Source organism: Myodes glareolus, chromosome 14, assembly GCF_982192425.1.
Source record: "Myodes glareolus chromosome 14, mMyoGla1.1, whole genome shotgun sequence".
Taxonomy (NCBI): Eukaryota; Metazoa; Chordata; class Mammalia; order Rodentia; family Cricetidae; genus Myodes; species Myodes glareolus.
The window spans coordinates 6,133,658-6,662,326 of NC_142039.1; the positions used below are offsets into that span (position 1 = coordinate 6,133,658).

At 41.0% G+C, this 528,669-nt stretch overlaps 3 protein-coding genes across 5 annotated transcripts; 1 reads left to right on the forward strand and 2 right to left on the reverse strand.

Annotated features, from left to right (window-relative positions):
• Positions 1–8,576: 8,576 nt before the first annotated feature.
• Gpr158 (G protein-coupled receptor 158) lies at positions 8,577–346,324 on the reverse strand. Its single transcript, XM_048461085.3, has 11 exons — positions 344,607–346,324; positions 306,503–306,608; positions 182,235–182,337; positions 162,607–162,830; positions 126,702–126,770; positions 68,124–68,233; positions 40,708–40,946; positions 24,397–24,535; positions 17,289–17,394; positions 13,856–14,002; positions 8,577–12,909 (listed from the first exon to the last, which is right to left on the reverse strand). Exons 1-11 carry the CDS (start codon positions 345,506–345,508, stop codon positions 11,434–11,436), a joined length of 3,621 nt encoding a protein of 1,206 aa, XP_048317042.3. The 5' UTR covers positions 345,509–346,324; the 3' UTR covers positions 8,577–11,433.
• A 113,830-nt stretch (positions 346,325–460,154) lies between these two features.
• Thnsl1 (threonine synthase like 1) lies at positions 460,155–468,009 on the reverse strand. 3 transcript variants are annotated; one of them, XM_048460967.3, is made up of 4 exons: positions 467,872–467,973; positions 466,516–466,653; positions 464,490–464,645; positions 460,155–463,133 (listed from the first exon to the last, which is right to left on the reverse strand). In XM_048460967.3, exon 4 carries the CDS (start codon positions 463,084–463,086, stop codon positions 460,843–460,845), a length of 2,244 nt encoding a protein of 747 aa, XP_048316924.3. In that variant the 5' UTR covers positions 463,087–463,133; positions 464,490–464,645; positions 466,516–466,653; positions 467,872–467,973; the 3' UTR covers positions 460,155–460,842. The 3 variants fall into 3 exon arrangements, with proteins under 3 accessions (XP_048316924.3, XP_048316922.3, XP_048316927.3); XM_048460965.3 differs by lacking the exon at positions 466,516–466,653 and having other exon boundaries at positions 467,872–468,009; XM_048460970.3 differs by lacking the exons at positions 464,490–464,645; positions 466,516–466,653 and having other exon boundaries at positions 467,872–467,997.
• Positions 468,010–468,308: 299 nt separating this feature from the next.
• On the forward strand, positions 468,309–492,177 carry Enkur (enkurin, TRPC channel interacting protein). Its single transcript, XM_048461215.3, has 5 exons — positions 468,309–468,617; positions 477,456–477,601; positions 479,469–479,692; positions 484,370–484,516; positions 491,783–492,177. The coding sequence occupies exons 1-5, from the start codon at positions 468,541–468,543 to the stop codon at positions 491,954–491,956; spliced, it is 768 nt and encodes a 255-aa protein (XP_048317172.1). The 5' UTR covers positions 468,309–468,540; the 3' UTR covers positions 491,957–492,177.
• The last annotated feature ends 36,492 nt before the right edge of the window (positions 492,178–528,669 follow it).

The following is a 528,669-nucleotide window of genomic DNA, read 5'->3' on the forward strand; positions in this document are numbered from 1 at the left end:
CCAATAGCTGGGCAAGAGAGAAATACAGGCAGGGCCGGCAGGTAGAAAGAATAAATAAGAAGAGAAAATCTAGGCTCAAAAAGAGAAGAGGCAGGAGCAAGAAAGGAGACGGAAAGGAGGATGCCAGGGTCCAGTCACACAACCATATAGCCAGCCACACAGCCAATCAACCATGGAGTAAGAAGAAAAGAAAGATAAATAGAATAAGAAAGCTTAAAAGCCTTGAGACAAAATGTAGTTAAAGATAAAAGGGATAATTTAAGTTAGAAAGTTGGCTATAAATAAGTCATGCTAAGGTTGGGAATTCAAAAGTTAGAATAAGTCTCTATGTATTTATTTGAAAACTGGGTTACAGGTCCCCAATGGGTAAAAATAAAAAGACCAACTACATTTTGTCCCCCAACTTGGGGCTCAAATTTCCACATAGAGCCTGAGAAAGCTAAAAAAAATAGAAAAAAGAAAGAAAAAAAAGAAAAAGAAAGATATGGCTCCGTTAAGAAACTCTGCCGTATCCATAGAACAGAGCACTTAAACAGTCTTTTTTTCCATGTTAAATAGAAACAAAAAAACTAAGTAAAACTGTCACAGTGCAGGGCACTGACATTTAAGTGCTGTGGGGGTTGAATATAGTTCTTAGTCACCTACCTTTGACTGGGCCTGCAAGATTTAGTCTTAGCTCTCTAAGATGTGAGAAGCAGGTGGAGGCAGCCACCAGAGCTGTAGCAGAGATCCTAGCCACACCACTGTGGCAGAGATCCTAGTCACAGCACTGTGACAGAGATCCTAGCCACACCACTGTGGCAGAGATCCTAGTGACACCACTGTGGCAGAGATCCTAGTCACACCACTGTGGCAGAGATCCTAGCCACACCACTGTGGCAGAGATCCTAGCCACACCACTGTGGCAGAGATCCTAGCGACACCACTGTGGCAGAGATCCTAGTGACACCACTGTGGCAGAGATCCTAGTCACACCACTGTGGCAGAGATCCTAGTGACACCACTGTGGCAGAGATCCTAGTCACACCACTGTGGCAGAGATCCTAGCCACACCACTGTGGCAGAGATCCTAGTGACACCACTGTGGCAGAGATCCTAGCCACACCACTGTGGCAGAGATCCTAGTGACACCACTGTGGCAGAGATCCTAGTGACACCACTGTGGCAGAGATCCTAGTCACACCACTGTGGCAGAGATCCTAGCCACACCACTGTGGCAGAGATCCTAGTCACACCACTGTGGCAGAGTTTTTGCTCTTGCAGACTACAAAGCTAGAAATACAGAGTAAAGCAGACTCAGACAAAAAGGGGGGAAAAAAACCTCTAAACAGGCTCCAGACTCCAGTGTGTTTAGCAATGTGTGTAGGCTTAAGAAAGAAAATAGAAATGGACAGACAGTCATAGAAAAACATAGTTTAAAAATAATAAAGTCTTTAAATAGAGAAATAAAATAATAAAAAGAAAAGGCCATATAGAGATGGAAAGTACACAGGGAGTCTGGATCCTATGTAGTATTGTGCTGATTTTGAACTTCTTTGACAGCTGCTAAGAGACATGGGATTGAAAAAGACAGCTGAAATAAACCAACCTATATACTTTAGGCGTGCCTTGACTTTGAAATGAAAGTCAGAAATGTTTTTGTCAAATGCCTGCTAAAAAAAGTTTTGGAGAAGACGTTGTGCGTTTGTTTCTACAAGAAAAGAGAGGCTGCAGATTCCTTCAGGATTAATATGTAGAAGGTTTCCTCAGGGGAGGCCTCTCAAATCTTGAAAGGTGATATATATCAACTAAGGTTATAGTTGGTCTTCCAAGGACCTGCCCCTTATCTCAATTTTCTCAGAGACCCCCAAAAGATACCTTTGCAAGAAACAGTCTAGAGAACACAATGCCTACATTCCCAAGAGGTGGTGTGGGAAGTTGTTGGCTATTTGATGGGTTATAGATGTTTGTTATCATTTAGTGAAATATAAGAATATAGGTTAAAAAGACAGCTATTAATCTCAGATATTTGGCATTGGTGTGGATTTTGTTATATTGATACAAATTTAAAGTTATTTTTGTTATACTGTATATGTGTTATTATTCTTCTTTGGGGTATTGTGCTTATGCAGCTCATTTAGGAATGCAATGTATAATTAACAAATGAGGTTAGTAGTTAATCTATAATAATTGAACTTGTGGTCTCATTAGGTGTGTTTTTAAGGCTAGATAGGTATGTTTTAGACAGATAGATGATTTTCAAACACTTCCAAACCTACAGAATATGACATTTAAGATGTTTAATAACCTAAGGCTTTTCATGACAATGAGACACATCTGTTCCTGACAGGACGAATTGACTTCATAAAAGGATGATGGACATCAAAGAAACTCCATGCAGAGTTTACTTTCAATGTGGCCAGGCTAGGAGCTATTTGGCAAGAAGTTGTTCTTCTTTAGACTGCCGACAGTATGCTGTGCAGACTGGACAAGCAGAAAACGGGAAAAAGGCCATTGAATTTTGCCAAAAACAAGTCCTTCAATATTTCTGCTTTACAGAAGAGTTGCTAGATGTTCTTCAAGACACAGAGGAAAGTGACTAATGAACTTTGCCAATACAAGGTGGGACAGTCCTTCAAATTTCCTGCTTCACTGAAAAGTCTACCAGATATTCTATACCTGAAGGTGAATGCCCCTATATTACAGAGGTTTCTGTTGTTAATTAATATTAAAGACTTCTGGGATCTTTGATGAAGTTAGAAACTTAATAGTTAGAATTATTGTATTCCTTAGTTATGACAGAAGAGTAAATTAGATTGAAAACACTAAGTTAAGATAGATAATGGAGTATTTTCTCTGAATTTCCTAAATGCAAATGGACTGAATATTGTAAATGTAATTCTTATTTGATTACTGTTTTGTTGTATATAGTTTTACTATATTAAAGCTAAAGTCTTTCATTTTCATTTAGGTAAAAGGGGAAATGTTATGAAATATTAATTTAAGATGTGTTACATTTGTTTATGCATGTAATATTTGCTTAATGATGCAAAGATGTGTTATATTCTTTTATGCTGCATTTGTTTAATTCTGTAAAGCTGCGCTACTTTCCCCTGTCTAAAACACCTGATTGGTGTACTAATGAGCTGAATGGCCTATAGCTTGGCAGGAAAGAGAAATAGGTGGGGCTGGCAGGCAGAGAGAATAAACAGGAGGAGAAATCTAGGCTCAAAAGGAGAAGGGGGAGGTGCAAGAAACGAGGAGAGGAGGACACCAGGAGCCAGTCACTCAGCCACACAGCCTACCACGGAGTAAGAAGGAAAGAGATATCTAGAATAAAGAAAGGTAAACGTCCAGAGGCAAAACATAGTTAAAGAGAAATGGGATAATTTAAATTAGAAAGTTGGCTACAAACAAGCCAAGCTAAGGCTGGGAATTCATAAGTAAGAATAAGTCTCTGTGTATTTATTTGAGAGATGGGTGGCAGGCCCTGAAAGAGTTAAAAAAATATCAATTATACACCATCTTAGGGGAAATGATGGAAAAGTCATTCCAAGCAAATGGAACAAAGAAACAAGCAACTGGATTTGCATTTAGCTGTGTACTACTTGTTGCATTAACCTTTAGGACAAACTGGAAAGAACTTCATTTAAAACTTGGTCTTCAGCAGCCTTTCCACCCAGCTTTTAGTGCTCCATCTGAAGCTGCCCATTTCCATCACAGACTGAGCCACCGTGAAAAGTGTAATGAACAGAGAGAATCAAGAAAAGAACTTACTCTTCCTCAGCTTCCTTTTCAGGCTGATCCAGCTTCATGTTGCTTCTTGAAGCAAATTTCTCATGCTTCTCTCCCTATCCCAAACCTCTGCGAACCCCATAATTATTTCTTGTCATAAAGTATAAAGAAATTCAGAGGGACAAGAAAATGCTCACCAAATTTTACTCCAATTTGTGTGTGTGTTTTAGATGATTTTAAATTTGCAAATATTTATTAGGCCATTAGGAAGGACTTACTTAGCTATATACATTATAGCAAAGCCATATAGCCTGAAGTGAAGTTTCACATACACACATTGATACACACTTGTGCACCCAGATACATACACGTATGTGTATGTATGCATACATACATAGAGAAGATCTCAATCTCAAAAGGGGCCTCAGGTTATAACATTACCTCTCTTATTCAGATGACAAACATAAACAGTACATTGATGGATTCTTCCTCAGTCAAGCATACCAAAAACAGATATAGGTCTCTTGATTATTTTCATGAATCTTTCATATCTGCAGTATTTACTTCTATTTGTATTCGTTAAATACTAATTATGAAATATATCCCAACTTACATATACTTTTCAAAAAAGTGCTTTGCAAGTTTTAGTTCTGTTTGCTTTAAAATTTAGCATCAAACTTAATCGTAAAAAACTATAGAACCCAAAAATAGCAGGTAGATATAGAAGGCAAGAGGAATGGTAAACCTTGATCCTACTTTTCCATGCTTCGTGGGACCTCACCCTTGGGTATATTACATGGCTATAGATGACTGCAGAGATGGGACGTATCAGAGGCAGGATGACAGAGCCTGTGTATGTCCAAGATGTAGCCTTTCAAGTTTCCCAGTGTTCTAGAAAATAGGTCCAGGCTGATTTTTATTAAGTGGCCCAGAATTTGAGTTCCTTAACTTTATGTTTTGTTTGTTTGTTTGTCTTATTCTTTTATGTGTATGAGTGTTTGTGTGTATGTCTGTGCACCATGTTTGTGCTTAGTACCCAAAGAGGCCAGAAGAGGGCATTGGATCACCTGGAACTGGAGTTACAGATGATTGTAGGCTGTCATGTGTGTGCTGGGAATTGAATCCAAGCACTCAAAGAGTAACCAAGGCTCTCAAACACTGAGCCATGTTTCCAGCTCTTAACTCGGTGTTCTTAAACAACTATTTCAAGTTTTCTCATGTACCAAGAGAAACATGTTCTCATGTTTCATTTTGTAACATCCTTTAACTTTGGTTTTATTCCAATTTATTTAGATTTTTCTTGTACTATTTGGTCTGGGGACCACAAAATAGATCCAAGTTCTTCAACTTACAGTACGCAACAAGTACTGGGAAAAGCACAGTCAAATTCACAAGTCAAATCATTCACCATATGGGCTTAAAGCTGTTAGTCTTTAAGATTGAAAATGGAAAAATATTTCTCTTGATATTTTAATATCTTCACCATGTTGGACATTTTTGTGCTTTCAATCTCTTTTTTCCTTATTGCCAATAAGTTGGGTGTGCATAGATGTTTACATGTAACCTATGTGTTTTGTTTCACATATTATTTATAGTTATCTAGCATGCATGTTATGACTACATCTCTATAAAATTCGGTATAGCAAAGCTTAGACACATGGGTGAAAACTCTAGTCAGTCAAATATCAGTAATGTTTAGCTTAGATATCTCATTTCTCGGAAAATCTGTTGCCTAGGATGAGAGTCTCGGCAGATGTTTTATATAATAGAGCTAGCCAAGGCTCAATTTCCAGTGTTCATGAAACCAAACTGTTAACAGCTAGTTCCTACAGTCTGATTTTTTTTTTACTTTTTAAGACATGCAGAAATATCTTTTATAAGTCTGAAAACATGGACCATGGCTTGAGATTTAGCCATCTTTTCCCATATGTTGGGAAACCAGTACTTACAAAACCAGAGAGTTAGGATTCCTTTGGCTTAGTTATAATCTGAGGATTTTCTAAAACTAGTAGACTGTATATAGGAGATCTGTTGAGGCTGGATATGTTCTTCAGGTTCTCCCTTTCCTTTCATATGTATTTTCAACACTGATTAGTCAAATATTTTAATTTGCGAAGTATTTATTGAATTCATAGAAAAACACACTGCTGGGAAATGGGGATACAGCAATGAATGAAACAAACTCTAGAGTCTGTAACTTAGGCACGATTCAGAGAGGCATGCAGTGAAATGGCAAGCGAGTGCAGTCGGAGACATAAATGACTTCTTGAAGCAAGCCGAGAAGGGACAGAGGACTCCAGGATAGAGGCAGAAATATGGATGCTCGCACTTGAATAGAGCAAGCAAGCAAGCAAGCAACACTTCTAATTCCCTGGGATTGCCCCTGTGTATTACTCGCCAGGTAAGATTTTTAAACACTGTAATTTTATTCTAATTATTTTCATTGCCTGATAAAAGCCACACTCGTATTGAAACAAAGATATTGAGACCAGAAAGGGGAGAACTTGAAGTGGGACAAGGGAAAGACACAAATAACATGGAAGAATTAAATCCCTATAATATCCTGAGGAAAATGTATAATTTTTCTCTTTTATCCACAACAACAACAACAACAACAAAAACAAATCACATTTGCCTTTTCTGTTGCTGATTGAATTGAAATAGTAGTATGTTCTACACAGACTGTCACAGATGTTTTATCTGTGCCTTGTTTATTTTTCTCTCTGGAGTGGGACTGTTGTGTAGCAAAGGCTTATCCTACATTTATCTTCCATTTTCCATTTTTATTTGGTTAGAAAGTTTTATTTCTGGAAATTAGTGACTTTCACACCACATAAGAAGAGATAAAGTTAAAAACCCACCTAGATGTTCAATTATCTACCTTTTACCCAGTTAATGCTGAATTTGAGCACACAGTGTTCTTGAACTTGGTCCTGTATATTCTATGAAAAAAATGTTTAAAGAGAAAAACAGCCCAAATTGAAGCAATGATATTTCTGTTTTCGTAAATATTTTGTGGTACAGGAGAATTGTCTCTATTCTGTCAACCGTGTTTTAAATAAATGTTGATTGGCTAGGCAGGAAGTATCGGTGGGAAAACAAGACAGGAAGTAGAGGTGATGCAATGAGAACAAGAGAATTCTGGAAAGGAGGAAGCTGATTCCTCCCAGTCCTGCGCAGACCACTGAGGAAGCAGGATGTGACCTGCCAGCTGAAAAAGGTACTGAACCATATGGCTAAAATAGATCAGAATAATGGGTTAATATAAGTCATAACAGCTAATAAGAAGCCTGAACTAATGGGCCAATCAGCTTATAACTTATGGAGACCTTTGTGTGATTTTCTTTGGGGCTAAACAGCTGTGGGAACTAGGCAGGACAGAAAACACCAACAAGCAGGCCCCTTCATGTTACAATTTTGGAGGAAAGAACTCCATACACTACACAACATCTTGACCAGCTCGCACTCTTTATGTGTGATGAAATACATTTCTGATAGAAATATTTTACTGAAGAATTTTTAACAGGCTCTAAATTTAGAACGAAAAAAAAAAACAGGACCAGAACTATGAATGTACAAATAAAAATAACACAGATATCATCTGAGCAATTTCACCTGTGACTATAATGAAATCATTTCCTTTATTATGAGAGAATATGCTATAGGATTGATTTTCATTTCTTGCTAACTTTTGTGTTCTCTCTTGATAGGTGAGTTCAGAGAGCTGTAGTCACAGACTCCCAGGACTCTATTCATATGGAATGCACACAGGGTGAGCAGATGGGAAGAGGCAATAGCTGATTCTCATTTAAGGAAAGAAGCTTGGCTAAGCTGCGGGTGCAGCTCCCTGGTCTGCCCTCTTGACACTTGCATCTTTTTCTGGAGCTGCTTTGTATTCCTAGTAAGAAACAGACTGCTCTGACATGAGCTCAGAGCTGCTGCATCCATCTCCTATCTAGTATTTCAAGACCCCCACAGCATGGACAGCAGATCCAACAGATTCCCTTAGCGAGAGATTGTAGTAAAGCATCTGATGTTAGCCCAAACAACAACAAATATGATACTTGTCATAACTGTTTAACTGTTTACATTCTTTCTTTACACAAGGATAACAAAACGGCCACCTGAAGATGTGATTTTGATGTAGTAACAGGCTTCCTGTTTCCGACCTGGACCCTCATCTTGCCGTGACTCTCACTAGTCCTCGAAATGGTCCAGGTCCCTCTTGTTTCTCTGCATTCACTGCAGTACATTCCTTGGATGTTCTTAATGATTCCTTTAGCCCAGGGCTTGACCATACCCTGCTAAAAGTTTTCGTTATCATCCAGAACAATGGGATAAAGCAGTATTTAACTGAAGCAGAGGTCCATGCCCAGTTACCTGCTCAGTTTTACATTATCTCTTTCATTCCTGATGTTTTTCTGGGATTTATAATTGAATTCTCTAGCTGACCTTTCCCTGACTCCTTAACTTAGTGATGCTCATTGGTGTCATATGTGCATTACTGAATATTATTAGAAACCTTGCTTGCCATCATACTATCACAGCTTAGCAAACTGACAGGTTGACTGGTGTGTGTGTTAAATAAACAAAAAGTCTAACTGAATAATAGAAACTTGTAAAATTCACAACCTTTAGCCTCATGAGTTTTACTTGTACCAAATAATCACCTTTTTATCTGTAGTTACACTTGGCTAATTAGTTATTGCCAAAGATAGGCAGTAAGAAAATCTCTCTTACACCCCCCACACACACATACACACCACATACATGTATTGAACCAAAGGCACAGATTTACAAGTAATTTCTTTGAATGAGTTGAATAAATATAACCAACTTTTGATAGATGAACACACTAATCATTATCATATAAATGTTTTATTGCAGAGAAGTTATAGTTATTTACATGCTGTAACACATCACAACATAAATTTACCAAATATATCATGGTGGGATGCTGTAGATTCAGATAATAGTTTTAGAAGAACCACAGGTTAAGTGAAGAGACTTACAGCTTTGTTGACTCTACAACTCTCGGCTGCTAAATGCTAGAAGTCAAAGGCAGTGTGTTGTCAGTCCTACCTATCACCACTTGCATGCAGAAACCTAGGAAGCAAATACAAGACAACTGTCGGGTTTCAATCCGTATTGCCACCGAAGCTTACAAGGGGTGGGGTAATAATTTATGTTGTAAAGCATTTAATTCTTGCATAAAATATACACTTCTTTTAAGACTGATATAAATCTACTTATTTATAAACCCTGGCTTAAAACAATGACAGGATGCAGCCTGCACATGCATTGAAAAGGACAACCTAGCAAATGTTTGTGCGACCTTCACATCGTGTGCACTTTCTATTGTTCTATTGTTCTCAGCCGGGGTGGGGGGGAGGGGGGGAAGCTTCCACAATGAGACAGTTCAATATCTTTTGATGATAAGGATTGACAAAAGGCTAGGAAAGACCCTAGGCATTAGCTCTGCTTTGTGATAGTGGAGAGTAATCTGGGGTGGGGGCAGACTGTCACTAAGGTATAATTTGGCAAATCTGTAAGCCACATGTCAAGCAGGATCATTCTGAAGTGCAAAAATCAGTGACAGTTGACTGCGTAATTCTCAGTGTGAATCAAGTGCTAACAGATCTCAGACACAAGCGAAACAAGTATGCGAGTCTAGGAACTCTAAACCAAGCTCACAAATGCTCCTCGAAATACTCTAAAGTCATCTAGCAGATAGGTTTTGGTTGAAAAGGAGGGGATGATATAAATTAATGAAGGCAGCAGTTAAAAATAAAATTTCTATAGCTTTCCAAACCCACCCTGCCAACCTGAGTAATGCATGAAGCAAGAAAAGGGTGAGGACAATTTATGCATGGTTCTGCCTTGCTTACTCCTGAATAAAAAAATTAACACTGAGATAAGTTTGATGATAGATACAAATAATTGTTTCTATCTTCCACTGAGAATAAAAACAGCCTTGTATCTACCTTCTGATTCCTTCTCCCCATCTTCCATTTTCCTAGCAAATTCTCCTTGTTGCTCATCAAATGAAAGAATCGTTCCTTTGGATGGAAATGTCTTGGCCAAATAAGCAGTTGTTCAGTTTTTATGAAGGAAGAAATGCAAGCCTGCGATGTAGTTTTAAGTGATTCATCTTTACATAAAGTGTGATGGAACTTTGGAATCTCATTTCAAGATAGCATCCTTAGAGCTAAGTCAGCAACTCAGGATGTTCATGCTAGGAGATCAGTATGGAATGCAGGGTGTTCTAGAAGATATGCTTTAGGGGTTTCAAACAAATCTTATGCTTTGCATTTTGAGCTAGGTGGCTTGCAATGGTAGTTTACAGGACTTCTAAGCTCGGGTGCTGGAGAGAATTAAGAGCCCATACACCTTATGGGCTTTGAATAAGTCAGGTTATAAAATCTCTTTGGGATTTGAGGCCAGCAAGTTCTACATCTAGGTGAAGCAATGAATAAAAGTTTATGAGAATAAACAGTTTAAGGTAATTTAAAATATCATATATTCAGTATGCATAATAAAAATATATCCATATAATGATCTTGATGCGATCGTTAATTTTTCTCTTTATAAAAATAATCCTTGAAAGTGCTATTAGGAGCCACCTTTCTGTGTCTGTTGTTCACAATTGAAAGGCAATTTCCTGGACCTGCAGTTTGCTCTCATTCTCCCTCGTTCATTGGTAATAACGCACAGCACAGTTTCCTCACTCGGCTAATACCAAATACTGAAAGAGTTCAAAAGGACAATGCATTGAGGTGGGCTAGCTCTGACTTGGAACAAACAATGGATAAGTTGTCCTTAACTTACTGAGACATGTGACGAAGCAGGACCACTTGATCTCCAAGACTAATAAAGCTTCAGAGTTCCTACCAGAAGTGCAAACAAGAAACTCAACTTATATTTTAAAAATTAAGACATCACAACAAACTATGATGGGAAATAATAGACTCAAATCCAACTTCACGCTATATAAACCACGGTCCAAACTAAAAGTTTGCATCATAACAATTATGGCTTCCTAAGCCAGAGAAAGCTTACTGTACTCCAAGAATCAACTACAGTTGATAGATAGCAGGTATTCAGTAGTTTGCAATGACGATTGAGTAGCTGTGGATTGCATAAATGTGTTGTGTCACATAATATCAAAGTTATTTGCAAAAATTACACAATCTGGAATGCTTGAATATGAGACACAACAATGTACTGAAACATACATTTTAAGAAAATGAGAGCAATCATTTATATAAAAGGTATTGGGGTGCATTAAGTTAGTAGTGCTACCAAGGTTAAATAGGTAAAGTAGGTGTTTTGATTGGCTACTTAGGATTCCAGTCACACAGATCTAAGCTTCCCCTATCTTAAAATCCATGCCTCCTGGTTAAACTTGCTTAGGACCGTGCAATCCCATGGGTAAAGACTGACTGGGCCATGTCCGTGAGACAGGTTGAAATCCAAGTTCTCCCCACTGTTGCTCTGGGAATGACTTTTCATGACTGAGCCAGACTTCCTCCTTGTGACACACAGCTGCTTCCAGCCTTCTCCAGCCCATGCCTTTACCTCACCATGCAGTGTGCCGTATTTCCCCAAGCTGACAAGAATTTCTTGGTAGTTTTTGATTTTCAGGTCTATTTTCTATCACACTGGGGATGACCCTTTTTCTTCCCAGGGTGCAGTACTCTGAAAGTGCCCCAAGACCTCCTATTTCCGAGGCCCTGCTGTCTTATTTGCACTTAAAGCAGAGGAGGCGGGTAAAGCTACACTTCTTTCAGCATTTGGTTGATCTAGGGTCTCAAATTCCCAAGGACACACTTCTGCTCGTGACGTTAAAAGTGGCTGGGAGGGATTCCTTGAGTTACAGGAGCCAGGAATGGTGCCCCCAGAGGCAGATGTCTGTTTCTCCTGGTCTCCCATTTGGTTGAGCTTTTCCTTTTCTACTTTAGATGCCACAGCTTTGGGGGGCAGTTCTTCATACTGCCCAGCACACACACTGGCTGTGTAGAGCTGACTTCCATTCTCCTCCCTAGCTCTCCCGGGTAGAACTGGAGTCTTAGAAACCTGTCGATTCTCGTCTTCCAAAAGGGATTGACCTTGGCTCTCCCAGGGGCACACCTCTGTCTTGTCTAAACTCTTGTGATTAAGTGGGTGAAGACCGTCAGCTGCCTTAGGCTTGAGGTGGGCCTTCTCCTTCAAGGAAGGAACTGGGTTTTGTTCCAGTTCAGAAGCTGCAATTGATACGTGTTTTTGAGCTTTTGGTTCTGAAGGCACAGGACCAGGGGTCAGATCATAAACCTCCCAAGGGCACACTTCTCCAATGTCAAAATTGTCCTTTATCTGGTTGGTACTGGGGCTCAGATCAGAATTGGCAGTTGGGAGGTTGACCCTCTGCGGTTTCATAATCCCGGATTTCTGAGGCTTTCTTTGCTCCTCCAAATGATTGGAGTTTGGAAGGCTGGGATCTTTCGTGTCTGTGTTATCTGGATTTGAGTACTTCCTGTTTGACTCTCTATCTTTTGGCAGAGGTTTCTGGGACTTAGATCGGTCTTCCGTAGCTAAAGTCTGGGTTTTTCCAGCCAGCCCGAGCGTCTTCTCCTTGGCACTTGCAATGACACTGAGCGACTTCTGTAACATGGACGTGCGCGGGTGCCCAGGCTTCTTCTCGGAGCTGAGGTTGTGAGCGCTGGCTGACTTGCACACCAGAGGCACGGACTCTGTGGACTCCGCCTCACTGTCTTCTTTGAGCTTTTGTGTCAATTTTTTACTTGACAGGGACTCCAAGGTCGAATTTTCTGTGGCTTCCTCCTCCTGGCTCTCTGTGGGTAGGCTGCTGGACTCTTCTGTTTGGTCTCTCACATGGTCATACGTGCTATGGGATTTCTTGAGAGAAAAGACTCGATTTTTCAGGGACTCCTCCTTGGGTTTCCCTGTGTTCCCTGAGGAGTCAGAGGGGTTCTTCCGGACAAGGCCTGTTCCCTTGGCCGCACTATGATCCGTACCCTCCTTGTCCTCCTTGGAGCACTGCCTGCTGACTGTCTCTGGGATCTCGGTGATACGCCTCATGATGGACCGGCCTAAGCCCTTCTTGGAGCACCGCTTTTTCTGTAGGTGGGGGTTGTTTGTGATCATTTTCTTGCGCTTGTACACTTCTAACTGGGCATAGAGTTTCTTCAGCTCATCCTGCCGGGACAAGAAGACATTCAAAGAGGCAGAGATTTAGCTTTTGTGACAGAAAACACCTGACTGGTGCTAATGAAAACGAGACTGAGCTTTCTCAGACAATAGTAATGGCTGCACCCATCAATTTCTCCTTGTTCTTAACTTTCTAATAATTTTGGGTTTTTTTTTCCCCTTAAACAAACTTTGAACTTCAATACACAAATTTATAGGTTTTACTTTGCTTTATGGAGCAAAGACTTGGAGTTTTTAACTTGTGTGATCAAGACTGTGCCCGGCTATAATTAAACCCGATGCCTGAGAGTTGCTGAACACAACCCTGTGAGGTGTTGGGAGCAGCGTTGCCACTGGTACAGTCATGACTGGTGTGCACTGGACCTGGCAACAGCAGTCCAAAGCATCTTCTTCCTTCAGAGGCTGATCTATTTTCACACATTATATTAAACAAGCCAGTCTCTCTGCTCACAGATATATCTTACCTTGCTAAAATCATAGTATGTCAACAAACCAGTCAAGATTAAGAAGTGTGTCCAAGGCAGGTGTGAGAGCTGAGGCAGGTTTTGTTTGTTTGTTTGGTTTTGGTTTTTTGACACAGGGTTTCTGTGTGGCTTTGGAGCCAGTCCTGGATCTAGCTCATGTAGACCAGGCTGGCCTCAAACTCATAGAGATCTGCCTGCCTCTGCCTCCCAAGTACTGTGATTAAAGGCATGTGCCGCCACCACCGCCCAGCTGCTGAGGCAGTTGTGTGAAGCACAATTATACCATGATTCTACACTGCAGTCTTACTTCCCAGATGCCTTCAGGCTAACAAGCAGACATTCTCTTTTTCTTCAAAGCAGACAGAAACCTGAGCCCACATATGTGCTCCAATCCACACACACTTGTTTGTATGGCTGGCATAAGCTGAACTGATCTGACACAGAAACACAAAAGGTCCCTCTGGCCTTACCCGTATGTCTTCTGGGTCTAGGCTGTGCTCACTCCACGCTGAATTGATACTGCTGTTCAGGTAGGATCCAGAACGACCCATGTCCAACTCATCTTCATATGCCTCCGTAGCAATGTCATCGCGGGGATTATTGCTTGAATGTGAAAACTGCAATAGATATTCAGTGTGAACTGTAGCCATCAACCTGTTGTTAGACAGCACATCATCTTCTAAGGTTCTGGTGCTAACTTAATTTCTTCACCTAAATGGATTCGCCCACTCAACACTTAGCAATGGTTTGTGGCTATGAATGTGCTTTGCTTTCCCTGGGATGTGCTAGAGCTGACTAAAGGCAATATCACTCTGTTCACTCTTCCACCTCAACATTACCCTTGTTTCTTCCTTAGGATTTCAGGGTTAGGTTTTACTCATTTTCCATAATATATTTGCTCTTTGAAAAAAAAAATAGAAGAATTATAAGAAAGCCTCCATAGGAGTAGAAATTTGATGTACTTATGTATGAATGAAAACTGGGTATAGTATTATATAATACAATAAGTTCTGCTTCAGTGAGAATCTATTCATCTATACAGATAATTACCCTAGAGACAAGGATGTGACTTTTCAGCCATGTATGTGGTTTTAGCTAAAACCCGGTGGACAGGATAGGTGATCCCAGTCACACATTGGCCATCAGTGAACTCTGAATAAGACATGGGACTCTGGTAGAGCATGGTATCATCTTGCTTAATGGCATCTCACTCAGATGACATTTAAATTAAAGTGGAAGATTTAAGTGACACTAGAGATTTTTGCCTCAAGAACATCATTTTTAATCAAGCTCCCCCTTTCTCACATTTTGTTTTTGCTCGAGTACTGTTGTTTGGTTTTGTGTGCTTGTCTATCTTTTCCTTTGGTATCAAAGTCAGGAAGAGTGAGTTGGGTGAGTGACAGAAGGCAGGAAAGAAAAAATAACCTACTCACGCCTTATACAATATGGAGACAATGTTTTATGAAAATTGAGATAACAGTTTAGAAAACACAGATTCTCTTTCCCCAGATTAATAATACTTCAAACATTTTTTTTAAAAATTAGTAGATCCTGCAGAGAGATAGCTCCACCAGACTTGGTCAACTGTTACCAACAGTGAAAACATTGATGCAAAGGAAAGCAAAATGGAACTTGGGTTTGTGCGCAATGAACTGTGTGTTCACTATTAATTGGGACTTTAATCTTGGGTAATTTTCAGAGTGTATTTATACTTAAAATTTAATAGATCATTTCTTTTATGACGCAAGGGCAGTTTTCATTAAATGATTAGCTTAGTCAGCTGTGCTGCTTTTTTTTTAATGTCAACTTGCAACAGTTTAGAATCACTCAGGAAAAGAGCCTCAGTTGAGTATTTGTCTTTTTCAGGTTGGTTCATTATGTCTGTGTAAGTCTGTCGTGGTTGTTAATTGATGTAGGAAGGCTTCTACTACTGTGGGTGTCACCATCCCCTCAGGGTCTGAACTATTTAAGATGAAACAATATTGGATGAAGCAATCAAGCAGATCAGTGCTTTTTTCTCTTCTCTTGACTATGGATGTGATGTGAATACCCACTTAAGTTCTTGCTCAACTTCCCCTTGGTTGCAGCAGACTATGGCTTGGGACTATAAACCAAGTAAATCCTTTCTTTCCTCAACATGTTTTATCACAGCCAGAGGGTTAAAACTAGAACACCAGTTATCCATGTGCACACAATAACACGGGAAGCAGCAATCTTCTATTTAACAACAATCTGTGTTTTATAATTAGAACTTATTGAAAAACCATGGTGACTAAACATTGTTTTTTTTCTTTTCCCGTGAGACCCACAGGCACCATGGACTTCCAGATGTGAGAGAAAAATATCATAGAGTCCCAAGTCTATACAGCACCTGAAGGACACCTACATGAACAGAATTGTTTTTTTTTCTTTTTTTTTTTGTAATTTTATTAAATTATAAAAAGTTTCCATTTACGCCCCTCCTCCCAACGCCCTCCCACTCCCCCCTCCCTCTCCTCCTCCCTCTTTGTCCCCTAGGGAAGTCAGGGTCTCCTGCCCTGTGGGAAGTCCAAGTTATGAACAGAATTGTTTTCAACCAAAACTGTTGATACGGTATAAGTTTAAGAAAGAGTTCTCATGGTTGCACAACAAGTGCTTTACTGACTGATAATTTCCCTAGCCTGCATTAAATGCATTTTATTAACAAATAACTTCCATTATAAAGATATACCATGTTTTACTTATGTATTTATCAGCCAACAAACATCTAGATTTTTATGAATAATAGTGCTGTGAGCATTCATGAATAAAGATTTTGCAGGAACATTAGATTTAAATTTTCTTTGTAGTTCAGTAATAATTTAAGAAGGAACAGTCAGAGTTTCTATTAACCTAATAAATATGTAATTTGTATTACAATGTTTTAAAGAGCTTAGATAAACTACAGTAGCAAAGTAACCTCTGGAAACATTGTGATCAGTTAGCATTACTCAGGAAGGCAGAAAAACTGATATTTTACTGTTTGTAATTGTTTAGTCTTTTCAATGAGATTGAACCTATGGGTTGTATGTGATAAGTGAGATGAAACCAGGTGTGAAAGACAAGAAATCACAACTCTGGGTTTAGCTGCTGTGATGCAACGTTTCTCTGTAAACATCAGAATAGTTGTGATAATAATTATGATGTTGTAACTTGTATAATCTACTTTTAGCCCAAACTCCAAAGTCATCTTATTTTATTCTAAGTTTTACTTCTGAGGAAACTGAAATTCAAATGAGAATCTTGGCTGATGTTACAATACACAGCCAGGTAAAGATGAAGAACCATCCAGAATCTACATCAGCTGAGTTCACTTCCCCTTTAATCCTAGGCAAATCACAACCAGAATATGCTACTAGAGAGGTTCCTCTATACATAATATCATACTCACTAATTTTTATTATGCAAAAATTCTCTGAAATTTCGACACAAGATTCCTCTGAAGGTAGATATAGAGAGGCTGTTTAGCGGCAGTTCCTTAAAAATCGTTGGTGGTCAGGAGAGATTGCCCAGCCATTAAGGACTAGGCTCACAACCAAAAGTAAAACAACCTTGCTAATATTGCCAGCTTCAGTAAGAGTTACTTAGAATAAGTCACAATGCCTAAGAGTGAAGTAGAGATAAAAATATTTGGAAAGGGATTAAAAGAGATAGTGGAATCTGGTATAAATTAAGGTCCTTACATTTTATTTAAGATGTTTAATAATTTCCCAAAGAAACAGACACTCACTTTCCTGGGGTGAAATGTTAGAGGCAACTTTTGGAGCATCAAGAAAATCTCCACACTCCCCTTGTGCATAGTTATGGGTACTTTCAAGAGAAGTAAAAACTCCATGTGCCTCAGACAGTTGCCCTGTGAGAACAAATGCAATACTGGATGAATACCTTTGGGATCAGAAGCAGCCCAATGGTGACTGTCACCGTCAAGTGAGTGTGCGCAAAATAGAGCATCAGCAACCAGTCAGACTGAAGTCTCGAGGCCAGCACGAATCTGAAAGGAGAGGGCTCCACGTTAGCTGTCAAGGTAGAGATTTTGGCTTCAAAATCCATTATGTTTGCAGACATTTCCACTCGATGTACTTAGAGACACAAAATGGTTGCTTCTATGCATATATTTGCATCACAGAAAAATAAAGGTGTAAATGACTTTTAGGTTGGCAGGACTGTAAAGTTATTATTTAAGGTTGTATCTACATATAAACCATGCTAATACTCTTATGTTGACATTTATTGATATGATATACATATATACATCAATTCTACAAAGTCAAGAATACACATAGGTTCAAAATGGAAGCTATAGACGGTAGCTTGGGTAAATTTAGTTGCATGTCATGTTTGAGTATTTTCTTTTAACATTATTTGTTTTAAAAACATCAATTAAAATGAAGAAGGGAAAAGAATAGTTAATTACTTACTTATTTGTCTTTGTGAATAGTCTGAAAACCTTACAACAGTGAGCGATGCAGCAGATAGGAGCTATGCTAAGGATGTTTGAGATACCCTCTTGTTTGTTTTCATTCTCTTTGTGGTGCTATACGAACACTTTTCACCTCTGAGCAGAACACCCGGCAAAAGGAAACTTTTAGAATAAAGCTTTGATGTGTTCAAGAATTGTCAAGTTGTCTTATACAGTATTTAGAATAATCTCCAATCAAAGTTTTCATAAAGATCTTCTTCAAGCTGGCGAAAAGGATTTACTACTGGTCTGCTCTGGAATGCCTGTCAATCCAAGGGTGAATGCGCAAGGAGAGCACCATTTAAAAGGACTCCTCCCCATGCCCAAACTAGGGGCTGTATTTATAAAGGTTTTATTGTAATAATAATCCCCCTTTAACTTCCCCATACACTGTATATTTCCCAATGCTCAACATGCTATTTTACTGCTTTAGAAGTTGAAGAATTAGAATTTTGTTCCAATGTCACATAACATAAAATTTGAAAAGTTAACATACTAATAAATTTCATATTGTTAAGGTTTGCTTAATTGTTAATTATGTGTATGTGTGAGTCTGTTTGTGAGTATTGGCATATGCACGCAGGAATGTGTGGAACCCAGAAGGAATCCACTGGATTCCCCTAGAGCTGGGATTACAGGGCAGCGGTAACTACTCAGTGTGGATGCTGGAAACAGAGCCCTGCTCCTCGGGAAGAACAGCAAGTGCTCTTAACTACTGTAGCATCTCTCTCGAGGGTTCACATCATAATTACAGAGCAAACATAGTAATAGCTGAACTTGACTAAACTAAATTTAAAGTCTGCAAGGTACCACATTCATTATAATTTTACTAATGTGTAAAGCAAAATGTCGCCAAGGGTACTGCGTCCTCATCTCGCTCCTCCATCCTTTAGAACACTGATCTAAGAGAGAAGCTTGGGGTCATCCCAAATGGACGGCTGTTTCCCCACGATTCTGGAGATGTGAAAAAAGACTCACAGCACACATGAATGTGCAGAACTTTGATGACAGCCCACATGTCACATGGCTGTTCTAGACTGCCAACTTCTCTAGTTCCTTTGTGGGAAAAGTGAACTTCCCTAGGCTTTGAATGTATTTAACATACACTTTATTCAAGGGCAATATACTTTATGGCATGGTCTGTTTCCTCAAGTCATGTGAAATTTTCTTAAACCATTGTGATGGGACTACCATGCCGTACTGAGCAACAGATGACAGTCTCTGAAGCATGTATGACACATACATTTACATTCACATTCACACACACACACACACACACACACACACACACACACACACATGAATGGTGTACCCTAAAAATGATACAAACCCAGTCATTTAGTGGTCATTACAAATCCTGGCAGAGAAAGACGCATGGGTGCAGATGGATTTGTGTCTGCAAGCACCCTCTTGTAGGGGAAATTCTATCTCCTATGCCAACACAAGTATGTGCTCTCCATAGGAAGTTGCCTCCTACATCTAGGAGGAGTGGCTCCACACACTTTAAGTAAAAATTGTGACCTTCCAAAAATTACTTTGAAATAATGCTGACATTAATTACTTTCAATTTAATCGGCCTTAAATTGCTGCCTGGTTGCAGCTCTGGCTGGAAATATCTTGAGAAAAATGGTTTTAAAGCAGTTGTTTTTAAGCTTCAGTTTTAAAACAGTGTTTTAGCTTTGCAAAAATAGACTGAAAATCCAGGAGCATAGCAATATTTGAGAATGTGTGTTTAAAAATAAAGCAAACAAAAAAAATCTTGCAGATTCCTAAAGGGTTTCTTTGTGCTCTCTCTAAAAGTCAGTGAAGAATTAGAGCAGGCTGGGAGGAGGCCTTTGCTTGTTTACCTCTTCAGAGTTAGTTCTTTGATTTTGATTTGCTTTTGTGTAATGTCCAAGTTACATAAGAATGAAAGTAAATATATGTACGATAAATTTCATACACATGTACTATATACACATACATAAATGTCATATGTGAAGCCACAAGCAAGAACACGTGTGTCATACATGTCTCCCTATTACTAGAAGCTTAGTCAACAGTATTTCATTCAAGAAAAAAAGGACTAAAGCGAATCTTGTTGATTTAAGATTATTGCTATTGCTTCTTTTTCTGGGTCTTTATAAGCTTCAGAATTATTGATTCCATGTGTAAGTAGGTTTGGAAAATATTTGATTTTAAAATCTTATTTCTATTACTTTCCTCCACCCACACTCTAAATCAGTGTTCTGTAGACATACTGTGTGAAACTAAAATTTCATTTAGTTTGAATTTCATTTGTTCTTTCTGGAAATACAGATTCCCAAATTTTTAATGTTTCAAACGCACACACATAGATAAAAATATCCAAAGGAATGTACTACTTTTAACAGTGCTTATCCATGAAGGATGGGTGAGCGGTTTGCTTCTTTCCTAACTGTTTTATGATTTTTCAGTAGTGATTATATGCTGCCTTATTACTAAAATATCTTTGAAATTTTATCAAAAAAAACAATATAGTTGTCTGTTGATGGAAGGACCTGGGTGAATTTCCATTTCCAAATCCATCAAAAGATCATATTTAGTATGGGACCAACCAAGAACATCTAAAGCACACAGGTACATTTATACAACTTCTTTGAATTTTTTAATTTGGGCAATTTGTTTCTCTGAATGCTGGCAACTTATTGTAGGGCAATAGCTTTTTCACTCCTTGGTACCATTGTGAAAATAACAGAGCTGGTAAATCACCCACAAGGGGCCTTCTTGGAGACTTTTAGCTATGTGGCTTCTGAAAAGAACATTTGACTTGTAGTTGGTTACAGAGAAGCAAGCTTGTTAAATCTTAAAACTTATACTCTTGATCTTCTGGAGACTAGTAACAAAAGTGACTTTGCTTGAAAGGTAATCTTGAGTTTTATTCCATGGGACCATGACAAGGTCTTCTGTCTTTTCCCACATTCTAGACCCAGGTCATTCTCTGTCAGATCTGGGGACTCTAGTCCAGGTGGATTTAAGAAGTATCCCTCCCTTGTCTTACTTTTAATCCCATACTCTATTCTTCTTCTCAAATTTCCAAAACCTTCTATTTTCTTCCCATCTTTATTTCTCTGTCTCTTGAGCTAAGGCAAGACAAAACTGGGCCAGTTCCCTGACTCCTGACCTGATGGGGTTTCCAGAGCTACTGGATGACAGATAACCTTCTCTTTTGTTAAAAGTTTAAGTATCTGCCTGGAATCCCAACTGCTCTTGGGCATTACCGGTTTCTATAGGTAGAAGTCAGTATTTTCTGAGAGGCAGTCACATAGAGAAACTGCCAGTCTCCTGTTCCTCTCCAACTCCAGGGAAGTATGGATGTCAGCAGAGGAATGAACCCTAACCCTTTCATCAGGGAAATGATACTCAACTTTTCTCATCACAGTCCTAACTGTATCCTTTCAGTATTTTTCAAGCAATTGGATGACATTTTTTTTTGTTATCATTAAAATGCTAGGATTCCTTTTGTTACCTGGCCCCTGAGATTTCCACTTCATTTTTATTGTGATGTACAAGAAAGGCTTCACAAGTCAGGTGCACATTGTTTCATCTCTCTACTCTTCCTTCTCCTAGTCCGTTGGACAGGTTCATGGGAGAATCACAGAACAAAGGCTAGTTGATAAATTCTAGGCTCAGAGACCATGCCTAAAACAGCAGGTGCCAGAAGCAGTGAGCACAGCAATCCAGTCAGCACACTGAAGAGGATTCAGTTGAGACCTCACACATGAATTGTCTGAGCACGAAGGGCTTGGAAGTATAGACCAGTATATTAAATATGTATAAGAAGGGATGAGTTTCCTACTGCTGCTTTATCGTGTGTGTGTGTGTGTGTGTGTGTGTGTGTGTGTGTGTGTGTTGTTTTATACCTTAGTAACTTGGTGTAGCAATAAGCAATATCCCATGGTATCTTGTAAGTAGGGTTACATAATATAATAATATGGAGCTAATTCTCAAAATAAATGAAGTCAGAAGAAAGAAAACCCATCTTAAGGGCTAAGAGTAACTAAATTCATCTGCTATTTCTGCAACAATGAGGTATTCAGAACCCATTATCCTTCTTAAGTATTTCCATTACTCATCTTTTACAGTCTAGCTATTTAAATTAAACTGCACCCTCCTAAAGTCCCCCAAAAGTGTTTATACTGCCTCCAAGGACCATATACTGGCTCTTTTTGTGTCAACTTGACGCAAGCTATAGTCATCAGAGAAAGGAGTTGAAAAAAGTTCCTCAACGAGATTCAACTGAAAGGTATTTTCTCATTTAGTGATCAATGGAGGAAGGTCCCAGACCATGGTGAGTGGTACCAACCCTGAGCTGCTGGTCATTGGATCTATAAAAAGATGGACTGAGCAAACCATGAGAAGCAAACCAATAAGCAGCTCCTCTTTTTGGCCTCTGTCATCAGCTCCTGCTGCTGGGATCCTGCCCTGTTTGAGTTCCTGTCCTGATTTCCTTAAGTGATGAATACCTATGTTGAAATGAAAGCCAAATAAACCCTTTCCTCCTCAACTTGCTTATTGGTCATGGTATTTTGTTGCAGAAATAGAAACCCTAAAAAAGACAAATTGGTTCCAGGAGTCGGGTATTGCTGTGACAGACCTGATCATGTTTTTGGGAAGACTGTGGAAGGACTTTGGAGCTTTGGGCTGAGTGTTGGGAACCCAGTGCAATGTTCTGTACCAACATGAAAGATAAGAATAATGAGAGCAGTGCAGAGGAGGAAAGCCTGGCTTGCAAGGTTTCAGAGGGAAGTTTGCAGACTCTATCAGGGCCATTTGTTATTTTGAATTAAGATCCTGTGGTTCTAGTTAGCTGGGGCTGAAAAATTGCTGTGACTAACAACATACAGAACTACTAAGGCAAAACTTTGCTTTGCTGGAATTCTTGATGCTGGCTAGCTGGAGCTGAGAAAGTCACAGTGATTAAGAACAGACCAACGTCACTGAGGTGGAATCTTCCGGGATTTGTTTTTTGACAGTACAGAGATGCTTTTCCAGAGGTGGTCAAGGTTGTACCTCATGCTGGCAGCCAGACTTGGTAATATATAAGAGTCAGCCAGATGTTATTAGTTTTTAAGGAATGAAGGAGTGGCATAGGAGCTCCTTCTGTCTATGTGTTGCTTTCATTGGTTGAATAAAGAAACTGCCTTGGCCTTTTGATAGGGCAGGAACTTGGTAGGCAGGGAAGTCAGAACGGAATGCTGGGCAGAGTGGCAGATGCCATGAAGCTCCTGCCTGAGACTGATGCTGGTTAGAATATTTCCTGGTAAGACATGATCTTGTGGTTTTATACAGATTATTAGAAATGGGTTGAATCAAGATGTGAGAGTTAGCCAATAATAGGCTAGAGATAATAGGCCAGGCAGTAATTTAATTAATACAATTTCTGTGTGGTTATTTCGGGTGTAAGCTAGCCAGGCGGCGGGGCGCAGCTCGTTACCTCCTTACAACAAAGGAGTCATGGAGAGCAACTGAGACGTGCCACTGCAGGAGAGCAGGAAAAGCTACTGGTGAAGGCTCAGCCTCAATGGCAGTTGAAGGCCCAGGATGGAAGGGGTCATGCAAAGAAGTTGATGCTTGGCACCACGAAGACAGCCTGAGAGGCTACTGGTGAAAGTGCAGCCGGGTTGCAGCAGATACCCGTGTGTTTTGGAGATGCCAGTACCAAGGGATGACCACCAGGGACAGCAGGAGCAGTGGAGCAAAGCCAGCTGAAGCCTAGAAGACAAGTTGTGTGTGCTGCAGAGGGCGGAGCCAGAGAAGGGACCCAAGCTCTTTGGAGGAGTCCAGAAGATCGTGAGTGGCGCCCAGATAATTGGACACTGTCTTTCCTATTTATACTGTTGGAGTTTGGTTTGGCATGGTTCAGGTTGTGATGATTCCCTGATTCTTCCTTCTTGAAGAAGAAATTTAATTTTGATTTTTTTCATAAGATCCCACAGATGAAAGATTTGAACTTTAAAAAAAAAAGATTGGATATTTTAAAGAGACTGAAATTTTAAAGACTGAACTGGTAAAGAGTGGGGTAAAATCATAAAAATATATGATTTTAGTGTGAGATCTTGGGGATGAATAAGAAAAAAGAAATGTGGCTTAATAGTGATGTGTTTGTGTCAAGTTGACAAAGGGTCAGTTGTACTGGCTGGGTTTTTGTGTGTCAACTTGACTCAGACTAGAGTCCTCAGAGAACATGCCTCAATGAGATTCGGCTGTAAGAAACTTTCTCATTTAGTGATCAATAGAGGAGGGTCAGCCAGTGGTGGATGGTCTCTGGGTTCTGTAAGAAGGTGTTCTGAGCAAGCCATAGGAAACAAGCCAGTAAGAAGCTCCTCTTCGTGACCTCTGCACCAGATCTTGCCTCCAGATTCTTGCTCTGTTTGAATTCCTGTCCTGACTTCCTTAAGTGATGAAGAGCAATGTTGAAATGTAATTCAAATAAACCCTCTCCTCCTGCAGTCGCTTTTTGGTCATGGTGTTTTGCTACAGCCACAGAAGCCCTACCTAAGACAGATCACTTACCTAATTGTGTGGAATATCGCCGTGATAATGAGCTCGTTGTGAACGGCGACAGCCATGTAGCGAGGTTCGTGAAACGCTGAAGGAACTGTTCGCACTGCATAGCAGAGATAAACGCCCCACAAGAGGAATAGGAATTCAGCTGTGGGAGAAACAAACAATTCCCCATTAGTTTCATAGGTTAAAACTAGAAAATTAATGTTTTTTAACATGTCTTTTATTATAGGTTTGTAATCTGAGATGTTGCAAAGTTCCATTCACATAAAGATACAGATGCCATCTCTTTAATTTTAAAATTTTATTATGTGTACATATTTTTCAAAGATATACTCTGTTGTTGTTATTGTTTATAACACAATTGATATTCTCCTTATTTTGCTAATATATGGCCTTTCCCCCTACACTGACTGTGAAATGATATTCCCCATTCTCAAGCCAAGTTTATGGAGTTCATAGGAGGCTGGGTCCTAACAAAGTATTGAGACAAGAAACCTACACAGCTTCTGGAAATGGAAGCTCCTGCTGCAACAAGCCCAATTCAGAGAGTAAAAATAGCCACTGTCGGAGCTGTGGGAGCACAGGTTGCTAAACACTCAGTGGCAGATTTTACAAATGAAACATTGTTTCTTCACACATGACAGAAATTCTCTTTTGTGGGTGGAGGTTGGAAAGAGCCATAGAATCTGCAATCACCTTGTTGGATCTTTGTGCCAGGAGGGGCAGGCACAATGTACCAGCTAAGAGTGTCTAGTCTGAGCCTGACTCTCCCTAAATCTGCATAGCCTCAGGCTACGTCCTACAAAGACTCAGTTTCTTTACCTGGAAAGCAAGACTCATAAAAGTGCACACTTGGAGGACTACTTGCTAAGTAGATGAGCTGGTATACATGAAGTCCTTCACATGGTTCCTGAATCATCTCAAGCTTTTCTTAATACTAAAACTATCATTTGTTGGTTTTTCAAACTTATTATTGCTTCTTTTTATTTTCATTTTCATTTTATTTTATTTTATTGATAGGATGTTGCCTCCAGTTCAAGTGGCCTGAATCCAGGGATTACAGACAGGTGACATCACAGCCTGTTTGTGCACTGCAATATGAAGCCACTCTGACTAATCCACTTCATCTCTCTTAGTAACATGACCTTACTGGAAAATAGCATCTAACCGCTAAGAGCGAAAGCTCTCATGTGGAGACACCCCGCATGCTAGGTCACCCAGATGTAACCTTGCACCTGAAATGCTGGCCTCTATTCAAAGCACTGATTGTCCATCCACATGCCAAGCGGCTCTCTCTGCCAACACTTCAGCTTCTTTCTAGCAGAATCTAAACATTAGACAGTGCTCCAATTACTGGAAATCCTTTAAATAAACCATTCTGCCAGGAGCTAGCTTAAAACCTGGACATGGACGAAAGCCAAAGAAAGAGAATAAATTTTGCTTCAAACCCTCAGTAAGATTTAAGGTAAATCCGAATTATTCAGCCTGATGGCTGCTGGCTGTGTGTGAACACCACCCCAGACCCTACCATGTAGGGCAGGAAATAAGACCATTTTCATAGGCCATTTCCTTTTCCAACTTTCACAGCACCCCATGACCATTGCCACTGAGTTTGAAATCTGAGTCCCTTACATTCTACATATTAAGCATTAAGCATTACACTCTGTGTTCTTCATGGCACTCCCAACTCTGCATAGCATGACTTCATAGTACTTATCGGGTGTCTGCCCCGCCATGCTCACAACATAAGTTCTCTGAGCCAACCCACTGCCCCTTTGCCCTCTAAACATATCCAGTTCAAGTTTTACCCCATCACTAAGCCTCCTGAAACTATACTAAATTTTCTTTCCATTGATACTTCATAATTTTAATATCATGCCTCATAATTCATAACTGGGACAAAATTGTTCATGGACTTGTCAGTCAGCTTCCTCCCCTAACCTTCTCAAATCTAACTTCAGGTAAACTGTCTCCCAGCCCCACCCCCAGTTCTAGGGATGGACCCTGAAATCCCACATGTGACCTGAAAGCTCTTCACCTCTTGTTACTTTTTCTGTTTTAATACAAAATCTGAGTGGGCCATGCTAGCTTTGGTTCTGTGTGACCCAAGCATGCCTTAAACTTGCAACCTTCTTGTTGCAGAGTCCTAAGCAGCTGATTTCTCAGGCCCACACCACAACTAAAACCTCTGTCTTCCTTTGCTGGTTGTGTAGCCCCACCCCTAACTGATGTAGGAGGGTCATCTGTCTATTTGTTACTTTCATTGGTTAATAAAGAAACTGCCTTGGCTTTTGATAGGACAGCAGCTGAGATAGGTGGAGTAGACAGAACAGGATGCTGGGAGAAGGAAGCAGAGTCAGGCAGAGGCAGAGAGCCGCAGCCATGAAGTTGCAGGGTCAGACATGCTGAATCTTTCCTGGTAAGCCACGAGCTCGTGGTGACATACAGATTATTAGAAATGGGTTGAATCAATATGTAAGAGTTAGCCAATAAGAGACTACAGCTAATGAGCCAGGCAGTGTTTAAAAGAATACAGTTTCCGTGTAATTATTTCAGGGGCAAAGTTAGCCAGGTGGCCAGGAGCTGGGCGGGATGAAAAGCAGCCCACCGCTCCTTCTACACCTAACCCCTCTTCAAGCAATTGCAACAGCACCGAGCCCACACACATTGAGATTCAGTAGTGTTTGCTGAAGCGCATAACTATAAAAGCTATCACCTCCGTTAGAGATGTAATGTTCTGTTACCTGCCACTTCATCTAACCCTGCTGGCTCTGCAGAAGCAAACAAGCAGGAGGCCTAGACTGGAGCCCCTGCTGCGCTCTTTGTTCTGTTTGCTTACACACACTCTCCAAAGCAAAGAGAAACTTAGAAGCACTGCTACAACAGATGAATTTGCAATCTATTTTCATCTGACCAACTAGGTGATTGCACTGTGACATGGGACCTCCCTAACGGCACTCTGCAAATGAGGCAGGCATCTAGTATAGCCATGGAAGAGGGTTTGGGTTTTGTTTTTCCTCCTCCTCCTCTCCCTCCTTCTCTTCTCCCTCCTTTTTGCCTGCCCATAAAACTTCTGTGCTGGTTCCTCTAGGGAGGTCCATAACCTCCTTTCTTTCTGCTGCTTCTTGATCCAGAACCTTTTTTGCTCAGGCAATCTCTGTTGAGTTTGATTTTGCCCCACCTTTTCTTTAACAGGCCTGTACATGACCCAGAAACTAGATTGGCATTGATACTAACAATGGTGACTTCCGCTTATCAACACACCCAACAAGTACACTACTGTGTCTGGACCAAAAGAGTGTGAGTCACAGAACTGCTCACTGGACACCTGTAGCCCATGGAAAATACTCTGCTGCGGGTGAAGGGGTCACCTGCAGCTGCGTGAGCAAAGCAGCGTTTGTGGCCACTCACTGCAGGGTTGTTATATATCACCATGCTGAAAATTTTAAAGGTCGTCATCAGTTTAATTAGGATGCCACAATGGAGAATTATATTTAAAAACATAAGACAAAATAAGATTTCTCATAATAGCTAAGCTAAACATTAAAATCATTTCATTAGCAGTATCAAACAATACACTCTCAAACTTAAAAACAATTTATTATTCAAAGTACCAATTAAACAAAATGTGATATATAAGAGTTGTGCTTAGACCAAAAAAAATCAGTTTCCTATAATTAACTCCAGACTAACACTGCAATTAGTGGAGAGAATATACAGCTGTTTCTGAATTTTGCAGATATTACGTGGGCGTTGAAATATGCGCTGGGCTTCTGCTTTCAAAAATAGTTTCCTGTGTTAAACAATCTCTACAGAAGGAAGAAGTGTAGTTAAAAAGGAAATTGTCTTTATATTTAAATGCTTAAATGTGGTTCAAAAGCAGGTGTTTTATTTTCAAATTATCAGGGATACCAATATTAAAGTACCATGGTCTTAAAAAAATTAATAAATCAGAATGAAAATTATTTCAAACTGCTTTTTTCAAAAGACTAGGGAAAACAGAGAAGGATACATATCAGTTCTGTGACACCGAAGATGTCCCAGCTCTGAGATCTGAGAACCCCCACCAAGGCTAAAAGGAGAACAGCTTCAAAGTACAAACATTGCTCTACTGTGGTGCCTCTTAGTCAAGCTGGGAAGTCTTCTGTGTTAACAAGTGCTACCTCATTGACTACATCAAATGATTTCAAATAGGAGAAATAAATACATAATTAATAAAACATCCAGGTTTTGTTTCCAGAGTGTTTCTTTGAATGCCCTCTTTCCTCTGGAAATCCAATTCACTTAGAATAATTTATGATCAAAGTAGAAAGCATTTATGACTCTACCAGGAGGAAACCAGAGTGGACAGCTCGGAGGTCATCGTTAAGTATAAAATCAAACAGCTTCACTCCTTCTTGAGATTAAGGCTGGGGAGGTGCCTCATGGGTTAAAGTGCTTGGCATACAAGCAAGAGGGTGGGAATTTGGATCCACAGACCAACTACCAGTCCAGTAGGTTTGGGAGTTTACCTTTAATTTCAGCTTGAAAAGGAAGGCAGAGACAAGAGAGTCCCTTCTCTGGAGCAAACTGGCTCGGTGTTTGACTGAGAGATCCTGTCTCAATGAATGAGATAGAAGCATACTGAAGGGAGAGTTTGGACATCAACCTTGGGCCTCTATAAGCATGTACACACATGTACACACGTGTACACACATGTACACACACATTCCCCTTCCCACAGACACAGCACACTCATACTCATGATTAAAAATAAATCTTGAGATTATGTGAAATTCCAGAATTGTGGGGTTCAATGAGCACAAGAAACTATTCATCAAGAAAATGTTCACTGCTCGTCTGCCCTTTGATTAAAATATGAGGTTACACGGGTTAAAGAATGAATGCGGCTGCTCTGATACATATTTAAAGATAGAAATGGCTGCATGTGACCTTGTAGGAGGGAGACTCTCTGCATGTCTGTGTGGCAGGGAAGTGGTACATGGTGAGCTGCTGATATTCTCAGGGCTCTGACCTGGCTTTATTTAGCTTTATTAAGAGAAGTACTGAGAAACAGATACATATTGCAATACATTTCCCAGCTGGACCAAAGAGTCTAGAATGTCTCACACTCTGGAAGCGAGGAACTGCTTGCATCAGCAGAACTGTAGGAATTGCCTGCAATGATCCCACGCCATTCACGTGCACTCAGTGAGCAGGAAGGTCAGCCCTTGGATGCCGGGCAGTGCATTTTAGATTCTATCCCAGATCCAGGCTTCCTTTTTCTCCACCATTGAAGGAGGAATAGACAGAGCACTCAAAATGAATCTACCAAGAAACAATCACTTGTATGTTAGAAAATTAATATGTTCTTTGAAGTTTAACAGATTGTGGTGATCAGAGTCCCACTCAGAAGGATATTTGTGCCCTCCACTGATCTGATTTCACAGCCTACAATCTGTTGAATGTGCCTGGCATTGTGCTCAATGAATATCATACATTGACTATGCTTTTGAAAGCTCTATGTGCATAACAGTGGCTCCTGAAGAAGTCTGGAGGAGAATTTCTGAATGTCAATTTTTAAGTTTGGGTCCACAAAAATGATGGGGGTGATGAGGAGTTATATGGCTATCCACACCACACTAACAGTCCGTGTGCCTATTCACACTAACACTGTCTGTGTGGCTATCCATACAAACACCAACAGTCCGTGTGTTTATCCACACCAACACTAACAATCTGTGTGCCTATCCACACCACACTAACAGTCCATGTGCCTATTCACTCCACACTAACCGTCTGTGTACCTATTCATACTAACACCATCTGTGTGCCTATCCACACCAACATTAACAGCCTGTGTGCCTATCCACACAAACATTAACAGTCTGTGTGCCTATCCACACCACACTAACCATTTGTGTGCCTATCCACACCAACACTAACCATCTGTGTGGCTATCCACACAAACACTAATAGGTTAATGGCTATTCACACTAACAGCATATGACTATCCACACCAATGCTAACAGGCCATGTAACTGTAGACATGAACACTTGCAGATCACATGGCAATTTGACTGTTTAGTCCTCTTGCTCACTCGCTATAAGCAGCTTTCGAAACAGTCAAATGTATTCCCCCTGACTTCAAACTTATTATGTCCCTTTATAGGTCTAGAACATGGATCAATTTTCTTTCACATCATCTTTTGCATCTCCAGTGAAAAAACTAAAAGTGAACCCCCCTTTTAACAAATACATTTACAAATATCAGAGATTTACAGGAAGCAGCAAAGCTCCAAGAGAATCCCGAGCCATCTGAGCCTATGACACATATCATACATCATGAAACAATGAATTGAGAAATTTGGGGCACAAGGCTGGGGTTAGTATAGTGAGCTGTGTCTTCCAGTGTGTTTTTTTCCATTTCTCACATTCTCTGCTATATTTACGCATTGTTATTGTGGGATAGACTCGTATTAAAATCTTTGTCCTTAGTTCATGGCACTCTGGGAGGTGCTGGAATCTTTGAGAACTAGGTTTTGGGGGAGGGCCAACTCATTAGGGTAAGCCCTGGAGAAGGACCCTGCTCTCCTTTTTGCTTTCTAGCTGCCATGATAAAAGTAACTTCTCCCACCATGGGTTTATGATGCACTACTCCCTCTCTACAGACCCAGTTGATCTTGGATCAAAATCCCCAATCTTGAGCCAAAATATACCACCTAATTCATTTGTTGAAACCTAGTCTCCCTCCATAGTCAAGAGAACTCACTGTCACCCACACTGACCTTGAATTTGCAGTCTTCCTGCCATAGCCTCCCAAGTGCTGGATTGCAGGTACTAGCCACAGCATCTGGCAGACCTTTTCTTTTTCCTTTGTGCTGCAATACACTGTCTTGTGTAGTTTGTTGTGCAAAAAAATAAAATCTAAGAAGAACTGAAATGTCTTAGAAGAAATGGTGGTCATCATTGCTACCTTAACTTTCTATGACCCCCCAAGTCCTGTTGCAAGGCTGTTTCGTAGAATAAGTAGAATATGTTTTGTAAGAGGTAATAAATAAGAATAAAACCCCGCTTCAATTGTTCTGAAAACATAGGTAGCCATAGTTTCTAGGGAACTGTGATCTAGGACAAGCTTTTATCTTTGCCTGAAAATGGAAACCACATTTTAAAACCGGAAACATGCAATGAAGCATGGGTTAAGGCATATGGTGCATTAGAATAAAAGAAAATTTATACACAGAACCTAATTCAAAAATATTGTTCTGAGTCAGCTGAGAGGAAGCCTACCCCACTTTCTTCAGTGCTCATTAAATGCACTTCCTCAACATCTCATCCATCATAAGGACACCCAGTCTTCTAGGATAGTCGTTTAAATCCTTGGAAACAATTGCTACTTTGGAATTTCCCTACATAGCTCAATAAAAGACTTACTGTATTTTTCTCAATCCCTTCTAAACATTTGCATAGGACTAATTAAATTGCAGAGCACATTGTCTGTTTCACAAATTTAAAATACACCAGGAAGGAGGATAGCAAAGAAAAGCATATTAACAAACAGAGTAAAGTAAACATTATGTTTTCTGTCATGAGAAGATACCATGTGGTATTTTGGACAGAACGTGTCAGAATTCATTGAAAGAGTGATACTTCAAAACTCCCCACTGGAACATGAATTCAGGCATATTACAACAATTTACTTATGACACAATAAACAGTCTCTCTCTTTCTCTCTCATCTCTGTCTCTCGTGTGCATGCTGTGTATCTATGTGTGTGTGTGTGTGTGTGTGTGTGTGTGTGTGTGTGTCTGTGTGTCTGTCTGTATGGTGGTGGTGAGTGGAGGTCAGAGGTCAACACTGGATGTCTTCTATCAGTTCCCACGTTATCTTTAAAGATAGGGTCTTGTATTGTCTGTGGAGTTCACTGACTCAGCTAGAAAAACCAAAGATCCTCCTGTCTCCACCTCCCCAACACTGGGATTAGAAGCGCAGTCATACCCAGAATGTCACAGGGTTGTTGGGAACATGAACCCAGAGTTCTCTGTTTGCATTGAAAACACTCCATTGAGTGAGCTAAGTACCCCAATGCCTTTTAAACTTGGCGAATTAAGACTAACAGTAGGGGATGCCAAGTTCCAAAGCATTTCCAGAGCCAGGACACATGCCAGGTATTGGTAGACTTACTTTATAAAGGGTCCTTGTCTGGGATGCTTATTATTTCATAGGAACACTCCTAAAAGGGGTTGCTGCATTAGTGATGCAGACAGGTGGAACAACACAGGAGAACAGAGGAGGAGGGGAGGCCTGTGTAGGCTTTTCCTATCTGCTCTTGTGCTAGATTAGGGACAGCAGAGAAGTCGTTCTCAGTTACGGCACTTTGTACCACATTTGATTGGCATAACCTAAATTCTGGCAGAAGCTGAAGAAAAAGTTCAGTGCTTGCCCAAGTCTGAACTGAAGTCTGGTGCATGTATCTAATTAGGAACTATCATGCATAAATGCCCGTGAGGACAGCACTTAGCAACTGGCTTCTTTTTGTTAGTTAAATTGCATCAAAGAATAACGCCCCTCACTGGTCCACCTCAGTTATGTTCAAGCTCAGAGGAGGCACTAGAGTCAAGGGTTTGGCCTCGAGTATCTAAATCTAAGAACAAAGACTGTCGGGTTGGTGAGATACGACAACATTTAATTCAGATCTGGAAAGTTAACTCTTTTCACATCTTAAATTTTACCAATGAGGTAGGAAATTCACAGAATGGAGTTTTGATTTCTCAGTACAGCAAATCTTAAAAGATGTGAAAAGTGCCAATGATGGCCAGCCGGCTTCCTGCTGCAGCAGTTACGTTCAGAAGAGAACACAGGACCAGAAACTTTTTCTTCAATGAGTCTAATGGGATTTATATTTAGTTGGGTTTTTTCAGTTAACTTAAGGGACTACTTCCCAGTTTCAAACTCTATTCAGAATCTTAAAAGACAATGAAATAATTGAAATTTTCATCAAAAGTAAACAAATTTTCCACATCTTTAATATTTATAATTATATCATGTAATGTTTTTAAAATTGTAATTTCTACTGCCATGCCAAATCTGTACCAGCTTTTCATGTGAACTACTGGGGAAGCCAGATGTGACTGAGTCTCATAGATATGGCTAAGGCTACCAGGTGTGCTGCGTCACTCCCATAATCCCAGCCTAAGGAAGGAAGAGTAGGAGGAAGGAAAGTCTAGGTCTAGCCTTGGGTAGCAAGTATGGGGCTAGCTTATTCTCCATGAGACCCTGAATCAAAGGTATAATAAAAATGAACCAAACAAAAGACTGGGAAGAGCCAATTTAGTTTAGAAGCCTTAAAAACGTGTCCTAAAATTTGAGCATCCATGTTTATATTTAAGATGAATTGAGGACAGTTGTGTAATTTCTGGATTTTTAACTTTAGCAAGTTCCTTCCTCCTAATCTAATTCTGGCCACAGAAACTACAATGAGAGAAAGAGGGCTGGGATTAATTTTTGTTCTTCCAGCAAATATTTATCAAGAATCTGTTAATGGCAGCTGGCTTGTTGGGTGTCAGGAAAACAGCGTGAGCCACACAGTCTTAGGGCGATGCCGAGGGCCTGTAGCTCTCAGAGGAGGGAAGGGGGAGGGGTGGAGGGTGCGCTCTCTCGTCTACTCTGCACAGAGAGCATGCTCACTTGTCCTCCAAAGTCTGTTGTGATGAGTACAATCACAGTCAGCACAAGCACTTCAGAACAGTATTCTTATAGATACGGTCCTCGGACACGGAACGTAGAGGAATTATATTCTGTTCTTGAAAATTCCCACTCTGACCTATCTCAGGGCCAGATGGGGCTTAGCCCTCCTTGCTTTACATGTTCCGTTCTCTAGAATTATCCAGAAGGACTGTAGAAATCACTCTCCGCACATTTTCTTGCTGCTAAGGAGAGGTTTGTGACTTGCTGAGCTTTTTCTGGCTATGAAGAGCACAGCAGCTGCACAGTTGTGTCCCTTAGTAATGAAGAAATGCTCAGAAAAATGACTCAACACAATTTTGTCATGCGCACATCCCAGAGTACAGTTCTATTGGTAGACGGTATAGGCCAGCCATTCAATGCGGCAGAGGTGATCACTGTGAGAAGTATGAGCTGCTGCCCTAGCAACACAGCATCGTGTCTTATAGTGAAGCTTCTGTTCGAGGCAGGAGTGCCTGCCCTCTCAAACAGCGGGCAACCTGTGGGTCACAACCCCTTTGGGGGTTACATATAAGATACTCCGCATATCAGATATTTACATTACAACTCCTAACAGTAGCAAAATTACAGTTACGAAGTGGCATTGAAAATAATTTTATGGTGAGGGTCACCACAGCATGAGAAATTGTATTAACAGGTTGCAACATTAGGAAGATTGAGAGCCACTGCTCTAAAACAATGATGCACGGTGGAATACAGTGTGCAAGCCTGGAATGCAGCCTCTTACGGTCATATCAGCTGTTATGTGTGATATGGCTGAACTTCTATACAAGTGACACAGCGTTGTGTTCAGTCACACCAGCACCACTGAAACCCCGACTAAAAAATGATACGGTGACACAATGGCTATGCCAACACTGTGTGATAAGAATGTTCAGTAAGTTTCATATAATTTTATGGGACCATCATTGCATAGAGAGATCACTATTATCCAAAATGTTATTGTGTGGGCACGACTGTACAATAAAAACAGTCAGAGCCGAAGAGATGGCTCAAGGGTAAGAGCAGTGACTGTTCATCCAGAGGTCCTGAGTTCAATTCCCAGCATCCACATGGTGGCTCACAACCATCTGTAAGGCTCTCTTTTGTCATGCAGGCATACATGAAGGCAGAACACTTCATACATAATAAATAAATAAATCTGCCGGACAGTGGCGGTGAATGCCTTTAATCACAGCACTCAGGAGGCAGAGGCAGGTGGATCTCTGTGAGTTCAAGACTACCCAGGTCTACAGAGCAAGTTACAGGACAGGCTCCAAAGCTACAGAGCAACCTGTCTCTCTGAAAAAACTGAAAAAAAAAACCTAAATCGAAAAAAAAAAGACAAACAAAACAGAAAAACAGTCTGTTTTATTAAACAGCTATGTTTGAGGGTCACAGAAGAGCTAAGAAAGTGTGGTCATCGTGGGCTTCTATGAGAGATTTTGAAAGTAGGGGAGGTTCAGATGACTCAAAGGTCTTACAAAGTGAGAAAGGTTAGGGGAGTGAGGTGAAGTGTTGATTAAGTGTGTATAGGTTAAGATGGCTATCCACTAATATGGTGTGGGCAATAAAAGGTCAAAATGAGTGTGAACCTGGGAGATTTATAGATGGATAGGCAAGAACTTTAAGAATCCTCTATCTGACGTCACCTGCTTATGCTTAGGTTTGTATATGAATAGAAAAGTGAGGTATGGAAGCATGGAGCAGAAGGAAATTAGCTCAAACTGGAAATGACCAGTAGGAAGGGGTTTCTTGTGGTTTGAGGTCATAAAGAGCAGTGTGGAATGGTCAGAGGATGATGTGGGAGAATTGTCTGTATTCTGTCAATCATATTTTAATAAAACGCTGATTGGCCAGGCAGGCAGTATAGGCGGGAAAACCAGACAGGAAGTAGAGGTGATGCAATGAGAACAGGAGAATTCTGGGAAGCAGAAGCTCTCTCTCAGCCATTCCTGTGCAGACCATCGAAGAGGCAACATGTAAACTGTCACACTGAGAAAGGTACTGAGCCCATGTGGCTAACATAGATAAGGATAATGGGGTAATATGTTATAAGAGTTAACAAGAAGCCTGACCTAATGGACCAATCAGTTTATAACCTTATAGAGTCTTGTGTGTGATTTTTCTTTGTTGCTTGCCGGCTGTTGGGGTACTGGGAGGGACAGAAACCCCAACAAGCCAGCCCTCATGTTACAAATGGCGCCAACGTGTGGACAACTGTATCCACATAAAGCTTGAGACAGCTTGGGAAGTAATTCTAGAACAAAATAACAGCATTGCATGGTTTCTTGGTGGCAGCAATTTCTCGGGTCTGCTCTGCTTGCTAGAGGCAAGCAAATGCTCTCATCTAAGAGAGACTTCCTGACTCAGCTTTAGCTGCAAAACCTTGCAGCTCTTTTAAGAGGTCCTGCCACGAAGCACTTAAACGGTGTTGATGAAAAGCTGAATGCATGCTTTTCGGTTTTCAGCCGTAGCAGGAAAAAAGCTGCGCTGTTTTAAAATGCCGTCTTTCTGGGCCGTCCTGCCAGGGCAATCTCTGACTCTTTCAGGCAGGCAGTCCGACTGAGTGTGGTCTGTGAGCAGAATGCTACAGCTTGCTTGCTAGCAAGGACCTTGAAACACCATAGAGTTGTGGCATTGAACACAGCTCTGGCTGGTATCTCAGCCGTGAGGCTGGAAAGTTAAAAAATGAGCTGGATCTAGCCGTCAAAGCCACGGCTCTCCATATTGCTTAGTAAATTAAAGGCTTATATAGTCAGAAAAAGAGAGATATACAGTAAAGAGAGATTCAAAGAGAAAGAAAACCTCTAACTGGTTTACACTGTGTTAAAAATATATGCAGGCTTAAGGTTAGAGTCATTAAAAATAAAAAAGAAAAAAAGGGAGAAATAGGGTGTGGTGGTACACACCTTTAATCCCAATGCCTGGGAGGCAGAGGCATATTGACCTCTGTGACTTCAAGGGGCAGAGGTAGATTGACCTCTGTGACCTCAAGGTGTGGTGGTAAACACCTTTAATCCCAACACTGGGGAGGCAGAGACAGGAGGATCTCTGTGAGTTCAAGGACAGCCTGGTCTACAGAGTTATTCCAGGACAAAGATATACAGAGAACCTCTCTCAAAAAGTAAAAGTAAAAATAAAAGAAATAGAGGTTGAAATAAAGATGGAAAATAAACAGAGAATCTTGATACTGTATGCTATTATTCTCTCTTTGAATTGTTTGAATGCTGAGGAAGGAGCAACAGCTGCTAAAGGACTTTTGTTTATAAATACTGCTGAACTAACCCGAGATAGGTATTTTGAAAATACCTTGGCTTCAAAACTGAAGTCAAAAGGTATGTTACTTTGGAGAAGAGATTTTGCTTTTGTTTCCACAGAAAATGAGAGGCTCTGGATTTATTCAGAGTTAAGAAAAATCATCTTTGGCCAAGGGAGACCTCCTGAGCAATCTCCGGTAGGAAGAGATGGCCCAGATGACAGAGTTCTACATCCAGAACAGATTCAAGACTGTTGCCTGAGATGATCAAGACTCACAGGATACTCCAGTCAGGACTTGATTATAACTTTAAATTTTCTTTAGGTCCCCATAAGATCATCAGCGCCCCCAACCAGCAGGAAGTAGCCTGAAATACTACGCCCACATTCCCAACAAATGGACTATGGGTATTTTCCTTTGTTAAAAAAAAAAAGAGGGAAATGATGTGGGAGAATTGTCTGTATTCTGTCAATCATATTTTAATAAAACGCTGATTGGCCAGGCAGGCAGTATAGGCGGGAAAACCAGACAGGGAGTAGAGGTGATGCAATGAGAACAGGAGAATTCTGGGAAGCAGAAGCTCTCTCTCAGCCATTCCTGTGCAGACCATCGAAGAGGCAACATGTAAACTGTCACACTGAGAAAGGTACTGAGCCCATGTGGCTAACATAGATAAGGATAATGGGGTAATATGTTATAAGAGTTAACAAGAAGCCTGACCTAATGGACCAATCAGTTTATAACCTTATAGAGTCTTGTGTGTGATTTTTCTTTGTTGCTTGCCGGCTGTTGGGGTACTGGGAGGGACAGAAACCCCAACAAGCCAGCCCTCATGTTACAAGAGGACAGCTGGGGTTTCTTGTCATTGTGCTCCAGCAAGCCCATCTGACTGTACCCTCAGAGCCCAAGATACACACGGTAGAGAAAGCCAGGTTCCTCTGGAGTCATATGTAGTGTGTGACTGTACCCTCAGAATCCAAGTTACACAGCAGCATAAAATCAGGTTCATCTGGAGTCATATGAAGCATGCAGTGCTGAGTCTCAGATCCCAGGGTGTTGAATGAGAAGATTTGGAGTGGATCCAAGCTACACATTTCTAACATGCTCCCAGGGATGACACACGGAAACCATTGTTCTAAATCTCTTTCTTGTAAATGTTCCAGCCCACAAGTACCTGGATTTGATACACTATGATTTCTATAAAATTACATGATGAAAACAACCAAAATTGAATTTATTGAATAATTATATAATTTTCCTGGTTCTCTAAATTTCTGATGTCTTTAATAAATTTACCGCCAAGCATCATTCATAATGTGTTCCAACATAATGTATTCTAACTCTTTCTACTTAGATGTCTCCTTCATGTTTCATACAACTCTCACCCACCTCCATGTGTCACTGTTCTTATCAAATGGGATGTTACCTACATATCCTTATAATAACCCAAACATTACCTGTGGCTCAAAGTGTTTCTACATAAAGATTCTTGGGGTCTTATCCAAAACATTTTGTCTTCCTTCACAGAACAATTATTGTACCAAAAATCTTTTCACTGTACTTTGCTATTTGATAATTTAATAATTCCCCTTTCTTTGTAGTAACTAAGAGTAAATATTTGACCAGTAGCATAGGCTTTGACACATTTTCTATCTCCCAAAAAGGGTTCAGCACAGCAGTAGAAAAACTAGAAGTACTGAATTGAGTCTTACTGATAACATGTAATTTTTACTTTCCAAAAAAGTTTATTAAATGAATTATAACTCTCAATCATGCACCCCCATTTATTTCTGCAGAATACAAAATAATTTTTAAAAAGTCGTGATTACATCATAAAGTTGTAAGCAAATGGTGCAAAAACACTCCATGAGTTGACCATGCTGTCCCTGTGTTTGTATCCTCATGTGAGCTCAGTGTTATCATTTTCTTTTGTTCAACATAAGCATAGTGGGATTTTCTTCAAAATAATATGAAAAAATTACTTTTTCTGCTTTGGTTAGCTTGAGAAGTATCAAATAAAATGGTAAAGGCTTCCATAAATTTACTATTTATGCAATGTCTTCCTTCTCGTACCCATACTAGAGCCAAACCCAGAATTGCTTTCTGTCTTTGCTATTTGCTTATCTTCTAAAAGTTAAATTGCTTAAAATCTACAGTCATGTCTACAGCCACATGGCTTCATCACTACAGTTCAGGCTTATGAAAGCTGTGGGACCCTGTCCTTCTGTAGGAGTCGTCCTTCCAAAAGCCATGAATACCTTGCCTAGGAGAACACGATCTATTTGAATTGTGAACCAATAAGGACATAGCTAGTTAACTTCTAGAAAAAAAGCTAAGAATATTTAACTAAACATTGATTGACAAGGAGACAAAAAATGAGAATTAAACTCATATTTTTACTTCTTGCTTTTTACATATGCCCCTTAAAACAAGTTTGGGCTTGTTTGTTTGGTTTGCAAATGGGGGGAAGAAGAAGAAGAAGAAGAAGAAGAAGAAGAAGAAGAAGAAGAAGAAGAAGAAGAAGAAGAAGGAGAAGGAGAAGGAGAAGGAGAAGGAGAAGGAGAAGGAGAAGGAGAGGGAGAGGGAGAGGGAGAGGGAGAGGGAGAGGGAGAGGGAGAGGGAGAGGGGAAAGGAAGAGGGAGAGGGAGAGGGGAAAGGGAAGAGGAAGAGGAAGAAAGACTTTCCTCTATTCTTTCTCTTTTTGTATCTTTGAAAACTTAGTTTAAAATGCTGATTGCTAAAATGTCTCATATATTTCTCTTTAAAAAAAAACAGGGAAGGGTCAGACAAGTAACTTGTGCTTTGGGCTCTGAGTCATGACACAGCCATTCTGTTTTTCTGTCACATAACATAACATCTCTTAGTAACATGATTTTGTCATTTCATCCTGGACTCCCAGAGAAGTTTCTTTAGATATAAATATAAGGAAGATAAATTAATCATAGATTTTAGACAGTCAACTATTCACCAAAAGTGAAGTTTGATCAATAACATAAGACCTCTGTACAGAAAAATACCAACAACCTTCTCATCTCCTACCACCTGAGAACGTAAATCAAGATGGATACTGTTAAATCAGCTAGACTAATCGATAATTTCTCTGCACATAGATTTTTGTATTTGTTCTTGTCATTTATTACATTTTTTTTCAATAGAGAAATGAACCTTTGAAAAATGAAAGTTTTTGTTTGCATTTCATATATCATTATCATTTTTGTAATATTCTTGTTACCAAAATCACATTAAAAGTCCTTTAAACTTAAAGATCATACTTGACAAGGCTTTTCAGTAGACTAGGTTTGATGCTGTTGAGAAATGGATGAGAGAATCATGAAACGCACAAGGTGAGCACGTACCAACTGCTGTCATGTAATCCCAGCGGTCCGTGAGGCACATGTTGAAGGTGAGGTGATCGGATGTTTGCCCTTGGCCAACAAGCAAAATATCCCTCTCCAAGTTCTGACACATAGAAGAAGTCCAGCCAACGAGAAACCAAAACACCACCAATAGTATTACCGCCAGCATCCTCATGACCCTTCCGCCAGTCATGTATGGAATTCTTTGTGCAGTTCTTGAGAGAAACACCTTCAAAACCCTGCAAAGGAAGAAGATCAAAATGTGAGGATAAACCAAATGGTCAGAAGGAAAATCTTTAAAATACAGCATTTTAGCTCTCAGGAAATTGGAACCCAACTGAAAATCACCTGCATAGTTTTAAGATAAGAACCCCACAAATATTATTGTTAATATTTTTATTAAAGTTCACTTCTCTTCCATCCAGTAGTATTCTAAGTCAAATCTTTCTGAAGTCAATTGTTTGTATCTATAATAGAACATTGCTCTCATTATTTTTTTTTGTATTTAACTTCACATGGCTTTTTCTTATAGTTATTTTATCACACTGTTAAATAATGTGGTATCATAAATGCAATTATAAAAGGGCTATTAAACATTAAGTTAATTCAGTAAAGTCATGTTGTCAAGGAGGATGGTCAGAATGAGCTGCTTAAAACTGTAGGCTTTTCAATGGACCTTTTCTTTTCTGTGAAGATGGTTCAAACAACTAAGGCAGAGAACTACTGCACTCTATGACCTAAGTATTATTTTACTTCTCAATATGCCAGGAAGGAAATAATTGAGTTTTCCCGTGTTAAAGTTTTATTGTCTCAGCAGCCATTGTCTGCAGTTCATCATACGGGGTGGAGCCTTGTGAAATTTCCCACCCGTACTGGCATATCAACTTGTGTCGTAATTGTGCAGGTTTTCTTTAGGTGAGCATGTTGTTGAGCTTTCATTGGTGATATCTTCCTGTCAGGTCTAGAAAACACTACCGAGCAGCAGGCGTCCTAGTTCCCTGGCTCTTACAATCATTCTTTCCCCTCTTCTGCAAGGTTCCCTGAGTCATAGGTCTAAGAGTTGTGTTGTAGGTGTACTGGTGATGGCTGGGCACCCACATTTACTTATTCTTTGCAGTTTGCCGAATTGCAAAGCTCTGTAATAACCTCTGTCTGCGACAAAAAAAACGCTCTTTTGACGAAGTGTGAGAGCTACAGGCATCTGTGGGGCTAAAGATAGGCGTTTAGACTGCAGTTAGGAATTACGGTGCTTTAGGGAAGTGGCAGTAGTGGGCTCTCTTCTCGGCTCCATGGCCACAATAGCGACAGGTGGTTGGCTGGGCTTTCAGTACCATGCATGACTTTCCTCCTGTCGAGCAGGACTGAAATCCAATTAAGCAGCTGCTGCTGATCCTCAAGACAAATGTGCCACTATTGCACTATTGGGGGTATCCTGCTAACTGGTCACTGCTATGGACTGTAGGCTTCCTAGCTGAGTAGGTCTGTTGTTTGCTTTTCTCCCTAGGTCACTTGCACAGCATCTTTGGATACTATGAGTGCTAATCCACAGGCAGGAGGCTTCTAGATCATTTCAGCTTGATTCTTCAATTCCTCGTCTGAAGAGTATGGTGTCATCAGCAATAGGGTCTTACCTTCCATTTCTGGGAGGCAACTAATGGCCACAGCAATAGCCTATATTGTTTTGGGAGTCTCTTGAACCTCAATCTCATCTCTAATAAATTGTATAATTATATGTATACCAAATAATTGTTTTAATAAACATTATTGGGCCATTGAGATGGGTCAGTGAAAAAAAGGTTGCTTACCACTATGCCTGATGACAAGTTCCATCCCAGGAACCCATATGGTGACAGTAAAGAGCCTAGTCCCAAAATGTGTCCTCTGACCTTCACATACATATTGTGGTATGTGCATGCCCATGTAACACACACATATGTACACACAAAATAAATAAATAAATAATACATACATATATAAATAAACAAAATGATTTCTTTGGTGTTAGGGATAGAATACAGGGCCTCAGGTATACAAGGTTTCCTTACTGCTGAGTCAGTAAGGAGTATCTACCCCTTTCAATTTAATTTCATTATGATTTGTTATAAGCAAATTATTGGTATATCTATTTTATATACTCAATACCTAGATAAACCTGTATACCTAGGTATATATAAAAATGTCCCATATAGAAAGAGGGCATGCATAGAAAGTTTAATTAGCTCTCTGGTTGAAAGTTTAATCCTAACTGTACGTTTGAAATTGTTACTATTGTATGAAAGTCCCAGAAAGTAATCAAACTATTACATTAAAAGTAAAATCAATGGAGGGAATGAGGAAATTGTTATCATATGAAACACTATATAGTCGTGTACTATGTGTAGTGGGTAAGTCTATTGTCCAGTAGGAAACACGGTGTTGGATCCCAGCCTTGCTGGAGAACCATCCTGAGAAACGGTAAAGGGGACAAGACACAAAGTGGTGCTGTTGTCAAGGGAAAAGTGTAGAGGAGAAGGGTGAGTGATCTTGAAGCAGCTGATGGAATTACTTTGCAGGAAGGGGTGTTTGCTTCCCAACCTTGCCCAGGACTCCTAGGTGTTTTTCAAATTCCTGATGATATTTTTTTACTAAGGTCAAGAGCTGCTGCTTTGGAGAAAATTACTTGTTACTTGTGCTTTATTTCTGTGACAAAGATATATAGAAAGATTTTCTTCTGATACCAAATGTTCATAGAAACTCTGAAGCTCAAAGAGTAAATAGTGAATTCATTAAGTGCCTTATTATGTCTTTGCAAATACTTTTTACTCTCATCACATCCCCTTCCCCCTTCTTCCCCTCTCTGTGTTTGTGTGTGTATGTGCACTCGCACGCACATGCTCAAGTGCAGGAGTGTGTACAGGCCAGAGACTGATGTTGGGTAGCTCTCTAGTGCTGTTTCTGATGCTATAGGAATGGTTCTCTCACTGAATTTAGAGCAAATCAATGGGCTGGACTGATTGTCCAGTGAGCTACAGGATCTGCCTACCTCTACCCTCCTACCCCGCCTCTCAACACTTGAGTTTTAGATACACGCCTTTTGCACAGATGCTGGGGATCTGAAGTCATGTCATCACATGGTAGAGTATCAAAGACTCCATCACAGAGCCATCTCCACAGCTCCATCAGTCAGATGAATTTTGATTGCAGAGAAAATCAACATGATGTGAGTTTGGGCATTTTTTAATAAAGAAATCTCATTTCTACGTTACCAGAAATGCTTATGTTTTCCAGATGACCCTTGGGTACTCATTGTACAACCTGATAACTCAAGATTACTGTAAATCCAATAATCTCATTTCTAGACAGGAAAAAAAAATACAACCTGCATTTCTGCCACCACTGATTTTACAACTTTCAAATAAAAAAAAAACTGTAACAAAAAAGTCTAAAACAGTTTAGAATGTAAGTTTCTTAAATAGTGTAAGACACATTTCTAGACATGCCTTAGAATAAAGTGAGAAAATCCTGGTCTAGCTTTTGAAAATTGAGCCCTTGTTCATTTCTATTAGTTGGGTCCTAGAAATCAAATTCTAAACATTATTTCCTAGGCATGCATTTGTATGAAACACAACTATGGAAGCACAATTACATACATATATACATACACACATATAGTCATACATACACCCATACACATGCACAGACATATCACACACATGCACACAATATATACACACATATATTCATACATACACCCATACACATACAGATATATGCATGCACACATACGTACTCATGCTCATAACACATGCACATATACATACATGCATTACATATATACACACACACACATACACAAAGTTTCTAATGTAATGACATTTCCATGATCTTTTCACAGATAAATTTTACTTTAAATTTGTTTTACTTTGTTTTAGAGATAGGGCTCCTCTGTATAACAGTTCTGAAACTTGCTTTGTAGACCAGATCTTGAACTCAAAAAGATACACCTCCCTCTACCTCCTGAGTGCTAAAATTAAAGGTACGCACCACCAGGCCCAGCACTTTAAAGTTTTTAGTTCAAATATAATTACAATATTCCTTCCTTCTTTCTCCTCCCTTTCCTTTACTATTCCTCTCCCCCATTCCTTCTCAAATTCTTTGGCTATTACTTATATGTATTTATATAACTTGCTGAGTCCTTTAAGTGTTGCTTATGTGTATATATTGTTGATTGCAAGCATGCATGTTTTAATATTGTATTGGATAACCATTTAGGGGGTTCATCCCTGGGAATGACTAATTCTTCTTCTCTTAGTAGTCTTAAATTGGCTGTCACTTTTCTTTATCTAGCAATGGAACCCCAGGACATTTCTCCATCCACAGAGGCATGTCAGCTGCTGTTGTCAGTGTTTAGGCAGTCATGTGGTCCCATGGTTGAAATTTCATGGGTGTGGGGAAATGATAAGGCAGCTATCTTCTCAGGAAGTTTTCCCATTTGTAAAGGCATAAAAATTTAGAATGAATAAGGAACACATTATTCTGGCTGACGTGTGTGTGAAAAAATGTAATTTTGAAGATAAAGGGTACTTGTCCCTGCTTTCTCACGCTCCACATTTCTAGTTTGAGCTCATACAACTGTTTTGTCATTCAGGGTCTAGTTGATACTCTCATCTCCTCACCATGTGGGCTTCCAGCTCTTGACACGCATGAGGCACAGGCTCCCACTGTGTCATGGTACCCTGATTTCCCTCCCTTTCTGTCAGTTCCTTCTCAGTCTTGGAAGTCATCTCCTTCCTCGGCCATCCTTTCGTGTGGCAGTGTTTTTCACGGACCTTCTAAATGTCACTCCTTAGGTTCTTATCCTGCACAGCACACCCAGGCTATTGCATCTGCTCCTGTTTCACTTGTCAGTCACCAGCAAGTCCCACATCTATATATTCAGTTCAGAACACTCCCCTGAGTCCAAGTTCTGTAGCTCAATAGCCTATCAAAGACAAGCAGACCCCCAATTAAAACACTCTCTCCCTCTGCCCTCCAATCCACTTGGCTGTATGTTACCTATCTCCATGGGTACTGTGACCTAATTATACAATGCAGAGACTTAGGAATGAACCCTGGAGTTTTTCCTTCATCCACACTCCAGCAATTAAATGAATCATCAAGGATTTATTTTCTATGTCTTCACTGTCTTTCAAATCCTCCTGTTTTTTTCCATCTGCACCACCCTTATATAGCTCCTGCACACTAATTTATTCTCATAGTAACAGTCTTGACCATCTACAATCCACAGCATACAGTGAGGCTGCATGGTTTTTCTATAGTTTTTTTTCTGGCCATCTTCTCCTATTTACATTCCTTTTGTGTCTCTTTACCCAAATTTAGATCCTCTCTCTTACAGTGAAAGGGCTCTGAACACAGGCTCCTCCTCACCCAGCAGCTGTCTATCCATTTTTTTTCTTCCAACAGACCTGTAGGTCCCTCCGAATGACATGCTGGGGTCATATAACTTAGCAATTATTTTCAGCAGACTTTAGAAGGGTACAGGTGATTTTCCAAATAGATTTCTCAGACCTGCAAAATAGATCTTCACTTTTTATTATGACATGGCCAAAGTTTAATTCCCCCAGTGAAGAAAATTTCTATTTCTACAATGTGTGCATATCTTTGTGATTTCATAACATCTCTTTCATTTACAAAAAAGAATAAACCTGTTCATCCTGAGGTCACCCAGGCTGCTGCTCCATCCACCCAGCCAGAGTAATCCAACACCATGAAGGTTTGCCTCTGCCTGTAATGCCTGCTAGTTTGCTGGGAAGGGAATCATATAAAAGGGGCTATGAGTTGGAGTCACTGTCTGTAACTCTGCTTCAGTGGTGACAAACTCCTATGTTCATTTAATTTTCATCCATTTTTCAAATCCTCATTTTCAGAACTAAAAGCTACTGATTTGGCCACTAAGTGGATTTTTAGGTAAGAATCAGGGAAAGATAAAAGAATTGCCACTATCTGGATGAAGATAAGTTAGCCTTGCCAATATCCAACTTCTCCAAACTGCTACACACACATTAATTATTGCTAGTATAAGAGAGAATGGTCACCACTGGGCCTCTCGCATGCTTTGTCAGTCTTGGGATGTGTCTCAGCCGGAAGCTCACATCATCTTTCTTCTCTTCTTCATTCGGCAAGGTAGGATAAGGAGCATTAGTGATGAGGGGAGGGAAGGAGTGAAGGGAGCAAGGACACAGAACTCTCAAGCTTCATCCTGATGGTTAGATCAAGAATGAAATCTTATCGAGTCTCAGAAACAAAGAGGGAAAAATGAAAAAAAGTGAATAGAGTTTAAGAGACATATGGTATATGATCAAACATATCAACACAAATAAAAAGGAGTAAGAAAATAGGGAAAAGAAAGGTGTGAGAAGAATATCTGAATAAATAATGATTGACCCAGTCCAAATATGACAGTGGACATGAATTCACATATTAAAGGAGCTTTTGAAATCCCAGGTTGGGGAGAGCTAGAGAACTCATATTATGACAAATTATCACAGTATTATCCAATGGCTATGAGTTGGAGAAAGAGAAATAAACTCGCACCAATTGGAAAAGAGAGTTTTGTCACATACAGTGGATCCTCATTTTGAGGAAATGCAGATTTCTAGTAAGAAGCGTGAAGCGTGGGGCACAGCAGGATGACATATTCAAATTCTCTAAAGAGAAAAATAGGGAACTCTTTGCTAATCAAGTTTCCATGTCTGGTAAAATTCTTCCTTAAAAATGAAGGTGAAATCAGAATATTCTTAGATAATTTTTTTAAATTAAAGTAGTTTACCTCTGTTGAGCATGCTGTCTGTGAGGTGTTAAAGGGAGGTTTTACACAGAAACAAAAGGACACTATATAGAAACTCAAGAGCACATGGAGAGCACATGATACCTCTGGTAATAGTTACTAAATCAGGAAATATACACAGTATTAATGCACTTTACATTGTGATTCTTTACCTATGTGAATTCAGACACCATGTAAAGCGAATATAAATCTGTGCTGACAGACACAAGATGTGAGGTGTGATTTTCAACATGAGCAACACCAAAGGTGTTATAAATATACATGAGTAAGGTTTTTATATTACCAAAACCAAGTTGGATTAATCTGAAATAAATTGCTATAAATTTAGGGTATAATTATAATCCTCAGAGGAGTCACTAGGACAAAGCCTAAAGCATGCACAGTGAGGTGACACCAGAATGGCAAATAGAAAGTATTGTCTTCTTACAAGTGTAGGAAGTCGTGGAGGAAAGAAGGGCAAAACAAATGGCTTTTGAAGTTAATATGATTGCTAAATGGAAGAATTACTACCACACATGTTGTGTGCTATGTATAAGTTGACTGAACTCTCCAAGCAGAATGTGGCTATGACAGAACTAAGTTTTTAAAGTGATCTTGTACATTGTCTATAAGAAATTCATATTGGGTAAAAGGAAGCAAAGAGGTTGAAATTTAAAATGTGAAAAGATCATCTATATGAACAGCAATCAAGTGAGGGTGGGGCTAGCCATAACAGTGTAAGAGCAAATACACTTTAAGACAGTTAAGAGACAACGAATGCCGTTATAATATTGAAAACTGCTGATCCATCAGGATGAACAGAGTAAATGTGTAGGGGGCTGAGAAGATGATTGGTGGAAAAGGGCTTGCTTCAGAAGCTTGAGGATCTGATTTTAAATCCCTGGCATCCATGTAGAAGCCAGTGTAATGGCTTGCACCTGTTACACCAGTGCTGGGGAAGCAGAACAAGAGAATCCTAGGGTTCCCTGGCCAGCCAGCCTAGCTGAAACAGAGAGTACTAGGTTTAGCAAGGGACTCTGTTTTCAAAGGTAAGGGGAAGAAACAACTAAGGAAGACAGCCTGAGGTCAACCCCAGACTTCCACATGCACCTGCGTGGTGAGTACATCTGCACACACAAGGTGTACACATACACACACATTACACAACACACACACACACACACACACACACAATGGATAAATAGGTAAATGGATATCCGTCAAATAGAAGTATCTCATACTATATGAAGTAAATTCTAACATAATTGAAGAGCAAAAATAATACACAGACATTAACAAGAAAACAGACTATGAACATTATAGACCAACGAGGTGTGTCCAGCCTTTTCCATACGCCCCAAGATACTTACAAATACAGCCCAATGCAAAATCAGTGCCCAGTTAAAGCTTCCAAAGGCTCGACATGCCCGGTAGGCATGCACAAAAGCTCAGGACAGTAGAGTAGTACCTACAGCACACGGACAACTACCAAGGACAGACCAAACAAATCCCACTCAACACCACAGAAATCACACAAGCTGTTGTCTTAGAATCAGTGATTTAATTAGAAATGAATAAAGAAAGGGTTTTCTGTAAGATTAACAAATATGTGGAAATTTTTAAAAAAACACACACTCTTCGCCAATGGGTTAAGAAGAAATAACAAAGACACTTAGAAAGTAATTTGTGATGAAGGAATGAAAACGTAACATATCAGAGCTTGAGAGCTCTAGCAAATTTGATGAGTGTGGAGGATTTACAACTGCAAATGATGGTTGTATAATAAAAGAACAAAGAAACTAATAATCTAAACTTCAACTATAAGGGGAAAAGGCCAAATTAAATCCAAAGCAACTGAAGGAAATAAATAACTAGAGAGGAAATAAACAGAAAGGAGAACATAAAACAATAGAAACACTAAGTAAATTTAAGCTTATTTTAAATTCAACAAAATTGACAAACCTTTAATTAGACAAAAAAAAGCACAGAAAATGAGGCAAATCAGTCTCAGAATAGTGACTGAAAGTAGAGACACTGTCCCTGACCTCACATAAATAAAAATGCAAAAGAATAAAATCTATAAATTGTATGTTATGTGGCTGTAACTTCAGTGAAAAACACAATCCTTCTTTCAGAAAAGCAGGTTGCTGTCTTTGCCCCTGAACCTGGGTCCCTGAATAATGGCATCCTAGGGTATCTGGCAGCTGCTGCCCTAAGCTTCTTCTCTCCTCCCCCACTCAAAGGCTGCCTGCAAGATTCCCCAGACCAAACCTGAGCTCCACACTAGTTTGTCAGTGGAGTAACCACTTTAATATGGTATAAACCCTTCTTCATCAACAGAAATTCAGCATGCAATCATAAATTTGTAGTGGCATTTCACTTGTGGTTTAATAAATAAAATTTGCTTGAGGATCAGAGAAGTAAAACAGCCACACTTGCCAGGCTTATAGAACATGCCGTGGCAACACACACCTTTAATCCTAGTGGACACACTAGTCTGCCATAGAAACCAGGCGGTAGTGGCACACGCCTTTAATCCCAGAACTAGAGAGTGTTATAAAGGGAGGAGACAGCTCTCAGACACAGTCTTATTCTGAGATTCCTGGAGGCAGAATATTCATTTTTTGACTAAGGTCGAAGTGAGAGCCAGTGGCCGGATGCTTTGCTTTTCACATCTTCAGGTTGAACCCCAATGTCTGTCTTTGAGCTTTTTATTAATTGAGCTTCATGGATTAAAAAGAAATGATGGAGGAAATTTGATCACATACCTTGTTGAATTCCATCAAACAACAACGACAAAGACAATGATGATGTTAACTGACCTCAGACCAGACCTTTCTTTGAATTTGGCACACACACTTATTCTTTAAACTGCTCCCTTGCAGATATTTCAATGAAGACACTTCAACAATATTGTAAGTAAACCAGGGGCTGCTGCAAAACTATTGGGTTTTAAGGTCTATCACAAAAGTTTAGAGAGAAGCACACTATAATGCAGACATTATTGGTTCCTGTTATCCCTCTCCTGCCTGCACCTCAGTAGCAGAAAAACACTTCAAACACTGTTAGGATCGTCAGTCCTGAAGACCGAGGAAATCCGGTCATGTGGGACTTGGACATTCTTCCTTCTATTACACCTACAGTAATCTTCAATTGGAACATTTTCTACCAAGTATCTCTTTTGTTTGCTTGTTTGTTTTGTTTGTTTGTTGTTTGTTTATTTATTTCTGAGACAGGTTTCTCTGTGTAACCACCCTCTGTCCTGGAACTAGCTGTGTAAACCAGACTGGCCTCAAACTCACAGAGATCGGCCTGCCTCTGTCTCTCAACTGCTAGGATTAAAGGTGTGCACCACCACTGCCCAGCTCCAAGTATCTCTAAAATAGGTTCTGTCATAATAGGTCAATTATTTAACACTGATTAATCAGCAAAAGTATTCTAAAACATTTTTTGGTACACAGTTGTTTTTAAAATTTAGCATTTTAATCACTTTGTATACCATGGTATTGTGCAACAAGATCTACACAAACAATAAAAACACATTTATTACAGATGGTTGTTTAATAGAGCCATATAAATGGACAACTTTACTACAGCCTCAAAAAACCATGCATCACTACTTGCATGGTTTTATAAACAGCATCAAGAGGGGAATTCCTTAGACTAGCAGTAGAGTTCATCTGGGCAAAAACATGCCAAAAAATTACAAGCTGGACCTACAAACAGAAGTGTTCCATAGAACTTTCAGCAGCGGAGTGCTCTGCCAGCATTCCCAGGAAGAGAGAACTGAGGCAGGGAAAAGTACTAAATCAGGTGGAGCCCAGTCAAGAAGGAAGTCACAGAGCTGCACACAATGACTGCTCAGAGCCTGGGTGGTTAACTACCTGTGGGATCTTCGGCCGCTTGTTGAGACTCATGACTGAGTACCAACTGGTGAGGCGTTGGTCCCAGTGCAGGTGTTCTGTCTCCTGGCTTCTTAGAAGGGGATTTAACCACAGAAAGTGTTAGAGCGGTCAATATTTAAATGGATCTATTCTTGTAACTCAAGCCTTAGCTTAAAAGTCTGCAAAAACTTTCACCTCTTTTCACAAGGATGGGTATCATACGGCAAAGCATTTTCAGTCAGGACGATTCAGACTAAAGTGTGACAGAGAAATAACAGCACACATTTATTTTTCTTTCTAAAAACAGTTTTGATCTAGTGTATTAGACCTAATTGCATCTACTTTTTCAGTCTCTTTAACAGAACTGTACCAAAAAAGAAAGCCATTGGACTACCAAAGAGCCGCAGAATCATGACACAGTTCTTTGCAAGAATAAGTCAGCTATTTAACATAGTTGCTCACGTCAGCAAAGAGCATTTCTGTACTGACACCTTTTATCCGTTTTTAATCTCATATTGAAAGTGTTTTAATAAACAATACTTGTTTTAATTCATATCTAACCTTTACATTCACCTTAGCCTGTTCACAGTAAAATACACAGGATACATGAACCAGCAGGGAGATCCTGCATCCTCAGAAGCAATGGAGGAACAAGGTACCTTATGTACCTAGGACACATAACAACTGCTGGCTTTCATAACGCTCTCAGCTGATCAGAGGGCTATGGATGCTGACACACAAGATCTTTCAGTGGTGGTTAATGAAGCTTTTAGAAATTCATTATAAAGTGACACTGTGGTTGCTCTTTGGATATTGACCTGTTCACACTTTCTGTTGTTACTTGATTTACAATTCTGGGTAGGAAATTCTCAACTGTTGACATGTAAGTTGATTCCTCTATTGAAAATAGAAGAGACAATGAAAAGAAAAGCTAGGAAATAAAAAACAAATACAAAGAAAGAAATAAGAACCATCTACATTTGCACTAGTTTGGGTAAATTTGACCCTTTAGTGGGTTTTATATGCACACATATTTCATAAGATTATTTAATGTCTCTCTTGCTTCCCTCATTTATAATGTTCTTAGCACTGCCATAAAACCATTTGTATTTGTAAATGACATGGTTGTTAGCAGCACACACTGCTCAATCCAACTATTTCTCTGATTTAATTGATATCTCTATGATTATTCTTATGGCTAAATCTTTGGACATGCGTTTAATTTTTACTTTAAATTTTGTAAATGTGTTTAATTTTGACATTAGCTTTTGGACATATCTGCAATGTTGACTTCAGATTTTACAAAGTAAAATAACTAAACGACATATGACAAATTATCGCTGGATTGTTCTCACTTCTTATCACTTCATTTAGTGTGGTCACAGGTGTCTTGTCTCAGTGGATACCTGCTTTCTTAGCAACAACATGCTCTAGCAAAAACCCTTCCCAGTCAAAATCAATACACTAGAATGTATTTTCTCTGCGTTAATGACTACTTTTTGAACATTTTTCATGAACAAAGCTATTATATATTGATATATTAACTTAGGAAAATTGTATGCTTAATTCTCATCTTAAAAATTAGATTGTAATTTAATTGTTGAATTAGAATATTTCCTTAGGCCTTCTGGATTCCAGGTGTTTATAAGAAATATTACTTCAAATATTTTCTCACACTCTTACATTTACCTTTTACTTTCTTTATAGTATCTCCTAATGCACAAAAAGTATGTGTGCATGTGTGTGCATGATGTATGTATGTATGTGTGTACATGCACATGTATACATGCCCATGGAGACCAGAGATTGACAGTAGAATGTCTTATTCAACCACTGCTAACCTTATCCACTGAGAAAGGATCTTCCCATTCTCCCCACAGCTAGCCATTTAGGACAACAGCTCTGGAACTCTCCCTTCCACCCCTTGCAGTGGGTTACAAATATACAACAGCTCTGGAACTCTGCCCTTCCACCCCTTGCAGTGGGTTACAAATGTATGTGGCTGTGCCTTTTTACCTGGGTGCTAGGGATCCACACTTGGGCCTTTGTGCTTGTGTAGCAAGCTGTTCACCCAATGACCCAAATCAACAAATTTGAAATTCAATAGTTTTCTTATTGTGCTTTTGCTATCAACTCAAGGACATAAATAACTGCCCGAATGTCTTCCAAAGGGTTGCATATGATTAGTTCTTACATTTGGGTATTTGAGCCATTTGGGATTAATTTGTGTACATGGTGTCAAGTAAAATGATAGCCTCAATTTTTTACTGGGGTTATCCTTCTGCCCCACACATAGACAGCAACTTTCTAGTAGCGTTATTAGTAAGGCTGTCTTTCTCCTTTACATTATATTTCCCCATTTATCAATGGTTGGTTAATAATTAACTCACTGATTTATCTTCTGTCTCTCATTTCTATTTCATTGATCTACATCTTCATTTTTTAACACTACATTCCATTGTTTGCTGTTGCCTTGGAGTAAATTCTTTTTTTTAAATTTTTTTTATGGTTTATTTAACTTTATTTTATGTGCATCGGTGTGAAGGTATCAGATCCCCTGGAACTGGATTTTCAGACAGTTATGAACTGCCATGTGGGTGCTGAGAATTGAACCCGGGTCCTCGGGAAGAACAGTCAGTGCTCTTAACGGCTGAACCATCTCTCCAGCCCCCTGGAGTAAATTCTTTAAAAATATTTTCTTCTGTTAATTAAAGAAAATTGTGTGTTCAGGTGCTTTTCCTGCATGTGTTTTTGTGTACCATGTGCATACAGTGCCCAAGAAGGCCAGAAGAGAGCAGGAATCAGAAGATCCCTGGGACTGGACTTACGTATGATTGTGAACTGTCACGTAGATGCTGGGAATTGAGTTCAAGTCCTCTGGAAAAAGTAGTCAGCACCCTAAACTTCTGAGATATCTCTCCAACTCCTTTGGAACAAGTGTTAACATCAAGAATTACAACTCCTCCAACTGTGTTATTTTGCAGGATTGGTTTGTCCACTCCAGACTTTTTCCATTTCTATAGGGACTATCAGATCAGTTTGTCAACTTCTGAGAAAAAATGAGACCTGGGATCTTTGATAGAAATTGGAGTTAGTGAGGGATGTACTGCCATCTTAACAATGTTAAGTCTTCTAAAGAGCTAATATGGGCATCTCTGTGTTTATTTGGGCCTCAGTTTCTTTCTGTGGTTCTTTACAGTTTCCACTGTTTGCCTTCCAGTGTTACTCAGATTTATTTCTGAAAACTTATTTTATACTAGTTTAATGTAAAATTTCTTCTTACTTTGAGGTTTTGTTTGCTCATGTGTACAAATAGAATTGATTTTGAATATTGAATTTGCCTCCTGTAATACTGGAGACTCATTTATTTGTTCTAAGAGTCTCTCTCTGCAGTTTTTAATATGTTGTCCTACAGAGAACTGTGCTGTCAGCAATAGAGAAAGTTTTAGTTTTTCCCTCTGTCCGTGAAACTACTTTTTCTTTCTGTGATCTGAGTGTCTTGGTAAGGACTTTTAACAGAACATAACAGAAGTGGTGAGTGCATCCATCTTTGTCTTGCTCCTCACCGTCAGAGGTCATTCTCAGCCATTACACATTGTGTCAGCTGTAGCATTTTGTAGATGACATCAACCCACTGGGGATTTTCTCCCATTCCTACTTTGTTGAAGGGTTATCTCATGATAATTTATTGGATTGTGCCAAATGTCCTTTCTGCATTTGTTGATAAGAACATATTTTGTTCTGTACTATGTTAATGTTCTTGTTCCATTAACTCTTATTGATGTCTTTCTATTTTGACCCACTCTTGAATTGCTGTGTTAGATTTTGACTTACGTCCTATAGCTTTTTTTTTTAAAGCTGAATACTATTGAAATCATTTTGGTAAGGTTTTATTTTTCTGTCTCTATAATGGATTTTGGTTTGTGTCCTTCCTTTTTCATGATACAGTCAAGGTTTTGTAATTAAAACAATAATAGTCTCTTAGAACAAGTGGGGGATATTGCTGGTCTTCCATTTTTAGTATGGTCTGTGAAGATTTGGTGTAAAATCTGTGATGTAATTCATCATCAAAGCTACTGAGGCTTTGGATCTCTTTTCCCCTGGAAGCTCTTTTGATCATTAATTAACTGTTTTCCCTTATTACAGCTCTGTCTAGATTTTCTGGCTTCTCTCCAGTCACTCTCAGTCCTTGCCTTTCCAGGAGGACCCAGAATAGTGGTACTTTCCTATCAAGTCCTCTGTGGGTACGATTCTATTGCTTTGGGTTTGACATGTGCCAGTTGTGAGTGACAGGTAGTAGAGTAGCTGGAAGCCAGGTGAGCCACTGCTGCAGCAGTATGATTGCAGGTGTGTGTGTCTACCCACAACGATGCCAAGGCTCCGGCTCTGGACTCAGGCAGCAGTAAAGCAGCGGTGAGAGCAGACACCTGCAGGACCAGACTGAATCACCTTGGCTTTTGAAGAAGCCTGGCTTCTTCAGTTTTTGTTGCATGGAATAAATTAATCTTGCTTAATACTCACTTTCTTGTTTGCTTTACATAAAGAAGAGAGATGTTTCTACTCAAGGACATCTACTGTGTAGACAAAGAATGTGAGCAAAAAATATTAGGGTAATAATCCTATTTGGAAGCTACAGTCTGAGAATACTAATTCTGAACTGCCAGATGGGTTTTATTTGTTGTTTTAAAAGCGATTGTAGCGCACATATACATACAGACATGCAACATGTTGAAAAGTAGGTAATGAAAACTCATATTTTAAATGAGGTACATAGTCATGAAACTGTACTTAAATACAAGGCTCTTTGCTGAGACCTAGACATAAAATATTGAGGCTATCATTAGAAATTTGAGCATATATAAAATATTTTTAAAACAGAACTTAAAATGAAAAGCCATGGTCACACCTAACAATATGTCTGAAAGAAGGAATAATCAAGACAATTTTTATTTTTATTCAAAAAGTAATTATAAATGTTCCAGATTCTGAGAATGTACTTTAGTTGATAAAAGGTGCTTTGCAGGGGGGTTTTGAGACAGAGTTTCTCTGGCTGTCCTAGAACTAGTTCTTGTAGACCAGGCTGGCCTCAAACTACAAAGATCCACCTGCTTCTGCCTCCCGGGTGCTGGAATTAAAGGTGTGTGCTACCACCACCCAGCATAAAAAGCATCTTTTTGTTAATATGCATATATTTCCCAAGTCTTGTACTTCATAAGAGAAGACATAACTGAGCATACTATTTTATGATCAGGGAATTTCAAACCTTAGCAAATTTTGTCAAATGACCTGTATACATCAACACAATAAACAGCCTTGGTCGTTCTGCTGGGGACCTTCAGTGTGTTTCACAGACCAGGTCCCAGAGGAGGCAGAGTGGCAGGAATGAGCAGAGATGGTATCTTCCACCTTGTTTACATTTTACTATTAAGAAATAACTTGTTGAAGCTTAGTGGGTTTGTTTTCATGGCTTCTGGGGAGGCATTGATAACAGTTCACTGTGTGCAGGGTCATAGGAATGTGGTTTCAGGGTAGCTCCAGACAGACTGCGATGTGATAAGGAGGGAAGAGGAGAGCAGGGAGGAGAGAGAAGGAATGCCCTGCTCAGTTCAGGGGTTCACAAAGGCCTCCCTCCCTTTCATTAGGTGATTTAAATCTGGGGTAGGATGTGCAAGAATGTAGGGTCTGCAGAGCTCTGGAGTATGACCACACACAGTTTCTGAGGACTGGTCTGCATCTGAGTAGCCTGTGCCCTAGCGTGGGCCCCTGGTGGGCTCCACACCAATGCTTTCAACTAGTGAGCAGACGAAGGAAATTTCTATTTGTCAAGAGACAGCAGACTTGGAAGCCTTACCAGTTCATTACAGGCCATTTAAAATGATAGGCATCTCTAGTGACTCCATTTAGAGCAGTGCCAAGTAGTTCACAACAGGGGTTGTCTAAGACCATCAGAAAACACAGATATTTACATTACGATTAATAATAGGAGCAAAATGAAAATGACTTTATGGTTGGGGATCACCACAACATGAGGAATTGTATTAAAGAGTCACAGGATCAGAGAGGTTAAGAACCACCGGCCTGGAGACAACCCAGGTTAGCAAGTAATAAGCTATGAAACAGGAAAATAGAGACTTATGTCATTCAAAATCGGCTTTTACAATTTCCTAGGCAGCCAGTTTTAGTGTTCTGATGGCCGCTTCCTCTGCTCTCAGTAAACACACCACTTTTCTAGAGGGCATCTGGTTACTCTCCCAGGGTGTGGTAAGCAAAGGGTGACGAAAGGCTTGGGTAACTTTCTGTTCATCCCTAACAACTTCCTTAGGCTTTGGAGGTTGTTCCGCTTCCTGTCCACATGTACCACTCACAGGGAAAGAGACTTTCCTTAGAAGCAGAGAACAGATCTTTCTCTCTGGTGATCAATGCGATCTTCAAGAAACACCACCATGAGCACTACACTACCTGACAGCGTTCTGGATCAAGAATACTGACCAGTAAAATCCAAGCCATGGGGAGTGTTGCAGAAGCAGGCTGGGTACAGTATCACTCCTAGGATCCACAAAGAAATTTTTCCCTCTCCCTAGTCAAGATGCAGTGGCCACAGTGCTGTGCCCAAAGGATGCTGTTAATGGTATGTGATTTTGCCTGAGGAGGGTGCTTGGGTAGAGCTGTTTCAAATGCCTCATGTGATAATCTCTTGGCCATGACTTGGTACCTTGATGTGGTTTGGATATGACAGAAGATATTTCCCAAAGGCTTATGTGCTACAATATTGGTCCCTTCAGAGGCCATGTTTTAAGTGTGGAACTTTAAAGATGCAGGGGGGGGGGGCGGTGTTAGTGTGTGAACCCTCAGTTTATTTGAGTCACTGCTTCTGAACTGATAAATTAATTCAATTGTCTTGGGATGCCTGAGTTAGCTGCTCCTTCCTCTTCTTCTTGCGCTTCCTTCTCTTCAATCAGGTCTTGCTTAGACTCACCAATTTCCTACCCGAGCCTTCTGGGAACTGAGGTCAATGATCCCGACCACTATGCTCAGTTCATGAGTTCCTTCTTAAAAACAGACATGCCTGGTGTGTAAAAGCTGCCCTAGCTTCTTGTTTTGAAATGAAACATGCTATTCTTTTTTTCCAATTGTTGCTTTACTAACTTTTCTCTTTTTTCAATTATTGTTTTACTAACTTTTCTTTTTTAATTGTTTTTATTGAGCTATTTATTTTTCTCTATTCCCCTTCCTTGCTCACCCCTCCCCTTCTACCCTCTCCCATGGTCCCCATACTCCCAATTTGCTCAGGAGATCTTGTCTTTTTTTTACTTCCCATGTATATTAGATCCATGTATGCCTCTCTTAGGGTCCTCTTTGTTGTCTACGTTCTCTGGGATTGTGAATTATAGGTTGCTTTTTTTGCTGTATGTCTAAAAGTCACTTATGAGTGAGTACACATGATATTTGTCTTTCTGCATCTGGGTTACCTCACTCAATAGGATGTTTTCTAGATCCATCCATTTGCTTGAAATTTTAAGATGTCATTATTTTTTTCTGCTCTGTAGTACTCCATTGTGTAAATGTACCACATTTTCCTTATTCATTTTTTGGTCAAGGGATATTCAGGTTGTTTCCAGGTTCTGGCTATGACAAATAATGCTGCTATGAATATAGCTGAGCACATGTCCTTGTGGTACAATTGAGTATCCTTTGGATATATACCCGAAAGTGATATTTCTGGGTCTTGAGGTAGGTTGTTTTCTCATTTTCTGAGAAATTGCTGTACTAAAATTCAAAGTGGCTGTACCAGTTAACACTCCCACCGACCATGCAGAAGTTTTCCTTTTACCCCACATCCTCTTCAGCATAAGCTGTCACCAGTGTTTTTTATCTTGGCCATTCTTACAGGTGTAAGATGGAATTTCAGAGTTGTTTTGATTTGCATTTCTCTGATGACTAAGAATGTTAAACAGTTCCTTAAGTGTCTTTCAGCCATTTTAGATTCTCTGTTTATGTTTGTAGCCCATTTTTTATTGGATTATTTGTTCTTTTGATGACCGATTTCTTGAGTTCATTGTATATTTTGGATATCAGCCTTCTGTCTGATGTAGGGTTGGGCGGTGGTAACACATACCTTTAATCCCAGCACTTGCGAGGGCAGAGGTAGGTGGATCTCTGTGAGTTCGAGGTCAGCCTGGTCAACAAGAAACATGATATTCTTAATGGCCAGAGATACCATTATGCTATTTGGATGTTCAGGCTTCAAAACCGTGAGACAAACTATCTTTGAAGTTGCCTAACTTCAGTGCTTTGTTACATATACAGACAATGCAGACCTTAAATATGAAGACTAAACACAGGTAGACTTGCAAGAAATCTGTGGGGAGTCAGAGATACTTGCGCATCCCCCAGAAATGAAGGTTCACATTTTTTTTGTGTGTGTGAATGAGGAATGAGCAACAGTACCCTGTTCGGTGGCCTTTTAAGGAAGATGGGTGTGCATTTACCAATGAAGTGATTTCAGACATGTGTTTTTCAGACATGTGTGTCATGTTTAAAGTTTTCTGCCACCAATGATGGTTACAAGTTACACAGAGTCAAGCCTCATCACATTTGAGCACTGTCTCTGTAGATATCACAAACTTGCTTTTTTCTTTAATAATTGAAGATACATAACTGTAATTTATTATTCAAAGAATACATAAAGAAATATAAATAAATACTATCACTTACTTCTTAAACTTTTACTGGGAGCCAAACTAAAGCATATAAAGAAACAAACCATCCCACAATTGTAAATATTTGGTGTTAATGAGCACAGTGTAGAAACTGCTCTGGGTTTTATAGACAGCAGAGTGCTGAATAATGCATGGAGGGACAAATCCCAGGCACAGGCAGGGGAGGTTTTTCCACAGCTTGCTCAAATCTTTATTTTAAACAGCATAAAAGAGGCCCTTTTGCTATTTCCTATAAGCAAAAAGCTAATGTATTTTCAGAAACACTTATTATAGGGGATAAAATTTCTTTAAGCATTGTTTTAAAATCTGTATCCCCCGTGAAGTAAAAGCATCCCTTGCTTTGCTTCCTGAACACATACCTGACCTTTCTAAGCCTAGAAATAGCACCTTTCCAATTTCCTGTTTGACTGCTTGTTTGTTTTAAAACTCTTAGCCTCTTATTCAGGATAGCCTCACACTCACTCTGCATGCTGACCTCAAACCCATAATCCTCCTGCCTCAGCCTCCTGAGAGTTCAGATTATCCACATTTCAAAAGAAAATAAAGAAAACTCACCCCGCAGAAGTGCCAGCTGTGCTGTTAGACCCACCTTCGTCATTCATGGGCTGAGACAAGTATGTCCGTGGTCAACTCAAGGATTCTCTTTTTAATAAATAAAGATTTTTTGATTTTTAGCTACTTCAGATCTTCTGAGCTAGCTAAAACTGGCTCTGCTCCCTATTATTCTTTTTTTCTGAATTTCTAAAGAATAAAGAGTTTCAGGTTCAAATAAATTGCACAGCATGGATGGCCTGCTAAGAATGGTCAATAGGGAACTTAAGCAAATGATAAAGACAGCTAAAATCTGGTCTGGGGTTGGGCAAATAGTTGAAGTGGTAGAGTCTGTGAGTAGGCTGGGTGAGGACTCATGTTCAATTCCCAACTCCACAAATAAAGAAATGGATAAATTATTAGCGAGCAGATAGATGAATATCAACGTTGTATTATTATAGATATGGGTAATTTTAGACAACGTATGTGGTACAGTCCTCCTCTCAGGAGAGAGCATGTACCTCTACCCCACTTCTACCCAATCCTGTGGCAGGGTTAGTACTCTCATTTGGATCTTACAATTCTATTCTGAATTGTTATGGTGTCTTTGGCTGTGTGATGCTTATCCATGGAGAAATGCCACCAGAGAAAAGAGAGATTAGATAAACATGCATGAGACTTTAAGTCCCCAGGACACAGCGGACTGACATGGTAAAGGGCGAGCTGGGAAGAGCATGCCAATTGGTCTACTTTTTCTTCATAAAATAAATGTTTTATAATTTTTAATGTTAGAGGCTAAATTCAGATTTAAATTCATCCTCCTAAAATCCAGTTCCATGTCATTTCTAACTTTACCCTATGTATGCAAAAGAAAACCGAGAGTTGACCCAGACCAAAGGTTGTATTTCTAGAGCAAAGCCAGTGAGGTTTTATTTCTTTCCCATGTTTTTTTCCAAGTATTTTGTGCTCTAGAGAGTCTATAGACACTAATCTGCATAAAAGCAGATAACAGAGAAAGAAAGGATGTATCCTTGAGGGAAAAGGCTGAGATAGAGCTATTGACCCTTCTTGTTTACCCTGCATTCCAAAGTCGACAACGCCGTTTTTCTGTAATCACACTCACAGGTTCCTAAAATTTTCAGCTTACAGAAGCGTGATTTTCTCTTCCTTGTGTTAAAAAAAAGAGAGAATCTAGATATGGAAATGAAGCTTCCGTGGGAATGGGTCTATGATATTCAGGATATGCTGTCCCCTAGGACAGACTGTTTTGACCTTTGAGATCCTGGAGAGGAGCCTGCTGGGACCTAGCTTTCTGCCTTTCTCTCTAATTCTGAGTCCTTGCCTATATTGCTCCAAGGATCTACTCCCTTACCTGACAGATTCAAACTGAATGCCATCCTTACAATCTCACAGGTGAGATAACAATTTATAGATGATAAAACTAATTCTTAGATGTCAAAATTATTTGTCTTTTTTTGTAGAATAGCTGTTTAATTATGTAAAGATGTGTTGCTGTTTTACTTTGTCTGACTAAGGCTCCTGATTGGTCTTATGTAAAGCTAAATGACCAATAGTGAGGAAAGAGGTATAGGCAGTGCTTCTGGGCAGAGAGAGTATATAGGAGGAGGAATTTAGACTGAGGAGGGAGAAAGAAAAGGAGATTGCAAGAAGATGCCAGGGGCCAGCTAGACAGACATGGAGGAAGCAGGAAAGCAGGACATATAGAATAAAAGAAAGATAAAAATCCTTGAGGCAAAATGTAGATGAAAAGAAACAGGTTAGATTAAGTTAAAAGTGCTAGTGAGACAAGCTTCGGCTAAGGACAAGCATTCATGATTAATAAGTCTTCATGTCTTTATTTGGGAAGCTAGTTGGTGGTCCAAAGAAAATTTCAACTAGACGTTTTGATTGTGTAAGTAGATAGTGGAAGAACTAAAATTAAAATCTAGAATTATCAAAATTTCTGTCACTCTTCTCCATTGTACCCTTATAAAAGCAGTTCTTTCTTAACTCACATCCAGCAAAAACATCTGCTGAAGCTCCGTTCACTGAAGCCACCCATCCTTCAACAAATGCAGTGCATCAAATACAGCACCTCCAACACCACCATCTAACAAATACAGTGCATCAAATACAGCACCCCCAACACCACCATCTAACAAATACAGTGCATCAAATTCAGTGCACCCAACACCACCATCTAACAAATACAGTGCATCAAATTCAGTGCACCCAACACCACCATCTAACAAATACAGTGCATCAAATACAGCACCACAACACCACCATTTAACAAATACAGTGCATCAAATACAGCACCCCCAACACCACCATCTAACAAATGCAGTGCATCAAATACAGCACCCCCAACACCACCATCAAACAAATTCAGTGCATCAAATACAGCACCTCCAACACCACCATCTAACAAATGCAGTGTATCAAATACAGCACCCCCAACACCACCATCTAACAAATACAGTGCATCAAATTCAGTGCACCCAACAACACCATCTAACAAATACAGTGCATCAAATACAGCACCCCAACACCACCATCTAACAAATACAGTGCATCAAATACAGTGATCCCACACCAAGTACAGTTTACTGAATCCACTGCCCACCATATACCCCCCATCACCGGAGATGGGAGCTGTGTTGGTTAATTTGTGTCAAGTTCATACAAACTGGAGACATTGGAAGCGAAGGAACCTCAGTTGAGAAATTGAATACATCAGATTGTCCTATGGGCATGCTTGTAGGGATAATATCTTGACTGATGATTGCAGTGGAAGAACCCAGTGCCCTGTGGACAGCACCCAGTGTAGGGAGGTGGGCCTAGGAGTCTAAAATAAATAGCTGGGTATGGTCAAGAGAAGCAAGCCTGTTAGCAGCATTCCTCTGTGGTTTCTGTCTCTGCTCCTCCTTGAATTTCTGCCTTGCCTCATCTTCTTTAGTGAATAAATAGTGATGAGGAGGAAGGGTGAGCAGTGACCCCCATTCCCACCGAGTTGTTTTTGGTCATGGTGTTTCGCCATGGCAGTCCAGCGGGAGCACAGAACTGGAATGGCCAGCCATACTCTTCACATGCCCACACTTTCTAGGAATGCTAATGGCTCAGTTACGGATGAACAATACTGTATTCTGTTAAATTTCGGCAATAAAGAGAAAAACAAATACATAAGTAAGACCATGAAATTCATACAGGATTAGAGTCATTTTACTCATTAACTTGGAAAAAGTTTCCCCAGAATTAAGCCTTCAGCAAAGTAATAATTCCTCCCTGCAGTGATTTCTAGAGACACACAATGCAAACCGCTTCCATTCCAGTCTTCAAAATAAGCAAACAATGAATAAGAAACCAATTTTCAGAATAGTAATTATTTCAAAAGCATCCAAGATTGTTGCTGTACCAGAATCAGTTAATATCCTCTTTAAATCAGCCACCAATGGTTGCTTTTAAAGTATTTTAAAGGGAGCTTCTAATTGTTACTATAAAGAAAAAACCCAGCTAGTATTTTCTATAAACTATTAGCAGTTATGGAAACAAATATAGTAGAAGAGGATGCTGACTCTTAAGGACATGGCCCTGCAGCGGACAGCTCCAAGGCTGCAGGGTGCTCTGCTCTCTCCCAGACGAAGACCAGCAGTGCTGTGACAGGTGTTAGGAAAGCCTGGACGCTCCAAACTCATCCTGCTGGAAGGAATCAGGAGGACTGAAAGGGAACCTAATCTTCTCATTTTATGATTTGGTGTTATTTAATGATGTCCTCAAACTGCATCAAATATATTTCTGCAGGCCAGTGTTATATGTTCCAAGTACTTGGGTCACCCTGAATTACTGTGTGGTGAGTCAAGGAATATGAATGAACTATGAGCAGAAGTTTAGAGAACTGCAATTAAACTTTTTATTCATTCGTTTGTTTGTTTGTTAATTCGCTCATCTACTAATGAGTGAAGCACTTCTAACATGTAGGTCACAGGACTTCCTGCGATTCAATGGCTAGACTTTCACTCGCTTTAAGAAGAACATAAATTACAATGAAGGCCACCACTAAATTAAAAAAATGATAAAGCAGTGAAAAGATTATAACAGACAGGAAGTGCTAGTCTAGTAGCAAATGAGGTCTTGATCAAGACACAAATAAACAATTCTTTCATGATTCTAGAATGCTTACTACCCACTGTAGATTGCCAATGGTGTCTTGTGTCTTTTGGTGAGCATTACTTGGCAGATAGCAATTGTATGTGGAATAGAACCCTGGAGGGCATTACAGTAGGACATATATGCTGACATGGGAAAGGGGGATCCAGGAAGACCATGCCAATTGTCTTTTCCTTTTCTTTTGTAAGATAAATAAGCCTATGATTTCTTTGCATTTGAAGGTAAATTTACATTTATATTTGTTCTCCTGAAACCCAGTACCATAAAGTTTCTAACTCCACTGTATATATGAAAGGAATCCTGAGTGCTGTGGATGATCTAGGTCACTCTCAGTGATTAAGTACCAGAAAGGAAGGAAGAGGGAGAAATATGGAAGGAGACAGGAAGGGAGGAAGGAAGGGAGAGAGAGATGGAGAGAAACAAGAAGAGTGGAAGAAAGGGAAAGAAAGAGGGGGGAGACAGGAAGAGAAAAGGGGTGAGTAAAACAGAGGGAAATAGGAAGAGTGGAAGGGGAGAAAGGTAGAGGAAAACAGGAAGAGAGGAAGGAAAGGAGAAAAAGCTGAGGAGACAGGAAGAGAGGAAGGAAGGGAGAGAAAGATGGATGGAAATAGAAAACACTTTACTGAGTGAGGTAACCCAGACCCAAAAAGAGGAATATGGTATGTACTCACTCATAAGTGGATTCTAGCCATAATTAAAAGATATTGAGCCTATAATTCGTGGTCCTAGAGAAGCTAAATAAGAAGGTGAATCCAAAGAAAATCATATCGTTATCCTCCTGGATATCGGAAGTAGACAAGATTGCCAGGCAAAACTTGGGTGCACGGGGGTGTGTGGGGGTGGATGTAAGGGGAGATGGGTAGAGAGAAGGGAGAAGGGGAGGATTCGGGAGAGCTTGGGGGAACGGGATGGGTGGGATGGAGGGAGGGTAGACATTGGAGCAGGGAAGTAAATATCTTAATTAAGGGAGCCATTTTAGGGTTTGCAAGAGACTTGACTCTAGAGGGGTTCCCAGGTCCAAGGAGAGGTCCCCAGATTGTTCCTTGGGCAGCAGAGGAGAGGGTGCCTGAACTGGCCCTGTCCCATAGCCACACTGATGAATATCTTGCATATCACCATAGAACCTTCATCTGGTGATGGATGGAGATAGAGACAGAGACCCACACTGAAGCACTGGACTGAGCTCCCAAGGTCCAAATGAGGAGCAGAAGGAGGGAGAACAGGAGCAAGGAAGTCAGGACTGTGAGGGGTGCGTCCACCCACTGAGACAGTATGACTGATCTAATGGGAGCTCACCAAGGCCAACTGGACTGGGAGTGATGGAGCATGTGTTCAAACTGGACACTCTGAATGTGGCTGGCAATGAAGGCTGACTGAGAAGCCAAGGACAATGGCACTGGATTTTTATTCTACTGCATGGACTGACTTTATGGGAGCCTGGTTTGTTTGGATGCTCACCTTTATAGACCTGGATGGAGCGGGGAGGACCTTGAACTTCCCACGGGGCAGGGAACCCTGACTGCTCTTAGGACTAGAAAGAAAACGGGAGGTAGGGAGGGGGAGGGAAAAGGGAGGTGTGGAGGAGGTGGAAATTTTTAATAAATACATAAATAAGAAAACAGGAAGAGAGGCAGGTAAGAGAGGGGGTTGGGCTTGTGTGGGAGATAAATGTATTTTCAAAAAGATTGCAATGAATGAGACCAAAAAAACGTAACATCTGTCATTGAAAGTAAGCCTTGCCTGAGCCACCTTGACTGAGAAATACTTATGGCTAGATGGTAACAAGGCAGGATGCGCTACAGTCACCAGATCTGCCTCATGTTCATCAATACCAGGGACTTCAGCATCTTTCTGCAGGCATTTTTCCTCCTTTCCCCTTTGGCACAACTTCACCAAGGCTTTCTTTAAAACTGCAGATAAGATGGAAGGGAAAAACCTAGGATTTCCAGTCATCCCTAGCACTGTGGACAGGAAGTTTATTTTATTGTCCTATTTTCATATTTAGGTGGCCTTGAACTAAATGTATCATTCATTTTTCAAGGTTCATAAACACTGAAGGAATGGTAAAATAACTTTTAAATATCTTTTATTCTTTTAAATAATAAAATATTTCCCTCCCTTAAACTCCTCTGAAACCCCCTTGCTCTCTCTCAAATTCATGGCCTCTTTTTCTTTAATTATTATTACATATATATGATATATATGTATATATTATATGTAAAATATATTCCAAACTATATAAACACAACCCTCTTAGTCTATATAATGTTACTTACATATGTGCAATTCTGATTTGAACAAGGATGATATCAATAGACATACTAACATGGAAGGGGAAATCTTATGGGGCCCCAATACCGGACAAATAACTACAGGCAACTAAGAAATTTTTTGAACAGGAGAATCAGTCTTCCCCAGGGAAGAGCTCCCCAGTGTGTTATCTAGAACTACTAAAGGAATAACTTTATCTTGGAATATCAGCAGGGCTATCCTGGGGCATGGAAATTGGGAAGAAAAGACAGCATTCTTGTACAATGAGCATATTGCTGACTTCTGTATAGCAGTGATAGTACCCATTACTTGGACTTTATTTTCTTTGCATTCTGTTTTAGTGAGTCAATACTGTTAACATCCCAACAGTGCTGTGTTTTTATTTTCATATTAACTTCATCCTCTAACAGAAACACAGTTTCGCATAGCACCTTGTTTGAAGAGTTCAGTTCTTTAAAGATGGCCCAGAGAATGTAATACATTTCTAGAGGGTGTCTTAGTTAGATTTTTTTTGCTGTGATAAACCCACGACTAAAACACCTTGTGAAGGAAAGGGTTTATTTCATCTGAGGACTCAGCAAAGAGTCCATCACTGAGGGGATGCAGGACAAGTACTCAAGCGGGTCAAGAACCTGGAGAAAGGAACTGAAACAGAGGCCATAGAGGGGTGCTGCTTACTGGCTTGCTCCTCATGGCTTGCTCAGCCTGCTTTCTTATACAGCTCAGCACCACATGCTCAGGAGTGGCAGCACCCACAGTGGGCTGGGCCCTCCCACATGATCATTAGTCCATATAAAGCCCGCACAGATTTGCTTATGGGCTAGTCTAATGGAGGTGACTCTTTAGTGGAGATTTCCCCTTCCCATAGCACTCTAGCTGTTGTCAAGTGGAGAAAAACTAACCAGGATGTGTGAAATATACATGTGTAAATCATCTTGCTTTTTTTCCATTAGTGAATAATGGCCTGGTTTACAATTAGTTGCCAAACCAAATATATTATCCCTCTGCGGGAGTGAAGACTGATGAAGTATAGCATACCTGTGAAGCTTGAGAGTCACAGTTCCATAAACAGTGGCAAAACCGAGAAGACGGACCCACCTTAGGAGAATACAACGGAATGTGCTTGGCTCAAAGTACAGAATAACAACCTGTGGGACCAAACAGAGAGATGTCAATTCAATGTCAATTGCTGCCCTACAACAGTATGTTACAACTGGGCGCTTTAATGTGCATTAATTTTGACATAAGCATACACTCACTGAAAGAGTTCTTCAAAATGCTCTGTCAATTCATTACTGATTCTGAAGAACAACAGGATCTCTATTGATTTCAGTGAAATCTAAATTCTTGAAATCTAATTTTAAGGAGTTCTGATTACCTGTTTCCACGTCTGCAGCATGCAAACATCTGTCTCTTTCTTTTCAACACAGCATTGCAGACTGCTTCACTCTGCCTTCCTCTACTGCACCCTTCCTGTTCTCCTGCACCCTTCCCCTGTGTGAGGCAGCCCCCGACAAGGTTGTCCATACTGTACCTCTCAGCAACCTACCCACCACTCCAGCTCTCCTACAAACCTGAACACGGAACAATGACTTCACTAACTCCCAGCATCTCACTACAGAGTTTAAATTAACAGAAACTCAATAGTCCAGATGTCCTCCTATGAGTTGCTGAGGTAAAAAAGAAGCAGAAGAGAGACATGTATGCCAAGGATTGCACTAATGTAACACAGGAGCTACAACAGGCACCTGAGCATCTTCAGTGGGGCCACAGGACAAGTGACCAACTCTATAGGACAGACAAAGATCTTGTACAGGACATTCCACTGCCTCTCATACACTGCTATGTAAATTTCAGCAAATACTCATAGAAAACTTGGTCTGACCTTGTCAGGGAGCCTTGGATAGTACTAGAGGATGAACGGTGCTGCAAGGGAAGACTTGCAGTTACCGGGATCAACAGGTATGGAATTATTCTGCCGATGTCAGGGCCATCATAACAGAAACTCTGGTGGTAGACAAAAGCCCGAGTGTTTCCACCGCATGACTACTGTGGGCAACTAACATTTCTCTTGACCACTGCACAAATATAGTCCCTCTTCTCTATGTAGATTCTAGGATAAAATTAATTTTAACTCCCATTTCTCAACTATTTGAGAAACAGAGGGAATATTTTAGGGAACTGGGAAAGAGGAAGACAGAAGTCTCCAAGAGACACTTTTCAAAGACAAAAGTAGGCACATACCCAAGACATCATCACACTGTGTTCTGGAATCAAGTGGCAACTTTCAATTCTATTCTTGCACTTATACAAAATGTATCATTAATTTTCCTAGTACCATGTGTATGTGTGTACAGAGAGAGTATGGATATACACATATACACATAAAGGCTTACCTTTATGTTTTATAAGAAAAATATTCAAACTCAGAAAAAAATACAGAAATACAAAATCATTTAAAGTTTTGTAAATTTGTACAATAAATTATATCTTGCTAATTTTAGAAATATTTTCTTTGCACATGAAGGCAGCAGTATTTATCAGTTCTGCAAAGCAGGAGTCATTGATTAGTACAGATTTGATGCTAAAGGGGAAGAGAGAACTTGGGGACTAAGAACTCTTTGTACATGAATAATGGTTTGGGGAACACCTTGTTTCTTCTCACAGCAAAAAGAAATGGCAAGTTAGAGACTAGAGAACCTGGAGTGATGAGGTGAAAACACATAAATCTCAACAATCATCAGAGCCATGAATTCTGAAATTATTCTGGCAGTGTGGATTCCTGGGGGCACACAGTTCTGAGTTACAAGAAAGCTTCCCCCTGTACAGTAAGTTCATCAGGGAAAGGAATAGGCAGAGGGGTAAGAGCTAAGTAGCAGTCAGTGCAAAGGGCATCCAGTAAAATTGGCTGCGGTTTATTCTTGGTTGTAAAAGTCATTTTCTCATTGCATTATAATCACACCCCACTCTTTCCAGGGATGATTTTCTGCCCTTCCAGTCTCTCTTCTTTTCAGTTTCTAGCTTCACTTTGGGCTATAGAGGTTTTCCATGTCTTTAATATCGTAATTTCTAAACCAAAAATAGAATTATAGAAGGGCATGGGTCTCTGTATTACTTTACAAATAGAAAAAAATTGCAATATTTTCTTAACAATCTATTTAGAGTTTTTGTGAGAAAAGTAATTTTAAAAATAGACTATCTGAAAACCCTTAGGACTCACCAAACATTGTTATTTTAATTGATATATTCAATATTTATTTACTCAGAAAGGAATTTAGAATCCTTAAATGCAAATTAGATTTTCACAAAAGTTATAAGTGCATAGAACAGATATAAAATGTATTAAAAATGACATATTCATATGAAATATTGCATAGGAATAATTCTATTCTAGACACTAAATTGGCATGGTTTACACACCTGGGCTCATTTCATCCTCACAGCACTTTTGACCTATGAACTTTTATAGAGGAGACATGAAGCACAGAGAACTGAAACAATGCATCCAGGGTCTCGTAGTTGGAGGTGTTGGCGACAGGGTCTGAATGCAGCCATTCTGTTCAGAATTCATGCCTATGAGAGCTATACCTACTTGCCTCTCTAAATGCTCTCTTAGTGGGAAGGGATTGACGTCATTAACCTATGACCTAAGGCATAAGGAGGATTTGGAGGAAGGGCAAATTATTTCAGAGAAACTGAACTGATTTCAGCCGAGAGGATGGGCGTCTGAGCAAGGGCCTAGGGAGGAGCAGGTATGAGTGTGCAGGGCACAGCACAGGGCGAGTCAGAAGGTGCTATGGAAAGGTCTAGAGTGCATGGCTACAGCGAGGAAGAGTAAGCAAAAAGAAGCACGGACTACAGAGCTCTGAAACAGGGGTCGGGTGGGGTCAGAACCCTGGGAGCTTTCAATAACAGGGTGAGGAATTTTGAATTATTCCCTGAGCAGCCCATTAAGAGTCTTTCTGCCAAGATCTAAACATTTGCTAAGGATTCATCTAGCAACTGTCTGTCACAGGATTGGTTGGACTACAGGACAGAAAGAGACTGCAGGCAAGAAGACTGGTGGGAAGGGAGGAGGAGCTGGAGGGCTTCCTCCTGTAGCCTGTTTCCTCTTTCTCTTTGTTTCATTCCTTGGTTTTCATTGCAGTCCCCAAACAGCTGTAGGAATGTTTCTGCTCACATCACCATCCCGCTTCAGACTTCAGTGTCTCTCAGACTCTTAGGAGGAAATTAAAATTCTTTCAAACGTTTGGCAAGGCTCAGCACCACAGAATCCCACTCATCTCTGCTGTCATTATCTTGCCCGCACTCAAGCCTGCAGACCCTATCATGTGTGGCCTCTTTTGATGGATGCTTCTTGCACAGTTCTATGTCTCACCTGCACCTGGGTTAATTCTGCCCATCCGTTTTGGCTTTGGCCACAATAGTCCTTCCTCTATGAGGAAGAAGACTTTCTGTCGATGCCTCAAGGTCTCTACTTGTTCAGCACTTCTCTGCTCTAGCAGGGGCAGGCTCTGTCGTGTGTGCTTCTGTGGCCCCAAAACTAAATCCTGGCATGCCAGAAAGGCCGTGGTTGGAGTATGTTGCATGAAATAAAGCAAATAACATTATCAGGGGAAAAGGTAGCACTTAATATAATCAGTGTTGAGAGACCAAGAATTCAGGTATTTGCTAGAACAAAGGAAAAAATATCTGACTCAAGAAAACATCTGATTATTTCTTGAGGCAAAGGAAAATAAATATTAAAGACATATGAATAGTTTAAGCCTGGGGGACTGGTAGAAGGGGGGCTGTGTTTGAAATGGAGCCGATAGAAGGAAATGATGTATAAGGATGGAGTAAATTATGAGGCTTCCTATCACATCCTTGGTGACTCAGCTCAGGCTTGGCATCCCTGACAGTCCCACTCCTCCCACATAACGTCAGACTTCCATCTTATTTGCACACTATTTACTCCTGTTGAATGGGAAGCTTCCTTCCTTCACTCAATAGCTCTATTTTGAAGTAATTATTTCTGTAACTCAGTTGTTTAACATATCTTCCTTGCTGGAATAATATATGCAAGATCATTTAGCTATTAAGTACATAATCCATTCTCCTGAAGACTCTAAGGGGTAGAGAAGTGACTTTTGCCACGGTATTGATGACTGCAGACTCACACGAGAAAGAGGGACACAGAAGGCCTCTGTGACAACCCCTACCCCCCCCACACACACACAAAATAACAGCCTTGACAGAAAACCATCAAGGAGAACTCTTTAAACCTGTGATAAAAATGCTGAGTTGTAGCACCCACAACTGTTGGATCCAGGCAGAGGTGCGGGTGGGGAAGGACTCAGTTTTCTTTAAGGGGCTGGACACCAGGAGTTTGAGCATGCTTCACTGAGTTAAGGTCAACAAAATTGGTCTTGCTTTTTTTCTTTTCTTCTTTTTTTGTGGGGTGGGTATAAGGGACAGCTGATCTGGGATGACTTGGAAGTGAGTGTACTCAGGGTTCACTATGTGAAATTCCCAAATAATCAATAAAAAAATCTTATGAAAAAATCACAAGCAATTCTCTGGCAGAGTGCTTGGCAATAATGGGTAACAGATCAACCTGTTATATATAAAAATGATATTGAGAAAAGGAAGTAGTGATGGGGATGATATGCAAGCTTGCTCTTTAATAAGCGGGGAACAAATTGCCTATAGGAAATTCAGATTTAGGCCGTGCTGGTTGGTAAGCTTTATGAAGAGAAAAGCTTTATGAAGACCCAAAATGGGTCTCTAAAGTCGTGCTGTCTTATGACATGTTAAATTTTACACACTAACACATAATTTAACAAAATGACTATGGAACATAGCACCCTGTGCCAACCATAAATTAATAACATTCAATAACAGACCTTCATAGAAAAGAATAAAGGAAAATTAATCCATCAAGCTGAAGGACTTATGAATGACATTCTATGACATAAAACTGACAGCAGCCATGCTCAGGAGTAAAATTATGATAGCAATGGAACTGCTATGGCCTCAATATCCCTTTAAAAATTCATTTTGAAATTATGTCGTTGTAAAAGTATTAAGAGGTGGGACCTTCAAAAAATTACTAGGCTATGAGTCTTGCTCTCAAGAATGGATTAGGGTCATAAGGCAGCAGTGGGGTTATTTTTGAAATGGGCTCTTGATAACAGTGAGTTCAGCTGGTTTTTCTCTGTCTTGCTATTCCTTGCCCTTCTGTGATGGTCCTTGTTCAGCACCTTCCTCAGGCTTGGTCACGTGATTCTTCCCACCACCCACAAGACTAAGCTGGGTTTTGTGTTATTCTCGTGTCGTTTGTCCTCACTGGATGCTAGTTATGCTCTCTCTGGGGGTTTTGCTCTCCAGCATGCAAATCTATGAGCAAAATAAACTTCTCTTGCTAATAATAGGTCAGTCTATGGTGCCCTGTTACAAGAGCAGAAAATGGACTCAGACTTGCCACATATTGATCTAAATGCTATGTTCATATTGATCTCATATCACCCAGGTTTTGGGTTCAAGTAAACTCCACCATCTTTATTTTAAGGGAGAAGAGACCAAATGTTAATGATGGCAAGAAGTAATTTGCTTCATGTTATCAAAATCATAACTTTTTGAATCAGAATCCATAGAAAATTCCTTTATTGGAAGACAAACTGAAGGCAGAGTTCCAAAGTCGTACTACATGGGAAAACTGTCTCCACTCTTTTCCCAATGCTGGAGGATCATGAGAGCTGTAGATACACTGAATATGTGCGGAGCATGATGGAACTGTTCACTCCATCACTGAATATTCCAAATGCTGAAGAATACATGCAATTTCTACATAAATGGACACAGTCTAGATAATATAGACAACATAAGGTAAAATATTTTAGGCTGAGAGGCTTGTGTGAGAGAAAAAGAGGCATTTTTAGGATCAGCAGCCAAAGGTGTCACATAAACTTGCTGATTCCTTCAACATGGTCCCTAGAAAGCTCACAAAAGTTTGTTTGGAGGTTTACTTCCTTCATCATCTTTGAAAAAAATGCGCTAAGTGTGAAGGGCTAACCCTCCTCTGTGAAGGTGTTGGTTTCTAACCATGGGCATGTTCTCTAGATACTTAAAAAAACCTATCAACTGATCTTACTGGTGGAACTGGACACTTTGGGCATTAATTTTTTAATTTTTATTCTTTCAAAAATTATTACATAGTGGCAAAAACCTTCTATGACTTCCCCTTGTGTTCCAATAAACCTACACAGGTAATTATCCTGTTTCTTCAGTTATGGCATTTTTCTATGTTTAGTGCTAGTGACTGAACCCAGGACATTAAACATGCAAGGATTCTACTACCGAGGAATCCTCAGCCCTTGGGTATCAGATGCAGGTTATCCCTGTATAGCTTTGAGTGGCCTTAAACTTATTCTATACCTCAGGATGGCCTGAACTTGAGATTCTCCTGCCTCCTGCCTCCTACATGCTGAGATGACAGCATCTAATATGACTTTAAAGTATATATCTTGAAGTCTGTTGAGTTACAATCCTTCTTAGATACTGAAAACAGCTAATTGTATGAAAAAAGAGAACCAGAAAGAAAAAGAATATTTATGAAGTCTTTCAAATAGTCACAAAATAGAAGAATGTTTTTCAATAGAATATGTATTTTTAAAGGAAAGTCACAACTTTAGGAACAGAACAAAGTTTCATGTTAACCCAGCAGACAAAATCCCTGGTGCATTTCAAAAAGCATTGCATAAAGGTACATTGGTCAGAAGCCAGCATGGTCAGGCAGCCTCCCTGGAGCTCTGAGGGGTAGCCGTGTGATGCTCATGTTTTAGTGGACCGTTGGGGACCTGAGCATTAGTGTTAAACAGCCCCCTGCTTTCCTAAGTAGCATATCAAGTGTCAGTTGTTTCAGTTCAGAGAAGCAGGCTGCTAATTAAACCACTTTTGTGGGTGAATGAATTGTTACATGCTTTGGGGTTTCGGTTAGCAGGAGTTGTGAGGACAGTTTGATTTATAACAACATTACTTGTTAATAGGAGGTATGATAGTGGTCATAAATTTTAAATTAATTATTTAAAGTATCATCCAAACTTCAAAAAAATAAAATATAAGGTACCCATGCATCTTTATATTTATACAAGGAACATATATATATATGACAGGGACCATTAATATTGATTACATGCCCACACAGCCAAGGGCTACAGTTTATTATTTTGTGCTTGGTTCCTATTACTCCAAATTACAAACAGGACTAAATGGTCTAAAATATGAAACATAGAGATAACTTTAAAAGTTACAAAATACTTGAAGGTCACTACTGTGTCAGCACATACAACGCACCTGGTAAGTCCTTTAAAAAATCCCCCAATATCTGTGAAAATACAAAAAGAAATTAAAAACTAAAGACAAAGATGACAGGATGCAAAGCCTTAGTAGTCACTGTACTTGATGCTTGATAGGTGTGTCTAATTAAGAAGTGCCATCTAAATGGGGTCTAACCTTCAGTGGGGTCTAACCTTCAGTGGGGTCTAACTTCCAGTGGGGTCTACCCTTCAGTAAGATCTAACCCTGAGATCCAAAGATTTTTATAAGATAAACAGCTTCAAACTCCTTGGTCACATCCAAGTCCACTGAAATGATTCTCCACCAGTCAGCATGGGAACCTTTATCCAGGACTTCCCAACCTCATCGACTTCTTCTCTTCCAGAACATTCAAGGACCAGAGTGCCATGAGGCAGAGGCTAGCTGTGGACCCTCAGCTGGGAAAGAGCACAGAAAAGTCAGGGGAGCCTTGTGCTGGGGTGAGTGGTGGGAAAAACAAGCCTTTTTTCTGGGTCCAGTCTCCTCACTTCCGGTTCCCACAGGAAAAGGCTCTTCATGGAAACAGCCCAGCCTGACAAACAGAACAAACACATCCCTAAAAAGTAATTGCCTTGAGAATTCACAGCCTCAGATTCCAGGATCAAAAGAAATGTTTTGATCAAAAATAAATTGTCGTGCACAGTTTATGAAAGAGTCGCCACATCCTTCCTGACCATGTTCTCACAGTGTGGGTAAGCACAAAAAAGCTTTCTGGAGATACATTTAGTGGGGGAAAAGTCAGTTAACAAAACACATGAACTATCTAATGTGTCACTAGACATTTTTAGAATTTATGTGCTTGTGTGTGTCTACAGATCCATATCCAAGCATGGGAATGAAAGTATATTTGACTATTACCCTAAAGATATTTTATTCTAAGAAACACAGCAAAAAGGGGAGCAAGCATAAGTGCTCCATGGAGACTACATTTTATTATTTATTCCACTGAAGAATTTTACTGTAAGAGTATGCATTTTTCATTTTTTATTTTTTTAAACAATTTTATTTTATGTACCAATTCCAGTTCCTTTCCCCTCCAGTTCTTCCCTGTCATCTCCCCACCCTACCTCCATCCACTCCTCAGAGAGGGTGAGGCCTCCCACGGGGAGTCAACAAAGTCTGTCACATCACTCATGCATTTTTTAGTTACCAAAAATGGTTAATAAAAGCCTGCAACTTTGGCTCTGCTGCCTAGGTTCCCTTAGAATACTCTTATAAGTTAACTGCCATAACTCAGAGAGAAATACCCACTATACAGGAAGATAGCAAATCAAGGATTAAAGTTTATAATGACCTTTTTAAATATGAAAATTTGATAATTGGTAAAATGCAAGTTGGACATTTGTTTAAAGTGAGAGTAAATGTGTGCCAAGAAAGGTTAGAAGGTGGCAAGTTGGTGAAGTTACTTTCTCCCAGCCTGATGGCATGAGCTCAGTACCAGGACCCACGTGGTAAAGAGAAAAACAATTCTCACAAGTTGTTCTCTCACCTCCATACTCTAGTTATGGTGTGAGTACTTCCCCACTGCGTGTGGGCACACACACACACACACACACACACACACACACACACACACTTAATAAAGCACCGCTTTTTGTGTCATATTACTTTGTTTCTGTAGTCTTGGTTTTATTGATTTTTTTTTTGCTTATATATAATGATTTCAGATTTGGTGTTTCTGTGAGTTCTTTTTCTGTCTCTCTTTCTTATAAGAAAGAGAGACTCTTGGCTATTTTTATTGGTTCTTTTGGTTTGTTTGGGTTTTACTGTTTACTTTTTGTTTTTCAAAAAGAGAGAAGGAAAAGGTGTGGAGAGGCTGGAGAGATGGGGAGAGCTGAGAGAAGCTGGGGTAGGGGAAATATGACCAGAATATATTAAATAGAGGAAATGAAAGGAGGGTTTGTTTTAGGGAGGAGGTGGTGGTCTAGAGAGGTGTGGTGGCCCACACCTTTAATTTCACCACTTGGGTGGCAGAGGCAGGAGAATCTCTGTGAGTTCAAGGCCAGTCTGGTTTACAAGATCTAGTTCCAGGACAGCTAGGACTGTTACACAGAGAAACCCTGTCTCCAACAACAAAACAAAAGATCTATTTAACAAAAGTGAGATGTGCCTGGTACTGGAAACCCAGCTAAGTAGTCAAGCTAGAGAAGCCGTAGATATTGGAGAAGAAGCTGTAAGCACTAACTTACCAAACCAGCATATACAGAGCTGTGGAACCCAGTTCCAATGGCTGCATCTCAAACACTCCAATACTGAAGGCTCGGGAAACATTGTGGAAGAGGGGCAGAAAGGGTATAAGAGCCAGAGGATCCGGGAGCTTGTGTGACACTGTGTCTTCTACTATTGTCATAAACTATACTTAAGTCTCGTCAGCATGACCTCCCATGAACTGAACAAGGTAGACACCAATGGACATGTCAAAGTGTATGGGGCAAGCCCATGATGCCTCAGCCCTACACAAAGGACCACAGTCAACTGAGGAAAGCAGAGAGTGGAAAGAATACAGCAGTTGGTTGTCCAGTGCCAAATGATCGTCCCTGAAAACACACATATGTAACATTAAACTCATCAAGTTGTGCTTATATACAATTGGTGGAAAAGAGGTCACAAATTCAAAAGTGATTAGGGAAGAGAATATGGGAGGATTTGGAAAGAGGAAAGGAAAGGAGAGGGTTGTAACTATAATCTCAAAAATAAAATTTTAAAAAGAATGTATTGCATGAGTTTTTCAGTAAGAACACATTAATTTATAGCAATAGAATAGACAACATTGCATTGTGAATGTGTGTCTGTACATATCTTACAAGGTTTAGTGTTGGAAGTGATACAGTCATCCTATCACCAGTTAAGCATTCACACACCAGTAGTGTATGTGTTAAATATGAGATAAAAAGTTAATCTAAAACAACTATTCAATATTGATAGTCGGTGGTCAATAGATGGTAAATAATGTATTTATATCATGTACTGTCGAATAAATGTAAGATCTCAAACTTTAGGAGTGAACTGACTTTGTCAGGCCCCACATACTATGGCTGAAATAGACAAATAACTGAGTTCTCCGAAAGGACAGGAACATACAATGCACTAGAATGATTCTTGGGAAAGGGCTTGCCTTGTCTGAGGCCTCCCTGTGTGACTGTGCAGCCTGCACACTGTGCAGCCAAAACGGATGTGCTGAGTATCTGTCAGTAGCTGCCTTAGACTCTCTGTCAGCGAACATTAAAGTAGGCTGAGGAAAGGGTGCGCTCTTCTGGGCAAGAAGCAATGTCCTTGTGTATGTCTTGCATCTCTGCCATGAAGAAGGTTGGGAACAATACTTCTGGAACATTCCTGTCTCTGAGAAATACCTGGAAAGATCTTATTAAAAAGCCAACTGGCTTTTAGCAGATTTGGGATGAGGTTGAAAAGTGCTTTGCTGTTGTCTGCTTGCTTGTTTTATCAGATGTATTTACTCCATCTTTCCATGTAATTCTTGCACTAACAGAAACATAACTTTAAAGCTTTGAATCATCTCTTCAAAATGACTCAAATATGTGGTTTATCTGTCAAAGAGGTAAAAATATCTCTCTTGGGAAGCATACAGTTTGGGAACAAATGAACTCAGAACACAATCAGAGTGGTACTGGTCTGGGTTTTGCCATCATTTCCGTGGGCTAAAACTCACAAGAGTGCTGGCTGCATGCTGCCTGAAGACCATTACACACCTGGAGAGCATGCACTGCTCTGTCCAGAATACAGACATATGTAAGAGAGCTGTTTGGATTGCTGCCACAATAATATGCCTGGTATATGACCAAATAAAAAACACACACAACAGACTAGCTACCCAGGGAATCAGGAGGGTTTAACAGAACAAGAACTATCGCAAAACTATGCAAATAGACAAGTTGGAAGAGGGGAGCTGCAGGGTACTTTGGTGGATAAAACAAAGTGACCAAGGCCAGTCTAGGCTCCATCACTGGTGAGGCAAAGCTCCTAAATATGCCTGGTCTTGGTTTCCTCAGCAGATTAATGAAGGCACAGTGCTATGGAAGCCCTTAAGAGTCTATAACCAACCAACAGACACATTCCCTCATTCTTTTTTTCTTTCCCTCTCCCTCTCTCTTGCTTGCTCTCCCTTGAGACAGAGATTCTCTGTGTAACAGCTCTGGCTGTCCTGGAACTCGCTTGTAGTTCAGGTTGGCCTCAAACTCACAGATATCCTTTTGCTTCTGCCTCCAGAGTGCTATGATTAAAGGTGTGTGCCATCACCATCCAGCAGGAATCACCCTTGATATTTGCCACGTAGTAACAACTGAGTCTTCTAAACGACATGCATATGTATCTTCAAATACCAACAGAAGACACTGAATCTTGTGGAGTGAAGTGAGTAGGTAAAGGGGAAGAAATAGACAAGGCAAACAGAACCTGCATCTTTAGGGCAGAAGAGCAATCAGTATGATGAACAAAGCAGGGAAGCTGAGGAGGTTTGTTACTTATCTCCATATGATCAGTAACTATAAGCTGATCAGTTTAAACAACACTCACTTCTTGTCTCAGTCTCATGTTCGGCCAGTCAGAATCCAAATCTGCCAGTCTCACAGTCCTTTTACATGTGTGCGTTCACACCCTGCTCATGAATACACTTCATGGGGAGATGATAACTTCCATACACATGGGTTGTTGCTGGGGTTCAGCTGCCTGGGACCAGGAGGCTCTCCATCCTTGTTGACTTCAGCTGGAGGCTACTCTCAGTTTCTTGTCAGGTAGACCTTCCCTATTTGTCATTTTACTTCTAAAACGCCAGCAAGATGGAAGCTGCATCTTTGGAAATCCACTGTAGAAGTTAAAGTTTCTCAATCCTGATGCATGTAACTGACTGTAAACTGGTGTGCCCTGGATGTCAGACATGGGGTGGGAAAGTGCAATGCTTGCCCCACTGATTTTCAAGTCTTTATAGCCCTACTCAGTTATTTTGGAATAAGATTGTTTACTCTATGGTAAGCAGATAGTACATAACTGTTCTTTCAAGGACCCAGAGCTGAGTTTGTCTAAAATCACAGAGAAGACTTTGAATTTGTACTTTTGAATAACAGTAGAACCCATAGGAAGGAATGTTGCCTCTAAATGCATTTGTGTTATAAGATGACCATGGGCCTTGGGAGGCCAAGGTCAGAATGCAATAGCCTGGATTTTAGGACTGTTTCTCCAGGGACCCACATCTCACAGGGTTAGTCCCCAGCTTGGGGCTATTGGGAGGTGGTAAGAACACAAGAGGAGGGGCTTCTGCAAGGTCTCTAGGCGCCGGGGTGCTGCAGGGAACAGGGGGACTCCAGCTGCACTGCTTCCTTTCTCTTTCAAGTCCAGGCCACAAAGTGGGTGCCTTTGCTGTGCCATAGGACTGTGTCCTATGTATCCTGCTTCATCACGTGTCCAAAAGTTCCAGAGCCAAACAACCATGGACTGTAAGTGCCTGAACTATCAGATCAAATAGACCCTTCATGTTTACAAGTTGATTGTTTCAGGTATTTTGAAGTAGTTATGGAAAGAAAACCAATTGGGAGGTTGTTCTCCTCACCTTACTTCTGTAAATGCAGAGGGGATTTGTGTTCACAAAGTCACACAACTACTAGATGGCTGAGCTATGGTTTAAACTCAGTCTAAGTCTGGAGCTCCAGCGACATTTCAGTCTCCATTGCAGAGGAAAGATGGCACACAAAATGAGGTGGTCATCAACGGAAGTTGGGTGTTTTAGAATGCCTGGTGCCTTTGCAAAGGTTCAGAGTGCCAAATGGATGAGCTGAAAATCATAACATTATTTACATGGAAAAATACTTTTCAAGAAGATCAAATAAAAAAATATGATTAAGGATAAAGAATGCAGTAAACAAATGGGTGAATGAGTGTTAAAAACAAACTGGAATAATTCATGAAAAACCCTGCACAAATGATTGTTTTTTCAGATACAAAACTTCAGAGTTGGAGAGATGTAACCACAAGTGTTGGAAGACTAAGAATCCAGGAACCACCTCAATGGTCTCAACTTTGATCCTCAGGTCTATCTACAGTGGTTGTTTTTGCTTGGTTGCCTGCTTTTTGTCTGTATATGCTTGCATGGGTTTTGTGTGATGTGGCTATGCAAAAGCCCATGGAATGCAGAATAGGGATTGGATCCCCTAGTACTAAAGTTGCAGACAGTTGTGAGCCCCATGTGGGTGCTAGAAAACTGCAGGTAGGTCCTGTACAAGAGTAGTAAGAGCTCTTAGCTGCTGTACCGTCTTTCCAGCCCTGTACCGGTTGTGAAACACAACAGAGTGGATTCAATAGGGCCTGGCTGATGAAGTAAACCTCTCCACTTTTATTTCTTAGGGATCCACGGGTAAGTTGAAGTTCACAGGGATTAGTAGTAGCAAGTGTTACTTCATATACCAGAAGCAAGTCTAGTTGACCAGGCAGAGCCAAAGCTCAGGAAGGCAGGGACGAGTGAGGAGACAGGCAGGAGTACAGAATGCAGCAGGGGTTCTGTTTCTGTAAAACTGCCCTACATGCACATTCATTATAAAACATGCAAGGATGCCCATCCAAGAATATTCCCCGAAACAGTGTTTGCAAGAGAAAGTGTTCTTCACAGATGGAGGGCAAATTCAATGGTGCCATCCTTATTACTGCCACACAATAGAAAACTATGGAGCTTAAAATAATTAAGAAGATCAGACTGGTCTGTTCCTGTGAAAACACTCTTAAGAGAAACTGTCAAATGATAGCAGGTTTCAGAGAGCAGCCTGCCTGCCTGCCGCCTCTCATGAGAAACATCTGAATGCACAGCCGATGGACTACTGAGGCTCTTTTACAGTAGGTGTCAGAACATTGAAGAGTCAAGGGGGAGAACTGGACTTTTAGTCTTCAAATCATAGGCTTTGGTTCTTTTTTCTCCCCCAGTGAGGATATTCCACCTTTAAACGAAGTAATTTTAAAATTCATGGAAAGGGACTGGGGTGATGACTCGGCTAGGAAAATACCTGTAACTGTCAGGATCTCAGGTCAATCCCCAGCACCCATTAGAAGGTAGAAGTGGAAGTACACATCCATTACCTCGGTGCTGAGGAGGCAGAGCCAGCTGATCCCTGAAGTCTTCTAGCTGCCCAGCCAGTCTGGCAAAATCAGCAAGTTCCAGGGACAATGAAAGACTATGTCCCAAAGAATGTGATGGAGAGCCATGAAAGGAAACTATCCAATATTCACCTTTAGCTACTATATAGGTACACACATGCACATGTGTACATGCGCGCGAGCACACACACACACACACACACACACACACATACACACACACACACACAAATATGTGAATGAGTTTCCAATTGTTTCATTGCATTCAACGCTCTGGAAAGAAATAAGAAGATGCAGGTGACCCTGCACATTCAATCAGTTGCTGATTGAACATTCTGCAAAGGAAAGCTACATCTGGGCCCAGGGTTAAACTCAGTGGTAAAGTCTGCCCTTGGGAGCAGAAGCCCTGCCTCTCAGTCCTGTCATCACAAAATACAAACTGGGAACCAGCATCTGCACTGAACATGTGAATGCTTCTCACAAATGTTCTCTAAAGTTGGGTATCACAGGCGCTCACACAACACTAGTATGGCACTAGTGTGACAAGCAACCTGCAGAGGTGGCAGGAGGAAGTGTGTAGATTGTAAGTAAATGTTCAAGTATCTGCAGTGGAGTTTGCTTTTTATACAGTGAGGGTTGTACCTCTCAGGAGGTCGGGTGGGACACCGGAAAGACTGTTGGATTTGGAGACACAGTGAGCTGCTTGGCAGCTTACTAAATATATAACCTTGAGCCATTTATTGTGCTCTCTTTTCCCTCATTTGGAAACCAGAACTGGTGGTCTTCTCCCACAGAAGAAATGACTATGAAAAATGACTATGAAAGTGATATGCTAACTACCATAGTATAATCATCCCCTCACCCCTGTATTTATCTCTTAGCATATACTGGTGTAAATCCTTTCTATTCCTATTTGAAATGAACATTAGGTGATTCTGCACACCCTTATAAATTCACCCTAGCAGTAAACAACACAAATAACATCAGATCTTCCGAGAGGGCATTCTCTGCCAGCTGCCTCAGTCTGACTCACTTCTCAACCCATCTGAGCTGCTGTGTCCTTATTACTCAGCCTCAAATAAAAGGGACTTGCCATAGAACTCTACAGAATCCCTCAGGAGGCAGTGACTAATGAGTTTTCTCAGTATGATATGTTTCTGATCCTCCTGCCGTCTTTCAGAGAAGGGTTCTTTTTAACATTTGAGCCACTGATAGAGATCAGCACGTACATGTTTCCACTGTTTGGTTATGTACCCAGCTTTCTCTTTTCCTTAACTGAGATACTTAGGGTAAATTATTTGACCACTGGGACACCTTAGCCCATTCAGAGGTGAAACCTTTTAAATAGGCACCATTTTCACAAATGGCTTACTCTACTTTTATTTATTTTACATGACTTTGGTAATAAAAATTGTCTGATCACAAAAAAAGGTAGAGTGGGCTTATTAACAGGAGTCATATTAGTAGATATTCTGGTTGGATTTCTGTAGCTGGGATAAACAGCGGTATCATTGCGCGTCTACAGCCCTCCCCTTCCACATCTCCCTCCTTCAGCTCCTGCTCTCTCCTCCGCCATCACCCTCTCTTCACAGGTCCTCCACACCTTTACTCTGCTGCCTCTGCCTTCTTCCTCAAGCTTAGATGCTACCCCTTCTGCCACATCTACCTGGAAAGTCTTATCATTGGAATCTCTTTCTCACAAACGGTCACTTTCCTTATTTTTATGTCTTCATTTCCACAGCTCCATGAGTGAAGATATTCAATCCCTTGATAGATGTCTTCGTCCTTGCCCACCACCTGTGTCTGTTTCCTGCTGGATTTCCTTCCTTTCCTGCTTTACCTGAGTCCATGGTAGAGCCCTCTAAAGCCTCCTAGCCTCGGGTATCCCATGTCTACCTACCAACTGAATCAACTCAACTTGTCATTGACAGTAGTGAAATATCCACATAGTCTCTTATGCTTGGCAACTTGGTTCCCAGCTGGTGGTGCTGTTTGGGTGACTGTGTAACTTTTAGGACATGGGGCCTTCAGGGCAGACATAGGTCAGGAGGGGTGGGCCTTGAGAGCCATAGCCTAGGACTGCTTCTAGCTTGGGCTCTCTACTTCCCAGTCATGATATATCTATCTAGCCACATGTCTCCACAGCTGCAAGTTTGCCTGGACTATATAACCCTGAACCACACCCCCCTCCAAATCTAATTTCCTTTCTTTTTTAAGTTGCTTTGCTCAGTTATTTGGTTCAGCATTGAAAAAAATAACACAGGAGTCCTCCTCCTGGAGCACCAAAGAGGAAAAGATGCTGAACCTCCTCCCAGTGGCACGTAACCTATGGTGTGTGCTGCAGCATCAGCGGGATCCCAGCACGTCACGACTTCTTCTTGTCCCTTCAATAAATTAGCAAATATCTTTTCCTTTCAGGCTGTTTGTGCTTAGAAGATGGATTTCTCCTCTTACTTATATTTATATGTCACAACAATCTTAGGATTACAGGAAAATTTCAAACCCAGCAAAAATTTCCCATTTCTGCAACCATTTCAGAGTAAATAACTATCCAGATATCCTGTCGTCCTTTGATGCTTTCAGCTCAGGTGGTAAATGAAGACTACATGGCTTGGCATGGCCCAAACATTCAGATTCTGCCCTCAGACCCAAACCCTGCCACACTCAACCCCACCTACTGCACTCAAGCCCTCCTTGCTGTACCCAAGTCCAGCACTGCCACTTCATCTTTATATTTGCCAGGTTTCTTTCTTGACAGATCTTTGCTGCTCATCTGACTTGGGTACCCTTGATGTTTTTCTTAGCTCTATTCATCCTTCATGATTAGGTAAAATATCTCCATGGGACAGAAAGGCTTCTAAACTTTTCTTAGGAAACACTAGCTTTATGATCTATGTGGAATTTACTCTAGTGTATTGTTTTAGTAATGATCCTTTGAACTTTGGTGTTTCTCTTATCTGGTCTTTCTTGGGAGTACAAATTGTACCTATCTTGCATGGGGCTGGAGGTTTATTTTTCTGTCTGATTAACAGGACCTGGAACACAGTAGGTCATCAATATCTGTTTGTCACATGAGTCTGCCAGGGGACTATCCATTTTTATAGATTTTTCTATACAAAGTAAAATCTGATACTTACTCCTGACTAAGAGACATTTCACTCATGTTTATACTGCTTATAATGTCCAACAAGTTGACCTTCCTGTAGGTCCTCCCTTATCCTTTATTAGTCTTCTCTTCCAGCACCATGTAACATGCATCAATGTTCTAACCACACAGAACTTTAGAGTCCAAATGAAAACTTAATTTGGTTTCCAGAATTCTTTGCCTATCTGGGGTAGTTTAAATGAGAATGATCCCTAGTTAGATATTTGAATACTTGGTCCCCAGTTGGTGGCGCTCTTGTGGGAGGTTTAGGAGGTGTGGCCTTGTGGAGGAACTATGCCACTGGGACTAGGTTCCGAGAGCTAAAAGACTTGTCCCATTGCAAGTCAGCTCTCTCTGAATCCTACTTGTGGTTTGAGATGTGAACTTTCACAGTTTCCTCCGTGCCTGGTACCTGCCGTCATGCTTCCCCACTGTGGTGGTGATGGACTCATTCCTCTGTGCTACTACAGTCTTTACTATGAAACACACACACACACACACACACACACACACATTTATTAAGAGACATTCTGCATCGCATTGCATTACAATTGTTACACATCAGTATGTGTATGGATAATATGTTAGGGTCTTCTGTTCAATTTATGTTTGCTGAAAGAATAGATAGACTGATGGACAGATGAAAGTGTTTCAGCTTTAGCGATCACCAGACCCAAATGCAGCTGTCTCAGTCTCAAGCAACCGAAGGCTCTAATATATTCAGGCAGTCGAGCATGCCTAAAAGGAAGCGGTCTTCGGTTACCCCATGGCCAGACTCACAGCAAACACTCTACCACCGTACCCTTTTGAATATCTACATAAACTCAGCATGTCTGGATGCGCCATGAGTAGTGTAATCTTAAAGTTTCAAATAAAAGAACAAATTACTTAAAAACATTTTCCTATTGATCACCATAATATTTAAAGTCTACAACTAGATTTATTTTTATATGTATTCAAAACGTCTCCAAAAAAGAAACTTACCTGAAAAGATTAACATGATGACAAATGGCCGAAAGCCACCCCGGGTAGAATAAGTTTTTGAAGTCATGAGTACAGAGCATGTAAACTCTGAAGTGGATTAGAAAGACAGACATTTAGGGTCTAACTTACTGCTGCCGTGGAGGTAGTCTTCAGGACACTGGGGAGAACTGACACCGTGTTGGACAGGCCATGGTGCTAAAGCCAGGGAACTGCAGGGGCTGGGGCAGAGACGAGCTACAGACAAATCTTTGATCTCTTTTCTGACCACCACGAGTGTTAGCAATATCAGAAGTTAATGTAAGTAATGCCTTAGACATAACTTTCTCTGACATGTGCTTATTTATGTGGCTGAATTTTATTGATTCTGAAAACTTTTATCGTTTGTCCCTGTTGCAGCAATGCCGTGTGCTTGCTACAGACAGGCAGGGAAAGATAGTCTGAGTCCTCCAACGGGCTGTCAGCCTGAACTCTGCACTCTCAGTGTCCAGTTAGGTGTGCGGTCCTGTGGCTGTTACATTTACAGTTATTTAGTTAGGTGTGCAGTCCTGTGGCTGTTACATTTATAATTATTGTAGTGCAACTTCTCATGTGCAGCTGCTTTTGAACTTCCCCAAAACAAAGTAAAACAGTCATTCCTCCTCGAGCCTGAATGACTACCTTCTTGGTACTGTGACCAGCATCACAGCACTTCTGCACATTCAGGAGGCCTTTGGATGCTGTAAAGCTGTTCATGTATTTATTATTTTCCCATTAGAGTTGCGTTTTGGCTCAGGAGATAGACCAGTGCAGGATATCTGTTAATGTCCTCTACTACTCCCCTTCCTCTCCCCTACAGCCTACAGGGAGGAGTCGGTTCCTGGCCGGTTGTCACAGGAGCTGCGAATGTATGATGTCATCTTATAAAGGCGTAAGATAAGAAACGTCAGGAGGTCTTGCCCTCTCTAACTCAAAATGATGGAGAAGTGAAATAATAATGAGTAAGAATCCTTGTGCGTTGCAGATCGGAGGGGCTTAGTGAGAGAGAAAAATGTGGCCTGCTGCAGGCCCAGGGCAGAACCCAGGGGACTCTACACACCAGCGCCAGGAATGATGAAGGTTCCCGAAGGGATGGATCTTCTCCGGGAGCTCCTCGGGCATCCTGGGACTTCCCTCTCAGTTTTCACAAGGAAGTCGTTAGCTGTTCATGGTTTCCTATTATAACGATGGCTTCTGCATGGATGGCTCTTCCACTGCGCTTTTATTTTCTACCTGTAGCCATTACTGACAGAGCCATCTAGAAGCAAGGGTGACACCTGAGGAGCCCTGACTGCATCCAGACCACCCTCCGTCTCTGCAAGGGAAGGCTTCCCAAAGGAGGGCATCTGATCAACAAGAGTCTTTAGTTTTCAAAAATCCAAAATTATCCATTTTTGTCTTTTATGATCAGTGATGTGTGTGCCCTTTCAACATCTTCCTCCTGACTCAAAGTTGTCACTTTTCCTGCCTCCAATTCATTTTCCCAGGTATCTCAAGGACATTTATTAATAGGGAGTTTTCTCTCTGATGAACTGCCATGAAGCCTTTCTTTAAAGAAAAAGAAATCGATTGGTATGTGTGCGTCTACTTCTGGTTGCTTTATTTTGCCCCATCGATCTATTTATCTTCTTTTAGGCCGATTAACACCATATGAAGTTCAAAGCTTTAGAGCGACTCCGGAACCAGATACTCCGGCACTCAGCTTTGTTCTCGTGCAGTATTGATTAAGAGCGTCAGGACCCCTTGCTCTTCCTTCCAAGCTTGAGTCAGCCTGCCAAACACTGCAGCTCGAGTCGGCGGGGCTCCGGGTTACAGCGGCGCTGGTTCCGCAGCCACACTTGCGGTAATCGATTCAGTTTATCGTGTGCTTCTCTGCCCAGCTTTTCTGTAATCGGCAGTATCCTCAGCATGGATGCCTCCCATAAATTTTGACAAATTTATTTCCAAGTATTAATTCAAAAATACTGTTTCTTCTTATTTTATTGTGTTCATACTAATTATTAATTTTTCTATGTTAACTTTCCATTCTACAATCATTATGAATTTGTTGATTAGTTCTAGAGTTAAAGATTTCTCCTAGTTTTATATGATTAAGGTTTCTATTAGCACATCTTCATTATGTATAGTGGGGCTTTCACTGTGGCATTTTCACACATGCACACAGGTACACAGTGTATTTTGATCATGTGATTTTCCCCCAATACCTTCTCTTGTCCCTCAGCCAGTCCCACTCCTGTTGTTCCTGTTGATCCCCTTCCTTTTTTGTGAGATAGCTTGTTTAATTCATTTGCTTACAGGACTACTTAATAAGAGTAATGGGCAGCTTGACAGAGGTTGAGCCACCGTGCTGTCTGTCAATAAAAAGCACTAGGATATTTCATTCCAACTTGCTAATTTTTAGTTAATTTCTTTGCCTAGTCCATTAGCCAGGACCTCCAATATAATTTTTAACAAAATAATTTGAAGAGATACCCATCTCTTGTCCCTGATATCAAAGGAAAGCTAAATCTATTTCGTGGCACTGTTTATTACGATTTTAGATAGGTGTGCTCCTCACCTGAGGAAAGGTCTTCCTAGTCATTTTACCCAGAGTTTAATTTTAATCACAGATGTGTGCTGCCATCTAGTCAAATGCTTTCCTGATCTTATTGGCAGAACCATAAGAGTTTTCTACCTTATCCTCTCTCTGTGGCAAAAAGACATGCCATTAACCTTAAACTTGGCTCCAAAGTGTAATCCCTTTAATGTATTTCTAGATGTACTTTGCTGATACTTTTTAGATAAAGCTGAGTTTGTCTTCACCAGGATCTAGTTAGGTGAGGTCATACATATGTGGGTCGCCTTTCACAGACTGTGGTGGTAAGAGCTGGGAAGGCTCACTCTTATCCTGGCTTTATTAAAGAGTTAAGTCAGAATGCCGTTGTTTCTGTTTCCTGGTTTTTGGAGATAGGGTTTTGCTGTAGTTTTAGAGCCTTCCAGGAACTAGTTCTTGTAGACCAGACTGTCCTCGAACTCACAGAGATCTGCCTGCCTCTGCCTCCTGAGTGCTGTGATTAAAGGTGTGTGCCACCACCCCGCTGCTTGTCATTGTTTCTTAAACACACAACATTGTGATAAAGACATCTGACACAGCTTTCTTCCTGGGAAACTGTAAAATTATAGAAGTCATTTATGCAATGTGAGTATGCTCCTAGGATTTTGTGGCTCTTCTGTCAGTTTGGGGGAGCTTACTCATTGCATGCCCGCTGTGGGTTTACTGGCCTGAGGTTTCATTACAGTGTTGCCTCACCTCACCACCTTTCAGTGTCTGCAGGATCTGTCCCAATATTGGTGACTTATGTGTTCCCTTTTCATTGATTTATGAACTCTGTGGTTTAGGAAAAAAACAGCTTAGTTTAAATTTTATCTATTAATTGCAAACTTCTAAAATATTCTTATCTTTATTTTTCTTCTTGAATTACTTTGAGTTTAATTTGTTCTTTCTCAATTTGTAAGTTAAAAACCATAGTTCACATTTTTTAACATTAGCATTTAATTCTACACAGTCCCCTAAAGACACTGCTCTTATCACATTCCACAAATTTAGAAACCTTACATTTTCTTTGTCTTATTTGAAATATTTATTTACTTCTATTATCATTTTGTAAGTGGCCTGGCACAGATTATGATATTTAACGAAACACTTTGTGTCTTTCAATCTAACTACTACAAAAATGGACCCCAAAGAAATGGGTCTTTTCCCCAAGCATCTCATGGTTGAAGAAAGAAAAAAGCACCAGTCAGAGTAGGAATTTGTCTACCTGAAGGAGTTTTCACTCAGTTCTACAGGATGATACTGAAAACCAGACATGAAAATGGTTAATGGTGGGCGGGACCACAGCCTGAGCTGATTGCTTAGCTGTGCACATCCTTGGCCCCCTGTTTGAACTTTGACCTCACTTCATGACCCTGAAGAAGGACTTGAGGAGTTTGCTTGGGTCTCCTTGGCCTTCTTCCCAATGTGGTCACATTAATAAATCTCCTTTTTCCGCATCCTGCTTTTATTTTGGTCTTTCGGTTGGTTTGTTGAGGACAGGTAGCTAGACTTGGGGCACAGGGTAGTAACCCCACTAAGTTTGACAACAATTTTATGTTATAAATAGTTTAATTTCCAATTGCTACTGATTAAGTTCTAATTGAACTAATAGAATGTACTTATTATCATTGATACTTTAAAGTTATTGATATTCAACTTTATGGTATACCAAATTGATTGTTACCTTTGTGCACATTATATGGGCACTTTAAAAGAACATGCATTCTTCTGTTGTTGAGCATAATGGGTTACAAGTTATAGCTAAGACAAGCTTTTTCAGATCTTCTATATCACTATTTTCTTGGTGTGTTTGTATTATTTATTACAAAGAGAGAGCTGTAAAAATTTTCTAATCTGTTGCATATTTATATCCTTTTAGCTATAAACTACTATCTTTAATCTTATTCATCTGAATTCTGTTGTTATGGAAAAATGCTTAGAATTTTCATTGCTTCTAGATGCTCAGACCATTTTGTCATTGTGTAAAATATCCCTATCTTGGTAAGTATTTTAGTTTTAATAAATCTTTTTGAGACATGGTCTCACTCTGTTGCCCTGGCTGGTCTGAACTTGCTATGTAAACCAAGCTGCTCTTAAAATCACCGAGTTCTGCAGCCTCAAGTCTTCTGAGTGTTGGGGTTAAAGGCATACACCATAACGATTTGTTGAAATTACATGTGGAGGGAGATCAAGGAACAATTTGGAAGTACCAGTTCTTCCCTTCCACCATCTGGGTCTCTGGGATCAAACTCAGCAAATGCCTTTCCTTGTCAAGCCACTTCACCATACCCAGATATACTCCTTCTTGAAGCCATATTGTCTAACGTTAATAGAATCACATGTGTTTTTGTGATTGTGCACATGTGTGAGAGTGCATGTGTGTGTGTGTGTGTGTGTGTGTGTGTGTGTGTGTGCATGCATATTTGTGAAATGATGTGTGGAAGCCAGAGGACAGCCTTAGCTGACATTCCTAATTCACTATCTCCTTTGTTTTGTGAGATAAGGTCTCTCATTAGCCTGCAGTTCCCCAAGGATGGCTGGCCAATGATGCCCAGGGCTGTTTATCTCTCTGTCTCCCTAACTGTAGGATTACAAGCATTTGCCCCCATGACCATGTTCCAGGGAGCCAAACTCAGTCCTCCTGCTTGAACAACAAGCTCTGTACCGATAGATATCACGATGGCGATCATGCTAGTTTTTCTTTTATCTGTTTTGTAATTATTTCCCTTTCTTCCTAGTTGTATCTTCATCGCTGGGCAGAATCTCTAGTGTTATAATTGCAGCTTACTGGAGGTCTGCCAAGTGCTGCCCACTTTTTAAGTGGGTTTCTATTGCCTCCAGTCTATCAGCCTTCTTCACCTGGGCTGCAGAATTCGCTTTCTGTTTCCTGCCTGCTTGACCACTGAGGAGCAGCACTGCCTGAAAAACCTGCAAATTTCTCTGCAGTCCAGTGGGCATAACCACGTCTACAAAGAGGTCAGATCCCCATCTGCAGGGAAGGAGCTCCTTTTCATTCTGACGTTTTTGGAATACTCTCCTTGAGCCCCTGGATGGCAGTGATCTCTCTTCACATCGCTGTGGCTGTTCTCACCAGTTTCACCTTCCTGTACAAACGGCCACTGTGAAAATTGCTGCATATCTATCCTCTGATTGGGCGCAGATATATATATATATATATATATATATATATATATATATATATATATATATATATCCTCCCCTGGCTCTCTTACACGACTCATTCCCTTCACTTCCAGCTTCTCTAGCAGAGTTTAACTCTAGGTTCTGATACCTCAAAACAAAGAGACGGGTGTTTTTTAATCAGGTTTTGACCTCCATGCACTGTGTAAACTTTTAACATCTTCAGAAGATATCCCATAAAGAGGAGCAGTCATCTGATAGTCCTTCATTCATAGGGGAAACTAATGTACTTTTTGTCTCTTCAAATCATCTAAACCCCTGTAGACCCCATATCCTCCTGTCCCTTTACTTAGAGATGAAATTCCTTTCATGTTCTGGCTCTCCTTGTCAGTTTCTAGGTTTTTTTTTTGTTGTTGTTGTTTGTTTAGTTGTGGCTTTATATGTTTTGCAGCTTTTGTGATCACTATCTGTTGGAAGGTTAATTCAAAATAAGCAGCTGTTGCTGTGATCATAATCATTACATGACCTTGCAAATGACTTTGCTACAATGTAATTTGCATGCCATAACACATTTTCATTTAAAAAATACAATCAATGTTTTACTATAAGCCATAGAGTTATGCAGCCAGCACCAAAATTATTTTTCAATTCTAATATCTCTAGAAACACTCCAGAAAGAGTAACAGTTATTCCATAATCCTTCATTGCCATAGGTAAACACTAATGTGCTCTCTATCTCTATAAATTAGAAAGCATTCATATAATGGGATAATGCAACTCACAGTCCTTAGTAATTGTTTTCTCTCATTTAGCACAATGCTTTCAAGGTTAATTATATGAAAACGTTTGTTTACATTTCTCTTGGTTCAATACCTAGGGGTGCAGTTGCTGAGCCATATGGTAACTCTATATTTGAAATTATTAATTTGAGAAATCACCAACAGTCTTAGGGAGTACTGTACTGCTGTACATTCCCAGGAACAATGTGTAGGCTCTCCAATTTTTCTACCTTCTTATCAAAGCCTGCTATAACCTGATTTTTCATGTTAGCCACCTTCAGGGATGTTCGATGGACTAACTCTGGGTTTGGTCTACATTCCCTAATGAGTAATAATGCTGATCATCTTTTCGTGTGCTTGCCAGTTCTCTGTATGTGTTGTCTGGTATATATTTCTGTATATCTGCTAATTCTAAGTGGGCTGTTTCTCTTACTACTGAAATGTAAGTGTTCAGCGTACATTCTAGATGTAAGTTCATTATCAGACATGATATGCATTCTCAAAGACATTACTTATTTTTAATTTTTTTATTAAATGTGTGTGTGTGTCGCACACGCACGTGCAATATTCATGCCGGTACCCACAGAGTCCAGAAGAGGATGATAGATACTCTAGAACTGGAGTTACAAGCAATTGTGAGTCACGTGGTGTAGGTACTAAGACCTGAACTCTATTCCTCTGAAAAAGCAGCAAGTGCTCTTGAACACTGAGCCATCTCTCCTGAATCTCTGTTCATCTTCTTCCTCCTCCTTCTTCCTCTTTCTTATTCTCCCATTTTCTCCCCCTCCTGTCCCTTCCTTTGCCCCTTTCCCTTTCCCCTTTCTCCTTCTCTCTCCCCTCTCCCTCCCCCTTCTCTTCCTCCTCCTCATCTGTTGGTTTTATGATGCAGGATTTCTCTGTATAACAGACCTGTCTGTCCTGGAACTCACTTTTTAGGTCAGGCTGGCCTTGAACTCTCAGAGATCTACTTGCCTCTGCTTCCCAAGTGCTGTGATCAAAGGTATGTGCCTGATTCTTTTCACTTTCTTAATGATATAATTTGAAACATTGTTTCTTCTTCCTCCTCCTCTTCTCATTTTGATGAAGTCCAACATGTTTATTTTATCTTTTATTACTTCTGGCTTGCATTACAAAAGAAAATTATTTCCAAGTTCATACTTTGAAAGATTGATATCTACATTTTCTCCCTAGAGTTGTACAGCCTTTATCTCTTCCGTTTGTTTCAGAGTCTATATAGAGTATGCATAGTGTCCAACTCCATTATTCTGGATATGGTTGTCTCAACTTTCCAGGACCATTTCGTCAATATACTGTTCGTTCTCCATTAAACTAGCCTCATATGCTTATGAATTTATCATACATGCCATGGTTTCTCCTGGGGTTCTTCAGATTTACTCAGCTGGCCTATCATCGTGCCAACACTACTCTTTTTGGGTGGTATAGTTTCGTAGCAAGGTTAATGGTGGCTCATGTAAATCTTACAAATTTATTCTTCTTTTTCAAAATAGTTTAGATATTCTGGACATCTTGCATGTTTACATTAATTGTAAGGTGAGTTTGTGAACACTAGCAAAGGGAACTCTAAACTTTCCATATGCTTATGACACATCTGTAGATCAACCTAGTCATTGAGACTAAAGTTCTACCAGCGTGGACTAGCATTAGCACAGCCCCATGGTGCCCTTCAATGATCTACAGTGTATATTTTTAAAGTATGGTTTGAGGGGTGTGTGTGGCTGGTTTGTAAATAGTTTAATATTTTGAATGAAAGCGTTTCATTCATTTCATTTGAGAACTATCCATAGCTGGTGTCTTAGGTTTTATATTGCTGTGAAGAGACAACATGACCATGGCCTATAGTGAGTTTTATAAAGAAAACATCACATTCTGATCTAACCCATTTCTGTTAATCTGTGTATCACCACGAAGTCATGACTTACAGGGAAAGATTCAGTGTCTCTGACCCAGTGACTTCATGGCGGCTCTCCCTCTCTGCCTTCCTTCTCCCAGCATTCAGTTCTGTCTTCCCATCTATCTATGTACTGCCCTATCAAAAGGCCAAGGCAATTTCTTTATTTAACCAATGAAAGCAACACAAATACAGAAGGACCTCCTACACCAGTAGTACCTTGTACGCTTTGCTGAACATGCTTGTTATTTCTCAATGTGCTCTCCCTTCAGATGCCTTCTTAGGAGTCTCACTGTATAACGTTATCTTACCTAGGAGTAAGACAGTTTTACTCCTGGCTTTCCAAATAAGAAAAATTCGTTTTTCTTGGTTGTCTTGCCTGCTCACTCCGACTAGAACCTGTAGCACAATTTTGAATGGAAGTGCTGCTGGTTAACGCTGTTGTGAGTCTCTGATTGGGGGATATTGTCTGTGGATAGCTGCTAGGTAAAGAAGTTGATTGTATCTCTCTGCTGTTCCTCCCTGTAGCTCTTTTCATTTATCACCAGAGGTACTGAGATCTGAAGCCTCCGAATGTAATATTAAGTTGAATATCACTATTATGATGTCCAAAAGCAAACAAACTGAGAATCTATGGAGTCCTGCTTCTGATGTTCTTTGGCAGGACTGTGGGGCGACGAGCTGCTCCCGTATACTGGGTGCCCAGTTCTGACGCACTGCAGACACAGCAAAGCTTCTTGTCCCCTCGTTGGTGGTACTCTCATTCCTTTCTTTGCTCTTGATGTATCTTCATGTAGTTTCCCACTCAGATCTTGAAGACCATTCCTCCTTGTCAGTCAGTAGCTGTCTCTCTTCCATTTCTAGTCCTTTCAGCACTGGGTCCTTAAAGCTTCACAGGTCTTTTGCCCGATCTCCCCTACACAGTGAGTCAATTCCTGATACTTGTGGTTACCTTTCTGACCTTAGTGTCTAGTGCCACCCAGGAGGGGAGACTGTGGAATGCTGGTGCTTTTCTGTTGCCTGCTTCATGTTAGCCTCCTGATCACACTATGTACTAAAGCCCTGGTTGTGATTTTGGCTGCTTGCTGTAATTATCTGCTCTGGGGCTTGGCAACTTTGTCTGCTCCAGTTTAAGCTCAACTCTCAATACAATGCTTTATTACCACTGATATTTTTATTATTTTTATACTTTGGGATCTAAAAATAGAAATTGACTGAAAATAATAAACTTTGCCATTTTTATACTACATAAAGTTATAAATATACACTAATTTATCATTATTTTCATTTGAAATTAAAATTTAAAACTCTATGTATATTAAGTGGAAGCTTCATAGTCTTCTATGAAGACTTTTCCTTCATAGTCTTCTCTCTTCTCCAAATGAATTTGATGTATATTATTCAATGTGTTTTCTCCTTGTGTTTCATTTCTATGCATCAATCATTATATATGGCCTTTCTTTTTAAATTTAAAATTTTTATGTATACAACCGAGTTTCAAGCACTCTGCAGACTAAGGCAGGAGGATTGTTTGAGGCTGAATGTTTGAGGGCATCCTGGGTAGTATGACAAGAACCTCTATCAAAAATAAACATTGTATTTAAGTACTAAGTCGTTCATCTGTCTGCTGCAACTCACAGGTCTGTTTTTATAGTAAATTACACAAATCATTCAATTTTTATCAAGACAGATTTTAACCTAGATCCATTTTTTTTTTTGGTCATTTGTTTCTTCCAACATCCTTACCTCAGGCCTACAACAAAAGAGAATCTCCTGGAAGCAAGTGTAATTGTGATCAGGGTTACAAAAAGAGCGTCACAACTCTGTAGGATTTTATGAAATGGCAGCCTTAGAAATAAAAGTCAAATCAGTTTTAGAGCTCATTCATAGCAGTGGACTTCTGACATCTCCTACCACATCTAGCTTTGGACTCCCATTATGGAGAGGGAAACACTATTTTCCCAGTTTAAACTGGGAAACTGAAAAACCAGTTTAAAACTGGTTTCAGTATTTCCAGCAATTTATTAAATCTTACAAAGTGTTGCCAAAGCCAGGAGGACCTCTGAGAGAATCCCTACCGACAAGCTCTAAAGTAAGAAATTGAGACTCCATGTACAAGATATGTGACTGAGACTTCGTGTGTAAGATATATGGTTGGCCAAACCAGGAATAAAACACAAACCCCCTGATTTCACCACTTTTCACACTAACTACTGGTCATTAAACTTGGTACTGTGGCGATATCCTAGGGATTAGTTCTAAAGATCAAAGGAAGTTGGTCTCTGGGCGCTGTTTCCTTTCACCCAGGGTGCCTTAGATTTCAGTAATCAGGATGACTGTCTTACACTGCTATTTGTCTATGTGGGGTGCTGTGGCTCAATGAGCGTATTTCAGCAGGATTTGACACGAGTTTATTTGACGGATGTTATCAACTATTGCCTTCACAGCATTAGTAAGATACCACTTTTCTGCTGAACTTAATTGTTGATGTCAACCAAATACATTTTATTGGTCCAAGTTACAAAAGAATATTAATATCATCTTTTTTTATCAATTTATATATCATGCTAAAATAGGTAACAGGAAAGGAACATAACAGAAGCTGGGGGATTAATATATTGCTATATATGACATACATTTTTATTCTCCTTTGCATCATTCATAACCATGTTTGAGTTGTTAGGTCAAACAAAATTCTTTGTGTTTTTATTATCAGGACTCAGACATTCGTTAGTAAGATGATTCACCACATCTAGAGTCTAATTCTGAGCACTGTGAGGAAGTTGAAGGCTAAATAGTCTCAAATGTGTCATGTAAGCCTGCTTCCTGATAGGAAAACTCCAGTGACAATGGCTAGATGCTTGCTATTATTTTAAAAGCTGACCATACAACATTCCTGCAATAAAGGAGACTCATTTAAAGACAGTTGTGAGTCACAAATTTTAGTCACATCCTATGAGACATAATTTTAGTTTATTTAATTCTTTCCTATTAAGCATGCAAACCAATTGCACTTGATAACAATATGCAGACAAGAATCTTGGGTTTCTAGAATTATAAATATTTAAAAACATTTGCAAGTAAAAGAAATTTTGGAATTTTCCCCTTTCCTCTTTGCCATAAACAGAACATAACTGATGAGTCAATGTTTTACCTTAAAATAAAGTCTCTGAGGTGCTCATGAAGTCAGATAATTGTTACAATACCCTTAGACGAGTTCTTAGACAAAGGTCCTGCCCCTAACATGATGTGTGCTATCTTTTGTCATGTGTATGTACACTAAAGACTCCTGCAAGCACATTTCTCAATACACACACACATAGGTTTTCTTTCTCTTGTTGAATTTTAAGGATTTAAATGTGACATGCTTTTCCTGAATTGTTAAAATTCAACATGAGAAATACAATTGTAGTTCACACTTTGGGACCTTCAGTCACTCCGGTTCCATAGGTGGGTTAGAGAAATAGACCTGAGTGTGTACATTTCTGAATATTTTTCTAAAAGATGGAAAATGTGTAATGGGCTTAACAAGTTTGTATAGTATCATTAGTGATTTTTACAAAATCCTTTATCTTTCTCTCCTTCCGGGCAAAAATAAGATTGCTCTTCTAAGTCCTCAGAAGTTAGAAATGATGGTGCAACTTTGGGTTGGAGCTGTAAGAGCTATCGGGTGCTTGGCAATTCTCTTCTATGTATGTCCCCATGACTAGTGAGGAGTGATGACCACAGGCATGTGGGCTGGAGCCAGATGACTCTTGATTGCATGAGACATAAGCCAGATGCACTCATTATTATTTTCAACCATGGACAATACTTTGATAAAATAGACATTTGAGGAAAAATTTATGAAGTTCATGTTCAAACAACAGCAAATATCTGCACTCTGAGTAGCACATAATTTTATATTCCCAAGTAAGCATCAAGAGTTAAGTTGCAGGACATCACAGTGGCAGACCCTTGCTGCTACTTCTACATGTCTGAAAAAGGCACTCAAGAATGCATCGTATTCACCACACTTGTGCAGTTCAGTTAGAGTTTGATGGGTGGATTTGAGTGGCATGTTATCAGCCCTCACTGAGAACTGTTTCAGGAAATACCCTAGAAAGTCATGGCAAGGTCTGAAAGCTCGGCCGAGTGGTTTTCATGACACTCAGCATGAAGCACACTCATACTAGATAGCTGGCTTTCATCTTGGGTAGGCTCTAAGACATGTGACTATGTTATATGAGTTATTAGTCATATGACTACGTTATGTTAGTTATTAATAAACTCCAAGGTTGGCTTATGATATTGGCCATGCCATGAAACTACAGAACTATACAAGGTATATCCAAGAGACTACTTAGTTGTTAACAATTTTTTCTTACAAAATGTTCTCTTTTTGATTTCTATCTGAAATTGCTGTTTTAATTTAGAAACTATTTTTGCTACTTTCTTTTTTTCTATAATTATCTCCATAACTCTCTTAAAATGGTGTGTGTGCATGTGTTTTTGTGTTTTAGAAGTGAACATACACTTTAAAAGAGATTTACATAAGTTTTTCAAAATCCTACTTTATTCATTTCACAGCATAAAAACATGGTCACTGTTAATATGGCTCTTTCACTATTGTTTGGCATTCTTTCGGGGATATCATTCTGCATAAATTTTAAAACCTCATTATCAATGAACAGTACTTTGAAGTTTGTTTTTTTTTTTTTAACTCGTAAGTAGCCTACTGGATTCAAGTGTTTCAAATGTAACACAGAATGTTAAAAAAAATTGCCTCCTTCTTTTCTTAGTTGTGCATATGTTGTTTATTTAGTTCATTTACTATTTGGGTAGATCAGGAGCTGATTAATAGAAATCTTCCTTTTCAGTGTAAGAGGTCAGTGGAAGGCACAACCTTCTTTCTGAAGGAGAGCGTCCCATGAGCCCTTGGTTGTGAATGAATCTTCATGGAAAGTCACTCTTGATGGTGATGTGATGGAAGGTGTAATTGTGTTCATTTCTGTGGACATTTTCCGTGACTCCTCTTCTATGCTTACTTTTAGAAATGTGTAAGGCATGAAATAAAACTGTCCTGTGACAGTCTTTGGTATTCTGTGACAGGCTGTGGTGTCCTGGGACTGTCTATGGTGTCCTGGGATTGTCTATGGTGTCCTATGACTGTCTATGATGTCCTGTGACAGGCTGTGGTGTCCTGGAAATGTCTATGGTATCCTGGGACTGTCTATGGTGTCCTGGGACTGTCTATGATGTCCTGGAACTGTTTATGGTGTCCTGGGATTGTCTATGGTGTCCTATGACTGTCTATGGTGTTCTGGGACTGTCTATGGTGTCCTGGGACTGTCTATGGTATCCTGGGACTGTCTATGGTGTTCTGTGACTGTCTATGGTGTCTTGTGACTGTCTTCCTTGTGTTATGGCTCAGGTTGTAAGTGGTTTAGATTTACCTTCTGTTTTCCCAGAGCTACAGAGTTGATTGATTATGGGTTGGGACTTGCATAACAAATCTTTCCACTTGATAAATTAGAGATTTTAGTATGTGTCATAAGAGAGACAAAACACTAGCACATCACAGAAGGAAGGAGCTCACAAATACCACAGCATCTTAGCATGTGGAGAGTGCACATGCTGGAAAAGATGTGCACGCACCTGGGAGCTTTGTCTTGCTCAAAATTTATTTACATTCCATCCTTGGTGGCAGAGGTGGCTTTGTCTGACCTTGGAATGCGCTACTTCTCAGTGTGCAAGATTGCATGCTGTGCTTTTGAAGGATAGCCTCTGAGTGCATACAACATACCACCTGAATATCATTCTTACTTCAGTGACTGCAGGCAGAACTTGTGTGGTCAAAAATGAAATATCAAAAACAAGAAAAATAAATAAATAAATAGCTGCAAGTCAGGCATGATGGTAAACACACACACACACACACACACACACACACACACACACACACTTGGGAGGCTGAGGCAGGATCATGAATTCCAGGCAGCCTGAGTTTCTCAGTAAGATCACTGATTTTTGGGGACATGAGTCTGTTTTGGTTTGGTGTATGGAGGACTACCGGACAGCTGTGAGGTCCCACCTTGACCCCAACTCACAGTGCCAGTGCAGGGACTGTAATCATGATTCGAATTCCATCATTCAGGGCTTCAGTTATAGCTTCTAGTTACCTCAGTCACCTTCTAGGATGATCACATAAAGCACTGACATACTGGAAGTGCTAAGACTCTGGGGAGGGAGGGTCACTTGGAGAAACACCTGGCTGCCTCACTTTCCTCTGCTCTGGAGTCTATCTCGGAAACAATGACAGCGTGAGGTTATATAAGCCTATCTCTGTCTGAGAGGTAGCCTCAGACATTCTTGGTGTTGGACTATCCCTGTGCTAAGGTGTGTGTGTGTGTGTGTGTGTGTGTGTGTGAGAGAGAGAGAGAGAGAGAGAGAGAGAGAGAGAGAGAGAGAAGCAGAAGGGAAGGCAGTAACCTTCTAGACCACAATGTATGTAGTGTGAAGAAAGTAGCTGATTCTGCAGAGGCAAGAGAAGAGCTCGACAGAACTGAGGCACGGTCCCTGGTACTCTCATACATCTAGGGGCTGTCAAACAGCAAGAGAATCCTGATAGGAGGCGACGAGAAGAAGATGTAGATAGGGATTGGGGCTCACACTGTGGCCCTGCTGTTCATGGTCTTCCCTACTCCCTTGAGATTGGGCTCCTTCCTACCCAGTGAGTTCTTCCCAGAACTCAGAATCCTCCTGCCTCAGCCTCCCACATGCTAGGATCACAGGCATGTGCCACCATGCCTGGCTTAGTTTCTTTTACCGTACAGACCCTGCCTACAGCCACTAAAGTGAGAATGATGACATTCTCCGTCTCATTCATAGGCTCTGAGGAAGGTTTCTGATACTTCAAGTGTAGTCTTCCCAGCTGCTAGAGCTGACCAGTGTGTCATTTCCAAGGTCATGGGGCACCACCCAGTCTCAGCAACTCCTCCTAAATAACCTTCCAGGCTCTGCATTTTCACTCAACAGTCTGTACATGGTACTGTCTGCCAAGCAGACAACAGGGCTAGTGAGACCACGCTCTAGTGGAATTGTAGTTAGCCTAGTGAGGGAGAGACATTTGGCAACTATACACAAAGATATAATTTCAAATGATCACAAAGATAAAAAGGACAAGATCTGATTACAGGAAATAATGGAAGGGAGATTTGGGGAGGTGGTTAAGAAGACTCCCTTGCCAGGCTGTGTTGGTGCATGCTTTTAATCCCAGCAGTCAGGAGGCAGAAGCAGGTGGATCTCGTGGATCTCTATGAGTTCAAGGTCTGCTTGGTCTACAAAGTGAGTTCCAGGACAATCAGACAATCAGAGCTGTTACACAGAGAAGTCCTAGCTCCAAAAAAAAAAGCAAAACAAAAAATCCTTCTAAAAACAATGGTGTTTGCTGTGACTGAGGTGGATACAAGAAGCATGTGTGCCCTCTGTGCTCTGTGGAGACTGTGGGGCTCATTCTTCTGAAGAGTCCTGTTCCGCTGCCCTGCTCCCCACTGTTAACCAGCAATTGGCAGCCTCTAGATTTCTGCTTATGTAAGACCTAGGTGATTACTCCTGCCTACCATACATACATGCCCTCAGCTGATCAGTGACCTTGAACTTTTCAGTACCACCTCTGGCTTCCACTTCCTATTAGAAATGGTCCCCATAAAGCATCCATTCACACATACGCTAGACAAACAGATGTCAATGGGCAGTACATAACTTTCAATGCTCCAGAACAGTTTTCTTCAGTGTGGTGTGCTCGATGCCAAACACAGCTGGAGACTTTCGAGCAAACTGTTTGCAGCTTGATTTCCTAAATTAATTTGATCGCACACAGCAATCTGTTTTCCCCCATTCTTCTACCTTGCAGCGGTTTAATTTATATGCCAATAAACTGCCATGTGCAATAATTTTGTGGTTGTGAACCCTGTTCATAATCAGTCACTTCATGCTGCATGTACCTCACCAAGGTTTAAGTTGATGCATTGGCTTCCATATAAACTCAGCCATTTTTATTGGTTAGCAAAGGGCGTAGAACACCTACCAGCCTTCATGGTTCAATTCCAAATGAAATAAATATGTTACTTAGTAAATACTGTTCATGTCGAATCACTGTGTGAAGATTACACGTCACATTCTAAAGTCCTGTTGTATGGTAGAGCAACGCAGTAAAGGCCTTATTGGCTGTTCTTTCAGGATTTAAAGGTGATCCAGTGGATACTTTCACCTCTCCTGGTTTTTTCTACCAAAAGAAGCAGGCAGCATTCCCAGGTGTTTTGAAAAAGTCAAAGTAGCTCATTAATTTAAAAGCAAATGTCATTCCCAAAGTGCACATGGCCCTCACTCCGGTGCTTCCTTCCTTATTTATCCACAGTACATAAAAATTCTAATGGTAAAATGCAGGTTTCCACAGAGGTCCTCTCGGCAAACAATTTAATAAAAGCAATGGTTGTCACAGACCACAGGCTCAATTACTAGCAGGGCTAAGGGCAAGAATTGAAACACCTCCTCTCTCTCAGATCTTTCCCTGACGACATAGGACTGGTCATCAAGCTAATGTGTAACTGAAAAGAAATTCCCAACCGCCAGGTCTGAGAAGAATTAATTCATTCTACTTATTTCACAAAAGGAAATCTGGTTAATTGCATGCTAAAATCAAATCAAATAAAGGAAATTTATGTCCACTGGGCTCAAAGATTTTTCTTTGAACTCTGTCATGGCCGCCACGGCCCTCCACAACAGACTCTTGCTTTTTTCTCACTCCTGCGACTCCCCTTCTCCCTCCCAGCCTGCTGGGCTTTATTCCCCACCCCTCCATTAGCACCCATAAGCATGGCTGCACCGTGCCGCCTTGGACGGTATTCTTTACACGTCATTACTGTGAGTATCCTCACGAGTGGCCCCTCTTTCCATCCAGCATCACATGGGTTCATAACCATCTTCTCGCGATACCTCAACCCACCGGATCTTCCTGTTTGCCATTCTCCATAGCGGCTGTCTTTACCTGACAGTTCCCAGCGTTCATTAGTTATGTTTTGCCTCCTCTACTACACTATAAGCTCCACAAGAGTAGTGGTCTGTCTTTAACTGCTGCCTCCTAAAAATTAATGATAAAAAAGGTAAGTCATTCAGACTCACGGACAAGGAAAAGGAAAGCACAGAGCAAGCAAAAGCGGCCAGGAGCAGCCAGGGCTCCAGGATGGCTACGGTTTACCATGCCATTGTGGTACCAACATCCCTGGGTTGCTTCCAGCACTCCTTTGGACGGTGGGCTGAGGACTCACTGGGAATCTCAGCACAGGTGAGCAGCACCCTGGGTAAGGAACATCAAACCTGCAGGATTTCAGGGAAGGAAATTCTCCTTTCACAAACGTCTTCCTAAATCCAAACTTGAAATTCTAATGCATCTTTTCTGAAATAAAATTCTTCCAAATTTTAACTAAAATCAGGGAATTTGGGGAAAAGAAAAGGAAAGACATCAATTTCTGTTGGTTTGCTACTAAGTAAATATCCAGTCTAAAAGAGAAAAAGCCTCAAGAACTCAGACTCCCACCCCCCTTTTCTTGTTAACCGAATTCCTAGGAATTCAACTGTGTGCTTCTAAATCTGAAGCCTCTGCAGGCTTCATTTAGCTCTGAGAACTGAAGGAGACCCAGATGCCAGGACCATGATCAGGTCTTGTGGCTACCAGGCATCCTAAAGCCCACAAACAAATGATGCTTATATCTGAAGTCTCAATGCCCGAATATAAGGCTTTTCCAGGCAGCATTCACCCCATGGAATACCACCATCCTCTGAGCAGAAGCCGTTTAAAGTAAGGTGACCCCATTCACCTACCACACAGTCCCGAACCCAAAGCTGTTGGCTGCTCAGGGGGCAACTGTGGGTAATATTGGTCATATGTGGTATCTACTTTTACTGCCAAATGACAACCCAGGTCTATATATAGAAAGCCAGGTTTACAAATGCTCGTCAGACAGTTTTGCCTCGAGCTAGCACCAATATTGTATAAACACGTATGTCTTTATTTTCCACATGTTACTGAAGAAACCGTTGGCCCTAGGTGCACAGGTCATCTAGGGAGATTTGAGCAAGCTGACCTCGGTTTCTGTTCAGAACAGTTACAGTACCTACGTCTTCTTTGGGAGGGCAGGGAACACTCAGACACCAGAAGGGAACACTCAGGCACCAGAAACATTCCCAGACCCAGGATGATTGCAATGTGTAATAGACTTTGGGAATCACTACATTGCAGAAAGATCTGCATTCAGCCATGAGAGTACCTTTTAGACTTCCTTTAAACTTAAGTAACTAATGATTACATTTATATACCACACACACACATGCACACACACGGAAGTAAACTGATTTTTATGTCAAAGACTGTGGCTACAACAGTGTAATTGCAAGGAAATTAAGGGGGCGTTCAGGAAATAGAGAATTTTTTACCATTGCCTCAGGTTGTGAAGTATCACGCTGGTGATAATTTTAAAATCCTCTGTTTTCTCTAATAAATGGAAACCAAAGCTGTTGAAAGATCCAATAGAAAATTTACTGACAACATACAGTTCACCATTGGGCAATTTTCCTAAGTCCTTAATGTATATTCATTTCTGTATATCAAGTAAAAATAAAAAGGAAACAAACTAAAATTAACCCAGTCTTACAGTCTCTATTCCTTACTTCCTTTTCATTATCCCAATCAATATGTTTTCATAGTTTATTTAGGATTGTATGAAAGAGTATTATATTTACATCACTTCTACTCTGTCTTCTTCCCACTCCAACTCTTCCTGGGCTCAGATCTCAAATTCATGATCTCTTTTTTAATATAAATAATAATAGTCATATATACCTATGTATATTGTCTTAAGATTTCTATTGTTGTGAAGAGACACACGACCACAGTAACTCTTATAAAGGAAAGCATTTAATTGGGGCTGGCTTACAGTTTCAGAGGTTTAGTCCATTATCATCATGGCAGGAAATGGCAGCCTGCAAGCAGACATGGTGTTGGAGAAGCTCAGACTTCTATATCTTGCAGGCAACAGGAAGTGAACTGAGACACTGGGTGTGGCTTGAGCGTATATGAAACCTCAAAGCCCGCCTCCTCCACATGACACATGTCTTCCAACAAAGCCACACTTCCCATATTGCCACTTCCCTTGGGGGTCATTTTCTTTCAATCCATCTAATATATACAACCTGCTCATTGAGTCCATTTAGTATTGCGTACATGTATTTGTATTTAGGGATGACCACTTGGGGTTGGGTAACCAGGAGTCTCAGCATTTTCAAATGTTACTTCCAAAATGTTAAAACTTTCTAGAACTGTGGTTCTCAATATTTCTAGTACTGGGGTTCCCACTTTTGGGGGGCTTGCAAGACAGGGTTTCTCTGTGTAGCCCTGGCTGTCCTGGAATGGTCTCAAACTCAGAGATCCTCTTACCTCTGTCTCCTGAGTGCTGAGATTAAAGGTGTGCTGGCTGCTGGAACCCTTTCTTCATGTGTGGTGACACCCCATCATAAAATTATTTTTATTGTTACTTCGTAACTATAATTTTGTGACTGTTATGAATTGTAATGTAAATATCTAATATGCAGGATATTTGATATACAACCCTTGTGGAAGGCTTGTTTTACCCCACAAAGGGATGCCAACCCACAGGTTGAGAACCACTAGTCTAGAATCAAATAAAGTCATGATTAAAGTGCAATGAAGACAAATTATTGTGAGAAGTTTAGGGATACCATTAAAATTAAAATGGCTCTCTCTCTCTCTCTCTCTCTCTCTCTCTCTCTCTCTCTCTCTCTCTCTCTCTCTCCAGGTTGGCCTGAAGTTCACTGTATAACCCAGACTGCCTCAAACTCATTGCAGTCCTCCTACTTCAGCCTTCTGAGTGTTGGAATTAAGAAGTGTACAACCACACCTGGGTTAAAATGGTTCTTTCTATATAGTCAAGAGGAAATAAAAAGGTCTCTTTCACTGTAATTGCTCAGCTAAAGGTAGAAAGGCATCTTTTTTCCTTCATCTTGCTGATACTTTTAATGTAATTCTATATTTTTCATTTTCTGCTTGGATTCTGACCTTCCTGAGGGAGGGTGTCATTTCTCAGTGCTCTGCCTTAGTATTTACTGTGTGTAGCACACAGCACATACTGATTACTTAACAGATATTTCATGAATGGATGAAAAATTGAAATGAGAGACTAACTGGCAATGCTCTCCTTAAGCAACTTAGCTCCTGAATGTTTTAGACACATAAGGTGAGTATGTATGCTTACTGATGGTGAACCAAGATATCTCTTGATAACACTTCCTGCTTTAATTGGGAAGCCTAAAAACAAGGCTAATATTCTCTATTATCATTGCAAATTTCTTTGCGTTACTCACTGATTGTTGATGAGAGTTATGTGTTCTTATTTGTTAAAATGCATCTCAACATCCACTTTTGGGGGGGGCAAATACATTTGGAAAAGCTGTTTAAACAAGATTAATCATATCCTTTATGTTATAATACATGTTTAAATCTCCATTTGTAGTGAGTGTGTAATACTCCTCATTTATTTAGTCATAGAGTAATTTACACTGAAGGTCTTTGAATCACTGTTTCATAGAACTCAGTGTGGGAAACATTAGCTTCCGTATATCAGCAAAATTCCTTCAAGATTCATGAGTATCCTCTCTGGCCTTACTTCTTGAATCTACTTAATATAAACCACATGCACCAAGAACCATTGCTTCATTAGTGACTCTTATTACCTCTGATGAAGATGTATTTCCCAATCTCTTGTGTCTGTCTCTACTCCAAATTCAGACTTCATCTTTCAAAGTCTGTTGCTCCCATCCAGCCTGCAGGGTTCTCCCTCTCCAACTCCCCTTTCTTCTCTCTTCTATTCAGCAAGCAGCAGGAGAAAAACTGCCTATGGCTGCAGTGACCATTTCTCATCTAGTGAAATTCCTCGGCTGTAAACACTGCATATTCTCTTTTAGACTTCAATTCCACGAGGACCAGAACTCACTCTTTTTAAGTCGTCTGGCCACAGTGCCTTCGACAAAGTGAACGCCAAGCACCAGTTAATTGTTTCTTCAGTGTAAGCTCTTGCCTCCCTTGGGACTTAACCTTTAGCACAAGATGAGAGTGAGGACAGCTGCTTCCACATCAACAGTCCTCCCTGCCTTTGAGAGGTTTCCTTACTTGCCCAAGCATCCTCTTCTAGGTAATGGGGAAAGCACCAACAGTTTCCACTAATTGAACATTTTGAACTGACTTGAACACTAACTTGAAATTACCTTTAATCTTTTTAAGTACATGATTAGCTACAGAAGTAAAATTTCATCTGTTCATTTGTTATAATGAGATCCAGCAGATTCTTGTGTCGCTAAAGCCTTTGTAAGAAGGATCATACCTGTAAAGTATCTTTTCATATCTCATGTTATAAGACGGTGTCATTCCAAAAGCAGTCTTTCCATAGTTGATGTTCAGAACTATAACTGAGTGCTATATAGATTTTTGACAGCTATGGGTATTAGTTTGTTAGCATCTAAGTGAAGGAAGCACCTTTAGTGAAACTCTTATATTAATGGAACCTTCTAAGCAACTTTTTGTTTCAGGTAAAACCTTTGGAGAAAATGGGCATGCCCAGAGGTGTTCCCATCTGCTATCCTTGTGACACAAGGTGGGCATATCCAAAAGTATCCATTGCTGCTGTTTTGACTTTGGAAATGCACCCTATGACCTTGAGATGAGCTTGCTCAATAACGTGTTTGCTAGTTTTCTTTCTAGAACCCTGATCTTAAACTGAACTTGCTCAGGAATGTACTCAAAGGTATTTTTCACATGGATATGTACAGGCTCTGCAAATAAACCCTGCATGTGTCCTTGTCCAAGGTCATTGCTTTGGATATAACTCATGGGCTCTCCTCACCTGCCCCAGGCAATAAGTATTTCTCTGCTCTTTCAGCCAGGTTTGCTTTTGCCTTTGCACACACTAAAATGCGAGCCTACTCCTTTTCATTTCAAGGCTCCCAAAAATCTACTTCAACAGACTGAACTCACTGGGAAACAGAAAGGGCAGTGTTGGATAATGCAAAGAAAGTTCAAGCAGCTAAGGGGATGGCAAGTGTAACTGTGGGGATACTTTCAAGGCAGCTAAGGGGATGGCAAGTGTAACCATGGGGATACTTTCAGGGCAATAAAGTAGAGTAGCAACTTTAACCAGCAGGTTCTCAATCACAGGCTCCCTCAAGGAACACTTAGAAATACTCAGAGACACTGTCAGCTGTCATAAATGGGATCGGGGTGCTACTGTCATGCAGTTTGGTTGAGACCTGTACGCTAAACATCCTCAGCACACCAGGCAGACCTCCAACAGAATGAGCCAGCCCAGACAGTCAGTAATGCTGGACAGGGAAAGCTTGCTCTGAGGAAGACAGTGAAGCTATTGGAGCAGACAGAATCCCCTGGCTGGTGAAGAAAAGAAACTTGTTTAATAAAATGCATATTAGTAATTTTATGATGCACGCTGGTGATAATTTTAAAATCTTCTGTTTTCTCTAATAAATGGAAACCAAAGCTGTGGAAAGATTCAATAGAAAATTTACTGACAACATACAAGTCACCATTGGGTAATTTTCCTAAGTGCTAGGACAGCACACAACATTAGGAAACACATTAAAATACCGGAAAAGAATGATAACTTCATATAATCCCCAGGTAGCCAAAGCAGAAGTGTCGTCTGCATAAATGCTTACCTGCACCTGGCCTGCTCCTCACGGGCCTTAGCAGCGCATTACAGATTTTGTATATCGCTAGGCAACACAGACTCCTACACTTCGCAAATCTGCTGCAATGGCTCTGGTTTCAGCAACCATGGTTTCCAGCACTGTGAGGTGGGCTCACCTTTCCTAGGGCTCTGACAAATGGAATCATAGCAGATGTGTTGTGCTTTGAGTGGCAGTGTCTTCAGTTTGGGGTGAACATACTTGTTCACTTACAGTTGGTTCACAATTTTAGCCTTTGAGAGTAAATAACAAACTTTATTCTTAAATAGTTTTTAATTAAAAACATGTTTAAAGTAACTTCTATTAGTTTTGTTATTTTTTTTTTGGATACAGTGTGTCACTAAGTAACCAACTTTGGCCTAGAGATTAGTCTGTAGCTGAGGCTAGCCTCAAATATGTGAGAATTCTCCTGTTTCAGCCTCACAAGTGCTCAGATTACAGGCATGAGCTTCCATACTCAGATAAAACCTCATTTTCAGGCAGTAAATAAAGGCTAGAGGGATGGGTCGGTGGTTTAGAGCACTTGCTGCTCCCAGAGGACCAGGTGTGCGTTCCCAGTACCCACATGGCAGCTCAGTCATCTGTAGCTTCAGTGCTAGGGGTACCAATGCCCTCTTCTAGCTTCCTCAGTCACATGGCATGCAAACATACATATAGATAAATCACCCATATACATAGATTAAGTAAATGAAAATTTAAAAGATCATAAATTATTTTGAAAGTATTTTCACGTTAAGCTTAAAAGAGTACAGGCTCCTTAACACAGAATGCACACTTTATGGAAATAACCAGAGTCCAGATAACTGCATAGACTTTTGCTGTGGAAAGGGCTGAGACAGATCATTTGGGGTGCATCGCTTAACAAGCATTTGAGTTGAGAATAACTCATGAGAGTAATAAGAAGTCTTTGCTATACAAAACAAATATTTAACAACACCATTACATAGACTTTCTTTCCTCCTCCCGTGCAGTGCCTGACAGATTTTAGTCTTGGCTTCTCCCTCCTTGCCCTCTCTTTCAGATTAGATCCTGGTACTGATGCTCCCCGCATGCCTGGTCTCCTTTCCTCTGTGAAGTGCAGCAATCTTGTTACTTCACTGTGCAAGATTTGTTTCAGCTATAAAATGGTGTCAATGTTAAATGTTATTTGATTATATTTTAAATGATTTAATTCTTACAGACAGCCATTTATTGTTGTTTTGCTTAATTTTATTTTTGAGATTATAATTTAATTACAATATTTCCTCCCTTCCTCTTCCTGCCTCCAAACTCTCCCATACATCTCTCCCTGTGCTCCTTCAAATTCATGACCTATTTTTACTGATTGTTACTGCATGCATATGCATATTTATAATGTATATAAACATACATTCCAAAATACAGCCTACTCAGTCTATAATAATACCTATATGTTTGTTTCCAGGACTGACTGCTTGGCACTGAACAACTAATCGGTTGTTCACTGGGGAGGGCTACCACTTTTGTTCCCAGTTTTCTCCATTTCTCTAGTTCTTTGCAGAGGGTTGAGGCCTCGTGGGCTTTTCTCTTTCTAGTTTGGTATGTTACAGGAAGATGGAGGGGTAAAATGGAATAGCAGGGTGCAAGGGATATGACAGTGAAAGTGAGAAAAGGGGAGGTGCTTGTGGAAAGGGGAGGGGTCAATACAGAAGAAGAAAGGAGGTGGGCAAAATAGCAATAAGGATGTCTAAACAAAGCCACGAGAACAAAACAAAAGAAAAATCCCTGTAGCTTTCCATGTCGCATAGACGGCAGTGCTGGGCAGAGCAGACTGGTGGATTATTGCTGTTCAGTGCACAGCTGCCTTAGATGACTTGGTGAGATCCGGGCCAGCATAAGATCCTGCTTCTTATTACTTCTGCATTCGTTGAAGAATTTCTCCTTTCTCCACTCCATTGTTTTATGCTGCTCTGTGCATAGAGCAAGGTTCCATATGGTGTGCGTAACAGAAAGTGATGCAAGAGGAACCGACTGAAGGTAGAGCAGCAGTCGATGGAAGTCTTCCCTAGGAACCTGATGTGACACACGAGCTGTCGTTATGCAGGTTAAGAGGCGAGGATGCATCTGGGGATGTGAAGCAGGGCCCAGAACCATCACTATGTGAGACTTGCATCTTTTGGAGCCTTGTGGCTTCATTCCGCACTCAGTGTTTATGAGACAGTCTGTATGTGTGTTTTCCAGGACTACAAGTCTTCCCAATACTGTAAATCCCTGCAAGCCCTCTATGCAATGTGCACATTGCTGGCACATTCTACCTGGTCTACTGAAGAGAAACTGTGGCCCAGAGTGAATGGAATCAGCGAGAAAGGCCACTTGCTGAAGGCCAGCTCAGCGCCACCCCTGGGAGACAGCTGCAATTTCCCAGGGAAGCGACTGAACGGAACGTCCTTAAATGGCTTCCAATAGCTTCAGTTTCTAGATAGTTTAGTCATTCTTACCTTGTTTCACATTAGAAAAAAAATCATTTGGAAGAAAATATTTTTGCTACCTTATTTTTCTTCTGATTAATATTTCAGGCAGAACCCAAGTTTTAGTTCTGTTCCCATCTTCTAGGCATTTTGTTAGTCGTTAAAGTAGGCAATTTTCATAACTATTACCTTTTTGAAAAGGCATAACCCATGTCAAAGGGAAGGAGCTCCAAGTAAAACAATGGGTTTTCCTCGTTTATCCCACCAGTTTTAGCATGCTGTACTTAGTGTGCCTACACTATACCTTAAAATAACTTCCAAAGCGCTTTGAAATTAGTGCACCCTAAAAGGAACTGAACTGTCACCAGGAAAAAAAAAACTGCAAAGAATTCACCTGAGGTGAATCCCTCTTCAGTAGTTACCTGATAGTCTTGTGGGTTAAATAAGCACGTTCTCTCCTGCCTAAATCACGCCTGTTACATAACTCCTTTCTTTCCAAGCAAGTGGAAGAAGGAAGAGAGAGGAGCTGCGGAAAGGCCACAATTAATGATGACAGGCAATTTGCCGCAAAACCAGGTCTGTGTTGGCAGTTGCATAATCAGCTACTCGGCAACTTCTGTTTCCTTCCCAGAAGTAAGGTCCAAGCAGAGTCTAAGACAAAACGGCTCTCCTGTTGATTTCCCTCCTCCAGAAGACAACACACATGCGGAGTAGTGCAAACGAAACTCATGCAGAGAAGACACACCTGCCTGACCATAGGATGATGAGAAACTCCTAATTCTGTCACTCATCAGGCAAGACTGTCAGAGGATGCCTGAGGCTTCTCACACTGAGCTTGGTTTCTCTATAACTTGCCTACCTGCTTCTCCCTGTTAGAGGAAGAACGCCTGGCATTTGAAAGTCTTCACTCTTCTGGGTCATGGTATATATTACATCTGAGCCCTGCCTCTTAGCAGCTAGTTTATGACCTGTATCTTGAACTTCTAAATAATCATAGTGATATTCTTTTTAATTACCTTTATTTTGTGGCCAATTGTTTAGTTCAACTGAAGAAGCATACAGAAGACTTGTTGAAGTAAAAGGCCATGTCAGTCAGTTTTGTGGCATTCTTTCAGGGAAAGGGTAATTTGCCTTCTGAGCAAACTTGCACGATCACTGTTGGGGCAGTAAAATTAAACTTCCACAGGAAGGTCGGGCAGCGGGCTCTTCCATATGGATAGAATATCCTGACGGCAGCCACCGAACAACCCAACGGATAGTTAAACACTGAGCAAATGAGGGCTGGGTATTTATAGCCAAGCAGGGATAAAATAGCTTTTGGAGGTGTGTGTGCAAATTTTCCTAATTTTTAAGTGATGTTGGTACCTAGTAAAATGAACCCCTTATGTGGGAGAGCAAATATCTTTGAAGTTCAGGTTCATGGTTAAGCAGGGGTTTACTTGTCTTGTAGTCTCACTGCATTGAAATGGGAATTTGGGTGTTGAGCCATCTCTGAGCTGCGTGGTGGTTCTAGTTATAGTCAGAGCATAAGAATGATTGGCATTGTAAGCAGAAAACTGCAGAAAGATATCTCCACCTTAATCCCAGGAAGCAGGATGGTATGCCTTCATCCATATTTAAAAGGAATTAAAAAGAAAGTTGTCAATAACCAATATGGTGTTACTCATTTGTGACCCCAGGTATGGAAAGCTGAAGCAGAAGACTTCAGGTTCAAACTGGGCAACACCACAAGTCGGCTAGTAAGTAATCAGTTACCAAAGGGTTAACCCAACGGGAGCTACAGGTGCACATACTCTTTTGATGGATGAGTTTTCTCCCTTTTCTCTGTTTGAGTGGAATATTCCACTTTTGAAGAAACAAACCAACAAGAAAAGCCAAAGGATAGAAAATTCTTGTATGTTTTCATGGCATGTCACATTTATTGTCTTTTTAAACATGCAGAAAAAGCCCTATCCCTTGAGAGATTGAAATAAAATAGACACATGAAGAAATGACCACTACTTCACACAAGCTTTGAAAAACACTCTGGTATTCAAAATGGCTCCTTGGCATTTCTTTGGAGCTTCTTGGAAGTACAGTTAGTCATAGATCCACTGAAGGTGAAGGTGAGGGGTGAGGCCAGCCACCTGCTCTCACACATCATAGGGTTGCTAGTGAGGCCAGCCTCCTGTTCTTACATATCTTAGGGATGCTGGTGAGGCCAGCCTCCTGTTCTTACATATCTTAGGGATGCTGGTGAGGCCAGGCACCTGTGTTCACACAGCCTAAGGATGCTGGTGAGGTCAGCCACCTGTTCTCACACAGCCTAGAGATGCTGGTGAGGCCAGGAACCTGTGTTCACACAGCCTAGAGATGCTGGTCAAAGATGGAGAATTGCTGGCCTAGGGTGCACTACTTATCTAACCCACCTTGGAGCACCTGGAAGATCTTCCCCAAGTAGTGCTCTAATTACATTCATTGTGCATCCATATAATCATTCAATTTCACATAGTATGTTTTTCATTCCATTTTACAGGTCATGAACACGTGGGAGTGGCAAGCAGGTGCCACAGTCCATACCCTTAACCTCTGAAGCTCAATACTGAGCAGTAATGACAGAAGCTCACTAAATGCTAAACCTCTCAGAAAACAACTGCTTAACATTTTAGTTACACATTTCCAGAAAATACTTAAATGGAGCTCTGGTTTATGATTTTGTCAGAGCCTTTGGCAGACAATTTTGTCACCTTTGGTCCTGCTACAGTCTGCATGGATGACTTATTTATTTATTTGTTTGTTTATTTCTTTACTAACTATATGGTGATTTGCCTCCATGCATGTCTGTGCACCACATGTGTAACTGGTGCCCGCAATGACTAGAAGAGGGTATCAGATCCTCTGGAACTGGAGTTAGAGACGATCATAAGCTTCCATACGGGTGCTGGGTCCTCTGGAAGAGCAACCAGTACTCTTAACCACTGAGTCATCTCCCTAGACACTATCTTGAATTATTAATGTATGTCAGACACTGTGCGTCACATCAGGGAATTAAGGTAACTAAGAAATAATGCAGCACATATAAAGCGATTTGGATATAGAATGTGGGACCCAACAAGGAAGGTATCTGATAAATGCCAGCTGGCACTGCCATTACTTAGGTAATGCGAGAGAAGCAGAAGAGACCATGAGGTCACAAAGCCATCACTGATGCTGTAGAAGAACACAGGCTGTACTGCTGTGCTTTCCTTCTAAACCTGGTGTGACTGCCACCAGGTGATCAGCACACTTTCTCCTCATCTTCGCATGGGGAGCCCCATTGTCTAATTTACAATCCCCATAAGACGTTCTGTAGAACTAAGTCATGGGCTCATTTCTCGCAAACAAAAAGGACCAGACACAAAATATACTTTCCTTAAGGAAGCACAGAGAAGACACCTGAAGATAAATCTTCTACTTCTCTAAAACCAAGACTGCTAGGGTGGAAATGATGCCATTTGCACAGTACTTAAACCAGGAGGGTTTTCAGTACTCAGCTTCCAGCTTCTGAGGTCAACATCTCATTTTTAAACCACAGTGAAGAAGCAGATGAGGCCAATAGTGACCAACTGAAGCAAAGGGAAAATAATGCTGATATCTCCTAGTGTCTCATCAAGAGCCACCAGTGCCTTTCACAGCTGAAAAGGTTTTGTTAAAATTCCATGTGATTCACACCACTTTCATGCTGAGGATTTTGGTTCACACAACTCAGAATATCTAGCTAACTGTTCAGTGTTTTCTTTCTGCATTAATACCCAGAGTAACTGAGTAAATGTTGTGGTGAAAGCTTCTAACTTGCCCATGGGCCTTGACAGCCTTCTCTAGGTGGGGCTGGAGAAGATTTGATGGATAACCAGCCTAACTTATCCTCGAGAGCCCCAGTTCTCTGCAACATTTCTGGGAAGGGCTGTTTCCACCTGCTGTCTTCCCATTGCCACCTCCAGTCACTCCTGTCAATCACACAGGCCATTTGTTTCTGTTTGTATCAGTATCATCTTTTCATCTCACTACTGGGATGCACTGGCGATTCTCTGGCTGCGTCTTGGAGATGTAGCATCAGGACCTGACCACTCACCCTCGTTGCATCCCAGTGTGTTCTTCCAGCCACACACACACCAGTTCATCTCTTTCCCTTTCTCCGGATCCTTTTCATCCAGACTTCATCATCATTAAATTATCTAACTCATTCCAAAGGCTAAATGAATTGAGAGATGGAGGCAAAATAGTCATTGTGGTACAATAAATTTATGCTCCACTTACCTACCGCTCAGTTTAGGGATATTAATATTAGGGAAAATGTCTCGTTTTGTCTCCTTTTGGTGTTATAGTTTTCATTTCCCTCTCAGCAGCAACCTCCTTCCTGAATTCTGTGTGTGTTCTCCTCTTGCTTCCTTATCATCTACCTCGTTAGGTCATCTCCCCATACACACCTCAATATACCCACACAAAACTCAGGTCATCTCTCCCTACCCTAAAACACATAAACCTCAGGAAATCATCTCCCCAGTCATACCCCAGTACACACACCCCAACACATGCATGCACGTGCGTGCACACACACACACACGTAGACTAGTAGTGTATTTGCAATGTTATGTGACTTCTAGCAAATATTTTAAGGCAAACAACATAGGATTTATATTATAGCATTAGTTGTAAATGGATCTATGTGGAAAGGGTCATGAGAACTCAGTCTCGTGACCTAATCACTTCTACAAGGTCTCTACACCCTAAGCTTGAAGAGGCTTAATTTTCATATACCACTTTCAGACATGAGGCTCACTTTGACAGAGTTTCCAGCCTCTCTGTGTTCTTCAGTGTGATCAACTCTAAAGCTTGCCTCATATAGCCACTTCTGGTAACTACACAGCAGCTAGGTGAAACAACAGAATTCATTGTACTTGGGATTCGCAGAGACTGGGAATAGCACGAGACTTCAGAGTTCAGTTTCAGTCACAGAATGACAGCATGGAATGCAACCTACCTACCCTAAGTCACCCAGGGAAACCAGCAACAGGAAAGCCTAGTGGGGCAGAACCAGAGATCCAAAAGCCTCTGTCCCTGGGTCGATCTCCCTAGGCTTCCCACCCTGTAGGCTCTGCATACTGCCCCTTTGTCATTGCTTCCAGCCACCAAAAGATGTAAGGCTTTTTTTATTCCTGAAATCACTAAAATTACATCAGTAATTTTATGAACTGGTATGGGGGGTCCTTTTACTTTTATTGGTTAATGAATAATGAAACTGACTTGGCCTACAGCATGGGAGAAGGAAAGCAGAGTCAGAGAGAAGCCATGGAATCACCACCAGAGCTGGTAGGCCATGACCATGTGGTGATGCACAGATTAATGGAGATGGGTTATGAATAAAGAAACTGCCTTGATTGGGCAGAACTTAGGCAGGTGGGGAAAACTAAACTGAATGCTGAGAGAAAGGAGGCAGAGACAGAGAGAAGCCATGTAACCATCAGAGATGGACACCAGAACTTTATCAGGTAAGCCACAGCCATGTGGAGATACACAGATCAATAGAAATGGTTTAAATTAAAGAAAACCAACCTACAAACCACAATCCCAGAGAACTTAGACAACAATGAGGACACTAAGAGAGACTTACATAGATCTAATCTACATGGGAAGTAGAAAAAGACAAAATCTCCTGAGTAAATTGGGAGCATGAGGACCTTGGGGGAGGATTGAAATGGGGAGGGGAGAGGCAGGGAGGTGAGCAGAGAAAAATGTAGAGCTCAATAAAATCAATAAAAAATATAATGTCAAGAAAATAATAAAAAGTAATAAAGCAAAAAAATAATGTAAGAGTTAGCCAATAAGAAGCTAGAGTTAATGGGCCAAGCAGTGATTTAAATAATATAGCTTCTGTGTGATTATTTTAGGGCTAAGTGGCCAAGAACAAACAAGCGGCCTTCCTCCTCCAACAATGTACTACTTTGTCTCTTCTTCAGGAACTTCAATGTCCTGCATCTGCATTTCCCTCTTCTGCTGTCTGTGGTCCTCCTGGCTTGCATGCCTGTCCTCATCCATTTCCCACTACGCCTCCCCCAGTCCTCTCCCTATCACCTCTATGGTACACTCAGTTTAGTGCATGCGGCTGCTTCTCACATTTCTATAACTGGTTAAGTGTTCTGATTTATTTTCGTTTCGTTCACTCTACTCTTTTCTGGAACAATTTATCTCTATTTGTCCTCTTCTCTTGCGCTTCTTCATTAGAAGGCACTAATTTTCTGTGTTGTATTTGAGGCAATGAGAATCAGTTATTAAAACCCTCTTCTTTTTATTTTCTCACATTGTTCTAGCTTGTGATAATTACTATATTTCACAAAGGCAAAACACTGTTTATAACAGGTAATATAGTCAGACTCATATTTGTCCTATTGAAGATCATAATACTATTGTTTTTCACTAAAACTAAAGGTTTCAAATTCCTATTGGTCAAAGCTCTTTCAGTCTATTAAACCGTTGAGTTAAAACATAATGCTTGGATAATGTCTAACTTAGCCATGGCTCACGCTGTTAGTCAGTTATCATGGGACACACCCTGGGTAGTTGTGTGCCCTTGCCTGGTGGTAACTACTCTCATGACTGAACTTTCTGTGTGTTGTACAGGGATGTCAACACAAGCCAAGTGGATAAATGGAGTCACAGTTTGGGGCACCTGCAAGAATTTCTTCTGACCTTATAAGCAGCCTACGGAGGAGAACAGAATGCTCTCACATGATATTGCTCAATTCACCTTGAAGGAGGAGGTTCAGACCTCAGGTAATGCTTTGTGTTTAGTACTTCAGCCATTGCTTCTGAGTTAGTCTAAGCTTCAGGAAATTAAGAGACTCCTAACGCCATGCTTTCAAGCTACTTTTCCATGTGATAACCCTTTCTCCTGCTCTCCCATTGTTTTCTCTCATTTGCTGTGGCAAATGTTGTATATTCTATAATATAATAAATTCACATATTATATTACAGATAATATAGGTTCTTTAGAAGAACAGATCCAATGAGATAAACCAGGACTTATTAAGTCAGTTCTAAAATAGTAACAGCAGCTAACTGACACTCAGAAGCTGAGGATCAGTGTCGCTCAGTCCTTGAGGGTGGGTGTCTCAAGGAGACATTAGAGGAGTCACATGACAACTGTCTGTCACTAGGGGTGACTATCTGTAACTACTCAGTCCACAGGGTAGGATGTCTCCATGGTCTCAGACCTGGCACCAGAAGTCTGAAGATTTCCTGGAGGGCTACTGATCCTATGTCCATGATGCAAGTTTAGGACCTGGCATCTCAGAAGATGTTCTGCTATCAGTAAAGGGAATAGCTGCAGGAGCAATAGCAGGGTAAAGCATTTGATGACAGGACGGAAGGTCAAGGGGTGAACGGTGTGTAATCTTCCTTCTGACATAGCCTCTTTATCTGTCGTACTAACACAAGGTGCCTCCCACAGTCTGGGTGGGTCCCACATCAATCAAAGTAGTCAAGACAATTCTCCAGGTGAGGCTCCCTACTCAAGAGATTCGAATTTGTGGTAAATTGATATTAAAACCAACCGTGAAAGACAGCAAACTTAATGCATCTGAAGACCTCATATGAGACAGGTTCTGGATCGGCTGGAAAACTCTAACCCAAAGGAAACGATTTCAAGTGAGGGTGGAGAGGATCAAAATATACCACATTCACACAGGGAACACGCAGAATAAATAAAACAGTAGAATATGAAGAAAACAGTAGCCCATATATGAAATTAGAATCTTTTACCCTGTTCTCATCACAGTGGAAGTGAGTTTCTAGAACTGGATTGCTAGCCATTCTTCCCTAAAAGGAACCAGAACCAGAGACCCTCTCAGAAAAGGCTGGTCCCAGGGCTAAGGAAGAAAAGGATAGAATTATTCTGGAACATTCTGACGAACAAATGATGGAATCATATAAAAAGGATGGCATTTTGTCTCCTTTGTTTTCTTTCCTGTAAAGGGCTGGTAGCAATGCCCTCATGCTTTCTCTGCATGTGCTGTCGCACGCTCAGGGTGACTTTCTCAGGCTTCTAAAATGAGCCAAGCTTTAGGTGGGCTTGTGATAGTCATAGCAGAAATGATCTTCTAACTGGTTTAGGTTCTACGCCATTCAAACTAGCCTGACTGACTTTAGGCTGAACTGAAAACTGCCACTTTGGGGGTAAAACAATTGAGATTCAGAAACTCTGGATGACTGAATCATATGGCTCCAAGTGAGTGGGTGTGTGTTATTGACATGGGCATGGTAAAGTCACGGGCCCAGTGGTCTCAGGCTCAGAGATATGCCAAAGACTTCCTCCTTGGGGACCGAATATGAATGGACAGCGTGTGCGGAAAATGTCCACCAGAACTTTCTCCCCCAGGTTGTTTATGGCCTAAAGAGAGCTCCCCTGGTGAGAGCACTCCTATAGATATTAGTTAGGTCCATCTCCCTGATCCAGTTGCACACCAGAAACCCCACCTCCTTGTTCAGTCATGTGCTATAACCCCAGCTCTCTGTTCAACTCTCTCTAATAAACACTGAGTTTCTGGGGTGCTACAGTTTCTCCAGCAGACAGCCCAGTGCTCCCAATCCCTGCTTCCGTACATGCCACTTCCTGGGATTGTCTCTGTCTGTCTTTTTCCTCGTTCCCTTCCCACCTGAGTCATGTCTGTCCCTGGAATTGTGATCCATTCATATTTGTAAGGAATTTTACATTGGGTCTCAAACCAAACCTTTAACTATCAAAACTGGATGTTTCCTTTGATCCTTTGTACCTTCTGTTTCCACCAGAAGAAGTAGTGGAGGTTTACTGACTGATTGAAGAGGGTGCAAAGGTCTCCCTGACTCCTGCACACGTCCCAGTATCTTGCTATCACCATAGTGAAGAGACAGGTACAGAACTGAGAGATGAGCTCTGTTCTCCTCTTGACTTTATCATTAATGAGCCAGGTAAAGTTGTAGGCATAGAATCACCTTTCAGCCTCTCCTCTTTCATTTGCAAAATGAAGAATTGAGGCAAATGCTAAATTGTATCTAATCTCTCTTCATGTCCCACTATTTTACCATTCTTTTATATAGAACTGGGGAGCTTAAAATATGCATCATATTGACTCATGTATTGGTGTCTTTTACTGATGGGCATATCATAAACCAGCTAAGGGTTAAAAGCTACAATCAGCTGAAATGTATTCATTTGTCAGAGCAAAACAAACTTCTAGACTTACATTATCAATGACAAGTTTTATAAATTGAAAATGCCTTTTGGTGCAATTTAACCAGAAACATACACTTTAGTTTTCTTTTCTTTTCTGAAAGTCTAGTCCATTTATTTTATAGCTACACAAAAAGTATTTAGGTGATCATGGGTGATAATCCATTTTCTCACAATGTATGGGTCTCAAACCATAAAATTCTCTGAAGAATCTGTAAGAAAAGGTTTCAAAGCTGCAGTTCACACTACCAATTATAACAATGCTAACTTTAGTCAGATTTTGGTTTGTCCTCGTCTGCACAATGATGATAATGTCTAATTTGGACTTTCCAATGTAAGCATTGTTATGAAATCGTCTGTAGTCCAAGATTGCTTAGAAATGGTAAAAATAACCTTAATTCTTGCAAATCTGGACGACAATATGCAGCATAAAGAGAATATAAAGTTCATTGCATAACACAAGAAAGCAGGGAGCAGCCCAGTCTCCTTCTGTGGAAGAACCCAGCCCTGGAAACAATCTATTTTATCCAAGTGTACTTTAAAAAGCTGTAATTCCCAGCAAATTCATGAGTAGTTCTGGTATGGTCCACAGCAGGAGCTCAGAAACTAGGAAAGATATTTAAAAGCAGGAGAGGTTTTGGCCACATTTATACCAATTAGACCTTTTGACTATACAGGTTGAATATCTCCAATCCAAAACTGGCTTCTGAATTTAGATCCTTGTAGAGTTTTTTTTTTAATTTTCAATTAGAGATGCTCATTTGGTACAGTCAATGAGTATATTCCAAAATGTTCTAATATCTGAAACACTTCTAGTCCCCTTTCAGATAATAAACTTTCTAATTGTATTTGTTTATCTTATTATTTTAACATTGAACTCAGAACAAGCCAAACTCTATCTAAAAGTTATAAACTTCTTATCTTCAAATTCTAAGCAACCCAGGTCATCCTTCACGAGTGACGAGATCATTCTTTGTAAGATTGTTTCATACATGTACATCCAGGCTTGCATCTACTCCCATGAAGGATTTCACTATCCATCACCAAAATGGCATTTCCTGATCTATTGTGTAAAGGATTCCCCTGTCCAGGCTTCATCAGTAATTCATTTTAATCTCTGTTGTCTCCAGAATCTTATGGTATACCTCTTATGCTAATCCACTTTAAATAATTTGATCCTTTCTGTCTTCAGAATGTGAGCACCATCATAGTTAGCTTCAGTTCTCAACTTGACGCACCTGAAAGAGCAAACCTTGGTTGAAAATGGAGTGAGGGCATATCTGTAGGGACATTTTCTTGATTGCTAATTGATGTAGGAGGGCCCAGCCCACTATGGGTGGTATGATCCCTAGGCAGGTGGATCTGAGCTGTAGAAGAAAGGTAACAACATTGGCCAGAAGAAGCAAGCCTGTAAGCAACATTCCTCCATGATCTCTGTCTCAGTTGCTACTTCCAGATTCCTGACGAGAGTTCCTGCCTTGGCTTCCCCTGATGGCAGATTGTAACCTCTAAGTCAAACTTACAATTTCTTCCCCAACATAGTTTTGGTCAATGTCTTACTTATAACAGTAACATAGAGAAAACTAGAACAGACACTAACTTAAGGATTGAGACACAGGACAGAAACTTGGATCTCAAGGAGCTGCAAAATGAACTAGGCTGTAGAGGGTGAAAGAGGCAGCTAAGGATGAGACCATCAGGGTGAGCCCCACTGGTGACCCTGGTAGAGTTTCCATGGTCAATTTCCCTTTTTATGGAAGATTATGGAGAGTGCTGACTTTACAGTTTTAACTATCAAGAGTGTCTCTTTCTCTCTGTATCTAATGTCATCATGGGTATGGGCCATCAAATGATTTTCAGACATGCAATCTATACTCAATTAAATAATCCCAATTCATTGTGTTCAATATTTAATAGTCAGACATTGTTATTTCAAATGTTCTACTTTTCTAGAAGAGCTTTTCTCTGTAACAGACTTTACAATTATTCTTACATAGATTACAGGTGATGCTCAGAAATATGATCACTTAAACAGGCATGCAGCTTATTAGTAAAAAGGAGCGAAACCTTTGCTCATGCCATAGAATGACATTTCAAAGATGTTTTTCCTATCTGTAGGCACTAGAAACAAATAATAAAAGGGTCATGATTTTTGCTACTGCAGGTATACTCTTTGTAAGCCATTGTAACAGGACAGAGAACAGGAATAGACGGTAGGGATTGCATTCATTTGAGAACAGAAAGAAGCCATACAGCTGGGGATCAGAAAGTGGGGAGGAAATAGTTCACAGTGAGACAGGACAGGCAGGCAAACACCACATCATAAGCCAGGACAAGAGTTTTCACTTTTCTCCCATGAAGACTGATGAGACACCAGTAGGGCAACAGATTAGAACTGACCTTTTCAAAGGGCGATTAATAAGCGGATAGACTGGGGGTTCAAACACAGCAGAGGTTGATGAAAAAAAAACCCAAACCAAAACCCAAACAGATAATACAAAATATATTCAGGTTATTAAGATAGTTCTTCAGATTAGTTGGGACATTTCAAACTTTTCACGGCCTTATTAGGTCGTTCACATATGTTCCTGGTAGCTCTATGGGATAGTTAAATATTAGGGTGCATGGAAACCGCTTACAGAGACAGAATACAAGAAATGAGAAATATCCAGTCTGTAAATACCGTTGGTTCTTTATTGATTGTAATACATACTACCATGTGAGGTAAAAAAACATTAATGTAGATGATTTTTAGGGGGAAATAAAATGCGATTTTCTCAGTTCCTTTGAGATACTATGACAAAATACCTGAGACTGGATGGCTTATAAAGGAAAAAAGGTAGCTGTGCTCGCTAGTACCGTGTCAAATTTGTACAGGCTAGAGTCTCCTGGGAAGAAGGAGCCTCAATTGAATAAACACCTTCACTGACTGACTTGCAGGCAAGCCTCACAGGCATTTTCTTGATTCCTTTGAGACTGTGCCACTCATTGTGGGCTGTGCACCCCAGGGCAGATGGTCCTGGACGGTATAATGAAGAAGACCGAGAAGCCATTGAGAGCAAGTCAGTAAGCAGCATTTTTCCATGGTGTCTGCATCAGCTCTTGCCTCTAAGTTCCTGCCTTGAGTTCCTGCCCTGTCTCCTTCCACCATGGAGTATGATGTAGAAGTATAAATGGATTAAACCCTTCCCTTCCAATGTTGCTTTTGATTATATTTTTTAATCACAACAATAGAAACCCCAGTTGTAGAAGACAGAAAGACAGAAGGAGCAGAATTTCTTCTATCTAGCTCTTCAACCCATATGAGAGCAGCCTATATCAGTCCTTCGAGAGAATTCCACTTCCTACAGAGATGCACTGGGAGGGTTGCTCTAACACATGAATCTGGGGGACACATTCGATCACAGCACTGATTATATCTGGATACATTTGGATTCTAAACAAAATAGAAAATGTAATTAAAGACCTAAATAGATCAAGAACACTTGTTCTAAACTGACCGAGAGAAAAGGAATAGAAAACCAATGAAGGTTTTCTAGAATACTACCCTTGGCATTCTAATTTATTGTAAGGATTTTGTTTTAACTGGGGAACATTTTATAAGTTTTAAGAAGAGTAACACAGTCAGTCTAACTTGAATATTAAAAGAGGCTAATGTTCTGACAATATATTATAAGGAGCAGAAGCTAAGAGGGGCCTCTGCCAGACTGTCATAATAAATCCAGCAAAGATAGCACTCGGTTAAGACTAGGGTGGTAGCAGTCAGCATGGTGGTGCTAGTTGCATTCCTGCTGTGTTTTCAAGGCTGGCTGGTTGGTGTGAGAGAAGAAGAGGTGTCAAGAGTCACTTGCAGTGTTTTAACCCAGTAACTAGAAGGATTGGGAAGAGATTTGAGAGACTGGATTTTTTTCCAAAAGATTTATGTATTTATGTATGTATGTAATGTATGTATGTATTTATTTATTTATTATGGACACAGTGTTCAGCCTCCATGTATTCCTGCAGGCCAGAAGAGGGCACCAGATCTCATTACAGATGGCTGTGAGCCACCGTGTGGTTGCTGGGAATTGAACTCAGGACCTCCGGAAGAGCAGTCAGTGCTCTGAATTTTAGAAAGCACCAGAAATTGTAGTCTATGGAATATTTTGTGACCCTAATGGAGGTGAAAGTAAGAATGTGAGTTTGGAGTTCAGGAGAATGGCCATGTAGCAGCCATTAGCATACAAGCAGCGCTATTTCAAATTGCACTGCTAGGTTAGAAAGATAGCGATGGTATCTATTAAGAAAAACTCTGAGGATGGACTCCTGAGACACTTAGATGTTGGAGTGAGAGAGAGAAAGAAGAGAGAAGTCTGCGTGGGAACAGCAAGAGGAACAAGAAGAAAAAAACCTGATGTGGGGCCAAGCCTGCCTTTTCCTCAGACACCACCCATCTCAGCCTTCAGATCTTGGGAGCCCTTTTGATACCATGCTTTCTAGATTTCATTGTGCATCTTTCCTAAGTGTCCCCATGGCATGCTGGTGCCATTCCCAGTCTTTGTCATACTGCATCACAGGGCTCTGTACTGACTCATTGTTTTTTTTCCTGTAAATCATAAGCCTCTTGAGAGAAGAAATTAAGAATATTTCCAGAAATTACCTCCATGCTTATCACATGATAACGTCAGAACACCAACTGTTGAATCGTATAGTAATTGGTGTTTATCATTAAAAACTCAGTATTACAGCAATAATGTATAAGAGCAGCATTACATGCACATTTACTTCACTAAAATTTACTTTTCTTTATGTTTTTCACATGGGGAAATTTCTAGCATTACCTTGTTGGTGGTATATTTGCAGTTTTGATTTATATAAGGGAGAAGGAAGAATGAAAGTAGTACTTTTGTATATGTTAAACATATGCACTAAATATGACCTTCATGGGCTATCTTACCTAAATGTTTGACCCTTTTCACAAAACTAGGAAGAAAAATACAACTAGTTTACAAGAACCCCCCCACACACAAGATTTAGAAATGATACATAAATATCTAAGGAAAACCAAATTGTAGGAGTCAGATTTAAATATCTATCAACTCCTTAGTAATATGTAGTATATGTACAATATGGAAAATCAAAATAAAACAGAAGACTGCTTTTAAAATAGCAGGATGCCACTTACCGGAAAGTACAGTAGCAGAGACCCAAAGAGTATTGTTTCCAACAAGATGAGGCCGGATGCTCTGATGCTCTAAAAGACAAATTGAGAATGCCATTGTTAACTTAATTTCAAGGCACAGAGGATTTATGCTATTGTAAAAATGCTTCATCCCTAAGAACAACATTCTTCTGGGGAAAATTAAGTACATAAATAAAATCTAGCTAGCATTCAGGTGGCTAAACAGCTGTCACATGAGGGAAGCCTAGATATGAAGTGAGGTCAGGCCTAACAATGTCATTACTGACTTCTGAGAAGCCAACACCACTATCTTGAAGATTCCTACAATCTGAGAAATTGTAACCAACACAGATAGATTTTCTGTTTCTGACACAGAAGCCACCAGTGCCCTAAACTGTTTCATGGACACCTGCTGGATCACTGTGGAGGATTAAAACAAAGTTTGGTGTGTGAGCTGTATAGGAGTTTGGAATCTCAATGATACAATATAATCCCCACAATACTGCTTCGTTGTGTAAACAATAGGAATCACACTAAATAAAAAAGGTTCCTCACCTTAAAAGTTATTAAATATTTAGTTTCTAAGCATCAATGTATCTTACAATCTTATGACACTTTTATAATTTGCAAAATATAAAATTCCTATAACAAAACAGAGTTGAGGCAAGAAAAAAATCTTAGCTCATAACAATAAGTTTGACTTCAATGAGCTAAAGTGTCAAGATAGGGTATGTCTTACCAAATCAAAAAATTAGTCACTCTGGAATCCCCAATTTTCATTGAATACTATATAAAATGCATATAGATGCCTTACTTAACAGGAAAGTTAAGTGAAGTAAGAAAATTAATTCTGCGACAACTGAAGGAGGCTAGGAATCCAGACTATGACAGTGTGTTATATATATTTTGAAAATGATGTGATAATTGGATAGTCAGGAAAAAATAATTTTTTAATTCCTCTTTCAAAACCTTGCAGAGTATTAAACACACAGAGCTGCTTTATGTAATCCTTCAAAGGAGCTCATGGCTAAGAGTTTGAGAACAGTGGATGCTGTCAATCGCTTGAGTAGCTTCTTTCCCCCTATGTTTTCCCTGTGGTCTGAGGATGGAACCCAAGGCATATGCATGCCAGGCAAGCAATTGCACCTCTACACTCTCTTCTGTCTCTAAGTGCTTTTTGATATGGGCCATTGTTTTACCTAGTAGATGTTTCAGTTTTGTGAAAAGACAATTTCTATCAGCAGTATTTGAGTTGAGGCTAGTAGAATACCTAATACGGAGAATTACATTTAACAAAGCATAAACTACTTATGGATATTTTTATAACTTATGTTCTAGTTTGTTAATATGACACTAAGACTCAGACTACAAACCATTATGTGAAACTTCTTGTAAAAGAATCTCTGCATTGAGGACTGACAGAAGAGTTCGAGAGTGTAGCAGGAAAGTTTTGCAGTTAATTCTGTACCACAGTGAATTCTGAAATAGTTAATTTAGCAGGCAATGAAATAAGCTCCTTTAGTGGCCTTTCCCAGTAGAGTATTTTAACACCTTTTGTAATTGGCCCCCATAAGCTCAAAGGGCGTGGCACTACTGGGAGGTGTGTCTTGTTGGAAGAAGCGTGTCACTGGGGGTGGGCTTTGAGGTTTCCTATGCTGAAGATATTATCCAGCGTCACAGTGTATTTTTTGTTGCCTTCTCATCAAGATGTAAGTAGCACCATGCCTGCATGAATGCTGCCATACTCCCTGCCGTGATGATAATGTGCGGACCCTCTGAACTGTAAGTTGCCACCTCGATTAAATGTTTTCCTTATAAGAGCTGCGTGGTCATGGTGTCTCTTTACAACAAGAGGAACCCTAAGACATACCTTATTAAACCTGGTAAGTTATTAAACATGAAGTAGTTAAAATGCTTAGCATTGGACTCGGTACATAATTGTTTATCTAGTTTTAAGCCATAAAGCAGCACCTATCTGATGAATTTGAAAACTATAAATATATATTGATAGCAACAAAAAAAATGTTTTATATTTGGAACCAAAAATGACTACAGAAGATACTGAATAGATGCCTCAGTGCTTAAGAGCACATACTGTTCTTACATTGGACCTGAGTTTGGTTCCCAGTGACCATGCCAAGCAACGCACAATCATCTGTAATTCCAGCTCCAGGGGATAAGTCACACTCTCGTGGACTCTGCAAGCATCTGCACTCATTTGCATAGACAAATACATAAATTTAAAACAATACATAACTATAATAAAAAGTAAAAATCCCAAATTACCCCAGAAGAGTAAAGAGCCTAGATATAGGAGACCCAGAAGTCCTTTGGCATGTGACAATGCTGTGGGGTGGTGGTATTTTCCTTCTGCAATGTCTTCTTATTGTTTTAGGAGCAGTAGACTATATGTCTGTGTTTCAGCAATTGCTAGAATACAACAACATCAATCATATGTGTTCATGTGTATTCTCACAGATACCTGTACACTAGAGATACATGTACTTCTTGCTTAGCCTCCATCCTGGCTCAACAGAGAAGCTCAGAATTTCAACTTCTAAACTGGAACTCTGACAACTGTTCCATCTTCAAATGTGAGGTATATTCTAAATGTACACTTTTTTCTTTTGAAATATCCTATGGTGAATTTGGATTCAAAGTCTTACAGAGTGAGCCAAGCACAATGAATGGTTCTTCATGTCAAAGAAGAATCTCATATAACCTAAAATATTCCATCACCGTCCCCACTGCTGTGGTGGTACTAGATATTTTAACTTGGACAAAAATCTTTGTTTTATAATTGGCACCAAAGATTCATATACAATTACTATGAGTGATTCCCTGATTAACTGTAAAAGATGGAAGAGAGAAGAAGTGCTCAGTGATGGGAGAGGAGGAACTCAGACATGAAGACAGATAAAGGAGAGAATGAGCAGATTCACAGAGGTGAAGATAAAATTCACCTCCTAAACAGCTTTGTTTGAGTTAGGAATAGCAAAATAGAACTAATTTTAACTAGAGTTGTGACCTTGGAAATTCAGTGGAGGGGAGTACTTTCTCAAAATATACCCAACAATAAATGGTATAATGCTGCTTCTATAAAACATCTATCCAGCCTATGTGTGTATCTCTATAAACAAAGTTCCAGATTTGTAGGTGTGTACAGTCAGTTGCTCACAGGCTGTCCATAGCCCAGGATAGCTGTGAATGCAGCCCATCACATTGTAGATAGCAAAGCCATATTAAAACGTCAGAAGCCTGGGGCACTCACAGTCCAGAGGATTCATCCTGACAAGATAGCAATGGTCTCTTCTAAAGAAGAGATTGTATTTGGGCATAAGAGAACTAACTTAGAGATATCTTTTTCACTGAAGGACATGTATCAGATACTGCTGAATTATAAGCTTTTTAGTAATTAACTGAAGAAAATCTAAAACCTATTAACTTGGTCATTATAAAATTCTATGATTCTGAGTTATAATATGCAAAAGTCTAAAGAAAAACCTTTCTTCTAAGAGAGAAGAAATTCATCTTCTTCCATTTTTACCATGTATTCCTAGTCCTGTTCCCAAACCCTCATAGATATGACAAATCATATGAGCAAATCAAACCTGTAGATCAAATAAAAGGCTAATAATATTCTACTATAAACTTATCAAATTGTGTCAAAACCAGCTTCTAACTCTCATCACCCTAGTTCACAAAGTGCAGAGGCACATGACTCAAGGCATCACTGCAGCCTCTAGAGGCAGAATTGCCCCCATGCAACAGCCCCAAGAAAGCCTAAGCTGTTAGAGTAACAAGAGGACAAGAATGCTGAAGGTGAAGTTTTTAAAAACAATTAAAATGACTTGTTATTATTTCCCTGACTCTATGTGACTAGCTCTGCCTCATTTTGATATGTTAAACTGTTTTAGCCTCTAGGGAAATAACACACTTCTTGCTAACACCATGCAGCTATTTTTGATCATTGCCAATGTCTTCAACCTTGCATTATTTAAGCTTTCCTTGTATTACAAAAGAAATCACTGAAAAGGAAAAGGGGACATTTTAAATAGCTCAATTTCAGAATCTATGTGCAAACTCTGAGATAGCAGTAAGATTTTATTTTTAAAGGGATGAATCAGCATAGGATTTGGTGAGAAACAGAGTCTACAAATCTCTCATTTACAGAGTGACTTGGCTGCACTGGTAGAAAAGAATCATGGGATTGACCTTTTCTTTTAACTCTTCTGTTTCCATAGAGAATTCCACAGAGGAGAGACTTTCTTCCAATGACTCTTGACATGAGCACTTGACATAATGATACAACACATGTTGGAAATAAGATGTGAAAAGTAATACTAAGGACATGTTTAACACTGACAGTTTAGAAGAGGTTATTGTTTAATAATTTTAGAAATTATATGTGGATGAAAATAGAGCATCCTGCTTGAAAGACTTCATGAAGTTCAATTAGGGTGAGAATATCTGCAATGAAATAATGAAAACCCAACCAATATAGAGTTATTTGGCTTGTTTTTTGTTTGTTTTTGGTTTTTGTTTTTGTTTTTCGAGACAGGGCTTCTCTGTAGTTTTGGAGTATGTCCTGGAACTAGCTCTTGTAGACCAGCCTGGCCTCGAACTCACAGAGATTCGCCTGTCTCTGCCTCCCAAGTGCTGGGATTAAAGGTGTGTGCCACCACCACCTGGCTCCAATGTAGAGTTATTTGTAAAGGAAGAGTTAGTTATTTCAAATCAAGTTTTCCTTTTCAAAAAAAAAATCAAGAATAAAAACAATAAAAACACAATGAGGGCAAGAATAGATACTCCCAAAGTAAAACATGAATAGATCAGAGAATTTTAGCATTGTGGATGATGATCTCTGGCCGATTTGCAATGTCAAAATTGGCTGTTTATTAGCCACATGACATTGGGCCAGAAGCTTAACTTTTAAATTTTGGTCTTTGTTTTGTCTTGTTTGTTTGCGGTGTGGAGGGGGTAAGCTTCGAGACAGGGTTTGTCTGTAGGTTTGGAGCCTGGCCTGAAACTCACTCTGAACTAGCTTTGAACTTATGGAGATCCACCTGTCTCTTCCTCCACAGTGCTAGGATTAAAGGCATGCACCACCACTACCTGGCCTTGGTCTGTTTTTCATATGACATGAACTTTCTGGTTCAATTTAAACTAACTTCTGAAAATATTAGTTTGTCTGAAATAAAGTACACAGCAAAATACACATAGTTTAATAAATTTTAAAACAGAATAGAACACTAAATAAAGAGTAAAAAAAACATTTTTATACACATGTGAACTTAGAAATAATGGGTCCTGCATTATTAGTCATGATTCACCACAAATTCCTGAGCAGAAACTTTTAAAAGGCATTATAATTTTTGCAGAATTAAGTAATGAGATTTTTGACAACTCACTTTGTCTTGTTTCAAATCAAGTCATCTGTTGGAAGCAGATGCAGAGATCCACAGCTAAGCACTAGACCAAACTTTTGGAGTCCAGTCATAGAGAACGATGAGCAACATTATGAGCAAATGGGTCAAGACCATGATGGGGATACCCACAGAAACAGTTTACTCGAGCTAGTGGGAGCTCACTGACCCTGGACTGACAGTTGAGGAAACAGCATAAGACCGAACTAGACCCTCTGAATGAGGGAGACAGTTGTGTGATATGTGCAGTTGGGGGGACAGCTAGCAATGGAACCAGTATTTATTTCTAGTGCATGAACTGGCTCTTTAGAGCCCATTCCCTAAGGAAGGAGACCTTGCTCAGCTTGCTCAGTGGGGAGGAGCTTGGTCCTGCCTCAAGTGATATGACAGATTTTGTTGAGTCCTCATGGGTGGCCTCACCCTCTCTGAGAAGTGGATGGGACGCTGAGTGGGAAGAAAGTGGTAGCAGTGTGAGGACAGGGGGGAGAGGGCACTATGATTGGTGTGCAAAATAAGATTGTTTTTAAAATAAAAATTAAAAGATCAAGCCAAGTCAATACTTCAAAGAATCCAACAAGCATGCCTGATGCTGTTGAGATGTAGAACTCACATGCAGAAAAGCAAGCGTTCTGGCTAATCTTCAAGTCCCTCCACCTCTATGCTTCTGTCAAAGCAGCTCATCTCTTACAGACCCTGGGTGACCTTCTGATGACTGTCCCTCTGTCTTGCTAAGTTGCTGCCTGAATGAATTCCTCAACTAGGGAACATGTTCTATCTGTACTCATTGACCTAAGCCTTTAGCTACTTCTCTAGGATCTCTTTGTAGTCTTCAATTCCCCTTCCCTTCTTTTTTAAACTAATAAACAAAGTAGCACATGCTTCACACATTTGAGATACACTCTGAGTACCCAGAAAGCCTACAGAAGTGAATGGTAAAGGCTGGAACTATTAAGGAGGCCATATTTCTTCAGATAGCTTCTTGTACATCCTTATGGAAGATGACACAAAATGCATTTTGTATTCATTTTAATGTTTCATTAAAAGCCACTGAAATTAATGGTTACATTTTTTGAATAAGAACTGGATCAACAAATTCTTCCTTTTGAAAAGTATTGTAAATCGAAAGAACAGAATTAAAATATTAAAGATTAATAAGTCCTAAAGAACTGACATTAAAACACTGACTAATTTTGAAAAAATATACTTTGCTCACTAAAATGAACTCTGGTATCACTCATGTTCTAGTTAGGTTTTTTTCTATTGCTCTGAAAAGAAACTATGATCAATGGCAATTCTTACAAAGAAAAATGTAATTGAGGTGATGGCTTACACTTTCAGAGGCTTAGTTCATTATTATCATGACAGGGAGCATGGCAGTGTGCAGGCAGATATGGTTCTGACTACATCTTGACCAGAAGGCAGCAGGAAGTCAACAGACTCACTGGGCATGGCTTGAGCATATATGAAGCCTCAAACCCTGCTTCCACAGTGGCACACTCCCTCCAACAAGGCCATATCTCCTAATAGTGCCACTCCATTTGGGGGCCATTTTCTTTCAAACCACCACAGTTCAGTTTGATATTTATCTTTTAGAAACATAAATGTATTTTATAGTAGAAATTTTACAAATTATTATTTATTTTCACCTGATCGCTAAGTAGCAAAAGATCAAAGTAAAAATTAAACATTGATTTCTGTTTAATCTAGTCTAGAATCACACCACTCTGAACATGCAAACCTCATCTGATTTCTGTTTATCGCCAAAGAGTTTTACTTTTGAATTATGTTTGTTCAGAGCTACAATCTTCAAGGCACTGTTTTCAAACGCTAACGCCCACACATGATCAGCTATTGGCTGGGCAGCAGTCATCTTCAGCAGGAAAGAAGTCTGAGCCTTGGGGTAGAACTCAGAACCGCTAAGTTTGTCTCACACACAAAAGTGTACGCGGTGACGAGGACAGTAGAACGGGCTATGCTTCTAATGTTATACATGCAGCACACTTGTTTATTCTGACGAGACATTGACAAATAAAGTCATGGAAATATGGTGAGCATTTCAAAATGAGAAAACCAAGAACTAATTTAATTGTAAGAGACACTCTTTACCTGCAAGAATAACAAAGAACTTTGAGAAACTTAGACGCAGTAATTATAATTTTGCAGCCGATTGGTAAGCTGCACAAGTGTGTGACGAAGGCATGGGGAGTGCAATGTACTTCAGATGCAAAAGATGATGAAGACAAGAATTCAAACTCAGTCTCTACAACAGTTTTCAGTTTCTAGATGGTGTGGAGCGCACTGGAGTCTGACTTGCCTGGTACCTCTGAGTATTAAGAACCAGATGAGCATCATAGAATTTGTTTGTCCAGGTTTAATACAAATGTGTATTGTTTGTTGAACATATTCTCCCCCAACCCCTACCCCCTTGTCTCACCCTCCCCTCCTATTAGACCCCTTTGTCCCTCTAGATGGGTTTGAACATAAAAAATTTGAAGATGTTTGCCAAAAGGCAAAATAAAAAAGTAGGATAGAATAATAATTAGCTAAATGACTAATTAACTAATTCAGTCCATCTTGTTTACATTTCTCTTGTTAAGTCTAATTTCTTCTCTCATTAAAGTTTTCTGTTTCGATCTTTGTGCTTACTAGCAAGCTCAATGTTTGTGATTGAGTAATTATCTTGATATTTTAATAATTTTGTATCTTACCTCATGAATGTGAGTCAGGAAAGATTTCAAATAATTAATTCATAAGTTTTAAGTAGATAATAAGTGCTAACCTTTACATACAAAATTCAAAAAGGTCATACTAACTGATGAATGTTTTAATTGGTTTCTTTCTTCTCTGTGATAGATCATTTGCCCTAAGATATACTGTTTTATGCATTAGAATCATACTATCAACTCAAAAATACACAAGTGAAATAAATGGATATTTAAGAAATTTGATGATAGAGAGGTTTGACAGTAGAGAAATGTTGAATGAATGTTAACAAACAAACAAACAAAAAAAGCTGGGTATGGTGACTGGCGCATGACTTTAATTTCAGCACTTGGGAGGCAGAGGCAGGTACAGAGAAACCCTCTCTCAAAAAATAATAAGGAGAGAAAGAAAGAAAAGAAAGGAAGAAAGAAAGGAAGGAAGAAAGCCTCCAGAAAAGTTTTCCAATATAATAGATTTTTAAAAGCTGTTGTGTTTTAACATCCATGAATTCAATGGGTTTTCTGGAAGTTAGCGACTATTTGACAAACTATTTACTTAGACTCTATATCTGCATCCATCACTGCTTTCTGAATCTCTAATTTACATTCTCGCTCACCTCCCTGGGGCGCCTCATACTGAAGACACCAGAAACTAAATTCTCTAACCTTGTTTCTATTGAGGTTCTCGCTCCTGATTAAGGACTAGCAGTGATTTACAAATACTGTATTCAAGCTATATCTCAAACATACACTTACATACTGTAAATGAAAGAAATGGGTTTATTAATTAAATCCATTCATACATTTAATATTTCTTAGAACTCCCCTAACTTTTCTGGCCAGTTGTTTTCTGGCCAACTAAACAAATGATAACACTGAGTAGCTACATGCAAACTGCCTCATAATTAGGAAAAGAAACTTTTTCACACACACACACATATGTATGTATATGTATATATATGTCTGATGAGTAAGTTAAATAGCCAAAGTGGTAAAATGAAGAGCAGAAGGGGGAGGAGGTAGAAGAAGAAAGGTGGGTAGGTTGTTTTTAAAGTTCCACATGCATGACATAGAATGTACACACACACACATACACACACATGAAAAGAAAAACAAGAAAACAGTAGCTACATGGAAAATGAAGAAAACCCTTCAGAAACCTTCACAGAAAACTGTGAGCAAAGGCTGACTATCAGTTTAGAAAGCAGCTGTCTATTTGTATCTGATTTGACATAATATTACTTCTTGATTTTACAAACTAAACATGGACAAATGAGCTGGAGGGTGAAGAAGGAGCCAGACCCAATAGAACTGAAACCACAGTCCTGCCTCTCTTGCGCATGCTTCTCACTGTGGCTGCTGTGCTCTTTCTCAGCTCTACCACAGATGACAGAAAACTCCTTCAAATCACCTTTTCTGTCATTTCAACAAAGTCTGTCCTCTTCGAGAGGAACATTTTTAACAGAGACCTTCTATTATTCCTAATACCCAATTTTCAATTTCTGCCCTACCTTAATCTTCCCTGTCTGTTGTAAAGTAAAGAGATAAAATACATCATATTCTGCAACTAACAGTGTTAGCACTGCTAATAAGTCAGCGGCTCCCTTCCAGGTAGAACTTGGAAGAGAAACTAGACAATACTTAAAGTACAGAGTAAAGATCTTTGATTTTAGCTTAATGAATTTCCTTCTTCCTACTCTCTCTCCCTGCCCCCCTTCACTCCTTCCCTCCCTTCCTCCATCCCTCCCTCCATCCCTCCTTTCATCCCTCCCTTCCTTGCCCCCTGTTCAGACTTTTCTGTTTGGTTTGGTTTCTGAGACAGTCCCTCTGTGCAGCCTATACTGGCTTCACACTCCCTATCACCCAGTTTTACCGTCCTCATGCTAGAATTGTGCACACATCTAACATGAAGTTTTTTAAGCTCTAGAGAATGATATTAACAGAAGATGCTTTCTTGGTCCAAAATTGTTTCTGCTGAGACTAGTCCTACATAAAAATTAATAAATATGCCTAAATTTAATCAAAATGAAGGATACTATTTTATGGCAAAGATCTTGTTTATCCTTCGTTGTGGTCATCTATTTCAAGCTTTTGTAGAACTCGCAATCCTCTTGTATAGGCCCCTAAGCTCTTGCCCTGCAGGGCTACACCATCGTGCTTGACTTCAACTTCATTTTTTAAGAAGCAAATTTTCCTGTCTCAAAAGGTTTTTTTTTCCTTTTCAGTTTTTATTGTGAATTCCATCACAAATAAGAAATTCATTACAATTCAGAATATCAGACCAATTAAAAATAACATTGTGCTTCTATATACTAACACTAACCTATACAAAAGAGAAAGATAAACAATCCCAACTGCAAGAACAGCAGCAATAATAAAATACTTACAAGTAAGCAAGAACAAGATGGTTAAGGAGCTATACACTGAAAACTATAAAATGTAGACTAAAGAAACTGAAGATCACATACATAAATGCAGAGATATCTCATGTTCACAAATCAAAATCACAATCCATACTGCTTTAAGCAATACACAGATTAGTACAATCTCCATCAAAATATAAAAGATATTTTACAGAAATAGAAAAATCCTAAAATTCATATAGAAGTGCAAAAAGTTACAAACAGTTAAAGCAATCATGAGCAAAAATAAGGAATCAATGACATCATGATCTCTAATTCCAAAATATAGTAAAAAACCTGTATCAATCTAACCATCGTATTACAGGCATATAGACAACCAAACCAATGGAATGGGTCAAAGAGCCTACACTCAAGTCAACTGACTTTCAACAAAGTGTCAAAACATACAAAGAGAAAAGGGTAGTTTTTTCAACAAAGCTGGGTCCCAAGACAGAAGAATGAAATTAGGTCCTCATCTTACACCGCATACAAAAATTCAACCCCAAAGAGATTAAGTATTTAAAGAACAAAAGGGTAACATGTCCAGAAGAAAACAAAGTGGACATTGTGACATTGGTCTGGACAAGGGCTTTAGGGATATAATGCCCAAAGCACAGGCAAACAATGCAAAAATAAGCAAATTTGACTGTGAAAACTGAAAACTTCTGCAGACCAATGAAACAGGGGAAGCAGTCAACAGAATGAAAATTATCTAACCTGTAGGATGGAGAAAATATCTGAAAACCATGTCTCATTAGAGGTTACTAATCAACATATGCAAGGAAATCAATAATTCAATAATAATTAACATGATTTAAACAGTCAAAAGATATTAACGTACATGCTTCAAAATTAGATTAACAGCCAACTGTTATTTGAAAGTATTTTCAACATCAGTAATCATCAAAAAGACATAAAAAATATGAAGGAACACTCAACGTAATATCAACTCACAGCTAGTAGAATGGCTGCTGCCAAAAGAGAAGATTTAACAAGAAGGTGTGAAGAGAAGGAGCCCCTGTGTTGGTGGGAATGCACATTTATGAAACCATGATGGGAAACAGGGCACCATTTGAATTAGCAAATGGTGCAGAAACCCCCTTTCCAGATATACCCAAAGAAAAAGAAATTGTTATGTTGAAGAGGCAGTAGCCAAGATTCAGAATTGCCTGAGTGTCCCCCAGAAGATAACAGGCAAGGACGTGACGGTGACTGCTGGTGGGTGGAGAGAAGAAGAAATGGAGACGAGGATCAGACAGCTGAGAAGAGTGAGCTTTCTAGGAACCTGATGTGCAGCAGGAGTTGTGCTGAGAGTGGATTTGTGTGATTGGGATCCATGCTGAGTAGTGTGTGCCTTGGATACACATAACTGTTACTTGATAATTAAATATCTTAAAATAAGATGCAGCAAGCCACTGTCACACATAAGCACCACAGCAAGACCTTAAGTCTTTGCTGGAAGCAAGCTAAATGAATACGCCTGCTTCTGAGTCTCTTCTTTCTTTGAAGCAAGAGTTAGTTTAATAAGAAAGTTGCCTCTGAAAACAACCTTTCCTGATTGTGTAAGCATCACAGCATGCAGTATTGCAGCACACAGTATTGCAGAAAGTGTCCTCATAGCAGGTCCAGAGCAGCAGAGCTCCTCCCACTCCAAGTATACACTCCATTTTCTCCAAGTTTTCTTTATTTCTTTCTTCCTTTTATTTTTAACACCAAAAAACATGTAAATGCATAGATTCCAGGAGTGCAAAACTGACTTCAGAGAAAGGAGGGGAGACCCAGAACCAGAGTACAGAGAAACAAATCTACCATTGCTAGCTCGCCTGTTCAATAAGCTCTTCCCCCATTGAGAATACATTTTCCCCTTAACAGAACATTAACGAGGATGGAGACAAGGAGCATGATGACACTTGCAATGACGAGGACTTCTGGGTTCTTGAAGAAGCCATTACTCTAAGTTCTTCACGTCTATTAACTCCCACAGCAACGTTGAAGCCTCCCAGCAAATGTGACTACTATCATCATGCCTACTCTGTAAATGCAGAGCCTGAGGCTTATGGAGGTTAAAATTTTTGTCAAGAAATTGACAGAACTCATACATAGGCTGCACAGTTCTGTTGTTCAACTTTGCCCTTGGACTTTCAAAATCCAATTTTGTAAAGCTGTCATTTAAAATGGCATCTGAGCATTGCTCCTGAAGGCCCCTTTTCTGACCTCACTCTGGAATACAAAGACATGCGAAATAAGAAACCGCAGCCCTGCTGTGAACTGCCAATTCAAAGCAGAAACAGAAAGGAAGGTGTGAAAAACATGGATCGCCACAAGCAACAGGAAAATGTAAATCAAAATTAAAGAACAGTTGTCTCAGTATCTGCAGAGAACTAGTTCCAAGGCCGGCCATAGGCACTAAAGTCCGTGATGGCCAAGTCCTTCCCATAATAGAATATAACTTGCATAACACCTAAGCACATCCTCCTATGTACATGATGTCATCCCTGTACTGCCACAGCACCCACTGCAACACTTAATGGAACCAGAACCACTTAGGCAGTGTAGCCATTGCCTCAGATTGGAAACAGTACCCCTGGAGGGAGTCGCATAAGTGTGGGAGCACACAGAAGTGGGTTTGTTCCACCTTGACTAAAGGTCAGAGAGTTTAGGCCTATTTTTGCTCTTTCAAGGTTATTAACAAGAAGTTTGACTTAAAGTGTGGCTACTAACAAGATACCTTGACCTAGGGTGTGGTTACTTGGTGTTTTGGGTATTAAGATGACCCACAGAAGTGAATCTGTTTCACCTTGACCAAAGGTCAGAGAGGTCAGGCTTATTCCTGCTCCTTCAAGGATATGACAGAAGGTTTGACCCAGGAAGTGACTGCCTACAGGATGCTTGGCCTAAGGTGTGGTCGCTGCATGTCCTGCCTAAACAACAATGCTTCGCCCAGGGTATAGTTGCTGGATGCTTCAGGTAATGAAGAGGTAATTACTCTGCTTATTCTTTGTATCAAGTTAAAGCAGTCTTTTGCCTTCTTCCCTCCCCCATTTTGGGATTGGGATATACGGAAAACAAACACAGGTGAATTTGGTACTCACTGGATTATCCTCCTGACTCTATTCTGTGTCTCCGTATCTCTGTTCCTTCCGCCTAATATTTCTAATCCACATGTAGGGACCCTGGAGTGTGTGAAACTCTGTTAAGGTTTCACATAATGAGAACTGTATAAGGATCAAGATCATGAAACTTGGCAGACTTGGGAAATTTAGAAAGTTACAAAGACCCTTCCCCAAGGCTATACAAGCAGTAAGCAAATCCTGGGAGGAGAATCTTTATGGTGAAGATGCCTGAACCTTGAGCTTTCATGAACCTTACTCATGCTGGAGTGGGGTGCTAATCGCCTTGTATTGTACATTTTACACAAACCCAAAGTCACCTGGGAAAAGAGACCCCCCCAACTGTAGAATTATCTCAATCAGATTGTACTATGTTCAAATCTGTGAAAGAGTTCCTGGACTGATAACTGATTTAAGGGCGCCTGGCCTACTACAGTTGGCACTATATCCAACCTAGTAGGTTGAATAAAAAAGCTAGCTAAGTAGTGATCCCAGGAGCAAGCCAGTGAACAGTCCTCCCCCATGGTCTCTGCTTCAGGTTCCTGCCCCACTAGAGTTTCTTCTCTGACTTCTCTCAACAGAGGGCTATAACGTGTAAAGTAACATGAACCCTTTCCTCCCCACGAGGCCTTTCATTGTGGTGTTCATCATAGCAGCAGAAAGAAAACTAGAACAGGCTGTGTTTTCAGTGAAACAGCTGCCTCTCAGCTGTCCATGTCTCAGTGGAGTTTGAATGAGAATTTCCCCCATAGACTGAGACATTTGAACATGAAGTTCCATTTGGTAGCACTGTTTGTGAGGTTTAGGAGGTGTGGCCTCCTAACAGAAGTATGTCACTAGGACCAGGTTTTGAGAGTTGAAAACCTCATGCCACTTCCAGGCCACCCTCTCTGCTTGATGTCCTTGATATCTGTGATTAAAGATGTAATCTCTCAGCTTCTTCCTCCTACTGTCACACTTGCCATCTCTACCTCCATGATGGACCCTAACACAAAATGAACTCTTTCTCTAATGTTGCTTCTGGTCCTGGTTCTGTATCCAATATCAGAAAAATATTGAATACACGTAGTAAGTAACCACCTATATTCCCTCCTGTAAATAACCCCAGTTAACTCATTGGTTTATCAAACTAAACTTAGGTGAAACCATTTGTTTGACCTTTTCTTAATGCCTTCACATGAATAGACATTTTTTCATGCCTTCCCCAAGAAGAACAATTTACACAGAAAATCATATAATTGACAGCCATAACAGATTCTGTGTATTCAGTACAGATACAATATTTAAAAACAGTTTACATGTACAAGTTTTGAGGTATGAAAAAAGAATACACCAATAGGATGAGCCAACTGTATTTTTCTCTCAATAAAATAGGCTGAAAAAATTAAGACTGATATCAGTCACTATAAATAATAATAGGAAATGGAAATTTCATACTGATATTTTAAAAGCTATTGAAAGTGAAATTTAAGGATAATTCTTTTACATTTTTTAAAAAAGAAAACAAACTATCTTTTTTCATCATACATGCCAATCCCAGTTTCTACTCACTCCTCTCTTCTCATTCCCTCTACATAACCTCCCACTCCACTCCAATCCAATCCTCAGAGAACACATTGCTTTGTGGAAGGTCGAAAGCCCTCCCTACTATATCTAGGCTGAGCAAGATATCCATCCAAAGAGAATTGGTTCCCAAAAAGCCAGTACATGCATTAAGGATAATATCCTGGTGCCACTGCCAGTGGCCCCTCAGTCTGTCCAAACCATGAAACCACAATCAGAGGAACTAGTTTGGTCCTATGCTTGTTCCTTCCCAGTCCAGCTGAAGTTGGTGGGCTCCCAATTAGCTCAGTAGACTGTTTCAGTGGGTGAACCTATTCTGGTCTTGACCTCTTTGCTCATACTCTCATTCCTCCCAGTCTTCAACTGGACTTGGGGAACTCATTCCAGTGTTCCTATGTGGGCCTCTGCCTCTGTTTCCATCAGTTGCTGGATGAAGGTTCTATGGTGATATTTAAGATATTTATCAGTATGACTTAGCCATCAGGGAAATGCAAACCAAAACAACTCTGAGATACCATCTTACACCTGTCAGAATGTTGTAAAAGGAGCAGCTCTTGGCTGCCTGGCTAGTTTATACCCTGAAATAATGACACACAAATTGTATTCATGTAAACACTGCCTGGTCCATTAGTTCTAGCCTCTTATTGTCTAACTCTCACATCTTGATTCAACCTATTTCTAATAATCTGTATGTCACCATGAGCTCATGGCTTACTGGGAAAGATTCAGCATGTCTGACCTGACAGCTTTATGGCGGGCGACTCTCTGTCTCTGCCTCCTTTCTCCCAGCATTCTGTTCTGTCTACTCCTCCTATCTAAGTTTTGCCCTATCAAAAGGCCAAGGCAGTAGTATTCAACCAATGAAAGCAACACATAGAAAGAAGACCCTCCTACACCATCAGAATGGCTAAGATCAAAAACACTAATTGTAGCTTATGCTGGAGAGGATGTGGAGTAAGGGGAACACTCATTTGTTGCTAATGGGAATGCAAACTTTTACAACCCCTTTGGAAATTAGTATGGTGGTTTCTCAGAAAATTGGGAATCATCCTACCTCAGGATCCAGCAATAACACTCTTGAACATATACCCAAAAGATGCTCAATCATACTATAAAGGTATTTGTTCAACTATGTTCATAGCAGCATTATTTGTAATGGCCAGAACCTAAAAACAACCTTGATACCCCTCAACCAAAGAATGGATAAAGAAAATGTGGTACATTTACACATTAGAGTACCACTCAGTGGAAAAAACAAAACAAAACAATAACATCTTGAATTTTGCATGCAAATAGATGGGATTAGAAAGCACTATCCTGAGTGAGGTAACCCAGACCCAAAAATATGAATATGGCTTGTACTCACTCCTAAATAGATACTAACTATAAACATGGGATACTAAGCCTATAGTTAATGATCCTAGAGAAGCTAAGTAATAAAGTGAACCATAAGAAAAACATATATAGATCCACCTGGAAAGTGGAAACAGACAAGATCACCTGACAAAATTGGGAGCTTGGGGCTGGGGAGAAGGGAGGGTAGCAGGAGAAGAGGAGAGGAGAAGGGAAGGGATGAGGAGAACTTGAGGGAATGGGACAGTCAAGATGGAAGAAGGACAGAGATGAGATCAAGGAGAGATATCTTGATTAAGGGAACCATTATAAGGTGAGCAAGAATCCTGACTCTAGAGAAATTCCCAGAAATCCACAAGGATGACCCCAGCTAAGACCCTAAGTAATATAAGAGAGGGGGCCCCATCTTGACTTGCCCTCTGGTCAGACCAAGGATAATTATTAAGAACAATAAAGTGTACTCTGACTGTATAAAACAAAGCTATATGTCTATTTCTCCCAGCATATTATTGTTTAGAAATAGTGTTTATAAACCTATTGTTAAATTCTAACCCTGTCCTGCTTAGATATAAATCTCTCTCTCTTTTTCTATTCAGAAACTTCTTGAATTAAATCTGATGTGATTGTTTTTCCTAATATATTTTACCTGTTTACAGTTCAAACAGGATTTAATGACCTTTTGGTTTATAAGCGACTATCCTCCAGATGTTGATTTTAGTTGAAAGAGCACCATGAAAACAAGGAAAACAAAAAACCCTAAGATCTTCTCTAACATAAGCAGCAGATTCCCTAGATTGGTCTTCCCCTTTCCATCTCTTTATGTAAAACATCTCTAGATACTGATGATTTGTTTCATGGTTGTTGGAGGAAAATAAATGTTGTCTATATTGGCTGCTAGACATTCCAATCAATTTACATCCTAATCGATTGCTATTACCTAGTGTCTACAGTAACTGGTTCTGGCAGATATATTTTTATAGTAAGCCAACATAGCTAGGAAATAGTTTAGAATTGATTTAAGCATGTCACCCATAAAATAATTAAGTAAAATATGTTTAGAATTACTAATTAAAACAGGCAAAAATTACGCATCCAGTCATTAACATGGATAAACTATAAGAACTTCTGAAATCTGAAGTAGATATATATTAGAAGTCATGGATAAAATATGATCTCAATGGAATATTAAAAAATGGAATCATTAAAACAGAATGGATTCATTAATACTAAAACAGCTTAAAGCCTGTCTAACTTATATTCAAAGCCTCCTATTTTCCAATCACTGCTTTGCCTGTGATCTGAAAGCACACACTGTGGGGGCTGTTCTCAAACTCACAGAATTGACAAGATTTTATGACTTACTGACTCACACAAGGCTGCAAATAGAGCCTTTTATCTCAAGGCATTTAGGATTAGTTCCCATACATCAGAAAAAATTAATCAGTGCAAATGGTCATGAGAGTAAACTGAGCATATTTCTGAATCTTAAAACCCAAATTCTTTAAGTGATGTTTTTCAAACTCTCCTGGTGACACGTAGCAGCAGTTCCCCCTATTGTCTCCATATTCCTTCTCTTGGGTGCCTCTTTCATTGCCTGGCATCAAGGATCACTCCCTTGGATCACCTCAAATCCGTCTCTATTTTGGACCTGTCTCCTATATACCAATCAAGATTTGTTCAACTATTGTTCCACACATGACTGAACCTCAGTTTGTGTAAACCAAGCTCACCTTTGTATATCAAACCTTCTAACTGCTCTCCAATACCGACTTTAAAACTCAGATAAAAAATGAGATTCAAAATCTCAGCGCAGTCCTAGTCTTTTTTACTCTCTCATCGTGGTTGCTAGCACAGAGCCATTTCCACTTGCTGTGGTGGTTGGGCATCATTCCCATTCTTCTCCTCCTAGGGTTGCTGCTTCCAGTCACGTTTTTACTGCTTCTCTCCCAAGCATTATAACAGATCCGTAACTGCTCTCTGCACTTCCAGCTTCACACTTTCTGCACTACCTTCCACACTCTGCTAGAGAGAGTTCTGCATACTACACTTGCACCATATCTTTCCCCTCGCAAGTCTTCATAAATCACTGCATTGGTGGGCTATCTATAGATTCAAATTCCATAAGTTAGCATTTAGAACTTTCCGTGTTCTAGCCTTACCAACCTTCCCTCTTTGGCAAACACTACAGATGATGCACTGTGCTCCTTCCAGCCACGCCACTCTTTGAATAAACTGTGCTCTTTTTAACCAAGACCTTTACAGAGGTAGCTCCCTTATCTAGAAACCTCCTCCACATCTTTCAAAGCTTTCCGACATCACCTTTTCTGGGAATACACTCCTGATGTTCTCACTTAGCATCAGGCTGCTTTGCCTGTACCCCATGCCTATCCTCCCTCCCATGCCTCCAGTGTCTCACAGAGCCCAGGCTGGCCTTAAACTCACTGTGTAGCAGAAACTGGCCTTGAATTCCTTATCAACCTTCCTCTTCCAAGTGCTTAGATTATAGACATGTACTATCACCTGTCTTTGTTTTCTTATTTATTATTAATGCTCAGCCCACATTTATTGGTCAACTACCTCTGCCTTATTAAAATAATGGATGCATTCCTGATAAGTCTAAACTTGGCTTTGCTCTTCTTTTCCACTTCAAGAGTGACCTTCATCTATAGTGTAGGTACAGTCTTTCTTCAAGTCCTTAGTAGCTAACGTGTCATATGAGTGATTTTAGAGCTCTTACTTAGACTCAAAGCAGCAGTGTGCTTTTCTTAAAAGGATAATGGCCTGGAACTTTTCCCTAGTAAACCAGAAACAGCTATCATATCACTAATGTTCTCTAGTGAATTCTATCTTAAAATTACACTACTTCAAAACTCAGTGATATCATGAAAGTTCTTAATTTTCCCCTCTGGATGTGAAAATGAACATGGGAGATTAGAATCAAATCAATTGTTAACTTTTTTGATCCACTGGTGTGCTCTTTATCCATTATTACATTGAACATAGTTAATACATGGGGGGGGGAGAGAAGAGGGAGGGAGGGAGAGAGAAGAGAGAGAAAAAAAGAAAAGAGAGAGAAGAGAGAGACAGAGAAAGAGAGAGAGAGAGAGAGAGAGAGAGAGAGAGGATGAACATGAGTGCTCTCATTTTAAGGGGAAGGATATCTAGACTGAGAGAAGTAGTTGGCCCAAACCTGTGGTTCTTAACTACCAGAGGTAATTATCCATCACCAGGTGACATTCTAATTGGACAGTTTGCATCCAATGGGTGTATTTTACTAGGTGGAGGTCAGAGACACTTTTTAAAATACCCTGGATGGCTCTTTTCAACTGAGAGATCGTCTTTCACACATGGAAACAGTGCAGGACTCTGTTAGCAAACGCTATAGGAAAACTGACTCACCAGGATTAAGGTTCAGGATGTGCATCATTGGAAGTTTCAGATGATTTGAGACCAGAAATATGAGGAATAAAAAAAGAACTGACTTGGTGTGTCAATGAAAGAATGGTAGTAGCATTCCAAAGAGAGGAGCAAACTCAGAGCTCATTAAATACAGCAGTGTGGGTAGAGAAGAAAAAGAAAGTGGAACTAAGTCAGAGTTGAAGTTTTCACGCTAATCGGTGGCAATCAGGGTGGCTCTTCTGAGCCTGGAATACATGGGCCTCTACCCCATGGCAACAAAAAGTCATCGAAGAGTTTTGGGGAAAAGAGACTAAGGTGAAGTGAGGAAACTAGATTTGGAAGAGTACTTTCTGGCTGCAGCCTCCAGGACACACTGGCGGGGACATGGATGTGTGCTGGAGGATGCTGCAACAACGAGGGAGGGCAAGGGATAGTGAAGTCCTGGACGGGGAAGGTAGCAGTGGAGTAGGGAGGGGAAATCAGTCTGAGGGTGTACAATAGATAATCCCTGCTGCAATGGCCAAGAGGAATGGGGATTATGTATCAGGAATGGTGTTGAGCTTCTACCTGGCTCTCTGGACCATGGTGGACCATTCTCCTAGACTTCAAAGAACAAGCAGATGAACTTTGGCAGAGGAAGATCGAGAAGTTGGTTTCTAACTTACTGATGCCCAATTGGGCAGTCAAGATGGTGGATGTGGAGAGCGCAGGAAATGCTTGGTCTTTCCCAGACAGACAATACAGCAGAGGGCTCTGGGCTCAAATGAACTCCTGCTGCCTGTAGACTGAAATGGGAACCTCACCCGCTATGTTTTGCTGTATCTGTCTTACCTAGTCACATCTTGCTGATTTCCCGTATTCATCTTATTGGTGAGCCACTAATGTTCGCCTGCTGCATCACTGGCTTATTTTTCGGCTGTGCCTAACAGCTTGTTTACTTCCGGGCGAGCCCTCCTCTATTTGCTTATCCATGCCCAAGAAAAGAACAAGCCTAGAACTCCTTTCTGCTTCCGGCAGCTCTCACTGACCTTCCCAGTTACTTCCCACTGCGAACACCCAGAGCAATTCTGTCTGGGGCTTTCCTCCATGTAAATTTCCTTCAGCTACTTTGTGGGTTGGAGTAGCCAGCTCAGGGATTTAATAAACTCACTGAGTGAACCTCTCTCTCGGCTCATGCTCCGCAGATCCTACAGCCCACTGCTCTTGAGGAACACATCCCTTTTGGCATTCTTTCTCTCTACCTAGGAAAGCAATGGATTGTGGTACACTAAAATCCGTGGTGTGTCTGTGACCGACAGGCACAGCCCCGGCAGTCTCCGTCCATCAAAAACACTGATTTTCAGTTTACCTTTGGCCATAGAGAAGATGATTATCAAGCTATAAATTAATATTCCCCAGTCTTAGAAGTACATCACAAACATCTTAGAAAATCAAAAATTCTGCATATGGAGAGATGCCTTATTTGAGAAACTCATTCCTGAGGTTTGAGGTCTTCTCATTCTAAAATCAGAAGGTTCCTTCCAAACCCAAGAACACAGAACTCAGGCTCCTGCCGGCAGCGAGGACCAAATAAGTGAATGTCTAATCAGGCCAACCAGGACCGAGGTGTCAAGAAGGTGGGGGCTGCATAATGAATCTTGAAGCAGAAAGGGGGCACAGAAGGACAGGGTAGGCTGGATGCTGCTGAGACACTAACTGCCACCTGAGTCTGATTTGGGGGTGCTGGTGGTCAGAGTGGGGCATCCGAGCTTTAGCAACACATTTGTGTACAGTGAGTTGAGTCTAGAGCCGAGGGGGAGAACCCTGTGGCTAGAAAGAGTCCCTAAGCTCAGAGACACAGGCAAATCCGCAGTACTGTGAGCGACGGTAGCCTCCACAATGATTATACACTAAATTTCTATTGCCATAGGTCGGCAAAGGTTATGTGTTTCTTTCTACATTTGTTTAAAGCTTTTTTGCTCTTGTTATGCACCTTGCTTCCTTATCCTTGTTTTTTTTATTAAGGGGGCAAGGAAGAAGTCAAACAGCTTATAAATGAGACCACGAGCCAGTTTTAAATGTGGGTCTGGGCACTGGAGATTGACTGCACTACTGAAATGGCAGCAGCGATCCTAACTGCAGGTGGACGCTGAAGCGGAACATGTATGTGCCCAGGAAACCCGTTCTGCCCTTCAGTCTAGGAACAGGTGCTGGAGAGAGGATAAAATGAACGGGGAAGTCGTATGAATGAATAAATATATTTAAAATGTTTTCATTTGTTAAAAATTCTATATTTTTCAATCTCTGCAAATAAGAATTGTAACCTGGCTAATTATCACTATAAACATAATTTAAATTTCAGAGACTGTGGAAATCGCAAATTTTAAAAAAGACACTGAGAAGTTTCTTCTCATGAAATTAATCTTTCTTTAATAAACCAGTATTGCACTGGCAGATATGTCTCGGACACCACTGGTCGCATGCTGTTGTGAATCACTGAGAGGGAAGACAGGATGTTAGCTCCACTCCTGCAAAACCAGTTCCCTGTCAGCTAAGGCAGGGATGATCGGAGGGGCCTTCTTCTCTCTGTCCCTGGCTATTGTCGTGGAAAGTAGCTCAGAACAGGGCTGACACTGCCTTTGTATAAACAAGCAACCACACACCCCCATTTCAGGACTGCATGGAGGATTCATTCTGAGGATGACCCAGCTCAGCCAGTGTTCGGTCTCCTCTTTCTCTGACCTGTGAGACTGGGAAACGAGAAACAACCTGGAGCCTAAGTTTAAATCCCCCAGAAAAATCTATCACTTCTAAATATTGCTCCTCAGAAAACTGTGCACAAGAGGTCCACCATTTGCATTCGGGGATCCAGATCATGAGCTGCTGGAACAGAAGAGAGTTTGACTGACGGACGCAGAAGAAAAGGTAAGATGCTGAGAGAAGCCTCATCTTTGAAAACCCTCAGAAGACAGGGAAAGCATGAACTCCTAGCTCCCGCTGCCTTCTGCAGCCACAGGGCCTGTGGTTTTAACTTGGTGGAAAGAGTCAGCTAAGGGATAGACACAGCTTAGACCCCACCATACATAAGGAAAGTAACTGATGAAAATGAGCTGCAGGACCCCTGAAGGGCTGGCCGCTGACCTCTGGTTTGAGAAATATAGATGCAGAATTTAGAAAGCAACACTGAAGCTCGGGGACACCTTGAGCATCCCAGGGAAGAGTTGGAACCCAGAGCAAAGGATGCAAAGCTCATTGACTGCACAGAGCTGTGCCCCCAGAGGAAGGAGGCTTTCCCTGTAAAGTGCAGACAGCGAGGATTTCAGGCTTTCCAGGCCATGCTGTTTCTACTGCAGCTACTCAGTTCTGGAGCCAGCCAGGGACAGCACACAGGAAAACAGGGCTGTGCTCCAATCAAATGCTATGAATGCTGAGATTTAATATTTCACACCATGAAATATTATTTTGTGTTCTACATAATGGGAAGTAGGCCATAAGTTACTGATTTCTGCTACACTAGAAATTCGGAATTAAGGAATAACCCCAGGGCTTTATCTTTAACTAGGTAGGCCAAAGGGATGTGACTCGAGATCCAGTGACAGGCTCAAGATGCCATGCAACTTAGCCACTCCCACGGATGTCACAGAAAACCTGCTGCCTCTGCTGTATTTGGAGTATACTGTCATTTAACAATCAGTGAACCGAGGATTATAAAGTCACTCTAGAGGATCTTTAAGCATCAGTTTCTCCATTTGTAACTGAAGATGCTAATTACTGTCATTTCTTTCTCCCCTGTGGAATTCTCTAAAGTTAATTAATGGTCACACATATTAATGCTGTAAATGTCCCGAGAAGCTTGAACGGATCTTTTTATAAATCTGCCTTAATGGAAAGGATAAATGGACACAAAGTAAAAAGCTCTCTACAAATATTTACAATTCTTTAGACAATAACCACTTAGTTAACACAAGAGCCTGAGAGAATTTCCTATCTCTTCATCTTTCTGTCTTACTCTCAGCAGAATGACTTTTTTTTATTTATTAAAAATTTCCACTTCCTCCCCACCTCCCTTTTTTTCCCCCTCTCCTCCTCCCCCTCCCTCTCCAGTCCTAAGAGCAGACAGGGTTCCCTGCCCCAGGGGAAGTCCAAGGTTCTCCCCTCTCCATCCAGGTCTATGAAGGTGAGCATCCAAACAAACCAGGCTCCCACAAAGCCAGTCCATGCAGTAGAATCAAAACCCAGTGCCATTGTCCTTGGCTTCTCAGTCAGCCCTCATTGACAGCCACATTCAGAGAGTCCAGTTTGATCACATGCTCCTTCAGTCCCAGTCCAGCAGGCCTTGGTGAGCTCCCATTAGATCAGTCCCACCATCTCAGTGGGTGGACGCACCCCACGTGGGCCTGACTTCCTTGCTCTTGTTCTCCCTTCTTCTGCTCCTCATTTGGACCTTGGGGGCTCAGTTCAGTGTTCCAGTGTGGGTCTCTGTCTCTATCTCCATCCATCGCCAGATGAAGGTTCTGTGGTGATATGCAAGATATTCATCAGTGTGGCTATGGGAGAAGGCCAGTTCAGGCACCCTCTCCTCTGCTGCCCAAGGAACAAGCTGGGGACATCTTGGACCTGAATGACTTTTACAAGCAGTCTCACGTTGCTCGTACCAGCTGGCCTGGAGCTTGCTATGTAGACCAAGCTAGCCTTGCGCTCAGAGCGTCCTGCCTCTTCCTTTGTCTGCGAGCGCTGGTTAAAGGCCTCCAGTGTTGTACCCAGCCATCTCTCAGGAGAACTTCAGTGCGACTTCCTCCTTGCTGCCTCCAGCTGCTCTCAGCGGTCCCTGTGTGTGGACTTTCCCTTTCCTTCTTCAACAGTGCTTATAACAAATCTGAATCATCTCCTCAAGGCTCTCCATTCTCGCCAAGTCAGTGGCCATACGCCAGATCCCAGACAGAATTTCTTCCACTTCGTGTCTCAACCACAGCTTTTCCTTTCTGCTTCATCAGTCTCGCCGCCTCTGCAGCCACAGATAAAGCGCAGACCTTCCCCACCCCTGAGGGACATAGGACACTCAGAACTGCTCCCTTCTGCTGCGTCCCTCCCTGCTCTGCATTGTTCCGTCATCCCCATGCATTTTCCACATGCTAAACTACCTTTTAAAAATTGATAAATATGTTGTTATTTTTAAAAAGAAATGAAAATCTCCTAACTCTCAGGCTCTCTCCCCTTCAGCCAAGTGATCACACATCTGCTTACCTCAGCAAACGTGAGGCTGTTTGAAAGAATGCTTCCTGTCTCCACCTTTGCCTTCCTGTCTCCAACTCACCAAGGGCAATTAGGCTTCTCTTTATACACCTGCTTGGTAATTGCCTGGAAACTTTATCAATAACTCCTTAAACAATCATCACGTCTATGATGATCAGTGATCAATAATCATCAAATTTAGCATTTGTATTTTGATCTGGAATTTGCTGCAAAGGTGAAAGGGTGTGATCTAATTTTTAGGCTTAAATAGATAAAGTATTTTTACTGATAAAGTCAAAAACCACCCAAAATCCCATAGGATTTTTGAATTGAGTTCAGTCGGTGTCCATAAACGGTATAAGAAACACTGAAAATATCCAGCTTGTTTTTAAGACCCCATGACTAGAACAGTGTGAGGAGGGAACAACCACCAGCCATCTCACGCTTTGGGCTCCCTGAACTCTCCACCGCTGCTTACTGCCCCCCCCCACCTGTTTCAGTCTTAATCTCTCTTCAGTGAGGCCTGTGGCCACCAAAGCCCTGTCTTCCACTTGACTCACAGCTCTCAGCCTCCCGCCTCCCTTCCTCTTTCTCTTCTTCTATCCACTCCAAGGGCTGTTTCAAATGTCTTCTTAATCTAAATTACCTTCCTGAATTCTCAGTTATTCACACTTTGAAGTGTTACTCATTGCACTATATCTTTTGTGAAAACAGAGATTTTAGACAATGTGTGTACACGCGCTTTCTCTGCTTCCTCAACAATTAGTTAAACATTCACTGCTAAGGTCTCCAGTGAGCTCCGCACTGCCAAATCATTTCTCCCTCAGATACTGTGACTCAATAGTTGTCCCCACTGTTGGCCGTCGTCTCCTGGATTCTGGAATACAACAGCCGGTTAACTTCCCTCTCCTCTCTTTGGCTGCTCCTCAAATGTTCAAATGACTCTTACATTCTGCTTCACCCCAAACTGTGAGGACCCCAGTCCTGTGAGTCCTCCTCCTTTCCTCTTCTCTACCCCTATCGACAATATCATCCTGTCTTCTTTACCTCGGTGTCTCAGGCCTTTGTGTTCCTGACTCCTGATTGTGGCTCAACCTCCAGACCCCCTACTCGGCTTCCAGCTCGCATTGCTACCTACTTACTACCTGACTGCTCCACTTTGATTTCTGATAAGTAGGTTAGGTCAGATCTGAAATTCAAATTTAAGTGGGAATACTGTATTTTTGTTTGCAGAGCATGTCAAATCTAGATTAATTGAGCATATCTAAAATGAGACTTCTAATTTTTTTTTCCTCTGTGAGCCTTCTTCCTGTGTTCCTCGTTTTCTTAATTTTAGTGGGCAGTACTTTGTCTAGTTCTGCAAGCTATAAACCCAATGGGACCACACTTAACTTTCCTTTCTCCTTATCAAATTATTCAGCAACTTCTGAGAATCCTTGATCCAAATTCATCTCAAACATATCTACTCTCTCCCATTCACAATGCCACTGTGAACTCTTCTTCAGAATATTCAATGAACTTCACATTCCTCCCATTTTACACTAGTTCCCCACTAACCTACCTCATAGCAACTCGAGAAACTAGTTTAATAACCAGCAATAAAGGACCATCAATAAATGGGATCTCCGTAAATGAAATCATTTGTCCTCCTGCCCCAAACCCTTCATTGGCTTTGAACTGCACATTAGGTAAAACAGGCTGTTCCCGATGACCCTGTACTCCCAACCACCTGCCTACGCTCACCTTCTCCTCTCTCCTTCTCCTCTCTTCTTCTCCTCCTCTGCTTTCATCCTCTGTCCTGCAGCTCCAGGCTTCCTTGTGCTTTCTCAGCTTCATATGTGTGGCTTTCTCTTCATGGAACACTCATCTCACACCATATCCACCTATTTTCCCTCCTTTCCCTCTGTGTTTCAACTTCTGTCCGTCCTGGGACCTTAATGCTTTCTCGGGAAACGGTGAGTCAGCCCATGACTTGTAAGCCCGGTTCTGTACTGCCAGGTCTCCATGTATAACGGTTCTAGCCAGCTCAAAAATTTATCCCAGCTGCCTTTACGTAAAGTCCAACCCGCTGTACTAGACTTTTCTGGGTTTGCAGTGAAATCTTTTAATTTCTTAATATACACTCGCTTTTAAGTGTCCTCCAGGTAGACTGTCTCGCCTACCTACCCCCTTTTGGCCTGACCACAGAATCCACTTTCAAACCTCTTTACCCACCCAGTGTAGACTTAACCATTTGTGGTTTTATACTGCAACACATCCGGAACCTGCCCCTGCTAACATTTCCTGAGCACTTTCTCTTAGCCACTAGTTATAAGTGTTGATCTTCCACGTAGCCACAGAAAGTTAAACTTGTTGTTATTTCTACATTTTTATGGAAGAAATTCAGGGTTTTTATTAGGAAAAAATGTGGTAAATTAGTGATATCGTGTATAACAAGCTGGAAACCTACTCAGCAGTAAAGAGCACTTGCTGCTCTTACACAGGACCTGAGTTCAGTTCCCAGAATCTACACTCACATCTCACAACTGCCCATAGCTACAGCTTTAGTGGGCCTGATGCCCTCTTCTGGCTTCTTCAGGTGGCCTCACTCATGTGCACACCCTCTCACTCAGATACACATGCATACACATAATTAAAAAAAACTTTTAAAAGTAGTCATTATTTGAAAGACCAGGCAAAACAACTAGCGTGTATGAATTGAATCACTTTTTTCTAATGCCTTGCCAAAATTTCAACAAATTTATAGTATATTAACACACACACATACACACACACACACACACACAGAGAGAGAGAGAGAGAGAGAGAGAGAGAGAGAGAGAGAGAGAGAGACCATATATGTTGGTGCATATATTATATATTTCTTTATATTCCTTTCTCTATTTGATTGTGAATATCTTTTTGAGCAAGCCAGTATCCAAACCAATTTATGTAAACTTATCTGGATATTCATGAATACACAACTAATTTTAATTTCTGAATATACATATGAATTGCTTTATAATTCTACAGTCTTTTATTTACAAAATGTTTGATAAGCCTTAAAAATGAAGAAGCCCCCAGGAATTTGTAAATAATATAAGTGATTTATCTCTCACAATATATTTCAACTAACAAGCAGCATAGCCTATTAGTGCATTAAATTTTTAAAAACTATTTTTAGCATACTTAATAAGCAACTGGCTTTATAAATAAACATTAGTAAGTACAAATATCTCAAGAGAACTGATAATGGAGACTTGATAATCACAAAGAATTTTATATATGTCTTAAGGCAGATACAAATAAGTTATAATCGCTTTACTTGCTCTTCATAATTCATCATTAGTATTGCAGCCACCAGATGGAGTACAAGATTATTTAAATGATATTTTTAAAGAAGCACACAAAGAAAAAGATCCTTCTGGATAAGCTTTTTTGCTCTATGGTTTTCACAAGGATCACCACCACTCTGACACACACATGCACAAATGCATAAGCCATTTTACCCTTTTACTCCTAGGTTAAAGCACAAAGCAGGCAACATCAATGAGTTGAGCCAAGGACGATGGCTCTTATTCAGGAAAGACTTGATTTGTTTAGCTCATTAGTATGTACATAGCAGGAACTGGACATAAACTTACACAGAACACGCCAGCCTTGCTGGGACAGAATAGAAGGAGCAAAGGGGAATTTATGTACTCAGACTGCTATAATGTGACCAGGGCTGGATGTGTTTATTTATTTACTTTTTTAATTTAAATCAAACTTCTCTGTAAACCTATGTTTGACAGCATATTTGCAGATGGAGTGATAAACAGGGTGGGCCCTAAGCCAAACAGCTGAGGACAAATCCAAGCTTATCCAAACTTGAACCAGATACTCGGTTGTTCACACTTAAGTTTATCTAAACATGAATTGAGGACAATATCTCACTTAAACTGACTAAGAATTCCATGACTCCAAGTCATTCGCTATCAGATTACATCATTTCATTCTGTCACACCTTCATTTGGTCTTCTGGGTTGCATTTACTGCCTTCCCCACACAAACTCCTTAAAGATCTCAATTGCCCTGTTTATTACCACGTTCCAGATATGGGTAATCCTAAGCCCTCAGGATCCTCAGAGGGTTGATGAATGGAAATAAGGAAAGGGAAGGGATTGTGATAGAAAGTAGAGACACTAGGCTGTGCTAAAGCATGGTGTCTAGGATGCGGCCAGCCAGCAATGACTGTCAGTGTGGGGTGGCGGTGATGTAATGCTGCAGTAGAACTGTTTCACCCAGACAGGAAGAGGTGCCACAGCGTAAATGTGTGTGTGTGTGTGTGTGTGTTTATGTGTGTGTATGTGTGAGTGTGAGCATGCGTGAGTGTGCATACATGCATGCATGTGTATAAATGTGAACATACTTGGAAATCTCTGCGCATATATATGATATTTAGGGCAGATTTCTAGTAGTTTACTGAAAATACTATGAAGTTTTAAGCTACATCAAATTTCAGCCAAATATTCTACAATTTTTTACAACTATTATACCAGTGATGGAAGTCCTAGCTCCTAATGACATCACCAACTCAGAGAACTGTGTTCATAAAAAATGCAATTCTTTCAGTATGAATTTTATAACTATTCTTGAGAATAAGGATGTATTTTTTGTATTTTATATTTATATATTCTTTACATTTTCTGGTGAGTGTTTTTCTTTTCTCTTTTTCTTTTTCTCTTGAACCGGAAAGTAGTTTGGTTTGGTTTATTTGTGGGAATGTTTTTAAATTAAGTTTAAATTAAACAATCCTTCATGGTTAAATATGTTTCAAACAATTTTTCTAACTTCTTTTTTAACTGTTTGTATGTTGTGCATACTTAAATAACCTGGCCAGAAGTAAGCACAGGAAAAAGAAGAAAACAACCTTTTCAGGAAAGTTTGGTTACAAACACTGCCATGTGAACCTCTGCATTTGGATTATGGGACTAAGCTCTACCCAGACCTGATACAATAGTACTTGTTGATTACAATGCATCATGTTAGACATTGTGAGCAGGGATGGAAGCCATGGTTTCTGAGGAAAGGGACGGACAGTGGCGACAGTCATCCTAGAAGAGGAAGGTATTTTATATCACCAAAATGTTTAGGGTGATTAGAATGATAAAATTTCAGACATTTTACAGCAACAAAAAGGGCTCTCTATTTCATAAACAGGCAATAAAACATCAAAAATCACCATGTTATATTAAAACACTTCAATTTCCAAACCAAAAAGTGGCATCTTTATTAATTCCCATGTCAATTAATTTCTAAGTTCAGAAATAACTTTTATAGAAAGGGGAAAAATATCAACCACAATAATTCACTGTTTAAAATTGCCGATTTCTTTCTCTGCTGTACTCAATTCCGAGTGTGCTGAGATCAGCAGAGTCAGTCTGAGACATCCTTCTTTGTGGTGTATCTTCTTCCTCTGCCATTCCCTCTCAGAAGCAAATCCTACGCACACTTGACATTGCTAAGCTGGAACCAGCCATACTCCCTGTGTGGAATATCTAATAGGAAAATATGTTGCTTGTCACAATGTTTGGTAAAAATGAAGAAATAATTCAATAATATTTAAAATTAAGATCCTTTTTTAAAAAACTGTTATAATATTGCCATGGCTTTAGAGGAATTCGCCAGTTTTAAAATCATTCATGTTTTACTGGCCTGTTGAGTCTTCAGGCAAAGACATAACACAGATGTATGCATTGTTTTCCAAGTGTTTCTGGGGGGTAAGAGCTCATTAACTGGTTAGCATCCTAACCTGTAAGCCCCACACAGGAACAGACTGGAATCTCAGTTACGCCATTTAAAAGAATAAGGTGCCGGAGTAGTTGCTGGTCCTTGATTGTTAGTTACTTTTCTCAGAACCATGGAGGCTGTTTTTTTAAATTTGGTCTAGGCTAACCTTGTTCAAATGGCTATGCTCAGAACCAGACTGAAGCCCTGCCTAGTCTGGTCTCAGAACCATCTTAGCTCTCTTACACTGAATACTTGCTGCTTCTGTTGAGAGCATTACCATTGCGGTGATTTGGCCTGTGCTGGGTTTGATACAACTAACATTCTCCTATATTTTGACTTGTCAGTGTGGTTATTTCTGTTAATTCACAAAAGTGATCTACTTTAAATAAAAGAGACTGAAGTTTCAAGATGTTCCATGTCTGGTGGCCCTAAAGATAATATTGCAAATGCACACTACCGGCAATGTCATATCCTGAATTTTGGTGTAAATTATAGAAGTCTTAGATTCTCAAGCTGACAACAGACGTAGCAGGGAACAAACTGAAGTGTCTCTGTGACCAGGCGTCCCTAGCCCTCCCTCACTGTAGCTCCAATAGATAAAACAGTATGTTTCTCTTAAGGTGTGTGTCTCTTGGTAGACCCCTCAGCATTCGTTATTGTTATGGTTTGAATATGAAGCGTCCCCCATAGGCTGACACTTAGACCCAGTACTCAGCTGAAGGACTACTCGAAGGCTGTGAGTCCTACAGAAGAGGGAGGTGACTGGGGCAGGCCTGTGAAGGTTATGCTGACCTAGTACTGCTGTATCTCTCTTCCTTGGTCTTCCACCATGTGAACACACACCACCGATGATAGTCTGCACCATCTGAACTGTGCATCAAGACCAGACCTACTCTCCCCTAAAATGTTCTGTCAGGGGTTTCATCAGGTCAGGAAAAGTTTAACACAAACCAAGCGTTGAAGAGCCATGTGTTAGAGCACCTTGACACACTCTTGACATTTGTTTGGGCTGGGCTCAAGCACTCACACTTCTGCACAATCAAGGCAAAGGAGCAGGAAGGGCTACAGAGAGGATTATTCTGTTCCAGGACTCCATGGAAGGATGAAGGCATTCTTTACATTTGATAACCTCTTTATATAATGGTCCACAGAAGAAATTTTATCTAAGGCTTGAGTTTCTCTTGGTTGGTTCATATATTTTGGGGTACACTGAATTCTTTTCATTCTGTTGGTGCTGCTGCCAGAAAATTGCAGTTGCCTCTGACTTTTTAACAATGGGTTGAAGTCATGACCCTGACCTCAAGAACACAAGTTCTATCTGAACCTCACTGTGTACTTTCACTAAAATTTGAATCTAATTTTAATTTGGTTATATTATATTCATTTACTGAGAGTGCTTATGCCATTGGCTCGAACCCAATAAAGTACAAATATATAAATTTCCCAAACCAGCTGTACTAACTTAGGCAATTAACAAACTCTCAGGGTTTGGGACTTATTACATATAACATGATTCTAGCTCTGAAAACAAAAATGTTTTTCTTTCCAAATGAAAACTAGGAAAGTATCAAACATGGGTATTCAAGTATTATGAATTTTTACATTGTTTCTATAATAATAAGACTATAACAGCATGAATCCAGTTTCTAAATATCTTCAATGACAGAACAATTGATAGCCAAGAGAGATCTCCATAGCTCTCATTTTGAAGGAATATTAAACCTTCCTAGAAAAGACACTGCTATAAATAGGTAAATAACTCTTAGTTTAATTGTACATCTGGTAACTCTTCACAGACAAAAACCATGGAGAAGTAGATGTATGGTAATCGTTTTAGAGTCAATTAGCACATAAATGAGCATGCAACTCATGTGTGTGCTTCAAAACTAGGACTGAACCTTCTAGCTCCTTATTCTTTTCAACTGTTTAAATGTCATATGTGGACCCACAGGTAAAAACACATATTAATTGCTCTCTTTGCAAAGACCTTTTAAATAGAATAACAAAAGACCAGCATTATTTAATTAAGACTAATTCTACATGAATTGATGAATTGTCTCATCATTGGTTCTGGAGGTAGATTATATATAAAGGCCTTTAAAATTCTGGAATCTTCTAAAAGAAGACCTAATCTCATAAATGGTCGCTCCCCATTCTTCTCTTCTGGTAGCCGTTGGTAGTCACTAATCTACTTCTGGGATCAGTGAATTTGCTATTTCTGAGCATTTTTGATGAATGGAATCATACAACATATTGTCTTTTACAGTTGTTTGCCTACTCAGCATCTTCAAGTTCGTTCATATTGTTCCATGTATTAATACATAAACTTTGTCATTAATAAATATTATTCTATTATATGGAAATACCACATCATAATTATTCATTTGTATTAACTGATGGGTGTCTGGGTGGCGTTCACCATTTAGTTGTTGTGGATGGCACTTTTATGAACATTTATTTGCATTTCTGTATGGCTGTGTACTAGGAATACAATACTTGACCCATATTGTATAATATTTTAAATTTTGCAGTTATTACCAAGATGTTTCCCAATCTGGGCACATTTTTGGATCTGCAGTAGAAACAGATTGGAAATTTTGAGTTATCTACATTCTCATCATTTGTTAATAGATTTTTTAAAATATTTTATCTACATTTGTTGCACTTAATCTACATTTCTCTAATAGCAGATATTATTGAGAATCTTTTTATGTGCTCAATGGCTTGTCATACATCCTTTTTAAAGAAATGTCTATCAAGGTATTTTCTCCATTTTAAGGTTTATTTTTTATTTTATTGTTAATTTATAAGAATTACTTATATATTACTTATATATTTTGGATATTGCTCTCTCTCAAGAGAGAGAGACCGTGCAACTGTTGCTCTTCTATTGGGTGTCTTTTGACTTTCTCAATAGTGTATTTTTAGGGTCTAAAGACTCAATTTTTATGAAGTACAATTTATCGTTTTATTTTTCTGTTATTTGGGGGTCTATGCCGTATCTTTAAAAAGATGAGGAACCCAAAGACATGAAGATCTGCACCTATGTCTCCATCCAAGAGAAGATTCTGTGTTGTGACTCTTCCATTTAGGTCATTGTTACACTTTGGATCAATGTTTGGGATCGAATGCATTGTATCAGCCCCACATCATATAGGAGGAAACTAGTCAAAGAGATGCTGAGATGGGATTTAATTCTAAATAATATGGCTGAAAATTGTCATGTTACATTTATATTAAACTGCATTTTTTCTCTTTTGTCAAAATAGATGACATTGGTAAAAGTGTATTTTTTTCTTTTAATTATCAGAAATAGAAAACACAATGAGAAATACTAAATAAAGTGTTAGTGTTGCCCCATAGTTTTCCTTACTATGTAAAGTAATGTTGCCAAGACACACACAAAATGTTTAAATAATAATTCCAAAGTCCACATGCTATATATTTGGACTTTCTGTATGAAAATGTATTATTACTTCTATAGTTAATCCAGTTTGGTAAGAGAAATCACTAGAGGAAATATCACCAAACATTTCCTTTTTTCAATATGTGAGATCTATGTTCCTTGGTTTGATTAACTTAGGACCATTTGTTTTGTGTTTCATTCTAGGGAAACTGATTTCAAAAGGTACCCAACTTCCAACTAGATAACATCCAAGAAATTTCATCAAAATTATCTGTAAAGATTAGTATTCTCATGGCTGCCCTGTAAAAAAGATTCTGGTCAGCTGCTGCCCATTTTCTCTGAAGGTCTAGGCAGATCTGAAAGGCTGGTAACTGGGAAGGAACATTAACACAGATTGAGACATGGGCCCAGACAGAACGACCTATAGGAAACCTCTCAGTACCCAATGGTGCATTCTGCCCACATTTATCACAGACTTACTTAGCACAGCCATCATTAATGATTAAAATCAATTAAAATTTATAAAGGACTGTGGAATCCGCTGTGTAATGAATTTATTACATCAGAGAGATTTCAGAGCAGTTTATTAAATAGACCTCTCAATTCTGGTACTGCTACTGACTTGCTCTTTTAAAATGTTACCTGGGAACATTTTAGCCCACTATTTTATATACATAAAATCAACATCGTTTTTTTTTTCAAGAGAAAGATGAGTACTAGTAAAACGGAAGCAGATTGCATGTTTGCATTTTCTAGCTGACTGAAATCTTGATTTAAACTGTGTTGCCTACTATTAAAAGTGACTAATAACATCTATAACACTAGCATGATGCTAACTAGTGGCTTCACAGCCGAAATTACCCAAAAAGACTTCTTTTCTTTTTAAATGTCTAGAAATTTTCAAAAATTTCTCTAATCTACAACAAAAGATAAAGCAGACATTTGAATCCAAGAATGGTGGAAATACATTGTCTTTTTCCTGTGTCACAAAGAACTTACTGCAAAGCAACAGAATCAAGCATTGATATAATTGATTTCTAACCACTGGAGAAAGCTCCCAACTCTGCCCTTGGTGTATTAGCATATCTATCATCCCTGGAGAGTAATACAAGACCACATAGAAGGTCATGAATAGATAAATTCCAGAGTTCAATGTGCTAAAAATAAATGGGCGAATTGTTTGCTCCTTTAAATATTACTAAGAGAAATAAAACAAAACAAAAACACAACAGGACTTTCTGTATATTAAAAATAAACCACACACTGGATGGAGGTAGCAGAAGGTCCTCTGGTGACCAAAGAGATGGCTTTAAGGAGAGCCCTTAGGGCAGTGGAGCATTAGAGTCCCGGGCTAAATAAAAAGCAATTTCTCTATGATGGAATACTAGCACAGCATCTTATTAACCCTTCTTTTCTTGGGAGGCGAATAGATATGGTTTTAATATTCTCACCCAATCACATTATACCAAAACAAAATGCCTGCTTAGTAGAATAGTAGCAGGGACTAGGAAATGCCGTTTCCTTAGAGAGAGAAGCAATTACTGTTAGGATAAAGAAGGGTCATGACCAGGATACCTGGGTTTACCTTTGCTTTGCGAAAGTGGTAGACCACCAGCATGCTGGCGAAGTCCAACAGCATACACAGGGCTTGGAAGGAGATGATAGCGAGTCGCAGGTACTTATCCTCCTGGACAAAGCACGGGCGGTCATCAGCACAGAAGGGGCAGCCTTCTCTGCAGGGCAGGCAGACATATGCTTCTTCTGTCCCATCTTTTGTGCTTCCTGAAAAATGGTGATCTGGACCCCTTCCTGAAAGTTCCAAATAAAACCACAATGTCATTTGTATCACCACGTTAGAAGAGAGCTAGCCCCTCTTCACTCCCTTTTCTACTGATTACAGACCTTTCATCAAATCCTTGGCTAAGAGCTAGAGATACTTTGCTTTTGGACTCAAAGTTCTTGATTCCTTTGATTTTTAAACTTGTCATTCAGAGTAATGGAGGAAAATTGCAAAAATGGAAACAAAATGCCCCAGGTTCAGGAAACAGTCTGCTAAATCTTTGGTTTCATCATCTTCTCCTCAATGATGATGAGACTCCCTAAAGCATGGGCCATAGTCCAGACACACTTGTTAAAGAAACAACAAGAAGGGTTGGGAAGTGGGTGTGTTTAATGTACCAAGTAAATCTACTCATTTTTAGAACTTCTTGACCTAGATGACACAGAGTCCAAAATGAGACTATCATCATTGCTTAATTCACCAGGGATTTCATCTACGAACTTCATTCAGTCTAAATTACAGAAAATGGTGCTTAACAGCTGTTTAGTGTTCAATTGCCTAGCAATGCTGCATCCTTTAGAATCAATCCATACAACCTATCATTTAATCCCATCTGACATGCCCTGCGCTACCTCTGTGCTCTTCGGCTGCTGCTGCTATTGATTATCTGATTAGTTTTAGCATTGTCTGCCTCATTTACCCAGCTTAAGTTAGCACTGAAGCCCAGGACTCAAAAAGTATCAGTTGTTGACTTTAGCAATAGACAATGAAAACCAACTATACTAATCATGAACTCAACATTAGAGACAAAAATAAACGCCCTGTTTATTAGGTCATGTGACCTGGTTAAGTTAGGAATTAGGAAAGGGGCTGTTTTGTTGTTGTTAGCTTTTAATAACCAATTCATCGGAAATCTTTGCTGTATCTCAACTCCTGAAAAAGGGTCACAGTCTTTTCAAAGTATGCTTGTCTATTTTCCTTCCACAGTAAATGTGGCAACAAAAACACGAATGAGTATTCTTTAGTAATTTTGTTGCTATTTAATAGTAATCACTCTGAAAGCTGGGAGCTGGCTCAATAGGTAAAGTGCTTGCCAAATAAGCCTGACACCATGAGTCCAGTCCCATGCTGGAAGAAGAGTACTGATTCTTGGAAGTTGTCTTCTGATCATCATGTGTTCGCCACAGCGCGCGCACGCACGCACACACACACACACACACACACACACCTGCATTCATACACATACATACACACAAAATAATAATATTAATAGTTACCAACATAGTTGTCAACATAGTGTAAAAAAATATATGGATTTAGCATCTGATTTAAGTAGGCTAATATCCTATTTTTAGGTAAACTCTTTAGACAGCTCAGTTCTGGTCTTACGGATGAAATATGGATGATATTGGGGATTAAGCTAAATGATTTACATAGAAACATAGTGACCAGTTTTCTTATCTTCTCCATAGATGAGAAATGCTACAGCATGAAAATTAGAAGGAAGGTATGCAAGACCAGGGTAGGAATGGTGAGTTTCAGTTTCAGTGACTGAAGCTGAGGTTCCAGTCATTGTCCAGGTTTCTTGACAAAAAAGCTGAGAAGGAATGCAGTACTAAATTGTAAGGGCCGATTAGTATTTGTCCTGCTTTCCTTCCTGAAACTGTCATAAAATAACAACAACGTGGCTTAGAGGAGAGAGGGTTTCTTTCAGCTCACAATTCCAGTGCACTATCGTGGGGAAGTCACAGTGGCAAGAGCCTGAAGCTCTTGCTAGTCACAGTCCATCCACAGTCGAGAGCAGTGAGCAACGAAGGCTCCCGTGCTCACTGCTCAGCCATTTTTCTCTATTCCTCTATAGTCCAGAGCCCCAAACCAGGGAACAGTCCCACCTCCTTTCATTCTTGAGCATCAGACATCAATTAAGGTAATCAAGATAATCTCATAAGATAATCCAGACCCCAGAAAAGGAATATGGTATGTACTCACTCATAAGTGGACTCTAGCCATAAACAAAGGACATTGAGTCTATAGTTCGTGACCCTAGAGAAGCTAAATATGAAGGTGAACCAAAAGAAAAACATATATTTATCCTCCTGGATATTGGAAGTAGACAAGATCGCTGGGAGAAAGTTGGGAGCAGGGGGTGAGGTGGGTTGGGGGGAAGGGGAGATGGGGAGAGAGAAGGGAGAAGGGGAGGATTGGGGAGAGCTTGGGGGAATGGGATGGTTGAGATGGAGGAAGGGTGGATATGGGAGCAGGGAAGAAGATATCTTAACTGAGGAAGCCATTTTAGGGTTGGCAAGAGACTTGGCTCTAGAGGGGTTCCCAGGTGTCCAAGGGGATTGCCCCAGCTAGGTCCGTGGGCAACAGAGGAGAGGGTGCCTGAACTGGCCTTTTCCCATAGCCACACACACATATCTTGCATATCACCATAGAACTTTCATCTGGCGATGGATGGAGATAGAGACAGAGACCCACATTGGAGCACTGGACTGAGCTCCCAAGGCCTAGATGAAAAGCAGAAGGAGGGAGAAAATGATTGAGGAAGTCAGGACCACAAGGGGTGTGTCCACCCACTGAGATGGTGGGACTGATGTAATGGGAGCTCACCAAGGCCAGCTGTACTGGGACTGAACGAGCATGTGACTAAAACAGACTCTCTGAATGTGGCTGACAATGGGGGCAGACTGAGAAACCAATGATAATGACACGGAGTTTTGATTCTACTGCATGGACTGGCTTTTTGGGAGCCTAGTCTGATTGGATGCACACCTTCCTAGACCTGGATGGAGGGGGAGACCTTGGACCTCCCATGGGAGTGGGCGGAGTAGGAGGGAAATGGGAGGATGGGAGGAAGTGGAAATTTTTAATAAATAAATAAATAAATAATAAAATTTAAAAAATAATCTCATAAGAAATGCCCACAGACCAACCTGATCTAGATAGTCCCTCACTGAGAATCTCTTCCCAGGTGATTTTAGATGTGTCAAGTCGACAAATAAACCAACCACTCCAGTGTTAGAGAAGAGCATACAGAAGTCTCCGAGAGCAGGAGAGAGGAAAGCCCTTGACAAGTGAAGCATTTGCATTTAGAATGTCACAACAGAAAAGTTGAATCTACTAAAAAGTGTCAGCATTTGTTGAAGTATGATGACCTAGAAAAGACTATCATAACTAAGGATTTTAAACTTGGGTAACCTTCAAGATGACACCTTTCAAACTAATGCAGATAGAAAATAGGCTACCTAAGTTATTCGGGATTGTGGTTTGTGGGCTGGTTTTCTTTGCTTTATGATTAAAAACCACCTATGAGTGAGTACATGTGATAATTGCTCTTCTGTGTCTGGGTTACCTCACTCAGAACTTAGACAACAATGAGGACACTAAGAGAGACTTAAATAGATCTAATCTACATGGGAAGTAGAAAAAGACAAAATCTCCTGAGTAAATTGGGAGCATGGAGACGTTGTGGCGGAGGGCTGAAGGGGAGATGTAGGGAGGGAAACAGAGAAAAATGTAAAGCTCAATATAAACCAATAAAAAAAGAAAGAAAATAGGCTACCAAAGCTTACAGACTAAATACGTAAGAGAGATTATCACTTCAGTAGAAGTCTGTTGAATAAAGCAAGTAAGAAAAGCTAGTGCTCAATAGGAAAACAAGAACAGTATGAAATGGGCATTGATTCTGTGTTGTGCTCTCCTTGACATCAGCAAGATTTTTATATTTAGAGCCAGTAAAGGAGCCTCTGGAAGTTTAGGAGAGATATAGGGAGAAGAAAGACTTGCAAAGCAGATCAGTGTCTTGCTCAACCATCATCAGAGAAACTTCTCCTGCAGCAGATGGAAACAGAGAGCCGTAGCCAGAGCATATGAAGAGAGTGAGAGACCTTATAAACACTCATCCCTACACTGGGACATCTTCTTAAAATCCCTGTTCTCAGGGTCCAGGGAACCTTGGAGGCAGAAAGAATGGAAGAGCCAGAGGGGAAGACACCAAGGAAAGAAGGCCTTGTAAGTAAACAGGATCAAAGCACTTAGGAATCCAGAGATGAGGCAGCAGGCGCAGGGCCTGCCCAGGACTGCACCAGACAGAGTCCTAGAGCTGAGAGAAGTAGACACATCAGCCCACCCCACCTCAGAAGCTATCTGCAATTGATAACCACTAGCAAATGAAATTTAGTTTTCCCCAAGAGAGTCTCACTAGCAAAACAAACTACTCTAAAAGATGGGCTGCCTGCCCAGAGTATACGGCCAACAGGAAATGAACTCAACAGCACCTTTGGAGGTTCCTTGTCTCAAAATGTCATATTAAGGCTTTTATTTTCAATTTTAAATTTATTTCATTTATATGTATTTCCCCCTTTCTACCCTACCAACCTTTTTTGTACGTATTGTGGCTTCCAGGTTAGTGTTTTTATGGGACTCCCGAGTATGTGGCTAAGTGGGTCTCTGCATGTGCATCTGTCCCTTTTTCCTTTTCTTGGGCTCTTTGCCTTATGTTTGCTTTTTCCTATTAGATGTGTTGAGCTTTGTTTTATCATAGTATAACATATTATTATCCTTTATATGCCTGTTTGTTTTCTAATGGCACAGAAAGGGGGTGAATGTAGACAGGAGGGAAGATGAGAAGGAAATTGGGTTAATAGAAAAATGAATAAAAATCAGGATACATTATGTTAGAAAAATCCATTTTCAACAAAAGGATCAAAAGGATATACAACAAAGAAGAATTGCAAAGTCAGGGTAGAGCATAATCAAGAACAGTGTTGAAGAATCAACTCTGGAAATGCTTTACATCTCCTCTAACAGAGAGAGTTCAATGTGAACCAAGGAGTTTCAAATTTTATTTGTTTTGAAGAGATATTTACTAAAAGTTAAAACATTTTGAAGTAATGAGAAAAGTAAAAATATAAAAACCAACAATATAGAGCATTTTATATCCCAGAAAAGCATGTGTGTTGAAAATTGAGGACAAGATTATATATATATATATATATATAAGATTTTATATATATTTGAACTTTATTATTCAAAATGTAGAAATCAAAAAGCACATACCCAAAGTCTAGCATTTCAACAAAATTTTATGCAGTTAAAATAGTCATTCCAAAGTTGTGATGCTTTTGAATAAAAAGGAAAATGAAACTTATATATGTATATATTTATATTTACAAATTTTCATTATCCATTCATCTGTCAATAAAAATTGGATTGATTCCAATTCCTTGCTATAGTGAATACAGCATCAATAAACACAGAGATACAAATATCTACATTATAGGGTATGAAGTTCTCTAGATACACACCCAATAGTGAAGAAGATAAATCATATGGTAGCTCTGTTTCTGGTTTTTGAGAAATTTCCAAGCTGATTTCTATAATGACTTTATTAATTTGCACCACCAATATTAAAAAGAATTTCCCCATCCTTTCTAACATTTATTATCAGATTTCTTGAGGATAATCATTCTGCCTGGGGTGAGGTGGCATCTCAAAGTTTTAATTTACATTTCTCTGATAGCTAAGAATATTGAACGCTTCAAAAAAATACTTACTGGCCATGTGTGTTTCTTATTTGAGAGCAGTCAATTCAGTTCCTTTATCCTTTGTTGATTGGCAGTTTTTATTCCCTTAGTGTTTAATTTATACAATTCTTTGTTAATCATGAAGATGAGCCCCTTATCTGAATTGTAGCTGATGAGATTTTCTCCCATTCCCCAGGCTGTCCGTGTACCTGCTAGGTGTTTTCATTGCTGGACAGAAGTGTTTTATTTTTGTGTCCGTCCATCTGTTGGACTGGTGGTTAGTTCCTGTGCTAATGCTGCTCTGTTCGAAAATGTCTTGCCTACTGCGATATTTCAAGGTGTATATCTTAGGTTTTCTCTTAAAAGTTTAAGTTTAACAAGTTTTTAAATAGAGTCTTTGATCCATTTGGAATCAATTTTTTTTATACAAGGCAAAATATAAGAATCTAATTTCATTCTCCTGCAAGTAGGAATTCAGTTTTGCCAGCACCATTTGTTGAGCAGGCTAACTTTCCCCAATGAATGTTTTTGTCCCTTTGGACAAGACTGAGGTGGGTGACAGGAGCCATTCAGCTTCTTCAGGAAACAAGGCCTGGGAACAGCATGAATGGTTCTATTTGTGGCGAGACCCCATAGACCTTGACCTGCTTGGCAGGAAGGACAGCTTGCTGCATGATTCTAGGCATGACCCTGGGAGCATATGTGCCAGGTGCTCTCATTGCTTTCACTCTGCCAACCACACTACTGGTCTAAATGAGTCATAGTCAGTCATGAAAAAATACTTATTTACATAACTATTCTGGAAGGAATGATTTTAAACACAAGAGTTTTAAAGAAATTTGATTAAAAAGATGACATCAGAAGTTAATGAGACCATTCAAGAAATAGGGAATGAAACACACAGTTTTCTCATTTCTAGTAACTGTGCCAATACCCTAAGAAGTTAAAGGAGATGAACGTAAGGACAAGGGACAAGCAGTGTCAACTATTAAGAGCAAATTTTCAAGTTACATTTCCTACAAGATAAATGGAAAAATCTGGTATGCCCCCAGAGGAGATAGAGTAATACAAAATGTAGAATGGATTGATCCAGCATCGTGAGAGCCCAGATCTTACCAAATATAAATAGTAACTACAAGAGACAAATCTGTCTCTCACTTTGCATGGCTCTGTATGTGCTGCCAACTGGGGACACTGTTTTCTACCTGTAGGTGTGCCTACTTAGGAAACTTTCTTTGTACCTTACAAAACTGCTTGTGCTTCTGACAGTAGAGATATAGATCAAAAAGGTCTATACCAGTGGGAGAGATGGGAGATGGAAGAGGAAAGAACCAAGAAACAAACTGGTAATTGTTGTAACCATTTTTAGAAACTTAGGAAGTAAAAGCTGGTTGTAAAACTGTTCGTGCAAACCATTGAAACTGTATTAAATAAAGCTTCAGCTATCCGAGGTTACATGTTCGGATGACAGCAGGTGGTCACAATTCCTTCATGGCCCCAACTCCACACTGCCATCCAAGGTTCCTGAGAATCCATGTGCAGGCAAGCGTAGCCTTTCCTGCTTTATTTCTGGGCTCTCTATTATACTCCCCAAGTCTTCCTGTCTATTCTTATACCAGTACCAGGCTTCTTTATCCCTATAGTGCTGTGATGAAATTTAGGATCAGATATTTGTGATACCACCAGCATTGTTCTCTCTAGCATTGCTTTGACCATCCAAAGTCTTTTGTGGTTCCACATGAATTCTTATATTGCTTTTTCTAAACCTGTAAAGTGTGATATCAAAATGTTATTTTAATGGGCATAGATGGCATTAAATCTGGAAATTGATCCTGTAGTATAGTGTAGCCATTTTCATGATATTCATTCTGCCAATCCAGGATCATGGAAGGTCTGATCAAATTGCAGAAAACACATGACTATGGGGTGCCCAGCTCCAGATGAAATATCTGTAAAACAACTTCTGAAATGAAGGCTCAGGAAGCATAGCAAAGATGGGGAAGAAATATTGCAGGTACTGGAAGAACAAGGAGTTTGTTGTGAAATTGAGTCTCCTGGAAATATTATTGAGGCTGCATCCACAAGGTTGCATAAACCTGGCTGCCTCAGTAAAGACAACACCATTGGATATGCTAACATGGAAAGGAGAAATTCCATGGATCACAACTCCAGAGTTCTTCCTGTAGGCAAGTTGGAAATACTGAGAATGGGAGCAATAGCCTTCTGTTCATTCTTTGTTTTACATATTAACTCAATTCCTGGAGTGAGACACTCTACTTTCTGGGCTGGTCAAAGTACCACACCTGTTCCATTTTCCTCCTCATATAAGACTAAAACAATAAAGGATTTATAGATACAGGAATGACAATAACCAGATACAAGATGAGCAGTGAAATTCCAAGCCAATCTATAATAATAATTTGAACAATAATAACTTGCATTTATCAGATTCATGGATTCCAGTATTCACGGATAAAAAAAACTATTAGAAAAAGACACAGATATGCTTTATTATTTTGTGTTTAAAAAAAAACTCAAAACAAGGCCAAAAAAGACAAATAAAGTGATGTCATATAAGATCCTCTTTTACAATTCTCTTAAACTGTTTGTCAAAAATCTTAGGTTAACTCCAGGGCTTATTTTCAAAGGCAATGAAGTCAGAATACAATGGAAATACCAAAGCATTCTTGTTCATTGCAGTGGTATTGAAACCTAGGTCTTTATCAGCATAATGGGTAAAGAAAATGTGACCTATATACACATTTGAGTAGTATATTCATCCATAAAGATAAAATATGTCACTCTCAAAAAATGGTTGGAAATTAAGGTAGTCCTAAGCTATATTCAGCAAGACACTTATTACATGTTCTCTTTCATACATGGAGATAATGAATAGCGATGAAATGAAGTAGGAGAACGAAACTTGGATAAAGGACCCAGGGTCAATCAAAGGGATGAGCTAGAGACAGAGAATTCAAATAATGGACATGTGTAAAAAAATTTCACAGGGAAACCAACAAATCTACACAGTAAATATGAGTTCATTAAAAAGACTCATGCATATGCACACAAAGTCAAAAAATTAACTAAGTAACATAAATAAAAAATAAAGAAAACTAAATTGTTTAAAAGTATCTAAGATAATGTTTTAAATACTCAATATTTTTTGCAGGGCATAAATGACCATTCATCAAATCACATAGTCCTCCAAAATTGATCAATTTGTGCTATGTTCTCTATCTAGGACAAGGTAATGAGCATAGTTTGTTTAAGTCATATGGCTACCAAAAATACTAATGGGCTCACTGTTAGATTGTTGGATGGTACTTAAGTTCATGATCATTTAGTGTTCTTCATTCTGTGGGAAGAGGCCAGAATTTATGCATCACTCTACTCTCAGCACTGAAGGTGATATTTACACACGTTGGACCCTCAGTAAATGCTTGCTAATGATGAAAGTGTTCTCTAAAAGAGTGAATTAACCCATCACTCAATGGGCCATTCTTCATGCTCTTAAAGCATGCACACTGAAGAAATTATAGCAGTGATGATTTTCCAGATGCTAGGCACAAACTATAAAAATGCATTAAGAATATGTGATTACAGACGACTTTGGCGCTTGTAGGCAAATATGTGCAAACCATGCCAGTGATGTTTGATTTGTAAATCTCAGCTCCTCCACACACAGAATGCCAATGTGCTGTACTGAAGCTTAGGCACCCTTGAATATCAGACTTCAAACTTACAAATAAAATAAAAATGTTCTAAAGAAAAATGGCAAATACTGAGTCTTGGGGAAAAAAAGAAAAGGATTTTGGAAGAAAGTTATCATTACATTTATAGGCTATTTGAAGAGTATTAAATATTCACCTCTAAACAAGACTGTCAAAGCAAACTGTCAGTATGTGAACAGTGTATAACCTACTTGCTAATTTTAATTTTGTTACCTTGACAACAGAAGAACTTTAAACTGCTTGAAATATATACATACATGTATACATTTTATATTTACTTATACATATATATGCTTTACTTATACAGACTAAAGAACATAAAACCTCTAGACTAATAAGCAAAGGATAATACATTTTTTCAATGCAGTTATTAAAATCCTGTTCAAAGCAGCATTGACATTGGATGTGATACCCGAAGGAAATTCCCCACCCCAAATTCATGGCCATGAATCAGGTCCACAGCTTTAAGAAAACTGCCCTCACCATGGAGTTCCAAAAAGCAGCCAACCCTATCACACAGCTTGGAGCCCAGAGGTTGCAAAGCAGACAGTCCAAACAAGCTGTTACCCTGCAGCCCGGAGTGCAGAGAGAGCCACTTCCTTCCGCCCTGCGCTTTCAAAACAGCAGTTTCTGAGCCTGGCAAAGCCATGCCCCCCACCTTTGACTATGAAAGCCATTTTCAAATACCACAATATATTCTCCTGGACCCTTGGAAGAAGGCACTCTGATCAAAAAGTCTGCTTTTGCTGTTTTAAGGTAACCTGAGTCTAATTTATTTTCTTCTGCTGTCTTAATTCTTAGAATACCAGAAACTCCATCGAAATAGACACAGTTCAGAAATTGTAAAATGGTAAGAATTTATCAAACTATAAACTTCAGAAAGTCCTTTTTAAATTTTAACCATATATATATTACAAAGTTTCCTTGATAAGTATGCAGTGTTTTTATAATAAAAATGTTTTGCTATTATGTCTTCTTGGCTCTGGTAACACGCTCCCTGGGCAAGCATAGAGACCTAAGCTCATGTCTGCAGCAGCCACATAGAAGGCAGGCATGGCAGTATACGTCTGCAACCCCAGTACTGGGAACTTGAGGGGTAGGGTGAGACATGGAGATCTTAGGGACTTAGTGTTCAGAGTGCCAGATTCCTGGTTCAGTAAGAGACCTTGTCTCAAAACTTAAGGCAGACAGCATGAGAGGAGGGACACCCTCCACATTTCTGTGTACAAGCATGTGCATGTATGCATATACATGTCTAATACATGCCACATATAAGCCATATACACACTATATCATACACACGTCATATACACCACAGACACACCATATACAGAAATCATACACATACTACAAGTACATAAATCACATATACACATACACACCACACACATATACATACTACACACATGCACACCACACACACACACACACATATACACACCACATAATACATGAATCACACACACATACTGTGGAGGCTCAAAGAGGCCAAAGTTCAGAGAGTTTTGGGACTTGTTTTTAGTTGAGATTATCATGCTTCTAACTCAAACAAAGGTGCCACCTAGTTGTGGAACAGAGTTCTGCTCTCTCAAGGCTATTGTTAAGGAGTGGCTAGTTGCCAGACCTCCTGAAATAGGGAAGTAGTTGGTTCCTACCTAAAACAAAAAAGTCTAAGGAACCAAGTAGGTTCTAGTTTCCTTTATGTAAATAGCTTGGAATTCCACCCAGGGAGTGGTTTGTCTGCAGAGTGTTTGGTCTAAGGCATGAGTCAAGGGCATGAGTGAGTGATGAATGTACCCCATGATTTTCAATTTGTATGTTAATACAGTCTTTTTGTTCTATTCCTACCTTTTGAAACCAGGGGTATATTAAGCTGCTAGAAATTAAACACGGAGAAATTTTCAGTACTCATGGAAATTCCCTCCCGATACTATCCTATGTCTTTCTACACTTATTATTTTCGTTGGCGTCTTTGTATTCCTTACTATATTCTAAATTCCTATGCCTCCACTCTGGAAGAAAGGTAATCTTGTCGAGGCTGGCCCCTGACAGCATCCACACCACATACATATATACACCGCACATACCACCACACACATGCACATACACCACCACATACCACCACACACACATGTATATACACTACCACACACCACACACCACACACACATAAGTCACACGCACACATTATGTCTTCTTATACATAGTAAATTGATTTTATCAAGTGAAATTCTGTTCCAAACCACAGAGAACTAGTAAATCTACTACTATCAAAAATCCTTGACAAACTTCTGTCTTCATTATCAGAACTGATAATGTTCTGAATCTCAGATTTTTGTTGTTTTTTTTAATTTTTTAAATTTATTTATTTATTACAAATTTCCACCCCCTCCCCTCCTCCCATTTTCCTTACACTCCCCCCTCCTCCTTCCCCTCCCCCTCCCTCTCCAGTCCTAAGAGAAGTCAGGGTGCCCTGCTCGGTGGGAAATCCAAGGCCCTCCCTTCTCCATCCAGGTCTAGGAAGGTGTGCATCCAAAACAGACAAGGCTCCCAAAAAGCCAGTACATGCAGTAGAATCAAAACCCAGTGCCATTATCATTAGCTTCTTAGTCATTGTCAGCCACATTCAGAGAGTCCTATTTGATCACATGCTCGTTCAGTTCCAGTCAAGCTGGCCTTGGTGAGTTCCCATTAGATCAGTCCCACCATCTCCGTGGGTGGACGCACCCCTCGTGGTCCTGACTTCAAGAACCTGGAAACAACCTAGATGCCCCTCAATGGAAGAATAGACAAAGAAAGTGTGGAATATATACACATTAGAGTACCACTCAGTGGTAAAAAAAACAATGACATCTTGAATTTTGCATGCAAATGGATGGAAATAGAAAACACTAGCCTGAGTGAGAAAACCCAGACCCAGAAAGATGAATTTGATATGTACTCACTCATTTGTGGACTCTAGCCATAAACCAAGGTCATTAAGCCCATAGTACACAAGTCCAGAGAAGCCAAAAAACAAGGTGAACCCAAAGAAAACCATATATAGATCCTCCTGGAAATTGGAAGCAACCAAGATTACAGGGCAAAAGCTGTGAGCATGGAGCTGGGGGCAGGGGTGGGGGTGAGTTCTGGGGAAGGGGAGAGGGGGAGAGGGAAGGGAGAGGGAAGGATTGGCAAGAGCTTGCGGGAGTGAGAGGGTCGAGATGGAGGAAGGGCGGATATAGGAGCAGGGAAGAAGACACCTACAGTAAGGGATCCATTTTAGGGTTGGCAAGAGACTTTGCTCTAGAGGAGATCCCAGGTGTCCACGGGGATGTCCCCAGCTAGGTCCTTGGGCAGCAGAGGAGAGGGTGCCTGAACTGGCCTTGCCCCACTATCACACTGATGATTATCTCGAATTATCACCATAGAATCTTCATCTAGTGATGGATGGAGATAGAGACAGAGACCCTCATCAGAGCAACGGACTGAGCTCCCAAGGTCCTGGCTTTGTGTTATAATTTAACTTTTACAGAAAAGTTACAAGAAAGTACAAAGTAATTTCATATTTTATCTGTAGTTGTGAATTATTTACATCCTAATATTCTCATATTCTCTTAGTCGAAGTTCAAGATGTTATATGTATGATACTTCTGGCATAGGCTGGATGCACTGTGTCTTCATACAGAAACATTTTAGTTTGTGTGTACCAATGAGGGGCTCCTCCTTATAAAGCAGGATACAACTTCAAAACTAAGAGAATTAGTGCAGATCCATTGTAATTATCTTTGTGCAATCCACATCAAAATCCTACCAATTGTCACAACAATGCCGTTTGGAGCTGCTTTGCTCCACCCAAGATGAAATCCAGAATTGCAACGCCACATTTTCTGTCTCTGTTCTGGAATAATCACCAGTACTTCTTTGACCTCTTTAGCCCCTAGAGCTTTGTGGATCCCAAAATTTTGACCACACAGATCATTTTTTATAGATGGTCCCTTGGTGTGTGGGTGCTTGCTGCTGCCTCATGACTAGGATCAGAGTATTGACTCTTGGCAGGGATGCCCTACAAGCAGGGCTATGTTCTTCTCAGTGCAACACTGCAAGAGGCACAAGGTATCAACTGGTTTCAGGACCTGGGGACTCTTACTTTGGGAAGTTTGTGGCTTACAAGCTTCTGCAATGTAGAATACTGTTTACTTTGAAACCTATACATGATCAAATACTACAACTAGAGAGAAAGCTTATCATTTAAGAGCTGGGTTCAGTTCCCAGGACTATCATGATAGTTCAAAACTATCCATAACTACAGCTCCAGGAACTCTGACCTCCGTAGGTACCAGACATGTATGTGGTACATGTATGTGGTACATGTATGTGGTACATACACACATATGCAGGCAAAACATTTATATGTGTAAAATAAGTAAATCCTTTTAAAATATTAAATAACTTGTTTCTCATCAAAGTTTGCTAACTTGGAATTATAAAAGTTTTATTTTTAAGATTCTGATTGCTATGTTTCTTTTTAAAGCCTTATGCCTTTTGTTGGGTACGGAATGCATCTTCACACAGAAAGAGAAAACAAGTAGAAACAAGAAAACAAAAGTCGAAAATGGTTACAAGGTGAAAGGAGAATGGTCACTAAAGTATTTGTAAACAAACCTACAGATATTCTGTCTAACACAATGAGCTGCTGTGGAAATTACTGGTAGTTATCTCTACTTAAGTGCTTCTTAACTGTTAACATATGTGTAAATGTTGTTAGCAAAACTAAATAGTTATACTAATGTAAAATAATATAAACAATAAAAGAGATGAATTGGGTGGAGGACATAACAGTGCATAATTTCAGGCCATGGTCAAGCAGGAATATATTCATAGACGGGAGCATTACACCTCAGGACAGAGTCCGGACAGGACAACCTGGAGTCCTCTGAGACCATGGGCTCTGCTCTTGTGCTGGGAGACAGAACCAACACCCACTCAAGAGCACAAATGTAGGTGGAGGAGAGGAAGAAAGAGAGAGAGTGCAGGCTTCAAATAACAGTGACAGATATGTTTTTGAGCATTTTGAGTGCCAACTACTATGGCTAGAATATTGTGGTTTATCACCTCATTTTTTCCTTATAAAAATTTCATAAAGCAAGTGACATCCCATTTTACATATGATGTAAACAAACTTAAATTAAATAATTTGGTCAAGGTCACAGTTCAAATAAATCACTGAGGTAGGATTCAAACCTAGGACCTATTCCAAAGGCGGTGTGCTTTATTCTTATCTGACACTCCAGGTAGAAGTTCACGTCTCTAGGTTAGTGACCAGAGCAGTCTTGCATGGATGAAAATGGACCCAAACACTTGATAGCACAACCACAGAGTCACAAAGTAAGCAGCTGTCTCAAGTAAAAGTGGCACCACTGGTGGAGCTGGATCTGACCTGAAGCCTTTTTCCTGTGGTCTAGTTTCCGTGGTCCTGAAAATACGATGTAAGGTGCCAAGGGAGGAAAGCAAATAAACAGCTCTACCCAGCTGCAAGACCTATGTGCCACAAAAATTAACAGCACGGCAAGATAAGCATCCAAGTGCAATAAATTCCAAGTACACGTTGGTGACATCTGAGAGCTCTCTAATTGGACTCAAAGCCCACTAATCAGGAGGGAAATCATGCCTGAATGGAACTAGAAACCTAACCCCTTACCTGGGTTAGTGGAGCTATAGACCAGACAGTCGTAGAAAAGACTCTACTACACCACTTTACTAGATCAGCATAATCCCATACTGCAATCTAAAATTTACCCTTATACCCACAGATAGGTGCAGCTACTGCCTCTCATCAGCCTCTTCTTACATAGCAAGAGGCTCAACTCAGAGCTGCTCTTTGCCTCAGCACTCAGTAGTCCTGCGTTTTGCCTTCTGCAAAGAGCTCCTTTTTTTCTTCCTGAACAACTCAGTTTAAAGACTCTGATTTTTTTCCTTGTCTGTTTCCTGCCCCATGTGCTTTTCATATGAATAACACTGCAGGGCTAAATTGCAGATTGCGATCTTTAGTTATAGGTCATTGGTAACTTGGGATTCATTTGGAAAGATACCCAAACTGAAGTCAGTCTGAATGATAAGAAATATAACCAAAATACTGGTAGTAACCCACACAGAACAGGGGTTCGTGGAGATGGAGTCCATACTAATATGGATGGATCTGGGGTTGGAGAGCGTGGGAACATCATGAGTCTGCATTGCATCGACGTGGAAGTGAACAGCCTGGACATGAGGAGACAATTGTTCATCAGGACCTGGTCTTTCTGAAACTGTGCTCTCGACAGATGTCAACTCCTATTAGCTCACATGACTACCGCTATCCAAAGAGATGCCTGGACCCAGGCCTCTGGGCTGTCAGCTTAATTTCAATTCACGTCATTTATACATACTGTGGTTGGTCTTTACAAGGCCCTGTCTACTGTGTACTTATGTCTAAGTAAAGGTTCTTATATCGTTTCACATTTTGAAGGCATTTTTAACACTTACATTTGCATTATATGCAAAAGATCAGGGCCACACTATAAGTCCCTTCTCCAGAGAGCAAGTAGACTGTATGTGGGCATGTGGAATCCTTTTCTAGACCTCGGCAAATGTTACCTCTGCAGTGCAGTCTTTCCGCTTTCTAGGCCTTGTCCTCTTTATCAGGTAACTAGCCAGTTTCCCTCTGACATCTCCGGACTTCTGCTTGTTCCTTCTTAGTGCCCTCCCCTCAGGGCCGTCTCCCCTCCCCTCATGGCCATCATTGCTACAGACGCAGAGGTCACATCTTCAGATAACACTCATTCTTCTAAGTCCTAGCTTAAGTCACTAGTCATCAGCATAGCACAAAATTTAAAATATAGTACTAAAGGGTCTTAAGGATTACCTCATTATATGTACCATCAGTATACATATATATTCACCCAAATATGTCAAGTTCAAATATGAACTTGGATGGAGACTTTACATGTTCTCTCATATTTCAGGTCTTCAATATCTTCTTTGCATTTGACCCAAAGATTACACAAGGTCATTCCTTACCAAATGAAAATCACTTCAAGAAAAAAAAGAAAAAAGTCACACTCAAAAAGACAAATACCATGTATTAATATTCAGAATGTGGAACATACATGTATATATGAATATGACATCTATATGACATGAAAGTAGAAAATTTCCCACGTGTGGGGATGAAGAAGAGCTAATGAGAAGAGGGAGGAGCAAGAGGGTAATGGAAGGAAAGGTAAATGCCATATGTTGTCTTATGCAGAATTTAGATTTTACATACATATATATTATATAAAACTTTAGAGCAAAGGAGGGGCTATTTGAGGAGCAAGAGGGTCAGGGAGAAGAAAGACAGCAAAAGAGGACAAGAGATTTTCATACATAAATGTTTTTTATTAAAGGGCTACAATGAGACCCATTATTTTATGTGCTGATTTTAGATAATACATTTTAAAGGTATGAAAGCAATTTCTCCTATAATTTTCTGAACTACTATGATTAAATCATTAATGACTAAAATTAGCAGGTTACAGTGTACAGTCATGTGGTATATTCTAATACTTAATAAGTAGTGTAACGAATGCCTGCGAAGATCTTGGTTGATAATACTCATTTTCCTGGTCAGAGTGCTAGACGTTTTCTTTGGGAAAGGAAGTGATTAAATGTTGGATTTTCATGCAGCCTGACAAGGCCATCAAGAAAGATGTATTTGGTCTAAAAGTACTTCTGGGCTTAAATCATAACAGTAACTGACTTCCTGCTGTATGGCTGAGCAAAGGCAGTCACGGTTAAGTATATGCTGAGGTCAAAGCTGTACTCAGCTATAGATCATCCTTTTAAAAACTGTGACCTCCTCTCTCCAGAAACAGTGTGCACGCCATGGGAGGTAGACATAAAATAAAATCAGCTTGTTCTCAGAGAGTGAGGCCAGCCAAAAAAAAAAAAAAGCAAAAACCTGGCCTTTAAAATAAGGGGAAAAGTAGGAGTGTGCAAATTAAACAAAGCTAAGTTGTTAAAGGTTAGCCAGTTTCTCCTGGTAGTGTTATAAGCAAGTGGCACAGTCATTTTCTGGTCCCATAATATTTAGATGTTTTATTTCAGTCACACAGTGGGAGCTGAGAACAAATGTGGGTAAACCAGACACAAAATACCAAATACCTTCACACGACACAAGCTAAACCTACCCCCTTCCCCTTCAGTGCTGAATCATAAGTTATGTCTGGACCAGAGCTGTGAAGAATGCCATGGTAGCTCTGGCACTATGGTGGCTGGGCTTACACACACACACACACACACACACACACACACACACACACACACTTCAGAAAAGCATCAACGTCCTTATTGTACGCTTTCTATGGCCGCAAAGAAACTATTAGAAACCCAGGAGCTTGAAATGTTTGCTTGTTATTCCCTTGCCTCTGATGGTTAGAATCCAGAGTACACCTAGGTTTCAAGCTGCAGATCTGCTCAAGCTGGAGTCAGGATATCCGGTTAGGGTGCTTGGATTGTCATACTCAGCTGAATCCCTGTCTCCTGCAGGCTGCCAGTGAAGCCTTCCTCAAGTCCCAGTCTACATTCTCACTGCAAGCTTTCTTATTTCTTCAAGTCAGTACAAGTCTCTCTCTGCATCTCTCTTTCTCTTTTGGTGTCTCTCTGTCTCTGTCAGTATGTCTGTCTGTTTCTCCCTTCTCTCCTTCTCTACTCTCTCTCTATCTGTATGTATTTCTCAGTGTGTGTGTGTGTGTGTGTGTGTGTGTGCGTGCGTGTGTGTCCCCTCCTTCTGTACTGATAGACCCCATTCCACGTAAACCCAGGATATGTACGTGGAAGATGGAACCATCCAAACTTCTACCTACACCTATTACTCAGAATAAGGGTTATACATGACTGGGGAACCAAGAAGTAAAATGTAAATAGATTCAAGACCCAAGAATGAGGTTTCGGAAGAAAAAGAAAACCATCTATTAATAAACCTATAAATGTCTACCAAAATTCATAGAGGAAAGCTGCCAGGGCAGAGCCTCAAATGCACTCTTTAATAATGTCTACTAGAAATACAAATTGCCACACACAGCAGTAACAGAGTATCAAAGATAAATGGATAACTGTGTGAAAGAGACATGGGCCTAATTCTTAGAGGTCTCTAAATCCAATTTCCCATGAAATCCCCACATTTTTACCAACTACACTCCTTTTATCAGTATATTTGTAGCTGGCTACAAGTCAACCTGGCCATATGGAATTCTCTGTATTACAGAGAATAAAGCTCAGTATTTAAATCACAACACTAATGTTCTCCAGAGTAGATAGAAACTGAGCAGATGATGAAGTTTCATTGCTGGTGAATGAACCCTGTATAATTTCACTCTGTATGTGAACAGGCCTGCAATTATGAGGGCTGCTTCTCTCCTTTGACTGTGGACATTGTGTAGCAAAGTGAGAGAAGAATCATGCCCACAGTTGTGTTATGTTAGAGGAGGCAGGGCGAGCAGGATGGGAGATTCTTCTGGTGACTGTAAGAGGGTGAGTGGCAATTTGTGAGCATCACATGACCGACCTCGGCACAACCTTTAGAACTGGGAGAAGCTCCAGGCAAACACTCAGCCACAAAATAGGGAACGCCTATTGTGACATCTGGATTCCTCAGACAATCTGGGAGGCTTCAAGGACTGCACTCAGCCTCAGAAATCATACTGGGGAAATCTTTAGCTTGGCGAGACTCTGAGTAGAGGATCCCACTCTTCTATAAGCAGCAACTTGAACAATGGAAACTGGGTGATAAGGAATGTGTGATGTCAAGCTGCTCATTGATAACTTTCCACGCATTATTTAAAAGTAACATATGCACAAATAAAATAAATGGGCAGAATGAGTGCTAGAAACTTTCTAGTAACAATTCTCAGAAACTAACCCTTAAAGGGTTATAACACCTTCAGGCTTTTAAATGTTTTAAAAACTAAAATTCTCCTAAGCACGTCTTCGTCACAGTTGCCCCAGCACTGAAAATTTCAAACCCAAATAAAAATCCTTTAAGTGATTCGAGGAGGCCGAGCCGATGTGAATTTGACTTGTAAAGTCAACAAGGTTAAAGGAGAAACAGAATGACGTCAACAGGTGTGTTGTGTGTGTTGTGAGGCGCATGCACAGAGCAAAGAGCACTTACTCTGGAAGTTGTTCACCGAGAAGACACGGGGATGATAGAATCCTGCTTTGCAGATGCACTGATAGGCCCCAAGCACGAATCCCAGGCCTTTGATTGGCATACACTAAAGAGAAGAAAATACAATAAAATCAATCACAGTGTTGCTCACATGAAGGTACACACATATCTACTGTTGCAAATGTATCAGAATCAGCACATTTTCTATAAATAAAATATTTCAATTTTGGACTTTTGTTTTAGGTTTGTTTGCCAGCAGCCAATTTTTTTTTTTAGAAGTAACTAATTCCCTTTCTAATCTTGCACTGTTATGCTGTGGGAACTCCTTCCACTCTTTCAGCCAATAGCCTTTTAGATACCAGCCCACTGGGGCATGCTCTCTTATACTTTAAAAAGCAGCTGGAACTGGGCGCTTTTGCTCCCAGCTCCCTTTCTGGTGGCTAGACACTCCGTTTCCTGTTTGTGACAAGAGGACTGTTGTTTGGGACGGTGATCTGTAACTTTTTCCCCTCAAATAAATAACCTTTATTATTATCTATAATTCTTAACTAGTATGGGGTTGTTTTGTGGCTTCACTGTTGCAGCTGCCTCTATGGCCAGCCTTTCACTCACTCAGGTGTCTCACTCAATCACTCAGAAACATGGTTCTGTTTACATTTCTCATAGCATCTTATTGCTTCAAGAACTGTTTCCAAAGCCATATGAATATTTTACAAGTCATTCCACTCTGGATGTTCCTATCAAAGCAAATGTAGGCAGGTGAGTAGACAGGTTCAGAAAGGTTGAGACACAGAAACTACTCTTCTGACTTAAGTGCTCATTAGAGTTTATCCTTGGATCAAACTAACACAAATTGTTGAGGAAAAAAATGCGGTAAACTTTAAGATATAAACACAAAAGACAAGAATCTAGATAAGTTAATGACCCCAAAGGTTCTATATCTATAAAACAGATAAATATTCTCCATATTTATAAAAAGAAGAACCATGAACAGCTGGGTGAAGATAAAACTTTTAAGAAGTAAAAGTGACAAGATGGCTTCTAGCACAGAAGCTTTTTAAAGAGAAAATACTAAATAATTTAAATAGTAATTCTATAGTCTACACTTAAAACTTAAAGTGAGCATCAGGACTCATTCTGTGTACTGTGAAAAGGTCAGTAATTGAAATGTATTTATGTATTTTGATTTTCTAAGCCAAAGGTAGAATAAAAATACCCTGAAAGAGCCTCCACGGACACGCCACTTCATGCATACCACCTTTTCACACTTTTCTTGGTTATTATCCCATGAGGCCCTCCACCCCTCTCTTTTCCTCAGCATATATACTTATATCCAATTATGTCTGTGGAGTAAGCTGACTCAGAAAAGATCACAAACTCAGGGCCTGTCTGGGCTATACAGTGAGTTCAGGGTCAGTGTAGTTAGTTGGCAATGCCTTAGATCAAATAAAAGATACAAAGTCCTGGGAATATAGCTCAGTAGTGCAACACTTGCCAAGCAGGCACAGGGGCCAAGTCTCAGCCTAAGGGACTGCAGAAATATAGGTTCTTGGCTCAGAGGAAAATAAAATAGCAGGCTAGTACCACGCAATTCAGTTGAGCTAACCAGTATTTACAGAGTAACTGCTGTGTGCAGAGTCCTCCTACAGAACCCAGTGGACAATTACACACTGTTTGCGATGATCCAATCACATTAGAGGCAACCAAAGAATAGGCCAAATTGGATTTCTGAGTGTTATAGATAAAGGAACAAGTGAAACATTTACTTTGGAGACTTAGTAGAATTGTGGAACAGTATATTGGACATGGTCAGTCATAAAATGGAGATTTGAATTCTGACTTGATCACGGTCTAACTATGAGAGCTTAAGCTTGTTCTCTGAACTCTCTCATCCATAATTTGTGTTTTGTTTTGTGAGAACATTCATTCAGTAAGATGTAGATAACAGTTTGAAGGAGGAGGAGTTACCAAAATAATCCAATCAACTAAGGAAGAGAAAGAGGAATAAAAGATGAAAACAAACTTTTGGTCAGAAAAACATTAAGAATGAAATTTCCACCGGGGCCTCTTGCCACGTACCTGTGAGCTCTGCTACAAAGAAGGCTGAGGCAAGCAGATGGCAAGGTCAAGGCTACAGATCAAGTTTAAAGCTAATCTGAGCAACTTCATGGAACTCTGTCTCAATATAAAAAGTAAAAAGAAGGCAGACATGTTAGATCACCCATCTAGCAGACACAGGGGTATTAGTTTAACTCAAATACCAAATAATGATAATAAAATAATAATAATGATAATGATAACAGAGTCACCATCAGCTGACCCAGTAACAGCAAATAGAGTGGGCTGTGGGAAAAGATAACTTCAGTTTAGCAAAGCTAACTGTGAATGCACTTATTTGAAATTTAATTCTAGATCACAAATTCTTGGATCACTAATGGAGCACTCACAGGCAGTGAAGGAAAGAAGACTAGAAACATGAGCAGTCAATCCCTTTGCCTGTGTGCTATAGAGATTTGGACTGGTATGGATCTTGATTTATTGATACAAATTTAAGGTCAATTTTGTTAGACTGTGTATATGAATTTCGGCTCTTGATTAAGGTGTTTTGTTTTTCATCTTACTTAAAAGTGTATAATTAAGAAGTAAAGGTTAGTAGAGATTCATCTGTAATAGTCAAGCTTCTAGCCATGTTATCTAGGTTTTCTGGATGTACAGAGATGTATTTCAGATGGATAGATATTGTTTAGATCTTTCAGAGACTACAGAACATGGCATTTAAAAAGTTTTAAGAAATTAGGACTTTTCATGACAATGAGACACATCTGCTGATGGAGGAGGGTTATCTGTCTATTGTGTTATTTTCATTGGTCAATAAAGAGACTGCCTTGGCCCCTTGATAGGACAGAAAATTAGGTAGGCGGAGTAAACAGAACAAAATGCTGGGAAGAGGGCTATGAGCCAGAAGCCATGGAGCCAGCCACCAGGTCAGACATGCTGAATCTTGTCTGGTAAGCCACCACCTCATGGTGCTACAGATTATTAGAAATGGGTTAATATCAAGATATGAGAGTTAGTCAGTAACTAACTCTCTAGAGATAATGGGCCAGGCAGTGCTTAAATGAATACAATTTGTGTGTTGTTATTTCTGGGACTAAGCTAGCCATGCAGGAGCCGGGCGGGATGAAAAGCAGGACTGCCCGTAGCTCCTTTCTACAATCTGCTCCTGGCATCACCAATTGTTTCAAGAGGAAGATGGGCACCGAAGAGAATCCTTATGGAGTTTGCTAGCCATTTGGGCAAGAAACTGCTCTTGTCTGTACTGCTTGATGTTATGCTTTGTGAGCTGGACATGCGGGACCCATGGAGAGATGCCTGCTGAACTTGCCTAAAGGTGAGACGGTCCCTCAGGGTTCCCACTTCATGAAAGATTCTGGAAGACATGAAAGACATGAAAGATTCTGCAGAACATAGAAGAAAAAGTGACTGACAAACTGTCAATATAGGCCCAACTGTCTTTGAAATTTCCTGCTTCATGGAAAAGTGTGCCAGATACTATGGGCCTGTAGGCGGAAGATGGATGCTCCAATGATGCAGAAGAACTATGGGTGACTGTCCAGGCAGTGAGATGTCTCTGTCAATTCTATAGATTTGGAAGTTGTTTAAAATGCACTTCCTGTTTACTTAGGTAATATTATATCCTTCTGGAGTCTTTGATGGAGTTGAAGAATAGATAGTTACAATTTTTTTCTTAGTTATGATAAAGGATAAAGTAGATATAAATACTGTAACTGTAATTTTTGCTTGATACCTTTTTTTATATGTAAGTTTACTATGTTAAAGTTAAAATCTTCCTTTTATTTAGACAGAAAAGGGGAGGTGATGTGGGATTCCCCTTGGTATGCTGTGAATACCATTGGTTAATAAAGAATCTGTCTTGGGCTTGGCAGGGCAGAATAGAGTTATGCAGGGAAAACTAAACTGAATGCTGGGAGGAAGAGGCTGAGTCAAGGAGAAACCATGTAGTTAGAGACAGATGCCAGATGGAATCTTGTCAGTAAGACAAGATTCACATGATGATATTATCAGCCACATGATGATACACAGATTAATAGAGATGGATTAAATTAAGATGTAAGAGCTAGTCAATAAGAAGCTAGAGCTAATAGGCCAAGCAGTGATTTAATCAATACAGTTTCTGTGTGATTATTTCAGAAGTCTGGGTGACTGGGAAACGAACAAGCAGCCCCTTACTACACCTGTGGTTCACTCACTAATCATCAGGGTCAATTTAGCTGGCTGTGCTAACTCTGTGTGTGTGTGTGTGTGTGTGTGTGTGTGTGTGTGTGTGTGTGTGTTTCCTGCCTCAAAACTCCATGTGTCCCCACTCCCCATAAGCTTCCAACCAGTCTAAGGTAACTTTATCTACTGGAGAACAAACAATATTTTCTCCCCTGGAATTTGAAGGTGAATGGTATTTATTAAGACAGTACTAATTTCTTGATGTTATTATGCAATAGTAGAACAGTAACTCCATGGAACATTGTTAATACTTAGGGTAAATTTAAAAGTTTATTGCAATAAAAGTATTTCTTGATTCTTAAGCTAATTTCGGGACTGACATAACATTGGGGGTTTTAAAAATTCAGTTGATTAGATGAATATTGTCAAATTAAAAAAGAAGGTTTTTGGACAAAAATAAGAAGCACCCTAATTTTGTTACAGAAAACATAGCAACATGGATCCTTAACTACCGCAAACTTTTTATTCTGTTCTTACTTTAATCTCAATGGAGAGAAGCAACTTTTATTTAGTTGAATCCATAAAAGCATCCCATCCCCTTGTTCCAGCTTTACCTCCAAGATGGCAGTGCTTACAGGAACTGAATTAGATATAGTCTTATAGCATCTCCTTGGAGAATAAGTGGCCTTTGCTTAGTTTTCTAAGAAGGACTGTGACTTTGCAGCCAACATGCATCATTTTCCCATTCTATCTACCACCGCCATTTTCTCTGTTCACCTCCCAACTAAAAAAAATCACACATTTTCAAGAGTAGGAGATCACATGGTAAACCTGGCTCAGAAAGTCCTCTATAACATAGAGAATGTGCAACTAATACTCCTCCTTTGGTAACTGAGGAGATGCCTTTTTAACTTTTTTTTTTTCTCCTTGGGAATGTAGAATATAAACGCAGACGCCAACTTAACACAGAATAAAACCTTCCAAATTGTATTCCAGAACTCACGTAAGATATTCACTGTGGATATTGGTGGTGTTTGAGATGTTAAAGTCTAAGCCTTCCTAGTACATCTTCTGAATGTCAGAAAGAGTGGATACAGGAAAGCAGCCTGTCACACAGGAGGCCACTGTGAGCAACCTTTGACGGACACTGAGCTTCTATTTAAGAGTGACAGTCATTAGTGAGTCAGGATGCACTCCGTGATGAAGCTCACTAAGCCACCTGCTAAGCTTCACTCTGGGCAGGCTGAGAATGCAGCCCTGATGACACAATATTTGCATTGCATGCATGAGAGAGACACTGGGGTCAATTGCAGCAGTCCAGAGATTTACCATGGCGTATCCCACACAAACCCTTGCTAAGAGTGATCTAGAAACAGACAGACAAACACAACTTCCAAAAATGAAAACCTTCCTAGATTCCAAGATTTATTTGTGACTAAATTTAGTATCTGAATAGACCTGTAACTTTTAAGGAAATTAAATCAATACTCAAAAATATCTCTACAAAAACTGTTCCCAGAAGCATTTGCCATCAATAGAGAATTCAATTAGTAATTAAGAAATAAATTTGGCTATTTTCATATAAATGATATGAAAGAAAAAATCAAGTTATCTCTTTATAATAACACCAAAAGAGTAAAATAATTACAATTAAAATTGACAAGTAGGTGGAATGTTACATCATTAAAACTATAAACACTGAGCAAATTAAATGGTCAGCACTGCAAACATACAGATAAGTACCATCATATGGACTGAACAGTTTATGTTTATATGTATACATATATATTCATTTAATAACATTTAGTGAAAAACAGGCCATGAATTTGAAGGGGAGCAGAGAGCAATATACAGTAGAATTTGGAAGGAGGACAGGGAAGGGACAAATGCTGTAATTAAAATCTCAAAAATATAAAAAGAAAATGTTGATATCTGTTATTCACCAGATAATCTGTTTAAGCAATTTAAAGTTATTAAAATATTTATGTCATCTAAACTAATCAAAAGATTCAATGCCACCCATAAAAAAACCCCAAAAGCATTTTCAGAAGATAATGAAAAAAAATCCAAAATGTATATTGAATCTCTACTATCTCAAAAAGATACTACAAAGCTGGCCTGTGCTGTCCTGATTTCCAAAAGCAGTCCACAACCATGCAGTGACAGCCAGAGCACAGCAAGAAAGCACACTCAGAGTCCAGTAGAATTGGGTGAAATCCAGAAACAAACCCATACGTATGATGTCATTGTTGACACACAGTGATGGCAGATCAATCCCTTTAACAAATATTCCTGGGAAAATCTGAGCATCTACAAGCAAAGGAATTAAATTGATCAAGCATTTATCTATGGCAATACTATAAAACTTGGCTCAAAATGATTAAAACCAAAACATACAGTCTATAGCCATAAAACTTCCAGAAAAAAAAATATAGAAAGATCTTTGTTACATTGGATTTGGAGGTTTTTCTTGAGTATGACCCTCAAAACCCTAGCTGGAAAAGCTACAAATAGACAATGGGGTTCTAGCAAGCTTCTATCAACTGTGTAGCAAAGAAAGTAACCAAGTAACCGTAAAATGGAGATGTAATCTATGGAAAAAAAGAAAATATTTGTCAACAATGTATGCTATGTTTTTTAATAAAGCTAACATACAAAAATATAAAAAGAACTTCTGCAATTCAACACCCACCACAGCAAAAAGGTCACAAGTCATCCAGACAAAAATAGGCAAAAGTCCTTAAATAGACATTTCTCTGAAGTTATGCAAATGGCAAACAAACAGATGAAATAATGTTCAACATTCATCCATAAGAGAAACATCAAACTGACAGTGAGGTAACACTTCATATACAACATTAACATCACTGTCAAATAGTGGGAAACATTTATGAAGATGAAGGGAAACTAGAAACATGTGTAGAACACACGTGGGAATATAAGCCAAGGCTGCTACTAAGGAACACAAAGGAAGCTTTTTTAAGAATGAAAAGTTGAACTGTGTTATCTTGAAATCCTACTTCCACATGTGTAGACAAAGGAACTGAAAGTAAGATCTCAATGAAGCATTTGTAAACCCATGTTCAAAATGGCATTCCTCACGACAGCCAGAATGAAATTCACCCAAATGTCCATCAATAAACAGCTGACAAAAAGTGTCATGTAGAAATAACGAATGTTATTCAGACTAGAAAGGAAGAAAATGCTATCATTTGTCACAACATGGCTGAAACTTAAGGACATTACACTACATGAAATAATCTAGAGACAAAAGGATAAATGTCGCATAATTCCAGTCACGCATGTTATAGAAGTAAACTCAACTCACAGGAATAGAAAGCAGACTAGTGACTGCTGGCACCCAAAGGGAATACGGGAAACATGGAGTTGTTTGGTGGCATAGAGATTCAACTTGTAAGATAGAAAGTTTCCAGAGAACAGTTATAGGATGCTTTGAATACATATAACGCTGCTGAGCCATTTGCTCAAGTAGGATACGACGGTTATGCTTAATGCATTTAAATATGTTTCAAATAGTTTAGAACAAAAGGGTCTCTCATTCTCAGGATGAGTACATTGTGGGTCATACTGTAAGTGGCTGGCATGCGACTTCTTTCACAAGTCAGACTGTCAGCTCCTGGTCAACAGAGCTGCAGCGCAAACACGGCCAGTCTGCCAGACTAAGCACAGGGGTAACTAATGTGAACACTAAAATGAGGTATATGCAAGCCTTGTTTGGCATTTAACAGAAATAATACATAATGCTTGTGTGTAAGAATCACATTTGCAAGTAATTGTGAAGAAAAACTAATCAGGAATGCAAATAGGAGGCAAAAAATACAACAAAATAAAGTTTAAGTAACCCCCAATCCTCCAAAAATGGGCATTAGTTGCCTTTTATTTATTCATTGCATTTTTTGTTTTGGCATTTTTAATTTATTTTTATTGGGCTCTACATTTTTCTCTGCTCTCTTCCCCTCCAACCCTCTCCCAAGGTCCCCATGCTCACAATTTACTCAGGAGATCTTGTCTTTTTCTACTTCCCATGTAGATTAGATCCATGTATGTCTCTCTTAGTATCCTCATTGTTGTCTAGGTTCTCTGGGCTTGTGATTTGTGGGCTGGTTTTCTTTGATTTATTTTTAAAACCCACTTATGAGTGAGTACATGTGATACTTGTCTTTCTGTGTCTGTGTTACCTCACTCAAAATGATGTCTTCTAGCTCTATCCATTTCCCTGCAAAATTCAAGATGTTATTTTTTTTCTGCTGAAAAGGGAACATTTCTGCATTGCTGGTGGCAATGCAATCTGGTACGGCCCCTTTGGATGTCAATGTGGTGATTTCTCAGAAAATTAAAAAACAACCTTCCTCAAGACCCAGTAATACCACTTTTGGGTATATATCCCAAGGATGCTCAATTGTGTCACAAGAAGATGTGCTCTCCTATGTTCATAGCAGCATTGTTTGTCATAGCCAGAAACGGGAAACAACCTAAATGCCCCTCGACCGAAGAATGGATAAGGAAAATGTGGTACATTTACACAATGGAGGACTACACTGCTTTGGCATTTTTAAAATGTAACCATGCCTTTTCTCACTTGAATATACATACACATTTCTTCATGATTCCAATTCACTGAGCAATGGGAGCAAATTGTGCTGACATGTTTAACAAGTTCTAGAGCTCTTGGATGCATCTGACAGTCTCTCCAACACTGAGTAGCACAAGCCCTTGTGTTCTTGGAGTTCTTAGACTCAGATTTTACAGCTTTGAGCTACCAGCTATTATACATTGATCTTCAAAGGGACATTACCACTATGCATGCTTTTCGCCCTGTGTTATGGTTATAATTTTCTGCATAAATGGGAGCTGGCTTAGCATGCACGCAGAATAACAGATAAATAATAATGTGTGTCCTACAAGAACAAATAGTTAACATTCCCTATGTGTTTACTGTATGCCAAATACTGTGCTATGTGCAGCACAAGTCCCAGCTCACCCCATAGAGGGCTCACTACTATCTCTACTTTGAAAATAAGACCAAAGTTCAGAATACTAAAGTAACTTTCCCAAAGCAACACAGTCAGCATGTGGCAAGGCTGGACCTTGTCCAGGGCCCTGCTCCACAGAGAGCAAAGACTGTTCGCCAAGAAGTACAGCTTGCAGTTTGCTGTACCCCATAAAGGAGCAGCTGGCACTAGCACATGGTGGCTCTAACATCTGTTTTCATTGTTCCAAAGCTTTATTTTCCTATTTTCCTTGGTTTCAGGCAGTATTCTATTCTAAATTGATCCATGCCTAGTGCAGAATTCCTCAACTTGAATCTTCGCAAATAAATATTCACATGATAGTCATACAAGGAGAGTGTTTTCTGACTAGATTTCCTGAACACAGAAGCCTGGGCTTGGAGGATGGCTTAGTGGGTAAGCTCTGATTTAGATCCTCAGCATCCATGCATCAGCCAGGTGGGACCATCACACCTTTAACCCCAACAACGGAGATGGGGGTGGGACAAGGATGGGGTTGTTGGGTCTTGCTGATCTTCATGCTGGTTCTCAGTTCAACAAGACAACCTTCCTCAAGACAACAAAGCAGAGGGTGACAGAGCAGGTCATGTGAAGTCCTTCTCTAGCCACTGCATGTGTGCCTACATATACCATGGTATACATCACGTGCATGCATGTTCAGTGCACACATACATATATGTAACATACATCCACTCATTTACCACACAACAGAACAAAAGACCCTTTTGTCTCTGATGCATCACAAGTTCGCCCACACATACATAATCCCAAACAACTCAAGCAAATGCAGCAATGGAAGCATATACAACAGTGGGCACTGATGCAATAAAGCCTAATGCAGAAATGCATGCTGATGCAGCAATGAAGCATACCACAGCGATGGATGCCAGAGCAGCAGTGAAAGCTACTGTAGAGATGGAAGCTGCAGGGTTTCCATGGTAGCCAACTTTGTCACTCCTCCCCCCTCTTGGATGGCAAATAATGACTTCTCTGCTTTGAAAGAAGACTGATCCACTTCCAGAAAGTCTCCTGCTGTGATGAATTTACTAAGCCTCCTTCAAAAACACATGGCAGTGCCGCAGAAGCAAGAAGAAAGGGAAAGCTCAAGGCTGGCAAGATGGAGTAGTAACCGAGTCTCCCCTTTGAAAAGACAGTAGCTTCTCTTGCTTCCTTGCTTTCATCTTTTCTTTGTAGAAATACTGTAAAATGGTGAATCTGCCAAGTTGAGAATGGGTTCTAAAATAACATGTTACTAAAACAGATCAAATTATGGTTAGAACCCAAAGCTTCTTCCCTTCAATGACTAGCCATCATATGAAGGTAAAGAGAGCATCAGCAACAGAGGAATGAGAGAGCCCCCACCACAACATTTGTCATCATACCATCATCTAGGAAAACTAGAACCCGTAAACAGCAAAGGATTATGCCTGTTGCTAAAATCCCTTCCTAAAGGAGACCTAAGCAAAATCCACCCTCCTCCTATGTCTCCAAAGACAAATTGAGGTATGTCTGATTCCACCAAAGTCAATTCTGGGGAGCCAATGAGTTTGGAGGGCTTCCTTATAAATCATTAGTGAGGGACGACTCACTGGAGTGTGATCACTCCCTGACAAAAGACAGCACCACCAAGTCTTTTCCCAGCAGAGAAGATGGCTTTTCTGTCCTGCCTGGTCCAGCAACCATTCAGTCCCAAAAAACACACAGTCTTATATTAATTATAAACTGTTTGGCCTATTAGCCCAGGCTTATTACTAACTAGCTCTTTTTACTTAAATTAACCCATAATCCTTATTTATGTTTAGTCACATGGCTTGGCACCTTTTCTAAGTGCAGCATTTTCATCTTGCTGCCCATGTATCTGGTTGGTGACTACAGACTAAGCTTTTTTTCTTCACAGAATTCTCCTAGTCTGGTTGCCCCACCTATACTTCCTGCCTGGCTACTGGCCAATCAGTATTTTATTAAACCAATACAAGTGACAAATCTTTACAATGTACAAGAGCCTGATCCCATAGTACTTTTCCATAGCTCCCTTCATAGACAGAGCCCTCCTCTCCTAGTCTTCCCTAGGCTCTCCTGCAGGCCATGTGCAATTGGGGGCAGAATTGCATCTGATAGGTTGGATGGAGTGGCTGTATACTCATGTGAGGCTCCCATGACCCTGTCTCCCTCTCTGTGAGGGGGTATAAACAGTCAAAAAGTCCAACTTGATGATCATATGCAAGTGAGCACAGCTGAACTCCTAAAGATGCCAGTTATTTGGCTTGAAAGATAGCACTGTGCTACACCTCTCACTATCATGCAGTAGCTGCCTGAACACAGTTTAGAACCATAACTGACTGGGACAGGGGCAGGGATGAAGATGTTTTTATTTATGATCTATTTCACCTTAAAAATAAATTATTACTATTATTAACGCATGTGTTCTTGCTATAGTCAGTGAACCCAACTCTCAAAAAACCAAGATTCCAGGATATTCCAGGATAGCATAGAATATTTAGCATGTGTGTATCCATGCACACACACACACACACACACACACACAGAGAGAGAGAGAGAGAGAGAGAGAGAGAGAGAGAGATCACAGATACATACATGCAGCAGAATGCTCACAGTGTTTGATCTGACTAGGGAAATGAATGGTATCTCAAACTGAGGGAATCCAGCTTTCCAGATCCATTGGCACCAATGGCCCCAGATGCTTGCTAAACACAAACTCTTAATGTTGGTTACTTTTAAAATTGAAATGCTTCTCTCCACAAACCACTATGTCTCATGCTTTATACTGGATAGCCTGCTCCCCTGAGGTAATAGTTCATAAGCAAGAGATTTTTTTTTCACTCTCCAATTAATTTTGTTCTTCTGTATTGAACTCTCGGCTATACAGTTTGATGGAATAAGAAAAAATAAAGTTATGGTCTGGGTCTTACTTCATAAACCACAAGTACAAAAAAAAAAAGACACAAATAGAAATCACTAAACCTGTGCTCTGTTCTAACTGGTCACAACTCACACATTGCATGTGCTTTCTTTTAAGAAGGGCATCTTGGGACAAATTTTTAACTTGATTATTTTTAGAATGTAAAATCATACAAAACAGCAGAAATTAATATGAGGATATAATGAAATTCAAATTAGTTTCAACAAAGAATTCTCAAATGTGGATAAGTTATGATACAGGAACTTCCGCAAATGCCTTTAATAATTCAATCTTTCTGGCTCTATACTCAATCTCTTGAAAAAATGGAAAGTGTCTCTCCTCTTGCTCCAAACTAAACAATCTTCCTATGAGGTAACCCTTCTAACACATGCTCCTAGTAACAGTGGTAAGCAATAATGACCACTTTCTTGTTCAATACTTAGCATTGGTATAGGTCTTGGTCTATTGATACAAACTTAAGGTTGGTTTTGTTACACTGTGTGTATATATACTTCTATTCTTGCTTAAGGTGTTATGTTTATGGAGATCATTTTAAAATGCAATATATAATTTAAAATTGCAGGTTAATAGATAGTCATTTATAATAGTCAAACTTATAGTCCTGTTAGTTAGGTTTTCTAGATGTACAGAGATATATTTCAGTTAGATAGATAATTTTCAACACTTCAAGACCTACAGAATATGTCATTTAAAATGTTTTAATGATTTAGACTTTTCTTGACAGTGAGACACATCTGCTTCTGGCAGCACTAATAACTTCAGAGAGGATGATGGTCATTGAAGAAACCTGTTATGGAACTTGCCTTCAATGTGACAAGTCTAGCCATTTGGGAAAAAAAAACCTGTTGTTTGTGAACTGTTTTATGGTGTGATGTATGAAGTGGACATACAGAAAAGTAACTGCTAAACTCATCAGAAGATGGATGGTCCTTCAGGGTTTCTGCTCCATGGAAGAAACTGTCAGACATTCAGTAAGACACAGAACTTTGCCATTACAAGATAAAATAGATCTTCAAATTTACTGTTTCATGGAAAAATCTGCTGGATACTAAGGGCCTATAGGTTGAAGATGGTTGCCCCAATGTTACAAAAACACTTTGGGTGACTATCCAGGCTGTAAGATGTCTTTGTCAATTCTAGAGTTTTGGAAGTCACTTACAGTGCACTCTCTGTATACTTAGATAATAGTATATCCTTCTGAAGTTTTTGAAGAGTGAAGACAGATAGTTACAATTTTTCTTAGTTATGATAAAGATAAATAAAACATAAAACTTTAGACTCACAAAGATAGAATAGATGATATTTTTCTTAATTGCCAAATGTAAATGGAAAAATATTGTATCTATAATTTTTGTTTGATAACTGTTTTGTATTTGTAATTTGATTATGTTAAAGTTAAAACCCTCCTTTTTAATTAGACAGAAAAGAGAAGATGATGTGGGATGTCCTTCTGTATATGTGATGGTTGATAAACAAAATCTGTTCTGGCCAATGGTTTAGTAGAGTAAAGCCAGGCAGGAAATCTGAACAAAGATATGTAGAGAAAGTAGGCTGAGTCAAAGAGATTCCATGTAACTGCCAAAGGAAACAGATGCCAGAACCTTACTCAATAAGCAACAGCCTTGTGTTAATATACAGATTGACAGAAATGGGTTAATTTAAGATATAAGAGTTAGTTAATAAGAAGCTTGAACTAATAGGCCAAATAGTGTTGTAAAAACTGTAGTTTCTGTGTGATTATTCAGGTTTGTGTGGCCCGGAACAAAAGAGAAGTCTTCATTTACATTTTCAGTCTCATTGGTCATCAGAGTAAAGAAATTATTTTTTCTTGATTTTGAGACAGGGTTTTATACGGCCCAGACTGGCCTAGAGCTCACTATTTAGCTGGAGATGACATTGAACTCTTGGTCCTTCTGTCTCCATCTCTCAACTGTTGTGATTACACTCAGGTACTATCACAACCCACTCAGAAAAGTAACTTTTAAGTAACAAATATACAATCTAAAATGTTAAATTCATAAAAGAAGACAATAGGGCTGGAGAGATGGCTCCACTGTTAAAGGCTAGGTTCACAATTAAAATATAAAAGACAGGACAGGTGTAAGGGCAAGGGAGAGAAGATGGGGTGTTTAGTAAACTGTTGATCCAAACACACAGTTTTTTGGTTAGGGGGAATAAACGCAGATTTCTAACATAGAAAGCTGTTAACATGCTTAAGTAACAAGGTAACATAAACGTAAAAATGGCTGAAAGGTTTCATATGTTCTCAATGCACAAAAAATGTGAGTGATAAAATGGTTATTTTAAGTAGCTTGATTTGGTCATTCACGTCTCTATCAAAGCAACACATTACAAACCATTAATACATGATTTTCAATTAGAACTCACAAGTTAAAATAAAATAACTGATGTGTCTAACAAAATAGGTAAATTTAACTGTTAATCTAAATGCAAGCAGGAATATAGAATTTTTAAGCCTTAATAAAGAACTCACAGATATGTACATGAATGACAACTAGAAATGACTTTGGTATATCTTTTAAATATGAAAACAACATGCTAAGTTGAGCCTACTAGACCAGGCCTGTAACACTATCCACTTAGGAAGTTGGAACCAAAAGATTACAAATTCATGAACTTCCTGGGCTATAGTGTGAGTTTTAGTCAGCCTGGGCAGCTTGGAAAGAACCTGTCTCCAAATGAAAACAAAAGCAGTCTGGAGACAATGCTGACTGTCTGAGAATTCCTTAGTTCAGTGTCCACTACTGCAAAAAGCTGACACAAAGAAGGAAAGTAATATATCCTACCATCCAATTATTACAAACCAATATTCATATAATAACCCAATATAAATACAAATAACTATACTGTTGGCACTAAACTTAAACTATAATAAAATTAAATTTCTTCTATATCACAATGTGGAAATATATTATGCGAGATCCATATAACAAAGTAATGTGCAATGAAAATGATCTAATATTACAAGCAGCAATATGAATAGGTTTCCCATTCATATAAATAATACCAAATAAGCTTAATCATATATTCTTATTTATTTTATTTATAAAAACTAAAATGGGATCAACTGTACTATATATTGTTAAAAATCAGAATAGTTGCTGAATTGAGAGAATGTTGAAGAGGCGGTGGTTGAGTGTACAAAGCTTCTTGAAGTTGAATAATTCTTTCCTTATTTCTTGAGTGTGGAAGCATCTATGTAGGAGTGTCATGTAGAAATATCATCTTTGTAACAACTCATTGGACTCCATCCCTATGGCTGTGTGCCTTTGTGCCATGTTTCACAACTCACTGGAAACATAACATTATCCCGCAGCCTCCCACGCCCCCAAAGTATTTGCAGTTCCTCTCTCGTTTTACCTGTGATATTGATTCTGCTTTTTAAAACTTAGTTGAAAGAACCATAACATAACATCTATTCTAATTTGGGTGACAGAGAAGAGACTGTGTACTAAAATAGAAGGCCACAGCTTCTGGATAATAAAAGCAATTCTACAAACATCACATCAAACTCAGAACGGATTTGCATGCACTAAATTCTTGGCTTCCTCTCAAGTATTAAGAAACTGAAAATGCATTTGCATATCCCCAGTGAGATTTTGGAGAGTTTTTCAATGTAATTAGCAAATCAGCTAAAGAATAAAGGGCATAGGTCTAAACCAAAAGGCACGGATTTTGCTGCCTACTAAATGCTATATTAAAACCAAATGCTACATTTCCAAATGGCAGTAAGCTTTTCTTTTATTGTGAGCAGAAAATAAAATATTATTTACCATTTGCATAGAAAATCATCTTAATTGGTATAATTACTATCATTCTCAGATAAAAATATGAAAAATGTACTTAAAATTCATCTTGTGATTTTACAAAGAGCTTCAAGATGCATTTGTCCTTAGTTCACCATCCAAATAGAAAATATTTTTTTTAAGCTGGGAGGTGGTGGCACACACCTTTAATCCCAGCACTTGAGAGGCAGAGGCAGGCAGATCTCTGTGAGTTTGAGACCAGCCTGGTCTACAAGAGTTAGTTCCAGGACAGGCTCTTAAACTACAGCAAAACCCTGTCTTGAAAATAAAACAAAACAAAAAATTCTAAGATAGCAGAAAATATGTTTAATATATAAAATACTTTCAAAATGGCAATTGTATGCAAAGTTGAAATGTTTGTGATTGGCTTTCGTACTGAACAGTGAAGTAATTTCTTCTAAATAAGCTCTATGGTCAGCACATCTGAAGTCCAGAACTTGCCTTTCCAGTGTGAGTTCTTGAGGATGTTTCACCTCATGAGCTACACTAAATCTCTGAGCAACAAAGCAAACATTTGGGTAGAAACATAAATTTTAGAGAAAGTAGTTATGTCTCTCTTCATGGCTTCTCAAATCTTTAACTGAGCAGATCACAGACACCGGACAGGTGCACTGGGCTTTATGAGGAGTAATTTGTAAAAGGGAAGCAGAAAATGTTATCCAATAAAACACACATGAAATTCTTAATGGGAAGGTATTCAGAGCTCTGGAAAACTCTCAAAAGTAGCAGTCAGCTTACATAATGAGGATACTCTCAAGAAACACAGGGTCAGGGGCAAAAATACTGGGAGGGGGAAGTGTTTAAAACAGGGTTAGTTGTTTAACTTTTGTGCAATGCATTTTAATTATATTCACCCACCCTCTTTCTCCAGCTCTTCCAAGATCTACCACCCACTTTCCTATCTACCAAAATTTGAATTATACTTTTGTTTTTAATCTATCAAAATCAATTTGTGCTGTTCAGGGTCTATAATCTCAGAGGAAACCTCCCCCTGAAGCTAACAACTACCAATAACCCCAAGGCTGGTGTGAGATTTCATACTCAATACCCAACTCCATCCTGAAAATTAGTCTGTCTCGGGTTTGCATAGGTCTTTTGGATGCTAATTGCTTCTTTGGGAGTTGTAGGCCAGTGAGGTTCCATATCCCCAGACATTACATGTAACATGAGGGGCTGGCTTGTTGGGGTTTCTGTCCCGCCCGGTACCCCAACAAGCCAGCAAGCCCCAAAGAAAATCAATCACACAGAGATCTCTATAAGTTATAAAGCTGATTGGCCCATTTGGTCAGGCTACTTATTAGTTCTTATGACTTATCTTAACCCATTATTCTGATCTATGTTAGCCATAATGGCTCCGTACCTTTCTCAGCTGGGCAAGTTACATGCTGCCTCTTCAGTGGTCTGCGCAGGAGTGGCTGAGGAACCTTTCTCCTCCCTAGCCTTATCCTATTCTCATTATTCCGCCTCTACTTCCTGTCTGGTTGACCCGCCTATACTTCCTGCCTGGCCAATCAACGTTTTATTAAAATACATGATTGACAGAATACAGATAATTCTCCCGCACCAATTACAGGCTAATGTCAATGCCAGAACTTGACAGTAAGAGCCTATTACTGTAGACACCCCATACTTGAGCAACAGTACATGGGAAAGCCAAGCTGGTACTGACCTAGAAGCTTTGTCCACACTGGCCACCATTTACAGCAATAGAGGGTTCTGTGCACACTACTAGAGGAGTAAAGTCATCATGAATCACACTCAGCTGTAAACTCTGTGAGCTACAGTGATGAGTAGCCTGGTAAGACATGCCCACTGGTACAATAGTAGCTTGAACTTCATGAGCGTGATAAATCAGTTTTGAAAGGTAGCAATTTTAAAGCTCCCTTTGAAGATGGCACTTCCAGGCATCCACATGCATATGAGCTCTACCAAAGCATTATTCATTCTTATTTTAAAACATTGGAAGGAGAGGAGAAAAGGAAAGAAAGAGAAAACAGACTGCAAGGACAACAGCTTAGAGTGTGTGAAATATTCCTTTACACTGTGTGAATATATGTCATTGTTGTTGGTTTAATAAAGAAGCTGAACAGAATAAAGTTAGGTGGAAGAACCAAACAAAGGACAGTGGGGGGGAAAGGTGGAGTCAGAGGACTCACGAGTCAGACGCAGAGGGAACAGAGATGAATATGTCGTGCTAATAAAAGTACCACCACTTGGCAGAGGGTTGATAAGAAATGTGGGTTAATTTAAAATGTATGAGCTAGTTAGTAATAAGCCTGAACTATAGGGCAAGCATTTTTACTTAGTTATTAAGTCTCAGTGTTGGTTATTTGAGAACTGGAAGGTGAAAAAGAAAAGTCCACCTGTGAGAGTGAAATAAAAAAACAGGAAGGGAAGATGAGACATCAAATCATTGAAAAGGTTATAATCCCAAATTTATTCATATGTATATTTCATATTTGAGAAACCTTAATAAAGTAACAAAAAGCCTATTAGGACTAATACATTTATCAAGGATATAAAATGATAAGAAAGATCCATTAAAATACCATCAAAAAGAATAAAAACTTAGAAACAAATTCAACAAAATATCTTCAAACTTGTACTCTTAAAACCAGAAATCACTCTTAAAAAATTAAGACCTAATTAAGTGTGAGTCCTCCTATATTTTTGTGTTAAAGTAATCACTATTCTTGTGACCATGACAATGTGTATGTGTGTGCACATACACATATGTGTGCAGGAGTATATTGTGGGGAAAGCTATGTACATATATATGGTGAGGTATGTACAAGTGTGCATGTATGAATTATACATATATGTATGTATGTGTATGTGTCTCTGTGTATGCATGTGTTCATGTATGTATGGTGTGCACTTATATGTATATGTATGTCCGCGTGTGTTGCATGTGTATTGTGTAGTGTGTATAAGTATGTGTGATGTGTGTATGTGTGCAGTGTGTATACATATGTGTATGTGTGTATTATGTGTATAGTGTGTCTATGTACGTGTATGTGTGTGTAAATGTGTATATTGTATGTGCCTGTATGTGTGGTATATATGCATGTGTACATATATGTATATGTGTACATGTGTGTATTTGGTGCTGATGAACGAACACAGAGCCTTATGATAACTAGGCAAATTATTTAATACTGAGCAATACTCTCAAGTCTAGACACTGCTTTAAAACCTCAGTACTACTCAAATTAATGTATAGTCAACACAATCCCTGCCAAAATGCAAGTAATCATCAAGGGGTATAGGGCAGTTAGATCACTTGACTATTATACATATGTCTCTGGGTTCTATACCAAATAACATAAAAACTATCACTTCTGAACAATAAACTAGTTGATGTGAAAATTCATAGGGAAATGCAAGTAATCTTGAATAATTGAAGCCAGTGGTTCTCTATCCTCCTGATACTGTGACCCTTTAATACAGTTCCCTGTGTTGTGGTGACAATAACCATAGACTTATTTTTGTTGCTACTTCATAACTGGAATCTTGCCACTGTTATGAATCATAATACAAATATCTGTGTTTTCTAGTGGTCTTAGGTGATACCTGTGAAAAGGTCATTTGGCCTCCACAGGGGTTGCAATCCACAGGTTGAGAATCACTAGTCTAAACAATTCTGAAAAGGAAAAACAGAATAGTCATGACTCCTAATTTCAAAGCTTACTGCAAAGTTCAGTAACCAAAGCAGAATAATTCTAACATCGCACAAGTAGCCACTGTGGACACAAGACTGACACAACCATACAATGGAATACTCAGCCATAAAAAGCAAAGAAATGGCAATACATATTACAACATAGCTCTAAGTGAGATTAGATAGATATGAAATGCTATATGTAACATAATTCTAATATAAATGGGATGCCTAAATCTGGCGCACCCAAGGAATAGAGAACAAATGGTAGTCTCCACAAGCTGAAAAAGAGCCACATATAGATATACAGTTGCCTGTGGAAATGCAAGAATGTTCTGGGGCAAGATACTTGTTATAGTTTTACAACTTTGTGAATAAGAAAAAAAGTGAAATCCCTTAAAAATTAAACTTTACGAAAAGGAAATATAATAACCATGATGATATTATATGAGTTCATTTGAAGAGACCAGAAGTACTTAGACTACATAAAAGTATAGACCCATTAAAAACATTAATTCTATCTTACCTAAAATACTTTAAAACATGCTGAGACAACAATATCCAGATTATGCAGATGTGTATTTTTCTAATCATCTGTAATAGTTCTAAATAAATTATCAAAAAGAGACCCATATTATTTACTTCTTTGAACAGCAGGATTCTCCATTAACCTATAGCCCACCAGCACTAAAACATATACACTTCCAAATACTTTAAATATTTCCCAAACAGCCACACTTTTCGATGTTTAATTTATAACCTGTTTGCCTTGTACACTCTGTAAAACTACACATAATGTCCACTAGACAATCATAATGATTGTACTACACCCCAGGAATTATCTTGCCTTTCTCTCTGATGAAATAGATCCATAACTTTCACTGGGAACAAAATTCAATCCAGAGTTGATAAGAAAAATTAATTTTGAATTAATGAAATGTTGAAATTGCTTTGGAAAAGTATAAGAAAAACACTCCAAGGCACAGGTATCAAAATCACCCCATCACCCAACCTCCAACTCCAAAAGATATTCCTCTTGGAATCCACGGGCTACTCTGACCAGAGGAGAAAGAAGGTCAACAGAAGATCTTTACTTCTTCCTCCTCTTCTCCAAATCCACTGGTCTCATCCCCAACTTTGAAGCAGGGCACCTGCTGCATGCTCCTCTCACCCCTGCCCCCATCCCCAGTGTATAGCATAGATCTTCCTCCCCAAGCTTCCTTCCCCCAACTCATCCTGTTACCTCAGCCCCCAACACCAGCAGCAGGCATTTCCTGAGAGCCCACCAGCTGCTCAAAGAAGCAAATAGGCCAGGGAAGCAGGTAGGCTAGTTTCATTTCTCCACCCTCCTTTCTTTCCTCCAAACCCAATCCACCAACCTCATCCCCAGCTCTGCAGTCTATTTCCTATTGTTATCTCTTCTCACTCTCTGCCCAATTCTCAGAGGACTAATCAGATTCTGAGAAAGCACCCTGTTTTTCTCTCTCCTGTGAACCTCTTGATCCCCCTAGGTGTGGGGGGTCCTTCTGTCTATGTGTTGCTTTTATTGGTAAATGAATAAAGAAACCAACTTGGCCTGTTGACAGGGCAGAACTTAGGTAGGCAGGGAAAACTGGACTGAATGCTGGGAGAAGGAAGGTGGAGAGAGAGACACCATGGAGCCGTTGCTGGAGATAGATGTGTTGAAACTTTGCTTGTAGGTCACAACCTCGTGGGGATATGCAAATTAATATAAATGGGTTTATATGTAAGAGTTAGCCAATAAGAAGCTAGAGCTAATTGGCTAAGCAGTGTTTTAAATAATATATTTTCTGCGTGATTATTTTGGGTCTAAGCTGACCAGGCAGCCAGGAACCAACAAGCAACCCCTCCTCCACTCCCTCATCCTATCCTATCTCCATTTTCTAAGTATCAACTCCCAATACCTAGAAACATATTGTTACAGTACCCCTCAGTGGCCATACCTAGCAGAATCCCAGAGGAGGATTCCCAACCAGGCAACACACAGCCTCTCTAAGAACTATGTTGGCTGGCCCTGTCACCTGGCAGGATGAACCCAGGCAGTACCCTGTCCCTTTAAGAGACAAGCTCTGCCCTCTCCCAGTCTTTCTCCCTACCTCAAGCAAGCTCCTCTGGGCCCTTTCTTCTCCCCTCTTCCCTCTCCTCTTCTCTTCTCCTCCTCCTCCTCCTCCTCCTCCTCCTCCTCCTCCTCCTCCTCCTCCTCCTCCTCCTCCTCCTTCTCCTCCTCTTCTTCTTCTTCTTCTTCTTCTTCTCTCTCTCTCTCTCTCTCTCTCTCTCTCTCTCTCTCTCTCTCTCTCTCTCTCTCTTTCCCCAAAATGTGAGCCTATTTCTACCTTGTCTGAAGGTCAGAGAGTTTAGCTTATTCAAGGTTGCTGACAACAAGTGTAGGTGCACACCCTAACCTAGGGTGTGGTTGCTTAGTGTTTTGGATGTTAAGATGACCACGTGGGTAGATCCATTCCACCAGATCCAAAGGAAATTCAAGCATACTTCTGCTCCTTAACCTTGGGAGTGGTTGCCTTCAGGATACTTGGTCTAGGGTGGGTTCACTGCCTAACAGAATGCTAATGATTTGGTGTCTCAAAGTACTGAAGCAAATAACTGTTCGAGCTGTCCTTTGTATCATGTTAAAGCAGTCTTTTGTCTTCTTTCCCCTGTTGTATTGGGTATGGATTATATGGAAAATTAAATGTGGGTGGATTTTCATTATTCATGGGAAGCCCCTCCTGGTACTATCCATGTTTTCTGATTTATTGTTTCCACTCCTGTCTTTGTTCTCTTTACTTATTGTTCTAATCCCCATGCTCCTACCCTAGTGAGTGGTATTTTTGTCAGAGCTAGTCTCCAACATCTCTCTCTATCTTTTTCTTTCTTTCTCCCTCTCCTCCCAATACCCTCTAAATAGACTTTATACCCAAGCTCTCTTTACACAGCGTATTCTGTTTCCCACCTGGGTTCCTCATCTGCCATGGACCCACCAAGGTCTCTTTCCTGCAGCATCTTACAGTTGCCACACTCTCCTAAGAACCAGAAAAGGCAAAGAGACCAAGGAACTAACACTGACCCAACAAAGACAAGACCAGATGTCAGCACTAGAACTACAGTCTTCCTAAAGTCAGACGTCTGGATGCTGGAATAAAAACATAATTAATGACAACCAGGAAAATGTCTCCAATACAGCCCAGCAACCCTAGCATAGTAGGCCCTGAGAATCATAATACAGCCGAAGCACAAGACAAAGACCATAACATTGCCTTTATAAACACAATATGTGCCTTAAAGAGTAAATGAACAGATTCCTTTTAAAAAAATCCATGAGAACACAAACACTTGAAGGAAACGAATAAGAAAAAACAAGACCTGAAAGTAAATATAGAACCAATTTAAAAAAAAAAAAAGAAACCAAACTCAGGGAAATTGAGAAAGGGAAAATTTAGGAACTTAAACAAAAACCACAAAGGTAAGCCTTGCCAACAGAATATAAGAGGTGGAAGAGAGAATCTCAGGCACTGAAGATCTGATGGAAGAAATAGATACTTCAGTTAAAGAAAACATTAGAATCTGAAACACCCCAGCACAAAACATCCAGAAAATCTGGGACACAACGAAAAGACCAAATCTATGAATAACAGTAATAGAGAAGAAGGAGAAAAAACCCAGCTCAAAGGCATAGAAAGTATTTTCAATAAAATCATAGAAAAAAATTCCCAACCGGGCAGTGGTGATGCATGCCTTTAATTCCAGCACTGTGCAGACAGAGGTAAGTGGATCTCTGTGAGTTCAAGGCCAGTATGGACTAAAGAGAGAGTTTCAAAACTGGCTCCAAAGCTACACAGGAAAAGCCTGTCTCAAAAAACTGTAATACAATTTAAATCATATATTGACCCTCACATCCTGAAAGTGGGAGACTTCAATACCTAACTCTCATGAAAAGACAGGTCTAGCCAAAAACTAAAGAAAGAAAGGCTACAGTAAACCAAATGGACCTTGACAGATACTTCAGAACATTTCACCCAAACACAAATGAATACACCCTCTTCTCAGAACTTCACGGAACTTTCTCCAAAACTGATAACATACTCAGACATAAGACAAGCTTCAACAGGTCCAAAACTACTGCAGTAACATCCTGCATCCTGCATCCTACATGACCACTGTATATTAAAGTTGGATACCAAAAACAGCAACAACAGAAAGCTTTTAAACTCATGGAAACTGAATGACTCTCTACTGAATGAAAAGTGGGTCAAGACAGAAATTAAAAAAGAAATTGTGGGTCAGGGGGTGGTGGCACCTGCCTTTAATCCCAGCAGAGGCTGGAGGAACTCTGTGAGTTCAAGATGAGCCTGGTCTACAAGAGCTAGTTTCATGACAGGCTCCAAAGCTACAAAGAAAAACCTGTATAGTAGCCTTCCTATATATAAATGACAAATAGATGAAGAAAGAAATTAGGAAAAAAGTACCATTCACAATATCCTCATATAATATAAAATATCTTGGAGTAGCTCTAATGCAGGAAATGAAAGACTTAATATTTCCAAAACTTTGAGATATTGAAGAAATTATCATCAGATGGAAAGATCTTTCCTTTTTTACAGATTAGTAGGATTAATATCGCAAAAATGGCCAACCTACCAAAAACATTCTACAGATTCAATACAGTCCCCACCAAAATTCCAACACAATTCCTCACAGATCTTAAAAGGACAGTTTTCGGCAGCTTCATATGGAAACACACACACACAACCAGGATAGCTAAAACAATCCTAGAGGCTGCAGGTATCACCATCCCTACCATCGAGTTGTACTACAGAGCAATAGTAATAAAACCAGCATGGTATTGGCACCAAAACAGATACATCGATCAATGGGATCGAACTGAAGATCTAGACATAAATATACACACCTATAGACACCTAATTTTTTTAATAATTGCTCTAAACACAGTCCAGCTCCATTTCCTGCCTAAGAGCCAAAGTTATCTTCAGAACAGCAGAGGCTGAGAACCCAGATCACCAGCCCCGTCCTTCCTCATTTCAGTGTGTGGCAGACACCATGTTGCTCATGGGCACAGCCCACTCTTATTTTTACCTTTTAATTCTGGTGAGTGGTGTTGAACCTGAATAATGAAATTCCAGCAAGTGCTATGGGTTTTTAGAGTAGATAATGATGTCATCATTTCATGTAGTCCAGATTCTGGATAGAAGCCACAAGCTGGGAAAGTTTCTTCTTCTCTATCTATCTATCTATCTATCTATCTATCTATCTATCTATCTATCTATCTATCTATATAAACCCTAAATCTAATTCCTTAATTTCTGAAGACCGATTCACAGTGATTCACAGAATATTGGTCCTACAATTTTTTCTGCTGTCTTACATACAGTCATAAGTACCCGGCATCAAGAAGAATTTGGGAAGGCTAGTGTTTGTTTCAGAACTGGATAACCCAATGCTGTAATAAAAACGTTATTTTCTGTAGGAAAATGTGATGTTTCCGGAGAGATGGCTCAGGGGGTAAGAGCGCCTGACCGCTCTGCCCAAGGACCCGAGTTTGATTCCCGGTCAACCAAGTAGTTTTGTACCGTCTGTCAACGCCCCCGGCGGCCTGCAGAACGACCCAAAGTGTTCCACTATCCACCGTCGATCCGCATAGAGTAGTAGACATTTAAAAAGATGAAATATTTTGTAGCCATTTAAAAAGATGATGAAATCACAAAATTAGGAAGGAAATGGATAAAACTAGAAAAAATTATTCTGAGTGAGTTAACTCAGACACAGAAAGACAAATATTGTATATATTCTCTTATATGCAGATATTAGCTGTTAAGTCAAGATAGCCAAGCTACAATCCACAGAAACAAAGAAGTATAGAATAAGGGACTGGGGGCAAGGCTCAGATGGACCTTCATAGCAAAGGGAAATAGAATAGATAATTATGAATGGATGGGCAATTGGAACAGATGAATCAATTGGATAGGGGGAAGGGAGGTGAGGATAAGGGAGGAAATACAGAGATAGACAACTAAATTTATAGGGCATTTGAGGGGAAGTCTGGAAACCTAATGCAGTAGAAGTGTTCTACTGAGTATACACACACACGTACATGTATTTACATGTATACATATACACATATACATATACATGAAGATGTTCTAAATGAAATATAAAATATCACAGTATACAGAGTCCCTACTGGAAATCTCTTGTTAACAAATGAAGCTTCTAGTACCAGGATTTGGTTATATCTAATTGAGTTGTTAGATCTAATGAGAGAAAGAAAGAAAGGGTGTGGGTTTGGGTGGATGGAGACATGGGGAGGATCCGGGAGAAGTTGGAGGACAGGAAACCATAATCAGTACATATATTTGATGGAAGAATATTTATTTTCAGTTTTAAAAAATCTTACTGTAAATCACATCCTTTGAATAAATAAGAACAGACAAGATCACACACACATACATGTATAAACACACACACACACACACACACACCCATACACACACATACACACACATACAGACACATATATATATATATAATGTCTCGGGCCACAGTCCAGAAAGCACAAGGCTTGTTATTTCATCAACAGTGCTCCATAGACCAGACATGGTGGTGTATCCCTGCAATCCCAGCACTTGTTAAGTTAAGACAGAGGATTGGGAAATTCAAGTTCATCTCATTTACTAAAGATTTTGAGGCCAGCCTGGGATCCATGTGACCCTGCTAAACACATACAAAATACTTTTCTAAGTAAGAAAATAATTTTCATATGTTAAGAAAAATCCAGAAAGCTGTACTTGAAACAAAGAAAGCATGGCCCTGAAGACATTTTTACTGTATCTTACAACAATGGCTTTGAGACTCCACCTCACTCCAGTCAGAATGACTGTTAAGATCACCAATGACAACACATGTTGGGGAAGATATGAAGAAGAGGAACTCTATACACACGTGACGTTTTATAAGCTGGTGCAGCCCCTGTGGGATATAGACCTAGGTATATCACTTCTGGATGGATGCCCGGTGAGCCTTAAGTCAATGAACTATAGATATTTATTTGCACATAAATGCTTGCTGCAGTATGGGTTGCAGCAATAACTTATAGAATCATCTTGAGTATCTGTTGATAGATGAATGTATAGAGAAACTATTATATATATACACATATATATCGTAGTTGTGTGTGTGTGTATGTGTGTGTGTGTGTGAATGTATGTAATGGAATGCTAATCAGCCATGAAGAATGAAATCATAATCAAAGCAACTGGAAATCACCATATAAAGTAAAACGAATCACATTTTCTCTCATTTGTGGATCCAATATTTTATAAAGATACATAAAATCATTTTCATGTATGACCTGAAAGTAGAAGTGGTAATTGTCTAGGGAAACACAGGGAAGAGAAGGAGGGAGAGAAGGGGGAGGAGGAAAGTGGGGTAAATACAGTACATGACATATTTGTTAAAACTGCCTTTATTGAGGTCATTATGTATAATGCATACATACCAATAAAAGTTGTGTAAAAATTTTTATATGCTAAAAGAAATGTTGTAGAACTTTAAATATATTTTAGAGAAAGACACATGAATTTCTTTCTTTGCTTATTTTCAGTGTGTGTATGTGTGTGTGTGTGTATGTGTGTGTGTGTGTATGTGTGTGTGTGTGTGTGTGTGTGTGTGTGTGTGTGTGTGTGTGTTGAGCCAACACTGTGAAGTATGTGGGTAGCTGTGAGCAGTGGCTATGTACCTACTCTGTGTGTGTGTTGGTGGTGGTCAGCACTGATGGATCAGGCTAGGGTAGCATCCTTAAAAAAAGCAAAATCACCGACTCAAATAAAAAGTGGAAACACAAATTCCACAAGAGAAAAGCTCCTTTCTCTTTACCTACATCCGTGTCCTTGTTTATAGGATTCCCCCAGTCCAGGAAGAAGGTCTGATGTCCTTTTATGTTTCCATCTTGTCCAGGACTGCCCAATTTCAACATTTTAGCATAGACCCTGGGCAGGGACTGACTGCCACCCACCCTAGCTCAGAATAGGCTATCTTGAAAAGGAAACTGTTTACTTGCTCCACTACCTATCACCTTGTGCAGGAGCTACCACACAGACTGGCTCCTCCTTTCTCAGTCTGTCTCAGTGGTAGATTCTTAAAGAATGTCACGTTTCCATTGTGAATGTTAGACCTCCCCTGTGGAACAACGATTACTAAGTTATAAACAGGATGTCTAGGACATCCTCCCTTCACGGACAGAGAGTTAGAGTAAGAACAGAGGCAGAGGCCAGGGCTGTAGTTTCGTGGCACACACTAGCCCTAGCCTGTAGGCAGTCCTGAACTCAAGCTCCGGGACCACAGAAAAGGATCTCAGTCTTACTTGGGGAGGGTTGATTATTTTTATCTAGCATTTTGGCTACATTTCTCTCAAACCCTTATGTTACAAACTCTGCAGGTTCCGAATCAAACAGAGGCACAGTTCACAGGAACAAAACCCTATAGTGTCATGCTCGTGCATGCGGGACCTGTGTCGGGAGAGAGAAAATCCCAATGATTTGAAATGAGTGTTTTCCCAAGTGGTCAGGGGCCTGCACCCCTGGGTCCTTATCACACACAGTTGTGGTGTGGCTCCCTTCAACCACTGTGTGTTGCATAGTTTACTGTAAGAATAAATTCCTGCATTGGGGTGTGATTTTTCTTACTATAATATGGTAAAGTTATTACAGAATATTATAGTGACTATTCTACGCTTGAGAATCCCACTCCACTGGCCCTTACACTCCACATTGTTTTAGAACCAGCTAATTAAATTTGTCTTAGTATATTTGACCAGAGAAGTCAAGTTATTTCAAAGTGATATCAGATTAACAATTTGCTTTAACAAAATCTTTGTTTGCTTTTCCTTTGTGTTTTGTTTGATCACATGGTTTTTGAAGACAGATTAGAGATATTTTGTTCTTTCTTTGCCTCCTCATATGTCAAAACCCTTAATTTAGAAGCTTCACCAACTGTCGCATTATAATTCCCATTTAAAATCATTTATATATAGTCAACTAGGATGGGAAGGACTGACAATCAAATTATTTGTAGACTGCATGAGTAAATGAATGAATCAACCAATAGTAAAGTCACGATCGGGAAATAAAGATGCCACAGTACGATACAACAAGTATGCACAAACATCTTCCCCTGCTCGCTACAGGATGTTAGAAAGGAGAGCAGATGTCAGCAAGGGTAAGACAGCAACACAGTGACAACTGACTCTCTGACATTCAGGCCTAATCCTGAAACAATCATCCCGTCTCCAAGGCAACTGAATGTCAGAAAACAGTAAAGAAATAAGATAATGGCCTCCCTTCTAACCAACATCCCCCTGGAGACTGAACATGAAGAGATGTTCTATTCCTTTCCTTTCTCACCATCTCCACTTCAGAGCCTGGCCTAATCCTTTTTAAATTAGTATATAGATTTAGTCAGTGGGGCCAAGACAAGCAAGCTGTGGCATTGCTCTACAAACACAACCTTCAGTACCAGGTTCACCTGCAAAGGTCAGATTTGTGAGAAAAAAAGAAAAGAAAAGGTAGCAACTCATAAGAACATCAACAAATCTAGTTACGACTACAAACCATAGCCAGGGAAAGAGGCACAAGGGTCGTTTTAATTCATTCTCCAAGAGATTATGCTTTCTTTTAATTTTATAAACTAGTCATAAAAATATTGCAAATAAATTGAGTATCATACACCAAAATTAACTAGACTCAAAGTCTATACAAATCAATGAACTTCTATATAGTTGGAACAGGCATTTGGAATGGAAGCTGTGGAGCTTCATATTAAATTTTATACCTTTTAGAATCAAATATATTTTCTGTACTTATCTACCACTAAAATAAACAAGCACAAAATCCGTGACAAGTAGAATTAGAAAACAATTTGCCTCGTATCGTCTTTTCATAACTCGTGCCCGGTACCTGCAGCAGGCCTTCCCACTCCTTATATTTAGCCTTTCTTCTCTTTTCTTCATGTTTGACTGAGATCTTCTTCTGACTGTAACTCTCTCTAAAAAATTTTATAAACCACTTTTATAACACATTCATTTACTTCATTTTATTTGCAATATTATAATTTATGAAAAATTGGGCATCTGGAAGTTCACAGCACATAATCAGCAATGGCAAACATCACTCCTCTGTGTTCCGCTGGTCTTGGTAAATTAGAGTTTGTTCAATTAAAGTGCAGCTTATCTGATTCACCTGTCCGTATTCCAGACATCTACACATTTAACTAGCTAAAAGTGGAAATGTAGCCATTACCACTCCACAGCTCAACTTTCTCCAACTATTATTGCCTTGGCATCATCTACAACAAGGATCTCTGCAATAATGACAAGTAGGTAAGCCCCATTTCCATAATACTACACTATTACACTACTAGAATTTCTGAAAAGCTGGCAGGCTCAGTTTTCCTTTGGTCTCACCTAAAAGCATTGTCACTGTGGCTTTGCTGGATCCTGGGGTTCTTCTTTCCACATGCCAAGTAATGCCTACTCCAAAACAAAGGATAGCCTAATCCCTTTGTTATAGAAGGATTGTTGTTTTACAGAAAAGGGGAACGTTGGAGATATGAGAGTGACAAGGAACCTTGACATAGGAAGTTCAACTCAGAATCTGGGTGGCCTCAGTATAAGTCACAAGGATCTCTTTCCCAAGAGGATGCCAGGGACAGACAAGAGGAGACATCGAAAGTGGAGGCTAGAGTGTCGCCCTAAAGTCCTGAAGCCAAGGAATACGGGCAATCTCTACAAACTACAAAGATCAGGGAAGAGATTTCTCCTGTGACCGCCCCCCTCCGCCCACATAGAGGTTGCTAACCCTGGATCCCTTTGACTTCTCTCCAATAAGACTAACCAGAATTCTGACACTCAGAAGTCCAGGATACTAAATCTGGTTAATTTTAAGCCAGAGTCTGGATAACTGACTGATGTAGCTTTAGGAGAAGGAGCTCCTCCTCAGTGGCTTAGAGTTGGCTTGGAAGAGATGAAACTGTAGTAAATACCAGGGTTTAGGCTGCTGACTTTCTCTAGCATCCAAAATAAACTTCAATATTTTAGAAAGTAAACTGTTACCTGCCTAGAATGACTCTCCAAAAACAATTTCATCTGGGTAGCAGAGCATATTATTAAAGCTCTCATTTTTCATACCATACATAGCAGCTTCCCACTTTCAATAACTTCAACCATTCTTCTGGGGGACTTTAGGGAGAAACTATAGACTCACTGTTTGTGTTTTCCAATAACAATCTGCCTTTAGCCCCACTAAAGAAAATAATGATCCATTTTCACTTCCTTGGCAATGTGAACTACTAGATGGGGCCAGTCCCGTTCACCCCCTTCCATTCCACTACCTTTTAACACCAGTGCACAATTTGCCACTTCCTACTGTTGACGCTATTATAACCAGCCTACATAAAAACATAATACTAATTTATGAGATTATAATGTGGTATTTCTTTCATCCTATGAAAAATACACAATGTAGTCTTCTTAAAGACCATGTCTGTCTTCTTAAAGTAACATTTCTGGGCAATCTTCACAGCAGCAGTATATAAAGCCTTCAATGTCCATTTCTATTAGCTGCATACATTTGTCTGCTAGACATAAGAGAATACTGAAAAGAGAGTAGACCTGCCAAGAAATGCCTCTGACCTATAAACTTTAGGAACTGGATTGATGTATGGCAATATTATGACCCATTATTCATAGAGCAGAGTTTTTGGAGACTAAAGCTGTCCTAGAATGCAGTGATTCAACTAGTATAAGTCTAGATGACTAGCCTATCTCAGGGGAAAATAATTCAGAGAACTACATTAACTACCTGTTACAGCCAAACATATTCCCAGATTCTAATGACGGTCATGAAGAATAGAGAAGAGGGCATGCACATAGGACATAGCTACTAAAATTCCCTTAAGACACTCTTACTAAAGGCTTTACCCCTGTACTGGTCACATAAAAGCTGACTATGCTAACAGTGATGGTGGTGGCACATGATGGAGTGGGCCGGGCACTAAGCATCTCACACTGTCATTTCTGCTATCAAACTAGGAGCCGTAGGCAGGTGACCTAGCTAGCCTCTCTCCAGTTTTTCTGTAAAATGAGAGCTGATTCTATGGTCACTAACATCACTGTCAGTTTTCAGTGCTATAATTCTTCTGGAAAAGTTGAAATGGTGGATGAAAATTCATCAAAATATTATAAAAATATAACATGTGAATGAAATAGTTATTAAAAGATATGGCCTGGATGTGATAACATGTGCCTATAAGCACATCTCTCAGGAAGCCCAAGCAGGAGGATCATTGAGTCTGGGGCTGTCCTGCACTCTACACTATGACTATTTCTCAATGAAAAAAATTAAACAGATATGGCGCCTGTACATCAGCTCTACTCCAGGAAGATTTCTCTTCAAACTTTTGATAGTCTTTCTCTGCTGCTTGGTTTGTGTCTTGTTTTTGTTTGCTTTGCTATGTACTCTGGGCTTGCCTGAGCTTCAGCGCCTCTGGGAATCAGGGAGGCCCTGACTGCACCCCTATGGTCTCTGCTCCCTGCTCAGAAGCTTCTGCCCTGCGTTCAGGTACTAGAGGAGACCAGGGAACAGGGCATAGATCTTTTTCAAGTGGCAAAAAATAGCTAGGTTCAAGTTCCACACTATAAAAGTGTGACATGATTTCTTCATTTTTACATGAAATTTTGGAGACTATATCACTCACAGAATATAAGAAATCTGAGAATGTAATTCTAGATTACATAGATCACTCAGCAGAAAAATAGTTCAGAGTTTTGTTATAGCATGCTATAGAAGATTGCATAGATAGATCAGTGTAATAATAATTCAGAGTTTTGTTGTAGGATGTTATAGTCAATCATATTCCCAGGCCCTGAATAACAGCAATGAGAGACACAAAACTAGGTGGCTAAAATGGTCAATGGTAAGTTTCATTTTGTTTTCATCTCTTAAAATATGGACGCTTGTGAGGAAAACCTTGTAAAAAGGCCTAGAAATAGTCAGGTTTGCATGGGCCTAAGTATGGGCCAAACCCTAAATTTGTGGCCCACTTCTTTATATAGACTTAAAAACACTTTCCAAATCATAGAGCATTTTAGATGCATTAAAAGGAGGCAACTGATTAAAACTGACACTAGTAGTTTTGAGGAGCTAGGAATGCTCCCTGGGGTGTCAGCAGTGTTCTGGTCTTTTGTGTGGGAAAGGAGTAACACTGTCAAGTGACTTTATGTGAGTCAGAACTAGGATGAAAGCGGAAGTCACTGATGGCTTTGCCTTTCCCCAGTACATTTTGTTCCAAGTAATGGTTCTGAGAGCATCCATAGACACCGAGAGAGAGCCCCGCATGTGGCTGGTTTGTAGGGGAACTTAGTAAAGAGTGAGCTCTCATTACACGGGATTTTGGGGACTGTTTCACTAAGGACACTTAGGAATGTCTTGAAGGGGTATCACAGACCCAGGCCTGAGTCTTAGCCACATTTTCTTGGAGGCTTATGCTCAGTATATGCTATGGGCACCACACACTACCGTGAGAGTTACAATCCCACTGATTTGCATATGCCACATACCACAACCATACAAACGCCATGATGCCTAATGAATGCGTACTGACAAAATGGAGGCAGTCCACTGCTTAACACTACAGTAAGATCTGCTGTATCGCCTGTCGTTTTGTGTTGGTTCCCCTAGCTGGAAATAGAGCAAAGCTCTTACTAAGGTGAATTCTGTGCCTGACACACAAACCATAGTGAAGGCCAACACTAACCCCCACATTTCAGTTTCATATAGGAGAACACTAATGATAACAACTGAAGATGGATGCTTTAAAGAAATCCTACACTAGCTCAGAACTGGGAATAGTAGACAATTATTTATTTAGGGGTAGACTCACAAATCAGAATCCTCTGTTGGAATGGAGAAGAGAAACCAAATCCCACAGCCAGAAAAGAGAGGCCGGATGCACATTTTGCATCGGCATAAGTAGTATACGAGGCCACGCCTCAGTAGGCAGTTAACTTAAAGGCTATTGGCTGCATGATTTCCTACAGCAAATAACCTATACTTTGGATTTTTACCCAAATCCAACTTAAAGGACTGTGTTAGTCTTTTGTCTTCCCTTAATGAGTGATATTTAAAAGATAGCAGCAGATAACAATCTGAAAGATTTTTCTTTTTTTGGCCCACCTCTTTACCAGGCCCTGAGTTTCTTCACAGCCAACTCTGAGTTAACTGAAAGCTCCTAGTAATTACTGTTCTTGGGTTATTTTCCCTTCTCTCTTCTTGGAAGATAAAAATGTATCATGCCTCTATTTGTTTGTAAAACCCAGTAGACACATCTGTCTCTCAGTAATTGATTGTATTCCTTGGGTAATAACCCTTTGAAATAGCGTGTTAGATTGCTTCCAAAATTCAAATGTCTTCCTTTTGCTTGTATCATTAAGCCCTGAAATGTGTGTGCTGTCTCTAGTCATTTCAACCCTGAAGAAAGCTTCCTTTTGAAGCCTAGATGTTAACTAGCAATGACGCCCATGTTTGCTGTCCAGCTCGTTTCTAACTCTGACTGTTCAGTGTCGTGGTCTTCTGGCTTTGGCACCTCCTCCCTGGTGCTTTTCCTTTAGTATCCTATACATGAGGTTTCTTTACTAACCATCATTTCAACTCTTACCAGAACGAACCATGCTTTTGTTTTTAGAGGAAAAGTGAGTTAACTTTGCTCGAAAACATTCGGAAGTCATGAAAAATCACTACAAGAAACAGCATCTTAATCTTACCATCCCAAGAGAATTACATAATTCATGGTCTTCACTGTGGGGTGAATGGAGTACAATTCTTTCTGGATTTCAGACATTTATCTCACTGTCTGAAACCATGTTTTTTTCTCATGATTATGGCTAGCCAGTCAGCATCCTTCTCTCTCTCTCTTGGCTATGTTGTATGTAAACTGTAATGTCTAAATGGGGGATGGGTAGGTGGCTTGATCTGTGAAGTGCTCACCACACAAGCAAGGGGATGGGAGTTCATATCTCCAGCACTCATACAAAGGCGAGGTGCCGCAGCCTACACAGCTCTGGGAAGACAGACAGAGAGGTAGGTGCCCGGGGCTGACTGACCTGCCTGACTAACAAAATCTAAACCCTTCAAACTCAGTGAGCAACCCTGTCTTAAAACATATGGTAGGGAGAAAGCAAGGAAGCCGCAGATGCTGCCTTCTGATCTCTGCAGGCACACATCGACTCACAGAGGAAAAAGCAAGCTTTTGCTGCCATTCCACATAACTCGTGATTTTGCATGCGCTTGCTCTAATAGCTTCACAGACGCTCAAGCCTCTGTCTATATAATGTTCCTATTGCCAGTGTCAGACAAATGGCAAAAGTGCTAAGAGTAAGGGTGTATCCAGCTCTCTACTAAACAAAGTACACATCAGGACAAACAAAGCATTAAATAAAGTCTGTGAGTCAAGTCAGATGAGTTTTCCATAAGATGACTTGCAAGCCTGTATCCTAATCTAAGGAAATAAAATTAAATTGGTATCATAATGACATGAATGTAGTATATCTCTGTATCCCCCTTTAACACACTTAGGTATTAGAGATGAATATTACAAACTTGACCAGTTGGCACAGGTATGTGATTCCAGCTACTTGGGAGCTGAGGCAGGAGATCCTGAGTTTAACCCCTGTCAATGCTATAGAGTGAGTTCAAGGACAACTTTGTGCAATTTAGTGAGACCCTGCCTCAAAACTTAAGAAAATACCTGTGGGGGCAGGAAAGCAATAGAGCATTTTCAGAGACAGACAGAGAGAGAGAGAGAGAGAGAGAGAGAGAGAGAGAGAGAGAGAGAGAGAGAGTAATATCTTTGAACCACCACCTAATATAGAATGGTTTTTACATCACTGACAGAGTGCCTGACAGAAGCAACTCTGGGGAGGAAAGAAGGAAAGATTCAGTCTGGCTCATGATGGCAGAGGGTTCCAGTACGTCATGGTGGAGACATGCTTGACCAGCTCAATTCTCTGAGGAAGAGGCATCACACAATGGTGGGCCAGGGAGCAGAGAGAGAGCAGTGCTGGGAATAGGGATTTAGCTATCACCTTCGAAGGCACATCCCACATTCGAAGGTCCCCACAGGCTCACAAAATAGAGCCACCAGTTGGAAACGAGTGCCCAGATATGAGCCTGGGGCTGGGGACAAGGTTTCTCGGACACTGACCAATCACTCAGTGGAGTTTACCATGTTGACGAACATAGCAACAGTGTTCAGAAATTTTCGGAGGTAAAAGAAACAGTGACTCTCTTGCTTCTAATTTTGGACTGAATTGAAAGCTGAAGAATACGCAGATTGCTGAACCCTGATAAGGTTTCTGGATTGTTTAATTTTTTCAAACCACTTTAAACTAAATAGAAAAGGTAGTTGTTTGAGTGTTATGAACAGGCAAAAGAGTTGTTGTGCTTTTCTATGGGATTAAATGCTAGCTCCATGTTCTCTGGGAAAAAAATTAAATTGTATTTAATTCCCTTAATATTCTGGACAAAGTCATTTAAAGGACTGTTCGAACTACAAAGCCTTTGTTTAATATGTGCATGGATGCTGTTTGCTAATGTCCTCCTGAAGTGGATGAACCCTGCTTGTGAGCTTTTTATATTATGGGGAATAATTCTGACCACATCTGCTTCATATCCATACTTTCATGTGTTCAGTCCTAAGGTGTCAATCAAGCAAAGCAAAACAAAGTGAAAAGTCTTACTCTTTGGAAAGATTGGGAGAGCAGTCTGGATGGCCAGGGTCTGATCAGCCAGATTCTGAGAGAAAACCCGGAGGAGAGCACTCTGTCAGCACAGGGCTCCCCTGCAAGGCATTTTCATCATCACAGTGCCCACATAGGATGGGGACCCTGATGTGGATGTCGGTCTCACTAGCAAGAGAAGAAAAGGCTGGAGTCCAGTGCTACTAAAGCAAGCACTGTGAGAGAGTGGACTCTGAATATGGCTTTTCCCAAGGACAGTTCTAATATCCGAACTGCACGTGTGAAGGGAGGTGAAGCCAGTTTTATAAATGATAATCCTTTATGACAAGATTGGGTTCATTCCAAAGGCACAAGGTTAAATTTTACATGAACTGTTCAGTGTAGCTCCCCCACGCTGGCAGAATACAACAGAAACTGCTAACAGGCACAGAGGCGCTGCAGCAAATCTAGAGCAAGCACCAAGGAACACAGTCCTCTCCCCATAGAAATTCTTTTCTAAAACAAAATTTTTATTGATTCTTTGGGAATTTCACATCATGCATCCTAATCCCACTCATTTCCCTGTCCTTCTGTATCTGCCATTCACTCTCATAACCCCCCACCAAAAAGAAATTGAAAATAATACATAAATACATACATACATACATACATACAACGTCCCGCTGACCCCCTGAGCTTGGCCTGCTCCTCTATTAACCCCTGCCATCTCTCACTCCAATCACAGCTGTTGAGTCTGCAGTTCTGCCGGGCATGAACCACTCTGCTCCTCCATCCTTCCTTCCTCTCCATCACGTGTTCATTGGTCATAGTGGCACTGGAGGATGTAGTATGGCACACAGTGTACACTTTTGCCCCAACAGTTTTAGTTGCAAAGGCTCCTTGTAATGAGTGTTGGTCTGGTTGAGGGCTCTGGCTTCTGGTGCACCATCAATACTGGGCCTCACCGAAACTCCTCTCAGACATCCTGCTGTTGTCCTGAGTCAAGAAGATCCCGAAGCTATGTTCTGCATGACCAGTCATGCGCTCCACTAGCTCCCAGATGGGGCGGATGTTGGGGTGGGATAATTCAAAGTCTAGGATCTGGGCCTGGGAGGCAGCTGAGCTGGTCGGTCCACCAGCTCTCCTTCTCCCACGCCTCCAAGGGCCAGCTCGTGTGAGGAGTGAGACCAGCGCAGCATGGCCCTCTGATGTCAACACAGCGTCAGGGACAGCCCAGCCACCACCAGGCGCATGGCTTTTGGTGATAACACGGGCCACAGACATTAATACAGACCCAGGCTGTGGAAGAGCCATGGGCCCGGACATCTCCATGGCCTCGGGTATGAGAGGCACAGGCCTCTCACATCAGGCTGATTGTCGTGTCGTTGCATCCCCAGTTCTGCCTCTCTTCATAGGGCACAAATGGCTCCCTTCTCTTTCTCTCCCCTCTCTCCACCACACGTTTGCTCATTTTAAGGAACCTGCCTGCCCTCCATGCAGAGGCTTCTGACCATCTTCCCGCTGCCCACACTACTAGGTGATGGGAGGGTCTAGAAACTCTCTTTATATGGCAAAAACCATCTACAGAAAGTGTGCTTCAGCAAACGGCATGGTTAGCAAGGAAATACCAAAGTGTCCCCACTGAAACAGAACATGGCGTCTACGACAAATCTACTCAGTATTGCCTGGAATTCCTAGTCAGCATTTTCAGGATAAAAAACAAGTTGGATGTGTGAGAAGTGAAAGAAGAAAGAAACATGCAATTATCCAAGGTTACTAAATTGTGTTCCTAGACATTCTGGAAAAAAATTACAAACTATTAGAATTAGAACTCAAGTTCATTAAACTTGAAGGCAGGATAACAAAACAAAACAAAAATACCTGAGCAGTTTTCTAATGGCACCAGTTAGGAACTAGAAATGAAAGTAATAAAGTCTGCTCTGGGCCCTAACAGAAACTCACAGCAGGTCACTGAGAGAAACTAAAGAAAATCAATGTGAAAGCCTTGCAGGGTTCTTTTTATTCTAGTTTGGTAAATTTAAAATCTCATTTTATAATTTATAGAAATTGAGGAATAATTAAAACATTTGAAAGAAAGTTGGAGTGTTAATACAAAATATTATTGAAGCTCTGATGTATTGATACAAAAATAGAAAATAATCAAATGGATAACATTTGACCAGAGATTGGAAAAGAAGTCAGATTGATCCCAAAGCTGTATGAGCAGGAGTTTAATCAGCTGATCATATGGAGAAATGGACATATTTTACTGTGTCTCTTACCTGCTCCAAATTCAACAGCATGTGGGTCAAAAAGTAACAGAAAAGTCGATTTTTTCTCAGTCACAACACACATTAAAACTTATGGAAAAAAATCTCTTTCAACAAGGTATAATTACAAGAATGAGAACATTTTTCAATATCTACCTTTGACATGGGACATGTGTGCATAATATATTCTATAAATCAGTAATGACAAGAAAATATATTTTGAAAAATAAGTCAAGAGACTCAAAAATGAACTTCAAAAACAAAGATGCCAAAAGATAACCAGCCTCATTAATAGTCAAAGAAATTGAAACTGAAACAAAAATAGACCATCACTACATATCCCATAAGCTATAATTGCAATGAACAACATCGCACATTGTCAGTTCCACGAAGCAAGTATCACAATTGTATGTGATGGGAAGAAGGGCTTGTCCCTACGACCACTTTGCAAAACTCCTTTAAAATATCACTAAGAGGTTATTTGCCTCCTCTGTGACTCAGCAGTCCCACACATAAGAATACTCCACACGGAAATATGTATGCATATTCATTAGAAGACACATATTGAAATTTTTTCCAACTACAATACTCATAGATGTAAATAATCCAAATATCCTTTGTAATGGACTGGATACATTCTGACATATTCCCCAAATAGAATTCCACATAAAAATGAAAATGAATTGTTCTTGGGCATACCATGAATGACTCTCACATTATATATTATTAAGCAAAAGAAACCAGGTGTGAAGGGTTTATGCTACAAAACTCAAGAATATAATAGAATAATCAATGCCAGGAAAATGTACTTACAGTTAGGAAAGCAGTGACCCTGAAGGGGATAGCATCATGTGCTGGAACTATGGGAAATGACAATCTGCACCTGGCAGGAATGGCAGAGTCTACACGTGCTCACTGTACAAAAGCTCAACAAATGTCACCTAAGATTTATGTCACTATAGGTCAGTTTACTCAGTACATGTGACTCTTAAAGTTTAAGTATCAAAATATTGGTAAGGTCTAGAGGAAGTCATTCTACTTCTATCTGAAAGGCTTATCAAATGCTATCTTCAGAAAATACTACACATAAAAATTAATGCTTAACAAAGTTATGCATATTTATAAATTATCAACTGTCACATGCATTATCATTGATATAGTATATAAAGCCCACAAAAACTATATAGTAAATGATAACATTTAGGATGGTTTTGGTGTATAAAAATATATTACATGCATATGTAAAAGTGTCACAATGAAACCCATTATTTTGTGCAATAAATTTGTTAATAAAGGAAAAATTAAAATCCTGACTCAACTGAATTATATGAACAATGAATGTATTATCTTAAAAAGAGACAATATTTCACACAGCTCTTTCACCCATTTTTTAAACTTTAATTAAAATCTAATTACTTCATTTACCCCTCCCTTTCTTCCGTCTAATCCTTTCTATGCCCCTTCCTTCAACCCCTCCTATGTTCCTCCCTCCCTCTCTCTCAAATTTATGGTCTCCTTTTCTTTGATTATTATCATTACATATATGAACTCTTAAATATATAATAAATACAGCCTACTGAATACATTTAGTGTTGTTTGTGCGCATATGACTTCAGGGATGACCACTTGGTATAAGATAATCAAATAGGGGGCTCATCTCTGGCAGAAACTATTCCTCTCCATCTTGGCAGTTATTAGCTTCCCATAGTTCTTTGTCTGTGGATGGGCTCCTATGAGATTTCCCTATCTGAGTCAGCATGTCTATTGGCATTGTTGCTCAAGTCTTGTTTAGGCAGCAGTACTGTTGCAGTATCAGGGGTATAGCTCCCCTGTCATTTCTAGGATGCACAATCTCACAGCAGACTTCCTGGTCCTCTGGCTTTTATACTCTTTCCAAACTATGATCTTCCCTGTGTCCTAGGTGCAGGAATTGCTTTGTAGATGTATCTGTTGGGAAGGAGCATGTTGATATTTGCATTATGACCATTTAAGGTTTTCTGTGATGTGTCTGTTCACTACGAAGAGAAGCTTCTGTGATGTGGGGTGAGGGCTATACTTATCTACTAGGATAAGGATAAGTTTTAGAATGCAATTAGGAATCATGCTGGTCGAGTAAAGTCAACAGTAGGCTCTCTAAAATCAATGACCTCATTTGCCCTGTGCAATTAGTTAGGTTTCTAGTACCAAGCATGATTTACTGTCTGTCAAGCAGATCTTAAATTTGATCAGATAACTGCTGGTTACCACCCAGATTAATACCACTATTATATCTTGAGGGTTATTTTGCCATGCTGGTCATTATTGTGGTTCATAGGCATCACTGTTTACCCTTAGATCTCTTTTTACCAGGGATGGGACAGGACCACGGAACATTTCTTAAGTTTCCCTTGGTCACAGTGGGTTAAGGTGGAGTCATTTAGTTATATTTGGAACAGGGAAGTTTTAAAACCCATTAATATGATCTTTGGCATAACAAAGTGACTCCTACCACATCTTACTAGGAATTTATAATGCCATGGATTAGTCTTGGAGAAAGTATCATGATATAGTCAAGGTTCTGAATTACTATAAATCATAAACAAAACAATAACATTATTCTATAAACTTCCAGAGGAAAGTGGAAGCTTGTATTGGAATGGTTATTACTTCTGTCTCTGCATCTCCCTTGGCAGGAAAAGGAAGGAGCTATGTGGAGAAAGGTCTTAGTGAATGAAGTAACAAGGGTAAACTTCAGCATTTAGGAAAATTCCATAGGCCCACAAATCAATAGCAGAGTAACGTTTTAAAACTAATATGCAAGTCATGGAGAATGGGAGTAACAATGATGAGATACCTTAGGTCAGAGTTATGAGCAGAATTTGAAGTCAATGAGTTATTTATAACAACAGTATTTCGTTCTTTATAACTGTATGACAGCACCCTGTCATATAATTTTTATAAACTAAAAATTCCCACTCCTATGCAAAATGCTGTTAGTGAGTAATAAAATATTAATAATAAGAATATAGTTGCATCCCTGGCCTCTGACCAAATTTAAGCCATTAATAAATCAAGTATACATGCCAGTAAAATAATCCAAGTGGAGTAGTCATTTTGATCCATTCCCTTTCTTATAACTTTTGAGTTTGTGTGGAATTCTAGAAACAATATATAATGAGATGGCACCTGCACTGTGAGTAAGCAAATTATTTGTAATACCAGAGGTCCTGTCAGTATTCTAGACACTTATACACTATTCATTCCAGACAGAGGTGGAAAGAATCGACTTTAAAAAAATAAAAGATGTTCACTGACCTTTTCCAATCTAACTGGTTGTTTACCAGGAGATCCTTCTGCCTTGACATTTCCTGAGCTCCACATCAGTTCCTACCCATTCCCTGAATGGCACATTTGCAATGAAGATACGTTTTAAAGGACTTAGAGTTTCTTAAAAGAATAGGGGTCAGTTTGAGATGAAAATATAAAGTGGATAGATACAGCCTGACTTTATATTTGTCTTTGCTTTCTTTTGTGCATTTATTCTTTCAAGAACTTTATGAGGAAATAAAGAAAACAATGTATATTCTTTTATATAGGAGAACTCAGTCACATAGACGTGAATGCCAGATGACCCAGCTTTTCAGTCACAACCATGATTAGAATCTGGTTTTCAAGGTTTTCCCACTCATACCTCAGCTCCTTCAGACAACAGAGTTTCCTACTCTGGTTACACAGTACGAAAGAAAATGCATGCCTATTTTATACTGAAACCGGATGGTCACAGTACTTCCTGACTTTTCAGATCTCTGGATGTCAGCCCTGTTGTCAAGGGCCCTGAGGCTTCACAATGACAGGGAACTGATCAAACGGGTAGGGTATGTTTCCAGTAGGATGTTCTGGATAATTATATGCTCTGTAGAAAGGACAATAACAGACCACGCTGGCAGAGCATGCCTTGCATTCTTAGTCTAATAATTATTCCAAATTCTACTCATGATGGTTTCTGTATTTAAAGTTATAAAAATGCCTTGCTAGCTGTAAAGTGACTTTAAAACCCTTAAGATAAATCTGCCTTAACTTTCTGTCATTTTATGTGGGTTACCCACTGCCTGTCTTAGCACTTGTAAGTTAAACTAGTCCTCTCACTTTTCATAGGAAACTGTGCTTCTTTTAATGCTTTCTTAAGTTTTTATTTTATATATACAGGTGTTTTAATAGCATGTATGCCTGTCCACCACATGCTTTCAGTGTTCACAGAGTTCAAAAGAAAGGGTTGGATCCCCTGGGACTGGAATTACAAATGGTTGTGAGTCACCATGAGGGTTCTGGAAATTGAACTCAGGTCCTCTGGAAGAGTAACCAGTTTTCTTAACTGCTGAGCCATCTCTCCCAAGCCATTTAGTACTTTTATAAATAGAGGTAATGCATTTCCTCTAAAGGCTCTATAGTACATTTGTCTATAATTTATCAGTTAAAAAAATAATGCAATAACTGGAGAAACTCTGTCAAGAGTGGAGGGAGAGGACTGCCTGTAGGCCTGGCGCATTTGGCCCGGAACTTGAAATAAAGTCACGTGGAAGATAAGAAGCTCTGACGCTCGTTTGCGCGCCGTCAATGCTTCACGCTGTCCACTGACCTTCAGAGGATTGCTGTTATTGATAGTAGGAGAGAAGAAAGAACAGCAGCTCTGCCCTTTGCAAATACAGAATGCTGATGTGTAACTTCCGTTTCTATGTCTAGTCTTTGCTCTCTTCCCACCTGGTGGATATTTATAAAATAGTAAGTAATGATAATTTTTCTCTTCAGTTGGCAATTTATGTTGAGTCCTGTCTAGTGTTTGCAGTGGACAAGGGGTAGCAATAACTCTTACACTCAAAATGAGTTCTAAGGTCACCTGCAGTGAGTGTTACATTGTTGAAATTAATGAGAATCCTCAACAGTAAACTGATAGGTATAGGCAGCATTGTGTAGTTGCATGCCTATACCTTCAATTTTAGAACCATTGAGATACCTAAAAAATGAGATAGACAGTATGCCAAAATGAGGGTATTTAAACCATTCTACCTTTAAGAGAACCTTAAGGACTTAGCTAATGGAACATGGGTCAGCAAATCTAATGTCTTCTGCAGGTCTACATGTTTACAGCACTCTGTTTGGACACAGACCCTTGAAACCTCACAGACCATAGCATATTTTATTATAAGGAAAATAGAAGAAATTGAAATGTCATGTGGTGAAGAATTTCATTCTAAATATAAGTTTAAATTATAAAAAATAGGTTTTCATATGGCTTTTTCCACACACACTGACCTAGAAGCCTTTTCTGATGTGCTAGCTTTCATGGTTATAGGCAGTGTTGTACCAGCTGCTGTGGCAGAAAAGCCATCAATAGTCTTAACTAGATGTGAACCTTGAGACTACAGCAACAACTAACCTGGCATGATACACTGTGCATGCAGCGGTAGCCATGAATGTATGGAGTAACCAGCGGCTTTCTGATCGGATCTAAAGCCTATTCCACAGCGGAGGACTCATATGTGATACTATAAGCCTGGCCAAAAGTCCGTGGCTGGGGAAAATCATGTGCTCTGGGGAAGAACTTACTGCTGTTATTTTGCTAGATGATCATAACAGCAAACTGATGTCCAAATATTCATCTTTACATTGATTGATTAGTGCAGTTTCACACATCAGAGAAGCTTGCTATTGCAAGAGATTAATATAAAGACTCACAATTAGACAGAGCTTAGGAAATGGGCGTCTACGGAGCACTTAGCTATAAACAGGACATGTGTATCACACCATCCACCCAAGGCTCATGGAACAGTCTTTGTAAGTGCTGGGATCAGAGTTTAGGGGGAAGTTGTCTTCTGAACGCATCAGAGCAAAGGCTGTTGGGCTCCTGAACTCAGCAGCTGTGACTGCCTACACAGGATCTGGAGAGGACGAGCCAATCCGCATTCCAGTGTGGACGTGGAAAGTGCTCACAAGACTTTTGACAGCTGACCGCTGCTGGGGGTGTGAGAGTCCACTTTCTCCAGGGGTGACCATGCTCCGTGGATGGACATAATCTCGTGCACATACCGAGAGCGCTAAAGTAGACCTGATGCCTTGTAAACGGAGAAAAGGAAGATATGAGGCTGGGAGGGGGCTATGGGCAGAGCTCTGGGACAAGTTGGAGCAGGTGGGTGAGAAATGGATATGATCAAAATCGAGAGCATGAATGTGTGAAAGTTCCAAAGAACAGAAAACATTAAAGGTGAAACAGAAACAAAATTAGCCAAAGTCAAGACTTGTCTATCATTCTTTTTACTCTCTTCTCTCTAAGACACTATGACCACGTGGATCTTAAGAAAGTAATGCTCAGTTCTGGAATATTTGTCTAAGCTTGTTCTCGAGAACTCAGTTCTCTGAAGACTATTCAATATGAGCCAAGCACTAGTAACCCAGCTCACCCCCTTTCTCTGCTGCTGAAGGTGTATTTCATCCAACACTCATTCTAGGGACCATGAAGCAAATGTGGACCACTCTGACATGGAAAGTAACTGTCCTTCCCCAGTGAAAAATCATTTTGAGGATTAGCACCATTTTTAAAATTAAAAGAAACAATTCTAAATATTGGAAATTAAAATAAATTAACAAAAATAATGTAAAACTATAAATGCTTAACTCTTAAAACATTGAAGTCGAACAGACTTCTCACAGAAGGTGAGGGGCGGCAGTGTGTTGTAATGGAGGACAATGGGATGAGAGTCAGAAGAAATGGCTGTTTCCCCAGGTCAACAATTAGAAAGTGCTGAGTCCCTTGTTATCCAAACACAGTATCTGTGTGGGGGTCCTTACATCTTTCTAATAAACATTTACTAAGCACAGATGAGTTTGGGGCTATGTTGTTTCAATTTCTTCACAAAGTAAGAAACAGGCCGTGTCCAGGTCTCTGTCTCTGGGGGCAGGAAGCTGGACACGGGCTCAGGAAAGGCTCCCAGGGCTGTTGTGGATAAATGAATTCCATGAATCATTAAGGTTGAAATTGTACTCTTCTCGTATGCCTTTCAATTCCAATATATAAAACTCTGCCTTCAGGTTTCCTTTTCCTTGGGAGTGGGGCATAAAAATTTCTAGTTTGAATAAAAGTCAGTCACTACTTTTGGGAACAATTATAAAGATAGGAGAAACAAACAGTACAGAATTCTGGAAAAAATAATGATATAGACTGTCCAGCAAAACAGTGAGCACCAACCACACAGCCCAGGCGTGGGCCTGTGCAGCAGTTACAACTGGAGACCTCCATCAAAATAATAGGAGTCTCAAAGGCAGCTGTGGAGCTCCTGTCCTACTGTGAGGATCACACCAGCAGTGACCCTCCGCTGACCAGCATACCAACCTTAGAAACCCTTTCAAAGATGAAAAGACTTGTACCATCTTGCAGAGGATGGTTGAAGAAGCTTTGTGTCTTTTGTCAGCAATGCAGATCCTCATCAGTCAGCTGAAGAGGGACCATCAGCTCAGATGGAAACCACTGCTAAGAACCAGAGTGATCTTCTTCTGACAAGACAGACACTGAAGGTTTCTTTCCCAGGTTGTCTTTTCTGTATCTTTTACTGCCTTGATCAATCCTACTTTCTGTTTGGTAACTATGGTCTCACATTGTGTTACTGTGTAAAAAGAAAGTGACAAGGCAGTGCATCTTGTCATAAACAATTGATTAAGTTATGTCAAGACCTAGATGACCGAACCACCTGCACATTAAATTATAACACCAAGAATAAGAAGGGTGAAGTGAGGGAGGAAGAAGAGAAACACAACAATAGCAGATTTTTTCTAAGAAAAGTAGGATAGTTTAGCTGGGATTAAAGGGTTCCCGAAGTTTAAAGATATAAACGAAAGTGTTACATAGCATCAATGATTCTGGGTTGGTGTTTTTGTTGTTGTTGTTGTTTTAAACTTGAATTTCAGTTCTAATGTTCTATCAATTCTTGCTAGATTTTATTTTAAATCAATCTCTGGCTAAAAAAAGTCCCTGTCATAAGAAACTCCATCCATTTTTATCAAAAAAAGTCAGTTTCACTGTTTCTTAACTTCACCAAAGCCCATTTCTCTTCTCTGAAATGCTTCCCCCAAACCCTAGTTTCCTCGAGATATATTTGAATGGTGCAACTTCACCTCTTTAAAAAAAAATCCTACCTTCAGTCAATATGATTCATTACTGCAGGATAATCATAAAAGTGTAAATGTCAGGAATAGAAAGCAGAATAAGAGGACAGCTTAGATGAAAGAAGATGATTAAGTAGAAGCATTACACAATTCATCACAACAGCGGCAGCCCAATCCTGCATGACAGAGAGAAGTTTGTCTTTTGGGATTGTGCCTCATGAGAGAAAATCAGATCCCAGCTAGATTTAAAAATCCAAAGCATAAAATCTGAGAATCACTAAATATCTGTATGCAGACTGAGCAATGGAGCCAGGATGCATCTTAGTATGTATGTCATGTACAGAAAAGCAAAGCAAACATGTTAGCATGTCAGTTGAATGACAAGGCACACCATTCCTGGTCGATTTCTTTAACGTTGAGATCCTAGATGCAAAGCAGCACCATAAGGAAGTACTACTAAATGAAGGGAAAAAATGCCATAGCTGTGCCTTCCAAATTTCATATAGCACCTTCATTACTTCATTTGTGTCGACAGAAATAGTTTTTGTTGGTTTGCTTAACACACTAAATTTCTAAACCATTGTGATTATATTATGCTATCAATACATTCTTCAGGGCTCCTAAAGTCTAAATAACTACTCAAACAAAGTAACTATCATGCACAAATATTTATATAGTACAACATATGTTTAGTGAGGTGCCCACTGTATAGCATGACATGTATTTAGTGAGCTCATCTCTCTGTGGGACCTCTTCCTCAGCTGGTTTTGGGTCCTGACACAGGCATGTTCTTGGATCACAATCTGGAGGATGCCTTGGTATCTCTGATAATTAATTACTTTCATAGTCGCTATGACAAGAAACCCCAAAGAAGCAACTTTAGGAAGTAGAACTTGGTCTGGGTTCAAAATTTAAGGGCTGGCGAAAGAATGACAGTTAGTCACTCCCTCCATGGTGGGAGAAGCTCAGGACACAACTTGTCATAGCTCAGCAGACCAGGAAAGAGACAGCTTGGGCAGGAAGCAGGGTGCCTTATGACACAGAAGGTCTGCCCTTAGTGACTCAGCTTCCTTCAGCTGGTGACCTCATCTCCTGAAACGCTACAGCTTCCAAATAAAGTACTAGCTAGTGGCAAGTGGTCAAATGTAGGACCTCTGGGGGAGATCTTACATCCAAACCACAACAGTACCTAACAGCAAGCCCTGGCTATACATATTTTTCCTTCTTAATTAGCAAAACAGTAATTGTATATACCAAATCAATTGCATATCCCAAGTAAACTTACTCTCAGACCCAATGCACTAGCCTAGTCATGAGAGCAGTCCGTCTGTAGTAGCTTTATTTATAGGATACCCTGTTAATTCTGTCATTCTTTAAATCTGTGCCCTCAGTTTTTGAAAATGGCTTCCCTAGCAACCAAATTTTCAGTTACGTTAGAGAAGTACAGTTGGCACACATATTTACTAGATTTCTCTTAATAATGTACACGGATTTCTAAAACTTAAAAATTCTGAGAAGAATCCAGTAGTCAGGATTGAAGATCTGGTGTCCAGTGAGATCCAGCCACTGTGGTCAGGAATGGAGATCTGGTTCCAGTGAGACAGTTTGACATTCATCCTCTCTTGATCTTTCTTCTAACCTTTCCTAACTGTGTCATAATATGGGTTTACCCTGAAGCTCCATCATTAAAAGTGAACAACACAGACAATTAGCTATAGGGGCCTGTGTGACATCTTGAATCAGGTTAGAGACCCCCCCCCCATCATGATGGGCTTCCATTTCTAAGACTCCTAACTCACAAACTTCTCAGAATCAAGAGAGACAAGCTGTTTTTTCCCCTCACTTGAGAATTGAGAAGGGAAAGTCTCTCCAAATACCAGAGAGCAGAGCTAGCCAAGGGTCTACAACTAAACTCCATAGCCCCCCTGTGAAATATTCCACTCTCTGGTTCATTGCTGATAGCAAAAGTGCTGCTTAGCACAGCAGTATGTCAGCTGGGATGAGGCATAACGGGAGCAAAAAGTTAAGGGCAGGCGAAAAGCTGAAGAACTCTGTGGAAACAGGGTTCCTGGGTGACTCACAGTCAAGGCTTCGGAACAGCAGTCTTCAAAACTGCAGTTCATAGACAGAATAAGGTGCCTGGCGCTTGAGCTTTCCTTCACGCAGAATGTGTTCTAGTTTCACTAAAGTAGAACTGACAGAAACTGTGCATATTTGTAATGTACATATATGTAACACAGAATTAATTTAACTAATGAATATAAGCATAGCCTCATTTAAGATTTCCTAGTAATTTCCAGGTGCATACTACTTCAAGCCTAGTCATACTACACAACAGAGCTCATATATATTTATTCATGCCATGTAACTGAAATTACTTATGGCTTAGCCAACATTCCTTTCCCATTCCTGACTTGTGGCAACTGCCTGCTTTCCTACTCTGAGTTCCACTTTTTAAGGATTCCACACATAAATGAAATAATGAGAAGTGAAGAAAGAAATCAACACAGCGTGAAGAACCTATGAAAAGGGAAAATGCTTGAAAGCAGCAAATCTGACAAAAGATTAACACCCAAATATATAAGGAATTCAAACAAATCAAAAGCAAGAATGTGAAAAACTAAAACCGGCAATAGACTTCAGTAGACATTTCTTTTTTATTTTATTTTTTTCTGAAACTAAGTTTTCTCATATATTATGATCATGGTTTCTCTTTCCCCAACTTCTCCTAGATATTCTCAACCTCCCCACCAATAGACATTACTTAAAGGAAGACATAGAAATTACTAGCAAGTATATGGAAAAAGTTCTTAGCATCACTGATTATCAGAGAAATATACATGAAAATTACAGTGAGATACACCTGTTAAGACTGATACTTTGAAAATGACAAAAGACAATGAGTGTTGGTGAAAATGTGAATGAAAGAGAACCCTTACCTACTGTAAGTCCAAATATAATATAGAATACCCATTGTGCAAAGCAATATAAATGTTCCTCCAAATATTGAAAGTAGAGCTATGGGGCATGAAAATATTGGTCATCAGTTAAGAGCTCTGGCTACCTTTCTATGGGATCTGATTTGATCAGGTTTGATTCCCAGTACCCACAGGGCAGCTCACAACAGTCTGCAACTCCAGTTCCAGGGAATCTGACGCCTTCTTCTGGCCTCTGTGGGCACCAGCCACAGTCGTTACACACAGTTGGGAAGACGAGGTACAGAAGCAGGAGGCAGCTGGCCCGGGACTGGCAGTCAGGAAGTGAAGAAATGACAATAAGTGGGGAGCTGCATAGCTAGGCCTGCTCCCAGCGTCCCACTCTCCTGCAAGGCTCCGTCCATCTCCTAAGGCTCCAGCTGACCCCACACAGAGACCAAGCATTCCATCACATGAGCTCAGAGGAGATACTTCATAATCAAACCACAGTGGAACTCTTTAAAAACTGACTTGTGTAACTAAATTTGAGAGACAATTAATCCCATGCTCATACAACCACACACATTCTTCCATTTTCACGATTCAAAATTCCCAAGTAAGTCTATTTAATTTTGCTTAGCCTAGAGTTTTCTTGTGTATTTGACAACTTTTTTAATACATTGAAAGACTAATTACAACTCTAAAAGTTGTTTGCAATATTATTTTAATCTAATGTAATAGATTCGATGCTTAAAATTTCACACTGCAAACTAGACTTCCTGCTGCTAAGGAGTTTAGTTTACGTTGACAACACATAGATTTCAGCAGCTTTGCCCAGGATCAAGGCTTGATAGCACGTGTATCAGAACAGAAATGTACTTCTAGCTAAACCATTCATTTTAAGCAGGAGAAACAAGACCAGTACTATTAAATCACCGGGACACAGTTCCAAACTATAAAACACTCTTAGATTCTATTTGAAAATGAGGAACCCAATATTTTATTTCTGCATTTAACAATTATTTGAAGTCAAGAAAATCAAACTCCCATTCTTCCATTTTTCCTTCAAAGCAAAGGTGTTGTCTTCCCTCTTTACTCTCAGAGAGGCTGCAGTCTGGTATAGCCCAAACACCTCAGGTTAAAGTCCAAGATAACCCAAACACCTCAAAGCTGCTTGAAATATATGCTTTTCATTAACTGGATGCTTTGTTATACAATTTGATGTGCTAAAGCAGCAACTATGATTACATATTCTGAGGGCAAATTAAAACAAGTTTAGAAAGTAGAAATCTAGGTTCTTAAAGTTTTCAATACATCCCATAATTCTGTGAGACCTTGGTTGATTTTTGATAGAAAAATAACCCTTTTATACAATACTATTAAGGGTGTCATATGGCACAACCACTTTGGAAAATACTTTGATAATTTCTTAAAAAGTTGAAAGTAATCCTATGCTAATACCCATCCACCCTATTCTTTAGTATTTATTCAAGAGAAGCTGAAGCACATTTCTATGTAAATATTAATACTTGTACTGAATATTTAGAACAGTTTTATGCATAAAACAGCTAAATATAACCCAAATATTCATCAGTAGCAGATGGACAGTGAAATGTCAGTCAACTGAACCAAAATTGATACTAATGGAACCAAAAAAATACCTGAATTAAAATTACTGACATCTTCACATGAACCAAGTCACTGGCATAGAATTGGCTACTAGATGTTGTGTTCATCACTGTCAGTCATTAGAAGAAAAGAATTAAAGTTTACTTAAGAATGGCCTTGATCAAGCAAATAAAAATTGGTCACGTATGAAAAGCCTCAACTCTGAGTATTCTCTTTTATTTAAATTGCTATTATCAGATATGTACCTTGAGTACCTTCTGCATTTGCTTCAAGGAAGGAGTTGGTATGCAAAGCTCATGCTGCATGCCAAACTGAATGTTTACTTCAAGAAAAGTCACTCGTACAACGGTTTGTTTCAGTTATATGCTGACTTAGCACTTACTTGTGGATCCTAATTTCCATGGAAGAAAAATTGACAGACAAATTATGGCTGTTCAGATTGATTCCCCGGCAGGCATTTTCTTGAAAATGAACAAAGTAAACACTTTCAGAGAAAACAGTTGCCAAAATTTTCTGTCAGCGACATATTTCACATTTAAGAAAACTTGTATATATGGCCATAAGCTTGGCAGATTCCCCAAATAGGAGCATTTCTGATAATATCAGTGGTGGTTTTGAAAAATGTGCTTTTTACATTAAAGAAAATGTGTAATCATTTGGAATATATGAAGACTCAATAAAATGATATCTTTACTACAGAATATAAGAAAATTATGTATGCATTAAAGGCCTTTTCAACCTGAAAGACATATGTAGTCGAACAAGAATATCCATTGAGGTGGTTTCAGACTATACATTGTAAATAATATTTGAGAGTGTAGAGGTCTGCAACACTGCCCAGCAATTAAGCACACCTGGTGTTCTTCTGGAGGACCCAGGTCAGTTCCCAGCACTCTCTCTGAACCTCCAACTCCAGGAGCTCCCACACCTTCTGCTCTCTGAGGTCACATGTACACATAAATCTTAAAAAACAAAAATTAATCTTTAAATATCTAATTATTACCTCATGTTTTAGAATATAAAGAGTATTGACATTCCCTGAAAAATATTTTATTTAGTTTTCTACCTACATATATCTTTTTGAGCCCAGATAATCTTCACATAGTTCAGCCAAAATAAATTCTGCAAAATATTAAATGCAGAAGCATTTTCAAGTCTTACACCAAGCCTGATGTCAGAGAAATTTATAAATATGAACAAAAATACCAATTTAATTCTCAATAGCTTTTTATGTTATATGTAAATATAAACCATTTATGGCTCCTTTTCACTTAAAAATTCTATGTTAACATGAAATGTATTCCACTATTGTTGAAACATTAAATGACAAATATTTCTAATTTTCTGATCTTAGTTTATGACTGTGTAAAATTATTGACAGATATAACTCACATAAACAAGATATCCTGGGTTATTAAAAAAACATTTAATAGTTTTTAACATTTAGCAGGAAAGAAAATAAAACAATCTCTATCTGCAGAGTTTCTGATGGAACAAACCATATCATAAATGCCAAAATAAAGCAATAAAAGAATTTAGAAAATCATCATAAAATCAATGACTTCCGTATAGCAATAACCTGTAGAGTATATCTAATAAAGATATTTACACAGGAAAACAGTATAAAATACTTCAAATAAATATAAAAATTCAAGCCCTACATGAGAAAATCTTAATAAACACACCTCCAGTAGATAGAAAAATGGCACTGCACAAATAAATAGGAAGATGTCTCATGTCTGCACATTTTTTAACTCAAGTTAGTTTAAAATATTAGCAAGGACAGGTATATGAAACCTTATGGAGAGAGGAAAGAAAAGGGAGAAATGTAATTAAATTACAATGTCAAAAATAAAGAAAAAAATTTGAATCCTATTCAAAAAGCTAGCTATACACCCCCCCAAAAAAATAACAATAAAACATTTTACATTAGCAAAGTATGGCAGTGGTCATATATGAGTTTAGCCCTTGGAAGGCTAAGTAAGGCATTCAAAGAATTCAAGACCAGTCAGGGCCACATAATGGATTCCCAACCAAACTGCACTACCTGTGAAGACCCTTTTTTGAAAAGCAACACTTCAAAGATTCAATAAAAAGGATATTCAACAGAGCAAAGCAGAAGCGCTCTTGCTAAGATCAGGAAGAAGTCCAGGACATGTTTCTCACCATCCTTGTGAATAACACACCTGGAGTTCCAGCCAGTAGAGCAAGGTAAAAGCAAAAAAATAAAGCACGCTGATTGGGAAGTGAAGAAATAAAGCTTTGCTTATAGATAGCACAATCATTATATACAGACACTATATACAGACAACCTGAAAGACCAAGAAAAACTCTTGACCACTGATAAGCAATTATATCAAGACCACAATGTTACACGTTTAAAACTCAAATGCCAATAGCTTTCATATATACCTTTGATAAACAATTAAATTTGAAAAAAATACCAATTGCATTAGTTACATTATAACTATATACCAACTACATGACAGTTTGGAATAAGTAAGACCTTGGAAGCAATACAAAAGTAAAATTGTTGACAGATTGGGAGGAAAAAAGGCTCAACTGATTGGGACACTTGGGATTGTTCAAACAGATAAATTATTCTATATGATGGAATAATAGACATTAGAGCCATTATATTGTGCACAAACTCATAGAATGTGAATAATTCTAATTTAAAGCATGAATAGTATATGAAAATTAAGTGTTTAAGAATTATTATCCTGATGGAGAATACTAAATATGGGACAGGCTACACAAGGAAGTATATGGATTGGTATTTCAGTACTTCTCCCTCAATATTACTGCTAGTCTAAAACATCACATAAAATATTTTTAAGTTAAGTGTTTTTGTGATTAAGTGTGCATGAATTTACTCATTTCTGGATAAAGATTAAGATTAAGATAAACTTCATACACATGTAGATTAGATCCATGTATGTCTCTCTTAGTGTCCTAAAAAAATAAAATAACAACATCTTAAATTTTGCAAGAAAATGGATGGAGCTAGAAAACATTATTTTGCAAAATTCTGTGTAAAGAAGGGTTACTAATTTTTTTGAGTTAAACTTGTATCCTGCTACATTACTGAAGGTGTTTATGAGTTGTAGAAGTTCCGTGATAGAATTTGGGGTGGTCCCTCATGTAAACTATCATTTCATATCAAACAGCAAATAGTGAGAATTTGATTTCTTCTTTTGCGATTTGTATCTCCTTGACCTATTTTTACTGTCTTATTGCTCTAGCTAGAACCTCAAGAATTACACTGAATATATATGAAGAGAGTGGACAACCTTATTTTGTTCCTGATTTCAATGGGATCACTTTGAATTTCTCTCCATTCAGTTTGGTATTGGCTGTTGATTGCTACATATTGCCTTTATTATGTTTAGGTATGTTCCTTATATCCCTGCTCTGTCTAAGACCGTTACCATGAAGAGATATTGTATTTTTCGAAGGCTTTTTCAGCATCTAATGAGATGACCATGTGGTTTGGTTTTTGTTTTTTTAGTCTGTTTAAATGGTGGATTACATTGACAGATTTTCATATGTTAAACCATCCCTGCATCTCTGGGATGAAACAGACTTGATCATGGTGGATGATTTTTCTGATGTGTTCTTGGATTCAGTTTGTCAGTATTTTATTGAATATTTTTGCTTCAATGTTCATGAGTGAGATTGGTCTGTAATTCTCTTTCTTAGTAATGTCTTTGTGTGGTTTGGGTATAAGGGTAATCGTAGCCTCATAAAAAAGAGTTTGACAATGTTCATTCTGTTTCTATTGTTTAGAACAATTTGGGGAATATTGGTATTAGTTCTTCTTCGAAAATCTTGTAGAATTCTGATCTGAAACCATCTGGTCTTGGGCCTTATTGCTTGGGAGACTTTTGATGACTGCTTCTATTTATTTAGCAGTTATAGGTCTATTTAAGTTGCTTATCTGGTCTTGATTTAATTTCGGTAAGTGATATTTATCCAGAAAATTTCCCATTTCCTTTAAGTTTTCCAATTTTGTGGAGTACAGATTTTTGAAATATGACCTAATGATTCTCTGGATTTCCTCCATATCTGTTGTTTTGTCCCCCTTTCCATTTCTGATTTTGTTAATTTGGATATTCTCTCTCTGTCTTTTGGTTAGTTTGGGTAAAGGTTTGTCTATATTGTTGTTTTTCTCAAAGAACCAACTCTTTGTCTCATTGATTCTTTGTATTTTTTTCTTTGTTTCTATTTTGTTGATTTCAGCTCTCAATTTGATTATTTCCAGCCGTCTAGTTCTCTTAGGTGAGTTTGCTTCTTTTTGTGCTAGAGCTTTCAAATATTCTATTAGCGCACTAATATGGGATTTTTCCAGTTTCTTTATATAAAAATTTAGTGCTATAGACTTTCTTTTAACAATGCTTTCATTGTTTCCCATAAATTTGCATATGCTGTGTGGTCATTTTCATTGACTTTTAGGAAGTCGTTAATTTCTTCCTTTATTTCTTCCTTGACCCATTGATGATTCAGGTGAGCATTATTTAACTCCCATGTGTTTGTGGGCTTTCTGGACTTAGTGTTGCTGTTGAATTCTAATTTTAAGTCATGGTGATCTGATAATACATGGAGGTTTGATGTGGGAGTCCCCTCTGTGTACTGTATTTACCATTAATGAATAAAAAAAACTGCCTTCGTCTATTGACAGGGCAGAACTTAAGTAAGCAGGGAGGACTGGACTGGATGCTAGGAGAAAGAAGGGCAAAGTCAGGGATTGTCATGAATCTGCAACCAGAGATAGACATGCTGAAATTTTGCTGGTAGGCCATGACCTCGTGGTGACATACAGATTAATAGAGATGGGTTAAATTAAGATGTAAGAGTTAGCCAATAAGAAGTTAGAGCTAATGGGCCAAGCAGTATTTTAATGAATACAGTTTCTGCATGATTATTTAGGTTCTGGGTGGCCGGGACAAACAAGTGAGCCCTTCTTACTACAGAGGTTATTCCAATTTTTTGTGTCTTTTGAGGTTTGCTTCGTTACCTAGAATGTAGTCAATTTTTCAGAAGGTTTCATGCGATGCTGAGAAGAAAGTATATTCTTTTATGTTTGTATGGAATGTTCTATAGATGTCTATTAAGTCCATTTGAATCATAACATCTGTTAGTTCCATTATTTCTCTGTTAATTTCCTATCTGACAGACCTATCCTGTGGTGAGAGTGGGGTGTTGAAGTCTCCTACTATTAGTATGTGGGACAAGAAGGCAGAGTCAGAGAGATGCCATGTAGCTGTCAAAGGAGACACTCTGAATCCTTACCAGTAAGCTACAACCCCATGCCAATACATAGATTAATAGAAATGGGTTAATTCAAGATGAAGAGTTAGCTAGAAATATGCCTAAGCTATTGTCAGGAAACAAATGACCAGTCTCTGCCTACAATGTGAAGCTGCTTATAGAATTTCAATACAATCCTCACAACTGACTTAAAAATATACTATCACCTCTTCCTAATAGGCACTACAGAAACTTCCCACTAGCTTCTTGCTGGAGTATGGGATCAGGAATGCACATTATTAACTTCACTGAGTATCTAATGGTGAAGACTCCAAACCCATTGAAAACATGTGACTCCTGGGCCAGCTCTCACTGTGTGTTCATGTGCACACTATGGAGACCCACAAGACAATGATTTCCTTTTATCATCATTAAACTTTTATCTTGTTGAGTCTAATATATCTCTCTGGGCTAATGCAGACTGATTTAGGGTTTCTTTACCATAATGGGCTGCACTGTGACTCACAAAGAAAGGATTATTTACCACATTCATTAGCTGAGAAAGCCAATTTCCATTTAACATGTATTAACCTACCCAACACGGGCACTATAATTCAAGATCTTTTGGGAAGCTCACTCAGTCATTTTCACACATCATTTACCTATTCAGCTTTGTCTTATCTATAAACAGGACAGTCACATTCTCCATCTGTACAATCTTAAAATTACAGATGGAGGTTGGAAAATGCAAGATTAATGACAATTCTAAGCCATGCTACAAGAAATCTCCCTTACTGGGCCTGGCCAGGGAATTTTCTAGTAAAAATCTTCTACATCTATGCCATCCAACACCATAGGTGCCAGTCATTATAACTACCAAGCATTTGGAATGTGAAGACAAAAATTCTTTAATTTAATTATATTTTATTGATATAGATATATGTAGCTAGTGTTTACATATTGGCCAACATAAAAAATGATATATTATGAAATGGCAATTGCAGTACCAATGCTTTAACCACTTAACAATGTCTCCAAAATATACAAAGAACTCAAGAGACTTGTCATTAAAAGAACAAATAATACAATAAAAATGGGGTATAGTTCTAAATAGAGAATTCTCTACAGACGAATCTCAAATGACTGAAAGACATCACCCACTGATACAAGGGAACGGATCTAATGAGAGTTTACCAAGGCCAGTTGGACTGGGACTGAACGAGCACGTGATCTAACCAGATTCTCGGAATTTGGCCGGATTCTCTGAATGTGGCTGGCCCAAAGTCTTTCTGAAAAGCCATTGACTATGATACTGGGACTTGTTTCCTCTGCATATACTGGATTTTGGGGATCCAGTCTGTTTGGATACTCACCTGCCTGGACCTGGAGGGAGGGGGGAGGAACTTGAACTTCCCACAGGGCAGGAAACCCTGACTGCCCTAAGGGACGAAGAGGGAGGAGGAGAGGGAGTGGGGGGAGTGGGAGGGTGTTGGGAAGAGGGGCGGAAATGGAAACTTTTATAATTTAATAAAATTTACTCTAAAAAAAAAAAAGAAAAAAAGAAAATGCTCAACATCCTTAGCCATTGCTGTCTGAAGTTTCTGTCCCGCCTGCTCCTGCAGCCATTAAGTCCCAAAGAATCACACAGAGGTCTATATTAATTATAAACTGATTGGCCTATTAGGTCAGGTTTCTTATTAGCTAATTCTTATAACTTATATTAGCCCATAATTATTGTCTATGTTAGCTATGTGACTTGGTACCTTTTTTTGATGAGGTAGTCACATCTTGCTTCCTCTGAGGCTGGGTCATGACTGCGGACTGTGCTTCCCTCTTTTTAGAATTCTCATTGCCCCACCTCTACTTCCTGCCTGGCCACCCTGCTTATACTTACTGCCTGGCTACTGGCCAATCAGCTTTTATTTAAAATATAAGTGACAGGGTACGGACCATTTTCCCATAGCTAGCCATCAGAGAAATGCAACCCCAAACAACTCTGAGATTTTATTTACACTTGTCAGAATGGACAAGATTGAAAACACTCATGTTTATTTGGGAGAGGATGTGGAATAAAGGGAACACTCCTCGTTGTTAGTGGGAGTGCAAACTTGTACAGCCATGTTGGAAATCAGTATGAAAATTTCTTTGAAAATTAGAAAACAACCTACATCAAGACCCAGAAATGCCACTTTTGGGTATATATCCAAAGGAAGCTCATTCATACCACAAGGACATGTGCTCTCAGTTATGTTCGTAATGGCATTATTTGTAATAGCCAGAACCTGAAAACAACCTAGGTGCTCCTCAACCAAAGAATGGATAAAGAAATTGTGGAACATTTACACAATGGAGTACTACACAGCAGAAAAAAAATGACATCTTGAAATTTTGGGGCAAATGGATGGATCTAGAAAAAAACACATTGAGTGATGTAACCCAGACCCAGAAAGACAAATATCTTATGTACTCATAAATAAGTGGTTTTTAGATATAAAGCAAAGAAAAATAAGCCTATAATCCACAACCCTAGAGAACCTAAACAACATAGAAAACCCTAAGAGAGACATACATGGATCTACATAGGAAGGAGAAAAAGACAAGATCTCCTGAGTAAATTGGGAGTGTGGGGGTCATGATAAAGGGTAGATGTGGAGGGAAGAAGAAGGGAGGAGAGTGGAGAAGAATTTACAGTGCTATAAAATAATAAAAGAAGAAAAGAGTTTCAGACCCCCCCTTCAAGAAAGAAGAGAAGAAAAAATCTTTAGGAGGTTGGAGAGATGCTTAAGTGGTTAAGAGCTGGTATTGCTCTTGTAGGGAACCTGAGCTTGGTTCCCAGCATCCACATAAGCACCTCACAATCAACTGTAACTCCAGCTCACATGGACTGACACCTGAGGTCTCCACAGGCATTTGGATGCACATGAACATAGAGATACATGCACACATACATGGTTATATTTTAAATAATAGAAAAAAATCTTTAGTTGTCTTTGATTGCATTTTATCTGTATTGACCTGAGGTCCAATAAGGACATTTCAAAGTCACATGGTATATTTGCTGAATCCTGCTCACCGACTAGATGAGAAATCAAGGAAATGAATTATGGCAACCTTGACCCTTCACTCTCTGAATCTATTCTGCAGTCATCTGGCTGTTGTTTTCTCTTCATGAGGTCCACAAATTATGTGTAAACTCATTCCAAACCCTGTCTTAATACCACATACAACTATGGCCACCATAATGACTTGTTCCATGTAAAGGACAGATATACACACAATCACATAAAGGTCTATTGCCAGCACTGAGTCAGAACAGGAACTAGCAAAATGCAGCCTATAGGCCATTTCCCACCTACCCCTCTACTTGTGTGTGGTTACCAAACTAAGAACTGTTTTTACATATTTAAGCAGTTGCTTAAGAAACTGGAAAGACTATGGGGCACAAATAACATGTGGCTCACGGCTCCCCAAACTCTTGCTACCTTCTGATGATAACAAAAGAAATCGGTCTTTGAACACTGTCCAAGCATAATATATGTTCTAGCCAGCACCTAGTGAAGCCTAAAACCAAGATCCAAGTCCCTAATAAGATCCACAGGGAAAGAGTTTTAGAGGCTGAGCCAAAATCAAATAGATTAGGAATAGCAGCATGGGCTCCACAGTGGAGTATTTACCATCCTACATTAAAAACTAAGGAACTGCTTCTGTCAGGTATATACAGTTGGCCAACTCCATGGTTTTTTGGAGGCCGGTTTTGTGGACTTTTTGTGTCATTTTGGTTATTGGTATGTTTGTCTTTTGTTTGTTTGGTTGGTTGGTTGATTTGGTTTGGTTTGGGTTTTGTCTTATTAGTCTTTTGCTTATTTGTTCTAATTTCCATTTTTGTGGTTTTCTCTTTTCTGTTTCTTTTTGAAGAAGAGACATAAAAAGCATAATGATGAGTGGGAAAGTTAATGAGGAGGTTCTGGAAGAAATTGGTAAAGGAAATATCATGATCAAATATATTGCATAAAAATAATTTAAAAATAGATATTAAAAACAACTGTTTCTAGATGCAATAAAAAATGCAAATCATGGGCAGTGCTCTATCCAGGACATTCTGAATGGCTTCACATACATGAAATTCTAGAGTGATGAAATCTGTCCTGACAGACACCAGGTCAGTTTCCTTGTCACAGGGCCTGGGTTCCCAATCACACACCATAAAGTTCTTTAGCTCATGCTTGAGGGAATGTGGAGCAAGGGGAACACCCCTCCATTAATAGGGCATTTTCCAAGAAAACTGGGAATTGATCTACCACATCAAGACCCAGTTATACCACTCCTGGGCATATACCTAAAGGGTGCTCCATCATACCTAACAAAGACACTTGATCAACTATGTTCATACAACCTAGATACCCCTCAACCAAAAACCGGCAAAGAAAATGTGGTACATTTACACAATGGAGTGTTACTCAGCTGTTAAAAACAATGACATCATAAATTGTGAGGCAAATGGATGGAACTAGAACAAATCACACTGAGTGAGGTAACCAGACCCATAAAGACAACCATGATATGTAGTCACTTACAAGTGGTTATTAACTGTAAAGTAAAGTATAACCATGCTATAAGCCACAAACCCAGAGAAGCTAAGTGGCCCAAGTGGGGACACTTGAATCTCCCTGGGAAGGGCAGATAGAATATATTTCATGAGTAGACTAGGGGCTAGCAGGGATAGGAACAGGGGAAACCAACTGGGAGTGGTGGAGGAAAATAGCACTAGAAGGGAAGACTGAAAAAGGTCATTTGGGGTGAGACAGAAACCCGGTGCAACTGAAACTCCCAGGAATCTACAAGGATGTCCCCAACTAAGACTTCTGCCAATAGGGAATATATAGCCTGAACTGGCCATCTCCTATAACCAGGCAAGACTTCCAAAGGAGGGATTAGGACATCAACTCAGCCATATAATCTTCAACCTACAATTTGTCCTCCTACAGGATGTGCTGGGGTAAAGGTAGCACCAAAATTGTGGGAGTGGCCAACCAAGGACTGCCCCAGCCTGAGACCCATCCACAGAGGGACCCCACACCTGACACAGCCAGACAAAGCAGTGTGAAAGAAAAAGTTTACAAAAGCATCACTGAGCTTGTTTTGCCATATCCTGCTAGGCATAGGATCTACTCTTATGTGTAGAAAATAAACCTAGTAAGAAACTAATTGGAGAAAACTAATTTTCCCATTGCAAGCAGATGTCAATTGCAGATAGATTCATAGTTAGAGGTGGGGACTTGTGTCCACTTCCTTCTCTCAGCTCTGGTACCCTTTCTTGCTGAACATGTGTAGGTCCTGGGCATGTTGCCATAGTTTCTGCTAGATTGTGTGAACATCAGTCCTGTTGTACCTGGAACAGACTGTCTCCTTGGTTCCATCCATTTGTTCTAGCTCTTACAACCTTTCCACCTCCTTTTCCACATATCTCACTGAGCCCCAAGGGGAGAGACTTAATGGAGACATTCCATTTAGGACAGAGTGTTCCAAAGTCTCTCACTCTCTGCACATTGTCCACTTGTGGTTCTTTTTGTTACTTCTCATCTTCTACAAGAGGAAGCTTCTCTAATGATGGCTGAATGAGACATTGATCTATAGGTCTAAGACTACGCATTAGGAGTCACTTTACTGCACTGTTCCATTAACAGAACAATTATATTTGCTTTTCCCCATGCCCATGACCTTCCTAGTCTCCAGTTCTTGGCCACCCATGCAGGTGTGGGTCCCACCTCATAGAGTGGGCCTTAAATACAATCAGAGAGTGATTGGTTACCCCTATAACATTTGTACCAGTATTGTACCAGCATACCTTGCAAGCAAGTCACCATTGTAGATGACAGGGTTTAGATCTTGTTTGGTGGTTAACTTTGTCCTCTGGCAGCATGCAGAGTAACTTCCAATGCCATGGAACACTAGTCAGCTCCACTTCTCTGTGTTCAGTAATGTGTGTCAGTGTTGTCTTCAGCAATAGGGTCTTGTCATCAGTTTGTAGAGAGCAACCAGCAGCCTTGGTAATAGTCTAAGATAGTTGAGGGCTGCCATGGGGTCTCTCTAACCAATGATTCAATTAAATGTAACCCATTCCTGGTACTGGAGGTTTCAATGGGTGGTTGCCTTAGCTACTGTTCTATTACTGTGAAGCGATACAATGACCAAGGACACTATTATAAAAGAAAGCACTTAAGTGGTGTTTTTCTTATAGTTTCAGAGGTTTAGTTCATGGCACGAAGCAGAAAGACATGGTGCTAGAACAGTAACTTTACATCCTGATTCAGAGATAGAAGGAAGAGAGAGAGAGACTGAACCTAGAACGGGCTTTTTGAAACCTCAAAGCTTACCCCTAGTGACACACCTCCTCCAACAAGGGGCCACACCTACCCCACAAGCCCATACCTCTTAATCCTTCCCAAATAGTTCTACTATATGGGGACGAAGTATCCAAACACATGAGCCTATGGGGAGGGGGCATTCTCATTCAAACCACCACAGTGTTGAAAGAGTCTAGTTAGAACATTGTCTCCTCTATTATCCAGTGACTATTTAGATTTCTTCTGTATTTGTATATTTATTTAGGAAGCTTCTACAATAGTAGGTTTTCATATTACCCATCAAATGACTCTTAATGTATCCCTTCCCATATTCCCTACCTAACCCATCTCTTGTACCCTCTCCATTTAATGCTTCTACTCCATCCTCCCTCTCTCTCTCTCTCTCTCTCTCTCTCTCTCTCTCTCTCTCTCTCTCTCTCTCTCTCTCTCTCTCTCCATAACTATATTTTCTATTTTCCCTTCCTTGGGAGATCCTTGATCCTCTTCCCTCCCTAGTCCCTTACTGGATACCTAACCTCTATGGTTATGTGGATTATAGCATAAATATTGAAGAATTAAAAGGTACCATCTACATATAAGAGAATACATACAATATTTGTTTTTGTGATCTAGGCTAACTCATTTGGGATGATTTTTCTCTAGCTCTATCCATTTTGCCACCTGAAAATTTCATAATTTTTTATATTTTCACTAAAATAAATTCTCTCATGCAATACTTTCTCACCACAGTTCCCCTTCCCTCCACTCCTTCAAGCTTCCCACCACCTCCCCTCTTCCCCAGATCAGCTACCTCTCCAGCTCACATCAGAAAAGAGCAGAAATCCAAGAGACAATAACCACACACGATAAAACAAAATACAATGAGGCAAGGCAAGAGCATTCACACAGAAGATGGACAAGACAACCTAACATGAGGAAAAAAGTTCCAAGAACAGGCAAAAGATTCAGAGGCACACCCACTTGTACAATTAGGAGTCCCACCAAAACACCAAGTTGACAGTCACAACATACATATCAAGGACCCAAAGAAGACTCCATGTTTGCCGCTTCAGTCTCTGTGAGCCCATATGTGCCCTGCTTAGCTGATTCAGTGGGTCCTGATCTCATTGTGTTCTCCATCCTCTCTGACTCCTGGAATTCTTCTGCCTGCTTCCACATTCCACAAGCTCCCAGAGAAGGTGCCCCATGAAGACCTATGATTTAGACATTCTCTCTCTCTCTCTCTCTCTCTCTCTCTCTCTCTGTGTGTGTGTGTGTGTGTGTGTGTGTGTGTGTGTGTGTGTGTTTGCGTGTACATGTGCATAATGTCTGGCTATAGGTCTCTGAACCTGCTCTCATCTCCTGCCAGAGGAAATTAAAAATCCCAGGATATCTAAAACAATTTTGAACAAAGAACTGCTGGAAGTCTCACCACCCGTGATTTCACGTTATACTACAGAGCTATAGGAATAAAAGCCATCTGGGCAGTCCAGAGACCTAGTATAAAACCAAACATGACTGGCAAAAATAAATTTAAAAAGTCAATGAAATTATTCCGAATGATATTCTGCTATACTCATAGACTGTTGCCTAGCCCAGTGTCATCAGAGAGGCTTCATTCAGCCACTGATAGAAACAGATAGAGACCCACAGCCTAACAATATGTAGACTTTGCAGAATCCTGTGGAAGAGGAGAAGGAAGGATTATGAGAGCCAGAAAGGGGCCAAAGACACCATAAGAAAATCCACACAATCAACTAACTTGGGCTCAGGAGCTCACAGAGACTGAACTGCCAACAAGAAAGCTTACATGGGACTGACCTAGGCCTTCTATGTATATTGCCACAGTTGTATAGTTTAATTTTCTTGTGGGACTCCTAACAGTGGGAACAGAAGCTGTCTCTGACCCTTTCCTCCTACTGAATTGCTTATCCAGCCTTAATAGGAGAAGAGGCGCCTAGTATTACAGTAACTTGATATGCCATGGCTGGTTGATGTACATAGAAAGCCTGCAGTTTTCAATAGCAAAATGTACTTTTGCTGATGTCTTTGTAATTGATATAATCTTTCATCAATTCTAAGAAAAAATCATATCCAACTCACTGTGACCAACTCCACCAGCTGAATTATAATTCTTATGATTTTTAACCATCACTCATGAGTATCTACTGTCTTCATGAACCACATAATCTGAACAAATACATATCTTCTGTTGTAAATAATACAGAAATTCTTGGATACAATAAGCTTTAAAATGGTGAGTTTTGTCTAGGGAATGCATTTCTGTGCATGTGTCATGTGTGTGCACACATGAATGCACAGATAGATATAGGAAAAAGGTACAGAGCAATGCTTTCTGTGGATACTTGGCTCAAATTTGTATAATCTGAGTTATCTATTCTTTTCCTGATTAGCCTCAAATATTGTACTCTTCTCAAAAATAATAGTAATTTATGTTCTATTTCACAGTCTCAAATTCTTTCCTTCTTCTCTCAATAATTTCATTATCTAGAGCTAATAATGTAACGATTGAGAAAGAAGATTCAGGATAGTTCCACTGAGAATCTAAGTGTCCAAATGTCATGTTTTAAACGATCTGCTGGTCATAGGAAAGGTGTGTCGAGGGGGAATAAAGTGTAGATTCATAGAAACCTTGAGTGATCGATTAAAAAGGAGCAATCAGCTACTCTAGGAAGGTTTTCTAAGTTCGTTTCTTAGAGAAGGAATTGTTAAGTTCAGTGTTTACAGCATACAGTTTGGTGTGCAGTATTCGCCTGCATGGAGAGCATAAACATGGAGGTCACAGTACACAACCTGAGTAAACTGCTCCGATCCTACAAAAGGCGTGGTCTGTAAGTGAAGTTATTAAGCCAGGAGAGCTCTCTGTAGGAGAGGACACGAAAGAGCTGAGGATCTGAGGCAGCTGCAAGTCTTCTGGAATATCAACTAAGATGCTTAGGGAGGGCAGGGGCAGCAGAAGCTGTCAGAGAAGAGCCGCTCCTCACACTAGAGGTCATGGTGAAGTGCAGGAGTCTGAGAAACTGCCAGCCAAGGACGTGCAGCCTTCATTTCCCCATACTCCAGAACCACACAGAACACAGCGGCTACAGAAGCAAATAGCTCCACCTTTCCACCCCACCTAGCCCCTATGGAGCTCGCTAAAGCCAGCTCTGAGAACATCAGCTTTCAGTTCAGCACCAGTGTGCTAATAATTCCACACCATAAGCATTCTTTCTATTTCTTACTATTATTTAGTCTCTAATAAATTTAGTCTCTACCTCTTGCAGATATTTCCTCTTGGTCTCTGCAGTGTCTTCAACAAATAGTGCTGGGGAAACTGGATATCTACATGTTGTGAACGGAAGTAGATCCTTATCTCTCATCATGCAGAATATACATAAAAATAGATACATAAAGAAACTAATTTCAAGTGGATTAAGGATACAACATAAGATCTGTAACTCTGAAACTGCTAGGGAGAAAAGTGGGGAGTATATCTTAAAATACAGCCATGGGTGAGAGTCTTCTGAATAGGATTTCAATTGATCACAAAGTAAATTGACCAATCATTGACAGGTAGGGACTAATAACATTTAAATGATTTTGTAAAGCAAAAAAAAAAAAACTATTTAAAAATTGGAAAGGCATCCCAAAGAATGGAAGAAACTTTTTATCTGTTATACACCCAATAGTTAGTATGTAGAATATATAAAATCTAGAAAAACCAATCAAGAAATAATTCAATCAAAAACTGGGCTATGAGACCAAACAGACAGTTATCAAAAAAAAGAAAAAGAAAAAGAAAGAAATACAAATGGGTGATAAACATTTTTTAAAGTGTTCAACATCATTATCTATCAAAGAAATTCAAATTAAAACTAATTTCAAATTCCCAATCAGAATAGAAAACAAGTCACCAAATGACAATGAATGCTGGCATGAATGTGGGGAAAGGAAAATGCTTAAATACTCTTGGTGGAAGTAGAAATTGGTGCACCCTCTATTTGAGCTAGGTGGAGCCTCATGAGCTTCTTCCAAGACAGAAGAGAGAGACCCGGATGCTGAGCAGGAAGTGATAACTGTTTAAAATGCTGTTAAAATATCACTACGACCAAGATTGACGTTAATAAATAAATAAAAGGAACAGCTAGAGGGGAAGAGACTTTTGGTAAGAAATTCCCAACTTTACCCTGCCTGAACAAAGATGAGTATATTAACTACAGACATGTTCTGTTTAGAGCAGGTATGAACGGTTGCGATATAATTAAATAGCAGTGTGAAAATGGCCCTCATTTCCATCACGCAAACAGGACCTATAAATAAACCCCAGCACAAGTAAGAAATGGTTTAAAAATTAATCTCCAGGCCTGGAACACTCACACGTTACTCTCATCTGTAATCAAAGGCTATTATTAAGTAAAAAAAAAAAAAGTTCTTCCTTCTACATTGAATGAGCCGCAACTAGGCGGTTCTCCCGGGATAAGTCAGTCCGCTCATCTGCTCTCATTTGTAAAATGAAAAAGTGAACTGTGTGCTCTTCAGGATTCTAAATTTCCCTCATTCATCATGTCTTTATCACTGTATCCGAGAAGCAATAAAACAGTGGGTAAAACACTCAACTCAGAAACGCGACATCTACAGTTTACAAAGTATGTTACCATAGGCAAACGATTTATTCTCATTGTGCCTCATTCTCCTGAAGGGAAGCATAACATTTGTGAGGATTACACTGAGAGGAGAGACATGTTTGATGCAGGGTTTAGCCCAGTGTTTGCAGTGTGTACATTTTAGCCATTCTTTTCCCCATTCTACCCTGCACTAATGGTGGAGAGACACTCAGGAAACTAAAAACCATTACAATGGGAGCTCTGTCCCAGCTAATCTGAGACCTTCAGACTAGTTAGTAAATCAGAACATGGCGAGTCATTCAAGTTTTGTGACCATAGGCCTTGTATATGTGGCCCACACTTTCATAATTCTCCCATTAAAATATGAAGGAGGGAGCTGCTGAACACCCTCACCCAGGTCAGCACAACAGAGCCAACCTTGTTAGCAGAGGTGTGGGTGAACCAGCCCTGAAACTGTGAGCATGGGGCAACCCCATTACACATCTGTCTTGCGGCAGCAGGAGCGGAGGAGAATCGCCCTCCCCCACCCCTTATCAATGCCTGAGGCAGGTGGGAGAGCTGGTCTTGGCATCATAACAGTGGGAGAGCTGTTCTCAACCCCCATCAATCACAACACTCAGGAGAGCAGGCCCCTGCACCTTGACAGACCGGGACTGTAGAGCCAGCAGTTAGTGCAAGTGTGGGTGAGTCAGCCCTGGAAATGTGAGCGTGAGAGAGCTGTCCCCATTTCTTATCTGTCTTGGAGGCATGGGCAGGAGAATGAAGCCCTCTTCCCGCTTCTCTCCCTCTTCTCCTCCTCCCCCAGGAATGCCTTGGACAGGTGGGAGAGGTGACCTTGTAGTCACAAGAGTGAAAGAGCTATCCCCAATCACTACCAGGCTCCATACTCTGGAGAGCAGACCCTACACCCTGCCAGGGCGGCACAACAGATCCGACCCTGCTAGGGGAGGTATGCATGAGCCAGCCCCAAAATTGTGAGCATGAGGCAGCTGCCCCATTTCCCATCTGGTGGACCAACCTTATAGTTGTCCAGGTCCAGATCCAGGCTTATGACTTGGACTGCCCCATCCATGATCTGCTGGAGCACATGAAGGGACCTGCCCTCAGACCCAAAGCTGTAGGCTCTCCATAACACAGTATGCCAGAGAGAGGTCCAAGGAGAGTCCTAGTGAGAGCCCAGTACCAAAACAGACCAAGGATTCTTTGCAATGGATACTTGAAAGTGCAGCTTTATGGACCAAGGGTTATTATATGGTATGACTTTTGGGGTTACACTAAAGCGTCCATGATGAGATTTTTTTATTCTCCCCCCCTCCTTTGTGGGGTACACGGACAGAGGGCAGATGCGAAGGAATGGGAAATAAATGGGATCAAGAAACATGATGTGAGTCGGCGGTGGTGGGCACACCTTTAATCCCAGCACTTGGGAGGCAGAGGCAGGCGGATCTCTGTGATTTCGAGACCAGCCTGGTCTCCAAGAGCTAGACAGGACAGGCTCCAAAGCCTACAGAAAAACCCTGTCTCGAAAAACCAAAAACAAAAACAAAAAAACCATGATGTGAAAAACACATAGAATAAATAAATTTTATTTAAAAAGTATATGAAGGATATGAAGGAACATATATTTGTAACAACAATTAAAGAAAAGGAGGCCATAAATCTGAACGAGAGCAAGGCAAGAGAGGGCACCTGAGTGTTTGAAGGGAGGGGAGAGAATGCAGAACTGGGGAGAGAATGCAGAACTGATATAATCATATTATTTTTTTTAAAAAAAACTTTAGTTTAAAAATAGCATTTTTATTATTATTTTATTATATTTTTTTTAAAAAAAACTTTAGTTTAAAAATAGCATTTTTATTATTATTTTATTATTATTTATGACTTTAAAGTCATAAAGGAGGGATGGTGAGATTATTTTGTGATAAGGGCACTTGCTACCAAGTCTGAAGATCTGAGTTCCACCTGCAGAACATACATGCCAGAAGAGAACTGACTCCTTCCAGCTGTCCTCCAACCTCCATGCCCGTGCCCAGGCATTTGCACACACACACACACACACACACACACACACACACACACACTACATAGTTTATTAATACATAAACAAATAAATGTCTTAGTTACTAGTTATTAGCACTGTAATGAAACACAGTGACCAAATAAACTTCATCATTAAAGGAAGTCATGATAAGAATTCAAACAGAGCAAGATCCTGGAGACAGGAACAAACCTGTAGGCAGCCCTCCAAGGCCTCTGCATCAGCTCCTGTCTCCAGGTTCCTGTCCTGTTTGAGCTCCTGACCGGATTTCCCTCAGTGAAGAGCTACAATGTGGAACTGTAAGCCCAATAAACCCCTTCCTCCCCTACTTGCTTTTTGGTCAAGGTGTTTTATAGCAGCAATAGAAACCCTAACTAAGGCAACACAGAAATACATAGACAGAGATTTTAAAACTACATAACATTATCTTCAGCTGTGTACCACTGATTTCTTTAAGCTCCAATGGACAGTTCCAATCCAATGGTCACACAAATGACTTGTGTGGGTCACAAAACCAACCTAAAGTAATGTTTAGGGTAGGGAGAAGTGGTAGTCAGAATGCATTATACACATATGAAATTGTCAAAGAGATGATTGAATAAAAGGAAACCTAAAAGTGTAACATGAAAAGGGGCCGGCCTGCTTGTTGGGGTTTTTGTCCTGCCCAGTTCCTCCAGTTGTTTAGTCCCAGAGAAAAATCGCACACAGATCTCTGTAAGTTATAAAGCTGATTGGCCCTTTAGGTCAGGCTACTTATTAGCTAACTCTTACATCTTGATTAACCCATTTTTCTGATCTATGTTAGCCATGTGGCTCAGTACCTTTTTCACTGGGGCAGCTCACATCCTGCTGCTTCTGTGATCTGGGCAGGAGTGGGAGGAATCAACTTCCTCCTCCCCAGAATTCTCCTGCTCTCCTTGCATCATTTCCACTTCCTGTCTGGTTTCCCCACCTACACCTCCTGCCTGACAAATCAGCGTTTATTTGAAACATGATTGACAGAATACAGACAATTCTCCCGCACCATAAAAGAAACATGCTGACACGTTTTCATCTTTCCTCCTTCATACAAGACAAATAATGTAGAAATGTGGCGTTATCTAAAAATCTCCCGCTTTTTTTATAAACTCATTAGTGGGATGATAGCAACAATCTCTGACATGATTCAAAAGAAAGACAGGTTCCTACATGACAGGCAAGAGAGGCAAGAATCTGCACACTTGACACAGACACTTCTAGATACCAATAAGAATAGAGCTCAACTTCTTAACAAATCAGTAATGTCGAGTAGCAAACATATAAAATGATGGCGAGCTAAATGTGCAATATTTCTTCCTAGCACTCAACAGAACTTCTCTACAGTCTCAACCCACTGATCACATACAAACAGGAAGCGATAGCCATCCTGAGAAGGTGTCCTCCATGGATAATGTAGAAAGAAATCTTTTGGGACATGGCAAGATGATTGCACTGATGAATTTACAGCAGTTGTGGGCACCTGGACATGACCTGAATAAAGTCAAGGTTGGCCAACATTTTATCTTAGATGGGAAGGTGCTCTCCAACTCACCCCTTATTGAGAAGCTCCTGGCAGCTGATGGCTGCGGGGGAACTTGTGCGAGGATTACATGAGAGGGAGACAGGCAGAATGAACAAGGAACGGATGTGCATGAAAGGTAAGGACCAAAGAAGAACACTGAAAATTTACACAGAGAACTTTTCTCTTTCTTAGAGAATCTTAAAAGCATTTACTTGTTAATTTAATATTAATCGAGCCACAACAACAGCAGCAGCAAATCATAAAAAGCAAAGGTTTTTGGAAGGCATGCCCTCTGGTAGGTTTCCATGTTCCCAGAACAGTACTTCTTCAACTGTGTCCTCTTCCGTCTGTTCTAACAATCTAATCAGGATAGTTGTATGCTAGTCCTGATGTAATAACACATGTGTCTTAGTCTGTCAGATTTCCCTTCTATTTTCTTGCTTTGTGCTCCACATGACTCGCTTGAGACAATCTTCAAATTATTCAACTGATTTTCAAATTCGTTATTCTTGCATTTCTTGATATAATTTGAATTTAAATATGTGCACATATTGGTGGTCCCTCACTCATTTTTATATATACTCAGTTTTATATATTATCTATCAAGCTTCATCTAGTGTTCTAGTGACAGCCATGTCTGCTAGTGTCTGGACATCTAAGACAGTTCATTTGATTTTCATTAACCAGCTGGCAATTTCCCTACATGTTTGTCATGTTTTATCTCATGCTATTTGACCAAATTCAGGTTCTGGGAATTCCAAACCCTTGAGTCATAGGTAGATCTTCAGGGAAAATGAGCAGCTGTCTTGATTAGGTATCACAACAGAGCCTCCAAACAAGGATTACATTGAAATCATGTCTGAGTTTAAATTTCTTCTGCTAAGCATTCCATTTAAATTCACACTCTAGATCTAGGCACCCACAGGCCTGAGGCTCAAAATTGCAAATTCTATAGAAAAGCTCTACTGTCTCCCGCAAACCAGAGACACTATGGTGGTTTGAAGGAGAAATGTACCCCACAGTCTGAGGCACTTAAACACTTGGTCCCTGACTTATGATGTTGTTTGGAAGATTTAGGAGGTATAGTCTTGATGGAGGAAGTAAATCACAGGAAGATGGCTTTCGAAGTTTTGAAGACTCGGTGACATTCTGTGTTCGCTCTCTCTGCTTCATGTCTGTAGTTTAAGATGTGAGCCTTCAGTTTCTGCTTCAGCTTCTGTGGCTGCCACCCATGGCAGGTTCTTATCTCTCTGAAACCATGAGTCCTAATAAACTTCTTCTATAAGTTGTTTTGGCCATGCTGTTTTATTACAGTTACAGAAAAGTAATTAATACAGACACCAAGAAAGGGTTTCTTTGTTTTATTTACCCGCTGAGTGCAGGGTTTTTTATGCCATTTTCTCTGAAAAGTACTATCTCTTTGAAAGCTTAAGTTTAGGCACTTTTGGGATAGCCTTAGGTCTGGTCTTCAGAGAGCACCCCACTAGAAATCCATTAATACCCAAGAGAAACATCCTTCTATCCTTCTACAACAGCCCAAATACCCAAGCTTGATTTTCCATGAGGGGGGGGTCACATATGTACGAGGGATGTATATCCATGTGTGCAGTGCCCACATAGAGACTAGAAAAGGATGATGGGTGTCTTTGAGAGTCTCTTATTGAACCACAATGCAGAGGTTATAGGCACCTGTGCTGTCATGCCCAGCTTTTGCCATGGGTGCTGAACGTCAAAGTCAGACCATCATTCAGTCAAAGTCAGCCAAATTCTACCCAGCGAGAGGTTTATTCTCTAAACCAGCCTTCCAGCTCCTTTCCTAAGCTTAATTTCAAATATTTGTTCTGGGTTCAGATTTCCTTTAGGTTCTGTTTTCCACAGAGGGTAGTCCTTACATATTTGTTTTTATTTCATACTTAGTATCCAAGGTAAGTTGTGTTTATTTGTACCATTGTTCAAGGTCTCATATCTATCATCCTACAGGATCACACATCTGTGCACAGGGTGTTTCCCCTGGAAGAGCTAACAGTGGTGCTATCACAGCAGCACCTCAATAACTCCTTTGCTTTGCATGTTTTGTTATTTTTGTTGTTGTTGTTGTTGTGGCTCAATTAATATAAAACTAAAAATTAAAAGCTTCTATGACTCTTGAAGCAAGAAAAAGTTCTCTGGGTAAATTTCCAGTGTTCTTTTGTTGGTCCTTACTGTTCATGACACATCTGTTCCCTGTTCATTCTGCCTGCCTTCTCTCAATCCAAAACTTCTGGAATTGGTTCACGTAAGTTTCTTCCTTATGCTGGTTATAGGCAACACACTTTTCTTTGTTAAGAACTCATCTCTTGACCCTGCAGCTTATGTTTTCCAGGACCACTGTTTTTTTGTGCACAGAACATGGCAGCGCCTCCTTTCTGAGGAGCTCCAAAGACGGATTTCCACAGAACTGCCTGAGATGCAGTTTCCTAGCTCCGTTTGGCTTTTATCTTGGAGCAGGATGATCTTTTTTTATTTGTTTGTTTTTTTACCATAGTGGACTGCACAAATCCTGAATTCAGATTCCAATAGCTCCTCAACTGAAGAATAAGGGAAAGAATGGAGACAAGAGATTTATATAACTCTTGTACTCCTTTACTGGATGCCATGAGCATATTGTAACCATGATTGTGAAAGCTCCAAAGGGAGAAAGAGAAAGTGGGCTTTGTTTCTCTATATCAAAACTGAGCATGAGAGAAAGAGGAATCTACTGAATGAAGCAGTGTGGGAAGATGCTGCCCAGGGCACAGCAATACTACCATCCACATTTAATCAACAGAATTCACACAACCAGTGCCATCATCCTGAATGCTAATTAAGTGCGCCATGTCCAGACACCTAAAATAAAGTGTCACCAAATCCAACCCAAGCAGCAGGATCAATCCCTCTGCAAAGCGCTTTTTGTACAAATGCTCATTCAAGGGGAAAAGTCTCTTCTTCAACTGTTTTCTGACAAAGGAACAATGAGTAGAAACAGACCTGGGAAGCTGAAACTATTAAGAATAATAACAGAAATGATACCTTAGCTATAAGACACTGTGTTTCAAGGAAATGGTTACACAGATTGTTAGAAAAGTGTGTCCCACCCCAGGAAATGAGGTGGGAATCAGATATGTAGGCCACTACCCCAACTCTGCTGACAATTACAAGTATGATCTTGAACAAATCACAAAACCTGTCTCAGCATCTCTTTCTTTTCATGTAAAATAAGATAATTGGGCAAAATGCTTTCAATTTCCTCCTGCATACAAGTTAAATGTACTTTTTTGTGGTTTTTTTTTTTTTTAAAAACAGGGTTTCTCAGTGTAGCCCTGGCTATCCTGGAACTAGCTCCTGTAGACTAGGCTAGCCTCAAACTCACAGAGATCCACCTACCTCTGCCTCCTGAGTGCTGGGATTAAATGTGCATGCTACCACTCCCCGGTCTGAGTGTACTTTTAAAAATTATCTATGAAGACTAGGGAGACAGCTTAGTTGGCCCAGTATACCCACTGTGAGCATGAGGACTTGAGTTCATGGCAATTACTTGTCATCACAGCAGTGGAAAGGCACAGACAAGTGGGTACCTAGAGCTGTAGGGTTGTCAGCCAGTCTTGACGACCCTGCCAGATCTAGGCCCAGTAAGAGAGACTGTCTCCAAAAACAAGATGGGTTGCTCCTGGAGAACCCAAAATTGAATTTGGGCCCCCACATCCTTGTGAACATATGTGCATCAATATCACATATACACTTGCAGCAGCATGATCATGCACACATAAATTAAAATAAAACAAATAAATATAAGTGCTTTGTCTGTGGCAGAGAGTATGAAGGTGACAGACTAGTCTTTGGTGTTATTTCTGAGTTGGGGCAATAAAACCAGGCACAGAAGCATTCGAATTTAAGCATCCACTTGTCAATTTTTCCTCTGAACACCTTCCCAGTATCTCTTTCTGGCAGCCTGTAGAAAACAATGCTGAAAATAGTTGTTAATAAGAGAATCATTTGTCTCTTGCTAAATAGTAAACAAGGAGTTCAAATATTCAGTGAATAAAATTTATAAAAGAAGAGGGATAACCACTTAATAAAACAGTGTTCTCTATATTTAGGATGTGTTAAAAATTACCCGAGATTTTGTTTTCAAAATTCAGACCACTTGGGAGCACTTCAAAATCTTTATTTTTATGGGCATCCCCGACAATCCTGATGGAGGAAGTCCTGGGTTGTCATCTGAAAGACAACTCTAAATGATGTTTGACTTGTATAGTCACTTATTCAATCAAGGATAACTGTGTTATGTCATTCTAAAAGTAGCCTTTCCCAACAGTTAGCTCCTATTTGTGGATAACATAGCTACAAGGACGAAAAAAAAAAAAAAAAACAAAACAAAACCAAAAAATAGGCAGAGCTTAAAATATGGACAAAGAAGAATTTATAACCACAACTTGGGGTTTAGTTAACTCGTGATAACATAGCAATCTGGTATGAGAAAGTACTTCACACATACATAAAAGTTGGGCAGCCTTGATGGTCAGTAGTAGTAAAGCAAAGATACTTTCCATACATTGCACTGATGAACTTTTAGATGTCTAAAATATGTGGGTCACATCATGAGCTCACAAGCTCATTTGTCTCTCCCTTGCAATCTGATGGTTTTTTTCTCAGCTGTCACCCTGAGAATCTACAGGTTTTAAATGCTGAGGGGTACTCTGTTTGGCGAAAAATCACATCACCTCTCCTGTTAATTGATGAAGGAGGGTTTGGGGGGCAGGGGAGGGAGACGTGACAATCTGCATAAGCATCTTTTCTCTAAAGCTCTCTTGTATCCTTGTAACCACCGAGTTAGGTTTTAAGATTCTAGTTTAAGATTCATGACTATCTGAAAAGATGATGACCAGGTTGCGTTAAAATGAAGCTGACTTCACCCTCTACATGTTACATAAAATGCAATTTGATCAATTAAAGTAATAAACTATCTTAATCAAATATATGCTTTATGTGTTTTCTGAAGGTAAAAGGGAGAATTAATGTTTCTTGAAGAAAACGTATTTGCAGAACTCATCAATAGAATCAATACAACATTGGGTATTGTATAAATAACGTTAATAAAAATGTTGACTTCAATGTCAAAATAAATGAGCCAGGCAGACAGTAAACCACCTCAATGGCAATGGGCAATTACAACCGTAACTGCAAACACGGACAACCACAGTCTTTTCCAAACATACTGCAGAGACAAACTCTATCAAGTAAACAGAATTTACTTTAAAGAATAATTACGGTACAGAAGAGGAAAAATGAATTAGGAAACAATTGTTTCCTCCTTCATAAATTATAATCTATAATCAGTCATATTTGCTAATAGTTCTTTCCATACTTGTGGTGGGTACAAATTACCTCATTAAATCTTTCACTTCAAAAGAATGCTTAGGTTTATTCCCAGTTTTCTTTTTGCGGCGAGCGTGAATGGGAATATTTCTGTGATCTCTTCCTTAGCATGCTTGTTACTGGTATGTAGGTAAACTGTTAATTTTTATAAAATGGTTTTGTATCTTGTCACTTTGCCAAAAAGTGTTAACCATTTCTAGAAGCTATCAGGTGAGATCTATTATTTATAATATTATATTATCTGCAAGCAAAGGCAACTTGACCTTTTCTTTCCCCATTTGTATCTTTCAGTCACTTCTTCTCAGTGCTCTAGCTAGCACTTTAAGCACTATACTAAAAAGCAATGGTGACAGTGGCCAGCCCTGCCTCCCTCCTGATTTTAACTGTATTATTTCAAGTAAACCTTTGTTATGTTGAAATGTGTTCTTTGCAGTCATATTCTGAAGTTTCTAGAATCTCACAAAATAATGCCAACAGATAACGACCAAGCCTTAAACCTAGGAGTGACTAGGAGACATTTTCTATTCAGAGCGCAACACCACCCTAGTCAGACTGTCTAATCTACTGTGCTATGCTTTAACACATGTTGGTGTGGATGCTGAGGCTGCCAGAACAGGGATGTAACTGGAAAGGTGTCTGATGACTGATTGGTCTCATAGAGCAAAGCCACGAGGCTAAGGAAGCATGTGCTGTTACATGGGTGTTGATGTATCAGAACCACTGTCCTTACTGAAAGCCACAAAATGTGGTTTGTGATAGAAACGTCTGTTATAGTCTCAGTTTTGACATGAGCCCATTATGTGACTTGGGGTGAGAAATGGCTTTCCTTGCCTTGGGTACCCTCCAGCTCTTAGGCTCCAAAATCCCATGAAATTGAGATGCTGACACCGGCAGAACCTCACAAACAATTCCAGATTGTAGCCTTGGTTCAAAGAAGTCCTGGATAAAATGCTCAAGTCCAGAACAACCCTGGATAACATTTCTCTCTTGCTGTAATTTGAAGCAACATTTGCTGTTTCTATTTCCTTGCCTCACAAGCAACCATTTTCCCTTCAAATCAGGCTTCCCCTCCCTGCTTGGTCTCTGATTGCTGTGTTTACCCTGCTGTATTTTGACTGCTTCTATTTCCATTTCATTTTGCACAGGAGGACCAACTTCTGTCCTGATGAATGAATCTCCTGGGGGAAGTCATCCATTTTTATAAATATTCTGAGAAGGTAATTTCCTGCTCAAAATAGAAAGCTGACATTTTTGTCTTCATGCCTGTATTTATGGGTTGGCTTCAGCATGAAAGCATGTAAATAAAAGACGGGGTCTTGAGTTAGGGTAAAGAAGAAAAGGGAGAGAGAAGAGAACAAAAAAGGAGAAAGGGCAGGCTACAGGAGACGGACAGCAGGAGAAGTATGTAGATCACCTGCCAGACAGCGGCGAGCTGTGAGCCATCTCTATTTTCTAAGTCAGCTCCAAATCAGAAACTCTTCTCATTAAAACAGCAAATAACAAACAGTATGCTCCTAAAAATATTTACTTAGGAAATCTGTATAAATTTTAAAAACTGAAGCTTAAACAATTTTTAAATGACATTACTAAATTATCCTATTGGCCTTAGGGGCTACTATAGAGTACAGCTCAGACCTCTGAGTATCAACTGTCTCCACTAGCAACAGTCTGTCCTGACCTGTCTGACAGTGACGAGAATGTGAAGCAGAGGGCATGCACCATTACCGAACAACCAATCAGTGGCATCTCTGGGCATGTCCATCCACAAAGAAACGCATGCTGACCCTCTAATACCATATTTCTTACTAACATGCACAACATATGCTCAAATCAAATGGAAGAATACCCGAGTATAAATGTATGAAGAGATCATGAAGTCCTCTTCTAACTGAGGAACTCTTGAAAACATGCCTGCAGGAGAAAGGGGAGTTGGGGTATACAGCCCCAGAGAGGCTACAAACTCCAGTAGATATTGTATACCCATTACATAAGCAGTCCTAGGGAGGGGGGTTATAAAGAACACATGAAATTAGGGGGCAATCATAATAGGGGAAGTAAAAGGAAAGGTGGAGGGAAGAGAATGGGGGTAGATTTGATCAAAAAACATTATATGCTTGTGTGACACACTCCAACAATAAAAAATATTAAACCCAAGACCCTTGCCATCACGTGTCTTATGGAATAGGGATGGAACAGAGTGCACCCATCATCACTCCAGGAATACCTCTTGAAGCAGAGGAGTCTCTGAAAATGAGATAATATCTAAATAGGATCACTTCCTGGAATGTTCAGCATTCCATCTATTCAATATTGAAGTAACTATTATGATAAGCATTGTACTGAGGGCTAAAGATAACATTGGGGTTCAAACAGACACACGTCCCATGAAGTCCAGTAGAAAAGATTGACACAGCGTAACATTACCATACAAACAAAGACATGGTTACAGGTTATTATAACCAGCATGACAAAATTAGACAAGATACCACAAAAACGGGTGACAGCAAAGCCAAACCTAGTGGAAAGTCACACGAGTCTCTACAAAAATGACATTGGAGCAGCTCGCTGCATAGCAATAGACAAATTCAGACCGTTAACTGGGCACACTGCTGTCCTGAAAAGGAGGGCACAGTATAGCGGAGGAACTAAAAGAAAGTCATGCTTGTGTGCAGAGGGCAAATGTGGGGTACAAAAGAGGTGAAGGTGCAGGAAAGTTGGGGCCCCAGTTTGCAGGAATTGAGAGGTTCAGAAAGAACCAACATCAAGCATCTTCTCAATTCTCTCATTGACAATGGGAAGAAGAGGACTGACGGGGGGGGGGGGGGGTTCAGGGAGGCCGGGGCAGAGGGTGGAGAAGAGCGTTATTGGTAATGCTGAATTCTGATTTGCTTGAGCAAAGGGGTTGCTCCACAGATACTAAGAAATGCAGGCAAAAATATTTATGAGATAAAATCAGGACTTTGAATAAAGTGATGGCATAGAAGGAGAGGACCTGCAGGTTTATGACTTATGCAAGCAGGTAAATGGTGTCATCAATGAGAACCCTTTTAAGAATCTTTCCCATAGTCATCAGAACCGGCTACTTAGAATGTTATGAACTGCTCATAGTTGCAATGAATTATCATCATCCACTCGCTTAATACATGTCCATTGGAAACAGTGGATTTGTGAATAGTCTGTCTGTCAGGCTATGTGCTGTATTTGTCTTTCACTTCTATATGGAAATAAAAAAGGAACGTGGTACTCAGTAAGGTTGGAATATAAAACAGCAATCAAAACAACAATCTATTTATGTGAAATAACCTCTCCCCATTTATTTTAATTCCATCAAAAGGAATCTCATCTGAGTCTTTTGCAGTAAAGGGCCCAGAAGGACATTTATTGCATCTTCTATGTAATGGTGATTGCTGAAACACTAACCAACAACAAAGAGCTAAGAACTCCTAAGGTCCGATTTTACTGAAATAAGACAACTCTCAGCTAAACATTTGCACTTAACCTGCAAATTATAGATGATTATGCTGGAAGAAAAAAAAACCCAGCTATGAAACTCTCTCACAAATAAGCTAATGAACAAGATTTGTGATTAACGGCTGAGCAGGATCAAGTAGGACACATGAGGCAGGAGGAGCAGAGAGTGAAGGGACAAGCCCATGCAGTGAGGAATGCATTCTCAGAACCACAGTGCACTCAGACAGACAAACAGGAGGCTGCCTTACTAAGCCGCCCACTGTGCTAATCATAATCCACTCAGGATCTGAAATCCAAGAGTAGTGTGTAGCCACTGGGATGTTTGAAGTAGGGAGTGCTAACAGACTTTCATTTTGAAAATACTGCTCAGACTCTAAAATGGAGATGATACTGGTGAATGACAATAAGAAAAATTTCAGAAACATTTTTAAGCACAACCAAAGTAGAAAGTTTTCATTTTAGGTCCCCACATGACTAGTTCTCCCATTAAACTTGATCTAGGACAACTTTCTGTGGAATCCAGTTTTATGAGCTTTTTCCTGACAGCCAGCTCCAAGTGTCCTCACTCAGGGTCTGGCTCTGTGATTTCTACGATTAACCAAAGCTGAGCGTTCCCTACCCAAAAAGCAAAGAAACGCATCTTACAGACTTATCTCCCGTCAGCATACCATGTTGATCAGTCTTCCTGAGACATTATAAAACCCAGTCATGGTCTTGATTTTACCACCAAGCAAGCATGAGTGCAAATAGCACAGAAGACTGCAAAGGCTCCTCCAGGCACCACTGTGGTAAGGCCTAGAGCATCCTCTCCCATGTGCAGGACCTGCATCTTCCTGTATGCAAAGCAATGTGATAACAGCACACCAATCAGTGGCAGTCCCCACGACCCCTCTCTCTGGTTCTTCCAGCTATATATGGAGCGGTTCCAGCTGGGCAGTTCTCTAGGGTTAATTCATGCACAGATGACAACGAGGACCATACTCTTCTGGATACTCAAAATGATATCTACGTGCCTGGCATTTCATCTGAAATAACCAGAACCAATGGTGTAGAAGACACCCCCCCCTTTGCCCCAAACTTCTCCAAATGTCTTGTTTGTGCAACTCAGGAACCACAGGTTGGGGAACTTCGTACAGAACAACTATCTTCCCGACGAGCAAGCATTCTAAGAAACCAGAATGGAAGCTGTGGGGTTTCTTAGATCCTAGATCTGGAAGATTGGGCAGCTCAGTCTGCTTATTCTCTATTGGTAGCAAAGAGGTGGCCAAGACTCAGTGTAGAAAAGACAGGGCAAGGGACAGAGATGATAGCATATATGAATCACTGTGACAGAGACAGCTGGGAAAATTAGTTAACAGACTTAGGAAAATAAGAAGCAGAAGCGCTGACAGACATCTATTAGGATTGACTTTCGTGAAAACAACACCACTGTGTATCCAATGAGGTTAAAAAGATCATCAAAGACTAAAAATGGCATTAGTCAAAAGGCAACACATGAAATAACTGAACCATATATTGGATCTATGGCCACTTATAATTATTTATACTTATTAAAAAGCAGAATTTTTTTAAATTTTGAGAAGCGCTATCCCTGAGTGTGAAATAAAATTATAGTACTGCCTTACAGAGAAGCTAATCCTTTTAATAAAAATGTCATAAAATTTATATCACAAAATTTTGAAATAAAAGTTTCCTTCCATATATATTTTATCTATATTCCTTCTCTTCTGAAACACAAGTTGAGAAAAATGAAGAAGTTACTTAGAACATCTTCAAAAGTGCATTAAGTCATTAATTACTTATTCTACACTATGCTCTCTTGAGGAAAATAATGATATTTATCCATTATTATGGAGAACAAGAGTGAGCTTCTACAAACCAATTTGTCCAACTGACACCCAAAGAGTGTGCTTGCTTTCGAAAGCATTCCGGGCTCAGCTCTCCCGACTTCAGTGTGAGACATGTGTACATCGCTGGACAAGTCCTCTGTCCACTTTTTGAAATGTCATTTATTTGTAAACACTAAAGTTAACATGTTGAGCTAATCCTTTGCTAATGTTGTAGAGAGATGCTCTGTTTGCTCTACTTAGCCCCACTCCCTAAAAGATACACAAGAAAGCTCTGGAAAATAAAATAACTTGTTCTGTTTACAAGAAATAAGTCACTATTTTGCTCAGGAGAGAAAAAACACAAACCTATAATTATGTTACATGCTTTAGATGCTCTGAGCATACATTAAAGGCAGTCATAAAGTAAAGTTTTAATAGCATGTTATGGCCAATTAGCATACTCAGACCCAGAACAAAGTGCGTGTTGGGGCTTTTCTGTCTCAACATATCTGGCCCAGTGGCTTATCATCTCTTTTCCTTTTCTATTAGCTCCAAAAAGGGAAGGGCTGCAGAAATCACAGTGGCTAAAATCATGAATCATTTCACAAACAAAGTATTCTTTTATGAACAAATCCACATTATTCAAAAAGACAACCAATTCTGCCATGTTAATTGACTGGAGTTTAATCCACTGGCATTAGCTCATTTTCCATGCTAAGCTATTCCTAATCTAGGCATATCACATACTGATTTCCTGAGACGATGAGAGTATCTATCAGAATTAATTAGCAAATTAAGAGACTCGCACTAAAATTTTCTCAGTAGAGAAAATAAAATTGTATCTAAAGAGTGTGAAAACAGTTTTCAAAATAGAATGCTGTGAAGGAAGGCACAAAGGGGCCGAGTAGGTCCTGTTCTGTTCATTACAGGTGCAGCCGCCTGGCTCGCAGGGAGCTTGTTCGTTTGAAGAAGAGGTTCAGAGTAGAAGCTGCTTGGTGTTTTCTGCGAGTGTGGACACCGTCTCACAAGTGAACTCTTTGAGGAAAAAGGGAAAGCAAGTGGACAGAACATACATGACTCAGAGTGGGGAGCTAGAAGTTAAGCAGTAGCCCTAACTCCGGCTGCGCAAGGACACTGTGGAGCTGGAAAGACACAGGGCTCTGATGTTCTCCTCCAACCCACCTGGGCACAGCCTGCACACCAGGAGCTTTAGTTTGTAGGAGGCTGGGTGTACAGCAGGGTTTGACACCACTGATTTAAAGACTAGCTGTGCTCAGGTTGGCTAACTCAGGACAAAACTGTGACTCTCTAAAATCAAACAAGAGATCATGCTTTGGGAACTTTGGCACAACAAATGCTCACGCAGTCTCTTCTTACTGCCCTGGCAGAGCACCCAGATACAGTTCCCAGCATCCAAATGGTAGCTCACAACTGCAGGCAAAATACAAGCATAAAATAAAGGCTTTTTTGAAAATCAAAGCAAAACCTCAGAATTTTGTATAGCGAAACTATAATGAACGGCAAAGAAGTTAGTATCTAAACACAAAAGAATTCTTTCACAGAATCCAGTTCTGTTGGTGGGGGGCGAGGGGGGGCGAGGGCAGGACTACAGGGTTGCAGAGAACAGTCACCAGGGTCCGGAGACATCTCTTTTAGAAGCTGAATGGTCATCATGTCACTATTTATGCTGTGTGTGTTTATTTACACTGCTATGCACATTAATGTGTATGTGTGCTATATTTCATGACTGCCTGGGAAGGAAGAAAGGAAACCAGTTGCTACAGTGCAGATGATGCAGTTGAGGTCTGCATTGAACGCATGTCAAATGCGTGAACAAGTGACTAGGTGCTTCACATGTGGATGGTGCAACACCCTCAACCAGCAGCATCTGGTGCCTGTTCTCTGCTTAATGTCTTATCTTAAATAGCCCAAGTCTTTACATCAGGTTCTGGGTATAGCAAACTCTGATAATTAAACTACCTCAGATGGACGGCTTGATCAGAAATCCTGTCTTGCCTTCATTTCTCATGTTTCTTTTCTCCTTTCATTTCTCTCCACTAGGTTTATCAGGGACCCCCGTTTGTATCCCGCTGGACGTGAGGCCTGAGAACACCATGTAGGTTTGAGGAACGTCGCTGCACACGGAGGACAGGCCTGTCCACGCACTTGGACCACCGGGGCCAGTGGGCAAAGCACGGGTCCAGCAAGAATCGCCATGGTAAACCTGACCATGAGACAGATTTGAGGGGATTCAACAGTGCCGCAAGAAAGAAAATAAAGCTGGACCTGATGATGTCGTAGCTGCAAACACCCCATAAAGGAGTTCCAGAAACAATTGGAGAGGAATCCTTGCTCCAGTCTTCCCTGCCCCCATGGAGGGGAGTGCCTGATAGCAGGCCCTGATACACCACTCTACAGGGTGTCATTCTGTCTCCAGAGAGTCTGCACAAAGAGACCCGGCTGAGATAATTGCCAGGATGTGCTTCAGGTAGCTGAATCCAGCTCACCTCACCCAGGAATCCCAGCTGCCCTGAAGCACAGGTGCTGAGCGGCTTCCAGACCTGGGACACAGACACAGAGGCCCTGCTGAGATGACCTGACCATGGCGACTACAATTTTCTGCAGTTTGAATCCTGTTTGCGTTGGAGCTAATATGCAGACGAAGCATCTCACTGTTTTAATCTTTGGGACACAGAACTCATTTTGATTAAAATATTAACCCCTTTTCACTTAAGAAGGGGGCAGACTGGGGCTTTGACTGTTGCTCAGAGACTAAAATTGGTAACAACAATGTCTCTGTCATTGTGCTCTTACTGGAATTGACCTCATGATATTTGCATTTGCTTATGGATGTTGAGGAAAATTTGACACACCCTGTAAAATGTTTGGGTTTAATGTATATATTAAAAATTTTAGATTTTGATCCCTTTGTTCTGCCCTAAAGAAAAATGTTTTTCTACTGATCGCACCATGATAGTCAGAGATAGCATGGCTAAGGTCAGAGAAGGATTAGAGTGGAGAAGAAAGCAGAGAGAGCAAGAGGAGGGATGCGTCACCACCCTCTTATCCTTCCCCTTTGGCAGCCTCTTTAGGATTTTTATTATTGATTGCTTTTGAACTGATATTTGCTAACAGGTAGCATCCAAGCCCATTCAGGTCCATTACCACTGGCTTAATCTGGTTGATCGAGGACTAAAGAGTCCCCTTGAGAGCAAGTCTCCTCCTATAGGAGCCACATAAAACCCAGAGATATGTGCGCCTGTCCACGATAGGCATGGACACCAGCAAAAGGGGTGTGAGGCAAAGCACTGCAGGGAGAGGACCATGCATTCTGTCTCTGGGTCTCCTGAGGAACATGCCTGATTGCATAGAGGTTGATGTCCAGAGGTATTGATATAAAAACCTAGACCCTCTTCTCCCCAAAAAGACATCTGTAACTCTAAAAAGAAAATTCTTCCACCAAGTTGGAAAGAATTTTCCCCCACCAATTAAACTTGGGAGGATCGGGACTCTGTTCCACCCCCCACTGGTTAATGCCCACTCATCAACCAGATGACTTTTAACTCGCTTCATTCTAATACTTATAAAGGGCAGACAGCTGTTTACTTGTAAACCACGGTGATCTGATAAAATACATGGGGTTATTCCAATTTTTTTGCATTTGTGGAGGTTTCTTTTGTTACTGAGTATGTGGCCAATTTTTGAGAAGGTTCCATGAGATCCTAAGAAAAAGGTATATTCTTTTCTGTTTGAATGGAATATTCTATAAATATCTGTTAAGTCTAAAAAAAAACTACCTCAGAGCTTTAGTTTTAGATTACTATTTAATTTTTATTTCTTCAGTGTACACCCTTGGGATCAACTTGAAAGGGTAAATTGCTATTTCAGTGGAATATTCTTATCCTAAAGAAAAAGAGATGGATAGGTGGAAGGAAATTGAAAGGGGAAGGATACATGGAAGGCTACAGGAAGGGAAGGGACAGGTGGAGGATACAGAAAAGGGAGGGACCAGGGCAGGGTGTAGAAAGGGGGACAGATGGAAAGGATGGGGAGGGCCTGGTGGAAGGATGTGGAGAAGAGAGTGACGGTGCCAGGGTGTAGTGAGGAGAAGGACGAGCAAGGGTGTGGGGGGTACTATTCTTCTTTACACTCTTTAACTCTCATGAAAGAACTCAGAAGCTTGAATCAGAGCCAAAAAATTAAAAAGCAAGACTAATCACATAGGGGCCAGATGAAGGCTCAACAAAGAAAGAAACCTATGAATCCTGACATCAGAGTCTGATCTGAGGGTCCACATCGTGGAAGGAGAGAACAAATTCCCACAAGCTGCTGTGATCTCCACATATGCACTGTGACACATGTGCACTGTGACCTCCACATATGCACTGCGACCTCCACGTATGCACTGTGACCTCCACGTATGCAGTGTGACACATGTGCACTGTGACCTCCACATATGCACTGCGACCTCCACGTATGCACTGTGACACATGTGCATGCACACACCAAGAATAAATAAGTAAAAACATAATCATTTTTATAGATTTGTCACTAACTAGATATACCCATGCGAAAATGAACAGATATAACTTGTAACCCGTAGCTATTCAAAATAAATGCTAACACAAATGAGAGATATACATATGGGGTGGTTTATGTTTAATAAGTCAAACAGGCAAAATAGGGGTGCATAAACAGGTATCCAAAATGTCTTCAAACTTTGAGAAGTTGTTTTGGATAATTCAAAAGGAAAAAGGCACCGGATGCCATTTGCTTATTCGGGTGGTAATGAGATGGAGCAGAGTTAGTGCTGCCCTCACTGTGAAGTAGCCCGAGAACTTCTGCCGACAGCTCCTTCCCACTGTTGACTCATACAGGATCAGTGCTAGCCAACACATCTGACACTTTTCAGCGGCCCTACAGGAATGCTGGGCCATCAAGACACCAACTTGTGTCTCATACAGTGCTTATTCAACAGGGGGGAAAAAAAAAACAGCAAGCAGGGTTGGCTGTTTCGATCCAAACTTAGCTTGTCAACTTCAGTCCACCCTGCTTAATCTCTTAGAATACTGCTTGGGATTTCAATTCTGAAATTATTGATGCAGTCATTCTGCTAGCGGTTTGGTTTTATCCCCGGGTTTGCCGAGAGTCTCTACATGCTTAATGGGAGATGAAACAAAACAACCGGGGAGGACAAACAGCTGAAACACACTGTTTCTAAAGATCAGCTTCTCCCAGATGGAAACATGCTAAGTTATACTGAATTCCAGATTCTTGGAAGTTATCTTTAAATAAATGCATGCCGCCTCTTTGTCTAAATATTTTCAGGTTTGATAGTAATTAAAGAAACCTCTGAGTGTTTATTTTGCTGTCAAACAGAAATGTATTTTCCTTTAAGTATAGAGTAATTACTAAGGTACAGTGAGCAGCATTACAGGGTAAAGAAGGCAGATGGCAGCCACAGGTCTGGTACACCTACGGAGGCGCAAAGCTGAGTCACTGGTCTCTGATGCACCTGCACCTCGCCTCTGAGCCCATAGAGAAACACACCCATAAAGGCACGGCATGTAAGAAGCAGAACTCTAAGTTTCCCCTAAGATTTCCCTCTCTCCCTTTCCATGGGTTCCCTTAAATATGACATGGCGGTGGCTGCGGTAGTTGTCACTCTCATGTAACACTATGCTACGTGGTATCTTAGGGTTTCTATTGCTGTAAACAGACACCATAACCAAGGCAACTCTTATAAAGGAAAACATTTAATTGTGGTGGCTGCTGACTGTTCAGAAGTTCAGTCCCTTCTGAAGCATCCCAGAGGGAAGCTTGACAATATGCAGGCAGACATGGTGCTGGAGAAGGAGCTGAGAGTTCTTACGTCTTGACCCACAGGCAACAGGATGTGCCTGAGACACTGGGCGTGTCTTTGAGCATTGGAGACCTCACAGTCTGCCCTTACAGTGACACACTTATGAAATAAGACCTCACCAATTCCACCAAGGCCAACTCCTAATAGTTGGGGGCCATTTTCTTTAAAACGCAACATATGGAAAAGTCGGAGGAATTTTACAGCTGTAATCTCTAATTGGCTGAGTTTCAGTGACAAGGGAGATCACTCTGGATGTGTTTTTTGAGACCACTGAAAAGTCACTCAAATGGGGAAAGACATCTCCTGCCAGCATTAAAGAGGCAAGACTCTAGGCTGTGAGAGAAGTAAATAAAGCAGGGCCCGAGGAGGCCTCTGGAAGCTAAGAGTGGCGCCTGCCTGACAGGCAGCAAAACAGGAATTTCAGTCCTCAGCCACAGAACGTGCTCTCTGCTCTGACCGTGCAACCCTGGAAAGGGACCCAACCTCAATACAGCCAAAGCCCTTGCTGAAATCTTAAGCTTTCCTGAGACGCATGGCCAGTTAGCTACCTCTCCCAGGCCTCTGGTTGAAGGAATTATGAGGCAATAAATTATTATTGTTTTGAAAGCTAACTTTGTGGTATTTCATGATATGACAGAAGAAAACTAATTATATTTATATATAGCCTTTAAGAACAAGACAACCTATTGTGACCCTGTTATCCAAAGAGGTGGCTCCTGATCTGACGGGCAGAGCTGAATAGAGTTACTGAAAGCTGAAGGGAATGTAAGAGGAAAATAAAATTGTCGAAGCCACTTCCCAATGAGGGACCTGGAGTGGTCAGTGTTGTTGCCCTCAATAAAAGTGGGAAAGGGAAGGGAAAGAAGCAGAGAGATCCTTGGCATAACTGAGAAGAACCGTGAAATTAGCATCCAGAAATAACAAGGAATCCAGAGCCACAGGACATTTGATGTCATTACAAAACCTGCAGCAAGAATTTCCAGGAACTTATCAGATCCCAAAGGACTACACCAAAGATTTCCTACTCTGATTTCAGGGCCAGAACATGAAGGAAACTATGTGGCATCCAGTTTCCTAACTCTGTCTTCTGGCTAGATATTTCAAAAAGAGGAGCAAGACAATTTGCTAACATTTCTCAAAGTGAACAGTAAGCAAACACATTATTTGAAGATTTTTTTAAAAACACAAGTTCAGGCTCCAGACAAACATGCGTTCTGCTACTTTCCAACTAAAATAGCAGTGAATACTTGATCTGTGTCATTAATTTTCCCTCGTTTTCTCATAACAAATAGAGTACGGCAAGAACATTGTTGCAAGAATTTATTTCACTTCTAAGCTAATTTACTTCAAGAACCAGTGAGTTCTTCATTCATGAACTTTTTGGGACTTTCTGGATCAGTGACACTGGAAACATCAAATCGTTACTCTTTTTTAAAATAGTTAGGCCATAATTTTTCACAAGCAACACGCCTTAAACTAACACAGGGGATGCTTCCTGCAGTCAATGAGAGGCTTTGCTTCTAGTCTACATTAGACTTCATATTTATTTATAAGCCTAAATTAGAGTGTGTACAAGGCTTTGTAAATTACTTTGCCATGTCTTATCCTAAGGGGGAAAAACTGCATTTTTGTTGTTGCTGTTGTTCAGTTGCTTTTTGATACAGTCTGACTGCACAGCCCAGAATGGGAAGAACACTTTCTTTGTCAGTCAGTTGAACGGACTGTCTGGCTGTCTATCTATCGATCGACCGATCGATCGATCTAAATATATAAATACCTACCTATCTTCACTATTTTAAGTTAGCATTCAATATAATAAGTCATTATCATGCATTCATGTCATTAAACTTTATTCTTATTCCTTTCCCAGCATCCACTTCCCTGTTGCTGGTGCCTGTTTTCTCCTCAAATAGTCCTCCCTTCTCTTTTACATCTTGTGTAGTCTAGCACTCCCTCCTCCATGCTCATTTAAGGTCTATTCTTCCTTTCTTACAGGTTCCTTTCGTTGCATCACACATCAAAAACAAATTAAATCTAGATTCCACATATAAAAGACAACACTCAACATGTGTCTTTCTGTGTCCTATACTGATTAAGACATGATCTCCAGCTGTGTGCTTATTCCTCCATTTGTCATGGTTGCAATTTTCTTTATGACTGAAAAATGCCATTGTGTATATGCACCATATATTCTATATCCATCCATCTGTTGATAGACAGCCAGGTTGGTTTCAACTCTTAATCATTGTGAATAGTGCAACAGGAACCATAGAAGTGTATGTTGTGGTATGTTGAGTTAGAGACTGTGAGCTATCTGTCCCAGAATAACAGAACTGGGTCATGTAGTAGCCCATATAGTTAATCGATGTCTCAATAAGAATATGTCAAAAAACTAACTTTTTTGGGCTGTCCTGAAATTCATGGATAGGATTTTATATAAACACCACAACAAAGAGCCAAAACTCTAAATGCAGGTAACTGAATAAGCCTTTATAAAAATCTCCCAGTGTTTTTCTAGCCCACAAGAGTTCTCCTCAATGACAAGAGAGTACCATATAGCAGTCATCTTAGCTAGGATTTATTTTGCTGTGAAGAGGCACCACGAACATGGCAACTCTTACAAAGTATTTAATTGTGGTAGCTTGCTTATAGGCCCATTATTACTATAGATGCAAGCAAGGCAGCATGCAGGCAGACATGGTGCTGGACCTTAGAGTCCTTACATCTTGATCTAAAGGCAACAGCAAATGAACTGTCTCACTAGACATGGTTTGAGCATGTATGAGACCTCAAAGCCTTCCTTCACAGTGACACAATTCCTCCAACAAGAGCACACCTACCCCAACAAGACCCCACCTCCAAAATGCACCATTTCCTTTGGGGGCCATTTTCTTTCAAGCCACCACATTCCACTGCCTAGCCATGAAAGCCTTATATCCATATCACTGTAGCCATACCATAATGTAAAAATGCATTCAGTCCAGCTTCAAAAGTCCTCAGAGTCTATAAAAGTCTCAAACTTATCTAAAAGTCTAAAGGTTTTCTGAGATTCATGCAGTCTCTGAGCTATAATCACCTGTAAAATCAAAATCAAAAAGAAGATCACTTGCTTCCAATATAAAATGGCACAGGATATATAATACCATTCCAAAACATGGGGGAAAGGAGCAAAGCTAAGAAATACTAGGCCAAAGCAAGACTGAAAACCAACTGGGCAAACTCCAAACTGTACATCTCCATATCTGATGTCAAAACTCACTTCAGACCTCCACCTCCTTTCAGCTTTGTTGACTGCACACACTTCTTTCTCTTGGGATGGTTTGATTCCCTGTTAGCAGCTTTCCTATGCAGGTATCCCATGGCTCTGGCACCTCCAGCATCTTGGGTCTCCAAGGCACTCCAGGTTTCAACTTCACAGCTTCATTCAGTGGTTCTAGGCTTTCATTCACGGACACCCCTGATACATGGCTGCCTGGCCTAAGCGGCTTTCCTTAGTCATGGAGGCAAATTCCATAGCCCCTTCTATTCTAAATTCCAGAGCCACAATGCCAAAGCTGCCAAGTTCTGCTACTTACTGGTGCTGGAACATGACCCCCTTGTTCAATTACATCTTAATCAACTTTCAATTTTTGATAGTTTCCTTTACTACCTAAGCTTGGCTGTCCTGGAATTGGATCTGTAGATGAGGCTGGCCTTGAACTCAGAGATATTTCAATTATATATTTACCAGCTTTCTGTTTTCAATGGTTACCTTCACTACCTAAACTTGGTTGTTCTGGAACTCGTTCTATAGACCAGGATGACCTCAAATTCAAAGACCCACCACCCTTTGCCTTCCAAGTGCTGGGATTAAAGGGCTGTACCTCCACACATGACTCTACACTTTTCTTTAATTCTTTTTCACAAATGGACAGTTATCTGGGGGGATCTTGTCCTGAGGTCACCACTCGTTTGATTCCATTTCTTAGTCTGTTTATCTCCTTGCTCAGTTTGCTACCTGTCATTATAAATCTTCATTGGAGTTACCACTAGTAATCACCCAACAGAGTCTATATTAGGCTGTTTTGAGATTTCCTCTGCCAACAGAATTGGTCCAAAAATTTTCACTTTAGGCTTAGGCAGACTTTTCAGACAAGGGCAAAAATCAGCCACATTTGTCAACAAAATATCACAAGACCAGTTTCTAGGCTACACTCTCCTCTTCTGAAACCTCTTGATCTGGCCCTTCACAGTTCAAATCACTTTTAGCACCACTGTCTTCCATGTTCCTACTAATATGGCCCATTAAGCAGCACTTAAAGCATTTCAGTGCTTTCCTGGTCCAAAGTCCCAAGGTCCATGTTCCTTTAAAAAAAAAAAAAGCATGGTCAGGCCTATTACAAGCAATATCTCACTCCTGGTACCAACTTCTGTCTTAGTTTGGGTTTCTGCTGCTGTTAAGAGACTCCATGACCACAGCAACTCTTATAAAGGAAAGCATTTAATTGTGGTTGCTTGCTTTCAGGTCAGAGATTTTGTCCATTATCATAGAGGGAAGTAAGGCCTCATGCAGGCAGACATGGTGCTGGAGGTGAGTCCTTATAACTTGATCCAAAGAAAACAGGAAGTGAACTGTCTCATTGAACATGGCTTGAGCATATATGAGACCTCAAAATCCACCTCGACAGTGACACAATTCCTCCAACAAGACCACACCTACTCCAACAAGGTCACACCTCCTAATAGCACCATTTCCTATCGGGCACATTTTCTTTCAAAGTACCATAGTAGTTAAGTCTCTTGAATTCAATACACATTATCCTCTCATAAGAAAAAAGTCAAATAATCCAATTTATAAACACCTAGAGTCTTTCCTATGGTTCCTATAATTTATCTCTCTGATATATAAGTTTTGTAGCTACTAAATTGCCAAAAAAAGTTTATTTGCTGGTGGAAAAATCAGCAAACTTTGTAATTTTTTTCAAAGAGAAACCTCTTTCAAAGAGTTTAACCATCAACAAGTCAGAATCACCTTCTATAGCATTAACTGCAGGAAGATTCCTAAAAGCTATTAGAGAGCTTTATGGCTTGCCTGTGGCTCGTGAGTTTAAACAGCATCATTCACTGAGATGCTTTGTCATGTTTTACAAGTGTCTTCTCCACGGCATGCTTCTGAAAATAAACATGGTGTCTATATTATATTTCACCTGTACAGAAGATTCATGGTAACATTGCCTAGACTCTCAGTGTCTTTCCATTCTCCTTAAATTTGGAGAAGAATCCCAGCAGCAGAATTCCACTTAAAGCTGTCTACAGACTTGGTGTGTGGTCTCACAGCTTTCTAAAGCAGCAATGCAAGACTGCTCAAAACTAGTACTAATAAGTGACTGGCTCTAAGAAGAACACTCCATCCTAAAGACAAAATAAAATTTTATTTAAGAAGAAGATTTACTACAAGTTATTAAAAAATGATTTAGTAAAAGACTAAGATCCAGCCTCAGGAGTCTTCAGTGTAGTTCTTAGGTGATACATAATAATATATTAATACATAATTATAATATATAATATAGGTGAAATATGTATAGTAACTTCTTACATTGTTTTTAAAATCCAACAACCAAAGACTGGAGAGATGACTTAGTGAACCTGCTGTTTTTATAGGGGCTCGGGTTTGTTTGTTTCACAGTGACTCAAAACTTCTGTAACTGCAGTTCCGGGAGACCTGATGCCTTCTTCTGGCATATGCAGGCACCGGGCACACAAGTAGTACATAGCCATACATTCAGACAAAGCACCCATGCACATAAAATAAAAATGAAAATTTGAGTCAGCAAAAACAAACTGTCAACTCGAACAGAAAGTTGTAACAACCATAACAAGCAGAGAAGGGTCAGTGAAAGAGTGATTCCTGGAGGTAAAATGGATCTTTTCCAAGATCTAAAGTATGACCAAAAATCATGTGAAGCATCAAATGGAAGATTTCAGAGCCCCTGGTTCCTCAGAGACCATGTCTTAACACTTAGTAACAAGTAGCTGAAATCCAAGTATAATGAAAGTGAAGAAAATGTCACTTGTTTCTTAAAGTGCCACATCCAAAAACACTCATTAACGAATTCATTAAATAAGCAGACACTTATGAAAATTATCTTATGTTTCTTAAAAAAGTCAATAATAGTTGTGAAATCTGGGTCTCTTCATGTTTAGAAGTGTCTTTATTAACTACTGATTGCCCAAGTACTGTTTGCTCTATGCACACTCCTTAGCCACACACACAACAAAATGCCAAACCTAAAGGCAAGTTCCATGTTTTGTCTTTCTGTACCCCATAAAATTCAGCTTATAGCATTTAATATATTTATTGAATTGAACTGGCAGTAAATATGAAAGCTTTAATGGTTAATTCTTTAGTTGGTAATGCCCCTGCATGAAATTCTAATCAGCTATTTATGAAAATCATTTTCAAAATTAAAATGAGGTAAAAAGCAAAAATAAAAGCAGAAACCAAGAAACAATAATGAAATATTTTTGTTAGACTCTTATGAAATGGAAAATAATCATTATCTTTCATTTTAAAGTATCATGATCTTGAGACAGTATTCTTCACAAAATTATAAAAGTAAGGCATGCTGATTATGCTGAAGATATTACTCATAGCTGCAGAGAGAAAACTCTGCATTGACTCTTCTAAAACTACACCTATTCTAGTCCCTAAAATATGATGGTCGGAGATTAGTAAGCACATTTTAAAATTTTAATTAAAAAAAATAAAGAAAAGAAATATCCCACAACTTTGGAGATTCTCAAAGTCGCAAAGGTTGAGAATCAGTCTTACACCTCCAACACATACATACAAAGGAGCCAGAATTCACTTTCAAGAGTGGGCTGAAGTCCAAAAATACATCAATGTTCCTAAGTTGCTATTTATGGGGGTTTTTAATTAATCTGCCTTTTCAGTGAACACTGCACTTTATATATATGCTAATAGAAAGAAATAGTCATGTCCTGTGATTCTATGACTAACTGTTAAGGTTCATGTAACAGGAGACACAGTCTGACTCAGGGCCACCCACCCTCAAAGACCTGGCCTATGACAATTTCTTTAATATGAGGGAACTGTTATTTGTTAATCAGTGCACTGGCCCCCTCTCCCAGTACACTGACCCTTCCTCCTTCACTGTACTGACCTCCTCTTTTAGTGCATACTTAATTCTTCCAGCATACTGACTCCCTCTTAAAATGCACCGACTCCCCCTTCCAGTGCACTGACTCCCCCTCTTCTAGTGCACCGACTCCCCCTCTTCTAGTGCACTGATTTCCTTTTCAGTGCACTGCCAACTCCCTCTTCCAGTTTGCTGATTCCCCTTTTGAAGCTTCTCCTTCACTTCAATATAATCTAATTAGGGTTCCTTTTAAGTACTTCAGTAGACAAAAGAGCTTTTAAAGATATTACTATACTCTGTGTGCACAGCTGATAAACCTAGTTTTTAAAGTCTAACTTGAGACCAAGAAGAACTCTGAAATTGTGACTAAGACAGTGTCAGGGCACGACTAAATAGAATGTTGCTTTCTAGCTTTGCTGAGCTGCACATATATAATGCTCTTTTCTAGCTTTCCACCACTAATGGAGTCAAGTTCCCAAAGAAAGCTCCAAAAGAACCATGTTTCTCTAGTTAAATAAACCAGGAATTATGGAAGAAGGAGAAATTACAAGAAATTCACTTCAAGAATAAAAAACACCCAGAATATGAAGAAGTAGAGAGCCCATGATGCTGACTCTTCTATGGTAGTCATTTTTATTCCTGCCCCTACAGCATGTTTCTATAGCATCCCAGTTCTTGAACATCTCTCACTGTCTCGGCGTTAAGGACTTAGCTGAACATGAGGTGCTGAACAGGGCTCAGATCTCTTTGTTCTTCACTTTGGACTCTAAGAAATGATGAAGACAGAACATGCAGGAATATTCAATAGTGAATGCTCCTAGATTACTCCAAACTTTCATCTGTTCTGCTGATCTTGCTGGTTAGCACCTTCTGGAACAAAAATTTCACTCAGCTAGGAGTATAGAGTTGTAAGTTTCTTATATCTGTAGGAGGAAGTTTCCTGTCCCAACCACCCAATCCCAAATAACCACTCTGAGGTTTATATTAATTGTAAATGTTCAGTTACTAGCTAAGACTTATTATGAACACCTATATTTTTTTCAAGACAAGGTAATTCCTACATTTTAAATTAACCTATATTCCTTATTTATGCTCTGTCATATGGGGGTACCTTTATTAACATGGCAAGTTCATCTGTCCCCTCTGTGTTTGCCTGGTAGCTCCTGACTCCACCCTTCTTCATCCCATCATCCTTAGCTTGTTTACCACCTATTCTTCCTGCCTGGCTACTGGCCAGTCAGCATTTTATTAAGCCAGTTTGAGTAACAAATCTTTATAGTGCACAAGAGGATTATTCCACAGCATATATCTAGGATGCTCAACCATTTTTGCCATGGTGGGATTCTAGTGTTACTTGGGAATTGGTTCAGCTTTCTCAGAAGTAACGGAGGGATCTCCAAGGAGATGAAGTAACTACTAAATGTGTGAGGGATGCAGTGCAAACAGCTGAGAACCCACCAGACCCTCTCAATTAGGAACTACACAGGGGTACAATTTACCTCAGCTTTTCAAATCCAGAAAGTTAAACTATGGACTAGCTCTGAGTATGAATATAGAAAAGATGGTTTCTCTTCTGAGTGCTGATGGGGCAAGGCTAATATTTGGACTTGGGATAGAAATATTTGTTTTCCCAAAGTATATGAATGTTTTCTGACCACCAAAAGTACCCTAATGTTTTATGACATTTCTTTTCTTCCATCCTTACTTGGGGAAAGCAACATAGAAACAGGAACTATGATCATTATACTTGATAAATAAAATCATCTGTGCTACAGGAAGAACATGAAACCCTTAAGCAACTTAATCTTGTTGGAGGTGAAGGACAGACAATTTCAAAGTTACACTAAACAACCAGTTTACTGACTGACTATCTTGTATCATTTATTCTGTCTGTGGCTGGCACCCGAAACTTATTAATGAAAAGCAACAGAGTCCAGGCAGAAGAACATCATATAAAAAGGGAATATAGAATTACCTACAATGAAAATACCCTTATTACAGTAACAATTTATAAGAACAAGACAGCTCTTTATAAAATCAAAAAGGGTCTTCCCAGAGCAGGTGACACGTGAGCTAGTTTGGAGGAACTAATAGAAGACAAGTAGAGAGGGACAGGGGATCACAGGGCTCAACTGACCTCGTCTCTTTTGCTATGAGTGACACATAAGCCATAGGCAATGTGGAAGTCTTCAAAAGATTCACCTGAGATCTGCTTTAAAATATACAATTATTTGGAAACAAGATACACCTAAAAGAGAAAATCAAGTTGCTTCTAGGTTCATGTTCAGCTTCCTTTCTTATACAGCCCAGGCTCGCCATTTTAGAGAAGAATATTGCTTGTTTTTATGGATTATTGAGATGACAGATTGTGAATTGGTATTTGAAGAACTAATAGATTTAATAAGTGTGAAATAACATTCTAGGTAAGGTAAGCACAAAAAGTGAAAAGTTGAGGGAAAATATGTGGAATTTATGAAAAGTTAACTATAGAAGAGCATGAGAAGTGGGGAGGGGCATTAGCTAAACTGGATCAAGTCAGGGCAGGCAGCACGAAGGTCCATGATGACAAGACTGCACTTGAGCCAATGTCAGTAAAACAGTGTTTCTTGTTGTCTTTATTCTGTCTCAGTTTCCATTTTGCAGACTATGCTCCTGGGACCAGTCATGTTTCAGGCTTGTGAATTCCAATTCTACTCTGGGAATAGATGTCACCAGAAACTGGGCATCCAGTTACCAAAAATTAGATAGGAGCCAAATATCTCAGAAATAGGATAAGGAAAGCCTGAAGCCTACTCCGTTAATCTACTGGGTGGAGCCTTCAGAATGAGCACATAGAATATCTTGAATGAAATTCTCTGGATAGAGCAGGAAGAACCCATGGTTCAAATGACACCAACAACATGTTTAAAAGAGAAAAAGACAAAGTTCATGCAAAGACCTGTTGGGTTAAGAGAAACAAAATTTTCATGTATGAATTTTCTAGTTTTAAGTATAAGAAAATTCACAGTAAGCCTAATGTTATCAAGTCAAATGAAGAAAATCATGATCTGATGAAGAAAGTTTAGGCAAGGATTTACCCACAGGTCAGTCTCAGGGTCTTCCTTAGAGCTCTGATGAGAGCTGCTTCCTTCCTCAGCACTCATCTCCCCAGGTCTCACTCACTCAGTGCACTAAAAGATATGCAGAGATACACAGACAGATCTCACTTCCTACCTCTGTTTACTTAAATTCACTCCTGATTTTCTGTCTCAGGAACCTATCTTATGAATCTACTATTCTAATTAGTGGCTGTATATTTGGGGGGATAATTAAGGACAGTTTTTCTACTGGCCAGATTTTGACAATTTGGTCAGCATCTGATGCCTTTCATCTAGTCCCTGATACCATTTAATGAAATGAAGATTCTCAGGTCAACTGCCAATATTTGGGCATCTGTGGGTTAACCACCCTAAGTGTACTTTAGGTTGTTTTATGCTACCTAACAGCTGCTGCCTTCTCTGGGGAGAAATTCTCTCCAATTCCACAAAACCACATGGTGATTGAAAAGTCCTTAAAGCTGCTATTTATCTCATAAAATTCTCTTGTTTCATTTGGATAAACATTCCATCCATTCTAGTTGTTCATTTATCCCTCCAACACTCCTTATTAAGTACATGCCAAAGGATAAAAGATAAGAGATGCTTAAATACACTCCCACCAGGATGCCTGGCCTGATGGTCCCAAGATATAGGAGATCAGACGTGAACTATCTAACAATTAACCTAATACCTATATTTGAGTTGTATCAAATTCAAAACTTCCTTGCACATCCAAAGTTTACTGAACATACCAAGATATTTGAAGCTTTAGAGTTTGCTACTTTTTGCAATATAAAAGCAGAAATTGGCACTAAATCACGAGCTAAAAATGATAAAACAGAAACAAAGCTTCAGAAACTCCCTCAGCACCAAAAGTAGTCAGAACCAAAATCTTCCAGAATTCCTCAAATGAGTACATTTTAAGGAAAGATGTCCAATTATTCAAAATCTCAGCAAGCAATGGCAGGTGAATTAAAGATTTCGGAAGCTCATCCAAATCTGACAACGTCTTCGTGTAAGTAAATCTTGGCTCAGAAGTAAAAGAATTTTAAGAAATGTCTTCTAAATGGAATTCTACACCAATTAGTAGATAGTTAACAGTTGATTAATTCATGTTGCTAAATCACGATAAATGTATTTGAAATTAAAACTCACATATCACACAAGAATCTATTAGAAAGTATATTGCATAAATGTCTGCTCTTTCAACAGACAACACGTAGGCACATTATGCACTAATGGATTTTCTCCAAGAGTGAGTGAGTTACTTTAAGCATCAGTTGTTACAAAGTAAGCTCAGCTTCTTCATTCAACTCACTGTCTGGCTTCCTGTCTCACCCTGTGATCTCTTGCATACCCTTCTTTTTTTTTTTTTTTTTTTTTTTGGTTTTTCGAGACAGGGTTTCTCTGTAGCTTTGGTGCCTGTCCTGGAGCTAGCTCTTGTAGACCAGGCTGGCCTCGAACTCACAAAGATCCGCCCGCCTCTGCCTCCCGAGTGCTGGGATTAAAGACGTGCGCCACCACCGCCCGGCTTTGCATACCCTTCTTTATTCTTCTTTTATTTAATGCATGGGGTAGCACATAGCCTCTATCACAAGCTAAAAGCATGTACAACATGCAAGTATCGTATTGTTAGATCTCCAGAGGCATGTGCTAAATAATCCTCTTTTCCATATAAATTTCTCAGCCTCTGCTACTTGATCATAGCGACAGACAGGACCACAGTTTTTACAGGTCTTTACTTTCTTGCCATTTCTCTTGCCCCTGAAGGTGTAAACCCAAGGCCTCTGCTAACCACTTTAGTCACAAGTGATCTCTTTGCTCTCTGAACTCTGGGTGCTTTTCCTTGGCACTTACGGTGCCGTGAACAAAATAACCTATACTAGAATATGTGATGCCCTGTCAGAAACTTCACCTGCCAGTTGAATAAATGGATCATTGCCCTTGGAAATACACATTAGGGCAACTGTCTTCTTTAGATTTTTTTCTCACACTATTAAGATATATGCTCTATTTTTCTACTAGAAATATAAACCTTGAACATATGGATGGCATATTATAGTTACTTTAAAAAAAATCTCTACAGTTACTGGCACATAAGGTTCTGAGAACTGGGATTGATTGATGTTGGTGCCAATCAAACCTAAGATAAATCAAATGTTCTTTCTTCTTTTGTTACAGGGTCTCTCTATGTAGTTCGGGAAGTCCTGGAACTCTCTCTATGTAGACCAGGCTGGCCTCCAACTCACAGAGATCCCTCCCGCTTGAGTGCTAGGATTAAGGCTATGCACTGCCATATAATAAAGAACATCCAACTGTTAGTTATTATATTTTAAGTGGTTTACTTTGTTTTATTTAATATTGTAGCTCATGCAGATAAAACCAGAGTCAGACAGATTGTACATGCCAATAGGACAGAGGATCCAGTAGAGCCTTCTGGAGTAAAGGACATCTTATTCCTGTAACGGTTCAGACATTGGACAGTCACTGTCCACACAAGTCCATAGAGTACCTCATAATTTCATTAATTCTTTTTTAACTTAGATATACAGACTCAAGGGTGACAAAGATAAAAGCATCTACCATTGGACAATAATATTAATAACAGTATAAAACAAACACTGTTGCCTTTCATTAACAAAAGAAAATGTACCGAAGAAGGAAGATTAAACGGCTTTCCTATAGTCCTACAGTATAGTGGTTTGAGTAAGAATGGCCCCTATGGGCTCATATGTTTGAATGTTTGGTCCCAGATGGTGGATTTTTTTGGGAAGGATTAGGAGCTGTGGCCTTTTGGAAGAGACATGTCACTGAGAATGACTCTGAGGTTTCAGAAGCTCACCCCAGGCCCTCTCTCCATCTGCTGCCTATGGATCAGGATGTAAAGCTCTCAGCTACTGTTTCAGTACCATGTCTGTCTTCTCCCCACCATGGTGATAATGGATTAATCCTCTGAAACTGTAGGCATGCCCCCAGTTAAATGACTTCTTTTATGAGTTGCCTTGGTCATGGTGTCTCCTCACACCATAAGAACAGTGACTAAGACATGAAATGAATGAATGGTAACAGGAGGCTTTGAATCCAGGAACCTGCATGCAGACCATATGACCATAGTTATCATAGTAAGACCTGCCTGAAGATCATATGATCATGGTTATCATACTAAGAACTGGCCTACAGATCATATGATCATGGTTATCATACTAAGATCCTGCAAGCAGACAATATGATCATAGTTCTCATACTAAGAACCTGCCTACAGACCATATGATCAAAGTTATCACACAAAGAATGCACCTACAGACCATATGATCATAGTTTTCATACTAAGATCTGTTCTTTCAAATGATTTCAGCTTGCCCTTCTACTTTTCAACCCTTCAGAAGAAATTTATATGATATGACATATAAGCAACAGATTATATACCTAATAACAAAAATTAGTATCTGAAGAGGTACTTTGTTGTGTAAATTTCATCTAAGGACTTATGGAATCAAAGGAAAATACTGACGGTATGAGAACATGAGTAGGGTCAATGGTATGGCTCAGAGGCCGAATGCTTGCCTGGCATATTCAAGGCTTAGTTTCCCATTCTGTCTTAGTAAAAAGTAAGTATTATCTCTTGTGTTTCTAAATGGTCTGATTCCTGAAATTAATAATAATCTTATTGTGACATTTTGGACCATAAGTGGCCTCCAAAGGCTCTTGTGTCATTGGTTTGGTCACTGGGACAGCTCTGAAAAATGGTACATCAGATGGTCATTCTTCTCAGAGACTGGGGTGCTGACCTCTTCCCCCTCTCTTTCTTGCTTCCTAGCCGTGATGTGAACAGTTTATTTTCCATGTGCTTCCCCCACTTACCAGAGGCAATCCAGTCAACTGTGACTGGAACTCCTAAGCAATACACAAATAAACCTTTCCCCCTTCTAAGGTCATCATCACAGGTATTTTATAGTAAGGAAAAGTGAACAGAATATGCTACTTATTTACTTAGTAGCCTAAGCTCAAGATACACCCATGCCAGAACTGGACAGTAGCAAGAGTACAATCCCTGAGATGTATCTGGTCTACAAAAGATCCCCAACATCTATTCTTAAGAAGGAGGTCAGGGATGCTTCTTATTGTGGTGGGCAATGGTTAAGGCAGAGACCATACAGTTCAAAATGCTCAGAATAAGCAACTAGGAATGCTCAGTCACAGCAGGGACATCTACACCTACCCTGCTGTCCTACAAGTCTCAGGCAATGCTGAAAAGAGGGGAAGGAATAATGTAAGAGCCAGATGATAAGGAAGAATGCTATACCATGCTGTCCTCAGAGCTCACATGACTGGAGAACACATGAACTCATAGCAGGTACAATAACCTTCATAAGATTTGTACATTATCAAGCCAGTTAAAATTCCAGAATTCAGCAGAAGGGGCGGGCCTACAGAGGCACCACCCATAGTTAACGTGCCACTGGCAGTTGCTGGTTGCTAGGGGAGGAAGAGCTGCTTTTCTTCAGTAGATTTCTGTCCCCCAGTACATAATCTCACATGTACACACATATGGGTAGCACTAATTGGATTCAGTGTGTTAAAACATTTCTTTAAAAAATAATTATTTTTTAAAAGAAGGAAATAGGGTCTGAGAAATTATATATGCAGAACCAATCCAGACACACAGCAATGGACAGCCTAAAAGCCAAAGTTTCCCAAGGGTATGCATTCTAGCAGTCAAGAAAGAAAGACTGACCACCATGGTGGAGACAAAGGAACCTAAGAATGGAACTGACCAGAGATGACCTAAGGAGGCTGATGGCCTCCCAGGTCAGTGGTGTTCTTAAGCACAGAAAGCAGTGAAAGCTAACCCTTCCCAATCTCTCTCCTGAGAGGCCCCAGGAACTGCATTAATTATGGTCAAAAGTGCACTGACAAAATTACATCTAAACAGAAGTCTATGGCTATGACCAGAAACAAGAAGAAACAGCAAACATACTGCTTTAGCACCCAAGTACATGAGAAACTGTAGCGGGGAGCTGAAAAGTCACAAACTACTTTATAAACAATAAAGGGTACGATCACCAAGTTATCCAGCCAACACAATATGTTAGAAATAAACAGACCTGAACACATGCCTGTGAATGTTATGATTGATAAATGATTTTTCTAAAAAGTAAAGGTGATGTGACAAATGAATCCGTGGATTAAAAGCGTATTTAAAATAGCTAGCTGTACTGGAAAACATGTCCCAAATCTATTCCCAATGCCTCTAACAAGCTTTACAATCAATGTGTCAGGCAACTGGTCAGGATATATTTGACTCTCAGATTTCAGAAGAAGAAGCGTAAACAGGACCATATTCTCAGGCGCATTGTTAGGACTAAGGATGAGCCTCTGCACAGGCAGCAGTGTGACTTCCATGAAAAGAAATCCTATTTTTCTCAGCCAGTCTAGGTTTAGTTTAATTGACAGAGGTATTAACATGTTTGCTTTCTCAAGACTTATTTTGACTTTTAATTATTTGTATGCATGTGTTACTGTGTGAGTGTGTATGCACGTGAGTGCAGTACCTACAGAGATGAGAAAGACCCCTCGAGCAAGAACTATAGATAGCTGTGAACTGCCTGGCCTGACTGAAATCTAAACTGGGACCCTCTGAGAGAGTAGCATGTGCTCCTCACCCCTGAGCCTTCTTCCACCTATGTGTGCCATCTTAAAAGCAGAGTTAGGAAAACCAGACAGCAAATCCCCAGCTCTCTGGAAGTGGTGCATAGCAACAGCTAATGAATCTGAATAGTTCTTTACTATCACAAATAACTCAAAACTTTCAAGAAACCACACCAAGAAATAATTAAAGCTACAATATTAATCTTTTTTGACCACCCATGTCTATTAAAATCTATATAGAATTCTCATGATTGGTGATACATGAACTATGTGAATTTCTTCATTGAGTGTTGCTTTTACCCCCTTGACATCTGAAAAGTACAATTGTGTTCTTAGAAATCTGTACCCATCCTAAGAAGATGAATGATGGGTTTGCTGTAAAGCCATGGGAACATGAAGACATCTTTAATCCCAACCCTACAGGAGCAGAGACAGGTGAATACCACCAGAGACAGGTGAATTCCAGAGAAATAAGTAAGATCCAGGTTCAGTGAGAGATTCTGTCTCAAAACAATAACGTAGAAATACTCCACAGGTATTTCTACACACACACACATTTAACACACATGTACATGCATTAAGAATGTTTGAGAGTCCTAAAATTGTTTCAAATTGTTCTATTTCTTGACCTAGAACTTACTGGAACATAGATTATCTAGTTATCTCTTTCTGGGAGATATGGTAGAAAAAAATGAAAGACAAAAAGTACAAAGAAAAGGGGGAAGAAAGAGTCAAAACAATAAAGTGAGGAAGAAGGAGAAATTAGAGGGTGTAAGATGGGAAGAGGGGAAGAAGCCGTGGAAGCTGGGAATTAAAGATGGGTTTTATCCAGTTACACTTTCTGTGAACTACAAAAAGAATGTAACCTAATTTTTAATTTGGTCGTTGAATTGTGGAGGAAGATTTATGTGAATTTAGCTGAACAGTTTTTGTAAAGCTCACTATTTATATGTCAAAGAACAAGATGTCGCTTTTAAAATTATCATGTGTTGGTTCATTCTTTCAAATCTACATAAGTGACAGAAACACTCAACAATTGAGAACTGAGAATAATCGCTACTCGATTTGTAAGCCACCTACTCTAAATTCTTCATAGTCTTCTTTTGAAATCGTCTCACTAACAACAAACAATTGAATCTAAAGTGCATAGCTAAGTCCTTATGGTATATGCAAATTTTTCATTTGATGAAAATCATAATAATAGTTGATTATACCAGGTGTGACAATAGATGCTCACTAAAAGAATTATAGTCATTAATTTTAATTAAACTATTCACTTTTAATTAGAATGGCTTTCAGTAACTTAAATGAAGTAAAACATAAAGCAAAATAAAGTAAGATCTAGAAACTACATATTCAGATACTAGAAAGAATTTTGTAAGGAACCAGTCTCCAGCTGGAATTTTCCACTCTTGAGCAAGAATAAGGGCACTTTACAAACTAAAATGTAATTCATTTAAATTTTTCTTATGAGTGTGAGATAAGGATGAAACCAATGGGAAGAAATGTGCTAAATTAGATGAATCTGGTATCACACATAAATTTTATTTGTGAGTGTGTGTGCACATTCATGTGGATACCCATGAAGGCCAGAAAATAGAGTCCGAACCCTGGAGCTGGAGTTACAGACAAGTGTGAGCCACCCGACACTGGTGCTGAGAACCAAACTCCAATCCTCTTAATGAGCACCAAGAACTCTTAAGTTTTGATCCATCTCTCTAGTTCTGATACTAGACATGAATTTAAACTATAAAGTTAGTCTTACTCATGAGAACTATGATTAGGTCATAGCTTGATCTCTAGATTTTCTTGCACTCACAACTGAACAAAATCCTTATCTGAAACATAATGTAACTGATTCCTTAGTCTTGGTTTTCTCAGCTACAGCACTGAAAAAATGATATGTTTTATACGGCTGTGCATTCAGGACATGCTCGTCTCTATATATCTCTATGTATGTCTAGACAAATTCAGATGACAAAGTGAAAAAGAAAACTATAATAAATGTAGCTACTATAATTAATGACAATTAAATAAACATATTTGTTAGTAACGTAAGATAGTGCCCCACCAGAGCAGGAAATACATTCTAAGAAATCCTAAAGGCACCAGCCTAGAACTCAAACACTAAGCTAGAATCCATCAGTCAGTTAAAATGGGAAGTAGTGTGTTATTCTAAAGAAAGGGCGTGAACAAATAAATGCATAAAAACATGAAATCACATGGAAGAATTGTGGGAAGCAAGTGTCCAGGTATTACAGAATGGGACAAAATATAGATTTAGAAAATCATGCTGCACGACTTAATTATATACATTGTTAGGGTTCGTGAACTACAGCTATGCAAAACACTGTTGTAGGACTCATGAAGCTTAAAATCCTGCATGGAAGACCAACACATCAGTGCACACAAGTAGAGGCATTTACCAGCTCATATGCACTATGGAAAGAACTAGCGTGCACTCCACGCAAGAACAGAACTATCCCCACTTCCAGGAAAGTGGGCATCAGAGAGGTTAGGAAATATGAGCAGTCTGAAAACAAGCAAGCACTTTGAACTATCTTTAGCAATACTATCTCAAGAAAAAAAAATCAATACAATATAAATCTTATATAAAATTTCCCGAAACTCAGCAGTGCAGAGGTGTTGAGTTGGGAAAGGATGAGAGTAAATGCAGAAAGTACGACCAGAGCCCAGGCAGGCTGAGAGCATGGGTTGTAGGTGCTCTGCTCCAAAGAAAAGAAAAGGTGGAGGGGGCGGGGTGTTGCCATAGTATACAATAGACAGATTACTTTCTTGACTGTAGTAACTGCTTCTTGAAGGTGAACTATAAGATAGACAAATGTCACATGTCATCTCTTATCCAAGGCTCCTATCCTAAATCTTCAGATGTGAATACATATCCTGGAATAACTGCAGAAAGCAGGGAAGTGATAGAGGGACCATGGTGGGAACGGAAGAACAATAGAGAGGAGAGTAGAAATGTATGAGTGATCCAACGGGGGAAACAGAAAAGCCGAGGAACTAACTAGAGGGGGGAGATGAATATATAAGGGGCAGAATAAAAATAAGAACGTCTGGAAAAGTCACAAGGAACCATACTATTAATGATCTACCTAAAAATACCTATAATACACATTAAGTTGGTGTACAAAAATACATATATGGTTTAAATAAAACTTTTCCACCTGGTTTGACAATACTCTTTCTAAGAATCAAAGACCATCTAACAAAATTCCCAACACCAGGCATGAGAGGCCCTTATTTGAATTGTTGGCCCAGGTCCAAGACAAAACCTCACAGACTATTGCTATTGCCTTTGGCTGTCCCCAAGAGGTGGAAAGTAAATCCTTATTGCTGAAGATATCTCACACTTCAGACACAGGCCCAGAGGCGCCTGAACTGGGATTGACTGGAAAGCCTCCTCCCTGAAGGCTACATAAGGTTCCAAAGGAGGGAAGCCACCGACAGGCCTATTCTCCCACGTCAAAGACCAGAGTGACAAACAAGCCTCAGAGTGCAGGAGATGCACGCACCTTGGTAGTAATGTCATTTAACAAGAGGAACGTTATGCCTGGTGCTGGAAATCTAGCCACCTCCCCAGGGCTAGTGAAGTCATGGATCTTGGGGGAGAACCTGCAAACACTACTTCCCTAAACTGGAATAATTCCTAACTACACTCCAAATATCTGTTCTGGTGCCAACCGATAAATATAGTTCTTACCTCTCACCAAGGAAACTTCTCTTTGAAATAAACAGAGATCATTACAGAAACCCATAACTAGTCAAAAGGCAAAATTTTGGAGCCCATTTCCAAAACAGTTCCTGCATGGGGGCACAGGGATCTTTGTAGAAAAGGTGATAGGAAGACTGTAAGAAGTGGAGAAACAGAGGGTTTGCTGTAGGACTGTGTCTGCTGGGAGTGTCAGAAGTTCCACCCACAAAGTTTCACCAAAACAGAAGCACAACAATGGATGGACGTGCTGATGGGTGGGGGATGGGGAGGGAGCAGAAGACTGTGAGCAGGCTTTTCTATCCCACTTGCCAGCCCCCAAATAACCACATGGAGACTTCTTATTAATTATGAAAGCTTAGCTCAGCTGATAGCTTAAGCTTGTTTTTAATTAGCTCTTAAAATTTAAATTAACCCATTTCTATTCATCTGTGTGCTGCCCCGTAGGCTCTATCCTGCCTAGCTATTGACCATTCAGGTCTTTATTAAACCAATCAGAGTGACATATCTTTATACAGTGTGATCAAATATCTCGCTGCAGGAGGCCTCGACCCCATACAGAGAACTACAGTCTGTGAAGGAATGCTGAGAGCTGGCAAAAATTGTCTCCCCCAGAAAGCACACCAAGTAGCTGTCAGTATCAAATGGTCAACCCTAAAAGCATACATACCAGCAACATTGTACAGACTGAGCAGGTTATATCCATGTGCTTAGGAATGTATATGTAATTGTATATATATATATAACAATAATTAATTTAAAAAAGAAGCTATGAATTTGAAAGAAAAGCAAGGATTTTCTTTCTTTCCCATATAGGAAGGGAAAAAGGAAGGGGATATGACATAATTATATTATAATCTCAAAAAATAAATGATTTTTTTTAAAAAGCACATTGTATCACTCTACATCAGCAGTTCTCAAACTATGAGTCATGATACCTTTTGTGGTCAAACAACCCTTCCACAGCGATAACTTGAAACAATCCCGCATGTCATATATTTACATTACAATTCATAACAATAGCAAAATTACAGTTATGAAGTAGCAATAAAAGGAGTATTATGGTTGGGGATCATCACAATATGAGGAACTGCATTAAAGGATCAAAGCGTTAGGAAAGTTGAGAACCACAGTTCTAAATAAACATAATACTAAAAGTCATCACATGTATGGGGAGGTTAATAAAGTCCATCTGTAGTAAAGAAAGAAAAGATTCTTGAGTTATCAGAGGTAAAGTCAATATAGTGTCACATGACTGGGATGTGGGAGGAAAGGCTACTGCATTCACCAGGGGTCATGCAACAAACACTTTCATAATGCAAAATCTAACTGTCTCCGAACAAGGAGAAAAACAGACTATTCTAAAAAAAAAAAAAAAAAAAAAAAAAAAAAAAAAAAAAAAACAAAAAAAACCAGACTATTCTATAGCCACCTGCCCACTCCCTAGTCCACACTTAGGTCCAACACAGACCTCAGTGTGGCAAGAGCAAAGCTGCCTCTTCTAATTTGCTATCTGTTGCTGTGTCAAACCATGACCAACAGTAGCTTAGGGAGGAAAGGATTTATTTCCTCTTATGAGACAGTCCATTATCCAGGGAGACCAACGCAGGAACATGGAGGCAAGAACTTCTGCAGAAGCTGTGGAGAAGTGCTGCTTACTGGCTGCTTGCTCCCGATGGTTTGCTCAGTCTGCTTTCTTTGCTGTTTTGCTTGTGTGTTTTATGAGACAGGCTTTCTCTGTATAACAGCCTTGGCTGCCCTGAAACTTGCTTTGTAGATCAAGCTGGCCTTGAACTCACAGAGCTCTGCCTGCCTCTGCCTCCTGAGGACTGGGATTAAAGGCGTGCCACCTTCACCTGGCTTCAGTCTGCTTTCTTATGCAAGCCAGGACCATCAGCCCAGTGGTGACATCACCCACAATGGGCTGAATTCCGCCCCATCAATCACTAATCAAGAAAATACCTTCTGCTTCTCATTTGGACCTAGGGAGTTAAGTCCAGTGTTCCAATGTGGGTCTCCGTCTCCATCTCCATCCATCGCCAGATGAAGGATCTGAGACTCTTGTCTATTTCCAATCTCCAGGAGGAAAACTACCTGAATTTTCTTCAGGTTCACCCTCCTATCCAGCATCTCTAGGATCACGAATAATAGGCTCAAAGACCTTTAATTATGGCTAGAATCCACTTATGAGTGAATACATACCATATTCCTCTTTTTGGGTCTGGCTTACCTACTCAGTAAAGCATTTTCTTTTATTATTATTATTATTATTATTATTATTATTATTTATTTTTTTATTTAATTTTTACTGGGACCCCCTCCAGAATCAAGTCTCTTGCAAACCCTAAAATGGCTCCCTTAGCTGAGATATAAACCTCCCTGCTCCCACAACCATCCTTCCTCCCTCCCCCAAGCCATCCCCAATCCTCCCCCTCTCCCCTCTCCCTGACCATCTTCCCTTACTTCCACTCCTCACCCCTCATGCACCCGAGTTTGCCTGGCAATCTTGCCTAGTTCCACTATCCAGGAGGATAATTATATGATTTTCTTCAGGTTCACCTTCTTATTTAGCTTTTCTAGGATCACAAATTATAGACTTGAAGACCTTTAACTATAGCTAGAATCCACTTATGAGTGAGTACATACCATATTCCTCTTTTTGGGTCTGGGTTATCTCACTCAGTAAAGCGTTTTCTATTTCCATCCATTTGCATGCAAAATTCAAGATGTCATTTTTTTTTACCGCTGAGTAAAACTCTAATGTATATATGTTCCACACCTTCTTTAACCATTCTTCTGTTGAGGGGCACCTGAAGGAAAGAGAACGTGAACAAGGAAGGCAAGATCAGAGGGAACCTTCATCCGACGATGGATGGCAATACAGATGGAGACCCACATTGGAGCACCAAACTGAGTCCCCCAAGGTCCAAATGAGGAGCAGAAGGAGGAAGAACATGAAAAAGGAAATCAGGACCGCGAGGGGTGCGATCACCCACTGATACAAGGGGACTGATCTAATGAGAGTTCACCAAGGCCAGTTGCACTGGGACTGAACAAGCACGTGATCCAACCAGATTCTCTGAATGAGGCCAGATTCTCTGAATGTGGCTGGCCTGGAGTCTTTCTGAAAAGCCATTGACAATGACACTGGGACTTGTTTCCTCTGCATATACTGGATTTTTTGGGATCCAGTCTGTTTGGATGCTCACCTTCCTGGACCTGGGGGGGGGGGGAGGAGCTTGAACTACTGACAGGGCGGGAGACCCTTGGGGATGGAGAGGGAGGAGGGGAAGAAGTGGGGAGAGTGGGAGGGTGTTGGGAGGAGGGGCGGAAATGGTGACTTTTGTATTTTAATAAACTTTGAGGAAAAAAAAAAGAAAAGAAAATACCCACACGGAATTGCCTTCGGGCCAATCTGAAGGAGGCATTTTCTCCACTGAAGTTCCCTCTTCCCAGAGGACCCTAGTTTATACCAAGTTGATAAGAAATTAACCTGTACAGCTATTTATCTTCTTAAACAGTAACACTGAGCACTTTCCAAAATATGCATTAACTCATTTAAACATAATAGATTCGTTGCATGTTAAGTAATGTAATTATAAAAACAATTACATTTTCAAAAATACCTAGAAGAATATTATCATTTTACATTCTTGAAAATATCTTTTGTGTCTGCTTTATTCCAAAACAACAGGATTCTCATCTTCCTTTCTCTGTTCAATCGGCTTCTACATCACGCCTTCCCAAACCTGTGTACCCAGAAGACAGTTCAAACGTCAGCTAATGGCACTGAATTATCATGAAAATGTTTTTAACTTCACAGATTTCACTAGGAAGTTTAGGGAGCCAAGCCTGTGACACAATAATCACTACAAACATAAATAATTATAAAACTGACTCTTTTGCCTTTTTCCGGGTGAACATGGGATTGTAAGTACCAGCTGAGAAAAAGCTTTCTTACGCATAAAGCAGAGATTGTACTGACAAGCCAACAGTGGGATCTTTTAAAATAATTACATAATCAAGATCAGGCCATGGCTTCAGTTCTTTACAATAAAGACGAAGGGATAAAAATGTGGCTGGGGACAGCTCTGTTTTCTGAAGAACTACAGAAATAAAGTGGATATTCAATGCTTAGAACAGCACAGAAACACTCCTCCAGGAGGTAACGTGTGAATCAAAAGCCTTTTCAGAGCCTCACTCAGTCTCAAAGTCTCTGAACACGTTTATGACTCTGAACACCCAATATTTCTCTCTCCATATACTTTCCTGCTGTGTGAGCAGTAGTTGGAAATTTTCTCTATCAAGAGTTCTCTGGCTTTCTCTATCCCAATCCTTCTATCTTCAAAGACCTTTCAGTCCAGTCTCATCAATTAAATTTACTGACTTATCTGTCTCTCCACAAACCTACGTGAGGGTTTACATTGTGAAGTACAAAACTACGTACATAAAGAAGTGTGATACAGTTCATTGTAACACTGTAAAGTTTGTAGACAGAAGCTACCCAAACTATGAATACTCCAAACAAAAGTAAGAAAGTGTAATAACTTCAAATAACCAAAAAGAAACAAACAAACAAACAAACAACAACAAAACAAACAGGCAGGTGCTTGCACATTGCTTTACAGGCAGCAGCACTGTCAAGTCATCTCAAAACTCAAGCAAGGTTCCACTGATATCACCTACCACCCCCTCATTCTCTCAATGTATAAGCTGTGGGGAGGACAAAACAATGAGAAATTTAAACCTGTCGCTGGATGCACACATATGAACCACATGGTAAGACACCAGAAGTAACAGTAACCATAGTAATGAGAGGAAGAGGGTGGTAAGTAAGACTTGGTCTTAAGGAAACGAGGGAGGACAAGGAATAAAGTTTAACTCTTATCTAATACAGAGAGTTAAAGCTGCCTGAATCAGCCAAAGGCAGTAGCTAGACAACATGGCTTTTCCTGTGCTCCACAGGCAGTAGCTAGACAGCAAAGCTTACCCTGTGCTCCAAAGGAACTGCCAAACATCAGCTGCCTTGTTCCTCACCAAAAGCTGTGACAAGTTTGCTCCGTGTTTTCTAGAACTGCAGTGGAGGGAGTATCCGATTAGATCTGATTTGCTGTCAGAATGGGATTTCTTTTCCACATAAGCTAATGATGCAGGGTTATATTTAACCCCCAGAAGTCACCCTCAGGCACTTGATGTACACTCTGATTGCTTCTCATATCTAGATTTAGACAACCAGCAATTTTTCTGCTACAGAAAATGATAAAAGCAAAGGTTTAATAGGTAGTTTTACCCCTCCCAACTGGCTCCACTATAAATTTAGTTACATATTCTGAATCTGCTCACTAACTTCCAATTTCCTCAGATGCTCTCTCACCAAATGGAAAAGATTGAAAGAGTCTGGTACTTTGAGTCCATGTCCACTGATGTGTGTGATTTAATACTCTCATCCAGCCTACGCTTGCTTTCTGCATAAATTGGATATCTCCATCCATTAAACTCAGCCTCGTCAGGATTTCTAAGCCACAGAGATGCTTAGCAACATCTTAGTATTTCATTATCAACAACAGAGTCCAACATTGACTTAGCGTATTTTCACACATGTTCACCTTGGCATCGCTGTTCATGATGAGCTGAACCTCTCATATTTTCACAAATGTTCACCTTGGCATCACTGTTCATGATGAGCTGAACCTCCCATATTCACTTCTATTCGCTTCCTGCTGTCTAGTTTGTATTCTAGCTCTCTGTGCAGAGTGAGTCCCTTCCCTCTCCAGACACTTAGCAGATGCTCAGACAATTAGTCAAAGCTTTCACCAATTCTTATCCAAGAAGACAAATCAGACCTCTAAGATCCTGTTTCCAACTGGACATGACCACCATTTAAAGTCACAATCATACACTAAAACAAAAACAGCTAGCCAGAAAGAAGCTCCTGCGGCCAGTCAGTTTAGAGGCTCATAACTGATAACAAGAAACTATGAGCACTTAGCCCTATCGTTCCCCTACCGCCACCAAGGCTGGGAGAGCATTACACAAGTGAAGCAGAAAACAATTTAGAGCAGAAAGGAAGAAGCTCTGTAAAACGCTGTCATTTAGACATGATGGAGCTGCATACACTCAAACTGGCTTCGGATACCTGCACAATGAAGCCAATCCAACTTCCAACAAATACAGGGGGCACTCTCCAGGCTTCATCCCTTACTGGGCACATATTGGCAACTGATATTCACTGAGGGAGGGGAAGTCATTTTTCATTTCTACTGTTACCAGGGTGTGGTCACTGGCAAGGCTACCACGCTTCATTGGATGGCCTCGTACCCACGAACACATGAGCAACACAAGTTGGACTTAGGCTATCAAAAAGGGAGAGAGGGAAGAAGAGGAAGAGGAGAAGAAAGAAGATGAAGAAAAAGAGGGGAAGGAAGAAGACAATGGTGATAATGGCATGAAGCTGGGGAGAGCAAAGAGGGGAATTGGAAGGGGAGAAATGGAGAGTAGACAGAGTCATGTATGACATTCTCAAAGAATTTTTGAAAAAGGGTCTTTTTTTTCCTGCAACCACTTACCTGCCTACAAAATAGGATCACTTACTGGTCCTAGGCCTAATCTGGACAGAAGCTTGCCGTGTCTCTTGGAAACTTGTCCCGGCCACCTCTGGGTTACATTAGTACTTCTGGACTGGTTTCTGCCTAATTCCCCATAAGAGTGATTCTACCATGTGTCTTGGTTGAACTCCCAGTAAGAGAGCCATAGCAATGTCATCCCGTGGTCCCCTGCTGGTCAGAGAGCCTTTTTCTAAGTAATCATCCATTATTTTCACCACCTTGCTGTAGCTTAGCTTCCCAACCCACCACATCAGATATTTTTATCTCTGTCAGGTCGCAGCTCTTGGTTTCCTTGTGTGCAAAACAGAAATAACTATCATAGCTATCACTCAGAATGACTATATGTTACATGAATATGACTTAATTATTATTAAATGTTTCTCACATGGAAATTCAGAAACAAACATTATGTACTGAGACAAATTGCTTTTGGGATCTCATAGACTTTGTGCTTGAGCAAAGAAAACTTAAATACTAAGCCAATAGCCTGGATGCCTAGGGGAAACTGCTGCCACATATTTGTAATCCTTACTTGGAAGCTGACTCAGAAGGATCACAAGTTCGAGACCAGGCTGAGCTACATGAATCTTTGCCTTTAAAAAAAAGTGTGGGGGGGGGGGTTGGAATGGGAGGTTAGCTACCATAGCTCAAAGGTCGAGCATATGGCTATATGAGAAGGCTCCGGGATTGATTCTCAGCATGGAGCATGGGTACCTTTACATGTACCATTCATGAATAAGGTTTTCTGAAGATTTTATTTTTGTAACATTTCAGAGAGTCCAGAAATAAAATGAAAGAAACAGTAACTCCTAAAGTAATTGTTAGTAATAAGTTATTTAAATTTACTTTTAAAAAAATCTTGAGTTTATAGATAATTTTACCATTTCTAAAGATGTTAGCAATTTCCATGTTAATAAGATAGATGTGCTTATTTATTTTTACATAAAGAATTAAATATTGCTGGACATTTGATACTGTATCTTCAAAGTTATTAAAAATTGATAAATATTTTTACTTTATAATTATCAACGCTGCTAATGTCTCTGTAGCACAAAACCACAACTGAAATCATACAATGGGAAAAAGAAAACATCTTCAACAAACAATGTTGGCATAACTGAATATCAACCTGTAGAAGAATGCAAATAGATCCATATCTATCACCCTGCACAAAACTCAAATCCAAATGGATCAAAGACCTCAACACAAATCCAGTTACACTGAACCTGATAGAAGAGAAAGTGGGAAGTAACCTCCAAAGGATTAGCACAGAAGACAACTTCCTGAATATAACCCCAGTAGCACAGATCAACAATTAATAAATGGGACCTCTTGTAACTGAAAAGCTTCTGTAAGGCAAAGGACACTGTCAATAAGACAAAACAACAGCTTATAGAATAGGGCCATTTTGTAAATGGTAGGAATTAAGAAGTTTTGTCCTAATTCAAAGTAAAAATTCATTTCATCATTTTTATGAAATTCAAATTAGCAACTCAACAGTTTTTAAAATCAAATATTCTAGAACAATATAATTCAGAGATATACATATTTAATCTTTACATATTGAAGAATGATAGTGAGAAAATATTAAAATTATATATTTTCCATAATTATAAAGTTTCTATAAGAACATAAACTTTGGGGATCAAGGGAGACTCAGAAGCTAAGAGCACTTGTCGCTCTCAGAGATGGCACAGGTGGTATGAAGTGTGGTGCAATGTGTGCACACTGTGCTCAGCAGCAAGGCTGCAGTGACATCATGCATGCAGCAGGGAGAGCGCGGCCGGAAACACCTGGGAATCATGACATGTTTCATTTCCAATTACTTTTGGGTCTTTACATGTTCAGAAATTGCTATTGCCATTTTTTTTCACATGGCCGACAGTTTAAGACACTGGGAGGTGGCTTGTACAAATCATTCTACATATATTTTCGAAGTACGGGTTTCACTTCTTAGTACAAAAATTGGCTGGCAGGTTGGCCTCTTGCCAAGCCCCTACTCTCCTATTTTAGAAAGACTTCTTCATACCACAGCTGTTCTCTATACATCTGAATCCTCGTGAATTGTTAAATCATACTGGAGAACCTTTCCTTTATCACTGAACTATTTTAATACATCATAATTCACATAGCCAATTCTGTATTGTACATTTGTTTCCAAAATTTCAGCGCACACTACTGTAATGAATGTTGTGACATGCAGATATGTGTAGCAGTTTCAGAAGATTTTCTTTGACAAAAGAAAAAAAAGACAGTTTTAACCAAGGTGCCTTACTTTTAGTTATAATAATTTTACCATCTTATCAGAAAGTTCAATAAAAACTGCATTTCTATCAATTCTTCATGGTAGTATGCTCAGCACACAGTACAATAATTTGGTTTTGGTTAGGAATGGTTTGGTAAGACAAAGTTTTGCTGTGTGTAGATGTAAGTTTCTGTCCCACTCAGTCCCGGAGCTGATCAGTCACAAAGTAAGGCTTATATTAACTATACAATGTTTGGCCTATTGGTTCAGATTTACTGTTAGCTAGTTCTAACAACATAAATTAACCTATAATTCATTCTTGGTTGTGTTTAGCCACGAGGCTTGGAACCTTTGCTCAGTAGTGCATCTCATCTTGTTTCCTCTGCATCTAGATGGTGACTGTGTCTCTGCCTTTCCTCTTCCCAGAATTCTCCTAGTCCAGCTGCCCCACCGATACTTTCTGCCTGGCTACTAGCCAATCAGCACTTTATTAAACCAATATAAGTGACAAATCTTTACAGTATAGAGAGCATTGTCCCACAGAGGCTGTGTCCAGATTGGTCTTGAAGTCACAGTCCCCCAACCTTAGCTTCTTGATTTCAGAAACTACTGTTGGTTAATCTGGTAGGCAAAGTTTTTTCATGTCTGAGAACTGTGTGAAGATTTGCCTGTTATGATAGAGGTTATTTATTTCTGTGTCTTCAAGTTCCTGTTTTGTATGTTAGCCACTTAGTACCTAAAGCATGTCATGATTAATTATATCTTCAAGTTTTCTGGATCTCTCAAGAAGGAAGTGATTTATTTAAATTATTATTTCCTTTATTAGTCCATGTTATTTTATGGAGTAAGAATACACTTGGAACACACACGTGTAATACTAGCACTCAGAAGCTAAGGTGGGATGACTGTTGCAACCCTAAGACCAGCCTTGGCACTAAGCTAGCTAGGGCTGTATAGCAAGTCTCTGTCACACACACACACACACACACACACACACACACACACACACACACACACCTTGCAAAATGCATTTGAGTTAATCTATCAAAAAAGTACCTTGTAGAAAATCAAATGTATACATTGTTAATTATTAAATTTACAGTTCGTGAGACTGTGTTCAGCAAACCTCAGACAGAGACGGCTAGTATAGTCAGTTAAACAGGAAATTAAACAGGAAGAAATTCCCATCAGAAGTGGCTTGTGTGACCCAGTGTTAGAACCAGTGCTCTGCAGTTAGACAGAACAGAACCCACAACTCGCAGCTCTCCATAAGGAAAGATAGGACGCAGTGTTCTAGTGGAGGAGATGTCAAGATGAGCAGCTTCAGCGTCTTTTAGCTTCCCACACCAGAGTCACACTCTCCCAACCACAAGATGGCGAAGGGCACGGCTGTACCCTTGGTTCAGTTGCTGGGAGCATGCAATTGAGCAAAGTTTTCTCTCACCCGATTTGTATGAATCAAAACTTAGTTTAGGAACTGTTAAGAACATGATAAAAATTCTCAGGAAAAAAAAATCAATTGTCATCCACAAATTTTAGATTTAAAAAGATTATGTAAGAAATTCAAACAGGTTAATTATTCACAGCCAAGAGAACAAACAGGGAACTCACTCAGTGGGTCTTGGTAAAGCAAGGCTGTTTCACTGAACCGCAAGATATTTAGCCTAATGGAAAAGCGACTTAACAGTAGCCAAAAATAATCTCCAAATAGCTGAGTGAAAGGTTTCCATTTTTAATTTGGACGGTTCCCATGGAAGAAAGCAAAAGCAATGTCTGAAGAGGAAGGGAGGCCATCAACAGGGAGGTGTCTGCAGATTTTGCCTTAGCGCTTGGCACCCTGCAAACTGCCTTGAAGCAGCACCATGGCCTTGCTCTTCATTCTGATGATGAGGCCTTGTTCTCTTTAAACAGCCACAATTTGCACTGATGAGGATGAAAAGAAAAGACACGATGCACTGACAGGCATTTACACGTCTGAATGATGGCCGGTTCACGGCTCTCCGTTTGCTGGAAGACTTATCCGTTTCCAGCATGACATAATGGCATGTAAAAACCAGTGTGCAAGGGTTGTACTTCATTTCTTTTTCTCTGGGACAAGGTTTTACCCCCAATTCCTGACTCCCAGGATCACAGCACAAGCTGCCATGCCTGGTTCTGATCTCATTCCTTTTCCACCAAGCTAACACAGTAGCTCACACGAAGACTTCAGAAGCCAGTATTCGTTTCAAGCTTGTCCTTAGTGTGTCCGTCATTAAATTGGAAGGCAATATTACTGACTGAGCTGTTCATAGAAACTCAATGATTTAATTTTTTTTTTCGAGACAAGGTTTCTCTGTAACTTTGAAGCTGTTTTGGAGCTCACTCTGTAGGCCAGGCTAGCCTTGAACTCACAGAGATCTGCCTGTCTCTGTCTCCCAAGTTCTGGGATTAAAGGCATGTGCCACCACTGCCCAGATATTCAAAGATTTGAGAGTCTTCAAAACCTACGTGTCACCTCTACACTACGAGCTAGATCATCTTCTAGAACTGGCTGGCCACCTCCCTGTCTTATATGGTAGTCACTGGGACAAGCAACTATTAGATGTTTGAATGAGGCCATTTACTTGAAATTTTCATTTGTATTTAATTTTATCTATTATGTATTAAAACTAGTAGCCACATACAGCTATGGCTAGTGCCTCTCACAATAGACAGCACAGTTGTAGAAGTAGTTTCTAAAATTTTCAGAGAAGATAAGAGCCCTGGTACAACAGGGCACGTAAGATGAGAACTGTAAGCTACTGCTTCCAAATTTCTCACTAAGTTGGAAATTAAGCTAAAGATCTCTGGGAAAGCATGGTAAATCCTGGTATGCTCAAGGGACTAAGTTGTGTTCTAAGTGCAAGCATTTCCAAAAGGGAATGGCCAAGTACTGCTTTCTTTACATCTTTGCATTAAATTCTTCTTCTTGTCAACTAAATAATACCCATTCTTACCTTTTTAAAGCATATTTTCTAACCAAAATTATGTGGAGTTACAGACTCCAACCTAAGGCATCCCATTAAGGGGGAATGTTGGGATGCTATCTGTGACTTGTGTGTATGTGTGTATGTATATGTGTATTGTGTGTACATGTATACAGATATATACTGTGTGTACATATATACATATATATATAGTGTGTGTGCATATGTACATATATATAGTGTGTGTGTGCATGTATGCATGTGTGTGTGTTGCATGTGTGAAGAGATCACCTGTCTCTGCCTCCCAAGTGCTGGGATCAAAGGTGTGTGCCACCACCACCTAGCTTGACATTCAGCAGGCACTTACAGTCCTATATGTACATACTCTCACACAGACATACATGTATATATATAATTAAGAAAATAAAAATAAATATTTAAAATGTCAAGTGCCTGCTGAATCCGAGAGAGGGAACTGAGCTTACAGACAGTTGCAAGACTCCTGATATGGGTGCTAGGAACCAAGCTCTGGTTCTCTGTACGATCAGTGTGCACTAACAATTCTGAGAAAGTATTTCAAAGTGAGAATACTGAAAATATATATTTGAAAATGTTTCCAGTGTGTGTGAGTTTTGTTACCAGAATCTAAAAATATTCAGAGCCTTGCAATTTAAACTTGAAAGCAAAAGTTCCCAATCAATCCTGCAAGAAGAGAATAAGCTAATTTTAAATATATATATATATAATTTTAGCATTCAATGTTTATATTATTTATATTTATATATTTAAAGAAATATACACATATATGCAATATACATATATTCCTTTAATAGATACATATTAAGCATATATATTTCTTTAGAATACTAAAATGTCCAGTTTTCAGATTAGCTTATAGAGACCAACACCAGATAAGATGAAAACCTGCTGTATAAACCTTTAAAAAATTGGTAGATGGAACTGAAAAAATGGACATCATGATTTAGAAAAAAGAATCAACAATGGATTCATTCCACTTGTATCGCTAGATCCTTGCAGAGAGTGCTCATCACTGGTGACAGTTGTTAAAGCTAAGAAAAATGCCTGCTGAACCTAGAGACCCTTGGGTTGTTGTATTCCTAAGAAATAAATTATTGTAACAATGATGACAAATAATTAGTTGTAACATTCTTAACAAAAAAATTTACTAAGGTACAAGATAACTGTAATGCTCTCTTTAAAAATATAATTGCTTACTTTTACAAAATACAATTTTCATTAAGATATTTCAGCCTTACACCAACCTGATTAAGTTTTCTGATTTACAAAAAGATATAAATACAATAAAAGATTTGTATACTCTGTATATTTAAAATGTAGGAGGCACTTAATGTTTACTAGTGGCCTATAATCAAACAGCTTAAAGCTACTGTATTAGTGTTTCCCTATTTCCTGCTGTTGTTGTTGTTGTTGTGGAAATAAACAAAATGAGACTTTGAAAATAAAAATCTATTCATTTTGCATGTGTAAACAACTGTACGAAGGAATTCTTTGTGCACTCAAAACATCGGTAGGAAAAGAGGCTTAAGAAGGAAATTCTGCGACTATCCAGAGGAATCGCCATGCACGCCGTTCTGAGAGGTGCTCTCACTTCTTGTCTTGCTATGTTCCTGGCGAAGGTGCCATAGATTCCTAGACCTGGCTATATGAATCCAGTGGGAAATTCTTTTTCCTCATAGTGTTCCTGGGGCTTTTGTCATTGTCCCACATCAGTTTTCCGTTTCCAGCATCAGCCCTGCTCAACTGATATAACTTGTTCCGGGAGCCAAAAGGTCAACATCTCAGAAGAATTTCAAAGTGAAGTTGGGACATATATAAGTCCCTCTACTGTTTAAAGAGGAGAATATTAAATAATAGCAAAATACAGAACCTACTCCAAACTATAGCATCTTGGTTTCTAAGGATCCTGATATTCTTAAAGATAAGATCCTGCGTCTAAAAATGTGACTCACATTAAGTATTTTTCAAAATAAATGAGTTTACACAGTGAGCCCTAGAGTTAGAACTACAAGATCAGGACAAAAGAAAAATGGAGCAGATGAGAAGTGCTTTGAGCAGCAGATTTTTCCTTGTTTCCCTTAAAAGTGAACTCTTCAAGAACAGTTAGATCATAATCACCAATTCACACCAGCACAGAGACAGGATACAAGTGGGTTCCTAGTGCTTTGTTTTTCAGTTCACACCAACACAGAGGACAGAAAAGGCATTCCTAGTGCTTAGACTTTCAGACTCACACCAGCACAGAGAAGGACAGAAAGGGACTCCTGGTTCTTAGACGTCAGGTGTAATGTGCATTGATTGCTGCTTGAAGAGACCAGCACCACCAGAGGAGCTTAGAGAAGTGTGAACAGCTTCACGATAGCCCTTGTAGAATATATACGACCACATCAAGAACCTCCTGATCCTGGCACAGATACAAAAGCCCTTATGTTCAACTTGAATACCTGTAAAAGCCACAGATCGGGGAGGGAGCATGTTCTAAATCAAAATATGTGGTATCTTATTTTTTCCTTTCTTTTCAAAAATAAGTTAATTTTATGGGTTTGAGCGCTTAGTGTGCATGCATGTATGCACCATATATGTACCTGGAACTGGGAGAAATCAGAAGAGGTCCCTAGTTCTCCTGTAACCTAAGTTACAGGAAGTTGTGAATTGACATGAACCCTGGTCCTTTGCTCACAGCCAGTGGTCTACCCACTAAGCACCCTCTCCAGCCCATCATTTCAGCTTCTTGATAGTACTTTTAGAGTACTGAGCTTCTTGCTACAACATATTCAAATAAGTCATTGAACTGTCAGTTGTCCTAAAGAATGTGCTTTCTGAGTTTTTCTTTGAGAAACTGGGTAAATATGATGCATATATATGTATCATGAAAAGTCACATATTTCAACCTAATCTTTGTTCACTGGAATAGAAAACAGTATCGTTTCTTGGAATAATTTATTTGAAAGCTCTAAAATACACAAGACTCAGAAAATTAATATTGCTGGTGCAATAAAAATAAATCAATCTTCTAAAAGTAGTTATTGGTAATAAAACCATCCAGTTAAAAAATGAATGCCACAAAGAAACAAAATGACTTAAACATTATTATGAGCTAAGAAGGGCCCATCTTCCTATTTCTAAACAGACTGTTGACTCCAGCACCCATACCAAAGCGAGGCTGCCTAGAAATGGTCACTCTTAGACCAATAACCACAGTGGGAATCCAGCACGGGAAAAAAGTCCATGCTAGTTAGAAACAATGCAAAATGGCCATGTGCAATCGCCATGGAGATAACCAAACTAAGGAGAATCACCAACTGTCAATTGAAATTCATATGTTTGAAATTGCTAGAGTCATTCAAAGGGAAGTAAAGCCTCAGAAATATTCAAAACCATAGGATGACCAGATAGAGACAGAAGGTTTTACCAAAGCAAAAGGGCTCACATACATCACAAAGTCCCACTTAGTATGGGATTGAGGTGAAAAGCTACAGAGGGTTGGCTGTGTGAGGGTCTATAGACATGGAAGAGATTTGAGCACATACGCGAGGAACCAAAGAGGAAAAATAGCATTATATGAACATTATGGAGGTTGGATAGGTTTAAAGCAGTATCTCTCAACCTGTGGGTTGTGACTTTTTGGGGAGTCGAACAACTCATTCATGGAGATTACCTAGGACCATTCTGCATATCCGATATTTATATTACAATTCACAACAGTGATAAAATTACAGTTATGAAGCAACAATAAAAATAAGTTTATGGTTCACAGTCACTACAACATGAAGAACTGTATTATAGCGTAATTGTTAGGAATGTTGAGAACCACTGGGTTTAGAGGACATGGGAGAGTATGGAGGTGTTGGGGTGCTGGGGGGTGGAGAATTGGAGGTTATTGTGATAAAGAGAATGGAAGTGGATAAAGGTATATGTGATGCGTAGGGGAGAGTGGGACTTTGGGGGATCATTGGGAGAATGGTGACCTTGGTGCTATCTGAGCATGGTATTGTTGGGTGTGCACAAAGTGCACATGTGAAGGGATTATATCCATATATGTTCACACATATGCCTGTGTGCCCATAATTACAATGACATAAGAAGTACTAAATGGCAAATGTCCCTTCTGGCTCGGATGGCCTTGCTCTAAAACCATATGTGTGCAGTATGCATAACTGCCATTCACCACTGGAAAAGTTCAAATTAAAGATGCTGGGTATGACTTTGTAGAAACACCACAGCCTCCTATTTAAAATAAACTGAGTCAACTTTCTTTACAAATTTATGGAGTTAACCTTGGGATATTCCAAGTATTAAAGGTCAGAAAACTGGAATTGTGTGCATTTTTTTTTCACAGCATCTTTGGACCTTAGAGACAGATTAGTGAGAAGATATTCTTTAGTATGTCATCATATTTCTTCTTTGAAACTGCAAAAGGCAAGGCTCATTGCTGTGGCTGTTGCTTCCTGAACAACAAAAAAAAGACGGGTTTTCCCAGAAGTGTGATCTCCGTTCTTTATCAGCCAGAACCCCACCCAGTCAAAGCTGGTGGGGGTGGAAAGGAGGAAATTGCACACAACCGTAACCAATCCCTTTCCAGGTTCCTGCATAGCAGTTTCTCCTTGTTTTCCAGACTACCCTGCCGTACCTGCTCTACTCCATTTGAGCAGATGGGATCTCACAAATGTGACAATGAACATCACCATGCATGAAAAGATGTTTGCTCTGTTTGGTCCCGCTGGGGCTGTTTCCTCATTTTGTGATTGTTGTACATTTCTAGCCCGTTCTAATGAATTAAATCACCCTTTCATCAAAGTCAAATTTCAGCCACAACCTTACTTTTGGTCTTGTCTTAAGAGTCCCCAGAACAGTTTCTCTGCAAAAATGTTGTTTTCTCTCCTCTTTCAGTTTATTTGACAGAAGTGAGATCTGTCTGGATTCTTTTCTTCTCATTCGGATGTGCAGGGTCATTCACCCACACAAATAAAAACATGTGCGAGAGCCATCCACGCATTTGCCTCCGATTTTGGAAGATCTAATCCTTGTGTTCTTACCTCTGAGTTGTTAAGATGGCATTTGTGAGTCCCTGAAAACCAGCCGTCACTCGAGCATTGGTCAATGTCCACTTTCTGGAGATTTATATCAACCTTCATCACACCCCTAAAATGAAACAGATAAAAAGAAAAAGTCAACGTGAGGCTTGACATTTTCTAACTGTGTTCTGCCCTGGAAATGAGACAAACATAAAGAATGTCCAAAGCTGTTCACACTGCTGCCCTCTTAGGTTTAACTCAGGTTTACTCAGTGAAGAAACATAGGACGGCAAATCTAGCAAACACTCATTTTGTTCAGCTTGCAAAGTAAGGACTTTGTACTTTGACAATCTCTGGCCTCTTAATGCAGTACCTGGAACACAAAAGGTGCTCAGTAAATAGTTGAAGATTTACTAAACTACACAATATGATTGTGGACATTGCAGAAAACTTGACTCTAAAATAACACCTGTCTCCCCCACCAAAAAAAGCCTTCTTTAAAGTGAGTTGTAGTCAAGTGCTAGTCTCATCTCACTCTCCTGCTAAAAATCCTCATCTGTGGTGGGAGCTCATAGAGGCTGGAGTAACCAGGAGGTAACAGTAGAAAAAGCTTCTATTTCCACTCACCTTCTATCAGTTATATAAATGCACAGACGATAGATAGGTGGATGTTTACAACATGATGTGAAATGTAGGGCATAGGAGTTAGTATAGTAGCTAAGATTAAGATAAAAAAAAGACCTGTGTTTGCTTTGACCAGCTATTAAGAGTTGTTGGCAAACTACTACCCAAAACACCAATGTTATAAATGTATTATTCAATAAATTCTGACATCATGGATAGACACAGGCATATCCATCTCGGCTTTTGACATAGTACACATGACAAATAATGAATGATAGTTATAATAAATTATATGATGTCTGCTGGGGTTTGTAGTATTGGTCTTGTTTGCTTGTTTTGGCTTGTTTTCAACTTGACACAAGCCAAGGTCATCAGGGAAGAAGGACCCTCAGCTGAGTAAACGCTGATATCAGATTGACTCAGACTGAGAGGCTGGTGAGACTGTGGATGCACTTTCTTGATTAGGGATTGACAGGGGAGGGCCCAGCTCAAGATGATGATACCATCACTGAGCAGGTGGTCCTGGGCTGTCCAAGAAAGCAAGATAAGAAACCATAGCAAGCAAGCCAGTAAGTAGTTTTCCTCCATGGTTTATGCTTCAGTTTCTGCCTGCAGGTTCTTGCCTTGAGTTCCCTCAATGACAGACTGTGATTTAGGACATATAAGCAAACTTAACTCTTTCCTCCCCAAACTGTTTTTGTTCATGGTGTTTATCACAGCAATAGAGGCACACTACGACAGGGAACTACAAAGGAAGAAACATCATGGTGGAGGGGAACAGGCCGAAGGGCTAAGAGGAGATCGGGATGAAATTTATGTCTGGAATAGTGACAGCCCTTCATAGCCTCACCTTTCATCACAGAATCATGAAGTTTCCCACTGGACTATCATTGGCTACATTTTAGTATTCTCCAACATTTTAGTATTCTCCCTTGAATGCCTCATTATAAAGCATAAATTAATCAAAATAGGTATTTTTATTTGTGTCAAAAGTTCTAGAAATAATGAGCTCAGTTTTTTGGTTTTAGGTTTTTTTTCCCCCAGCTATTTGAAACACCACAGAGAGCTTAGTAGCAAGACAGGCCAAAAGTCTTGCTCGCTCAGCACCGTGGTCACCAGTCGGAACTGCAGGAGGCTGCCAATGTTCTGCTGCTTTTACTTGAAGAAAATTGGCTTCAGAAATAAGTAACTTACTGGTTGAGAACGTTCTCCCTTAGTTTCAAGTTCATATATAGAAACTAAAAATTCGCCGCAGACTTTCAACCCAGCCACGAAGCACTTTGGGTTTGCTCAAAACCACCAGAGGTAAATGAGCCGTGCTTTCTCCAGATGGGAAATCAGCGCTGACTCATCTTCATTAGGGCCTCCTCGGTGCCTGGAGACCCACTGAGCCCTGGGGAAGGTGCTGCAGACTTCTGGAGAGGGAGGTGGAGTTTGGGGGACTCCGTCAGAGGGGAAAGCTCTCATACTGGGGAACAGTAGACATTGTGAAGGAACGCAGAGACACAAATGAAAACGGTCCCTCATTCAGAGGCCAGCTCCAAGCCCCAGTATGCCTGCACCCGGAGTCTCTGGGGCAATGTCTCTGGGGCGGAAGTTCTGTTCCTTCCTTTCACATCCCAGAAGCTTCACATGCTGCCAGGAAATGACTGTAGCTTAAATGCCTCGGGCTAGAAAATAAAGGCTAGAAAAAGCCTATTGGTGACCTCCAGAGATTGGAAAACAACAAATGCTATAAAATTGTAACTTTTGTAATTGTACTTTGTTATAAAGTAACTTTTGTTACACCTAAAACCCTTGGTACCCCATAGACCAGTGTGTCTTCCCCTACTTGTTGTAGGGGGTGGGAGGGAGGACACATGACAAGCTCCAAATTCCTTTCATCCTTGACAGTCTAATATTCTGTCACCCTGAATAGGTTTCCGCGCCAGAGTCATTGCCAAGTGCTGTAAATTGGCTTTCCACACTTTTCTCATATTTTGACATTTCTGTCCCATTGCCACTAACTAGTTTCATCACTAACTGTTTCCAGATCTTCATCTCTAACCCAAGTAACAGCTTTTTAATAATAGCTGTTTGGCTCTGTCTGGCCTTGTTCCAGGTAGAGGTCCCAGTGTGACGTCTATAGAGTTCAGAGCTTTCCTTCCAATGTAAAGACTAAGTTGCTGATACACATTCCTAACACTTTGACCTTTGTCCTGACAGATGTATTATAACTTTTGATGGATGCACAACACGAACACAAAGAATATTACCAGAAACCAATGAGGTCCCCCAAGTGGCTATAGCAATAACTTGGTGTTTGAATTTGTTTTCCTATAGCTGTGATAAACAGAATGACCGAAAAGCAAGTCCATCATCAAGGGAAGCCAAGACAAGAACCTGGAGGCAGAAACGGAAGCAGAGGCAATGGAGGAACACTGCTTAGTGATTTGCCATCTATGACTTGCTCAGCCTGCTGTCTTTTATAAGACTCAGGACCACCTGCCCGGAAGTAACACCTTGTGCAATGAGTTGGGCTTTCCAACATCAATCTTCAATCAAGAAAGTGGCCTACAGACTTGCCTACAGGCTGGTATGGTGAGGTAATTGCTCAGTTAAGGTTTCCTCTTCCCAGATGACCCTAATTTGTGTCAAGTTGACCAAAACTAACCATCACTGTTATTTTCTGCTGCATTCTACCTCAGCTGCCAAAACAGCCACATCACCACCTGCTGCCAGATGCCTTTCCATCCACAGCTATGCCACATGTGCCCCCTTTAAAAGTGTCCATCAGCACACAGCTTGCTCTCTCATCTGTGTCTCTCTCTGCATCTGCCTACCTCCCTCACGCCACCACTCCCTCATGGCCTTTCACTCTTTCATCTTCCCCTCCCCCACCCCCCTCCATATTCCTCCTCCCACAATAAACCTCTTGCCCCAACTCTGTTGCTTGGTGGCACATCTTGGCAGGGCCCACCAAAAGGTACCCACTTCATCTTTCTCTTTTTTTATCTTTACAGTCACATTTAGCTCTATCCAGTATAACTGAGACTGCCTTAGCACGCAGCCTGAGTCGTCCTGCACTGTCTTGTAGCCAGTTTCCAGAAATACCCACAGCCTAGTGAATGGGGATGTGTTATAGCATAAAGAGACTCTTGAGACCAAACTGTCTTTCTTTCAGAAATTTTACCAAAACAGTTGGTCAGTAAGCTCACTGTTGGTATCTACAAGGACCTCAGAAGGTGCCATGCAAGCAGGGGCCAACAAACTGAAGTATCATGCAGTAAAGGTGGTATAAGCCCGAAAATGTGTAAATACGATCCTGACCCTTCCATATTCAACACCAATACTTTCTTTTCATAGACTAAAAACTGTAGAGTATAAAATTTCTTGGCACAGCATTCCAGTTGGGCCTCTCCCACTTCTGACCTCTAATCCCTCATGCATGCATTTTGTTTTGTTTTGTTGTTGTGTTGTGTTTTAGACAACTTAGAATGACATATGTGGCCCAAGAAAAGTCTCTCTGTCTCACAAAACCTTGCCTTTATAAGTTGTGACATTAAATCCCGGGCTTCACATATGCTAGGCACTCTACAACTGAACTATATCCCAATCTCTCTGGCATTATATCTTTCTTAGGCATTTTCTCCTAACTTCTCAGTCAATGCAAACACCCAATTAACTTCGGAAAAAGGTCCAATGTTAAGGAGAAGCAAAAAGTAGCTAAACTAACAGCAGGCAACGGAAAACAGAAGGACGGAGACTTAAGCCAAACTGGACTCTCAGGAACAACTGTGGATGAGAGAATGAAAAAAAAAAAAACTGGAGACCAAAGGAAAACTTCCAGAGTCTGCTGGGTTTCTCAGCCCTGTTACCTTGAACTATAATTCTCTGCTCAATTTCTGGGGGAGAAAATGGCATAATAGTTCAAGGAATCAGCATTAATGAAAAATGACTGAATGTGTGTGCTAACACTATAAAAGGAAAAAAGGTAAATAACCAACCCAGCTACACACCTACAATAGAGAGTGACTTGTCTGTTAGTGCAATTGGGACAAAAAAAAAAAAGCTGTGGGAGTAACTAAGCACTATCTGATTGGATTTAGGGCCAACTCCTTCAAGGGAAACCCAAGCTTAACACTGCTCAGAGGGCCAAGAACCTGGGACTAGCAAGGCATGGACCTAGGGAAAACCTAAATTTAATTGTTCTCCTCAAGCAATTTGGCAAAATAATGACTCCTAATGACATTCTGCTATCCCTTAGATGACTGTCTTGCTCAGTCATCATCAGAGAGGTTTATACCTGCAGTAGATGGAAACAAATGTAGATACCCACACTGGATAATGTGCAGACTGAGAGACCTTGGAACACCCAATCCTAGGTGAAACATCTCCATCGAAAATCTCTCCTTTGAACATCTCCCCTCAGGACTCAGACCTTTGTAGACGAGGGATCAGAAAGACTGAGAGCCAGTAGGGATGGGGAACACCAAGGAAACAATTCCTTCCAGTCCCAACAGGACTGATGCACATATGAACTTATAGAGATTACGGCAGCACGCCAGGGTCTGCACAGGTCCAAGTCAGAGGGAGGAGTGGGCATGATCTCCCATCCCTAACCAAAAAGCTGTCTCCAATTGACAATTACCTGCAAAGGAAAAATCATCTTTCCCTGATGAAGTCTTCCTGGGTATACGAACCACGCTTCAGAGTAGACCTGTGCACAGCAGTAGACAACCAAATCAGAATGAACTTTTTCTCTCTCTCACACAATGCTTTGTCTAGGCATTTTTCACCTTACTCGCCTTTTCTTATATATTATGGTTTCTGATTTGGGGTTTTATGTGTTTTCTTTGTGTGTGTGTGTGTGTGTGTTTCTTGTACTTTTTTGTTTCATATATTTTTCTCTGTTCTGTTCTACTCTGATTTGTTGGTGGTGTTGTTTTGTTGTTTTCTAAACTGAGAGAGAAAGAGGGAAACCATGATCAGAATATATTGTATGAAAAAAAATCTATTTTCAGTAATAAAAAAGTCACACACTGTTAAAAAATTGAGTGTTCTGGAATAAAGAATTAATGAAAACAGAGGCTGGTAGACCAGTGGTCAGTTGGGTCTGACCACCTCTCCCAGATGCAAAAGTCAGCCAGAACAGACCCTGAGTCTGTGGACAACTGCCAATAACACAACAATAACAAAGCACTAGCTTTGGACCCCAAAATGGTCACAGTAATAGTTAAAACTGGAATCTGTTGACTCTTGGAAGACAATGAGGAGCTGGGCATTGGTGGTTCTTGCCTTTAATCCCAGCACTTGGGAGGAACAGGTGAAGCTCTGAGTTTGAGGCCAGCCTGATCTACAGAGTGGGTTCTGGGACAGCCAGGTTTACACAGAGCAACACAGTCCAAAACAAAAAACAAAAAAACAAACAAACAAAAAAACCCAAAAAGACAATGAGGGAAGTATTAAAAGGACATTAGTCACACAATAGGTAGGAAGTGTGACAACACTGACCTAGTAATGACCTATGAAAATAAGAACTTATGGATCTGGCTGACCAGTACTCCAGACAAAAGTGGGAGAATTGTCTGGTTCCTCGAAAATGCCAGAGAGCTGGATTTTTGCTCCTTTTTATCTCAAATGTCACAAAATTTGTCAACTTAATAACTTTCAGAAATCCAATTCAGGTGTGTGAAGCGTTTCCACACTGCTGTCTTGCACATCCAACCTGCAGGTGTGCAGAGCATTTCCACACTGCTGTCTTGCATGGCCGACTGCAGGTGTTTGAAACATTTCCACACTGCTGTCTTGCAATGGCCAAGCTGCAGGTGTGCACAGGGTTTCCACACTGCTGGCTTGCACATCCAACCTGCAGGTGTGTGGAGCATTTCCACACTTCTGTCTTGCACAGCCGACTGCAGGTGTTTGAAACAGTTCCACACTGCTGTCTTGCACGGCCGACTGCAGGTGTGTGAAGCATTTCCACACTGCTGTCTTGCACATCCAACCTGCAGGTGTGGGAAGTATTTCCACACTGCTGTCTTGCACAGTTGACCTGCAGGTGTGTGAAGCATTTCCACACTGCTGCCTTGCACGGCCGACCTGCAGGTCTGCGAAGCATTTCCACACTGCTGTCTTGCACAGCTGACCTGCAGGTGTGCGAAGCATTTCCACACTGCTGTCTTGCACACCCTACCTGCAGGGCTCTTCCTTTTGCAGACTTAGGACTACACCACAATTCACCATGCCCCTTCACACCCAGCTCCAAGAGCAGAACCACATCTCTAGTTTTTGTCTCTTCCCTCGTGTTTTCAATGACATCTGTTTTTATTGGCTGCCCATGCCCCTCAGTGCAATGCTCCAATTCATCCTGTCTTTAAAGCTGAGAGCTATTCCTCATTTTATTTATTCATCTACAAGTGAGCACTAGGCATGCGAATAATTCTATTATGCAGTGGTTTCATTTTTTAGCAACACTTAAGAGAAATATTAAAAGCCCGGTCTACAGTGTTTGAAAACAAAATGGTTTCTCATCCTTAGTGTCTCCTAGCAAAAGATTTTCAGAATATACGTTAGGGTCAGAGCAAAGACCCACCACAGAATAGAGTATGAAATCCTTTAAGGCCTAAAAATAGATCTAAGACAATGCTTTGTGAACATGTTATTTCAAAGATCTTCCAGTGGTAAATTGTGTGCTTCCGGACATCTAGTAAACAAAAGGAATTCCAATATTCTTAAGGTTTATTTCACAGCACCAATGAGGCCCGGGATTATTTCTTTAAGTTTGTTCTTGTTGTCAAGAAGGTTCTATTCCACTTTTTTGACTCTAAATCTTCTGTAGCCCAAACTGGTCTCAAACTCCCTAGGAAACTGAGTATGACCTTGAACTTCTGATTATTTCGCCTGTACCTTTAAGTTTTGAGATTAGCGGGATGGTCAGTACCTCCAATTCTGTGAGATGCTGAGGGTCAAACCCAGGACTTTACGTAGAGTAGGCGAACACTCTACCCACTGAGCTATAGTCTCAGCTCTAAGGGCCAGGGTTTCTAAACCGAAACAAAAATGCTTATGTCTAAGAAATACGTGATTGGGATATCTTGCTGGTAGAATGCAATGCAGTAAGATTCACAGAATTCCTACAGGAGGCCTCAGCAAAGAAATTTCTCTTTGCCACAAAGACCATCACAGCAAACCACAACTGACTAAAATACAACAAAAAGGAAACTGTGTGATGCCTAGTCAAAACTGGTATATCTGAACACAATTCCAGCACCTATGGCTCAGGGATCATTGAGGAAGACAGGGTGGAAAGATTGTAGGAGCCAGGGGAACAGGAAGTTTGCTGTGAAATTGTATCTTCTAGAAATGTCATCGACTATGCCCATGAGGTCTCATTAGCGTGGCAGCAGAAACAAAGCCTGAAATCGACATGGATGGACACACTAACAAAGAGGGTTAAATCTCAGGGGACCTCAGCCCTAGATGGGAATTACTAGCAAAGGGAATGCTGAGAGCGGGAGAAACGGTCTTCCCCCGGGGAAGAGTTCTCCTATTGGTTATCCAATAACAAAAGGACAATCCTGAGACCACATACATATAGACAACACTGTACAGACTGAGCGGGTTATATTTATGTGTTTAATAATATGTTTGATACATTTATATATTCATATTATACAATTTAAAAAGAGGCTATAAATTTGAGAAAGAGCAAGGGAATGCATAACATTTGTTGGGGAAGAAATAGAAAGGGGAAATGATGTAATTTAAAATTTAAAAAATATAGTAACTTAGAAAAATAGAAAAAACTATTATCAGTTTTAAAAAGAATACCCACAGCTTTCAGTTTTTGACATAAACAGGGGCATCAGCATCTTGATGGACAAGGAGACACATGACACTTTAAAGTACAGCTCCCTGGTTTTTAAGGTCAACAAGGAGAATGAGGCAGCCACACAGATCCTCACGTCCTTAGGAAGGAAGGATAATTCAGAGGATGAAACAAGAGCCCGGGTGGGGGGGAGGGAAGCTAAAACCTCTGATGAAGCATTCTGAGGGAGAAAAACTGGGTCCTAAGGACTGACCAGTTGACATGTGCTCAAGTGGATTTCAAAATTACCACAGATCAGGGCTACTGATAGCCCTTGTTTCCTGTGGCTTCTGGCCTGGAGGGCTGTCCTAGCAATTCTAGTCTACCTCAGTGGTTTGCTGGTAAACAACTGGGGAAGAAACACAAATTTCCTTATGGGTCTCTAGGCTGCATTTCAAGAAAGCACACTCACGGACCCTCGCCCTTACCTGGACTTAAGAGCCTGGAGGAAAGCAATGTCTTCCTGAGAAGGAGTAAGAATATTTTTATTAAGGAGACTATCTACCAGCAGAAAGTATCAGAGCACGCTCAGTGTCTCAACATTTAGGGGGCTGAAGCAGAAGGATCTTGAGTTCCAGACCAAACCTGGACTACGCAGTGAAAGCTGTCTAAAAATTAGTGAGTAAATAAATGGCTGAAGCTAAATAATGGCGATACTAGATTGTAACACAAAAGGATAAATATTTGCAAGTCCATACTCCCAAATTTTAAAAAAAAGAAATAAAGGGTAACTTTCTTACAAAAGAATTCCAGTTGAAACATATGCAAAGAATTAGGGAAATAAAAACTCACCATTAGAACATAATATTAGGGGTGAGAAAGTAGCTAAGTGGTACAGTATGGTTTCTTGAAATGCACACCTGGGCAAAATGCCCAGTACAGAAGAAAAGAAAGACGGAAAGAAAGACAGAAAGAAAGAAAGGAAGAAAGAAAGAAAGAAAGAAAGAAAGAAAGAAAGAAAGAAAGAAAGAGAGAAGGAAAGATCATAGAAATAATTATTGCAACTAAGACCTGCAGAACATTAGTGGAAAAAAATCTTCAAAGAAAAACAGGATATTTGAATAACCTCAAAATATATTGCCTAAGACACTCATTACTATGGTGGATTTAACATAATGTCTAGAACCCTTTGGTACACATTCAGTCTTCTAGGAAGAAGAAAGAACTTTGTCTCGCTTTAATGTAGTTCTAATGTATTGCATCATTAGAGTATATTTAAAAGACAAGGAAAAACTGAGACACTAATGTTGTGGAATATTACTTTAACAGACAAGATGTGTTACATTTATTTATGCAGCTTTTGTTTAACTATGTAAAGATGTGTTACTGTTTTACCTTGCCTGCCTAAGGCACCTAATTGATCTAATAAAAAGAGTTAGGCAGTAGTAGGATATTCAGGGCTGACAAAGAGAATAAGTAGGAGGAGCAATCTAGGCTTGAGAAGAAGAGAGAACGAGGGAGGAAAAAAGGAGACCCCTTCCCTGGTCAGGCAATCAGGCCACTGCCAGCCAGTTAGATGGAACAGAATATACAGCAGGTGAGAAAGATAAAGAACGCTGAGGCAAAACATAGATGAAAAGAAACAGGTTAATTTAAGTTAAAGAGAAGTTAGCTAGAAGTGAGACTGAGCTAAGACTGAGCATTCCTAACTAATAATAAGTCTTCCTGTCTTTATCTGGAGTTCATTGGGAGCCCGAAAGAAAGCACTACACACTGAAGACGGAGGAACGTGGTAAACAAGTGCCGTACGCTCAGTCCTTCTAAGACAGCTCTTCTAAGTGCCTAAGGCTGGGTAACTTTAAAAGAACCTGATTTTCTTATAATTCTCTAGAGCAAGTGCAAGAAAAAAAAATGTTGGAAGTATTTGTTTCTTCTGAGGCCCCCTACTCGGCTTGAGGGCGACCACCATGGGGCTTCCAGGGATTCCCCCTGTGCCTCTGTTTCATAAGAGCACCAAATATAGTGAATCAGCCTACTCTAATGACTCCATTTTGACTTAACGTCATCTTTAAACAAGGTTCACACAATTTCACATTAACATTCACATTCCTTACATGCTCGAAGTATTTAACATACATATTTGTGGAGACACAGTGCAGCCCGTGACATGAGATAAAGAAAGCAGGCCTCAGCAATGGAAAACTAAGAATAAACTCCACACTTTAGCTACTACCTCCTTACACTAGTCATTGCCTGTTGGTTACATAAAGTGTGTATTACAAGAAACAGAATGAGGTACATGAGGACTTTGGGTACTAACTTGGCTAATTTTCTGATCTTTAAAATTATTCCAAAAATAGTTTTTAGTTATTTTAAAATCCATTTATTGAAAAGATTAAGAGAATTAAAGAGAAAGTATTAAAAAATATGGAAGTAATACATAAAGTGAAAAGATGTAATGGTGCATGTTAAAAGTGTAACATGATCGATTATACTCCAACAAACTTAAAAATGTGGAGGACATAGATAAACTGACAGAAAATATAAAATAACAAATTTTCCCTAAGAAAATAGAAAGATTGACTAGGACAATTAAAAACAAAATGCCATTTTACTTCATTTTTGAGGACTGTGACTTTTATTTAGTTCACAGTTTCAGAGGGTTCCACCCATGGTCTCTTGGATCCATACTAGAGCAAAGCATCATGAACTTAAAAGCATGTGGATAAGGGCAATATCTCCATTGCTTAGACAGAAAACAAAAGGAGCAGGGAGCAGGCATAACAGCGGGTAGCTCATTTAACAATATGAATATAAATGTCTGTGCATCAAATTGAGAAAAATCACTACCAGTTATAAACCCTATGTAATATTCTTATGCACAATAAATATTGCAATTTTATGGTTAGAAGTTCAAATTTACAAGTAAATATTTGATATTAAAGTTCAATAATGCAGGTTTAAAGTATAAATATATTGTGTGTCACAAGAATCAAATGGTAGTTTAAAACAAGAAAAATTAACCAAGGCATTGCCATCTATCACTGAGGCCTCTGATATATTCCTTCTCTTGTTCTGTTTCATTGTCCTGTCTTGACCAAACTGTTAGGGAGAATGAAGAGCTACTGGCATAACCCAAACAATACACCAGTGGTTTTTAACCTTCCTAATGTTACGACTCTTTAATACAGTTCCTCATGTTGTAGTGACCCCAACCATAAAATTATTTTGTTGCTACTTCATAAATATAATTGATGCTACTATTATAAATCATAATGTAAAATCTCCTATGCACAATATCTGATACGTGACCACAAAGGGGTCGCAACCCACAGGTTGAGAACCACTGCACTACACCATTATAAGAAAAGAAGTCTCAAGTCTTGAGTCTAGTAATTAAATTCTCTATTTAAAAAAAATGAGGATGAGAAGTTAATTATAAAATTAAAATAATAAAATGAAACCCACTGAATTATTATACCGTATCTATTACCACTATCATACCATATTTCAATGTCCAAGTGACTAAATTTTCTTTCCAAGTAAGCATTATGTGTAGCGGTCAACAAGACAAAACGACAGCCTACAGAATGGGAAAAGATCTTCACTAATCCCACATCAGACAGAGGTCTGATCTCCAAAATATACAAAGAACTCAAGAAATTGGTCATCAAAAGAACAAATAATCCAACAAAAAAAAATGGAGTACAGACATAAACAGGGAACTCTCAACAGAGAAATCCAAAATGGCTGAAAGATACTTAAGGAAATGTTCAACATCTTTAGTCACCAGAGAAATGCAAATCAAAACAACTCTGAGATTTCATCGTACACCTCTAAGAATGGCCAAGATCAAAAACACTGATGACAACTTATGCTGGAGAGGTTGTGGGGGAAAGGGAACACTCCTGCATTACTGGTGGGAATGCAAGCTGGTACAGCCCCTTTGGATGTCAGTATGGAGATTTCTCAGAAAATTAGGAAACAGCCTTCCTCAAGGCCCAGGAATACCACTTTTGGGTATATATCCTAAGGATGCTCAATCATGCCACAGGGATATGTGCTCAACTATGTTCATAGCAGCATTGTTTGTCATAACCAGAACCTGGAAACAACCTAAATGCCCCTCGACCAAAGAATGGATAAGGAAAATGTGGTACATTTACACAATGGAGTACTACATAGCAGAAAAAATAACGACATCTTGAACTTTGCAGGAAAATGGATGGAGCTAGAAAACATTATTTTGTGTAAGGTAACCTAGACACAGAAAGACAATTATCACATGTACTCACTCATAAGTGATTTTTAAACATAAAGCAAAGAAAGCCAGCCTACAAACCACAATCCCAGAGAACTTAGACAACAATGTGGGCACTAAGAGAGACTTACATAGATTTAATCTGCATGGGAAGTAGCAAAAGACAAGATCTCCTGAGTAAATTGGTAGCATGGGGACCTTGGGAAGAGGGTTGAAAAGGAGAAGGGAGAGGCAGGGAGGGGAGTAGAGAAAAATGTAGAGCTCAGTAGAAAATTGAATGTCAAATCTAAGCTTTTACTATGAATTGTTTTTTCTTGAATTATTATTACATACATACACACATAAAAATTTATAGATACAACCTATTGGGTTCATTTAGAGTTGTTCATATGTACATGTGTATAAGGCTGACTACATGGAATTGGATAACCTATTGGGTCAGACCCAAATCGAGTTCTCCAAATCCTCCTTCCAAAGTATATGGTATCTTCAGCAGCAGGGTCTTACCTTCAAGTTCGACTGAGGCAACCGAGGACAATGAAAAGTACAGCCTGTATTGTCTTGAGAGTCTCTTGGACTCCCCTGACCAACAACCTGAAAAGATGTTCTCCTCAATAACTCAAAGGGTGCTTGGAAAATCCAAAGGGAATCATATTTTTCTATGTTTACTTGCAATGACACATGTATGTAAGTATGCGTGTTCATGTTAAAAGACGTTATACTACTTGAAGTGACAATGTTCCTATGAAAAGCCATGCTATGAGAGAGAGAAGAGACAGAGAGAGAGAAGAGAGAGGGAGAGAGAGAGAGAGAGAGAGAGAGAGAGAGAGAGAGAGAGACTTTACAAAGTTCGACACCTAAACTCTTTAAATGGAAAAGTAGAAATTAGAAGAGAACTCAGTTTGATAATCCTTGCCTCTGGTAAAACTGAACTTGAAGGAGAAACTTTCTTTAAGATGCTTCCTCTCAAACCAGGAGGCTTAATTTATCCATGATGCTTATATAGCCTAAGAATGAGTCCCAGCCAAGTCTAGGAGAGCAAGAGCAAAAGGAAATGAGGGAGGGAAGAACAGAGAGTAAGTTGTCATTTTTGTATATGATATAATTTACCTAGCAAATAAATTAACAAATACAAGAAGAGTAAGAATCCAGCAAAATTTGCAGGTGCCAGATAAAAATGTAAAAATCACTAGTACTTCTTTTTATCCAAAACCTCCAGTCAAAAATGTAAATAAAAAGATGGCATTTAAAATAGCACCATAATCAATAAATAGTTTAGTCAAGAACACACTCAACCCCAAAGAAAAATATTTAAAAATTCCACAAAGATAACCCAAACAGCAGAGATACCTATGCTCTGAAAAATGAAAGTGCATTATAAAAAATGGGGGGTGCTGGGCGGTGGTGGTGCATGCCTTTAATTCCAGCACTCGGGAGGCAGAGGCAGGTGAATCTCTGTGAATTCAAGGCCAACCTGAGTGAGTTCCAGGACAGGCACCAAAGCTACACAGAGGAACCCTGTCTTAAAAAAAAATAGTGGGTCAATTCTGAGCTGGGTGGTGGTACATGCTTTTAATTCCAGTACTCAGGAGGCAGAGGCAGGCCTATTCTACAGAGTGAGCTCTAGCACAGCCAGGACCACACAGAGAAACCCTGTCTCAGAAAAAAAAGGGTAAATTATCATTGAATTCAGCTTTAAATTTAATGCACAACCATTCAAAGTCCTAGACGAAATTTTGGAAAAATTAAAAGCTCACTTAAGTACAAATGGAAAATAAAATCTATTAAAAAAAAAAGAGGAAAATGTGCCCAAAAATATTAAGATTACCTCCCAAACCAAGGTACATATAAGAAGCTGCTGAGGAGCTCATAGACAAACATGAGTATTCCATACATGTATATTTGATAAGGGATAATAGTATTGAGAACAGGGTCCTCTATGTGGGGAAATAATAATTAGTATTACCCCCCACCCAACACTGCTGTGCAGAAGTAAACTTAAGCTGTTAAACATCTGACTATGAAATGTAAAACTGTAAAATTAGTGGGTGCTACACAGTGAGTAATTTGTGATGATATATTGAAAGGTTTCATAAACAAAACCCCCAATTATAAAACTACAGGCAAAATTTTTTATTATATAGCACCAGAGTATCTTTGCAATCATGTTCATGGCATAATGTTATGGGTAAAGCTAACTAGAGTGTGTCAGATTGGAAGATCTTGCAATTTCTAAAAGCAACAGGGAAATAGTATCTTGAAAGTGGCAAGATCTGCTGTAACACCACAAAAACATAAAATTCAAAATAGAAAAAAAAATGGCAAAAGATTATAGAGAAGCAAGCCCGACAGACGTGTGAGCATCTAAGGCAATTCCAACAGCATTACCAATCAGAAAGATGCTCATTAAAATGATAAGATACCATTTCACATCCATTGGACTGGGAAAGAGTAGAGAGTTATGTAATGCCAAGAGCTGGCAGAACTATGAAGCAACAGAACCTCGTGTGTGTCTATAGCCTTAACACAGCCTTCTAGAGAACATTCTTACAATAGTTACTAAAACCGCATGCACCCGTCTCTCACTCTGAACCAAAAACCCTACTCTTGGTTTGAAGGGGGCCTTCAAAGATCCCCTCACGCCCACCCAGTGGCATATAATACACATTGCTGTGCAGCTGCAGAGGTATGAATGCTTTGGAGAACCTGAAGCTAGGCAAGGTAGTACAAGCCTGTCATTCAAGCTGTTTGAAGACTGAGGAAGGAGACCGTAAGTCTGAGGACAGCCTGAGTAGATAAAATGACTCTACCTCAACTAATGAACTATTTTAAAGGTAATTATATGGTAAACTATGCTGATGTAAATTAAGAAATGATGATATTTAACCCATTGAATTAGAATAATTAACAAACAAAATAGCAGTGAACAATACAATTCCTAGGTTAATTGCAAATGATAGGAGAATCACAGAAAGGATTTGTTTGAAATGGAGGGGAAATGACCTTTTTTCTCTACAATGTAACTATAAGAGTCTAGATTGGTGTTTTGGTAACTTTAAGTTTTGTCTCAACTCATCTTTGGACCCATTCGTTGTTCAGACCCTCTCAACCAAAGTAGTAGTTGCTCACAAAGACGCTCAGTGCCTCCACCATCATAGAGCTCAAGACTGTAATTGGAAAATGTACAGAAGCATGGGTTCTTAGTGACAGAGAAAATAGTTGTCACGTCCCTACCAAGTGTGGCCTCAGTGTTGACAACATCAGGTATCTGGGTTATTTGGGAATAAGGCTCTTCCGCTGTCACAAGCCATGGTGTGAACAAAGCCGGGGATTGAGACACCAAACATATCTTGAAAGTCAAAAGTTAAAATTAAAAGTACTGTTGGCAATAAAGCAACATATCTATAAAATATTTCAGTATATAAAACCTCAGAGAATCGATGTAAGAAATACATAGTGTCTCCATTTCTCAGATCAGAAAGTAGAGTCCTTGGGGTTAAGTGACTTCTTGAAAAATTAGATAAAGTACTCAAAACTGCACATCTGACTTGACATCTTAATCATTCCCTGATTAAGATATTTGATTACACTGTGTAAGGGTATGTCATTGGAATTGGTTTAATAACAAGCTAAACAGCCAATAGCTAGGCAGAAGGTATAGGTAGGACTTCTGGACAGAGAGAACTCTGGAAGAAAGGCAGAGTCACCAATGGATGAAATGGAAGCAGGATGGGCAGTAGGGAGTAAAGGTAACTGAGTCATGTAAAAGAACATAGGTTAAAAGACATCAGTTAACTTCAGTCATAAGAACTAGTTAGGAACAAGCCTAAGCTAAGGCCAAGCTTTCATAATTAGTAATAAGTCTCTGTATCATTTTTTGTGAGCTGGTGGTCCAAAGAAAATCCATCTACAATTCCCTGTGTCTCCGTTACTTCACATAGCTCAGCAGAGATCACATCAGTGTAACCTGCCAGAATATTTTTTCAGTTACCTGACTTTCTAGACTCATTGTAGAGACAAATTGGGAGCGTACTACATGACGGTATAGAGCACAGAATGCGAAACTGATCTTTAAAAGGCCACACAGTGCTGCAGAAAGAAAGAATTGGAACTAAAAACAAATTTTAAGAAGGCAAAACTCACTGAGCACTGATTACTCTAGCTGCAGCATTAGATGCACAGTACAACAAGTAATTGGTACAGCCCCAGAGGGGTTTGGCATGCTGATAGCCACTTCTGAGTAACGCTGCCTCTGTGAGCTCTTCTCCAGTCCTCAGGTGAGGCACTGTCTGAGGACTAGAGTATATAGGTGTGGTCCATGCAGTAAGCAGAGGGCCATGTTTTGAGGGTTTTTCTATGAGATGACAGAATTGTGTGTGGACCTAAGAGTAGTGATAATGTAGTAAGCCAAAGGAAGAATAATGATGAGAAAAGGATATTCTACAGAATCTAGAAATTACCTGTGAGGGAAAGAGATGCCCAAAGAAAATAAGAAGTGACCTGCTGCTGTGGAATATTCCCTCTGTACACTGGGAAGATTTGTCACTGTCACTGGCTTAATAAACAAACTGACTGGCCAATAGCTGAACAGAATAAGGTTAGGCAGGAGGGCCAAACTGAGAATGCTGGGAAGGAGAAGGATGGAGTCAGTCAGTTGCTCAGTCAGATACACAAATGGGATAGAGGTAAAAGCCATGAACCTTGGCGCATAGATTAATAAAAATAGGTTAAGCTGTAGGAGCTAGTTAGTAACAAGCCTAAGCTACTGACTGAGCATTTATAAGTAATCTTAAGTCTCCAAGTGGATGATTTGATAGCAGGCAATCAGAATAGGAAAACTCTACCTACAACTGGCCTCTTGTGCTACGTTCATCAAGCAGTATAAAATTGACAGGTTTTGGTGGAATTGAAAGTGAAAGTGGGCTTGGGGCCTTCCTAATGATATAGATTGTAGAAGCCACCTTGTGCTGAGTTGTTCTTGTTGCCACATCATTCTATGCAGCTGTAACGTGCCACTCTCTTTCAGTTTTTGCCACTAATTCCTACAGAAAGAAAAGATAAAGATGATTGATACATACATGCACATACAAGCACACACATACAGAGACAGACAGATGATAGATGATAGGTAGATAAATAGATAGATAGATAGATAGATAGATAGATAGATAGATAGATAAGAGATAGATAGATAGATAGATAGATGATAGATAGATAGATAAGAGATAGGTAGATAGATAGATAGATAGATAGATAGATAGATAGATAGATAGATAGATAGATAGATAGATAGATAGATAGAAGCTTAGGTAGAGGGTAGAAGAGAAGGGGGTGAGAGTGTTTCATTCAGAACAAACAAGCCTTTCCTGAAGACACTGGCGTTGCTGATTAGGCAGATGATAGAAATCATCCTGTCTTCATGCAGGAAAATCCAGAGTACAAAAAAAGCTATTTTACTCATTCTTTCACGACAGTATCCTTGGTGCAGTTGACTCTCCCTCAGCTGCCAGTTGACTTCTAAAGGCCCTGTTTCCTGCCTTTCCTCCTCTTACAATTATAACGTAGCAATTAAGACAAAATTTTTCTTTTTCAAGGTTTTCCATTCCTAGTAGGAGCATCTACTACTATTAAAGCAAAATTAGGAAAAAAACAACCTCAGAACAATCACCAGAGATACACAATTGAATGGCATTACTAACAGCATACAAGAAAATGAAAAATCAATTAAAGCAATAATAGTTATCAGCACCTGGCCAAAAACAAGTTCTGTGGCTAATAAACAAAGAAAATATGGTTTGTAAACAGTGCTCTGTTTAACTGAGTACACCAGATACTGAAGATTATACTTCAAATTTTTAGCCAGGTTTGGTAGTGCATGCCTGTAATCCCAATACTTGGGAGCTAATACAGAAGCACCTCGACAAAGTCAAGGCCAGCCTGCACTACCTAGTAAATTACAGACAAACCAAAGCTACATGGCAAAGCCCTGTCACGTGCACAAAATTGAATCTATTCTCATAATTATAGAGTTCTTTCTAGTTTTCAAAGGACTGCTGGCACTTATTATCAATTTCATATTTAATACACCAGCAATACATATTTGTCTTAGTCATAGCTTAAATGAGCTAAGTAAGATAATGTCAAATGTAGCTGAGAGTCTGGGAAGATGACTCAGTTGGCAAAGTGTTTGCCACGCAAGCCTGAGAACATGCCTTTGGGTTTCCAACCCTTGTGTAAAGGGCCAGGTGTGGAAATACACAACTTTAATTCTAGTGCTGGAGAGGTGAAGATGAGTGGATGCCTGGAGGTCACTGGCCAAGAGCTCCCAGCTCAGTGACAGTTCCCATCCCTCCCCAAAAAACAGAGAGTGATAGAAGAAGATACCCAACATAGTTCTCTGGTCCCAACATGCACAAACATACACATGCACCACACATGTGCACACACAGAGCAGCTAATGATTTCCAAAAAAAAAAAAAGAACCAGGAAAGTGAGTTCAAAGTCCTGCAGATGGAAATGCCACTTTCTTGCAGAACAAAAGCATGCATTTTCTGCCAACCACACCTTTGATTCTTTAAACAGAATTGTATAAAGTCAAGCTAGTATCGATACAACTTCTATCTTGCAATTCAACATCATAGAATGAAATGTTCCAAAGATAATAGCAGAACCACAATAAGGGAAAAATCTGTCTAGGAGTCTCAATGTACTAATCAAATATTTATATAGCAAAAGGGATGTATTGGGAGAAGCCTGGATCTTGCTGGACATGTTCCAAATGCAAAATCCTGACTTCTCCACTTTGGCCATTTCTAGGGTTGGGTTCTACAGTAAGCAGCTTTGCAAGATAAGGTAATGACTCCTGCCAAAGAGCTAGCTTCCTTCTGCTTCTTATAGAAGTCCCTAGGTACAGAATTCAGCTCATACAATGCAGCTCATTACAAGAGCAGGTGTTTGTTCATCATGGGTCCTTCTATATTATCCTGAAACCTCTTCAGGACTGAGAACTGGGAAGCTCGATTAGCCAATCCTCTCTCTGTTGCAAGAGTCTCCTATCATCAAGAGCATTGATAGAATAGTAACAAACTAACATATTCACCTGCAAGTAGTGTCTAGATAGGATTTCCATAGCACCTTCACAAATTGCCTGTTAATTGCTCTATCCTCTGACAAATAAGTTGTTTAACCACAAGAAATCAAGTCTACATTCTTAGTAAACCTTGGATCCATGTACATAATATGCAGCCATTAACAATAATGCTGCATGAGATCTGAAAAGTTAGAAATACAAATCCAAACACTGTATGTGACCTTTGATGAGCATTCCCAGAAAACAAGGATATTATAGTACATGCATTTTATCATGAAAGGTGTACACCAAAATGTATCAGTGATTATCTCTTACCATTAAGACCAAGGGTAATCAGAGTTTTTTTTTTCTCTTGATTGAACAGTATTTTCTATAATTTCTAAGTAACCATATTTTTTACAGTAAAAATTGGTTTCAACTTACACTAGACAATACTTATTTCTCTTTATGTGCTCTCTAGAGTAGATTTATATGATCCAAACTCCTTTTGCCATCAAATAATTTGTTATCATTTTTCTCATCTCTTAAGATCTTGAATTTGTAAGAATTGATTGGGGCCCAGAGTCAGTCTATTCCATCTATTCAACCAAGCCCATCTGGTGACTGTCACAGCAAGGGAGCCAGGGAGTAGACGCAGCAAGCTGACTCGAAGTGCTCTGGGCACGCTCTCCTGAAACAGATGAGACTGACGGAAACAATGACGCGGGGGGAGAAATTGCTTCGTCCCTGTGATCCTAAGGCTCATCTAAGTTCTCAACTGGATCTGTGTGAACAAACACTGATGCTGATAATAACATTAATACGACTGTGGACTCTGACAACTATGGTTGGTCGCGTCCATTGACAGCTGAACACAGTGCCAAGGTAAATAGACAATGTCCTCTTGTGCAGTACCCCATTGCGCATCCAGAAGACTGTAAGTTCATCTCTGCCTCCTCCACCTCTATGACAGTTAAAAAAATAATTATCCAAGCATATTTGTTTATTTAAAAGACCAAATGTGAAGGCTGTTTTAAAGTCATGCTCTCTAGGCCATCATGTAATAGTAATAATAAAATATCTTCCCCAAGTAAAGTCAGAACTTAGCTTACATCTGCTCCCCACAGTGTGACCGCCCATAGTTTCCATCATGACTGCCGTGGTGACACAATGTGAAAGACTCGGTTCCTCCTCAAGCTCTAGAATTACACAGCACTCTTTCTTGAAGCAAGAAAATGTTCTCCTCCCCCACATCACTTCGCAGCAGACATGTCCAGAGCAGCTTGCCAGCACTTCCCATAGCGCACGCATCCCCCATCTGCCTAGCTTCGTGTTCTGGAAAGTCTATTTGACAATCAGGTCAAGGCTTTCTTAGGAAGCCCTGTCCATTTTACATAGGACAGAAAGATAAGTTGTTTAATTTTAATGAGAGCCAATAAATATAAAATGAAGTCAGCTCAGGTATAAGCAGATATCAAGCCTGCATCCACAAACCCAATCTGCATTTGGGGATGTCTGTGGGTGACACGCTGGAAGCTAATGTGGTGCATCTTCTAAAATTGCTCTGCTCCACTGTCTGATAATAGATGATTGTCTGCTGAAAAGATATTTTGAGTCTGCTGCCTTTACAGAGGGAGCTGACTAATGCTTCATTTTGTGGTTATTTTCACCGAAATAACTCTGAGCTATGGTTTAACAAACACACCTACAGGGTTCTTTATAGCTTCTCTATGGCTGTGGCCACTAATTCCTAGCTGTGGAGAAGTCGCTTCCACTGACTTGCTTCATTCAAGTAGTCCTGTGAGAGAAGACACTTTTCATTTCATGGATGAGGAAAATAAGGTCCAGAAAAGTTATATAATATGCCTAAAGTGAGATGGTTTTGAGTTATGAAGCGGAAAGCACAAGGACCAAGACAGTCTGTCAACAGAACAAATGCAAACACAGTAATCCATCTTAAGATACGTGATGACTGCCTCACAACTTGGAATTCCATGGTGATTTTAAACTTGCCATTTTTGTGAATAATAGCAAAATCTAAGCAAAGGCATAGTTAGGTGGTTTGCTTTCTCATTTGTTCTCTCTACCATTTAATCATAGAGGTCTTAAAATCATAGTGCATAGCTGATAACATGTACAGACTTTAGATTCCACATAGCATTCCTTTACATATACATATTATGTTATACATATTATTTATGAAGGCAGCTTGCCAGGATAACTTTTCACAATGAGAGAGGTAGCTTATGAGAACAAACACTTCTGGGTCCATAAGTGATAACAGAAAGAAAGGCCTGCAGCATTTATTTCCCAGTATATTTTCAAATGAGAAGTTTTGTTTAGATACCCAAATGTAAACTGAAAGTCTATTGTCTATTTTTGAACCCTGAATGTTCAGTTATTATTTGAATTTGCTTAGTATGTGTTTGACATTATACAAGCCATCGTTAAGAGCATCATCACTGAAACTGGTTTGGTTGGTATTATTCTCTCCAACCTATATTGTAAAATAAGTGGTTAACATTTTCCTTCCTAAAAGGCAGTTAAGAAATGTAGGCCATAGAGATGGGACAATGGCTCTTCCAGCACTGTCTGTGGAAGCACAGAGCATGCTACCACACTGGTAGCACACTAGTGAAAAGGCTGAAGATCAAGTTCTTGTTCAAGACAATGAGTTGAGTGTGTGTTTTTCTCCATCCTCCTCCTACATCTCACTGTAATGACAGTAATTAAGCACACGATGGAATAAACACAGTGGGTAAAACATTGGAGCCCAGAATTGACAAGTTCCTCCAGGACTGTGGTAAAGACGCAGCAAGAACGCAGGCAGTGAAGCTTCGGATGGCCAGATCACATGGAACTCCTAATCCAATAACCTTGCAGAAGGAGTTTAAGCTCAAAAATCACCAAGTGACAAGAGGGAAGTAGAAGCTGAGGCACAGATAAGGTCATGAATTAAAGGACATTTGAACAGTACACAGGTTGGCACATCCTCTCTGTGTCTGTGCAGTGATGCATCTATTTTCAAATTTAAAACCAAGGCGGTCCATATAGACGTTGAAAGAGATGCTTTCGAGGAGCTGAAGCCCCTACATTGACTTTTAGTTCTCCAGGATAAAGGTCTAAGTAGGGAGAAATTGCCAACTCCTCTTCAAAGTCCTTAAAGCGAATGAAGTCTGACATTCAAGGGGCAGCACACCAAGGAACTCAGGTACCCATCTACCACAGGACCCATGCCAGCCAATTTGATCAAGTTCGGTCATGCACTTAATGACCAGCTAAGAACTATCTTCCAAGAAAATCAGAAACAAAGAGGGGAGGAATGGACCAGAACAAGCTGAACAATCAGAAACTGGGAAGAACAGTGATCATTTGGGGAACAGAGAACTTACAGACATCTTAATTATCAACCTCAAGGGGGTTTAAAGGAATGAACATACAGGTGTAAAAAAAGAAATAATTGAACAGAAGAAGGTGTTCATGACCACTAAAAATGATATAAAAATGAGATAATGTAATTTAACAGAAGTGAAATCTCACAAAATGCAAAGAAAATGAAATAGAATTGAGACCATAGTTAAGAAATACAGATATTGGGCTGGAGAGATGGCTTAGCTGGCAAAACCACTGACTACCAAACCCAATGACCTGAGATCAAAGCCCGGGATCCACTTGATGGAAGAAAAAACTCAATTCCTGCAGGTTATCCTCTGACCTCTGCATGTGCACACACGTACACAAACTATATACACACACTAAATAAACAAATGTGTTTTAAATGCCCAGCGCTTAAACCGTAGTTTAAGTTTGCTGATAAGTTCCTGTGCTGATCTCCACAGTGCTTGCACAAGTTTTCCCCCCATCATCAGAGTGTGGGGTTCTTCCTTCCACATTTCCTCCTCCACTGTCCTTTGCTTTCTTGATAGTAGTCTTTCTGGGGTGAGGGGGACTCTCAACATAGTTTTAATTCACATGCCTTAGTTGGTTAATTATTTTTCAAGCAAAAGGTTAACATCTAGAAGATATAAAGAATTGCAAAAATTCAATATCACTCCCCAACTCCCAGTCAACAAATGGATCAATGTATTGAACAGATCATTCTCAAAGTGTGGTAGAAGTGTATGAATATAGGAAGCAGCATGGGGAAGAAATGGGGGGGGTGAAGCCTGAGGGGCAGGTGGAGAAGCCAATAACCAAACTCTTACGAAAATACTGTGAGGAAACTTGGTGCTCTGTAAGCTAATTTTAAAAATAAGTAAATAGAAATAATACAATAAGTACAGAAATGAGTTCAGAAAGTCAAATGCACAAGTGAGGAATTACAGAAAGAGAAAACTGAAGGCAGACAGCACAGTAATCTGTGCTTCTAAATCTAAATCTAAAAGGTCCACTAAGTAGTAAAGCCAAGGCATGAAAAGAACCATATCTGAGGGCACCAGCAATAATACTCTGAACCCAGGGAAAAGAGCAGTCTCAAAAGTTTTCATGAGACCAAGGAAAAGTGTGTGTGTGTGTGTGTGTGTGTGTGTGTGTGTGTGTGTGTGTGTGTGTATACATGCTAGTTATATAAAGTAAAACCTGCTGGGTTAGCACTAAAGCTTTCAGTGGGAACAGTGAAGGCCAAAAGTGACATAACAATGCCTTTAAAATCTGGAAAGCAAAGTGACTTTGAACCTTTATTTCCATATTCTGATAATCAATCATGCATGAAGATAAAGACAGTTTCAGACATAGACCAGAAATTTTGTCTACATATCTTTCCTGGGGGAGAAAGTGTTTAAGAATATGCTTCATGGTGTGTGTGGGGGGGGGAATACAGAGATAATAGGACAGCTATTGGGGGAACCAAAAGGTCAATATTTTGGAAGAATTCCCATGATAATCACTGCAGCAGACCTGAAGCAAGACTGTCATCAATACAAACATGATTTTCCTATAATAAATAAGGATTTAAGAGGCTAGGTTTGGTTAGAAACAAGACACATAATACGTTTTTGCATATTTACTGTAAAAAACAAAGGTAGATGAAGCAATCCCTGGGCTTGGTGGCATGGGCTCATAACCCCAGCACTTGGGAGGTTGAGGCAGGAAGATCCTGGGGTGAAGACTGACCTTGGCTGCATGGCGAGTTCCTAGAAGAGGAAGCCTAGGCGCAGGTCTATACAAATTAAAGGTAGGTACAGTTTCCAGTGGATTACCTCGGAAAATGACGGCCCACTAGAGCCTTAGAATAGACCTTCAAATGGCCCACGTTTCAGTTCCTAGAGGTAACAAAATGAAGCACTCGATTATTTTCCTGTAAAAATGGGATGCTGTTCCCAGCCTTGGTCATGGAAGCTTATTTTTGTGGTAGGTAATGGTTAATGCAGACATTCACAACTGGTCAACTTGTTGAGAAACACGTGACTGCTCAGTACTCAGCCCTAAAGAGGATATCTATGCCCCTTTCCCCAAGGCCCAGGGAACACAATCAAATAGGGGGCAGAGAGACGATGGGAGCTGGAGGAAGGGAAGAGTTCTGCAAACTGCTCTCCTCTGGCTATGACATGCTCATCACAATCCATGAACACACGACAGATGTGGCTGGTTGTCTCTGCAAGCTCTGTGCACACAAACACAGGAAAGCAGAACAGACCTTCCTGAGAAAAAGAAGCCAGTGGATAGTTGCTGTGGGACAAGGTCTGTACCCTGTCACTTATATTTTAAATAAATACTGATTGGCCAGTAGCCAGGTGGAAGGATAGGCAGGGTGACCAGGCAGGAAGTAGAGACAGGGCAATGAGAATGCTGGGAAGAGGGAAGTGCATTCTGCAGTTGTGACCCAGCCTCAGAGGAAACAAGATGGGACTGCCTCACCAAAAAAGGTACCAAGCCACGTGACTAACTCAAACAAGAATTATGGGCTAATGTAAGTTATAAGAATTAGTTAATAAGAAGCCTGAGTTAATGGGCCAATCAGTTTATAACTCATGTAGACCTCTATGTGATTTTTTTTTTGCCTGCAGGACTGGGCGGGACAGAAAACCTCATATATATATGTATGTATATATACATAAAATTATATATTATGTAAAATTGTCAAAAATTGAAGTTGGAAAACATTTATAAAAGAACCATGTTAATTATATAAGAATATCAGAATAAATAAGAATGGGAGACCAAAGGAAAAAATAACAGAAGATACTAAAGTTTATAGATGCAAAATCCAAAGTAACCCATTGAAAATACTTTTAAAATATGGTTAATATAACAATGGAAAGGGCAAGGGAGAAGTACAAAGAAGGTGACCCAATTCATCACAATGAAAAAAATAATAATAATGGTTTACTCCTAAAACTTATCATTTCAGTTTTCCATTATTAATTAATAGTCATGTTAAAATAGCAATAAAGTCTCATTAAGGGAAAACTTATGCTTAAGAGTATAGTTTCTGGCCTGGGAGGAGATCTAGCACTCCAATTGGACAGTCAATGAGCTAAGGAACCACCCCTCAAGAAGAAGCATCCCCAGGAAGGTGTGCTCACTTTAGGTCATATTAAAGAAATTTTTTTATTTTCTATTCCTTTAATAGATACTATAGTTTTCCTCCCCAGGATTACCACCCCCATTACAGTCTCCACAAGTCACCATGAGATTGCCATGACGTTTGTTGGTTATATCCATGTTTCTGTGTTCTGACTCAAAAAGTTAAAACTATTCTCTTAGCTTTGCTCTATCTTTTTGTTCCGGATACTGTTCAGAACTTAAATATGCTTTTTTTTCTGATACTTTGGGCTTCCATATTTTTTCTCTGAAGCCTCCCCACCGTGCGGCTGCCTGCGGCCATGTGTCAATTCAAACAGCAGGTTACTATTGTTGCTTGCCTTTCTCCCTTCTAGTCTCCCTACCCAGGCCGATGCTGAGAGCCACAGCTTGCCTGAGCTGGGGGATTTCTTTTAAGTTCAAATAAAGTTGTCCTTGAGCTTCCATTTGAGTTTGTCTAAAGTTAAATTCTTTTATTAATGAAACAAAGGGCCCCAAAATGAAGCCAGATACCACTGGGATCCATCACGATAAATATGTGTACCTATACAGTTTTTTCTGGCTCTACCTCCAAAGTCGTGTTTCAAAGGCTCACAATCTCAGCTGGGTGGTGGTGGCACTTGTCTTTAATCTGAACGCTTGGGTGGCAGAGGCAGGAGGATCTCTGAGTTCGAGGCCAACCTGGTCTAACAAAAGCTAGTTCCAGGACAGTTAGGACTGTTACACAGAGAAATTCTGTTTCGAAAACAAAACAAAACAAAAACCAAACAAACAACAACAAAAGGCTTGTAGTCTCGACCAGGCTCCCTGCCTCTCATCAGCTGTTCTGCCAGCAGTCTCTGGCCTTAATATCTTAGAAGTCACCTCAATAGTCAACCCAGTGACCAGATGGGCCAGCTGGAAGATAGTCAGGGACCTGGATGACATTACCCCAGCCATGTCCTGCATCTCTTTACTGGACCTCTCCTTGTAACCTCTTGTTCTGTGTCTGAAAAGAAGTATTAATGTCTTACAGGTCTGCACCTGGAAGCAACAAATGTATCAAACAAAGTTTTCAAAGTAATTCTGGCTTTTTAAACTCCTACTTTCTCTACATTTGAAACTGTCTAATACCCACATTCGCGTTCAAGAATAGAGAAAACAGAACCAGCTTATGTCTTTGTCAGGGTCCCTGCAAACGCCATGGCCAGCAGGAAGACAATCCTTGTGAGGCAAAGAATGAGACTCGAGTAACGCCACTTTCACAGGCACTGAGCCAAAACCCTCCAGAGTCTGGCCTCATGGGTTATTTTTCTTACATGTTTAAATACGATAAAAAATTTGGGGAAAAGTCTCCAATGTGGCAGTTATCATGATTAAGCTTCCAGGATGGCTACATCAAAACTCCCTTACAAAGTGCATCTCTACAGCAAAATACCTGTGACATTTACAATAAGAATGTGTCCATTGCCTGATACACAATGCTCAGGATAAGTGGTGGGGAGGAAGGATCTGTGATACCCATAAGGATGGATGCTATTGGTGCAGGATGCAGAGTATTTGGGGCCTCTTTCATAAGGATGGATTCTATTGGCGCAAGATGCAGAGTACGTGGGGCCTCTTTCATAAGGATGGATGCTATTAGTGCAGGATGCAGAGTACATGTGACCACTTTCATAAGGATGGGTTCTAGCCACTAAGAATTAAAGCTCAGAATTGGAGCCTACGCAATGCTTAGGATTTGGGGAGATTCAGGTGGAGGCTGGCTCCATAGAACAGCAAAAGATCACCAGCTTGTTAGGTAACATCCACTCCAGCCTTCAGGTGACCAGGAATCAATGGTTTTCACCTCTTGAAGAGAAAAGGCCTGTGTATTTAACAATTCAGGATTTTTCTCCTGCTTTCTGTGGGCTCTGCCTGCTACAAGGCTTCATACATATTCTGCGTATCACTACTACAACATTGTGATCCTTCATGGAATAATTTCTGTGTGCCTTACCATCATCTCGGGCAACAGTACTATTTTGCCTACATTCCAGCGACACTGGCTTTCCTCCTATTCTCCAAACACTTTCTGCTTTGTCCTGTCTGAGGGCCTTGGCATTTGATACTGTCTCTCTGGAACTACGCATTCCGAGACTGGCTCCTTGTGTGAATGTTTCCTTTTTCTGAGAAAGACTATTAGAACCTTGTCTTTAGAAACCACACTTTCACCCAACCTGTAACCCAGTTAATAATGTGCTCTGAGATCATTTATAACTATGTACGCATTCTGCTTACATACTGTATATTCAAGCTGTTCAGATTTAATGGACTTCTAGGAAAAATATTGTAATCAATCTCACTATGGTTTGGACTTCCAATCTAATTCCTGGCTACAAGCTCAGCTGGCTGAAGGCACAGCTTTGATTTTGCCTTGTTTCCTACTTTTTCCTTTGTGGCCCTTCCATGTGTCTGACTCAAAACAATGAAAGATGAGAGCTGATGGCAAGATGTAAGACCATTCTCTGGAAGCAGTGAGGCATTGAAAGCAATGCTCCCTGACCCCCAGCTTCCTCTCCTGTATACACAAAACATTTTGGAAGCAACATATGAGCATAGAGTGATAAGATCTGGCTGTGGCTTTGTTTGCTGTTCTGAGTCAATAAGGCCAGAAAAATCATTTTCTTCCTTATGAGACTCTTAAAAGAGGTTGATGAAAACAGAAGTTCTTCATTCCTTGCTGTTACCATATTGGCTATGCGATGGCCTTTGTTCAGGACTACTTCTTAGATTTATGTACCACAGTGCACTTGTAAATCAGAGTAAAATCAGCAAGAATGGGATCCCTCCATCCCATATGGGTTCTGGATTCTTTTATATTAGGACAGAACATACCAAAACTCTTCTGGATAAATCAAACTCTCTCTTGGGCAGACAACACTAAGAGTTTGTGTTCCTTCTCTTGCACAGCATCACCACATCTCCTTCCCAGCCTTCCTTTCTCAGTTTAGCCCATCTCTTCAACGAGACTTTTTCCTAGTCCCATTTCCATTGATCCCGCTCAATCTTCCAGATATTCTTAACCATATTCCCTTATTCATTTCCCTTGGATCACTGAGTCAGCGGTACAATGTATAATGTGCCTGAGCTCATGTACAATGTATAATGTATCTGAGCCAATGTACAACATATAATATACCTGAGCTAGTGCACAATGTATAATATACCCAACTCTGTATCAGGGGACAGTTTCCTGGTGGCACTTGTTTTTAATCAAGAGTTATTATTTTAATTTTGCTAGTTTTATTACCATGTGCCCTCATTCCCCCACCTCCCAAAAAAGTCAGTGAGATCAGGATTTTGTTTGCCATCATATATTTCATACAGCTCTAGCAAAGGCATGAAATACCGCCTGAAATTTTGCCTTAAAATGAATAGTAATACAAGCAGAAATTCCTTAATTAGATAGATGATAGATAGAAAGATCATTGAAGATGATAGATGATAGATAGATAGATAGATAGATGATAAACAGATAGAGATGATGGATAGATAGATAGATAGATAGATAGATAGATAGATAGATAGATGATAAACAGATAGAGATAATAGATAGATAGATAGATAGATAGATGATAGATAGATAGATAGATAGATAGATAGATAGATAGATAGATAGATAGATAGATGATAAACAGATAGAGATAATAGATAGATAGATAGATAGATAGATAGATAGATAGATAGATAGATAGATAGATAGATAGATAATTATTCATTCTTTGCATTAACAGGGGATATCTTACCTCCTAAATCTTTTACATAAGAGAACTCAATCACAGAGGGATTTATAACCTGCCCAGTGTCACACAGAAGTGAACTGAAAACTCTTAGATTCAAACCTAGATTTTTAATACCTAATCCTTCCTCCTAGATGGTATTCTATGCTGTGTCTCTGAATGTGCAAAGCAACTGTATGAGGCACTGGACAGAGGAACAAAGCATTCTCATAATTTCAGGATGCAGACTGTCTGAGCAGCTCCCTTTGAAGACAAACAATTATTGGAGTATACACACTACAGTGCTGTAGGTCAAACTCAGGTCCTTGAACATACGAGGCAACGGCTCTACCACTGAGCAGTAACTCTTGCCTGGAATATTCTCTAACTATTTTAAGATATTAATGTTCCTTTAATGACATACGCTCTGCGTTAGCCTAATAATAGCTTTAACTTCCTGAAATGAAGTTCTAAAATGAAAGCATGGTCAACTTATCTTTATAATGATGAAATCTCCAGGAACTTGATTCCTCTTGTGCCTTCTAAGGAAGAATAGTTCAGTTTCACACAAATTTGAAATTTCTCAGCCTGACAGTACTCCAGCATGGTTCATGCTGGTCGCTTTTCATTTGCTCGTTCATCTCCTGTGTTTCATCTCCCTCCCTCCCCCTCTATGTCCCAGTTCTCGATTCACCCAAATACTCTTTACACACATACTGCCTTTCATAATGCATATTTTAATGGGAAATGTTGGATATAAAACATATAAGTAGAAAACAATGCTTATCAACAGAACCTTCCAGGAATCTTTGAGATAGTCTGAGCCCTGGGTTTATATAAGTATAAACTGATACTTAATTGATCATCAAATTTCAATTCATGTTCTTCTATAATCTTATGTTTTAATTAAGTCAAAACTTAGCTTAAAGAATCTACATATCTTTATATGCACATATATAATCATGCACACATACATGCACACACCTATGTTCATATATGTACACATATAAGAAGACTCCCATATATATATATAAATATACACACACACACACACACACACACTCACACACACACCTAAGATAGCATAGGATGCCATATGTCATACTCACTCCTTTATATCAGTGTCTTTCAAACAGGCACTTTGTCAACCTAAGATGTCTGCCCCAGTGTTTACTGGGTAGAGACTGAAAATAATGCTGAAGACTTAAAAATCAATAAAAACAAGTCCCATAGCAAAGACTTATATAGCACAGAACTTCACTGGTACCGGGACTAAGAAAGCATGATCTACACAGCAGACTGAGGCAGCAAATATTTGAAAAGCTAAACTCTTCATCTATCACAGGCAGCTGGGAAGCAAAAACAAAGGAAAAATAGTCATCTTTACAGGAATTCTGCTTTATTCTCAATGGCCAAAACTCATTACGTTGCAAAGCAAGAAATTTTTATTTTCACATACAAACACACAATAAAAAATTGAAGCACTTTAGAAAAACAAGACATTTGTGTTCCCTCCTACTTAGTCTCTTGGTGGTCATTTTTTTTCTCCTCAGTGTTTAGGGCATTTTCCATGGTATGAATGAAATGTTCAGCCAGATGGCATAAGAGAGATTTTTATCATTTCCCTAACCTATTCTGAAAGCTACAGCTTCTGACCCAGTGTGTAACATACTTCATACATGTGAGAAAAAAATGTGGTTACATGTTTTAGTGTAGGTCATCATTGTTGGCTTTTAATTATGTATATATGTTCACACACACCCATCATAATTAGTATGTCATTCGCATACACCAAGCTGATCTAGTTCTGTAGATCTGTGTAGAAACTGTTGACGACATCCTCTTCTGTTTCTGCTGCTGGTGTGTTTATCCGTATGATAGTTGTTGAATGTGTCGTTGTCTGAAATCTGGTTTATATAATTTGGCATTTACTGGTCTGTACCCGAGCATTAAGAAACATCTCCATCTACAGAATGGCACTCGAGATACTTTGGCCATGTTATGAGAATGAATGACAACAGATACCCGAGGATAGCACTGTTTGGAGGAGTGCACAGGATAAGGCAAAGAGGAATGCCCAAAATATGCTGGATGGACAGCAGAGGGGAAGACTGTGGAACCTTGGATGTGACAATAACACAAGCATCTAGGACTAACCAGGATAGGAACAACTGAAGAACCGCCATACATGGGATACCCATGCATATTTAAGTATTGCTGGGCATAAATGAATGAATGAAAAATGAATATATATTCACAGGAGTGCAGTACCCATAGAGGTCAGAGGAGGGCATTGCATCTCCTGGAGCTGCAATTACTGGCCTTTGTGCTGAGAACCAGATTTGGTTCTTCTGAAAGAGCTTTAATGCTGAGCCATCCCTCTGGACTAGCTCATCATTTTAAACAGAATTGTGATGAAGACATATGGCAAGACAGTCTGCATACAGTGCTGAGAAAGACATGGATTTCATGTTGCATACATGCATAGCTTTCTACCAGTGATGGTAGAGCTTTATCTTTTGAGAAAACTTGGAGTGTTTTCTTCTTTCACAGTATCGCAGTTCATCAAAGGTAAGACGCCATTGATTCTTAGATGCAGTGCTTTTCACTGTGAACAAAGGAAAATGAATAACAATTGATAACGATAGGCCCCCTAATTGTAAAATTTATTTGGGTTTGAGAAACATGAAAAAGTGAGAATGAAACATCTTAGAAATGATAGACTACATAGTTCTTTACTGACACATCTTTTCTTCTCCCAAATAAGAGTCCTGTGTCATGTAACTGTATGTAAGTCTTTCATAATGATGCAACATCCACATGAAGTATAAATGGTGAAAAGGAGAAGGTTAAACTTATGAAAATACAGTTTCTCTTAAGTTATAGGTACTCTGTGTTTTGATAGTTGGAAAAACATTAGAAATACATTGCCTTGCTTTAGTTATATTTTTAAGTAGAGGCAAATTATAACAGGCATTATAATGAGTAAGAACTAACTGGCTTAGTTTATTTTGAATGGACATTTCATTTAATGATGATGTATATTGAGGGGGCATGAAGATAGATAGAAAGAGAGAGAGAGAGAGAGAGAGAGAGAGAGAGAGAGAGAGAGAGAGACTGCCCCTCTTGAGCAAAAGAAGATAGTTAAATTTTCTAATATTGGAGATAAATTCTATAGCAGCCAGTATGTATTTTCCATAAACTCTACTGTAGTAAACTAGAGAAATCCTGCAATTGCTTTGAGGCACCGCAATAGTCTAAGGTATAAATAAACAATTCTGTCACCATCCCTGTGTAGCCTTGGCGTTTTAGGAAGTGAAGTGAGAAGGGCTGCAAAACACTTCAAGCCTAAATCATTAATCTTCTTCTAACTCAAAAATATATTTCATAGAACATCCATCCACCTAAATGCTTCTGTAGAGCAAGGTTTTTCCTATAGGAATAGACTCTTGTTAAATAAACAAGTGACCTGTCAAAGTAAAAATTGCACATAGAGAAGAATTGTTACTAAAAGCTAAAAGGCAGATAAGGCTAAAAGACCAACAAAACAAGCTCCGATGCTGTATTGCCATTGCCACACTGAGCAAAAGCTGAATAACTATGGGCTTCAAACTCTCTGAAGCACAGCCCAGTTCCAGTAAGCTTTCTATTGGTGCATGGCAACTCTCAAGTTGCCAATGGTTTCAGCAACCCAAGGTGCTGTATTCAGCTTGACCATCCATTCATACACAAAACTATAACTAAAGAGAGAAAACAGATCAGGCCCTGATGCTGCTGACCAACTAAGCACAAAATCGCATCAATAGCATACTCTTGGCATGCTGGGACATTAAAATATAATCATGAAATGCAGTGTGTGCCACATTCAATCACACTGAAAGCTGAAAAGGAGAGTCTTTAAACCTGGGCACTGTCTAGCCCACAGAACCTTTCTGGAGTTAAAAATAACACTTGGCTCATGCAGGAGCTAAGGCTGTAAAATCAGTGTCTGAAGGGGCCTAGCTCCCTCTCTAGAGCACAGGCAATTATAAGAGCATTCATTCTTGTAATTTATTTGGCAACATGTCCCACTTCTGCATTCAAACACATTTTCTAGAAGATGGAAAAATTCTCGGGGACCACAAGAAACACTTCCCCAAATAGTTTACAGACAACCACGGTGGTAGATCGAAACTAGAGCTCTGTGAAGAGGAGGTACAGAGCCCCAAAGTGTGAAAATATTACTAATCTTCAATGAGTCTAAGTGAGATGGATGGAGACTTTTGCTCTGGTACAACTTGATACTGGGTTTCAGTATATTTCAGAGTTCCTTCAAGACCAGGAAACTCAAATCACACTTGGTTTCATCTCATCTTGAAGTGGAGTTTTCCTTTACATTACTTTATACTCTTTACATTGTACACATTAATTGGATTTTTATGCGAATTACATGAGCAAATGATCATGACATAGAAATATCCCTTCTCCAAGTACTGAATTTGTTTATATTATCTGACTTCCAAAGCTACTTGTCCATTGTTTGGGTAAGCCACTTGGCAACTACTAACACAGATATATAGAGGTACATGAGGATCATCATGCCCATTTTACATTTTTATTATGCTGAAACAAGTTCCCAGACAGACGATGTAGCCCAACTAAACAAAAGTGGGAGCTGAAGTAAAGTGGTTAGTTTTAGTGTAGCACTCTTCTCATTACACAGAACAATTTATTGCATGGCTAGCCAACACGAATAAATGTATATCACTTATTTGTGGAAAATATATTAACTCCAGCAAATACTATCTTTTAAATAAACAATAAAAATGTAAACTCAACAATGGGGAATGAAGATGTTGAAAGCATTGTGTGTTAACTCAGAGACTGAACAGGCATCATGGGTGGGTGGCACTCCTTAAAGAGCAGTTCACAGCTTGGACAGGCTACTCAGGGTTTTGATATTGTAAGTACTGGAGAGTTTTAAGAAGCAAATGTAGTGGTTCAGATATAACAACCAACCAATAGTAAGTGCTCAAAAAATAATGTCCCCATCAATTCTGAAGTACCACATTCAAAGAGCTGTGTCACTTCTGAGAAATTTCTTTAGTTCTTTGGGTCTGAGTTTCCACAACTGGAAAATGGTATAAAATCAAATTAGTCCTGAATTTCTTTCATCTCATCAAGAAGGGGGAAATTTCCATGACAGAGGTGTACCTCAGTTGTAGAGCACTTTACTTAGTCCATGAGAGCCCTGTCTTTAACATTCAGTATAAAACAACTACAAAAAATGTAAATCTCAAAGGAACTCACTTGCATTTATTATGCAAAAATGATAAAGTATCTTGTACTAGTCCTGGGTATTGAACAGTCCTAACCATTGCCAGAAAGATGTTTATGCATTTAACAAAGAGGTTCCCATTCTAGTCCAGTTTCAATGCATGGAGCTGAAAAAACATGCCATAGATATATCTAATGTGTACTTCTAAATTGGGAAAGGAAGTCTATGACCCAGTTCCATTGTTGCTACAAACTGTATGTATGACTTTTGGATAAGTCCCTTCTCTTGTCTAGTTTGTGTCCTTGGGAAACAACACCTGATACCTTGAATAGTTCTTCTAGTTCCTACAGAGACCAACTTTTTGTGTCTTCAACACAGGTTTGAAATGAAGAGTAGTACATCTATGGAGTAGGTGGTACTCACTGGAACAGACAATACTCTTTGTGGATGTCCTGAACCAGACAAGCTTCTGTAGGCAGCCAGGCATATAAGGACTGGTTCTGTACCTTAGCTGAAGAACACAACTGGTGACTATAAAAGCACTTACAGAAACAAACTTTTACTGGGCATAGTCAAGGAATGTGTAGTCCTCACAAATTTGGACCCTTTTGCATATTCAGCCTTTCCCCTTGACTGGCTGAAAAACTAAGTACCTTGAGACAATATATTGTTCCTGATCATAAGAGAAAAGAGTCTAAGGGCTGGTGGTGTGAATCGATAGTAGAACCCTTGACTAGTCTATGTTGTGCCCAAGGTTACATCCCCAACATGTGGGGGGTTGAATGAAAAAAAAAAGACAGAGAGAGAGACAGATAGACAAAGGGAGACAGAGGGGGCAAAGAAGAAGAACAGAAAGGGAGAAAACAGTTCTAAAACAAGAAGGTCTTCCTCCTGGTCCCACGTCTGATCCTTGGAACCATTTTCATTCTGATGAATTAGCTGCCTGGTTCACTAAGTCATATCCATGAAACAGGGCTTCACATACTGGGTAAAAGCAAAAGTGGGCTTTCATCTTGGCTCCTCTCTTTAATGTCTGTGTCATCGACCATGAATGTAGCCCCTCTGTTATTTTAGATTCCTTTGCTGAAAATCAGAGAAAACAGTAATGCACAATTCAGAAGACTCCTGAGAAAAGTCAAGATAGCTCTAGCAGGCAGTTAACACAGAACCTAATACCAAAGGAAAGGGAAGACAGAGGGAATGGAGGAAGGGGAGAGGAGAGGGGGAGAAAGAAGAAAAAGAAAGGAAAGGGGGGTTGATCCTTAGACTCTCTGGAAAAGAACATCTAAAGGTCACGGTTTCTTGGCTATAGACAGCATCCGCTGAGCTCTCTTCTGGGAAAATGCTGTGGCAAGGATTCAAAACTGGTCTGAGCCCTTATGAAGAGGATCCTGAAAGGATCAGGAGGAAATGGGATTAGCCTGAAAGTGAGAAGGTTGCTGCAGTTTAAGATAAGATCTTTTTAAAAGCCATAAACACACATGGGGGGGGTCATGTAGAATCAAAGAAGCAAGGGGGGTTCTTTATGCCCTTTCAAGTGTTGCTGGTATAGACGCTACAGAATTTTAAGACTGTATAATTTTCTACAGGCAACCGTTTCAATTCTCTCTTTTGGTAAATAAGTACCTGAGGCCCAAAGAGGTTTAACAATACATCTAAGGCACTTCTACAGTAAAGAGCAATGCCAAGACAAGCTTCTGAAGCTCACTGATTGCCCTGCCTTGCTTATTCTGGTGTGTTTTGGCATGCTAGCATCCTGTCCCTGAAGTACTAAAGCAAAAGTAAATAAAATCATACACACATACACACACACACACACACACACACACACACACACACACTAACATTTTCTTGATTTTTACAAGTCCCCAAAAGGTTAAATGAAAAATAAATAAAAGTAACTCCAATCCCCCTTCCCTTCTTTCTAGAGTTTCCCATCGGACGCCCTGTGAGATCCCGTTCACTTGCAATTCTCTCCAAGACTATCTCTGGAGTTTCTCCTCTTTCCTTTTTGTTCCTTCTTTACTTCCATTCCTAAAACGCTGCTTCTAGAAGTTCCTCGCCATGAGGTTGAGGGACAACAGAGCTAATTTGCAAATGCTAGTTTTTCTTCAATGCCATAAAGTGCGATGCTGAAGTTTCTTCCCAGTCTTCTGTTTGGGTAGAACTGACTAATTCCTCCCTCCCCGACACTAGTGGAGAACCTTCAGATGTGCCTAACAGAACGGGAGGAGGAAGACACCGGGGAAGGAAAGCCGATGACTAGGAGAGGGAGGAAAGCCAATAGAAGTGCTCTGACCAAATTGCCAAGTCTGGATCCGGGAGACGGCTCTACTGCTGGAGTGACTCAGTGCTGAGTGGCCAGAACTGCCCAGGGGATGGCACAGGTTTAATTACACGCTCTGGTAGCTGACTAACAGCAGGCTCGCGCTCCAGACTACACTCATAGGAAGTGGGCAGAGGCTACCCCGAAGTGGCAGATGCAAGGAATTCTCATTCCCTGCATCTTGCTTAATTTGTTCTTCCTCTCATCTGATTTTCTCAACTCTGCCTGATAGACGCATTCCAAGCTCCCCCAAAGTTCCAGGATACCACCCTTGTGGTCTGGGAGGATTGAGGTCAAGTGTTGCTCCCCCCCCCCCCACCCCGCACACCAGGGAAAACCTTCCCAAGAGTGCCTGAAGCAGACAGACCCGGGCATTTCCCACCCCTCTCCACATGAGCCCGCCTGGGCATCCTTTAGCCTGAGGCTCTGTTCCAAGGCTGGAGATTTAAGTATCACCGAAAGACAAGTGTGCTTTTCCAGACTGCCCACTTGCAAAACCAAAGGAAAACTGTTTGTGCCCTTTTCCCCTCTCCCTACCTGAATTCCGGAACCAGGTTAGGCTGAAGCCCATAGAAGGCAGCGGAGAGAGTGACCAGCCACCCCGGCTTGTAACTCCCATTCTCGCACTCCAGATAAGGTGGAGACCACTTGACGTGGCTTCTGTCTCCTCCGAGTCCATCCCTACGCCGCCAGCTATGACCCAGGCCCCGTGGTCCCTGATTGGAGCCGCGTCGGTGCAAGTGGGGCCTCCACTTTCGCCGAAGCCCGTGGAACCACTCGGTTTCCAGAGTGGCATTGGCCAAGTGGTGAGCGGAGGAGGACAGGTCCTGGAGCAGGATGCGACTCTCCTCGCGGGTGGCCTGGAGGAAGACCTGCGGGGCGGGCGTGGACAGCGACTCGGTGCTGAAGGTGATGGCCGCCCGGGAGATGCTGGGCTCACCCTCCAGGAGACTCCGCACCAGGGCCTGGTACCACTGCAGGTCATCCTGTACGGTCTGCTCCCGAGACTTATTGCTCTGTAGCATCATGTTGAGGAAGTTGGTGGCGTGTGTCAGAGTGTCCAGCGCCCCGTGCAAGGAGGGATGGGAGCTAGCTAGGGCCGGTGACTTCCCAGGCAGGCCAACCAACTCGTAGCGCCCGGAGCAGTTGGCTCGCTTCAGCTGGTGGAAGTCCCCGGTGTAGAGGTAAGAGGCCACGTCCATGGGCACCTCCTCGGCTAGTTTCTGTGCCAAGATGGTGCCGTCGGTGGAGCGGCTCCAGGGAGTAGAGGGGTCCGGGACAGAGGCTCGCTCCAGCTGTTGGCCATGCTGCTTCCCCCTCAGGGTCTTCTCTCGAGGGGAATCCGGCTGTCCCGAGGGGTCAAAGCTGGCGCCAACCGCTCCCAATCCCAGCTGAGCGAGCAGGAGGCAGAAGAGTGAAGAGTAAGCCATGACTCTCATCTGTCTAGCACAGAAGAAAGGAGGTAACCGGAGGAGTCACTTTGTAAATGTTGGTCTTCAAATTATCACCAGTAAGACTTTTACTGGGGGAAAGATTGTCTTCCTCCTTCTCCAGGTGGCGCTCAGTGTAGATGGACTTTAAAATAAGAATGTTTAGAAATTGGCCCAGCTCGCTCAGCTGCCGTAACAGACCAAATCACCTGTGGCAATGCTGGCTGCGCCCGCTCCACAATGGGTCGGGTCGGGATTACGCACCTCGCAGCCTTGAGCCAAACAGGTTACATCCCCGGCAGCTATAGTTAGCCCGCTTACGTCTTTCTGTTCAGCCTCTTCCACCGCCGCTCTCATTGAGGTGTGTTCAAGAGCTGATGCTGATGCTGCTGATGCTGATGCTGCCACTGCGGCCGCCGAAGACGCTGCTCCATCATCTCACCCTTGGCAGGTCGTTCCCGCCTCCCGGCTCTGGCCCCTCCTGGACCCCTTCGCCGGGAGATGCAAGCGCGCACACAGACCCACGCCGCGAGCGCAGCGGCGAGTCCCAAGGAGCCAGGGTTTTCTTTGAAGACGTTCGTGTCTCTGGAGTCCAGACAGCCAGGCAGCTGGTTAAGTGGAGCCTTTAGGTTTAGCCACAAACCACACCGCTGCCGCTCCCTGCTCTCAGTTGAAACCAGTTTAAAGAGACAGCTTGGCCGCAACCAAACCCTTGTAGGGCGGCTTCAAGTCGTCTTGTGCCCTGTTTGGTCGGTGCCTCTGTCAATCAGCTGACTGCCATTTGTTGGCTGGGGCGGGAGCTGTCCAGTGCTGAACCCGAGGCGCACTGAGGAGGCGGAGGAGGAGGCGGCGGCGCGGGTGCTTTCACCCACTCGTGTTCCCTGATGACTCGGAAACCTGCAGGGGTGGCAAGAAGTGGGCGGAAAGGAGGGGAGAAGCGGCGCTTTCGGTGGCTGAGAGCAAAAGAAACTTGGACGTACTGAGAAGGAGGAGGCTGTTGGCATCTTGCTTGCTTAGTTAAATCAGCCTTTCTTTTGCCTGGAAAAGAAGGAGAAGGGAGTAGTTTTCATTTCTGACTGAAACTGGGGGGTTGGGGGGAACGTAGGATGGAAACGTGTCCTTCTCAGCATCTGCTCATTTTTTAGGCAAATGATCAAATTCCCTTCCCTGTTGTCGGTTAAGGAAATGATTAAACCTGGCTTGCTGAGGATGGTCTTAGCTGTGAGAGAGTAATGGAGACATCTACTGGCTGAGCTTCAAGGAAAAATAAATGTCATATTAAAGGAACCTCTTCTTCGGTGCCAGAATGGAAGGGAACCTGTGAAAATAAAGATGTGTAGAGAAGGAGAATGACCAAAAAGTGCATGCTGCAGACTGTGAGAGAGGGAAGACTAGAAGGAGCGAATCTGTGTTGTGTGGATGCAAAGTCACTGTCAGTGAGTTACTAGAATTGATGAATAACAACTCAGATTTCAGAGAAGGGTTGAATAGGTGTGACAGCTCCTCAAATAATTGATAGGGCTGCTAAGTCACCCGACTGTATTACTTGAAGGTTCCCATGACATTTGAGAGTGTACAGAGACCTGTTTTACTGGACACATATGCAGTTCCAAATTCCTCAAGCCACACAGAAAAAGTTCCAGGTTCATTTTAGCCCTCAATTCACAAAACGCCACTCATGGCATTCCAAGAAAGTACTGCCTAGATGCACTGTGCTGTGTCATTTTGCTCTAATGAGAAAATACCTCAGTCTATTCTGGGTTTCTGTCATAATAGACTGACATATAAAGAAAAAATGTCCATTTAGCTCTTAGTTTTGCACACTGGGTGTCCAAACTCAGGTAGTCCCTGATTTGGGGGACTGGTAATGAACGACCTTCTGAATACATCAGAACATGGAAGATATTATGATGCTCAGGAGTTATTGAAGAGAGAAGTCATTTGGCCCTATAAGAAACAAGCATCAAGGGAAGGACCAAACTGACTTTTTTTTATGGCAACCTTGTCCCTGTGCATCATTAATCCATTAGTGAGAGGTCCCATCCCTAAATGTTTCCACTGCAGACAAAGCTCGCAATGAAGTGCCCCATCCACATCACGTAATAGCAATAGCTAAGTACTAGGATGTGAGAGACAAAGCACCAAAACTCTCCGCCACAGTCATGGCAGCACCTTGAACATCCAGGCTGACACGTGATAAGCTCTCAATATGTACTTGGTAACTAATGAATGAACAAGAAGGTGGTGAATCTGATTGTTCCTTTCTCATGAGGAAAGTTCTATGCAGTGATCTAAGGATGAAGGCTTTTGGAGCAGGACTTAGCAGCCAGGCTTCTCAACTGCTGTATGTGATTTCCAAGTGAATTTTTGTAGTTATGAAAAGAATAGTTATTCCACTTGTATTTGTTTATGTAGCTTCTGTGTTCATATCTGTCCTAGTTAGGGGTACTATTGCAATGATGAAATACTGTGACCCAAAGCAAATTGGGGATGGAAGAATTTATTTGACTTACACTTCCACATCATTGTCCTTCATCAAAAGAAGCCAGGACAGGAACTCAAAAAGGGCAGGAACAGCCAGCAGGAGTGGAGCACACCTTTAATCCCAGCAGAAGCAGGCAGATCTCTGTGAGTTCAAGGCCAGCCTGGTCTCCAAGAACTAGTTCCAGTACAGGCGCCAATGCTGCAGAGAGAAACCTTGTCATAAAAAAAAAAAAAACCAAAAGGGGGGAACATGGAGGCCATGGAAGAATGATGCTTACTGGCTTGTTTTCTGTTGTTTGCTCAGCCTGATTTCTTATGGAACCCAGGACTTTCAGCCCAATCTTATTTTCTCAATTGAGGCTCCCTCCTTCTAATGACTATCTAGCCTGTGTCAGGTAAACATAAAACTAGCCAGTATAATATCTGATTTTGGTTAAATTTTGCTTTACAACATATGCTCCTATGCTAAGTAGAAGCAATTCTAGTTTAATAGTCTGTTACAGCACATGTAGCAATAATTACAGATTCACTGTTGAATTTATCTCAGTATACTCTTTTTTTGTATCTATTCAACTAAGGACTAAAGTGTAACTTTCTCATTGAGTATTATAAAACTGGTTAAAAAAACTTGTCTAAAATTTTTTACATTTTTACCATTATAACTTAAAAGGAAGCAATTTTTCATTAGTTGCTCCTTTATACAATTATTTCAATGGCCCAGACTAGTCAAAAGACCTGGCATTGTTTTAAAGAAATGTCTTTGGGGCTAAGGAGATGACTTTGCAGTTAGGAGCACTGTGTGCTCTCTCAAAAGCTCCAGGCTCATTTCCCAGCTCCTACACGATGTCCCACAACCACCTGTACTCCAGTTCTAGGGATCTGGCGCCCTCTTCTGGTCTCTGCCAGCATCCGTTATGCTCAGGATACATACACACACATATAGACAAAAAGCACTTAGGCACATAAAATAAAATAAATCTAAAAAATTATAAATATTAATAATACGGTTTAGCTATGTGTGGAGGGGTGTGTTTGTGTGTAAATAATCCTAGCATATGTGAGGCATCAAGCATAAGTATCACATGTTTCAGACCAGGCTATGCTACAGAGCAAACCTTATCTCAAAAACCCAGTGACTTGGGATGTATCTGACAGATTGAGTCCTTGCCTGAGTCACGTGCCCAAGACTCTAGATTTGATACCAACATTTTAAAAAACAGAACTTAAGAGAAAATGTAAAATTATTTCCAACAGTATATATGATTTGGCCCAATGTGTCAAAATTATTTTTTTTATTTTAATAAGTAAGCAATATAAAATTACCAACAATCTCTCTAATGACTTCTAGTATCATGTGTATCTTATATTCATAGAACCTGGCATTTCACACTAGCCTCGTTAAGTTGCCTATCACTAGAAACCACCATGAAGCACAGATCTAGGAAACAATACACTGTGGTTCAGAACACTGTAGAAAAATCTAGGTCCCAGCAAAAGAAGATCACTCAGCTTCACACACTCTGGAATTGGTCCATTCGATAGCTATGGTCAGTGTGACTGAACAGAAAGACAGTCCTGGGTTTCATTATCCATTGGCAGAGTAAATGATCCCCCCAAAACATTCATTAGGAACCAATATTTAAAAAAAAAAAAACACTCTCAGAAGCCTCAACCAGCTCACATAAAAGGTACAAAATGAGTTGAGTTCAGTAAATGTTTAGTTAACCTCTACTAACTACCAAGCCTGGAACTGAATTAAAACAGGTGCAACATCTGCTTTTCCAGTCGTCATGCTCAAGTAGGTGCAAGCCAGCAAATAAACAAGGCAGTTACATACGGTGATGAGGACCGTGAAGAAATACACACTGTGCAGTGGTAAAGACCAGAAAGTGTGGAGTCAGGTAGCTTCTTGTATGAAGAGATAAACAGAAATAAGGAGCAAGAGGGGGTGACAATTGAGCTGAAAAATAAGAAGGGACTTACTATATATATAGTTATAGTAGCAAAGTAACTAAGTATAAGAGGAGAAAAACCTTGTCCCACTAGAAAGCAGGGTATGAAGGCTCTATGACTACAAACTCTCTCCTTAACAAGGCTGAGGAATAGAGGACAAGACCCTTCAGTTGGCTAAAGTTCATGGATCATACAAAAACCCTCAATAATAGAGACAAAAGGAAAATCATTTTACAGGAAAATTAAGACAATAAATGAGTGTGGTATGAACGTCTCCCTCTCCAGTTACAGGAATATAATTTGTAGGTAGACATTTGTAGGTAAATATCCCTGTACATGCCTCAAAATTAAGAATAAGTTGTCTAAATACACATTAATACTGCATGGGAGTTTGACTGTTATCGAACCATGGATACCAAATTTGGAGATGCAGTGTGAAAAGTCATTTTCATTACAACCCAAAAAGCCAATCAAATTGAGAACAAGTTTTCATTCATGAGACAGCAATATATAATTGAGTTACAAGTTATTCATTGTCAGTTCATGATTCATCACTAATTTTAAGAAAGACCTAAAGGTTAAGAGCCCTTGCTGCTCTTGCAGAGGACCAGAGTTTGGTTCCCAGAACCCACATCAGGAAACTTACAACTACCTTCAAGTACAGCTCCAGAAGATCCAGGGTTTGCCTCTGACATTCATGAGCTCCTGCACACATTCACACTTGCATGCACACATATACAGAGGGGGGGATTAAAAATACTAAAACAGAAATCTTTTAAAAGGTGGTATAAACTTGGCACATCCATTGGTAAAAGGAATTGAAGGAAGTTAAAACAGTGACATCAGGCTTTATAGGAGCAGTAGAGGTCGGTGTGTTTTTTTCATGTTTGAATACTGTGCTAAGTCATTTTTAAAAGTAAGAATTAGGAAATCAGATGTAATGAAAGGACATTAAATTGACAGTTGGGAGACCCAGTTCTGACTGACCTTTCCTTTATCTAATCATGTGACTCACAATTTCCTCAGTTTGGGAGCTTTGCCTCATCTCTAAAGTGGAACGATGCAGCAGAAGCATTTCTACAGCTGAGCAGTTGCGACTGAATGACAAATAACGTGGCTGGATATATTTCCAGGAATTCATTGTTCTTAATAATCCATGATTTACAAGGCAGATACTATTTTTAAATAAGTAATGCTGAGTCTTAGTAAATAAAGTAGCATGACCCCAATAAACATTTCAGATAAAACTGTAGAGACCCAGCAGTCTCGCAATATAACACAAACTGAGAGATGGACTTCCTCTGCCCGTCTTGCTGAGAGTCCCTATTTCCTTAAACACGTCCTATACGTGGGTCTCATTTGCTCATTTGCAAAACGATGATTGCCATCTTTGTGATCTAAGACTGGTGGTTTTGGAATTTCTACATGAAAAAGTGTCACTAGAGAGTTCTTATCTTGTGGGTCTGGGCAGGTCATGAGGGCCTGCATTTTAATAATGTAAGCGGTTCTAATGCAAATGCTCCACTGAGTACTGATACTGCCTCGAGCCATGGAAAATCATTGTAAAATACAGGAAGAAAGATCTGGGAAAACTAACGCCTGGTGATGAACTAAGAATAAAATGAAGCCAGCATAGAATATCATTATTATCATCATTACAGTCATTGTGGGGTGTTTACAGTGGCCAAGCCTTGTCCTAAGGATTTTACATAATTTAGCCCATTTAATCTTCATTACAACAATATGAATTCGGTGCTGTTGCATTTTACAAGCAGGAAACAATAACAACAGGAAAATGAATTGCCCTAAGTAATAAAGCCATCTGGCTCCAAATGTCAGGCTTTTAGTCACTAGACCAGTTGTTCTCAATTGTTAGTAAGCACTGGGCTCACCTGAAATGCTTTTAAAAGCACAGACTAGTGATCTCACTCCCCAGATGTCTGTTTTGGTGGGACTGAAATGGAGCCTGAGAACCAGCACTCGTAACACTTTCCTAAGTTGTTCTGGTATTGCTGGTTCAGGGGACCATTTTGGGAATCACTGTCATATACCACACCTGTCACCATTATAGCCTTTATGTTCTGTGCTCACCACTCTGTCAAAATGCTTGATGTAAAGGTCTTTGAGGGGGGAAGATTTTATTTTGGTTCATGGGTTCAGAAGAGTCAGTCCATCACAAAAGGGATGGCAAGGCAGAACAGAGTAATCCACTTCATGGCAATCAGGAAGCAGAGAGAGGTGCAAGCAGAGCAGAGTCACAGCAAGATGTCGGCCCGTGATATGGTTACTTTCTCTAACTGGAACTCACCTCCAACGTTTTCTACCCTCTGAAAAATAATAGGATACTATGAAGGACTTCCAACATTCAATAGACCACTCAACTATTGTTCTACTGCCCCCTGGAAGCACCCTCAGGGAAGTCCAGAAATGTACTTACCAGATCCCTTGAGCATTTCTTAATGTGCTCAGGTTGACAGGGAAGAACATTATAGGTGTGCTAGTCTTCTGTGCATTTTTATACAGGAAAAGCAGAAAGCCAAAGTTAGTTTAAAAAGATGCTGAAAATCTTTTAAAAAAAAAAAAGAAAGAAAGAGAGGAAGGTAGAAAGAAAGAAAGAAAGAAAGAAAGAAAGAAAGAAAGAAAGAAGAAAGAAAGAAAGAAAGAAAGAAAGAAAGAAAGAAAGAAAGGAGAGGAAGAAAGAGAGGAAGAGAAAGAAAGAAAGAAAGAAAGAAAGAAAGAAAGAAAGAAAGAAGAAAGAAAGAAAGAAAGAGAGGAAGAAAGAGAGGAAGAGAAAGAAAGAAAGAAAGAAAGAAAGAAAGAAAGAAAGAAAGAAAGAAAGAAAGAAACCTTGTGTGCCTATTTTCCACTCAGAAAGCTTACTGTGAAAGCTTACTGTAGATGCTTATGTCTTTCCGTTAGCAGTTTGTTCTCATCTGCCTCCAGTTTGCCCTTAAATCTCTGCCACCCGGTCAACCTCCCTCCCTCCTAACATCTCTTCTCTGTGTTGTCTCCTCCGCTTTTCTTGGTGAAGGCCAAGACTTGGCATCCTCTCCCATTCCCACTGAAGTGTATTATTTAAAAAGAAAAATAAGCTACCAAACACAGCACTAACTGCGGAGTGACTCCAGCTTCCGCACTTTGATCCAAACTTACACCTTGCACTCCCTTTAAGATGTTGGTAACCCTGAAAACCCCTAAAGACCTTCCCAAACACAGGGGAAGAACTCATCAGGAGAATGGCATTTGTGTAGGAAAATCGTGAACATACTAAAGCCAAGCATTTACCCAGTTTTTACCAGTGTGATCCATGACACTGACCTCACACTCAACAGCACAGGAAAAGACAAGTACCATAGTCAAAAAAGAAACCAACTTGTGAAAATCCATACCAATGACTGACCCCTTTTCCCATCAGGAAATAAGAATTGTCCCCAAAATAATTAAAATAAAATTTATAAAATAAATAAATAAATTGTAAAAGGTGGGAGGAGTTTGTGGATAAGGAGAGATGGAAGTAAATTAGTTTTTTCTTTGTTCAATTTTGCTTGGCTCAGCTGCTAGGGAAACAGCTCATCTGATGCATCCATCTGCACTCAGATCTCAGTGTTTCTATCAGCATGGTACCTCGAGGATGAGCGTGATCAATTACATCATAGTCAGATGATGAGTGTGACCAATTACATCATGGTCAGGTGGGACTTGGTATTTCACCTTAAACACAGGAAAGCTGATGTGTTAGTATCTTTCCTGATGCTGTGACGACATAATATAAATAATGTTTTAAAAAATCATCTCTGCCCAGACTTGAGAGATTTCAGCTTGTGGCCATTTGATTCCATGTTTCTGGGTCTATAGTGTCATCACAGTAAGAAAGCACGTGAGAGACATTACCAACCCCATAGCAGAAGGCAGAGACAGACGACAAGAGGCAGAAGACAATTACAACCTTCATGCCCCAAGGTGCCTAATTTAATCTAAGCCCCACTTCCAAATTTTCACCGTGTTCCAACAATGCCATCACATTTTATAATTTCATCATAGGATTAATCCATTAATAGGGACAGAACATATGCAATCTAATCACACTTTGGCGACAAAGACTCCTCTATATGTGAGCCTGTGGGGGAATATTTCATTTCTAAATAATCATGGTTAAGAACTGCCTATAAGATATATGTGTATCATATTTATACAATGAAAATTCCTCATTCTTGAAGAGCAGCCACTTAAGAAGCAATGTGAATGAAACAGAAATGCATCTGATGGGGGGAATGAGAATCAAATAATCCAACACTACCTCTGAATAGAGTATACTAAGGTTTTTCTTTATTAAAAGGGAAACTCATGGATCACAACGAATAAATAGGAATGGGCTCTGACATCCAGGTGTTGCATACAGGAAGAAGAGGGGCCAAGCGAATGGTACTGCAGCTTTTTGGTACCCAAAAGCCACACCCAACCTGGTCCAGTCTCTCAAAGGTCATTGACTGAAGGAGGTTCCCCATTGTGTGGATAAATCTGGAGGACATTCTTTTTGAGGCCTGATTCTCAACAACACAGGACAGGGCAAGCACAATAGCCAAAAAAAAAAAAAAAGACTTGTAAAAATCCGAGCCAATGACTGACTCTTTTTCTCACTATGAAATAAGAATGGCTCCAAAAAATTAAAATAAAATTTGCTAAATAAATAAACACTTTGTAAATGGTGGTGGGAGTTTGTGGATAAGGAGAGATGAACTCATGGTCTCACATAATAAGTGGTGTTTTCAGAACATATCTTTCGGAGGTCAATAGAATCAGATGGGGTCATGCAGAGTCAGGCCTTCTTATATGACCAATGTCTTAGTAAGAAAAGGAGGAGAGATTCACGTTAACATAATTTATCCCATCTTCAGTATCCAGTTATAGCATCAGAAAACATTCTAAAGCACCAAAAACTGGTCTCCTAAGCCTAGTCTCCCTCGCCTGATAGCCCTTATGTGAGAATTTTTTTCACCCTACCACTTCTCCTTTACGTCTCAAGAAGTCTGCAGATCTAACCAGGCTTATCCTAACAAAGTTGACCTGTCTGCATTCTTGGTAGCTAATTCTGTCTACTGAGGAATCATCTGGAAGCACAAGCTTCTTCTCCATTAAAACATTTTCACACCATCAACTCCCAAACACTTCTCCACATGTGAGATGTGAGTGGGTGACTATGCGCATGAAAAGACACTCTGCCTCATTAGCCACAGTGAGAGAGACTTCACCTTACACTCGCAGGAGGAGCTACTACAAACAAGGCAGACAATAACAAATGCTAATAGAGACATGGAGAACCAGGGACCTTCGCATTTGAGGCATAACATAGCTAGAAAACAACCATAGCTCAGAATGTTAGACAAAACCTACATGACCCAGATGTAAACGACTGGTGCATAAGGATTCATCAGAAGTAGAAAAATGTGGAAGAGAACACTGACCACACAGGCTATGTAAAGGATGAGGCTTGGTCTGTCCAGAAACAGCCAATGTGAATGGAGGCCCGGCAATGAGCTGTAGAGAGAGGTGTCCAGGAGTCAGTGATGTGGTGACTATGGAAGGTACTGGAAGAAGTAGACAGTACTGACGAAAGTCCCGAGATGCTGCTAAACTGAAGAAGGAGAGGCACCATCTAGGGCTCAGGAAGGATGATGGTTTTCTCAGGAGGCATCACGATGAAATGAAGGCAATATTACAAATTGCACATCAGGACTGTAATTTTCTGGTAATGACTGTTACCCACCCATACCCTTTGTCTATCAGAGATCAATAAGGTTGTCTTAATATAGGAATAATGTTAATATGGGAAACGATTTCTGCAACTCCATCTAGAAACAAAGTCCTAATTGAATGATTTTTTACATATTTATATAAAAGTATTCCTATATCAATTGGAAAAAATGAACAGAACTCACAAATTTCAAGCAAAAGTATACATAACCAGTAAGCAATAAGCTAGTGATGGGATTTTCAGCCTCATTTCTGAGTGGAAGCCCAAGTTAAAAAGCACAGTGAGATACAAGTTAAACATATGTGATGGGCAAGAGTCTGAAAGCTGAATCTTGCCAAGTTACCAGCATCAGCTGTGAAGAGATGGAAAAGATGCGTATCCCCAAAGTCTCCTGCGCATTGGCGTGGTTACTTTGGAAACACTTTAGCATTATCTTATGACATCAAGCCTCCACCACGGCTGGTCACTTCCACTCTTGACACATGTGTACATATACAAAAGAAACTCGCACATTCTTTTGGATGTGTGCAAGTGCCAACTACACAGTACTAGTAATAAAAACTAGAAGCAACCCAACCACTTATCAACAAGGAACACTTCAACTGCGACGTGTGCAGACAAAGCAGAAGCAACGCAGTGATGCGCTCGGAATGGGGAGGTGCTGAACTCCTTGGTAAGGGGAGGGCTGTGGATGGCACAGAGTCTGGAGCTGGAGGAAAATATCAGGGGCCAGGCGGTGGACTTACAAGTGTTTGTTTAAAACAAATAAACAAATCATCTATTGAGAAGGGAAGAAATCTCTGGCAATTTTGTTTTTCCCTTGGTCTTGACCCCTGATAAATAATCTGTCTGTGCTGTGTGACATGTCTTCATCACATGAGCTTCACCGGCCCCCAGGTCTGACTGACTGACTAGTTACACAAATGTCCCAGCAGGTACCTGGGTCTTCTTTGCTTTCTGAATCAGTCTTTCCATAGAGCTTGGCCGAGCAGCCCAGCAATACACATGTGGAGATTCTGTGTGCTGCCAAGGCCTGGAGAGATATGGAATTCACGAAAGAATTGGCTTCTAGGTCCTCTTTGAACTAGATCTTTTCATTGATAGCAGCTGTCAATCATCCTCAATATGCCTAAAACCTTGCTGAGTCTCCAATAGCGGTCCTCCTCAGGCCAAAGCTCGAATCACTTTCTCGCACACGGGTCCTTCTTTCCTTCCTCGCCTGTGTCTAAACTTGGGTTGTCTATCTCCAAAGCACTATTTTGGGGCCTCCACATGTCTCCCGCTGGACCGTCTGGCTGACCCACTTTCCCAGTGGAGCAGTACAGACTTCTATCTGATGCCCAGCACTGAACAGAAGGCTGAGAAAATGAGAAGCTGTGTCCCCACTGAGGACAGCTAAGCTCCTGGCATGGGGCACACAGGGAGATCACAGAGGCCCTGCAGAATTCTCCAGAAAGCCAGTTCTAATCAATGACAGAGCAGCATGGTCCCCAAAGAAATGGTCCTTGGTTTTGAGCACAAATAAACAGTAATATAAAAATGAGAGAAGACCACAAACTTAATTTGATATATACAACAATATATACCAAAATGATTACAGTATCTGAAAAGTGGGTTAAAAAATAATAAAATAGTAAGGATTTAACTATTTGACAATAGGTATTTATAGATTCCCTAAGGACAGCGGGGAGAGGTGGGGGCAGACAGACTAGGAAAGAAAGAAGTTTCTATACTTGCTCCCTGCTTTTGGTCACAGTCTTTGCCTACAAGGACTTAAGGTGTCACCTCAGAAAGGCTCACTTCCCACAGTGGCTACTTTCAGTGCTCCTGAAAGAAGACAGATATTCCCAGGGATGCCAATTTTAGTGTTCCCGTGGAAGCTATTGTGTCAGACCTTTTTCTAATAACAAGAGAAACCCTCCCAGCCGGACCCTTCTCTAAAAAGCGCCAGGCACTATGGAGCTGGAGGTGTGCCTCAGTGTACAGGCCAGGCCCCAGGTTTGATCCCCCATGCTTCAAAACAAGAAGAAAGAAACTGTGCAAGATGGCAGTAGCCCCAGGAAAGAAGGAAGCACAGTTAGACACTCAGGCAGGCTAGAAAGCCGCCGGGAGAATAAAAATGATTCCAGATCCTTGCCTCATATGAAGCCTTTTTTGCCCGGATTGTAGCGTATAGACTAAAGTTTAAAAGTGGGAAGTAGACAACCCCTTAAGCACGGGAAGATATTTCATGATTGCCAATCACTGTGTTCTGAGTGATAGAAATATTGATAGACATGCTAAGTGAGAAGGGGCCCTCCTCTGGTCCCAGCCCTAGGGGAAGAACTACAGGCAACTGATAGCTGTTAGGAGAGAAAGAATGAGCAAGCTTCCCAGGGAGGAGCTCCCTGACTGGTTATCCAATGCAAAGTGATCACCCCTGGAACCATTTACATACATACACATAAACAAAACAAATGGACTCTGTGGTTATATTTACATATTTGTGAATACATATGCATATATGTGTGATAATTATAAAGAAAAAGAGGTTGGTATGTGATATCATTATATGTTAATCAAAATGTATTTATTTATTTATTTATTTATATTTATATTTATATTTAGAGCCAGGATATCCTTAGTGACATTGCCGGGTGACTTCTGAATTTCTGAAAAACCGAAAGTCACCATGGAGCTCCCTGCCAATTATGCTAAAGCTGTTCTCATGTTCAGTCTGCTGGTTTGAGTTTCCCAGTCCTTGCATCCTCTTACTCTTGTGGGAAGGTGGCTTTAGAACCATAATCCAGCAGACCATAGGGCCACAATACTAAAAAGGAGGACTTTGGATACTAAAAGTGAAGAAGACATACCTAAAAATAGAAATAAATAGATAAATAAAAATGCACATGGCTGGTGTGTGTAGTACACCCACTGACAGATGTATATATACTTGCCTGTGTGTGACATACCAAAAATGCACACACATATCTGAATGTAGTATACCTACCAAGTGCTACGCCTACTGAGTACCTCTTTTAAAACTTTTTTCCACTCTTTAAACTCTTCATCTAAGCAAATGAAATAAAACTGTGGGTCATGGAATCCTTTCTTCCTAAGAAAAAGACTGCCCATGCCCTTTTCTCCCTGGCACAAACATAAACAAGGTCCAGGCAAAACTCAAAAGAAAACACAGGGAGCTGGGAAGGAAGGCAGTCCTGGCGAGTGGTCTAGCCTCGACACTCAAGACTTTCTTCCTGACAGCTTCAGTTGTCTGTCTAGTTTGGCTTGGCTTGGTGGGGCAGCTTCTTGCTTATAGGAGTAATAGGGCATTAGAGGCCCATTCCAGCCCTTGAGCCTAGAGGAGACAGCTAGGAAACCAATTCAGCCATTACACGCTGTGTGCTACTGCCTACCTGCGGTCAGCTGGACTTCTCAGGCTCTGGAGAGCTCTGTGACTTGGATCCTCAGTGTGACTTGGGAGCTGTTTTCACACACGTTGTTCAGCGGGGCTGAATTAACAGCGTTAGCTTTGGCACAGTCCTCACCCTCCAGACTGACTGGTTCTTCCATTGCTGTCACAGCTCTGAGGTGACATGTCAGAGGGCAGCATGTGACTAGCTAGGGTAAGTCAGCCAAGAGCGTACCCTGTGTGTCTGAGCTGCCAAGCACTGGGAAGCTCCGAGGCCCGCAGGAGGACATACTCAGACGCAACTGGTACCATGTGACCGTCATGCATCCTGAGCTTGCCTCCTACCAAAACACTTTTCTTAGCATCTGACTACTAGGAAGGTAGAGCTATACTTCTAGTCACCCAAAATTTGAATTTCTAAACCTCTCTTTCTCTTGATTTTTTTTTTTATTTCAGGACCTCACTACATAGCCCAAGATAGATTTATAATGATGAAGTACCTACATGTTGGATTACAGGTTTGGCCATCACACTGACCTTGGGTTTTAGTTTTGAATTATCATGAACAAGAAACTCAACAAAAAGGTGAGAATACCCTAGAAGCCAAATTAAATTTGACTATATTTCATCTCAATCAAATAAGGGATTAAGTCTCAACCATTCTGAAAGCACATAGTTGGTTTCAGGGGCTAGAACCTCACATAGTGATAAGGCTTGGGGACATAGTCTTCAGGACCTAGCTCTACTATTGACCACTAAGCAATCCCTGGCCCTGATACAGACTCAGACCCAATGGGTCTCTTATGAGTAACGACCAGGCCATGCACAATCCATAGGAATCACATTCCTGCACAAAGCTAAACTGTGATGTGCCTGCAATTTAAGATTTTGAGGTTTAACCAAATACCAAACAAAAAGCTAACTTTTAAATGCAATACTTAGCATGTAATAATATTGAAAAATACATATTGCTTATGTAGATGATTCCAATTCAAATCTAATTGAACACCCTGTAATTTTTAACTGACAACTTTGCAGAGATCTTATCTGCTATGTATCCTCTCTGAGAACTTGCTGCCTCCTAGGGTACCACAAATAAGCAGGACTGTCACTTATCAGACCACAGGAACTCTTTTCTAGGGGAATTATCCATCTGCCTAGGAGTAGATTTATGAAAAGGAGCCAGAAAGGTTCTACAGATGCTTCCCACCTGCCGTGCACCTGCCAGGAGACTGAGAATTACAACGGGGAAGTAGCCAAGAGGAGGAAATAAGGTCTCCTGGCCTTCATCTGCACTCTCTTAGCCATTTATTTCTCTGGCACTCCTGCATCCTCCCCGTCTCTGTTTTCAATCTCAAAAGAAAGCCGTTGGAACACTGTTGCAGCAAACTAGGGCCTTCAGAGGTTGCAGGGAGGTTTTAAAAGCACAGTAAGACTGTTGGAATCCCAGGGAGTCAAGCGACCTTCCAGCTGTGATGCACCGGGCAGCAGATACTCTCCTCTTTCATCTGAACTCCTTTTCCGAGATTTACCGTTCAACACTATAGAGTTTTAATTCTATCATAACTCTAAAGAAATGTTACTAAGAAAATGTATTTTTGTCTTACTGCTACCTATGCATGTTTTTAAGTTCTTTGTTTACTTTACATGTGTGTAAGTGACTGGATTATTCCAAAAAAAAAAAAAACTCCAAGTTCACATTCAAAAGAATGAATGGACAAAGTGTATAAAAGCAGTCATGAAAAGAGATGTTCTGTACCGTGTTGTTAGAAGAAAGAGACTGGACCAGTTTAGTTGTCCTTAACTCAAGTGTTAGCTAGATAAATTGTATGATAATTACCTAACACAGCAACTCATAGTGGTAATTTATCTATCATTGTATCAGAGTTCTGAAAGCAAGAAAACAATCAAAATATACTAGCGATTGAGAAGAAGCCATAATGTTGCCATTATTTAGTGACAACATAATTATGCTTGCGTAAAATCCAAAGTAATCTATAGACCACTTATTTAAGTTAATATATAAGTTCACTATGAGACACAAGCAAGACAGGCACAAAATTATATGTATATTTATACTAATATAGCTAAATTTAAAATTTAGAGATGCTTCCTGAAACAGTAAATATTTGGCAAAATTCCACAAAGAAAACTATAAAATGTTACTTATTAAAATTCAAAGAAAGAAAAATAAGGGAAAGATCAATAACATTCATGAACTAAATAGTCACTAATACAAAAATGCCAATTTTTCTCTAATTAAATATTAAATTCAATTTAAGCACAATAAAGAAGTGCACAGGACAAAGTAGAGTCTTGATGACCCTGAAATATAAAGTATCCTTAAATCCCGTGGAACAATAGGAAGATAAAACTAAACTCATTAAGACACCATGTTATGGGGCCCAAAGATTAACAAAAAAGATCCGAGACAGGATAGAGTGAACATCAGACCGATGAACATAGCTACTTGATCTATGACATATATGGTCCTGCAAGACTCCTGGGAAGTCTTACTCAGCTGAAGGACACAGCTTACTTCAGTACTCAGGTACTGGGAACACTGGAAGCCAATGGCTCTGAGCGATATCCTTCTTGGGAATTTCCATTAGACAAAGAAGACCATTTTTCCCCAGAGCATCATACCCTCTCTGAGGGCAGCCCAGATACATTAATGGTAAATGCAGGGTTTCCAAGGCAGGTTCCTTACTTTAACTGGCTGCTGAAGGACTGTTCTGCCTTAGCTGCCTCCATTCAGTCCTGCACCTCCAGTTCCCGCTCAACTCCTGCCCGAGCATTTTCCCACAAAGAATCTCGCTCTCTCAGACTCTCTTTCATAGAAACTGAACATGGAATGCTTTAAAGAAATTCGGTCTGGACACCACTTCATTCTGAAATCTTAAAGACTATGGAATAGAAAACAAATTCTTAAAATGTAATATTCTTAAAGGACATAAGAACATTAACCATGATAGAAAATATGGATAAATTCAACGTTAAAATTTAAGGACTTTGTTTATCATAGGATAGCACTGATTGTGACAAAGCAAGTCATATACAATGTCTGTAATCTACAAAGAACTTCCATCCAAGTGCATAAAAATATTAAAGAATAAAGTAGACAATCCAACAAGAAAAAAATGCAAAAGTCTAGAACATACATTCTCCCCTCAAAAACTATCTAATAATGTCTATATAAAAGAGAATTAGGCTATGCTAGTACTCAAAAGAATATAAATTCAAGCCATAGCAACATGCCCGTGTCTAGTCCGATGCAAAGAGAAGACTGGCAAAACGAAGTATTATTGAGGACAAGGTCAGTATCACATTCTTGGGAATTGTTTGACTCCGCTTGGGGTCTCTGTGTAGTTCAGTTCTAGATCCAAAACAAACAGCTACTTGACAGAGTGAGATAAAGGTAACCATCTAATTTGGCACATTTTGAATGTATGGGAGGCTGCAAAAGTTTCACGTGAAACCACATTATCATATCAGGAGACAAGAAATCTTTGGAGCAAAGATGGGTCTCGAATGAAGAATCATCCTGAACAGAGTTTGTACTTTTTAAAAAGAGGTTCCACTAGGAAAAAAAATCATCCTGAGTAAAGTAACCCAGACCCAGAAAGACAAATATGGTATGCACTCACTTATGTGTGGATATTAACTGTTAATCAAGTCTAATCCATAGAACCACGGAGGTTTGATGCAGAATAAGAGACTGGGGCTGGTCAGATAGATTTCCCTAGAAAATGGTAATAAAATAGATAGCTAGGGATGGACAACGGAGGGACTAGAACAGAAGGATGAAGTGGGGAGGGAGAGAGTATGGGAGAGACAGCTAAAATTAAGGCCATTTGATGGTTAGTGTGGAAGTCTAAAACAATAGAAGCTTCATATATAAGCATACATGAAGGCAATCTAAGGGAAATTGTCAAGTAATGGGGAGACAGCCCCAACTTAATATCTCTTGTCACCAAATGAAGTTTCTGGTACCAGGAATGGATTACATCTAATAGAGTAATTAGGCAGGGGGTCCCAGGGCAGCCCCCAAACAACCCAGGCTATTGCTAACACTGGAAATTGCTCTCCACAAACTGTCAAGACAACACCTGAGCAACTCATTGGACATGAGTTGTTCAAGCTGGTGCCGACATAGATCCTTCACCCCTATGAGTTAGAGTCTTTGATACAGAAAGGTAGTCAGCATGCTACCAAAAAATAAACACAAACACAGCTACAAACCTGTTGATCTACAATGATGCCCTGACTGCAAGATATGTTAGTGCAGTGGTGTCGCAAAGCCTGTGAGTGTGACCAACAATATCTGCTTTGACTGAAGACCCACTCCACGAGATGGCCCACCCACACTCAACATTGCTTAGGTGCCCAGGAACCTAAGACTAGATGGCCAAGGGTCCTGCAGTAAAGCCAAATACTACTGTTCTACTAAATGAATGTTCTACAAATACAACTCTTCTGCTATACTCATATATGAGTGTCTTGTTCAGCCATCATCAAAGAAGCTTCCTTCTGCAGCAGTTGGGAACAAATACAGAAACCCACAGTGAGACATTATACAGAGAGAGAGAGAGAGAGAGAGAGAGAGAGAGAGAGAGAGAGAGAGAGACCTTGGCATACTCATCCATAAATGGGATGTTTTTACCAAATACCTCCCTTCAGGGTTCAGGGAACCCTGAAGAAGAGGGAGCAGAAAGAGTGTAAGAGCCAGGTGAAATGGAAGACACCAAGAAAACACAACCATCTAAATCCACAGAATTGACCCACATATGAACTTACAGTGACTGAGGCAGCATCCACAGGTCCTGCACTGCTCTGTACCAGATTGGCTATTAGAAATGAAAGGAAAAGTAGACACATGTCCCCATCCCTACCCCAGAAATTATCTTCAACTGATAGCCACTTCCAAATGAAAATTTAGTTTCCTCTAAAGGAATGTCACTAGGGAAACAAACTACTCTTGAGGGTAGGCTACATGCCCTACCGTCGATGGTCAATCAGGAATGACCTGAACTCAATGACATCTTCAGAGGCTTCTTGTTTCATCATGCTGTGTCAGGGTCCGACTACATTATATATATATATATATATATATATATATATATATATATATATATATATATATATATAATTTTTCTCTCTTTTTACCTTACAGGCCCTTTGCATATATTTCATGCCTTCTAATGTAAGTGTTTTCCTGGGTGTGTAAACTAGTGGATCTTTGCATCTATATCTGTTTCTTGTGCCTTTTAGGGGCTCTTTTTCTTCTGTTTGTTTTGTGTTTTGTCCTATTCTGATGTACTAGTTTTTGTTTTATATTATTTTATTATCATCCCTTAGAAACCTATTCTTTTGAGAGACAGAAAGAGGGGTAGCTCGTGATGGGTGGGGAGATGGGGAGAAACTGGGAAGAGTAGAGGGAGAGGAAACTATAATCAGAATATATTATATAAGAAAAATCTATTTCCAATAAAGGGAAAAGAGGAAAGAAGTTCCAAAGGGCTCACTTGCCTCTTCATCAGACACCTAAATATGGCTGACTTGATCCTGGACTTTCCAGTTTTAATATATAAGGAATAATTGCAATTGAATCATAGTGAGGTGGAGTATCTAGAAACTGGGATAGCCTTAACTGGTACAGCTTTGGGGGAAAGAAGTTTTAGGTGTGGAATCTCAAGGAATGACGAAGGAACGGAGGCTAGGATGGCAGCTCAGTGCTGGAGAGTTTGTCCGTGTGCATGAGGCTCTGAGCTCAAGGCCCACACCGTATGTATTGTAAAAGGGCCGCAATGCGATTGACATGTGTAAGTCCATACGCTCGATCTCTTTTCCCGTGCTACAGTGGCAGACAAGCTGAGCCCCTGTCATGCTCCTATGTCTGCTCTGACACTCCAGTCTCCTCTGTGGAGGGTGGAAAGTGGGGTGGGGTGGAGTAAGAGCTTTCTTTCCTACAGTCCACTGCTGGAGATCCTTCAAGAATAGGGGAATCCACACCCAAATCCCGCCCATTTCTTGGGGTGACCAGGATGGTGTACAGCACTGAGAAACATACTACTTAGTAAAAGACCTGCACAGAGTGAAGGCACAATGGACAACTGCAGGTGCCAAGGGAGCCAGGAAACTGCAGCAGAAGTTTGGTGTATCCCTAAACTATTCCTGGGGCCGCTTAACAGACCATGGCCTGAATTTGCTCCCAGAGTAGTGCAAACACAGATTCAGTGGTTTGAAAGGCACGCGCGTGTGCACACACACACACACACACACACATATCTTTGAACTCATGGTACTCAACTGGTGCTGGCTGTGGAACCTTTGACGTGTGGGTCCTAGCTGTAGGCAGTGTGTCTAGGGGATCAGGCCTTGATGGTCATTGCATCTACTTCTGGTTCTAACCTGCTATCCGCTTCCTAGTCAGCTTTCATGACATGGCTCTCTGTCCCAGGTTTCTACACAGATAGGTGCCACGCCTTCCTCACCACAAGGGCTGAAATTTGCTGAAACTGTAAACCGAAAAAAATCCTTCCTCCTCAAGAGGCTTCCGTCAGGTATTTTATCACCGTGACGTGCAAAGTAACGAATACACCCTCCATGCACGTGAGCACCTCTTCCAATTTTTGCACCCCACGTGCTCACCCAGCTCCTCGGCACCCTAATTCTGTTCGAGATCACAAGGGAGAGGTCATCATCCTTGAACACTGACAGCATTTCCCTGCGTGAAGGTGTTTTCTGCTACCAGAGGCTATTTGGCCTGCTTGCCTGGAACTCCAAAGTGCTTTGAGAGTTGGCGTCCCTGGCACAACGCAGTCACTCAGACACTCGGTAATGTACTTGAGATGCCATGGAATGCCAGTTCAAAGTGGAAAAGCAATGAGAGCAGAGAGACTAAGACTAAGATTTGGAAACCGGCACTGGTTAGTGGTTAGAATGAGGGAGAGAAGCAGGTAGGTAGGAAGAACCAGCATGGCTTGTGATGCCCCAAATGAAGGAAAACATGGGACTTAGCTTCCAGAAGCTTCTAGGCCACTGGGTAAAACAGAATCCACTCTTAAACATTCTGGCACTGAACTCCAAGTCAAGGTTGAGGACAGAGTGTGGCAAGCATAAATGTCAGGATTTGCCTTGATCTAAACAATGTGAGTGTCCACTTCCCCACTGTGTGTGCCGACACTGCTTTTAACTGCATGGAGTTTGGGTGGGTAAAAAAAGTCACATAGTTAAAGTGTTTTGTTCAGATTCTGGATCATAGCAAAAATTCAGCACACTGTTGTTCCTATTCTAATTGCCATTGCTACAGTGTTGGCATTGCTGAACAAAGTGTAGACGAGAGAGAGAGAGAGCTGGGTGTAGCTGTGCCGATCAGATGATGGGAAATTGCATGGTGTACAGGAGACTTCATGATGTTCAAGGACAAGATGACTGAGCAAAGAGCAGGTTCCCAACCAAATATTGGGTAAGTAAATCAGGGCATCAGTTTGGTTAAAGGGCAGAGTTTGAGTTGTAAGTGTACATAGTAGACAGCCTGAGTATGTAGGCTTGGCACAGGAGTTAATCCAGAAGTCCCACAGATCTATGACAAGATTCTTGTTGTAGTTTTAATAACAAATGTCCCCATAGGCTCATGTGTTTGAACACTTGATCACAGTAGTTGATCCTAGTGTTTAGAGAGGTTCTGAACCATTAGGAGGTGTAACCTTACATCACTGTTTTCTCTTCGTCTGCTTCTTCCTGAGTGTGGGTGAGAATTCAACCAGCCAGCTTCTTGCTCCTGCCACATGCCATGCCTTTCCTGCCATTGGAGACTCTATCCCTCTTGAACCTTGAGTCAAAATCCACTCTTCTTCCTTGAATTGCCTTTGGCTTGGCATTGCATTACAATAGAAGAGTAACTAATACAGTAATATAAATGAAAGCAATCTGAAAGTTGAGCTAATTTACAAACTGAGGTTAGCAGTAGAGAAAAAATGTACCAGGTATCTCAATATCTCAGATATGAGTAGATTCCAGCTAATGGGAATAATGAAAGCAAGGCCACCCAAACTAAATATTTTTTAAAAGATGATACCTTAGACTTGAGAGGAAAACATCAATGGGAGTGAGTCACCCTAGGTTATACCTGCGTCTTTTGATTGAGTTTCCTAGAGACAGTCATACTACATCGTTGATTGCCATAACAAAATACCACAGGCTAGATCAAACATCAGAGGTGTCTTTCTCAGTTTTGGAAGACAGAGTTCCAAGATCACTGTACCATTTTTAGTGACTTCTGATGAGGACTCTGTCTCTGGGAGGCAGTTGCCTTTTCATTGTGATCTTTTTTTTTATTGATTTTCTTGAGCTCTACATTTCTCTCTGCTCCCCTCCCTTCCTCTCTCCTCCCTTTCAACCCTCCCCACGGTCCCCATGCTCCCATTTTACTCAGGAGATCTTCTCTTTTTCTACTTCCCATGTAGATTAGATCCATGTATGTCTCTCTTAGGGGCCTCATTGTTGTCTAGGTTCTCTGGGATTGTGAATTGTAGGCTGGTTTTTCTTTGTTTTATGTCTAAAAGCCACTTATGAGTGAGTACATATGATATTTGTCTTTCTGGGTCTGGGTTACCTCACTCAATATGATGTTTTCTAGATCCATCCACTTGCCTGCAAATTTCAAGTTGTCATTATTTTCTTCAGCTGTGTGGTACTCCATTGTATAAATGTACCACATGTTGCTTATCTATTCTTCAGTTGAGGGGCATCTAGGTTGTTTCCAGGTTCTGACTATGACAAACAATGCTGCTATAAACAGTTGAGCACATGTCGTTGTTGTATGATTGAGCATTTTTTGGATATATACCCAAAAGTGGTATTACTGGGTCTTGAGGAAGGTTGTTTCCTAATTTTCTGAGAAATTGCCACACTGACATCCAAAGGAACTATACCAGCTTGCATTCACACCAGCAATGCAGAAGGGTTCCCTTTTCCCCCATAACCTCTCCAACATAAGTTGTCGTCAGTGTTTTTGATCTTGGCCATTCTTACAGGAGTAAGATGGAGTCTCAGAGTTGTTTTGATTTGCATTTCTCTGATGACTAAGGATGTTGAGCATTTCCTTAAGTGTCTTTCAGCCATTTTAGATTCCTCTGTTGAGAGTTCTCTGTTTAGGCCTGTACTCCTTTCCTTTATTGGACTATTTGTTCTTTGGATGACCAATTTCTTGAGTTATTTGTATATTTTGGAGATCAGTCCTCTGTCTGATGTGGGGTTGGTGAAGATCTTTTCTCATTCTGTAGGCTGCTGTTTTGTTACTCTTATATGGAAGGGAAAGGGAAGCAAGCAGAGAGATGTGTGGTATCCCTGGAAACCAGTTCTATTAGACTAGGGTCCCACCTTTATGATCTTTTCTAAGTTATAGTTTGCATTTTTTTAAGTTTAAAGTACTTATCTCCAAATGTAATCACACTGAAAATTATGGCTTCAATATTGGAATCTGAAGAGGACAGAATTCAATCCATAACAATGATGTTATATGCTACTGTGCAAAGCCGAAAATGTGAAGCTTTACTTGGGCATTTAGTTTTGGGTGCACCGTTGTGTTAATTTACAGTTAGAGCATTCTACAATGATCAAAATGCTCTGTCTCAGGATTATCCACTGTGATAGTCACTAGTCAGGCACGGCAATGTGAACATGAAATGTGGCTAGTGAAGACTGGGACTACAGCTTGGTGGTGGAGCACTTGCCTGACATGAGCAAGAGCTTAGATTTGAGCCCCAGCAACACACACACACACACACACACACATACACACAAACACACACACACACACATACACACACACACACACATACACAGAAACACACACACACACACACATACACACAAACACACACACAAAACAAATTCAATTTAGAATCTATTAGACAAAACAAGTTATAAGACAGACAGATCCTTAGGCAGACAATTACAACAGAGGCTGCCTTGACCTGAAAAATCTGTATTAGAGATATTCTGCTCTAAACTGCCTGAAAATGCATAAAGAAAGCATATGTGCATCTCATAATGACACCACTGCTCATAACAAATCATCAATAAGGGACTGAGTCTTTGGGTGGCAGTGGCTATGTAATTGGGAATGTTTAACAGGTACCTGAAGAGGTGCCATCAGAGGTTAGTAGAACTGACTTTCAAGGACCAAAAAAACTCCTTTGGACTCATTGATGGACAGTGTGGTAATTTAAATATAATGTTCCCCATAAACTAAGGAGGAGTGACACTATAGAAGGTATGGCCTTGCTGGAGGAAGTGTGTCACTGTGGGGGTGGGAATCTAAAGTCTCATATATGCTCAAGCCATGCCCAGTGTCTCAGTTCACTTCCTATTACCTTCAGATCAATATGAAGAATCTTAAGCTACCTCTCTAACACATGTCTGCCTGTACACTGCCATGTCCCACCATGATGATAAAAGACTAAACCTCTGAAAATGTAAGCCACCCCAAATGAATGTTTTTTCCTTTATGAGTTGCCATGGTCATGGTGTCTCTTCACAGAAATAGAAACCTTAACTAAGACAAACAGATATGATAACTGCAGCCATGAATACGGATTTCGTCCAGAAAGAGGCTAGAAACTCCACATCAAGCAGTAGGGAAGTGCTCCAACCCAGACAGGTGGAAAACAAAAAACACAGGAAATGAAATTGGACTTACATCTACCAGACTCATGCCAACAATGAGACAGTCTCTGTCTGTGGGACCTCAGCAGGGTTAATTACATCAGCAAGGAAAGCAGGAAAAGGAAAGAGAACAAGAGTCTTTTATACTTTCCTTTGCCTATATGGGCAAGGACTTAATTCCTTGGTGCCTCAATTTCCTCCTTTGTAACATAGGGATTCTGGCAAGGCTGCTTCAGATCACTGTGAAGATTAGGTTGGATGGTACAGCTATGGCATAAAGTAAACCCATCTCAGATTTCACCTAAGAAACTTAACTCAGCTTCCTTCCACTTTCAGCCTTCTGCCCGTGTTTTCAGTCTAGGCAAACAGCATTATCCTTTAGTAGAAACCTTTGGAGAAGCATGAGTCATTTTGATTCCTTCTTTGTACCTCCCAACATCCAGTAAATAATTCACCAAGTGTTATTCATTCTAGCCACACAGTGTCTTCACACTCAGCCACCTCTTGTATTAGTCAGTGTCCCATCCATATAACAAATGCTTGATATAATCAGCTTCATAAGAAATGGCATTGATTTGGCTCTTGGTTTTGGAGGTTTTGACAGATGACTGATTGACCCCAATGTTGTAGGACTGTGGTAGCACATTGTGGCAGTGGCATGCGGTGGAGGAGGGTGGACCTGAGGTCCCATGATGCCCTTCAAGTGCATTCCCCCGGTTGTAAACACCTCTCACTAGACTCCACTTCCTAAAGTTCCCACCTACCGAGTCACAAGAGCAGCGGAACTTGAACACATTCCCGTGCAGCGCACAGCACAGTGACCTCGACTGTTCTCCTCACTGAGTTCCTTGGACCTGCACTGGGATCATGATCAGCTGGGCTTTCTGACATCACCTTGTCCACTCCCAATGTGCTTGCTGTGCCTACTCTTTCTGCAAGCAATACAGCAGTCTCCCTTATCCATGGAGACCCACAATGAATGCCTGAAGCCACTGTTGTGCTCAACCCTATACACACTATAATTTTTTTCCTATACAGTCAACCCAGTGACAAAGTTTGCTATAAATTAGGCACAGTAGGTGATAATAACACCATAATAAAAAAAATTATAACATTGTGCCCTATTGTAGTGTCTGTAGTGCCATTGTTGGTTTGCTGACTTGTTGTTTTGATTGTTTGTTGGTTTTGGTTTTGGTTTTGGTTCGAGGCACAATCTCACCATGCAGCCCAGGCTGACACCAAACCAGTGGCAATCGTCCTATCTCGACACCCCCACATTCAGGGATTACAGATGTGAGGCACTGCTGTCAGCCTTGATTGGAGTCTTACTGTACTTAGCCTCTTCCTGTGATGATGAGGGTAACACAATACTTCACTGCTGAGAGGAGGAGAGTGAGTAACCCAGGCGTGTGTCATCACCCCTGCTCAGCATCAGCCATTCCCATCGAAGCCCAGGAAGCAGGCTGAGTAGAACAATGAGGTCTCCAATCTCCCTACTCCATCCCACTCAGGATGCGACTCACCCACACTTTGTACCCAGTAAGTCACTTAGCCATCAAAGCTATCAGACTGAGGACCAGGGTAATTGGAGCATTTGTGTTCAAATAAGTCTCAGAGCAGCAGGTCTTTTAGACTATATATTGCTTTCTTTAGGAATTTTCCATGAGATGCTCTTGGCCACAGTTGACCATGGGCAGCTTACCTATGGAAAGTTACCTAAACTCCAGTTAAGAAAGGGATAGGGACTGTCACATCTGTAGGCATCATTCCCCTTGAAATTACTTTTTGAGGACAAGACTAGGTCAATATTCCTGACCTGGCCCCAGTCACACCTGACTCTAAATTTTCACATTTAATTTTTTATTTAAAAATGGATAAATATAATTTTTCACCTAAAATTTTGTTATGACTGTATATAAACTTCACAAACTGTACTGGCTAGTTTTATGTCAGGTTGAACAACCAGAGTTATTTTGGAAGAGGGAACCTCATGTAAGAAAATGCTCCCACTAGATTGGCCTGTGGGCAAGCCTGTGGTACATTTTCTTGGTTGAAATGTGAGGACTCAGCTCTGTGTGGGCAGTGTCATCCCTGTGGTAGTGGTCATGGGTTCCATAAGAAAGCAGGTTTATCAAGGCGTGAGGAACAAGACATAAACAGTGCTCCCCACTGCCTCTGCATCAGTTCCTACTGCCAGGTTCCTGCCCTGGTTTCTCTTGGTGATGGACTGTGCTGGCTAGTCTCATGTCAACTTGACACAAGTGGGTAGGAGGTCACCTCGAAAGAATAAATCTTAATAGAGAAAATGCCTCCCTAGATTGGGCCTGTCAGCAAGTTTGTAGGACATTTTCTTGACTGATAATTAATGTGATAGGGCCCAGTTCTTCATGGGCAATACCACCCCTGGATAGGAGGTCCTGGGATATCTAAGAAAACAAACCGAGCAAACTGGGAGGAGAAGGTCAGAAGCAGCTCTCCTCCATGGCCCCTGCTTCCGGTCCTGCCTCCAGGTGCCTGTCTTGAGTTACTACCCTGATTCCTTTTAATGATGGACTGCAGCCTGATGGGAGTAAGGTGGACTAAACCCTCTCCTCCCCAGCTGCTTGTGTTCCTGGTGTTTCCTCACAGCAGTAGAAACCCTAAAACATAAGACACATAAAGATTTTTTTTTTTCATTTGGCTCCTAAGTGAAAATGCAGAATTCAGTATTCAATCTTGGAAAGAGTCTTCATTGGTGCATCTCTCAAGGGCCCATAACAATTGTTTTTTTATTCCTTAACAATTCTTATTTATGCTATTGGTAATGTAAAGTTATGTGCGCACACACACATGCGCACATATTCATACCTGCATGTGTGAGCACACGTACACAGATGTGCATGTGTGTGTTTCTGTATCTGTGTCTGTGCTGTGGGTGTATCTTGCCATGCATGTGCAAAAGCCAGACAAAGATTGATTGATATCAGGTATTTTTGATTATCACTCTCCCACCTTAGTTTTGAACAAAGTCTCTCTTACTGAACTTGGGACTTGAGTTTGCCATTCCAGCTAGACTCACTAGTCAGAGAGCTGCCCCCTGTCTCCACTCTCCTATGTAGTGATATCTTGTTTGTGTTTTAACAAATAAAGTTTGACTGAAGACCTGAGTACAGAGCTAAGCCACTAGAGGCCAGGGAATGGTGGCACACACCTTTAATTTCAGGATTTGGGAGCCAGGCTGTGGTGGCACGCGCCTTTAACACCAGCACAAAGGAGGTGGAGACAAGACTGATGTGCCTGGGTGGAGAGAGAGATATAAGGCAGGAGGAAACTGGAATTTTCTGCAGTCTGAGATTTGATGAAGACAAATGCAGTCTGGAGATGCAGTCTGAGAACAGGATCCCCCCTTCCATGTGATCGTTAGTAGAGGTAAAAGAACTCTCTGGTAGATGGCCTCTCTGCTTCTCTGATCTTGAGCATCAAACCCTATCTCTGACTCTAGGTTTTTATTATTAATACCAATTAGAATTTGTGCTACACTCCTGTCTCCATACAGATATATACCACTACACCTGGCTCTTATTTATATGGTGGGGATCTGGATCTGAACTTGGATCCTCATATTTGAGCAGCCAACATTTTAACCCTGAGCCATTTCCCTAGCCCAATCATATAAAAGTTAAGGATTTTCTCATTTACTCCTCAAAAGTCATGTGGTTGACTACCCCCTTCAACACAAATCTGTGAAGGGAAAGGGCAGGACAGTAGATGGTGTTCCCCTGAGCTTCCTGTCAGCTCCTAGGAGAGCTGACTTTTAATCTCTCGTCATTGAATAGCTTCTCCTGTTCTGGGTCTGCTAAGTCCCTGCTGAAGCATCTTCCAGCGCATTGCTTTATATTTCTCTAACCACTTTATTAATTGCTTCAAGGCCCTGTTCTGTAAACCTAGTTGATTATGCAAACTAATAGCTGAAAAGTGGCTGGATGTACCACCTTCCTGTAGAGCATTTATGAATTTTAGAAGGACCTTAGGAGCCCTGACTGAAGGAATGACTAATGGAGGAATTTTAGGAGAACTGTGTAGGTGGCAGCAGTGTCATTAAAGTGATGTATCAGAGGCCAGGGATGGCGTGAGGGACCAAGGATGATGTGAGCTGTTGCTCATGCCTCTGACCAACGGCATCAGAATGAGGGTGAAAGGGATAGGGGAGGTGGAGGGTGGGGGAGTGCGTACGTAATGGATGACCTTGGAGGCTAAGCACAATGAGGAAATTAAGAAAAGAATGAATCTGGGGAATTGCAGCTGAAGAGTCTCTGTGCATGCATTTGAAAGCTAAAACAAAAGTAAAATCACTAGAACCGCTAGACTACACGCAGGCTACTGGATGGGGAAAAAAACACCACAGCCGAACTCCAGTCAAGCCAGACAGGACTTGCAGAGTATAAACGAGGTGTCATGTGGACTTGTTCCCTCAGACCCCACCACCCTCCTGTCTCTGCTCAGGATGGGAGGTTGGTCCCCAGAACCAATGCCAGTCTTCCAGCATCATAGACAGTGCTGGCCAGGACAATAGAAAGCAGCCTTCTAAAATGGAACCATGAAGGGCTAATGTTTGTCATTCCTTAAAAGGGTCTCAGATAATCAGAAAAGGTAGACCCTGTCCTCACAGGCCAAGGACAAGAAAGCAAGGCATCTCAGAGGCTAGGCTAAAGAGAACTGCCCATGGGACTGTGTCTAGGAAGGGGTTAACAGAAAATCAGGGATATTACTGAGAGAGCAAAATCAAGCAAGAATAAATGTATTTGTTTTTATTAACAAAGACAAAATCAAAAGATTACACATCTGTAATCCTGGCACACATGAAGCAGGGTAGAAAGAGCCATAATTCAAGTTCATCCTGGGCTACATTAAAAAAAAAAAAACCTGTCTCCAGAAAGGAGGTGGGGTGGGAAGTAAATAGATAACCATGTGCTACACGTGGGGTCAGAGGCGTGAGAGGTAAGGTGGGACAGTGTACAGTAAAAGCTTACAAAATTCTATATAAAGAAAGAATACACAAGGATAATTTTCTACAAAGATACTTATCTTAGTATTACTTAAATAGTTAAAAATAGAAATTTATCAAATATGAAATATTGAAGGACTTATATAAATATATGTATACAATAAAACATACTATTAAACATCAAAAGAAATGTGTATATGTAGAACATTCTTATTATATTAAAATTTTTAAAACATTTTCATAAGGACTGGTATTGTAACTCAATATCAGAGTGTTTGTACAAGACCCTGGATTCCATCCCCATCGTTATCAAAAGAGGAAATAACTTTTCCCTTGCTGACACAGAGCACCATTATCAAAGCAATTTATAAAAGAAAACACCTAATTGGGCTTATGGTGTCGGAGAGTTAGTGCCTTTGATGGCTGAGGAATGCATGGTGGCAAGAATAATTGATGGATCACATCCTGGTGCACAAGTTACAAAGCAGAAAGATCACTGGGAATGGCTCAAGGCTTCTGAAAACTCAAATCCAGCCCCCAGTGACACACTTCCTCCAACAAGGCCGTACCTCCTAATCCTTCCCAAAAGAGTTCCACTAATTGGAAACCAAGTATTCAAACATATCAACCTATGTGGATCATTCTTGTTCAAATCACCATAGAAAAAATATTTTATAGAATAATATGATTATTGTGAATATGATTATGACATGATTTTAACTCTCATATACACATAGAAAACAGAGAACTTTTATATGAACTACATATTTGTACAGGTGGCAGATGTTTTGTTTAATTTGGTTTCTTTTTTTTTAATATAGGAGTTTCCCTATGTAGCCTATACTGACCTTGAACTTACATCATTCTGCCTCAGTCTCCCGAATGGTAGGATGGCAGGTAGGCATGTCTATGCTTGAGTAGGTTTGGCTTTTGTTTTAAGCTGAATTCACTCACTTTAACCAAAATCATTAGTGTAGGTTTACTGTGCCAAGATCCCTCATGACCCAAGTTGTGGCACATATTCCTCCTTCTGTCTAAACAGCATTCCCCTCCAAGCCTACCTCCTTCCCTGGTATAGCACTAAATTCTCCTCAGAAGACATCTAAATCATACCTTCCCTAGACTGGATCCTCTAGTACATGCTCTCTGACACTGGGTTTCCCTTTCTTGGGAGCACCACAGTTTGCTGTAATTTGCATATTCGTTAATATAGTTGTTTCATCAATGTCTGACATATCCACCTAAAGATAAGCTACATCAGAGTTCAGATCCTATTTTTTATTTATTTTCATAACCTCATATAACCCAATACCCAGCACTTATTTTGTATTCAACAAATATTTGTTAAATGAATGAATGGCCACTTGAATATTTGTCTTAGTCTGGGTTTCTATTGCTGTGAAGGGATACAATGACCATGTCAACTCTTATAAAGAAAAATATTTATTTGGGGCTGGCTTACAGTTTCAGAGGTTTAGTCCATTATCTTCATGGCAGGGAACATGGTGGCGTGTAGGCAGACAGTGCTAGAGAAGGATTTTAGAATTCCCTATCCTGATCGGCAGGCAACAGGAAGGAAGACTACCACACTGGCTTGAGTATCTGAGACCTCAAAGCCTGCCCTCAGTGACCTCTTTCTCCAACAATACCGCACCTACTCCAACAAGACCACACTTCCTAATAGAGCCACTCTCTATGGGCCTGTGGGGGCCATTTCTATTCAAACCACCACAATGTTTATATATAGATGAACGCATAAGTCATTCTAACAAGAGAGCCTGGAAATTTTCTAGTTTAAGCAATGGTTGCAATTGATGAAAAACAATATGGATTCTCTAGATAGCTTGGAGGTAAACAGCCTTTATAATCCAGGAGCATACAACATATATTGTAGCAGGCTTTTTCTTGTGGGCCACCAACCAGCTCTCAAATCATGACACAAAGACTTAATATTAGTTAAGAATACTCAGCCTTAGCTTAGCTCTTATTTTAATCTGTTTCTCTTTATCTACATTTTTCTTATGAGCCTTTTACTTTTCTTTCCTTATGTATGCTCTCCTCCTTCTAAATGGCTGGCAGCTGGCTGGCTGACTGGCTGGTCCTGGGCATTTTCCTTTCTTTGTCCCTTGTTCTCTTCTCTCCCACTCTCATTTAAAATTTACTCTCATCCGTAAAAATAATTTTACAGATACAAAACAATTCCTCTTCCTATTTATTTGCTCTCTGCCTAACAGCCCTGCTCATCTCTCTCCTGCCTAGCTATTGGCTGTTCAATTCTTTATTAGACCATTCAGGAGCCCTAGGCAGGAAAGGTGAAACAGCAACACATCTTTACAAAGTTAAACAAATGCATTATAAACAAATGTGACACACCTTTGCCCAATTAAAGCAATATTCTGCAGCATAACAAATGTAACACAACTTTGCCTAATTAGAGTAATATTCTACAACAATGTATTTCATCGCCTGTAAATATAGAGGTCAAGATCATAGGAAGTTCTTGAGTCAGTGGCTTGTTCAACATTTTCTGTATGACTATTGGTAAGCTAAGGAGCAGTTCTATTCACCTGTTAGATATGTAAGAATTTCAAAAGATTAGAAGACTTAAGACAAACAAATCAAAGCCTGATACATGGTGACAGTACGTGAGGTCAGTGATTTATAACTATGGTTATAAATCCCAGTTTTGGTATATAAAAGCCCCGTAACAATAGACTTTAGAAGACACAATGATAAATCAGATGAGTATTGTCCTTTAAAAGTCTATAGTCAAGTAGTTAAGCATGACGGTCAATTTTCTGTATCAGCTTGACTAAGCACAGATGAAATGCTATTTCTGGATGTGTCTACAAAGTCTTTCCAGAAGAGACTACCATTTGAATCTGGTAGACTCAGCAAGTCACCTCCCTCTTCCCCCAATGTGGCGGCCACTACCTAACCTGCTCATAGACTAAACGAAGTAAAAGTGAAGAAAGGAAGAGTTCAGTCCTCTTTACCAGCTGACCTGACACATCAAATTTCATTTTCTGTTGACGTGGGCCCAGATCCTTCCCACCATTAGTCCTTCCTAGTTCTCAGGCCTTCAACTTAGACTAGGTTATACAAATGATCTTCCTGAATCTTTAACTTGCAGATTGTAATGCAATGGGTTTTCTAAGCCTCTGTAAGTATAAGAAACAATTCCTCACAATAAATAAGTAAATCTCCTAGTGAGTCTAATTCCACAGAAAACCCTGCCTAATATCATAGGATACAGAATGAACAGTAGATACACCCAAAAGAATGCTGCCAGAAGGCAGGGCATTCCGCATAGGCACCTGGCATAAATTTTTTAGTGGGCATCAGATCAAAGACAAAATACAACTTTGTGCAGACCAGAAGATAAATCTAGTTTACAGTTTAATCATATCAAACAGATGCTCTTAGTCAAATTGAAGGAAATCTCCACCAGTCAGGTTACTTAGAGATGTCAACCCAACAGGAGATACCATAGAACTGGGTGCGCTTGAGGAGATTCACACAAAATAGGGATATCTCCATGTATGTTCTCCTGAATGTCAACTGGCCAATGGACAAAAACTCCAGACTCTGAACACATTTCCAGCCATCTAGTCATTGTTTACTCTCTTACAGAAATGTTCTGAGCGTCTTGAGCGAGGAGCAGTGCCTGTAACCTTGTTAGTCTGCTGTTTAGTTGGATATAAACGAGAGCATCTCTTTTTCATCTTGCTTAGAAGTGACAATTATTTGCCAAGATAAGGTCACATCAGAAGAGATTATTATTGCCCAACTCAACATTCATTATGACTAACTTTATGAATAGCTTAGAGAAGTGTCATTTCCTTTTTTCTTTTGGCACAATGATCACTGGCAGTCACCCAAGGGCATTGTCATTCAGCGTTGCTTCCAGGCAGAACGTCCCAGCGGCCCTACTTAGAGCAGACTCCAGGATCCCATGACTGTCACCTCATCCCAATTGCAACCCTCTGCCACTCTAGAAAGCCTGCTTTATCAGTTCTCCAAGAGTTTATCACATTCCGGAAGCAACTGGTGGGTAGAATAAAGAGTGAGTCGAATGCAAATACAGCACAATTTAGATATAGATGAACTTAATCCACAGTCCCTCAAATAGCACAAAAATAAATAAATTTATTTATTTATAAATTTACAGATACAAAACAATCCTTACAGACAGAAATGTGTGCCATCTCAAAGGACAAACTTCCGTACTTCTCAGGGTAAGTACAGAACATGTAAAGGGAGATAAAGAAATAGAGAAACATAGGTGTGTGTGTGTGTGTGTGTGTGTGTGTGTGTGTGTGTGTGTGCATACGTGTGTGTGTGCATGCATGCATGTGTGTATGTGTGTGTTTATGAAGGGAGAGAAGAGAGGAAGGGGAAGGGAGAAGGAGGGGGAAGGAAGGGAGGAGAGAGAGGGGAGGGGAGAAGAAGGAAGAAGAAGGGAGAAGAGGAGGGGAGGGGAGGGGAGGGGAGGGAAGGGGAGGGGGGAGAGGAGAGGAGAGGAGAGGAGAGGAGAGGAGAGGAGAGGAGAGGAGAGGAGAGGAGAGGAGAGGAGAGGAGAGGAGAGGAGAGGAGAGGAGAGGTCCTAAGAATGTCTATGAGGTCACTTCCCAAACATGCATAGCGGCTCACTCTTGCATGCAATCATTCATTTGCCCATTCATTTGCCAAAACTGTTCTGAGGGCCTGCTAGTGTTAGGTAATGTTTAGAGACAAGAAATACAGCAGTAATCCAGGCAGGCATATTGTATTATGTATTTGCTTTTAGAAAACCATTCCAGAGGAACAATATAGAAATAGAAGAGTTAGAGAAAGAGTCAGATGGCAGAAGTGGCATAAAGGGAGCTGATTTGAAATTTTGGAGATAGAATCACAAAGCCCAAGAGGGACAGGCTAAAAAAAAAAGTGGGTGGTAGGAGAGATCTAGTAAGAGAGAAAAAGAATCAAGTATAAGATACAGCTCTGAAAAAAAGAACAGAATTGTGCAAACTCTAAATTTTTGGTTCCAAATTTAAAGACTATTCAGCAAATGTTTTGGTGCTTTCTTTCTGAGCTGGAGACTGTGCCCATTACTAGAGATTTAATAAGAAAAAAATTCTAGCCATGAGAATTTGCCTTTCAGTCCCCAAATTAATAGTGTGATATTATCCAACATGGAGGATGTGCCTGAGACAGCAATAGGAGTTGAACTGACTTGGATTCACTCTAATCTTTAAGTACCACTGGGATGCAAATGCTTCATCAGGTTCCACGCATGTCACACATTGGCTGTATTGCCTTTGCCCTTCCAGCTCACCAATACTATAAACCCACACAGAGAAGCACGGCGTGCACAAAGGCCAACACATGTGTCCCAAAACACAAGCTAGCAGTGTTGCATAAAACCATCTGTAGCTGCTCTTTATGCTGGGCTTTTGGCTTTCTTTTTCTCAAGTTTTATTTTCTACTTGGAAATTCATACCTAGCAAAACTACAGTTTGAAGCAGCAATGGAATAATTTTATGGTTGGCGGGTCAATACCACATGAGGAATTTTATTAAAGGGTTGTACATTAGGAAGGTTGAGAATCACTGGTGCTGTGTAATATTAGTTTGAGATGTGTTACATTTGCTTAAGCCATGGAATATTTGTTTAATGATGCAAAGATGTTTTGCGTTCTTTTTTGTTGCATTTGTTTAATTCTATAAAGCTGTATTAATCTGCAAGCCTAAAACATTTGATTGGTCTAATAAAGAGCTGAATGGCCAATAGCTAGGCAAGAGAAAGAATGGGGGGGACTAGCAGGCAGAGAGAATAGGAGGCTTGAAAGAAGAGGGGAGGAGCAAGAGAAGGATGCCAGGGGCCAGCCACCCAGTCACCTAGCCTGCCACGGAATAAGAAGGAAAGAAAGATGTATAGACTAAAGAAAGGTAAAAAGACCAGAAGCAAAATGTACTTAAAGAGAAGCAGGATAATTTAAGTTAGAAAGCTGGCTGGAAACAAGTCAAGCTAAGGCCGGTCATTCATAAGTAAGAATAAGTCTCCATGTGTTTATTTGGGAGCTGGGTGGCAGGTCCCCAAAGAGTAAAACAAACCATCTACATACTGCTCTAGGTAGTAATTAATTTTCCTTTTGTTTGATAAGTTCTCTGACAAAAGTGATTTAGGGAATGGAGAGTTTTGGGGGGCTCGCAGTTCAAGACTACAGTCAGTTATGACAGGCACAGCCTGGCAGTGGGGCTCGAGGAAGCTTCCTATCTTGAATACAGAGAACGAGGTAGAGTAAAAGGGATGGATTCCCGTGTTCAGCTCTTTTTCTCCATTTTTACAGTCCAAGATCCAAACCCAAGGAAGGGTCCAAGTCACATTTAGACTGACTCTTCCCATCTCAGTGACCCTAATAAAGAAGATCCCTCTGAGCATATCCTAATGTAGACAACCTCTTATACTCTGTAGATGTGTCTCCTAGGTGACTCCAGAGCCTGGCAAGTCAGCGATCCACAGCAACCGTCACATCTTATGTGTTAGCTGCAGACTCAGTCAGTGAAGAACTCCTGGACAGCTGGAGGGTAGACGTCTTACCCACCATATAAAGGGGTCTGGGTTTTATCTCTAATGCATCCAGGGAAAAAAAGCTAGCCATTCTCTACTAGGCTCCTTTGAGAAGACAACTAAGGAGAACGGTAAAATGCTGCTATGCAGGCGCAGGACCTGAGCTCAGATCCCAGCACCTATGCAAAAGCCAAGGGCAAGGAAGCATATCCGAGGCCCCAGGGGTAAGGCATAAGGGTCAGGTGGGTCCTGTTTCTCAGTGTGTAGGCAGCCTAACCTAATCAATGAGTTCAGGTTCAGCAGCAGACCCTGTCTCAGAACAACAAAGTGGAGGGCAATAGAGGAAGACAGCTGATGTTGACTTCTGGCTTCCGTGCACATGCATACAAATACACAAACACAGACATACCACACACACACACACACACACCTCAGGGGAGGAGGATCTTTTGAGACAAATGGGTAAATATGTACCTTCTATCTCTTTATGCTTTCATTTAAGAGGAGAGAAAACTTTTCTCCCTGCAACTGTGACACCTTTCCCTCTAATTGACCCTCCTGGAACGAGTCATCAAGAAGAAGGCAATATTGGGAGCTGACTGCCATACATTTAAAAATAATCTTCAAGACAGTCACTGTGATGATGTGGGTGGGATTCGCTTATCAGTTTTATCTGCCGGGACACATACATTCCCTTTTAGCTGGAGCTTGAGAGTGACAGGCGTCGTGAAAGGGAACCCTGGTGGGCAGCTTTCCTAATATACGAAGGCTGCAGTGTGCATCGCAGACTCGGAAATGGATAGATTCAGACTTTCAGTGAGGGAAAGCGATAATACGGTGACTGGTGTCTGGGAAAACGCTGCGACCCTTTAATACAGTTCCTCATGGTGTGCTGACCCCAACCATAAATTACTTTCCTTCCCACTTCATTAATGTAATTTTCTACTGTTATGAGTCATCCAATGGTCTTAGGCCACCCCTGTGAAAGAGCTCCCCCCCCCCCCCAAAGCAGTCGTTGTTGTTAAAAATGCTGCAAGATCCCCGGCAGCACTAGGCAGCAGAAATGCTGTAGGTCCCCGAATGGTGGTAGCGGGCCATGTGGCAGCAGGCAGCGGACCCTGGGAGCAGCCAGTCCCAGGCAGAGATGGCTGCCCCTCCCTGAACGGTGGCTGGTCCCAGGCAGGGAGACACATGGCAGGCGGGCAGGAGACAAAAACATGGATAGACATGACATGTAGAATGAGGTTAAATATTTATTAGTTTAGTTATGGAGCGGAAGGCAAAAGGGGAGAACTGGGGGTGGGGGTGAGGAAGGGAGAGAGGGAGAGAGAGAGAAAGAGAAGAGGACAGAGAGAGAGAAAGAAAGAAGGGGAGCAGGAGAGGGAGTGTGCAGGCCAAAAGGAACAGAGAGAGAATAAAGATGGCGAGAGGAGGGGAGGGGCCTCAGGGAGTGGGCGTGGCTTGTCTCTTAAAGTGCCGAACAATCATAGCAGTTGGGAGCACAGGTTGAGGCCTGCTGAACAACTTCTGTACAATAGGGTGGAATTGTTAAAGTGCTGGACACTCACTACGGAAACACTGCCTGGGCTTGGGAAGACTTCCCTGCAGTTAACTCTGGCAGAAGCCCTCCTTATAAGGTTGCTGTTCCCGGACAGCGGAGTTGGAGGGTTCTTTAGCTCTTCCTTCATCTCTGAGACATTTGCCTCTTTTATAACATAGTTAACATGAAAGGAAAAAACTGGAGGCAGATCATTAGCCATGGAACCAAGACACACAACTCAGGAGGGACTGGTTGCTCCTTCCCATCCCTGGATCAACCAAAGGGGCAACTAACTCCCTTGGCACCTGCTGCCTTCATACCTGCCTCTCCTCATGGAAGTGCAAGGAGCCCTTGGTGTGGGCTTTATCTCCTGGCTTCTGCTCTGCCCACGCGGACACACCTCCACCTGCCCTCGGCCTCTAGCCTCTGTCGTCTCAGCTCCTTCTCTATGAAGTCAGTCAGTACTGCCCTGTTCCTGTATAGTTCCAGCTCTCTGTGATCTAAGGTAACCTTCCCTGGTAGAATAATCTCAGCTCTAATTCAAAGTGGAAAAGCTGTTGCAGTAGGTTAGTCAGCCCAGGGGAAAAAAGACTTTGAGATGAAGACTTGTGTGAGGGCGTCCAGGGTGAGGAGGTGCCTTAGTTAGGGTTTCTGCTGCTGTGAAGAGACACCATGAGCACAGCAGCTCTTCTAAAGGAAAGCATTTCGTTGAGGTGGCAGCTTACAGACTCAGAGGTTTAGTCCACTGTCATTACGGCGGGACACAGCAGCATGCGAGAAGAAATGGAGCACGAGTGGGAAAGTGAGCGAGCGGGAGAAGGAGCTGGGACTGGAGAAGGAGGCAACAGCAAGTGGCGTGACACTGGGCGTATTTTGAGCATAGGAGACCTCAAAGTCAGTCCCCACAGTGGTACACTTTCTCCAACAAATCCAACTACTCTAACAAAGCCACGCCTCCTGATAGTGCTACTCCCCATAAGCTTATGGAGGCCAATTGTATTCAAACTACCACAGGCAGATACTACTGGGACCAAAGACCATGGGGAGAGGGGACAAAGAAGAAGGGAAGCATCGAGCAGCAGTTCACGGCACTAGCCATCATCACACAGGACCTCTGGAGCCAGGATGGTCCTTCAGAGTACAAACCGAGTTAGCGCCACCCTCTACTTTCAAATTAGTGAAGGTTGCTCGGATTAGAGCAATTTAGGCCAGTCAGTTCTGACTGCTGGGCGCAGTCTGGGAAAGTCCACAGTGAACTTTCAATAGTCAGCACCAACACTCCGGGAAACTGGACCCTGGCGCTTCAGTCTTCCTCAGAGGAAGCCTCCACCGAGGCTGTGGAGTGAGTACTTGAGACATGTCCCTTTCCCACACTCCCGACAGAGCAGGACCAAGGCATGGGACCGTGTCTTCCCTCCAGCCTTTTCATCCGATGGCCCTGCATTCCTGCATGCCGTGAGGTGTAACTGAGCACATTCCAACTCCTCAAAGGGCCCCAAGGGGAAATCTTGGCTTCTTGGCATTCCCGAGTATGTTCATCTGGACCTCATGAGCTTTTCTTCTGGAATAGAGCGAACCTAGGGCCTTGCTCAAGGTGAGCACTCTAGTCCTGAGCTACATCCCGAGTCCGATGTCCTGCCTTGTAAAAAGCAAGTTAACTCAATTTTCACAAAATGTAATTTGATGCATTGAATGTCACTGCTGAGAATAGCTCTCCCTTACACGTTCTGATGAGTGCAAGTTGCAAGAAATTAGCATTCCCTTCATTTCTGCCCAAGGAAGCTGGAAACCTGTAGCCTTTTACTAGAGAGGCTCTGTGTTCGGAGAGTTTTATCCTTGCCATTGCCGACGGTGTGAAAAGAAAATTCCTTTACAGATTCAGGTAGCCTAGTTAATTCAAGCGTTTGTGTGTTGGTTTTTTTTTTCTTTCATCTTCTGGTGAGATGTTCTTTTTTCCTGACTTAACTATTTTAAAGAATGTATTTCTTATTTTCTGTCCTTTGGTTTTGAGCAAAAGGCACATCTTAAAAATATCCAATCAATAGGGAAAATGTGATTCCATTACACATCGCTTCCTTTCATAGGATCTATTTTAAGTTCGGACTTCCTGGAACTGAGCTCTCCAGCGGTTTATCGGAAATAATTAGACATTTTGAATACAGGAGATTTACAAGCCCACGACTACCTCTTTGGGAGTACATTTATACAAAGCTATCCTAAGAATCCTCTTAAAGCTATCCCACTTGAAATGGCAAGGAAATAATTGGAACAGAGTCCCCCTCCTCCAGTTTACATGGGTTGCTGGGAAGAAGTATGTAAACAAAGAATCTCAGGGGTCTTTGTTGTCAGAGCAAGCAAAGTCAGCTTTCCAAATGCAACTCCATATGTTAAAAAGATATTTTCTTGGCTGATAAACTTCTGCCCATAATTAATCAATTGTAAAAATTTTTACTGAGTGTTCCATTTATGCTGAATTCTGCTGGTATATAAAAGAAATCCTGCCCTCCAGAAATTGCCAACATCACTGGGGAGAACAGACTAGCACATGAAATAATTAAAGTACAATTAAATCTGAAATGCTGTAGGTTTAGCAGTAGTTCAGGGAGAGGAGGCAGTCACCGCAGGCTGATGTAGTTATAAAAGCGTTCACCAGGGATTAGGAGAGAAGCCTTTGAAAGCCTTGGTTGAACTGCAAAAATATTTTCTGGGTGGGGCGATGTTTTAAGTGTTCATTACTTTTTAATGTCTTATCTATAAATTATTGATTAGGCTGCTGAACGCTGAGTTGGACTTGAAAGAACTCGCCTCTGGTGGGTCAGGTGAACTTGGAGAAAGAGAGGACATGGAAAAGGTCTGAGAGCTGGTGGCATCACTAGAAGCAGGGCAGGCTTGGATGAGAGTCCCCAGGATGCCAGCAAGGGGATAGTGACCCTTGGTGGAGAAAGATGGAAAGACATAAACACAGAGAGTGAGGCAGGAAGGGAGGTTTTCTTCAAATGCTCCAAAACCCCAGGCCAAATTTGCCAGCCCACCATTGAGTAAAGAAAGCTGGGTACTTCTAGTCAAATCAAACTGTTGCTGCAGGTCACAACCACTGTCTGCAGAAATTTTATGATCCTGCCCATATTTTTGCAAATTTTCAGCCATTAAAAGTATGAAAGAGGCCAGGCATGATGACCTTTAGTCTCAGTCCTTGGGAGACAGAGGCAGGGGGACCTCAGTGAGTTCTAGATCAACCTGATTTATGTAGTGAGTTCCAGGACAGTCAGGGCTTCATATCGAGACCCCGTCTCAAAAACTAACAAGCAACAAAATATATGAAAGTCAGGCATGGTGATACAAGTCTGTAATCCTAGCTGCTGTACAGGAGACAGAGCCAGAAGGAGTTCGAGCTAAGGCCAGAGAGGGCAACTCTGGGAGCTCTTATCTCAAAATAATAGTAAAAAGAAGGCAAAGTCCTGTCTTAGATACTTCTTCTTGTGGGGATAAAATGCCTCGATAAAAGCATTTTAAAGAAGGAAGGAATGGTTTGTCCTGACTCAGAGTTTAAGATTACAGTCCATGGTAGCAGGGATATCCCAGCCACAGAAGCTTGATGTGGCTGGCCATGTGGTATTTGCAGGCAAGAAGCAAAAGGAGTGCTTGCATTCAACTTCATCTCTCCATTATCTCCAGTAGCCCAGCTAGGGAATGGTGTCACCCACAGTGGGTGGAGTCATGGCCATGCCTAGTCAGGACACCCGGGTGATTCTGGAACAAATCAGGCTGACAGTTGAGATGAATTAGCACAGGAATACCGCTCTTTACAGAGTGTTTGCCTAGATTGCATGAGACCCTAGGTTCAATCGCCAGCACTGAGAAGAAGAAAAAGAAGCACAGAAAACATGAGTTGATAGAACAGAACCGAAGCTGCGAACACACTCAAGCCTTGAGCGGAAACCTCTGGAAGAACACACAGTAGACAATCAATCACAATAATGGCCATGAACTGCACAAGGACCTTCTGTCTGAGCATGCAAAAGTACATTTATATTTAGTACTTTATTTAATCCCCAAATCGTAGTTGGAAGGAGTAGTATCCCACTGCACAGATGGGGCAAGGAATTCTCCTAAATGGAGGGGCCACCATGATGGAGAAAGCAGAATGAGCTGCATATTCATCCAGTGAATGACTAACCCACTGAGTCACTCAATTAAGAATGTCCTGTGGGAATGAAAGTTGCCAAAATAACCAAGATTACCCAAATGCCTAAGTTCTGACAAAGTACTTGCATATACACTATCTCTTGATCTTAACACAATTTGCCAATGAAGACTTTTTCTTTCTCCTGTAGATAAGAAAATGGGTAAAAGAAAGAGTGCATGACTCACTCATGGTCTCTCAGCTGGTAAGAATAGATTGGAACAAGAGTCAGTTTGTTGTGCAAACACCAAAACCTCCTCTGTTCTATGAAAGGCTCCAAGCCCAGGAAGAGGAAGGCATCAAGGGTTGAAGGGGTAAAAGTTGCCCTAATATGGACTAACTCTGCTTCCCTGGTATCCCCACTACATTATAGATAAAATTCACCCTTTCCTAAAGGAGATTGTTTCTAACTCTGGTAGAAAAAACAAGAGATGACCACAGGCCAAGAGAGCATTCTAGCTTGCATCAAGTCTTGAGTGGAGGAATGGCCTTGTTGCTGTGATCCTGACAACTGGGGGATGTGACAGCAGCAGAGAAAGACAAAGGGGGCATGGGGAACAAGAGCCTGAACCATGGCACTGCAGCCAGTGAGAGAAACCTTTCTGGTCTCTTCCACTGGGATTTAGCATGGCACTAAGATCCCTGGGCACTGGAGCCTCTCTAGATAACCTTCCTGCCCAGTCTTCAGCTGCCACCCCATAATGTCAACTCCTCTCCTGGAAGAATCCTGTGGAAGCCATTATGATAATGCAGTTCCTTGCTGACTTGCCTTTGGGAGCACCAGGCAGATCCCTTGAGCCAGGCTTTCTTTGAATGGAAGAACTAGAGGAGATGCTGCCATAGCAACGCAGTTCCCCTGCCCATTTCTACCATCGGCAAGCTGGGGGAGATCCCTTGAGGAAGTGGTTCCCCACCTCCTTCACCAAGGCAGGAGAGATCGCCAAGGATACACAGATGGAGAGGAGCCTTAGGGAATGTTCCCTCTAGCCTGAAATGGCTGCTGAAGTTGTCATGGCAACCCGATCTTTTGCCCACCAAACCATGAAGGAGGGAGAGCTGAAGGGCTGCCTGGGAGCCAGCCTGTACCAGCACAGCTCCAAGCTCCCACTTCAGCCGGCAGGTTTTAAGGGGCTCTACCTTAGGTTGGAGCATCCCGGAAATCCATCTTGGGTATCTGGAAAGGACAGTGCCAATAAAGGCAGGAGGTGATGGGGAATAGTTAAACTAGGCATAATGGTGCACACCAGGAATCCCAGCACTTGGGAGGCTGAGGCAGGAGGAATGCGAGTTCAAGGAGCCCCTGGACTATGTAGTGAGAACTAGTCTCCAAAACAAAGAATGGCTACAGAAGATGTGGGGATGGCTGCTTTCAATGTCAGCAGTGACTTTGCCAATGTGAAGCATTTGGATTGCATGTGTCCAAAACATTCTTTTTTTTCTATTTTTCTCTCTCTTTTTTTCTCTCTCTCTATTCTTGAATTGTCTTGGATTAATCCCTTAACTAATAATAATGTGTCAAGTACGCAGATGCCTTTTGTCTATTAGCAGTAAGAAAGGGACCAGGGAACAGCTATAAAAGGAAGCATCCCATCCTTCAAACAGGTTCCAGTTGGAGTCTCTAAGTTAAATATGTGTTCATGATTCAGTTTTTATTAAAATGTGCTCCAAACTGTAAAACCAATGCAAAATGCATTGAAACAGAAGTATTCTAGACACCAAACTCAAGAAAGCCACCATGTTGGTGACAACAAGAAAAGCAGTCCTCTTAAGCACACACCTAGCCCTTCCTACCTTCTCTTAGACACATCCGGAGAGGAATGTGAGCGAGAGATGAGTAAAGCACACTGGTAAAAAGTCTGACTGATCCTTTGTTATATCCCATTCCCGTATGGACACAGGAAAGTATTACGTGATCTATGGTGAAGGCAGGTGGTGTACTAACCCTGCTCACAGGCCACAGAGCTGAATCTGTATTAATAAGAAGGATTTGGGTTTGCTTTTTCCATCACTTCACTGTCTATGTCTGACCCTGAGCTGAGACGTGGTGCTGGTGACCCCAAGAGACTCCCAAGGACACCACCCTTCCAGGCTCCTGGGAGATCCCAATTACAGCCGCCATTGTGTCCCTCTTCCTTGTGATACACAGAGAAGTCAGTATTATCTCTGCACTGAGGCTGAGAAACATAAGTGAGTTTTGCTAAGGTCACTTGGAGTAAGTTTAAACTCTAGGCTCAAGCCCAGAGCTGGTGCAAAGCCAGCGATCTCTGCCGATAAGTCCTAACTGCCCAGGTAATTATGTGTCACAGAAGCTGCCTGCCTCATGGCTGGTCTGGATTGGTTAGAGTAGGGTAATATAGACAGAATGGATAGAAGCGCTTTAATTTCCTTCTCACATTTTTCTTTAGTCTCAAATTCTCCAACAATATACCAGCGTTTGCTCTGCCAGCTCCAGTCCCTCCCCTGCATGCACTTCTGCCTCTCTTGCGCTCTGCTTGTGTGCTCTGATTTACATTTCATTTCAGCGCACACAGTGTGCCGGGTTCTAAACGGACAAACTAGCTTTGTTTCCGTTGACGTGATAAGAAAGAGTGTGAACCTTTCAACAACCTTACAAGTCCACAGGGGATATGAATCTAGTGCAGGCCAGTAGCTAATCATCTGGGCTCTCCAATTATCTGCACAAAAGCACTCCACCACTTACAAAACACACAAGTGAAAAATCAGGCTCTATCCCTTACATTTGTCTTACTTTATCTCTCTCAATAGGTCTATTCACATGCATGCCAACACATATTTGCACAAACAGTAAGAATAAAGTTGAAGTTCTGTTGAGACTGGATATCACATCCATGGAGGATGTGTGTATATTCATGTACATATTCATATATATTCACAGACACACACACACATGTGTGCTCTTCAATGTCTCCTGTCACTTGGGCCATTGACTTGGCTGCCTATAAATTTATTCTGAAAAATGAAACTGTATACAATATATATGTAGAATCCAATGACCATTATTTTATAGTGGCAGAAACTACTGAAATAATTGAATGAACAGAATCTGAAGACATTAGGAAATGATCATCCTCAAATCCTATGAGAAAATAAACAAAATGCAAAATTGCATGTAGGGTATGATCTGACCTTCTAATAGAATTTATATGTGAGTGTTTGTATGGGGGGGAGCATAACAGTTAATTTTGAATTTCAGTTTGCTTACATTGAAATATTTTACAGGAGACTTAAAAAGAGATGTGCCCATGATGGCGTTTCCAGATACTTACATCAGGAGGACTTTGACCTAGTGAGTGGGTTTAAAGCCTGGGGTTTCATATTCTGGTGGCATTATTGGGAAATACTGAAGGAACATGAGTCACTGGGGATGTCTTGGTGATGCACTATCTTCTCTACTCTGCTCCCTCCCTGCAGTGAGGAAAAGAGACCCCCCACACACACACACCTGAGTGCACTGGGCCAGGCATGGTCTGCAGTTTCCACAGCAGTGAGTTAAAACAGATAGCTCTCCTTTCATGGTGTCCACTGAGCCCTTTTGTCCATTGCATCAATAAACGAGCTAACACACACACACATATTTGCCAGATATTTACATTTTTCTCCAGAAAAAAACAATATGAAAGGAAAGACGCCAAATTCTGGTAGCATTTTTTATTTTATGGGGTTTTAATTTTTTAAATATATTTTTTCCTAAAATTTTAGCATCACAATTAGCACTTTTACAGCCAGAAAAATAAATAGTAGTTTTCAAAAGTACAAAGCAAAATAATAAACGAGACTGCTTAAAATTCCTTATGAGACTTCTCCTGTCTCACTTCATTCTCCATAAGTGAGGCTGATTGAGGCTGGAAGGCCGGTGCAGACTGGGCGAGTCACCACTGCCCTGTGAAACAGAGATTTCCACCTTTGAAATCTGGAAGAGGGAGCCCAGTGTGGAGACTGACACATTTAATCCCAGTACTCTAGAGGCAAAGGCAGGCAAATCTCTTTGAGTTCAAGGCTAGCCTGGTCTACATATCTTACTCTGAGAAAAAGAGAAGACTTTGGCCTTTGATGACTTGGATGGAAACATTTAAGTGTAATATGAGCTGTCCTGAATAAAGTAAGCCACAACTCCTCAAAAAAAAAAAAAAGAGGAAAGTTATACCATTGCCGGCGGTGCTTACTTCTAGCACATTCTTGAGTATAAGCAGAGCAGGATGGTCTACAAAGAGCCAGGCCCTGGGTAAAACCTATCAATGAGGAGCTGACTACGTGAGAGTGTCAGAGGAAGACCTTTCTAGACATGATGCCAGAGGGCCCTCCAAGAGGTGCCACACAGCTACGGCTTCCTCCTCAGCTGCACTTGCCACCGGTGTGGAAGTTTCTCCATCCTGTGACCTTGTCTTCTGTCCTTGGCCATCTCAAATATGTGGAAACATTATCTACCAGCCTTCAGAAGAAAGGCGGTTAACGAGCCGCGTTTCCTCTTCCTTCTTCTGTCTCTGTTAGTAATGTCAATGCAAACCTTCCTGAAATAGAAGCCAGCAAATTTCCTAAAACACTTCCTGATGAGTGGTCCTCTCCACTCCCTTTCCCGTCACTTTCCAAGTCTCTCAGAAAAAAAATAATAAAATTTATCAAACCTTTTTCCACTCAATTTTATTTTGGTTGGTCCCCCTCCTCCTCCAAAGCTACCTTTCCCAGTTGAAGGAACATCTTTAACAAACTAAAATTAGTCATTTTGTCAATTTTACTAGGAACTGAAATAAATATATGCTCAATGCATTTTGATTGTTCATGGACATAAAGAAGCCTTCTGAGAAGTTCATCGCTGCCATGTGCTCAGAGAAACAATCATTTTCCGAGCAATATTTATTAAACACCTCCGTGCATTGAGCCATCCCTCAGCATCCGTGTGCTCCACATTCAATTCGGGCAGTAGAGTTTGAGAAGAAGCCGCACAGGTAAAGCCTGAAGGACACAGAGAGGGAGGGCTTGACAGGAGACAGACTTTCTCAGGCTGCCTGAGAGAAGCCCATAGAAGAGACAGCGGAAAATTCCCGCGTCCTGAGGCCCCAGAGCAGAGGCACACTAAGGATGGTTATGTAAGTGTGGTAAAGAAAGCCGGTCAGGACCTGTTTCCCCCACAGTAGGAAAGTATCTTTGCTGAGTAGAAAAATTCCTGCATAGCACAGTGGTATAAACTGTTTCCAGGCTTTTTCAGAAAGAGCTGAACTCCTAGCAACACCTTGGGGGAGACACCAAACTAACCGCAGGCCACTAATCATCCTGGGTGACCTGAGCAGAGGCCGTGCAGCAAGGAAGCACAAGCATGCCCAGTCGTGTTTGCTTGGTAAGGAAAGCATGTCACAGAATCTGGAGGATCTTTGTGAAATACCCAGGTAGAAAAAAAATAAAAGGTCTCTTTTCAAATATACAAGAAACTTAACCCATAATACCCACATCGCCCCAAATCCACTTATCGGAGAAAAGCCTCTAGATGAGTTTCTATAGAAGAGATCTGGCAAAGTCACTATTTAAGTGTGGGTGTCTGAATGATAATAGGACACAGAATAAAGACTCAGAGATCTGTTATGCCCAGATCACAAAGTGCCCCCAAAGCCAACCAGGAGACTGAGTCCCATATATAAAAGCAAAGTGCCTTTATTCTTACACAAGTTTGCAAACTCGGTCTCTCTGTGTGTCCAATGTATTGAAGTGATTCGAGAACCCCAGCTCAGGTACGGTTGAGTTTTCACAGTAGCAAAGGTCAGGGTGAGGGATTTCTAAGGTTCAGGGCCCCCAGTTGGCTGACATTTGTCTAGGGGTGTCCTGGTGAAAAGCCATGGGTGTGTACTCGCAGGTGATCCTATTTACAATGGTTGGAACATTAGGAATTTCCTTTGGATGATCTGTTCCTGGGTGGTGCCTGGGCAGTCTCAGTTTGTGGTCTTTCTTGGAACCAGGATAAACTACTGAGACTCAGGCTTCTATTGAGCTTGTCCTGGCTGGGTCCTGCAAGGTCCTGGGGCTTAATCAACTGTGGTCACAAGAAGTGATATGGGAGCTTTTTTTTTCCTTTTTTAAGTATATACTTTATTTATTTATTTATTCTTCTTTCACATAATACATCCCAACTACAGCCTCCTCTCCATCCACTCCTCTCAGTCCATGTCCCCACCACCACGATGATCTTCCCTCTCCCCAGATCTACTGTTCCCTCATTTCCCTTTAGGAAAGAGCAGACCTCCCAGGGATATCAACCAAACGCAGCGTAAGATGCAATAAAACTAGGCACAAACTCTCATATCATGATGGGGGGCAAGGCAACCCAGTTGGAGAAAAAGGGTCCCAGGAGCAGGCAAAAGAGTCAGACAACCCCCAACTCCACTGTTAAAAACCCTGCAAAAAACCCAAGATAAACGTATTTACAGAGACCTAGCACAGACCCAGACAGGCTCTGTGATTATAGTTTCAGTCTCTGTGAGCCGATATGAGCCCTGCTTAGTTGATTCTGTGGGCTGTGTTCTTGTGGTGTCCTCAACCCCTCTGACTCCTACAACCCTTCCTCTCCCTCTTCCACAAGGTTTCTCAAACTCTGCTTAATGTTTGGTTGTGAGTCTTTGCATCTGTGGGAGCTTTTATTTTCAATGTGTTGAAACATATTGGAAGAAGGAGAAGGACAGTCTCATGAATCTATAACAGGCAAAAGCAGAATTCCTACACACAGCGGATAAGCACACCTCACCTACAAAGCAATTCTGGCTCTGGGTCAGCCTGAGTGCTGGAGTCATTGCTTGCTGTCAGTCTTGTCCCAGGTTGTTCCAAGTACAGTTGGACTTCGTTTCTCAAGCAGCGTCTATCCCATGCTAGGAATCTACATTCTTCAAGATATCTAACTGTTCAGGAAAGATCACTGCATCATACAGGTTCCTGTCTCTCCAGTATGTGGTTGGTGGTTCTCAATCAGTAACTTCATATTCAGATAGGAATTGTGTCTATCAGAGTTAAGAATTGGTGGTTGACCAGAAACTATCTCCAAATACTAACCACTAGCAAATAAAAAATTAATTTTATCTAATGAAGTCTCACTTGGTATGCAAACCACTCTTAAGGCCAGGATCCATGCAAAGTACAAAATAAACTCAGTGTTATTTTTGGAAGGTCTTTTTTGCCACATAATGCTTTGTCTGGACATCTTTTCTATCTTACCCAATAAGTCTTTTACTTACATATAATAGTTTCCAATTTTCTGCTTTTAGGGTCTTTCTTTGTGTGCCAATGTGTGTGTCTCCATGTCTATATGTATTTCTTGTGTTTTTCCTTTGGTTCTTTGTTTTTGTGTTCATTTGTTTGTTTTGATCTTATTCATGTCTATTTGGATTTTTTGTTTTATTGTTGGTTTAAGGTGCCTGTTTGTTTTTTGCTGAGAGAGAGTAAGAAAGAATTCAGATTTGGGTGAGTGGAGTGAAGAGGAGGAGCTGAGAAGAGTTTGGGGAAGGGAAACCTGTAACATGAGGGCCAACTGTGGGGATTTCTGTCCTGTCCCCAGTACCCCACAGCTGGCAAGCCCCAAAGAAAATCACACACAGGACTCAATAAGATTATAAACTAATTGGCCCATTAGCTCAGGCTTCTTGTTAACTCTTATAGCTTATATTAACCCATTATTCTGATCTATGTTAGCCATATGGCCTGGTACCTTTTTCAGATGTCAGCTCACATGTTGCTTCTTCGGTGATCTGGGCAGAAATGGCGGAGGGAGCTTCCTGCTTCCCAGAATACTCCCGTTCTCTTTGCTCCACCTCTACTTCCTGTCTGGTTTTCCTGCCTATACTTCCTGCCTGGCCAATCAGCATTTACTTAAAATATGATTGACAGATTACAGACAATTCTCCCACACCAGAAACCATAATTGCAATTCATTGTATTAAAAAAATTGATTTCAACTTTAAAAAAATGGCAGTCATGGTGGTGAACACCTTTAATCCCAGCACTCAAGAGACAAAACTATGAATCGGAGAAATACTGGTCTACAGAGAAAGTTCCAGGACAGCCAGGACTATACAGAGAAATCCTGTCTCAAACAAACAAACAAATGGTGGTTGGAGGAAAAAATGAAGGATTTGAATCTGCAATGTGCATGAAGGATGCTGGACAGGGGAATGGGGGTAGGCACTGGACAACTGGCTCGGTAGTTAAGAGAGACTACTGTGCAATCACAAAGACCAAAGACTAGAGTTCATATCCCAGCTGCCACAGAACAATCCTGCACACACCTGTGACTCCAGTTCAGAAAGGAACACAAACAGATGGTCTCTAGGACTGGCCAGCTTCCAACTTACCTGAGAAAACACCCCCAAGGTTCATAGAGAGACCTTGCCTCAAAGGAGTAGGCAGAGAGTGGTGGAGGAAAACACTCAACCTTCTCTTCTGGTCTTTGCACATGTACATAACCAGTTATACATGTGCACATACATTCACCTCAAATTGACTAATTGTGTTTTTTTTTAAGGATGCTGAGGGAAGGGAAGGAAAGCATATGGTAGAGAAAAACATCTCAAATGATATGTTAACTGGATTGATAAAGATTAATGATACTCTGTTTACTCTTGAAGGCAAGCAATAAGAAATGAAAGGTATGTTTCTCTAGTCCTTTCTGTTTGCACGAATCTAAAAAGTGTAGCTTTAAACACATATGTCTGTCATGACTGGCAGAACCAAGCCCCAGAATCTAAAGTTGAAGCTGAACAAAGAAATGAGGAGGCTTGGAGGAAGGTAGGCCAGTGATGGACAGGTCAAGGCCATCTGCAGGCCAATGATAGACGTGTCATGGTCACCTGCAGGTCGTTGATGGACAGATCATGGCCATCTGCCTGTTCTAGAACAGGAACTTTCCCATGCCCCGTGGTGAAGGAGCTAATATTAGTGAGTACATACTCAACCTGAATCTAGAGCTGTAGGAACACAGAGTGAGCAAGATGCTGTTTCTCTCCTTGAAATTCAGTTATCCAGCCAGAACCAGATCAGAATAAGACATGAATGAATCCTGTCTTTCAGATGACCAGAAGCCAGTACTAAAGATGCCAAACCTCTGGTCAGAAAGGCAACAGTCTGCTTAAATATAAACAGACACTCCCAAGAGCAAAGTCTCCTATGGCCAGTGAGCTCAATGCACATCACATGAAATCATATATTTAACCCCTCAGAGATCCTGCTTTGCGAAGAGGTATTTTCTCATTATACAGCTGAGGGGATTGAATGAGCCAATACTTGGAGAGCATTTGAAAGAGCCCTTGATATACAGAAAGTTCTGAATGAATGTTTGCTGCCTTGATTCTGACGGGCCCTAATGAGGAAGTCTTATTATTACATAGCAATCAGTGTCTTAATCGGAATGAACAAGAAGATACACAGTTAGGAGAGCATGAATGGAGGGGGGAGAGTAAGGAGCTGAAATTCAGCAGCAGCAAGAAGCCATTTTTCATCACTACAGGGTACTGCCATGATGGCAATTTAGACCAGGGAATAGGAGGGGATAGGGCTCTCACAATGAGGCTGGCACAAATGCGTAACTGCCTCTGCCATGCCCTAGTTCTGAGCTCTCTTTAAACCCCTCTCCCCCATTTCCTCTTCTCGGGGCTGCTGGTCAGGTTTTCTTGATGTCCTTTTTGATGGAATAGGAGAACATATGGGCTAATAGACGACAGAAACAAGGAAAAGTCAGCCAACAAGGGGTCTACTCTCATGCTCTGTAACCACATTCCACGCAGGACCAGGTCCAGCCTCTTGCTCTGTGGTCATGCACCTGACTGTGGAGGCTGAGGAGAATTTGGCTACAGAAAAAGGTTTCTGAACACACAACAATGTAAAATTAGTTCAAAATCAAAAGTGTAATGACTTCAATGTGTTTCTGAAAGCTCTCACCCAAGCTGCACCTGGGGCTTTACCACATGCAGCCCTGGTTCTCAGTAGACTTGTTCACTTTGTGCATGATGTTACGCTGTGCAACACCAGAGAATGCTGCTGAAACAACCTAGCTCTGCTCCCAGACCCCGCTTGTTAGGAACTGCGGTGATTTTGCTGTACACAGGGTTTGTGCTGCTGTAGGAACACAATGGTTTGATCGGGCGAGAGCAAAGGCTTAATGTTTTCCTCCCATTGTTCCTCAACGTGGAAGAAACAAATGAGTACTGTTTGAATTCAAACTACTGTTTGAATTGCTGATTTCAGTTCCTCTCTCTCTCTCTCTGTCTCTCTCTCTCCCCCACCCCCGTGTGTGTGTGTGTGTGTGTGTGTGTGTGTGTGTGTGTGTGTGTGTGCATTTCTTCATTTTAAATCTTTCCTTGTTTATTTATTTAAACTCTTAAGTGACCTTTGTCATAGGGTTAGGGAGAATTTTCAACAGTTTCTGAAAAGTCCCTGAACAGACTTTGTCACCTGACACTGCTACCTTATTCAAAGCAGCATTCTCAAACTGGTGGTTTTACAGCCTTCTTATCAATCATGTTAAGATGATCTCTGTTCAGAGGTAACAGGTAATCAGCCAGTTTAATTCTTCCTCTAAAAATAAACAAGCACATCCATCTCATCAGTATGTAAATTTGCTTTCATCTCTAATCAATGCTAAAATTATCTGTATAGCAAAGAGTTGTTTCAAAATACATTTCCTTATGATGATTCTTTACCAGTAAATGTTTTGTTTTCAAAGTGTGTTTTGTAGACCGATATGCCTGAGGTAACATAAAGATTTTCTTAGATGATAAGGGGTTGACTGGAAAAAGTATAAGATGCCTCAATCCAGCTACTCAGGAGGCCAAAGAAGGAGGAGCACAAGTTCAAAGCCTGCATAGGTCACAAAGAGAGTTCAAGGCCAAACTAAACAGTCTTGTCTCAAAATACTAAAAATATAAAGTTAATTTTTTTAATTAAGAAAGAAAGAAAAAGAAAACTAGGGATGTAGCTCCAAGATAGAGTGACTGTCTAATATGGCTGAACAGACACACACACACACACACACACACACATACACACACACACACACACACACACACACACACCTCCAACCACACGGGGTCCCAAGATAGAGTGACTGTCTAACATGGCTCAACAGACACACCACACACACACACACACACCTCCAACCACATGGAGTCCCAAGAGTGAGGCTCATTCTCCTCACACCTGTCCCACATTCAAAGCTGCGTGGGGCGGGACTGCAAGGTGAGCTGCAGGGAAACGGAAACAGCAAGTTCTTGGGACTCTTAGTTTGCTGAGTCTGGGAAAGACACAGCACAGAGCAGCTGTGAGGTTCAGGTCCTAAGAGAGCTTCTGCCTGGGAACTGAAGTGTCCAGGCACCCCCTAGTGGTCTAATTTCCTGCTCTGTTGGAAGCCACCTGCCTCCAAGGTCCATAAACATGGGATATTTAGAGATCTGCCTCAGCCCACCTCCAGGCAAACGGCCAGTGCACACACGGAACATCTGATGTCCTTGCTGCCTGTCTGGCCTCCCCGGGAGCTTGTTAGGCATAGAGGCTGAGAAGCATGCCCTTCTTGTTTTCACAGTTAACTCTGTATCTTGGTAAAAATGCACCTTCTTCAGTTTGTGTCAGGATGATGGGAGCCACCTCTCCATGGGATGGTTTTGATGTTTGGCTTTTGGGGAATGAACTGGAATCTTTGTGGAGATGGCATGAGGCTTCCTTTCCCTTTGTCCTGTCCCACATGTGGGATGAGAGGGCTGAAAGCAAACCCAAAACTAGCTTGAAACGTTTCAGGTTTACCTAGCACAGTACTGTGGATTGACCCCATGGCCCTTGGCTAGAACTGAGTTATGGATTTCACCCATTTCGATGTTGAATCAGGATTTGAAGGACATGGACTGACGCCAAACTGTCAAGATTCAAATCTCATCTTCACCATTTACAAGCTATAATGTTGGGGGGTAGGGGTGTCACTTAACCCCTCCCCTCAGACTGTTGATCTGTAAAAGGAGTAATAGCAGTTACTACCTTTTGGGGTCACATGGAAGATTAAATGAATTAAATAATTAAAGCCCTTGGAATAGACCCTGCCATGAGAGCCATGCTTGCTGTGGTAACTGATGTGAAAGCTGCCTTGTACCAAGCGTATCTGTTATCATTAGTATGTATTTTATTGTCTGTTACTATATGCATTGTTTCCTTTAGCTTCTCTATAAACCTACTATTAAATGCATTCCTTAGAAGAAACTAAGAAAGACTGGTGGCAAGCATCTCACAAAAGTCACCCTCCAAATGGCCAAATTAGAGTCCAATACTAGGGTCTTGTCTGTGTAATCGATCCAGAATGGATCTGCCATCCATAAAAGTATGTATGAGGAAGTGTTAACTGTCCTTACACAGCGCTGTGAATAGGGGACTGAGTGGTCGGAAGCGAGGTCAAATAGGAAAGGCTTGAGCAGACCACAGCGATACACAGTAGAAAGAACATGCAACTGAAACTTTGTCAGAGACCAGCTTCGACAAAAATACCACTTACCAGGGTAGGGGCATGGGGAGTAGAAGAGTTAGTAAAGAATACGGAGATGTGGGTAAAAATAATAAAACAGAAAACATAGGATAGTACCGGGAGGGAGTCCCAGTGAATACTGAAATCTGCCACCTTCAGACGAGGTGGAAATAGGCTCACTTTTGGGGGCCTCTGCAAAGCTAAGCAAAGAAGCATGTGAGATAGCCATAGTTTTAGGGCTATAGTTTTCAGGTTTGGATCTGAATGTCATTCACAGGTGAATCAAGGACCCTAAAATAATGGTCCATAAGAATTAACATGTTCCCAGGAACCCCATGCTAGAGGAGGGAAAGGCTGATGCCTGCCCTGCAGGAGGAGACACGGTGGTTCTGAGTGTATCTCATCAGCAGGTTTCCAGGCCCCTGTTCCGTCTGCCTGTAAGAGTGTAATGCATTGACAGAGGGTAGAGGGAAAGCAGGAGTTATTCTCTCTCCAGGCAAACTGTAAACAAAGCTGTTTTCTTTACCAGTTCCTGATTCCCAATTTCTTTGGAAATATAGGCAAGCTAAGATGGTGGGAGTGTGGACCCAAGGTCTTAGTAAGAGGCCCAAGCACTGGGAGTTTGAAATCCAGATTGGTGATTGGATCCTGACAGCTCCAACCTGCTAGGTAGATGAATCATTTGATGGATTCATAACATGATGGGTTATGGGTGAGCAGAACTGTGGGAGGTCAGGCCTAATTAAAGGCAGTCACTGGGAGGGGGGGGGATGTTGGAGCCGTATCGTCTCTGAGTCTCTTCCTCTACTCCTCTTTAATATGCTTCTTGTGTACCAGACTGCCACACCACCCATCATGATGGACTGAAGCCTTGGAAACCATTAGCAAGATACTGGGCTACTGGGCTGTGGGCAGCAAAGAACAGTTACTGGAAGCTAACAGGGAAGTCACACGAGAGAACTTGCCTTCTTTCACACAAGAAACTGATAAGGATTCTGATATGCAATGGTAGTTTGGGATTCCCTGTGAATCAGGGTGTAGTCCTGAGGATAAATGGAGCATGTACTAGGCTATGAATTCAGTCCTCAGCTCTGGGACAGGGAGCGAGAAAACACAAGGGAAAATACACTCATTTGCATGAGACTTGGATGTGGAGTGACAGGTATCTCTGCTCTACCATGTTTCTTTACATGGCTCCATGTAGGCTGGAGTCTGATTAGAGATGAAAATAGACACCATGTAAAGAACCAAATCCAGTTCCCAGCTTCCCCTGGCCTTCTACCAGCAGCCTACGGAAATATTATTACATGTAATTTCTCTTCTGATCTTCTAAGGATTCCATAGAACCCTAGCCACTGAAATATTCTGCTAAACATTGTCACAACTGTCACAGTTTGGATATGGAGCAGGTGAACCTGAGCTACATGTGCTGCTATCTTGCCCCCCGCCCCGCTGTGTGGCTGTAGGGGAATGGAGCTTTTCAGAGGTGGGGTCTGATAGACAGGAAAGCTCAGGATGCTGGAGTCCTGTCCTCAGAAGACTTAATAAGTTCCCACAAAAGTGAGTTACACAGCCAGTAAGTCCGGGACCTGAATTCCTCTTGCTTCCTCTCTTGCTGTATGACTGCTCGGTTTCATACATCCAACCAACTAAATGGAGGCCATGACTCCCTTCTGCCTCAGTTTCCTCTCTGTTAACACGGGTGAAAATGTTTACTTTCAGCACAGAACCTTGGGGAAGTAAATAATTTCACTTTTACAGAGTGAATCTTGCGAGTTTGGGAATAGCTGAGGGGAATAAGGAGCAGAGATGAGCATATGCAGATCTTCATTTGGAGGAGGCGGGTGTTCATTTAGTTGCAGGTCCATCATCAGGGGAAGCCAGACAAGAAATCAGGGCAGGAACCTGGGAGCAAGAACTGATGCAGAGACCATGGAGGAACACTGCTCACAGTCTTGTTCTTCATGGCTTGCTTGGTCTGTGTTTGTTTATTTGTTTGTTTGATTGATTGTTTATTTCAGGCTGGGCTCATTTCTTTCTTTTTTTCTTTTGGGATTATAATCCAGTTACATTTCTTCCTTCTCTTTCTTCCATCCAAAGTTTCCCAAATACCTCTCCCTGCTCTCCTTCATATTCATGGCTTCTTTTTTCACTGATTGTTACCATATGTATGTTTGTATGTGTGTATGTGTAAATGTATTATATGTATACATATGTATATGCATATATATATTCCTAACTATGATCTGTTGAGTCCATATATTGTTAGTTGCATCTGTTTTGGGGGCGGACCATTTGGCCTTGAAAACCAATTGCTATGGTCTTCCTTGGGGAGGACCCCCTCATAAGTTCCCACCTCTCCTCAGTTGCCTATAGTTTTTTGCATAGCTGAGATCTTCGGTTTTTAAGAAAAATTGCTTTTGCAACTCAAGATAACTTCAAGAAGATGGTGATAGAAGCAAGAGTGTAGAGATATTTCATTTGTATTTTAGTAAATAAAGCTTCCCTGGAGATCAGAAAGAAAAACAACCCCACTGGTCAGTCTTACAAACCAGGGGTTACACACACCTTTAATCCCAGTTGCCACACTATTTGCCATAGAAACTAGGTGGTAGTGGTGTATGCCTTTAATCCCAGCCCTAGAGAGGAATATAGGATGGAAGACAGCTCTCAGACACAGTCTCAGGCTGAGGATTCAGGAGGCAAGATCACCATTTCGGGCTGAGGTAGAGGTAAGAGTCGGTGGCTGGCTGTTTTGCTTTTCTGACCTTCAGATTGAACCCCAATATCTGTCTCTGAGTTTTTATTAGACATGCTACACAGGGGAGTTGGTTTCGCAAATAAAGCACTTGCTTAAAACTTGAGTTCAGAATTCTAGAACTCATGACAAAGTCAGGTGACTGTCTGTAATTCTAGCACAAGGAAGGAGATCCAAGGGATGGAATGCCGGGGACAGACTGGCTACGTAGATTAGCTAGAACTGGCCAAGTCCAAGATCAGTGAAAGACTCTGCCTCAATAAAGTGGAGAGCAAATGAAGAAGACATCCAACATCAGCTTCAGCTACATACACGCACACACACACACACACACACACACACACACACCAGCGGTTAACACAACTAAAAACCCAACAGGGATAATTACACATACACACCACAAAACAAAAATTATACATAAGCATCATGAGCAGTCAAGCGTCAGATGCCATCTCACCCTGCTTTCTTTATATTCAGGTCCACAGCATCTATAGGAATGCATTGTTCATGAATTTGCATGTATTAGCATTATCAAGAATAGAAAATGATACTATTATTATGTAAGCAGCTTCAGTTTAAACAGGCTGTCAGTCAACTGCCTCCAGGCTTGGCAATATCTAGTTTGTTGGCAGATGGGACATTCCAACCTGCTTTCTTCTGTCATGTTTTTGACAAACATCGTAAGCCAGGTGCCTTTTTCCCAGCTGTCCCCTGGGCTTATCTGGGGCTTTAACTTGAACCATCACGTTCATCACAAAGTGTTGACATTATCTCAGCAGCCAACTGAGGAAAATGAACACATAAATTCACTTGCAATCCTATTTTATGCCTGTTCTTTTTTCTTGTGCTTAATAGTGGCAGAAGACTTAGTAATGTGTTATGAATGGATGATTTGAAATGGTATACCTTAATGAAAACACATGTTCACACAGATCTTCACAGCTAACCATTATGGAGACTGATAATTTCTCCATCTGCAACGTACCTATAAAAATATACGAGTGTTTTATAATTCCCAAAGATAGGTTATAAATTTTAAAAGCTCTGTTTATCAAAATGAAATTTAAGGAATGCATTTATAGTCAGAGCAAATACACTTAGAGAAACTACAAACTGAGTCTTCAGTAACACAGGGTAGCTAGTCTTCAGTATCAGCAGTGACCTCATCTTCCTCAAGTTGCTGAAGCAGCAGGACACACTCCAGGAAGATGAAGAGAATATCAAATATCAATACTTTGCTTTGTTCCAAAATAATTGGGAATAGATATAACTTAAGTATGATTTTTGTTTTGTTTTTGTTTTGTTTTGTTTTGTTTGCCCTAAGACAGGTTCTTAAAGGGTAGCCTTGGTTGGCCTCAAAGTCAAGTCCTCCTGCCTCATCCTCTTGAGAGCTAAGGTTATAGGTGTGTACCACCTTGCCTAGAATTACTGGATTCTTAATTTTAATATGTGTGTATGTGTGTTGGTGTTTTGCTTGCATGTATGTCTGTGTGCCCCGTGCAGGCAGTGCCTGAAGAGGCCAGAAGAGGGCATCAGATCCCCTAATACTGGAGTTAAGACACTGTAGTGAGCCACCAGGTGTGTGCAGGAATTTAATCCAGGTCCTCTGGAAAAGCAGTCAGTGCCTTAACAACCATCTGCCCAGTCCTAATATTGTGTTTTTTTAAGAAGAATAATTTTGGGACTATAATCTACTCAGTCACTTGCCTCTTCCAGACAAGGGGAGGAGAGAAACAGAGACAGGGATGGGGAGAAGAGGAAAGTGAAATTACCTGGCATGAGAAAGAAACACAGAACACGCAACACACCTTCTTAGGAGTTTATTGGAGGACGTGTGCAGGCCTGATGAGGTCGGTGTGCAGAGAGAGAGAGCTTGAAGATGGCGCGTCCAGCTTTTAAGGGCTGCCTGGCGCATGCGCACAGAGGAATGACGTCGTTACATCATATGCAGCTGATGGAGCTCATGCATGCATGCAAGGGCTCACACAGTTGTGACAGAGGTAGTTGATACAACCATGCCACACCTGGGTCACGCAGGGTCCTTTAAGATCCTCCGTGGCCATTAGGCACTTCTGCCTGAGGGCTTGTCCGCACGTGCGTGACCCTAGAACCTGGAAGCGTCAGCCATGCTGTGTGGCTGAATCATTACAGAAAGAAAGAAGGAAAGAGAGATAGATCCATGCTCGTGAATGTTAGTTGGAGAATCATGGTTAAGCAATTAGGTACAAGGTAGCTTTTTAGGGAAGAGAAACAGGGAAGACCAACTCTCCAGGATGTGAGAGAGAAAGTGGATGCCTATGCTATGCCCAAATCCGCGAAGTCCCCCAAAAGTCAACAAGGAGACCAAATTCCGTAAGCAAAAACAAAGAGCCTTTATTTTACGCAAGTTTGCAAAGTCAGTCTCTCCACATGTCCAACGTATTGGAATAAACGGAGAGCCCCGAGCTCAGTCAGAGTTGGGTTTTTATAGTAGGAGAGGTGGGGGTGAGGGCTTTTCTGAGGTTCGGGACCCCTGATTGGCTGACACTTGTCTAGGGGTGTCCTGGTGAGTGTGCTGGCAGGTGGTCCTATCTACAGCGGTTGGAATGTTAGGCATTTCCTTTGGATGGTCTGTTCTTGGGTGGTGCTCAGATAATCTCAGCTTGTGGTTCTTCCTGCAACCAAGTATTGCTTCAGGGTAAACTACTGAGTGAGACTCAGGCCTCTATTAAATTTACTGATGGCTGAGTCCTACTCTGGCCTGTGGTAATGACTGGAAGTAGAGAACTTCCTTTGGGTGATCTGTTCATATTTAGCTTATCATGGCTGGCTCCCACACCTATAGTCAGTTTTTAAACTTTTAGAGAGACAAGATGACTTTCTGTAAACAGACCCTGATAAACCTGCTGGAGAAGGGCCGTGAAAATGTTAGTGGTCACCACCCCTGAATGAGACAGGTAATTCTCCCCACAGAGGGCCAAGTGGCTGTGAAACAACTTTGCCAAGGGCACGGAGCAAAAACCATGCCATGGAAAGATCAGCAAAGGTAGAGATGTTCCTGTCAAAGCGGAAGCCAAGTGTCACTTCATAGACAGTAGTACACGGAAGCCGTTATGCAAAGCAGGCACAAGATGGACAGTTTGGCAGATACACTGATTCAGCAGGTCCAGCCAGCTCATCTGCTGAGAAAGAACTGTGTTAATTAACAGGAAATGTGTGTGAAGAAAATTAATATATAATAAATGCAACATTTGGCTGTGAAACCAGCAGGGTTGTGTCTTCTGTAGGGTAGGGGAAAGATGTGTAACAAATGAAATCCTATTCTGTGGACCATTGTCTTTCTTACCATCCTCTTTCTCTGCATTGCAGACAACCAAGATGGGATCCTTCACTCTCTACCTCCATCAACATTCACCGAATATCAAACACACGTGCTTGGCCCAACCCTAGTGGTACACATCCTTTAAGGGCAATGGAGCCTCTCTTGCCTCTTGATGAACATACCCAGGGGCTTTGGGTATTGGAAAAACCAGTGGCCACCAGAGCCACCTCAAGTCAATGACTTCCGGGATTATTAAGTTTGTTGTCTCATGCCCAAGAAGAACAAGAAACCATGGAGAAGGAATGGGCAGAGTAAACACAAAGTTATTCTGGGAAAGCGAGTCCTGAAGTAGGAGGGGCTCCAAAGGAAGAATACTGAAGTGTTACCCTGTCCAGTAGGCTTTTATGGATTTCATGGTGAGAACTGGATGGAGACAGACATAGTCTTTATTGATACAGGTCTTCTTTAGTGGCATCATGGGACCACCCAGTGAGTCTACATGCCCCATGTATGTCCCCTCTGTCCAACAGGAATGTCACCCATCCTTTCAGGGGAGTGGTCAGATGTGGTACATAGCTAAAACATGATCCACTGTGGGTCCCACCCTTGCTGCCTAAGGGAAACTTGACTCATGTCTTATTTGGGCCTAGGGATGCAGAACTCTAGGACCCAGTTTTTGTCTTTAGGGAGACACCATTATAATTTAGCAAGACAGACTTTCTGTGAGTCATTCACAGACTGAGATGTGCTTTGGTAATGAAAGGAGCAAAACTCACTCCCTTTGCTGAAAATGGCCTGTTCCCGCACAGCCCAGGGTAGAGGGCCACTCTAGCTTCAGTCATTGGTACCCAATGTTACCAGCTAGGCTGAGAGTCATTGTTTTTAGCATTACAACCGCAGTCCAGGAAAGACTGACCTACATGCTGAAGATGGGGACCAGCTTTGGAACACCCAGTGAGTTGTGATAAGCAGGCCCAGAATGGCTGAGGGGAAGAGAGCAAAAGAAAGTTGTCCCCAGAGGGACATGGTTCCATGAGCTTACTTCAGTCCTTACAGAGAGAGGAAGCCGCCTAGGTTCTGACTTGCCCCCTGACACGGGACCAGGCTGTACTTCCTATAGTTTCCTAGGCTGAGAAGGTGGGATTGGGGAGCTGCTCCCATAAGGCTGTGGGAAGGGCACTCACCTGGTGGTCCTGCGCCCTAATTCCCTTAGTCCCACAGATGATCCCAGGGGAGTTGTGGGCAAACCTGGCAAAAAGAGCGTAGTCTACAGTAGACAGCGGGTTCTTGATCTTTGTGCCTAGACACAGCCCTATGACCCTGACCTCACTGACCCCAGCTCTTAAGACTAGCCACTTCCGCTTCCCCCAAGAAGAGCTCTGAGGGCTTCGGTGATGGATACTCCTAGACCAATGGATCAACACACTGTAATCAGACCCCTCTGAATTCTAAGAACTCGGCTGACTCAGCTGCCTGAGTCATGATTTCCTGGGAGGGTAGGCTGCTTTTTACATTTTGGGTTATTTTCCATTTATCATTGAGAGCAAGGGCTCTATCTTCTCCTATTTAAACCTTCAATATGTGGTTGTTTTCACATAAAAATGGGTCTTTCATGAAAGAATGATGTGGCATGTTTAGCCCCAGGCTCTCCAGCTCCTTGGAACCCATACACCAGAGAGACCTCCACCTACCAGCTAGCTGTCCTCTTTCCTGTCGGCCTCTCCTCACCTCCACCCCTCACCAGGGCTGGACTTTAAGGGCAGATCTTCAGCACAAGAAAGGGATGTCTTACAAATTTAAAAGACCAACGAGATGGCTTCATGGGTGAAAACACTTACTGCCCGAGCCTGAAAGCCTGCTTGACCCTCAGAAGCCACGGTGGCTCAGACTCCTGACAACTGTCCTATGACCTGCTCATCCATCTCCATATGCTCACACATACACACAGTGGCTCAGACTCCTGACAACTGTCCGATGACCTGTTCATCCATCTCCATATGCTCACACATACACACAGTGGCTCAGACTCCTGACAACTGTCCTATGACCTGCTCATCCATCTCCATATGCTCACACATACACACAGTGGATCAGACTCCTGACAACTGTCCTATGACCTGCTCATCCATCTCCATATGCTCACACATACACACAGTGGCTCAGACTCCTGACAACTGTCCGATGACCTGCTCATCCATCTCCATATGCTCACACATACACACAAATGACACATTTAAAATACATTTTTGAAAAATGTAAACATCAATGTTCACATGAGGAGACCCTTCCGGGAAGGGTGCATTTTCTTCGCATCACATGCCACATGACCAGTAACATGACCTGCCAGCTCCACCTCTCTTTTCCTACTGCTGAAGCCGAGGGCAGCCACTTCAGCTCCCTTCCCTGACCCTGCTTTCAGATGCTAATTAGCAGGACCTGCCCAGTCTTGGCCCAGCTCCTCTGAGTCTGTCCACACTGACCTGAAATGACTGGGCACCCAGCTTCTTTAGTCGAATTCAGATCCCTTTTCTGTTCACCTTTCCTCCCCTCCCCCAAGGAAAACAGCTCCCAGATGCATAAAGCATGGGTGTTCACTTCACCTAGCTCGCAGCCTGCCCTTACTGAAATGTGTGTTGGCTCCCTGACAGCCGCTGTTCACAAACCACAGCTCAGAAAATCAACTCCTCCTCCAGGAAACCTGTCCCGGAGCCAGTTGCTCTGACCAGGCGCCTTCTCAGACAAGGTGCATTATGCAAAGTAGCGCGAGATAGACAGATTGGCAGGAATTCAGGTACATCACAGCGTGGAAACTCTTGCCAATGTCTAGGCAGAGAGGAAGTAGTGTGTTAATTAACAGGAAGTCCGTCAAAAGCGCTACATGGAGCATTTCCTATCAAAGCCACTGTCAGTAAACAGGCCCCCAGGGGAAGAGTCAGCCCATCAGGCAGGTCAGGGCATTTCTGAAGGAAGAAGTGACTCGGCCTTTCCTCTCGAGAGCCACAGGAAAACCCATCCCTCCTCTGCCACTGTGAGCCTCTTTCCTCTTTATTGTCTCCCACCCGGCGGAGATGAGTCCTTTTAGAGTTAGTGACTCTGGCAGAGCCCACAGCCACAGCCGTGCCCTGCAGCCAATACGTTTGCTTACACATGCACACAGACTCTGAGGCCAGCGATCAATAAGCAGCTCAGTTTCTCCCGAGTTTATCTCCCGATCAGTTCATCTACCAGTATCTCACCGAGTTGTGGGTTCTCTGTGAACCCAGCTGTCATCTCCCTACGTGTCAATCACCACTCAAGTAGGTTTCTCCTGCAAGACTGTGGTGTTTTCATTACCACTCTGTGCCATTTTCATTCTTCCACATTATGAGATTTTGCCGCAACAAGTTGGATGAATTGAGTGTCTGACTCCACTCCGAGGTTAGTTCTGATTGAAGCAAAAATTATCATGAGAGACAAAACACAGAGATACTCTGTTGTAAGCTGCTAGCCTGGTCTGTCACCTGGGTACCCTGTCCCTTTAAAAGGCAAGCTCCGCCTACTCCCAACCTCCTTTCCCCTCCCCCTTCCCCTGTGACTCGGGGATCTCCCATCTCCTCTCCAGTTCTCTCTCTCTCTCTCTCTCTCTCTCTCTCTCTCTCTCTCTCTCTCCCTCTCTCTCTCTCCTCTTCTACCCCCCTCTTCCTCCCTCCTCCCCTTCCTTCCCTTCCCCCTCCATAACCCACTAAATAAATGCTTTGCCCCAGCTCTCTCTGCATGACATATCTGTCTGTCTCTCACCCTCCAAAGGGACCCACCAAGGGACCTCAGCCCCTTATGAGTGACCTCGGGTCACCTCTTTATGAATGATAACATACTCCACAAGTCTTTCCCTATCATGGGAAAGAGAGCTGAAAATCCCAAGCACCTGGTAACTGGCAAGAAAAGTTTAGGGACAATCCATTGACATATCAAGAATGAAAGAGCCCTAAGAGCCAGTGTGGGTGACAATGGGGATGCTGTCTCTGAAGAATTTCAAACCAATAAGAAACCCACCAGCACTGGAGACTCAGTGGTTAACAGCACATGCTCTTTCAGAAGACCCAAGTTTAGTTCATAGCACCCATTGTTGGGCAGTGCACACCCCCCTGTATCTCCAGTTCCAGGAGATCTGGTGCCCTCTCCTGGACTCCAAAGACACCCTCACATGTGCCATACACTCACACAGACACATGATATACATGTAAATAAAGATAAAAATCTTCTTTTAAAAAGAAATCTGACCAAAACAAATTTACATGTTACTATTATGCTATGAGAAACAATCACCACGCTGAAGTGTTCATCCAGGTTTAAGGCTCAAACCACCGCTGCACTAGGCTATTAATGACACATATTAAATTATTACAGTTCTATAATTCTTCTCCATGAATGCGCGTTAGATTCTGCATAGATTTTATTTGGAGAAATCCTCGTTACAAAGTTGGCCACAAGCAGAGATCATTCGGATTCAGACACTGTTGCTGGAAAGTCAGTTATCCCAGCCCATAATCTTTTGATCTAGACTCAGGTAAGAGCTATGCCTGCAACTCCTGGGGTCCTGTGTGTCTTGCATTTAGACAGAACATTTTGAGAAGACAATAGCCCGAGGATCGTCCGTACAGACTTGAGCATCAGTGCTGCCATTTATTGTGAATGCTTGGTGATAAGTATTTTGAAAATCCCCAGTTTTGGGTTTTCTCTGCTGATGTAATAAGCCAAATTCAGCTGAATTTTTAAGACCGGGTTTAATAAACAGAGCAAAGAAAGCAGAGCTGAGCACCCCGGCTGACTCTTAGAAGCAGAAGGAGGAGAAACCACGTGGCAGATTTAAGGTCCTGGTCTTAAATACCCTGTAGGTGTGATCTTGAGCATCTCAGGGGGAAGAGCCACCCCTTGGTGGGCTTTCTGAGGAACAGTGTTTCCACTTAAACATTTGGTGTTTTTGTTTGTTTTCTTATTTGATATTTAGAATTTATAGCAGAAACAGGGAAATTATGAGGTGAGATATAGTTTTTGGTAGGTAAAAACCAGTTTGCACCTGGAATGTTACAACATTCTAATATATTTTAAATTGAGTTTATTCATTTTAATTGTCAGTTGTTTGGAAACAAAGATTTAGTTCAGGGGGCAGAGAGATGGCTCCATGGCTAAGAATGCTGGCTGCTCTGGGTGGGCGGAGGCGGCGGCGCACACCGTTAATCCAGCACTCAGGATGGGCGGAGATGGCGGCGTACACCGTTAATCCAGCACTCAGGGTGGGCGGAGGCGGCGGCGCACACCGTTAATCCAGCACTCAGGGTGGGCGGAGGCGGCGGCGCACACCGTTAATCCAGCACTCAGGATGGGCGGAGGCGGCGGCGCACACCGTTAATCCAGCACTCAGGATGGGCGGAGGCGGCGGCGCACACCGTTAATCCAGCACTCAGGAGGCAGTGACAGATGGATCTCTGTGAGTTTGATGCCAATCTGGTCTACAAGAGCTACAAGAGTATTCATGGAGAAGTATTATAGAACTGTAACAATTTAATATGTGTCGTTAATAGCCTACTACAGCAGTGGTTTGAGCCTTAAACCTGGCTGAACCCTTCAGCCTGGTAACTGTTTCTCACTGCATGATAGTAAGATGGAAGCTTGTTTTGGTCAACTAGTTCCAGGACAGACTCCAAAGCTACAGAGAAACCCTGTCTTGAAAAACAAAAACAAAACAAAATTTAAAAAAATTTAAAAAACACTTGCTGTTCTCCCCAAGGACTTATGTTCAATTCCCAGCACACATGGCAGATCACAATCATCTGTAATATAACTCCAGTTCCTAAGAATCTGATGCCTTCTTCTGACCTCTATGGACCCTGGACACACATATATTTCACAGACATACATGCATCAAAATGCTCATAAACATAAAGTAAAATAAACTAATTCTTAAAAAGAATTAGTTCAGAAAAATATTAGTGTAATTATCTGTCCTGTCCCTTTAAGAGACAAGCCACGCCCACTCCCTCTCCTGTCTGCCCAGGCAAGCTGATCTTCAGCTTCCAGCATGAGTCTCTTCCTTTTCCATCTCCCTCTAGAAGAAGCAGCTTCCGCCTCTCCCCACTTCTATCCTTCCCCCATTCTCTCTCTCCCTCTCCCTCCCCCTCTCTCTGCTCCTCTCCCTTCTTCCCTTCCCTTCCATAACCCACTAAATAAATATCCAACCTCACTCTACAAGTCTCCATGTCTCTGTCTCTCATTCACCGCCTGCCACGGCATGGCTCCCTGCCTGGGACCAACCGCTTTCAGAGACCTGTGGCATGGTCTCATGGCATGCCCATCCATCTGTCTCTCCTTGTGGTCTCATGTGCCGTCCCTGCCTGGGACTAGATGTTCTGGGGACCCTCTGTCTGCTGCCTGCCCCTGCTTGGGGACCTGCGACATGGTCTCACGGCCCACTGCCCACTGCAGCCACTAGGGAACTTGCAGCATTTTTATTTAATCCATTACAATTAGTAGTATGATTCCATTTTATTTAAATTGTATGTGTTTATCTTTTGTTTGTTTGGTTGATTGGTTGGTTGGTTGGTTGGTTGGTTGGTTTGATTTGGTTTTTTTAAGATAGAGTTTCTCTGTGTACCCCTGACTATGCTGGAACTCTTTCTGTAGACCAGGCTGGTCTCAAACTCAGAGATCTTCCCTCTTCTGCTTCTCTTGTGCTAGGATTAAAGATGTATGCCACCACAACTGGCTAAATTGTACACTTTTTGATCTCTTCATTTTATAAATACTAATTTAATAATTACTAGGGTTATCTCTCTAAGATATTATTACCTTCGTCTGTAGCCAGTGCATTAAAGTCCACCTTGCTAAATCGATATGAATTCTATGGATTAGATACCCTTTTTTCCCTTTATTACTGTAGTGTCTATTTTAGGCTTATTCAAAAAACTTGCACCTGAATATGTAAACAAAATTCTCTTAAAACTTCCCTGTTTTGTTTTCCTGGTCATTATGCATGTTCTTTTAATTTTGCCATTGTTACAGAAAATAATATTGCTGAATACAACAAACAGAGGTTAAAATACAGTCTCCTCCAGATGTTACAGACCACAGGACAACCCAGATACAATAGGCAAGAAAGTCCTGCTGTGGGCATGTCCCCTCCAGGCAGCCCGGCAGCTGCTCCATTCTGTTCCTTTTTTCCTTCCTGTTTGAAACTCTTTCAGGCCTCCTTCTGTTCCTTTTCACCCCTCCCCTCCCCTTTATTCTTCCCAACCCTCCCTAACCCTCCCCTTCTTTGTCCACCTCTTCTTCCCTTTCTTCCCCCTTCCTTTATTCGTTCCCCTCTTCCTTCTTCTCTTCTCCCTCCACTTCTTCATTCCCCCCTTTTTCCCCTCCTCCCCCTTCTTCCTTCCTCTCTTCCTCTCTCTTTCCCTCGCTCCCATTTTTTCTCTTCCCTCCTCCTCCCCCCTCTTTCCCCTTTCCTTCCCCAATTAAAATATGAGCTTCCAGAGAATGCAAACCATGTCTGTCTTGAATCCCCACAGAAAGCGGTGCTCAGGTAACATCTGTTGGATTAATTAGACAATCTGCAGCTAATGCCGCCCTCCACCCTTCTGAATACCTTGACTCTCGGGGCACCTGGCACCCGAGAAGGCTGAGATCTCACGCAGCCAGTAAAACTCCACAGCAATGTCCAGCGCCCGAGTGGGCTGAGATCTCACGCAGCCGGTAAAACAACTCCACAGCAACGTCCTTTTATCCGGTTGCTATTTTTGCTCAGTGGTGTTGTCACAGCTCTGGACAACTTGCTAAGGACAGCACACCTCTCCATCCCCATCTTATATTAAAAAGATATTAAACAGGGCTATCTGAGAAAAGGCCCCAGAAGGTGAAAAATGCGCTCCGTACACTGACAGAATCCACTCAAACCGATCTCAGGCCAGTGAGCTTTTGAGGTGTGACCGGTTATGGGACGTGTGATTCGGCAAGATGTTTCCCTCGTCCTCACCTTCAATCAGGGCCCAGTTCTAATCCGTCATAACTGAACCGTTTGTCAAATGTAACGTCCCTTGTCCATTTCCTACTAACTAAAGCCTTTGGCTTCCTTGCCTTGAACACTGACTCCAGTGCCTCGCCCCCACCCCATTTCTCCCAAAGCCAACACCCTGACTTTGCCCCTCACAGTATAAAGTGCCTTGGTGACAGTCACTTCTCAGAATAGAGAGCAGGCTCTCAGTGAGTCATAAGAGCTCCACTGCTTTTTACCCTCCTCTTGTCCTGTGAAATAAACCTCTCAGTCTTCACCTGTGTGTTACTTATAAACTGGCCTTACTCCCATCAAACCTGCTATGTCAATCTGGATTGTCAGTGTGAGTGCCTATGAGATTAGAACAGCACACCTATGGCTATGAAGGAACACCTATCCTGAATGTGGGAGAGAGAGAGTGCCACAGAGCATAGGCATTCTCTCTCTCTCTCTCTCTCTCTGCCTTCCTCATCATGATAGACTGAAACCAGGAGGCAAAAGAAACAATTCCTCTCTTTAAACTGTCAACGTCGGGTGTTTTGTTGCAGCAGTAAAAGCTAATTTATACAGTGTTCTTGCTTACAGTCTCTGGCTGGCTGGTTATCCCTATCGACCCTGGAAGACTCTGTTTAAGCCTTGGAAGGATTCCGCTGGACCTGCTTGTAGTCTTCCAAAGCAGTCACTGCCATGACTGACTTTGAGTGAACCCAGTCGGCTTTCCCAGAGTAGCTTCCCACCATACTATAAACAAAGGAAACTACTAAACCAGAACCTAGAGGCTTCTTCCTGGACCCTGGCACCAACAGCACCAAGAATGTACCTGAAGTCTTGGATATGAGCTTGAGATAAGGCAGGAACATTCTGTATTGCCTAACGCCACTTTTGTGCAGATCACTGTATCTGGTCCCCTTAATCCAAATCACAGAAATCAGCTTGCCTTGCTTTTCCCAAATCCGTGCTTCTGTGAATAAGTCTGGAGTGCTGCATATTGTATAACCATAGATCTGCCATTTCTTTGGTCTCATGACATCTGTGAGCTGATCTGTAAGCTCTGGGACTGGGATTTTCTAGAATAATCATCCTCTGAAACACTGTTTCATTAAAAAAAATTAGGAGTTAATATATATTTCTAAACACCCTTGTAGCAGTCTGTGAATGCTGTCAAATTCTAGTTTAGAGTGTGTGGATTGGCTGACCTCACTGGACCATGGACTTGCTAAGGTCCAATGCTGTCTAGCAGCTCTCCTTTTCTTTTCGGAAGACAAAGCCTCATGATGTAGCTAGGGCTGCACTTGAATTCACGCTTGTCCTGTCTCAGCATCCCCACCCCCACCACCAGTGCTGAAACTCTGGGCATGTGACCTCCACACCCAGCTATTGTAAATGTATTGCCTAGAACAGTATCTGGAACTAAGAGTCACTAATGTTTAACTTCTTACTGAACAAATTAGATGAATGATAAAAAAGGTATTCTTTTTAATTTAAGCATATGAAATTTCTTATGAAAATCTCGAAGTAAAATTGCATTTAATTAGGTATTTGATGAACCACTTTTCTGTAAAAACAAAATCCCGAGAAAACAGGATTTTTTTTTTTTCCATCCTGGGAAAGGCATGCTCAGAAACATACCACATCCCTTCTTGCCGAGCTGTTTCAAGTCCTAGAAAGAGGAGCTGTACTTCCTTTTGGACACAAAGACTCCTAATGATGCTGATTTAACATTCCTCAGAGGTACTAAAATAGCATGCGTTCCTTAGGTCTAGCTGTACCTCACTTCTGAGTGAACAGCAGGACGAGCTGGGGCTAAGACACGGTCATCTGGGCAAGGACTAAAGTCATTCTCAATCTGCAAGTTCCTGAGTACTCCCAGTTTGTTCCGAAGTTACACCTGTGCTTCCAGGGAAAGCCTTTTGCCCCCCCCCCATCCCATGCTCTCCTTCAGTCCCGTGAAGTACTCTCCTGCCAACATCTATACCACTTCAGACTCAGGTTTTATACCATCACCCAGTTGAGCTGTTTGTCCTCAGCCACACAGGGTCAAGTGCAATCCACAGACAACTGACCATACATGTCCCTAGACCGAGTGTAACATGAGGGCCGGCTTGTTGGGGTTTCTGTTCCCGCCTGGTACCCCACAACCAGCAAGTCCCAGAGAAAATCAATCACACAGAGATCTCTATAAGTTATAAAGCTGATTGGCCCATTAGGTCAGGCTTCTTATTAGTCCTTGTAACTTATATTAATCCATTATCATTATCTATGTTAGCCCATGGCTCCGTACCTTTCTCAGCTGGGCAAGTTACAGGCTGCCTCTTCGGTGGTCTGCGCAGGAGTGGCTGAGGAAGTTTCCTCCTCCCTAGCCTTCTCCTATTCTCATTGCCCTGCCTCCACTTCCTGTCTGGTTGACCCACCTATACTTCCTGCCTGGCCAACCAGCGTTTTATTAAAATACATGATCAACAGAATACAGACAATTCTCCCACACCAACCGAGAAAAGGTCAGAATGGTGACAGCAAAGGTATCACATCACAGAAATCACTAGGCATCCCAGCAGCTCCAGGGCAGGCCGTGAAGGGGGCATGATTATCCAGCTGGCCCTGCAGACATTCTAGCTCAACAGTTCGGGTGCACCAGAAACCATCCCTCCTTCGGGAAAAATGGCTTCCCTTGCCCTCTAACTTCCAGCCTTTCTCCAGCGACATAAAACTCCCTAAATACAATTCCTCGGTGGGCAATGAAGGGACAGCGGGGATGCTGTTGTTTAATAAGAAAAGAGTGGAAGCCAGAGAAATGCACCAACTTAGCAAGAGTAGAACTCTCATGCTAAGTGTGGACAGAGTTTTCAGACTGGGGGAGAAGGTCACTGCGTAATGACTGTGACCACGCAGAATGAATTAATGAAACATCACTTTGTTGTGGCTCCAGAAGAGATTCTGGAGGTTGAGTACAGACGTCTGAAAGTAGGAGGAGCAAAAACTGTCTAAGAAATGGCTGGAGAAAGGCTCCCGTAAGCTTTGGTGAAGAAGGCCAGAGAGGGAGGTTTGAGGTGCCTCACCCTCCTCCAGTGGGAGAAAGAGTTTGAAACTGAGGAAAATGTTAGCCACTAATAAGCAAATGTCATCAGCAAAGATGTACCGATTTCAGCCACATAAGGCTGATACTTCCAGGTTCTAGGGGTCAGAAGGTGCAGACAAGCCCTCAGGCACAAGTGACTAATTAATTGCCCCCCGGGGATGTTAAAGGGCCCCATGATCCATGTGTGGTGTGGATTACATCATCTACATATGACTCAGCTAAGCCCTTGTGTGCATGCATGAGCCCCGTCATCTGCGTATGATGCAGCCACGTCATCCCCTGTGTGCATGCGCTAGGCAGCTTTAAAAAGCTGGATGTGCCATCTTCTTCTCTCTCTCTCTCTCTCTCTCTCTCTCTCTCTCTTTCTCTCTCTCTCTCTTTCTCTCTCTCTCTGCACACTGACTTCCCCAGGCCTGTACACGCTCCCTCTAATAAACACCTAAGCGGATTTGTTGCAAGTTCCATATTTCCTTCTCACTTGTGCCAGGTAATTTCAAAGGATACTACTAGTATATGTGTCTAAAAGCAATATATTTTTAGAGATTTATTTATTCATTAAATATACAGTGTTCTGTCTGTTTGCATGCCTGCAGGCCCGAAGAGGGCACCAGATCTCATTACAGATGGCTGTGAGCCACTATGTGGTTGCTGGGAATTGAACTCAGGACCTTTGGAAGAGCAGCCAGTGCTCTTAATGACTGAGTCATCACCCCAGTCCCTAATAGCAATATTTTACATTTAGAATATGTAAAAAAAAAGTAGCTGGGTAAATATTATTAACTATGTATATTTAAATATCAAACTAACAGAAATAGATAAAGCTAATGAATTAAATTTTTAAAAAGAAAGCCAAAAAATAAATTCTGGGGCTAGATAACTCACTTTCTTCATATTATAGTTCAGAACCAGCATTTCTCTACTACCCTGAGAAAGAAAACAAGAATGAAAAAGACCTAAAACTAACCACTTTGAATCTAATTAACCAACCACTCTGAACCTAACTAACCACTCTAAACCTAACTAACCAACCACTCTGAACCTAACTAACCACTCTGAACCCAACTAACCAACCACTCTGAACCTAACTAACCACTCTGAATCTGTCAAAGGAAGTAAAAGCAACCATGATCAAGACAGGCAAGCCAAGGATGGTGGTACCATGGTCCCAGCACTTGGGAGGCTGAGGCAGCAGGGTTACTAGTGTGTAGGCCAACCTGGGCTACATAATGAGCACCAAGTCAACCAATGCAAAAGTAGCAGAACTCTGTCTCAAAAATACCAAAGCAGGTCTCACCCCTGAGTAGTGAGATGGCTCATCAGATAAAAGTGCTTGCTGCTAAGGGTGACAAATGGAGTTTAATCCCTGGGACCAGCATGATGGAAAGACCTGAGAGTTGTCCTCAGACCTCTACCTGCACACTGTGACACACACACGCACGCATGCACATGAGAGTAAGAGAGAGAAAGAAGTGGAAAATAATTTTAAAAGAAGTGAAGAAAGGTATAATAACAATATATCAATATTATTGATAGGCAGAAATAAATTAATATGGAATGATAATAATACACAAATGTGGAACCAGTGAATGAAATATTACAATCTTCCAGCAGCAAACACAGAGTAGGAGTAAACATGGGGGTCTGCGTGCCATGCCATAAATATGTAAAAGTCAAATTAACAAACTATTCAAAAATTGAAGGTCGTCCTCCTACTTAGAAATGAATATATTGAAGGAGCGAGGGTAACCTAGCGGTCGAGTCCTTGACCGTATAGGTCGAGTCCTTGACCTTATACACCAGGCACTGGGCTCAATTACCAGCCGTGAAAAAATGAGGACTAAAAAGGGTAAGCGCAGCGGAATGACAACTGTCAGCCAAAATCTGACTGTGAGTGGCTAGCTCAGGCTCTCACATGGCTGTCAGTCCTCCTGCTGGAGGTATGTCTGTCTCGACTGCAGGACAGGGACATGTGTAAGCCTGCGAGCTAATATTTCGCCCCACCACGCACCCACCCAGAGATGTGGTCCATCCGAGCAGCGCTCTCACACACTTGCTCAAGCTTCGGAATCCCCCGAGGCTGCTGATACTCAATAGCTGGGCCCTTCCTTTGGAGTTTTGGGTTTCTGGATTGGAATCCAAGAATTTGCATTTTGTTTTGTTTTGTTTTGTTTTTCGAGACAGGGTTTGTCTGTAGCTTTGGAGCCTGTCCTGGAACTAGCTCTTGTAGACCAGGCTGGCCTCGAACTCACAGAGATCCGCCTGCCTCTGCCTCCCAAGTGCGGCCGTGCCACCACCGCGCGTCGAATTTGCATTTGTAACATATCCCTAGGTCCTGTGATGGTGGAGAGGAAGCCATGTTCTGGGAACCACTGCTGTGATGAGCGATGAAGCATTGCTCTCTGGGAAAGGTTACCCATTGGAGGTAAGCACAGGCAAGGCCCTCTGAAGCACAGCATCCAGGACAGAGTCCTGCTGCCTGCTCTGCCCTACCAGGAGCAGAATACAAACCAGGCAGTCTGGGAGATGTGGGTGTGGCCGGGGCGGTGGGGGAGGCGGGGAAGCAGGGGTCCAGAGTCAATGCTGTCCTTTTTAACCCTGTCTTCCAATCATTCAGAAAGAAGAATCATACTCCCCAACAACAGACCAACCACTTACTGCAAGCAAGGCCAAGTGCCAGGGGGCACGAGGATGCTCTGGTTCCTTCCTCCACCAGTCATGGGGTGAGACAGCAGAGGGGTCAGCTGAGGCCGCCTCGAGAACAGGGCTTGTTTTGTTCTCACCTAAAATGCAGAGTTCATTCATCTGAGAACAAAACCTTCGAGAGCATCATTTATTAACTTTTCATGTAAGGATTGGGGAACTAGGGTACTGCCCTGGTCTAAGAGAAGGTTAGGCTACCTCCTTCTTCAAACGTTTGGAAAGGTAAACTGGGGCTTAAAGCAAAGACAGGCTTTTTTCCTTCCACTAACCCAGGCTTAAGAGATGCCAAAAGACTAAGATGGGACCAGTAATACAAATTGAAAACCCTGTGATCTGATGGCCTTGGTTTCAGCGTCTGCACCTCAGAAGGTAAGGGGTGGTTCTGACCTTTGACTGACTGAACTTTTACCCATCAGTGTATTATTTCAAAATCAACTCTAGTTTTATTTTACATAGAGCACACCAATATAGTAGTTGCCTGCTAGATTTCAAGAATAAGAAGAGCGCACACATCCTTCCACTGGACTGAAAATGCAAGGCTTAAGTGGGGTGCAGATTACCTAGTGAGACCCAGTGGGCCACACCCCACCCTGAAGATGTCTCGAGGCCTCTTTCCGCTTTCCTCAGGTGTTCATCATCAATCAGAGCAGGAGTGCACGTGGAAGAAGTGACTTCCTCAAACCTCACAAGCAGAACCCTCGGGCACTGCCCGTCTCTCCAGGGCCTCTGGAGGAAAGGCTGCTACTGTGTGCTGGCAGGTGACAGATAACACACAGTTTGGACTCTAAAAAGCCCCCCCCCCTGGCTTTACTAAATTGCTTTCCTCTGGCACTTTGTTTGAAAGCCCATAAACAGCTGTCTTTCTAACAAGCACTGAGAGCGCACGCTCACAGAAAAGAGAAATGGTTCCTGGGGTGAAGCACTAACTCCATTCACACAGGTCATGGCCTTCTGTGTACACTGTGACGTCAGCTGAAATGCGGGCCACAGCCCAAATGCACGGCCGTATTGGTGAGATTCTGGTGAGGTGGGGGCAGTTCTCCCCAATGCACTGCAGCTGCACAGAAGTCCTGGAAGGTGGCTGGTTCTTAGCCAAGTACAGACTGAGAAGACGGCCTGGTGGGAACCGCAGCAGAGCATTCCCTGGACAGCTGATCCAGGAGTTACCTAAGGGAAATGTTTCCTGCCTAATGGGTGGCACTTTCATGAAACCAGGAGCCAAATGCAATGGTAGAAGGTCACAGCGGGAGCAGTCTTCCTTCAGCTATGCCCCGAGAAGCAGCTGCTTTGCATGCGTGACCGCATGACTGCATACATGCATGCATGAAAGCACAGTTTGCCTATCAGTGGATTGAGTCCTGAAGGGTATATAAAATCTGCACCAATGTTTTCTGCTGGTTGCTTTAGATAGGAAGGAAGGTGCTAGGAAGGAATAGTCAGAATAGAAGAAGAAAGAAAGGAAAGAAAGGAGAAAGAAAGAGAGAGAGGGAGGGAGAAAAGGAGGCAGAGTGTAGGAAGGAAAGAGGGGGACAGGAAGGAGGCAGGTGAAAAAAGATAGATGTATACTCCATCAAGAACCAAGTTGCCTCACCTGTAGACTCATCAAGCCCATGAAGAAACTGATGAGAGATTTAGGCAACACATTATAAAATGGTGGTGTGGCTAACTGAGGCAACTTCCTGTGTGGGGAAAGGATCTCACAGCGACTTTGGACACAGCCCTAAGGAAGCGGTTTGCTGGTGGTACCTGTAATCTCTGCAGGTTTTCACTGTGTTCATAATGCTTTTAAATTGACAAAAATCAAAAGCAATGGTGGTGTGTGTGTGTGTCTGTGTGTGTGTGTGTGTGTGTGTGGTGTGGTGTGCACGTTACCTAATAGTTTATGTGAGCATTGTCAACTGCATGGCTGATTTATTCCATGCTTGACCCACGATAACAATACATGTTAAATAAAGTCAATCTAAATGTAGTTCCAAAACCTACTGAAAAGAAAATACTAAACACACACACACACACACACACACACACACACACACACACACAGCCATAGTGGGTTATTGAATTCATTAAAAGAAAGAAGTAGGGGTGCTGCCCTGAAGGAGAAAGTACTGCCTGATGTCTGCGGCAGCCACAGACACAGATGGCCTGCTAAAGGCAGCAACTTCTGTGGAGTGAGGAGGGCTTTTCAGAAACACAGCTCCCATTATCTCCAGAGGGCATTTAAGGACACCAGTCTTGGCTTCTGCTCTGTGCAGGGCAGAATCATCCTGCTTGGCCGGTGTTCAGGTCAACCGCTAGAGGGAGACAGGGACCTGAACTTCCAAAGAGCACAGCAACCCGAATTGCCTACGGAGTGGTGGAAGTTCCTTGGAACAACAGTTTTGCTTCATTGTCCTGGGGGGGCTGCTTAATTTCTAGACCGATTCTTCTCTTCAACTGTCACTGAAGGATGCTCCTCTATATGTTCCTATTAGAAGTGAGGAACACCGAGTCTGTCCACACAGCAGGGCCCATCTTGCATTTGGAACGGCATACAGAGAAGGTAGGAAGCTTGCAGGGCGAACTCGCTATCTGAGACACGTCAGCTTTCCCCTCACGCTTATCTCCCCTGACGGACAACTTGAGGGTGGGCCAGCAGCATCTGCTTCATCTGCTGCCTGGCTCTGTGCATCCGCAAGGGTAGTTAAGCAAACTAATGAAGCAAAAGTTCCTTTGCCTTTCAAAACTGTGTCTGCTCTATGTAGCCTGTCTATGTACATGCTGTCTAGGTAGTGTAAAGGAGACATTGCCTACGAAAATGCCCTGGAGGTATATGTAAAAGCGTTCACTTGGTACTTTTAACCACTGGAAGGAGACCAGATGCTCTCTACCAAGAAACCATAAATAAGCTATGTGATGATGTTGTAGACTGTGTTATGATGAATCCCTTATCATCGTACTTTATTTGTAATTATAATGACTCGCTGGGCTAGGAAGCTGTCAGACAAGCCTGATGACCTGAGTTCAATCCCCAAACCCAGCAGTGGGTGAGAACCACCTCCCGAAGTTGCCCTCTGATCTCCACACGTACACCATGTCATTGTGCATCTACACACACATGCATGCATGTGGAGGCCCCAAATTGTGAGCCTATTTCCACCTTACCTGAAGGTCAGAGAGTTTTAGCTTGTTCAAAGTTGTTGATAACAAGTGTGACCTAGGGTTTGGTTACTTCTTTTTGACCTTAAGGTGACCCATAGAGGTAGATCCATTCCACTCCGACCAATGATCAGGATATCCACACAGACTTCTGCTCCTTCTTTTGAAATAGGAGGTTTCACCTTGGGAATGGCTGCCTTCAGGATACTTGGTCTAGGGTGGGTTCACTGCCTAAACAAGAGAATGCTAATGACTTGGTGTCTCAAAGTACAAAGTAAGTGTCCTAGCTGTCCTTTGTCCATGTTAAAGCAGCCTTTTGTCTTCTTCCCCCTGTTGTATTGGGGTATAAAAGTGTGTGGAAAATTAAACGCCACGGGTTTTCAGTATTCACTGGAACTCCCTCCTGGTGCTATCCTGTTTTCGGTTCTATTATCTTTACTCACGTCTTCGTTTTCTTTACTATTTTTCTAATCCTTATGCCCCTACCATGGCAAGAGGTAGACTTGTCAAACATGGTCCCGAACACATGCAATAATTAATTTTTAAACTTAATGCTAAGGAAAAATAGCACATTGGAAAACAAACAAAATGAGCTCAACCATTTTTGTTTTTTGCAACAGAATCTCACTATGTACTCAAATTCAATATCCTCCTGCCTCTGCACCACTATACCTGGCTGATCTTAATGGCTCAGACATTAAGAGAACAGACTGCTCTTCCAGAGGACCCAGGTTCAACTCCTAATACCCACATGATAGCTCACTAAGCCCAGTCTTCGGACCTCCTTAGAAACCAGTCATGCAGGTAGTACACACACATCCTTGTAGGCAAAACACTTATACACATAAAATAAAATAATCTATTTTTTAAAAAGCAAAGGCCCAAAACCTAAAAGGGATATCCGTTTATCCTCAAAGGCTGGATGTACTTTGTCTTTCTTAACTTTTTGTGTTAAGAATTTATTTTACAATCAAAAAGTGGAATAAACCATTATTCCTGATAAAAAGAGGCTGAGTCCTTTTTGAGCTTGTAACCATTGAGAAGAAAGGATGGTTGCTAAGAAAGCACTCGGATGGGAGGGGTGGGGAAGCTAATGCGCTCTCACTTCACCTGCTCCTCTGCACAGCGCCCAGCCAGGCACCCTTCTCCATGATATAAACTCAGGGTGACTGGGGATGGGGAGCAGACGACAGCATTCCTGAGGACACTGCCTCCTGAGTATAAGCCGTTTGGATGGCAGGCGGGTGAGAGAATGAAGGTCGAAACCTTTGCTTGGACAGCTTTGCCAGGCAGAGAAAGAGTTACCGTTGGCAAGTTTTATTTTTATTCTGCTCAGTTCAATTCAAAGTGATTATAAATGACCTAAATAATTTTAATTAAGTCCCAAACGCTGTTCTTTACTGCATAAAATTCATCTGGGGCACTCACATGAGTCAGAGAATGGATGTGTTTTGTACATACAGGAAAGCCCTTGCATTTTAGATACATGTGACATCGGTAAAGTGGTATTAATGAGGAATCACTACCCAGATGGAGCACGGGGCAAGCATGTGAGCTATTGAAAGAAAACTAGGAGGAGCCTTTTCCTCTTTGACCTGTACTTCCTGCTTCCCACACCAACCGGTAGACTTTGAACCAGGTAGGATGTGATGTCTGAAGGCATGCCACCTTGGAAGACAATTTTTAAAATTTAGGTAGAATGGTCGAGACTCCCCGCAGACAAGCAAATGAGCATCTAGAATTTTGGTAGGGGCGCCAGGAGCCTCCACAATTGCATCAACTCCTTATCAGTTTTTTGTAACTCACCTAGAGAAAGGTTCTGTGGGAAGCGAGGGAAATGGGTTGTTAGGGTCTGAAATAATGTGGCGAATAGAGGCAGGCATTCTCCATCGATAGACTTGTAAAGCTAAAGAAATTAAATGACCACAGTATAAATAACGAAATTAAAAACATCTGAGTCCAGGAAAAAGCAGCAAAGAAACAAGATTTCCATCTTCAGTAAATGTCACGGGGCTCTGAAGCTCACCAAGTCTTCCCCTTGGATGAACCTTGAAACCCTTCTCCGATGGCCTTCCCTTGCTCTCCAGCTTGAGTCAGTGGTGAGAGGGGCATAGGGACCATGAATCAGACCACAGAGGCGATAGGAAGAGTCTTTACACACTGACCTAGTGAGTGTTGCTCGGCGGCTCTCTGACCTTACCTTCTGTGATTCTCGTTGGCCTACCTAGACAGAAAACTGTAAACGGTTAACTGGTAGAAACGACACTCCTGGCCTTGGATCGTTTCTTCCAACAGATACTTTCCCTTAACCATTGGCATTTTGGAGAAACTTTTCTTGCAAACTGTAAGACTGGTCCATCTGGTACACACATTTCTCTGTTAGTCTTTATTTCTTTAGCGCTCAGAGATTTGCTGTTATTGTTTCCACGTTAAACAGAATGGCACAGTCAAGGGATTTCAGGCTATCACCAGTCTCCTCGACAGCCTGATTTAGGGACCAGCATGCAGCCTAGCAAAGAGAAAAATGACAATGTAATTCTGCCTGTCCTTTGGGGAAGAAAAAGGATGTTTCCGGTAGTGTGAGAGGGAGAGACCAGCCTGACCCTGGGGAAACAGAGCTATAGTGATCATTTCATGCCATATGTGTCCTATAGGCAGGTTCTCTGAGAAGACAACTCAGGGTCTGTGAGTGTATGACCAGAAAAGAGGGCCCAAATACAAAGCACTATTGCTATCCCAGCAGTGAAAGAGGGATGGTCTTTTAGAATACACTGCTGGACTGTAACAAGTACTCAATATCAACTTCTTCTCTAGTCAAAGGGAACAAAGTAACAAAAGTCAGACAAACCAACCCAGAGCAAACTTTGCACGAAAAGTGTATAAACCTTTTTAAAAGCATTGACTTTGGAACTGAAGAGATGGTTCAGCAGTTTAGAGCACTTGTAGCTCTTGTAAAGGACCATGGTTTTGAGAAATTTCCAGAAATCATATGGTGGCTCACAACCATCTGTAGCTCCATTTCCAGGGTGTCTGACTCAATTCATCTTACGAGGCACACACATGATGCATATATATCATGCTATAAAATAAAATTTTATTCAAATATATAAGCATTCATATATGTAAAATAAAGTAGAATATTTTTAACAAATTCTTTGAGTGTAAGGGTTAATGTTTAAATTTGAAATACACCACCCCCAAGCCCATGTTATTTTTAGGGGCTTATTTAATGACTGTGTATGTGCACACGTGCATGCGTGTGAAGGCACCTGTAGAGGCCAAAAGCACTGGATCCTGTGAAGTTGGAATGATAGAGGGTTGTGAGCCACTCAACATGAGTGATGGTAACCTAACATCAAGTTTTCCAAAAGAACAACACACACTCATTACTGCTGAGATATCTCTTGGGGCTCTGGGCTCATGTTTTGAAGGCATGGTCCCAGCTTGTGTGATTTTGAAAGCTTTTGATATTTGCCTAGCAGAAGGAGGTCCCTAGGAGCAGGGCTGTGCATGAAGGTGGTGCCTAGTCCTGGTTCCAGACTTCTTGGTTTACTACTCACAGTCGTATGGATGGTTTCCTCTAGCTCCAAGCTCCACAGATGCAGCCCTTCCTGCCTCCAGGTCTTCCCCATCATGACAATATGAAACCATGAACCAAAATGAACATCTCCTCCCTTTGGCTGTTTCTGTCCAGCATTTCAGAGCACAGAAGCAGTTAACACAGAGTTAAGCATTGCTCTATACAAACATCTCTCAACTAACTTAATTCAGGGTCTCTGAAGGAAGAGCCAAAAACAGTCATTCTTACCCATGTGACTTATTGGCTGTGCTTTGAGGACAGGAAAATAAAAGGAAAGGGAGATCTGGAACTGGAGGAAGCTCTTGGCCTTGGTGACACACATTTTTAATCCCAGCACTCAGGAAGCAGAGGCAGGTGGATGTCTATTAGTATAGTCTATGATGTCTATATAACCATGGCCTATATAGTGAGTTCCAGACCAGCCAGGGCTACATGTTAAGATTCTGCCTCAGAAGCAACAAAAAGAATACACAGTCCACCAGAGACTAGCTTTGTTCCAGGGCCCTGTGGACACCCTCATCACCCACAAGTTACACCAGGATTAAGTCCTGTCTTGTGACTTTAGCCACAGTTGGGTAGAATGGGCCAGCAGACAGGTAGGCTACTCAAGGATCCTAGAGCAGCTGTGGCAGAGCACAGGGGGATATTCCTCAAGGTTGTGACTGTGAATTGCTACCAATACAAGATGGAGACAGTGCTGCCCTAGGAGGTGCTGGACGGGATACCGATGGTATGTGCCATACAAAACAACCACAAGAAAAACACCAGGCCATATCTGAGGTCCAAAGCAGGACCATGGCCAGCCAAATCTGTGGCAGAAAATGGAAGGATGCTACCGTGGACTTTACTAAGGTCTGTTCCCTCCAAAATCGGACAAAAGGCCTTCTTTTCAGAAGTGCGGAAGATGAAGTTTAAAGCAACAAGAGGAATCTTGGGTGGTATTGAGTCAGACAGATGTGGAACAGATGCCAGGGCAGTTTCTGCAGGCTTTATAATGCCAAATATCCCTTGGTATCCATGTTCTCTTCCTTAGATACTGAAATCCCCAGATACTGAAATTCCCAAACACTCAAGTTCCTGATATAAAATGATGTAATATTTGCATATAGACGTCATCTCTTGGTTTGTTGTCACACCCTTAGAATATGAATACCATGGAAATAGTTGTCAACAAAAAGAGAGATCTGTGCACATTTAGTGTAGTCACTTTTTAAAACATGCTTTTGGTCTGCAGGTGGTTAAGTCTACAAATACAGAATCCACAGATAGAGAGGACCAGCAATATTTACTTTCTATAAATCTCAATTTTCTTGTTTACAAATTAATACGCAGTGTTGTTATTACACAAGGTAGAGCTTGTTCAGGATAGCACGGCTATAGACTATTATTATAGACAATAAAAATTTCCCTAGTGTGGCACTTCAAAGAATTTGTATTTTAATGAGCATAGCTCAGTTCCTGGCACATAGTAAGGCTTTGTAATAGGGAACTTATCATAATTAAGTAGGAAAGCAACATTTGTAATAATATTAGACATGATCAGAACTGTGACACAGAAGAGGTTGAATGAAAGGGGTTATGAATTTGAGGCCTGGGCTATATACAATGTATACTCTACTCTGTCTTCAAAAAAAAGACGAAAAAAGGAGGGAAGGAAAAGAAATGAAAAGAAAGAATGAGCGTTGTAAAGTGGCGCCTAGAGTAGGAAACCAAAGAGCTTTACGGCCGTCTTGCAGCAGCCAATGGTTCTCACCCTTGGGTGGGAGCGTCAAAGAGGCATACTCAAGCCTTTCAGAGAGGGGAGCTCAGTGCCCTAAGAACTGTATTGTTAATCTCTGGACAAGTGTTGAGAGGAATGTAGGGGTCAGAGGTAAATCTAACATGCATACGTGCATGCACGCACGCACGCACACACGCACACACACACACACACACACACACACACACACACACAGCTTATGTTTAAAATAATAGAATGACCCAACCTTTGGGTAGAGGAAATCTCAGGGTCCATCTGCCTGCATGATGCCCAATCATCTTTCAGAAGAGCTCCTTCATGGTAGGTTCCTGTAAGAAAGTTCTGCACTCCGAAGTATTCCTTGCTGTAATATCTACTCATTCTTGTCTTTGCAGCTTAGACCTACTGTGTGTCCTCTCAGAGTCTTGTCTCTGGGCTGTTGGAGAAATATCTCACATTGAAAACTTTCTCCTGGTCCCCCCGTGCCTCCTTAGTACCTCAGTATCCTTACGCTTCCAATCCTTCATTGATTCTTTAAAATGGGGGTGGGGGAAGAAGATACCTGGCACTTAAAGTGGTCACTGGGAGTGCCTTTGTGACCGGACAAAGGGTTACTACAAATCTAATTTTGAGCTAGGCTCATGGCCCATGCCTGTAATCTTAGCATTCACGTGGTTATGGTAAGAGAGTGGAGAGTTTAAGAACATCCTGGCCTACATAGTGAGAATGTTGTTGCTTTTTATAATTTTTAATTTAAATTTAAATCTGATATATATATATATAAATCATAAACTTATATGTGTATGAGACATGTGGTATATATGTTTCATATATAATACATACATATGTACACGATTGTTTAAACACACAATCACACACATACACACACACACACACACACACACACACACCTTTACTCCTTTACTCCTTTCCCAGATACTTTCTCAGGATTGCATAAGTAAGACTAAATTTTCGTTTATAATATGAATCTTTTTTAAAAAATCTACTTGTATTATTGTTTTTAAGATTATCTGTGTGTGCATGTGTCTGTGTGGGGGTATGCACATGTGAATGCAAGGACCGTAGAAGCCAGAGGCACTGGATGCCCTTGGAGCTGGAGTTCAAGGCCATTGTGAGCTACCTGACATGGTTGCTGAGATCTGAACCTGGGTCCTCTGTCAGGACAGGGAGCCGTCCCTCCAGCCCCTCACTTGCTTTTTGACCCCATCCGTCATCCACGGTGTAGCTGACAGCGTCTCATGCTTTCCCCTCATGGTCACTGGGTTTGTCTTTAGTGTTTATTTCACGTGTGTGTATGCAAGCGTGGGGGCAGGTGCACAGGAAGGCCAGAACAGTGTCTTCGATCCTCCGGAGCTGCAGGTAAATGCCAAGCGATGTATGTTCTGGGAGCCTAACTGCTTTCTCACCCAGAAGCTCCCTTACCGAAGGAGACCTCGGATGTTAGGACAAAGAATAAATGTGATACTCAGACTACTGAGGCTCTGGTAGGCAGTTTCCTACCAGTTATAGTCTGGTGGAGTCTCCAGACCACTGTCAACGATTCCGTTTTCTTCGTCATGCCAGCCTCCTCTTTCCCATCCCTCCCAACCCTGTTTAAACATGTAACCACATAAGTAACTCAGCAGGTCATTATGGTTTCTATAATTACAGGGAAGTATTTCGGATGTCTGCTCTTCTTAGCTTCAGAAATGCTACTGGTTTTAGGAGGCGAGTTATTTCATGGGAAGAAATGATTAGGTATCTACTTTAAACATTAAGACACCACATCAATATAGATAAACACAGTTAAGAAAAAAATGTAAAGCAAGGAGAGTTCTTCTAGAGCCATTGTGGGAGTTGGTGGGAGGGGCCAGGGAATCACCACCGTTTCTCAGTAGTGGGGTGAGGCTCCTTGTGTTGTATTCAAGAGATGATCTCTTTGAAAACCAGAAGGCAAACTCAGAGGATGGCGGTGGCCTGTGTGGTCACCATCCTTGCTCCTAAATGAGCAGAGCATATAGCTTGGTGCCCAGTAGAACAACGGCCAGACAGAGATGGCTTATTGGGACGCAACTCTGCTTAAAGCCAAGCTGATGTATTTCTTCCTAAAAAATTTCACTATTAACGATATGCACTTAAAGCTCAAGAATATTTCAATTTCAGTATTTAGGATAAGCTATACGTAATTCAGGCATTCGATTTTCTCATAGTTCCCAGTATTTTATCATTCGGGATTACATAATCTAAACATCTGGGAGAGTCTTGACCATTGTCTTCAGGGAACATGTTATGTGTTCAAAGACGTAATACTTATCCATCAAAAAAAATTACAGGATTTTTAGGCAAACTTTCAGTCCCATTTTGACTGTTGACTTCTCTTCCTTTTCCCCTCCCTGTAATCCCTTTCTATATAGAAATTTCTATAACCCAGATGACTCTGTCCTTCTCTGATATTCCAGTCTCTTATCTCTACAGTGTTGGCTGCTGTGAAGCAACAAACCCAACTGGATTTGGGGATCAAACCCAAAGCTTTGATGGGAAGTTCAGAGAAGGAAAAAGTCATCTGGGTTTCAGACAAGCCCAAGGATAGCCTGGATTACATGAGACCCTGTCAAAAATAAATAAATAAATAGATAAACAAACAAACAAATAAATAAATAAGGAAAGAACAAAAAACATGTCAGCAGTCTAAACAGGATTCTGTATGCATTAATTTTCTCCCATTTTCTAGATGAGAAAAATGGAGGTGTGAAGGTTTTGAAATGCCAAGTGCTTTCCTGAGTTCACCTCATCATCAAATAGCAGAACATTGTTTGGGAGAATGCTTCCAGCCAAACCAAACAAAACTAACAAACAAACAAAAGCCAATGTCAGTGAAGGGCTTAAGGAAGAAATAAATAGTGGCTTGTGTGGCCCACACATGTGGGACTGTGCATGCACAGCAAAACGAACGAAGCACAGATAGTTAAAGGGAAGCCGCTGGGGGACTCGGGTGGCTCTGGCCATGCCATGTAGTTCTTCCAAATTAAAACTTCCACTCCACAGCCAGGAAAACTCCTGACAGATTCTAAACAGAGCAGAATGAACTTAAGTAATTTATGTGGTGAGACGTCAGGTCATTCTAAATTTCTTTATGTCCTAACGCCTCACATTTGAAGGGAAGTTAGTAACAAGTGAGCGCCCATCCTTCCCACCATTTCCCTCTGCACCTCAGTAGCCCGCTGAGCAAGCATCAGAGACAGACCAGGAACTGTCATCCCTTGTTGGGTTTAGTTCTGCTTTGATCTGGGACACCTGAGAAGCACCTTGCATTAAAAACTTAAGCTGAAGTGTGCGTGTGTCGGGTGTGGGGGTGGTGTCACTGTATCTAAAGTCATCACTGCAGAGTCTTTGGAAAGTATGGGTGGGGGTACAGGGTTCCCTGAGACATGCTCTGAACCTCTGGTCTATCCATGGAGGCATCCATTGTCTTAATCCTAAAACCTCAGTCGGGCAAGGATGGCAGGGAAACAAATCCTTCCAGTTAAGTGCACCCCCTGAATACCACCCATCGCCAGAAGGAAAGTTTCACTTCTGAAATGCCTTAAGCTGGTGAGTAAACCCTTTGTGGTGCACCTTTTAGTAATAATATTTAAAGCGCTAAGCAACGCTCTCTAGAGAGCCGATCCCTAATTAGGGCATTTCCATTGCTAACTAGCCACTCTTGGAATGTGGGTGCCTGATTAGGGCATTTCAAATGCCTCCTCAATCCCAGGGTGGTGATTGCACTGTGGTACCTCCAGGTAAACCAGCACAGAGATGATGTCACCGCTTTTACCCAGAACAAAATGGGAAAGTGCCCCATTGTCTGGACGGTTCATAGCACTCACTGCAAGGGAGAGAAGACATCTTTGAGGGATGGGTCCAGTCATTTCCTCTTCCTGAGTGGACATGCAGATGAGCTTTCAGTCATGTGTGAGCGCTGTATCCTTTTGTCTGCACACCAGAGCGACACACTCTGCTCTCCAAACTCTACCATTGTCCCTCACGCTTTGCCACAGCGGGGTGGGGGTGACATAGAGAAGGGGAGACATAGGCTGGCACGCCTGGGAAAGGAAGCAATAGCCAAGATAAAGGACCAGTGACATGTTTCTATGTGACTGCACAGGAGACATATTATGTACTGATTGAGCTTGAGAACAGAAACTTCGGGGGGGGGGGCGCTCTGGCACCCTGAACAAACTGAGGACAGAGAGAAACCATTGCCTCCTTTTCAGTAAGATCCTGCCTGCCTGTTCCTCTCAGCATAGCTCTTCAGAGAAGTCAAGGTACCACCAGTTGGAACTCTTGGAGGACCCCACTCTGAATTAAGAGCTAGGCTTAAATCTCAGAAACAAACAGCAACAACAAATAAAAAAGACTGCTTGGCCAAATCTGGCTTCACTGCCAACAGGTCTCCACTCCACCCAGTTCTGGGGTTACGTGCATTTACCCTGTACCTTCGGGCCCAGCTTTTAACATTAAGTAGAGTCGGAGCTCAGATTCTTATATCTCCATAGCAGACTCTTTATTAACTAAACTGTCTCCCCATCCTACAAACATGATTTTGTATATAATCTCAGGAAGATCATGAATACCCTTTCTAAAATATCAAACATATACATGCACACATTCTTATACAATACATATCACATATAGGAATTATATATAATATATAATTACATAAAATATAAGCTATACTATATAATGTATGTATATATCAACGCATCTGAAGCAGAGTTATCTTTAAACATAAAAATAATTCAAAAGCTTCTTCACAATATCATCTCACTTCAAGTTAGATTATAGCTTAAAAGAACTTTCTGGTCTTTGAAGTGTCCAACAGTGAGTGGTATAGACAACCTGATTTCTTTATTCCTGGTAACATCTTAGAGGGAGATTAGTGACGTTTCCGTACTGGACTGGACACAGAGTGTTTGAATTCTTAAGGGTCCATGAACCTCCATTTATGACTTCAGGGAAGGGGCGTCACGGAGAATATGATGAATTCATGCTCATACGGATGGGACCAATGCTCTCTGTAGTCACTGTGCAGGATCAGGAGTCCTTTCCCATGGAGCGTCTCCTCCCAGCACTCCCTCCGAGTCACAAGGGAGTGATGTGGGGTACATATTGTGCTGCTCAATCTCCTGCTGCTGTAATAAAGCACTTGAGGTAATTGCTTTAAAAGAGAAAAGGCTTATTTTGGCTCATAGCTTTGGAGGTTTGTGTTCAGGGTCAGATGGCTCATTGCTTTGGGGCCTGTGAGTGGTGGCTGGGGCTGCTCGCCGTGGTGGCTGGGAAGCAAAGAGATGAACTGTGGCCGGATTCCCAACCTTCCTTTCAACCTTCCTCCCAATAAGCTCACTTCCTCTCACTAGGCCCCATCTCCCAAGGTCCCCCCACACCAACAGTGTCACAAGCTGGGCCTTCGGTAAACATTGACGATGCCAACTCTAATATGACTTTTGGGATAAAGGACAGGCCTAGCAGTCAAATCCCTTCCATGACGAAGATATAGACCCTTTTCCAGGACACCTGAGATCCGAAGTTCAGTTTTCCAGTGGATTTTTCCCCATCTTCCTCAGGTAGCTCCAGCTTCAGGCAAAAGGGAACCAGGATAAAAAAGCTAATTATTGTATAATTATTGCTTGCATGTATCAGCCATGTTTCATTCAATAAACATACATGATTAGCATAAGCAAAATACCATCAATATTCTTATTATAAATTCTTATTCGGAAATACAACTGATAGGTTTTTATATTTTTTTTAATCTTTTTTTATTTTTTGTAAGTGATAGTTTTTAGATGTAGACTTGGTAGGATAACCCATGGGCAGGTTAATTCTGAGATGCAGGGGCTCCTAGTGCCATTGCTTGACTGGATAACATCCCCAACTGCACAAAACATTAGTAACAAATCAATTAATTAAAGTTACTAAAGAGGGGACTGAGAGATGGCTCAGTGGTTAAGAGCACTGACTGTTCTTCTAGAGAACCTGGGTTCAATTCCCAGCCCCCACATGGCAGCCCACATTGTCTATAATTCCAAAATCTGTCACTCTCACACAGACATATATACAGGCAAAACACCAATATACATAAAATAAAAATAATTAAAAAGAAACTTATTAAAGAAACTGAATGTTGACACCGAGAACCCATGTACAACCCAAGCACACTGTACATTCAAATACCGTGACAGACCTTCATGAGAGCAAAGCGCATCTGAGCTTGGAGCTGTTGGGTAGCCTGCTCCTCACCCAGCCCCGTGCTCTGCCGCAGTCCTCTCTCTTCCTCTAGCAGTTGTAGATGCAGTGGACGAGCTGTTCTGGCAGACACTGTCATTTCTCTCACATGGCAGTGTCCTCTACCCACCCCCCAGCATCTCTGCTGACCATCCACCAGCTCCACTTCGCCCTCCTACCTGCCCAAACCAGGCCGCCATCTTGAGCTGTCACCGTCCTCAGTAACCGATATTCGAGCTGAAATACAAGGTCAGCTGCAAACAAGTACTAGATTGGTTTCCTTGTGACTTTGTTTTGTTTTGTTTTCAGTCAAACTGTTTCTAACACAAACAGATTTTTATCCAAAGATCTAGGGAAATTCCAGCTGACAGGCCCAAGTGCTATGAACAAGAGGTTCCGCCACTCTCCCAAAGCTGGGACCCCTCCAAACAACATTTGCAGTGCCCGGAAGCCAACAGAAGGACCGTTCCTAAGCACATGCCCAGCAAGGACCCTTTCAGACTCTAAGGGGCTAAAAATGGACGAAGGACCACAGACTTGATTCCGGCCTGAGCCTGTTCTGCTGACCCAGTGCGGCCCATGGCACCACATGCATGCTGCTTCTCCCGCCCTGTGTCAGTTCCCTGTCAGCCCCTTGGTAGACAAAGCAGAGAGAAAGGAGAGCAAACAACCCTTCCCTCCTTCAAGCACTCCAAACCTACTGGGGACTCGAGGTCGCTGGGATGCAGAACTGCCTTTGAGTACAGCTCTCCTGAAAGGCTTCCCTGTAGCAAAAGAGAGCAGGGAAAATCTCATGGAGGAGGAAATGCTTGAACTGGGGGCATGAAAATAGAACAGAGGGGAACGCAAGATAAGCACAGGGGACAACATGCAAACATCCAGAGGGTAAAACACGTGACATCTGGAGAGAGGGAGGTCATCCCATGGACCTGGGACACATGGTGCTGTGGCGATAAGGGGGAGTGACCTGAAGACGGGAACTGAGGACAGTCAGGACAGTTGACACAGAAGAGGGTGACCTGGGATAGACACGGGGGTAGGGGTTTCCCCTGGTCACTTCCCGGCAGCCTGATGACCCCGCTCTCTTCCCCACAAGTGAGTCATCGCCTGTATTCCCTCTGTAGCCCTGAGCGTGGCTCAACAAGGTGTGTGCTGCCTAAATATGGCCCTCTTCACACAATGTCAGGGATCAGTAGTGCATAGGCCAGACCCGCGGTGTTGCTGGCTGCCAGATAGTCAGCTCCAGATGGGCAACTGGCTGAAAGCTTGGCCAAAATTCCCCTCCCGCTGGACCTGCAGACAGGTTCCTGCCTCAGGAAGACAGATAGTCATGCTGGTGGTCCACAGAGGAAAAGCAAAAGGGAAATGCTAGAGGCTGCCCAGATGGGAAGTGACTCTCCAGGACCTACATTCTTCCTGAATCATTCTCTCTTGGTCTGTGTTCGCCTCTCTCTCTTACCCCTTGACACACAAGTACATACACACATATGCAAATTTGTAGACAACTTTTTAAAGCAAACACATTCACGTTTTGTCTCTCTCATTAAGGGAGCATTGGTGTAAATGTGAGCAAGGACAAGAACAAGAAGGTCTCTTGCTTCAGACTGAGTCTGTGCAAGAATGGCAGATATTTGTGAACAGAGATGACATCTTGGAATGATGTCAATTGTGAGAACCAGAGAGGACTCTCTACACAGGAAACAGGAGGCTATCAAGCTGAGGGAAGTACCAAAATGCTTTTCTTCACTATGTGAAATGACTCATGAGCTACAGTTAACTAGTCGTGATGTTTAGGCATTTTGTTGTTATTACACCTTGCTTGTAGTGGTTATTCTTGGTTATCCTCTGCACAAACATCCTCAGAGAGATGGCCAGGTGGTGGAGTTCTTGGTAAATCCATATTTTTGTCTCTACCATCCCAGTAAGTCTTATTAAGTCTCCACCATGCACCAGGAATTAAGACCATAGCAGCAAGACAGTGGAGCTTATAACCCAGGGACTGCATGCATTTCAAGAAGCTTACTTTGCCTGGGGACAGAGGTTAGGTTATAAGGACTATACTGGTACATCAGATGGAAAAGAGAAATTTGTGAGGTAGAGAGAAGAGAAGAAACTGGTTTCTGGTATTCAGCACTAAACTTACTGATTATTACCGATTTTACTGTGTGTGTCTGGGTGTGTGCGTGTGTCTTTCTGTATGTATATATGTGAGTGTGTGTACATGTGTGCATCTGTAGTGTGTGTATGTGTGAGTGTCTGTATCTGTGGTGTCTCTGTAGTGTGTTTATGTGTGTGTGTGTGAATGTGTATGTCTGTGTGGGAGTGTGTGTGTCTGTAGTATGTTTATGAATGTGTGTGTCTGTATGTGAGGGTATGTGTCTGTAGTGTGTTTACGTACGTCTAAGTGTGTGTGTGTGTGTGTGTGTTCGGCAGCAGGGGGTAATGATGTAGATAGGACCTAGCTGTTCTGATCACCATACCCAAAAGAAAGATCTCCCCTTTTCTTCTTTTCTCTCCCCTCTTTTCCTTTTCCTCCCCTCCTCTCCACTGTAAAGCTGGAAGTAAGAGAGGAAGGCTAGATGTTGATGATGGAGGTTGGGAAGAAGGCACAGAGGAGAGATATTCCTTGCCAGTTAGTATCCTGCTCCATTTCCTTCTAGAGCCACATACAGAGGAAGCAGAGAGAGGGCCACTGCCTCACCACCATCCCTGGGAGGGTGACAGCGCTGGAGCACCATCCCTGGGAGGGTGACAGCGCTGGAGCACCACTGGGAGAGTGACAGCATGGAGCACCACCACTGGGAGGGTGACAGCGTGGAGCACCACTGGGAGGGTGACAGCATGGAGCACCACTGGGAGGCTGACAGCGTGGAGTACCACTGGGAGGGTGACAGCACTGGAGCATGGGTTGAGGAGTCTCAAAGCTGAGCCTAGTATGACCCTGGAGTAAGTTCTTGCTCTCTCACCTGGATGTGTTGGGTAGCTACCTTGCATCAGCAGCAAACACCCATCTTAGAGACAGGGCCACAGGTGTCTGATGCCCAGACTGATTTCATGGAGACCCATTTCACGGAACACGGATGCTGTTGTGCTCAAAGACTCAACATCTGGGCAGCAGCTAAGCAGGGACTTAGAGGATTCTCATCTAAAGACTCATAGAGGAGGGGATAGAACTTGTAATCCTCGCACTCAGGAGACTGGGGTAGGAGGATTTAAAGTTAAAGCCTGTCTGTGCTTCACAGTGACTTGGAGGAGGAAGAGAGGGAGAAGGAGGGGAAGAGAATGAGGAAGAGGGAGAGAGGCAAAGAAATACAAAACAAGGTGACAGACACTGGGACGACTCCTATGAAAAATTGCTCTGCATTGGTGCAGTGAGTGTGCACTGGCCCTGGAGACTGAGGAAACAATTCAAGCACATTTCCAGGATGGGCTCAGTATGCGGCTTCCATGAATTAGGTTTTCCCTCTGGGCTTTCCTTGTTGAAAATGGGAAATGTCTTTTGCCCATGATCTGTTTGAGAGTGTTGCGCAGTCGAGGTATTCTTTGGCTCTTTGTTGGAGCCTGTATTATGAGAATGGAGACTTGCTTCCCCCATGGGGAGCCTGTTCCCTCCCAGTCAAATTACCCAGGAGCCTGGCACCCAGTTTGTTTGCACAACACATTTTTAGACTCTGAGTCACCCATGAGTTCTTTCTGGTATCAGGTTGGATTGAACCTCACAGCATCCTGTTACCTTGGCTTCCTTGTACAGGTAGCTCTGCTTCCCAGGAGCCCCACCTCCACAAGTGGAGGAGCCAGGGCAGATCAAAGGGTTGCCTTTGTTCCACACCCCACTTGACTGGGAACACCAGAAATTGATAAGAGGGGTTTTTTATCTTTTCCCGCCTTACCAAATTCACAGACGCTGCCTTGGGCAAAATGGTGCGGCAGGTCCTATTCATCTGGGAATTTTTCAGTCTTCCTGAGGGTCACATTAGCTTACATATCCTTTCGTTCCCACTAAAACACAGTGTCATGCCACTTAGCAATTACCTTGCCAGGTCTAGGCACTGCAGGTACGGTAATGAAGGAAATAGACTCCTCTCCTCCCTCATGGAAGGGTTGAAAGGAGCCAGAACTTTGTTTCCACTATGAAGTTTTTCTTTGTACTATATACACAGGTCTCCAATGACTAGCCCAAAACTATACAAAGAAAATCAGGGACAAAAATAACATCCGCTAGCTGTCCTCTTAAATCGAAAGCTAAATTATGCCAAGGAAAACAAAATCTGAAGCATGCCTGTGGAGAGGGGCGTGGCCATGGCTTCTCCGAACTGTTGCGTTGTATATGAGTCTCAGGTCATCAGTAGGATCACAACACCCAGCCAGCCTACAGCTGTTTTTCCTGCTGACCACCTTCTGTATCCTAAATCAACTGGGATTAGGTGAATGTTGGCCTATTTTAAATTATGTGATATACACAGGTTCAAAAGGCAAGAGCAAGACTTTCGTGAACCCGAAAGGAAATGACCAGTTGGTCCTGTGTGCAAACTGCTTCAGCCTGGAATGGCATCAAGCAAAGCCTCCAGTTGGGCAAATCTCTGTGAGTGCAAGGCTAGCCTAGTCCACAAAGTGCTGTCCAGCACAGTCAGGATTGTTGCACAGAGTGACCCTGTCTTGAAAAACAAACAAAAAAAGCTTTCTCCCTTCTGCCCCCTTGCCTTTGTCTCCATTCTTGGGACCTGCCATCACTGAGGCAAAATAGTGGAAGAGAGACTTCTGATCCGATGTAAGACAGGAAGAGACAAGCACAAATCCAGCAGGGTGTGTGTGTGTGTCTGTTTGTTTATTCTGAGGTGCTACAAATTAAACCCAGGCCTAGGCAAGCAGTCTATTAACAAGCTACACCCCAGTTTCATATGTCTGTGCTACATATGTGTGTGATTTGCTCTTGCACTGTGGGGTTTCCAGGGATCTAATATAAATGCTCAAGTGAACACCATCAAGGATTCCATGAGTAGTGCAGGTGCTGTTCTGGATCAAGAGGGAAGAAGGAAGGGACACACAGGTCCAGCCGCTACCAGTGTCTTCTAGGGCAGTGCCTCTTCCATGGGTGCCTGACCGTTACCAGTGAGTGCCATGTTGCTAGTTCACACAGGGAAGAACACAGAGTTGTTAATTTGAGGAGCACAGTTAGTGAGCACCCTAATCTGACTCTTCCAGAATCTAGGAGTCCAGAAACACCATGTAGCTCATTTGTTTAGTTGCCATATTGTGTTTCCATAGTGAGTCCCTGGTATTCTTAGTCTTCCCAGAGCTCAGGAAAAACAATTAAAAACTTAGGGTCTTTTGAGACAGGGTCTCAGTAGTCCAGGTTGGACTGGAACACCCTTTGTAACTCAAGATGACCTTGAATTTCTGATCCTCCTCCTTTGACTTCCCAAGTGCTGGAATTAGAAGCAGGCCCCACCATGCCCAATTTTATGGAGTACTGGGGATCAAACCTAGGGCCTTGTGTATGCAAGGCAAGTATTCAAACCTCCTGAACTATAACCTTGACACTCATCCATTTTTGGTGGTTTTTTTTGTTGTTGTTGTTGTAGTTAAATACCATTAAATATAATATTTGTGTCTTCAGGTAGAATTTATTTCCAAGTAAAGTCTACCTTCCTGACCTTGGGAAAGAGCCCTTGCTATTGAATTTTCTCTGGACCACGTGATGCTAGCTCTGCCCAGCTGTGTCTGCCTATCTTCAGCTGAGCCGTGTTTGATTCCTCCTGGATTCCTCCCAAAGCTGGGCCTTTTGTGCCAACTTCAGGTGCCTGCTCACCGAAAGTTCATCCTACAGGTGAGTTTTAAGACTGTAGAGGTTAATGCCTTGCCATTAGTGCACCCACAAATAAATACCTCTGTACCGTCACCTTAAACACTGCCCCCAATTCTGTGACACTAACCTTGCTTTTACTAGAATTCCCAGCATTCCATTCCTTCCACAAAGTAATTTCTGGCCTTCCAGAGGGGGTGGGGTGGGGGCTCTCTCTAAGCCACACCCCTAGAACAATCCCCTTATCTTCTCACCGGTCTGCACCTGTGACACTGACTCCCCTTTCCCGCTAGAGACTCACGCCTTGTTTTCTCGGCACTGAATCTGGTGATGTTCGTCTTTCAAAACGCCCTGAAATCCCTAGTTAGCTCCCAAATATGAATTCACCATTATCCCAGCCCTAGACTTGTCACCGGTCCCAGATTTTAGCAGCCTGTACAGCTGAGCCTGCTACATACCTGTCCCAGCATTCCCCTTCTCCTTCTCATTGACCTGGGAACCCCTGGGGTTGAGCTCAGGCTTTCATTTCCAGCAGACCTGGATTCAAATTCTGACTCTTTTTCTTACTAGGTGAACGTGGGCCAGCTCATTTACCAGCAGAGCCTTGGATTCCTGGTTTGTGAAGACAGGACAGCATGTATATCTGGAAGGAGACTAAGACGGTGTCAGGAATAAACAGCAATGACGATGCTGGCGAAGGTGGTAACAGAACACATCCTCCTGGCAGCCTTCGTCTATGGAGAAGCAGTTACTGCCCAGGAGCTTGCTTCGTGCTCAGCTTAAGTTCCTTTAAGGAAAGGCAGACAATTGGAGGCGCTACAGGAACAGACTGGTAAACGAAGGTGAAAAAAAGGATGTCAGAGCATTGAAGAGATGTAAAAGAGCAAGACTGGTGTCTATATATATATATATATATATATCTTCTCAAAGGAAACGAGACTGTTTTCTGACCATCAGTGTTGCTTCAGAGTCTCTCAACATCATTCAGAGGATCAAGTCCCTCACCCACAACACAGCCACTTCACATTGTCTGTCTGTTTTGTGGTTGCCATGGTTTATTTGTTTACAAATTACTCCCTGAATTTAATGTGAAGCTTCAAAGCCTATGGAGAAGGGTTAGATACTGTACCACATGGGAGCAATATAAGCACAGCAGTGCAAGTCTCAGGGGAGCCTGCTGGCCCTGGAGGTGTGTGCCTTGGCATGGAAAGGAGATGGGTTATGGAACAAGGGCTCAAGATTAGCACCATGGTTTTGGAGATTGGCATCTAAGGTAAATATAATGCATTTATGTTCCCTATCTAACTTCAGTATACAAGAAAAACAGATTTAAAATGCAAATGACCATCCATATTTAAATAGAAAAGTCACAAGAAGACAAGAAAAGAGTGACCTGTGAGGGCTGTCACCCACTCTTGGGATTTAAAGAAGCAGAAAACCAAAGCACTGTGGTAAAATATTTTAGAAAATGCAATGAGCTTGAAATGAAAAGATTCAGTGTGAGTTATGGTTCTTGACTTGGTAGTCAAGACATCTCAAGATTTTCAGAATCTCTGCTGCAAATACCTAAAGCAGAGAAAAAAAAAATCACCTACCTCACAGAAGCAAGGAAATTAGATCCTTGCAGATGGGAAAACACCACTCAGTTAAAGCAGTGTTTACCCTCAGACTTTGAAGGGAGAGTGTGCCTGACATCTGAAATCCCAAAAGTAGCCATGGGCTGGGGAAATGATTCAGTGGATAAGGGCAGTAAGTTCAAATCTCCAGGACCCATGTGAAAAAGCTGGGCATGTGACTTCAACTCCAGTCCTATGGGGAACTGGAGACAGGAAAATCACTGGGGCTTACAGGAGAGCCAACTCAACAACAACAACAAACCAACAACAAAAAGGCAGGATACAGGTTCAGGTTCAGAGAGGCTGGACTGGGGATGGGTGGATGAGGGGGTGACATTGGTCAAAGAGAACTAAGATTCAGTTAGACAGAAGAAATAAGGATTTGTTTGTGTGTCTATTACATGGCACAGTGACCACAGTTAGTAATTATGTATGACATGTTTCAAATTACTAAAAGAATAAATTTTAAATGTTTTTACTATACACATACATATAAGTATTTGAAAGGATGCATGTGTTAATCATGCTGATTTAATCATCCTAAATTATACACATGTATCATGACATCACTTTGTACCTTTTAATAACAAATGTATTTATAATTTTAATCTGTCAATATGTGTAATTACATGCAATTTTAATTTTCTAATTTACAGTTAAAATTTTTAAAAGGAAGTTGGTGTCTTGCTGAAAATTAGCTTCTATGTTTTCCAGCCTTTTGTATAACTTCATGACTGGTATATATGCATTTGTCAAGTGAGAACTTCTTTCAATTCAGAATATGTTCAGTCAACACTGTGTCTTAGAATACTAGACAAAGATATTTAATGCTTGCAAGAGAAAATAAAAAGAGGGTTGGAGAGATGGCGCAATGGTTAAGAACACTGAGATCTTTCAAAGGCCCAGAGACCAGGTCCCAGGACTCACATGACTAACCACTGTCTGTTAAGTCCAGTTTCCGTGGATCTGATGATTTCTAGCCCCGGGGAGACTAGTTGTATGTTGTACACAAACATGCGCAGGCTAAATACTCATACATTTAAGACACAAATGAAAATGTAAAAGAAGATACGAAGAAGGAAATTTTTGTCAGGCCCAAATGAGGCCAATCACCTCCCCTGTCTTAAGTTAGGTTTGCTTTGGCTTTGCCTTTTCTTATTAAGCTGTAGGACTCAGGCAGTCATTTCTCACGCAGTCCGTGCCTCTGCACATCCCACCTGGGAATTCCAAGGAACACTGCTTTCACGCTGATAGCAAGCTAGCTTTCCGTTCTGTTCCTTGGGGCCTTATATTAGAATTTTGTAACTCAATGTAATTTTTTTATATTCTAAAAGTAAAAAGTAATGTTATTTTCTAATATGTAGATTATAAATGTTGCAGATGTAGACATAATTGTGTCTATGTCATTGAGTATCAGGGTAGTGGATTACAAAATCATTTCAAAGATCAGGGGAAAGACACTGGTTTGTAGGGAGGCTGGGAAATTGAATCTTCTCCCAACTCTCCCAGCCTTGTTTGCTGCAGGGTTTTGGTGATTTATTTCTCTAACATCCATGAAAGGACCCTGTAACATGAGGGCCTGCTTTGTTGGGGTTTCTGTCCTACCCAGTTCCCACAGCCAGTATGCCCCAAAGAAATTTCACAGAGGTCTCCTTAAGTTATAAGTTGATTGGCCCATTAGCTCAGGTTTCTTATTAGCTCTTATGACTTATATTAACCCATTATTCTGATCTATTTTAGCCACATGACTCAGTACCTTTTTCAGCAGGGCAGGTCACATCCTGCTTCTTTGGTGTCTGGACAGGACTGGGGAGCAATGGGCTTCCTTTTTCCCAGAATTCTCCTGTTTTCATTGCCCTGCCTCTACTTCCTGTCTGGTTGTCCCACCTATACTTCTTGCCTGGCTACTAGGCAATCAGCATTTATTTAGAACATAATTGACAGAATACAGAATTGTCCTGCACCAGGACCCAGCACCGTTTTGTGGAAATATAAACTTGCACTAGGAGTGTGATCTCAGATATGGAATCATGCATTTCCTCTTAGTAAATGAAAAGCAAGGAAGGAGATAAACTTCAGAAATCAGAGAACCAATAGTTTCTAAAATCATTTGTCCTTTGCTCAAGATTTACCAGTATGCTCAGTTTTACACTTCTGTTTACTTTTCAGCATTGTTAGTGTAGAAGCTTGTACATCCCATGCATAAAAAAGTCTCATTTTCTAAGTCTGTTGTTATGAGACATGAGTAAGAATGTTATCAGTAAATATTAAGAACTTGAACTGAATTATGCCATTTCCCTACAGCTAACCAGTACAAAGATGATACTTGTGTTCACTATAATGATGCCCCCCCCATAAAAATCATTTCAACATTTTTCTTTTTTCTTTTCTTTTTTCCTTTTTTTTTTTCTTTCCCAAAGCAGGGTTTCTCTGTGTAGCCCTTGCTGTCCTGAACTCACTATGTAGGCTAGGGTGGCCTTGAACTCACAGAGACCCACCTGCCTCTACCTCCCAAGTGCTGTGATTAAAGGCGTGTACCACCACCATCTGGCAGCATTTTAATCTTTTTCAAATGTAGGGTACATTTATATCATCTGGTCATTTGAAATTTCTGCCAGTTCTGTTCTACATTAAATGACTGTTGTATTTCCTGTTTTACTTGAGAAGAGGAAAAATGGGAGCGTTCAAGAGTCTTTACCACATCTTTCTTAATCTGCAGCACATGGCATGAGCTTGGCTGTGCCGCTACCTCTCTGGGGCTCACAGGAAGTCAGTGCATAATAAGCTAACAGAACAGCCTACTGGTCTAATTTCAAAGATACGACTATCACTATTTTTATTTAATAATCAAAATATGTAAAGTATTTAATCTCATGTGATTTTATTCTGTTTTTGTTGAGATAGGGTCCTATGTATCCGCCCAGGTTAGCACTGAACTCTCTGTGGCCAAAGATGGCCTTACGCTTCAGAGCTTCCCTTCTCTGCCTCTCGGGTGCTGGGATTACAGGAGTGTGACACCACGGTCAGTTAGTGTGACACTGGGGATCAAACCCAGGGCCTCATACATGCTAGGCCAGAGCTCTACTAACTGAGCTACAGCCCTAGCCCTATTATTTTTTAACCTTGATTTTAAGTTTTCTGGCATTTCTCTTACAGTTACAGATATGGGATGAGTGTAGCAATTTATCCAATACTGATTTTACATATAGGCAATATTTTTGAAAAGTAAAAGATGGCTTGTAAGGGAAAATGAAACTCAGAAAAAGGAGCCTAGTAACTTATTTTTTTGTAGTCACATCTACTAGCCTTTCACAAGAACCAGGCGAGTGTGAGGTCTGAGGTAGCCCATCTTCATCTGGTGCTTTCATTTTTAACATCTTTATTTCATTGTGTGTGTATGTGTCCCAGTGGTTCACAGGGGTCCACCCAACTCAGATCACAAACAAAGACACCCAATATCAGTGTCTCACATAGTACTGGGGCTTCTGGCCAATATTTTGAAGGGCGGGGGAAGAAGGGGTGAAGGATAAAAAGCTACAATTTGAAACTGATATGATTATCTATCTAAGAAACAAAACTGAAAGATATGAAAGCTTCACAACGGTGTTGGATAACAAATTATAATAAACTAAGCCTTTATCTAGGCTGCCCATTTATATTCAATTACTTAACGGCTATACCAAGCACCCACTTACAACAGCAGTGGAAACTATGAAACACATAGAGATTAGCCTAACCAACCATGTCAAGATCTCTGTGCGGTCCATGTGTGAATGACTGCTTCCCCCATGCAGCCCATGTGCCAAAGGCGTCATCCGTGGCCCACAGCATCTTCAGTTGGGCAGCAGAAGAGTCCCTTTCAGGCCTTGGGGGCCATCATCTCTGAGAGAGCTGCATGACTCCAGTCTCGTTCCCTCCACTTTGCTGTTAGCTAGGTGATGCAGGAGAATTGTCTGTATTCTGTCAATCATGTTTTAAATAAACGCTTATTGGTCAGGCAGGAAGTAGAGGCAGGACAATGAGAACAGGAATATTCTGGGAAGCAGGAAGCTCCCTCCGGAGTCCTGCCCAGACCATGGAAGAAACAAGGTGTAATCTGCCCAACTGAGAAAGGTACCGAGCCATGCGGCTAACGTAGATAACAACAGTGGGTTAATATAACTTATAAGAGCTAGCAAGAAGCCTGAGCTAATGGGTCAATCAGTTTTTTGTTTGTTTGTTTTTTGAGTTGAGACAGGGTTTCTCTGTGACTTTGGAGCCTGTTCTGGAACTAGCTCTTGTAGACCAGGCTGGCCTCCAACTCACAGTGATCCACCTGCTTCTGCCTCCCAAGTGCTGGGATTAAAGGCGTGCGCCACCACCTGGGTCAATCAGTTTTATAACTTATGGAGATCTCTGTGTGATTTTCTTTGGGGCTTGCTGGCTGTGGGGAACTGGGCAGGGCAGAAGCCCCAACGAGCAGGCCCCTCATGTTACAGTCAGGAGGTGAATGGTGTCTTCACTGCCCTCTCTCTCTCCACAGTGTAATGCAAGAAGAGATGGGACCAATTGATTATAGTCTCAACACTTCAGAACCAAGAGCCAAAATAGACCCTTCCTCTTGTTGATGTTGTTTACCTCAGGCATTTTGTAAAAGTAAATGAAAGCCTGCAGGTCCAGTGTCAAGGGAGAAACTGTGACTCTGTAAAACTGCCCTCTAGGATTATCCGTATAACTAGGGCTGCCTCCCATGTTGTTGGGAAAAGGCAATTATTACAAAGAGATCAATTTTCCTCAACTTAGTTTCACAGAATAAAAAGTACAACTAGCTTTTTTATATAAAGTGACTAAAATTGACTGTGAAATTTCTATGAAAATTTTAAGGGCTGTGGTTAGTTTAACCTACTTGGAGGCTTCAACTGAAAGCTGGGGGTTTCCAGACACTCCCTTCCTTGGGGCCCTGAACTTCACTCCATAGATTTGTTTGTTTGTTTGTTTCATTTTCTTCCCCTATTCTGTGAATCTGAAAAATCTCTGCTTAGCTACCAGAGATAGAAGACTTCGAAGGGCAACCGTGACACGGTGATTGGATCTCTCCAGGGCCTCTCTTGGGCTTTGGTCCAGCAAATCCTCGCTGTTGGGGTAGTTCTGCAACCACACAGAGTTTAACCCTTTATCCAGTCGTCATAGGGAGGGTTGGTTTTATAGAAATCCTTTTCCTAATTGTGACTCCATGATGTCATTTTAAGACATTCTCCACAACTCCAGGCATCTAATCCTGGGTCTCGCTGTCCCCTCTGCTCAGCTCAGCTCGACTGGCTCCTGTCGTTGCCGTTGCCATCACATGATTCTTCTGATGACGTCGTTTCCCTCGCTGATCTTCCCAAGATCCATCTCACTCCCCATTTCCACACCCTAGCTGATAGAATCATTGTTCTCTGATATCTTGTTCCACTTGCCTTCTTCTCTTTGCCATTCATTTTTACCCTTTGGTGTCGACCTGTGGATCCTTACCCACATTTCCAAATCCAGTCCCATTGTTCTCCTCTGAAACCTTGTGTACTTTGCTTATCAAGGTTTCCCAGCACCTAGCAGAGTACTGTACTGCGTTCCTTGCTGGGAACTGCCGGGGACCTGTGAGAATCCCCGGAGAACAAGCTATCGGCTTGGCTGCAGTGCTTCCGAGCGCCTGCTCTATGTGCAAGGCACTTTTCCAATCATTGATAGCTTTCATTACCCTCATTTTATAGGTGAGACATAAATATGTTTCATATCTTTTCCTGTTCATTAGTGGATTCATTACTTTTCTTATGGCTGTAACCAAGCATGGGAGGCAAACAGAATTGAATGTGGATTCACTAACTTTGGCTCAGCTTGTCAGAGGCTTTAGTCTACCGCGATGGGAAAGGGTATGGCAGACCAGAGCAGGTCACACCGTGGCACTTCAGGAGACAGGAAGTAAAAGGGATGCTGGCTCTCGGTTTCCCCCTTTTATCCTGTCCTGGTGCCCATGGGATGCTGCCTCCTGTGTTCAGGGTGAGTCCTCCTCTCTCACTCAGTCCTCCACACATGTTCAGAGCTTTGCCTCCCCAATCTTCAAAGCGATTCTAAATCCGGTCCCGTTAAGAATGGTTTGCAGAGAAAGTCGAGTTTGATTACTACATCGGGTAGCTCCCAAGCACCTACAGCTCTAACGGCAGGGATTAGATGCCCTCTTCTGGCCTCCTTGGGTCCTCATACACATATGTGCATACACACATGTAGACATATGTATCTACATAAGCAAGTGACCAAAAATATCTCAAACAAAAACAGAGAAAAAAATAATTGACCTTTACTCAAAATCACGGGTTTGTTGAGCTGGGTGTTGTGGCACACTCCTGAGTCCCAGCACTCGGGAGACCAGTCTAACTTTCTACATAGTGAGTTCCATGACAGCCAGGGCTATACAGAAAATCCCTGTCTTAAAAAGCAAAACCACCACAGCACAAAAGCCATTGGGACAAAGCTACACAAAAATTCCTTTACCACTGGAAATCAACATCTAAGAATGGATTGGGAAGAGCCCTTGTGTCTCCCTGGTTCCCAGACTGCCATGAAATCTTACCCTGATCACGCGCCTTGAAGTGTCTTGAGGGTTGAGAGCAGCCCTCTGAGACCTTGGCTCACAAACGGAATCGAATCTGGCTTGGCTTCAGTTTGGGCCCCTGCTTGTGTGGGTCTCTGCTTCTCGTCGGCAACTTCTGCTTCCTGTCAGGACCCTGACTGACTAGGCTCCAGCTTCCTTGTTTCTCTGCTTATCCTTCCTTAAGTGGGCCTGAACCTTATGTGGTGTTGTGCCTGTCCTGTCCCGCAGAATGCTCAGACTCAGAACTCACTCCCATTTACTTCCTATAAGCTTATGTGACCTTTTCACGTTACTAGATGTGTGAGCCTCTACAGGATGTGGCATCTGCAGGCAGGGTGGAGATGAGCTCTAACAGGTCCTCCTCAGACTGCCTCTAAAACCACGGCCATTTTTATCTCTGTGATTGTTTTTCTGCCTTCCAGTTAAAAGTCCTCAGTATATGCTCTCAGTTCTTTTCTGCCTTTCTTGCTAATACCGCTCGACTGACTTTCACCCCATGACCTGCAGTGTCATGGGAGAGGCAGATGTAGCTGTGAGACTTCCCTAATTGTTCCCACAGAAGATTTGCAGAGGAATTGTGGGATGCCATTTGTTCTAACAGTACTATACAGTTTTTTGCTGTGTGGAGTTGGGGTGTGGGAGGTGCAAAGACTTGACCTTGAAGAATATTTCATAAATTATATGTAAGGCAATCCAGAGATAAAAGGCAGAAACTGTAGCAAATACTGTGCTCAGGAGAATAATCTATGGGTATGAAGTGATGAAATGTGTCCTAACCAACTCCATTATGTGTGCTTTCCTTTGTGCTGTATATACTTGGCAGGGAAGTTGCAGAGACTTAACTACTTGCTTCCATTGCTGCTTTTCAGTGCCCAAGCCAAAACAACCAGCAAACAAAAAAATTACCATAAAACGAAAGGAGAAAGTAGTCTCTAAGATTGTCAAAATGTGTGATCAAAGAGATGATTCAGTGGCTAAAAGCACTCACTGCTCTTGCAGAGGGTTCTGGTCAATTCCCAGCACCCACACGGTGGCTTACAACAGACTATACCTCAGTGCTAGGGGGTCCAACGCCACCTTCTGACCTCCACAAGCATGCATGTGGTACACAAACATATATACAAACAATCACATATATAAACAAATAAATCAAAGAAATACTTTAAAAAAAAAAAGATTGCTAGAAAATGTCCAAGAAAAGGGAAAGCCAAAATCCAAACCCGAAGTTCAAGTTCTTCCCTTTTATGATCAGAAAGTTTTAGAGCAGGCAAGTCAAATTAAGGTACTCATTACTCAGACCCTTGCTTTTCTTCCACTGTTGGTGCCTCTTCCAATGACAGAGGAACGGGGTAGGGAGATGTCCCACTAATTGCCAATACTTCTGTGAAAGATCGAGGAATAGATACAGTTGGAAAGATGTTAGGCCAGCTACCCTGCTTCTTACCACTGCACCAAGGTTTGAAAAGTATAGTGGGAGGCTGCTAGTTAGTCCCTGGTTGCTCAGTCCCAAAATTATCACTCAGAAATTATATTATTTGCAATACTGTTTGACCAATAGCTTAAGCATATTTCTGGCTAACTCATATCTTAAATTTACCCATTTCTATTGTTTATATTTTAACATAAGGCTTGTGGCCTACTGACAAGGTTTCAGCTAGCAGCTCACATCTTTCCACCTTCTTTCTCCCAGCATTCAGTTTAGTCCCCTACACACACACACACACACCTCTATTCTGCCCTGTGCAGATTAGGCCTAAGATATTTTTGTGTTGCTTTCATTGGTCATTAAAGAAACTGCCTTGGCCTAGTTGATAGGGCGGAACTCAGTTAGGCGGGGAAGACAGAATTCTGGAAAGCAGAGTCAGGCAGATGCTATGGTTCTCCTGCCTGAGACGGACGCTGGTTAGACTCATGCCGGTAAGACACAATCAAGTGGCGATACACATTAATGGAGATGGGTTAAACTAATATATGAGAGTTAGCCAATAAGGGGTTGAAGATAATGGGCCAGGCAGTAATTTAATTAAAACAATTTCTGTGTGGTTATTTCGGGGGTTAAGCTAGCCAGGCGGTGGGACACAGCCCGCTCTTCTTACTACAGAGTGGTGCCTCAATGTGGTCGACTAACTCCACGTAAAACCTGAGAGGGCTTGAAAAGGAATTCTAGACACACAGAAAGAAAAAGAGAGTTGAACACAGCTTTTAGCTGTTTGCTGGTGGTGTGCCAAGGAGAGATTTTCCTGATTCAGCAGTAAAGAAGAAAAAAAGCCGCGCAGTTTTAAAACTTTCTGGGCTATGCTCCTAGTGGGACCTCTGTCTCTTGCGGGAGACAGAGAATTTGGATGGGGTTTTGTGAGTAAACTGCTACTGCTTGCTTGATGGCAATGTGGTCTGCTATGTGCCTGGAACTGTGCTCGGCTCAGGGGCACCAGATGGCTCTGAGGCAGGAGTGGCTCTGCCGAGCTGAACTGTGCTGACCTCAAGTAGGATCTATCGTAATTATCATAATAACAGCGCAGTAAAGGTTTAGACTGGGCAGGAAACAGGCAGTACTGTATTACCCCTACATGGTGCAAACTAAAGTTTTTAAGAAGCACTTAGTATTTTAAGAAGTACTCCTGGATAGTAGAGAATTACAGATTCACAATAGGGCAGATTCAGAAATAAAAGACCTCTAAATGGGTCACAGTGTTGGATGGGTGTATGTAGGCTTGGGAGAGAGAAGAAAAAGAGTATAGAGAGTCATAAAATAAAGTTAATGCCTTAAAAAGGGGGTAAAGTCTTTAAAGAGACAGAGTACAGATAGTCATATATTTAAAAAAAAAAGAAAAAGAAGCCATGTAAAAATGGAAAATTCACAGAGAGTCTGGATTCTGTGGAATATTGTGTCTTCTTTGTTTTTTGACTGGGAAGGAGCTAACTGCAGAGAGCCATTTCATTGTGTGTGCTGCTAAGCTAATCCAGCATCTATATTAGAAAGGTATCTTGACTTCAAAATTTGGGTCTGATGATATAGTGCTTTGGAAAAGAGGCTCTTCTTTTGTTTTCATAGAGGATGAGAGCCTGTGGATTGCTTCTAGATGAATATGGTATGATAGACTACGCCCTCCTGAAAGGTTGCTTTGAACACCCTCAAAAACTTCACTCAACTGTCAACTGAGATGAACCTAGCATACAGGATACACCTGATTAACAGCTTTCCCATACAGCACAAAGCAGTTTGGAGACAAAAAACTATGCCATATTCCCCAATATTGTTTATAAATGTTATTTTACATTTAAAGGGGGATATGATATAGAGATGAATAATTTGCATGGGTATGGATTTTGCTTTATTGATATAAATTTAAGGTCAATCTTGTTATATGAAAAACATATATTTTTTATATGAAATACATATATTTCTGCTCTTGATTAAGGTATTGTGATTGTGTAGTTCATTTAAAAATGTAATATATAATTAGGAAATATAGGTTGTTAATGGATAATCTTTGATAATAGTCAAGCTTGTAGTCATATTAGTTAGATTTTCTAGATATATAGAGATATATTTCAGTTAAATAGGCATTCTTCATATCTTTCAAAGACTACAAAATATGGCATTTAAATGTTTTAATAACTTAGGACGTTTCATGACAATGAGACATGTCTGCTCCTGGCAACACCAGCTATTTCAAGAGGAAGATGGGCATTGAAGAGGCTTCTTATGGAGTTTGATAGCCATTTGGGCAAGAAACTGTTCTTGCCTTGACTGTTGCATAAACTGGACATGAAGAACCCACAGAGAGAGGACTGCTGAACTTGCCTAAAGGTGAGATGGTCATTCAGGGTTCCTGCTTCATGAAAAAGTCTGTGAGACATTCTACAGGATACAGAAGAAAGTGACTGAACTGTCTTTGAAATTTCCTGCTTCCTGGAAATGTCTCTGGATAATATGGGCCTTTAGGCTGAAGATGGATGCCCCAACAATCCAAAAGAACTTTGGGTGACCATACAGGCAGCGAGATGTCTCTGTCATTTCTAGAGTTTCAGAAGATGCTTACAATGTACTTCCTGTTTACTTAGGTAATATTATATCCTTCTGGAGTCTTTGATGGAGTTGAAGAATAGATAGTTATAGTTATAATTTTCCTTAGTTATGATAAAAGATAAAATAAATATAAATAGTATGACTGTAATTCTTGCTTGATAACTTTTTTTGTTATATGTAATTTTATTATGTTAAAGTGAAAGACTTTTTTGTTTAAACAGAAAAGGGGAAATGGTGTAGGAGGTCCTTCTGTATTCGTGTTGCTTTCATTGGTCATTACAGAAACTGCCATGGCCTAGTTGATAGGGAGGAACTCAGGTAGATGGGGAAGACAGAATAGAATTCTGGGAAGAAGAGCAGAGTCAGGCAGAAGTCATGGTTCTCCTGCCTGAGACGGACGCTGGTTAGCCTCATGCAGGTAAGCCACAGTCAAGTGGCAATACACATTAATGGAGATGGGCTTAACTAATTTGTGAGAGTTAGCCAATAAGGGGCTAGAGATAATGGACCAGGCAGTAATTTAATTAATACAATTTCCATGTGGTTATTTCGGGGCTAAGCTAGCCGGGCAGACGGGACCAAAAGCAGGCCCTCTCGCACTACACTAAGACAGTATTCACACCATACAGAGGGGAATCCCACATTAGACAAGGGAAAAAGCTTCAGTCAAAATAAGGTACAAGAGTTTGTTAATTGAACTATACATTCTTTTTCTAGCCATGACTAGTATTGAATAATTAAATATGAGTGACCAAACAGAACGACAGACCAGCATTTTCTAGTGACTGCCTGGGATCTTATCCTGCTGCTGATATATAGCAATACCCTTGTCATAAAAAGAATGGGATATGAAAATATTTAGCATCCACGAATAAACCTGCTAAGATTGTGTTCATTGTCAGACTAAATTTATAGAAGAAAAACAGGCTTCATGATCATGATTTCTAAAGTGTAAGAATTTGCATAATTGGCACTTAAACTGTCACTGGTCCCAGGGCCAATGACTCTGAGATTTACTTTGTTAGAAAACACAGTAAGAGTCTACTGTTTGGGCCTAAAACTCATATCAGTTTGCAGTTGGTACATTCTCAATTTTTCCCCCCAAATATAACACCTTCTATTAATATCTTAGACTTCTTAAGGTGGAAATTAAATTTCCAGTACAGCAACATTTTGATGAATCCTGAGTGTGTAGGAAAAGGTTTCTTTCAATGTACTTTTATGGTAATATTTTACAAACTATCTAAATTGTGTGGTTCCTTAGAGTATTCCTTTATTTTCCAAAATTATTTTCTTAAGTACTAAAATATTTTAAACAATTTTAATTACATTCATCTATCCATTTGTGTGTTTCTGTGTAGGCTCTCACACTCACGCACATGTGTATGGAGGTCAAAGGACACTTTACAGGATCAGTTCTCACCCTTCACCAAGTGAGTCCTGGCCACTGAGCTCAGGTCAGTAGTCTTGGCAACAGGAACCTTTCCCTTCAGAGCCACCTCACCAATTAATTCTAAAATATACTTTAAAATCATATCAACATATTTACTTCCCATAAAGTGGCAAAGAACAGAAATATTATCCCCTAAACTAAACCCTAGGACAGAATAAGTAACCCAGTGACAGAAAACATGCATAGAGAACGTTTTCATAACTGACTAGAAAGCCAAGAGTAGTGGTGCAGGCCTTTAATCCCAGCATTTGGGAGCACGAGATGGGGGGCTTTACACAAGCATGAGGTCTAAGCAGGGAACTTCAGGCTCTCTAAGGTAACATTATAAAACCCTGTCTCAAAAAACAAATTAAATACATTTCAATAGTTTTGAGGAATGCCAAAGGACAACAAAAGTAAAATTTGCCAATAAATGGATGGAACTGAGAAGGGAAACCCAGACAAGAGAGACAAATAAAAGCCATCAGCTCTTACTCAGATGGATCCTAGCTTGGCATCTTTGATTTTGTGTGTCCCACTTAAAATACCCTTAAAGTTGGAAAACTAGAAAGGAACCACTGGATGAGGGAGGAGTGAATTTATGGGGGAGGATGGTAGGACCCATGGCTCGGGGGTCAGGCCCAGGGGAGAGGCTACTACTGTTTCGATGGAGGGACATAGTATCTAACTGCCTTTCGATGTCTGTTCTTAGATTCAGAGGTTAGAGCCGCTCTCTCTCATCCCTCATCAGAGGAGCTTCCTCTTGCAGGGATTCACAGTTTGTCAAGTGCAGAGAACAGGTGACTGCAGAGTGCCCAGCCACAGGTGAGACCTATCATACCCCCTCCCTGCCGAGGCTCAGACATTAAAGAGGAGGAAGCAGAGAGATGACAGAGTCAGAGGGCAGGGAGGACCGCAAAGCAGTGTCTTCCAGATGCGGCAGGGCTGCTGCACGGAAGAGCTTGAGCTGTCTGTCTCTGCAATAGTGAAGCCAGGCAACATTCCAATGTGGACGGGTTAAGAGGTTTCAATTCTCACACCTAGCTGAGGAGCTACTGGCAGCTGATGGATCCTGGGGGTGTGACCTATTGTAGGTTGCTCAGACTCCATCAGATGACCCTATACCCATGTGCATTTGGTTAGCATTAATTCTGTGTGTGTGTGGTCACACACATACATGAAAGCAGGGGGAGAGGAAGAACACGAAGTTGGGAGGAAAATGTGGGGTGTGTCCAGGAGGAGCTGGAGTGGTTAGCATGTAAATACATTGTAGATATGCATCAAACTACCAAAGAAGAAAATTTAAATAATAAACTTTCATCGTTGACAAAAAATAAGTGTTACTTCCCTTTTCAATATCAAAAATAAACACACAGAAAATGGCAATGACAATCCCACTAAAATAATGAAATTAGAAGTGTAGACCAGGCTGGCCATGAACTCAGAGATCTGCTTGCCTCTGCCTCTCAACTGCTGGGATTAAAGGTACTGCAGGATCTTTATATAAGTCACAAGTAAGCAGAATTATAAAGAGATAAGAGACTGAGACAGGATAAGCAGTGAATAACCAGAAGCCTATCAAAATGTGTGAAAGAAAGAACTTACACATTCAAGCAGCTTACAAAACTCCAAATAAGATAAATACATAGAAAGCCATGCTTAGATACACCATGCAACTGCTGAAAAGAGACAAGAGCAAAACAACAGAACAAAGCCACACCAAAAACTCTCAAAAAGATAGGAGTTATGTTCCACACAAAAAGACAATAGCCCAGACAAACACTGTCCCTCACCAAAGCCATGGGAACCAGAAGGTTGAGATAGGATCCTTTCTGAAGAATCGCAAATATATTTTAAATGTCCATACATTTATCTAATAATTCCACGTTAACAAATGTGTCATGAATAGATGACCAAAAGCCATGTAGGTAGCTTTAGACAGTAGAGGAAGGATAACATATATTAAGGTGTATCTATAAAAACTATTGTGAAGCCATTAAAATCATGCTCACAATTATTGACAAAAACCACTGTACAATCTTGTCAACTTGTCTGTGTACATATATGTTTATGTGGGGGGTGGGCACATGTGTGTGAAGGTCAGGTCAGCCTCAAGTTTCGTTCCTCAGGTGCTGTCTATCTTGGTTTGTTTGGTTTTGTTTGCTTTAAGATGGGGTCTCTTACTAACCCGGAACTCACCGAGAAGGCTAGACTGGTAGACTGGCAAGCTCCGGGATTCATCCATCTCTGCCTCCAGTACTGGGGTTATGAGCATGCATCACCTCGCCAGGCATTTTAAACACAGGTTCTAGAAATCAAACTCAGGTCCTCATCTTGCTTAGCAAAGGCTTTGCCAATGGACTCATCTGGTGAAGTTTTAAAGGGATATTAACAAATGGCGTGAACTCTTGTATATTCTGAACTTAACCATGGCAAATTTTCACCAAAGAAAGACAGAATCCCGATTCTGTGTATTAAAGAAAGGCCATGTGATCAAATACTATGAGGTACAGGAATCGACATTATTAGTGTTAGAATTCTCAAATCATGAACAAGAAACTGTCTTCCTGGTGTAAGTAACCTCCTCTTGAAATGCCAACTTATTATAACTGTGGTAGAGTGTATAAAACGCCCCATGGAAGCCCTCATCCCGCATTCCTTTACTGTGTGACTCTGCTACTCCGCTCAAAGGGGCAACTTATTTCTGTACACCTTGAACCTAACTGGACTTGCCAGCTGCTGCAAGCATACAGTGCAGTAGGAGAGACGTTCTGGACCATTATACCTTAATCAGTCTTATAGTTTCTATTTCTGCTTTTGGAATATGGCAACCACAGAGAAGTGGTCCTGCTGGAGAGAAGGCCTGGGAGGTGGGTGGGACGGCACATGAAGGCAGGAGACAGGCAGGAAGAAAGGCTGTGTGCTTTGGCCCAGGCTCTGGCCTCCTAATTGATCTTGGACCTGTAAAAAGGCTGAGGGTGGATCTGGAGTGATGGCTCAGTAGTTGAGAGCACTTGTTCTCGCACAGGGCCCAGGTTCGACTCCCAGCAGCCACATGGTGGCTGAGACCTGTCCCTCACTCCAGTGCTAGGAAACCCAGTGACCTCTTCTGACCTCTGAGGATGCAAGCAAAACAGTCATGCTCATAAAATGACTTTTTAAAAAGGACTACAGTATTCAACTTAAACTCCTTCAGTGACATCACATAGCTTACAGAAATCAAATCAAAATGGATCTTGCCTTCCTAGCCTCGTCTTCAAAACTCTGGACACCCTTTGTTTCAAAATGAACACTACATACCACACTCTGGGCCATGTTCCCTCCAGTCCCATTTGCCTATTTAACTTCCACTTAAATTTTAAACTTTGGATTCCATGATTGTCATCATGTCCCCTAGAACATTTATTTTAAAATTTTTTATGTGTTTTGCTGTATGTATGTCTGTGCCCTGTACACATGCCTGGTACCTGCATTAGCCAGGAGAGAATTGTATCCCTGGAACCGGAGGTACAAATGGTTGTGAGGTGCCACGTGGGTGCTGCCAATCAAACTTGGGTCCTTTGGAAAAACAGCCAGTGCACTTGACAGCCAAGCCATCTCTCCAGCCCCCAGACTCACAAATTAAAGACGGCTAACAACCAAAAGCAAACTCAGCAGGAAGCAACTTACTATACTTCTATCAAAATATTGCTTGATGTCTTCTCTTTGATGGTTCTCTCTTCTGTTACATTTGCTACTTCTTTGCTTTAAGTGAGAAGTTTATCTGTGAAGAAATCTGTTTTTAAAGTAAAAAAAAAAATCAAAGAACTAAAGCTAATGATTTTAATGGTTAGCGTGTAGATGGAGCCCCCCAAAATGATTATTTCACATGTAGATTTTATTTATGTTAATGAACGGAAACAAAGGCAGACTACATTTCATGGGTTGGATGGTGCCATAAAATCTATTTTTGTTATGGTGACATCAAGCAGTGGTGTGCCAGTGGATTTAGGGCAACGCTGCACCGTCCGTGATTCTCCAGTGGGTAACTTTCAAACTCTAAAACATCATACAATACTGTCTTAACTTTATTTTGAACGAATCGTTTTATAATTTCTAAAATGTACAATTAAAAACCTTACTTGTAGCCCAGTGGTCATGCACATGCCTTTAATCCCAATATTCAGGAGGCAGAGGTACACATATCTCTGAGTCCAAGGCCAGCCTGCTCTACAGAGCAAGTTCCAGGACAACAGGACTACATAGCAAAACCTGTCTCAAAAAAACAAAAACAAAAACAAAAACAAAACCTCTTATCTGTTTTTCAAAGTCTTATAAATTCACTGTAGGCATGTAATTGTAAAATAATTATTTCATATATACATTCTTATTATAATGTCAAGAAAAAACACATTACTAGAATTTTACAAAATGATATACTCATGGATACAAGAACAGAGAAAAATTAGTAAAACACTCACAAATTGATAAGCATATTGTGATATTTACATTACATTATATATTACTTTATACTAAGAAGTCGGTGAGCCATAGCTTAATTCATCTGGCTGGCATAGTTTTAAAGTGCTCAGCCACAATAAACAGATCATGCAGTATGATTTTATTTACAGAAAATTGAAGGGGTTCACAGGCAGTGGTGGTGCACGCCTTTAATCCCAGCATTTGGGAGACAGCGGCAGAAGGATCTCTGTGAGTTGGAGGGCAGCCTGTGCTACAGAGTGAGTTCCGGGAATATGCTCCAAAGCTACACAGAGAAACCTTGTCTCGAAAAACCAATAAATAAATAAAGAATTGAAGAATTTCAAAACTAAACAAAGCAAATACACACACACACACACACACACACACACACACACACACACACGCTGACTCACATGAGCTTTGGGACAACTACTTCTTAGAGGAGGAGGAATAAATGCTAAGAGGGCCACAGTCTCTGCTCTCCACTCCAGAGACTCGAGTATCGCAGGCTTCACCACCCACCCTGCACCACACTGAGTGGAGATGAGAACGGGGGATCACATGGCCTTTGGCAGCACTACATCTTGGGTAGAGCCTGCAGAAGCATAGTTGGGTAGATGTGTGGGTGCTTGTCAAGGTTTGCTTTGAATGCGAAACTCTGAAAGGAGCATCTAAATGCACCGGAAGTCAGGCTCGCGGGAGGAGTTGAGAAAGCAGGAGAGGAAAGCAACACATTATCAGAGTTGAAGGAAACCGGGCACAGGGCTCAGCTGGACACTAGCCCTTGACAGGATGACTACCGCCTCAATTACACGGGAGGAGAGGGCGCAAACACTGTTGTTCATCCCCACACTGCAAGGGGGAGCTGAAGCCCGGCGGTGGTGGCGCAGGCCTTTAATCCCAGCACTTGGGAGGCAGAGGCGGGAGGGAGGATCTGTGAGTTTGTGGCCAGCCTGGTCGACATAGGGCATTTCAGGCCAGGTAGGACTACATCGTGAGACCCTGTCTCAAAACAAACACAAAATGAAGAACTGAGGGAACCACACACCACAGGAAGACACCGGGAGCACAGCGGGGAGCCAAGCAGGCAGAGCGGCATTTTCTCTCCCTTGCCTGCTCCAAAGCTGCGCCCCAGGACTCCGCCTGCTGTGGAACCTGGTTACCTCACAGCAACGTTTCCTTTTGTTAGCTCGTTTATGTAGCACACACGGTCTCAAGCTTGCAGTCCTCCTGCCTCAGCGTCCCAGGTGCTGGGACCACACGTGTGTGCCACCACACCTTACTCCTTTTTCTGTTCAGTTCTATCCCACCTGGCCGCATCACTTGCTTCTTATTTATTCACACATATTTTGTGGCAGGTATTTTGTGCAGTATGTCACTCAGACACATGTGTTCTCCCATTAGTTATTGAGTCCAAAAATCAAGTATTTTAACGTCATTTATCCATTGAAGCAAATATTCTAAGCTGATAGACTGTTTACACAAACACCCGGAGCTTTGCAACTCCATCATCAAAAACTGCTTCAGGTTTTTCATTTCTGTCTTTTTTTTTTTTTTCCTTTTTTTTAAAAAAGACAGGATCTCATGTATCCCAGGCTGGCCTCAAACTATGTAGATTAACATGGTTTTTAAGCACTGTCTCTACCCTCCGATGTGCTAAGGTTGGAACCCAGAGTTTTGTGCACGCTAGGTAAGCACTGTACCCGGGACATTCCTAGCCTCCATGGCAGGTTGTAGAACTACATTTTAAAAGCCAAGTCAGAGATCTGATGCTAAAATGGAATTAGTTTAATTTCAAACTTGTAAAACAGATTGCTCCTTGCCCTTTAGAACTATTAATATTTTTCATCATTTTAATTTTCAAATTAAGCTAACTAGATGCAGAACATCATCAGCAAAGACACTCTGTGAGGAATGCCATCTTGTGGTGGAGACACTTCAGGTCAGTGACAACCTGTAATCCAGAAAGTAAATATTCAGGAAATACACACAGAGCAGCTAAAATCACTGCCACTACACAGCAATGGACATTAAGCATTTGCATTAATTTGAGTGGGTTAGGTGCCCAAAAATGTTTATTAAATTTGAGACAAATAGGAACAGACTTCAAATAATATAGAAAAGCTGTTGTCTATAATTGTACTTTTATTAAAACTTTTAAGCATTACTGATTTTGGAACCCCTTCCTCTTGAAGTGGGTGATTTATTTCTGTGTACGACTCCACAGTTCTGCTGATGGCTACACCGAGTTAAATGCTGGCTCGACTTTCAGACTTTCCCAGCCTAACTACAAAGACCCTAAGGGCAGTGAGCAGTCTGCCAACTCCAGCTGGGCAATGTGGAGACACGGAAGCAACCACTGTCCCAGCTGGAGCTTGAAAGGGTTAAAACAAGATGGCTCCAATCTTAATGAACTAACTTCCTATTTCTGCTGTGTGAGTTAACTATCTCAAGCAACAAACGGTTTGAACAATAAACAGCAAATGGCTATAGATGCAGTACTTAGCTGTGCTTAAAGATTTTAAATGCCAAGCTAGATACCAGCATTTTGTTCCTCTAAGAAGCGGGGTGAAGGAGAAACTGTCAAATCCCCCACAAGCAGAGAATGAAGCTTGGCAGCACCAGGTTCCAGGGGCAATGCTGGAAGGTCCCTTCTGGAGGACCCGGAGGTCACTCAGGTGTAAGGTCAGGCCCAGGGGTCAGGGCGCTGGAATTCCAACAGATGCATACAAAACATTTATACAGAACAAAACGCTACTGTAGTCCCAACCAACTCTCAAGATTTATTTTTGCTTCTTGCCAAGAAAAATACTCTACTCAGACTTCCTTATGAACTGATTTTGGATCAGTTTTTCCACATGGCTCTTCAGGGCGTTCACGTCAGCTGCACAAACCTGGTAGTCCATCTTCCCTTGGTGCTTCATTCTCTCTAACAAAGCCTCATGAGGCGGTGGTAATGCATTGTACGAACCCAGTAAGTAAAGCTGGCTTGATGACGTCTGGTTGAGTTCTTTAATCTTCAGGGCCTGCAGGATAGCGGGTGCAAACTTCGAGTAGTGAGCTGTCGATGAGATGATCACCGGGCAGGTTTTGTCTTTCATCCTGTCTGCAACCACCTTTGCAACAGCCGTGTGTGGATCCAGAATATACCCTGCCGTGTTGTAGGTACTGCTGATGGCTGCGAGGCACTCCCCCTCAGAACACCAGTCAGCAACAAAGTCCTCCTGCAGCTTCTGGACGAGCATCTTCTCTATCTGGAAGTGAAGTTGGCTCTCTAACTGATTAAATAAATTTGCCATTAACTGTCCATCTTTGTTAGCCATCAAGTATAAATGTCGCTCCAGGTTTGAAGATTTGAGAATATCTATTGATGGTGAAAAGGTCGGTGCTAATTTCCTATCCCTTAGATCATAATGTCCAGTTTTTATGAAATCCGTCAAAACATGGTTCTGATTAGAGGCACAGATGAATTTTCGGATAGGGATCCCCATCATCTTGGCATAGACTGCTGCTAACATGTTCCCAAAGTTTCCTGTGGGGATGCAGACATCTACTGGGCTTCCAAAGGAAATAAACCCTTGGCTAACAAGATCAAGATAGGCAGATGCATGATAAACTACTTGGGGAAGCAGCCGAGCCCAATTTATAGAATTTGCTGAACTTAAGACTGTTCCATATTCCACAGTCAGAAAGCCAGTAAAATCAGAATCATTAAATATTTTTTTAATAGCTGTCTGGCAAAAATCGAAATCTGACCTGACGCCTATTGCCCATCCGTTTTCTCTCTGACTGCCAATTATCTGTGCTTTTTGAAAACTACTCACTCCATTCTCTGGGAAAAATGTGACCACAGCTGTCCTTTGCTTGTCACTTTTACTAAGGTGGCTAAACCCATTTAAGACCGCACTCCCCGTGTCTCCTGCAGTCGCTACAAGGATCACATAATTGCAGCTTGGTGGGATACAGTAGGCAAAGATGTGAGGCATGAGCTGTAAGGACAGATCCTTGAAGGACCCTGTGGGCCCGTAGAACAGCTCCAGGATGAACTGGTTGCCCGACAGATGCCTGACGGGGGCAATTTTGGAGCAGGCGAAGTTGTCCCCGTAAGCAGTTTCAATCATTTCTCCCAACTTGGTGGCCGGTATGTCTGCAGGGTGAATACACCTTTCCAGAAGGATCTGTGCTCTTTCTATGTAGGTCGCTCCTATTAGGTTTTTCCACTCCCCACAGCTTAATTTCGGCAACTCCTTCTCAGGGACAAAGAGTCCGCCATCAGAAGCCAATCCCTCAATCACAGCTTCACTGAAGTATTTTGGTGGAGGCTTCTTGTCAAGGTCTTTAGGACACACGTGCCTTGTTGAAATGAATGTCTCTGAATCCACATCTTGGTATCTTTTCACCGCGTCCAGCACTCTATCAGCAACCTCCTCGGCGGAAGCCCCGCTCTCACAGAAGACTCGAGTGTCGTACCACTTCTTATAGTACAGTCTTGTGTGCCGCAGTAAGTCTCTCAGGGATGCTCCAGAGTTCTGACCAACAATCCTGCCAGCTTTCAGTGATTTCAGACGACTAATTATATCCACTAGAGGCACATCCAAGTACACAACAATCCCATTTTTCTTCAGATGCCACATACTAGCATCATGCATGGGATTGGATCCACTGAGGGAAATCACACTTCCAGATGCTGACAAGTTTAACACGGCTTTTCCTTCCTCTTCTAAAAATTGCTCATTACCAACATCCTGCAATTTTTCAGAAGCGCTCATCTTCCAGGTTTTCTCCAGGATGTCATCGTCCACGTCAATGACACAACGGCCTAGTTTGTGACCTATTATTCTGCCTACCGTCGTTTTCCCTGCACCAGGAGGCCCCATCAGGATAATATTTTTGTCTCCAACAAGAGAGTGGATTGAGCGCCATGACTTCCCTGATCCTGCATACGCAAAGGCCCGTGAGAGCAAGCACTGTGTGTGAGTCCTCACGATAACCGGTACACTGGAAAAACACTTCTGCGTTATCTGTTTCAGGTGCTGACATCTGGTAAAGTTCAGCATTTCTTTCCACTTTTCTGTCTGAGCCAACCTAGGGTTGACTTTAGACCCTTTAAAGACATAAAGACATTTAGTTACTTACTTCAAGAAATGTTTAAAATCCCGAAAGGATTGAATATATTCATGCCTTCAACACATAAGACGTTCAAAATATTTCAAACTGATGGACACTTAAGAAGTATTATAAGAGTATACTATATACTATCTTTCTTAATAAACTGATATAATTATGACATATTAATTACACAAAGCAGTGAGCTTCACTGAGCCACTTCCATTAAGCTTTCATTAAACTCAGATTGCCCTTTCTCCACCCCTTCCCATCCCTTCTGCCTCTCCTCTCCCATTCCCTCTCCCAGCCCCTCTTCTACTCTGACGTCTATTTGGTTGTCAGAAAAAAACACACAGTATTTGCTAATATCATTTCAAATTTCAAGACACCAATAAAATGAAACTTTAAAAAAATATGTATGACTCCCAGGGTGTTACAAAGCAAAGGTTAACAACAGAAATCTTATTCAGAAAATGTCCCAACACGCGTCCTCATAAAGACACAGTAATCCCACTGGCGTCTCTCTTCCTTGTAGGAACACTGTGACAAAGACAGGGTCACGATTTGCTGGCTTATAACACATGCGGAGAAAATGTGGAGTTGTAGTAACAAGTACCTGCAACTCATAAAAGCTGAGACAAACTCTTAATATTCAACTTATCTTTATGATCATTTTGATAGATTATCATTATTTATTAATTTCTTATAAAATCCACAACAGGAAACTGGAATAAACAAGCACACTTGCTTATAAGATGCATACACAATTTTCCAAGCTGCAGTTCCACATGTGTCCTTTTCTCCCCCGTCTGTCTTTAACCTGCAGACTCCTGAGGGTCACGTTGACATTTTGATATTCGATGCCTTTAAAAGGCCATAGTGAAATGGAAAATGTGCCAAAATTAATAAAGACTAATTAATGAGGCCTTCACTTTCATTTATGTTCCTGTAAGCATTATTAATGGTGAGACTTAATTCTAGACTTCAAAGAAAGAAACTCATGAGGATATTCAATGATGAAAAGAAAACTTTTTTGGCATATGGAGACGATCTACAATTGTTCACATCAATTGCCTGTCTTTGGAAATGTACTCATCCTTAAAACATGCCAAATATCAAATATTTTGCTATAATAAAATTTTATTTAATAGCTTGCAATATGTCTTAAATTGACGGAGATAATTGTATAGGCATGCTCTCTGATAGAACTAATATGCAGTAAACTGTATCAAAAATTAAGTAGAAAACTATAAAAAAATTTCCAACAGTATACTGTTATTAATACTACCTAAACTCTGTTTTGCAATAAAATCTTCAGACTATTTTTAAAAAGTTAATTCTGAATTTTACTTACAAGCACTTCAACCTATCAAGAGAAAGAATTCATTTCCCACTGACTTTGTATGCTGCTGTGTCTAACTCCATTGAAGTATAAACGCAAAATAACAGGAACCATAGATGAAGAGTTTAGTAAGACCGAGGCAAAGCCAATCTTTGAAGAAAGTAGGGTCTATAATGAAAAAGAATTTCAAGTTAATCAGAACTTTATACAGTATCACAAAATTTCATGTGTAAATACTTCAAAATGGCACCTGAAATTTGTAAATCATCTATTACTGAATGATTAAGATATTGGGCTTTTCTTTATTGCAACATTTATAGTATAACAGCAAAGAATTTTGCTAGCAATAAAGAAGGCATTTTTACCACTAAGCAATAAAAGACAACATAACCATAACCAGGACTGGAGAGATGACTCAGAAGTGAAGAGTACTTGTTCCTGCCTAGGACCAGGAATTGATTTCCAGCACCACACAGCAGTTCACAACCATCTGTCAATCTAGTTTCCAGGATCTGGTGCCCTCTTCTAACCTCTCTGGACACCAGACAGGCACACGATACACAGATATCTATGTGAGTAAAACACTCGTACATATAAAATAAAATAAAAAGACAATATAACCAAATAATAACAACTGCAAAATCTTTCACCGTGACATGTGATTTTTAATCACTTAATTAGATGTTTAATGAGGGGCTGACCAGTTAACTAAAAGCTATGAAATAAGGACCTAAATGGTTCTTTCAGATTTTTTTTAATCCACCCAAATTATCATGAAAAACCTATAAGCACCTGCCATCCACTTACACATCTTAGCTACTGAAAAAGGTTCGTGATAAATTCAAAGGTGTATTCTGGTGACTAGCACAAAAATATTAACATTAATCATTGCCAGTCAATGACAACTATCAAAGAATCTGTAGACCAAATTGAAATTATCCAGAGATAAGGCTAGGCATATCATTTATAAATTTTCAGAGAGAACAATGGTGCTTACCGTAAATTACAAACAATTTTTGCCATGTAGTCTGATACACTCTTTAGAGTAAAGCAAAGCCTAGAGAAAACTTTAACTTAAATCACTAAGCAATTTACAAAACTGCACTCTGGTGCTGTGTGTTAGCACTACCTGTTTTTAAGGACACTGTGCAAAACAGCATAATTAATCTATTTATGACAGGTACACTCTTAGGTACACACATGCATCAAACAACTCACATCACACTCACACGCACATACACACACACACTGCCGGAACTGTGTAACACCTGAGTTTCTGTTTGTTTTTATTGTTTTCATGGATAATTAATCTTCCATGTTTGATTCAACTTTATATCGGTTTCTTGATGTCCATTCCATAAAGAGCAGACAGTGGAAAAGCAGACACACGCATATTAACTTCCCTTATCTTCTCCTGTCTTCTGGCCTCACCCTCCCTAAGCTCCAATTTTACCCTTTATCTCATTTCCTCTTTCCAAACGACATTGGGAGAGCACGGTAAACACAACTACTATGGAGCTGAATTTATAAATTATGCTGCAGTACCATTTCACAGTAAATGTTCTCTTTAGGCTAGCAGAAGGCAAGCAAGTGCTGTGACAAGCCCAATAGAACGCTTTCTAAAGAAAAACTGTACACTACATACTAGATTGTGTTTTGTAATATTTAGTCATGAGAATGACTCTGAAGCCTCTCTCCCAGGTCTTAGCTAAGCTAATTAAAGGTCAGAAGATGGAATAATTCCCAGTTGTAAACTGGGCCTTCACTACAGTTGCTTCTCATTCGGGAGTTGGGCGTTCTAATGCCGTCTCTCTCCCTGAACTGCTGTGCAAGGCCACTTGCTCTTCATTCTTAGGTGAAATGCCAGGGTGGATTCCTACAAGCCTTTAGGCTCAATCCTTTTTTCCAATAAATAATATATTAATGTTATTTCATATGCATATCTGTTCAATGACATTACATACACTGTTTATTAAATACTATGAACTAAGCCAACGGCACTCTAACTCATGCCTAAATGAAACCCATCCTAACATACCTGTTTTCTCTGTGAAACACACCAGCCTCTTCATACTTGGAACCACTATAGAGCAACTGAGGACTCAGTTTAGGACCTGTCTGAGTGGCCACTGAAAGCATGAGAATGCAGAACCCGAGGCACCAAAAACATCTGTTACTGAAACCCCAAACAACCAACACCTTTGACTTCAGCTGGGAATGTGCACATACCACATTCAAAATTTTCACTGCCATGTGCAAGTTCACCAATGACTAAACCTGTGTGACCAGATATTGATTTGGGGGATTATGAATAAACTTGAACAAACAGGAATTAACATATAGAACCCATGAATGATGTGGGTTAACTTATACCATTTCCTGCATTGAAGGCTGTATTCTCACATCTTTTCCCACGTATTCGACTCCTTCCAATTAGAACAAATATAAGCTTTGGGGCATCACTGTGGCTCCAACCACTGGCTTAGCTAGCTAATTCCCTGGGTTCAGTCCTGAGGTCAGGAAGGTATGTATGTCTTGGCTAATGATTATCAAGTTGATTAATTCTATGAATTCATAATTCAAACTTTAGCAAGCACAGGAGCAGACTCCCCTGGAGAATTTTTTTTTATACATGTTAAACAAAAAGAAGAGCAACCATTTTTTCCCAAGGCCAAAATGGGTAATCTCTGTTTATACCTGTTTATATAAAACATTTTTCTTAAAAACTCAATCTGATGTAAAATAAGGAGAATCTTTCCCCCAAAAGGTCATTCATCTGAACTATGGACTATCCAGAAAAATTAAATTCTATCAAATCGAAAAACAGAAAATTAAATTTATTCTTTATTCTTATAGAATAAAATTTAGCAAGAGTCTCACATTAGCATTTACATTGAGCGAAGCCTTCCAAGTAGGAACTGAAAAGCTCACTAAGCCACCAGGCCATTTAACCCATCCACTAGGCAGTGAGAACTGCAGAAGTGATGCGCTACGACTTCCCTGCTGGACACCTTCCCAGTGGATTCAGAGCTACGGATTTTCTCTCCCCAAGTACAGAGTGTGGCTGGGGCCAAGGCTTCTAAATGAGCGTGCAGATACTAGTGCATATGGCTCAAAACGGAATAAAAGCACTTCTCGGAGAGCGAAAATAAACGTCAAAAGGGGATTAGGGGGCTGAAACCTGGGCAAAATCGGAGGCCCTCTTGTAAATGCTGGTCCTGCTGGCGCAGGCTCGCACTCGCGCCCGCGCTCCCGAGACCTAGCGGAGCACAGGGCGGGCCGCGGGGACCGGTGCGACAGGTGGATGGCCTCGCAGGGCCAGATCGGGGGCGACGGAGAAGGATATGAGGGTAACGCCCCGCGCCAGCCTTTCTTTCCTCCTCCATTAACTCACCAAGTAAACCACCCAGAGAAGACCAGGGAGAGGAAGGGGAAAAAGAAGCAGCTTCGGCACCGCCAAGGTAGCCTCAGCCGGCACGCCCGCCCTAAAGCCGCTGCATCTGCGCCTGCGCCGACTGCGCCGCTAGGTCGGCCACGTGACCAACACGTCCCGCCCACTGGCCCGCGGCTCCTCCCCTTCCCCCGCACGGGCGGGGCCTGCGTGTTGGAGACTTGTGTGACGCCTGCGCACCAGCCATGCCCCGTGTTGTAGAATTTTTCTTCCCAGATGCACTGAATAAAAAAAAGAAAAAAAAATTGAGTGGTGGTGGTGGTGGTGGGGCATTATTTTCAAAGGCTCAGGAACGTTCTTACGTATTTCTCAGGCAGCAGAGGGTGTTACAAAACAGGGATCAGAGAGAACCAGCCCGCCACTGCCCGTTACCTAGCAACTGTTTCCACAGCAACCACGCGGTCAACAACGCTAGGCAGTCTCTGGAGGAGCAGAATAGGTTCTTCCGAAAAGGGGTTGCTATGAAAGGGTCAAAGGGAGATTATTATGCGAAAGAGAAATTTTAGTTCCTTGTTAAGAGAGCAAGAAGAGAAAAAAGCGGCGAGAAAAGGAGCAGAGACAGTGGGATCGGGAGTCAAAAGTTGAGTAGTTATTAAGGAATCCTCGGTGGCCATGGATCCACCCTGCACTTCCGAGAGTATTTATAACCTCATACCCAATGACTCAGTGGAGCCGCCCCAGCCTCCTAGGTATGTGGTAAGCAAAAGTGACCAACTCAGAGAAAGATTGTAAATCTTCCCTTTAAGGACTTACTGGGCTTACATATCTTAGGACTTCTTAAATTAAAATATATTTTTGTTTTAATGAAGTAACCTTGGGTGGCAACTTCTTAGGAACAGGTTAACAGGTCTGTTTAGCTTCTCATAATCTCAGAGAAGGTGGGAGGGTGCTGTGAGACGGTCATTTTATGGCCATAGTCTCCTGCTAATACGTAATTATTGATTCAGTTTGATGGTGTGGTGTCCAGTGCGAAATTTCATGTCATTGAAAAAAGAAATGTCAGTTTTATCAATGTTTTAAGAAATTCTATGTCTAACTTTAAGAATTCCATGTTGTATTTGACATCACGATTTCTCCTTTTGCATTCTTGGCCTCAACTACCTGTCTAAATTCTCATCTGTTTCTTACTTGAATTGGTTAAGCAAAGATGGTGAACTAGGGAGTATTTTCTATGATTTTTTCAGATCTTATGGTTTAATAGAAGGAATATAGTTGCATGGATAGAAATTCCAAACTATATAATTGAGGGAATGTTTAATGTATTTGTTAGACCCCTACAAATCTCCAAATCTCAAAAAGGAAACATCAAAATAAATATCCCAGATACTCTGCCCTATAACTATTTATTAAACTCTACTGAAGTCTGAAAGGGGAGAAGAGGGCAGTCTCGTTTTGACTCACGAAAGTAACAGCTACTTTAAAAGAATCAGCACCCAGGAATCTGAGTTCAAGACTAGCCTGAGTTACAAAGGCAGACCCTGTCTCTAAAATCAAACAACCAAGAAAAGAAACCAACCCTCTGAGCTCACAAGTTATTTGGGGGGTGTCCAGCCAATTTCCAGTTGTTTTCAGATTTGAACAATAAATGAAACGGAATATCTGAGGTCAACTTCTTGTCGCCTGGGGTGTGGCAGCAAAGTGTGCTCCTTCTGCTTTAAGCCTGAGTAGCTTAAACCAGAGCAGCCACGAATATTATACTTCCATCTACTTATCAAAATCTAGTTGAGGTCAGGCAGTAATGTAAATGCTGACACACTGGAGTTCACAGGGTTCACATTACTTATAGATAAGTTTGGTCCAAAATTTCCCTATGCTGTACAAGACAAGCTTCTACCTCTCTGTAACATAGTGAAAGGAACCACCTTCTGTGGAATGCTGACTTCGGATGTCAAATTATTTTATTAGTTAGCATTCTGTTAATTAGTAAGGTTTTACTGCACCTGGGAATTTTGTTGTTTTTGAACAGTAATCATTTGGCCCCTGCTCTGTGTATAACAGTGCCCTAGTGTTCTTGCACATGTTGCAGTGACAGCATACATTTATTTTTGGTTTTATTCTGAGAAATAAGTACAAAAAAAAGGACTTAGGATGAGAAGGAATAAAGGAGGTGCTCTAAACAATTCTGTTAGGTGAAGTCAATTTTCACAGTTAGCAATAATGGTTATAGGGTTTTGACAAGATGCCAGACATGCAAACTACTGATTGGTTTCTTAAAAATGATGCCCAAACACTTCATCACTTTTCTTCACCACGCTAACATGAACTTCTTCCCCTCGGCCTTCTCATTAATAGCCTTGATCACAAGAAAAGATTTAAATGTGCAAATCCTGTTTACATCCCTGAATAATAATAATCTGAGCTCCCGGGGAGGTTGCCATGGGTTGAAACACTGGCTTAGACTCATCTCTTGCTGCACTGCGATGTCCCACATGTCACAGATAAAAGTTTTCTTGTTGAACAGAAATATAAACATTAAAATGTTGATTAAGCATAAAGTAATATATTATTTAAAACCCTAATGAAAGTTTCAAATACATGAGTGGAAGACATATTTAAAAAACAACAGTTTTCACTTTCTAACATATGAAGAGAAGGTCGCAATTGCAGGTGGGGTTTTGTCAACAAGGAAAATTGCAGCTGCCATGTTCATCTGAGTCACCACCTTTTACCCACATTTCTCTTGATAACACACAGTAAGAACTGTTAGCACACCTCACTGGAATTCTACATACAAACCACCAAGGAAAGAAAACATGCCAACACTGCCAGTTAAAGTGAGCTGCCAAGAAAATTTGTAGATAAGTGAACCTGTTCAGAACATTATTCAATTACAGAACAAGGTCTACCATCTTATGCAAACAACCCATGTAATATATTGTGATACGAAAAGTCATTTTAAGACATCAGTTATTAGATTCACCAGAATTCAAATTTTTAGCGAGTAAGCCTTTGTCTTTATTCTATCCAGGACTCAGTAAAAACAAAGTATTAAATTGATTTAGTTTTAAAATTTAACTGAACTGGGCATGGTGGCACACACCTTTAATTCCAGCACTCGGGAGGCAGAGGAAGGCAGATCTCTAAATTCAAGGCCAGCCTGGTCTACAGATCAAGTTCCAGGACAACCAGGGCTACACAGGAGAAACCCTGTCTCAGAAAACAAAACAAAAAAACCTTAATATACATGTCTACTAGTAAGAAGAAACACAGGGTTGCAATGGCGCTCCCCAAAGAATCATGTCCAATATATAATTACTGCTGATGTTTCAGACACATTTTTCACCATCATCATCCATTCCCACAACTCTACTAGACAATCAGTATATTTTAATTTTATGGAAGAGAACACTTGGGTCCAAAAAGTCGAAGCAGGGAAGAAGGGCAGGAGCTAAGACGTCAGTCGGACTGCAAGGTCCAAAGCTTGCGCAAGCCCAGAGAGAGAAAGGGGACTGGCGGAGTGCCGCAGCTTCCGTAAAGTGTTTGCCTCTGCTACCGATAGCGTCTCACGTCTCGGACACTGGTAAGTGTCCATACACTGTTCTCTTCCCATACAACAAGAAGTGTTGTGGTGAGATTACCAGAGAAGAGAAATGGTGCCATAGAACTGTGGTGGCCTTACAGATGAGGAACACGGAAGGTGAGCTTGGAAGTCTTGTGTCTGTCTCACTTGGGTCTGACTCACAGCTACAGAAAGCCATCAGTCACCCACAAAGAAAGAAATGTGCTCCAAGTCATATGTCACAAGCAAGTTAAACTGTAGCCGAGCAGAATATGGTGCCCTTTATAGGGAGCCATGGATGTTCACCCTCGTGGTTCCTGGACAGAGGACACGTTGTGGGATGAGGACAGGGGTCAGCATCAGCCCCACAAGGAATGTGCAGAGCTTCAATGGTCTAGTAGTGGCCCTAGTGCCAGCATAATTTAATGAAAACAATTTGAACAAAAAATGCTGTTCCGAAGTTAAATTGGGCATATTTTTCTGGTATTTGGGACAACATTGTCCAATAGAAATGTAAAGCACTAAAACATTTTCTCAGTCCTTTTTAAAGAAGGCAAAAGCAAAATTAAACTTTATGAGGTATGTTGTTTAGTTCAATGATCTTCACCACCATCCTTCAGTATGTGGCACTAGCCCCATTGCAAGTGTTTAATATCCACAAGTATCGAGCAGCAGGAATCCAGATGCGGAGAGTGATTGCCTGATATTTGTCAACTATTTTTTCTCAATAGCTTATGAGAAATCTTAACGTCACTCAATGAAGCATCCCTGCATTACTGGTGATAAATTCAGTTCAGAGCATACCTATCACAACTAACCATTCTGGAAATATAGTATCATCTATTTTTGAAAAATTAATTACTTTATATAATCAAAAGGATGAATTGAAAAGCATTTCAATGCCTGTGTGTGAACTTACGCAGTATCTAACTAAATGTAAAAACAATCTCCTCAAGAAATAATTTGGAGGACTTTCTAACACAGTTCACGCTCCAGCGTCAATATTCATCTAAAAGCAAAAGCAAAAGCACATTAACTCCTCCCTCGCACACTGTGGTTTCTCAGGTGTCTTGTTCAGTAAAAGGAGAATCTTGTTCTCTCACATTGCCAGCACGTTTGAGCAGGTTACCTCTTTGTGTGTCCTTTTAAATTTATAAAATGGATAACTATATGGTGATTGTTAGCAATAAAAAGTTATAGTATCTTACTTGAGGATGACAGTTTTAATTTCAAAATGAGTCATCTCTAGTTCATCTTTAGTTCTAGTCTAAAATGAGTAGACAACAAATTCACTTGTCTGATAAAACTGCCTGCTACATCTTTCTAGTAAAGCCATATAATTTCAAAAATGTATTGAAATGTAGCTATTTGAAATGATAAGCATAGCTGAGCGGTGGTGGTGTGTGCTTGTACCTTTAATCCCAGCAGGGCAGGCAGAGGGATGGAGCTCTGTGAGTTCAAGGTCAGGCTGGTCAACAGAGCTTGTAGCTAGATTTTCTTTTGCTCTAGCTCCACGTTGGAACACCAAAACGTTGTTGGTCATTTATTTATTATGTATACAGTTTTCTGTCTGCATTGTAACTATACCCCAGAAGATGACACCAGATCTCATTCTATATGATTGTGAGCTGTCATGTGGTTGCTTTGAATTAAACTCAGGACCTCTGGAGGAACAGCAGCCAGTGATCTTAACCTCTGAGCCATCTCTCCAACTCCTTGTTGGTCATTTTCCACTCTTATTATTCTTTACTCTTTGAGGCTCTTTGCTCTTTGGTCTTTTTGGGGGGGGTGCCGCCCAGCTACCAAATAAAGGACTTATTCTTCTTATTATAAATGCCTGACCTTAGCTAAGCTTGTTTCTAGCCAGCTTTACTTAACCTAAATTATCCCATAGACCTTCAGCCTCTTGACTTTCATTTTCTGCCTTTCAGTATCCGTTTCTTTACTTCTTGCTCTGTGGCTTGCTGTGCCGCTGGGTGGCTGGCCCTGGAGTCATCCTCTCGTTCTCTTGCTCCTTCTTCCCTCAGATTTCTTCTTCCATTCATTCTCTCTGCCTTCCAGCACTGCCTACCCTTTCTCCTGCCTAACCATTGGCCATCTTATTACACCACAGGTGTTTTTAGACAAAGAGTAACAGCTTCACAGAGTTAAACAAATGCAACATAAAAGAGTGCAACACATTTTTGCATCATTAAAACAAATGTTCCACAGCATAAACAAATGCAACACACCTTAAAATATATTCTACAACAAAAGTGAGTTCCAGGACAGCCAGAGATACTCTTAATATTTAAATTACCTTATTATAATTTAAATATAAGAATAATCTTTGTATGAAAATGTATCACACTATATCATACTTTAAAAATAAAGTTGCATATACACACATACACATATCCATGAAACAATATGTAATGTAAAATAGTCCATGAATCTGATAAAGAGCAAGAGGAGCACATGAATGGTTAGGAGGAAGGAAAGGAAAGCGAGAAATTATGTAATTATAGTCTAAATCTCAAAAAAAGAGAAATAGATATATATAAGGAAAGTTGAGAATTTTGATGTCTGTTAGTGCACTATGGAGAAGAAAAATTAAAAAGAAAGACTACAACACCAAATTAAAATTACAACTCATATAGATAAACAGACACTGAATTTATACCAGAAAATCAATTGGAGAAATGAAGGAAGCCAAGATTATTGCTCATTTGCAATTAATTTGAAACAAAAGATGTTACCAATATAAAATAAAAATATCAGCGCTTTATGTAACCAATGAGTATGTTTTTGATTCATATACATGGGAAAAGGACTGAGTCACAAGTTTTCAAGCTAAGAAGAAGGTGGCTGTAGACACACCCTGCTTCACAGAAAAGGAAATCACGTCATTGGTGGTGACACCTCTGCCTGCTTCCACAGAAGCTAAAGGCACAGGTTTGGCTGATGAGTGCTTCCTGAAGTTGTCTTTTGACTCATTCATTTCCATAATGTTCCCAGCTACTGAGTTCACGGGTAAGGAAAGGCCCAAAAGCATAGAAACAGTTTGTTTTTGCAAACACACTTGTGTATCCACGTGAGCGTGAACTGAGAAAGGCAGGATAACTGGTGTCGAGAAGGGGGGTGTGATCAGAGTGGATTTATACAAACATGAGAGTGTCAAAGTTAAAAACCCAAGTTAGAAACAGACAAGGAAGAAAACAGATTTCCCCAAATTCCACATCCTCAAGGTAAAAATTTAGTGTATTTGCTTCAACAATATTAGTGCAAACATTTTAATATGTTTATAACTTGGATAGACATTATGTGTATAATTTTCATAACATCACTATGTCCTGGGAATTTTCTAAAATTATTTAATATTCTACAAAAAGAAATCTATTTTTAATTATTTTAAAACCAAAAAGTAGGATAGCCTAACTTCTGCCTCCAGCAAGGGTGGGGTTTGATGTCTCACCAGAGGCAGCTAGGACACCAGGTTAAAAACACATGGAACAAAGGATTTTAAACCCTGGAGAGTGGACATAGAGCTCAGCCCTCCCTAAAGGAATGAGGCTGGCTTGCAGTTGCCCTAACAGATACTGCAGGGACAACTTCCTGGCCAAAGTCCAGAGAAAGGAAACAAAACCCTTGACTATCCCGGAATTATGAGGACAGTTTGGAGCTAGAAAGACAAAGCAGCTATAATTCCCATCATGGCACAGCAGAGAGCTGCCGATACAGGAACAGAAACCCACGTGAGATTTCCTGGACCTCCTTGATTGATAGTGTATATGTGTGATGAAATACAACGCCAAGAAAATCACCCTCGGAAAGCAGCAGCTCCAAGTTCATCCTTACCGACTAGAGTGGTGAGGTCTCCTTATACTCAGCCTCGCGTTGCCACAGGGCAGAATTGGAGCAAAGCTCCCGAGCCGAAGACTTGACATTTAACCTTAAAATTACCACTTTTTCCAACTATGACAACTGCCTTCCAGACTCAAACTAAAGAAATGTTAAAGCAATAAAAGAAGAAAAAGTTAAATAAAAAAGACAGAAGTCAGGAATCAACACTATAAAATTTGCATTACTTGGCATCCAATAAAATACATACCGGCAAGCCAGGCATGGTGTTGCATGCCTTAAATACCCATACCCGGAAAGCAGAGGCCGGTGAATCTCTGTGAATTCCAGGTCAGCCTAATCTTCAGAGTGAGTTCTAAGACCGACAGAGCTAGGTAGAGAGACCCTGTATTAAACAAACAAAAAGAACAAAAATGTACAGGCGTGCAAAGAAACAGGAAAATATAAGATATATCCTAAAAGAAAAGCAGCCAATCTAATCAGCTAGAAATGTCACAAATAAGAACATAACAAGTCAAAGGCATTTAAGGTAGACATTTTAAACATCATGACCAAAGAGGTAGAGGGATACAGGACTAAGATATGCAGAGATGAAAGGGGGGAAGATACAAGTCTGACTTTCAGATGTGAAGAAGACTGTCCAAAAGGAAATTAGTGGGCGGGGTCAGCAACAGCCAAGGCACTAATAAAGAAAATAAAAACAAATCTGAAGACACCACAACACAAAACGAGACACGGGGAATAAAGAGCAGAAAAGAGAAGAGAGCACTGGGCGCTAAGGACAATGTCAGCCAGCCTGTAAGTCAGGGGTGGTGATGCGTGCCTTTAACCTGCCGGAATCGGTCTCTTTCTACCACGTGGTCCCAAAAATCAAAACCTCAAGTCTCTTGACCTGCTGTGCCATCTCACCAGCCCACAAATATAGACTAAAAGACACATTAAAATCAAATGACACAGACATACAAAATAAAAGCAGTGATTGGCTAAAATTTCTATGTAGTCTATGAGAAGATCCCTCTAACAATAAAAACATCGAGTACAAGAGCCAGCTGACTCAGTGATGACTGGCTTGGGCAGGTGTCCCCTCCTCACCACCTCACGTGTGTCCCTCTCCAAGCCATGTACTGGAAAAAGGAGGATGACCTCTCCCTGAAATAGGGAGGCCATTCTTCAGCCACGGGAATGCAGTTGCGAGACTAGCTGTGCTTTGACTAGGCCACAACTTCTCCAGTGTACACAGCAGTATCTAGTTCCAGTGACTGAAGTCACACCAAGTATATTCCCCAGCTACAGTGGAACTAAATTAGAAGTCAGTGAAAAGGTATTGGGAATTCTGAATCTATGAAAGCAGAGCAAACACATACGAGCATACTTCTAAAGGAAGATGATAGAAAAGGCATTTAGGGTTGCATGAAAATGGAAGATGTCTTTCCTTCCTTTCTTCTTTCCTTTCTTTCTTTCTTCCTTCCTTCCTTCCTTTCCTCCTTCCTTCCTTCCTTTCTTTTTTTAAAATTTTTATTTTTTCTGAGACACAGTTTCTCTGTGAAGTCCTGGCTGTCCTGGAACACATTTGATAAACCAGGCTGGCTTCAAACTCATATTTTCCTGCCTCCGCCTCCCAGATGCTGAGATTAAAGGTGTTTACCTCCAAGTCTGGTAAACCATGCCCTTTCAAATGTTTGGGATGCAGTCAAGGCAGTGCTTAAAGGAAAATTTATAGCTTTAATACGCAGAAAGTGCTAAAAGTTAAAAACGAAATGTATTTATATCTTAATGAACTTTTTAAAAAGTACATGTAAAACGAGGAGACTAAATATTAAAGAGCAGTGAGGAAATCACTGAAGGGGTAACATGATTGAGCGTTAGAGAAAAACAGCGAATGTGGGTTCATTGCCAAGATGATTCAACTGCTGGCAAGACAGAGTGGCTGGGGCCTTGGGGTGGGAAGACACACATCACTAAGGTCAGCAATGAGAGAGGGGACATCCCAGTCAATGCTGGAAATAAATGAACACCTTTGCCCCGGCACCTCCTGTAGCCTGTAGTTCATAAGTGCGGTGGGTGGAGTCAGACCATTAAGCCTTTATGCCCTTTCTCCGTTATCAATCAGAAATGTATGCCTGTTCTTAAGCTTTAAGTATTTCGCACTAGAAATGTAAATACTACAACTTTAATTTTTTAATTTCAGGTATACATCAGTGTTTAGACCAGCTGTAAAAGACGACATGAAGAAATTCAAAACTGCAATGAAAACTATGGGGCCCGCGAAAGTTGACGTACCTTCCCCGAAGGATTTTCTAAAGAAACATTCAAAGGAAAAAGCGCTACCACCTAGTAGGTTTAATTGCTTATTGTTTTAAATGTTGGAATTATTGGCAGGTAATTTAGTTACCCCGTTATTTTGCCATCAACAAGTATTAAATATACACAGGCAACAGCAACTTTACCTCCCAGGGAATGGGACTTGGACTGTTTGGGGAAAGTGCGAGTGGGAAGAGTAAACTGAGCGCAGAGGGTGGTACCGGCTCCACACTGGCTCCAAGTGAGGCAAGCATCTTGAGCTACTTCTTGGCCTATCCAAGAAGCCTCTCCCTCCAAACACCCTGTGCTTCGTTGTCTTGTCTCCTGGCTTGTATCTTTAATTCTAAGCGTTTATCAGACAGGTCAGCACCCCATGTACAGTGTCTGATGAACAAGGTTGCCCCTCATCTGGATTCCAGTCTTTTTTTATTAAGGGAAGGAAATTACAATGTTCATTACCAGTTGTTGAACGAATATCCGATTGGATTAGGGACCACTCTGATTATCTAAATTACCTTAAAGCCCTTACTCCCAAGTAACATTCACATCCTAAGGTACTGGATCTATGGGTTCAATATGTGAATTCTGGAAAGAAATGTCAGCCCCAAGAACTGATTAATCCAACCCATAGATTTTTTAATAGTAATTACATATTTCCCTTTGAAAATAGAAGTAATATAATCTAACTTGTAACAGGACACCAGGCCTTAGTAGGCTGCTAGACCTTAGCACAACTGACTCCATGATGGAGGTACCATTCAGACTGTAAAACTCAGCACTAGACAGCACCACCAGCCAAAACTAAAACAAAGGCCTAATCCATCAAAGTCCATCGTCCTGGACAGTCTCTAAATGTACTAACCTTACCTTTTGTGCTTAACAGCTCACCCTGAGAAAGGCTCAGTGCTAAGATCCCAAACACCCAGTGTAGTCACTGGCTGACTAATAAAGACTTTCTAATGGCTTAAACCATATGTGGAGCAGTCTTCTCTGATGAATGCACCCCACAGCATCACTAAGAAGACAAAGTTAGCTAATGCAGAAGTAAATGAAGCCAGACCATAGTAACCATGGTGCAGTTAGGATCGGAGAAAGGCCCTGATGAGAGAGCAACTTAGTTCTTAGAAACACACTTCAACTCCTGTCACTTTAGAACAAACAACCATGCTGATGTGGCTATATCAAAATGGTGTGTTGGAACTGTTACACTTTTCAGGCTGTGTTAAGTGAAACAGTTCCGTCTGCTGCTATCAGGACTGTGTGGACTAGAGGCAGAAGATACGTCTAATGACTGTTCCTTTAGGATAGTGGGACACACTAGGAAGGAAGGAGTCGGCAATCTTGGTCATATTGGTAACCTGTAAAGCTGCATGTTGAATACACAGCAATTACTCATTGTAATGGTTTCTGTGAAATTATCCACAGATCACTGGGCTGCCAACATCATTTTGTTAATTTGTTTAATGAACTTTGTTAGAGTTGTTTCTTAAAAAAATAATACCGACAGCACACTGAAAAGATCTATTTTTATATAAACTGATTTTAAATGGGAAAGCTGAGTATGTGCTGTAGTCTTTATAATATCCATCAGAAATATAGTAGTGATCTATCATTATTGCCCTCCTACTATTTTATACTGTTTTTCAACATCAAATTGATCATGTTGCACTTAATTTTATATTTGAATATTTACAGTTGAGGTATAATTGACAAAAGGCAATATGTATTTGATGTACACAAAATAATAAATTTTGTATATATATATTTAATTTTATCTTAAGTATTTGCATATAACGTTAATGAGACCACAATACTAGTAGTAAATAGCTGGATGTCCTAAATAGGATTGAGTAACAATGTTTATTTTTAAAAATTAACAATAAAATGTTATATTTAACAGAAAAAAAGTTTATTAGATGTGTTCCCAAGAAGCCTCCAGTGCCCTTGAGGACCGATCATCCAGTCATGGGAATACAGAGTGGAAAAAACTTCATAAACACAAATGCAGCTGACGTCATCATGGGCGTGGCCAAAAAGCCCAAACCAATTTATGTTGACAAAAGAACAGGAGACAAGCATGATCTTGAGACTTCAGGACTATTCCCCAAATACATCAACAAAAAGGTACTCCTTGATCTGTCAGCGAGAGATCAGAGATTCCAAAGTCCTGCAGGAGGTCTCTATGAGACAGACAGACAGTGCTCTCCCTGGACAGACCACGAAGCCTGTGCATTCCCACTGTTCTGTGGTCTGTGTGGGGTTCACATCTAAAATATAAATGCTGTCTTCCTCAATTTCAGTTATTAGTGTATTTAATAACTACAGCAGACATTGTCTAAAAACAATTAATATCAGTAAGTTAAAAAGGTCATTAAATGCGGTCACTACTGTAAATCCTGAGAAATCCACCTTTCAGGAGGTCTTGGGATGCAGCCATTCAACTTGGGAGCAGAATGAGAGAACTTACCAGATGAGGCTTTAAAACCACCCAGACTGCCAATCTCTCCAAAACAACCCACATCACTATTTTAGTGTAAATGCGTTGATTTGAGTTGAGTTTGGGTAAAGATTAAGAGCGTTGTATAGGGATTAATTATTTGGGTCATTGCTTTCTATCTGAAAAAGTGTTCATCAGAAAGGGATATTTTATTTGCCAAATGTTAATTGTTAAAAAGGCTTTTAAACCAAGAGGCTTACAAGGAAAGCTATACAAATCCTTCCCTATTTATATATTTTATAGAGCATAAAAGTGTGTATGTGAATGCATACTAACAGAGGCTTCAACATCCTAAATATTAATAACAAATAATAGTAAGTTGTGGCCAGAAATAGAAGAAGACTAGAAAGAGGAAGGAAGGAAAGAAGGAAGGAGGGAGGGAGGGAGGGAAGGAGGGAGGGAGGGAGGGAAGGAAAGAGGAAAGGAAGGAAGGAAAGAAGGAAGGAAGGAAGGAAGGAGAAGGAACGAGAGAGAGAGCTCGAGGAATGGAGGGAGAAAGGGAAAAAGAAAAAGGAAGAGAAGGGAAAATAGTGGGAAGGGGAGGGGATCGAGGGGGGGACTTCAGTAGTGAGGATGAGTCCAGGTGTCTAGTGATCTACTGCCTACCACCCATGAGTGCAGAAAGTGAAAACAGCCTCCAGACTGCTCTCAGACCTTAGCCCCCGTTCTCTGGGAAACTGCTCCATCCAGCAGGCCAAGATCACCTCTGGAAGAACTCAGCTGTTTTCTGGTCATTGGCCACATGCTGGGAACTTTACTAAGACTTCTCAGGATGCTTCTTTCTCTTGAGGCACATCTAAGGTGCTCATGGTTCTTAGGTGCTCATGGTTCTTATCACATCTTTGAGAAAAGTGAACTCCTGGCTCCTTCAAGCTACTTTTAACCTATTATTGATCTGTCATTGCCTAAGTTCCTTCTCCTTTGGTGGTTATGTTGACTACTGCACATGCCACCTCCTCTCCAGATGGCTCTATTTATGCTGACGACATCAATACATTTTCTTTTAGAACAGGAAAAAAAAGTTTAAGTATCTATCACAGACACAAAGACAGCAGATCAACCTACTACCTGTGTGTGTTTATCAAGCCATAAAAACAGCACACACTCATTTTCAGGGTGTTGCTATTCACAGATTTGTTCAACTTTTCACTATTCGGAGTTAATGATTAGTAAATGAGGTGGGTAGCGTCTCCTTTGATTTCTATTGCTGTGATAGACCCATGATCAAAGCAACTCAGGGAGGAATGGGTTTGTCTAATCTTACAGCTTATAGTCCATTATGAAGGAAGTCAGGAACTCAAGACAGGAACCTGGAGACAGGACCTGATGCAGAGGCCATGGAGGGTTGCTTCTTACTGACCTGTTCCCCATGGTTTGCTCAGTCTGCTTTTTTACACAACCCAGGGCCTTCCGCCCGGGGGTGGCACCACCACAACGGTCACTCCCATATCGACTGTTAATGAGGAAAATGCCCAACAGACTTGTTTACCTTTTGATGGAGGCTCAAATTTCTCAATTGAGGTTCCCTCCTCCCAGATGACCCTAGCTTGTGTCAAGTTGACACAAAGCTAACCAGCCTCATATGGGAAAGGTAATAAGATCTGAGGAAAAACAAGTAGATTTTTTTTCTTTCTCTTTCTTTTTTTCTTTCCTTTTTTTTGTGGTTTGTTCTAAATGAAGTATATGCCATTTGTGATTTGAAATTGTGGACAAAATTTAAAGATGAACAAGCATATGAGGTTTGTAGCAATAATAGTGAGCTATTGTTTTGAATTCCAATTTCAAATTGGAGTTTTGGGATCTTTGGGATCTGAGACAAGCCATTGGATCAATCATAAGTGTGTAATGAGCATTAAATGACATTAAATAAACTAAGCATATGATGATCCAGAACCCCTTAAAAGCGCCAAAGAGAATAGACATTATAATAGAACAATTAGTGATGAGATTCATCAGTCTTCAGCCAGTCAGCTTGTAGGACCACTCAAAATCACTGATGATCTTCCTCATTTGCCAGATTTTTCTTTTCTAAAATGTATAACACTGGTCCCTTTTCTGAACATACTATGCCAAACATAATCTAACCCTCTAAAACAGTATTTTTATTATAGGGCAGGGTGCTCTGCATGTGCCATAGCTCACAAGCAGAAGGAGAACAGGACTTCGTGAGAATCATGAGTAGTTTCCATGGTTACCAGATCCCACACTGACTTCCTCAGACACACCTCCCTGACTTCTTTATCTTCAATTTCTTCTATTTTCATTACCTTCTTAGCTATTATTTTCTTCAGAGCGTGTACATCTGTTATACTTTACCCTCTCAGTATTACAGGGGGTTGCTTTCAGAACCCTTGTGGGTACCAAAATCCATAAATGCTCAGAGCTCTCTTATGAGTGACTTAGTAGATGTATGTAGCATACATAACCTGTTATAGGTTTTATTTTATCCCTAGTTTCTTAACATAATCAATATAGGACAAATACTATGTACATCATTGGTATATTATGCTGTTTAGGGAATAATAACAAGGAAAAGTCTGCACATAATCACTACGGATGTAGTTTAAACTTTTTTAGATTTATTTACTTTTATATACATGAGTAGTTTGCTGCATGTATCTCTGTGCATCATGTGTGTGCCTGGTGCCCATGGAAGCCGGAAGCGGTTATTAGGTTCCCTGAAACTGGAGTTACAGATGGTTGTAGGTCACAATGTGAGTGCTGGAACAGGACTTGGATTCTCTGTGAATGTAACCAATACTCTTAACTTCTGAGCCATCTCTCCACCCCCGGGTACAGGCTTCAAACTTTGTCCTTTTCTGAGGTTGATTGAACACATCTCTCTACATAAAAAGAAGAATTCAATGGGGAATGAAGCCTTGCTTTTCTCTTCACTATTATTCTTAGCACTCAATAGATTCTCAAATACTACTTGAGAACTGAACACAGAGAAATGGTGTTTCTCTAGATGGTGACAATTTGAAAAAACCATCAGTCCCTGTAAGCAGCTCAGGAACCTGAAAATGGAGCTTTGCCTTTCAAAACAACCATGGGGAACGGAGTCAAGCTTCTCTTAAAGTTGTTATGCATGGGACTATTAAGGGTTTGTTCTTGTGGTTTATAAAGGTTTGTCCCCTTTTATTTAACTAGATTACAAAAAATAATTCTCTGAGATATAAGAAATTCTAGTAAAAGCTGAATTTATTTTAAAATATAGGAAAGAAAAGCCAAGTCTGTGTTTTCCTTAAAGGCTTATTTTTTTATCTCTGTATGCATGTGTATCCTTATGTATGTGAATACAGGCATTACAGGAGGGGACCTAAATGGTGCTGTACACCTGAGTGTGTGCTGGGCTGGCGACTGAGCTCAGGTCCTCTGCAAAGGCAGTAAATGCTCCTAACCACTGAGCCTTCTCCCAAGCCTTAGAAAAGCCAACTCCTAAAAGTAAACGTGCTTGCTGGGTGTGGTGATGTTAGTCTCAGCACTCAGGAAAATGAGGCAGATGGATATCTGTAAATTGGAGGCCAGTCTGATCTACAATGAGAGTTCAAGGCCTGCCTTGGCTACTATGTCTAAAAAAATTGTATAGACCAGTGGTTCTCTACCTTCCTAATGCTGAGACTCTTTAATACAGTTCCTCATGTTATGGTGACCCCAACCATAAAGTTATTTTTGTTGCTACTTTATAACTGTAATTTTGTTGCTATTATGAATTATAATGTAAATATCTGTGTTGCCTGATGATCTTAGGCAGCACTTATGAAAGGGACACTTAACCAAAGGAGTTGCCACCCACAGGTTGAGAACCCTGAGGTCTAGAGCTTTAGACACTGGTGAAACTCTGAAGAAAAAAAAAAAATTGCTACAAGATCTCTCTTCTTTTACTGTGTGTGTGTGTGTGTGTGTGTGTGTGTGTGTACACATGTACACATATATGAAGGTGAGGGGACAACTTGTAGGAGTCACTTCTCTGCCTCCACCATGTGGGTCCAGGGATTGAATTTAGATCATCAGACTTTGGGCAAACACCTTTACCCACTGAGTCAGCTTTTTGGTCCAGCATCAGCATTTGAAGTGACTAGGATGAACTGGCTCTAACTTGCAGGAAGGGGAGGTCAGGGGATAGGAGGAAGAAATTGAGGGATTTTTGTCAATTTTCAGAGGTTTTGTTTGTTGGGTCTTTTTTTTTTTTCTTTGATATTTAAGACAAATTACTTGCTCGTGAGTCCTTCATTGCTATGCTCGGAGAAGACTGCACGCAGGATGCTGATTGTTTTTTTTTTTTTTCTGAAAACTCCTCCCAGGACTACGGTGTCACGCCTGAGTACATATGCAAACGGAATGAGGATGTCAAGAAAGCCCAAGAAGAGTATGATAACTACATCCAGGAGAACCTGAAGAAAGCAGCCATGAAGAGACTCTCTGACGAAGAAAGGGAGGCGGTTCTGCAGGTGAGCCTTCTGGAGTCGCTGCTCTCTGACGCTCTAGCCTGCGTCAGCTCCATCACCGGAACCAAGGCTTTGACTTCAGACACAAGTGTCCCTTGGGGTCCAGCACAAGTGCACGGAGCAGAGTCGACTTCTGGAAAGAGAAAAAACCTGTAGTGCAGAGATTTGTAAAATACTTTATCTAATTTGGTATCAGCTGGAAGGATACCAAATTTTCTCCTACAACAAACTGGTATTTTAAAAAGTGAGGAAATAATCACTTAAGTCAGTAAATTTATTTTTAGAATCTCATAACTGAGGTATTTTTCACTAGATGGAGCTCTAGAATAATTGAAGCTGTCCCCTTCCACATTTTTTTTTGTTCCAATTATTTAACTTTTCAAATTATTAACTAAATAGGTGTTAGAGTTTACATATGTTGTTTCTATCTGGATAAAGGGGCATAGGACATCTCCACTGTAGTGTAATGGGAGAGATCTGTCTGAGGTGTGAGACACCGAGACGAGCAGGGCGTGGCACCGTCGTTTGCCCAGAGCGATCGATCGTAAGCGGCTGCTCCCGCTCTTCTGCCACCGTGCTGTCCCTTAAAGACAGCTTCCTACCAGACAGCATCCGGGGACTTCACAAAACAAGAGGAGGCAGTCCAGCAGGAAAGAGTTTGTCTGACAAACGTGGGTACATAGAAAGTGGAGTGTGGTGATGCATGCCTGTAATCCCGGGGCTCCTGTGCCCACGCAGAAGGCATTGCTTCATGGGGAAGAAGCTCATGGGCAGTTAGCCTGGCATATACAAGAGGCCCTGTCTCAAACAAGGTAGAAGGCAAGGGTCAACACCTGAGGTTGTCCTGTGACGTCCACAGAGTCATCATAGTACACACATGCCCATACTCATGTACACACATGCACACACATGTACACACACATGCACACCATAAAAAATCTCTTTTATTAATTTCTGTTGAAAATGGGTTATATGCCATTTCAGGGTCTTAACATTTAATTGATGGCATCATAAACACCAATTAAAAATTATTAAATACCTATTTTGTACACACTATTAGCCTGAGCCATGAAGATAGCACCAAAGGTAAAAGATACAAGTTTTTGTTAAAGAGAGTGCTGTAAGTTGATGGGTGAGACATGCTCGGTATAATGTACTGGGCAGACAGGAATGTGGGTTTGTGGGTTTGTGGGTATTAAGGACGTCCCAAGGTGGTAGTCAGCTCCAAAATATAAAGATCTTAAGTGGAGCCCCAGAGTGCAGAGTGAGAAACACCCAGACACCAGGTGGGGCTACAGAACAGGGGTGTCTGTGTTGAGGAGGTACTGCCATAGTGCTGGAAGAGGGGGAGGGGCGATGGCAGGCCGGAATGGGGGGTACAGGTCATCTGGGGAAGCGGAGGCTCTTAGTCCATTACTTTTCATTGGTTCTCGGCTTCAGAAAGCATGTGCCTCTGCAAAAGCCAGGTCATTATACCTGCGTGACGCTGGAAAACAGTAACAAGGAAGGTCTTCCTTAGAGATTGCAAAGGCTCTTCCCTCCTGTGCCTTGTGGATGTAGTGGAGAAACACACAGACTTCCTCTTCTGGTCACCCCAAAATCTCTCTTGGTGCAGCAATGGCAAAATGGTGACTCCTCAGAATGCCCCACTCCCTAGCCAGCTCATAGTTACCCAGTTACAAAGCCAACTGCTGTCCTCCCAATAAGCCCTGGACCTTTCTTCCTACCCAGTTCAAGGATACAGGGAAGGTGGGGAATGTTTGGGAACCAGGGGGTCCAGAGGCAGGGATCATGGCTTGCACTCTGAATTTTTACATCATGAACTTTTGTACTGAAATATTATTTCAGTACAAAAACAGGAGAAAAAGAAATTTAGAAAAGGAGAAATGCCTATTGCTACAATGGATAGAAGACTATTTTATAAGATAAAATAAACAAAATAAAAGGTTTGAAAATCGCAGAGGCTGTGTCAATATGATACAAAATTCTATTGAGTTTCCATCCCTTGCTGTTGACTTTGATCCAAACACTGTTGTATGTTCTAAAGTTAAGAGCAAGCTATCTTTCAGAAAGAAAGCTACAGGAAAAAATGTGCTTCTGAGACAGCAAGTAATGTGAAAATATTCCCCAACTTGCTTGGAAACCCTTTGATATTTGAAAGTGTATAAATGTATACATTTTCTCTCAGTGGCAGGCACCCTGTGGTGCACTGTGGAAACATGTTCGGGTTTTGTGATGAAGGACCAGAGGGACGCAGAGTCCCTCTGAGAAAGTCTCTTGAGCATGCATCTCATGTGCTATTAAAAGCTGCACTGACCCATCTCCCTCTTGAGAGTTAAACCTGGGCGACAATGTCCTCTACCTTTCACCATCCCAGATCTCTGGTTTAATCTGACTCAACAAAGTCCCAAATCACCTGTTTCATTTTCCCAACCAATGTATCTTCTGTAGTGTATCCTATCTTTCCATTGCTTTACCTAATACAGAATTAAATCACTGAAACTCCATTGTCCTCCAAAGGATTCTATTCACTGTGATGTCCTTGTTATATAAGATACTTCGAACCCTCTTTTCCCCACTTATTTTGCTTAGCATGAATTACTTACACAAATCAGTGTGTATCACTGTGACATTTTTCATATATACAAAGCATATAACTAATGTGCTTTGATTGTATCCAACCTTTCATTGCCTTCTCCTGTCTCTTCTCCCTCCTACTGATCTCCTTCCCTTTCTATTTTCTTGCCTTTTTGTTACTGTGGTAGTTTGAATATAATTGGCCCCATCATATCATAGGGAGTGGCACTATTAGGAGGTATGGTCTTATTGGAGGAAGTGTGTCACCGTCGGAGGGTAGAAGGGGGTCTTGAGATCTCCTGTGCTCAAGACGTACTTCCTGTTGCCTGCTTATCAACATGTAGCAGCTCCTTCTCAGCTACCGTGTCTGCCTGCACTGCCATGCTTCCCACCTTGACGACAATGGACTAAACCTTTGGAACTGTGAGCCACCACCTTAATTAAATGTTTTCCTTTATAAGAGTTGCCGTGGTCATGGTGTCTCTTCCCAGTGATAGGAGCCCTAACTAAGACAATTACCAATTTTTAAAATTAGCATTAGTGTTGGGGTTCGGTATGCATTTCACACATATGGCTTGATACTCTGTCCTAACTTGTTCCCCTCCCCTAACTGACCATCCGCTGGCCCGCTCTGGCCAGTCCTTTTCCTCTCCTCACAAATAGCCCTCCCTCTGCTTTCATGGAGCAAGGTTCCATCATCCCCTCTTTCTACTGTTTTGCGTAAGATTTCTTCCTCCCTGCTCAAGACTTCTCTCTGATCATATAACACACACACACATGCACACACATATTAGAATTTTATCTTTATGTTCTCTTTATGAGGGAGAAAATGTAATATTTGTCCCTAAACTTCTGTATTATTTCCCTTAAAATAGCTAGTTTTGAGTGTTATCCTTTCAGCCCTAACATACATGCTGTGCACACTTATCCATTTTCCTCATCATCTGGTCTGTTGACAGAGATCTGGGTTTGTTTACTTTCCTACCTCTTGTGAATACTGCATAAATAAACAGGGAAATGCCAGGATCTCTCCAGTATGTAGGAGTGATGTAGCTGGGATGTGGTGTGTCTGTTTTTAGAGAAAGTCCTACAGCATTTTTATAGTGGCCGCACCCGGTTCATTGTCCTATAGCAGCTGTAAGGACTCCTCTCCCCACATCCTCACCAGTCTCTGCTGTCATTTTTGTTTTTGATCCATCCAACAGGGGTAAGATGGGATCTCAAAGAAATTTTAATTTGAATTTCCTTGGTGGCTAAGGATATTGAACATTTTTAAGCTATTTATTGGCTAGCTTTTGTATTTCTTCCTTTGAGAACTATTTGTTCAGTTTCTTCGCCAAAGTACTGGTTGATTTGTGGTTGTTTTTGTTCCCCATTCTGAACACAATCTCTTCACTCTGATGATTGTTTCCTTTGCCATGAAGAAACTTTTCATACATTTTAATTTTATCTTGCATGTATGGGTGTTTTACCTGCATTTGTGTGTGTGTGAGTGTGTGTGTGTGTGTGTGTGTGTGTGAGTGTGTGTGTGAGTGTGTGTGAGAGTGTGTGTGTGTGTGTGTGTGTGTGTGTGTGTGTGTGCAGCTCACAGATGTCTGGTGCCCACCATAGCCAGACACTGGAGTTAGATGGCTATGAAATAGCACGTGGGGCTGTAAATCAAACTGTGATCTTCTAGAAGAGTCCTCACTCCAGACCCTGAAGAAGCCCTTTAATTTTGGTTATATCGTTTGTCAATTTGGGAGGGGGGTCATTTCCTGCACTTTAGAGAGAGCCCTTGACTATGCTGGTGATTTCAAGTATTTCACCTGTATTTTTCTCCAGTCATTTCAAAGCTTCAGATCTTACATTAAGTCCTCTTTGGCCCATCTTTGAATTGGTTGTAGCATGGTGTGAGCAGTTTCATTCTTCTACACGTGGAAATTCTGTTTTCTCAGTATTATATTTTAGAGAAACTGTCTCTTTTTCAATGTATATTTTAGACACCTTAATCAAGAATTAGGTGGTTATATCTCTGGGTTCATTTCTAGATCCTCTTCTTTTCCATCAGTGTGCTCATCTATTTTTGTGCGAGTATTGTGCTGGTTTTGTTACTATAGCTCTGTAACATAATCTGAGATTAGGTGTTGAGATTCCGCCAACATTACTCTTTCTGATAAGGATGATTTTGACTACTCAAGGCCCTTGAAAATTGAAAACTGACACTTCTGTGTTCAGAGGTGGATTCAGGCTCAGTTAAACTAGTGGACTCCCATCCTTCCCCAGCTTTATATTGATGCTAAGTCTACATTGAAAAACTACAGATGTTCACCAGGTCTGTCTTCACTTGGGCAGGTTTCCTTTCCTTACCAGCAATCTCTGCTGACCACAGGCAGCTCTTCAGCCTATGGGCTTGGCATGTCTCTCACCCTCCAGATACACCGTGGATTGTATCCCTGGGTGGCTACTCCTCTGGCCAGAGATGACTCTCGAATGTGGGTCATCTACTATATGCCTTGGGAGGGTGAGAAGGAGCTGCAGCTCTGAGTTCTGGTCAAGCGGAAACTGTCTTCATACTAGCAAGAACTCTTGAGAACTTCTGCCATGCCGGAGAGAGATGCAGCTGTCAGGTGTATAGACCATGCCTGAAATGTCAGGTTTCTGGGCTCTATGGCCGTGAAGGTCAGAATCCATGGTCCAGAAGTTATTCACACTAAGAGCAATCTGACAGCAGGACTATTCTGTGTTGATGAGATCTGTTCCTGGTCCCCAGGGTCAGATTATCCTTCCCCATGCTCTTCCTTGCCCAGCTTCCTGTCACTTCCAGCCAGGACTTGTCAGCATTCAGCCTGCTGCTTTCCACTTCCGCCTCCAGAGTCTTCCCACACCCTGGGGCTGTGGCAGGCCAAGCTGAAGCTCCCAGGCCTATTCTCACGCCTCAAGGAAGCTTGGTTTTTAATAGATTATTGCTCAAGATGCTAACTGGCTGCCCTGAGTCACCCAGCGTGACACTGTGGGATTTCTTGCTGTCTCACCAAAATCCACAGCTTGTGGAATTGCAGCTTGTGAACGCTGTGCTGGGCTGTGCTGTGCTGGGCTGTGCTGTGCTGGGCTTGTGCTGTGCTGGGCTGTCCCAGTGGTGAGACTGCCTGTCTCCTGCGTGGCTCACCTTTCAGAAACGACCCTTTCTCTGCCCTTTTAGGGCATCCTTTTACTTGTTTTGTGAATTTACAAATGGAGCCTGTGTTTTCTTAGTATGTGTGAGAGTGTGCACTTGGATGTATGTGTGTGTGTATGCAAGCATGTGCATGTGTATGCATGTGTGTTCATGCATGTATATGTGTGGAGATCAGACGTCAGTGGGATGACTTCTTTCATGATCTACTGTGTTTTTTGAGAAAGGATCTCTCGCAGAACATGGAGTTTCCCAATCCAGCTAGGCTGGATGAGCCACAAGCTCCTGGCCTCTTCTTGTCATGTGTGTAAATAAAATTATCTATGATCTCACAGCACCAGTTTATAAAACCTCACTGAATGAATTCCATCAGTAGCTTAAGAGCATGTTGTCAGTGGAGCCCCCTGGTGTGCTGTGATGAGAAATGGAATTAGGCAGAGATGGAAATGGCATTTATAGCTCCTAAGAGGTCCTTAATTTTTAATCTGTTGATTTTAGAGCCCATAAAACATGAACCATGTTATTGAATTAGCATGTGTTCTATGTTTAATGATATTCCAGCCATGTCTAGAATACATTAACAGGAAGGATGGACCCCCTGACTATGTGGAAGATGATTTATTCTTCATAATATATTGAAAAGATATATGAAAGGTCATTGTAAAATTGAAATTTTTCTTACAATAACATTTGTCAAATAAAATATGATATGCCAGTCAAACACCCAGGCTTCTGGTGTGGCTTCCGTGTTGAAGAATACAGATAAAACAGAAAATTCTGGGCAGGGAGGTGAAATTGGGGAGTGGGGGTGGTACAGCCAATAAAGTGCTTTCTCTGTGAACACAGGGACCTGAGCTTGAGTTCCAGAGCCCATATCAGAATGCCGGGCATGGTGACATGTGCTGTGAGCCAGCAGTGGTCAGGAAGAATCCAAGGTGAATCCCAGGGTCTAAACATTGAGTCCCAGGCCTGTGAGAGAACCTGCCTGAAAAAAGTATAGGAGTAGTCCTGAAGACGACACATGAGATTGTTTTCAGCTTCACTGACTTGTATACACATGGCCATGCATACTCATAAATACACATGTGTACACAAATATATAAATATGCATTACGAAGTAAAACTTTTCAAGTAAATTTTTGAAAAATATTTTCCAAAACCAACTTTGACTTGGGGCTATCAATTTTCAGATAGTTGGTTTTGACCAAAATATTTGCTATGAACTTGGTTCCACTGTGCACTTACATATGAGATGCTAGAAACAAGTGACAGTGAAGCAAGTAAATACTCCCCGCAGGGATGGAGCAGACCACAGAGGGCAGGGCTTGGCTTCTGTGCAGCGTTTCTGCTACTGTGGCCAAGTCCTGGACCAACCAACACGTTACCCTTTCTAAAACTGCTTCCACCTCCTCGCTCTTGGTTACCGGCACAGTTTCTCATCTCTTCCTTCACCTCCTCGCTCTTGGTTACCGGCACAGTTTCTCATCTCTTCCTTTTGTGGTGTCCGTATTATTTCAAGGCTTCTTTACCATTTGCAGGGGCTGAAGAAGAACTGGGAAGAGGTGCACAAAGAGTTCCAGTCCCTCTCCGTCTTCATAGATTCCATCCCGAAGAAGATTCGCAAGCAGAAGCTGGAGGAAGAGATGAAGCAGCTGGAGCACGACATCAGCGTCATCGAGAAGCACAAGATCATCTACATCGCCAACAAGTGACGGGCATCGCAGGAGGGAACAGAAGGAGGAAACAAGGACCATGGACGACGTCATAATAGACCCATGCTTTTCGAAGAGGGCCATGAAGAGAATAGAAAGTTTTCACCAAAGCTGTAGGCAATGTTGAAAGAATAGCTGAATTATTCACTGTCCTAGAGAAAGTTTTCTTCTCCAATGTCACGGTTCTACTTATAAACAAAGCATTAAAGTTGGAAGCCGCAGCCTCGGTCTGCATTCTGTGACGTCAGTCCTGTCACTCTGTCCTTGTTTCACATGAACATTAATTTTGGACCTTGAAGAATAAAAACACTTAGCATTTAAGGTTTTTCTCTTTCCCCCTCTTCACTGGGTGATACCAGAACACAGTTCAGAAAACCACACAAGACTACCAGAGATTGGAGCACATGACTTCCTGTTCCTCTAAAGTGTTGTCTGTATATTGCTTCCAAACTCCAGAGTTTTGACACATAATCTCAGGGATCCCGTGTTACTTGTAATTATTCCTAACTAAATATTTTCAGTATCCAAAACACTGTGCATTGTTGGAGGAGGAGGCCACTTGTTTATCCTGGCCACCCAGAACCAAAATAACCACACAGAATCTATATTAATTAAAACACTGCTTAGCCATTAGCTCTAGCTTCTTATTGGTTAGCTCTTACATCTTAATTTAACCCATTTCTATTAATCTGTATATCACCACGAGGTCATGGCCTACCAGCAAAATTTCAGCACATCTACCTCCGGCTGTGGATCCATGGCATCTCCTTGACTCCACCCTTCTTTCTCCCAGCATTCAGTCCATTCCTACCCACCTACCTAAGTTCTGCCCTATCAACAGGCAAAGGCAATTTCTTTATTCATTAATGGTAATCAAGCACACAGAGGGGACTCCCACATCAATGCGTAATAAAAAAGGTTTGTCTAAAGGAAGAAAACTTAAGAGGACAATTGGTGGAAGACTCCAGTGAGAATGTACCCATCTGGTGGGCTCGCTTTACGGTTGAGCATGTAACTCAGCAGCAGGGATCTAATGGAGACTCCAGTGAGAATGTACCCGCCTGGTGCACTCGCTTTACGACTGAGCATGTAACTCAATAGCAGGGATCTAATGGAGCATGGAGGGGTGCAGGTGGAACACAGGGGAGGGAGGTGAGGACGACTTGTGGGTTCCCAGCACACCACAAAAAGGGAAGAGAAAGGAACAAGAACAGAACAAAACAATGCCAACAGGCTAATATTCTAATTTCAGACTGTGATGTCCCTCTGCATCCCATGATTCGCAACCAACACTTCACAGTTGGGGTCTGCTTTTGTTGGGCTCCATGTAAGTATGCATTTAGTGAGTCCCAAAGTCACATTTTGAAAGATCACATGACTTATTAAGCAACAGATTTATGATCTAGATGAGTCTTCAACACAAAATGAGAACCAAATCTATATATATCTAAGAAAGAAATTACCTTTCTCATGAAATTCATTTATTTGTTATGTACTTATTGGCTTTTTCAAGACAGAGCTTCTCTGTGTAGCCCTGGCTGTTCTGAAACTTGCTCTGTAGATCAGGCTTGCCTCGAACTCAGATAACCACCGGCCTCCCTATGAAATTTTAAATTAGGAAAACTTGGCTAGGCATCAGCACTGCAAATTATAAGAACAATATAGTTTATGTTATTTATACTCCTTTTTAACCTATGGGTAACACAGAAAAAAATGTAACAGTCCTTTTGAAACATTTTACACACAGAGAATTTGAGAAAGTTTATTTATAAGCTTGTATACTTAGAGGAGAATGTTATATGTCATTATGTTTGAAAATTCATCCTAAGATTTGTTTATGAACGTCTTAACTCCTTTATTAACCAAGGGCAAATACAAAATAATGGATAGTGCATGACCAACCAGAAGCTGTTACCTGGTAAATTCCCACTTGTGCAGCTAAGAGCTGCAACACTAAACCCCAGAGGAACAAAATAGCCGTAACAGACCTTGACCTGATCCCACAGTTCTCTGATGGAAACAAGTCAATAGGAACCATTTGCACACATTCTGAAGCTCAGTCTTATGGAGTGGGCAGACTCTGTTTTGTCCAGAGACCAAAGGACCACGGACCAGCCAGCCTATAAATGCCAAGTACTGTTTCAACCTACACTAAGTCACCAATGACAAATTGCTGTAACGAGCCAACCCTAATCAAGCAAAAATAAGCTACTTGTTTACATCACTACTCGTGTGAATGAGAGAGGAAGTCCTTAGTTTTTGTCTAGTGGCCTCCTGTGCCCACTGTCCTTCTTGGCAAGGGTTAAGGCTAAGATGTTTGGGTCAACATTTTGTTAGTGACTTCTTTACCATGCAGATTAATTTCCAAAAATTTCAAAATCAGTAGCAATACAAAAAAATTCTAAGATATAAGTTTTAGAAATGCTCTCGGGTCAACATTTTGTTAGTGACTTCTTTACCATGCAGATTCATTTCCAAAAATTTCAAAATCAGTAGCAATACAAAAAAATTCTAAGATATAAGTTTTAGAAATGCTCTTCTCTGAAGCGTGAGTGAGAGTTATCTTCAATGATAGTCGTGATCGGGACAGCTTTAAATGTTGAAGAGATAAAAACTGTGGTTTTAGCAGATAGGGCTTTTGCTTACCTCTTATAATTGTTCACTCAAAGATTGCAGGCCATTTTCCACTTCCCAGAATGCTGTCTCTGATGAATGTGTTGCCTGGTCACACACAATCTTTTTGCGGAAGTCTCTTTTGCCATCAAAGTCCTCCCTGCCAAGGGCTCTCAACCTTGGGTGGCTCCAGTGCAATTGCTCCCCATTCACCTGCAATCCTGGTCAACCTAACAGAGGAGGGACAGACACCTGCTTCAGACAGGCGGCCAGTGAGTAATCAGATTCTCACCTTTAATTGTGAGTTAAGAGACTCAGAGACTATCGCCACTGAGGAACAGACACCCGTTTAAATGTTACAGCATTATCTCAGCGGATGGGACTTACCTGTGTTTCTGGTCTAAGACGACTGAGAAGAACCAAGATTTGATGCAGTCAGACCCTCAACTTGAGCGCTTGAAATACCACCAGTTTCATTCCACTGTAATGGATAATCCTTGTGGTTTGAATAAGAATGACCCCATAGGCTCACATATTTGAATGCTTTGTCATCAAAGAGTGGTGCTGCTTGACAGGGATTAGGTGTAGCCTTGTTGGAGGAAGTGTATCACTGTGGGTGGGCTTTGGGGTTTCAAAAGCTCAAGCCAGGCCCAGAGTCTCCCTCTCTTCCTGCTCCTTGTGGATCCAAACCTAAAAGTAAAATTCACTGCTGCTTCTCTTGCGCCATGTCTGCCTGCGTACTTCTGTCTTATTAGGGTTTCTATTGCTACAAAGAGACACCTTTGCCACAGAAACCCTTATAAAGGAAAGCATTTAATTGAGGGGCAGTTAAAGGTTTGGTCACACAGTTTAGAGATTTAGTCCACTCTTGTCATGGCGAGCAGCATGATGGCATGCATGTGGACACGGTGTTGTAGAGGTAACTGAGAAAGCTACATCTGGATCCGCAGGCAACAGCAAGAGACGGTGAGCCACGAGGCCTGGCTTGAACTTCTGAAACCTCAAAGTCCAACCTCCAGGGACACACTTTCTCCGACTAGGTCACACCACCAATAATGCCGCTCCCTATGAGTCTATGGGCGTCATTTTCATTCAGACCACGGCAGCTGCCATGCTCCCCATCATGATAACAATGAATTAAACCTCTGAAACTCCAGGCAAACCCCAGTTCAATGCTTTCTTTTATACAAACTACAATGCTCATGGTTGTCTCTTCACACCAATAGAACAGGAACTAAGTCCTCTCAGATCTGCAGGTGTGGTCCCCTCTGCAGAAAAGGACACCTTCCCTTCTCGCCGCCTCTAAGTCTGGCAGATTCTTAGAGTATGTTAAGGTATTGACCCTCCTGCATTCTAAGTATTGAATATTTGCCCATTTCCCATGGAACTGGAACCATCTGCAGGGGGAGAGGCTGTGTTTTTCACCAGCGTTGTTTTAGAATCTGAAGACAGTTACAAACAGAAGGCTCTCAGAATTACTGATTGAAGGGCAGTGAGATGACTCTGTCTGAAGGTGCACGCAGCCAAGTGTGATGATTTGAGCAATCCCCAGAACCCACAGGATAGAGGGAAGAACTAACTCCTTTGGTTATCCTCCGATCTCAATATACACATCGTGGCACATGCATGTGTGGGTGTACAAACACACACGTACACGCTAAATAAATGGAATAAATTCTTTACTGATTAAATTAATGAGTAATATCACAACACGTATTTTAGTGACCAGTTGGCTTTATTCCTATGGCCTGAATCAGACTTTGAGACTAAAGCTTGGGCGTTTGTTTGTTTGTTTGCTTGTTTGTTTGTTTGTTTATCTGGCTGGTTGGGTTTTGTTTGTTTGTTTTCATACTAAGTAAACTAGTTGACACCCAAGCAGACCTTTAACACAGTGCTGAAGAGTCCAGGCCCTGGAGCCAAGCAGACTCTGGTCTGCAATTAAGTTCATACCTTCCCTGACTGTGCTCTGAAACCCTTCAAAGTCACCATTCCCTTCTCTGTCAAATGGAACCGATAACGCAGAACTCTGCTTTACAGAGCAATGGCTAGCAGGAGGACATAAAACGCGGTAGCACGACGCCTGTCCTATGGAAAGACAGTGACCAACCGCTGTGATTTCTTAGAACCATTTGTCGATGAGTCCACTTACACAATGTCAGTAGAACGTTCCAGGACAGGAAGAAGTGGTTGCAGTAAGAGACCTGCTGGGAGAGTGAGAAGTGCTAAGATTACCCAGCCTGGTTAATCTCCCAAGTGGCACGTGTAGACAATAGTGACTCTTTAATAACTGGCTAATATTTGGCAAAACTTTCTACGTTACTCAGTGTAGACATTCCAAAATGAAACATAAGCTCAAGTCAGTAATGGTACCAAAGAGACACCAGGTTGGAAAGTCTTTCAAGGATGTCTACAGTAAAGCCCATCCCACAGGCAGACAAGATGACGCAGTGGGCAAAGTCACATCCTAGAAGGCTAATGACCTGAGATCAGTTCCTGGGACCCACGTGGTAGAGGGGGAGAACCAGCTGCAGAAAGTTATCCTCTGTCTTCTACATGTGTGTCACGGCATATGTGCTTACATGCGCACGCGCACACACACACACACACACACACACACACCAATTGTAACTGTCTACAAAGCACCTCCTTGACTGATGTTAGTGAATTAAAGCAATTCCAGGCTTGATCTCAAGTCTGGGGACACCACGAATACGCTCAGGACCCTATTTTGCATATGAACTGAAATCTATTTAAACAGAATTGTTGCCTGAACATCAGTCTTTAATAAATATCTCACAGCTGGGTAGTGGAGGTGAAGGCCTTTAATCCCAGCACTCAGGAGGATCCACACAGGTGGAGCCCTGTGAGTTCAAGGCCAGCCTGGTCTACAGAGTGAGTTCAGAGACAACCAGGACGGTTATATAAAGAAACCCTGTCTCAAAAAGAAAAAAAAAACCAAATAAATAAATAAAAATCTCCCATGTCTCCCATCTAAACAAGTTCAGTTGGTACATGAAAAAGTCATAACCCAAAGGTTATTTGTGACAGGGTAAAAAAAAAAATTGAATGGATTTATTTCATCACCACCCCTTTAGCTACCATGGCACATTCCTTGCCATTCTGAAACAGTTACATGCCAGGAACCATCCTACTTATTGGGTTTATACAGATTTTTTTAAAAAAAAAAAAAAAAGAAAGCAATGTTCAAAGAATATATATAATCAGTAACCACACAAGCCATTTATACTTAGAAACTTGGTGTTTTGAGAAAGAAAAAAAATAGGATGTTATGCAAGAGAACATTAGGGAGGTCTTATATTAGATTTCGCAGTATCCAGCATTTTCAGTTAGATTACAGAATTAGCAGAAGTTGGGAGACAACAAGGAAGCAAAGGTTGCAAGAAGAAAGAAGTCTGAGCAGAGAAGAAAAGACAAACGACAGAAGCAGGATGCCCCTGCAGCTGGGTGGGGCTTAGGGTGAAACATGCCACCCGAAGAGGAAACAGGGCCAGAGAGTTTTGCAGGCGCGATGCAGTCTACTTTCAGTCACTTGCTATGTTGGCAGACTGTGGAAGATTAGGTGAGTCGGGCTGACCTCCAGATGAAGATGATAGTGACAAAGATACAGTGTAGCTGACAGTTTCCAGATACATTTATGAGCTAAAAATATAACTTGGTGATGACTTGAAAGGGGAAGAAAGAGCAAGATCTCAAGAGTAGCAAATTCTGCTCTGAGGAAGAAGTGACTGACCCGGATAACATCTGCTATTGAGAAAAGCGAGAAGTGGAGCTTGGAGGAAGACCTGGAGGTGAGACCAAGGATGTTATGTCAGACATTTGGACAATTTTGTGACGTCTACTTGAAGCTTTAGACTGGTGGATTAGGGGCAGACTCACATCCACACAGGGAAGAGGGCATGAACATGAGTCAGGAAAGAGATCTGGGGAGAGCTATAAGCCCAGCAATACATCAGCAGGCAGGAGACGGGGACAGTACTGAGGGCAGGCCACGAAGGAACCCCGAGCAGCTCTCCATGAGATCAGAGGGGCACACAAGAAGTTAGAATACAAATAAGGGGCTGGAGATAAGGCTCAGAGGTTAAGAGCACTGACTGCTCTTCCAGAGGACCAGGTTCAATTCCCAGCACCCACATGGTGGCTCACAACCATCTGTAACTCCAGTGCAGGGAATCAGATGCCCTCTGCTGGCCTCCTTGATCACGAGGCACATACACGGTGCTCAGCATACTTGTAGGCAAAACTCATACACGTAAAATAATAACACATGTAAAATAACACACACACACACACACAACAATTTAAAACTTAGTCACTGAATGAGGTCAAAAGTGATGTTTTTTAAAATTTTTCTTCCAAATTGTTCACTAAACACCTGGTGAACAAGAAATTAACAACATGTAAACATGCAACTAAAGCATGTTATTTAACTGTGTTAGTATAGTAGTGCATATATTATTTTTACTGCCTATTTATATTTTAGAATAAAAAGTATGTATTGTTTTTATGCTGAAGTAGTCATCCTGCATAAGAAATGAAATTGTGCCAGGCAGTGGTGGCACACACTTTTAACCCCAGCCCTTGGGAGGCAGAGGCAAACAGATCTCTGAGCTTGGGGTCAGCCTGGTCTCCAGAGTTAGTTCCTCTACAGTCAGGGCTACATAAGAAACCTAATCTCGAAAAAAAAAAAGAAAGAAAGAAAAAAAGAAAAAGAAAGAAAGAAAAAAGAAGAAAGGAAGGAAGGAAGGAACAAAGAAATGAAGGAATGAAGGGAAAGAAGGGAGGGAAGGACGGAGGGAAGGAGGGAAGGAGAGTAGGAAGAAAGGAAGAAAGGAACAGATAGAGAGAGAGAGAGAGAGAGAGAGAGACTGGAGAGACCGTTCAGGTGTAGGTGCGGTAATGAATGAGGATGGTCTCCATGGGCTTATATGTTTGAATTCTTGATCCCCAGTTGGTGGAACTGTTTGGGAAGGGTTAGAAGGTGTGGCTTTGTTGAAGGAGGTGTAACTCTTAGGGTGGGCTTTGAGGTTTCAATAGAGTTGCAGTATTCCCAAGTGTGATGTTTTCTGATCTTGACTGCATATGAAGATGTGAGCTCTCAGCTGTTCCTTCTGCCATGCCTTTGCTCCATGATCATGGACTCTAACCCTCTGAAACTGTAAGTCCAATTAAATGTGTTCTTTTGAAAGCTGCTTTGGTTATGGTGCTTTGTCACAACATTAGGAATGCAATGAATATAGTAGGCAAGGTGTATGCTTTTAAAAGTGCTCAGGGTCGGTGAGATGGAAGGAGAGAATCAACTCCCATAAGTTATCCTTGACTTCCACATTCTCTCTCTCTCCCTTCCTCCCTCTCTCCCCTGTCTCTCCCTCTCTCTCCTTCCCTTCCTTTCCCCCCCCTCTCACTCACTCACTCACACACACACATACATGTACTCTCACGCACATACACATATTCACACATACAAAAAATACATGAATAAATAAAACTGCTAAGTGATGTAACATTATTACTCAAGTGAATGTGGTCTATGAAGGAAGAACACAAAATTCACCTACATGACACTGCTGACATAGTAATCATCAGGACAGTTCTTACAATAAAAAGTTTCTGCCCCACTCCTAAAACTCTGCTCTCAAGTCCGCCTTTCCTGAGACATCCAGTGTTCTCATCTTGCAACATCAAACACAGATGTATGCACATGTGGACACACAAAGAATTACAGCGTACCACCTACATCCCTCTGATTTTGTTTGAATTCTCCCATCTGAGCACCACCCAGGTCTGACACTGGTTAGCTTCTGAGATCAGCTGAGGTCAGGCATGTGCAGAGTGGTATGACCATAGAGTCCCTGAACTCTAATGATGCTGTGGCATTTGCCTTTTTGTTGTTGTTGTTAGTAACATTGTGGCGCTCACGTCCTGTCAAGACACGCTGTCCTTGTTCCTCTTGTGGATGCACACTATTGAGTGTGATATGCTTTATCAGTGTCTTAGTGGCAGCTGTTTTCATTCTGCCAGCCTTTGCTATTAAATCAGTGCTACTGGGAGTTACCTTGCGAGGACACCATTTTATACATGTGGCTGTAAAATGAACCAAAAAGCTTGCACTTATGATTTTATTAGGTGGTATAGTTTTTCTGTGTATAGGTCATTAGGTGGTATAAATACAAATGATCTAAAATTTACAACCTATCTAAAGATGAACAGGGAGTTTCTGCCTTTCTCAGGTTCCTACAGCAATGAAATCCCCCTTCCCAGAAGCAGCCACTGGAACCAACTTCTGATATATGTTTCCAAATACTATTTTATGTATGTGGATATTTAAATACAAATATATATGTGTGTATTTCTATAGGAGAAGTATTTTTATGCTAAAGGTATTGTCAGCTCAATAATTGATTCATATATCAACTATCCTGAGCATTAGACATTTACAGTATGATTCATAACCTTTATGAATATATAAATATACATATATATATGGAGAGAGAGAGAGAGAGGTGAAGTCTCTTATGAAAGAATGGTTTCATTAGATTTCACTGTGTTGATGGCTTCACTCTGGACAGAAGAGAAGCTATGAACCTGGAAACCTTCATTGTACTGGTCATACTGTGTTGAATGCTGCTGTTTATATTTTTCGCAACCATCTGAGAACTTTCTGCATCCTGTTGAGGGCATTGACATGCCAACTGCTTTCTATGTATTTCTCTTTCACAATTGTTTTTCCCAGTATTAGGAGGCAACTCATTCTTTTTTTTTTTTTTAATTTCAGCCCATCTGCAGAGAAAACACAACACAATCTCATCGGTTCATTTTTGCCCGTCCATGCAAACAGTGCTCTCCTTGTCTGAGTCCTCCTCTTTCACATTATTTTGCTAAAAATAACGAGGAGCATCTGACCCGCTGCAAAGTTCTGAGTCTTTCCAACCATTTCCCTTGGAAGAGTAGATGGCACTTGGGTGCTGTTCTGTGACAGTTTTGCCATAGAATAACAATGGTCAACGGCTTTCCTGTCTGCCCTCAGGTCTTTCCTGTGTACCACTGTACCCAGTGCCTACTGAGAAAGGCACTCTTCTCAGATACAGCAATCCCATCAGCTGTTGATTTCAGTAGGGTTCTCTTCCAGCGACATGATGTGTCATGTGACCTGAAGTGCCCAGGTAATACAAGTCTGCTATTGAGTGCTCAAGGCCTCCTGACCAATGGAGTCACCAACACTAGCTGATGATCTCATTCAAAGTTCTTTCTAAGCAAGTCAAACAAACAATGTGGAACAGAGGCCCCCACAGCGTTTCTCCCCATTTCCTCGATTTTCTGAGGCCAGCAAAGAGGGCAAATCTCATCTTGTGCAGTTCCCACCCATGAGCTGTGCTGTTTTGGACTAAGGAAGGTTTCTCTTATCTTATTGGCTCTGAGAAGATGGTCCGTTTTTTTTCCTGGATAAGCCCGATGGCTCCAACAGCCAGCAGGCTTGAGGCCCAGAGCTCCCTGGAGGCCAGATGTGGTTTAATCTGGACAAATGCTTTGAAACAAATTCCTGGCTTTCCTTCAGGATTATTGAGCTGACAGGCAGCTGCCACCCACATAGAAGGATGATGTCCGGTGCTGGCTAACATGGGAGCCCTGAGGGTGTAGATGGTATAAACCGTGAGCCTGGGGAGCTGGCCCTCACATTACAGCATTCTCAGAATTTGGATGCCCGCTTCACTGGACCATTGCACTTCTGTTGTTCTTCTGTAGTTCACGGAGAGATTTTTAAAGATTCCTTTGACACACCCTTTAGCGTATTAAAATACAGTATAATTCCTAAAAGACTCTGCTTCCTATAGGCAGATTTTATGACTTAAGAACTGCAGGAGAAAATGTGCCAAGATTCTTAGTCTTCAAATTTTCTACTTATTTCAGCATAAGCCAAATAAGCTAGTAGTGATTGGCTATTATATTTTTTAAAATTTAAAAACTTTTTTTAAAAAGTTCTGAAAAAATGAAAAATGTGATCCAAGGTTTCTGAACTTAATCTAAATTGTAGAAGACGCTTTGTATAGGCCTGTCATGGTCCCAGCATCATCGCAGGGCTTTGAGCTGCACCTGCTACTGAGTCTTCATATGGCCTCTTCCTTCCTCTTCCTGTTCTCCCTTCCGTTCTCTTCCTTCTTCGGCTTCCCACCTATGTCTCTTTATGCCTTAGCATGAAAACATTTTTATGTAAGGAGGTTGTACTGTAATGAGTCAGACGACCTCCATAATACACACATCAAGGCTAACTTTCCTAAAAACAGATTTGAACTATTGTTAACATGCTACAAGCTTTATTCTAAAGCTCACACCATAATTCAAGCATTCTGGTTCTTTCATCCCTTTCCTAGCAAATGGGTTTTACAGGTAGTGTATTTACTAATACTTGGAGGGGGTCTTAGAGAGTTTGGGTTCCACCAGGCCCCTGTATTCAGCTTGTTTTCCTACCATGGGCCCTAAATGCTCCTCTTTTGTCTGTTAGTCTTCTTTGCATGTCTGTACACCATTAAGTCTGAGGTGTTATTATAGTAAGAAGCACAGCTATTTCACATACCACAAAGGAAGAATGTTCTAGCAAAACGTCACAGTGTTTTCTTAGTTCTTTGAGTTCTGATTTTATATTTGTTTGCAAATGTTCTATTCAGCTAAGAGACTTGTCTTCCCGTGATACTGTGTGGGTCCAGAAGGTGAAGGCTAAGTGAGCCTATGTGTCTTTACGTCAACAGTGGGTATGTCTCTATCATCCTGCTGCCCAGACCATCAGTATCAATATTTCAGTACATATTTTGTGCCACCCAGCGTGTTGGTGACACAGCTTGCCACCTGAATGTCTCCAGTATCACTTCTGTGATTCCATCTGAAGCTGCTTCACTCCCTTGGCAATTAGATGATCCTGGGAGCTCCTCTCTCAACAACCACGTACTCCAGTTAGCATCAGACTTTTCACTAGCAAATTTTCATCTCAAGAAAGAATAGTACAGCCTTTTGTATAACATTTTAAACGTAAGTCAAATTCAGTGTACGCAGAGCCAGTCGCTGACAAAACAGTCAAAAGAACAATGACCAAGTTTACGCATGTGCAGCTGATGCCACATACATCATAGCTGCCATCTTTCTGGGACTATGAGACATGATCTGATCTGAACTGGCCTTACTTCATGCACACTCAAGCAAGAGATCCGTGCACTTTTCTATTTATTTTCTTGCTCACTTCTTTGTTTATTCATTTATATATTTAGGAAAGTCATGAGTCCAAGACATTGGACACTCTATCATTAAGATACAAGCCCAGGGTCCACCTCTCCCTATGTTTGATATGTTTCATCTTGAGACAGAACTTAGTAGGTTGCCCCAGTTTTTGTTTTGTGTGTGTGTGGTGGGGGGGAGGTTGTTTTTTTTTTTTTAACTTGTGGCCTCCCCGTATAACCCTCCCAGTATCTGGGATTCATGGCCTGTGCCACTAGGCTCAGCTGAGACTGTACATCTTAAGAGAAATGGGAACTTGGCTTAAAGCTGGGCACGGTGGGGCACGTCTATAATCCCAGCATTCAAGAGGCTGATGCAGGAGGATCACTACAAATTTCAGGCCAGGCTACATCATGAGACCCTGTCTCAAAAACACAAGGCCAGCTCCCGCAAGCCTTCCAAAGTGAAAGTCCTTTTGACGTGTGCCTTGTTCGCAGACTTGCCCACCCGACCAGCCACACGATACCTGTGCTCTGACTCCCAGAGCAAAGCCTATGAGCCGGGTAGACGGGCCCTTGGATACTGCCGAGCAGAGGGCTGAGAACGGATGAAAAACTCTGCAATCGTCGCGAGGCATCTTCAGTGCTGGCTTAGGGAAGCTCTACTTTGAACTTCGCATGTGCAAACTAAATGAAGTTTAGTTTAGCCCCTCCCCTTCTCTCCACAGATAACTCCTGCTTATTTGAGAAAGTGTTCAAATACGCAACCAGATGGATTTGACTCCCAACCAGTGTTGTGATTTGTATAGCTTAGATATTTGTATGGTAATTTACTACAATGATTAGTCTTCCATTCAAAGGGGGAACATTTTGTTTCTATGGTAACTGTCCTAGACTGGTGTATGTGTACATACTTACTATACTTCTGAAGTATGCAGCCTGTCCTTATGGGATTAGACATCATCTTGAAAGGACTTTTTGCATTTCAATAAGCATTGATTTTAAAAAAAAGATTCTTTTCACCTGATCTCAGAATAAAATAAAACTTCGTGAGAATTGCTAAGGAAGAGTTTCAGGAAATGAGACTCGTGAGTGACTCTGCCCTTTGCAGCTGTCACGGGAGAGTAGCTGCTCGGTCCCCAAGTGGTTTCTGGGAACACAGGCCCAGTCTCTGCTCAGCTTCATTCCTCCCAGTCTCTGTATTTTCCGAGCATCATCACTTTTGCTGTGTTTGGGACGTTGCTATGGAAAACGCTGTAAAAGAGTAGGGTGTTTTTTTTTTTCCTTTTTTTTTTCTTCTTTCTTTTTTTTCTGAGGCAATCAAGAGTTGAGCAGATGTAAGTTTCGGACGATACAAACATTTCTTAGAACCACTTTAGAGTTCCTTGTGGAATGGTAGAAGAATGCCCATGATAAGAAAGGACAAAGCCTAGGTTGTCTTTCCACACGGCAGAGTCAGATGCCAGCAGCTGTGCAGCTGTGGACAGTACTTAAGCAGCAGTTTCAGAACCTGCTCTCATTTGGATTTTTGTAAAGACCTTCTCAATATCTGTATTCAAACTCTTAGTCTCCACGACTATTCCCTGTACAAATCACAGCACAATCTTATTAAGGCAACAAAATAAATAAACTAAGACTACAACTTGTGATACTTATTTTTAAATAAGTGACTTCATTTTTCACTTTATCTTGCTTTTATATATGAATTTTTCTTCCAAATTGACGTATAGAGATGTATGGATGCTGTTCTCTGACAGATTCATGCAAGAGGAACTGTGAAATGTGCTCATTATATCCTCAGTAAACGTGGCTTTCAGACTCTAAAGTCCCGAGTCTCCACAACCACAGAGACCTGGAGAGAGGGCTGGAGTGGGCAGGATCCCTGGCTGTACAAGCATAAGGTCCTAAGTTCAATTGTCCAGAACAGTGTGGCTCTATGTGAGCTTGGGACCCTGGCATTCTGGGGGAGTGGAGACAGGAGCATCGCTGGGAGTAATCATCACACTAGCTCCAGATTCAATGTGAGACCTTCTGTCAAAGCTATAAAGAAGTGATAAAACAGGATGCTTGATGCTCATCTGGGTCCATGTGTTAGGTCTCTCTCTCTTTCTCTCTCTCTCTCTCTCTCTCTCTCACACACACACACACACACACACACACTACATACACACTTGTGCATACACTCACACACAAACAGAAAGAATGTGTAATGATCTGTCCTGTCCCTTTGAGAAACAAGCCATGCCCACTTGCTCTCTGTCCCCTGAGGCAGGCAGATCTTCCTTCCTGCTTACAGTCGACTCTCTTCCTTTTCCATCTTCCTCTCAAAGAGGCAGCATCTGCCTCTCCCCACTTCTCCCCTTCCCCACTTCTGTCTCTTCTCTCTTCTCTCTTCTCTCTCTCTTTTTGTTCTTCTCCCTTCCCCTTCCATAACCCACTAAATAAATATCCAACCTCACTCTGTGTGCTTTTTCATGTCTCTGTCTCTAGCCTGCCACCCAATGGCTCCCTGCTCCAGACCAGCTGCCTTCAGAGACCTGCAGCGTGGTCTCATGGTGTGTCTGTCTGTCTGTCTCTTCTTGTGGCCTGCTGCAACCACTTGGGGAACTGTGCCATCTCTGCCCGGAACTGGCTGCTCTCAGGACTGCTGCCCACTGCCACTGATAGGGAACCTGCAGCATTTCTGCCGCTGCAGCTGCATGGGATCCATAGCTTTTTATTTAATCCATTACAGAATGCCCATTTATGGTTTTACTTCTGTACCTGCAGAGGTGGCCACTAGCAACTGTCTACAGAAGTTCCAAGTAAAGTATAGGATAACCAGGTAGTATTTGCAACTTCAGGCACCCTGTAATGGTTTAGATAAAATGTCCGATAAATAGTTTAGATAAAATTCCCCGAGGGGCGGCAGTGGGCCACGAGGGACAGCTGATCCCACCACCCTAGGCCTTTGTGGGTCCCAGTGGGTGAGAGACAGATAGGCAAGCCTTGTAGAGAGAGAGTTTGGGTATAGTTTATTCAGTGGGTTATGCAACAGAAAGGGAAAGGAGAGAGAGAAACAGAAAGAAAGAAAGAAGGAGAGAGAGAGGAGGGGGGAGAGGAGAAGAGGCAGCAGCCACCTCTTCCAAAGAAGGACAGAGGCTTGCCCCTGCAGAAGGAGCGGCGGGGGGGGGGGGGGGGGGGGGGGGGGGGGGGGGAGGGGGATAGGGAGGCCTGTCTCTTAAAGGGACCATTATGCACCCTGCCTGCCTTCAACCCCTAGCTACGCTACCCAGAATCCCACCATCGAACCTTATAAAGTATTACTTGAATTCTTTTGCCCATGTGGGTTGATGGGCCCCAGATAAAGTCAGAGGCAGATAAAAGAGTAGAGACCATGTAAGGAACCGAGAAAAGACACAGCTGCACAGCAACATTGGACAAGGCAGGATCTTAAGGCAACAAAACGTATCCAAGAGGACATTGGTCACTTTGTCAGAGGCCAGCCTCAACAAAAAATACCTTCTTCCAGAGTAGAGGTGTGGGAATATAAAAATACAGTAAAGAATACGAAGATGTGAATGAAAATAATAAAACAGAGAAACGTATAGGATGGTATCGGGAGGAAATTTTTCAGTATGTGCTGAAAATTCACCCACATTTAGTTTCCAACTGTTATACCCCTGGCCCCAAAAGGTAGGAGTAAGACAAAAGACTGCATTAATGTGATACCAGGAAATGAACGCACCAACTGAAGGTCTCAGGCTACATTCACAGTTAAACATTCTGTTACTAGAACAAAACAAGTCATACTTACACTCTAGACCAAAACACTCTGTAGGCAAACCACTCCCTGGGTGGAATGCCAAGCTATCTCCATAAATGAAACTGGAACTTAGTTGTGCCCTTAGACTTTTGTTTGAGGTAGGAAAAGGTCTACTTCTCTATTCCTGGAGCACAAGGTCTAGCTATAAGCCACACCTGTTGACAATAACCCAGAGAGAGCAGAACTCTTTGACCAACGTCTAGGTGAGGCTTTTGTTTTGAGGTAGAAGCAGGACAACCTTGAAGGAACTAGAAACAAGTTCCAAGTCTCTGACTTTTGGTGGCCAGGGAAACAGGCTCCCACTTTCGGGTCTCCACACCACTTGCTGAGACGGAAGCACCCGCCTCTGCAAGGAGAATGGTTGAAAGCATGGAGAATTTTTCCTGCCTCCAAAGCTTGCCATGCTCACCCCACAGCACAACCTGCCCCTGTCTTTCCAGACCTCACCAGAACAACTCAGAACACAATGACTTCTACACTGCCTTCCCTGTGCCAGCCCTGAAAAAGAATTCACGCAAGAAGCAAAGGAAGAGGACCACAGAGGAATTCCTCTGTCTCGTCTTGGGGAAATATCCCTTTATCTGAGGCAAGAAGAGCTTATACCCTTTCTTGAAGATAAACTTTTAAATCTACAACAGGAGCCAGCCAGAGGGGCAGCTCAGAGGTTAAGATCACTTGTCTCTTGTAGAGGACCCAGGTTTGGCTCCCAGCACCCACATGGCAGCACACAACCAGCTGTGACTTCAGGTCCAGGGTACGACACACTCTTCCATGGGTACCATGTACACACATGCTGCACCTACAAGCAGACAAAACACTCACACAGATTAAATAAAACAAATCTATTTTTTAACCTACTGAAATCTCTTTCAGTTTGGGGAGTGTTGAGTTATAATTATTTGGCCAGGTTTCATCTGTGCTATATGGTATCTGTGTCTACATAAGAGTCAGCATGACTACAGAAAAAAATCTGTTGTAGAATACAGACTTAAGTCAAGAGCAAGACAATAAGAAAGAGTAGACTCAGTGAAAGAAAAGTCCTGATATTTCAACCCCTACCTCCACAGTGAGTGCTGCGCTTATTTGGAGGGTTGTTTTCCCTGGGCCAACACCAGGCTTTTCATCATTTCTTGGCACGACATTCGTTAGGTCAGTCCAGGTGGTGCCAGCTGCACATGATGAAAGAGATCACACAGTTTCATTATGCAAGTAATGACAAGAGGGATGAGCAGTCCAGCCCAGCTGGACCCATCTCTCTCACTCTCACAGCTCACAGACACAAACACACACACAGTCACATAGACATACATACACACAAAGACACATGCACAGAGAGGTATACACAGATACACATACACATACATACACACACAAATACAGAGACATACAGATATATAAATTATATATATTAGACATAAGCATACACACATATATATACACACATTCATATATTCATATTCACAAAGACACAGGTACACATACACACATATACATGCATACAAACACACACAGAGACCACAGATACATGTATGTATATATACACACACACATAAATATATGCTTACACGGAGACATAAACATATACACTTATACACAAGTGCAACATATATCTTTCACACAAGATATACATATATATACATACACACATACACTCTTATACACAGATACAAACATACACATATACATGTATTCCTACACTTTTACAGATACATACATACATACACACACACACACACACACACACACTCACACCAGTAGAAGAGTTCTGAACTTATGGAGGCAGAACCTGAACCTGGGCCCTATGGTCTATTATGTTGATATACAAAATGGTGGGCCTTGACTACATAGAAGTACATCTGCTTATTAAATTAGGTTAAAAATAAAATTAGTCTATGTTTCAAAGTCTTTCCACAGACAACAAAATGAAACACAACAACATGATTGCATTTTCATTTCTGTCGAAGTAATAGACTTGCAAAGTGCTTACTGGTGTCTGCATCATTCAAAAGACTGAACTTAAATTAACTCAGTCCTTCTAATTTGTTATGCAAGTGTAACAAAATTTCACTGACAGGGAAACTGAGGTACAGAGGAGGTAGGGAGTTGTTGAGGATCTCAACACTGAGGCTTACCTATATAATTCTGATAAAGGAGAGCATCCATACTGTAATGGTTTGTCCTGTCTCTTTAACAGAAACGCCCACTCCCTCCCTACCACCCCCCACCCCCATTCTGTTGAGGCAAGCTGATCTTCAGTTTCCTTCCTGAGTTCTTCCTTTTTCCGTCTCCCTCTCGAAGAGGCAGCTTCTGCTTCTCTCCATTTCTCCCCTTCCCCCTTCTATCTCTCCCTTCTCTTTCCTCTCTCTCTCTCTCTTTCCCCCTGCTTCTGCCTCTCTGCTCTTCTCTCCTTCTTCTTTTTCCCTCCATAACCCACCAAATAAATATCCAACTTCATTTTGCATGGCGTGCCTATCTGTCTGTTGCCAGCCACCGTGGCTCCCTGCCCCGGACCAGCTGCCTTTGGAGACCTGTAGCATGGTCTCATACGCCATCCCTGCCTGGGACTGGTTGCTCTGGAGTCCTGCTCCCTGCTTCCTGCCCCCACTCGGGGACCTGCAGCATGGTCTCATGGCCCACTGTCTGCTGCTGCCACTCGGGATCCACAGCATTTTACTTTTACCATTACACACACCCCTAAGTAAACCTACTTAAGCTGCTTTTGGGACCTAAGTACCCCTTCCTAAGGTTTCCTGCCCACATTCCATGCATGCTAATCCCTGCATTTGTGGGGCAGCCTATTCCATATTCCAAGTGAGGTGAGATTGCACAGACACACAAGGAAAGGGCGTGAGGAAGCAAGGCTGGTAGCACAGGATGTTCACGGGTGTTGGGAAGTGTCTTGGGGGAAAGGTGTTTTGATGAACAAGCAGCCTCCGTTTTCACAGAAACAGGCCCTATGGGGAAAAGAACTGAGCAGAACTGGACAGAGCTACAGTCGCAGATGAAGCCAAATGGCTTCCAAAGCCACATACCATCTCACGGGATCTCTTGTTTGATAGGCACCTGACTATTCAGACTGTCATGCTTTGCATGTAAAAAACCCTCACAGGTTCCCGTTTAACCCCTTGGCTTCTGTCAGATCATGAGAACTGAGGATGCTGTGGATTTCCTTTGGGGAGTGGAACCTAGTAGAAAGAAGCACGTATCAGAGAGGTGAAGTCTATGGCTTGACTCCACTTTCGGAGCTTCTTGCTTACTAGTCTGCCAGGATGTGAGAAGTTCCAGGTGTAATAGTTTAGATAAAATGTTGTGGTTTCACTGTGCAGCAGGTGAGAGACCTCAGCAAGTCAGCGGGTCCCATGAGGAGCCACGGTGGGAGATGGATAGGCACGCCATGCAGAGTAAGGTTGGATATTTATTTAGTGGGTTATGGAAGGGAAAGGGGAAAGGGAGAGAGAAGGGGGCCAAGGGAGAGAGAGGCAGGGGAGGAGAGAAAGAAAGAGAGAGAGAGAGAGAGAGAGAGAGAGAGAGAGGAGGGGGGAGAAGAGAAATTACCTCTTTAGCAGAGAAAGGGAAAGGAAGGAGCTCAGGTTGGAAGTAGAAGGAAAATCTGCTTGCCTCAGTTGCTGGGGGAGGGAGTGGGCAGGGCTTGTCTCTTAAAGGGACAGGACAGACCATTGTACCGGGTGTCATGGGGGCATCTGCCAGTATGCCTTCCTCACCACGGTAGACTGTATTCCCTTAAACTGTAAGCCAAATAAATTGTTTACTTCTTCCCTATCACAGCAATGTATAATATTAAAGATAGCACTGGAAATTGGAAGCATTGTTATGAGAAACTGACATAACTGAAGGGTTTTGTAACTGAAGGGTCTGAGAGTAAGAATATAAAAATGTAGATTCCAAAAATAAGAATGTAGAAACAAAGAAATATAAAGTTATAAACCTAGGAGAATGAGAACAGGCTGTCAGCAGCTTGAAGATTAACTATTAACAGTGGGTTACTCTACTTTACAACCCACAGCTCTATTTACAAGGTCAACACATCTCTCTGCAAACTGAGAGCTAGGCTATGGATATGAGCTAAGTAACTTTTAGGAAATAGGTATATTACCTCTGGGTTATGCATTATCCCTGCTATGTGAAATTGGCATCATCAAAGGGGGGACCATAGGACTTCAGTAAATACCATCTAAAAGTACCATGGAAGACAATAGATTAAGTGCAAGCACTAGTTTAACTGAAAATCTCTGTTAATGGAGATTATAAAGTAAGGCAATCTGTATCTGAGTTTTACTTCAAGATTATAAAAATTCCTTTGTTCAGGCCTAATGCTTGATGCCCCTACTATAAAAAGGTGGCTTCAGAAACTGGCCTTTTGCCACAAGTCTAAAAAATCCATCTCTGGCTGTAGTCTCAGCTAGCTGATTAGTTTTTTTGTGCCCCATGGAGATTTGTTTTTAATTTTTTAATTTTTTCCTGGATTCTGGTTTCTGGAATAAAGTTTGCTTCTGGTTTATTAGACTTGGGTGGTCTGTCCTCATCTTTGTGCAATTCCCCTGGATCCAACAGTAGCTAGCTGGTAGCAATAGTTCAGTCTAAAGACCTTCTAGAATCCTATAATCTGAGTGTAATAGTCCATTCTGCAGGAGTATGGAAGGCTAGAATGCCAATAGAAATGCTGACAGTAGAGGCTCATGAGGTTTCAGAAAGAACCAAGGCAAACTGGGTCAGAAGACTCTTATGTTATTTTTTAGCAAAAGAAAATAGGTTGTATTCTGCTTATGTCCTGAATATTTGAGTGGGGATGAATTATAAAATAACAGAGTAAGCTGAACATAAAGGTACATGCTAGTGATCGCAGCACTTGAGAGGTGGAGGCAGGAGGATTAGGTGTTCAAAGCAAGATTCAGCTTTATTATCAGCCTGAATTACATGAGGGTTTCTCAAAACACAAGTAAAGACCTTGTCGATTTGGCAGAAAAACACTCAAGACAGTACAGCGCTCAGGCTGTGCCACAGCTGTTCCCCATGACCCTAAGCCAAGATGCTGAGAAAGGGCAGCATGTGGTGCTAAAAGATGTGAAGGATGTGTGGCTCGGTAAGGAAAGGAGCATCGGAGACTTAGGCACAACAAGGCTTGTCTACTGGTACAGACAGACAAAGCAACTGCATTTGTTAAACAGATTTGTGCCACTGAAAAAACTACAGACTTTGCTCTGGAGCAATAAGAAAGATATCTTAGGGGCAACTTCTCACCATCTAGACTTCCACAGTTTAGTGCTGACAGTCCGTGGAGAGGAAGATGCCTGAAAAACAGAGCCTTAAGGCTGAAAAATGGACCTAGGGACCTGGTTTCCCAGATTCAGCCCTGAACTCGCAGAAGTTGTGGTCTGAGCAGGCAGAGGGACAGATGATCTTGAGTTGGTAATGGAGCTTGGCATTGTCTCTCTGGTGCTAGTTTTCCTGTCAAACAGAGTAAGAGTGTGGTAAGTCTTCGCTAAGACTTAACAAGGTTCCAGAAATCCACTGCGGTCAAGTTATTTGTAGTGGAATTAGGTTCCTCCCCTTGGGGTTCCTGAGCGCGTTACATGTCAAGCTGTGGCAGTGAAGACACCCTGGGGTGGAGATGCAGGATATTGGTGAGGCAGAAACACGAGATCCTCACTAGGGAGAGCTACAGACACTGCATGGAGCTGCCTCAAAAGAGAGCCATATGTGTCGTGCAGCTTGAAGGCTGCCCAGGCCGTGGGGACAGATGATGCCCTACAAACCCAGATGCTGGACGTACAGGGTTGGTATTTGTTCTGCTGTATTTTGGTCTTACTTTGGGTCAACCTTTTATTTTGCTCCCATTTTTTTTTTAAGATTTATATATAAGTGTGTGTGTGCATGCATGTGTGTGGGGGACTGGGGATTTGTGCATATAAATGCAGTGCCTATAAAGGCTAGAAGACAGAGATGGATATCTCTAGAACAGGAGTTACAGGAAGCTGTGAGCTCCAGATGTAGACGCTGGGAAACAAACTTGGGTTTCTACAAGAACCTTAAGTGTTCTTAAGTGCTGAGCCTTGGTCCAGCCACGGTCCGATGCTTCCTTGCTGTGCTCCCATTCTTTCTGTTTGTAATGGGAACATTTACTCTATGCCATTATATGTTGGAAATCTTTTATTTTTCTTTTGTATCACAAGGTGTCTTAGTGAGGGTTCTATTGCTGGCAAGAGACACCTTGACCATGGCAACTCTTACAAAGGGAACATTTCATTGGGGGAGATTTACAATTTCAGAGATTCAGTCCATTCCTCGTGATGGTGGCATGCAGAGAGACATGGTGCTGGAGAAGGAGCTGAGAGTTCTACATCTTGATCTGCAGGCAGCAGGAGGAGAATGTGTGCCATACTGGGTGTAGTTTGAGAACATGAGGCCTCCAAGTCAGCCCCCACAGTGACACACAGAGAAATCTTGTCAAATAAATAAATAAATATTCTGTTGTTTGTTTTCTTTTACTTCTTGACTCTTTTGGGAGCCCACCACCCAATTCCCAAATAAACCACACGGAGTCTTATTTTTGAATGTCCAGCCTTAGCTTAGGTTGTTTCTAGCCAGCTTTTTTTAATTATCCTGTCTGCCTTTTACCTTTCTCTATTTCTGTATATCTTTTCTTTCCTTCTTATTCTGTGTCTGGCTGTGTAACGGTGTGGCTGTCCCCTTTTTTTCTCCCTGCTCGATTTTTCTCTTCCCAGATTTCTCCTCTTATTTATTCTCTCTGCTGGCAACCCTAGCTATCCTTTCTCCTGCCTAGCAATTGACTGTTCAGTTCTTTACTAAACCCATCAGGCATTTTAGACAGGCAAAGTAACACAGCTTCACAGAGTTAAAAAAAAGAAGCAACATAAAAGAATGCAACACATTTTTGCATCACTATATTCTGCAGAATAAACAAATATAACAACATATCTTCAACTAATATTCCACAACAGAATTCTGCTTTAAGCCTTGTTTAAGATAACATTGCTCTTGGCAGTCTTAAGTAGGATATTAAGCCTCCTGAAACTTACTTACCTTTCTGTGTATGGGGCATGGAGGTCTACGTGTTCATGGGCATGAACTGGGGGAACCTGGAATGTACAAGGAAAGGAATGAAGAGCCTGTTTTCTGCCCAAAAGGCAGAAGCAGACACACTTAGTAGCCTGGTGACCTCTGCACTCTCTGCGCAGTAGAGACTTTCCAGCATCAAAACCTCCTCCAGACCCTTCTCGTAAACTTGTTTTCCTCAATCTATAGAACCCATCTTTATGGAAGGTGTCAGGTGTATTTTGCAAAGAGTTTTGATGCAGTCACATCTGATCTGTATTTTGCTTACCTTGTTGCTTGCAAGACTGAGTTAATCATCACAAGAATAGTCTTCACCAGATTGTGCTGTGTTTAGATAAAACTAAAATAAACCACTCAGGGTCAGACTCCCAAAGTTTGAAGCAACACAGCTAACTGAACTTCATTCTTGCCTCCCAAGGCTTGTTTCTACGCTGCCCAGGAAGGTTGCAGAGACCTCTGCATTTCTCTATGAGAAATGAATATTAATGAGCTTTAAAAGTCTATTAATATTATGTTATTACTTACTCATCTGATTGTTGTGACAATAACACCCAACAAAAGCAAATTAGGATGGAAGGGTTCATTTTGACTTGCAGCTCCAGGGTACACAGTCCATGGTGGCAGCGTGAGCAGAAGGAGGCTTGTCACATGGAGTCCACAGTCAGGCTGTATGGTAAGTGCCTGTATTCTATTCTCATTCTCCTTTGTATTCAGCCCATGGAGCAGTCCTGTATAGATGGAACTTTCTGTCCTGCCTGATCCAATAGCCATTCAGCCCCAAAGAAACACACAGAGGTTTATGTTAATTATAAATTGCTTGGTCTATTGGCTTAGGCTTATTATTAACTAGCTCTTACAACTAAAATTTACCAATAATTCTTGTCTATTTTAAGCCACATGACTTGGTACCTTTTCTCAGTGAGGCATTCTTATCTTGCTTGCTTTTCATCTGCCTGAAAACTAACTCTCTGCCTTCCCCCTTCCCAGAATTCTCTTAGTCTGGTCACCTCTCCTATACTTCCTGCCTGGCTACTGGCCAATCAGCAATGTATTGAACTAATACTAGTGACAAATCTTTACAGTGTACAAGAGCGTTATCCCACAGTAGTACTGCCCACATTCAGGTGAGTCTTTGTACCTTAACCCAACCTAGATAATCCCTCACAGACAGGATCAGAGGTTTGTTTACAAGTTGATTTTAAATCCCAGCAAGTTGACAATTAAGAACAAATATTATATATTTATATTAATAATATTATTTTATAGTCTCCCAATTTCTGTTTTGTAAGTCTAGGTTAGTAGTTCTCAACCTGTGGGCTGCAACCCCATAGGAGAGGATCAAAAGATCCTTTCACAAGGGAGGTCTAATAGCATTGAAAAACAGAGATATTTACATCACAATTCATTATAGTAGCAAAATTACAGTTATGAAGTGGCAACACATAATTTTATGACTGGGGATCACTACAACATGAGAGACAGCACTAGGAAGGTTGAGAACCACTGATCTAGGTGAAAATAGAAAGTCCTCAGGTATCATGTAGAAAGTACAAATCCTGAGTTTTAGTTTGGCTGTTTTACCTGAATTTTGTGTCTTTCTGTATTGGCAACACCATTTACCTTTTTCATTACGTTCATGTTTCTGTATTTCAGAAAGAATGAAATAGGAAAGCCCTGTTCATACGACACACATGGGTTGGTGGAGGCACCGCTCTATTATCTGTTGGTCTACTGGTGTGGGACCGATTGTTCTCTTTAATTTCCTGAAAACCAATTAGGCAACAGTTAAGACCGGTTTAAGAATTGTTTGATCTAGGATTGTTGGACTTTAACCAGTGTTATATTCTCCACAACTCCAAGAGACATCTGCAATTTTCGGGAGATATTTTTGTGTGTAACAACTGGGAGTATTTAGCCAGAGATAACGCAAACGAGTCTACAAAGTAGCAGACATTTCATAACAAGGGTTATAAAGTTCACATTGTCTACATCGCTAATGTGGAGAAGTCCTTACTTGAAAGCAGGTAAAATGCATGGTGTTTATTGGCCTGGACAAGTCCAAGAACAAAATCTTGCACAGTGTGTCCTCAGAGCAACCCCGAAGAAGTGGTACTGCCTTACAGAAGACCTGTGTGCTCCCCTTTAGGCTGTAGATCCTCAGAGGATGTGCCATGCGGAAAGTAGGCTGTTTCTGTGGTCATCACTACCTTCTGTAGTCTGTCTATAAAACTGCAGACTGATCCTTTAGAAATCTTGGTTGTCTATCATTTCACATGACTTTGTTTTTCATGATTCACTTTTGATGTCAGAGGTTTCCTTTTTTCACTTTTATAAGAAAAAAGATGTTTGGGAAAACCTTTAAATCTTTTCTGTTGTCTCTAAGAATAGAAAAAAATCTCTGGAAACCTATGTGTATCCATTTCTAAATGAGCACAGAACGACTTCTGGACAACCATTTAAATGATGACTCAGGGGACCACTCTCATTTTCTCCATGGTTTGGGTGCTAGGAACTTAACTTGGACATCACACTATTTAAGCAAGCATGCATTCTACTGCTGAGCTACACCCCAAACCTACGTATGTCACTTTAAAAATTCCACATAGCTGATTAGACAGCTGGATTTATGGCAGGATGTGTGACTCATGTGAGAATGCAGAAGCAAACCAGCTTTAAGATTAGGAAAACAAGTTGGAAAAGAATGTATAAAGGTCATAGACAACCCTGAGACTCCAGAGACTCAATATAAAATGCATACAGGGCCAGAAACATAGTAAAGACTACAGAGCACTACCTTCACGTGGACACGGTCCTGGGTTCAAGTCCCATAGCAGGGAGAGGAAGAGTCACATCACCTGACGACGTAAAGTAAGGACTTAAAGTCCGGGTATGATTTCTGTAACTGTTGAGGCCATCTGTCTACACCACTCAAGCGTCAACAAAGTTGTCAGACCCACCGGGAAGCCTGAGTCAACCATGTCTCACGTCTCTGCTCTCTGTAAAAGGTCACCAAGGTGCCTGGTCTGTGGCTGCTGGTGCTCAGAAACCCAAGAATAAAACGCCAGCAGTGCCAGTTTTGGAGGCAGGAAGCCTTAATATGTAAAGAGATTTTTCTTGTATCTCATTCCTTTGGACTATTTGAATTTAAAGCCTGTTGAAATGGTCTCAATTGTGTGACTTTTATTATTAGATTGTTTGCTACTTATGAGTTTGATAGGAACCAAAAAGAACCTGAAGAAACTTTTTCAAACAGTCAGAAACTGACCATGTAGGCCTGAGAGTAGAGTTCAGAAGGATCCTGACCAAAAAGAAAAACAAACAAACAAACAAATAAACAAAAACTAAAGCAATGTGAATGGGGAAAAAAACAAAAAACAACAAAAAAAATCCATGGACCACAGCAATCAACCTGCATCTCCAGTAGCCCGTAGAAGCAGAAAGCTCTTTCAGCCCAAAAGCCAACTCTGGGGTCTGCCCTGGTTCGTTTTTGTCAGCACGACACAAACTAGAGTCATCTGGGAGGCGGAAACTTCATGTGAAAACATGGCTCTGTCAGACTGGCCACCAAGCACGCCTGGGTGGCATTTCTTGGTTGTCGATTGATGCGGGAGGGCCCAGCTCATGGTGGGTGGGTGGTGTAAGACTGAACCTCTTACACCTGTGGAAGGTTTGCAACGCTGCAGGTTCAGAGTCTAATTCTAGTTTCTTTTGGGCTAACTTTAGCCCACCAAGTAACCGTGCCCTGCTCACCAGAACGGGAGCTGACATCCAGACTACAAATAAAACCTTCAGGATAAATCAAGAAAACCTCAATTTCCACCAACAAAAAGGCCTAAGAGTCACCAGAAAAGTCTCAGGCCCAGAACTGGTATTTCTCCACTTTGCTCCACTTTGCTATAATCATGTAATTCATGTTCCCACCCGCATACTTGACAAGTGCCTTGACTAAGGCCTTTCTCTGTTGTTACTATGAAAACTTCAGAGTCTGCTTTCACGTTGGAACATGGAATTTGGGATAACTGTGTTTCTGGGCCATCATCACTCAAATTTGGATTAAAAAAACAAAGCAAAACAAAACAAAACAAAAAACAACCTCAGATCCTTTTTGAGGTGAGTGCAGCTTTTGCACTGGCAATAGAAACAGAAGTCAGAGTACGGCAGGATCCCTTCAACACCAAGAGACGGGGTATCTCACTCCTTCCCCAGCCCTTCTTCACAGAGACACTTGGGAAAACATTACAATTTAATTTTTTAACTCGGAATTTGTATTTGATCCATTTATAATTTTCCTTATAGATAAACTGTAAATATTGAGACGTGTTGGGTATTTACATATTATATGTAGTTGATTTGAAGCATATTCATCAATTTTGCAGTCAAATTTTGTTATTGTCTTTTGTAACCCAAACATTAGGAACATTAAACCATTTGCTTCATAATATAAAATAAATAAGAAGACAATGGTTTGAAAACTAGGCCTCAACTTACACTATCACTGTACTAATTAGATAAGAAGTTTCTTGTAGATTGTTTTGTCTTATGTACTTACATGCACATACTGCTCATTAATTTACAGCATTCTACAGAGGAAAGGAAGAAACACAACTTCATGGGGAGTTTTTAGCTCATTTGTGTAAAGAACCTGTTTCAGATTGCTGGTTTAAGTTTTAAAACATAATTCAATTAATTTGTTCATAATACAGACATTCTTTCATAAGATTTATTTTTGTTTGAGTGTTTTGTCTATATGTATATCCATGTATCACATGTGTGCTGGGTGCCCTCAGAGGCCAGACTCCCTGGGACTGGAATTACAGAGGGTTGTGAGCCACCATTTGGAAACTGGGTTCTCTTGAAGAACAACAAGAGCTCATAACCGATGAGCCAACTTTTCAGCCTCTTAATGCAGAAATCCTAACTGATCAATAATTCCATTTTTAAAAATCCTATTTAAATACTGGGTGGATGTATTAAACGGGATTCTATTAGTTGGCACTCTGTATATATTGTTTAATTTTTCATTTTTACTGTGATTCCAAAGGTTAAACTCAGGGCCTTGTACATGCTAGGCAAGTGCTCCACCACTGACTTACACACCTGGTGCCTGAGTATATTTTTTTATATAGGGCATTTTTTTTTAGATTTATACCCAGTTTGTCAACTTTATTCCATTTTTTTTCAAAGTTTATTAAAATATAAAAGTTTCCATTTTCGCCCCTCCTCCCAACACCCTCCCACTCCCCCCACTCCCTCTCCTCTTCCCTCTCCATCCCTAAGAGCAGTCAGGGTTTCCTGTATATAGGGCATTTTTTAAGATTAACTTTTATTATTTTATTTTCAAGTGTGCATGCGAGTGCATGTGTGTCTATGTGTGGGTATGTGCGCATGAATTCAGAGGCACTGGATCCCCTGGAATTGGAATTACAGGCAATTGTGATCTGCCACGTGGGTGCTGGGAATCAAACTTGTATCCTCTGGAAGAACAGCCAGTGCTCCTACCTGCTGCCCTCTCCCAAGCCCTATATATGCCTTTAACAAGCCAAAGCTGGCACTATCTTCATTGAAGAGATGTAGCAAATAAAGCAAAGAAATTAAGAAATTTGCCCAAAGTCAGGTGACAGGAAATGGAGTCTGGTTTTAAACCTAAATCTGAAACAAAACCATAATGTGGAGCCAAAAACCTGGAACAGAACACCATAAACTTTCCATTGGTCTAGGTATAGCTTTATGCTAAAACCACATTGTTGTAAAGTGGTCTATGGAAGGAGAATTAATCACAAATTTAGAAACTGACTTTTCTTATTAGTTCCAATTACCAAGCGTTTACACATGTCAGTTAACAAACAGGCTTTACCTTCAAATCTTAAAATATTTTCAAAATAAAATTTTACTTGATTTTTAAAACAACTTGTAAGAGTTACTAATTTTCATTTACATTGCTTGCTACATTTACCAGTGCACAGCAAAAGCCTTAAAATACTTATGTCTCCTAATTTAGAAACTCTTATCCTCTAGAACTTGCTAAAAGGCACATATTTTCTTACGAGCACACTAATTTAAATAAATTTATCAACTTGAAATTTGTGAGTAACTTATAAACACATTAAGGAATGATTAAATAAATGATAACCTTGGTGTTCCAAAAGATGCTGATAATGTAGCATAACATGGGAAAACATGTGTGCTTTCTTTTTATCTTACTTGGAGTGTAAAGCAGAGAAGCATATGGAAGGGCTAAAGTTAACTGTAAGCCCCGCTTGTCCAAGGGCAGATTATGCCCCCGATGCTGGATGCTGTTGTTATGTAAGATAACAAGGCATGTGCTTTTGCTTCTGCAAACAAGGTTGGTTGCCCCAACTGCACAGGATATGCTTGATCACATGTAGGCAGGATGTGCATAGACAGGAAGTACGTAAGGATGCATGCTTGCCCCTGATTGGACAAAGGCAGAAAGACGTAGCCCTGTGGGTTTGGCGCTTATAGGCACCTGACTGACTTAATTTAGCGTCATTTCTCTGGGCATACTGGATATGGACCTGGTCAGTGTCCATCTTCCTGGCCAGTAATTAATAAAGCTTGCTTCAGTTGGACAATCGTGGATTCGGTCTTTCACCTCACCATTTTCAGGTCTAACAACTGTGTAAGATTAACCTGAAGACACCAACCCAGACTTTAAATGCCTTTGACCTTCACTTCTCTGTTCTCTATTTTCTTTTTTTCTCTTCCTTTTAGCAAGGGGTGTAAGGGCTTGAATCTGGGGGTTAATGTATGGTAGGAAGTCAAGCTAATGTGAAACAGAAAAATACCTTTTAAACTTCCTTTTAAAGTGATAAACAGGGGCTGGAGAGATGGCTCAGTGGTTAAGAGCACTGGCTGCTCTTCCAGAGGTCCTGAGTTCAATTCCCAGCAACCACATGGTGGCTCAGAACCATCTGTAGTAAGACCTGGCGTCCTCTTCTGGCATGCGGGCATATATGGAGGCAGAATGTTGTATACGTAATAAATAAATCTTAAAAAAAAAGAAAAGAAAAAAAAAGTGATAAACAGATAGCTAAACCTGAGCTACTTTGATCTTCTGTTTTAGGTTCAACCTGCAACGACTCCCAATGAAGGAAGGAGGTCCTTAACCTCCCTGGTTAGAAACACAAATGCTTGGGCTTTTCCTTCACAAGCCACAAACTATTACTATACTGCTGCATTTGCTCCCATTGTCCAGGCTGTAAGATCCCTCTTTAGAAACAGCCAGGATCTTAGCATGCCCGCACCCTGTGTGGCTTGTGATAACACATCCCAGTTTTGCTTCCTGGTTCACGAGCTTGCTCTATATGCTGACAGAGCTGAAAGACAATTGTCTTCCAAAGCCTCTGAGAGCCAAGAGAAACAACACGATGACTTCCCCTCTGCTTCTACTAGAAGGCTGATATTATTGACACATGGGAAGTGGGGCAGTAGATTTGGAACTGGAAAGATAATTCAATGGTCAAAAGCACTGTCTACTCTTCCAGAGGACCCAAGTTCTATTCCCAGCACTCACAACTGTCTATACCTGCACTTTCAAGGGCATCTGATGTTGCCTTCTGGGGACTGTAGGTCATGTATGTATGTGGTGCATAGATAGACATATGTGCAGGCAAAACACCCATATACATAAAATAAAAGATAAAAGGTATAAAAAAAATAAAGATATATTTCAACTTAAGATATGACCAGACTGTAAAGTCAAGGTCTTTGAGGAGTTGAGATATAATAAGCCATAGCCTTCAAATTTCCTACTGCATATTCTTTACAAGAAAAACTATCAACATATAGTTTGGGAAATGTTGATAAAATCTACTCATTTTTGTGTTGTTCAATTTCTAACTGGTCTTAATTAATATTCTTTAAAAAATGCTAGCGGGCGGTTCCCAAGCACGCTGCCTGCTGCCTGAGATCCCCGGGCAGTTCCTGCGTCCCGGGCAGCGCAGGCTCTGGGAACAGCGGCAAGCAGACACATGGCAAGTGGGCAGGAGACAGAGACATGGACATGTAGAGTGAGATTGAAATATTTATTCAGGGGGTTATGGAGGAGAAAGGGAGGGGGCAGAGAGAGAAAGGGAGAGGGAAAATGAGAGGGGGGAAAAAGAAAGAGAGAGAAAGACAGAGAGACAGAGAGGAGACACATGTGCACATGCCAAGAGAGAGAACAGAAAGAGAGATTAAAGATGGCGACGAGAAGTCAGAAGTCACTGGGAGTAGGTGTGGCTTGTCCCTTAAAGGGACCAGAGACCAAAGGAATAACACTAAAAATAAAAAGTCAGAGTCAGATATAGGGGTCACTGCTGAAAGATCAGAGAAACACAGCAGTCAGCCTCCAGTTCTTACCTCTACTGAATCCTCAGACCAAAGGGGCAATTTTATCCCAATGAATCCCTAGACTAAATGCTGTCTCTACGAAACCCCAGACTGAGTGCCGTGAACTCCTGTCTCCAAACACCTTCTATTCCTCTCTGTGCTCAGCCATATCCCTTCTTGTCTCTACCTCCCTCGTGCTGGAATTAAAGGCATACAACTCCCAAGAACTAGGATTAAAGGTTCGAGCCACTACCACCTGGATCTGATTCTTTTATAGACTGGATGGATCTTGTGTAGCCCAGGGTGACCCTGAAGTCACGTAGATTCATCTACCGCCTCCTCTGCCTCAGCCTCTGCCTCCTGAGTTTTGGGATTAAAGGTGTATGCCACCATTGCCTGGCCTCTACAATGACTAGTTCTGCACTCTGATCTTCAGGCAAGCTCTATTTGTTAAAGCACAAACAAAATTTTTTTTTGCACATTTTTGTGTTTCTTTGATATCATATCTAATTTCTGACTAGAAGACAATATTAGAAACTATAAATTTAAGTCCATATTTGAAAACCTTAAAAGTTAAAAAAAAATGACAAGCCTTTTCCAACCTTTTTCATCTGAAGCCACAGCTCCCAACCTCTCTCCTAAGTATCTCCAACCTTAACTCTAAAATGCAACCCAGAACCCAGCATTCCTCCTCCCCCAAGTGGGGATTGTGCATCAAGTCAGAGCTAAGCAGAATAAACAGCTTGTCACCAGCCTGGTAGACATTTAGTCTTCTTCGGGAACTAGCCAAAGCTGTAGACTTTAGGAAGTTCATTTGGTTTCTATGTGGTTTTGTTTTGTTTCCATTAGTGACTTAGCACTGGCTGAGGCACCAGTTAATTTTGCATAAGATGCCACAGCATCGTAGAGTGCTAATCCATTCATTCCAAACCACACTGTGCTAGGGTCAGGTTGAGAACTTTTGCCTCCCACCCTGAGGTTTATTTAGTGCTTAGCTGAGAGTTCCTGCAGCTGTGTCCTTTCAGCGAGTGCTTTATGATGGCCAAGAGAGTTGAGGTCGGCTGCCAGGACTTGGAATCTGCAGTAACACATGAACACATTATTCTTTTTCTCTGAAGCTATCCAATTCCTCTTCCGGTCAGATGTTGGAGGGTGTTCTGAAAGAGCCCGGCCACTTCCTGCTGATGCCACTGCTCACGTGTAACACTACCGTGAGAGAATGGGCTTCCATCTCCCCTCAGCGTGATCTTCACCAGAAGGTTAATTACCAAAGAAGGTGTCGTACACAAAACCTAACCCGAGCAGCCTCTGGCTTTAGCTGTGGGAGCTGCGGTTCCCTTTTCTCAAAGACTACACATTGGGGTCAATCGGCAGTGAGAGGCCAGGAAGATGGGTTCCTGTTGAGTAGGAAAGAGGCTCTCGTTTGAGTTGATTTTTGCTACAATCCTGCACAGCTACACTTCTCTTTACTGCAGAGAAGGGAAATTACCTCAGTGGTCGCAGGCTTTTTACTTAAACTGGAGTTAAAGTTTTTTGTTGTTGTTTTGTTTTGTGTATATGTGTGTGTGTGTGTGTGTGTTGTTGTTGTTGTTATTTTGTAAAGTGTTTTGTTCAGCATGATGGAAAGGCAAATTGCCATCATCATCATCATCACTGGCCTTCCTCCACAGCGGCTTCTCTCCAGATTCTCGCCAGTAATTCTGACTAACCGCCTGAGTCACCAAGTTTCAGATGTTTATGTATTTCAACACAATTCCCAGGCTTACAGGATTTTATTTATTTATTCTCTTGTTTCAGGACTCGAAAAGACTCAGGCATCCTGAATTTCCCATCTAGTATCACTGAATGACTGGGCACAAGGTGGGCAGATGGAACTGTTCCTTCACTAACAAAGGTTGAAGTGTCACCAAAATGCTACAAGATTAGTAAGTACTTCCAGCTTGGAGGAGATTCAATTAATGATAAATATTTGTGTTCCTACCATGGTAGTGGTGAGAATTTAAAATAAGAAGGACATTCAGTGAAAACATGGAAAAGTGGATGCTTGGGAAATGCAGGGAAATAACTAGCTATTAACGTGGCAAACATGTACGTCTTTGTTCTTATAGCTCCTCAAAAGCATTATTAGTGGGCACTCAGAACTAGCATACCACTTTTTAATGAAAAAAAATCCATTACTTTAATTATATTCTCATTTTTGACAGGGCGGTGGTGGCATACACCTTTCATCCCAGCACTCGGGAGGCAGAGACAGGTGGATTTGGTGAGATTTTTCTGTATCACATCCGTCCCAGGTTGTCTGTAGACTATAGGTATCTCTGAATCCTATGTCAATTCTTTTTTAAAAAGATCCTTATTAACATTTTAATGTTCAAATCCCTCCACCCACATATTTAAAAAAATATAAAAAATATAAAAATGTGTATGACGGTGCACACTTATAACTCATCATTGTGTGTGGTGGAGACAAGAAGATTGCTGGGGTTTGCTGGCTACCAGGCCAGCTCCCAGCGCAGTGAGAGAGCCTGTCTCAAGGGAATGAGGTTACATAGTGACAGAACAGGGTACTCTATGTCCTGCCCAAGTCTCCAGGTACACACACACACACACACACATACACACACACACACACAAACACAGACTTCCTTTCATTTTACATGAGATAATTTCATAAATCTTCCCTTTTATCTTTTTATTATTTTTATACATGTTTAATTTAAACAGAATTACATCACTTACACCCTCCCACTCTTCCTTCTAGTCCCTCTCAGGTTCCATCGCACCAACCCCCTTCTTGGCAACCCTTCCCCCAAATTGATAGCCTCTTTTACTTTGACTATTATTGCTATATACATTTCCATGAATGTATATGTATGCACAAATATACACATTCAGCGTGCTGAGTCCATTTTTGCTGATTTGTAGGCGGTTTCATAGCTGCCCCTGTATTGGATAACCAATCAAGGGGCTCATCCCCTGGAGGAGGTTCCTCTTCTCTTGGCAGTCATAAACCTTTCTTTGCTCATGAATTCTTTTCACCGCATCTTAGATTGATGATGTTACAGTTTTTAGTATTTTCAAAGGATTTTCATGCACGTTATCTCATGCTAACCACCTTATCATATGCAGTACAGAAATGCTTTATACCGTCCTACCTTTTACAGAGAAGAGAATTGAAACATAACACATTGATCTTACTAGTTTAGACTTGTGTGTTAAAGACACACAGGTCATACTAGAACTGAAATTGCTATCTAAAACTATTTCACTATCTTTATTACAGAAATTAAAAGGTTGCCTCTAAATATTCCTAATGTAAGATTAATAGTAAGGCCTGGATATGTGCATTGTTCCTTTTCTATCCTTGCAAATATAATTTAATATTATATTACATTCATGTGGTCCGGAGTACCAATTATAGTTTGACAACACAAAACCTAATGATAGGAAGTAAAATAAATTTGATATTTCAAAGAGTTTATTCATTATTCTTTACTGAACGTTCTACAATGGCATATATGGAATGTTCTGGAACGTGAATTCTTAAGATTCTTGTTGTTCTTCAAGCAAGCTGTATTTTTTTTATTGTGAATTCTTTGTTGTTTATGTCTAAACAGTCTTTTGGAAAAGTTCTAGCTGTCATTTTTCAGCCAGTGAGCATCTTTAACACATGCTTTTCCACTAGATGAGTGCCTTGCCGTCCCCTGTAACCCTGTTTGTCCTATGGCTTCACAATGAGATTCTTGAGGCTGAGTTTGACAGTGAAGCAGTTGGACACTCAAGTGATATTATGTCATGTAACATGAGGGCCGGCTTGTTGGGGTTTCTGTCCCGCCCAGTACCCCACAGCCGGCAAGTCCCAAAGAAAATCAATCACACAGAGATCTCTATAAATTATAAACTGATTGGCCCATTAGGTCAAGCTACTTATTAGTTCTTATAACTTATGTTACCCCATTATCCTTATCTACATTAGCCACATGACTCCGTACCTTTCTCAGCTGGGCAAGTTACATGCTGCCTCTTCGGTGATCTGCGCAGGAATGGCAGAGGAACCTCCCTACTTCCCAGAATTCTCCTGTTCTCATTGCATCACCTCTACTTCCTGTCTGGTTTTCCCGCCTATACTGCCTGCCTGGCCAATCAGCATTTTATTAAAATATGATTGACAGAATACAGACAATTCTCCCGCATCATTTCCCTCTTTTTTTAAAAAAAAACAAAGGAAAATACCCATAGTCCATTTTTGGGAATGTGGGCATAGTATTTCAGGCTACTTCCTGCTGGTTGGGGTCGCTGATAATCTTATGGGGACCTAAAGAAAATTTAGAATTATCATCAAGTCCTGACTGGAGTATCCTGTGAGTCTTGATCATCTCAGGCAGCAGTCTTGAACCTGTTCTGGATGAAGAACTCAGACATCTGGGCCATCTGTTCCTGGAGTATCCTGTGAGTCTTGATCATCTCAGGCAGCAGTCTTGAGCCTGTTCTGGATGAAGAACTCAGACATCTGGGCCATCTGTTCCTGTTGGAGATTTCTCAGGTGGCCTTCCTTGATCATACTGGATTTTTTCTTAACTCAGAATGAATCCACAACCTCTCATTTTCTGTGGAAACAAAAGCAAAATCTCTTCTCCAAAGTAACAAACCTTATGACTTCAGTTTTGAAGCCAAGGTATTTTCAAAATACCTATCTTGGGTTAGTTCAGCAGCATTTATAAACAACAGTCCTTTAGCAGCTGTTGCTTCTTGCTCAGCATTCAAACAATTCAAAGAGAGCATAACAGCATACAGTATCAAGATTCTCTGTATATTTTCCATCTTTATTTTAACCTCTATTTCTTTTATTTTTACTTTTACTTTTTGAGACAGGTTCTCTGTATATCTTTGTCCTGGAATAACACTGTAGACCAGGCTGTCCTTGAATTCACAGAGATCCTTTCGTCTCTGCCTCCCCAGTACTGGGCTCAAAGGTGTTTGCTACCACACCTAGAACTCACAGAGTTCTGTCTGTCTCTGTCTCCCAGGCATTGGGATTAAAGGCATGTGCTACCACACCTTGAAGTCACAGAGGTAAATCTCTACCTCTGTCCCTTGAAGTCACAGAGGTCAATATGCCTCTGCCTCCCAGGCATTGGGATTAAAGGTGTGTACCACCACACCCTATATCTCCCTTTCTTTCTTTTTTATTTTTAATGACTTTAACCTTTTAGCCTGCATATATTTTTAACACACTGTAAACCATTTAGAGGTTTTCTTCATCTTTGAATCTCTTTTTACTGTATATCTCTCTTTTTCTGACCACATGAGTCTAAAACCGTGGCTTTGACGGCTAGATCCAGTCCATTCCTTAGCTTTCCAGCCTCATGGCTGAGATACCAGCCAGAGCTGCAGTTCACTGCCACAACTCTGTGGCATTTCAAGGTCCTTGCTATCAAGCAAGCTGTAGTATTCTGCTCACAGACCACACTCAGTCGGACTGCCTGCCTGAAAGAGTCAGAGTTTGCCCTGGCAGGACAGCCCAGAAAGCCAGCATTTTAAAACAGCGCAGCTTTTCTCTTGCTACAGCTGAAAACCCGAAAAGCATGCATTCAGCTTTTCATCAACACCATTTAAGTGTTTTGTGGCAGGACCTCTTAATGAGCTGC

Excerpts from the sequence above, each read along its gene's own strand:
- Thnsl1 (XM_048460965.3), bottom strand. The coding sequence starts at position 463,086 with ATGCTGAACTTTACCAGATGTCAGCACCTGAAACAGATAACGCAGAAG.
- Gpr158 (XM_048461085.3), bottom strand. The coding sequence starts at position 345,508 with ATGAGAGTCATGGCTTACTCTTCACTCTTCTGCCTCCTGCTCGCTCAG. Across the intron at positions 68,234-126,701 it reads CTCTGCTACTGTACTTTCCG|GTTGTTATTCTGTACTTTGA; the intron begins GTAAGTGGCATC and ends TTGGTCCCACAG. Across the intron at positions 40,947-68,123 it reads GTGACTCTCAAGCTTCACAG|GGTTTTGAAGGTGTTTCTCT; the intron begins GTATGCTATACT and ends CTTCCTTTGCAG.
- Enkur (XM_048461215.3), top strand. The coding sequence starts at position 468,541 with ATGGATCCACCCTGCACTTCCGAGAGTATTTATAACCTCATACCCAAT. Across the intron at positions 477,602-479,468 it reads GGAAAAAGCGCTACCACCTA|AAAAAAAGTTTATTAGATGT; the intron begins GTAGGTTTAATT and ends TATATTTAACAG. Across the intron at positions 484,517-491,782 it reads AAAGGGAGGCGGTTCTGCAG|GGGCTGAAGAAGAACTGGGA; the intron begins GTGAGCCTTCTG and ends TACCATTTGCAG.